Below are 410,263 nucleotides of genomic sequence, written 5' to 3'. Positions count from 1 at the left end.
TCATCTCCACCCCCCCGTCACCCCATCTCCACCCCCCCGTCACCCCATCTCCACCCCCCCGTCACCCCATCTCCACCCCCCCGTCACCCCATCTCCACCCCCCCGTCACCCCATCTCCACCCCCCCGTCACCCCATCTCCACCCCCCCGTCACCCCATCTCCACCCCCCCGTCACCCCATCTCCACCCCCCCGTCACCCCATCTCCACCCCCCCGTCACCCCATCTCCACCCCCCCGTCACCCCATCTCCACCCCCCCGTCACCCCATCTCCACCCCCCCGTCACCCCATCTCCACCCCCCCCGTCACCCCATCTCCACCCCCCCGTCACCCCATCTCCACCCCCCCGTCACCCCATCTCCACCCCCCCGTCACCCCATCTCCACCCCCCCGTCACCCCATCTCCACCCCCCCGTCACCCCATCTCCACCCCCCCGTCACCCCATCTCCACCCCCCCGTCACCCCATCTCCACCCCCCCGTCACCCCATCTCCACCCCCCCGTCACCCCATCTCCACCCCCCCGTCACCCCATCTCCACCCCCCCGTCACCCCATCTCCACCCCCCCGTCACCCCATCTCCACCCCCCGTCACCCCATCTCCACCCCCCCGTCACCCCATCTCCACCCCCCCGTCACCCCATCTCCACCCCCCGTCACCCCATCTCCCACCCCCCCCCGTCACCCCATCTCCACCCCCCCGTCACCCCATCTCCACCCCCCCGTCACCCCATCTCCACCCCCCCGTCACCCCATCTCCACCCCCCCGTCACCCCATCTCCACCCCCCCGTCACCCCATCTCCACCCCCCGTCACCCCATCTCCACCCCCCCGTCACCCCATCTCCACCCCCCCGTCACCCCATCTCCACCCCCCCGTCACCCATCTCCACCCCCCCGTCACCCCATCTCCACCCCCCCGTCACCCCATCTCCACCCCCCCCGTCACCCCATCTCCACCCCCCCGTCACCCCATCTCCACCCCCCCGTCACCCCATCTCCACCCCCCGTCACCCCATCTCCACCCCCCCGTCACCCCATCTCCACCCCCCCGTCACCCATCTCCACCCCCCCGTCACCCCATCTCCACCCCCCCGTCACCCCATCTCCACCCCCATCCCCCCGTCCCCATCTCCCACCCCCCCCTGTCCCCATCTCCCTTCCCCCCCCCGTCCCCATCTCTTCCCCCCCCCCCCGTCCCCATCTCTTCCCCCCCCCCCGTCCCCATCTCTTCTCCCCCCCCCGTCCCCATCTCTTCTCCCCCTCCCCGTCCCCATCTCTTCCCCCCCCCCCGTCCCCATCTCTTCCCCCCCCCCCGTCCCCATCTCTTCCCCCCCCCCGTCCCCATCTCTTCCCCCCCCCCGTCCACATCTCTTCCCCCCCCCCCGTCCCCATCTCTTCCCCCCCCCCCCGTCCCCATCTCTTCCCCCCCCCCCGTCCCCATCTCTTCCCCACCCCCCCGTCCCCATCTCTTCCCCCCCCCCGTCTCTTCCCCCCCCCCGTCCCTTCCCCCCCCCCCCCGTCCCCATCTCTTCTCTCCCCCCCCCCCGTCCCCATCTCTTTCCCCCCCCCTGTCCCCATCTCTTTCCCCCCCCCCGTCCCCTTCTCTTTCCCCCCCCCGTCCCCATCTCTTCCCCCCCCCCGTCCCCATCTCTTCCCCCCCCCCGTCCCCATCTCTTCCCCCCCCCCCCGTCCCCATCTCTTCCCCCCCCCCCCGTCCCCATCTCTTCCCCCCCCGCCCCCATCTCTTTTCCCCCCCCCCCCCGTCCCCATCTCTTTCCCCCCCCCCGCCCCCATCTCTCCCCCCCCCCCCCGTCCCCATCTCCACCCCCCCTCGTCCCCGTCTCCACCCCCCCTCGTCCCCGTCTCCACCCCCCCTCGTCCCCGTCTCCACCCCCCCTCGTCCCCGTCTCCACCCCCCCTCGTCCCCGTCTCCACCCCCCCTCGTCCCCGTCTCCACCCCCCCTCGTCCCCGTCTCCACCCCCCCTCGTCCCCGTCTCCACCCCCCCTCGTCCCCGTCTCCACCCCCCCTCGTCCCCGTCTCCACCCCCCCTCGTCCCCGTCTCCACCCCCCCTCGTCCCCGTCTCCACCCCCCCTCGTCCCCGTCTCCACCCCCCCTCGTCCCCGTCTCCACCCCCCCCTCGTCCCCGTCTCCACCCCCCCTCGTCCCCGTCTCCACCCCCCCTCGTCCCCGTCTCCACCCCCCCTCGTCCCCGTCTCCACCCCCCCTCGTCCCCGTCTCCCCCTCGTCCCCGTCCCCGTTTCCCCCCCCCCCGTCCCCGTCCCCGTCTCCCCCGTCCCCGTCTCTCCCCCCCCCCCGTCCCCGTCTCCCCCCCCCCCCGTCCCCGTCTCCCCCCCCCCCCCCGTTCCCGTCTCCCCCCCCCCGTCCCCGTCCCCCCCCCCCCCGTTCCCGTCTCCCCCCCCCCGTCCCCGTCTCCCCCCCCCCCGTCCCCGTCTCCCCCCCCCCCCGTCCCCATCTCCCCCCCCCCCCCCGTCCCCATCTCCCCCCCCCCGTCCCCATCTCCCCCCCCCCCGTCCCCATCTCCCCCCCCCCCCGTCCCCATCTCCCCCCCCCCCCCCCGTCCCCATCTCCCCCCCCCCCGTCCCCATCTCCCCCCCCCCCCCCGTCCCCATCTCCCCCCCCCCCCGTCCCCATCTCCCCCCCCCCCCCCCGTCCCCATCTCCCCCCCCCCCCGTCCCCATCTCCCCCCCCCCCGTCCCCATCTTCCCCCCCCCCGTCCCCATCTCCCCCCCCCCCCGTCCCCATCTCCCCCCCCCCCGTCCCCGTCCCCATCTCCCCCCCCCCGTCCCCATCTCCCCCCCCCCCCCCCCGTCCCCATCTCCGCCCCCCCCGTCCCCATCTCCGCCCCCCCCGTCCCCATCTCCCCCCCCCCCCGTCCCCATCTCCCCCCCCCCCGTCCCCATCTCCCCCCCCCCCCACGTCCCCATCTCCCCCCCCCCCACGTCCCATCTCCCCCCCCCCCACGTCCCCATCTCCCCCCCCCCCCGTCCCCATCTCCACCCCCCCCCCGTCCCCATCTCCACCCCCCCCCGTCCCCATCTCCACCCCCCCCCGTCCCCATCTCCACCCCCCCCCGTCCCCATCTCCACCCCCCCCCGTCCCCATCTCCACCCCCCCCCGTCCCCATCTCCACCCCCCCCCGTCCCCATCTCCACCCCCCCCCCGTCCCCATCTCTCCCCCCCCCCCCCCCCCCCCGGTCCCCATCTCTCCCCCCCCCCCGGTCCCCATCTCTTCCCCCCCCCCCCCCCGTCCCCATCTCACCCCCCCCCCCCGTCCCCATCTCACCCCCCGTCCCCATCTCACCCCCCGTCCCCATCTCCCCCCCCCCCGTCCCCATCTCCCCCCCCCGTCCCCATCTCCCCCCCCCCGTCCCATCTCCCCCCCCCCGCGTCCCCATCTCCCCCCCCCCGCGTCCCCATCTCCCCCCCCCCGCGTCCCCATCTCCCCCCCCCCCGCGTCCCCATCTCCCCCCCCCCCGCGTCCCCATCTCCCCCCCCCCGCGTCCCCATCTCCCCCCCCCGCGTCCCCATCTCCCCCCCCCCGCGTCCCCATCTCCCCCCCCCGCGTCCCCATCTCCCCCCCCCGCGTCCCCATCTCCCCCCCCCGCGTCCCCATCTCCCCCCCCCGCGTCCCCATCTCCCCCCCCGTCCCCATCTCCCCCCCCCCCCCCCGTCCCCATCTCCCCCCCCCCCCCCGTCCCCATCTCCCCCCCCCCCCCGTCCCCATCTCCCCCCCCCCCCCCCCATCTCCCCCCCCCCCCCCGTCCCCATCTCCCCCCCCCCCCCCGTCCCCATCTCCCTCCCCATCTCCCCCCCCCCCACGTCCCCATCTCCCCCCCCCCCCGTCCCCATCTCCCCCCCCCCCGTCCCCATCTCCCCCCCCCCCCCCGTCCCCATCTCCCCCCCCCCCCCGTCCCCATCTCCCCCCACCCCCCGTCCCCATCTCCCCCCACCCCCCGTCCCCATCTCCCCCACCCCCCGTCCCCATCTCCCCCCACCCCCCGTCCCCATCTCCCCCCACCCCCCGTCCCCATCTCCCCCCACCCCCTGTCCCCATCTCCCCCCACCCCCCGTCCCCATCTCCCCCGCCTCCCCCCGTCCCCATCTCCCCCCGCCTCCCCCCGTCCCCATCTCCCCCCGCCTCCCCCCGTCCCCATCTCCCCCCGCCTCCCCCCGTCCCCATCTCTTCCCGCCTCCCCCCGTCCCCATCTCTTCCCGCCTCCCCCCGTCCCCATCTCTTGCCCCCCCCCGTCCCCATCTCTTCCCCCCCCCCCCGTCCACATCTCTTCCCCCCCCCCTTCCACATCTCTTCCCCCCCCCCCCCTGTCCCATCTCTTCCCCGTCCCCATCTCTTCCCCCCCCCCCGTCCCCATCTCTTCCTCCCCCCCCACCGTCCCCATCTCTTCCCCCCCCCCCCGTCCCCATCTCTTCTCCCCCCCCCCCGTCCCCATCTCTTCTCCCCCCCCCCCGTCCCCATCTCTTCTCCCCCCCCCCGTCCCCATCTCTTCTCCCCCCCCCCCGTCCCATCTCTTCTCCCCCCCCCCCCCCGTCCCCATCTCTTCTCCCCCCCCCCCCGTCCCCATCTCTTCCCCCCCCCCGTCCCCATCTCTTCCCCCCCCCCCGTCCCCATCTCTTCCCCCCCCCCGTCCCCATCTCTTCCCCCCCCCCCGTCCCCATCTCTTCCCCCCCCCCGTCCCCATCTCTTCCCCCCCCCCCGTCCCCATCTCTTCCCCCCCCCGTCCCCATCTCTTCCCCCCCCCGTCCCCATCTCTTCCCCCCCCCGTCCCCATCTCTTCCCCCCCCCGTCCCCATCTCTTCCCCCCCCTGTCCCCATCTCTTCCCCCCCCTGTCCCCATCTCTTCCCCCCCCTGTCCCCATCTCTTCCCCCCCCCCCGTCCCCATCTCTTCCCCCCCCCCGTCCCCATCTCTTCCCCCCCCCCCGTCCCCATCTCTTCCCCCCCCCCCGTCCCCATCTCTTCCCCCCCCCGTCCCCATCTCTTCCCCCCCCCGTCCCCATCTCTTCCCCCCCCGTCCCCATCTCTTCCCCCCCCTGTCCCCATCTCTCCCCCCCCCCCCGTCCCCGTCCCCCCCCCCCCGTTCCCGTCTCCCCCCCCCCGTCCCCGTCTCCCCCCCCCCCGTCCCCGTCTCCCCCCCCCCCCGTCCCCATCTCCCCCCCCCCCCCCGTCCCCATCTCCCCCCCCCCCGTCCCCATCTCCCCCCCCCCCCGTCCCCATCTCCCCCCCCCCCCGTCCCCATCTCCCCCCCCCCCCGTCCCCATCTCCCCCCCCCCCCGTCCCCATCTCCCCCCCCCCCCCCGTCCCCATCTCCCCCCCCCCCCCGTCCCCATCTCCCCCCCCCCCCCCGTCCCCATCTCCCCCCCCCCCCCCGTCCCCATCTCCCCCCCCCCCGTCCCCATCTTCCCCCCCCCGTCCCCATCTCCCCCCCCCCCCGTCCCCATCTCCCCCCCCCCGTCCCCGTCCCCATCTCCCCCCCCCCCCGTCCCCATCTCCCCCCCCCCCCCCCGTCCCCATCTCCGCCCCCCCCGTCCCCATCTCCGCCCCCCCCGTCCCCATCTCCGCCCCCCCCGTCCCCATCTCCCCCCCCCCCCGTCCCCATCTCCCCCCCCCCCCGTCCCCATCTCCCCCCCCCCCCACGTCCCCATCTCCCCCCCCCCCACGTCCCCATCTCCCCCCCCCCCCGTCCCCATCTCCACCCCCCCCCGTCCCCATCTCCACCCCCCCCCGTCCCCATCTCCACCCCCCCCCGTCCCCATCTCCAACCCCCCCGTCCCCATCTCCACCCCCCCCGTCCCCATCTCCACCCCCCCCCCCGTCCCCATCTCTCCCCCCCCCCCCCCCGGTCCCCATCTCTCCCCCCCCCCCCGGTCCCCATCTCTTCCCCCCCCCCCCCCCGTCCCCATCTCACCCCCCCCCCCCCGTCCCCATCTCACCCCCCGTCCCCATCTCACCCCCCGTCCCCATCTCCCCCCCCCCCCGTCCCCATCTCCCCCCCCCCCGTCCCCATCTCCCCCCCCCCCGTCCCCATCTCCCCCCCCCCCGCGTCCCATCTCCCCCCCCCCGCGTCCCCATCTCCCCCCCCCCGCGTCCCACATCTCCCCCCCCCCCGCGTCCCCATCTCCCCCCCCCCGCGTCCCCATCTCCCCCCCCCGCGTCCCCATCTCCCCCCCCCGCGTCCCCATCTCCCCCCCCCGCGTCCCCATCTCCCCCCCCCGCGTCCCCATCTCCCCCCCCCGCGTCCCCATCTCCCCCCCCCGCGTCCCCATCTCCCCCCCCCGCGTCCCCATCTCCCCCCCCCGCGTCCCCATCTCCCCCCCCGTCCCCATCTCCCCCCCCCCCCCCGTCCCCATCTCCCCCCCCCCCCCCGTCCCCATCTCCCCCCCCCCCCGTCCCCATCTCCCCCCCCCCCCCCCCCATCTCCCCCCCCCCCCCCCGTCCCCATCTCCCCCCCCCCCCCCGTCCCCATCTCCCTCCCATCTCCCCCCCCCCCCCACGTCCCCATCTCCCCCCCCCCCCGTCCCCATCTCCCCCCCCCCCGTCCCCATCTCCCCCCCCCCCCCGTCCCCATCTCCCCCCCCCCCGTCCCCATCTCCCCCCACCCCCCGTCCCCATCTCCCCCCACCCCCCGTCCCCATCTCCCCCCACCCCCCGTCCCCATCTCCCCCCACCCCCCGTCCCCATCTCCCCCCACCCCCCGTCCCCATCTCCCCCCACCCCCCGTCCCCATCTCCCCCCACCCCCCGTCCCCATCTCCCCCCGCCTCCCCCCGTCCCCATCTCCCCCCGCCTCCCCCCGTCCCCATCTCCCCCCGCCTCCCCCCGTCCCCATCTCCCCCGCCTCCCCCCGTCCCCATCTCTTCCCGCCTCCCCCCGTCCCCATCTCTTCCCGCCTCCCCCCGTCCCCATCTCTTGCCCCCCCCCGTCCCCATCTCTTCCCCCCCCCCCCCGTCCACATCTCTTCCCCCCCCCCTTCCACATCTCTTCCCCCCCCCCCCCTGTCCCCATCTCTTCCCCGTCCCCATCTCTTCCCCCCCCCCCGTCCCCATCTCTTCCTCCCCCCCCCCCGTCCCCATCTCTTCCCCCCCCCCCGTCCCCATCTCTTCTCCCCCCCCCCCGTCCCCATCTCTTCTCCCCCCCCCCCGTCCCCATCTCTTCTCCCCCCCCCCGTCCCCATCTCTTCTCCCCCCCCCCCCGTCCCCATCTCTTCTCCCCCCCCCCCCGTCCCCATCTCTTCTCCCCCCCCCCCCGTCCCCATCTCTTCTCCCCCCCCCCCCGTCCCCATCTCTTCCCCCCCCCGTCCCCATCTCTTCCCCCCCCCCCGTCCCCATCTCTTCCCCCCCCCCGTCCCCATCTCTTCCCCCCCCCGTCCCCATCTCTTCCCCCCCCCCCGTCCCCATCTCTTCCCCCCCCCGTCCCCATCTCTTCCCCCCCCCGTCCCCATCTCTTCCCCCCCCCCGTCCCCATCTCTTCCCCCCCCTGTCCCCATCTCTTCCCCCCCCTGTCCCCATCTCTTCCCCCCCCTGTCCCCATCTCTTCCCCCCCCTGTCCCCATCTCTTCCCCCCCCCGTCCCCATCTCTTCCCCCCCCGTCCCCATCTCTTCCCCCCCCCGTCCCCATCTCTTCCCCCCCCCGTCCCCATCTCTTCCCCCCCCCGTCCCCATCTCTTCCCCCCCCCGTCCCCATCTCTTCCCCCCCCCGTCCCCATCTCTTTCCCCCCCCCCCCGTCCCCATCTCTTCCCCCCCCGTCCCCATCTCTTCCCCCCCCGTCCCCATCTCTTCCCCCCCCGTCCCCATCTCTTCCCCCCCCGTCCCCATCTCTTCCCCCCCCGTCCCCATCTCTTCCCCCCCCCGTCCCCATCTCTTCCCCCCCCCGTCCCCATCTCTTCCCCCCCCGTCCCCATCTCTTCCCCCCCCGTCCCCATCTCTTCCCCCCCCGTCCCCATCTCTTCCCCCCCCGTCCCCATCTCTTCCCCCCCCGTCCCCATCTCTTCCCCCCCCGTCCCCATCTCTTCCCCCCCCGTCCCCATCTCTTCCCCCCCCGTCCCCATCTCTTCCCCCCCCGTCCCCATCTCTTCCCCCCCCGTCCCCATCTCTTCCCCCCCCGTCCCCATCTCTTCCCCCCCCGTCCCCATCTCTTCCCCCCCCCCGTCCCCATCTCTTCCCCCCCCCGTCCCCATCTCTTCCCCCCCCCGTCCCCATCTCTTCCCCCCCCCCGTCCCCATCTCTTCCCCCCCCCCGTCCCCATCTCTTCCCCCCCCCGTCCCCATCTCTTCCCCCCCCCCGTCCCCATCTCTTCCCCCCCCCCGTCCCCATCTCTTCCCCCCCCCCGTCCCCATCTCTTCCCCCCCCCCGTCCCCATCTCTTCCCCCCCCCCCGTCCCCATCTCTTCCCCCCCCCCGTCCCCATCTCTTCCCCCCCCCCGTCCCCATCTCTTCCCCCCCCCCCGTCCCCATCTCTTCCCCCCCCCCGTCCCCATCTCTTCCCCCCCCCGTCCCCATCTCTTGCCCCCCCCGTCCCCATCTCTTCCCCCCCCCCCGTCCCCATCTCTTCCCCCCCCCCCGTCCCCATCTCTTCCCCCCCCCGTCCCCATCTCTTTCCCCCCCCCCGTCCCCATCTCTTCCCCCCCCCCGTCCCCATCTCTTCCCCCCCCCCCGTCCCCATCTCTTCCCCCCCCCCCCGTCCCCATCTCTTCCCCCCCCCCGTCCCCATCTCTTCCCCCCCCCGTCCCCATCTCTTCCCCCCCCCGTCCCCATCTCTTCTCCCCCCCCCGTCCCCATCTCTTCCCCCCCCCCGTCCCCATCTCTTCCCCCCCCCCGTCCCCATCTCTTCCCCCCCCCCGTCCCCATCTCTTCCCCCCCCCCCGTCCCCATCTCTTCCCCCCCCCCCGTCCCCATCTCTTCCCCCCCCCCGTCCCCATCTCTTCCCCCCCCCGTCCCCATCTCCACCCCCCCTCGTCCCATCTCCACCCCCCCTCGTCCCCATCTCCACCCCCCCTCGTCCCCATCTCCACCCCCCCTCGTCCCCATCTCCACCCCCCCTCGTCCCCATCTCCACCCCCCCTCGTCCCCATCTCCACCCCCCCTCGTCCCCATCTCCACCCCCCCTCGTCCCCATCTCCACCCCCCCTCGTCCCCATCTCCACCCCCCCTCGTCCCCATCTCCACCCCCCCTCGTCCCCATCTCCACCCCCCCTCGTCCCCATCTCCACCCCCCCTCGTCCCCATCTCCACCCCCCCTCGTCCCCATCTCCACCCCCCCTCGTCCCCATCTCCACCCCCCCTCGTCCCCATCTCCACCCCCCCTCGTCCCCATCTCCACCCCCCCTCGTCCCCATCTCCACCCCCCCTCGTCCCCATCTCCACCCCCCCTCGTCCCCATCTCCACCCCCCCTCGTCCCCATCTCCACCCCCCTCGTCCCCATCTCCACCCCCCCTCGTCCCCATCTCCACCCCCCCTCGTCCCCATCTCCACCCCCCCTCGTCCCCATCTCCACCCCCCCTCGTCCCCATCTCCACCCCCCCTCGTCCCCATCTCCACCCCCCCTCGTCCCCATCTCCACCCCCCCTCGTCCCCATCTCCACCCCCCCTCGTCCCCATCTCCACCCCCCCTCGTCCCCATCTCCACCCCCCCTCGTCCCCATCTCCACCCCCCCTCGTCCCCATCTCCACCCCCCCTCGTCCCCATCTCCACCCCCCCTCGTCCCCATCTCCACCCCCCCTCGTCCCCATCTCCACCCCCCTCGTCCCCATCTCCACCCCCCCTCGTCCCCATCTCCACCCCCCCTCGTCCCCATCTCCACCCCCCCTCGTCCCCATCTCCACCCCCCCTCGTCCCCATCTCCACCCCCCCTCGTCCCCATCTCCACCCCCCCTCGTCCCCATCTCCACCCCCCCTCGTCCCCATCTCCACCCCCCCTCGTCCCCATCTCCACCCCCCCTCGTCCCCATCTCCACCCCCCCTCGTCCCCATCTCCACCCCCCCTCGTCCCCATCTCCACCCCCCCTCGTCCCCATCTCCACCCCCCCTCGTCCCCATCTCCACCCCCCCTCGTCCCCATCTCCACCCCCCCCTCGTCCCCATCTCCACCCCCCCCTCGTCCCCATCTCCACCCCCCCTCGTCCCCATCTCCACCCCCCCTCGTCCCCATCTCCACCCCCCCTCGTCCCCATCTCCACCCCCCCTCGTCCCCATCTCCACCCCCCCTCGTCCCCATCTCCACCCCCCTCGTCCCCATCTCCACCCCCCCTCGTCCCCATCTCCACCCCCCCTCGTCCCCATCTCCACCCCCCCTCGTCCCCATCTCCACCCCCCCTCGTCCCCATCTCCACCCCCCCTCGTCCCCATCTCCACCCCCCCTCGTCCCCATCTCCACCCCCCCTCGTCCCCATCTCCACCCCCCCTCGTCCCCATCTCCACCCCCCCTCGTCCCCATCTCCACCCCCCCTCGTCCCCATCTCCACCCCCCCTCGTCCCCATCTCCACCCCCCCTCGTCCCCATCTCCACCCCCCCTCGTCCCCATCTCCACCCCCCCTCGTCCCCATCTCCACCCCCCCTCGTCCCATCTCCACCCCCCCTCGTCCCCATCTCCACCCCCCCTCGTCCCCATCTCCACCCCCCCTCGTCCCCATCTCCACCCCCCCTCGTCCCCATCTCCACCCCCCCTCGTCCCCATCTCCACCCCCCCTCGTCCCCATCTCCACCCCCCCTCGTCCCCATCTCCACCCCCCCTCGTCCCCATCTCCACCCCCCCTCGTCCCCATCTCCACCCCCCCTCGTCCCCATCTCCACCCCCCCTCGTCCCCATCTCCACCCCCCCTCGTCCCCATCTCCACCCCCCCTCGTCCCCATCTCCACCCCCCCTCGTCCCCATCTCCACCCCCCCTCGTCCCCATCTCCACCCCCCCTCGTCCCCATCTCCACCCCCCCTCGTCCCCATCTCCACCCCCCCTCGTCCCCATCTCCACCCCCCTCGTCCCCATCTCCACCCCCCCTCGTCCCCATCTCCACCCCCCCTCGTCCCCATCTCCACCCCCCCTCGTCCCCATCTCCACCCCCCCTCGTCCCCATCTCCACCCCCCCTCGTCCCCATCTCCACCCCCCCTCGTCCCCATCTCCACCCCCCCTCGTCCCCATCTCCACCCCCCTCGTCCCCATCTCCACCCCCCCCCCGTCCCCATCTCCACCCCCCCCCCGTCCCCATCTCCACCCCCCCCCCGTCCCCATCTCCACCCCCCCCCCGTCCCCATCTCCACCCCCCCCCCGTCCCCATCTCCCCCCCCCCCCCCGTCCCCATCTCCCCCCCCCCCCCGTCCCCATCTCCCCCCCCCCCCCCGTCCCCATCTCCCCCCCCCCCCCGTCCCCATCTCCCCCCCCCCCCGTCCCCATCTCCCCTCCCCCCCCCGTCCCCATCTCCCCCCCCCCCCCCGTCCCCATCTCCCCCCGTCCCCCCGTCCCCATCTCCCCCCGTCCCCCCGTCCCCATCTCCCCCCCCCCCCGTCCCCATCTCCCCCCCCCCCCGTCCCCATCTCCCCCCCCCCCCCGTCCCCATCTCCCCCCCCCCCCCGTCCCCATCCCCCCCCCCGTCCCCATCTCCCCCCCCCCGTCCCCATCTCCCCCCCCCCCCCCGTCCCCATCTCCCCCCCCCCCCCGTCCCCATCTCCCCCCCCCCCCCCCCCCGTCCCCATCTCCCCCCCCCCCCGCCCGTCCCCATCTCCCCCCCCCCCCCGTCCCCATCCCCCCCCCCGTCCCCATCTCCCCCCCCCGTCCCCATCTCCCCCCCCCCCCCGTCCCCATCTCCCCCCCGTCCCCATCTCCCCCCCCCCCCCCCCCCGTCCCCATCTCCCCCCCCCCCCCGCCCGTCCCCATCTCCCCCCCCCCCCCGCCCGTCCCCATCTCCCCCCCGCCCGTCCCCATCTCTCCCCCCCCCCTGCCCGTCCCCATCTCTCCCCCCCCCCTGCCCGTCCCCATCTCTCCCCCCCCCCTGCCCGTCCCCATCTCTCCCCCCCCCCTGCCCGTCCCCATCTCTCCCCCCCCCCTGCCCGTCCCCATCTCTCCCCCCCCCCCTGCCCGTCCGCCCGTCCCCATCTCTCCCCCGCCCGTCCCCATCTCCCCCCCCGCCCGTCCCCATCTCCCCCCCCCGCCCGTCCCCATCTCCCCCCCCCGCCCGTCCCCATCTCCCCCCCACCCCCCCCGTCCCCCCCGTCCCCCCCTCACCTCCCCCACCCCACCCCCCACCGCATCCCCCATCATCCCATTCCCTCACCGCATTCCCCTCACCCCCCCATCCCCTCACCCCCCATCCCCTCACCCCCCCATCCCCTCACCCCCCCATCCCCTCACCCCCCACCCCCCATCGCCTCACCCCCCATCGCCTCACCCCCCACCCCCCATCCCCTCACCCCCAGTACCTCCATCGCCTCCTCCCCCAGTACCCCCAGAGCCCTCCTCCATCGCCCCCTAAACTCCCTCCCCCAAATAAAACCCCTGCCCCTAAACTCCTCCTCAATAAAACCCCCTCACTAAATGCGCCAAATAAAACCCCCAAGGAACCACAACCCCCTCCTTAAACCACCCCTACCTCCTCTGGCATAAATCCTAACCAGCACTCCCTATCAGCACTGTGGGTGTACCTACCCCACATGGACTGCAGAGGTTCAAGAAGGCAGTTCACCACCACTTTCTGATGGGCATTAAATGCTGGCCTAGCCAGCGATACCCTCATTCTATGAAAGAATTTAAACCTTTCGACCATAAACTTCAGCCCTCCCCCCACAATGATTCACATCCCAAGCCCTCCTACCCTAACCACAGCACTTCCACTCATACCGCCCTTCCCTACATACACCCAACCCCCCAACACTAACCACCCCAACTGGGGCCAAGTGAGAACATGGAAACAGATATTTCGGAGCAGGAGTAGGCCATTCGGCCCTTTGAGCCTGCACCGCCATTCAATACGATCATGGCTGATCATCCAAACTCAGTACTCTGTTCCTGCTTTCTCCCCGTATCCCTTGATCCCTTTAGCCCTATGAACTATATCTAACTCTTTCTTGAATATATTTAGTGATTTGGCCTCAACTGCTTTCTGTGGTAGAGAATTCCACAGGTTCTCCACACTCTGGGTGAAGAAATCCCTCCTCATCTGTCCTAAATGGCTTACCCCTTATCGTTAGACTGTGACACCTGGTCCTGGACTCCCCCGCCATCAGGAACATCCTTCCTCCATCTAGTCTGTCCAGTCCTGTTAGAATTTTGTAGGTTTCTATGAGATCCTCTCTCATTCTTCTAAACTCTAGCAAATACAAGCCTAATCAACCCAATCTCTCTTCATACGTCAGTCCTGCCATCCCAGGAATCAGTCTGGTGAACCTTCGCTGCACTCCCTCCATTGCAAGAACATCCTTCCTCACATAAGGAGACCAAAACTGCACACAATACTCCAGATGTGGTCTCACCAAGGCCTTGTATAATTGCAGCGACATCCCTGCTCCTGTACTCGAATCCTCTCGCAATATACCATTTGCCTTAACTGCCTGCTGCATCATGCTTACTTTCAGCGACTGGTGCACAAGGACACCCAGGTCTCGCTGCACCTCCCCCTTTCCCAATGTATCACCGCTCAGATAATTCCTGTTTTTGCCACCAAAGTGGATAACCTCACATTTATTCACATTATACTGCATCTGCCATGTATTTGCCCACTCGCTGAACCTGTCCAAATCACACTGGAGCTTGTCTGCATCCTCCTCACAGCTCACACTCCCACCCAGCTTTGTGTCGTCTGCAAACTTAGATATATTACATTTAATCCCCTCATCTATATCATTAATATATATTGTGAATAGCTGGGGTCCTAGTACTGACTCCTGCGGTAGTTCACTAGTCACTGCCTGCCACTAGGAAAAAGACCCATTCACTCCTACTCTTTGTTCGTGTCTGCCAACCAGTTCTCTATCCATGTCAGTACCTTACCCCCCAAACCCACGTGCTTTAATTTTGCATGCTAATCTGTTATGTGGGACCTTATCGAAAGCCTTCTGATAGTTCAAATACACCACATCCACTGGTTCTTCCTTATCTATTCTACTAGTTACATCCTCAAAAAATTCCAATAAATTTGTCAAGCATGATTTCCCTTTCGTAAATCCATGTTGACTTTGTCCGATCCTGTCACTGTTTTCCAAGTGCTCTGCTATAACATCTTTTTTAATGGACTCTAGCATTTTCCCCACTACTGACGTCAGGCTGACCGGTCTATAATTCCCTGTTTTCACTCTATCTCCTTTTTTAAATAGTGGGGTTACATCAGCTACCATCCAATCCGTTGGAACTGTTCCAGAGTCTATAGAATTTTGAAAAATGACCAGCAATGCATCTACTGTTTCTAGAGCCACCTCCTGAAGTACTCTGGGATGTAGATTATCAGGCTCTGGGGATTTATCGGCCCTCAATCCCATCAATTTCCCTAACACTATTTCCGTATTAATGCTGATTTCATACAGTTCCTCCTTCTCACTAGACCCTATGTTCCCCAACATTTCTGGGAGGTAATTTGTGTCCTCCTTTGTGAAGACAGAACCAAAGTATGTATTTAATTGGTCAGCAATTTCTTTGTTCCTCATTATAAATTCCCCCGTTTCTGACTGTAGGGGAGACATGGTCTTCACTAATCTTTTTCTCTTCGCATATCTATAGAAGCTTTTACAGTCAGTTTTTATGTTCCCTGCAAGCTTACTCTCATACTCTATTTTCCCCTTAATCAATCCCTTTGCCCTCCTTTGCTGAATTCTAAACTGCTCCCAATCCTTAGGTTTGCTGCTTGTTCTGGCCATTTTATATTTCTCCTCCTTCGATCTAATACTATCCCTAATTTATTTTGTAAGCCACGGTTGAGCCACCCTTCCTGTTTTATTTTTGCGCCAGACAAAACAGAATGAACAACCCCCCTCCCCCCAATAATCCCTCACCACAACAACCTCCAACCTCTTCACCCCCGCCCTAAAGAAATCTACACTCATCCCACCTGTCTAACACTAACCACCCAAACTGGGGTCTGAGTGAGGGGCCTGAGGCAGAGACCCATCCACACTGACAAATCACTGACACCCCAACTCCCCCCCCTCCCCCCCCCCAACACTAACCACCCTTCACCAACACACTGATTTCCCTACCCCCTCCACCAAAAACCATGATTCACCCCTTCACCCCACATTCACTCCCTGCCATCCAGCCCTGACCCCAACAAATCTTCCCGCACCCCATCCCCAAATCCGTCCCCCTCCCCACCTTCACATCACCAACCTTCCCCCAAGCCCCATCACCAATCAACCCCCACTCCACTCCCTATCACCAGCCACCTCCCTATTCTTCATCCAACATCACCAACCTTCCACCCCCAATCCTCCTTCAATTACCCCCCAACCACCAGTGTTTTCTCTCCACCAGCCCTGGAATCCCCCAAACTCCATCGCCAACCTTCACCCTACCTCCCCCCACACAAGCTCCCTACTCTCCCTTCACCCTGGAGCAAAACCTTTTGCTCCTTTGCCCTTGAGGTTTGGGTGGGGGGAAGAGAAGTTAAAGGTGCTGCAGAATATTGCCTCGTTCTAACTTTCAGTAATAAGGTCAAGAAAGCCCAAAGATGTTTTTACATGTGTGACCATATTTTCAGAACGTTTTTTTGCCTGATTCTGTTTCCAGAATGGTGAATTGAGTGACAAGCTCCTGGTGTACAATTCATTGCGGAGAGACTTTGTACCGTTCCTATTAAATTTTTTAAGAGAGCAGACAAACCAACTAATTCCAAATGGTCCGTCTACTCCTGCAAAGACATCCTCTGCCAAGGGACTGAAACCTGCCCGGTGCCATCGGGACTGGAATGAAAGTAACCAGACAGAAAAAAGGAACAATAACACAGAGACGCCGAAAGGGACTAGAGCACAGTTATTCTCAGATACTCCAAACAGTTCCTTCAACTCGGGTGGTTTCTTCCAGTCTCCTTCATCCAATGGCTCTTCTTTCTTTTCAAAGTCAAACAGTGACTTGAACAGTGTAAGTTCACCTGTTAGCCCCGACTTCAGCTGTAGCACAGCACCGCGCTATGGCGAGCGACGGTCAGCTCAGAGGGCCAGTCTTGGGCAGTTCATTGTCCAAGGCCCGGAAAGCCAGTCCCAACGACGTGCCAAGAAGAAGGGCGTGTTGGTCAGTGGTCGCCAGGTAACCAAGGACTCAGCAAAGAGCCCAGCTGAAGAGGATGCTGTGACCTGGACTGGCAACAGGAGGAGGATGGAGTTTGTTCGCACAGCTCAGCCTGTTGCCCAGTTAAACATAAATAACCTCGAAGAATTTCCACCAATGGGTACAACTACTTTGGGAAGGTAATGGGCATCTGTATTAATAAATTAATTCACAGTTCAGTAAACGTTCATGATTGGAACTTTTCAGTGTCTTATCAAAATGTCAGCCTTGACTCAGTGGGTAGCAGTCTCTCCTCTGAGTCAGAGGTTGTGGGTTCAAGTCCCACTCTGGAGACTTGAACACACAATCCAGGCTGACACTCCAGTGAGGGAATGCTGCAATGGTGTCATCTTTTGGAGCAGACGTTAAACTGAGGACCGTCTGCCCCTTCAGGTAAAAGATTACATGGCACTCCTTTGAAGAAGAGCAGGGAAATTCTCCTGGTGTCCTGGCCAATATTTATGCCACAACCAACATCACTTTTTTTTATTGCTGTTGTGGGATCTTGTCATGCACAACTTAGCTGTAAAGCACTTTGGCCATCTTGCTTTTGTGAAAGGTGCTTTTAAATGCAAGCCTTTTAAATATATACTTTTCTGTTGTGTATAAGTGGCACATTGTGTAAGTTGCTATGTTATTTTATGCGGTTGACATTGTGTGAAAGTTGTATGTGATGTGTAGGCCCCTTTATTTAACTGTAAAACAACTCATAAGATTCTGACTTCAGTCTAAAAGTGTAAGGTGCACATAAAACTTAACTGAATCTCCCAGCTGTACAACTCCATTGTAGATCTTGCCTTTCCAACCTTGACTTGTGTCTAGAGAGATTTAGTTACTGTTGGTTATATGCAAGTCACAAGTGGTAGAAACAATTTGAAGTGACAAAGTAAGAGCAAATACAAGAATTCTGACAACATTAAAATTTTGAATTGAGTTCAATTTCCTATTGCATATTAACATCAAATTTTTAACTGGGCACTTGGGCCTTCTGTGTTGACAGACTGGTTGCTTTATTCTGAAGTTAGCCGATTAAAGTAGGCGTGCTTGAAATTTAGTATTAACGGAGCTGGGCCGAGCGTATATTTTGAAGCCGTTAGGCTAAGCCAGCCATTGTATTTTTTATTTGATAGAGTCCGGTAAAACTTGAACTTTCAAGTGTCTGGGTGGAGGTTGATTGACAGCTCCTAGCCTAGGCGGAGATTTGGCTGTTTTGTGCCAGCTCCTTAGTCCTTCTGAGTGCATGGTGACAGAGAAAAATACTTAGATATTCTGATTAGAGATGCATGAGTGTATTATAGACTAAAGGCCTGCTTGGGTCTGCAAAAAAACCCCCGACAGAACCGCACCCGACCCGGCCCGAGTCCTTCCCTTTTTCCCACTGACCTGATCAGACCATCAGTTAACTTGCCTTCCATTTTTCACTTTGTTGCTGATCTGCACAAGCTTAAGATAACTGTAATAAAACCACCTTTCTAGTACAAAAATTAAATTAACTGTGGAGCCACTTACCTGTGATAGAGTATGTCCGACCCGAGCCCGAATGCCGGATTCAGAAGTGCGACCCGACCTGACCCGAACCTGACACGCGTCATCGGGTCCCGGCGGGTTCAGATCAGGTAGCAGGCCTTTATTACAGATACTGGTCCAGGTTCGATACTATTAGGGAGAGTTGGAGAAGTGTAGCTTTTGTTGTTTTGTACCTGAGACTGGTTAAAAGACTGTAATGGAATGAAATCTGCTGTATTGATTCTCTGCTCCAGTTTATTTGTTATTTATGATACTGTAGTTTAAACCCAAAGTTGAGTGGCGTCATATGTTTTTATTACTTTAGCCATGGCTCAGTGGATAGTACTTTCCCCTCTGAATCAGAAGGTTGTGGGGTCAAGTCCCACACCAGAGATTTGAGCTCACAATCCAGGCTGACGCTGTTGTGCAGCACTGTCAGAGGTGCGTTCTTTTGGTTGAGACCTTAAACCTAGGCCTCATCTACCCTCTCGGGCGGATGTAACAGATCTCACTGCGCTATTTCAAAGAACAGGAGAGTTTGCCAATGTTTATTCCTCAGTCAATATCTCAAAAAACCTAGATTATCTGTTTTTTTATTTTATTGCTGTTTGTAGGAGCTTGCTGCACACAAATTAGCTGCCATATTTCCTAAATTATAACGATGACTACAGTTTAAAAAAAAATGAAGTGTGAAGGATGTCCTGAGGCCATAAAAAGTGTCATGCTGGTTCAAGTTCTTTCACTAATTGAAGATGAGAACTCAAGAGCGCTTGTTTAGATTTAGTGAGCTAAGTATATTAAAAGGGCTTGTGTTCAGTTATATCATTGGATATTTGCATTCCGTCACATTTCTGTTCTTCAGAGTGCTCTTGTTTGTACTGAGCATGTGAGAAATATCAAGAAGTCTAAGTACAGCTTACAAGTGGAGCAGTTGCCACTTCAGGAGACTCAATAAAATGGGCAGAGCACAAAATAGGGCAAATTGTTCATTGTCTCTGGGAAGAATAGACTTTAATAGGACAACCTCTTTGTACAGTGCTCATGTTCTTTTTCTAAACAAAACTTGTTAGATGGGAAAATTGCAAAAGAATTTATAAAAACCTGATGACACATTTCTGCAAGTGTCCAAAAGCAGCTAAATTGAGCCTTGGTTAGCTCAGCCTGACGTGTCTGATGTTTGAAAACAGAAGAGCCAATGCTGCAGTCACTATCCCTAGATTTTAAACTAAAACTAAACCAAGTGAATTGCTTACATAAAACTTCAGTTAATTATATAAAACAAGATTGGATAGAGGTGAGTGCAGCAGGTGTGCCTTGTCTGCAGCATGTGGGAGTTTGTGGAGAGCGGTATGATGCCAGGCACCCACATCTGCAGGAAGTGTCTGCGGCTCGAGGCAGTTGTTGAGCTGGAATCTGAGGTGCAGATGTTGTGTTACATCAGAGAAGGGGAGAGTTACCTTGACATTTTGCCCCAGGAGGCAGTCACACGCCTTAGGTTAGGGAGCGGTGTAGATTTGGTTAGCAGTCACAGAGAGGAGAATGGGAATATGACTCAGGTAAGGGGACCACAGTGGTGGAGGAACCTCAGCCTTTGCCGTTGTCCAACGGGTATGAGGGTACTTGTTAACAGTGTGGATGAGAACAAAACCTGAAGGGAGGATGGGCAGGTTGACTACGGCACCATGTTACAGGAGGCCATTCAAATGTGGGGAGCAAAAGTAATGTAAGAGTAATAGGGGAGAGTATAGTCGGGGGATAGGCAAAATGGAATAGGGGGGATAGCCCTGATAAAGATTGAGATAAAGGCAGTAGTGACAAAGTATTCTAACCCAGAAAATCAGGATGTAGAATCAGTATGTGTGGAGTAAAAAAATAACATAGGACAGGAAACACTGGTGGGGTTAGTTTATAGGTCCCTAACAATCATAGTGTTGGCCAGAGTATAAATAATTAAGTGTGCCAAGCCTGCTATACTCTCAGGACTCCATGAACTGCTTTGCCTGTGCTGGGATGAGGGAGCAGTACCACAGGACATACGCAATGCTAATATCATCACCCTCTATAAGAACAAGGGTGACCGCGGTGACTGCAACAACTACCGTGGAATCTCCCTGCTCAGCACAGCGGGGAAAGCCTTCGCTCGAGTCGTTTAAACAGACTCCAGAAGCTGGCTGAGCGTGTCTACCCTGAGGCACGGTGCGGCTTTTAAGCAGAGAGATCCACCATTGATATGCTGTTCTCCCTTCGCCAGCTACAGGAGAAATGCTGCGAACAACGGATGCCCCTCTACGTTGCCTTCATAGATTTCACCAAAGCCTTTGACCTCGTCAGCAGATGTGGTCTCTTCGACTGCTAGCAAAGATCGGATGTCCACCAAAGCTACTAAGCATCATCACTTCGTTCCATGACGATATGAAAGGTACAATTCAGCATACCGGTGCCTCATCAGACTCCTTTCCCATCTTGAGTGGTGTGAAACAGGACTGTGTTCTCGCACCTACACTGTTTGGGATCTTCTCACTGCTACTCTCATGCGTTCAAGTCTTCAGAAGAAGGAATTTTCCTCCACACAAGATCAGATGGCAGGTTGTTCAACCTTGCCCGTCTAAGAGTGAAGACCAAAGTATGGAAAGTCCTCATCAGGGAACTCCTCTTTGATGATGCTGCATTAACATCCCACACGGAAGAGTGTCTGCAGAGACTCATCGACAGGCTTGCGGCTCCTGCAATGAACTTGGCCTAACCATCAGTTTCAAGAAAACGAACATCATGGGACTGGACGTCAGAAATGCTCCATCCATCAATATCGGCGACCACGCTCTGCAAGTGGTTCAAGAGTTCACCTACCTGGGCTCAACCATCACCAACAACCTGTCTCTTGATGCAGAAATCAACAAGCGCATGGGAAAGCCGTCTGCTGCTATGTCCAGACTGGCCAAGAAGGTGTGGGAAAACGGCGCACTGACACGGAACACAAAAGTCCGTGTGTTTCAAGCCTGTGTCCTCAATACCTTGCTCTATGGCAGCGAGGCCTGGACAACGTATGTCAGCCAAGAGCAACGTCTCAATTCATTCCATCTTCGCTGTCTCCGGAGAATCCTTGGCATCAGGTGGCAGGACCATATCGCCAACGCATAAGTCCGTGAGGCAGCTAGTATCCCCAGCATGTACGCCCTACTGAGCCAGGGGCTCTTGAGATGGCTTGGCCATGTGAGCCGCATGTAAGATGGCAGGATCCCCAAGGACACATTGTACAGCGAGCTCGTCTCTGGTATCAGACTCACCGGCCGTCCATGTCTCAGCTTTAAAGACATTTGCAAACGCGACATGACGTCTTGCGACATTGACCACGAGTCGTGGGAGCCAGTTGCCAACGATTGCCAGAGCTGGCGGACAGCTATAAAGGCGGGGCTGAAGAGAGGTGAGTCGAAGAGACTCAGCTGTTGGCAGGAAAAGAGACAGCAGTGTAAGGAGAGAGCCAACTATGTAACAGCCCTGACAACCAACTTCACATGCAGCACCTGTGGAAGAGTCTGTCGGTCTAGAATTGGCCTTTATAGCCATTCCAGGCGCTGCTCCACAAACCACTGACCACCTCTTGGCACTTACCCATTGTCTCTCGAGACGAGGAGGCCAAAAGGAAGGAAATCAGCAAATTAGAGGAGTGTGTAACAAGGGTAATGTGATGATTGTGGAGGTCTTGATAGTATAGACTGAGCAAACCAAATTGGCAGAAGTAATTTAGAGGACAACCTCATGGAATGCATTCAAAACAGTTTTCTAGAACAATATGTTGAGGAACCAACTAGGCAATAGGCTATTTGAGATTGTGTAATAACAGAACAAAGAACAGTACAGCACAGGAACAGGCCATTCGGCCCTCCAAGCCTGCGCCGATCTTGATGCCTGCCTAAACTAAAACCTTCTGCACTTCCGGGGACCGTATCCCTCTATTCCCATCCTATTCATGTATTTGTCAAGATGCCTCTTAAACGTCGCTGTCATACCTGCTTCCACCACCTCCCCTGGCAGCAAGTTCCAGGCACTCACCATCCTCTGTGTAAAGAACTTGCCTTGCACATCCCCTCTAAACTTTGCCCTCTCACCTTAAACCTATGTCCCCCAGTAACTGACTCTTCCACCCTGGGAAAAAGCTTCTGACTATCCACTCTGTTCATGCCGCTCATAACTTTGTAAACCTCTATCATGTCGCCCCTCTACCTCCGTCGTTCCAGTGAAAACAATCTTGAGTTTATCCAACCTCTCCTCATAGCTAATGCCCTGAGACAGGGTTAGTTAGTAATTTTATAATACAGGATCCTGTGGGGAAGAGTGATCATAATATGCTAGAATTTCATATTTAAGTTTGAAAGCAATATGGTGAAGTCTGAAACTAGAGTCTTAAATTTAAATGAAAACAATTATGGAAGTATGAGAGGTGAGTTGACTGAGGTAGATTGGGAAATTAGATTCAAAGATATGACTATAGATAAGCGATGCCATAACATAAAAAAAACATAATTCTCAGCGAATATACATTCCCTTGAGGAATTAAAAATTCAATTGAAAAAGTGATACAACCATGGCTAGAGAATTTAAGGGTAGTATTAGTTTAAGAGGCTTACAATGTTGCCAACAAGAGTAGTAAGTTTGAAGATTTGGAAGGGTTTTAAAAATCTAGCAAGAAAAGCTAGCAAGAAATATTAAAACAGATTGTAATAGCTTTAACACGTATGCAAAAAGGAAGAGAGTAGCAAGAGCCAACTCGGAGCTCTTGGAGCCAACTCGGATCGCTTAGAGGCAGAAGCATGAGAAATTACAACAGAGAATTAGGAAATGACAGAGTTGTGTCTTGTCTTCACAGCAGAAGAGACAAAACATACTGGAAATTGTGGGGAACCAAGAGTCGAATGAGAGTGAGAACTTTAATATTAGAAAAGAAAAAAGTACTGGAAAAATTAATGGGAATAAAAGGCGGCAAATCCCTTGGACTTGAGGTGATTGCAGAGATAGAGGATGCACGGTGTTGATCTTCCTGAATTCCCTAGATTCTACAGTGGTCCCTGTGGATTGGGAGTTAGCAAATGTAACCTTGATATTCAAGAAAAGAGGGAGAGAGAAAATGGGGAACTATAGGCCAGTCAACATGACATCAGTGCCAGGGAGAATGCTAGAATCTGTTAGGAACACTTGGAAAATGGGTCTAACTAGCAGGATAGATAAGGGGCAACCAGTGAATGTAGTATATTTGGATTTTCAGATGGCATTCGATAAAGTGCCTGATAGATTGTTGCACAAGATTAGGGCTCATGGGATTGAAGATAATATATTAGCATGGATTGAGGATTTGTTAACCAGGAGAAAAGAAAGTAGGAATATATGGGTCATTGTCAGGATGGCAGGGTCTATCTAGTGGAAAGCCGCAAGGATTGGTGCTTGCGCCTCATTTATTTACAATATATCAACCAGGGTACTGTGTCCAAGTTAGGTGAGAAAGTAAACTGTGAGGACGTAAAGGGGCTGCAAAGGATATAGACTGGTTAGGTGATTGGGCAAGACAGTGGCAGATGGAGTGTAATGTGGGAAGGTGTGAAATTATCCCCTTTAGTAGGAAGAATGGAAAAGCAGAATATTTTTTAAAAGGTGAAATGTTGGTATTTAGACAGATTTGTGTTTCCTTGTACACATATCACCAGAAGTTAGTACACCATAATACAACAATCTAAATTTTTGCACATTGCACCCATTCATATTCCTATTTTCACTTGGCTGTCTAATATAAAAATTTGGAATCCAATTTTTTTCTATCAATCATTTTAACCTCCTTTTAGGTTTGAATAAATAAAACCCCTCCATACCTCCTACACTTAATTGTCCATAAGATAAGTTCTTTATAAGTTCTTGTTTTAAATGATTTCCGAATTTATTTTATCCCTAACCTGACCTAATCTTTCTGACAGCCTTTTATTAAAACCAGGGATCGTCATGCTAACATTCCCTATCTGCCTATTTATTCCTTTAAACTGTCCCATTAAATGCTCGCATGCTGTTTTTTCATTTTTCCACATTCTCTTTGTTAATTCACCTGAGTTTCTTCTCAAGTTGCGCTTAGTAAAAGCATATATCATTTTTCTTAGCACTGCATGATCAAGTTCTACATACAACAATCACGTAAACCGCAAGGCAAAGATGCAAAAGAAAAATTAAATGGTAGGAATAATTGCGAATCGCAACTCACTATCAGTCCATTCTCCTTGGGTAATCTATTGGTTTATCCAGATCCAATTTAGTCTTCTTACATATGGACTCTTGCCTTTTTGCATTTAACCCAAGTCCGCAGGTAAAACAATTGCCACAATTGATGAATGTTAATTTACTTTGCCTTCATGTCATTAATAATGGAAGTATTCAGGTACTCGGGTACCTCTTTCCTTCAGAGCAGCAAGGAACATCCAGATCATACCTCAATCTAAAAAGAAAATAATTCCATGTATATTAGAATTTAATTGAATTTATGAACTGAAAAGGGGAGAGCTTTCAGCAGTTAGTGCCCATGAAAGGGTTTAGTGACGCTGGTTTGTTTTAACATCAGTCATTTGAACAGCATAGGGTGTTCCAGAGACATTCGTGATTTGTCATGGTTTCAAAAGTCAAAAGACGTCACTTCTGCACTCTAAACACAGTTTCTCGAATTGCCATCAAAATCAGGGGTATTTTAAGATCCCAGTCTCGCTGACTACTTTCTCCAGTATAGTTTGAAATGTTCTGTTTGTTTTTTCCACCAAGTTGAACAAGTGTGGATGCTATGGAATGTGGAATTTCTGTTCTATTCCAAACATTTCTTTCATGATCTGCCCCACAAATCATGCCCTATTCTCACTATCTATCACCTGCATGCATTCCCCACCTTGAAAGAACCTGTTCCCTAAGATTTTTTTGCAGTGGTGATTGTGGTCTAGCTTCAAGCCGATGCTTAAAAAAGAACTAATACTGCCTGTCTTTACATTCAGCAATTCAATGTTACAAATAGAAGGGCTTAATTACATCTTCACTGTGAAAGACCTTTGGGGTGAGGCAGAGTCAGACAGCACAATAGTAGTTTCAGGCATGCTGTTAAGTCAATATATAAAAACAAAGTGATACCTGACAACGCAGCTGGTCACTGACGTCATCAGGCTGCGCCAAGGTGCGCAGACGGGCTCCTGCTCTCTGCACGTGCGCTGCGATCCGACTTGCCAGGACTGGTTAGTGCATGCGCCGATGACGTCATCGCGTGACGTGTGCATCTTCGGGCAACGCACCTGTTCAGCCTCTGCGCATGTGCTTTACCCGTTTAGCAATGCAACCCCAACGGGTATTCACCCATGCATCAAGCTCGGCTCCCCCGCTGCTCTCTCCGGCCGCTCTGCAGCTGCTTGAAGTCGCAGACTGTGATGTTTTAGTGGCACATGCTGCATTTCTGCATGTGCCACTGCAGCACCACCTAGTGATAGCGTTGTCAACAAATGCAGCCATATAAAAAAGTGCTTTGAAAAAGTTCAAACCAACGGTGCTCCGGTTTCCTCCCACAGCCAATGACTTGCAGGTTGATAGGTAAATTGGCCATTGTAAATTGCCCCTAGTGTAGGTAGGTGGTAGGAGAATGGTGGGGATGTAGTAGGGAATATGGGATTAGTATAAATGGGTGGTTGTTGGTTGGCACAGACTCGGTGGGCCGAAGGGCCTGTTTCAGTGCTGTATCTCTAAATAAAATAAACTAATTTAAAAAAAAACTTGGTATGCATTTTAACTGGTATAATGTCTTTTTAGTCAAAACAAATCCATACCACACATTTTTAATTTAAAATGTCTAAAGCCAAACACTTTTTTAATGAAGGTTTTCTTTAAATCTTTCACATCTTGGGGACACAGCCTTAAATTGAAATGCACACACTCTTAACTGTTCTTAAATTCTCAACAACTGTAGGTACCTTAAATTAGACTCAATCATTCAAGCCTTGTTTGCTCTCATCTCTGGGTTAAGTCAAAAGTGCCAAATGTTATGTGATAATCAACAGCAACTTGTATTTATATAGCGCCTTTAACGTAATAAAATGTCCCAAGGTTTCACAAGAGTGTTGTGAAGTAAAATTAGACACTGAGCCACGTAAAGTGATGTTAGGGCAGATGGCTGAAAGCTTAGTCAAAGAGGTATGTTTTAAGAAGAGTCTTAAAGAAGGAAAGAGAGTTGGAGAGGTTTAGGGCCTTTGCAGCTGAAGCCATGACTGACACCGGTGGAGTGATTAAAATTGGGGATGCTCATGAGACCAGAATTGGAAGAGCGTAGATATCTCAGAGGGTTGTGGGGCTGGAGGAGGGTACACAAAAAGGCCATGGAGGGACTTGAAAACAAGAATGCGAATTTTAAAATCAAGTCTTTGTTTATCCAGGAACCAATGTGGGTTAGCAAGCACAGGAGTGATGGAAGAATGGGACTTGGTACGAGTAGGAACACGGGTAGCAGAGGTTTGGATGGCCTCAAGTTTGCGGAGCCCAAGTCACATGGTGGAGATTAGTCATATAGTTTACATAACCAGTTTTCTAACATGGCCATCAATAGGCAAGCAGTATGGATAATTTAATCACACTGTAAACTCAGGCTTCAGACGCAAAAATAGAAGGACTCAATATTTCAAAAATAATGCATTTGTATACATATATAGAGAGAACAATTAACAAATGTAGAACAGCATCTGCTCTTACAAAAGACAATGATTAAAATGTTCATACTAATAACAGGGACTAGAGGGTTAAACTGCTTTTAGTTCTGAGACAGCTGCAGCAGAAATCAAGGCACACTTTTAAAGGGACACATGAAACACAAAAGATAATCAAATAGTCTTTTACATCAATCCTTCTTCTCTCTCAAATTTTTTAATCTGTTTGCTGTGGGCTTTTAATTTCCTCCTCCTCCTAAATCTGTCCTTGCTTCTTGTGTATGTAACAAAGGAATTTTTACATAACTGGTTCGCAGCCTGTTTGCAGTGAAAGGGCTAATACAAACTGTTCGACCTCCCGCTCAATTTCTTGTCATCTTCGCTGTTGATTAGAGGAATGACAGAGTGGGAGCACTGGGGAACTTGTTGAAAGTATCAGTAAATGTCACGGTTGCTGAATAATTTCTGCTGCTGATCTCAATCCTGCGACTGCCAGACCATGTTTACATCTCTTATTTCTCCTTTCATTCTGATTTGAGAGTCTCTTGCTACAGAATCTTTAATTGCTTCTGAACAAGCTACTGCTGCTTGTTGGTCAACGTTCTCATCTTTAAATTGCTGTATTTCCTTCTCATTTGGTTCCTTTTCTAACTCTTATTTTTTTTCCTTATAACTCTTTCAGTAAACATTTAATTCTGTGCATCAGGGATTTGGCCACAGCAAACACTGGGTATATCACACCATCCTGTTTTTATTTAAGGAGCTCCACTAACTCATTTAGAGTATCAGTTCTTTTTAAAAGCCTCTATTTTAAGTAAACAGCTGTTTTAGCTCCATGTTATATCATTAATGCCAACTAGTTTGTTTATTTGGTCTGTATGTGCCGATCCTTACTGTGCATCCTTCTCCAGTGTTATCATTGTCATTGAGGGGGAAAGGTAAGATTTGCGAGCTCACAGTTTAAACCAGTTCGGTCTATATTTGCTGTTCAGTCTTTGTTCTGTAGTAGAATATTGTAAAAATATATCTATATTTTTACAGACCTCACCAGGGACTTGAGAGCGTCATCCAGGCTGACTCTACAGTGCGGTACTGGCTAAGTGCTGCCCTGTTGGAGGTGTCTTCGTTTGAATGAGACGTTAAACTGAGACCCCCGTCTTCCCCCTCTGGTGGATGTAAAAATCCCATGGTGCTATTCAAAGAAGGAGGAGTTCTTCTGGAGTCCTGGCCAATATTTATCCCTCAACCAACATCACTAAAAACAGTCATTATCACATTGCTGTTTGTGGGAACTCACTGCACACAAATTTGTTGCTGCATTTCCTACATTACAACAGTTTCCATGCTTCAAAATATACTATAGTGGCTATAAAACACTTCAGAATGTCCTGAGGATATGTAATGTGTTATATAAATGCAAGTCTATTTACGGTACGACAGTATGAAGCTTTTGTGTACTATAATTATATTTATGGGTCAAAATAATCATTTTAATTTTTATTTCAGTAAAACAAAGCCATCGAGAAGAATTAACCCTACTCCAGTCAGTGCAGAGCGGCTGCAGTCCAAACCGAAGATATGTTTCACTTCCACTCCTTTGAGCCAACCATTATCCTCGACAGTAGCTGCTTCAGAGGCATTTGGGGCTCGACTGGAAGGATTTGCCACAGTTTCATCTCCAAGTAACTTACAGGAAGAGCGTGAGATGCTGAAAATTGAAAGGTAACCTTAAAAAAAAATCCAACAAAAAAAGTCTGCCACATTGGGTACTTGAAAAAAGAAAGGTTTTTTTTCCTCTAATGTCTTTTTTGATAGGGGAGCATAAAAGTAGAGAAAATAGTGCCAGGCAGTGCATCTTTAATATTTCAATACTCAGAAATCTGTACATTTATTTCTTGAATGAGCACCTTAAGAACATAAGAAATAGGAGCAGGAGTAGACCATACATCCCCTCGAGCCTGCTCCACCATTCAGTATGATCATGATTGATCTTCTGCGTCAACTCCACTTTCCTGACCGCTCCCCATTCCTCTTGCTACCCTGAGAGACTAAAAATCTATCTCTCAGCCTTAAATATACTCAACGATGGAGCATCCATAACTCTCTGGGATACAGAATTCCAAAGATTCACAACTTTTTGAGTGAAGATGTTTCTCCTTGTCTCAGTCCAAAATGATCATCCCCTTATTCTGAGACTCTGCCCCCATGTTCTAGATTCCCTAGCCAGGGGAAACAACATCTCAGTATCTACCCTGTCAAGCCCCTTCAGAATCTTGTACTTTTTAATGAGAGCACCTCTCATTCTTCTAAACTCCAGACAGTATTGGCTCAATTTACTCAGCCTCTCATCATAGGGCAACCCTCTCATCCAGGAACCAATCTAGTGAACCTTTGCTGTACCGGCTCCAATGCAAGTATATCTTTCCTTAGATATGGAGACAGTACTCCCAGGTACAGTACACCAAAGCCCTGTACAATTGTAGCAAGACTTCCTTATTTTTGTACTCCAATCCCCTTGCAATAAAGGCTAACATCCTTTTTGCCTTCCTAATTACTTGCTGTATGTGCATGCTAACTTGCTGTGTGCCTTGTATGAGTACACCCAAGTCTCTCTGAACATCAACATTTACAAGCTTCACACCTTTTAAAAAATATTCTGCTTTTCTGTTCTTACTACCAAAATGAATAACCTCACACTTCCCCACATTATATTCCATCTGCCACCTTGTTTCCCATTCACTTAACATGTCTGTATCTCTGCAGCCTGTGTCCTCACAGCTTACATTCTCACCTAGCTTTGTATTGTCAGCAAATTTAGCTATCTTACTCTTGGTCTCTTTGTTTAAGTCATTAATATATCATAAATCATTGGTTACAGCACAGAAGGATGTCATTCGGCCCATCCTGTCTGTGCTGGCTCTCTGCAAGAGCAGTTTACCTAATCCCACACCCTGCCTTTTCTCCTTGGCCCTGCAGATTTTTTTCTCTTCAAAAGAGAACTGGATAATTATCTGAAGGCCTTGATTGAATCTGCCTCCACCACACTCTCAGGCAATCTTTTCCGGAGCCTAGCTACTGGCTGCATAAACAAGTTTTTTCTCACGTTGCTGTTGCTGAGGCCCCAGCACTGATCCTGGCGGCACTCCACTAGTTACAGCCTACCAACTTGGAGATGCCCCGTTTATCCCTACTCTCTGCTTCTTGTCCATTATCCAATCCTCCATCCGTACCCTACTAGTTACATCCTCAAAAAACTTGAATGAATTTGTCAAACGTGATTTCTCTTGCGTAAAACCATGTTGACTTTGTCTGATCATACTGTGATTTACTAAGTGCATTGTTAAAACTTCCTTAATAGATTCCAGCACTTTCCCGCTGACCAATGTCAGGCTAACTGGCCTGCAGTTTCCTGTTTTCTCTCTCCCTCCTTTCTTGAATAGCAGTGCTCCATTTACTAACTTCCAATCAGCTGGTACCATTTCAGAATCTAGGGAATTTTGGAAAATCGTAACCAGTGCACCAACTATCTCTGCAACTACCTCTTTCAGAACCCTGGAATGTAGGTCATCTGGTCCTGGAGATTTTAGTTTCTTTTATTCATTTCATGGAATGTGGGTGTTGCCCATCCCTAATTGCCCTTGACAACTGAGTGACTTGCTAGGCCTTTTCAGAGGGCAGTTAAGAGTCAACCACATTGCTGTGGGTATGGAGTCACAAATAGGTCAGACCAGATAAGGATGTCCGATTTCCTTCCCTAAAGTACATTAGTGAACCAGATGGGGTTTTACAACAATCAATGATAGTTTCATGGCACCGTTACTGAGACTAACTTTCAATTCCAGATTTTTATTAATTAATTGAATTGTATTAATTAATTGCATTTAAATTCCACCAGCTGCCATGGTGGGATTTTAACCTGTTTCCCCAGGGCATTAGCCTGGGCCTCTGGATTATTAGATCAGTGACATTGCCACTACGCCACCTCCTCTCTTGTCCTTCTAGGTGGAAGAGGTTGGAGGTTTGGAAGGTGCTGTCGAAGGAGGTGTGGTGAGTTATTGCAGTGCATCTTGCAGATGGTACACACTGCTGCCACTGTGCGTTGGTGGTGGAGGGAGTCAATATTTGTGGATGGGGTGTCAATCAAGCGGGCTGCTTTATCCTGGATGGTGTCAAGTTTCTTGGGTGTTGTTGGAGCTGCACCCATCCAGGCAAGTGGAGAGTATTCCATCACACTCCTGACTTGTGCCTTGTAGATGGTGGACAGGCTTTGGGGAGTCGGGAGGTGAGTTACTCGCCACAGAATTCCCAGCCTCTGACCTGCTCAGTATTTATGTGGCTGCTCCAGTTTAGTTTCTGGTCAATGGTAACCCTCAGGATGTTGATAGTGGGGGATTCAGTGATGATAATGCCATTGAAAGTCAAGGGGAGATGGTAAGGTTTTGCTTGTTTGAGATGGTCATTGCTTGACAAGTGTGTGGCGTGAATGTTACTTGCCACTTATCAGTCCAGGCCTGAATGTTGTCCAAGGGTTGTTGCATATGGACACAGACTGCTTCATCATCTGTAGGAGTTACGAATGGTACTGACCATTGTACAATCACCAGCGTACATCCCCACTTCTGACTTTTTGATGGAGGGAAGGCCATTGATGAAGCAGCTGCAGATAGTTGGGCCTAGGATACTACACTGAGGAAATCCTGCAGCAATGTCCGTTAAGTTCCTCCAATACTTTTTCTCTGCTGATATTAATTATCTTCAATTTCCTCACTCATATTATCCCCTTGATTACTCTCTATTTCTGGTATGTAATTTGTGTCTTCAACTGTGAAGACGGGCACAAAATATTTGTTCAACGTCTCTGCCATTTCCTCATTCCCATTAATTTCTCTTGTCTCTGCCTCTTAAAGGACCAATGTTTATTTTAGTTACTCTCCTTTTTATGTACTTGTAAAAGCTCTTACAATCTATTTTTATATTCCTGGCTAGTTTGCTCTCATGTTCTATTTTTCTCCTTTTTATCAACTTTTTGGTTGTCCTTTGCTGGTTTCTAGAACTCCCAATCCTTAGGCTTACTACTATTCTTTGCAACATTCTAAGCCTCTTTTAATACTATCCTTAACTTCTCCAGTAAACCACGAATGCTGAGCCTTTCTATTTTGATGGAATGTATTTTTGTTGAACATTTTGAATCATTTCTTTAAATGTTTCCCACTGTTTATTTACCACCATACCTTTTAGTCTATTTACTCAATCAACCTTGTCTCGCTCTCCCCTCATATCTATGTAATTGGCTTTGTTTCAATTCAAGATTCTTGTTTGGGACTGGAGTATGTCACTTTCAAACTAATATGGAATTCAGTTGTATTATGATCTCATTTTCCCAGAGGATCTTTCACAGTGAGATCACTCATTAAACTGCTTGATTGCACAATACTAGATCTAAAATAGCTTTATCCCTAGTTGGTTCCACAACGTATTGTTTAGGAAACTGTGGCGAAAGCATTCTACCAACCTATCTTCCAGAGTACCTTTGCCAATTTGATTTGTCCAGTCTATATGAAGATTAAAGTTTCTCTCAATTATTACACTGCCTTGGTTACAATGCTTTGCCCAATGGTATAACTACTGTATGGGGCCAATAAAGCACTCCCACCAGTGTTTTCTGATCCTTTTTATTCCAAATCTTCACCCATACTAAAATAAAAGCAAAATACTGCAGATGTTGGAAATGCTGGAAATACTGTGCAGGTCTGGCAGCATCTGTGGAGAGAGAAGCAGAATTAACGTTTCAGATCAGAGACCCTTCATCAGAACTGGCAAATATTAGAAATGTAATAGGTTTTAAACAAGTAAAGCAGGGGTGGGGCAAGAGATAACAAAAGAGAAGATGTTGATAGGCCAAGGTCACAGAGAATAACTGACCAGAAGTTTATTAGTTACTAATTTAGTAAAGTAATAGCAAGTTGCAGTCTCCTAGTTTGGAAACGAAAGAAGAACCCGCACTGGCTACTGGAGGTAAAATAAAAAGAATAAAAAGCAGCACCTCCTTCCCCTTCTGCACTGAATTCCTGACTTTAGCACTCAGTTTACAAAGCACTCTGTTCCCCGATCACTCTGTGCTCCCTTATAAAGTGCTTTTGGATAGTTTGATATTTATATGCAATATGTTAATGATACAAACTGGAACGACTGAATCATACAGCATAGGAGGAGGCCATTTGGCCCATTGTGCCCTTGGTGGCTCTTTGAGTCACCCAATTTGTCCTATCCCCTGCTCTTTCTCCATAGTGCTGCAGCTTTCTTTCCTTTTCAGGTATGTATCCAATTCCCTTTTGAAAGCTAATATTGAATCTGCTTCCACCGCCCTTTCAGGCAGCGCATTGTAGATTACAACAACTTGCTGTTTTTAGAAAAAAAACTCCTTATCTTCACCCACCACTAGTTCCTTAAATCTGTATCAACTCAAAGTTCCAAATTTTTCCTTAGTTATTTTGGAAACAATCCTTTGAGCAGCGATTGTGTTAATGGCATAGACAGCTTGGTGTTCAATCTGTTTATTCTAGTTAGTAACAGAAACTCTAAAAGTGAAAGATAATTTAATCCTCAGAAGAGCATGTGAATTATAGGAAAAGGGAAAGTCACATAAGCTTTGTAATCCCATCAGTTTTAGATAAATCAAGCTCTTCCTACTGTTTTTCAGTCCCCCAGGATCATTATCTATTTACCTCTTAAATTCATTAATAAAATGTTTCATTAACCCTTGTTGGCAATGTATTCCACAAATCTGAGTAGAATAATTTCCACATGACTTACTAAATTCTCTTTCCGTGTACTGCCTTGTGGAGTATGAATTCTTGAATTTGGAATCGGCAACTATAAAGAGGCAGAAATAATTCAGAAGTAGCGATCAGAATTTCCGACAGCCACCTTACTGAATGCAGTATCCTTAAGTGGATCTTTCTGCATAGTCATTATGGTATTTAATATATTTGAGTACCAGTGGTAGGACGCAACTTCACTTTTTTCCCTAGTGCCTCTGAGAGCTACCTTGGGCTTTTTTTTAAAGTTAGAGGCATTATTTAAATGAAAGTTGTTGCAGGCTACTGATTTCCTCTAACAAATGAGGTTGTGGAAGTGAGCAGAAAGGCATGGCACTATGCTTAATGGGAAATATAGCCAAGTTAGGAATAGTAGCTTTGCTGAGCTTTGATTTTAAGTGGCAGAAACCACAATGAAATAGTTAAAAGTAAAGGCAGAGCGTGTGAGACTGTAAAGACACTGGTAATTGCAAGGACATCTGTTCTTTATGGCCTGATTGTGTGACTCCCTGTGGTTTGGAACAAATGGACTCCTGTGAATCAAATGATGTCCATCCCTGTGTGAGTGATAAGGAGTGCTAGGCCTCTCTTATCTTCGTGAGCTGCCACTACTTGTAGCTGCAGACTGCACGAAACACTCAGGAATGTAAACCTAATAGAGATAGCAGGATGCAGAACTCATGATCCATGTAGGAAGTGAGACCAGCATGGTTATTGATGATTCCTATGCTCTTGCTAATTAGCTTGCTTGTCCGCTTTGTTTTATCTTGCTGGTACAAAACAATAAAAAACAACAATAGTAACAAGTATGTATTGAGAATGGAGTGTATTGTAACCTCAGTAACAGATGTACTGCATGTCACCACGTGGGTGAAGTCGAATTGTACCGCACTGATTGGTTAAACAAGGAGGTGTAGCATGAATCTTAATGTATAAACAGTAGTACCTGTATCAAAAACTTCACTTACTCTAGTGGACCAGACAGACTCTGGGTGGAGTCAGTGTCGTTGTATTGGAGTAAGTCAGCCAGCTAAATGCGCAAATAAAGTAATTGATTTTACCTACACATCCGACTCGGTATATTTACTGAACCAGACTGAAGGCAAAAAGAACTCAGATTTACAAGGTGACAAAGTGCTTCTTACAGGAAGTAAGGTGATTTGTATTTTAGCCTTCCTCCTTTCCCTCCCCTCCTTAATGAGTTGGTCATCTGGCAAATGATGCACGATAAAGTAATATTGAGGTGAGAGGAAGTGAAATGCTAAAGCACTTGCCATATACAATTTTTAAGTAGCAAGGAATAAAAAGATAAACAACAAAAGTTTTACATCTTCAGAGTTTCTAATGGAATTGTAATTCCAGTGTTTTTTGTTTTTCTTATTTAATTACCCCTTTTTGTCCTACAGTTTGTACGGATTAACAATACACTGCTGAATGCTGCACGGAGAATTGAATGAAATCAGAAATTTATATTTAACAATTGTATTTTTGACCTCCCCTTGAGGCTTTTATATGAATGGTTAATTCAGCATATTTTGTATTCAAATTATTTAGATCCAAGTTGCTTCAGCAGCCATCCGTCTTGGATCCAACCACACCTACTAAGTGCCAGAATGGAAGATCCTTTAGCATTTCCTCAGACAGTATTGCTGTATGTGCTGATGTAAGCAAAGTTTCTCACAGAGACAAGTTGGATGTGTTGGCTGCACTACACTCTGCTTGTCTCTCTGGTAAGTGAATATGTTTAAGGTAATTGGCAAAAGATCAGAGGGACGATGAGATTTTTTTTTTACGTAGCGAGTTATGATCTGGAATGTACTGCCTGAATGGGCAATGGAAGCAGATTGAAAAGTAACATTCAAAAGGGAATCGGATAGATACTGAAGAGGAAAAATTTGCAGGGCAATGGGGAAAATGGAATTAATTGGATGGCATATTCAAAGAGATGTCATAGGCTGAATGGCCACCTCCTGTGCTCCACAATTCTATCATTCTTAGCGTATTGCTATGTGTGCAGCACAACTGATTTAATAGACAGAATGGTGTTGATTAATGATTTATGTTGGCCAAAGGGTCTGTTTCTGTGCTGTACAATGCTATGACTCTGACATTTAAGAAGTATTTAGATGAGCACTTGAAACGCCATAGCATACAAGGGCTACGGGCCAAGTGCTGGAAAATGGGATTAGAATAGATAGGATTGATGGCCAGCGTGGACACGGTGGGCCAAAGGGCCTGTTTCTGTGCTGTATAACTCTATAACTCTCATGAATTTGAAATGTAGTGTATCTGGTGGGTCCCTATGTGGAGGATTGTTCACTGTGGATTCTGTAGGAAGTATGTGCACTGCTCATTCACATTTCCCCCAGTGCTATAGCTGAGGTTGGGAACTCACTAGGGGAGTTTGTAGGGAACTATTATGTTATCCAGATGAAGCAAACCAAAAACAAAACCTTTTTTCCTCTTAGCTGGTGACTTGGGTGCGCTACTTCCCTTTGTCCTCTTTCAAAAAATGTGTTCCTCAGACGTTTTCTTGTGTCCGATGTTAAGATTGTAACTAATTTGCAGACTAGTTGGCCTAGCAACTGAGATTTGGACTCGAGTCCAGGCTTTAAATTAGTTGGTCGTTTTTGCAGGCAGTTCATAATACTGTGCATGGAGTGGATTCTGTCAGCTCTGGAAAAATATTAATGCAGGGACTTGGCACATGCTGGCCCAAAATGACCTTTAACCAGGTGTAAAGAGGTCCCCAATGTAGGCTGTGCTATGGAGATGGGAAGATGGCTGAGGCAACCAAATATAATCAGCTAATGTTATATTCTTCTAATTCTAGAGAATTTAGTGCCAAATATTTTTTTGGAGCTATTCTTTCTACTGCAGTTGTTGACATCCAGGGGAGGAGCATCAACAGATGATCTGGAAGATGAGGTGGAATATGCCACTGAGGTAAAAGGTAAGACTTACCCAGTGGGGAGCTGAAATGACATCTATATTCTAATTTTGTGGTTCAAACCAAATATAAGATGTGTGATATAAGCAATGCAATTGAATAGAACTAAAGAAGACATAGCAGTCAAGTTGCACACAGCAAGGTCCCACAGACAGCAATGTGTTAATGACCAGATAATCTTTGGGATGTAAGTAATACAATGGAATGCAATTGAATAGAATGGACAACAATGGAGGACTGAAAGCCTGCTGCCAGAACTATTGAGCCATATGTGCCAACAGAAATACCTCTTTAAAATCCAGTGTGGAAATCGGTAGACACACACGTGCATAGATACAAAATTCTTACATCTGAAGACACCACGGCGCAGCTGAATCAACTTGCATCACTGTTCTATCTCTGAATCCATGGTAGACCAAGCATTGAGAAGATGTTGTAGCAAGTATTTGCTGGTTCTGTAGCTGCCAATTACCGTGTCCACCCACCCCATCCCCTAATAAAGGATGTAGACTGTCGCCCATTATTAGACTGTGTCGGGCATGCCAAGGGGTCACTTGTCAACAACAAGTAATGAAGACACAGGCCATTAAACCTTTAGCCATCCGACTCTCAGTCTGCCTGTCACCATGTTGGTGTGACTAAATTAGACAGGAGGTCTTTTTGGGGACATCTTCTGATTCTCTGAAGGGAGGCATAATTTGTTCAAATAATATAGTACCAGTGTCAGAGCATAAATATAATTTTCTCAGATTAAATTCTCAGCCAGTCAAGATTCCAGGTACAAATGTAATCCATTCTACTACAGCCAGATTTTAGGGCAGTTACCAAAGATTGGAGAAAGCTGCTGACTGTTGTACATTTTTTGATGTGTCAACTCTGGGAATGCTAAGAGGATTGCTGTGGTTAACCCGAGTAGTGAATTAGTTTGGTGTCAAGATAATAACTTGTATAATTTATTCAAAAATTATTTGGGTGCTTCTGTAGAATAATGCTACTTAATACTGCTTTTTAAGACTTTTTTCACACATTGCCTTATCTTTGAAGAATCATAATATTTGATGACCAAAATGGCTGCTTTCCCCAAAACTACAACCTTGTGCATACTCTTTCCTATCCCCAATAGTACTGGAACTATTTTGTTGTTTTCCTTTTTTTGTATAAGTGGCCAATCCTCCACCTATGCTGGTCTGGAGGCACGAGCTAGGAACGAGATGAGAGCAGTCTGACTTCTTCCTTTCCTGAATGATGTGCAACGTATCTAGTAATTACAACTCATTTCTGTATAAGCTATTTACTGAAGTCTTTTGAAGACTTAATTCTGTCTGCTTATTGTAATAACATAGAATCAGGAGTAGGCTATTCAACCCCTTGAGCATGTCGGCCATTCAATTAGACCAAGGCGATCTCTACCAGATTTACAGTGTCCACTGTGGCTCAGTCGGTCGCACTCTCATCTCTGGAGTGGAAGGTTGTGGGTTCAAGTCCCACTCCAGATACTTGAGCATATAATCCAGGCTGACAGTCCAATGCAGTACTGAGGGAGTGCTGTATAGTTGGAGGAGTTATTTTTTGGATGGGACGTTAAACTGAGGCCCTGTCTTTCCCTTCAGGTGGATGTAAAATATCCCACAACGCTATTTGAAGAACAGCTGGAGAGTTCTCCCCTGTGTCCTGGCCAATAATTATCCCTTGACCAACATGGCAAACATTTCTTTCTTCTTTCTTTTGGGCCTCCTTATCTATTTGGTCATTATCACTGCTGATTGTGGGAGCTTGCTGATTGCCATTTGGGGGCCATGTTTCTCTAAGTACAACACTTCAAAGGTTTTGGCTATAAAACACTTTGGGATGTTTTAAGATTGTGAAAGGTGCTAGTTAAGAATAACCACTTGATTGTTGCATCAGAGAAAAGCTGTCGTTTGTGGCCTATATGGTATAATTCGTGGGAGGGAGGTTTTAAGAAAAACCTGGAAAATGTTAGATCATAGATAAGGCAAGTCTTTTTCATTACTTAACTGGCTTTTATGATTTTTATGTCTAAATATAAAATTAATTTATTTTCCAGAAGTGGAAAGGCAGTACTTCAGGAGTGTGCATAATTGCATCTATTTTGCTGTCAGAGTTCTGGAAACGCAGTTCACGTGAGTTTTTTCCTCCCCAGCCCATGTTAACATTGAAGATACAAGGACAGTACAAATGGATAAGATTTACCTTGGCTAAATGTGGTGTGGTAACCTTTGAGGTCAGCTTGTGCCTAATAGTGGATTCACCAGGGAGATGGGAAGGAAAATAAAAACATTAGTGTTCGTTATCGAGGACAGCTGCTTGGTGAGAGAGAATTTGCATACCCGCCCTTTCTCCATAGACTAAAGCTCTTAGTGAAATGCACATTGATGTTCTGAGAACAATGAATTATGGGGATTGAATGATGCAATGGGTAGCCTGCTGTCCTTTCAGTTTTATATGTGTCTCTGCATCGTTCTTGATGCTGCTTCAACAAAATAGTTCATAATTCTGCACCAAACTAACAGCCTTTCTCAGAGGCTCCAGGGATTTTTTGTGTGGAGAAATTCGAGGCAAGCTTACGGTATTGTGCTGTGATTGCAAAGCTTTTCCAGGGTGGGGGTTAAGGCAAGTTTTTGGCCAGTGCAGAGTGAGTTTTACTCTGCATTTGGTCTATGCTGCGCCGGATGTTAATGCTTAGATGTAAAGTTGGTAAGTATCCCAGTTCCAGGGGATTAAAGTTTCCTCAGATTTTTCTCACAGGTCATCAGACGCCCAGTGTGAAACGGAACTGCATAAACCAGGGTGGTCTAAGATTATACAGTGTCCTGATGGCTCCATTGTTTGCAGCCCAGTATTGACTGGACTGCAGAAAAGAGGGAAACTGAGATTCAGTCCTTAGGCCTTGTTGAGTTAACTGATGTCATTTGGGGAATGATGGTGCTGGAGAAGATGAAGAAAGAAAGAAACAGCAAGAGGTCCTGCCCCCAATTTGCTAACCAGTCAACCCACTGGAAAGTACATGTGTGTTGATATTCAGCGAGGACCAGGTTGGTACTTGCTGTGATGCCCTCTGCAGTTGAATTGCCTGCTGATGCACACTTGAAGAGTAGCCACTTGATTGCTGTATTGGAGAAGAGCTGGTGGCGGTGGCTACATGGCATGAGTCGTGAGAGGAAATTTTTAAGAAAAACTGGAAAATGTACCAGATGGAGTAATGTGGATCGCATTCTCAAATACATTTTATTTTACCCGTTGTAGGATAATTTCTTATTTGGATAAGGGGACTATAAGGCTTCTTGGCGAGAATGACCGACTCGGTATGTTCTCTGCTTCATTACGTGACCAGTTGATCCGTGCCAATGAGGTCAGCACTGCGCAGGTGAGATAATGTACACTTATCTTTATTGCTGTCTGACAGTAGATTGTGCTAATCTGAATTCATTTTTTTATCCTCTATGTTTTTCTGTTATGTGGATTTCTTAGTGACAGACTATCTTCCTTTACTAATTACTATGAAATTATAATTGAAATTTGCTGCTTCCAAATTTAATAGAATTACAAGCCCTAGTCTGTGCAGCCTGTCCTCATAATTTAACCTTTTTAACCCCAGTACCATTCTCATCAGTTTATGCTGCACTCCCTCTCAGGCCTGTATGTCCTTCCTGAGGTGCATGCCCAGAACTAAATGCACTTACTCCATGTAGGGTCTAACCAGAGTTCTGTACAGCAGTAGCATAACTTCCACCCTTTTATATTTTAGCCCTCTTTGAGATGAAGACCAGCATTCCATTCACTTCATTAATCACCTGCTCCCTGCTTCTAAATTCCATCTTCACATCTTTGTATCATCTTCTCTTCTAGTCTCCCTTTCCCTCACATATAATTTCTCTCTGGTTGGAAGCTGTCAAGTTATGGTCTTAAAGTATCAATGAACTTGTGAAAACTTGGTCATCTAAATGGCTTATCTGGTTGTCCAATATCAGACCAAAACCTGATTAACCTCATGGGATTTCACTATCGCCATGCTTCTATGGAGTATCTACTCAATCAACTTCACAGCCAAATGCAATGTACACTGACGTGACCTTTGGGGATTTTGTATTCCTTCTGTCCCCTCTGGAAGTTGTAATTAAGTGTTTTAAGGTGCACCTATAATTCTGAGTACAGTGGAGGATTGTGAAAATGCTGACTAGTTGGGAAAAGTGCATTGTTTCTGTTGACCATTTAATTCTCATTGCTGGGGTGCACTGCCAGTGTGTGACATTAAATTCTTGACTGAAAGTGTGTATCTTGCCACAAACATATAATGAGCCTCTGCCGCCCCCATATAAATTTTTTTGAATGTCCACATTTTAGATTCTGGATTATGATATCTTGCACACAATGTGGTTTACCTTCAGTGTTAACTGCTTATTTTCCAGGTATCACTCACTCTCCCTTCAGTCATACAGTCTGTTCCATTCGAGCCTGAAACTGACAATCGATCAAATTTTACCAGCGACAAAGCCTTTCAGAATTTCAAGAAGCAAAGGTACAGAGCCTGTTTTGTTATAAATATAAAGCAAACATGGGAACAGATGCGGACCATTCAACCCCTTGAGCCTGTTGGCATTCAGTTAGATCACAGCGGATCTGAGGAGACAGATGGGTAATACCTGTAAACTATAGTTCTGAGAAAGAAAGAAAGACACCTTTCGCAACTGCAGGACATCCCAAAGCACTATACAGCCGTTGAATTACTTTTGTTGTATTGTAAGAAATGCAGCAGGTAATTTGCACATAGCAAGGTCCCACTAACAACAATGTGATGATGACCAGATAATCTGTTTTAGTATGAACATACGAATTAGGAGCATGAGTAGGCCACTCGGCCCCTCGAGCCTGCTCCACCATTCAATAAGATCGTGGCTGATCTGATTGTAAATTCAACTCCACATTCCTGCCTGCCCCCAATAACCTTTCTCACCCTCTTGCTTATCAAGAATCTATCTACTGCTGCCTTAAAAATATTCAAAGACTCTGCTTCCACCACCTTTTGAGGAAGAGAGATCCAAAGACTCTCAACCCTCTGAGAGAAAAATTTCTACTCATCTCTGTCTTAAATAGGCGACCCCTTATTTTTAAACAGTTCTAGATTCTCCCACAAGAGGAAACATCCTTTCCACATCCACCCTGTCAAGACCTCTCAGAATCGCATATGTTTCAATCAAGTTGCCTCTTACTCTTCTAAACTCTAGCGGATACAAGCTTAGCCTGTCCAACCTTTCCTCATAAGACAACCTGCCCATTCCAGATATTAGTCTATTAATGTTGTGATGTTTGTTGTGAATTAGTGATGTTGGTTGAGGGATGAATATATGAACTCCCCTGCGCTTCTTCAAAATAGTACAATGGGCTCTTTTATGTCTGACTAAGAAATGGACAGAACTTCAGTTTTACTGCTCCTCCCAAAGACAGCATCACCACAGGGCAGCACCCCTTCAGTACTGCACTGCAGTGTGAGCCTGGATTTTTGTGCTCAGGTCTCTGGAGTGGACCTTGTGACTCAGAGGTGAAATTGCTATCAACTGTGTTTGAGTCACTGCGCAGGTGCTGCCTGATTCCATTTCACAAGTTCCCCATGGAGCAGCCACTTCTATTATCATGTCCATAGCTGGATTAGATGTGCACTTGGAATATATAACCATTATCCCTACACTCTGACACCTACCTCCTAACCAATTCCCTACCCATGTTAATGGGTTGCCTCCAATCCCATGTGCTTTAATTTTGCTAATCATATTGTGTGGAACCTTCTTAAATGTCTTCAGGAAGTCCATAAAGATAACATCCATAGATAGTACCTTCATCCTAAATGTTCTCTGTGACATCGGATGCAACAGCCTCTGGCCAGACAGCGGCAGGAGGAGCCAGTGGGGAGGGAATGGGGAAACCTTTGCATACAGCGAGTGGTTATGCACTGCCTGATTGTGTGGTGGAGGCAGGTTCCATCGAGGCGTTCAAGAGGGAATTGGATTGTTATCTGAAAAGGAAGAATGTGCAGGGCTGTGGGGAGAAGGCGGGTGAGTGGCACTGGAGAGCCAGTGCAGACATGACATGCTGAATGGCCTCCTTCTGTGCTGTAACAATTCTGAGATTCTGTAAATGTCAAAAACCCTCCAAATGGATGTATGTACAAAAGAGCCTCATTTAATAAAGCATGAAGGTCAATTCAGTGTGAATTTGGAAGTCTATAATTAAATATTAATGCATGTCTGGTATCTATTTTCAAGCACCGAGTTGAAGGTGACCCACCCCCACCCACCTGCCCGCAATGTAGCTGTTATATCAGAAAGATAGCTAATCTAATGTACTGCAAACCATCGTTTAATTAGAAAGGAAGTTCAAACAAATCCAACCATTGTTACAAGGTGATTAATCTTTTCACAGGTTGCTTTGTGGAAGTAAAAGGTTCTAAAAATGCACCTCATGAAAATGCAACTCTTTATCCTGTAGTAATAGTAGATCGAATTACATTGAATCAGCAGCAGAGAACCAGTCATTTGGCCCACATGGTCCATGCTGGCATTTATGCTCCACATGAGCCTCCTGTGCCTCTCCATTTATCCCTATCAGCATATTCTTCTGTTTGATTCTCCTTTATTACTTATCTAGCTTCCCCTTACATACATCTATACTGTTCACCTCAAGTACTTCTTGTGAAAGCAAGTTCCACATTCTAATCACTCTTTGGGTAAAGAAGTTTCTCCTGGATTCCCGATTGGATTTATTCGTGACTAGCACACATTTATGATCTCAAGTGAAAACATCATCTCTATGTCTACCTTATCAAACCCCTTCATAATTTTAAAGTCCTCTAAGTCACCCTTTGGTTTCAAGATTAAAATTAATCATTTACAATTTTATGTTCACAATGTACTACAAAATTTGAAATGTTTGTTTCTGTGCATTTATCCTACTTGTAAGTTGTAAGTCAAATTTGGACTCCTTTTTGTCAAGGTTTAATGAAAGCAAGTAACTGATGTTTTAAGACACAATAGTCTTACAATGCAAGCACTGATTAAAGAACAGTATCCATTCACTATCTTCCAGGGATGTCTTTTATGAATTGCTGCGTGAGTGGGAGGACAAGCATACAAATCCGAGTTGGGAGTTTGAGAGAGCACTGGGTCTTCGAATCAGGTATGGCAGCCTTCTCTTGCGTTACCGCTCTTGGGTTGGAAAGGAGATTGGCAAACTGAAAACTGCAAACACCCCTGAGGGGAAAGAATGGAATCAAGTAAAGTTTTTGTAATTCAGTTTTGGATATGTAGCTATGACAAAGCAAATCAGTATTAAATGTTTCATTGTTCAGTTACAGTGTGGATAAATTTTCAGGCTGACCAGAAGCCAAGATTTGCAGGAGAGGTTGCTCTCTTCACAGATGCCGCCAGACCTGCTGAGTGTTTCCAGCATTTTCTGTTATTTCAGATTTTCAGTATCCGCAGTATTTTGCTTTTGCAGGAGAGGAGTTGCACATTAGAAGGCAGAGGGTTGTAGTTGTTTCTGCTTCCTAAAGAATTTTCAGTCATTCCGTTGTGTTCCATCAATTGGGTTTATTGGAGTGGTGGTATTTATTTTGGAAATTTAGTAATTACCACGGCGATACTGCCATACCAGCTCTGATTCAGACTTTCATTAAATGCGTCATCTCCTGTGCTGCCAAACTAAGCTGTGCCTCAGATGTCTAGAGGCTGCATTGTTGTATGAGGAGAGGAACACATGAAAGACTGGATTTTCAAATGTTTTTGAAGGATTCTGCTATTGTCTCTTACAGTGGTGTTCCCCAGCGGTCGGTATTGGGACCAGTGCTATTTTTGATATTAATGACCTGGTCTTGGATATAGAGGGCATAATATTATAGTTTGCGGGTGACATAAAGCTTGGAAATGTATTAAGCAGTGAGGAAGATAGTAGAAGGCTTCAGGAGGACATAGACATGGAAAAAGACATAGAAATGGACAGAAACTTGGCAGATGAAATTTGTTGGGAAGAATGAGGAACAGCAACATAAACTAAATGATACAATTTTAAAAGGGGTGCAGAGACCTGTAGGAGTATGTACTCAAATCTTTGAAATTGGCAGGGTAAGTATAGAGGTGTAGAGTACAAAAGCAAGGAAGTTATGCTATACCTTTATAGACTATTGATTATCCACAGCTGGAGCATTGTGTCAGTTCTGGGCACCACGCTTTAGGAAGGATTTCAAGGCCTTGGAGAGGATGCAGAGGAGATTTACTAAAATAGTATCAGATGAGAGTTTTCAGTTCAGTGAAGAGACTAGAGAAGCTAGGATTGTTCTCTTTAGAGCAGAGAAAGTTAAAGGGAGATTTAAGAGGGAGAAACTATTTCCACTGGCAGGAGGATCAGTAATTAGAGAATGCTGATTTAAGGTAATTGTTTCAAAAAAAAGCAGGCGGGTAGATGAGAATTTTTTTTAATAGCGGGTTGATGTGACTTGGAATGCACTTCGTGAAACAGTGGTGGAAGCAGGTTCCATTGTAACTTTTAAAAGGGAATTGCACATATACTTAGAGGTCAATCAATAGTATTGTGTTTATAGGTGTCTGGTGTATCGGGTGGTATAGTGTGTACATAGCTTTTGACATCAAGGCAACGTTTGACCGAGTGTAGTGCCAAGGAACCCTAGTAACATTGAAGTCACTGGGAATTGGGGGGGAAATCTCTCCATTGGTTGGAGTCATACCTAGCACAAAGGAAGATGGTTGGGGTTGTTGGAGACTAATCGTCTCAGCCCCAGGATATTGTTGCAGGAGTTCCTCAGGGTCAACCATCTTCAGCTGCTTCCTTAATGACCTGCCCTCCATCATAAAGTCAGAAGTTGAGATGTTTGCTGATAATTGCACAGTGTTCAGTTCCGTTTGCGACTCCTCGGACACCAAAGCACTCCATGCCTGCATGTAGCAAGACCTGGACAACATTCAGGCTTGGACTGGCAAGTGGCAAGTAGCATTCATGCCATGCAAGTGCCAGACAATGACCACCTCCAACAAGAAAGAATCTAACCATCTCCCTTTACTGCTCAATAGCAATACCATCGCTGAATCCTTCACCATCAACGTCCTGGGGGGGTTACCATTGACCAGAAACTTAACTGGACCAACCATATAAATACTGTGGCTACACGAGCAGGTCAGAGGCTGGAAATTCTGCAGCGAGTAACTCACCACCTGACTCCCCAAAGCCTGTCTACCATCTACAAGATGGAATACTCTCCACTTGCCTCGACGAGTGCAGCTCCAATAACACTCAGGAAGCTCTAGAGACCTTCCAGGACAAAACAAGCCTGCTTGGTTGGCACCCCATCCACCACCTTAAACATTCATTCCCTGTACCACTGACGCACAGTGGCAGCAGTGTGTACCATATACTAGATGCACTGCAGCAACTTGTCAAGGCTCCTTCGACAGCACCTTCCAAACCTGCGACTTCTATCACCTTAGAAGAACAAAGGCAGTAGGCGCATGGGAACACCACCACCTGCAAGTTCCCCTGCCAGTCACAAGCCACCCTGACTTGGAAATACATCACTATTCCTTCATTGTTGCTGCGTCAAAATCTTGAAAATCCCTTCCTAACAGCACTGAGTATACCTGCACCACATGGACTGCAGCGATTCAAGAAGGTTCACCACCACCTTATCAACGGCAATTAGATATGCTGGCTCTACCAGTGATGCTAACATCCCATGAACAAATTTTTAAAGAAAGTGTATATATGCCAAGCTGATTATAGAACGTATAAGTGAGATCTAAAAAAGGAAATAAGAGGGGCAAGGAGAGAATAACTTAACAACTAACTTAAAAGGGAGCCCAAAAGACTTTTATAAATGCATAAATAGTAAAAGAGTACTCAAAGGAAGGATGTGCCTAATTCGAGACCAAAAGGAGATATCCTTTTGGAGGCCGAAGGTATGTCTGAGGTACCAAGTGAGTACTTTGCACCTGTCTTCAGTAGAGAAGAGGATACTGCCAATGTAGCAGTAAAGGAGGAGGCAGTAGCAACAATGGAAAGGCTTAAAAAAAAAGGATATACTTAAAAGGTTGGCAGTCCTCAAGGTAGAAAAGTTACCTGCTCTGAACAAGATGCATCATACGTTACTGAGGGAAGAAAGAGTGGAAGTTGCTGAGATTCTGGCAGACCTTCTCGGATATGGTTCTGATGAAGGGTCACTGACCTGAAATGTTAACTCTGCTTCTGTCTCCACAGATGCTGCCAGACCTGCTGAGTATTTCCAGCATTTCTTGTTTTATTTCAGATTTCCAGCATCTGCAGTATTTTGCTTTTATTTCTTGGATATGGGTTGGTGCCAGAGGACTGGAAGATTGTAATTTTTTTTAAATTGGGGAGATGGATAAACTAGACAATCATAGGCCAGTTAGACTAATGCTAGTGGTGAGGAAACTTTTTAGACAATCCGGGACAAAATTAATCGGCATTTGGAAAAGTATGGGTTAATAAATAAAAGTCAGCTCTGATTTATTAAAGGCAAATCGAGTTTGACTAATTTAATCACATTCTTTGAAGTAATGTCAAGGGTTGATGAGAGTATGCGGTTGAAGTAAAGTACGTGGAATTTCAAAAGGCGTTTGATAAAGTGCCACGTAATAGATGTGTTCGCAAAATTGAAGCACGAGGGATTAAAGGGGCAGTGGCAGCATGGATACAGAATCATTTAAGGAACAAAAAGCAGAGTGGTGGTGAATAGTTATTTTGCAGACTGAAGGGAGGAAGGTGTACTCTGGTGTTCTCAGGTTGGTATTAGGACCACTTTTATCTGATGTATGTTAATGCAAGTTGATGTGGTCTGAATTGCATTACCTGAAATGGTGGTGGAAGCAGATTCAATAGTAACTTTCAAAAGAGAATTGGAGAAAGTACTTGAAGGGAAAAACATTACAGGGCTATGGTGAAAGAGCAGAGGAATGGGACTAATTGGTTAGCCCTACCAAAGAGCCAGCTTAGGTAGATTAGATTAGAGATACAGCACTGAAACAGGCCCTTCGGCCCACCGAGTCTGTGCCGAACATCAACCACCCCTTTATACTAATCCTACACTAATCCTATATTCCTACCAAACATCCCCACCTGTCCCTATATTTCCCTACCACCTACCTGTACTAGTGACAATTTATAATGGACGATTTACCTATCAACCTGCAAGTCTTTTGGCTTGTGGGAGGAAACCGGAGCACCCGGAGAAAACCCACGCAGACACAGGGAGAACTTGCAAACTCCACACAGGCAGTACCAGGAATCGAACCCGGGTCCCTGGAGCTGTGTGGCTGTGGTGCTAACCACTGCGCCACTGTGCCACCCAGGTAGTGTGGGCCGAATGGCCGCCTTCTGTACTGTACCATTTTATGTGTGTGTGATGTGTTTGCGGCCATGGGGGTATCAGTGTGGGGTGACGGGTGTTTGTGCGGTGTGATTTGTAAGTACGTGAGTCCGAGTGCGACCTGCTTTATTAGGATTTTTAAATTAGTCATTTGGAGTTCATAAAGGTATAAAACCCTGGGAAAGTTTGAGGTCAAGAACTGTATACTCAATGAACCTTGTCTGCCTAAATCAGGTTTTCTTCATTTATGAGTATTTTGCCTTATTTGGAGGATTAAACTATAAATAAGCAAAACTTCGAATGAACTCACCTTAAGTTATCTGGCTAACAATAGTGTGTAGGCTGTTTGGAGGTGGATACAGTCTAAAGCAGGAGTCCCTAGGTTAGTTCTAGTTATTTATAACAATTGGTTTTTGAAGGAAATTAAGTCAGTCTCCTGCCAGTTTTATTCTGCATTTTGTTAAGCAAACAGCAGAGCAGCTGAATTGAAGTGACTGAGTGCTTACTTTCTTTCCCCATCACAGAAGTATTTGGTTAACAGCTAGCAAAAGTCTTAGCTAGTGACTGAAAAGCATACACGGCCTATTGTTTTGTCTGGAAAAGTGGACACTGAGACAAATAAGGATTTGACTTGCTTCAGTTCGTTGGCTTGTTTTCCAGCCGAATGAGAATACAGTGTGTACATAGGTACATAGGAATTGCTAGGTTTAAAAAAAAAACCAGGGTCCATCAAGCTCACCTATCATCCTAGTAGTCATGTGCTACAATGGTAATGCAGTTGTTACCTAATCATAATAGATCTCTATCGATGAGTCTCAAAGAGCCTCAGAAATAAGGCAAAGAAAACCCCATTGGTGGAGAGTTTTGGGAACCGTAGATCCAAAATGTTACACTTAACACCTGTCATGTCTCAAATTATCAAAATTTATTTTGTGAAAGAAATGATTTAATTTGCATTGGAATAAATAAGTACGGACTGTTTCCAGCACCCCACTAGGCTGCCTGTTCCCTAGATTGACCACACTCACTGAAATACCATTTCCACAGTTTAGCTTTGAAATTACCTCCCTGTTCACCTGCAGGCCGTGTCCTCTGGTTCTGCTGTTCCGGACAGGACAAAACAGCTTGTCTTGGCCGTCTTATATTGTCCCTTTAGAATGCTAAAAATGGCAATCAGATTACCTCTCAACCTTCTCTATTCCAGTGCGAACATACCCAATTGACACAGTCGTTCTGCATAATCCAATCCTTCAGTCCCCTTCTGTGTTTTTTCCAGTTAATCTTTGCCAAATTTATGATGAACCTCTATGCATCAAACCTCATGATCCCCCTGCAGAAAACAAACACTGCTCTGAAAAGCTTTAAAGCTAAACAGTAAGTGAATGGATTGTATGGCTTGAAGTGGGGAATCCAGGCAGAGAGGTGACTAAGCAAGGTGGTATCAGACTCCTCAACTCAATAATTGCTGATAACTTGCTCGCTTCTTCACACCTGGACAGGTACTTCAATGAGAAAGGCATAGAGGGGTATGGAATTAATGCAGGCCGGTGGGATTAGAATAGATAGGCAATATGGTCGGCATGGACGCAATGGGCCGAAGGGCCTGTTTCTATGCTGTACGACTCTATGACTCTATCCTGATCCATGGGTGTACAGTAACTCTGCATTTTGATTCTTTATTCCAGGAACATGATAGTCAATCTAAGCACAGCTTGTAACCATAGCCACTTTGCAAGACTGTTTCAGAAACAATTGATAAGGGTGAGTATGTGGTTTGTGTTCCCAGCACCTCTCATTGTTCCCAACTCTTTCCAGACAGTGATGCAGAAGCTTAGCTAGCTTTCCTAAATAAGTATTTTGTTTTTAATTGGAATATGATTTCGAGGAAAACAGAGCTGCCATCCCTTTTATATTATACACAAGTTATATCTGGGATTTTGTAGATGAAAGGTAAGATGACATCCAAGACAGTCTGCACAGAGTTTAATTACTGCATTCCCTCATTTGGTTTAAGTCTTGCGTGTGAACTATAGATTATTAAAACAAAACAATTCAGGTGCTGAAGTCATTTGAAAGGACTTTTAGAACTGTTTAGTTGTCGCACAACAGAATTTACAGTACAGAATCAGGCTATTCAGCCCACCTTATTTCATCTCGCTCAATCAGCAAAATCTATTCCTTTCTCCTTCATGTTTAGCTCTCTTCCCCTTTAGTGCATCTATGCTATTCACCTCAACTACTACTTGTGGTAGTGAGTCCTGCATTCAAACCACTTTCTGGGTAAAGAGGTTTTTCCTGAATTCCCTTTCAGCTTTATTAGTGACTATCTTGCATTGATGACCTTTACCGAGCTATAGAGACAGGAAAAGCCAGGTTTTGTACCCACGCTGTGCTAAATTAGGTAATGGGCCTTGTTGCACTTGAGATAAAGAGAATAAGTATTTTAAGTACAGCTATCTGCCAACCTATGGCTTCTGCAGAACGATCTAATCTTTGGTACTGTTAAATTTTACTTTAATTCAGATATTCGCATCTAGATTTATGAAAACCCTCCATATTTCTCCGATAGATGTGTAAAGGTGCAGTTGGAGCACTCACAGGCGGTGAACATCCTGACCAGGATGTGCTGGACATGTTTGGAACAGACAACCTAACCAAACTGAAACGGCTGCAAGAGCGCTTTGTTGTGCCTCAAAATATTGGGGGACCATGCCCCTCTCCAACTTTCTCCGGTTGCCAAGTGTTCTTCAGGGATTTCCTTCTGTCTGCGGGAAGGTTGGTTCTGTTTAGTTTGCTTTATTATCAGCTTCGGCTCAGGGAATAACAATTCATCATGTTTAATTCCGTCTAGGATATTACACTTACCTCAGCTTCAATACCTTTTGTGATAAAGCATCCCATTACCTAACAGCATTTACATTTTAAAAAAAAACTTTCTTCTAAACTCTCCCTCTCTGCTTGACTTCATGCAATTGTTACCAATTCTCTGGTTAGTGATTAATTCCTCCCTATTTGCCCTCTTAAATCCTTGGATTACCGCAGTCTTTTCTGCTTCAGTCAGTGAAGTCCTGATTCTTTCCAGACAGAGAAACATGTTTTGCTGCTACTTGCTTATTCTTTGTTTTTCAACTATCCACCTCCTCATACTGCCTTTTACCATTAATACTTGGGGCTTAAAATTTGAAACAACTATCAGGTGCGTATTGAAAATCCAAATATATCCTGATCTTTGTATGTTTAGTAATTTTTGAGAAGAATTTGGTTAAACTAGTTGATCATGAACTATCCCTTAGAAATTGTAGTGTTGACTATTGTAGTCTATAACCATCTTAAATTGACTCTACTTGCTGAGGTATTAAAATTCCAGATATCTTTTGCCCATATATCGACTTAGACTTAAATGTAGGGGGCATGATTAAGAAGCAGTTTGAAGATGATATGAAAATTGGCTGTGTGGTTGAGGAAGAAAGCTGTAGACAGCAGGGAGATATCAATGAACTGGTCAGATGGGCAGAAAAGTGGCAAATGGAATTCAATCCAGAGAAGTGTGAGGTAGTACATTTGAGGAGGACCAACAAGGCGAGGGAGCACACAATAAATGGTAGGATTCTGAGAAGTGTAGGGGAACAGAGGGACCTTGGAGTGCATGTCTACAGACCCCTGAAGATAGCAAACAGGTAGATAAAGTGATCAAGAGGGCATAAGGTCATAATGTTACAGAAGGAGGACATTCGGCCCATTGAGTCCATGCTGGCTCTCTGTAGAGAAATCTAGCCAGTCCCATTCCTCTGCTGTATACCTGTAGCCCTGCAAGTTTATTTTCCTCAAGTGCCCATCCAATTACCTTTTTGAAATCATTGACTCCACTTCTACCACCCTTGTAGGCAAGTTCTTTCTTAAATCCCCGTGCATCTCTTGCCCATAATCTTAAATCTGTGTCCCCTAATCCTAATACCATCAGGTAATTGGAACAGCTTTTCTTTGTCTACCTTATTGAAACCGGTCACAATCTTGTACACCTCTATCAAATCTCCCCTCAATCTCCTTTTTCCCAATGTCTCCAACCGAACCTTGTAGCTAATATCCCTCAACCCATTCTGGTAAATCTCCTCCGCACTCTCTCAAGGACCCTCACATTTTTCCTAAAGTGTGATGACCAGAAATGGATGCAGTACTCCAGTTGTGGTCTAAACAGAGCTTTATAAAGGTTCAGCATAAGTTTGCTGCTTTTGTCCTCAATACATCTATTTATAAAGTCCAAGATCCCTTATGCTTTGCTACCTAATCTCTCAATATGTCTTGCCACCTTCAACAATCTATGCACATGAACCCCCAGGTCCCTTTCTCTGTGCGCACTCTTTAGAACTTAACCATTAAGGCTATGGTGCCTCTCCCTATCCCTTCTGCCAAAATGCCTCACCTCACACTTCTCTGTATTAAATTCCCCTGATTATTGTTTCTAAAACCTTACCCACTGCTGATATTAAACTAACTGGCCTGTAGTTACTAGGGCTATCCTTACACCCTTTCTTGAATAAGGGTGTTACATTTGCCCCTCTCTAATCTTCTGGCACCTCTACTGTACCTAGGGAAGATTGGAAGATTATGGCAAGCGCTTCCGCTGTCTCCACTTCTACTTTCTTTCGCAACCTGTGGTGAAAGCCATCAGGACCAGGTGACTTATCCACTCTAAGCATAGCCAGCCTTTCTAGTATATCCTGCCTATCAATTTTCACCCCATCCATTACCTCTACCATCTCTGCTTCCATCGTCAGCATCCTCTTAGTAAACATTGATACAAAATACTCATTAAGTATTCTAGCCTTGCTCTGTGCTTTTAAGCATACATCACCCTCTCTGCCCCTAATAATTCCTACCCCGCCTCCTACTACCTACTTACTATTTACATGCTGGTAGAAGATATGCATACTTCCCTTATTGGCTGAGATTATATAGATTATAAGAGCAGGGAGGTTATGCTAGAACTGTATAAACACTAATTATGTCACAGCTAGAGTACTGTGTACAGTTTTGGTCACAGTTACAGGAAGGGTGTAATTGCGCAAGAGCAGGAGAGTTACGAGGATGTTGGCAGGAATGGAGAATTCCAACTAGGCGGAAAGATTGAATAGGCTGGGGTTGTTTTCTTTGAAACAGAGGAGACTGAGGAGGTATTTAATTGAGGTATATAAAATTATGAGGGGTCTAGATAGAATGGATAGGAAGGACCTATTTCCCTTAGAGAGGTCAATAACCAGGGGCATAGATTTAAAGTAATTGGTAGACGTGTTAACGGGGAGTTGAAGAGAATTTTTTTTTCACCCAGAGGGTGGTGGGGGTCTGGAACTCACTGCCTGAAATGCTGATGGAGGCAGAAACCCTCATCATATTTTTAAAAAACACTTGGATATGCAGTTGAATTGCCACACCCTACAAGGCTACAGATCAAGAGCTAGAAAGTGGGATTAGGCTGGATATCTCTCAGCTGAATGGCCTCCTTCAGTGATGTAAATTTTCTGTGTTTCTATATTTTATTAACATTTTAAGACAATCTATCTGCAGGTTTCACACGTTAATTCTCCAAATTACAGCCCATGCAAAAGTTATGTTAACTTAACAACTGCTCATATTTATAAAGTGGCTTTAACGTAGCAAACATCCCAAGGTGCTTCAAAGAAAAGCCTTCTCAAACCAAATTTGACACCGCACCACAGAGATACTAGGACAGATGACTACAAGCTTTGTCAAAGAGGTAGACTTTAAGGAGTGTTTTCAAGTCCCTCCATGGCCTCGCCTCTCTCTAAGTCTATAATCTCCTCCAGCCCTACAACCCTCCAAGATATCTGTGCTCACTTAATTCTGGACTCTTGAGCATCCCTGATTTTATTTGCTCCATCATTGATGACAGTGCCTTCAGCTGCCAAGGCCCTAAGCTCTGGAATTCCCTCCCTAAACCTTTTCCCCTCTCTACCTCTCTTTCCTCCTTTAAAATGCTCCTTACAACATACTTCCTTGACCAAGCTTTTGGCCATCTGCCCTAATATCACCTTATGTGGCTTGGTGTCCAATTTTGCTTTATGACACTCCTGTAAAGTGCCTTGGAACGTTTTATTATGCTTAGGGCCTGAAGGCATGACTGGCAATGGTGGAGCAATGAATATTGGTGATGCATAAGAGGCCAGAATCAGAGGAGTGCAGAAATCTTGGAGGGTTGTCGGGCCGAGCGAGGTTACAGAGACAGGGAGGGGCGAGGCCATGGAGGAGTTTGAAAATAAGGATCAGAATTTCAAAATGGAGGCGCTGTCTGACCAGGAGCTTGTGTAAGTCAGCGAACACAGGGGTGATGGGTGAACGGGACTTGCTGCGAGTTTGGATCCAGGCAGCAGAGTTTTGGATAAGTTTAAGTTTGTGTAGGATGAAAGATGGGAGTCTGGCCAGGGGAGGATTGGAATAGTTAAGTCTAGAGGTAACAAGGCATGGGTGAGGGTTTCAGCAACAGATGAGCTGAGGCAGGGACTCAAACCCTCTGGCAATTGAGACATTGCACTATAGTAATTTATAATGGTGTGCTGGTGCCACATAGTGTTGGAAGTGTCAGACGGATGGAACGTGGCTTTGCCCCCTAATTTTGGCCCTGACAACTAGGTTCTCATTTCACCTAAATTAAATCTGGAAATCTGAAATAAAAACAGAAAGTGCTGGAAATACCCAGCATCTGTGGAGAGAGAAGCAGAGTTAATGTTTCAGGTCTGTGACCTTTCATCAGAATGTCTCTCCACAGATGCTGCCTGACCTGCTGAGTATTTCCAGTACTTCCTGTTTTTATTTCTCTTTTTACCTAGGTTTTTAGTAGGAAGCACCTATAGGAAATAGGGGAACTTTTATGCATGTCCTGTGAAATAAACTGGCAAGTGAATTCTCAACTTTATTTCAGGTGTGGATTGCTGTTTGTTTTCCCAAGTAATTTAATCTTAGCAGGAAGGTTAATTTAATTTATTGCACTCTTTTGATTGATTTGGCAAGCAGCCAAGCAGGGAAAGCTGCTCCCCTCTTCATTCTGGCCCCACTGCTTGAAAGGGTGATGGCAATAGAAATAACTTAAAAGGGGAATTGGATATATACTTGAAAAGATACAGAATACAGGGCTATGGGGAAAGAAAAGGGGAGTAGGTGTAATTTGTAACACTTTCAAAGAACAGACGCAGGTATGATGGGCTGAATGGTCTCCTGTGCTGTAAAATTCTGTAATTTTGGCCAAAGTTTGTTTATTATTGACCTTATTAGTGGACAAACACACTAAATTCTTTAAGATGGGGACGGCTGATGACCGAGAATATGGTGGAGGGTGTTTTACTGGCCAAAAAAGGGCAACAAACAAATCAAGGGAAGATGTTGACAGATCCTGCTTCCTTCTCCCAGCAACTCTGGGACCCCTTGCCTATATTCCCAGATTCAAGGCCCCTTTCTGAAAATATTGCCAAATAGGATCCCCTTCCAGTGCTACTGAGATACTTGGCCTGCTGTTAATGTTGATAAATTAGTGACTTTGATAATACGGCGTAATATAGAGTAACATCCCTCCTCTTAAAACAATGTATCCTCAATAAATAAATATAATCTGCCCCTTTCTGCAACTATTAAAATATATATATAAAAATATTTTAAAAAATATTTATTTGTGCAATTTATGTCATTACTGCCACTTCATTTATCTAAAGGACTAATTTTATTCTCTTTTTTTGATGTAGCCATCAATTAAATCAGCACTTATCAGACACCCTTTGCCAGCAGATTTTGGAACTGAACAGCATTGCGATTCTGAGCCATGAGTCCTCGGAAGGTGAAGTGGACATGGATGAACAGGTAACATATTGATGCAAGTTTTTGTCCATTTTGAATTGAGTGTCAGTGATGCTGCTAGGTTCTCTTTTCACCTAAATTAAGAGCAAAATACTGCAGATCTGGAAATCTGTAATAAAATCAGAAAATGCTGGTAATACTCAGCAGGTCTGGCAGCATCTGTGGAGAGAGAAGCAGAGTTAATGCTTCCGGTCTGTGACCTTTCATCAAAACTGGCAAAGGTTAGAAATGTTTTTAAGCAAGTGAAGTGGGGGTGGGAGGGGCAGGAAAACAAAAGGGAAGATGTGTGATAGGGCAGAGGGCAGGAGAGGTTAAATGACAAAGATGTCATGGGACAAAGGCAAGGGGAGTGCTAATGGTGTCTTTTCTTTTTTTTTTCTTTCTTTTTGGGCCTCCTTATCTCGAGAGACAATGGATACGCGCCTGGAGGTGGTCAGTGGTTTGTGAAGCAGCGCCTGGAGTGGCTATAAAGGCCAATTCTGGAGTGACAGGCTCTTCCACAGGTGCTGCAGAGAAATTTGTTTGTTGGGGCTGTTGCACAGTTGGCTCTCCCCTTGCGCCTCTGTCTTTTTTCCTGCCAACTACTAAGTCTCTTCGACTCGCCACAATTTAGCCCTGTCTTTATGGCTGCCCGCCAGCTCTGGCGAATGCTGGCAACTGACTCCCACGACTTGTGATCAATGTCACACGATTTCATGTCGCGTTTGCAGACGTCTTTATAACGGAGACATGGACGGCCGGTAGGTCTGATACCAGTGGCGAGCTCGCTGTACAATGTGTCTTTGGGGATCCTGCCATCTTCCATGCGGCTCACATGGCCAAGCCATCTCAAGCGCCGCTGACTCAGTAGTGTGTATAAGCTGGGGATGTTGGCCGCTTCAAGGACTTCTGTGTTGGAGATATAGTCCTGCCACCTGATGCCAAGTATTCTCCGAAGGCAGCGAAGATGGAATGAATTGAGACGTCGCTCTTGGCTGGCATACGTTGTCCAGGCCTCGCTGCCGTAGAGCAAGGTACTGAGGACACAGGCCTGATACACTCGGACTTTTGTGTTCCGTGTCAGTGCGCCATTTTCCCACACTCTCTTGGCCAGTCTGAACATAGCAGTGGAAGCCTTACCCATGCGCTTGTTGATTTCTGCATCTAGAGACAGGTTACTGGTGATAGTTGAGCCTAGGTAGGTGAACTCTTGAACCACTTCCAGAGCGTGGTCGCCAATATTGATGGATGGAGCATTTCTGACATCCTGCCCCATGATGTTCGTTTTCTTGAGGCTGATGGTTAGGCCAAATTCATTGCAGGCAGACGCAAACCTGTCGATGAGACTCTGCAGGCATTCTTCAGTGTGAGATGTTAAAGCAGCATCGTCAGCAAAGAGGAGTTCTCTGATGAGGACTTTCCGTACTTTGGACTTCGCTCTTAGACGGGCAAGGTTGAACAACCTGCCCCCTGATCTTGTGTGGAGGAAAATTCCTTCTTCAGAGGATTTGAACGCATGTGAAAGCAGCAGGGAGAAGAAAATCCCAAAAAGTGTGGGTGCGAGAACACAGCCCTGTTTCACACCACTCAGGATAGGAAAGGGCTCTGATGAGGAGCCACCATGTTGAATTGTGCCTTTCATATTGTCATGGAATGAGGTGATGATACTTAGTAGCTTTGGTGGACATCCGATCTTTTCTAGTAGTCTGAAGAGACCACGTCTGCTGACGAGGTCAAAGGCTTTGGTGAGATCAATGAAAGCAATGTAGAGGGGCATCTGTTGTTCACGGCATTTCTCCTGTATCTGACGAAGGGAGAACAGCATGTCAATAGTCGATCTCTCTGCACGAAAGCCACACTGTGCCTCAGGGTAGACGCGCTCGGCCAGCTTCTGGAGCCTGTTCAGAGCGACTCGAGCATGGTGTGGTGAAAGACAAAGCATTAGTCTAGAGAGAATGTTAACAACAGAATAATAAACAGCTCTGTCCTAAAGCACAAACATGAAACACCAAGTTTAAGGCTGGTTTAAAAAAATAAAAGTGATCTGCAAGTGTTTTCTTCTGGCAAAGGATTGCTCTGGCATTCTTGTGTATTGAAATTCTGGATGCATAATTCATAGTGTAATTTGTACATCATCTCTGTTCTTGAATTGGGAGTAATGAGCACTTGAGTAAAACATCTATTCTAAGCTGCTGAATACTGGTCTTTGTGTCACGGTGAACAACTTAACATACAGCATTATGCTTGAATAGTGTGTAGGTGTGAATGAATGAAGCTGAAGTGGTGGGGTGAAATTTGTGATTATTGCATTAGTCTTTTGTTCTGGAACATCTCATAGTAATAAAGGCAAAATCTATCTTAGCTTGGTGTAAATTGAGCTTGGTTAAAGGTGCCTTGTTTTATTTTTGATGGATCATTATTTTAAAGGCTCATTATGGTGGCTATTCTTTCACCTGCTATGTATTCGTCAAAATAGAGGTGCTAGAAATGCCAAATAACTGGGAAACCCTTGCTGCAGAATCCCAGAATGTACTGTTTCACCCTTGCCATTAAACGGTAAACCTTCCATCACCTGGTGCGAATTCAAAATTTGCAGAAGTAGACTCCTAGAGGATGTAGACTGATGGAATGGGCAGACACATAGCAAAATGGAATTCAATGTGGAACGGTGTGAGGCAGTATGTTTTGGAGGGAAAAGTGAGGAGAGACAATACAAGCTATCTGGTACAATTTTACAGGGGGTGCCAGAAGAGTTTTGGTGTTTGTGCACAAATCTCTAAAGGTTATGGGACCGGTTAACAAAGCAGTTAATAAAGCAAATGGGATCCTGGGCTTGGGGGGTGCAAAAGCCAGGAAGTTGTGCTAAGCCTATATAAAACACTGGTTTGGCCCCAGTTGGGGCGAATTCTAGGTGCTACACTTTGGGAGGGCCTTGGAGGGGAGAAATTTGCCAGAATGGTTTCATCTGCCACCTTGTTGCCCACTCACTTAACCTGTCTATTTCTCTTTGCAGCCTATTTGTGTCCTCCTCACAGCTTACATTCCCACCTAGCTTGGTAACGAGGGTTTTAAACTAAATAGTTTAAATTTAGGAAGATGTGATAAAGAGTAGAGACAAGGCAAGAGAGAAAGGTATTAATATGGGAAAAGAGAAACAGACCATGACAGGAAGGGACAGTGATTACAAATCAAAGAATAAATCAGCAGACAAGGCTAGAGGTTACAAAAATAATAAGACAAAACTAAAGGCTCTGTATCTGAATGCACATAGCATTCAAAACTAAACATATGAACTGAGAGCACAAATAGAAATAAATAAGTACGATCTGATAGCCATTACAGAGACATGGCTGTAGGATGACATAGATTGGGACCTGAATATTAAAGCGTACATGACATTTAGGAAGGACAGGAAGCTAGGAGAAGGTGGAGGGGTGGCTCTGTTAATTAATGATAGTATTAGCACAATAGAGAGGGATGACCTAAGTTCAGGAAACCAGGATGTAGAAGCGGTTTGGGTCGAGATGAGATCTGATAAAGGTAATAAGTCACTGTGGGAGTGGTGTACGGGCCCCCTAACAGTAACCACATGGTAGGGCGATATAAAGCAAGAAATAATGGGGTGCTTCTCAGAAAGGTACGGCGAAATCATGGGGGATTTTAATCTACATACAGATTGGAAAATTCATATGGACAAAGGTAGCCTAGATGAGGAGTGCAAAGAATGTTTTCAGGATAATTTCTTAGAACAGCATGTTCTGGAGCCAACCAGAGAGCAGGCTATACTAGACCTGGTAGTGTGCAACGAGATAGGATTAATTAATGACCTCATAGTGAAGGCACCCCTAGGCAGCAGCGATCATAATATGATTGAATTTTACATTCAGTTTGAGGGGGAGTAGAGTGGGTCTGCAATTAGTAAGTTAAACCTAAATAAGGGCAATTATGAGGGCATGAAAGCACAGCTCACAAAAGTGAACTGGCAAAATAGGTTACGGGAGAGGTCAATAGAGATGCAGGGGCAGTCATTTAAGGGGATATTTCAGAATACACAGAATAGATACGTTCCAATGAGAAAGAAAAATTCCAAAGAGAGAATCCACCACTTTTAACTAAAGACAGTTAAAGATAGTATCAAACTTAAAGAAAAAGTATATAATTGTGCAAAGAATGGGTGGCAGGTCAGAAGATTGGACAGAATATAAAAAGCAGCAAAGTATGACTAAAAGATTAATAAGGACGGGGAAAGAGTATGAAAGCTGGCTAGAAATATAAAGACAGCAAGAGTTTCTATAGATATTTTAAAAAGAAAAGAGTTAACAAAGTGAGCGTTGGTCCTATAGAAAGTGAATCTGGGAAATTAATAAGGGAAAACAAGGAGATGGCAGATGAATTGAATAGGTATTTTGCATCGGTCTTCACTGTAGAGGCTACAAGTAACATCCCAGAAATAGCTGTAAATCAGGAAATGGAAGGGAGGGAGGAACTCAAGAAAATTACAATCACCAGGGAAGTGATGCTGAAAATATTGTTGGAGCTGTGGACTGACAGCTGGGTTCTGATAGACTTCATCCTAGGCTCCTAAAAGAAGTAGCTAGTGAGATAGTTGATGCAGTTCTGATGAAGGGTCACTGATCTGAAACGTTAGCTCTGTTTCTCTCTCCACAGATGCTGCCAGACCTGCTGAGTATTTCCAGCATTTCTTGTTTGTGTTTAAGATAATTGATGCGTTGGTTTTGATTATCAAAAATTCCCTAGATTCGGGGAAGGTTCCATTAGATTGGAAAATAGCCAATGTAACTCCTTTATTCAAAATTGGAGGGAGACAGAAAGCAGGAAACTATAGGCCAGTTAGCTTAACATCTGTCATAGGGAAAATGTTAGAAGCTATTATGAAAGATGTTATAGCAGGGCATTTAGAAAAATTCAAGGTAATTAGGCAGAGTCAGCATGATTTTGTGAAAGGGAACTCCTGTTTAATCAATTTATTGGAGTTCTTTGAAGAAGTAACATGTGCTGTGGATAAAGGGGAACCGGTGGATATACTGTACTTGGGTTTCCAGAAGGCATTTGATAAGGTGCCACATCAAAGGTTATTGCAGACAATAATAGCTCATGGTGTAGGGGGTAACATATTGGGATGGATAGAAGATTGGTTAGCCAACAGGAAACAGAGAGCAGACATAAATGGGTCATTTTCTGGTTGGCAAGATGTAATGAGTGGTGTGCCACAGGGATCCGTGCTGGGCCCTCAACTTTTTTCAATTTATATCAATGACTTGTATAAAGGGGCCAAACGTATGTTTGCTAAATTTGCTGATGACACAAAGATAGGTAGGAAAGTAAGTTGTGAAGAGGACATAAGGAGGCTACAAAAGGATATAGATAGGTTAAGTGAGTGGACAAAGATATGGCAAATGGAGTATAATGTGGGAAAATGTGAAATTGTCCATTTTGGCAGGAAGAGTAAAAAAGAAGCATGTTATCTAAATGGTGAAAGATTGCAGAACTGAGATGCAGAGGAATCTGGGTGTCGTAGTGCATGAATTGCAAAAGGTTAGTATGCAGGTATAGCACGTAATTAGGAAAGCTAATAGAATATTATCATTTATTGCGAGGGAAGTTGAATGTGAGTAGGGAGGTTCTGCTACAGTTAATCAGGGCATCGGTGAGACCACATCTGGAGTACTGTGTACAGTATTGGTCTCCTTATTTAAGGAAGGATGTAAATGCATTGGAGGCAGTACAGAGAAGATTTACTAGACTAATATCTGGAATGGGCGGGTTGTCTTATGAGGAAAGGTTGGACAGACTAGGCTTGCATCCGCTGGAGTTGAGAAGAGTACGAGGTGACTTGATTGAAATGTATAAGGTTATGAGGGGTCTTGACAGGTGGATGTGGAAAGGGTGCTTCCCTTTGGAAGAATCTGGAACTAGGGGCCACTGTTTAAAAATACAAAGTGATTCTTGACAACGCAGCCGGCGGGGATGTCATCTGACTGCGCCAACCTTCGCACATGCACAAATGGGCTCCTGCTCTCTGCGCGTGCGCTGTGTTCCGCATTGCCAGAACCGGTTGGCGCATGCGCAGATGACGTCATCACGTAAATTGCCAGGACTGGTACACGCATGCCCAGATGACGCCATCGCATAACGCAGGAGAGAGAGCAAGCGGAGAGAGAGCAGGGTGGGGGAGGAGAGAGTGAGGTGCGGGGGGGGAAGCAGGAAGAGAGTGGGGAGGGAGCAGCCGAAGACCTTGGTGGCGGTGGGTGTGCTCTCCTCCTGCCCGCCCACTCTCTCCGGCAACCCCACCCCCCCTGCCCGCGCTCTCTGGCCATTCCCCAGCCAGCCGATCTCTCCGGCCATTGTGCACTGCCATGTGTTTACATTGCCTTTGTGTGATTATTTGAGCAGCACCCTCTTTAGTCCTGGCAGCTGCCTGAACGTCCCTTACTGTGACGTTTTAGTTGAACATACTGTATTTGCACATGTGTCAGTGCAGCGCCACCTGGTGGATGTGTTGTCAGCAAACGCAGCCTTAAAAATAAAGGGTTGCCGATTAAAACAGAGATGAGAAATTTTTCTCTTAGATGGTCATGAGTCTTTCAAACTCTCTTCCTCAAAAGGCGGTGAAAGCAGAGTCTTTGAATATGTTTAAGGCAGAGGTAGATAGATTCTTGATAAGCAATTAATAAGCTATTAATTGGAAAATGAATATATTCTTAAGAATTAAATCTCATGAACAAACATTATGTTGAAACTGAACTTGCATTTGATAATGCAGTTCATCCTGTACCATTGTGATACATTACAGAGTATGTAACATCTTTAATTCTGCATTTCAAATAACAACATTCATATATGGGTGGCGCAGTGGTTAGCACCGCAGCCTCACAGCTCCAGGGACCCGGATTCGATTCTGGGTACTGCCTGTGCGGAGTTTGCAAGTTCGCCCTGTGTCTGCTTGGGTTTTCGCCGGGTGCTCCGGTTTCCTCCCACATTCAAAGACTTGCAGGTGATAGGTAAATTGGCCGTTGTAAATTGCCCCTAGTGTAGGGAGGTGATAGGGAATATGGGATTACTGTAGGGTTAGTATAAATGGGTGGTTGTTGGTCGGCACAGACTCGGTGGGCCGAAGGGCCTGTTTCAGTGCTGTATCTAAATAAATAAAAAATAAATAAGGGGGTGGAAAGTTATTAGGGGTAGGCGGGAATGTGGACTTGAGGTTACAATCAGATCAGCCATCGAGGGGCAGAGTGGCCTACTCCTGCTCCTGATTTGTATGTTCGTATCATCAGCAAAACTTAGATACATTATTCTCAGTCTCTTTGTCTAAGTCATTAACATAGATTATAAATAGCTGAGGCCCCAGCACTAACTCTTGCATTACTCCACTAGTTGCAGCCTACCAACTTAAAAATGTTCCATTTATCCCTGCTGTCTGCGTCCTGTCTGTTAACCAATCCTCTATCCATGCTAATATATTACCCCCAACTCCATGACCCCTTCTCTTACGTATTAACCTTTTGAGTGGCACCTTATTGAATGTCTTTTGGAAATCCACTACATTTACTGTCTCCCCTTTATCTACCCTACACGTTACATCCTCAGAAATCTCTAATAAATTTATCAAACACAATTTCCCTTTCATAAAACCATGTTTACACTGTCTGATCATGCTATGATTTTCTAAGTGCATTTTTAAGACTTCCTTAATAATAGATTTCAGCATTTTCCTGATGATGGATGTTCGGCTAACTGACCTGTAATTCCCTGTTTTCTCTCTCCCTCCTTTCTTGAATAGCGGTGTTATATTTGCTAACTTTCAATCTGCTGGGACCATTCTGGAAGCTAGGGAATTTTGAAAAATCATAACCAGAGGAATATAATATAAAAAGAGGTATAAAATGGAAGAAAAAGTATTTAACATTTTTTTTCTGAGCTAACATGTACCATTCCTGAATTGGCAGGGAAAGGCTGTTAAAACAGGTGTGAAGAGGTGATTGAGAATGCCCAAAATTGAGACTCCCAGTAACTTTGTTCGTCCTCTCTCCTTCCCAAGCACAGACACTTAGTCATTCTAATTAGAGCAGAACAGCAGCAAAGGTTTAGTGGCCCGGTAGACATTTAGTTTCCTGAGACCGAATGCTTTGCTTTGGTATCTTGCTTCCAACAATGTGCCAGTGATTTTCATTGAAGCATTTTCTTCTTTTTATTTCTGTTAATTTTAGGATGAGAAGGAGCATTTTGCCTCAGTGTTGATGACAGTAAGACTGCTGGCTAAGTTTCTTGGTTTCCTTGCCTTCCTCCCATATCGTACAGGAGAGCGACCAACAAGAGATATGCAAGAGGCAGCTGTTTCCCTGAGGAATAAGGTACGTGCATGTTTCCGGCAGTTCCTGCAGCCATACTGGTGCCAAACGTCGTGTCCTGCACTCCTTTGGACCCCACCAGAAAGGCCGAGAGGGGGGTTTTGACGACTGGGCAACTCTCAACCTCCATAAATTTGCCCAGGCATGCGCCATGGAGAGGTCACTCCATAGTTGCCTCACAGCGACTGAAACAACACGGAAGGCAGCAGTTACGGGTTATAAGTCCAGATAAATTGGCGTAGAAACTGGGCACAAATTTCTCTGCAGCACCTGTGGAAGAGCCTGTCACTCCAGAATTGGCCTTTATAGCCACTCCAGGCGCTGCTTCACAAACCACTGACCACCTCCAGGCGCGTATCCATTGTCTCTCGAGATAAGGAGGCCCAAAAGAAAGAAGAATAATGATCGAAAAGAAAAAAATTGTAAATGCGAACAATCTGAAATAAAAATGGGGAATTCTGGCAATAAATGGTAGGTCTATCCATGTATAAAGACAAAACTATATAAGTTAACGTTTTGAGTGTAAACCCTGCAACTTATGAGAGTAAGAGGGCTTTGCTACAATAAATGAGATACTCTTAAATATAACTTAAGATGTCATTTTATCTGTATACTTACTCTCTGATATACAGCAACAGTTGGGGAAACACTTTCTCACTGACAGAACTGCTGCTTTTGAATGGTTTTCTTTTTTCCATTTTGTTTTTGTTCTGTGGTAACTCTGCTGCCTGTATCATATCCCACACCGAGCCCTGCTCACACATTACTCTGACCTTGCTGAACTGCATTGGCTCCCGGTTCCGCAGTTCTCGTCTTGTGTTGAAACCCCTTCTAGCTCTGCCTCTTCCTAGCTCTGTAACCTCCTCCAGTTCTACAGCTCTCACTGCTCTCTTACTCTCCATTCCTTTGACTCTGGCTTCATGTCCATCTCCCCTCCCTTTGCCTTACCCTGGAAGCCATGCTTTCAGCATCTAGGCCCCATGCTGTGGAATCCTCTCCCTAAACGTCTCAATCTACCTGTTTGTCTTTAAGGGTCTCCTTCAAACCCAACTGTTTGACCAAGCTTTTGGTCACCCCTCCTAATGTTATCTCCTTTATCTCAGCCATCAGTTTTCACTGATTATGTCTTCGTGAAGTACCTTGGACGTTTGTCTATTCTTATATAAATGCAGTTTGCTTTTCTTAACATCTCTGCTTAGTTATCTAATCAGGAAGCACTTGAATAAATTATGAAGAGACACCTCCTCTGAGCCCTTGATCCCTCTGATGAAGCTTCTAGGAGGATTCTCAGTAACTTTCTATCTTATTAAATGTCATCACAGCCTAAATATATTTATCTATAAATTACAATATTTGCTGTACTACGTTTCTGTTTGTCTTTACATGCCTAGGGTGTGCCTGTTCTGGATGTGTACAGGTTACTGAGAAGGTCAATTGAAAATCAACGCATTATTCTTACTGTACCCTGGGTAGTTGAGTTTCTTAGTATGATGGACCATGTGGCACCATTCCTGGATTATTATCGCAGAGTGTTTACCCTTCTCTTGCAGTTATACAGGTGAGTGTCAATAGGTGATAGCTGAGCACAAGGTTTTTTTCTCTCCTCATTCCTTTTTTTTGTATGTCAAACTGATGGCATAACAGTACATTGCTGGATGCAACTAATATGTGTCAGCCGTGGCTCAGTGGTTGCACTTTCATCTAAGTCAGAAGGTTGTGGGTTCAAGTCCCACTCCAGAGACTTGAGCGTATCACCTAGACTGAGACTCAAGTGCTATACTGGCAAAGGTGCCATCTTTCAGATGAAACATTAAACTGAGGCCCGGTAGTAAGAGATCCCATAGTCAATTGCAGAGAAGAGCAGGGGAGTTATCCTTGGTGCCCTGGCCAATATTTTTCCCTGAACCAACACCACTAAAACATTATCTGGTGATTATCATATTATTGTTTGTGGATATTTCTGTGTGTATATTGGCTGTCATGTTTCTTACATTATAACAGTTGGCTATCAAGTGCTTTGGTATATTCTGAGGCTGTGAAAGGCGCTGTATAGATCCAAGTGTTTTTCTTTATTATGGAGACAAATGTCTGATAGATTGGATCCTGATATCTCCTGAGAGAATAGAAAGAATCATAAAATCATACCGCACTGAGGAGGCCATTTGGCCCATCGTGACTGCTGGCTCTTTGAAAGTGCTAACCAATTATTCCCACTCCCCCGATCTTTCCCCATAGGCCTTCTAATTTTTCCTTTTCAAGTATTTATCCAATTCCCCTTTTGAAAGTTGCTATTAAATCTGCTTCCACCACCCTTTCAGGCAGTACATTATTGATCACTGAATGAAGAAGTGGAATTATACTGGGTGGCTGGTGGGTGTGTTACATAGAGTTTTTGCATGCTTAGTGAGCTCCAAGCTTAAAGAGTAACTGCTATTTTAAGGTTAATTTTCAGTTAAACTTTAGTTGCTCTGCAAGACAGCATTGTAAATATGCTGAGCTTTGCATGCTTAATCCTAAATGATGGAAAGGGTAGTTATAAAGTCATCACAGTGTCTATTAACTTTTTAACATGTATTATGCTTTATGACTACTTGTCTGAAACTGCTTGGGGATGAAATCTCCCTCCCCTTGCTCTGACGTGAGCAGATTTTAAGTGAAAAATCACAGGTGGTGACTGAGTCCACCAGTTGGGCAGATACTTCCATCTATGGCGAGAGAAACAGTTAATGTTTCAGGTCGAATGTTCTGATGAAAGGTGACAGACCTGAAACGCTAACTCTGTTTTGCTCTCTCCACAGATGCTGCCTGACCTGCTGATTATTTCCAACATTTTCTGTTTTGGTTTATTACAGAATTGTCTTGGGCTCAGGGCCACAGTGTTTGAAGCCTAGCTTTTTAGGTGCTAGTTTCATTGTCGTGAGTAGGCTAATTTCTTAACTACCCAACTAGATTTTGAAAATTGCATTTCATTTTTCTCAGTTAGTAGGCAGGAGAATTAATAATGCTTGATTGTATTGCTTGTTCAGTAGCCTGACTATTGTGTTTAAATAAAACATTCAAGTCATGGAGACAGTTCAGATAAAGAATGAACAAATAAAAGCAAAATACTGCGGATGCTGGAAATCTGAAACAAAAACAAGAAATGCTGGATTCACTCAGCAGGTCTGGCAGCATCTGTGGAAAGAGAAGCAGAGTTAACGTTTCGGGTCAGTGACCCTTCTTCGGAACTGACAAATATTAGACAGAAAGAATGAACAAACTTGGATTTCTATAATGTCTTTCGTGACAAAGTGTTTACAGCCAATGAAGTACTTTTGAAATGTAGCTGCTGTTGCAATGTAGGGAAAACACAAAGCTGGTTTCTAGTGTCATAGGACTGAGTCATAAAGAGGGGACAAATTGGAGCTCCTCAGCTTTGAAAAGAAGTGACTGAGTGCAAATTATTAAATGCCATAATTGGAGCATTATTTCAAGGTGTGCCAGGATCCAAAAATAAAGGGGTGTCAGCTGACAGGAAAGTTTAAGGCCAGGTGTTGGAAAAAGTACCAGGGAGTTTACAACTTGGAATGAGAATTGGATGAAATGGTGTAGTTCTTTTATTCTGCATGGGGGAGTGAAGTTTGGTTGAATGGCTTCCCACTTGTGATTAGGGATAGGGACCTGGTACTAATTCTGGATGTGACGGTATGAAGCTTCTCCAGCCAGGATCACGTGGGCAGTTACTCTAAAGGTATGCTTGTAACCTTCTTGAATTAATTGGCGGTTTGCAAAACTTGCAGTAAGGCAGCATTCTTTTAGAGATTACTTTCTACATAGGCGGTGGCGTGGTGGTACTGTCACCGGACTAGTAACCCAAAGGTCCAGCCAATGCTCTGGGGACATGGGTTCGAATCCCACCGTGGCAGATGGTGAAATTTGAATTCAATTAATAAAAATCTGGAATTAAAAGCTAGTCTATTGGTGACCATGAAACCATTGGCGATTGTTGCATAAACCCATCTGGTTCACTAATGTCCTTTAGGGAAGGAAATAATCTGCCGTCCTTACCTGGTCTGGCCTCTAAGTGACTCCAGACCCACAGCAATGTGCTTGACTCTTAAATGACCTATGAAATGGCCTAGTAATTCACTCAGTTCAAGAACAGTTAGGGATGGGCAACAAATTCTGGCCTAGCCAGCGATGCCCACATCCCATGAACAAATAAAAAAAAAACTTGAATCCAGCACTAAGAATTCAGAAAAACTTGCAATTATATGGCACCTTTCACGCCTTCAGGAATTCCTCCACGCTTTACAGCCAGTGAATTGCTTTGTTACAGTTTGGTCACAGCATTGAAATAATGACCAATTAGCCTGATTTAGCCATGTTAATTGAGGGATAATTGTTGGCCTAACTCACCTATCCCAGTGGAATTATTCTTCAAATCAAGTACATGTGGAAGAGAGAATACTACATCTTTCTTGGTTCATCTAATACCAATTTTGGGGTTACTGCTTCTTCCCCTTTTAGTTTGTTAGTGTTTTAGCTGCACAATTTGTATACTTTGTGTTGCTCTGGTCAATTCACAATGAAAGTCCTGCCAACAAAACACCCTGATCCTGAATAGTGTAACATTACTAGTAATTCCAAATATGTCAACAGGAGTGTTCTATAAATGAGTGATCCTGAAAATGGCCTGCAAACAAAATATATAACTGAACTAATGTAATATTCTGATTCGTAAACTTAAAAAAAAAGTATTCTCAATCCGAGAACTTTATCCAGTGATAAACATTAAAGAACCAAATAATTATCTGGTATTTGATAAGATAGTATAATACTGTACTTACGAAGAGAGAGGAGAAGGGAGCCTGTACATTTGTTTATATATAAATTAAAATTACCTTTCTCTGTGGTTCATCAAACAGATCCTTGGTTCTAACAAGTGAGGAAAATGGAAATTTCTTGAACAAGTTGCTGATTCTTGCTGTACTGGGGTGGCTTTTCCAGGAAAGTATTTATCAAATGTTAAATGAAATTTGTTTTGAGGCTTGAAAACTATAGAATGCATATTAGAGGCTTTTCAAATGTTGGACAGGTTTGTAGTACATAAATTGGGTAGTCCACTGGTAGAAATTGCTGGGTGTGCCAGTCTTTGCTCCAAGATTTTTTTCTACTGTGTATATTGTGACTGTCCTCCCCGAACGGCATTATGGGAGCACCTTCACCACATGGACTGCAGCGGTTCAGGAAGGCGGCTCACCAGTGCATTCTCGATGGCCACTAGGGATGGGCAATAAAAGCTTCTCGAGAATGAATCATAAGTGAGGAAGGAAAGACTTGCAATTATATAGTGCCTTCACGACCCTAGGATGTCCTAATGCGTTTTACAACCAACAAAGTACTTTTGAAGTGTAGTCACTGTTGACGGAAATGTGGCAGTCAGTCTGTGAACAGCAAGGTCCCACATAGAGCAATCTGTGTTTTGTGATGTTGACTGAGAGATAACTGTTGGATAAATATAGGACAGGGCACCATGGAGAACTCCCCATCTCCTCTTTGAATAGTTCCATCGGATGTTTCACATACACCTTGGGGAGCAGATGGGGCCTCGGTTTAACGTCTTAATGAAAAGGCAGCACTTGTTGACGGTACAGCACCTCCTTCGTACTTCAGCCTAGATTATGTGCTCAAGTTTCTGGAGCGGCATTTGAGCCTTCTGACTCGGGGACAAGTGTTAATAACTGAGCCATGGCTGACACTGAAAGCAGCTGAGAAGCCAACAGTAAGAAGCTACTGAGGATTTCTGAAAACAAACAAACAATCAGTCAGGAGAACCTATAAGTATTTTTTTTAAAAAGGCAGGAAACCGATAACATTGTAGAGAGAAATTTCCAAGTCCATTTGTTAGTCAGGTTCTTTTTCCTCTAAGTGAATTTTTTAATGTCTGGAACAGTGTTCCCACTAAGCTGCATGTGTCAGTGGCAAGTTGTTCCCTGCGCATTAGAATGAACAGGCCACTTACAACAAAGAAAATTTAGAGGGAATATTAGTCCAAAATAATGTTTTCAGGCAAACAAAAGCTTTAAAAATGTTGAAACAAAAACAAGAAATGCTGGAATCACTCAGCAGGTCTAGCTGAGTGATTCCAGCATTTCTTGTTTTTGTTTCAGATTTCCAGCATCCGCAGTATTTTGCTTTTACTTTAAAAATGTTGTACAGTTTCAAGTGATTAAATTTACCCATGGAACTTTTATTGGTGGCTTTCAACACCTTCATTAAAGATTTTACTTTAAGACCTTAGCTAATCTCAGAATCCAAGGTTTTGACTGGATGTTTGCTCCACCAGAGCAGTTACTAACCACATCAGCGCATTCTGAGCATGTGAACTTTGCACAGTTTTTCTAAATGCATCAATAGGTTTTTTTTTAATGTACAAGTACAGTGGTCTTCCTCGTCCTGAGTGCCTTTGCTAGCTTCTGAAGACTTCCTTGAGCTATCAGAAATGCCTCTACACCTTTGAGAAATATATTGTAGGGGAATTAGAATGGGGGATGTTGGCCAAACAAATACTCCCAATTTGAATGCACGATAAAACTACCTAGTTTACCTCAACAAGATACCTCCAAAGAGCACCCCAATGAGGCATTTCTGCTTCCCTCATCAGGCGTCCTTACTGGGCCATTTAATCTGATGGATCTGAGCTTTCTAAGAGGAGGGTTCGGGCCCATGAACTCAGAATTCTACTGGGTGACAAAGAGAAGTGTCTTTTAAAAATGACCACATTGCAAATTCTCTGCACTTCCAGCTTGAGCGACTTGGGTCTTGGGACAAAATGGGCTTTGATAAGGGCAATGCAAATAGTAAGAATTGAAATGTGTATGTATGATATATAATCCAAATTTTCAACAACATTGTTGATATTTTCTTAGATTCCAGCAGTTCCTGAAGAAATGTTCTTCAATGAAGAGAACATTGATGGATTTCTAACAAACATATCGGACCAAGGCTTAGTAAGTAATCTGTCAAGCGAGCGGTACACCTCCAGCTTTTTATTGTCTCAGCCCTTGCTGTTCGGTTCATGGTTGAATTTTCTTTTAAAACCTCAATCTTTGTTACATAATCAGATTGATGGTGAGCTCTCCAGATTGCTTACCTGGATAAAGACAATATAATGCTAAACCAAGCAGAGCAAATGATCGTCAGTTGATCCACAGTGTGTTTGATCTTCGCCAGGGAAGCATTTGGGATAATATTGGCAACTATGCCCTAGGGCTGCTGAGGAAAGTTGCTATCACTTCGTCCACCAGACTGGGCGTGTGTGAATATTGTGTGAAAACCGGTTTAGGTGTGGCTGTTATCTCCAAAGTTGAATAGCCTGCTAATGCACACTGTCCCAAGTTCCCAAAGAACAATTAACTGGGATAAGAAGGCCACTCATGTCCAAGAAACTATAGTCCATCAAAAGTCAGGAGATGGCATGTGAAAAAGGACATTTACTGCATAATTTTATGCTGATAAGCTTCTGTCGCTCTCATTAATGCAAAACCATACGTATTAGGACAGTTGCTAGTATGTGAGAAAATAACAGTCTCTGCCTCTGTCTACTCCCAAAATCGATTACCCTTCAATTGCCTAACCTAAAATATCTCCATTTTTTTCACACATGACCTTGTGCAGTCCATCCCGTACACTCACCACCATCTGTGTTAAGTAACTTAAACTGTCAGTGCACCTTGTCACTTCTGAGTGTGACTATCTGGGTTTTGTGAACTGTTCATGAACTTTTCTCCCCTCTGGTGCAGGTTCCATTCTTCTACTTAACTCTTTTTTTTAACCCATGTTGGGCTATTACATGTTTGCAGATTTCAATACATTTTGCTGGTCTTCCAAGTTTATAAAACAGTTGACTGTTGAGCACCTTCAAATACTCCCTTCACTATATAACCTACACTATAAGAGACAAAAAGTGTCCAGTCCTCCCCAGAAGTAACAGATAACGAGGAGGAATGCAATACTGAATTATTGCTTAATTTTAAATGTTAAAGGAATATCTTAAAAGTTATTATTCCCAGTTACTTGTTAGATTGGTACACAGGTTAGACAGGTACTCTTCCTTCACCCCTTCCTACCCAAGTGCAGAATCCAAACCTTCTGCTGACTGCCTCTCCATAGCAACACAGTTAAGATTAGAAACTCTAATAAATCCAAGCTTACATCCATGACATAGAAATAGGGAACAGTAGCATAGTGTTATGTTACTAGACTAGTAATCCAGAGGCTTTGACTGATCTGGAGATGCAGCTAGGAATTTAAATTCAGTTAATATATTAAATCTGGAAGTTAGTATCCGTAATGGTAACCATGTAACTACCGGATGGTGAACACATCTGGTTCACTAATGTTCTTCAGGAAAGGAAACCTGTTGTCCTTACCTGGTCTGGCCTATATGCACAGCAGTGTGTTAGCAAGCCTAGCACGCCATTCGCTCTAGCAAGCACAATTAGGGATAGGCCGTGTCAATGACGCCCCCGTTCCATGAATGCATTTGAAAGAAAAAAATCACACTGTGCCTTCTCAGTTGGTTAGTTCATCTCATCTTGCTCAGTCAGAGCTCCTTCATTCCTATATTGAAACATTATGATGGATGTTCAGATCACTGGAACACAATGCAATGGTGCCGTTAAATGAGCCAAATGACGAGATCAAAGTTTGTGATTAAAAGACAGGAATCTGTTTACTTTTTTGAGACTGCATACTTGAGATGAGAGTGATTGCAGCATTTGAATGAGTGTTGCATCAAGGAGCCATAGTAAAATTGAAGTTATTGGAAATAGGGGAAAACTCTCTACTGGTTGGAGTCATATCTAGCACTAAGGAAGATGATTGTGGTTGTTTGAGTCCAAACGTCTCAACCCCAGGACATCGCTGTAGCAGTTCCTCAGGATGGTGTCCTAGGTCCAACCATCTGCAGCTGCTTCATTAATGACCTTCCCTCCATCATAAGGTCAGAAGTGGGGATATTCACTGATGATTGCACAGTGTTCAGTTCCATTTGCAGCTCCTCAGATTATGAAGCAGTCTGTGCCCGCATGCAGCAAGACCTGGACAACATTCAGGCTTGGGCTGTGAAGTGGCAAGTAACATTGTTCCTGGCACTTGTGTGGTACATACGAACTAGGAGCAGAAGTAGGCCATTCGGCCTATCGTCTTAAAAATATTCCGTGACCCCGCCTCCACCACCTTCTGAGGCAGACTTCCAAAGTCACACAACTCTCAGAGAAAAAATTTCTCCTCATCTCGGTCCTAAAAGGGTGACCCCTAATTTTAAAACAGTTCCCCCTAGTTCTGGACTCACCCACAAGAGGAAACATCCTTTCAACATCCACCTTGTCAAGACTGTTCAGGATCTTCTATACTTCAATCACATCTCCCCTCACTCTTCAAAACTCCAGTAAAAACAAGCCCAATCTGTCCAACCTTTCCTAATAAGACAACCCGCTCATTCCAGGTATCAATCCAATAAACCTCCTCTGAACCGCCTCCAAGGCATTTACATCCTTCCTTAAATAATGAGACCAAAACTGCACATAGTATTCGAGATGTGGTCTCACCAATGCCCTGTATAACTGAAGCATCACATCCACGAAATGACCATTTCCATAAGAGAGAATCTAACCATCTCCCCTTGGCATTCAATGACATTACAATTGCTGAAGCCCCCACCATCAACATCGTAGGGGGTCACCATTGACCTAGAAGTTAATTGAACCATCCACATAAATATTATGGCTACTAGAGCAGGTCAGAGGCTGGGAATTCTGCGGCGAGTAACTCACCACCTGACTCCCCAAAGCCTGTCCATCATCTACAAGGCACAAGTCAGGAGTGTGATAGAATACTGTCCACTTGCCTGGATGAGTGCAGCTCCAACAACACTAAAGAAGCTCGACTTCATACCGGACAAAGCAGCCTGCTTGATCGGCACCCTATCCATCATCTTAAACATTCACTCCTCCCACCACCGACGCACAGTGGCAGCAGTGTGTACGATATACAAGATGTACTGCAGCAACTCACTAAGGCTCCTTCAACAGCACCTTCCAAACCCGTGACCTCTACCAACTCGAACAGGGTTGTCCAACCTTTTCGGGCGGAGGCCTGCATTATGATTTATGAGCAAATTTCAAAAGATGAAGGCATTAAAAATTTATCTTGCTAATAAAAACAATAGATGTGCATTTTTGTGAAGAAGCTTTAAATGAGAAGACTAATTTAATGACTTACTTTCTCGTCACCATTTTGAAAACTGATTTAGTGACATACCTGGCATTGTCTTTGCTTGCGTAAGTAGTCAATCTCTGCCCGCACACTTGATGTAGCAATGCAGAGTATTCTGGATCGATATCCATCTATCAGGAAAGACCTTGATCTCTCTCTGTGTCTGTGTCCCCCACTCTCTGTTTTGTTCCCCCGCTCTCTGTTTTGTTCCCCCGCTCTCTGTTTTGTTCCCCCGCTCTCTGTTTTGTTCCCCCGCTCTCACTTTTGTTCCCCCGCTCTCTCTTTTGTTCCCCCGCTCTCTCTTTTGTTCCCCCGCTCTCTCTTTTGTTCCCCCGCTCTCTCTTTTGTTCCCCCGCTCTCTCTTTTGTTCCCCCGCTCTCTCTTTTGTTCCCCCGCTCTCTCTTTTGTTCCCCCGCTCTCTCTTTTGTTCCCCCGCTCCCTCTTTTGTTCCCCCGCTCCCTCTTTTGTTCCCCCGCTCCCTCTTTTGTTCCCCCGCTCCCTCTTTTGTTCCCCCGCTCCCTCTTTTGTTCCCCCGCTCCCTCTTTTGTTCCCCCGCTCCCTCTTTTGTTCCCCCGCTCCCTCTTTTGTTCCCCCGCTCCCTCTTTTGTTCCCCCGCTCCCTCTTTTGTTCCCCCGCTCCCTCTTTTGTTCCCCCGCTCCCTCTTTTGTTCCCCCGCTCCCTCTTTTGTCCCCCCGCTCCCTCTTTTGTCCCCCCGCTCCCTCTTTTGTCCCCCCGCTCCCTCTTTTGTCCCCCCCTCGCCCTCTGTCCACCCTGCCCTTTCACTCTGTCAACCCCTCTCACTCTGTCAACCCCTCTCACTCTGTCAACCCCTCTCACTCTGTCAACCCCTCTCACTCTGTCAACCCCTCTCACTCTGTCAACCCCTCTCACTCTGTCAACCCCTCTCACTCTGTCAACCCCTCTCACTCTGTCAACCCCTCTCACTCTGTCAACCCCTCTCACTCTGTCAACCCCTCTCACTCTGTCAACCCCTCTCACTCTGTCAACCCCTCTCACTCTGTCAACCCCTCTCACTCTGTCAACCCCTCTCACTCTGTCAACCCCTCTCACTCTGTCAACCCCTCTCACTCTGTCAACCCCTCTCACTCTGTCAACCCCTCTCACTCTGTCAACCCCTCTCACTCTGTCAACCCCTCTCACTCTGTCAACCCCTCTCACTCTGTCAACCCCTCTCACTCTGTCAACCCCTCTCACTCTGTCAACCCCTCTCACTCTGTCAACCCCTCTCACTCTGTCAACCCCTCTCACTCTGTCCCCCTCTTTCTCTCTCTCTGACCCCTCTTTCTCTCTCTCTGACCCCTCTTTCTCTCTCTCTGTCCCCTCTTTCTCTCTCTCTGTCCCCCTCTTTCTCTCTCTCTGTCCCCCTCTTTCTCTCGTCTGGTCCCCCTCTTTCTCTCGTCTGTTCCCCCTCTTTCTCTCGTCTGTTCCCCCCTCTCTCGTCTGTTCCCCCCTCTCTCGTCTGTTCCCCCCTCTCTCGTCTGTTCCCCCCTGTCTCGTCTGTTCCCCCCTCTCTCGTCTGTTCCCCCCCCTCTCGTCTGTTCCCCCCCCTCTCGTCTGTTCCCCCCCCTCTCGTCTGTTCCCCCCCCTCTCGTCTGTTCCCCCCCCTCTCGTCTGTTCCCCCCCCTCTCGTCTGTTCCCCCCCCTCTCGTCTGTTCCCCCCCTCTCGTCTGTTCCCCCCCCTCTCGTCTGTTCCCCCCCCTCTCGTCTGTTCCCCCCCCTCTCGTCTGTTCCCCCCCTCTCGTCTGTTCCCTCCCCTCTCGTCTGTTCCCCCCCCGTCTGTTCCCCCCCCCTCGTCTGTTCCCCCCCCCCTCGTCTGTTCCCCCCCCCCTCGTCTGTTCCCCCCCCCTCGTCTGTTCCCCCCCCCTCGTCTGTTCCCCCCCCCTCGTCTGTTCCCCCCCCCTCGTCTGTTCCCCCCCCTCTCGTCTGTTCCCCCCCCTCTCGTCTGTTCCCCCCCCTCTCGTCTGTTCCCCCCCCTCTCGTCTGTTCCCCCCCCTCTCGTCTGTTCCCCCCCCTCTCGTCTGTTCCCCCCCCTCTCGTCTGTTCCCCCCCCTCTCGTCTGTTCCCCCCCCTCTCGTCTGTTCCCCCCCCCTCTCGTCTGTTCCCCCCCCTCTCGTCTGTTCCCCCCCCCTCTCGTCTGTTCCCCCCCCTCTCGTCTGTTCCCCCCCCCTCGTCTGTTCCCCCCCCTCTCGTCTGTTTCCCCCCCCCTCTCTGTTCTCCCCCCCCTCTCTGTTCTCCCCCCCCTCTCTGTTCCCCTCCCCCCTCTCTGTTCCCCTCCCCCCTCTCTGTTCCCCTCCCCCCTCTCTGTTCCCCTCCCCCCTCTCTGTTCCCCTCCCCCCTCTCTGTTCCCCTCCCCCCTCTCTGTTCCCCTCCCCCCTCTCTGTTCCCCTCCCCCCTCTCTGTTCCCCTCCCCCCTCTCTGTTCCCCTCCCCCCTCTCTGTTCCCCGCCCCCCTCTCTGTTCCCCGCCCCCCCTCTCTATCCGCCCCCCCTCTCTATCCGCCCCCCCTCTCTATCCGCCCCCCCTCTCTATCCGCCCCCCCTCTCTATCCGCCCCCCCTCTCTATCCGCCCCCCCTCTCTATCCGCCCCCCCCTCTCTATCCGCCCCCCCCTCTCTATCCGCCCCCCCCTCTCTATCCGCCCCCCCCTCTCTATCCGCCCCCCCCTCTCTATCCGCCCCCCCCTCTCTATCCGCCCCCCCCTCTCTATCCGCCCCCCCCTCTCTATCCGCCCCCCCCTCTCTATCCGCCCCCCCCTCTCTATCCGCCCCCCCCTCTCTATCCGCCCCCCCCTCTCTATCCGCCCCCCCCTCTCTATCCGCCCCCCCCTCTCTATCCGCCCCCCCCTCTCTATCCGCCCCCCCCTCTCTATCCGCCCCCCCCTCTCTATCCGCCCACCCCTCTCTATCCGCCCACCCCTCTCTATCCGCCCCCCCTCCCCCTCTCTCTCACCCCCCCTCCCCCTCTCTCTCACCCCCCCTCCCTCTCTCTCTCACCCCCCCTCCCTCTCTCTCTCACCCCCCCCTCCCTCTCTCTCTCACCCCCCCCTCCCTCTCTCTCTCACCCCCCCCTCCCTCTCTCTCTCTCTCTTTCCCACGGGCCGTATGTTGGGCTATGACTTAGAAGATCAAGGGCAGCTGATGCATAGGAACTGCACCACCTGTCCCCTCCAAGCCACACTCCATCCTGACTTGGTAATACATTGCGTTCCTTCACTGCCGCTGGGTCAAAATTCTGGAACTTACTTCCGAATAGTGCTGTGGGTGTACTTACACCACATGGAGTGCAGTGGTTCACTGCCAGGTTCTGGAGGGTAATTAAGGATGGCCAATAAATGCTGGCCTAGCCAGCGACACCCGCATCCCTTACAGAAAAAAGAGTCATGAAAACTTGCAGATTTGCATAATTGAGATATTGACAATTCAATAATCTCTCATCTCCCTATCAAAAAATTAAATAGTCTTTGCACATCCCACCCATTCTGAAATACACGAGTTTTGTTGCACCAGGCTCTTTAACATAAATGTTTGTTTGCTAAATGTAGTAGATTCAAAGAAAGAACTGATGACTGTACTCTTCTTATGGGTTCCCATGTATCAATGCCATCATTACCCAAATGGGTAAATTATAGACTTACTTTCAAAACTGTGCCAAAGCTGGATAACTGGTCAGAGTGATTGACACTTCATTCTTGGGAAAGCATCCAACCCTCTGCCTTGAAGTTCGTGGTTATAAAGTCAAATTCAGTTGCTGTGTTGCATTAAAGCTGCAGAAAGGTCAAGACACTGAAATGCATCATCAGTTATAATTGAGGGTCCATCTCCAGGAAATGTATCCACTCGGTACCAAGTATGCTGTATGTTTTCTCTATTTTCAGGATTCTGTTCTATTGGTTGACCAGCAACTGCTGTATCTCTGTTGTCCCTATCTGAGTGAGTATATTCTGGGCATTGGAGGATGGGGTTGCAAGAGATAGAAAAATATATGGAGCTTTATTGGTTCAAATCTCACTGTTTACTTGTCCACCACCAGACATTTAAATGTTTACTAGATCCAGGAGACATTCCTGAGAAGTGCATAGTTGCAAATATTGTTTTACTTCCAAAGGGTTGAGAGAGTTACCTGAGAACTGTAAAATTGTTTTCCATTTAACTGATAAACTACCAGCCTGAAGGGTCTGGTAGGGAAATAGCTAGAAAAACATAGCTTGATAAAGAATCAGTCTATCAGGAAAAGAGTGTCACAGTTAACAACAAAGACAAAATACTGCGGATGCTGGAATTCTAAAAAGAAATAAAATGCTAGAAAGATTCAGGCAGTATCTGTGGAAAGAGTAACAATTAACATTTCGGGACGTTGACCTTTCATTAGAACAGTATGTCCAGCATTTTCTGATTTTATGTCACAATTAATTGACCTGATGGTGTCTTTCAAAGATATTACCAGCATGGGAAATGGAGTGAATGTTCTGGCCGTAGATTATTAAAGAGTGATATGGCAAGGCACCAGTCTGATTGTACTGGAGTATCACAGGTCAGCAAACCATTGGAAGGCCACTAGACCTCTTGAGAGCTTGCTGTGTATGGCAACCCAAGTTGATGCACATTCTCTGTACCCTAAGTTACAAGGAAAGGCTGAGGTAGTTGGTTTGTTCTCTTTAGGAAAGGGAACTTAAGTTTTTGCGAAAGATATTTTTGTTATACAGTGGCAACTCTTTTTAAAATTTATTTTTGGCTTCTATCTTTTGAATATCATCTTTTTCCTTTAGGCGCAGGAGTAGGGCATTCAGCCCCTTGAGCCTGTTCCTCCATTCACTTAGACCATGGCTGATCATCTTAACTCTACTTACCCTCCTTAGCTCCATATCCCTTCATACCTTTACCTAATAAATATAATCTATTGATCTCTGTCTTTGTCTGGTAAGATCCTTGGTTGGAAGACAGGCTCTCAGATTTCCAGTAAGGCAGCTCCACAGCTTATTGCTCGGAGATGGTGACCAGTGGCGATTTTCTTACTTTACCCTGCCCGTCCCAGAGTGCTTGGCTTCTGTTAAGTGCCTCTCCATGGCAGTACAGTTTGAGACCTAAAACTTTGCAAAAATGCAACCTTGCACACATCTTTATTCTTCTATCATTGCACTCATTAGTTTATCTCATCTTATTTAAGCACACAACCTGTCGACCAGATGGGAAAGATTAACTCCCGCAGAACATGTGTGAGTTAAATGCTAACAATGTGTGCCAGTTAATCTAGGCCAGGACAAAGTATTTCACCAGGTTTTGTGTTGCAGGTGAGTTACGCAAGCTGTTGGCTTCTTACGTAGCTGGCAGCGGGGTTAAAAACGGAGGATATATGAGAAAGATCACACCAACTGCCGCGGAACCTTTGGTACCGACCTTGGCACAATCGCAGCGGAGACTCCAGGTAGCACCGTCATCTTTGCGCCTCTCAAATCTTCGAAAGAGCATGCTATCTTGATACTATCTACATATTTGTCTGTCAGAAATAGGTTTTTTTAAAATTTAGACTTCCCCACATATAACCAAGTGAGAGCTTCCTGCATTTAATTGTCTATTACACGTTGGTGTCCATTCAAAGTAGGCTGGACTTATTACCTTATTTTCAGTGCCTCAGGTTGACTGTCAACCATGTAAAGACAAATATCTGTTCTCCCAAATACTATTTACACTCTCTCCAAAGACTTTGCTTCATCCCTGATAAACATGCACACATTGTTTGGATAAGTGTTACTGGTAGAGTGGAGGCTGTTGGCTCCTTGCTCATCCTTGGGTCTGTCAGTCTGAATGCTCCTCTCTCACAATGCAGAATGATTATTTCCAACATGGCCTTGAATCAAAACCTAAGTCAGTGCCAGCCTCCTGCTGGTGGTCACTGAGACTAGTTATAGCACTGCTCCACTGCCCTGGTTGAGATTAGCTGAGTGGGAACTAACCTGGTCTGTATGGGCTCAGTATTGCATGGAGCAGTGATTGCATTAACTCATGAGCCATTGCAGTCGGCAAATCCACTCATATACATGGCATTATCCTGGTGACTTAATTGTAAGGTGATGTACAGTGAGTGTGAAGTTTCATCTAAACTGGGAAGAATGCCAAGTGCCTACCTAACGTTAAGTTTGTGTTTCCTGGTTAGGCAGAGTTGGAGGAGGCTTTTTTTCACAATCAACCACCATCACTTCGCAAAACAGTTGAATTTGTGGCTGAAAGAGTTGGATCTAACTGTGTGAAGCACATCAAGTGAGTGAAATAAGTCTTTTACTGTTGAATTAGGAGCAGGTTATTTTAATATTGCAGAAAATGTCTTTAAAAGTATCATATTTCATGATACCTTTTGCAAAGACTAATGTATTCGCTTTCCAAAGCAGAATTAACAATGTATATTTAACAATATATTAGCACAGAAACACCAACACTTGGAAGCACTTACTCTGGAAGAAGCAGTGGGACTGATTTTTGCCCCCACTGGGCCTTAAGCATCACCTGGAGGGGAGAATCTTGTGTCCATAACAAGAACGCACATGGTGGTCCTCCCATTGAAGTTAATAGAAAGAAAATTCAGCAGTTTATAGAAGAAGCTTGTGATTTTCCCCCTCTCCTGCCAATCCACCACCAGCCATCAAAATGAAACAGTCCCTGCACCCGCTGGTAAAGATCAAAATTCCTCCCCCCAGACTTGGTAAAGACTGAACCACCTCCATGTACTCACAGTAGGCGGTTGCTGGATGATTACAGGCGTTAAGTTAGGAGTGACTGCACTTGACGTCAAGAAGGCAGCTTTTGACCAAGTGTGACACCAAGAAACCCCGAATAAAATTGAAGTCAGTGGGAATCGGGGGAAAACTCTCCACTGTTTGGAGTCATACCTAGCTGGCGTGGACTTGATGGGCTGGATGGCCTCCTGTGTTGTACTATTCTAACCAAGGTTCTGCATGTTTAACATAATTTCTGTGCTTTTCTGTTTATAAATGAACCCCAGTGCTTTGTTTTTTATGGCCTAAATTAACCTGCATCACTATTTTTAGTGATTTGTGTACCTCTACCCCATCACCTCCCCTACCTCATTTAGACATTTATTTTCCAAGCTGTACGTGGCTGCTTTATTCTTTCTACCAAAATATACGACATCACACTTACTGTATTGAAGTTCATTTGCCAATTACACACCCATTCTGCAAGTTCTTAATGTCTTCCTGTATCTTGCCGCCATCCTTATCTGTATTAATTAGTACCCAAAAATCTTGAAATTGTAGTACCGATTCTCAAGTCTAAATTGTTTATGTAAATTGTGAACAGTGGTCCCAGCATCGATCCTTGTAGAACACCACCTCTCACCAATGATCAGTAGTCTTAGTTTAGAGATACAGCACTGAAACAGGCCCTTCGGCCCACCGAGTCTGTGCCGACCATCAACCACCCATTTATACTAATCCTACACTAATCCCATATTCCTACCACATCCCCACCTGTCCCTATATTTCCCTAGCACCTACCTATACTAGGGGCAATTGCTAATGGCCAATTTACCTATCAACTTGCAAGTCTTTGGCATGTGGGAGGAAACCGGAGCACCCGGAGGAAACCCACGCAGACACAGGGAGAACTTGCAAACTCCACACAGGCAGTACCCAGAATTGAACCCGGGTCGCTGGAGCTGTGAGGCTGCGGTGCTAACCACTGCGCCACTGTGCCGCCCGCAACTGGCAACTAGCTGGCTAACTTAGCTGGCAACTAACCCAGCACTTCGAGACTGGATCTTTCTGTCTCTTTCACTCACTTACAAACTTGGGGAAACATAAAATGAGCCAAAAGTGGGATTGTTCTGATGTACTCACTGAATAACAAAAGATACTGAATGCTTCGAGTTCCGTACTCTTTATTATGGTTGTGTAGGTAGTGACATTAATAAGGTCTCTGAAAATGCACAAGATAAAAGGGAATTGGTTTCATTTAAGATTAATTTAACCTCCAATTTGGTAAATGAAATAGCTCCAACAACTAGTCAGTCTATCCAATGAGTATTGTCACATATTTCCCTTTCTACACTTATACATAAAACCTTTTGGGATGTTTGCAGCTGGACTCGTGGACAAAAAAACATCTGTGGATGAGCATTAGTTAAATCCCACAATGTTAATTGTATATGTATTGTGTTTAATTATACAAAGTGATTATTGACAACGCAGTCGGCAGCTGATGTCATCAGACTGCGTCAAACTGCGCACAGGCACAGATTGGCTCCTACTCTCTGTGCATGCGCTGCGTTCCACATTGCCAGGACTGGTTGGCGCATGCGCAGATGGCGTCATCGGGTAACGCAGGCAGAGACCAGCAGTGGGGAAGCACGGAGAGCGCAGTCTAAGACCACCTTCTCCACCCCTCCCTCCTGTCCGCTCGCTCCCCTGCTCCCGCTCGCTTAGTCCATCCTGCTGCTCGTACACCACCCCCAGTTCGCTCACCTCCCCCCCCCCCCCCCCCCCCCCCACCCAACCCCCAGCTCGCTCACCTCCCCCACCCCGGCCCACTCTCGCACTGCCACCCCCCCATCCCGGCCCACTCTCTCACTGCCTCCCCCCCACCCCCACCCCGGCCCACTCTCTCACTGCCTCCTCCCCCCCCCCACCCCGGCACACTCTCTCACTGCCTCCCCCCCCACCCCGGCCCACTCTCTCACTGCCTCCCCCCCACCCCGGCCCACTCTCTCACTGCCTCCCCCCCACCCCGGCCCAGTCTCTCACTGCCCCCCCCCCCAACCCACTCTCACTGCCTCCCCCACCCCTGCCCACTCTCTCTGCATCCCCCCCCCCCCCCAACCCCGGCCCGCACTCTCACCGTCTCCTCCCCCCCCCCCACCCCAGCCCACTTGCTCACTGCCTCCCACCCCCCTGCCCACTCTCTCACTGCCTCCCCCCCCCCCCGCCCCCCAACCCCGGCCCACTCTCTCACTGCCTCCCTCCCCCCCTGCCCACTCTGCCTCCCCCCCACCCCGGCCCACTCTCTCACTGCCTCCCCCCCACCCCGGCCCACTCTCTCACTGCCTCCCCCCCCCCCCTGCCCACTCTCTCACTGCCTCCCCCACCCCTGCCCACTCTCTCACTGCCTCTCCCCTCCCCCCCCATCCCGGCCCACACTCTCACTGCCTCTCCCCTCCCCCCCACCCCGGCCCGCTCTCACTGCCTCCCCCACCCCGGCCTACTCTCTCACTGCCTTCCCCCCCCCCCCCCCCCACCCAGGCCCACTCTCTCACTGCCTCCCCCCCACCCCGGCCCAGTCTCTCACTGCCCCCCCCCCCAACCCACTCTCACTGCCTCCCCCACCCCTGCCCACTCTCTCACTGCATCCCCCCAACCCCGGCCCGCACTCTCACCGTCTCCTCCCCCCCCACCCCCACCCCAGCCCACTTGCTCACTGCCTCCCACCCCCCTGCCCACTCTCTCACTGCCTCCCCCCCCCCCCCCCCCCAACCCCGGCCCACTCTCTCACTGCCTCCCTCCCCCCCCTGCCCACTCTCTCTGCCTCCCCCCCCACCCCGGCCCACTCTCTCACTGCCTCCCCCCCACCCCGGCCCACTCTCTCACTGCCTCCCCCACCCCTGCCCACTCTCTCACTGCCTCTCCCCTCCCCCCCCATCCCGGCCCACACTCTCACTGCCTCTCCCCTCCCCCCCACCCCGGCCCGATCTCTCACTGCCTCCCCCACCCCGGCCTACTCTCTCACTGCCTTCCCCCCCCCCCACCCAGGCCCACTCTCTCACTGCCTCCTCCCCCACCCCGGCCCACTCTCTCCCTGCCTCCCCGGCCCGCTGGCTTGATGCCTCCCCCTCCGCCCCCCACCCCGGCCCGCTCGCTCTGCCTCCCCCACCCACCCCCCCACCCCGGCCCACTCGCTCTGCCTCCCCCCCTGCCCTGGCCCACTTGCTCATTGCCTCCGGCCATTGTGTGCTGCTATGTGTTTAGGTTGCCTTCATGTGATTATTTGAGCAGCACCATCTTTCGTCCTGGCAGCTGCCTGAAGTCACCAACTGTGATGTTTTAGTGACACAGGCTGCATTTGCGGATGTGGCATTGCAGCACCACCTAGTGGTTGCATTTTCAGCAAACGCAGCCTTAATTATATGAAGGTGGAGGGTGTTAATTGGGGTTTTAATTGAACAGATATAAGGAGACACACTGAAACTGAGTGGGGGTTTGTGTTAAGAGCTATATGCTTGCAGTCTTTCACTCTGAATAATAGACTGAGTAAAGATTGGCTCCAGTTGCATCCTTCAACAACTGGTTTTCTGGAGTGTAACACACAATGCTGACAATTAGCTGTCTTGTCCCAATTATAAGTCATTCATTCAGATTTACCAATCTGTGTAAATGTACATTTTGGATTTTTCAGGAGGGAACAACATCTTGCATTTATATAGCGCCTTTCAAAACCTCAGGATGTCCCAAAGCCCTATACAGCCAATGAAGGTCTTTTGAAGTTTAGGAAACACGGCAACCAATTTGCGCACAGCAAGTTGCGACCAACAGCAATGCGATAAAGCCCAGATAATCTGTGATGTTGGTTGAGGGATAAATGCTGGCCGGGACACTGGGGAGAAACTCCCCTGCTCTTCAAAATATAGCCATGGGATCTTTTACATCCATCTGAGAGGGCAGTCAGGGCATTTTATTAAAGTCTCATCCCAAAGACTGCACCTCCAACAGTGCAGTACTCACTCGGTACAACACTGCAGGGTTGGCCTTGCTTATGGGTTCCAGTCTGTGGAGTGGGGCCGGAGACATTAATAAAACAAATAACAGGTTTAAGTTTTGTAATCCAGGTGAATTTTCTTATCCTGATGAAACGTATCACATTGAGAGCAGAACTCAATTATTGCCTATACTCCCTTTCCTAGGGCGACTCTGGTATCTGAGCTAGTCAAACGTGGGACAACAATGCTACGCAATGCAATGAAGGATGAGAAGACCAACCTGCTGGAGCTGTTTGAAAGTGTGATCAGTGATCTCTGTGAAGAAGGCAGACAGGCAGTGGTCAAAGGCAAAGAGTAAGCATCTTCGAAATTTGAGTGGTGGCAGTTGTGTGACAAGCATACATGCATGGTGACCAGCTGATGGTTTTCTGTTTTGATCAAGCAACTGCAACTCTGGGTTGAGGGAAGGCGATAATGTGAGGAAGTACAAAATATAGACAAATTACATTTATATAGCACCATTATGGCCTGGTGAGGAGAGGGTCTCAGGCTCCCCCCCTCGCCCCTTCCTCTAGTTTGACTGCAACAGGGTTTATTCCTTTTAAACAGTGGTTGTGCTTACCACCTCTGTGAGTGTTTTACCTTTTATCTTTACTATGATCGTGAAAGAAACAATCAGACAGGTTTTCTTGAGTTTAAACAAGAAAGAGGTAAGTTTATTATACTTAACACTCTAACCCCGATTTTAAAAAGTGTTTAAAAATACACTACACATTCATACGAAAATCACACAGACACAAATAGATTACAGAGGGAAAAATAAATTTGGTGGTTGGATTCTTGTTCTTCTTTGGCCTCCTTGTCTCGAGAGACAATGGGTAAGCGCTTAGAGGTGGTCAGTAGTTTGTGAAGCAGCGCCTGGAGTGGCTATAAAGGCCAATTCTAGAGTGACAGGCTCTTCCACAGGCGCTGCATATAAAATTGGCTGTTGGGGCTGTTACACAGTTGGCTCTCTCCTTGCGCTTCTGTGTTTTTTCCTGCCAACAGCTAAGTCTCTTCGACTTGCCACTCTTTAGCCCCGCCTTTATGGCTGTCCGCCAGCTCTGGCGATCACTGGCAATTGACTCCCACGACTTGTGGTCAATGTCACAGGACTTCATGTTGCGTTTGCAGACGTCTTTAAAGCGGAGACATGGACAGCTGGTGGGTCTGATACCAGTGACGAGCTCGCTGTACAATGCGTCCTTGGGGATCCTGCCATCTTCCATGCAACTCACTCAGTAGGGTATATATGCTGGGGATGTTGGCCGTCTCGAGGACTTCTGTGTTGGAGGTACGATCCTGCCACCTGATGCCAAGGATTCTCCGGAGGCAGCGAAGATCGAGTGAATTGAGACGTCGCTGTTGGCTGACATACGTTGTTCAGGCCTCACTGCCGTAGAGCAAGGTACTGAGGACACAGGCTTGATACGCTCGGACATTTGTGTTCCGTGTCAGTGCGCCATTTTCCCACACTCTCTTGGCCAGTCTGGACATAGCAGTGGACGTCTTTCCCATGCGCTTGTTGATTTCTGCATCAAGAGACAGGTTACTGGTGATAGTTGAGGCTAGGTAGGTGAACTCTTGAACCACTTCCAGAGCATGGTCGCCAATATTGATGGATGGAGCATTTCTGACGTCCTGTCCCATGATGTTCGTTTTCCTGAGGCTGATGGTTAGGCCAAATTCATTGCAGGCAGCCGCAATCCTGTCGATGAGTCTCTGCAGACACTCTTCAGTGTGGGATGTTAATGCAGCATCGTCAGCAAAGAGGAGTTCCCTGATGAGGACCTTCTGTACTTTGGTCTTCGCTCTAAGACGGGCAAGGTTGAACAACCTGCCATCTGACCTTGTGTGGAGGAAAATTCCTTCTTCTGAAGACTTGAACGCATGTGAGAGCAGCAGTGAGAAGAAGATCCAAACCGTGTAGGTGCGAGAACACAGCCCTGTTTCACGCCACTCAGGATAGGAAAGTGGTCAGATGAGGCACCGCTATGCTGAATTGTGCCTTTCATATTGTCATGGAATGAGGTGATGATACTTAGTAGCTTTGGTGGACATCCGATCTTTTCTAGTAGTCTGAAGAGACCACGTCTGCTGACGAGGTCAAAGGCTTTGGCGAGGTCTATGAAAGCAACGTAGAGGGGCATCTGTTGTTTGCGGCATTTCTCCTGTAGCTGACAAAGGGAGAACAGCATGTCAACGGTCAATCTCTCTGCACGAAAGCCACACTGTGCCTCAGGGCAGACACGCTCAGCCAGCTTCTGGAGTCTGTTTAAAACGACTCGAGCGAAGACTTTCCCCATTATGCTGAGCAGGGAGATTCCACGGTAGTTGTTGCAGTCACCGCGGTCACCCTTGTTCTTACAGAGGGTGATGATATTGGCATCGCGCATGTCCTGTGGAACTGCTCCCTCATCCCAGCATAGGCAAAGCAGTTCATGCTGAGAGTATAGCAGGCTTGGCGCTCTTGATTATTTCAGGTGTAATGCCGTCCTTTCCAGGGGCTTTTCCACTGGCTAGAGAATTAATGGCATCACTGAGTTCCCATTTTGTTGGCTGTTCGTCCAGCTCATCCATGACTGGCAAAGACTGGGCTGTATTGAGGGTGGAATCAGTGACAACATTTTCCCTGGAGTACAGTTCTAGGTAGTGCTCAACCCAGCGGTCCATTTGCTTGCGTTGGTCAGTGATTGTGTCCCCTGATTTAAACTTGAGGGGGGGGCGATCTTCTTGATGGTTGGCCCAAAAGCGCTCTCAATGCCATCATACATTCCTCTGATGTTTCCGGTGTCTGACGCCAGCTGAATATGACTGCATAGGTGTTGCCAGTAGTCATTTGCGCAGCACCTGGCTGTTCTTTGTGCAGCGCTTCTGGCTACTTTAAGTGCTACGGATGTTAACTCGCTGGGAGCTTTCTTGTAGTTCAACAGTGCAGTGTGTTTAGTGGCTGTGACAGGTTCCAGCTCTTCAAAGTGAGATTGAAACTAGTCTGCATTCTGCTTCTCACGTTTGCCATAGATGGTCATTGCTGAGTCATAGATGGCGTCTCTGATGTGGGCCCACTTGGTCTCTGCATCCCCTGTAGGAGTGTTTTGAAGGGCTTTTTCAAGTGGTTGGATTAAAGTCCAGAATAAGTGGAACTTAAATACACAGTTTGTGAAGTGGGTGATCCAGTAGCCCTCTGGCTGAAGCTGTATTCTTGAAGTCTTCGCTGGTCAAAGTGTACTTTGTGGTTGGCCTGCTTTGTTCAGGGTTTTCTTGAAGGCAGAATTGTAGTTGGCTGTCTTTCCCCTGGTCTTTGGCTTTAGCAGTCTGTAGGCTTGGGGGGTCCACAGTCACAGATGGTTTTCAAACATGATGTTTTCTGGGGAGAAAGAGATAGAGAAAGGGACGCTCGCAGTTTTCTCTGCTGCTGCAGCCTCAGTTTCTGCTTGTCTCTTTGTCCAAGGGCAGCTCCCCCCCCCAAAAGGATGGACAGATAGTCACATGACTGCTTCAGCTTTTCTGGAACCTTCTAATGAAATTCAAGATTAGGAATTGGTTCCACATGCCCTGGGATACCAATTTACACTTGGAGGAGGTTTGTTCTTTCAAAGTCAATATGTTAGGATTGCCTTGACTGATGTGCTAATGAAGTCATTTTAGGTAATTCAGTCAGTTAGAGCAAGCCATTGTCCTGGCTGGGCTTCTTGTGGACTTTTGTCTCCAGTTCAATCTCCTCGTATTTCAGATGCAAATTGCAGTGGCCATCTTGGCTGCTAGTTTTTAAAAAGTTACTGTAGGATTTTTTCCTTTAAAAGTCTAATGTAAGTTTCCAAATGATGAGATCAGTATTTCTCATTTGGCATATGGAGTTTTCTTGGCAAGCACCTTTAACTCAGTATAATGTCCCAAGGCTCAGAACCTAGGGCCTAGTCAGCTGCAAGAGTGGTCACCATTGGTACAGCAATGAAAATCAGGGATGCATAAGATGCCAGCATTGGAGGAGAGCTGAGATCTCTCAGGGTTTCTGCCCACGCCCTGGAGGCGGTTACAGAGGTAGGGAGGGATTTGGACACGAGAATGATAATTTTAAAACAAGGCACACCTATTAACAGAAAAACTACAATATCTCCTATCTTGAAATTAGTACCCTCCTTTTCATTAATTCCCACTGTCTGGGGGTCATTCATTGCCAATCTTCACACGAGAAATGCACTTTGATTTAGGTTCTGGCTGTGACTGGGAAACACTCTATAGAAAAACTCTCAAATTGGTATTTGCGACCAGCACAAGGGAGATGCATGAACAGAGAAATACCGCTACCATCTTAAGTCCTCCTATCTTAATTTTATTGTGTTTTGATCTTGAATGCTCTGCCTGAAAGGATGGTTACATATTAAATAGTAACTTTCAAAAGGGAATTGGATATCTACTTAAAAAGGAAAGGGTGATGACCACGGGCTCATCATTTCTTTCCGTGCCCTGCTTGGGGGCTCAGTGTTTTCGTCCGTGCCCTGCCCAAGGGCTCAGGGTCTCTGCCCGGGGGCTCAGGATTTCTGCCTGTGCCCTGCCCATGTGCTCAAGGTCTCTGCCGGCGGCTCAGAGGTTCTCTCTGTGCGCTGCCCAAGGGCTCAGGATCTCTGCCTGTGGGCTCAGGATGTCTGTCCGTACCCTGCCTATGGGCTCAGGGTCTCTGCCTGGGGGCTCAGGGTTTCTGTCCGTACCCTGCCTATGGGCTCAGGGTCTCTGCCTGGGGGCTCAGGGTTTCTGTCCGTACCCTGCCTATGGGCTCAGGGTCTCTGCCTGGGGGCTCAGGGTTTCTGTCCGTACCCTGCCTATGGGCTCAGGGTCTCTGCCTGGGGGCTCAGGGTTTCTGTCCGTACCCTGCCTATGGGCTCAGGGTCTCTGCCTGGGGGCTCAGGGTTTCTGTCCGTACCCTGCCTATGGGCTCAGGGTCTCTGCCTGGGGGCTCAGGGTTTCTGTCCGTACCCTGCCTACGGGCTCAGGGTCTCTGCCCGGGGGCTCAGGGTTTCTTCCCTGCCCTACCCACGGGTTCAGGGTTTCTAACAGCTTGTTGTAGAGGGATGCCTGAGCCACACCTTATCTGCTGTTAGGATTCAAGTCTGACATTTTGAAAGTATTTTCGGACTAAATTATTTCTCCCTTTTTCACCTTTGCAGATTCTGTAGCAGAAAGGGACCAGAAGCAATTCAAGTTCTCCTTCCAGGAGAGACATCTGCCTCGGTTTGTTACATTTTCAGAAAATACTCTGGAAACACAGCTCCCCACCTGCCTTACTATGCACCCCTGGGGTTGGTGGGTAGGGAATCCTTCCTGTTTGGTTCCCGGTCCGCAAACGCATCACTGCTCCTCAACTGTGTGTGCACTTCTCATTAATCTATGTCTGACTCTTTTCATCCTACACAAAACAGAGACTGTTAGTCACCACAGATAGAACATTACTGCGCAGTACAGGCCCTTCGGCCCTCGATGTTGCACCGACCTGTGAAACCATCTGACCTAAACTATTCCATTTTCATCCATATGTCTATCCAATGACCATTTAAATGCCCTTAAGGTTGGCGAGTCTACTACTGTTGCAGGCAGGGCATTCCACGCCCCTACTACTCTCTGAGTAAAGAAACTACCTCTGACATCTGTCCTATATCTATCACCCCTCAACTTAAAGCTATGTCTCCTCGTGTTTGCCATCACCATCCGAGGAAAAAGACTCTCACTATCCACCCTATCTAACCCTCTGATTATCTTATATGTCTCTATTAAGTCACCTCTCCTCCTCCATCTCTCCAACGAAAACAACCTCAAGTCCCTCAGCCTTTCCTCGTAAGACCTTCCCTCCATACCAGGCAACATCCTAGTAAATCTCCTCTGCACCCTTTCCAAAGCTTCCACATCCTTCCTATAATGCGGTGACCAGAACTGCACGCAATACTCCAGGTGCAGCCGCACCAGAGTTTTGTACAGCTGCAGCATGACCTCGTGGCTCCGAAACTCGATCCCCCTACTAATAAAAGCTAACACACCATATGCCTTCTTAACAGCCCTATTAACCTGGGTAGCAACTTTCAGGGATTTATGTACCTGGACACCAAGATCTCTCTGCTCATCTACACTACCAAGAATCTTCCCATTAGCCCAGTACTCTGCATTGCTGTTACTCCTTCCAAAGTGAATCACCTCACACTTTTCCGCATTAAACTCCATTTGCCATCTCTCAGCCCAGCTCTGCAGCCTATCTATGTCCCTCTGTAACCTACAACATCCTTCGGCACTATCCACAACTCCACCGACCTTCGTGTCATCCGCAAATTTACTAACCCACCCTTCTACACCCTCATCCAGGTCATTTATAAAAATGACAAACAGCAGTGGCCCCAAAACAGATCCTTGCGGTACACCACTAGTAACTAAACTCCAGGATGAACATTTGCCATCAGCCACCACCCTCTGTCTTCTTTCAGCTAGCCAATTTCTGATCCAAAGCACTAAATCACCTTCAATCCCATACTTCCGTATTTTCTGCAATAGCCTACCGTGGGGAACCTTATCAAACGCCTTACTGAAATCCATATACACCACATCCACGGCTTTACCTTCATCCACCTGTTTGGTTACCTTCTCGAAAAACTCAATAAGGTTTGTGAGGCACGACCTACCCTTCACAAAACCGTGCTGACTATCGCTAATGAACTTATTCTTTTCAAGATGATTATAAATCCTATCTCTTATAATCTTTTCCAACATTTTACCCACAACCGAAGTAAGGCTCACAGGTCTATAATTACCAGAGCTGTCTCTACTCCCCTTCTTGAACAAGGGGACAACATTTGCTATCCTCCAGTCTTCCGGCACTATTCCTGTCGACAATGACGACATAAAGATCAAGGACAAAGGCTCTGCAATCTCCTCCCTGGCTTCCCAGAGAATCCTAGGATAAATCCCATCTGGCCCAGGGGACTTATCTATTTTCACACTTTCCAAAATTGCTAACACCTCCTCCTTGTGAACCTCAATCCCATCTAGCCTAGTAGTCTGTATCTCAGTATTCTCCTCGACAACATTTTCTTTCTCCACTGTGAATACTGACGAAAAATATTCATTTAACACTTCCCCTATCTCCTCCAATTCCACACACAACTTCCCACTACTATCCTTGATTGGCCCTAACCTATCTCTAGTCATTCTTTTATTCCTGATATACCTATAGAAAGCCTTAGGGTTTTTCTTGATCCTATCCGCCAATGGCTTCTCGTGTCCTCTCCTCGCTCTTCTAAGCTCTCCCTTTAGATCCTTCCTGGCTAGCTTTTAACTCTCAAGCGCCCTAACTGAGCCTTCACGTCTCATCCTAACATAAGCCGCCTTCTTCCTCTTGACAAGCGCTTCAACTTCTTTAGTAAACCACGGCTCCCTCGCTCGACAACTTCCTCCCTGCCTGACAGGTACATACTTATCAAGGACACGCAGTAGCTGCTCCTTGAATAAGCTCCACATTTCGATTGTTCCCATCCCCTGCAGTTTCCTTCCCCATCCTACGCATCCTAAATCTTGCCTAATCGCATCATAATTTCCTTTCCCCCAGCTATAATTCTTGCCCTGCAGTATATACCTGTCCCTGCCCATCGCTAAGGTAAACCTAACCGAATTGTGATCACTATCACCAAAGTGCTCACCTACATCTAAATCTAACACCTGGCCGGGTTCATTATCCAGTACCAAATCCAATGTGGCATCGCCCCTGGTTGGCCTGTCTACATACTGTGTCAGAAAACCCTCCTGCACACACTGGACAAAAACTGATATTGTGTGACTGAAACCATAGAAATTCTTAATATCGGTAAGCATGATCTTGGCTTCTGATGTGAATACTAACTACAGCCAGCCGGGGGATGCAGTGAGGCTGGCTGCACCAGCAAATTCCAAAGAGTTGGGTAGATACCTGCCAAAAAGTTTGAGAGATATGAGGGATGTTCTGGACACTTGGGACCACCCTGATTGAAAGCAGTTGACATTATGTTTATGTATATTCCTGTGTTGTGTGTACCTTTCCACCATTATCCTCAACTTCCAACACTTTCACTGTGTTGCCTCCTATTGGGTGCTGGCCCAGCAGGAACTTCCTCCTGCTAAATATTGGCAAGATCCACAGCTGTTCTATTGGAGGAATTGTGCTCCTCGGTCCCTTATCCCTTTCTGCCTGACCACTTGCTTAGGCTGAACCTGATGGTATCTGATCTTCAAAGCCCACGTCCAGTCCATCACCAAGAATGCATGCTTCCACTTCTGTTATGTCACCTAGCTCACCTGGCAGCGAGTGAAGTTCTCATCTACACCATTGCCTTCATAGCACCATGGAGAATCATACAGCAAGAAGCTGGTCATTCAGCCAGTTGTGCCTGTGCTGGCCTTTTGAGAGAGCTGCCCAATTAGTCTCACTCCCCTGCTCTTTTCCCTACAGCCCTGCAGATGTTTCCTTTTCAAGTGTTCTTTTGAAAGTCTGAAAGGATGGTGGAAGCAGATTCTTTCAGGCAGTGTATTCCAGATCGCAACTCGCTGTGTAAAAAGAATTTTCATTCCTTTTTCCAATTTTCTTAAATCTGTATACTCTGGTTACCGACCCTTCTGCCAATGGAACTAGTTTTTCTGTATCTACTGTATCAAAACCCTTTGAATTTTGAACACTTCTATCAAATCTCACTTTAACCTTCTCTGCTCTAAGTAAACAGCCCCAGTTTCTTTAGTCTTCCCATGTAACTAAAGTCCTCCATCCCCTGAACCATTCTGGTAAATCTCTTCACCCTAAATCCCTGACATACTTCCAGAGGGTGCCCAGAATTTGCCACAGTACTCCAGCTGGGGTCTAACCAGTGATTTATAAATGTTTAACATAACTTCTTCCTTTTGTTCTCAGTGGAGTTTTCAAGTCCCATTCTACATGAATTCTAACTTGCCTTATGTCCTTTTGATAAGGAGTGTGTGTGAGATTGTGAAGAAGAACAGCCTACCTACAGGGTTGCACTGCCATGGGTGGTGGTGCTTTGCCATTTTTGATACCTGTTAGGAACTGTTTGTGACTGTGTTTTTACCCTCTCCCCCTCATGTCGAAATCATCATCTTTGTGCTGCTCTTCCCCCGCCCCTCTTTGTAAAGCACTCTGATCACTGGTGGTATTTGAAAGTAATCAAGCTATTTTTTATAGGTGCTGAGCACGGCTGAAGGTATTGCAAGCCGCCTTGCTACTGAGAAAGCTTGTACGTGGCTTTCTGCCAACATCACAGGTACTGAGAAGCATAACCTTAAAAGATCAGCTTTTTGCACAGGATCATAGGAACTCCTCACAGCTGTGCCGTGCAGTGCAGTACTGGAGGATTTGTGATGGCAGGTCCCCACAGTGAGGACCTGGTGTCAGCAATGCTGAGTGCAGGCTACTATTGCAATAAATGGCTTATTCTGCAATTGAACTATCAGGTTTAAGAATCCTTGCAGGGGAAGGAGGGAAATCGAGTGCTAGGTGATTGTGGATTAGGTGCTTATCATTTCTTTTGGCATTCCAGCTCTCTGTGATTAAGCTCATGGCAAAGGAAAAGAAACCAACTTATTGGAGCAGGAGCAGTGAGAATTCATCTTTGTGCTCTCTCATCCTGGCGCTACAGGCAAAGGGAAAACTAAAAGATGTAAAATAATTAAATCGTGAAAAAAACATTATTGCGTGGCCCAAATAAATGTTCTTTATACAAACGCACGGAGTATAAGGAACAAATTGAATTGTAGGCACATTCAACTTTGAGGGTAAGACATGGCACCCATTACTGAGTCATGGCTGTAAGATGGTTATAAGGTCTACAGGAAGGATAGGGAAACTGTTATAAGGGGAGGAGTAGTCTTAGTGGTTAGGGATGAAATTACTTAAATAAGAGATGATATAACGAGATGTAAGCAGGCAGTGAAGACTTTATGGGCAGAATTAATAGAAAAGGATTTAAGACTGTAGTGGGAGTTGTGTATAGGCCCCCTGGTAGCAGCTGTGAAGTGGTAGATTGTATAAATGCAGAGATTAGACAAGCATGTAGCAAAGACAGTGATTCGAACTTTCATATAGATTGGGATGAGCTCATGTTAGAAAGGTAGGGAATTTCTTGAATGTGTTCAGGATAGTTTTCTGTAACAATATGTCCTAGACACAACAAAGGGGCAGTCCATATTAGGTTTAGTAATGAGACAGATTTAGTTAAAAGCCTAACAGTGCATGCACATTTATCTAATAGCGATTGTATGATTGAGTTCAACGTATTTGAAAGGGAGAAACCCAAAACAGGTACTAAGATTCTAGATTTAGGTAAGGCTGACTTCAATAGGATGACGCAGAGCCTGTTCACAGTAAACTGGAAAAATCTGTTGGTTGGGTAAAAGGACAAAAGATCAGTGGAAGATGTTCACAGAAGAATTTAACATGAGACAGAACCCATTTATACTCCTAAGGGGCAAGAGCTCTGCCTGCCAAACAAAAAACAGCCGTGGACAATTAAAGGGGTCAAAGGTAAAACTAAAAGAAAAAGCATGCAGAACTAGCAAAGATTGTGGCAACTGGGAGAGATACAAAGAACAAAAAGTGACAAACAGATAGTAAGAGCTACAAAAAAGGAGTATGGAAAGAAACTTGCAAGTGGTATCAAAATAAACATGCACTTTTTTTTTACAATTAGGAAAAGGGGTGGTTGGGAGCATTGTGGGCCTATTAAAAGCTGATAACAGTGATATAAATGGAAATAAAGAAATTGTGGGCATGTTGAATAATTACTTTCTGTCAATATTTACAGTAGATGTCCCAAGGCAACTGATATTGAATCAGGGATGAGTCAACACCAACTTGCATTTATATAGCTCTTGAACATAGTAAGGGTGTTTCACAGGAGCATTACAAAAACAAATTCTTTCTCAGCCACATAAGGAGATGACCAAAATCTTGGTCAAAGAGGTGGGTTTTTAGGAGCACCTTAAAGCAGGAAGGGGAGGCAGAGAGGCAAAAAGGTTTAGGGAGGGAATTTCAGAGCTTGAAGCCTAGGCAGCTGAAGGCTCGGTCATCAATGGTGGAGAGTTTAAAATCGGGGATGTTCAAGAGGCCAAAATTAGAGCAGAGTGCATTTCTTGGAAGATTGTGGGGCTGAGCAGATTAGAAAGTGGGAGGGGTGAGGACATGAGGAATTGGAAAACCAGGATGAAAAATTTTAAAATCAAGCTGTTGCTTCACTGGGAGCCAGTGTAGGTCAGTGAGCACGGGTGATGGGTGAATGGGATTTGGTGTGAGTTAGGACACGGGCAGCAGAGCTTCGGGTGACATCAAATTTACAGAGGATAGAACATGGGAGGCTTACCCATAGTGTGTTAAAATAGTCACATTAGGTAACACTGGCATTGATAAGGGTTTCAGCAGCAGATGAGCTGAGGTGGGAATGAGGGCGGGCGAAATTATGAAGGTGACAATAGGCAGTCTTAGTGACATCACGGATATGTGGTCAGAAGTTCATCTCAAGGTCAAATATGATACCAAGGTTGCGAACAGTCTAGTTCAAGCTCAGAGTTGCTCAGGAGAGGGATGGAGTCGGTGGCTAGAGTAATGAAGACAGTAATGCCACTAAAAAGTGACTAGTCCCCAGGGCCAGATAGCTTCCCTCCCAGTGTTTTAAAGCAAGTAGGTGAGAACATTACGAACATATGAATTAGGAGCAGGAGTAGGCCACTGGGCCCTTTGAGCCTGCTCCACCATTCAATAAGTTCATGGCTGAACTTATTACTCCACATTCCCGCCTACCCCCCGATAACCTTCCACCCACTTGCTTATCAAGAATCTTATCTGCCTCTGCCTTAAAAATATTCAAAGACTCTGCTTCCTCTGCCTTTTGAGGAAGATAATTCCGAAGACTCACAACCCTCTGAGAGAAAAAATGTTCCTCATCTCCATCTTAAATGGACGACCCCTTATTTTTAAACAGTGACCCCTAGTTCTAGATTCTCCCACAAGGGGAAACATCCTTTCCACATCCACCCTGTCGAGACCCCTCAGGATCTTATATGTTTCAATCAAGTCACCTCTTACACTTCTAAATTCCAGCGGATACAAGCCTAGCCCGTCCAATCTTTCCTTGTAAAACAGCCTGCCCATTCCAGGTATTAGTCTAGTAAACCTTCACTGCACTGCCTCCAACACATTTACATCCTTCCTTAAATAAGGAGATCAATACTGTACACAGTACTCCAGATGTGGTCTCACCAATGCCCTGTATAGCTAAAGCATAACCTCCCTACTTTTGTATTCAATTCCCCTCGTGATAAACGATAACATTCTATTAGCTTTCCTAATTATGTGCTGTACCTGCAGACTAACCTTTTACGATTCATGCACTAGGACACTCGGATCCCTCTGCATCTCAGAGCTCTGCAATCTCTCACCATTTAGATAATGTGCTTTTTTATTCTTCCTGCCAAAGTGGACAATTTCACACTTTCCCACATTATACTCCATTTGTCAGGTTTTTGCCCACTCACTTAACCTATCTATATCCCTTTGTAGCCCCCTTATGTCCTCGTCACGAGTTTGTGTCATCAGCAAATTTAGCAACCATACCTTCAGTCCCTTCATCTAAGTCATTTATATAAATTGTCAAAAGTTGAGGCCCCAGCAGATTCCTGTGGCACACCACTCGTTGCATGTTGCCAACCAGAAAATGACCCATTTATGCCTACTCTTTGTTTTCTGTTAGCTAGCCAATCTTCCCCTACACCATGAGCTTTTATTTTCTGCAGTAACCTTTTATGTGGCACCTTATCAAATGCCTTCTGGAAATCTAAGTACAATACATCCACCAGTTCCCCTTTATCCACAGCACATGTAACTCCCTGAAAGAATTCCAATAAGTTGGTTAAACATGATTTCCCTTTCACAAAATCATGTTGACTCTGCCTGATTACCTTGAATTTTTCTAAATGCTCTGCTATAATGTCTTTAATTAATAGGTTCTAACATTTTCCCTAGGACAGATGTTAAGCTAACTGGCCTTTAGTTTCCTGCTTTCTGTCTCCCTCCCTTTTTGAATAAAGGAGTTAGATTCGCTATTTTCCAATTTAACAGAACCTTCTCCGAATCTAGAGAATTTCGGAAAATTAAAAGTAAAGCTTCAACTATCCCACTAGCCACTTCTTTTAACACCCTAGGATGAAGTCCATCAGGACCCGGGGACTTGTCAGCCCGCAGCTCCAACAATTTGTTCATTACCAGTTCCCTGGTAATTGTAATTTTCTGGAATTCCTCGCTCCCGTCCATTTCCTGACTAACAGCTAATACTGGGATATTACTTGTATCCTCAGTAGTGAAGACCGATGCAAAATATCTGTTCAATTCATCTTTCATCTCCTTATTATCCATTAGTAATTCCCCAGACTCACTTTCTATCGGACCAACACTCACTTTAACTCTTTTTAAAATATCTGTAGAAACTCTAACTATCTGTCTTTATATTTCTAGCCAGCTTTCTCTCGTACTCTAATTTTACCTCCCTTATCATTCGTTTAGTCATTCTTTACTGTTTTTTTTATATTCTGTCCGATCTTCTGACCTGCCTCTCATCTTTGTGCAATTATAAGCTTTTTCTTTAAGTTTGATACTATCTTTAACTGTTTTAGTTGACCACGGATGGTGGGTCCCACCCTTGGAATTTTTGCAGATGCCCTAACTATAATCTTACAAAATTCTTTTGATTCGGGGACCATTCCTTTAGAATGGAAAATTGTACATCACTTTGCTGTTTAAGAAAGGTGAGAGAGGGAAACAAAGTAATTAATAGACCAGTTAGCCTAATATCTGTTGTCGGGAAATTACTGGTCTATAATTGAGGGTAGAGTGACCGAACACCTTGAAAATTTTCAGCTGATCAGAGAGAGCCAACATCCTTTGCCCAGCTGAGTGGAGAATCTAGATGCCCCCTCCCCCAAGTGCTTTTGAGCCAGTCACTAGGAGAACTTGCCTGCTGCTTTTCTTTGAATGTTTCAGCACTAATGCACCATAGAGTGCTGGTGAATAATAATTGCATGCTCCATTGCTGCACTGTGTTTGGTAGAAGAGGAGCATATCGTGTAAAATGTACTTTTGAGTTTGCGCTTCTGTGGTAGTTTGTACCCTAGATCAGATTTTTCTTTTGGTTTGCTGTCAGCTTTACTTAGAAAAGAAATGAAGCTCGGCTTTGACAGACTGAAGAAATCTCAAACAATGCAATCAACAAATGTGAGTGAGGTTCCTGCAGCAAAAGGGAGCTGCTCACCTGAGTGTAAACACAGCGTCCCGCCTCCTTCCCAGATAGCCAGTGAGTTTAAGGTATGTTGCATTCCCATTGACTAAATGTGATATAAATGGAAAATTGGTTCAGTATACAATAGTTTCATAAAATAGCATTACTAAAATGCAACCCTCGTTTTTATTAATTGAGTGTCTTTTCCATGTCCATTTCTACAGAAACATAAATTCAGTTTGTAATATGGGAATTTTTTATTTGTTTAGTTTCTGTATTGTATATTCTGTTACAAGGAACTATGATTTATGTTTAGTTTCCTGAAAATAGATTTTCATGACGTAATTTAGCAATTTATTGATATAGTTTGTTGGAATGAGTATTATCTGGAAAGAATTAACGATGTTGTGAGGAGCACGATTAACCCTTGTTGTTTTGAATTGAGGTCCTGCAGTAGTTTGGACTCTTTCCGCACTGATATTAAGCTCTGTCTTGAGCAGTGGGGATGGGAATATGTAGAAAAAACTTCCTTGCTCAGGCTATTGAAAGACCAGTTGGGATAGTGGAACTGTTCTACCTCCTGTATCAGATTCTTCATGTAGTTCTGATTGGTTACCATAATGCAGAAACCCGTGTGTCTAGGCTCTGCCTCTGCCCAACATTTCACTCTGCATGATGCTGAGGACTTATGGACATTGTAGCAAACCACAGAAGTGAGTCACTTCCGGTTTATGTCCCCACTGCGTTCACATTCAGTTTCTCAATGTGGTCTTGGAAAAACTACAGGACTGTTTTAGATAGCAGAGCACAACTGTTTCCTCAGAATGGACATCATCTTGTCAAGGAGGCCTCAGAGGGTGAATGCACAATATCCCGAACCACATATTAAAGGCTGTTAGTTGGGATGGTAGTGGGGATGGAAAGATCTAGGTTTCCCTCCAATTGAATTAGAAATCATGCATGTACGTTGGGTTAGGGAAGGAAGTTTGATTGTAATGTTCTTCATGCTCAAATTGCATGCTGACATTCACTGGCTTGGCACTCAGTATGAACCAGTGGCCAAGAGACTGGAAGATTTCTGCTGTCCATGGGACTGTATCCCAGGGGGAGGCAAGAAAATTGGAGCAGATAGCAATGATGAACTACAGAAGGGATACAAGTTCAATCTAAAAGTCAGTTCCATATCTCAGTAATTAGGGGCCTAAGCATTGGTCACTGACTAAACCAGTCAGTCTGTTGCTTGGGGAAAGCAATTTATACCTTCTAATACAATAGTTTTTTTGTTCTGAAATCTCTGGTAAACATGGTTTGGAAGCCCATATCATAATTTGCTGTGTATTCTCTCCCTTTCATAGGAGCTGTTAAGTATTACGTTGGGTCCCAGGCACAGTGATGAAACAGTGGACCACAAGCAACTCGATGACTTATTAAGAAGGTTATGCCAAACACTAAGATGTAGACAGGTGCAAATTTTTATTCAAATGTCTTCATTTAGTAAGATACATTCTCAGGACTCTGATTTATGTCTTTGGTTCCTGGTAAGTGAATTACCAGTTTTAGCCACACTGTTATAGGAAATGCAGAGACTCCAGACCTGCTGTACTCTTGTGGCCAGCTGTAGAATGGTAGTAGGTGATGGTAGGGTGGAGCGAGTCACTTCATGTTTTCTTGAATCAGGGTTGCAGCTGGCATGGACAGTTCTTGGGAGGGAAAATGTGTGTGGGAAGGAATAGGTCAGTTTTATAAACAAAATTCAAGGATGATGAGAGGCTTTTTGGCTCATCAAAGCTGGTCTGCATTTATTATTTATGTGGTAAAAGTTAAAGTTCAACTTGGGAAAAATCTCACCATAAGGTGAACAAGAATGTTCAATTTTCTCAAATGAAATTGAGTAATTTAGTTTGGCAACTCAAACTGGGAATTCTACCAATCAGCATTTCGTATCTAGAGGGAAAGAATTGAAAACTTGTATCAAACCATGGCTCAACCACACTTGGGAGTACAGTGCACATTTCTGAGTTCCATTATTAGAAAAAGGATATATTGGAGAAGGTGCAAAACAGATTTACAAAGGATGGTACCAGAACTATGCGCATGTAACAATCAGGGAAGAGTGAACAGACTGGGACTCTTTACAAGAAGGCTGAGAGGTGATAGAGATCTTTATAATTATGAAAGGTTGTAATAGGGTAGATGTAGAGAAAATGTTTCCATTTGTGGGGACGTGCAAAATTATGGGCCATCAATATGATAGTTACCAGTAAATCCAATAGGGAATTCAGGAGAAACTTCCTTATCCAGAGATTGATTAGAATGTGGAACACTCTCCGACAAGAAGTTCAGGTGAACAGCATAATATACATTTAAGGGAAACCAGATAAATGCATGAGGGAGAAAGGAATAGAAGATTTGCTGATGAAGTGGGGTGGGAGGAGGCTCATACGGAGCACAAATATCAGCATAGACCAGTTGAGTCAGATGGCCTGTCTCTGTGCTGCATATTCAATGTAATCCCCTCATCACTTCATTATGAAACTGAATACTGAAGGGGTGACACTTGTGAATTGTGACTTTCTTTTGCAGTACATCTGTCCGGTAATTGAACAGGCCCTTGCCAAGTGCACAGTGGAGCTTGCTTCTCTGTTAGGTAAGTAATTGAAAAACTAATATTTGTGCATTTAAAAAATTTAGTAACATTTGTGCTGATGAGACTATATTGAAAAATATATTTGTAGTTCACATGGAGGGAAAGTATTTGATTTTACTGGTGGACTAAGTCGTATTGATTTGTAAACTAAGGGGATGAAGATTTGCATTTATATAGCACCTTTCACATCCTCAGGACATCCCAAAATGCTTCACAGCCCATGATGTATTTCTGTAGGCAAATGTGGCAGCCAGTATTGAGTTCAGTGAAGCTGCACAAACTACAATAAAAGAAATGAACAGGTCGTCTGTGTTTAATGTTTTCTGGAGGTATTAATATTGTCCAGTTCACTGGGAGAACTGCCCTACTTGTCTTTTGAATTGCACTATGGCATGGTTTATATTTACCTGAGATGGCAGACACAGGTTTAGGTCTTGATTGAAAGACTGCAACACTGAACACTAGATTATATGCTCAAGTCCTGGAGTGGGGATTGTCCCCATGATCTGACTGAGGTGAATGTTGCCAGTGAGCCGCAGCTGATAACTATTCCGGGAGGCTTCCTCTGCCGTGGAGGATTTACAGCATCATAGTTGTTTTGTAACAGTGCTGAACTAGTTCACTGTTTTTCTAAGATAGTTTCAGCTGTACCCAACCGAAGTCTCACCTGATTATTTCCCACAGTTGCAGGAGAAGTTCCACTATCCAACCCTAATATGAAGAAGAGTTTCAGAGACCAGGCTTCTCTTTGCAAGTCCGTCCAGCAATCGCTCAGCCTCCTCCTCTCTTTGTGGAAGAATGATTTCCATGTGCCTGTACCTCTTCAGCTAATATTTAGTGAGAAGAACATTTCATATACAATAGAGACAAGAAATCGAAAGGTAACACTTGTCAATTGCTTTTGAAATATGATTCTTCCCATTGTGAATGAGTTCACACATTTTCCGCATGACTTTGGTAAACTTTTGTTTTTCAGTTATCTGATTTGAACAACAGTTGTGCTAATTATACTTGAAGGCTGATTCCCTGAGTTCAGGGGACTGTGAGCAGTCCCATTATAGTGGACTGGGGAATTGACCTTGCTGCATGTGGTGACATGAGCTTATTTAAATATTTGCAATAGGTTCCCTGTGCATTTGAGAGTAAGGAATATTAAGTATAGCAGCTCTCAAAGTGTCTCCAGGATTGTTCATGGAACTATGAATAATCTGAAAATCAAATAATGTTTATTTTGATTCAGGAAAAATAGTCGAATGCTTGGTAAACAGCAATTTATCTGATCCAAGGAGAAATCTCTTTTTGAGCTAATGACCTGATTATGGAAGTTGAGAAAGCTTCAGTCAGTTGTTTTAAGATCTACTGTTAACTTAGGTTTAGATTAGATTAGAGATACAGCACTGAAACAGGCCCTTCGGCCCACTGAGTCTGTGCCGACCATCAACCACCCATATATACTAATCCCATATTCCTACCACATCCCCACCTGTCCCTATATTTCCCTACCAACCTGCAAGTCTTTTGGCTTGTGGGAGGAAACCGGAGCACCCGGAGAAAACCCATGCAGACACAAGGAGAACTTGCAAACTCCATACAGGCAGTACCCAGAATTGAACCCGGGTCGCTGGAGCTGTGGACAAGGACTATATTTTATTCCTTCGGTATTCTTAACCAAGTTAAACTAGAAAACAAATATTCATAATTACCAAAAATGTTTTATTTTATTTTTTACTGTTGTGCTGAATTCGCTCTCAAAAATGATTTTGGTCAATGTTGAATGTACTTGTTGTGTTTCACTAATTGCCACATTGCACTATTGTCATGAAGTCTAATGTAGACAAATTCTTCCAGGTCCTTGTTCCTACATATCATATTCTTTACAATATATTCCTAACAACCAGATTGATTCATTTACAAAAGGTAACGTTTTGTGGCAATTCTTACAAGTCAGCCTAAATTAATTGTCCACTAATATGTCATGGAAACTGATGGCATACCGTCCATCATTGTCATTGGTGGGTTCCCTATTTAAGATTTGAACCAAACAGGAAATAACATAAAAGCAATAATGGAGAAACAGCAGTATGGCAACTTATACAGTGAATGAAAGCCATCAAGCCCTGTATTTAAAATCCAGGAGTATGGGAAATATACTGTCAAGCTTATTTAAATTGGTGAACATAAAGTTCAAATACCTTTATATTTTAAAAAAAAAAGCAAAACTTTTCCCTCACTAAATCAAAATTCCTGCAAGAAACCATCTTGCAGGGAATCAGCCCTTCTACATTGCACACTCTGGGGAAATGGTGCAGTGCTGCTAGCCAAATTAACAGTTTGTGGATTCAGTTTTTGAGAGAAAAAATGGGTCAAAGTGAATTGCCCAGTCAGACACGAATGTTTCTACTAGGTGGACATTGTAATCCAGTTGTGTTTAAACAGAGATGCTAACTGGGAAAAGATTGTGTTGCAAATTAAACTAGAGAAAGCCCAGACTTCTCTATGATTGTATCCTCTTTGAAAATTTTATTACCAATTTCTTCTCTCATTAGTTATGTTGGAATGAACTCTCGTTTCTAATTCGTGGCCTTACTGAGCAGGGGCTGATGAAGACTGTGGAAATAGAAAATTGCTGGAGGGACCTTTCACAGCAGTGTTGGCCCCAGGTAATAGAGTTTGATTTGTTCGGTTTCTCTTCAGTAAATTAATCTGTTGGTGGTTATGCTGCACCTCCATTCATAGAAATTGAAGTTTATTTACATGTTGTTTCTAAACCATATTTCTCTTGCTTCTTCCAGGAGTTCATTCAAGTGATAGAATCTGTATTTGGATTGTGTTCAGAACTGGCAAAGACAGATAAAGTGGAAGACCAGATGCCAAATGAAGGAAGACATATTCAGTAAAATAGCATGCTTAGATTAACTTCTGCAAAGAAAACTCTAGCCTTATTCTTGGTATTTTGCTATTCATAAGTGCAATTCATTTGGGGTTGGGGGGATATTTTGTATTTTTTACTGATGCTGCTAAACTTAATCAAATGTTCAATTGTGAATATTTTATGTAGTTCACATTGGACTATTTCTAATAATTGGATCATTTTATATTGTGCTTGCAGCTCCCACATTTTGTGGGTTTTTAATGTGGCAATTTACAGTAATTAGAGATCCATTTCAGACTGACAGGGCAAGCACTCAATGAAGAATCCTTATGGAGACAGAGTCTAAATCAGGAAGTGACACTGAATTAAATATTGTAACGTAAAATCATGTACAGAAAGATAGGATAGAGAGAAGAGACATAAAGTAAAACATCATTCTAAGTTAAATTCTGAAGGAATGAAATGCCACATTTCTAAAATTAAATTTTCAGTGCCTGAGAGGTTGTTTGGACATAATTAAGACTTAACACGCCATTAAAATTCACTTGCACTTGAATGGACAAGCCTTAGCTTTTCTGGTGTTTTGAGTGACAGTGGGGTAAGTACCACAGGTTCGTGTGTTCTAATACCAAATCTGTTGCTGTGCTGATACCTCCAAGTGCCCGATTTCTATATTTAACTGTGCACATGTGGATGCTGTTGTCCAATTTAAAGCATACTAACAGTGAGCGCCTTTAGCCCCAGTTATTCCAACCACAAAATCTGGGCAGATTTTTAAAAAAATTATCTTCAAAGTGGGAAGCCAAATTGAGGTGGAAGTGGCATAGTGGCAATGTTACTGGTCTCTGGGGCCATGAATTGAAATTTAATTAAATTATGGAACTACCAGATTGTTGTTAAAACCCCATCTGGTCAGGGAAGGAAATCTGCTGTCCTTACCTGGTCTGGCCTATATGCCTGATAGGAGTGACCACTCCACAGTCCCATCTTCACAATGAGGACACCCCATTGTATTGTATGGTACTACAACTGTGCTAAATGGGATAGACTCAGATCAAGCAGCCAGAACTAGGCATCCAGCCAACATGGTGGGCCATCAGAATTGTATTTAACCACAATTTGTAATCACATGGGCGGTCACATCCCTCACTCTACCATTATCATCAAGTTGTTCCATGAGGAATAGCACCAGGCATATTGAAAAATGAGGTGCCAACCTGGTGAAACAGCAGCATGTGCTAGACAGAGCAAAGTCATCCTACAAATCAAATCTCTGCAGTCCTGCCACATCATGAATTAGTTTACTTTGAATCGTCAGTAAAGTGATGGAAGGTGGCATGGACAGTGTTATCAAGCAGCACTTGCTCAGTAATAAGCTGCTCACTGCTTCTCAGTTTGGGTTCCACCAGAGCCATTCAAATCCTGACCTCATTATAGCTTTGGTTCAAACATGGAGAATCGAACAGAATTTCAGCGATGTGGTGAAAGGGACTGTTCTTGACGTCAACGTCAGTGTGAATCGGGGAAAAATATGATTGTGGTGGTTGGAGGCCAAACACCACTGCAAGAGTTCCTCAGTTTTTAGTTTTAGTGATACAGCACTGAAACAGGCCCTTCAGCCCACCGACTATGTGCCGACCATCAACCACCCATTTATACTAGGGGCAATTTATAATGGCCAATTTACCTACTAACCTGCAAGTCTTTTGGCTTGTGGGAGGAACTGAAGCACAGGGAGAACTTGCAAACTCCACACAGGCAGTACCCAGAATTGAACCCGGGTCGCTGGAGCTGTGAGACTGCAGTGCTAACCACTATCCTATGGCTCACCCATCTGTAGCTGCTTCATCAGTGACCTTTCCTCCATCACATGCATAGAAGTGGTGATATTCGCTGATGATTGTTCAGTATCATTTGTAACTTCTTAGATACTGAAGCAGTCCATGCTTGCATGCAGCAAGATCTGGCCAACATTCAGACTGATAAGTAACATTTGTGCCAGGCAATGACCGGCTACCCTTGACATTCAATGGCATTACCATCGCTGAATTCCTCCAATGACTAGAAACGTAACTGGACTAGCCCAATAAATACTGTGGCTACAAGAACAGTGGCGCGTAACCCACTTCCTGATTTCCCCAAAGCCTGTCCACCATCTACAAGGCACACGTCAGGATGGTTGCAGCTCCAGCAACACAATCCAGGACAAAGCAGTCCACCCAATCAGCAACCCATCTATTAGGTTAAATATAAGCTCCCTCCACCACCGACACCCAGTGGCAGCAGTATGTATCAGCTGCACGATACACTGCTGCAACTTACCAAGGCTCCTTTGACAGCACCTTGCAAACCTGCAACCTAGAACAACAAAGGCAGCAGATGCATGGGAACACCACCACCTGCAAATTCCCTGCCAAGCCACACACCATCCTGACTTGGAACTATGGGTCAAAATCCTGAAACTCCTTCCCGAGCAGCACTTTGGATGTACCTACACCACATGGACTGCAGTGGCTCAAGAAAGCAGCTCACCAGCACCTTCTCCAGGGCAAATCGATGGCAGTAAATGCTGGCCTTGCCAGTGATGCTTATATTCCCAAATGAATTGAAAAAAAAAGAGACCTTTTAGCCATTTAAGTTCAGCCCTCTACGACCTACCTATTTCAAGCTTTTACCAGAATAAAGAAATCTTCCTGCATCATGTGGACCATGTGTTTAAATTATTGTAGTTGCTCTTTGTGATGTAGTATTTAACCAGATAAACAGTATTCAAGCATCATTAACTAACAGTGCATGTCGCTAATTCAGAACTCAATCCAATAGCTTCTGAACCTTTTAATAGTTGGAGGGGACCTGATCTTTCTATGTAATAAAACTTATTAATGTTGGCCATGGATTAAATAGAGGGTGGAAATAGGCAATGTGATAATAAAGACATGACACATTTTACTTTAACAAACTGTATATTTAAAATCAAAGCATTAAATATAAATACCATCATATAGAATAATGCCCACAAAATATTTAATGCTCATTCTTAAAGACATAATTCCATGGAATTTGACAATTAAGGTTTATATCAGCATTAACTATATAAAATGCTTGTTTATATATAAATAAGTTCAATTTGGACATTTGATTTTGCATACAAAAATAAAAATCTTAACTGTACATTTAATAGAAAATATTAAGCTGTAGCATGACTTGTCCACTAGAGATTGTCCTTAACTTTCAGAGGGACTGTCAGCAACTGCAAAACACATACAATACAAAAATCTGTACAAAACTGTACATATTATACACCATGTACTATGCTAGTGAAAATGCACACATTGTCATCCTAAGTTTGAACATGCATAAGTGTGCGGTCTGAGCTAGGCAGGTAACTTAAGTTCTTAAACCCGAAAGTTGGTCAGATTAGAATTACAGATGGGAGGAGGCTGCTCTGTTACAGTACCCCTGATGTACAGTACCTGTCTTTATAACCAAATAAGCTTAGCAGGAGAGCAAGCTGGCAAGGTTGGCAATGCACAACGGCTGTCGCTTGGCAACTAACCCCAACAGTCTGGCAGGGAGCGCAGGAGCACCAAGATCAACCTTAAAAATCAGAAAGCAAGGGGAATCTCAGCATTTAGTTATCAACGTATTTTTTTTAAAATTCTAATTTGCTTTTAACACATCGTCTTTACCTGAGTCAAGTAGATAAGTCTCGTTATTTCCTTTCCATTGTGTGTGTCAGGCTGCAGAATCCAGCCACTTGGCAGCATTTCCCCTCGTACAAATTCCTTCACGGGCCGAGGCATCGATTCCTCATAGATGGACTGCATTGCTAGAATGTACTGCTGGTCCTGGTGAAAGAACGATGGATTCAAACCATGTGCATACTGCTGCAAGCTGGAGTGTAATTGACAACCTCAAATTACTCTTCTTGCTGATTAACCATATCCTTTCCATCCCGACTAGAAAGTGGGAAGAGCTCCCTGATTTTTTTATCAGTAGATTGAGGCAATCTGCTCTTCTCCCTCCTCAACTTATTGGGATTTATGTAAATGCAAGGACAGGCATTGTCAGGAGGTAAGTGATATCACTCATGGAAAAATTGAGTTCTGTATTATTTCTGTATTCCACTGCATTACAATAGTGCCTACAATCCAAAAGTAATTTATTGGCTGTGAAGCACTTTGGAGGTTATGAAAGGAGTCACAAAAAGCACATTTTAAGTTCTGCATCACCTATCTGACCTCTTTCAACATTTCTCAGTGAATAGTAGGTCATTCGTGTGGTATCATGCAGAATATCAGTGCTAGGGCCATAAACAAAGCTGTCAGGTGAAGAGAGGGTGGGAAAAGGAAGAGATGAGTGATAAATGGGATTTAATGTGGGCAGAGGGAAGGTAATGAGCCCTTGGAAGAGAAATAATTTAAATGGCTTTTGGCTTAAGGACACTATACCGGACAGGGAATGGTGGTGTTGGGGATAGCTCTCTCAGCAGTAATCAGGGCACTCTTTAGAGGAATGTATTGCCAAAAAATGACTGACGATGCACTGGAACAGCCACATTGACTACTGTGTACAGTGTTCACCAGACAGTGAAGATATCCAGACTGGAAGCAATGCAGAGAACTGCAATCAAACTACTGTATTCAAGGTGTTTGAGCCATGACGAGAGGTTGAACAATCTGGGTTTGTTTATTCTGAAATAGGGTCATGGGAATAGTATTCAAAAGTAGATAGATCAAATCTCACTAATATGTTTGACCATCATTAACAATGAAACCAGAGAACACGGGTCCAGCTGCGACAAGGAAAGTTGCACACATTAGATTTAAGTGCTTTATGTAGGAGGTGGTAAACCTACAGAATGTAACTGTCCAGTCAGGCAGCTTTGTGGCGAAAAAGAAATGAGGGTGAACTGGATCATTATTTGAGAATTGGGTGATTTGAGCATCAGTACATTTAGAACTTATGAGCAGTCTTTTCTGCACGTTCTTGTGACCCTTGGGTGTATAAATTCAAATGTCAGAGTGAGGAGAGTGTTAATTGTTATTCAAGTAGTGCAACAGGGTATCCACTGCTCTAGCACGAGAAGAAATAAGCACCAAAAGGAAGGTATGCTGTTGCTCTTACCTCTTTTGCCTCCACACTGATGCAGCAGAAGTCCCTCGGCTGGTTGAGGTAGCACAAAGAGGTGTCGTTCACAAGGTAAACTTGGAGAGAAAATGCCAAATATAAATGGGCCATGAACTTGCAAAGAACATCATTCAGCATTTTCTATATTTAAAGCTATGTGATACAGATTGAGATTGAATTGCAAGAAAAAAATTACTGCTTAATATCAGTTGCAAATGAATTATATATAAATATGTAGCCTACACATTAAACCACTGACCACTTATCAACTGTACTTGGATGGCCACCTATTTAAGAACTGTACCAAGTCTCCTGTTTGATTCTTTAACTGTCTACTTCTATCCCACCATACAGCACAGGAGGCCATTTGGCCCATTGTGCCTGTGCCAGCTCTTTGAAACTGCTACTTAATTTGTTCCATAGCCCTGCAATTTATTCACTTTCAAGTATATATCCAATTCCCTTTTGAAAGTTACTATTAAATCATCTCCCCTTTCAAGCAGTGTATTCCATTTCATAACATTCGCTGTGTAAAATCTTTTATCCACATACTGCCTCTGGTTCTTTTGGCAATTAACTTGGTCTGTGTCTTCTTGTTAACAACCCTACTGCTAGTGGAAACAGTTTCTCCTTATTTACTTTATCAAAACTCTTCATGAGTTTAAACACCTCTATCAAATCTCCTCTTTACCTTCACTGCTCTAAGGAGAACAGGAGGCTGTAGTGTGCCTAATCGCTAAGTGTCTACCACCCCCACTTTACTTGCTTATAACCTTTTACATTTCTAATATTTGCCAGTTCTGAAGAAGTGTCACTGACCTGAAACGTCAACTCTGTTTCTCTCTCCACAGATGCTGCCAGACCTGCTGAGTATTTCCAGCATTTCTTGTTTTTATCCCATCTTCTCCGGTCTCTCCACATAACTGAAGTCCCTCATCCCTAGTATCATTCTAGTAAATCTTCTCTGCACCCTTTTCAAGGCCTTGCTTCCTTCCTAAAGTAGGGCCTAACCAGTGTTTTATGACTTCTTTGCTTTTGTACTCTATGTCTCTATTTATAAAGCCAAGAATCCCTTATGACTTTTTAACAGCCTTCTCAACTTGTCCTGCCACCTTCAAGAATTTGTATGTATATTATGCAAAATATCTATACACACACCTCCCCCAGGTCTCTCTATTCCTGCACCCAGTTTAAAATTGTACCATATAGTTTATATTACCTCTCCTCATTCTTCCGACCTAAATGTATCACTTCACATTTCTCTCTGCTGAATTTCATCCAAGTGTCAGCCATTTCACCAGACTATGTTCTCCTGAAGTATGTTACAACCTTCCTCATTGTTTACTACATTTCTGAGTTTTGTATCATCTGCAAACTTTGAAAATATGCTCTGTATACCCTAATCCAGGGCATTAAGATATAGCAAAAGAGCAATACCGATCCTTGGGAATTCCTGCACACTAAAGCCTGGCTACTCGACCCCAACCAAACCCGACTATGTGTCGGGTTCGGGTCGGGCATTTAAAAAAATTAAAGGACTGGGGTAGGTTCGGGTTGGGCCTGGGTCAGGTTTTAATTTCCCCGAGCCAGGCTTTACCTCAGACTGACACCCCCTCCCCACACCATGGACCTAGATGCAGATACTGGACACTCCCCATTCCCCACGCCACACCATTCAACATCCTTTCCCCTGTCTCCGGATGGAAAAGGCGCTGCAGGTACTGTCACTGTCTCACACCCACGGGATCAGTAGTGGGGAGTGGGACCATGGGCTGTGTCAGGCCTGCTCCCGGTCTCAATGTGTCTCAGAGCCGGGGTGGGGGGGGGTCAGTAATGGGGAGCGGGACCATGGACTAAATAAAGCCTTGCTACCCGACCCGAACCTGACCAAAGCCGACTACGTGTCTGATTTGGGTTGGGTCTGTATTCTGTATGCAGCATGCGGGTTTGGGTCGGGTATTTCAAAAAATTAAAGGACTCGGGCCCGGGTCGGGTTTTAATTTTATACCCGAGCCAGGCTTTACTGCACAGCCATCTCCAGTCTGACAAGCAATTGCTCACCACAACTCTAGCCAATTTCATATCCATGCTGTCACTGCCCCTTTAATCCCATGAGCTTCAATTTTGTTAACAAGTCTATTATGTGGTACTTTAACAAATGCTTTTTTGAATGTTTACATACATAACAGTGAGGGCACTACCCTCATCAATCCTCTGTTACTTCAACAAAGAACTCAATCAAGTTAGTCAAACATGTTAACAAAGCCAACTGACTTTCATCATAACTTGATGCACAATAAAAAATTCTCATCCCACTTCTGGTCTTTTTGTCAATTATCTTAATTCTGTACCCTCTGATTACCGATCCAACTGCCAGTCGAACAAGTTTCTCCCTTTCAAAACTCCTCACAATTTTGAGCACCTTCATTAAATCTCTATTAACCTTCTCTGCTCTATCGGATCGCTCATGACCCAGTCCAAAGTTGAACATGAGGGAATGTTACTCAGCATTCTGCTCCTATTTGTCTGCCAGCAAAAATCTAAAAAGGACTGCAGAATTGCTACTTATTTACTTGCCTTGTGGCAGATTCTCCAGTCGTTTTCTACAATCAAACCTAGTATCCGCTGCCAAAACATCTGAGGGATGAGGATTTTATTCACATTTGTTCACATATCCTGAAGAAAGTCTGCACAAAGTCCTCAAATCAGTGGGTTTAGATGTGCAGACTTTTAATGTCGTCAGGGACAGTGCAGAAATCTGCTACGTAAATCCTCTTGGTGGATGCTAAGATAGGGATGCCCAAGCTGATTTGTCTGCAGATACAGAGGGCTTGGGTCCTCAGTAAATATCCTTGCGTTACTTCTCCTTGAGAAAGGCTTTGTGTGAACACCTGGAGCTCCTATGGAATGTTTAAAAAAGTACCAACAGAATCTAAAAGTTATCTTGATATACCTGTGAAAACACCAGCCAACCAAGTTTAGTGGGCATTTTGTTATTACCATCAGCAGCAGGTAGGTGCCTATTTGGTGCGAGAAGACTGGACGTCAGTGGGAGCAGGGTGAAGAAGCCCCTCATCTGTCAGCAATGACTTGGTCACGGCTCCTGTTCACACTGGCAGATCCCCAGTAGGAGCTCACATCTGACATACTCAAGAGTGAGACCAACCACAAACAGGGTTAAGCCAAGACAAACTGGTGTCAAGACCACACCGGCCAGAACTTGCAGACACACATAGAAGCACTTCAGAAAACAAGTGTAATCGGTCAGTGAAGGGACACAAGTTACTCCCACCAGTTTCGAGAGAAACCCCTTATATGATGGCCCATGCATAGGAATAATGAGCTATTTTCTGGTGTGTAGCTCACAAGGCTTGGTCAAAATGATTGCTGAATTTCATTGGGTATCCCAAGGATTGGGGCAGATTAAGATCAGCCACCTAACCTGATCTCTCACATCGTCATTGCCCAGAACAACTAATCCCTGAAAGAACAGAAGCCAATCACATAGAAGTGACTGCATTAAATTTCTCCAACATCTTTTTCTTAAATCTTCATTTTTCAATTGATATTTGTCGGTCGTTTCACCGAGCCCTGGGAATAGTAGCACCTTACCGAGCTCAATGCCATTTCCCAGCTGCCGGTGTACTTCCACAGTTTTTATTGCCTTGTCATAGAGCTGCCTCTTGCTGTGATCTTTCACCATGCACCATACACAATGCAATGGTTTCTCAATCACGCCAACACCCATAAAGCCATGTTTTGTTGGGGAGGTGTACTGCTTATAGAACATTAGGATCCCCTTTTCTGTGCAGTGGTATCTAATGAAGACAAAAAGTATTGAAATTACTTCACACAAAGTTCATTTTGGGGAACAAAATAAAGCACAAAGCATTTCTTCTGCTTTTGTGTAGAGTTGAGCACAACATCTAGGTAGTACTGAGGGAGTGCTGGACTGTCGGAGGTTAAACTGATGCCCCACCTGCCCCCTCAGGTGGATGTAAAAGATCGCATGGCACTAGTGACGGCGCAGTGGCTAGCACTGCAGCCTCACAGCTCCAGCGACCTGGGTTTGGTTCTGGGTACTGCCCGTGCAGAGTTTGCAAGTTTCCTCTGGATGCTCCGGTTTCCTCCCACATGCCAAAGACTTGCGGGTTGATGGGTAAATTGGCCTTTGTAAAAAAAATTGCCCCGAGTGTAGGTAGGTGGTAGGAGAATTGAGGGAAGGTGGGGATGTGAGAGGGAAAAAATGGGATTAATGTGGGATTAGTATAAATGGGTGGTTGATGGTCGGCGTGGATTCATTGGGCCAAAGGCCCTGTTTCGGTGCTGTATCTTGAAGAGAAGCAGGGGAGTTCTCCCCAGTGTCCTGGCCAATATTTATGTTCAGCCAACATCGCTAGAACAGATTATCTGGTCATTATCACATTGCTGTTTGTAGGAGCTTGCTGTGCGCAAATTGGCTGTGGTGTTTCCTACATTGCAACAGTGAATACACTTTAAAAGTACTCTGTGACATACATAGGTTGTGGGAAGTATTATAGAATTTCTTTAAGGACTGAAAGGGTAAACTTAGTAGATTTGTTTTAGTTGTTAGAATAATTGCACCTACCTCCATCCAGCTGCTGCGTTGCCGTTAAGAAGGTTTCTGAGATTGTTGAACGATGCCACCATGATCTGGAAAGAGAGTTTATCATGATGTATTTTGTGGACAATGTAAATAATAGACTTTAAAACGTGAAGTGTTGGTTCTGGATGGCTGACAGGTCTTGAACCTGTGACCTTTACCACTTAGAACAAGAGCAGCAGGTGGCTGGGAACACCCCCACCCCCGCAAAGTCACAGTCAAGGGCAACTCGAGATGGGCAATAAATTCCAACCATAGCTGTGATGCCCACATCCAGAGAATGAATAGCAAAACAAAAAGCAGCATGCGGTATGGTATCGGTAACATTTTGATCCCTGATCTGGGCAGAATCAGTTCATCCTAGTTGGGTGGAGTACTGCTACAATTGGCTTCAGTGCACCAGGATTTAGAAGGCTGGGGTGGTCGGTGGGGCAGGGAGTAAGGTGAGGTGGTGCACAAATCACCTCGAATTTTAGAACAATATCCAGCTGCCCCCGCAGGAATTGTACTTAGAGGGACATTATGTGAAGGCTTAGCTATGATCCTCCCTGCTGAAATTCACTGCCTAAACTCACATTAAGATTGGGCCACTCGAAAGAGGGATTGAAGGGTTGTCAGCATTCTCATCATCATAAATGGAAGGGACAATGCATCAACAACAACATAAATCTGGGAAAACTTACCTCTGCTTTAACAGAAGCAACAGTGTGAGTTGCCAAATCCTGGTATTTTTTAAGACAGATGGAACTTGCTGTGTAACTGTTGTCTTTTGTTGTATTCCCTGAAATTAATTCAACAGGTGGACAGGAAGCTGCTGGAAGAAAATTAAATGTTCAATATTCTTTATTGCTCTCTACAAAAACATCTTCAGCACTCCACATATCCATTGACAATTTCAATTGCCATCTTAACCCATTATCGCAGTTAAACCACATCTCTTTCCTTTGCCAAAACTCCCAGCCTTATAAAACCACAAGATTTCCAACAGGCATTGCAGCAAAAAGAAAGATTCTTGGTGTTTTAGTGGAAAGGTCACTAAAACCATGAAGCACCATGTCCCAAGCTGTTAAAAAAGCAAAAGGAATGTTGGGATGCTTAGCAAGGGTTGTACTACATAAATCCACAGAGGTGACTTAAAAACTGTATTTGGCCGCAATGAGAGCACAGGTATGTGCAGTTTTTATGTCATCATTTCAGACAGAAAAATCAGTTATTGGAGAGGGGACAGAGAAGGATATTCAATGATGGAAGAAGGGACAGAGAAGGATATTCAATTATTGGAGTGGGGACAGAGAAGGATATTCAGTTATTGGAGAGGGGACAGAGAAGGATATTCAGTTATTGGAGAGGGGACAGAGAAGGATATTCAGTTATTGGAGAGGGGACAGAGAAGGATATTGAGTGTTTAGAGAGGGGTTTTTGAGTTAACGTGTTTTCGTAGTGTACAATCAGCATGTGTATTTTCAAAACGACACAAATTGTTTTTTTCAACGGAAAGCCATCAGTTTGAGCAGGTCTGCTAGATTTGCCTAAAAGAGCTTCGGGCCTCAGCAACTGATGACATGGCTGCCAATGGTGGAGCGATGATAATCTGCAAAGTGCAAGAATTGAAGGAGTGCAGAGATCTTGGAGGGTTTTGTGGCTGGAGGCGGTTACAGAGATATGGAATGGTGAGGCCATGGAGGAATCTGAAAACCAATATAAGAAATTTAAAATTGAGGTGTTACTGGACTGAGCCAATGAAAGTCAGTGAGCACAGAACTGATGAGTTAAATGGAAGTTGATGCAAGTTAGGATACGGGCAGCAGAGTTTTGGATGAGCTCATGTTTACGGACTATATTGATTGTTACTCACCATGGAAACTTTGGATGATTTCAGTTGCTGGATGCTCTGTTACATTTATCTGTGAAATTTGAGATGCTGTGCGTCCTCTGCTGACTATCATGGGATCAGCGCTACTTTTGTTCTAGCATTAAAAAGACAGTTAAATAATGAGGACCTGAAATAACAATATCATAGTTTATAGAGTGTTAAAAACAGCAGTGGACATCTGTACCCAAAATGTCTGCACAGAATGACAGCAATAAAGGTTCATAGATCATTTTTCGGCTTGTGGAACTCCTACGGACTAGATTAGGGGTCGGCAACCAGTGGCTCTGGAGTGGCTTGCTGCTCCGTAATGTCTAATATGTGGCTTCTAACCTTTATTGGCCGGTTCTCAGACAATTCAGTGAATTTTAAACTGAAATAAGCTGTCAATTCTCCCATCATAGTCTTCATAATAAAGTGTGTTGACTGTCTAGAAGAAATGTTTTAGTATGACTGGCAGCATGTATAGAAGTTGTTTTTGTGAAAATGAATGCGCACCTGGTGAACTAACAGATGCTGATTGGTTACAGTTTTAATTCATGGTTTTTAATCACCGACCATTTAAATATCTTAACAGAGAGCTTCAAGGACAGGGAATCATAGCCCTCCTACTTTTAGGATGAGTGCTCCCTTTCAAGCGAAAATTGCAATTATTTGGAAAAAATATAGGAGAGATTGTTATGGAACATTTTTCCACTGCTACTCCTACCAGGAGATCTGCTGTCATGGTATATCATACTTAACTATCTTGCGCTGTAGCTCATCTGCAACCACTCTGTGACGTCCATCATCTATCTACACCTAGGTCAACCCCTCTTTCTGCTGCCCTCCACTTTACCCTCTAGAAGAGATCTCTGTAGCTTTTCAGCTTTGATCAAATGGCCAAAATGCTGATGTTTTCTTTTCTGAATGTCATTTTTTAAAGAGTTCTTTTTGCTCTTGTAATTTCAAGCACCTCTTCATTTGTCTTAAACTCTGCATAAGGAATTTTAAGCATATGTCTTAGCATCCACATTTCAAAGGCCTCTATTTTCTTCTGCAGATCTTCACTTATTGTCCAGGTTTCTGAGGCATTCAGGAAAGTGGATAGAATGTCGTATCTTATGAGTTTTTTCCTCGTTAAAAGCTTGAGTTTTCTTGTTGTTAACACATCCTTCATCTTCACAAAATTACTTCTGGCTATCTCTATTCTTCTTCTGACTTCAGCACTGCATCTACTTCTGTTATTATTTGTCCTAAACAGACAAACTTATCTACTTGTTCCAGTGTGATACCATCCACTTCAATCTTCACTCTGGTTTCGTCTAATGTTTTCCTTCTATCTACCATCGTTTTTGTCTTTTTGGTGTTCATACTCAATCCATATTCTAAACTTCTCAATTTTACTTGATCTACAATATTTTGTAGGGCCTCTTCTAATTATGCAAGTAGCCCTGTCTCGTCAGCATACCGCAAGTTTGTTGCGTTCTTACTTCCAATTTTTACACCTGGAAGTACATTTAATTCTCTGAATATTTGTTGTGTACAGATTGAATAATTTTGGCGACAGTACACAGCCTTGCTGTACTACTCTCTTCACTTGAAACATATCTGATTGTCCATTTTCTAGCCTGATGCTCACTATTTGGTCCCTATATAGGCTCTGGATAAATCTCACATCTTTACTGAAATGTTACATTTGGTGATTGAATGCTTTTTCATAATCTATAAAGCATATGTAAATGTTTACTTCTAGATTTTTATTGAAGATGGTCTTAATCCAGACTGTGTTTCACCAATTTCTGCTTCAAGTGTGTTATTCTTGCTTTCTATTATGATTTTCAAGATCACTTTAATGAGATGACTCAATAAACTTATAGTTCTAAACCAATTGCACTCCATTGCTTTAGGTTTCTTAGGTATTTTAAAGAATAATGAATGTCTCAAGTTACTTGGAGTGTATCTTTTGGTATGCATTTGATCACAAATTTCTGTTATCACTTCTAATTCTGTTTCTCCAAGGGCTTTTCGGTGTTCTGTTGTTACTTCGTCTCTGCCTGGAGCTTTTCCTGTACTCATCAATTTCAAAGCATTCTTTTACCTCTGATATCATAACATTTGGTCCTTTCTTTGCCTCTAAATCTTGAGGACTCCCTCAACTTGGATTATTATACAATTCACTTATATATTCTGTCCATCTTTTTGCTACTGAATCCCTTTCAAACAATATTTTACCATCTTTGTCTTTTATGCCCCGACATAAGATCACAGTTTGCAGGAAATAGAGGCCTTTTCTGGCGACATCTTAAGTGTTATGATCAAGTCATATCAACTGATCTGGTAATTGTCATGGGTGACTTAAATACTATAATCAGTGAAGGAACATCAGGAACTGTCAATATGGTCTTGGATCAAGAAATGAGAGAGATTGATACAATTTTGTCAAGAAAATGATCTGATGGTGGCAAACACCTTTTTTAAGTAACCAAAAAGACTGCATACTTGGAGAAATCCAGGTGATGTGCATAGGAATCAAATAGATTATGCGATGATGAAACTATGTTTTAGAAACAGTATAAGGAACATTCATACGCATCCTGGTGCAGATATATATTGTCTCCTTACGGCAAAAATTATGAAACTGAAAATACCAAAAAAGAAAAAGGTGTGTGACCACTTAGACCTAGACATGCTGAAGGATGAGATCAGAGAGGCAATCACACTTAAAAAAGTATGAATGTTCTGTTTCCTCTATCCTGAAAAAAACAGAGGTCTCTGAACAATAGAAAACAAATGGAAAAACATGAAGTAGAGAATGCAACATGCTGCAAAGGAAATATTACCCAAACGGAAAAGAAAAAGAGATGACAGGTGAGATATTAGCAATGATGATAGAAAGGGGACAGAAAGGAAACACACCTGAGTATGATGTAATTGAAAAGAAAATCAAGAATGCATGTAGGAAGGCTGAAGAGAAATGGTCTAATGAGATCTGTGATGAAATACTGGAGCTGGAAAGTAATCACAAAATCAGAGTTACGCACCAAAAGAATAAATATTTGACCAATGGAAAGAAAGGGATAACAACAGATAGTGGTGCATAGAAGACAAAGACAAAGATTTTTGCATTGATTAAAACATTTTTTAAAAATGCAATACATAAATCACAAGAAACCTTTGCTAGTCGACTTCAAGAATTTGGAAAGAAATGCTAAATGTTATATTAAGACATCTTGACTCAGACACATCATTGAACTTTTCAGCATTTGTTTCATATTCTTATAGGCACCAGCAAAAGTCATGCAATTGTCTGTTTACTGCATCAGATAACCATAATGTTCATTGTGTTCTTGATAAACAGTTTTATCACCTTAATTTGTGCTTATTCCTTTATTTCATCTTTTAAAATGTTATCTCTTTCTGTCTTGCGGCTCTGGACAGTTGGTATTTTAGGCACATTTCTTAAAGACGGCTCTTCCGGTAAAAACGGTTGCTAACTCTTTGGGTAGATTTTTATTTGTCCATTCACAAGCAGCGTGCAAAATATCTAGCCCATTATTCTCTCTGCACAGAAGCTTAAAACACCGAGTTAACTAATCAATAAGGCTGGTGCCTCTCCACCATCTACAAGGCGCAAGTCAGCAATGTGATGGAATACCCGAAGCTCGACACCATCAAGGACAAAGCAACCCGCTTAACTGACAGCCCATTCACCAACATAAACATTCACTCCCTCCACCACTGGTGCACAGTGGCAGCAGTTTATATCATCAACAAGATGCACTGCAGCAACTCACCAAGCCTCCTTTGACAGCACCTTCCAAAGCCACGACCTCTACCAACTAGAAGGACAAGAGCAACAGTTGCATGGGAACACCACCACTTCCAAGTTCCCCTCCAAGTCACACACCATCCTGACTTGGAAATATATCGCCGTTCCTTCACTGTCGCTGGATCAAAATCCTGGAACTCCCTTCCTAACAGCACTGTGGGTGTACCTATCCCGCATGGACTGCAGCGGTTCAAGAAGGCAGCTCACCACCACCTTCTTAAGTGCAATTAGGGCTGGGCAATAAATGCCAAGGATGAATTAAAAAGAGATTTGACATGGGACAACATCCTGCAACAAACAAGTTTCTAAACTTACAGTTTGTGGTCTGGTTCCCTGCCCAAGTGCTCTAATTTTACAGAGTCCTGCAAGCAGTGAAGATGGTGCTTCAGTTATCACTTGCTCAATCAGGACAGTGTGCTGCTTTAGAGAAAAGCAAAATACTGCGGATGCTGGAAATCTGAAATAAAAACAAGAAATGCCGGACCTGCTGAGTGGTTCCAGCATTTCTTTTTATTGCTGCTTTAGATTATTGAAACTCTGTTGCTGCCTCATTACAATTCCTTTCTGTTCTACCAGCAATCACAGGAGTCTATTTTGTAATTTATCTCTATTACAGTTGTCTCTGGTTGCATCTCTATATGACATCTGCTAAAAGTAAAATGTTGCCTTGTGCACTAACATGATTCCTGGAGATCAGATGTAAAAACGATCAAGATGGTCGACTGCATAGCTTTTTACCTTTTTTCAGTAATTTTATAAAATATATATATTTGACATTTTCAACCTCTTAGGGAATGCTGCACTGTCGGAGGTTCTGCCTTTCAGGTGAGAAGGCAAACCGAGGCCTCATCGACCCTCTCAGGTTGACATAAAAGATCCCATGATCTTTTTCGAAGAACAGAAAGAGATTTCTCCCTGGTGTCCTGGCCAATATTTATGCCTCGACAACATCAATAAAACAGATTATCCAGTCATTTATCGCATTGCTGTTTTTGGGAGCTTGCTGTGTACAAATGGTTGCCACATTACCTATATTACGACAATGATTTTTTAAATATTCGTTCCTGGGATGTGGACGTCACTGGCTATGCCAGCATTTATTGCCCATCCCTAATCGCCCTGGAGAAGGTGGTGGTGAGCTGCCATCTTGAACCGCTGCAGTCCATGTGGGGTAGGTACACCCACAGTGCTGTTAGGAAGGGAGTTCCAGGATTTTGACACAGTGACAGTGAAGGAATGGCGATATAGTTCCAAGTCAGGATGGTGTGTGACTTGGAGGGGAACTTGCAGGTGGTGGTATTCCCATATATCTGCTGCCCTTGTCCTTCTAGGTGGTAGAGGTCGCGGGTTTGGAAGATGCTGTCTAAGGAGCCTTGGCGCATTGCTGCAGTGCATCTTGTAGATGGTACACACTGCTGCCACTGTGCATTGGGGGTGGAGGAAATGAATGTTTGTAGATGGGGTGCCAGTCAAGTGGGCTGCTTCATCCTGGATGTTTTTGAGCTTCTTCAGTGTTGTTGGAGCTGCACCCACCCAGGCAAGTGGAGAGTATTCCATCACACTCCTGACTTGTGCCTTGTAGATGGTGGACTGGCTTTGGGGAGCCAGGAGGCGAGTTACTCGCCGCAGGATTCCTAGTCTCTGACCTGCTCTTGTAGCCATGGTATTTATATGGCTACTCCAGTTCAGTTCAGTTTCTGGTCAATGGTAACTCCCAGGATGTTGATAGTGGGGGATTCAGCGATGGTAATTTCATTGAATGTCAAGGGGAGATGGTTAGATTCTCTCTTGTTTGAGATGGTCATTGTCTGGCACTTGTGTGGCAGAAATGTTACTTGCCGCTTATCAGCCTAAGCCTGGATATTGTCCAGGTCTTGCTGCATTTCTGCACTTCAAAACCACTTCATTGGCAGTAAAGCACTTTGGGATGTCCTGAGATCATGAAAATTGCTATATAAATGCGTTTAAAAATAGCAGAACTTTGATTGAAGTAATTTGATTCCTAGGTACCAAACCAAACTGGGATACTAGAACAGAGAATAACTGATGTTGTATCCATTGCACCCACATAAGAATGAAAAAAACTTGAGTTTTCATCAGCCAATCAATGCTCGTTTACCAGTGACTGAAGCCTCACCTTGATTTGGAGGTTGATGTCGGGTGAGGCTGTGTTGCTGCTGCTGTAGCCTGATGTGGGATTGGAAGACAGACTAAGATTTGACCCAGTGCACAAACTGCTTCGGCTAGCTACGTTCTTCACCCTCCCTTCCTCCTGTTGAAGGGAAAAAAATAGCAAAACATCCAAAAATTAATATTCTAATAATCAGCCCAACCAAATCCTGACAAAACGTATTACTGCTCTAAGGAAGTTGAAGATTAATGAAATAATATTCTTGAAAGGTATGAAGAAATTCCCCAGAAAATGCATGCATACAAACTATTTTCTTCATTTTTACATTAATGGCATATTTGTAATTATGTTCTTTACTCCAATTTCTGATTCCATTGCCAATTTTTTCTTTCCTTTAACAAATAGTTAATAAGTTAATTTCCTCTAGTTACAGCTTTAAAATGCACATCAAGTACTTGCACTGTCCTACTTGTTTGAATATTTTCATTAATGGGATTGTTGTAAAAATCATTACAAGTTTCAACTAAGTTCTTATTCATATACACGATGCACTTAATGTCAAATGACTCATGGCTATTCAGTATTTACACAAACGTCCCATTAGATCTGATAGCTGCTGAAAGTTACCTTCAATAATTGTGAGATCATCTGTTGTTGTAAACGGCATTTCTCCTTCTCAGCCCTTGCACGTAGCTTATCCCTTGCCTTTGCTATTTCCACTTTTGCTTCCTCTCGTGCCTTCTGATAATCTCTAAGTAGATACTCAATCTCTGAAGTGGTCTCCTCTCTCCCCTTGATAATGGTTTGAGTTCTAGAGGATTACAACAATTCATTAAGTGTGTCACCACCGGACATTGTGACTTTTATTTTCTTGGGTTTAATTTTTAAAATTCTCTCATGGGATAAGTGCGTTGCTGGCAAGGCCAGCATTTGTTGCCCATCCCTAATTGCTCGAGAAGGTTGTGGTGAGCTGCTTTCTTGAATTAATGCTTTGGTAAAGAGCTTCAAAGACTGCAGGAATAAATTGAGATCATGAATGGACCATCACTGATACACATCAATTCATGAAATTATCTTTTTCCATGACTAAACAGTGTTTATAGTTCTTGAATTTTCATGCCACAGCTCAAGTACAATCCATTGTCTAAAGATTGCCGCACATTTTACTATGGGCGGCACAGTGGCGCAGTGGTTAGCACCGCAGCTTCACAGCTCCAGCGACCCGGGTTCAATTCTGGGTACTGCCTGTGTGGAGTTTGCAAGTTCTCCCTGTGTCTGCGTGGGTTTCCTCCGGGTGCTCCGGTTTCCTCCCACAAGCCAAAAGACTTGCAGGTTGATAGGTAAATTGGCCATTATAAATTGCCCCTAGTATAAGTAGGTGGTAGGGGAATATAGGGACAGGTGAGGATGTGGTAGGAATATGGGATTAGTGTAGGATTAGTATAAATGGGTGGTTAATGGTCGGCACAGACTCGGTGGGCCGAAGGGCCTGTTTCAGTGCTGTATCTCTAAAAAAAAATATCCGTTACTGACTAAAGGTGCAAAGAAAAAGTTATAAAAATGAGTTCGAAAGAAATAATTCCAATGACTAGTCACTATGCAAATTTCTGGGATTGCTGCAAGTTTATTCTCTGTCACAGCTCCTGACCTTCTCCACTGTATCTATACTGGCTAATTCCTAGGGCTATACTTTAAAAGTACTTCATTGGCTGTGAAGCACTTATGGGGACTGGGATTTTTTATGAGGCATGCTATAAGAGATCAATCAGCAGTGGCCTTCAGACAAGGATCAGGGTGAAGAGGGACCCAAGAAATTTCTTTCAGTACTACACCAGTACGAGGGCGGTCAGAGATGAGACGAGAACCATAAAGAGGCAAATGGGCTGGAAACAGCGGATAAACAAAAGACAGTAATCATTCTGACCATTTCCTTCAGGTACGTACAAGACATGATCAAGGATAGATGGTACTGTCCCAGCATGCTAAAGAGCTCTAGGAGAGAAATTTGTGATGTACTGACAATTATTATGAGATAGTCTCTAGACACTGGGGAGATACCAGAAGATTGGCAACAACCCAGTGTACTGCCATATTAAATTCCAAGATGACAGATCAAACACAGCCAACTAGAGTCATACCTCAGTCTCACCTAAGATCTTGGAAATGATCACCAGGTTTGAAGATTATGCGGACAATAATAACTTCGTAAACAGTCAACATAGATTTAGAAAGGGAATTGAACCCTGCAACATGTACCTAGACTTCCTGAGCCAAAGTTGTACACAAAAAGCAATTAGTTAAAAGCAATGGGGATTGGAGGTAAAACTTGGCTGAAAGGTAGAAATCACTCCGGGGATATTTATTACAGAATTTACATCAGGGTTGTGGAGGGAAGTACTGACTGGGGTGCCCCAGGGCTCAGTGTTGGGAACACAACTGTTTCTAATTTACACCAAAGACTTGGACTCAAGAAATCCAATGTAAATTGGGTCTAATTTGTGGAAAAAGGAGAAGGAAGAAAGGGGCTTTTTATCGAATCATAAAATATTACAGCACAGAAGGAGGTCACTCAGCCGATCTGGCTCTTTCGAAGACCAATCCAGTTAGTCCCACTTACCTACTCTTTCCCCATATCCCTGCATTTTTTTTGTTCTTTCAAGTATTTATCCAATTCCCTTTTTGAAAGCTACTACTGAATCTGTTTCCACCACCCTATCAGACAGTGCATTTCAAATTCTAACCATTCGGTGTGTTAAATAGTTTTTCCTTCTCTTGCCTCTGGTTCTTTTGCCAATCACCTGAAATCTGTGCCCTTTGGTTATCAATCCTTCAGCTACTGGAAACAGTTTCTCCTTATTTACTCTATCTAAACCCTTCATAATTTTAAAACACCTCTATCAAATCTCCTCTTAGCCTTCTTTCATCTAAGGAGAACAACCTCAAGCTTCTTCAGTCTGTCCACGTAACTGAAATCCCTTATTCCTGGAATCATTCCCGTAATTCTTTTCTACACCCTCTCCAAGGCCTTGACATCCTTTCTAAAGTGCAGTGCCCAGAATTCGACACAACACTCCAGCTGAGGCAGAACCAGTGGTTTATAAAGCTTTAGCTTAACATCCATGCTTTTGTACTCTATGGCTGTATTTATAAAGTCCAGGATCCCACATGCTTTATTAACTGCTTTGCTAACCTGTCCTTTTGGGACTCCTGTCTTAAGTGTCCCAAATGTAAGAAATGTATTGCAATTCCATTAAACAGACAAGTGAAAGATTGAGTGAGTGTTCTGGAAACATTCAATGTAAATAGTTTTCTGCACAGTAATGTGGATGCTGCACTTGTCTGTCAATTCCTTACTGAAATTTTCCTTATATAACGGAGGACTTACCTTGTGTTTTCCACAACATCTTGGCGTAACCGCTGGAGGTAGTTCCTGCGTTTGCTTGGGAGGTCTTGTTCCTGATGGGATGTGGTCGGATGATTTTGGCATTGCAAAGTTAAATGTTTCTGTGGGCTCAGACTACGGGTCCTTCTGAACTTCTGTAGTTTCTCATCTCTCTCCTTTCTCAAGGCCTCTATGGTTTTCACGTGTCTTGTAATTTGCATACAAATATAGAAAATCATTAAGTTGATGTTTTTTGCAACACTTGATTAACTATAAACTTTAGTGATCAAGTGACTAATACATAGCTGCAGATTGCATCACAATCTTTCAGCAGAGTTAACTTGAGTGCATGATTAAAGTGTATAAATATTAGCAACATTTGCTAAAATGGATGTCCATGAATATCCCATCTGCTATTAAACTAGAGGACTAATCCATCATGATACCCAATCTCTTTGTTACTTTAGCAATGTGCAGTTATCATGACTTAACAGGATTGCCATGGTTACTAAAAACATTATTTTTTTAAATGCCCATTTGGACATTGAGAAATGAGGATCTGATCACTGAGACTTTGAGAATGGCCTGTGCTATATGGCAGTGGATTTTCCAATCAATGCCTGTTGCTTGTTTCTTGGGGTGAGAATATAATATGGAGTATAGACGATTAAGGGGTGATCTACTTGATGTGTTCAAGATGATTTAAAGGGGTTGATAGGATAGAGAGAAGAAACTATTTCTCTGGTGCAGGAGTCCAGAACATGGGGGCATTAGCTTAAAATTAGATCTAGTCTGTTCAGGGGTAATGTCAAGAAGCACCTCTTCACACAAAGGGTAGTGGAAATCTGGAAAACTCTCCCCCAAACAGCTACTGAGGCTGGGGTCAATGAAAACTTTCAAAACTGAGCTTGACGGGTTTTGAATGAAGGCTGGTGGATGGAGTTAAGATACAGGTCAGCCATGATCCAATTAAATAGCAGACTCAAGGGGCTAACTGGCCTCCTCCTGTTGTTATTTTCCTTTTGATATACAGTTAAAAACTGCAGTTTAAAGCAGCGAATACCAAGGGATAATAAGATTCATTACCGTAGCATAAAGTACTGGACTTAGAAAGGATTAGTTTACAAGATGGGAGGCAATATTAAGAATTTGTTAGCTACAGCTTCTTAAAGTACAGCGAGCTATGTTGTTTGAGCCAACATGTTTTCAGTTTTCTTACTATAAATTGGTGGCAAAAGGTCTTGGTCATATTTCTGATCATTTATACCAGGCTCAAAAGTAACAAAAGATATTCGCTCTAGTACACAAGCAACACACACCATATTTATACATACGGTTCTAAACATGAATGAAATAGCTGGATCTCTCATGTGTTGATCAGATATTGTGGAATTTACAGCATAACTGGGATTTTTAACTGTTAAGATACTCTCTGAACAGAAAAGGTCTAAATAGGGCCCTAGGTCAATTCAAGTTTTCTCTAGATTGGCCCTCCTGTTCACAACTCCAAGTAACTCAAGGTTAGAATGCAGCAGGAAATAACTGCGGTTCTCTGCCATGAATTCTTGGTGTTTGTATTTATATGAAGAGTGATGTCTGGAGAGTTGTATTCTCAACTTTCATTAAAATACACAGATGTGTGGCACATTGTGATAATCCAATGAAAACATATACAAATTTCACCCTGGCATAAACAATCACAACATTTCTTACTCAGTGAGTTGTTATAATCTGGAATGCACTGCCTGAAAGGGTGGTAAAGCAGATTCAACAGTAACTTTCAAAAGGAATATACTTAAACAAGAAAATTTGCAGGGCTATGGGCAAAGAGTGGAGGAGTGGGATAAATTAGATAGATCTTTCAGATCTTTCACAGCTGGCAAAGACATAAAGGGCCAAATGGCTTCCTTCTGTGCTGTGTGATTCTATGATCTTCTGACTGGAATTTTCAGATTTTAACAAAGATAGGTGAGCAAAACAGAAGTAGTGTCTGTGTGATTCCCCAATGTTGGCTACATTGTGAAGCACAAGTAGGGAAAAGGTTTCCTGTAGGGAGGGGAAATATACAAGGATTGCGACTTGAGCCACTTTTATGGATCTCCTGTCGCTTCCTGACAGGAGCCTGAGACAAGTCATCTGACCTTTGCGTCAAAGAAATAAAAACAGGAGGATGAAAACAAATTGTGAAGGGGAAGATCAATAGAAGCTGTAATAGAAGTAATTGATAAATGGAAAAAATATGAAATCATTAGCCTTTATGGTAAAAATTAGGCAGTAACCTACAGTGCTAGTGTCAAGAAAACTTGCTATGCCAAATGAGGAATTTTAATTCATCGGTTGGAAACCTACAGTAGTTAACCTTTAAAAAAGAACTAGCAGCCAAGATGGCCACTACAATTTACATCTGAAACACCTTTCACATTCCAAGACGTCAAAAGTGGAGACACATGTCTGATTAGCCTGTACCAAAAACAATGGTTTGCTCTATTGATTGAACTACTTGAGACTGCTTTCGTTAGCAAGACATTCAAAGCCATCCTGGGAAATTAACAATGAAAGGGTGAACCCCACCAGGGGAAAACATTAACACCATGAGGCTTGACAGATGGAAATTCCTAAATTTGAATTTCATTAGAAGGTACCAGAGAATACAGTCATGTGACCGTTTGTCCATCTCTGTGAAAGCTGAAGTTTCCTTTGGACAAGGAGACAAGCCAGTGGCTCATTCTGTGCAGAAACCAGAAGGGTTATCTCTCTCTCTCTCTCTCTCTCTCCAGAAGGCCTAGTGAAGCCTAGCTGCCGGCTGTTAGATTCAAGACAAAGACACAGAGAAGAAAGCCTGCTGGTCAACTGTCTCCAAGGGCAATTATCAACGCAGAACTTCAGGACCACGAATTCAACTGGAAGACCACTAAATTCACCAGACAACATGGACTGTGTAATATTTTTATTTGTTCTGGACTCTAATCCAACACAAATCTATTTTTAACTAGAATAAACTCACTTCTTTCTTGTTTAAACTCAAGAAAACTTGTCCGATTGGTTGTTTTACGATCGCCACAAAGGTAAAAGACTCATTGAAGTGGTAAGCACATCCACTGTTTAAAAAGGAATAGAACCCTTTTGCAGTCAAAGAGAAAGGACAAGAGGGGAGCCTTGTGACCCCCTCCTCACCTGATCATAACATGGAGATTACTCTGGATTAATTGGTTCCAGGTGACACAGGACTACAACTGAACATCACATCCTGGGCTTTTCAGCCGTTGAATGTGTGACTGGGCAGTAAACATACATACATGACAATTTCTTACATTTACCTTTCATAAAGCTGCTGCCTGATGGGAATGTTTAAGTCATCTGCTGCTCCACTCTGAAGTATTCTTAACAAAGCATCCGTTTCCCCCAGGCCATAGTTCAGCTTTGCTTCAGTGAGTTCCACTGTCAGCTGGTGCTGGTTTAAATCCAGGTATATTCCAGACATGATCTGAGATCGTTCTTGGCGCAAGCTTTCAATTTCTTTCTGCCTTTCATCGTGCACCTCTGATTTGAAGTCTACCATTCCTGTAACTCCATCTCTGTTTTGCTTTTGTTCTGCCTGTCTGTGCGAACAGGCGGCCATGCTCATAAAACTTGTTGTTGACGCAGGTCTATAGTGGACGCCAGACCAGTTGCAGAACTTGTTGTGTAAAGGTAAGTCTTCTGGGCCTCTGCAGCTCATTACCCCAGAATTGGACACTTGTAACCTGTTGCAGCCAGTTATGGAGGGATTCTCATTCAGAAGCACTTCTGTGTTGCATTCACTTAAAACTAAGGATTGGGCATCTTCAGTGGCAAATTCAATGGTCTCATCACTCATTATGGATGTCCTGGACATGGAAATACAATCATTCATGGAGTCATCTTGATGTCGAGTTTGATCCTCTAACATTCTGCCCTTTTCTTCATGAAACTCTGTCCCATCTTCAGAAAGACGGCCGTGCTGCATAGAAGACATACTGGAAGATCTATGGAAGGTCCTTCTAGATAGCCTTGTGGTACCATCATTGATTTTACTTAGAGTGGGAGGAAAGGAAGTCAATGGAAAATTCTGATAAGTTGGTTGAAAAGCAGAAGAATTTATCTGCTTTCTTCCATCAGTGTTTGAGGTACAGGGCATGTGAACATTTTGAAGAACCAATTGTGGTTCAGTTGCCTTGCACTGAGAGTAACAAAGTGGTACCTGTTTAACAACATGACCTACTCTCGTCACATTACTTTCACACTGCCAAGTGTGATGTTCATTGCAAGCATTTGCTGCTTCCGACCTCACAGAGGAGACTTGGGATTGTACTCCGTCGCGGGGATCTGCTTCACTCTTTAGTTTAGCTGACCGTGACAAATCATGCCGAGTAAATATACTTTGTTCATTTGACGTAACCAAAGACACACCATTCATTTCCATCTTCTGTTCACCTTCTGACTCTTTCTGAAGCTTTCTTTGCTGTTTTTCATTAAAACCATACCAAGAAGCAGGCCTTTGCTTTCTTTGCCAATATACAGATTGCTGCAGTCCATGCGACTTGCCATGTGATTGAAGGCACAGAAAGGACTTGCTACGGCACCTGTGGTTCCCTGACCCAGCTTCGAATGTTTGAATAGGGGATGATGCTCGGTCCACTAGAACAGCTGGCCTGATATCAGCAGAAGCAGGTTCATGTCCAGCTTGGAGACTTTGTGCAAAGCTCTTCATTTCTTGATCTTCGGAGAGGCTGGGATGATTAGTTTCCATCTTTGAAAATTCTGATGCACTTCCGTGAGAGCTGATACTTGTACCTTGTGCATGGTCACTGTGTATTGATGTCAGTGATGATGCTGCAACTGGTGAAACACCTGGACTGAATGAAGAAATTTGAGAAGAGTTTGCTACCAATTTTTGAGCATCTAGTGAGGCAGGGGTTGAGGTCCTGTCAGATGAATTTCCACCTTCCGTGGAAGGCGGAGAACAAAGTGAGTGGCTCAAGATGGCATGATGAGTATTAAGATCTGGCACACTACAGTTCTGCTGTCGTTCCTGTACTGTTAATGTCACATTAGTGTGTTCTTGAGACACACTAACATCTGAACCAATCACTTTTACAATAACATTAACCTCTGGAGATTTATGTACTTCCTTTCTTGGATTTGCCTGGCTATCTTTGTCTATATTATGAGGTAATGCTTCTGTCTGAATGGCTACGTCCACTACTGTCTGAGTACAACTATCTGCTGTTCTGGTTGCTCCTGGCATACCACTGTTCCGGTTAGATGGTGAAGTGGATTCATTAGAACGGTCTGTGCTTGAGTGGATATTACCCAATAGCTCAGTGGTGTTATGGAGAAGCTGTGAAAGATGGACAGAAAGGTTCTGAAGACTTGACCAGCGACCTTGTTGTGCGGGTGTCTGTGTTGGAGTTTGGGTGCAGCTTCTCTGGTGTCTAGGCAGCTTCTGGTGTTTCATTCCATCCAATGTTTGTGTTTCTTGGTTGCAGGTCTGTTTCAAAGACCCATCGGAAGCTGACTTTACAGAAGACTCTATTGGATAAAGGAGTACAATTTCATCAACTTGTGATTTAACATTTCCTAATTCAGAATTTGAACTTGGAAATTGTGATGATCGGAACAATGAAGAAGCCATAGATGGATCACATGACCTTTGATAGGTATCTCCATCGAGATCATATGCAGCATCAAAAGTCTCCCCTTGGAAGTCACTTACATTACTTAGTGTGCCAGATATTGCTCTTGTATTGACGTAACAACTTAAATGTGAATTAAAGGGAGAATTTTGAACATTTAATCCATTGTCAACACTGGAACATCTTACAACACTACCAGGGCTACTTAGTTTTGATTGGACATTGCACACATTGCTTGCACTTCCAAAATGACACAGCTTCCGATTGCCTCTGCTCAATTCATCGCATTGCCGCGGATGGATGTATGGATTAACATCACTGGAAGCAAAATGTATTGGATCTTTTATGAAGCTCAATTCTACTTCCGAAAACTGCTGATCTTTGAGTTTTCCTTCAGTAAAGTTTCTTGGATGAAATTCATCAAATGTCGCTGGGATACAACCATCATTGCTTTGTTGTTTGACTGATTGATTACTTTGTCCTCGATTACAAGGTAAGGTGACCCTGGAATGGACTACTGCATTGCTAGCAGGCATGTGTAACTCTGTATTCACTGAAACCCTCTCACTTTCAAGCTCAGGCTGAAGATTTAGGTTCTGTCCAAGTCTTCTGTCCATGTCCCTTTCTGCAAATGTTTCTGTTTGGTATGCAACCTGTTCTCCACGTGGTGTTGGTGGAACATAACTTGGATCTAATCCATCTAAAGGTTTAGCGACCAGTGCTGCAGCAAGACTGTGCCCACTGGAACCTTGCATCAGGAGATCAACACTGGACGAAGATACTTGCACAACTGGTGCCGAGTGCCTCTGTTTCAATAGTGGTACCCTTGCCTCCTCTTCATGACTTTCTAGTTTTGTACTAGTGGTACTCATTGACTCTGTGCATTTACAGACAGATGTCGGCAACTTGTTGATACCCCTCCCACACTGCCTGGTTCGAAGCTCTTTAAGCGAAAGGAATTCAATGTCAATTTCTTCACCTGAACTTGATGATTCCTTAGTTTTGTCTGTAATTGGCTTTGGTTTCATTCTTTTAAACCTCTGTGATTTCTTCTTCAGAGCATCTGAATCTTTCAAAAATTCTGAATTGGAAGAACTAAGTCTTTCAACATCAACCTGGGTTACTGAAGAGCATACAGAACAGCTACTGTTACCAGCATCTGAAAGTACTGACAGATCTATGGTTTGGCAAGCTCCATCCATTTCCATCCATTTACTGCTTTCATGTGACTGAGAAGCTGACCCTCCAATCTGTTTGCGCTGTAGGACTGAATCCTCACTCTGTTCAGGCACGTCAGAACTCAGATCACTGCCATCTATCTGGATAACTGGAAGATCATTACTTTCTTGAGAAGAAAATTTGTTGTATGTTTCAGCAATTTCTGGAGTAGCACAAGTAACATAGTGGTCCTTTATTTGCAATTTGGATTCATTTCTAATTTTATGTCTGGGGGCCAACTGATTTTGTGTCTGTTGTAATTGTGTTACTGGCTGTTCTTGCACATGAGTATCATGGACAGGGGTGTACAACTTTACATGGCTGTCAGTGAGATGCATTTCTGATTTACATTCTGATGTAGCAGTCTCAACTGCTTTCTGCATTCTGGTTTGAACACTGGGCTTATTAATGCACTTAAGTATGCATTGAGGCATGAAGTCAACTGCGGTGGGGCACTTGGACTTACTTTCCTCTTTTATATTAGCTAAGAATTCATGATTTTTACTGTGGGAATCCAATGATAGTGTGCTTCCATTGCAAACCAGTTTGTGCTTAAAAGTATTCAGTTCATTTTTCAGCAGTAACTGTGTTTCTTCACACCTTTCACTACCACTTACTTCTTTCCTAGTTGACCCATTATTCGTTGAGTCAGGTACATCTTTATTATTGCAGTTTTTAGCACATCCAACTATTTCAGAGGAAGTCATACCATCAGCTCTAACAGATTCTTCTCTAAATGTAACTAAAGGTCGTTCTGATGCTGTTACATGCAAGTTTAAAGAACTCTCAGTTAGCTCTGAAACACCCATCCCAACCGGGTCTCCATCAATCAGACTCACCGAAGAATCCTCCTCTTCTCCTCTGCAATGCAAGGCAATTTGCTTCTGCTGGCCACACGATTCAATGAAGCTTTGCGGTGTGAATGTACTTTCACAGTCAGCATTTGAGAAATGGACATCACGGCACTTAGTTTCTGCATGTAACAGATAAGGTGCAAGCAATCCAGTGGTGCTTGAAGATTGCTCCTGAAGGGATTGAATGTGGGTTTGGTCCTGGTCCTTTCTTGCTGCAGGGTAGTTCTTTAACAGCTCAGAACCCAACATGCTTTCCAAGGAGCTCAACCCAGCGGATCTCTGCATGGTGGTAAGCTTTGCATCACCGTCTAGTGTCTGAGTTTCAATTGTTTTTCCTTTGTGAAGATACAACCTCGGTTCACTTCGGACCTCTTTTTCTTCTGGTTTCCGTGAGACCAATTTGGATGATGTGCACCTGCTTACATCGGATTCTTCATGCTGATGGGCAAATGAACTTTCTGTTGATACTTCAGATTTCCCACGTATAATCTGACTTCCATCTAACTGGGGAATATCTTGCAGAGAACTTTTAACAACTGCACTTTGGCTGTGAAACATTTTGCATTGTTGCAGTAAGCTGCTTCTGACAGATGCATTCTGACTTGCAGCAGTGCTGCAAAGTTTCAGCGTGCCTTGGAAAGTCGGAGGGGAAGAATCAACATTTAAGCCAGAGGCTGAAAAACCTGTATTGCATGTATTCCGATCATGTAAAAAGGGTGATTGATGGCCTTTGAAAACATTGCGCTTTTGAGATGCAGTCATGGCATCTACAGTGCCCGAATTTGCAACAATTACATCTGAACAAACTATATTTTTATCAGAAGTTTTCTGCATTTGGTTAGCAAGAGCCTCATTACCAGCCTTCTTTAAATGGTAGTCAACAAACTTGGCCCAGTCTGAATGTACTAATGTTTTTGCTGCTTGCAGATCAGCCTGAAAATCACTCACATCAGAAGCAGCTGTTGGATCAAGTTGGTACCACATCACATGTCTACCTACCACCTCCTTTAAAACAATATCCTGAGCTGGCAATGTATTAGCAGATCTCCCTGGTGCTGAATACTCCTCCTTCCTGCAGATGGTACTGTTAATTTGGCAATCGCCTGCACTGGCCTTTTCTTCATTGATGTCTTGAAGATTGTCTATACAGACGAAACAGGACTGAGGACCACTCACATCTGGCCTTTCAATTGTATTCCTACTTGACTGCGAGGTAGCTGTGCCTTGGATGTTCCCTGTTGACTCGGAAATCGACACTCTCTCTCTATATGATGTATTTTGTTCATTGCTCCGCAGTAAAGGAGTGTCAGCAATAGCTCTGCTTTCAGCTAACTGTTGCTGTGTAATATTTACACGAGACAATGTATGCTTCAGTTTCCTCCTCAAATGAAAATGATCAGTTGCAGAATCAACCTTACTGGAGATCAAATTACATGCTACAGAGTCAATGTCAGAATCAGCCGTTAAGCTGTTCTTTGGAGGACCTGAGAATGTTTCCAGATCCATGGTTGCACGATTCTCTAATCTTCCTGCCTGTGCACATTCCTGACTTGTCCACAGTTGCTGACCGTTTAATGAATGTTCAGCAATATTACATGGTGAAACTGCCAAACAACCTCCCTGCCCATCAGTATTCCCTTGACATGGAACCATTTTAAACATCTGTGTCTCTTGCAGTGTCTCACAATTGGAGTTTTCTATCATGGACTGTATTTCCTCTTGTGATACCTTTTGTTCTTTATTGTTAGAGCTATTTATACAACTCACTGCTGATTTTACAAATTTGGAAATCTTTGGAGAGGACTGCTCATTTATTTCACACTCAACTTCATTTCCTAAGGCACTGGTAATCCCATCTTCCTGGGGCAGATCCTGGGAATATCTGTTTGCAAGTATTTGTCCAACTTCACTTTCATGTGCCATATGTGAAGAAACATGAAAGCTGTGTGCTCCCTGACCATTCAGTGTGCAGGTTCTATTAACTGTATGAGGATTTTTGATGAAGTCTTGATGTTCAGTTTCAGTACTGCTGAAGTTTAGCAACTGTTCTTCACACATAACATGCTGCTCCTTTCTTATTTGAGATTTTTTGGAACGTGTGTTCATTATTTTATTATTTTTAGTAATTTCAACAGACCTTGGAGATGACAATTGATGAGAATAATTTTGCTGGGATCCACTGTCAGTGCCCACATGTGTTATCGATCCTTCCACTAGCTGACTGGCAGACATTTTGGTTTCTTGACCATTATTGTAAATTAACAATGCTCTTCCATTTTGTTCAGTACTGCTTCTGGTTTCCACTGAGTTTTTACTTTTATCTAAACCTTTGGCATTTTCATAATCTTTAGCCATTGATCCTGTAATTTCAGTGAGCATTTTGGTAACACCTTTACATGCACTTGCAGTTTCAGTGAACCCCTTCCGATCTGCATTACAGTCAACTATCATGAAGGGCAACTGATTATCTACAGTTTCTGTTATATAATTTATGTCAGGGGTATTCCCATCATTTGCCCTGCCCTCAGATTCACCAATTAGGTTATTCTCTTGAATTAACGCTACAGCATCTCCTTCCTGGTTAGATTCAAGACATATCCTGCACACATCCTGAACGATATCTGTCAGCATTTCATTCCCCTCAGTTTGATGTGTTAGGAAATCAGTTCTCATTTGAGGTTCACAATCATACTTTGACCGTGTTTGATTTGAGACTGTTTCAGTGCTGTGCTCTGTTTCCAGTTGAAAGGTTTGATGGTTCTTGCTTTCCAGCACAACACTCTGAGCTACTATAGAGTTCTCTTGCTTGGCTTGGCCTGCCTCATTTCCTGTATGACTGGCATCATGGGAAGCATTGATCGCGCTCTGAAATGCCACTCTTGATGAGTCGGCTGTGCTACAAGCTTCTGTGAAAGTCCAATCACACAACTGAGATCTCTTCTTAACTGTTCCACCAACTGTGTCATCATTTTCCGTAATGCATTTTGTTGTGCAAGTTTGTTCTGAGCAGTATTTAGAAGAGCTGAAGCCCCTAGGCATCCTGTCTCCTTTCATTTCTGTTGCCTTTTGAAATGCTCTGGCTTCACCATTGCCGTTCTCATTCAACTTTACAAAGCCCTCATTATGAAAGGATATTACTTCATTGGGTTTGTTTCCACTTTTAGCTGTACATGTGGTTCTGATTTTCTGTAAAGTAGAAAGGACACAGACTTCGGAGTTATCTGCTAAGGCAACACTGACTGTTCTGGCATTGCCATCTGTTTCTGCCACATTGGATTTTTCGGTTATCGTAGACGTGGTTTGAAAATAATTGCCAGTTCCAGAATTGTTGCCAAATTTTTCTCCTGCACTACTCACAACACTGTTCTCCTTTGACTTGCTCTGTTCTAGATAGTCACATGCTACTCGGTCCCTCTGAATTAACTTTGCACAAATAATTCTCTCATCGTGTTCAGCATCTCTATCGAGCACTTCTTCTCCTGCACAGCCAGTTCTCTGAAAATCATCTTTCAAAGTTCCTGCAGAAACAATTTGCTTTTTAACAGTGACTTCACACTCTTTGGACTCCCTCAAAAATCCACTGCCTGTCATAGTTACTGAATCTTCAGTCAAATCTACTGGGAGACTGTGATCAAAATAACATTGGCCTCCTTGAACTGCATTATTCACCATCATTTTACTTTTAAGTTTTGCTGCGCTAACATTACCAACACAAATTTCTGCATAATTTTCAAAACCATCCAGTAAGGAATTAGCAGTAGATACATGGTCACTTGTGAATCTTTCTGCTTTTATACTGCTTTCTTCATTAAATTGGACTGTTAAGAAGTCAGTGACAACATAATTTTGGTTGGTATCTGTTTCTTTATGGTCATGGGTGGATCGTGAATTGGTTGTTTCTAGGTGGCATGTCACTCTCTCTATCATAGGGATTCTTTCCACGTTGGGCCCATGAGATATTTCTGATCCATCTTCAACTAGCCTGTTAATATTTTCAAGCTTTTTGATAAAAGACTGTGGTAGATCGTCCCTTGAAATAGATTCAGCAGAAAAGTTGAGTTTGGTCGGACGTATACTGTAGGCTTTATTTAAATTTGCCACAATATTGTATTCCAGATTAAATTCATCCCAAATCCTGCTTTCAACGGCATTTTCTGTAGGTTCTTCATCATGAGACCTAGGAGCACTTTGCCTAGAAATAGATAAATTTAAAACAGTGGTTTCTTCTGCATGTGCATTGTTATTGTGTTGCTGATCTTGGGCATCACCATTCAGTGGGATACTTGCGTAGTTTAAGCAGTCTTCAACATCAGGATTGTATGAAATTTTGCTTTTCTCTTTCTCGTTACTTTTGCCTTTTGATACATACCCTTCCTTTTTATTTGATGAAGTGCCACTCACAATACTTTGTTCCTGTGAAAAGGAATCTCTAATTATCACCCGGAAGTCTTCAGAACAAATAATACTATTCTCCATGCGTAAATGACCATCATCAAGAGTCTTGAGCTCACTGAGCTTGTTTTCAGAATCCACTGTGTTGTTCGTAGCCTGTAACAGAGTTTCTGTTGAAGTATACCCACTAACATTCCTCAAGAGATACATGTGGTTCTTTGCTTTCTGCAGAGCAACATTTATTACTGAACTGGGCATCAGATCCCAATTGTCTTTTTCTTTGGTTATGGCACATCTTGTATCCAGACACCCTTGCATTATAATGGGTTCTACAATTTTTTGGTCTCCTTTGTGTACTAAGGATGGCTGTTCTGTTTGACTATTTCCACCTTTCATTAAAGTTGAGTGAACAATATCAGGATCCATATCTTGAACTGTGCTAAGTTCTGAAATAGGTTTGGTCTCATTCTGTATAAAAGAGGGTGCCAGAATCATATTCTCAATAAGCAAACTATTGTCATTATTTTCTTCAGCCAAGTTGAGAAATCTGTCAGTTAAAGATATCCATTGGGTGTTCAAGTTTTTCTTTTCCACAGATGCACCACCTTCTTGCACCACCACCTTGGGTTCCAGTACCTGTAACAATGGTCTACTGGAATTACAAACAGCTGGACAGCAAGAAGAATCGAAGGAGGTTTGGGATTCTGTCTCATCATGAGACTGCCTATGGCAAGGTAACTCTTCTGCTTGTAGAATAAATTGTTTGATGCCAGAAATGGTTATCTTCTCAAAGCTGGATAAGGAATTGAGTTTAGTTGTGTCCACTCTTGAAGCTCTGCCATGTACATATCTTCTATGATAGTCATCGTCACCCAGTAGACTGCACTGTGACTGTGTGCAGGTTCGCTCTGTTTCTGTGTTCTCTTGCTGTCTTCTCTGTGTTACTTCCATTTCTGAATCAACATTCTGCATGGCAATAACAGTATCTGTACCAGACGTTGTAAGTTTCAAACAAGTGTTGGGCAGAGAAGATTCTACAAGTTCTTGAGATTCCATTAGTGAACAAGATTGCTGTGTAGGAAGTACGCTATCTGGTACAATAGATATTCCTGTTGTTGTCTTTGTTGCCAATACATGCATACCTTCTATTTCTGAACTGCCAAGTAGTTCGGTAACCCAAGCTGTGGTATGATCAGTACAACTTGGATCTTGCAAAGTTACTCCATCAGTTTGAGATGTACTGATGAAAAGTTCCTTTGTTTGGGCTGAATCATTTTCTCTAACCGATTTGCCCTCTTTGTTCTCAGCACACGGTGTGTTGTCCTCTATGACAGTAACAAATGTGGGTATCTCATGAAAATTATGGATTGCATCATGCTGGTTCGTGTGCAATGGATCAAAATTAAACACAGGTTGGATCCAAATACTTGCTGGTCCTTCAGTTAGTTCAGCCCCCACATTCCTATACATATCAGTTTGCCCTAATGAGATTGCCCGAACAGGAGTGTCACTAGATGAATTTACCTCCATATTACTTCCGTTACTAGACTCACAAGACGACCAAGCATCCGTCTTAATCAGGGAGTCCATATCATTTTTATCAGGCTCCAGATTTTCCAACTGTATATTTTTATCCATGTCTGTAGCCTTCAACTCTGTGTTATTGCATAAATAAAAATGCTGCCCTTTTAATTTCAGAACTCCAACACCCTCCTTTTTATCAATTTGTACTTCAGAAGCCTGGTAGGTTTTGCTCCCATCATCTGCAGTCCAAGGTAGATTCCAATACACTTCAGCAGGCATTTCATCTGAAGCTGTGGACTCAGCTGAATCCATTCTGAAAATGTCCCTAGTTCCTTCCACATCAGTTAAGCTGTCGAGAGAAATACTTCTCCCTCTGTTTGCAAGTTTCTGCCTTGCTACCTTACTGTGGGAAAAGCAAACACGGGCACCGTGTTCATTACCATTCAGTGTGCCAGCTAGTTTCGCATCCTTGTCCACCAGCGAATCCTGGGACATTTCACTGTCATCACTTTCGCTACAATCCTCCTGCTGTTTGCTTTGCTGTCCCTCCGACTCTTCCTCCTGTAACTGTTCTGTTAAAGCGTTTGCATATAAAGATGAGAGAGAGTCCAGAGAGTATAGGCTTTCAGCATCCGACATTTCCTCCCTTCCCAACCAGCCACCTAGTGAACCACTAGCAACTGTGGCAGTGCCAGCATTCAGTATTTCTGCACTGTGCCACTTTCTCGTTTTGTGAGGGTGAGGCACAGGTTCCCAAAGTATATTGAGATTGACCATTGAGGAAGCCTCCTTGATGGGAAGCTGTCCCTGGCTTGGTGAAGAAGCTCGAGTGGCACTCTCTTTGCAGAATCTTTTGGCTCTGCTCAATCGTCCAGATGGTGGCTTTTTACAAACCCTGGAGGGCAATGATTTATCGCCAGTATTCATGAGCGAACATTTCCACATTAAATTCTGCCTCATGTCCTCATTAGTTATATTAAGTAACTTATCTGTGTTAGTTTGGCCACTTAATGAGCTTGCCATCAAATCTGATTCAAGCATCCCTGTCTCAGAGAGCAAACAGCCCGATGAATTTTTATTTTCAGGTACATTACTGATTAGTTGTCGGACTTCTGGCTGTAGGCTGCTTGTGTCATCCATTTTGGCTTGCTCTTTGCTGCTGAAATCAGTGCCTTCAGTTGATGTTTTTAAGGCTTGGGATTCTGTGTCTTTCTTGTGCTCTACAGCCTTTTGTTTCTTATGTAATTGGTCCCATGCAGGTGAAACAGGTTCTCTCCCTTGTTTTGAAGGTTGCTTCCTTCTAATGGGCAATCCCACTTTTGGCAGCGATCCCACAGAGAGAGACATCTGTGCTGAACTGTGCTTCTTTGTTTGAGGTGAGGCAGCTGAGCTCTTTCTCTTTAGGAAATCACTGTAAAAAGTATTGGAAACGTTAAATGCAATTACATCATTAGAAAGTCACACCAAAAAATACATTTGATTTCCATATCATTTCTAATTACTTATGCGATTCAGTCTGTTTATAGCTGCATTATCAGTTTTTAATGCAGGTTCTGAGACCCAAGTGTCTCTTTCGTATCCCACGCATTTACATTAGTGTCCGTTGTGATTCCAGGGGTAGCACTGTCGCCTTTGTGTCAGAAGGTTGTGGGTTAAAGTCCCACTCCAGAGGCTCGAGTACAAAATTTAGGCTGACAGACCAGTGCAGTACAGAGCGAGTACTGCACTGGTTAAAGGTGCCATCTTTCAGACGAGACTTTCAACTGAAGCTCTGTCTGCCCTCTCAGGTGGATATAAAAGATCCCACAACACTGTTTTGAAGAGCAGGGGGCTTTTTCCTAGTGTTCTGGCCAATATATATCCCTCAACCAACACCTAAAAGAGATAATCTAGTCATTATCTCACTGTTGTTTGGGGGAGCTGCTGTGTTTCCTAAACTACAACAATGATTATACTTCAAAAGCTACTTCATTAGCTGTAAAGAACTTTGGGACGTCCCCAGAACATAAAAGGTCCGTAAAAAATGCAAGTCTATTTTACATTGCTAAAACAGTTTCTCGTAACCTGTAACCCGTAACCCAGTTATATCCATCTTTATGAATCACTGAGCTACAGAAAATGGGTTCAACAACATATGCACCAGTAACCAAATCACAGATGCCAAGCTCCCAGAATCAAACAAATATATAAAAGCAGTTCTGATGAACAGTCATTGAACTGAAACGTTAACTCTGCTTCTCTCGCCACAGATGCTGCCAGACCTGCTGAGTATTTCCAGCATTTCTTATTTTTAGTATAAAAGCAGTTCTCTCTTCTCAGCATCAACTCATCCTGCTCAGGGCCAGAGTAAACACTTTCTCAGGATTCAACTTGTCAATGACCCTGAAGGATCCTGAATACCTCAAGATCCCCTCAGTCCTTTTTTGTAAATAGTCAGCTTCTGTCATTTCCCTCAAACTTTATAGGTGTCTGAAGGCAGGTATCAGGTGTAAAGCCACACCATACAATTAACACACACAAAACAGGCTTCCTCAAAAGCTCAGTGATTTTATCCACTCCGTAGCTGAGCCACTAACCCATCATCCACCATCAGGAGCCAGCCTACCAAGCTAGCTACCACTAGAAGCTGGCCAACCAAGTGCCCTGCAAGTGTGTTAGGACCTCAAATATTCACCGTATACATTAATGACTTAGATGATGGGATAGAGAGCCGAACATCCACATTTGCTGATGACACAAAGATAGGCAGCATTGTAAGCAGTGTAGATGGAATGGAAAATTACAAAGCGATGTTGATAGATTAAGTGAATGGACAAAACTGTGACAAATGGATTTCAATGGAGGCAAATGTGAGATTATCCACTTTAGACCTATAAAAGGTTAGAACAGGGTACTTTATAAATGGTGAAAAGCTAAAAACAGTGGAGGTCCAAAGAGATCTGGGGGACCAGATGCACAGATCATTAAAATGTCATGAACAGGTACAGAAATAATAAAAAAGGTTAATGGGATACTGGCCTTTATATCTAGAGGATTAGAATACAAGGGGATAGAAGTCATGCTTCAGCTATACAAAGCCCTGCTTAGACCAGACCTGGGGTACTGCTTGGAGAGAGTGCAGCTTAGATTTACTAGAATGATGCCTGAACTCCAAGGGTTAAATTCTGAGGCAAGATTACACAAACCAGGGTTGTAATCCCTGGAATTGAGAAGGTTAGGGGTGATTTGATGTTTTCAAGATATCTTTGTGCTTATGTTCAGATAGGTAGATTGGGAGAAACTATTCCTGCTGGTTGGCAAGTCCAGGACTAGGGGGCATAATCTAAAAATAAGAACCAGACCTTTCAGGAGTGAAATTAGGAAATGCTTCTTCGTACAAAGGATGCCAGAAGTTTGGAATTCTCTCCAGCAAATTGATGCAAGATCAACTGTCATTTAAAAGATGTGATTGGTAGAGTTTAGTTCACCAAAGGTAATAAAGGATATGGGACAAAAGCAGGTATGTGGAGTTAGGTCACAGATCAGCCATGATCTCAATGAATGGCGGAACAGGCTTGAGGAGCTAAACGGGCGATTCCTGTTCCTATTTTCCTATGTTCCTATACCACCTGCCGCCAGACGTCATCCAGCCAAGAGGAACCAGACAGCCAAATCACAGCCAGCTGACCACCACTAACAACCTGAACCTACTCATCCATAACCAACAAACAGACACCAGAAAGCCACTCTTCCCCCAGACAGTGCTGCCAGAATCAGGAGCCACAGAGGCAGGAGTGCTAGCACAGTTGGATTGGAGAGAGTTTTTGTGTTAATGCAGAAGTGTCACTGAGCAAGAAAAATAGCATGAACTCTTCTGGGAGAATTCCCTGCTCTTCAAAATAGTGCCATGGACTTCTTCATCCCCATCTCCACCTGACAGGGCAGACGGGACCTCAATTTAACATCTCATTCAAAAGATGTCACCTCGGACAATCCAGCACTCCCTCAGTGCTGCACTGGAGCGTCAGCCTCAATTATGTACTCAAGTCTCTGGATTGGGGCTTGAACCCACAGCCCTGTGACACAGAAGCAAGACTGCAACCACCAAGCTACAGCTGACATTTTATTAACCTGTCTTGCCCTTGCAGATGCTGATCTACTCTGTATTTACTGTTGTCTTTGATTTTTAAAATTTGCTTTAACGAGTGAAAGGATGTGTACTTTATTCCAAAGCATAAAAGGGATGTCTAATTGTTTTCTCCAATTAAGTATTTAGTAACATAGATGGTTGCAAACAAACCCATTTCTGTATATAAAAAGCATACCTGTAAACTGGGACATACTGCGGGTACAGGCGTGATACTAGGTCATTGGAATCCGAATGCCTCCGAGTTAGCAAAGGAACAGATGGTGAATGTTTTCTTGCTGGTAATGAGTATGGAGGAAATGATTTGTTCCACATGGTCAGTTTTGGATTTGGACCAGTTTGTAATGTGCTTGTTTTGTCCATGATCGGCTGCTTGAGTTGATCCTCGCTGAGTAAACTTGCAGCCTCCAGGTGTTGTAGGTTTGTTTTTGCTTCTAAAAGCTGGTGCTTCCCGGCGATTCTCTCCAGTTGGTACCTGACTCTCTTCTTGCTGATATTGTGCTCGGCCTTCCTGAGCGAGTGTTTCTGTAACAGTTCCAGCTGCACCAGTCGCTTCCTGTCCTGCTCGATCGAAGAAATCGCCTCTGTTTGCGGTGTGATCTGTACCCCGCACTCAGTGAACAATGCAGTGTCGGTCTGTATCCCCAGCTCTCGGCGGTGCTGCTCCAGGCAGACTAAGCGTTTCTCTTCATTCGCTAGACACTGCTGGTCTGAGAAAAGAGGAACAGGCAGCTGTTAATATGGCAAAAACAAACTACTGCTGTTGCTGGAAAGGGAGAGGGAGAATGCTGGAAACACTCAGCAGGTCAGGTAGCATCGTGGTAGAGAGAAACAGAGTTAACAGCCTTATTATTAACACCAAGATGACGGGCAGGGGAAGTTTTAAAACGGAAAACACACCTCCAACCTGCCGCATACACGCCTACCATCATTTTTATGGAGGAAGGTCGCATGCCCTGCAAGTGTCCTGACCTCGAGGGGTGGGTGACTTCATTCTAATGTTTAAGTCATGCTCTCAAAATTCATCTGGGTGCCTAATATAAATTTAACAGCTACCGGCATTGGTTTTCCAGGACTCAGGAAACCGGGCAGTATTGGGAGGCGGGTTTTGCCAGCCCCGGAACGTACGTGCCTTTCAGAGCACTCCCTGTGAAACAGGAGCAGCAGGAGTGTCCCCCCCAAGGAAGCTTTGGTCTCCTCTCTGCCAATCACAGCCCCTCTCTCACCCTCCCCTCCCACACCCGCATGGCAATTACCTTCCCACCAATCCCTGATCTCTAGTTCCCTTACTCCTGATTGCTCGGGCCTGTTCAAGGGTCCCCCGCTGCGGCTTCAGCTGCTAGTTTTCCCATGTGCAGCTGGCCAACCCTATTAATCTGGCCAGCTGCTGGGCAGGAAACAGAAGAAAAAGATTGTCAAGTGATCCTGCTGTTAAATTCAGCAGGAACCCCGCATCCCCACTCTTGCTGGGTATTCCCCACACTATTGCTCTCTCTACACCTCCACTTAAGGTCAATAACCTTTCATCAATACTGGAAGAAGTTAGAGATTTAACAGTTTATATGCACGTACAGAGCCAGGGCAAGAACAAAAGGGAAGGAGCGTGAAAGAGTAGAGGGCAAGATGGTGGAAGTACAAGGCAAAAGGGTGCGGGAATGGGTCAAGTACAAAAACAAAAGATGGGTCCAGAGGAGATGTAAATAGCTACATAATGTTGAAACAAGCTATTAATATCTCTCTCTCTCTCTCTAAATGATTTTCATTTACCAGCAATTATCCTGCTACACATGTAGAAAAAAAGTTTCCCTACTTTCATCGAATGATGGTTGGTGTAGGTAAGGTCATACCCATATATTTCCAATGCTGCATTTACTGTATAGCAGTGAGCCAGCAAGAAGCATGCAAGGTCACAGAGTCATGGAGAGATACAGCACTGAAACAGGCCCTTCGGCCCACCGAGTCTGTGCGACCAACAGCCACCCATTTATATACTAATCCTACGTTAATCCCATATTCAATATCACATCTCCACCATTCCCCTACCTACACTAGGGGCAATTTACAATGACCAATTTACCTATCAACCTGCAAGTCTTTGGCTGTGGGAGGAAACCGGAGCACCCGGCGGAAACCCACGCAGTCACAGGGAGAACTTGCAAACTCCGCACAGGCAGTACTCAGAAATGAACCCGGGTCGCTGGAGCTGTGAGGCTGCGGTGCTAACCACCGTCCTAAAGGTAAACCAGGCAGAGTTGCAGCTTTCTACAGATGCTGATATTTACCTAAAGAGGTATGCTTTACTGATCTTCCAGAAACAACCTGACTCAAGTGACAACATAAATGCTGTTGCCAAAGGAAAAAGCAGTTTTTGTTCTTGTTTGCACAGAATACTTTGTTTGACTGCTGGCCTGTACACACACCTTCCCCCTCTCAATCAGAATCTCCTTTCCATACTCCAAGCGAATCGTGCTTAAAGAAAAGGCTGTGACTACCTACTTTCCTCAATTTGTTGTTTAAGCTGTTCTTGATCGTGTTCAAGCTCTTGTTCTGCCCGTGACTGGGCTGCTTGGATGCGCTGGCGTAGTTCCTCAACGTAACATTGCTGCTGCTGTATCTGTTCTTGGTAAAACGCTTCCAATCCCTTCAGCTTTTGTTTGTACTCCTCGTGCTCCTGCTGTTTGTTCTGGTATTGCTCCCGAAGTTCCACCAACTGCCTCCTGAGGATAAATAACAGCAAGTGAAATCTTTTGTATGCATAGATTCAAAGATCACTGCGCTTAATACGCTAAACAGTAGCACTGTTCACACTGCAGAAGTGGAGAAAGTTCAGAACACTTTGACAGCACTTCTCAGACCTCTAACACCCGGAAGGACAAGGGTAGCAGGCACACACCAACCTATATCACTGTATCTTCATTGTTGCTGGGTCAAAATCCTGGAACTCCCTACCTAACAGCATTGTGGGAGCACCTTCACTACACACTGCAGTGGTTCAAGGCGGTCACTCGCAAGACAACTATGGATGGGCAATAAATGTTGCCGATGGTGGTTCACCCAGACACTATCCCAGCTGCTTTAATTCAGGTATAGTCCAACTAGAAAGTAAGTAACAGCTAGCCCAGAAAGCGAGACAGATTTTGGGGTCACCAACTATGGAACAGTTAACATCGCAACAAAAGGAAATCTTCTGAACATCAGACTTTCAGCTCCTTAAAGTCACCAGATGATTTATAAAAATCTACAACTTCATAAATATTTGACTGTTTACAAAAGATCAGTAGTTACCAGGAAAGTCTTCTGCATACAAGTGTGAAAATATAACTAGCACTGCAACATATTAGCAGTGGCAGTATGTTACGGCCAAGCAAATGCTTCATCTGATAGCGGCTGCCCGAGTATGTTTTAACCTTGCCACCAAACTTGGGTTTTAAACACAAAGTCTTTTCCTTTCACCAACACATCAATCTGTTCTTTCATCATTGATTGCTCAACACACGTAGCACTTCTTGTGCGATTCTTCACAGAGCCAGCTTTTGAGTTACCTAGCAACAACACAGCTTGGGTTCTACAAAGAAAGCTTGTTTGGCTGCACAGGGACTGAGATACATAGGCACAAACTATCCAGTGATTTTGCAAGATGTTTTAAACAGACCACAAACTACGGCAGCGCACCGTATTCAAATAACATTCAATTATATTACACTTTGCAACAGATTTAAAACTCGATTCAAAGATTCAAAGCCATAAGCACACCAATTTGGCAAATTTACTCAGTTTGTCTAACTACCATCTAATAACAAATTTCATCATTTATGCTCCATGAACGACAGTGCAGATTGCAGGCTGTCTGATATCAATAGCATACTGGCTGTTGATGCACAATAACTAGCGTAAGACAAACAAAGCCAATAACAAATAAATTAGAATAAAAAAGCTGAACAAGCCATAAAAAACAAGTGTGACGTTAAAACCCAATAGGCTCAAGCCTCAAGACACTGAGGTCGAGCAGCTCCACATACAACTTGTTTACTGAATGTTAAGAGCGTATCTAATCAATGTTACATAATCCAACACTGAGCCTCTGACATTTGTTACAGCTGAGAATTTAACGAAGGGCATTTATCTTTACAAGATATGGCTATTAACCATGAAATTAAAACAGTACACACACATACAGACACACGGTCAGACACGTAAACACTCCAATTAATATTTGCAGTTGCTAGTCTTACAGTAATTGCCCAAGCAAACAAATCATCCTCAGACGATGAATGATGCTCCAAAGATGCCTGGTCGCTGGTGTTCCAATAACCCAAACTGTGCCATTCTGAACCCCCCTGAAGTCCAAGTCTTAACGGAGGCTTCAACAACATGATTTTGAACATAAGCTTGCCTGTAACTGTAAGCTGGTGTTCAACATACTGTGCCAAGAGGCGACTGCAACTATGGCAACAACTGAAAGTAATTTCAACAAGTCTCTTCCCACTTCTGGCTCCATCTAAAAAAGTTTTAGAAACAAGAACCACATGCAAAAAAAAAACATTTATCACTGTGCCAGTCATGGATATTAATTAAATATATAAACATTAGAACAAAACTAGCTACATTATTTTTATTAGGGAAGGCCTGTTTATTTTTATTTCTTCTTTATGCATCTAACCTACTCATTGATATACAGACTGGGATTTTATCCAGGCGACGGGGGTCTTGACCTCCGGCAACAGCGCTGGCGAGAACCTAGCGTCGCCCCTTCTGTGGAAGGCCCACCAAATCAAGGAGTGGCGCTCAACCCAGGCCACAGGTAGGTCACGGTGGGAGTGGTCTCACTGGGTGGGGAATGCAGGGAAGGGTGTGCAGAGGATTTGGCAGCAAGGGCAGGGGGTGGTTCTCAGCAGATCTTCCCCCCACCCCCCCCTTCCCAATATCAGGTCCTTTGTTCAGGAACTTGGTGCCTTTTAACAAGGGGACATCCCCCCACCTCCCCACTTCACCGCCACCCAAAGTCGAAGTCAGCAAGCAATCCGCACGGTTTTTCTTACCATGCTACCTGTGCGGAGACAGAGCTGCCCGCCGCCGGATTAATTGTGGCTGCGGTGGGATAAGGCATTAATTGTCCAGTTAAAGGCCTCAATTGATGCGGCAGGGCAAGAACCACCCACCCCCTTCCCCCCACCCCCCAATTACTTGCTCTCCCTGCCTCCAAACCCACCGCTGAAGAGGGCATTAAATTCCACCCATAGTGCGTAAACTTACATGGTAACTGTTAATATTTTAAACTATTCTGCCTCTTAAGTTAACGACTATTTTACCAAACCTCTCTTCTATTTGTTACATCACTGAATGACGAACAAAATCCAAAGCATTCATTGCTGTTAAATAAAAATGCAATGATATGGAAATACTCAGCAGGTCAGGCAACAACTGTACAGAAACAGACACCAGTTGATATTTCAAGTCTTAAGAGGGTTCCTCAGAGTTTTAAAACCTGAAACAACAATTGAGTGACTTCTGTTTCTCAACAAATTGTCTGCATATTGCCAGCTTTTTCTGCTTTTGTTTTTAGATTCCAATATCTGCAGTGCTTTGTCTACTTGTATTAACACAGGATCCTTTATGTTGAAAGGTAACAAAGCCCGTTACACAAATTATTTTTTCCAAGTGCAGTGAATGTAGCCACCAGCAGCATCCGAGACAGAGTGCAAGGAGAGTGATGGTGCTGTTTTTAGATAGTGTTGCTTGATAGGATGTTGGCCAGGTCTCCCTGCTGCTTTTTATTACTGGATGTTGAACATCCACCTGAACCACTGTTAACAGACAGGTGGGCCCTCAAGTTACTGTTCCATCCAAAGTCTGGATTGTGGCTCAAAGCTAAAACCCTCTGATAAAGAAGCCATACTGCTGCCAACTCAGTCAAGCAAACACACAATATGGCTAGTGGCACTCATTGCTTATATTCCATAAACTACCAATCCTTCATGTGTAGCGCTGAATAAACACTTAGACACTACATGTCAGGCACTGGAAAACAGCTGCCTAATCTACCAGTCTCCTAGGAGTGACAGAGTTTACACCACCTGGGACACAAGTGCTTTATGTTCTGATACAAGGTTGCACCCAACTTGTTGCAATTCCTCTACCAGATGCTTATTGTCCTGCTGTGCATTTCCAACATCTTCTGTTTTTATGTAAGCAAAAAGTAAGATTTGCAATCCTAATACAATGGCAGTAGTCCTAGTAATTTAGCAGATGCCCCTCATCCATAATTGCTTTAATGATAATCTCTCACTGTCTACATCACAATTGCAATCTGGAAATAGCAGTGAAATGCAATATCATATCTTCTGTTCCACTGCACCCCTTTTTTTTTGTGGCTTGCAATTACAGTATCTGGAAAGCCCCATCACCAACACAACTTCTGACATTTTCCTGTAATATCCCAGTTATTTTGGTGACAAATAATATAATTTACTAATCCTAGAACTATTTCTGTTTCAAATTAGGGAAGTCACAATGGCTCCCAGCCTCCCAGGGGATCAGAGTACAACACAGTGAGATACTGAGCAATACAGACCAATGTCCGCTCAAGCTTGACCCCAAGATTTTGTCGCGTTAGCCAATAGCTGGAGTGATGGGAGGGGCACTGAAATGGCTTCAGCAACTGTTGGCCTGGGAGAGGGAAAAGGTCACGCATCATTCATGTTCCTGACTGCTATAGAAAGTCAACTTGCTTTACAGCCAATGAAGTACTTCTGTGAAGTGTAGTCACTGTTGTAATGTAGGAAACACAGCAGCCAACTTGCACACAGCAATATCTCACAAACAGCAATGAGATAATGACCAGATCATCTGTTTTGATGAAGTTGGTTAAAGGATAAATATTGGCCAGGACACTGGCAAGAACTTCCCTGCCCTTCTTTGAAATAACGCCGTGGGATCTGTTACACCCACCTGAGAGGGTAGACTAGTCTCACTAGTCACCCATGTCAATCTCCCAAACCTCCTGGCAACCGTAGAGGACAAGGACAAAGAAAAGTGTCCAAATGGAGAAGGTTCAAAGAGAGGGGGAAGGAAAAAAAGTGTGGACGGCAAATAAAATGACCAAAGATATGCAACAATAGAGGTGCCCGCTGCAGTATATGTTAATCCTCTTCCTACAAACGCAAACACAGTTTCACAAGGCAAGGTAACCTGTTAGCTATTACTACACTGGCCAGAGTTTTCCACATTAACTATTCTGTTTGAAATATATCATGCACGAAAGTAACTCAGTCACAAAAATATAATATAGGTATTGGGGTAATGGGCATTTGTGGATGTTGTTGGGGGGGGGGGGGTGGTGGGGGTGGAGAAGAGTCTGTAAATCCACCAACAAAATAAATGTCAGGTTCTGATTGAAGACTGTAATACAAGTAGAACATAATTCCTAACTTGCTCACAACTAAAACTGAATTAGGCTAAAGGCATAATTAAATCTGAAGTCCCATAATAACAATTTTGTAAAGCAACAACTGCAGAATGTTCTGCAGTAAACAAGGATAGTTTATACTTACATCAGTAAATGCCAGCTCAAATTGCACACTACAAAAGATTTCCCACATTAGTGCAGATAATCCATTCACTCTTTGACAACGACACTGACCCCTTTTCGGGAACTGAGTCTCTGGTTGATCATTTTGAAAGTGTTCTGTTACATTAGTCAGGATATTAAACTAGTTCAGACTTGTGCTGTTCTGAGCCTGTGCCAGGTACCATTCTCATCCTCCCTGATTTATACTGACATCAGGTAAAAGAAGAAAAGCAAACATAGCAAATCTCTAGAACCAAGCTCCCAATATCAGGTTCCAGCAACACAAGGTGAAACCAAGTCTATACCCTCCAAGAAAATGAAGATGCAATGCTTTATTATGCCTCTTCAGTTTGGCTCAAAGTACTTCATGTGTAATGAACCATTCAGAAGTGCACTGGCTGTACATGGTACAAGCAAATGCGGCAGCAAGATCCCTGAAACAACAGTAAAAAAACTCAGAGCGGACAGCTCTAAAAGCCAAAAACTCAAAAAACAATGTACAACTGGAAACAGCCATAAAACAAGATCACAGCTTCAAGACAACAGAGTGCTTAAAACAAATTATTGCACTGGATTTCTAAGCACTCTGATGGTTTGATACACACGGAGAACAGTCGAAATCTCAGTCTTTACATCATGTTCTAAAAACTGTTACAAAAGTGCTTCTATATTTTTTGTTAAGTATATGTTTTTGAGGACTTATATTTAAATTGTGGAGATGGATTCATTGGAAGGCTGAAGATTTCACAGAAGCTGGACTTGGCTTTTGTTGTTGACAGTTCATTGAAAGGACACCGAGATGTTATTGAAAAACTTTGCTGGAAATCATGTGCTTTAAGCAACAAACCTGAGGAAGATGTTAACAGAGAAGTGACAGATCAAGATTTATAGGGGTCAGGAGGCTTAACTCGAGATAGTGTTTTTAGTTTCACTTTGGACAGTGTGTTGGGGTGTGAACAGTTTTTAAGACAGTTGGAGAAAAACAGCCAAGAGAGCAGCCACCATCAGCTCACCTTCTTCCATTTCTTCGAGAACGTCCTGAGAATCAAGGCAAGAAAAGTCTGAAAAACTGGCCAGAAACTCCTGTTGCTGCATTTCTCCTGGGAAGCTTGCCAAATTGATCCTCAATTTAACCTGAAACGAACTGCTCTAGAAAGATCCCAGTGACAGCTGTCTATGCTTACTTTGGACACCATACCAAAAAGGGACAACTGACATCTTTCCATAACTTCTCTTTTTTCTTCAAGAATTAGCAAGTCTTTGGCCAATGTATTCTTGTCTTTTTTTTGTAACGGATCTCTGCAGAGAGAATTTCCATATTTTTTTCAGTGTCTGTGTGTGTGGAATTTAAAAAGGGAACTTTCATATTTCAATCTGTGTGTTAATGGTTTGCTTTGTTACTGTTTAAGTCTTGTTTTATAATAAACTTATAATTTTGTTGTTTATTAAAGAAAACTGGTCAGCGTATTTTATTCTGGGATAAAGAGTAGAGTATATGATTGACCACATCGGTAACTGAGCAAACATTTAAAAAAATATATGTTGAGACCTGTGGAGAAGTGGAACTAGAAAAGACAGTGCACTCCTCCCGCCTCAGTCGTAACAAAATAGGTCTTGATTTCACAAAGCTGATCATCCACAAAAATCATATTTCACTATTAGGACCCTCAATATATTGGCTTCATGCTATCCAAGCATTTGCAGCTATCAGACAGCAACAACTTATATTTATATAGCGCCTTTAACGTAATAAAACGTCACAAGGCGCTTCACAGAGGCAATATAAAACCAAGAGTGACACTGAGCCACAAAGGAGATATTAGGTTAAATGACCAAAAACTTACTCAAAGGAGGTGGTTTTAAGGGGTGCCTTAAAGGAGGAAAGCAAGGTGGAGAGGAGTAGGGAGGGTATTATAGAGCCCGGGACCTAGGCAACTGAAAGTGCAGCCAACAATGGTAGAGCGAATAAAATTCAGGATGCACAAGAGGTCAGAATTAGAGGAGCGCAAATATCTTGGAGGGTTGTGGGGCTGGTGGAGATTAGAGAGATAGGGAGGGGTGAGGCCATGGAGGGATTTGAAAATAAGGCTGAGAATCTTAAAATCAATACATTGTTTGACTGGGAACCAATGTAGTTCAGTGAGTACAGGGGTGATAGGGGAACAGAACTTAGTGAGAGTTTTGGATGACCTCAAGTTTATGGAGAGTAGAATGTGGGAGACCAACCAGGAGTGCGTTGGAATATTCAAGTCTATCATACATTGTTACAGCACAGAGGAAGGCCATTCGGCCCACTGTGCCTGTGCCAGCTCTTCAGAACAGCCAACTAATTAGTTCCACTCCACTGCTTTTTCCCATCGTCCTGAAATTATTTCCTTTAAGTATATATCCAATTCCCTATATGCAAGTTAATATCGAATCTACTTCCACTGCCCTTTTAGCCAGTGCATTCCAGATCAGAACAACTCACTGCATAAAATAATTTCTCCTCACCATTCCCATAGCATACCATCACCTCTCCTCCACCCCCACCCTGCCCCGATTCTTTTGTCAATAATCTTAAATCTGTGTTACTACTGAATCTGCTTCCACCACTCTTTCAGGCAATGCATTCCAGATCATAACTCATTGTTTTTTAAAAATCCTCATCTCTCCTCTGCTTCTTTTTTCTAATTATCTTAAATTACCTAGGAGATACCAAGTGTAATTAAAGAAAAACCCCTGGGATGAGATGCCTTAATGGATAAACTTTTTGAGGCGATAACAAAGAGGGTCGATGAGGGTAGTGCATTTGATGTAGTCTATATGAATTTTAACAAGGCTTTTGATAAGGTCCCACTTGACAGGCTGTTCACAAAGTGAAAGCCCATTGAATCCAAGGCAAAGTGGCAAGTTGGATCCGAAACTGGCTCAGAGGCAGGAAGCAAAATCAAACCAAAAATGGTCAATGGGTGCTTTTGTAATTGGAAGGCTGTTTCCAGTGGGGGTCCCACAGGGCTCAGTACTAGGTCCCTTGGTTTTTGTGGTATATATCAATGATTTGGACTTGAATGTAAGGGGCATGATTAAGAAGTTTGCAGATGATACAAAAATTAGCTGTGTAGTTTATAATGAAGAAGAAAGCTGAAGATATCAATGGACTAGTCAGGTGGACGGAACAGTGGCAAATGGAGTTCAGTCTGGAGATGTGTGAGGTAATGCATTTAGTGAAGGCTAACAAGGCAAGGGAATACACAATAAATGGTAGGATACTGAGAAGTGTAGAAGAACAGAGGGACCTTGGAATGCATGTCCATAGATCCCTGAAGGTGGCTGGGCAGGTAGATAAGGTGGTCAAGAATGTATATGTGATACTTGCTTTTATTAGCCGAGGCACAGAATATAAGAGCTAGGACCTTACACTGCAACTGTATAAAACATTAGTTAGGCTACAGCTGGAGTACTGCATGCAGTTCTGGTCAACGCACTATAGGAAAGATGTGATTGCATTGAGAGGGCACAGAGGAGATTTATGAGGATGTTTCCTGGACTGAAGAATTTTAGTTATGAGGAAAGACTGGATAGGCTAGGGTTGTTTCCTTTGGAACAGAAGAGGCTGAGGGGAGACATAATTGAAGTATATAAAATTATGAGGGGTCTACATAGGGTGGATAGGAAGGCCCTATTCCCCTTGGTTGAGGGGTGCATAATCAGCAGACACAGATTTTGGGTGAGGTAGGAGGTTTAGAGGGGATTTGAGGGGAAATCCTTTCACCCAGAGGGTGGTGGGAATCTGGATCTCACTTTCTGAAAGGGTGATAGAGGCAGAAATTCTTGTAACATTAAAAAGTATTTGGATGCGCACTTGAAGTTGCCATAACTTACAAGGCTGCAGATCAAGAGCCGGAAAGTGGGATTAGGCTGGGTGACTCCTTATTGACCAGCGAGGACATGATAGGTCAAATGGCCTATTTCTGTGATGTAAACTTCTATAATTCTATGACTTTCTAAATGGTGAGAAGCTAGGAGCTACAGATGAGCTAAGAGAATTAGGGGACCAAGTACAGAACTCAGTAAAAACTAGTGGACAGGTAAAAAAAAAAATCAAAAGTCTAATGGAATCTTGGCCTTTATCTCAAGAGAGCTGGAATACCAAGTGAGGGAAGTTATGTTACAACTGTACAGAGTTCCAGTTAGACTCTAAATGGAAGACTGCCTTCAGTTCTGGGTACCACACTTTAGAAAAAATAAAATGGCATTGGAGAGGGCACAACAACAACTTGTATTTCTACCACCCTTAACATAGTAAAATATCCCAAGGTGCTTTACAGGAGTGTTATCAAACAAAATCTGACATCAAGCCACATAGGAGAGTAGAAAGTGAGAGGCCAGCCAGAAGTGAGTTGTAATAGTCAAGTCTAGAGGTAACCAGAATGACACCTGGGCTAAGCAAGTGGACAAGTTGCATTAATTTGGATTGCAGTCACTTGAGTATAGAAAATTAAGAGGTGATCTAATTGAGGCATTTAAGATGATTAAAGGATTTGACAGGGTAGATAAAGAGAAACTATTTCCATGGGTGGGTGAATCCAGAACAGGGGGGGGGGCGGCACAATCTTAAATGTAGAACTAGGCTGTTCAGGGGCGATGTCAGGAAGTATTGCTTCACACAAAGGGTAGTGGAAATCTGGAACTCGCTTCCCCCAAAAAGCTGCTGAGGCTGAGGGTCAACTGAAAATTTCAAAAATAAGATTGAAGTTTTTTTTAGGCAAGGATATAAAGGGTTACAGAACCAAGTTGGGCAAATGAAACTGTCCTACACCTGTTTTTATATTCCTAAAATAGTGCCACGGAATATTATACATTCACGGGTGTGCACATGAGAACTCAGTTTAACATCCCTTCCAAATAACTACATCTCCAATACTGCAGCACTCCCTCAGTACTGTACTTGAGGGTCAGCCTAGATTTTGCGCTCAAGCCCGTTGAGTGGGACGTGAACCCAAGATCTTCTGACTTAGAAGTAAAAGTACTACCTAATAAGCCAATGTTGACACATAAGTGATTCTGAACAGATCCTTTTGCAAAGGAACTCACTTAAGAAGAGAACCTGTCATCTAGGTATCTTGTGCCTGGTTGCTGGTTGGTTAGTGCATCTCACACAGAAATTATGAAGAGCAGCACATTTGCAGATATAGCTACAATCCAACTTTAAGAAATAGGTACTGCAGCCGGCACTGTGCATTGCTGGAAATGCTTAGATGGCGAAAGACATGATCTGTTTGACATTCAAGGGCCATAATCTCCAAGGTTCAGATTATTGAGCCGTTTGTACCCCGTATGATGCAATCCGAAATCACTGAAGTGATAGGTTAGCATTTACAGATAAGTACATAAATGAGTGTGTGACGTTACAGAAGAAAATATATAATTCTGCTCTATTTCAAGAGAAGTTATCCCATTTCGTTACTGTTAAAATAATGGACAGAAAAAATTCCTATGAGCGAATTAAACCTTTGTTCCAGATGAACATTATAACATAAAATCCACCCTCCAATGGGACAGACTAAAATGTAATGAAAGCAAATGACAAACAGATATGGGTTACTGTTAGTACATTCTATGAAATGCTGAAAATTATGGTAAACTGATTAACTTAAACGTTCCCCAAGCGCCAAAGCAATTGTTTAGGCCAGTTTCTCACCTGGTTTCATTTAGCTCCATTTCTTCATCCTTCTCTTTGTCCTGTTCCAAGCTGTAAAAATGCAACAGACCAGCTTTGTTACATCACCATCACTTGTCCTGGTGACAAAGTTTCCTTTGCAGATATATAATTTGAACAATTCCTAACCAGAATAGAAAGCCAAGCAGGCTGCACAAGTATTCAACTGTGGCCCAGATGATTCCAAATGATGGATCAGGAGCCCCATGAGAAAGACTCTGCCCATGGATGCCAGAACAAGCTAAGTAGGGCAATTCACACCAGGGAGGGCCATCAACTATGGAAAACACATGCGCTGGCAATACTGACCGCGCCACTGTCATGCAGTGGTTATGCGACTGGACTCATAATCCTGAGGCCGGATTAATAGACCAGAGAATGTGAGTTCAAGTTCTACCACGGGAGTTTAACCATGGAGCTGTCAGATTGCCGTGGAAACCCAACTAGTTCACTGAGGAGGAAACCTACCCAGTCTAGTGGCTCCAGTCCCACACCTTACATGGTGGACTTTTAACTGCCCTCTGAGGTAGTTTAGAAAGCCACTCAATTATATCAAACTCAGGGCAACTAGGCATGTGCAATAAATTCTGGCCTTGCCAGTGATGCCAACATCCTCAGAATCAATTAAAAAAACAGACACAACTCATGCTTACTGAAATAAAAACAAGAAATGCTGGAAATACTCAGCATCTGTGGAGAGAGAAGCAGAGTTAACGTTTCAGGTCAGTAACCCTTCTTCATTACTGATGTTAATTATCACCTTTCATCACCACTGGCAGATAGAATACAACATGAACGGAGGGCAACAGAGTGGGAATTCGCTGCAGAGGGGGAAGGAGGTGCTCCTTTTTGCCTTTAATACTTCAAGTGGTTTGTGTGAGCTTCGAGCAGTTCAGTGTTTCAGACCCGGCGACACACAGCACAGCAGGTTGGTGAGTAATACATTTTGTTGCTCTCTAAGCTGGGCGAGTGGTGTAAACTAGAAACATGTAGTTAATACTTTATTTAAATGAATAATTAAATTAAATGACCTTATTAAATGGTAGAGAAGGCTCGAGGGTCAGTACAGCCTACTCCTGCTCCAATTTCTTATGTTCTTACTACAAGCCCTTCTCTGTACTCTTAACCGCTGATGCACTGCGCGGCATTCACTGGAGAGGAAGACTGGGGAAAAGTAAGTGATGCATGAAGGCAACAGGAGTCCAATTAAATGATTCCAAATTTTTTGTGATCTTCAAAATGCTGGTGAAAAACTTGATTGTCGGGCATCAGAAAGTAAAAGCAAGAAGGCTAAATATATGCTAAAATGCAGGGGATAAATAAAGTAAATGAAACTTGGAACTTTCCACCAGGAGTTTCATAATTAAAGGGTGACTCACAGAAAATGTTAGAGAAGTATTTTATTATTTGCCCAAATGAACAAGGTTGAAAATGTGGTTTGTTTGCAAATGATGCTGACCTCCACTCAGTGCCTTTTTCGCTCCAGGACCTGACTCCAAAACTGGCATAAAATATGAAGTACAAGCCAAGACCACAAGCCAAATGCTTAGCCTCCTCCCCCACACCCCGTAACATCAATAATAAAACCAGCCACGTTGGGGAAACAGTATCATGTGGAGCGGTTTTATCACTCTTAGGTTCTGTGCCTAATCTAACACACTGCTCAAGATGCACATCAGGCAGCATCGAATTTAAATTGACAGAGCATTTGAGAAACACCATTGAACATTAACACTTGTTCTGTAAATAGGGCGGCATTAATCTGGAGCTGAAAATAGATTTGTATCCAGATGCTTCAAACCCTGTAGGAAAGACCAAATTACATACGCTATTACCAAATTTACTGAGCTCTACACAATGGGGGGAATTTTATGCTCTCCTCCGCATCAGGTTTGGAAGCAGGGAGAGCAGATAATTGGGTGGGATGGTGGTGGAGAGGACCCCACTGCTCTCCCCACCTCCCCCCCCTGCTCTCCCCACCTCGGGGCCCCCCCCCACCCCCCAAATTAAGTCCGGGGCAAGGAGGCCTGTGAACGACCTTCCCACCCTGCTGCCAATTGAGGCCCTTAAGTGGGCAATTAATGCCCAATTAAAGGGCTCATCGTGCTGCCGCCAGAATTAGCGCAGCAGCGTGCGGGCCTGTCACCGCACAGGGAGCATGACAATAAGCCCATGCGGGTTGCTTGCCGGCTCCGGGGGTGGAGGGTCCCTCATTAAAAGGCACTTACCGCCTTGGACAAGGGACCCGGCATAGGGAAGGGGACAGGCCCACTAAGAGCCACTCCCCTACCTTTGCTGCCAACTCTCCCTACAACCTTTCCCTCATGACCCCCATCCTGCAAAACCCCTCCTGCTGAGACTTACCCGTGGCCTGGGTCAAGAGCCTCAGGTGAGTACCGGCAGCAGCCACCGCCTCCAAGGTGGCGCTGCTCAGTTAAAGAGCTTCCAGCCTCTGATTGGCTGGCAGCTCTCAGCAGGTTGGACTTCCACTGCCAGGGTCCTTGATCCTGGGGAAGGCCCGTCGCTGTCCACTTAAGTACCTAATTGGCACATGATGCGGTGGGCCTTCCCTAGAGGAAGCGACGCGGGTCTCTTGCTGAAGCTTTTGCCGGTGGTCAAGACCTCCGTCGTCTGGATAAAATCCCAGGGAATATTTTTCATTCAGATCAACTCGTTCACCCTCACTGCTATTTATGAGTGGCTTTCTTTTCATTCTTAAACAGGTGAACTGACCCGAGAATGGGGTTAAAGCTTTACTCATTCATCTGTCTGGTCTGCATGTTCCCCATAAATAACTGCTTGGAAACAATGTACAATTTGAACCAGTGAGCCTGTATTATGTAGAATTCAATAATTATTGATAGTTTACACACAAGAGTAGCCTAAAGATTGAATTGATCAAAGTGTGAACCTTTGCGCATTATTTCATTGGGGTAAAAGTTGAGATGAAACAACACATCAACTTATATTTATATAGTTTCCTTAACATAATAAAACATTCCAAACAAAATTTGACACTGAGCCACTTATGGAGATAATAGGGCGGAGATCTGTTTTAAGGCGGGGGGGGGGGGGTCATAAAGGGGGAGAACGAGGCTAAGAGGTTTGGGGGGAAATCCCAGATCTTAGGGCCGTGGCATGGCCTCCAATGATGGAACAATTAAAATCAGAGATGATCAAGTGGCAGAATTAGAGGAGCACAGCAATCTCGTCGCATTGCGGGGCTGGAGGTGATTACAGAGATAGGGAGGGGCGAGAACATGGAGAGATTTGGAAACAAGGATGAGAATTTTAAAACTGAGGCATAACTGGGAGCCAATGTAACTCAGCGAGCATAGAGGTGATGGGTGAATGGGACTTGGTGCGAGTTACGACACGGGCAGATCAGGAGTGCACGGCAATAGTCTAGAGGTAACAAGGGCATGGATAAGAGGTTCAGCTGCAGATAAAATGAACAAGGAGTGGAGTCCAGTGATGCTATGGAGGTGGAAATAGGCAGTTTTGGTGATGGGGAGGATGTGTGGTTGGAAGTTCATCCCGAGGTCAAATATGACACCAAGGTTGTGAGCAGTCTGGTACATCCTCATACAGTTGCCAGGGTTGGAATGGAGTCAGTGGCTAGGGACTGAAAGTTATGATGGGGAACAAAGACAATGGCTTCGATCTTACCAATATTTAGTTCAAGGAAATTTCTACTCATCCAGTACTGGATGTTGGATGAACAGTCTGATAATTTAGAGACAGTGAAGGGGTCGAGAGAGGCAGTGGTGAGGTAGAGCTGAATTTCATCGGTAGATGTGGAAATTGACACTATGTTTTCAGATGCTGTCGCTGAGGGGCAGCATGTAGATGAGAAATAGGAGGGGGCCAAGGCTAGATCCTTGGGGACACCAGAAGTAATGGTACGGGAGTGGGAAGAGAAGCCATTGCAGGTGATACTCCAGCTACAATTAAATAGTTATGAATGGAACCAGGTAAGTGTAGTCCCAACCAGCTAGATGACAGTGGAGAGGTGTTGAAGGAGGATGGTGTGGTTAACGGCTGAAGACAGTTCAAGAAGGATCAGGAGGGATAGTTTAACACTGTCACAGTCACATTTGTGATTTTGATAAGAGCTGTTTGGTACTGTGGCAAGAAAAGCCAACAACCATGCTTTGTCGGTAAAACATCACTTCTAAGTCTGTGGTAAGTTCTGTTGTTTTCAAATCCCTCTATGATCTCATTCCTCCCCTTCTTTGTAATCTCCTCTAGCCCTAAAACCCTCCAAGATTTATGCATTCCTCCAATTCTGGCCACTTGCGCATTCCCAATTTCCCTCACTCCACGATTGTCGGCTGTGTCTTCAGTTGTCTGAACCCTAAGCTCTAGAATTCCCATCCGAAACCTATCCGCCTCTCTACCTCCTTTAAGGTTTTCCTTAAAACCTACTTATTGGACTAAGTTTTTTGTCATCTGCCCTAATATCACCGTAGGTGGCTCAGTGTTAAAATTTGTTGCATAACGCTCCTGTGAAGCACCTTGCACTGTTTTACTACGTTAAAGCCCTAAATTAATGCAATCTGTTGCAAGGTCGATAAACAGGCTTGCATTTAAATCATAACACCATGTGGTATATCCAGTATTAACATGATTCTTATGCTGGTAACGCTTGTTATCTGAACACTGGTCAGCTCTGAAATTATACTGTGTGAACTTTAGTGTCCAAACGCTTAACACATTGTTAAATTCATATAGCACTTTTAACATAATAAAACATCCCAACAGGGGCATATAAAACAAAGTACCAAGCCACAAAAGGCGATTAGGTCAGGTGACCAAAAGTTTGGTAAAAGAGGTAGGTTTTAATAAGTGTCTTAAAGGAGGTAAGCGAGGTGGCGAGGCAGAGAGGTTTAGAGAGGGAAGTCCAGAGCTTGGGGTCTAGGCAACTGAAGGCACGGCCATCAATAGTGGGGTGATTAAAATCAGGGATGCACAAAAGGCCAGAATTAGAGGAGCGCAGATATCTTGAGGGGAAGTGCTGAAGGAGATTACAGAAATAGGATGGGACGAGGCCATGGAGGGATTTAAAAACAAGGATGATAAATTGTAAAATCAAGACATTGCTTGACTAGGAGCAAATGTGGGTCAGCGAGCACAGGGGTGATAGGTGAACAGGACTTGGTGCGGGTTAAGACACAGGCAGCAGAGTTTTGGATGACCTCAAGTTTACGGACAGTAGAATGTTCAAGACCAGCCCACAGTATGTTAGAGTAGTCAAGTCTAGAGGTAACGAAGGCAAGAATGAGGGTTCCAGCAGCAGATGAGCTGAGACAGGGGCAATGTTATGAAGGTGGAAATAGGCGGTCTTACTGATGGCACAAATATGAGGTCAGAAGCTCATTTGCAGGGTCAAATGTGACATCAAGGTTGCGAACAGACTGGCTTAATCTCAGATTGTTGCCAGGGAGAGGGATGGAGTCGGTAGCTCAGGAACAGAGCTTGGAGCAGGGACTGAAAACAACAGCTTCAGTCTTCCCAATATTGGAGGAAATTTGTGCTCATCCAGTACTGGGTGTTGGATAAGCAGTCTGATTTTTTTTTTCCAAAATATACTTTATTCATAAAAATCTGTAAAAATTACATTGCCAACCAGTTTCCAAACAGCACGAAAAAATACAAACATTGCAAAAGAGATCAGTTTCTTTCAATAATGTCATGAGTTTCTTCCCAACCCTTCCGTTTCACAATTGTCATGTCAATTACAGTTTTACATTTACAGCAATTGAGAATATTAACGATACAGTTCGAGGGGTTTCCCATGGTTCCAGCCCCTCAGTCCAGCTTGGTGGGGGAACCTTACGCTGTGGTCTTTCCCCATTGAGCCTTTGCTGCGGCTGCCCCAAGCTTTAGTGCGTCCCTCAGCACGTAGTCCTGGACCTTGGAATGTGCCAGTCTGCAACATTCGGTGGTGGACAACTCTTTGCGCTGGAAGACCAGCAAGTTTCGGGCAGACCAAAGGGCGTCTTTCACCGAATTGATAGCCCTCCAGCAGCAGTTGATGTTTGTCTCGGTGTGCGTCCCTGGGAACAGCCCGTAGAGCACAGACTCCTGTGTTACAGAGCTGCTTGGGATGAACCTTGACAAAAACCACTGCATCTCTTTCCACACCTGCTTTGCAAAGGCACATTCCAGGAGGAGGTGGGCGACCGTCTCTTCCCCACCACAGCCAACGCGGGGGCACTGTGCGGAGGGGGCGAGACTTCGGGTGTGCATGAAGGATCTGACGGGGAGGGCCCTTCTCACCACCAGCCAAGCTACGTCTTGGTGCTTGTTTGAAAGTTCTGGTGATGAGGCATTCCGCCAAATGACTTTGACGGTCTGCTCGGGGAACCATCCGACAGGATCCACCGTTTCCTTTTCCCGTAGGGCCTTGAGGACATTCCGTGCAGACCACTGCCTGATGGACCGGTGGTCAAATGTGTTTTTCCGCAGAAACTGCTCCACGAAGGATAGGTGGTACGGCGCCGCCCAACTGCACGGAGCGTTCCGCGGCAATGTGACCAGGCCCATCCTTCGCAACACCGGGGACAGATAGAACCTCAGCACGTAGTGACACTTGGAGTTTGCGTACTGGGGATCGACACATAGCTTGATGCAGCCGCACACGAAGGTGGTCATCAGGATGAGGGCCACGTTGGGTACATTTTTCCCGCCCTTGTCCAGAGATTTGAACATCGTGTCCCTCCGGACCCGGTCCATTTTAGATCCCCAGACGAAGCGGAAAATGGCTCGGGTGACTGCCACGGCGCAGGAGTGGGGTATGGGCCAGACCTGCGCCACGTAGAGCAACAACGTGAGCGCCTCGCACCTGATGACCAGGTTCTTACCCACAATGGAGAGAGACCGCTGCCCCCACATGCCCAACTTTTGTCGTACCTTGGCTACTCGCTCCTCCCACGTTTTGGTGCACGCCCCGGCCCTTCCGAACCATATCCCCAGCACCTTCAGGTAATCTGACCTGACGGTGAAGGGGACAAAGGATCGGTCAGCCCAGTTCCCAAAGAACATGGCCTCGCTCTTGCCGTGGTTAACTTTGGCTCCCGAGGCCAGTTCGAACTGGTCGCAGATGCTCATCAGTCTGCGCACGGACAGCGGATCCGAGCAGAAGACGGCGACGTCATCCATGTACAGGGAGGTTTTGACCTGAGTGCCTCCGCTGCCTGGGATTGTCACCCCTCTTATGCTCGCTACCTTCCTAATAGACTCAGCAAAGGGTTCAATACAGCAAACAAACAAGACCGGGGACAGAGGACAGCCCTGTCTGACTCCAGATTTGATCGGGAAACTTTCAGATTCCCACCCGTTGATTGAGACTGCGCTACTGATGTTTGTGTAGAGCAGTTGGATCCAATTGCAGATTCCCTCCCCAAACCCCATTTTGGAAAGCACGTCCATCATGTAGGTGTGCGATATCCTGTCAAAAGCCTTCTCCTGGTCCAGGCTGATGAGGCAGGTGTCCACCCTCCTGTCCCGTACGTAGGCGATCGTATCCCTGAGTAGCGCGAGGCTATCAGAGATCTTCCTGCCGGGTACAGTACAGGTCTGATCGGGGTAAATCACCAGCTCCAGAGCAGACTTGACTCGACTGGCTATGACTTTGGACAGAATCTTGTAATCAACATTAAGCAGTGAGATGGGCCGCCAATTTCTGATTTCTACCCTCTCCCCCTTCTGCTTGTAAATGAGGGTGATGATGCCTTTTCTCATGGATTCTGACATGCTACCGGCCAGGAGCATACTCTCGTATACTTCCAGCAGGTCCGGGCCGACCCAGTCCCACAGGGCCGAGTACAACTCGACCGGTAAGCCGTCGCTCCCGGGAGTTTTACTCGCCTCGAAAGACTCGACGGCCTTTGTCAGCTCGTCCAGAGTTAGCGGCTTGTCCAGTCCCTCCCTCCTGCTGTCATCTAAGACCTCTGTGATAGATGACAGGAAGGACTGGGAGGCTCTGCTGTCTGTGGGCTTCGCGTCATACAGCCCAGCATAAAAGGATTTGCTGATCCTTAGTATGTCGGACTGCGAAGACGTTACCGAGCCATCTTCAAGCAGTCTGATAATTTAGCAACAGTGGAGTAGTCGAGAGAAGTGGTGGTGAAGTAGAGCTGGGTGTTGTCAGTGTACATTTGAAAACAGTGCCACATGCTAGTCAGAGTAGAAATAGCACGGTATATCGGATGAATACGAGGCTGAAGAGATGGTGTGAGGGGGAGGGTTTTAGATTCCTGGGACAGGTTCTGGGGGAGGTGTGACCAGTACAAACTGGACGGGTTACACCTGGGCAGGACCGGGACTGATGTCCTAAGGGGAGTATTTGCTAGAGTGGTGGGAGGGTTTAAAATAAAATGGCAGGGGGATGGGAACCTTTGCAAGGAGTCAGAGGATGGGGGGGGGGGGAATCAAAAGACAGTAAGGGGAATAAGAAAAGTGATAGGCAGAGAAATCAAGGGCCAGAATCAAACAGGGCCACAGTGCAAAATAGTGGGAAGGGGACAAGTAATGTTAAAAAGACAAGCTATAAGGTGTTGTGCCTTAACGCCCGGAGCATTCGCAATAAAGTGGATGAATTAATCGTGAAAATAGATGTAAACGGGTATGATATAGTCGGGATTACGGAGACTTGGCTGCAGGATGGCCGGGGATGGGAAATGAACATCCAGAGGTATTCAGGATTTAGGAAGGACAAACAAAAAGTAAAAGGCGGTGGAGTTGCATTGCTGGATATAGAGGAAAATAACGCAATAGTGAGGAAGGATATTAGCTTTGACGATGTGGAGTCTGTATGGGTAGAGCTGAGAAACACTAAGGGGCAAAAAACATTTATGGGGGTTGTATATCGACCCCCAAACTGTAGTGGTGATGTTGGGAATGGCATTAAACAGGAAATTAGAGATGCATGCGATAAAGGAACATCTGTAATTATGGGTGACTTTAATCAGCATATAGATTGGGAAAATCAAATTAGTCACAATACCGTAGAGGAGGAATTCACGGAGTGTATACAGGATGGATTTCTGGACCAATACGTTGAGGAACCAACTAGAGAACAGGCCATCCTAGACTGGGTATTGTGTAATGAGAGAGGAATAATTGACAATCTAGTGGTGCGAGACCCCTTGGGGATGAGCGACCATATGAGAGAATTCTTCATCAAGATGGAGAGTGATGTAGTTGATTCTGAGACCAGGGTCCTGAATCTTAGTAAAGGAAACTACGAAGGTATGAGGCGCGAGTTGGCTATGACAGATTGGGAAACCTTACTTAAAGGGATGACAGTGGATAGGCAATGGCAAACATTTAAAGAGTGCATGGATGAACTGCAACAATTGTTTCTCTCTGTCTGCCGCAAAAGTAAAACGGGAAAGGTAGCCAACCCATGGCTCACAAGGGAAATTAGAAATAGCATTAGATCCAAGGAAGAGGCATATAAATTTGCCAGGAAAAACAGACCTGAGGATTGGGAGCAGTTTAGAATTCAGCAAAGGAGGACCAAGGGACTGATTAAGAAGGGGAGCAAGCTTGCGGGGGAACATAAAAACTGACTGTAAAAGTTTCTATAGGTATGTGAAGAGAAAAAGATTGGTGAAGACAAATGTAGGTCCCTTCTCGTCAGAAATAGGGGAATTTATTATGGTGAATAAAGAAATTGCTGACCAACTAAATGCATACTTTGGTTCTGTCTTCACAAAGGAGGACACAAATATCATACCAGAAATGTTGGGGAACACAGGGCTTAGTAAGAGAGAGGAACTGAAGTAAATCAGTATTAGTAGAGAAATGGTGTTGGAGAAATTGATGGGATTGAAGGCCGATAAAGCTCCAAGGCCTGATGGTATGCATCCCAGAGTACTTAAGGAAGTGGCCCTAGAAATAGTGGATGCAGCACCAGGCATACCTCAAAATGAGGTGTCAATCTGGTGAAGCTACAACCCAGGACTACTTGCATGCCAAACTGCGTAAGCAGCATGCGATAGACAGAGCTAAGCGATCCCATAACCAACGGATCAGATCTAAGCTCTGCAGTCCTGCCACATCCAATGGTGGTTATCTTCCAAGGTTCTATAGACTCTGGAACAGTTCCTACAGATTGGAGCGTAGCTAATGTAACCCCACTATTTGGACTTTCAGAAGGCTTTCGACAAAGTCCCACGTAAGAGATTAGCATGTAAAATTAAAGCGCGTGGGATTGGAGGTAGTGTACTGCGATGGATAGAAAATTGGTTGGTGGACAGGAAACAAAGAGTAGGAAAAAACGGGTCTTTTTCCGAATGGCAGACAGTGACTGGTGGGGTAACACAGGGATCGGTGCTAGGATCCCAGCTATTCACAATATATATTAATGATAATGATGATGATTAATGATAATGATTAATGTGGCACTATCACCATGCTGAATGGGATAGATTTCGAACGGATCCAGCAATGCAAAACTGGGCATCCATGAGGCACTGTGGGCCATCAGCAGTAGAATTGTACTCAACCACAATCTGTAATCTCATGGCCCGGCATATCCCCCACTCTACCATTACCATCAAGCCAGGAGACCAACCCTGGTTCAATGAAGAGTGCAGGAGGGCATGCCAGGAGCAGCACCAGGCATAACTCAAAATGAGGTGTCAATCTGGTGAAGCTACAACCCAGGACTACTTGCATGCCAAACAGCGTAAGCAGCATGCGATAGACAGAGCTAAGCGATCCCATAACCAACGGATCAGATCTAAGCTCTGCAGTCCTGCCACATCCAGCCGTGAATGATGGTGGGCAATTAAACAACTAACTGGAGGAGGAGGCTCCACAAATATCCCCATCTTCAATGATGGAGGAGCCCAGCACATCAGTGCGAAAGATAAGGCTGAAGCATTTGCAACAATTTTCAGCCAGAAGTGCCGAGTTGATGATCCATCTCGGCCTCCTCCTGAAGTCCCCAGCATCACAGATGCCAAACTTCAGCCAATTCGATTCACTCCACATGATATCAAGAAACGAATGAAGGCACTGGATACTGCAAAAGCTATGGGGCCTGACAACATTCCGGCAATAGTACTGAAGACCTGTGCTCCAGAACTTGCTGCGCCCCTAGCCAAGCTGTTCCAGTACTGTGACAACACTGGCATCTATCCTGCAATGTGGAAAATTGCCCAGGTATGTCCTGTACACAAAAAGCAGGACAAATCCAACCCGGCCAATTACCGCCCCATTAGCCTACTCTCAATCATCAGTAAAGTGATGGAAGGTGTCAACAACAGTGCCATCAAGCGGCACTTGCTTAGCAACAACCTGCTCAGTGATGCTCAGTTTGGGTTCCGCCAGGGCCACTCAGCTCCTGACCTCATTACAGCCTTGGTTCAAACATGGACAAAAGAGCTGAACTCAAGAGGTGAGGTGAGAGTGACTGCCCTTGACATCAAGGCAGCATTTGACAGAGTATGGCATCAAGGAGCCCTTGCAAAACCGAGGTCAATGGGAATCAGGGGGAAAACCCTCCGCTGGCTGGAGTAACACCTAGCGCAAAGGAAGATGATAGTGGTTGTTGGAGGTCAATCATCTCAGCTCCAGGACATTGCTGCAGGAGTGCCTCAGGGTAGTGTCCTAGGCCCAACCATCTTAAGCTGCTTCATCAATGACCTTCCTTCAATCATAAGGTCAGAAGTCGGGATGTTCGCTGATGATTGCACAATGTTCAGCACCATTCGCGACTCCTCAGATACTGAAGCAGTCTGTGTAGAAATGCAGCAAGACTTGGACAATATCCAGGCTTGGGCTGATAAGTGGCAAGTAACATTCACGCCACACAATTGCCAGGCAATGACCATCTCCAGCAAGAGAGAATCTAACCATCTCCCTTGACATTCAACAGCATTACCATCGCTGAATCCCCCACTATCAACATCCTCGGGGCTACCATTGACCGAAAACTGAACTGGAGTAGCCATATAAATACCGTGGCTACAAGAGCAGGTCAGAGGCTAGGAATCCTGAGACGAGTAACTCAACTCCTGACTCCCCAAAGCCTGTCCACAATCTACAAGGCACAAGTAAGGAGTGTGATGGAATACTCTCCACTTGCCTGGATGGGTGCAGCTCCAACAACACTCAAGAAGCTCGACGCCATCCAGGACAAAGCAGCCCGCTTGATTGGCACCCCATCCACAAACATTCACTCCCTCCACCACCGACGTACAGTGGCAGCAGTGTGTACCATCTACAAGATGCACTGCAGCAATACACCAAGGCTCCTTAGACAGCACCTTCCAAACCCGCGACCTCTACCAACTGGAAGGACAAGGCCAGCAAATACATGGGAACACCACCATCTGCAAGTTCCCCTCCAAGTCACACACCATCCTGACTTGGAACTATATCGCCGTTCCTTCACTGTCGCTGAGTCAAAATCCTGGAACTCGCTTCCTAACAGCACTGTGGGTGTACCTACCCCACATGGACTGCAGCGGTTCAAGAAGGCAGCTCACCACCACCTTCTCAAGGGCAATTAGGATGGGCAATAAATGCTGACCTGGCCAGCGACGCCCACATCCCGTGAATGAATAATAAAAAAAAAATGATTTAGATGAGGGAACTAAATGTAATATCTCCAAATTTGCAAATGACACAAAGCTGGGTGGCAGGGTGAGTTGTGAGGAGAATGCAGAGAGGCTTCAGGGTGATTTGGACAAGTTGAGTGAGTGGGCAAATACATGGCAGATGCAGTATAATGTGGATAAATGTGAGGTTATCCACTTTGGTAGCAAAAACAGGAAGGCAGATTATCTGAACGGCTATAAACTGAGAGGGGGAAATATGCAACGAGACCTGGGTGTTCTCATATACAAGTCCCTGAAGGTAAGCATGCACGTGCAACAGGCGGTAAAAAAGGCACATGGTATGTTGGCCTTCATAACAAGAGGATTCGAGTACAGGAGCAGGCCCGAATGGTCTACTCCTGCTCCTATTTTCTATGTTTCTAACGCTGTACTTTCGGATGATGTCACCAAAGGGCAGCATGTAGATGAGAAATAGGAGGGGACCAAGGATAGATTGTTGGGGAATAACAGAGCTAACGGTTTGGGAGCAGGAAGAGAAGCCACTGCAGGTGACTCTCAGCCTACACTTAGATAGATAAGAATAGAACCAGATGAGAGCAGACCCATCCAGCTGGACGACAGTGGAGAGACATTGGAGGAGGATGGTGTGGTCAACCGTGTCAAAGGCTACAGACAAGTCGAGAAAGTGGAGGGGGGATAGTTTATCTTTGTCACAGTCACAGTGTCATTTGTGACTTTGCTAAGAGCTGTTTCGGTACTGTGGCAGGGGCAGTAATCTGATTGGAGGGATTTAAACGTGGAGTTCTGGGAAAGTTGGGCATGGATTTGAGAGGTGGCAAGACGCTCAAGGACTTTGGAGATGGGACAGTAGTTTGCAAGGGCGGTGGGGTCAAAGGTTCGTCTTTTGAGGAGAGAGGGGATGACAGTAGATTCAAAAGGACAGAGGGACAATACCTGACGAGAGAGAACTGTTCACAATATTGGCTAACATGGGGACCAGGAGGGGAAGTTGAGTGATCAGCAGTTAATTGAGAAAATGATCACGGGAACAGGAGGTGGGTCTCATGGACAGGATGAGGTCAGGGACGGCATGAGGGGAGATAGGAGAGAAACTAGAGAAAGATGTGAGTTTAGGGCTAGGGTACGGGGGAGCATTGCATGACTAGTGGAAGGAGGGGACGTGGCAGGGGCAGCTGATGGGATGGTCTTGATCTTACTAACAAAGAAGACCATGAGCTCCTCGAACTTATTGTGGGAGGAGAGGATGGAGGAGACAGGGGACAGGAGTTTAAGACAACCGTTTGTGGTAGAGAAAAGAAACTGGAGATTATCTTTGCATTCCAAGATGATCCTGGAACAGTGAGGAGTTTTAGCAGACGAGAGCAAAACCTGAAATTACTTAAAGTGGTCCAGCCAGATCTGGCGGCGGATGGCTAAACCAGTTGTCCGTCATATCCTTTCAAGTCTGCGTATCTTGGGCTTAAAGGAGCGGAGATGAGGGCCATATCAGGAGGAACGGCCAGGGTGAGAGACACTGATCTTTTTACTGGGGACTCGGGCATCAAGGTGGAGGTGAGGGTGCAGTTGAGCAAATCAGTAGCTGCAGAAATGTTGTGGCAAACGAAGGGCCAAAGGATAGAGAATGGGTATTTTGAAAATGCAGTTGTTAGTGAATTGGAGGATAGTCTTTTACAGGGATGGATACAGAAGGAGGTAGGGTTGAGTGGAAGGGAGATGTGGGTGGAGAGCAATACAAGGAAGTGATCAGAGATGGCCTTATCGGTAATTGATACAACCGGAGTAGCAAGACTCCATGAGATGGCCAAGTCGAGGGGGTGGCCATGAATATGGGCTGGGGAGTTTACATGCAGGGAGAGATTGAGAGAGGATAAGAGGGCAGTGAACTCAGAGGAGAGAACATGATGAGTTGAGATGGAGATTGAAATCACTGAGGATGAGAAGTCATCCAGGAGCAAAGCAGTGAAGATATCTTGGCGATAACATTTTTATTGTACCAGGAGGGCAGTAGTGAACGATGATTTTGAAAGAGGTGAGGAGGCGGAACAAGGTGACATGCTCAAAGGAGCAGTGCCAGAGAAGTAGAGGGTCAGGTCAAGGTGTGATCTGGTGATCTGCGCCACAGCACCACCACGACAGTCTTGATAGGGCAAGTGGAGGAAGATGTAGCAGGGAGGCTTTATTAAGTTGCAAGGTGTCATCATCCCTCAGCTAGATTTCAGTTAAGGCCATCATGTTGATGCAATTATCCATAATAAGTTCAAGGATGGCAAGATCCTTGTTCAGGTGAACAGGCATTCTGGAGGGAGATGCGTAGATGGGCTGATCCGCTGGCAGAGTCCACAGGGTCAGCAGTGAGAGGGGAGAGTTGGACAGGAAGGAGATTGGCAAGATTAACCCCCAACAGGCCCACAGGGCAGGAAGGTTGACAAGAGAGTGGGATGGGGCAATTAGGATTGCTGATCATAATGAGCAAGCGCTGAGTGCCTCGATGAGCCTGTCGGAGAATGTCAAGAGAGGCACAGAGGGAAGATGTAGGTTTATCTAATAAGGAGTCAAGGCTGGTATGGCGGCAAGAGAGCAAGAAGGTGGAGGAGTACTGAAAGGTTGGCATATTTGTGCCGTCGCTAAGACCGCCTATTTCCACCTCCGCAACATCGCCCGACTTTGCCCTGTCTCAGCTCACTTGCCTATGAAACCCTCATTCATGCCTTCATTACCTCTAGACTTGACTATTCCAATGCAGTCCTGGCTGGTCTCCCATATTATACCTTCTGTAAACTTGAGGTCATCCAAAACTCTGCTGCCCATGTCTGAACTCGCACCAAGTCTCGCTGCCCAATCAACCCTGTGCTCACTGTCCTACACTGGCTCCCAGTCAATCAACGTCTTGATTTTAAAATTCTCATCCTCGTTTCCAAATCCCTCCATGGCCTCAAACCCCACTACCTCTAATCTCCTCCAGTCCCACAACCCTCCAAGATATCTGTGCTCCTCTAATTCTGGCCTCTTGTGCATCCCTGACTTTATCACTCCACCAGTGGTGGCTGCACCTACAGTTGCCTAGGCCACAAGCTTTGGAATACCCTCCCTATACCTCTCTGCCTCACTTTCCTCCTTTCAGACACTCCAAAACCTACCTTTTCGACCAAGCTTTTGGTCATCTAACTTAATATCTCCTTTTGTATCATACTTTGTTTCATAATGCTCCTGTAACGCACCTTGGGACATTTTATTAGGTTAAAGGTGCTATATAAATATAAGTTGCTGTTGTTGTAGGGAATTGGGAGGGCAGAATACCTGAGAGTGAAGAAGTGAAAGGAGGCATGACAGTAGAAGAGAGTCTAGGAGGGGTAAAGAGAAATGAAGTTAAACAGAAAGAATAAGAGTGGAAAGAGTGTGATGGGCTCAGGTTCGGAGCAGCAGCCAAAATGCGCACATGAATGGATTCCAGGAGAGCTCAAGTTACATCAGTCTACTTACATTTGAATCAACAAGCTCAATCCTTTCTTAGAGACACCCTTCCCCTGTGCCCCATCCACCTTTGAAAATGCTACCTGCAAGAATGAGCTGGCACCTTGATTTGGTTTGAGGCCTTACTGAAATAATGAAGCATATATTCAGAATCCTGTATCATTTTTCAATCACTGCAGTGCCAGAAATGGATTTACTTTTCAGCTGCAGCTTAACCTCATTGTTAACCAAGTTAAGTAAGTTTGCCTGTGGATTTGATTAAAAAATTAGGGTGCATAAAAACATGACAGTAAGTGGGAATAGGAAAAAGATGGAGATACTAGGAAGGAGTCCAGAGTTAAAGCTGGAGGTCCCATGGTGGAATAATGATGACTTACGTCGGGTGAAATCAGCATGGAGCATCAACAAGCTTGGAGTTGTTTGGAGACAGGTGTAGTGAGTGAAATCCAGTAGCTGTTTGAGGGTAGAGTATCAGAGGATGCACTGATGCAGGTATTTTTATAGGAATGAAGATCCAGGAGGTGCACAAAATCAGTTGCAAGTTGGAAGATGACGCCAAGTTGGAGGACATCCGAAAATCAAGAAGCAGCAGAGGTTTGTTCTTCAGCCCAGGTGGGTGATATTTTGGCAAGGAACAGATTGAAGCTGAAAAACCAGTATAACCAGTGGCTAGTCACAGGCTCAGCAAGAGACTGAGGTCTCTCGATCATGGCAGCGGTGGGGGAAGGGCAGTAGACTGATCAAAGTTACTTTAAACCTTAACCTCAATCTAATGCATATACATGTATATTCATATAAAAAGAGGGGAACAATTTAATCAATACTGCTCAACACCATAATGTGGAATTATTTTAATGGTTAAACATATATTGACTCAAAATAAACATTAATTTAGAATATAGTCATTCATGTTTTGCAGCCTAGCTAAAGAATCAAATCCACAGGAAAACTTACTTAACTTGGTTAACAATGAGGTTAAGCTGCAGCTGAAAAGCAAATCTATTTCTGGCACTGCATTAATGATTGAAAAATGATACAGGATTTTGCATATGCACTTCATTATTTCAGTAAGGCCTCAAAACAAATCAAGGTGCCAGCTCATTCTTGCAGGTATCATTTTCAAAGGTGGATGGGGCACAGGGGAGAGGGCTCTCGAAGAAAGGATTGAGCTTGTTGATTCAAATGGCCTTTTTTGTGCCTAAAAGTTCTTGTTTTCCCGCTCCAACCGCTCGATTGTACACTGAGACCATTTTTAAAACAGTAATTCTCTAACACTTGACGATATACTTATGCCAGCATCTAGCTGGTGGTTCTCATGACTGAAAATCCTACCTTGCTTGCATGAGTGGAGATAAAACGTAAGGAGGGGAAAAGTTGAATTCTCCATCCAAATCCAGCCACTCGCAGGAGCCACTGCTGGCCAGAGACACAACGCTACTCTACATGAGGGAGAGAAAAAAAACACTAATGTTGCACAAATTGTAGATAATCAAAATCAAGTTATTTAAAAATTTCTTATCCATACACACAAACTCAGATCAGCAACCTAAGTCAGGAGAAAGGAACACTGTTGCCAAGCCTGCTCCAAGGTTCACAGCAAGAAGCACAGTTCAAGCAGGCAAGACAAATAAAACATTTCAAGGTGGGAGACACAGTAACTGGCTCTGCAAATTAATTAGGCTTCAGAGTGTATTAATTTCATCAGCTCTTGACATTGGTCCACTAACATGTGAGCACACTATAGTGTGAGCACATGGAAAGGTTCCGAGCTTATTAGGAAAGGGGTTACAGTATTAACTTAGACCCAAATCCATTTACCACAGACTTCACACAAGCTCAAATGGCCATTTCCAGAGTCGTATTGGTAGACACCTGTTGGGAGATCATCTACACTTCTTTTAGTCAACCAAAGATCCATGACATGGACCTGGATTTGAAAATGAAAGGATGGGGAGGAATAAAATAACTTTATTAGGGCTTAATTACCCTTGTCTGCCAATAGTATAGCATTTCGCTACAGTGAAGATACTATATACATTTTTTTATTCGTTCTCAGAATGTGGGTTTTGCTAGCAAGGTTGGCATTTATTGCCCATCTTTAGTTACCCTGAGAAGGTGGTGGTGTACCAGCAGAATGGCTTACTATGCCACCTTAGGGCAGTTAAGAGTCAACTGCATTGGCATGGGACTGGAGTCACATTTAGGCCAGACTGGGCAAGAACAGCAGGTTTCCTTCCCGAATGGTCTTGCATCAACCAGTAAACCTTCTTGAATTGCTGCTGCCCAGTGGTTTGATACAACTGAGTGATTTCTTAGAATACTTCAGAGAGCAATTAAGAGTTAACCACACGACTGACTCTTCTAAGTTGTTTACCTGCAACCTAAAAATTGAAAGTGAGTACATGAAGACGACTCTTTGAAACTCTGCCCACATGTAATTATGATGAATGCTGGACTTTGTAACAGGATTATTTTTTTTTAAACTGTGATTTTTAAACGTTTAAGACAGATTCAAAGAAGTCAGGTGACCTCACATGAACTCTATCTAAAGACCAGGCAGAAATTCTGATGACCACGACAGCAGAGAACACAGATCTAAGAACTTTTTGAGACTGTAAGAGTATAACACCTGAAGAACAACGGGTTTCACACTCCCAGACTTTAAGACCGTAAACAAGGAGTCAGTGATTCTGAGAATGCAAATGTGCACAGCAGCTGCTAACACCTGGAAACAATGGAAGGCCCAATGTGCATGGCGCTGCTGAAGCCAGATGTGCGGACTTTGCATATTGGAAAAGGAAAATAAGTTATTGATTTTTGATTCCAAATAAATTTAACAGATTTTCTGAAGGCAGACAGGCTGTAAGAAAAGAAAACAGCAGTTGCAGCCTCAGGGGAGGTTGTAAGAAAGAAAGACAACCAGTGGTGGCAGCCTCAAAGGAGAGAGAGAACACCTGCTCTCAGGGAAAACTGCAACAGCGAAAGACTGTGAAGACCTGAACCTGTTGTGAAAGTTGAAGTTTGTGGAGAAGTACAAGACCAGCAGGATCACCAGGATTTACCTTATTTACAGACATCCAGGTCAAAAGTGCTCGGAGAAGTGAGCAAAGAGGACATTGACTTTGAGAAAGGTCTGGGAAATCCATTCCATTGCAACTGGGAGGACTTTGGGACTTTTAACCACAAAGATTTCGCCATCAAGAAGGACTGCGTAATGTATAAGTGTGGTGTGAGGTTTTCAAGTATTTTAATGAGTAAAGAAAATACCTTTCTTTGTAAATTTGGGGTATCAGCTACTTACAGAATACTACTTAGTTCATGGGAATTTCTTTTAGTTTGGTTGTTACAACAGAAGTCTTAAAGCGTGTAATTCTTTGAAATGGTCTCAGGGTTCCTATCTCGTATTTTATCATTAATGGTCTCGCTGAGGTCATAACAAATTGGAGGCTCGTTCGGGATATGAATTCAGAGGCTGAAAAATGGAAACGAGCAAGATCAGAATTACCTTTGCTATACTCATAAGGAAAAGTCACCATGTCTACTTTTAATGCTTTCAAGACTTTGCAAAGAGAGAAGAATTGACTGTCAACAATTTAACACAGTTAACAGTGGATGTGTTCGTGGCAGAGCGAGTGAGAATCAGAAGCCAAAAATGCAGAAATTAGTGTAGTGTTGGCTCAGCATTTTAACCTTGAGGAAGAAAAAGGTGATTCTGGTAGCTCTCAGATTATGTCAACTAGAACAAATGAGGCAGCTAGAACTTGAAAAAGAAGAAAAGGAAAGAGAAAGGGACAGACAATTTTAACCTGAAATAAGAAAACTTGAATTTGAAAGAGGAGAAAGAAAAGAGTTACAAAAAGAGAGACCAGGAAATTTGAAATGGACAAGAAAAAGCTAAAATTATGCAGATAGGGAGTAGCTGGAAGGTTTGAGGATGATTCTGATTTAACTCCTGGTTTTGATTTGGCAAGGAATATTCACTTAGTGCCTAAATTAAGTGAAGGAGGAGCTGAAATGTATTTTGTGCCCTTTGAAAGAACTGCTACGAAGTTGAAATGGCCAAAAGAAAGTTGGACAATTCTAAAAGTGTGTAAGTGGGAACACTTTCGGAGTAAGTCATGTGATTATCAAGTGGTTAAAATTGTAGTTCTTAATGCTTATGAGTTGATACTAGAGGCTTACAGGCAAAAAAGGAATTTAAGAAACAGGGCCAGATGTTTATGGAATTTGCGAGAGAAGGAATGATGGTTAATATCAGCCCATGAAGATTGAGCAAAACTTTGAAAGCCTTAAGAAAGTAATCCAAATGGAAGAATTTAAAAATAGTATCCCTTCAGGAATAAGGTCCCACCTGGAAGACCATAAAGTTGGTAAAGTAAGGAATGCCGCAGAAATGGCGGATGCTTACAAATGGACCCACAAAATTAGTAGTTACAGGCTCCTGTTTAGAAACATTCCAAGAAGTTTGAAAGACAGGAGAGTGGATAATGAGAGATTTGGTTCTAGTGAGTGAAAGAGGAAAAGAGGGGATACAGGCAACCCTCAGAGTGGTGAAAGAGATAGTCAGGATACTAGGATTGAGTCAAAAGGCCCAACGTGTTATTTTTGTCATAAAAGAGGGCATATAAAAATCAGAATGCTGGAACTTGAAAGGCAAGCCAGTAGCTATGGTCCGTTTACTGAAAGCCTGTCCTGAAAAGGATGCCCCATTAGGTGACACTGTTTACAAGGCTGTGGCTTTGGCAATGTTGGATAGTGAGCAGAAATGAGCTCCCTTGTGTGCTAATGAGTTAAGTCGGGTCCCTGAAGGTTACAGAAGTTTGTGTTCAGGGGTACGGTGTCCCCATATTTCTCAGATGAGGCAGGCAAGCTGATTGTGCTGCTTAGGGATATTGGGGCAACTCAGTCATTAATGGTAGCAAAGGATGTAAATTTTCTCCCAAACAGTGCTTTGAATGCAGAAGTCAGGGTGTGGGGCATTAGATTAGATTAGAGATACAGCACTGAAACAGGCCCTTCGGCCCACCGAGTCTGTGCCGAACATCAACCACCCATTTATACTAATCCTACACTAATCCCATATTCCTACCAAACATCCCCACCTGTCCCTATATTTCCCTACTACCTACCTATACGAGTGACAATTTATAATGGCCAATTTACCTATCAACCTGCAAGTCTTTTGGCTTGTGGGAGGAAACCGGAGCACCCGGAGAAAACCCACGCAGACACAGGGAGAACTTGCAAACTCCACACCGGCAGTACCTGGAATCGAACCCGGGTCCCTGGAGCTGTGAGGCTGCGGTGCTAACCACTGCGCCGCCCCATGAGGGGGTTATTTATACATTATTGTATAAAAATGTGAGGTTATCTATTTTGGTAGGACGAATAGATGTGCAAAGTATTTCTTAAATGCTAAGAGATTAGAAAGTGTAGATGTACAAAGGGACCTGGGCGTCCTAGTCAATAAATCACTGAAAGCTAACAAGCAGGTACAGCAAGCAATTAAGAAGGCTAAATGGTATGTTAGCCTTTATCGCAAGAAGATTTGAGTACAGGAGTAGTGAAGTCTTGCTTCAACTGTATAGAACCTTGGTTAGACTGCACCTGGAGTACTGTGCGCAGTTTCGGTCCCCTTACCTTAGGAAGGTTATTATTGCCATAGAGGGAGTGCAGCAAAGGTTCACCAGCCTTGTTTCCAGGATGGCGGGACTGTCCTATGAAGAGAGATTGGAGAAACTGGGCCTGTATTCTCTAGAGTTTCGAAGAATGAGAGATGATCTCATTGAAACCAACAAAATACTTAAAGGGATAAGCAGGGTAGATGCAGGTAAGTTGTTTCACCTGGTTGGGGAGTCTAGAACCAGGGGACACAATTTCAAAATAAGGGGGAAGCCACTTAGGACAGACATTAAGAGAAATTCCTTTACTCAGAGGGTTGTGAATCTTTGGAATTCTATACCCCAGAGAGCTGTGGAAGCTCAGTCATTGAGTATGTTTAAAGTAGAGACTGACAGATTTCTAAGTACCCATTACATAAAGGGATATGGGAATAGTGTGAGAAAAAGGCATTGAAGTGGATGATCTGCCATGATCGTATTGAATGGGCTGAATGGCATACTCCTACTCCTATAAGGTTAGTTTACAATATGCTTTAGTCACCAGTCCGATAACATTGGGAACTATCCTAGCTTCGGAAAAGCCACCTGAGGTTGGTGAAACTGAAGTTTAGCAGGAGGAAAATCTCGATTGTGTAGTAACAAAACCCAGGCTCATAAGTTTAACATGATGAGAAGGATTCAGTTGCTGCGGAGAACAATTCAGGTGTTTCATTGGCTGAAACTTTTTTCAAGGATTTGGATGGGGATGTTGGTGAAAGAGACTACAAGGCAATGGTGAATTGTTTAGCAGATTGTTGTTGATAGTGGCACAACAGGCAGACCCTGACTTAAGATGTTTGTCTCAAATGACATATTCTGAGGCAGAAACTGAAAAGGTCCCTGAGTGCTATTATATTAAGAATGACATTCCAGTGAGAAAGTGGAGGCCTCCCCAGAGGCTTGCTGATGATGATTGGGCTGTAATTCATCAGGTTGTTGTTCCCATGGGGTACCATTGTGAAATTTTGAGAATTGCCCACGAGATCCCAGTGGCAGGTCATGTGGGTATTCGAAAGACTGAGGCGAAGATATGACAGCATTTTTATTGGCCACACTTGCATAAAGATGTGGTTGAATTTTGCAGAAGTCACCATACAAGTCAGGTAGTTGGGAAGCCACAGCCTTCGATTAAGTCAGCTCCATTAATACCAATACCTGCTTTTGACAAACCATTTAGTAGGGTTCTTATGAATTGTCTCCGATCCTGACCCACAATTAAGTCAGGTCACAAGTTTCTCCTAACCATCATGGATTTGGCCACTAGGTTTCCAGAGGCAATACCTTTGAAAATGATCACAGCAAAAGTTGTGATTGAGCGGTTAATTCAGTTTTTCACTCGGTACGTGTAAGGGCCAGCCGTGACAGAAGCAGCCGTTAAATGAACAAAATGACAGGAACGGCTACAAAATGGCAAAGGAGGTATTTGGCTGAAACAGCAGATTGTAGCCTGCCATGGTAATGTGTAACATAGTAAATTGGAGTAGAGACTAGATTAATTAGCTGTCTCAGTAGAAACTAGATTAGAAATAATGTATACCATGGGCCTGGAGAAAACAAGGCAGTTAAGCATACTCATAGACAAATCCAGACAGCAGTTAGATAAGACAAGGCCCTGGACACACAGGGTCTCATTGTTCGAAACAAGCTTAAGGTTCTACATCTGTTATTGTTCACCAAAAGAGATAAGGGGTACGACAGGACTTGATCACATAGTCACAAGATGATGAGACCCTCAGAATAAGGCGTAGAACATGCCCCGATCACGTGTCCACGTGATTATAAGACCCCTAATCAATTGGACAGTATCCAGCAATTATGGGCTGAGTAACTGTATTTAAACTGTGTAATTTCTTCTGTTTGGTGGAGAGGTACCTGGACTGCCCAAGGGCCTGCTCCCCACCGGTGTAAAACGATGAACTCTTTGACGGTTGAATCGGATCTGGCTGTCGAGTGATTTATTCAGTCATTCCACTCCAACAACTGGTGTAGTCGGCAGGATACGAGAAGCGTGGACAACCGATGGACGAAGGGATCAGACTACTTGAGTACCTTCTATTCATAGTAAACTGTAACCCCGGCTCGCTCGGTATCCCCCAACGGTCTCGTATCCGAATCTGAAGGTCCAGGCAACGCGTCAAAGGATGGTAGGAAGTTGGTATATTAGTGTTATGATATTGGGCAGAATAAGACTCTAAGTGATGCCCAATAAGGGTAGGAGACCTCTGAGAGTTGCTTGCAAGTAGTTGGCAGACATAGGACGAACTTGTACCTGATAGTCAGAGAACACAGACAGGCACCCCCCCACCCCCCGCCAATCGGAGAGCTGTCCCGAAAATACCAGTCCTATCCAGAATGGTCACGAAAGAACTAGAGCTCAATTGGGGACCAGAAGGTTCTCTTACACGATTGAGTCTTTGGCCTCCTTGTCTCGAGAGACAATGGGTAAGCGCCTGGAGGTGGTCAGTGGTGTGTGGAGCAGCGCCTGGAGTGGCTATAAAGGCCAATTCTAGAGTGACAGGCTCTTCCACAGGTGCTGCAGAAAAATTTGTTTGTCGGGGCTGTTACACAGTTGGCTCTCCCCTTGCGCCTCTGTCTTTTTTCCTGCCAACTGCTAAGTCTCTTCGACTTGTCACACTTTAGCCCCGCCTTTATGGCTGCCCGCCAGCTCTGGTTAACGCTGGCAACTGACTCCCACGACTTGTGATCAATGTCACAGGACTTCATCTCGCGTTTGCAGATGTCTTTAACGCGGAGACATGGACGGCCGGTGGGTCTGATACCAGTGGCAAGCTCGCTGTACAATGTGTCTTTGGGGATCCTGCCATCTTCCATGCGGCTCACATGGCCAAGCCATCTCAAGCGCCGCTGACTCAGTAGTGTGTATAAGCTTGGGGATGTTGGCCGCCTCGAGGACTTCTGTGTTGGAGATACGGTCCTGCCACCTGATGCCGAGTATTCTCCGGAGGCAGCGAAGATGGAATGAATTGAGACGTCGCTCTTGGCTGACATACATTGTCCAGGCCTCGCTGCCATAGAGCAAGGTACTGAGGACACAAGCTTGATACACTCGGACTTTTGTGTTCCGTGTCAGTGAGCCATTTTCCCACACTCTCTTGGCCAGTCTGGACATAGCAGTGGAAGCCTTTCCCATGTGCTTGTTGATTTCTGCATCTAGAGACAGGTTACTGGTGATAGTTGAGCCTAGGTAGGTGCACTCTTGAAACACTTCCAGAGCGTGGTCGCCAATATTGATGGATGGAGCATTTCTGACATCCTGCCCAATGATGTTCGTTTTCTTGAGGCTGATGGTTAGGCCAAATTCATTGCAGGCAGACGCAAACCTGTCGATGAGACTCTGCAGGCACTCTTCAGTGTGAGATGTTAAAGCAGCATCGTCGGCAAAGAGAAGTTCCCTGATGAGGACTTTCCGTACTTTGGACTTCACTCTTAGACGGGCAAGGTTGAACAACCTGCCCCCTGATCTTGTGTGGAGGAAAATTCCTTCTTCAGAAGACTTGAACGCATGTGAAAGCAGCAGGGAGAAGAAAATCCCAAAAAGTGTGGGTGCGAGAACGTTACACGACTAATAGCAGATGAATAGAAGAAAACAAACGGCAAAATGACTAAGAATAATTGGAACCCCTCCGATTCTCCCACCACACAAAGAGAATGGCGGGATAAAGAAAGACAACAAAGAAAAGGCCTTAGTATTAATACTCCGTGCACATGTTGAACTATCAAAACGCGTGAATTATTTGATCGAGAAACACTAGTCAGTTAGAGTAATGTCAGTCGTGTCGGTATTACCTGCCCTCGGGACAGAACCCACGGCTCCAATCCCGGAGGGGAAACTAAGGATGAGGATGATTGGGAGTCATTAGGAGAGGAAGCCATGACATATGGTGATCCGCCACCATATATGTCCGCTGCTCCTGTTAAACTCGAGTATATCCCCCCCATTCCCGGGGCACCAAGAATCCCGGCACTACCACCAGTCCCCGGGCACGGCAATAGCCCACTGACGCCGGCAATTCCTGCAGTACCAGCCTGTCAAGACTGGCCAGCCCAGCTAAGCATGACCTATACTGGGCACATCTGCAACAGGTCCACCAAGATGGAACCTGGTGTGCCGACTTGGCAGCAAACACGCAGGCACAGGACCAAGCCTACCAGTTATTTAAAGCAGACATTACTAACACCCTAGGAGTGATCCCGGTAAATTGGAACCTAGTTGTGGGTGTTACTCAGCCCCGCCCACCAAGCAATCCTTAAAACGGGACTAGTTACCCTTAACGATTATGACGATTTAGAGAGCTGGGTGTCGGGGGTAGATATTGTGCAGAAAGCAAAGGTAGCGGCAGCAGAAAGAGAAGTCACAGGAAACGTCTCGGCGGTTAATTGCCAGTCTGAGACATGCTTTAACTGCAACAAGCCAGGCCACCGCCAGGCAGAGTGTAGAGCCCCCCAGCGAGACAGGGATAAGAGACGACGTAAAAATTGTAAAAGATTGGGACATGACTTCAAGGACTGCTGGTCAAAGGGGGGCGGAAAGGAGGCACAGGGACCCAGACGAGAAAATAGAGAGAATGAAGTCGTAATGGACCCTAAACAAATGACCAACCAACACCTGCTGAACATTATCGAGTAGTTGGCCCAAAAGAAAACACAATAGATAGCATATGTTGACAGACACAGGAGCGTCAGTGTCAGTGACAGATTTAGACCTGCCGCTTACGAAATGCAGAATATTAATACAGGGAGTAGGAGGGGAGAAAACGGAAGTTTATCAGAGTCAGACACAACTTTCAGAGATAGAGGGATTGCTGCTTCCCGCACAATTTTGGGTAGGTAAGAACTCCGAAGGTACAATATTGGGAACGGATTTGCTGACTGAAATGGGAGCACGAGTGGACCCAGGGGGAGACAGATTGTGTGGACAGACAGAGACGGACGGAAACATAGAATTACAGGCAGCCGGAGTTTAGTTAGGAATTTAGCAACCATAGGGAATGCTACCGTCCTAGACCGGAACTAGCGGACAGAAGGAATGTATGGCCACATATGTCAGGCAGTCCCGGGAGCCTGGGCTAGAGACAAGCAAGACTGCGGGTTGATAGACATATCGGCGATTAATATACCTGGTCCGACCCATGCACCACACAGACAGTACCCTATCAGGCCCAAAGCCGCGAGAGCAGGAGAAATTGTGGAGGCACCCGCACTCCAGGGTATCCTGAAGCAGACAGTGTCCACTACCAATTCACAGGTGTGGCCGGTAAAGAAACCAGATGGATCATATCGATTGACCAGCGACTATACTGAACTAAGTAAGGTCACCCCCAAGGAACACCCTATAGTGGCTAGTCCTGTTACGATTTTTAACGAGTTAAAACAAGAGCCATAAAATCTTTACAGTATTGGATAGCAAAAGGGTTTTGGTCAATACCACTCGATCCTGGGTCACAGGATAAATCTGTGTTTACTGCCAAAGGAAGCAATATACATGGACAAGGTTGCCCCAGGATTTCCACAACAGCCCCAATATCTTCCACCGAGTAATGAGTGGGAAGCTGGAGGCGTGTGACGTGTCCCCGGATGGGAGTGCAATCCTCCAGTATGTGGACAACATTTTAATGGCATCCGAATCCGAAAGGGGACACCTGGGGCCACTACCAGTGGTCCTCCGGACTTTGGAAGAGGCAAGATTTAAGGCTAACCCGAGGAAGGCTCAGGTGGGACAGAGAATGGTTCGATATCTAGGGCATGACATAAGCCAGAATAGTAAGACCTTGCCCCAAGACAGGAAAGCCGCTACAATAGATATGCCCCGCCCAACCACCGTAAGGGGGGTCAGGAAGGTCATGGGATTATTTAACTATTGCCGAGTAAAGATCAAAATAGGGACCGAACCTATTTGAATGCATGGCTTATAGTGAATCCGGGCAAAGATGTAGTATGTGTACGGTGCTCCACGGATGACCATGTTAACTGCGTGACCAGACAGAAAGGGGGAGGGGTGACTGAGAGCGGTCTCTTTGGAATTGTTTGTTTCCCTCCCACTGGGCAACAGACGATAAGAAAAGTTGAAGGGAATATGGATGTGTGTGGACACATCGAGCCCAGGGGAACACCAGCCTTATCATTGTACATATGTTTTCCCCCGATCCGACAACACCTCGTCCTTTAACACTGTCCACAACCTCTAAAGAACTTAAATGTCCGGAACTAGCAAAAGGACCCAACAATCGAATAGTCCTGTTGAATGAGGAAGAGATTTTGTACGATAATGTAAAGCATGAAATTGTGCCCGTGCTGAGCAATGTCTCGGCCATCTGGATGCCGGAGCAGCGTTCAGAGCAGCCAAAGAATATGTATAATATATTAACTGATGTTGTGATACGTCAAGCTGCTGATGCCACAGAGGCCACTAGGTTAAGGGGGCATAACCCATTTCATAAATACAAGAGAGAAATATTAAATGACGTAGTAACAGGGATCAATACTGGGACTTGCTTAATCAATTCTTTAGATATACAAGGGGTAAGCGAGAATGTGGAACAACTCTGGAGGGTTATAAGGGAGCTCATAATTCAAGCTGAAAAGGCCCAGAAAGACAAAGCCAGTCTGGGGCAGCAGACAGTGGATATACAGTTAGATGGGGTAGTGGTGATGGTAGCACACGTTAAGACAATCAATCATTTAATCGACACCGCAAAACTGAGACAAGGCCAGTTATGACACGCATATGGGCTGTGGATGGTGGGCCAGATAAGACACAATCTCGAGCAGGTCCAAAGGGGCAGAGACTGAGAACTCTCAGATTGAAACCTCTGCAGTGAAACTGCCAAAAGTGCTAGAAAATTTACAACAGCCGATAAAGGACATAGCTGAGCTGCTAAAAGAGTTCAAAGCCATATGTGCAGATAGGTCAGGTCAAACTCCTCTGGCTATTCATGGAGTTGATGTAGGGACAGCTACACCCATTAAACAGAACCCTTGACTCAATCTTGATAAACTGGCTCAGGTCAGAGAGGAGATTCAATATATGCTAAAGAACAATATAACTGAACCTAGTCTAAGTAGCTAGAGTTCTGCAGTGGTGCTATCAAAACCAGATGGTTCCAAAAGATTCTGTATTGATTATTGTAAAGTCAATGCAGTAACTAAAACAAACCCTTATCCAATCCCATAATTTGAGGATTGTATTGACAAGGTGGGGAATTCAAACTTTATCAGCAAGACTGACTTACTGAAAGGTTATTGCCAAGTCCCCTTGACCGACCAAGCTAAAACAATTTCTGCCTTCGTGACCCCAGTTGGCTTATTTCGGTGTAAGGTCATGATGTTTGGTATGAAAAATGCACTGGCCACATTTCAAAGGTTGACTAACCAAGTGACTGCTCCTCTGAGCAATTGTGTTTATATACCTTGGTGGTCTGTTGGTATACAGGTGACACCTGGGAAGATCATGTTAAACGAAAAGGCTCTGTTCGGCAGGTGAGAGAAAGACAATTTAGTAGTAAACTTAGTGAAGAGCAAGCTTGCCACAGCTAAGGTCACCTATTTAGGGCATGTAGTAGGCAGGGATAGGCACCGACATGCTGCAGCATGGACATATGACAAAATTATTGACTCAGCAACAGACATGGGGGCAATTAATCTGTATAAAAAGCATATAGCCAATCTAATGCCATCAAAACACAGTGCAATTTAAAACACATTTCTCCTGATAAATAAAGCAGCTAAGCATACAAATATCAATGGAGAGCAGCACAACTGCATTAGCTAGCTAGCAAGCGAAATAGTATGCAACGCCAATGCAAATTACTTTTGTTAACAGAATAGAGCTAGCCTACACCATATCACGGGATGGTAGATGAACCTTATCGGATGACCTCTGCGAATTCACACCGTGTCAGGACTGCAAATTCATCCTATAAACCATGAAACTCAAGAACAGGATTGTTATTGCGGTTGTTGAGGTCAGGCAGTAAAAAAAAAATCAGCAATGGGAAGACGGACTATGTCTCACACTGCTGTTGTCACAAGACAATTTAACCTGTGACGGTCGATGTCTATGCAACTTCTCCACCTGCTTGTATTGTGTGTGGAAGACAGGGTATCCAACAAAAGGGCAGTGATCTCCAAATCAGGGGAATTTTATAGGATGGAGCAAATAGTACTTCAGAAGAGTCATAGAGTTATACAGCACAGAAACAAGCCCTTAGACCCACCATTTCCTCGTTGGCGATCAAGCCTATCTATTCTAATCCCGTTTTCCAGCACTTGGCCCGTAGCCTTGTATGCTGTGGCGTTTCAAGTGCTCATTTATATACTTCTTAAATGTTGTGAGGGTTCCTGCCTCTACCACCCCTTCAGGCAGTGTGTTCCAGATTCCAACCACCCTCTGGGTGAAAAAATGTTTGCTCAAATCCCCTCTAAACCTCCTGCCCTTTACCTTAAATCTATGCCCGCCTGGTTATTGACACCTCCACGAAGGGAAAATGTTTCTTCCTATCTACGCCCCTCATAATTTTGTACACCTCAATCAGGTCCCCCCTCAGCCTTGCCAGCTCGAAGGAAAACAACCTAGCCTGTCCAATCTCTTTTCATAGCTGAAATGCTCCAGCCCAGGCAACATCCTGGTGACGACCAGAACTGTACACAGTACTCCAACTGTGGCCTAAGTAGCGTTTCATATGCTCCATCATAACCTCCCTGCTCTTATATTCTATGCCTCGGCAAATAAAGGTAGGTATCCCATATGCCTTCCAAACCACCTTATCTACCTGTGCTGCTGCCTTCAGTGATCTATGGACAAGTACACCAAAGCCCCTCTAACCCTCTGTACTTCCTAGGGTCCTACCATCCATTGTATATGCCCTTGCCTTGTTAGTCCTCCCAAAATGCATGACCTCACACTTCTCAGGATTAAATTCCATTTGCCACTGCTCCGCCCATCTTACCAGCCTATCGATATCGTCCTGTAATCTAAGGCTTTCCTCCTCACTATTTACAACATCACCAATTTTCATGTCATCTGCGAACTTACTGATCATATCCCCTATATTCATGTCTAAATCATTAATGTACACTGCAAACAGCAAGGGTCCCAGCACTGATCCCTGCGGTACACCACTGGTCACAGGCTTCCAATTGCAAAACAACCCTCGACCATCACCCTCTGCCTCCTGCCACTAAGTCAATTTTGGATCCAATTTGCCACATTGCCCTAGATCCCATGGGCTCTTACCTTCTTGACCAATCTCCCATGTGCGATCTTATCAAAAGCCTTACTGAAGTCCATGTAGACTACATCAACTGCTTTGCCCTCATCTACACATCTAGTCACCTCCTCAAAAATTTAAATCAAATTTGTTAGACATGATCTCCCCCTGAAAGCCATGCTGACTATCCTTGACTAATCCCTGCCTCTCCAAGTGGAGATTATTCCTGTCTCCGAATTTTTTCCAATATTTTCCCAACCACTGATGTTAGACTCACTGGCCTGTAATTACCTGGTTTATCCCTACTACCCTTCTTGAATAATAGTACCACATTCGCTGTCCTCTGGCACCTCTCCTGTGGCCAGAGAGAATTTGAAAATTTGTGTCAGAGGCCCGGCTATCTCCTTGCCTCACAAAGCAACTTGGGATACATCTCATCTGGGCCTGGGGTTCATCCACTTTTAAGCCTGCTGAAACTGCTAATACTTCCTCCATTTCAATGCTAATTTGTTCAAGTATATCACAATCCCCCTTCCTGATCTCTACACCTACATCGTCCTTCTCCATAGTGAAAACAGATGAAAAGTAATCATTTAAAAGCTCACCTACGTCCTCCAGTTCCACACACACATTGCTATTTTGGTCCTTAATGGGCCCTACTCTTTCCCTGGTTATCCTCTTGCCCTTAATATACTTATAAAACACCTTGGGATTTTCCTTTATCTTGCCTGCCAGTGTTTTTTCATGCCCCCTCTTCGCTCTCCTAATTACTTTTTTTTTTTTAAGTACCCCCTACACTTTCTATACTCTTCTAGGGCCTCCGCTGTTTCAGCCCTTTGAATCTGCCATAAGCTTCCTTTTTTTTCCCTGATCCAATCTTCGAAATCTCTTGACATCCAGGGTTCCCTAGACTTGTTGGTCCTACCCTTCACCTTTATGGGAACCTGTTGGCCCTGAACTCTCACTATTTCCTTTCTGAATGACTCACACTGGTCTGATATAGACTATCCTACAAGTAGCTGCTCCCAGTCCATTTTGGCCAGATCCTGTTTCATCATATTGAAATCATGTACAGACAAAGCAGAATGGGACAGAGGAAGGGACAGAGCGATTAATGGTAGGTAGCCAAGACTAGCTTATTCTTCTTGACAGGCTGTTAAACTAGGACCAGGACTCTAAAATACAGAAACAACAGAATCTCTCATGGACAAAATGTCATTTGCTCACCAAAGCTAATGATAAAATTCGATTAACACAATTACAAATCAAAAGCACCCTTAAGTTCCTCTAACAAAGCTATTCTCTTAAATTCACATGTCTATATCTCATTCTATCAATGTTGATTCCTATTCAACTCTGACAATTATTAACAAAAGCTTTACTGCAAAAAGTTGAGCATTTGTCACTGCACGGATTATTCAGTTATAAAATGTTTCGTCACTAAGATTGTACTCCAGACTGACCAATTTATGTCCAAGCCAAATCTCGTACCCGTTTGCAAAGGTGCACTTTTAACGTAATGATACTGACAACTTTCAAATGACATTGGCTACTCAGGTTATCTGCCCTCAAACTAGATAGTATATGATGCATATTGCCCTTACAGAACTTTGACATACTTGTAAAACTTGTCCTTTAATCCAATTCGCAGCAAAAAAAACATCAGTTAATGACAGTTTCTAACATGGTCATTGAAACATAATAAATTTTTTTACTCTGTCTTCCCCGACAGTTTTAAAACTGCAAATGCAGCATGGATTTTTTAAGGAATTTTAGACAGTGCATCATAGATTAAGGTTTATTAAAGCTATCTGTTACATTGTCTTTACTACCTATTATGTACGAATCAGCAGCATCCAGTTTTTACCAATATCACTCAACCCCATTACACCGCTACTTTTACATTAGAGTCAGAGTTTTACAGCTTGGAAACAGGCCCTTCGGCCCAACGCACCTGCGCCTACCATCAAGCACCCATCCAATCTAATCCCATTTTCCCGTACTTTGCCCATAGCCTTGTATGCTATGGCGTTTCAAGTGCTCATCTAAATACTTCTTAAATGCTGTGAGGGTTCCTGCCTCTACTACCCCTTCAGGCAGTGTGTTCCAGATTCCAACCACCCTCTGGGTGAAAACATTTTTCCTCAACTCCCCTCCAAACCTCCTGCCCCTTACCTTAAAGCTTTGCCCCCTGGTTATTGACCCCTCTGCTAAGGGAAAAAGTTTCTTCCTATCTATCCTATCAATGCCCCTCATAATTTTGTATACCTCAATCAGGTCCCCCCTCAGCCTTCTTTGCTCTAAGGAAAACAACCCTGGCCTATCCAGTCTCTCTTCATAGCTGAAATGCTCCAGCCCAGGCAATATCCTGGTAAATCTCCTCTGCTCCCTCTCCAATGCAATCACATCCTTCCTATAGTGTGATGCCCAGAACTGTACACAGTACTTCAGCTGTGGCCTAACTAGTGTTTTATACAGCTCCATCAGAACCTCCCTGCTGTTATATTTTATGCCTCGGCTAATAAAGGCAAGTATCCCATATGCCTTCCTAACCACCTTATCTACCTGTGCTGCCTTCAGTGATCTATGGACAAGTACACCAAGGTCCCTCTGACCCTTTGTACTTCCTAGGGTCCTAACATCCATTGTATATTTCCTTGCCTTGTTAGTCCTTCCAAAATGCACCACTTCACACTTCTCAGGATTAAATTCAGTTTGCACTGCTCCACCCATCTTACCAGCCCATTTACATCATCCTGTAATCTATGGCTTTCCGCCTCACTATTTACGACATCACCAATTTTCTTGTCCTCTGCGAACTTACTGATCATACCTCCTATATTCACGCCTAAATCATTAATGTACACTGCAAACAGCAAAGGTCCCAGTGGTACACCACTGGTCACAGGCTTCCAATTGCAATTACAACCCTCGAACATCACCCTCTGCCTCCTACCACTAAACCAATTTTGGATCCAATTTGCCAAATTGCCCTGGATCCCATGGGCCCTTATCAATCTCCCATGCGGGACCTTATTAAAAGCCTTATTGATGTTCATGTAGACTATATCAACTGCTTTACCCTCATCTCCACACCTAGTCACTTCCTCGAAAAATTCAATCAAATTTGTTAGACATGATGTCCCCCTGACAAAGCTATGCTGACTATCCCTGATTAATCCCTGCATCTCCAAGTCGAGATTAATCCTGTCTCTCAGAATTTTTTCCAATAGATTCCCTACCACTGATGTTAGACTCACTGGCCTGTAATTACCTGGTTTATCCCTGCTACCCTTCTTGAATAATGGTACCACATTCACTGTCCTCCAGTCCTCTGGCACCTCTCCTGTGGCCAGAGATGAGGAACTTACAGCGCTGACTTCTGGAGATTCCTTGGAATTTCTTGCCCATTGTCCCCTCAATACAAGTTCTGGAACAATGTGATTCCAAATGATAGCAGCAGAATGTGACATTTATATAGAAGTAAATGTCCAGCAACTCTCAACATGTCGATGTCACTGAGCTTGTGTCCCAAGTGAAAGTAATGCATGCAGAGCGTAGAAACCGGACATTCCCCAAGTGACTTTTAAAATGAGTTTACATGACACAAGCCTTCAAATTGTATTTAAAAATAACCTAGCTGCTAGGGAGTGGGGGAGAGAGAGAGAGGGGGCAAACAAAGAGACAGGGGAGTGTTTAACCTTTTTGAGTGGGGGGCCACATTAAAATTTTTGTCTTACATAGGGGGCTGCTGAGGCAGTTTTGTAAAGACAAAGGCATTAAACATTTATCTTACTATTAATCAAAACAACAACTGTGCATTTTTGTGAAGAAGCTTTAAATGAGAAGACTAACTAATAGGCTTACTTTCTCTTCACTAGGTTGGACACTGATTGAATGAGATACATAGCATTCTTTTTTGCTTGCACATGTAGTCAATGTCTGCCCGCACACTTCTTGTCGCGATGCGGAAAATTCCGGATACATGTTCATCTGTCAGGAGTGATCTTGATCGCGCTCTCTCCCTACTCTCTCTGTCTGTCGCTCCCTCTTTCCTCAGCATTGTTCCCCCTCACTCTGTGACACTCCCCCTCACTCTCTCTGTTTCCCCCTTCTCTCTCTCTCTCTCTGTCCCTCTCTCTCTGATGGTTGCTCAGAGCAGGAACAGCAGTTTCCAAACTTCGGACAGCTTCAGGGCTATCCGGCGGACTTTAAAAAAAAACAGAACAGGCCAGAAAACCCCAAAGCAGTCCAAAGTTTGAAAATGCCATTCCTACTCTCAGCACTTGACAGCTGTGAAACTGACAGTGCGATTTTTTTTTTTTTACAGCTGCTCTGGTCGAAATGAATAAGCCAATGGGAAATTTCTCACACCCTGAAATTACCAGTCACAGACCTCAAAATCTTTTACCACAGACACTGGTGTCCATGTACGGACACGCTGCCAACCCCTGGCAGTGGGACAAGGCCAAGTGTTGCCTAGAGAAGCTAAAGTTCAGGCGAAAATAGACTTTACATTCCCCAAATCAAAAAGGGAGATACTACTACGATACCTGGGCATGTGTGGGTTCTCCCAGATGTTTGTTCCTAACAACAGTACTGTAGCAATCCCACTGACAAAATTTATTTTAAAAAATGGTGTGAAGATTCAGTGGACAGAATCCTGTCAAATGGCGTTTGAAAAGTTAAAGGCCATTTTAATAAATGAATCTGTTCTAGTGGCACCAAATTTTGGGAAGCCCCTTAAGGTAGCTATTGATGCCAGTGATGTGGGAGTAGGAGCAGTATTGTACCAGGATGATATACTGGTTTGAACAACCAGCCAGTTATTTTCCTAGAAAACTCGTAAGTATCAGAGGAAGTACCCTACTATTGAAAAGGAAGCTTTAGGTCTTGTACTGGCCCTTCAACATTTTGAAGTATACATCAATAATGGCTAAGGGGAAATAACTGTTTATACTGATCAGAAGGCATCAAGGTTTTTAGGAAAGTTCAAACCCAAGAATGACAGATTATTTCGGTGGAGTTTAATGTTAAAAACATTTACCGTAAAGGTTGTACTCGCTACAGGAAAGAGCAATGTAATTGCTGATGCCCTAGCCAGAATTTAAAGAAAGGGGATAATGGACAAAAGTAACTCAGACTATAAAATATTGTTGTTACCTGTGTAAAGTGTAAATGTTAATAATGGAAATGTTTACAAGATTATGTATGATTATGTTCTAAGAAAAATCATGACACCGGTAATGAATTTTCTATTTTTAGGGGGAAGGTCTATGATTGCTGGACTTTGTAACATGATGTTTTAAAAAACTGTGACTTTTAAAAGTTTAAGATGGAGTCAGAAAAGTCAGGTGACCTCACATCAACACTATGTAAAGGCAAGACAGAAATCTTAGCTACCAGGCAACAGAGAACACAGATCAGAGACTTTTTTGAAAAACAGAGACTGCAGGGGTATAACACCTAATTAACAATGGGTTTCACACTCCTAGACTTGTGGATCGTAAACAAGGAGTCAGTGATTCTGAGAATGCAAATGTGCACGGCAGCTGCTAGCACCTGGAAACAATGGAAGATCCACGTGGCACTGTTGAAGCCAGACTTGTGGACTTTGCATCCTGGAAAAAGGACAATGAGCTATTGACTTTTGATTCCAAATAAATTTAACAGATTTTCTGAAGGCAGACAGGCTGTAAGAAAGGAAACCAGTGGTTGCAGCCTCAGGAGAGGCTGTAAGAAAGGAAGGCAAACAGTGGTAGCAGCCTCAAGGGAGAGTGAGAGGGGACATCTGCTCTCAGGAATAACTGATAAAGCACAAGGCTGTGAAAACTTGAACTTGTTTTGAAAGTTGACATTTGCGGAGAAGGTCACCAGCAAGATCACCAAGATTCACGGATGTCTAGGTTCAAAGTGCTCGGAGAAATGACCAAAGGGGACATTAACTTTGGGAAAGGTCTAGGCGATCCAGCCAATTGCAACTGGGAGGAGTTTGTGATTTTTAACCACAAAGATTTCATCATCAAGAAGGACTGTGTAACGTATGTGTGGTGTGTGGTTTTCAAGTATTTTAGTAAGTAAAGAAAATACCTTTCTTTGTAATTTGGGGTACCAGCTACTTAGTATTATTTAGTTCATGGGGATTTCCTTTAGTTTAATTGTTATAGTAAGTCTTTAAATGTGAAATCCTGTCATGTAATTCTTTTAAAATGGTCTGGGGAGTTCATATCTCATTTTAACATTAACGGTCTCACTCAGGTCATAACATAATTACAGCCAATAAGTTAAAAATAAAATTCTCCATTGAGCCAACTGGTCTGATTATTTTAAGGAAAAATACCGAAACACAAAGATGGTATCTCTGAAAACCCTACAAAACAAAACAGTCCTTTCTCGCACAGAATTCCTGAGGATTTGGAGCCCTGCATCAACCTGTGACTTTAAAGTGTTTCTCTCACTGATGCGCTGTTCTTAGACTTAAATGCCTATTCATGAGGCCATTTACACATGAGACTTGCATTTAATAGTTAGAAAATTAGCATTCCAGGCAACACACTAGAAAATAATGGATTTCCAGATGAACCGTCTCAATTACAATTCAGGAAGTGAATGATCTGAAGCTGCTTGTACGTAGAACCACTCTTAAGGGAGGTAGCGAGATATCTAACACGCTAAACCTCTCCTCTACCCAGAATCAGAGGAATTAAATGAATTAAGTTACACAAATTTACTTGCCATTCTGAAGTTAGTCCTGAAGCAAAAATTCTTATTTACCCTGCAGATTCATAACCTAATCAATACACTTCAGTTTGGTTCCCTCCCTACACGAACAACTTGTTTTCTATCCACACTCCAACAGTAAACTACTGTAGTATTCCTTCTCTCCCCAACCCCAAGAACTGTGCGTTTGTTGGGCACAAGGATTTGTATTTTTACCCATCTAGTAGTAAGTGAAACTGCCAAAAGTGGACCTGAACCAGCTCCCTCAGAGGAGTACCCTTTACTATATAGCAAAGTTTTCATTTCCCACTTCCCTCTGGCCTCTCAAAGTGACAATGCTGAATTGCCAGCACACGATAGCAGACTTCTGTCCTATGGGAAGCTGGACGAAATACTTGAACGAGCCTTACTTCTGATCCATAAAAGCTGGATTCCAATGAACAGCTAAGATGCCAGTGTTCTAACTCACTATCCCAGCTGGTCCTCCTCTGCAGCACTAATTGCTGTCAGCTCCAAACCTGGACTGAGTCCTTTAAAGCCACCTGTACCGAGTACAAGTTACACAACATGGTTGTGCTCTGAATTTTCCTTTGAGTTTTCAAAAAAAACTGTATATTCTATGTAGAAAAATATTTTGCAGGATTCCCAGTGATGGACAGTGCAGATGTCAGTCACTCCAAATTTTCAAATCACACCAAAACATATGGAATTATTAGGGCTGCTACACTGCAAGCCACATAAGCATTTATTAATTAAGTACACATGGTCAGGCTATAAACTCACAGCTCTCCTTTGTCTCAACTTTGCAGCTTCGGTTGGATGGTTAAACCTGAACTTATGCACCTTTCCTAGTACTATAACAGCACCTGTAAAAGAAATTGAATCATGCTAAATAAAGTGCAGAAGTAATGGAAGAACAGACCCTGTTATTCTCGATCTATGGACAACATATGAGCACAGTTACCTGGCATAGTTACCTCACCACAAAGATAAAAAGCATGCAAAAACACCAGCATTTTTCTCGACAAGATATTATAAATTATTTTTTAAAAATTGAGGAAAAAAATCTTGCATGGCATTGTTTGTGGGCAGTCTAAGTTCTGGAACAGAGTTGTGATGCTTCGTTGATAACTTGGCCTCTCAGGGAATTTATGTTTGAAGCGAAACAAGTAGATCATTGCCGCTGCTCCTGTAGTCAATCAGATAGCAATTGTAATGGCTTGTAAATTTCTGGCTCCAGGTTAGAAGAATTCATTGTGAAATGAGCACCTTTTTTTTCTCCTCTTTTTGTAAAATGTGCTGCATTTGTAACGAGGTCTGACACTTTGAAGTGTGATGGGAATGTGCTACATGCAAGATTTTTTTTACATACATAGCACCCACATGATCTCACTCATGGTGAGTTGGTGGAAAACATAAATTACCTCATCATGGTCATACATTTACAGTGATTGAATAAGGCACGTTGTTTTTTTACTACAAAGTATTGTGAGTGCTAGTGATAGTCCCAAGCTTGAATTCCATGCATGTGGAAACTGTAAATCCAAGTTTTAATGATTATTATAGGTCCGAGGATATGGGAACTTTAAGGGATTGGTTTTAGAGTGAAGAAGTTCTAAGGAGTGAGTCATGGGTGAGTTACAGGATGAGCGGGCCTCGGGTTAAGTACCATTTGGCGGGGGTTGATGGTGCGAGTCAGAGCGTGACAGTATTAGTGTTACAGAGAGGAATGCAATGATGCTAAGTTTTTTGTAGGGGTTGGGCCTCATGAAAGTGGCAGGAAGAAGGGTTAAACATGACTGTTCAGGACAGGTGGAAGTGGGATTGACAAGAGGGAGCATCAAGAGAGGAAAGACTTGGACCTTGTAGTCAATCAGACAGCAATTATAATGGCTTGGGGCTATGATGAGGTGAGACTAGGAGAAAGTGAAAGAATATAATTAACAAGAGTAGCCCATTCTGTTCTTCGAGCCTGTTCAACTATTCAATTAGATCATGACTGAGCTGCACCTCAACTACATTTACCTGCCTTCTCTAAATATCCTTTGATGCCCTTACCCAACAAAAATCTATCGATCAGAGTCTTGAATGCTCCAATTGTCCTAGAATCCACAGCCTTGGGGGATCAGAGTTCCAAATTGATTTCCACTACACTGTGTGTGAAAAAATGCTTCCTGATTTCACTTCTGTACAGTCTCACTCTAACTTTAAGATTACACCCTCTTGCTCCGGATACGCCTACAAGAGAAAATAGCTTCTCCAAATCTACCCTATTGAATCCTTTTGGCATCAAGGGACAAAGAATGAGAATGATGGCTGGAAGGCTTCATCAATTACACTCCATTTCATAAATTTCAGGAAAGGTTTTCACAGCAAACATCTGTTATTTAAAGCACAAACTGCACTTATATTGTAATGGCTGACTTCAGTGTACTTCAAACTGCTTGGATTTTAAGTAACAGAGCCTTTACCATCTAAGTATTGGAAAAAACTTTCAGAAATCCCAAACAGAAAAAACTGTATTTCTGGCTTTGAGCAGGAAAGGACTTTTAAATTGCTCTAAGACAGTGAAAGCACTTAATGAGAATGCAGCCTTTTTTCACTTCAGCACTTAAAAAAGGGTCAGGATGAGGGTTAGGTGGCAGTGAAGTTGAGGGAAGAACACCTTGGGCAACAGAAGGGGGCTAAATAGGGGTAAAGGATAGCTTGGGACAGCAAGAGAGGTGGGAAGAGACACCTCTGCTGATGTAGGTGGTGCTGTGGACAACAGTATTACAGTACCATCCAAAGGTTGGATGACTTACGGGGAGGCAAGGAGAATGCTCAGCTAAGTACAATGATGACAAGCAGGTATTACAGATAGGAAGTGGAAATAGTACCACATAAAGGTTTCTCAGGAGCTGCAAGCTTTATGAAAAACTTAATATAATAAAAATTATTAATGTTTAGATTTAAAACTTTCAGCAAAATTATCAACACAGAAAAAAATCCACTATAAAATCGTGTAGAAATATCCTTGGATCTAAGATTAATAAAAAAAAGCAATTTGACTTTTTACATCTGGAAGCTCATAGGTACATATGTTATCTTGGCGTCAGAGCCAATCGCCCTCACTGAATATCTGGCCAAGGGCAGCCTGCGGGAAGAATAACTTGAGAGAAGAACCAGAATGCTAGGAGGCAAAGGGAAAATATTTCAGATTTGTTTCAAATTATTCATTAGGCAATGTTAATCGTAATTCTGCACAGATGCTGCTAACTGGATGGATTAGTGATAACAGTAATAAGTAATTACCTTGAGACAAACGACATGAATGGGTGACATCCACTTCATTGACAGTGCACTGTGATCCTCGAATTGGCTCAAGTGTTACTACACCATTGTCATTATGAATGACACAGTGCTCTCTCTCCACCCATGGACCCTGCAGAACTAAAATAACAATTTCGAAAATAATTTAGAAAGACAGGAACATAGGACTTAGGAGCAGGAGTAGGCCATTCAGTCATTCGAGCCTGCTCCACCATTCGATAAGATCATGGCTGATCTGGTTGTGGTCTCAACTCAACTTTCCTGTCTGCCCCCCTTAACTCCCTTGTCTATCAAAAATCTATCAAACTCAGCCTTGAATAAATTCAATGATCCAGCCCCACTATTTTCTGGGAAAGCGCATTCCGCAGACTAACAGCCCTCAGAGAAAAACATTTCTCCTGATCTTCACTTTAAAAGGAGACCTCTTATTCTTAAACTGTGTCCCCTAGTTCTAGTCTCCTCAACAAGAGGAAACATGCTCCCACTATCCACTCTATCAAGTCCCCTCAGGATCTTATATGTTTCAATAAGATCACCTCTCATTCTTCTAAATTCCAATGGGTATAAGCCCAACCTGTTCAATCTTTTTTTCGTAAAATAAGCCCTTCATCCCCGGAATTAGTTGAGTGAACCTTCTCTGAAGTGCTTCAAAGGCAATTATATCCTTTTTCAAATAAGGAGACCAAAACTGTACACAGTAGTCCAGATGTGGTCACACCAAGGTCCTGTACAGCTGCAGTAAAACTTCCCTACTTGTACATTCCATTTCCCTTGCAATAAACACCAAAATTCCATTTGCCTTCTTAATCATTTGCTGCACCTGCATACTAACCTTTTGTGATTCATGTACCAGCACACCCAGATCCCTCTGTACCAGTGAGTTCTGCAGTCTCTCTCCATTTAAATAGTGTACAGCTTTTTTATTCTTCCTGCCAAAATGGACAACTTCACATTTTCCTTTTCCCACATTATACTCCATCCGCCAAATTTTTGTCCACTCATTTAACCTACCTATATCCCTATGTAGACTCTTTACCTCTTCTTGACAACTTACATTCCTTCCTATTTTGGTGTCGTCAGCAAATTTAGTGACGATACATTCAGTCCCTTCATCCAAGTCATCCCAGTGAAATAGCCACTATTTTAGAAGGTTTAGAATCATAGGGTTCTTAAACTTCACTTTAATTTCCTTTAATCCAATTAATGGCACAAAAATTGTCATTTACAGGGGACTTTTATCCATTGGCTGAACTGAGTAATCCAGTCCATTCTACTTTCTTCCCCCTTGCCCACAATCCTTACTGGTACGGGAGGAAGTACGAGTGCGAACATTCTCAATTAGATTTCTTATTTAAAGTCTTGCCAAAACTTGCCTTCATGATCATTTTGTTTTCTGTTTTAACAGAGAACTACATGCACTGAAACAGGCCATTCGGCTCAACTGGCTCGTGTTATGCTTCATATGAGCCTCCTCCCACCCCTCTCCCTGTAACTCTATCAGCATATCTGTCGATTTCTTTCCTCTCGTGTGCTTATCTAGCTTCTCCTTAAATGCATCTCTGCTATTCGTCTCAACTACTCCCTGTGGTACCAAGCTCCACATTCTGGTTACTCCCTGAATAAAGAATTTCCCCTCAACTCCATAAAAGATTTAATAGCGGCTATCTTATATTTATGGCCCCTCATTTTTGACTGCTCCACACGTGGGACCATTTTGTCTAGGTCCACCCGATCAAACATTTTCATAATCTGAAGACCTCTATCAGGTCACCTCTCAATCTTCTATTTTCTAGTAAAAAAGTACCCCAGCCTGTTCAATTTTTTTTCTGATAGTTATAACCACTCAGTTCTTGTAAATCTTTTTTGCACCTTCGTCAGTACCTCTATATTCCTTTTTGGTCCAGGACTGGTACAGAAAAACAAATCGAAGAGCTAATGCTCAGATTGCACATCTGCATCTACAGGTGTTAAATTTAGTATTAAAGGTAGCATTTAATTTGGTTTTCTCATTTCCTTTTATAATATTGAGCACTCCAATTTTGTGTAACTTGTTTCATGGTTTGCAAAATAAGTAATGGAAATCATCTATTAATGAATTAATTAAAATAGTAGGCAACCTTCCCTTACTATGGGTCTTTCTCAATCTTGGATTGATTGTAACTCTCCACATATGGTAGGATATTGAATCATCTTGGAGATTTCCCTTTAAGAAGTTCCCTCCTTTAGAAATCAGATGATTTTTTACCTCCCTCACAGCCTATTGAATGGCAGAGCAGGCTTGAAGGGCTGAATGGCCTACTCCTGCTGCTTTTTGTCTATGTTTCTATAAATACTTCGATTTTTAGTTGCTGATGGAAACAGCATTGGATCCAAAATACAGTGAGAGTACAGAAATCTTGAAGAATCAACAATCAGCTGTAATCAGAAGTAAAATGGTAGATTGAGTGGCAGCTGTATGAGGCTGATTGAGGAAAACCACCCATACTGACGCTGATTAGCCTACTGTCAGTCTTCATTTGATCAGCCATTAGTGTAGAATTCTGGGATTCAAGGATCTACAACTTCAGGCCAGCTTGGAGATCACTTTAGGAGAAACATGGGGAGTCAGTACAATCTAAATGGTACTATGTTGAGGGGTACATGAACAGAGGGACTCCGGGGCAGGGGGAGGGGGGGGGTACATATTCACAAATCTTTGAATGTGGCAGGTGTAATACAAGGGACTGAAAGGGTTAATCCTGAGTGTGTGTCAAGAATACCGTCCACCATTATGATCTAAGAGATCATGTGGAAGAGACTCAAGAACAGATACAGCGTGGCTTTTGAAGAAGTCACACAGACTAGTGTGCAGTGTATATAGTTGTTATGGAATAAATATTAATGTTTAAATATTACAGTCTAAGAACCTCTCAGGCTAGACCCAATACAGTGGCCCAAACATATAATATGGTGAACAGCAGTGGGATTGTGATCAGCAGGTGATGGTACACCCAGAAGAAAAAGTCTGAAGCAACTACCATCATTCACCCAGAAGAGAAAATTTAAACCAACTAGCTGAGAAGAGAAAAAAAAAAACTACAGACCTTAAGAGGCTGAGAGAAGCTCCACAAAACGGAAGCAGAGCTGCCTGCAAATCAATTGATCGGATGAGTCACAGTGCCGATGGCCGAGGAATCGAGGGAGAAAAAAAAAGCCTTTGAAGATCATTAAATAATTTTCTGAAGGCACAGGCTTGAAAAAAAAAAACGAGGAAAACACAATGCTTCACTCAGGCTGAACGCGGGGGCAAAGAGCAGGAAACTCCCAATGAGCACGCAAACTGCCGAAAAGTGCGGGAAACCCCTGGGAGACTCCATTAATGCAGCAAAGCGTTAAAAAGGAAAATTAATAAACTGCACATTAAGTCAGCCAAGCCTGATGAATAAAGAATAACCTACAGCTTGTCAGCTCCACTAGGCAAGCTGAATAAACAAATAAGGTGAAGTGTTCAAGCAAAGGGAAAAACCCTAAAACAGCAGGGGACACGCGAAAGCACCAACTGGACTCCATTAAAGCAAGCAAGCCTGAAAAAAAGAGTTTCTTAAAGGGGTACACGCTTGAATAAAAAGTCTATAAAATAAAACACGGATCAAAAATTGGGAACGCGGAGAGTTTCAAAAGTCAAGAAGGGCCCAATCAAACTCAAAACTGGATATAATGGCAGAAAAAGTTTTTCAGATATAGAATTGCATCTAAATTGAATAACAAGTCTGAAGCAGAGCAAGTGAATACATTATTATATTCAATTGGGGCGATAGCAGATAACATAATTACAAAGCAAGGTCTAAACGAAACATCGACAAAGTTTTAAAAGCTTGTGATTCCTACTTCAACTTGTGGAATAATAAGATCTTAGAAACAGCAAAATTCAAAAAAAGGATCCAGAAACCTGGCAAACAGTCAATACTTTTATCAATGACCTTGACAGACTTGCAGAAGGATGCGAGTATGGAGACCTGAAAGATGAACTGATGAGATCATATTGTTGTAGGTGTTGCGGATGATTTTGCATCAGATCTTTCACAGTCTAAAGAAGACCTCACCCTGGACAAATTAATCAGGATTAATTTGTATGTAAAGAATAGTACCCACTATCCAGCTGGTGAGGCAAGCTGAGGACAGGAAGAACAACAGACCCATCCTGCGAGGTAAAGGAATACCTAGGCCGGAATTTTACATTGGCCCATCCACTGGCCAAAATGTCGGTGGTGAGCCCGCCACCACTAGGCCTGGGGAGCCACACCATCATTTTTCGCTCCCCCGACCCTTAATTGGTCTTGGGCGGGACTTCCGCCTCCTTGAGGCAGCCAGCCATCGGAAGCAAGAGGAAGGGCGGCCCCAGAACTCAGGTAGGTTTTTGCAGCCTCACCAGGGACAATCAACTGGGCTCCAGCAAGGCAAGGGGGGTTGATTTGGGTGGGCGCGGGGGGAGGCGAAGTGTTGTGCATTGGGGGTTTCGGGGGCGGCCCTCCATGGGGCACAGGGTGCCCGATCAGAACAGCTCCCCCCCACAACCCCCCAGCACGCAAGAAGGCCTCCTGGTTTTACCAGGTGGGATTTTTGGGGCCTTTGCCACGGGTAAAATACCAGTAGCGGTGGGAGGAGGCCCTCAAGTAGCAGTTAATTGGCCACTTAAGGGCCTTAATTGGCCTGGGGCAGGCTGCTTCTTACCACCACTGCCCCACGTAAAATTGCAGCGGAGGCGGGATGGCATCGGGAACCCCCCCGCCCACTTTTTCAGCACCCTCTCTCCCCACCATCAGCTTGTTGGAGGGCATAAAATCCCAGCCCTTGGTTCAGGAAACCTCCTGCAACTGTTCAGTTTTGTCACCAGAGGGCTGAAAAAGAGGCACCAGTAAAAAGGTAAACAGGGAGGAGCAAAGGACACCTTTAAACTCCTGCCTGCGATGTGGCGCTAAAGGTACCCATAGGTGCGACAATGTCCTGCCAATAGAGCAGCATGCATTTATTGCAGAAAAATGGGGCATTTTCAGTAAGGTACGCCAAAATAAAATCTCGACTACCTCAAGCTCTAAAGGAAAAGTATTTAAGAATAGAGAGGTTCACTAAGTTAAACAACCTCCTGCAGCAGACCAATCGAAATATTTTCTTGGCGAGATCAATGATCCGAATCAAGCATTTTGGTCAGCACACATATATGTCAAAGGACACATCACTAATTTCAAGCTCGATATTGGAGCAAGTGTAACAGTCTTCGAGTCATAGAGTCGTACAGCATAGAAACAGGCCCTTCGGCCCACCGCGTCCATGCCGACCATAATGCCTATCTATACTAATCCCACCTGCCTGCATTAATTCCATATCCCTCTATGCCTTGCTCATTCAAGTACCTGTCCAGATGCCTCTTAAATGTCGCTACTGTTCCTGCCTCCACCACCTCCTCTAGCAGCTCATTCCAGATACCCACTATTCTTTGGGTGAAAAATTTACCCCTTTGATCCCCTTTAAACCTCCTCCCTCTCACCTTAAATCTATGCCTTCTAGTTTTAGTCACCCCTACCATGGGAAACAGACTCTGGCTATCTACCCTTTCTATGCCTCTCATAATTTTATATACCTCTATCATGTCCCCTCTCAGCCTCCTTCGCTTCAGGGAAAACAGACCCAGCCTATCCAATCTCTCTTTACACCCAAGCCCTCCAAACTAGGCAACATCCTTGTGAATCTTTTCTGCACCCTCTCTAGCTTAATCACATCTTTCCTGTAGTGCGGTGACCAGAACTGCACACAGTACTCCAAGTGCGGCCTAACCTACATTCTGTACAACTGTAACACGACGTCCCAACTCTTGGACTCAATGCCTCGGCCGATGAAGGCAAGCATGCCATACGCCTTCTTCACCACCCTGTTTACCTGTGCTGTCACTTTCAGGGAACTATGTACTTGCACCCGAAGGTGTCTCTGCTCAACAACACTCCCATTCACTGTATATGCCCTGCCATTCACTGTATATGTCCTGCCCTGGTTTAACTTCCCAAAATGCATCACTTTGCACTTGTCTTATTAGACAAAGAGTCGTGGCTTTCCACAAACTTTCTGCAACCAATGGAAACTCAGTTACATGGCCCAGGATGGGTTGAACCTGAAGTAAAGGGGAAGTTACAGACAACAGTACAAGGGAAAGCAGATATTAGAAACATTGTATATCTTAAGAAATCAGGCGTTCTCACTCAAGTCAAAGAGCTTGTATTCACCTTCTTCACATACAGAAAGTAGAAGTAGTAAATAATAATCTGGGAGTCATTTTCAAGAGAAATCACAAAATTGTTCACAGGTCTAGGGAAACTGAAGACCAAATATAGTATTACTTTGCAAAAAGACACTAAACCACTTTGTCACTTCATGCCAAGGAAGATTCCGCACTCACCAATGAAGCAAGTTATATGCTACAAACGCAAGAAGGTACTAAAGGGAGAAATAGAAGGAACCTTATTCCATTATCACAAAGATTTAGACAAATCAGATGTTGAACGGAAATTCAGAAAGAACCAAACCTCAATGAAGACTGTCCAAGTCAAGATGCAGGAGATCAGACAAAGACTACCAATCTTCCACATCAGATGACAAGATGATCAGGAAGTATTGTGAAGCTCCTGACAGACTGAATCTATGAAGTCATAGACTTGGGGGGAGATGGGGTAGTATGTAAATATAAAAGTGAATGTATGCAAATATATATTTGGATAAAGACTTGGGGGGAGATGCAGTATAAGGGTCTGAAAGGATTAATCCTGAGTGTGTGTAAAGAATACCACCCACTATGATGATCTAAGGGATCATGTGAGAGACTTGAGAACAGATAAAGTGTGGCTTTTGAAAGAGTCTCAAAGATAGTATGGAGTGTACATAGTTATGAAATAAATATTAATGTTTATATGCTACAGTCTAAGAACCTCTCTGGCTAGACCCAATATGGTGGCAGCATACAAAACCAAACATATAACAGCAGTTAATGTTGATAAGCCATTTAAAAAAGTGCATGGGATACCTGTCTATGTATATAGGGTCACTGAATACAAGAAGATGGAAAAGCCAAATCCTGCAGATGTTGCAAATCAGGAATAAAAACAGAAAATGCTGGAAATACTCAGCAGATCTGACAGCATGTGTGGAGAGACAAACGAGAGTTAATGTTTCAGGTCTGTGACCTTGCATCTGATGAAAGGTCATCGACCTGAAACATTAACTCTAGTTTCTCTCTCCACACATGCTGCCAGATGTACAAAAGGCTGGAAGTCATGATGAACCTTTACAAATCCCTGGTTAGGCCTCAGCTGTGTACAATTCTGGGCACTGCATTTTTGGAAGCATATCAAGGCCAAGGAGAGAGCACTGAGGAGGTTTACCATGATGTTACAGGGATGAAGCAGTCCAATTATGTGTAGTGATTGCAGAAGCTGGGATTAGTCTCCTTAGAGCAGAGAAGTTTATGGGGAGACCTAATCGATATAGAAGATAAAGTAGGGAGAAATTATTTTCTCTGGCAAGTGGGTCAGTAACCAGAGGTTATAGATTTAAAATAATTGGCAGAAGAACAACAGAGGAAATGAGGAGAAATTTCTTCACACGGAGGGTTGTTAAGATCTGGAACACACTGCCTGAACTAGTGATGGATTCAGATTCCATAGGAACTTTTAAAAGGCAACTAGACATGTACTTGAAGAGAACGAACTTACAGGGTTATGGGGAAAAATTAGGGGTGTGGGACTAAATTAGACAGCTCTCTCAAACAGCCGGAACAGGCGTGATGGACTGAATGGCCTCCTTCTGCACTGTAAGATTCTATCTTGCTAAAGCATTCATCACCTTGCCCTACCAAAACAAGACAGCAATGCACGGCACAAGTATTTATATACTGCTAGTACTCTCAGTGAGAAGTGGTGACTGCATAAATGGAAAGAGTTCACACTTTCCTCATTAGAATCTAAGGAACAGGAGCAGGAGAAGGCCAATCTGCCCTTCAAGCCTGCTCCACTATTCATTACAATCATGCCTGATATTCCACCTCAACTCCACCTTCCTGCACTATCCTCATATCCTTCAATTCCCTCAGTATCCAAAAATCCAACAAGCTCTGTCTTGAATAAACTCAAAGACTGGGTATCCACTGTCCTCTGAGGTAGATAATTCCAAAGATCCACAACCCTTAGAGTGAAGAAATTTCTCTTCATCACAGTCCTAAAAGTCCAACCCCTTATTCTGAGAATTTCCCCCTAGTCCTAGACACTTCAGCCAGAGGAAATATCCTCCCAGCATCTAACCTTTCAAGCCCCTTAAGAATTTTATATCTGTCAATGAAAAAGCGTCTCATTCTTCCAAACTAAGACTAAACTAAACTAATTAAGACTAAACTACGCAAATTTTCAAATCCTCTCTGGCCACAGGAGAGATGCCAAAGGATTAGAGGACAGCGAATATGGTACCATTATTCAAGAAGGGTAGCAGGGAGAAACCAGGTAATTACAGGCCAGTGAGTCTAACATCAGTGGTAGGGAAACTGTTGGAAAAAATTCTGAGGGACAGGATTAATCTTCACTTGGAGAGGCAGGGATTAATCAAGGATAGTCAGCATGGCTTTGTCAGGGGGAGATCAGGTCCAATAAATTTGATTGAATTTTTCGAGGAGATGACGAGATGTGTAGATGAGGGTAAAGCAGTTGATGTAGTCTACATGGACTTCAGTAAGGCTCTTGATAAGGTACCGCATGGGAGATTGGTTAAGAAGGTAAGTGCCCATGGGATCCAGGACAATTTGGCAAATGGGATCCAAAATTGGCTTAGTGGCAGGAGGCAGCGGGTGATGGTCGAGGGTTTTTTTGGGTGAGTGGAAGCCTGTGACCAGTGGTGTACCGCATGGATCGGTGCTGGGACCCTTGCTGTTTGGAGTGTACATTAATAATTTAGACGTGAATACTGGAGGTATGATCAGTAAGTTTGCAGATGACACGAAAATTGATGGTGTCGCAAATAGTGACGAGGAAAGCCTTAGATTACAGGATGATATAGAAGGGCTGGTAAGATGGGCGGAGCAGTGGCAAATGGAATTTAATCCTGAGAAGTGTGAGGTCATGCATTTTGGAAGGACTAAAAGGGCAAGGGAATATACAATGGGTGGTAGGACCCGAGGAAGTACAGAGGGTCAGAGGGACCTTGGTGTACTTGTCCTTAGATCACTGAAGGCAGTAGCACAAGTAGATAAGGTGGTTCGGAAGGCACATGGGATACTTGCCTTTATTAGCCGAGGCACAGAATATAAGAGCAGAGAGATTATGATGGAGCTGTATAAAACGCTAGTTAGACCACAGCTAGAGTACTGTGTACAGTTCTGGTCGCCATACTACAGGAAGGATGCGATTGCACTGGAGAGGGTGCAGAGGAGAATCACCAAAGTGTTGCCTGGGCTGGAGCATTTCAGCTACGAAGAGAGACTGGATAGGCTAGGGTTGTTTTCCTGAGAGCAGAGAAGGCTGAGGGGGGACCTGATCGAGGTATCCAAAATATGAGGGGCATTGATAGTGTAGATAGGAAGAAACTTTTTCCCTTAGCGGTGGGGTCAATAACCCAGGGGCATAGATTTATGGTAAGGGGCAGGAGATTTAGAGGGGATTTGAAGAAAAACATTTTCACCCAGAGGGTGGTTGGAATCTGGAACACACTGCCTGAAGGGGTGGGAGAGGCAGAAAGCCTCACGACATTTCAGAAGTATTTAGATGAGCACTTGAAACACCACAGCATAAAAGGCTACGGGCCAAATGCTGGAAAATGGGATTAGAATAGAGAGGTGCTTGATGGCCGGCACGGACACAATGGGCCAAAGGGCCTGGTTCTGTGCTGTATAACTCTGACTCCAACTAAACATTCTGCTAAGGGGAGGCGGTGGCGTAGTTGTATTGTCACTGGACTAGTAACCCAGAGACCCAGGGTATTGCTCTGGGGACATGGGCTTGAAACCCACCACAACAGAAGGTGGAATTTGAATTCAATTAATAAATCTGGAATTAAAAGCTAGTCTAATGATGGCCATGAAACCATTGTCAATTGTTGTAAAAACCCATCTGGTTCACTGATGTCCTTTAGGGAAGGAAATATGCTGTCCTTACTTAATCTGGCATATATGTCATTCCAGACCCTCTGAAATGGCCGAGCAAGCCACTCAGTTGTATCTAACCGTTACAAAATCAATAAAACAGAATGAAACCAGATGGACCACCCGGCATCAACCCAGGCACTGGAAACAACAATGGCAAACCCAGCCCTGTCGACCCTGCAAAGTCCTCCTTACTAACATCAGGGGGCTTGTGCCAAAGTTGGGAGAGCTGTCCCACAGACTAGTAAAGCAACAGCCTAACATAGTCATACTCACGGAATTATACCTTACAATGTCCCAGACACTACCAACACCATCCCCGGGTACGTCCTGTCCCACTGGCAGGGCAAACTCAGCAGAGGTGGTGGCACAGTGGTATACAGTTGGGAGGGAGTTGCCCTGGGAGTCCTCAACATCAACTCCGGACCCCAGGAAGGCTCATGGCATCAGATCAAACATGGGCAAGGAAACCTCCTGTTCATTATCATCTACAGCCCTCCCTCAGCTGATAAGTCAGTTCTCCTCCATGTTGAACAACACTTGGAGGAAGCACTGAGGGTGGCAAGGGCACAGAATGTACTCTGGGTGGGGGATTTCAATGTCCATCACCAAGAGTGTTTTCAGCAGCACTACTACTGACCAAGCTGGCTGTGCCCTAAAGGACATAGCTGCTAGACTGGGTATGCGGCAGGTGATGAAGGAACCAACAAGAGGGAAAAACATATAATAAAAACAAGAAATGCTGGAACCACTCAGCAGGTCTGGCAGCATCTGTGAAAAGAGAAGCAGAGTTAACGCTTCGGGTCAGTGACCCTTCTTTGGAACCGACAAGAGGGAAAAACATACTTGACCTCATCCTCACCAATCTGCCTGCCGCAGATGCATCTGTCCATGACAGAACTGGCAGGAGTGACCACCGCACAGTCCTTGTGGAGACGAAGTCCCGCCTTCACATTGAGGATACCCTCCATCGTGTTGTGTGGCACTACCACCGTGCTAAATGGGATAGATTTCGAACAGATTTAGCAATGCAAGATGGGGCATCCATGAGTCACTGTAAGCCATCAGCAGCAGCAGAACTGTACTCAGCCAAAATCTGTAACTTCATGGCCCGGCATATCCACCACTCTACTATTACCATCAAGGCAGGAGACCAACCCTGATTCAATGAAGAGTGCAGGAGGGCCAGGAGCAGCATCATGCACACCTCAAAATGAGGTGTCAACCTGGTGAAGCTACAATAGAGGACTACTTGCGCGCCAAACTGCGTAAGCAGCATGCGAAAGCCAGGGCTAAGCGATCCCATAACCAATGGATCAGATCTAAGCTCTGCAGTCCTGCCACATCCACCCGTGAATGGTGGTGGACAATTAAACAACTAACTGGAGGAGGTGGCTCTACAAATATCCCCATCCTCAATGATGGGGGAGCCCAGCACATCAGCGCGAAAGATAAGGTTGAAGCATTTGCAACAATCTTCAGCCAGAAGTGCCAAGTTGATGATCCATCTCGGCCTCCTCCTCAAGTCCCCAGCATCACAGATGCCAGACTTCAGCCAATTCGATTCACTCCATGTGATATCAAGAAATGACTGAAGGCACTGGATACTGCAAAGGCTTTGAGCCCTGACAATATTCCGGCAATAGTACTGAACACCTGTGCTCCAGAACATGCCGTGCCCCCAGCCAAGCTGTTCCAGTACAGCTACAACACTGGCATCTACCCTGCAATGTGGAAAATTGCCCAGGTATGTCCTGTACACAAAAAGCAGGACAAGTCCAACCCGGCCAACTACCACCCCATCAGTCTACTCTCAATCATAAGTAAAGTGATGGAAGGTGTCAACAACAGTGCCATCAAGCGACACATGCTTAGCAATAACCTGCTGAGTGATGCTCAGTTTGGGTTCCGCCAGGGCCACTCAGCTCCCGACCTCATTACAGCCTTGGTTCAAACATGGACAAAAGTGCTGCATCAAGGCAGCATTTGACCGAGTATGGCATCAAGGAGCCCTGGCCCTGGCAAAACTGAAGTCAATGGGAATCAGGGGGAAATCTCTCCACTGGTTGGAGTCATCCTAGTGCAAAGGATGATGATTGCAGTTGTTGGAGGCCAATCATCGCCGCCCCAGGTGTTCCTCAGGGTAGTGTTCTAGGTCCAACCATCTTCAGCTGCTTCATCAATGACCTTCCTTCCATCATAAGATCAGAAGCGGGGATGTTTGCTGATGATTGCACAATGCTCAGCACCATTCGTGACTCCTCAGATAGTGAAGTAGCTTATGTCCATCTACAGCAAGAACTGGACAATATCCAGGCTTGGGCTGAAAAGTGGCAAGTAACATTCGTGCCACACAAGTGCCAGGCAATGACCATCTCCAACAAGAGAATCTAACCATCTCCCCTTGACATTCAACAGCATTACCATTGCTGAAGCCCCATATCAACATCCTGGGGGGTTACCATACACCAGAAACTGAAATGAAGGAGCCACATTAATACTGTGGCTACAATAGCAGGTCAGATGCTGGGAATTCTGCAGCATGTAACCCATATCCTGACTCCCCAAAGCCTGTCCACCATCTACAAGGCACAAGTCAGGAGTGTGATGGAATACTCTCCACTTGCCTGCAGGAGTACAGCTCCAACAACACGGAGGAAGGTCGACACCAGTTCGCTTGAACGGCACCCCATCCACTATCTTAAACATTCAGTCCCCTCCACCACCGATGCACAGTAGCAGCACGGTGTACCATATTACAAGATGAACTGCAGCAACTCACCACACCTCCTTAGATAGCACCTTCCAAACCCGCAACGTCTTCCACCTAGAAGAACAAGGACAGCAAATGCATGGGAACACCACCACCTGCAAGTTCCCCTCCAAGCCACACACCATCCTGACTTGGAAATATAGAGTGATACAGAGATACAGCACCGAAACAGGCCCTTCAGCCCACCGAGTCCACGTCAACCATCAACCACCCATTTACACTAATCCTACATTAATCCCACTTTCCCTCCCACATCCCCACCTTCGCTCAATTCTCCTACCACCTACCTACACTAGAGGCAATCTTTAGATGGCCAATTTACCTACCAACCCGCAAGTCTTTGGCACGTGGGAGGAAACCGAAGCACCCGGAGGAAACCCACGCGGTTACAAGGAGAACTCGCAAATTCTGCACAGGCAGTACTCAGAACCGAACCCGGGTCGCTGGAGCTGCGAGGCTGCGGTGCTAACCACTGCGCCACATCGCCATTCCTTCACGGTCAAAATCCTGGAACTCCCTCCCTAACAGCACTGTGGGTGTACCCACACTAGACGACTGCAGCAGTTCAAGAAGGTGGCTCAGCATCACCTTTTCAAGGGCAATTAGGGATAGGCAAGAAATGCTGACCTTGCCAATGATGCCCACATCCCTTGCAAGAATTTTTTTTAAAAATCACTGATTAGTTAACTGACCAGCATCTCAGCTGCTTCTTGTGGATTTCCACAGCAAGAATGACACCGGACTTTGGTGCCATTGTAAAGAGGGGTGACCAACTACATTGTTCACATTAAGCCAAGAGGGCAGGAAAAAGGGGGTACATTTGTTTTCATTATTGCAATGTATCGTTATGATCATATAATTATCATAATAATAAAGATTTTATGTTTATTTGTACCAAAATTTATCTATTTTATTTTTATTTATTTTTATTTAGAGATACAGCACTGAAACAGGCCCTTCGGCCCACCGAGTCTGTGCCGACCAACAACCACCCATTTATACTAACCCTACAGTAATCCCATATTCCCTATCACCTCCCTACACTAGGGGCAATTTACAAAGGCCAATTGACCTATCACCTGCAAGTCTTTGGATGTGGGAGGAAACCGGAGCACCCAGCGAAAATCCACACAGACACAGGGAGAACTTGTAAACTCCGCACAGGCAGTACCCAGAATCGAACCCGGGTCCCTGTAACCACTGAACCACTGTGCTGCCCTTTTAATTGTTTGTTTCCTGAGCATTTATGGCCCCCCCCTACAATTTCCATACCCAGATGTGGCCCTCTGGCTGAGAAGTTTGCCCACCCCTACCCTATACAACTGCAGTAAGACTACTTCACTCTTAGAATCCAATCCCTTTGTAATAAAGGTGAATGTACCATTTGGTTTCCTAAATGCTTGCTGTACCTGAATGTTAACTTTCTGTGGTTTGTGTATAATGACAGGTCCCTTGGAATACCAACATTTCCCAGTCTCTCACCATTTAAAATGTATTCTGCTTTTCTATTTTTCCAACCAAAGTGAATAACTTCACACTTTGCCACATTATATTCCATCTGCCACGTTCTTGTCCACTCACTTAACCTGTCTATATCCTTTGCAGCCTCTTTGCATCCGCCTCACAACTTACTTTCCCAACTTAGTTTGTATCTTCAGTAATCTTGGATATATTATACTCCGTCCCCTCAACCAAGTCATTGATCTCGATTGTAAATAGCTGAGGCCCAAACACTGAGCCTTGTAGTACTCCGCTAGTTACAGCCTGCCAAACCGAAAATGAACCATTCATTCCTACTCTGTTTTCTGTCCATTAACCAATGCTCAATCCATGAACCCTAATTTTGTGTAATACCCTCTTGTGTGGCATCTAATCCTGTCAGGAAATAACAAAAGACACACTGCACAATCCAATTTGCTAACCTCAGCTTCTGTTAGCTGGTATTATTCCCACTGGAGGCAAACAACTGCCTGGATTGCAAAACTTCATGTCCTATCCATGCAAGCTGTCAATGTCTAGTATTAATTCCTTTCTGCTGATTAAGTATGAGGTGTTTAACAAGTATTGCTACTGTAATTGCCTGGGTTAATTGAAATTCAGCAATTATCTTGGAAAGAAATGAGTGGTTAAGGCCCTGCCTCTATGCCATTCAAGGTACAGATAATCTATCACTGGGTGTACAGCATACAAACCATTCATTCTGATGGGTGGCCATTTGAGCAACTGGAACTTCAGTCCATAGGAAGCCATTATCTTGAATAATTTTGACTTCAGTTGGTTGAGTACAAAGTTAAAGGTTCATACTTTGTGGTGGAAGAAACCTACTGACTTAAAGGTTTGCAAGAGAGCAAACATTACAGAGTTTATGTAGCAGTTGATAGAGGCCAAGGGGAGCCACTAAAAACAAATGTACTGTGTGCGTGCATTTTTTATAAATACTGCTTCAATTTTCATTTTCTTCGCAAGAGCAGCTTGCAAAGTAGGACTGAAAGGTTTCCCCCCCCTCCAAAAAAGCATGTTACATGAAACAGAAAAACTTGAGCTCACAAGCAAAGTGGAACCTGCACAAAGTAAGTGATTCTGCCACAAAGCACCCTACAAGGGAAGGCAGTTTCAGCAACTGAGGTCAAGCTAGGGTATTTGGTTCCAAACACGGGGTGGGTGCGGACAAGAGGCAGGGACAGGAGGAGATCAAGAAATGCAAACTTGAAACATTGAGTAGCTAAGTGGAAATATAGAAGGATTTATTGTGCTATAAAACCAGTTGAGAAACACACAGTAATAATGTTCTCATTGGAGGTAACACCAGAAAGCAGCTGTTGTCAGAAGAATAGAAGACGTGTTTCAGTAAGGAGGGAAGAATATATGCCCTCTAAAGCTGGGAAGTAACATCTAGCTGATAGAATGACAGATAACATAAACCTGCAAACAGGTAATAAAGGAATGAATGTTACAATCCAGTTTGTTTTCACTTTGTAGTTGTCTATCATCTTAGCTATGCTCTGAATCCAAACATGTACATATAACTCTCCCTTGAAGAAAGTTGGATCCATATTGTAGAGGCTGCAGGTACACATAGAACAAGTGGAAAAACTTTATCAAACAAATCCATTTTTTGTGCACTTACCAATGTCTTGTTCTGTTTCAGCATCAATTCCCCCAATCTTTGTTGTTCCTTCCTAAAACCATGAAGACATTTAAATTAGACTGCTTATCCTTATAGGACACAAAAAACTCAGAGAATCACACCAGATAGAGAAGAACCAAAGCTTCTTGTTTAAGATCAGTTAATCAATGAGATATAGTGCCTTGGCATATGTGTATAAACACCATGTTAGAGAAAAAGCACACTACTGGAGTGTAAATCTTCATGTTTAACATCAGACCATCCCTTTAAGCCAGATGCTATTTACATGAAAAACAATATATTAAGATCCCATTACATATGTGAAAACAATTTAAAACTGCCTTTAGATCTCAAACCAGAGCTCCATAAACATCATTTTAAAAGTTAAAAATTGAATTTAAAATGATAGTCCACAGCAGTTGGCGCATTAAGGGTTCCTTCACTACTAAGCCACTTCACAAGAGGTGCGAGAAACAACATAACCTACTAAAGCATGGCTACCTGACCTGAACCCGACTAGACCCGAAGACATGTGTCGGGTTCAGGTTGGGTCTCTCTTCCGGGTCTGGCATTTGGGCTCAGGTCGGTTTGGGCTGGACGTGGACACACTGCTGCCTTGCTTGGGGAGGGAAGTAATCTTCAAAATTTGAATATTCAGCCGGGATGTCAAGGTGGGAAATGAGCATCCGGACTCCACAGCCCTACAACCCTCTGAAAACTGTGTTGACTAAAAACGGGAGGGGGGTCAAGAAATCACTAGGTTTGTACCCCTGATCACTATCCAATGAACTCGACCACAAAATGTTCGTGTGTGAAAGTTTGCGGGGGGGATGGCGTGCAGTCGCTGATGAGGTCAAGCTCAGATTCCCAACTCCATCTACACGATACTTCAGGAATAGCCTGCTGCCAGAACGGAGGATCACGTTTGGACAAGGTAGAGCACAATAACCTGTTAGATATAATTAACTTTATTACGGTGGTCGGGTCAGGCGCAGGAAAAAAATCAAAGGACTCGGGCCCGGGTTGGATGTGGTCGGGTCGGGCCCGGGCCAGGTTTCAATTTCATACCCGAGCAGGCCTTTATAACCTACCAAACCATAGGTCATAGCTCTCTGCTTGTTACAAGGATATCTTACTAAACCTATTTGAGAAAGGGTGATGAGGTAGTTTGTTAAATGGCAAGGAACCATAACTGGGTGTTATGTGTGTTTTCACTAGCTAGTCACATTCTGAAACGGTGGTGGAAGCAGATTCAGTGATAACTTTCAACAGGTAATATGGATGTCTACACAAAAAGGAAAAAAATACAGAGTTGTGGGAAAGAACAGGAGAATAGGACTAATTAGACCTATTTTGAAAGCCAGCATTGGCACAATGGGCTGACTGGCTTCCTTCTGTGCTTTATGAATAACCAAACAGTAAAATGGATCAAAAGTCAAAAATTCTTTTCAGAAGATCTGAAATCAGGTCATTGTAATATATACTCTAGAGATCACCTGTGCTGTCCCCGGATGTTGCATACCTCGCAACTACACTGCTACAGACAGGCCAACAGAGCTGGGCAGTTGGGTAATTGCTTATAATGCAGGGAGCCAGCAGACTAGGGCAAGTGTCCTTTGGGCTCCTGTCGAATGGAGACTGGTATACTAACAGCATGTGCATTTGTAAAATACACAGACCCCATTCAAATGTTAATATACCTGCTGTGTACCATTTAACTTTAATTACTTTTACAGCAAAAAATAACTTCTCAAGTCAGAACAAATGATGAAGACTTATCACATCAAACAATTTAGGTTTAACAGGCACAACACATATAGGGACACTGATCAGTAATAGTTTCCTTACTTACAGTTCAGGAGGTCCAATAGAAAGATAAACAAGTCAAACAGAACAAGAGAAAAAGAAAGAAAGGTAATTCAAAGAGGAAAACATGCGGCAGGTAACACTGTCTTCTCTTTAAAAGTAATGATTTATCAGCTATAACGTCTGACCTCTCTCCATTGCAGCCTTGCTCCCTTTCTATATCTTAACAATATTACAATGGTCACTGCTCTTCTGAATCTTCATCTTTCATTCCATCTAAACTTCAAACATACCAAACCAGAGTGTATTGAAACCAAAACTCACTGGACAATCTCCTCTTTGAACTTCTTATTTCTCTAAACTGGAGAACATTTTGCGAAAATAGGATAAGTTCTGTCTTCATTCATAGTTTTCAAAACAACTAGAGCTAAAAATAACTGTCTTCAACCAGGAGGGCCACAGACATTGGAGTAGAATTTCTGCAGGGGATTTCCCCCCAATCTCCCCATTTATTTGAAATGTTAATGTAAAAGGATTGAAATAGACTATTTTCATCTCAGTGTAATTTCCATTTCAATCACCTCCGAAGGACGCGGATGAGCTTTCCAGGCGTCAATGGTGGGAACTGAGGAAATGGCTTATTACCTGCATCCCCTTTCCCCCACTTCCCCTTCCACCCCCCCACCTTCCCCTTCCCAGCTCCACTCTCTCAGCTCACCCCCCGCACAACCCCTTCCCAGCACCCCCCTCGCACCATCTTCCCCCTGCACCCCCTTCACCTGCAGCCCACCCCCCTACCTCCTTACAGACCCCTTCCCAGCTCCCCCTTGCACCCCCTCCTCCCACCGGCATCCTCCTACACCTTGTGTAGGGGCCCTAACAACCCCACTGCCTTGTGGGCGTCTTGGGAGAGACCAAGGCTAAGGGAGCAAACCCTAACAGAAAATCCAGAGCGGAACCCCGTAGGCGGTCATGTGTCACCTTTGGCATGTTTCCGGCAGTTCCTGCAGCCATACCGGTGCCAAACGTCGTGCTCTGCACTCCTTTGGACCCCACCAGGAAGGCTGAGAGGGGGGTTTTGACGCTTGGGCAACTCTCAACCTCCATACATTCGCCCAGGCATGCGCCATGGAGAGGTCACTCCATAGTCGCCTCACAGCAACTGAAACAACATCACTGATGGGATTATGGTTTTCATTATTGCCAGGTGCCAAAAATGGATAATTAAAGGAAACATGAGTTAACATCTACTTCAGGGGTAAATCTAATTAACACTGTAATGGATAGACTATGGAGGAGTATTTTGATCAAAGGGACCATAGAGAGGACATCCAAATCATGTAGGGACAGCCGCATGGTTCCTAATTGCTTGGATGGCTCTAGCTCTTTCGGAAAGGGTTGACATACTTTGTGAGGGTCATCTCACATCTAACTTTTATCAGAAACTATTGAGAGAATTTTCCCAGGTAAGGAGAGGTATGTTTGCATGCATGCAGGGACTTAAATCTGCTGAAATTGACAGCGGGATGCCACCCCACCCTTTTCCAGCTTTGCCAGGTTGCGTTCCAAGGCCAGGAGGGAACCCCCTGGGATCTTGCGGGAAACCAATTAAGGCAATTAAAAAGACAACTGAGAGCCGTTTTAACCCTGGATTCATCCCTTCCCAGCCAGCGCACAGGTTCCATGCTGTATCTGCTCCTCGCCAGGTTGGAGAAGATGAGTGCACCATGGGAACTCATCATGATGTGAAACTGAGCTGATATCAACAGTATATTAGCTGAAATTGGCAAGCCTGTGGTCAGCCACAGCAAAACACTAGCACTGACAGCAGCAGTTCAGTCCTTGTGAGCAGCAACTATGTCCAGTTACTTTCAGGTGCCTTGGATTCCACTGAGGTCAATCTCAACAACTTGCCGTGAGACTGCCCTCTGACATGGGGCCTACATATTCTCAACATGCTTCAACCTCTGACGAGGTGGTGCAGCATCCTCCAGCACAGCAGCCACAGTGACAGGGACAGCAACTCCAGCAATAGCTGCCTTCTGGGCACAGGGCTACATCTCAGAGGAGGTGATACCCTCAGCACAGGGTCTATGGGCCAAGGGGAAGCTTCCTCGACTTCTCCAAACAACAGTGGCGCAGTGGTTAGCACCGCAGCCTCACAGCTCCAGCGACCCGGGTTCAATTCTGGGTACTGCCTGTGTGGAGTTTGCAAGTTCTCCCGGTGTCTGCGTGGGTTTCCTCCGGGTGCTCCGGTTTCCTCCCACATGCCAAAAGACTTGCAAGTTGATAGGTAAATTAGCCATTATAAATTGCCCCTAGTATAGGTAGGTGGTAGGGAAATATAGGGACAGGTGGGGATGTGGTAGGAATATGGGATTAGTGTAGGATTAGTATAAATGGGTGGTTGATGGTCGGCACAGACTCGGTGGGCCGAAGGGCCTGTTTCAGTGCTGTATCTCTAAACTCGAAACAGTGCCTCAGAAAGCTCTGGCTCTCATGGCAGATAGTCACAGCCATCTTCAACCTTATCAAAGCAGTTTTCTGCCCAACAGAAGCAGGTGGCCACCCATTGCCCATGGCATCAAGGTGACCACAACCCTCAATTTCTTTGCATCCAGCTCCTTCCAAGGATCTGCTGGTGGCATCTGTAGAATTTCACAATCTGCAGCCAATAACTGCATCAGCCAGGTCACTGATGCCTTGTATGTGAAGGCTTTCAACTATATTCACTTTGAGACAGATGAGGGTAGTCAAACCTAGAGGGCTGTCGACTTTGCTTAGCTATCAGGATTTTTATAGGTCCAGGGGATGATTGATTGCACTCATGTGGCAATGAAGGTGCCATCATATCAGCCAGGCATCTTTGTTAATCGGAGGGGCTTCCGCACCCTTAATGTGCACCTGGTATTGACCACTGAAAGAACATAATGCAAGTGTGGAGCAGGTTTCCAGGGAGCTGCCGCGACTCTTTGATCTTTCGGCAGTCTCAAGTTTTTCAGGTGTTCTCTCCACCAGACAGCCTCAGTGGCTGGTTAGGAACACAGGAACATAGAAGCAGGAGGAGGCCATTCAGCCCATCGAACCTGCCCCCCATTCTATACAACCATGGCTGATCTCCCACTTCCATGCCTTTTTTCACACTACCCTCATATCCCCTTGCCAAGGTATACCCACTCAAGAAACCCCATCATACAGTCACAGGAGAGGTACAATAGGAGTCATGTCACCACCAGGGTGACAACATAGGCCACTGGTTTGCTCAAAATGAGGTTCTGCTGCCTTGACAGATCTGGACACACCCCTCAACATGCCCCAGCAAACATTTCCAGAATTGTTGTGGTCTTCTGGGTCCAACACAACGTGCCACTGCAGAGAAGAGTGGATCTGGAGCAAAGGAAGGTGGAGAATGCGTGGTATCCTCAGAGGAGGTGCATCGTGATGTACCGTTGGTGCCTGCAGCCGCAGATGGGTCCATGACTGCTCATCCAGACATGCTTCACTTGAGAATGGTGCTTACAGCACTGCAGGTTCTCCATCCAAAACCCCTGTGCAAGCTCCCCACCAAATCTCTTCCCAACGGTCACATCACATTCACAGCCTTTCCTCATCAAGGCGGCTCATTCCATTCACCAAAATTAAACTGACCAAGGTCAATGGGGGAACGCAACAAATTAAACGACATGACAATGAGTACTTCACATAAATTCATGCTTTCAAACAAATAAACAGTAGAACACTAACAATGCAAAAAGCATCCAAGTGATTCCCTTTGTACAACTAGGACTTTTCCTCTTACGCTTTCTATTACTCCTGTGGTGATACCCCTGTGGCTTCAGCAGAGCTGGAGTCAGGCTGCTCATTCTCCTGCTCTGACGCAAGATGCCTTGGTGGACGTCCTCTGGGTTTGTTTGGAGTCCTTGAAGGCCCCGCCAAAAACGGTCGCACATGCACCTGTGCAGACGGAATCGCTGTTATTGGGGCAGGAGGCAGCAGGTGTGGCTCTGTCGAGGTTGGGGAGGGACAAGAGAGAGCAAGGGCCGAGAACCAACAAGTCCAGGGAACCCTGGACGTCAAAGGATATAGAGGATTGGATTAGGAAAAAAAAGGAGGCTTACGGCAGATCCCAAGTGCAGAAAACAGCGGAGGCACTAGAGGAGTATAGAAAGCATAGGGTGGCACTTTTAAAAAGTAATTAGAGCGAAGAGGGGGCATGAGAAAACACTGGTGGGCAAGATAAAGGGTAAGAGGATAACCAGGGAAAGAGTAGGGCCCATTAGGGACCAACGTGGCAATCTGTGTGTGGAGCCGGAGGACATAGGTGAGGTTTTAAATGATTACTTTTCATCGGTGTTCACTATGGAGAAAGACGATGTAGGTGTAGAGATCAGGGAGGGGGATTGTGATATACTTGAACATATTAGCATTGAAAGGGAGGAAGTATTAGCTGTTTTAGCAGGCTTAAAAGTGGATAAATCCTCGGGCCCAGATGAGATGTATCCCAGGCTGTTATGTGAGGCAAGGGAGGAGATTGCAGGGGCTTTGACACAAATTTTCAAATCCTCTCTGGCCACAGGAGAGGTACCAGAGGACTGGAAGACAGCGAATGTGGTACCATTATTCAAGAAGGGTAGTAGGGATAAACCAGGTAATTACAGGCCAGTGAGTCTAACATCAGTGGTTGGGAAAATATTGGAAAAAATTCGGAGACAGGAATAATCTCCACTTGGAGAGAGGCAGGGATTAATCAGGGATAGTCAGCATGGCTTTGTCAGAGGGAGACGGTATCTAACTAACTTGATTGAATTTTTTGAGGAGGTGACTAGATGTGTCGATGAGGGTAAAGCAGTAGATGTAGAATACATGGATTTCAGTAAGGCTTTTGATAAGGTCCCACATGGGAGATTGGTTAAGATAAGAGCCTATGGGATCCAGGGCAATTTGGCAAATGGGATCCAAAATTGTCTTAGGGGCAGGAGGCAGAGGGTAATGGTCGAGGGCTGTTTTTGCGATTGGAAGCCCTTAACCAGTGGTCTACCACAGGGATCAGTGCAGGGACCCTTGCTGTACATTAATGATTTAGACGTGAATATAGGAGGTATGATCAGTAAGTTCGCAGATGACATGAAAATTGGTGGTGTTGTAAATAGTGAGGAGGAAAGCCTTAGATTACAGGATGATATAGATGGGCTGGTAAGATGGGCGGAGCCCATCCTGAAAATTTAATCCTGAAAAGTGCGAGGTAATGAATTTTGGGAGGACTAACAAGGCAAGGGAATACACAATGGATGGTAGGACCCTAGGAAGTACAGACAGTCAGAGGGACCTTGGTGTACTTGTCCATAGATCACTGAAGGCAGCAGCACAGGTAGATAAGGTGGTTAGGAAGGCATATGGGATACTTACCTTTATTAGCCGCGGCATAGAATATAAGAGCAGGGAGGTTATGATGGAGCTATATAAAACGCTAGTTAGGCCACAGCTGGAGTATTGTGTACAGTTCTGGTTGCCACACTATAGGAAGGATGTGCTTGCACTGGAGAGGGTGCAGAGGAGATTCACCAGGATGTTGCCTGGGCTGCAGCATTTCAGCTATGAAGAGAGACTGAAAAGTCTAGGGTTGTTTTCCTTGGAGCAGAGAAGGCTGAGGGGGGACATGATTGAGGTGTACACGATTATGAGGGGCATTGATAGGTTAGATAAGAAGAACCTTTTCCCCTTAGCGGAGGGGCCAATAACCAGGGGCCATAGATTTAGGGTAAGGGGTAGGAGGTTTAGAGGGGATTTGAAGAAAAATGTTTTCACTCAGAGGGTGGTTGGAATCTGAACACACTGCCTGAAGAGGTGGTGGAGGCAGGAACCTTCACAACAATTAAGAAGTATTTAGATGAGCATTTGAAACACCATTGCATACAAGGCTACGGGCCAAGTGCAGGAATATGGGATTATAATAGTTGGGTGCTATATGGCCGGCACAGCCACGATGGGCCGAAGGGCCTGTTTCTGTGCTGTATAACTCTAACCAGAAACGCCTTGTGAAGAACACCCACTGCCATCAGCCCTTTCTCCATCTTCCCTTTCAGGGCTCACGTGCACTTCCCTGCTATCCAAGAATGGGAAAGCACTTGGCTGATGGGACTGTGGCATTCAGCCACCAAGACGATGCTCTGCTCGATTCTCTGTAAACTTGCAGCCAGAGTGTGTAGGCCAATGGTGTGGGCCAGCGTAGACTTGGTGGCCTGCCGTACATGACTCTCCATGTGATCAGTCATTCTTTCAATGGAGGCGGCTGTCATCAACGCAAATGCCTGAGACATCAAGGCACTCATGCTAGAGATGGACTCCTCCATTTTCTGCAAAAGGGCGTGCAATGCTTCTGGAAATGCTGTCAGAAGCACATACATTTCCTGTTGCTGCTCCACAAGTGCCCATTTAGTGCAAAATCTCCAAAGCTCAGCAACTGCATCCAGCTGAGCTGAGCTTGAAGTGTCCTGTGCCCTGCTGTCCCTGTCTCAAGCACCTGCTCATGTACCTCCTCACCATGTGCCACCCTATCTATCTTGATGCTGGACCCAGTGAGATGTGCATATCTGCACTGGTGGAGGGGCTCCTTCCTCATCTCCTCCACTGGTACCATCAACACTTCTGTAGGAATTTGAAAGACATGACTTAATGCTGAACCTAGGTGATATATGGTTCCAAGTTAGCATAGTGCAGGCATGTCAGTAATGCATTGCTGACATTGATTCCATATGACTGACAGTTAAGTGCCAAGTAACCATGCGATATCTAATGCCGTCACCAGGTGTCTGGGCCACCCCGATCTCTCCATTGTTAGTGATCTGTACAAGTGCCATCCTGCCGATCCCCAGGGCTTCCTCCTCCATCAGAGTCAGGGTGGCCATGGTGGCAGCTCTGCCCATGGATCTCTGCCTCTCTCTAACATTGTGCACTCTCTTCTGCAAAGAGAAAGCCAGAGTTAGGAGTGTGAAAAGTGAGCTGATTGCTAAGGGTGGTGGGTAAACATTTGAGGATGACTGAGGAATGGGAGCGAGAGGGCAACAGGATGAGAGTGAGGTTGAGTGTTGAGATGGAGATTTGAGGAGAAGGCTGGAGATAAAGTCATGTGTGTGACAGCAAGGTGTGACGGTCAGAGGAGTGCTGTGCAGAATAATGCTCGGGAGGTGGGAGAGTGATGGGTGCCAATTGAGAGTTGGACAACACTCAGCTTGCCAGACCACACGAGGTCATTGAAACGTTTCCCACACTGGATCCAGGTCCTCGGCACCAGACTCCTGCTGCTCACTACCTCTGCAATCTCCAGCCATGCCTGCTTGATGAGGCTGGCTGGCCTCCTCCTGCTGTCCTCAGACAACAGGGTATCTCTTCATGTCCTTTTTCATTAATCACCTCCAGGGATAAGTCAGAGAACCAGGGAGCAGCCTTTACACATCTTCCCCCCTCAATTCTGCAGCTCCTTTCTCCTTCCCACTGGTATCCTGTATGCTGCAATCATTGCTGCCATTGAGAGTCCTGCTGGGGTCCCTTTAAATAGAGATCCTTCATTGCTATTTTAGGAGCATCATTCTGCCCGTCCTCTCTGATTGGTTGAGTAACCCAGAGGTGGGATGATAATGTCGTTGTTCTGGGAAAGAGCCTTGGCAAGTTGTGCCAAATAGTAAATCAGGTTCCCAAACCGAAAATGGTCCTGATGCTCCAGCTGGGACTAAGCCCAAAAGATTCCGCCCAATAACCCTCTATTACCTCCCTCAATCTTTCCCTCCTCGCGCAATATTCCGCTTTTTAAAAACCATGTTTTCCATCGCCTAATTTTCAGTTCCCAATTTACCACCCTTTTCTTTTATTCTTCTTGATCTTGGGGCGGCACAACCCGGGTTCAATTCTGGGTACTGCCTGCATGGAGTTTGCAAGTTCTCCCTGTGTCTGCGTGGGTTTCCTCCGGGTGCTCCGGTTTCCTCCCACAGCCAAAAGACTTGCAGGTTGATAGGTAAATTGGCCATTATAAATTGCCCCTAGTATAGGTAGGTGGTAGGGGAATATAGAGACAGGTGAGGATGTGGTAGGAATATGGGATTAGTGTAGGATTAGTATAAATGGGTGGTTAATGGTCGGCACAGACTCGGTGGGCCGAAGGGCCTGTTTCAGTGCTGTATCTCTAAATCTAAAAAAAAAATCTAAAAATCTTGACCTCAGCTGTCGAGGTCTCAGTGGAAATGCACTGAAAAGCTACTCTACAGAAAGTTAAGGTACGATCCCAAATTCTACAATTATTCACAGCTAGGAAGATTGCAAGATACTTCCAAGAGGTAGGACAAAACAAATATGCACAGGAAAATCGAAAGGGTCAACCTACACTTCCTCCTGTCTGACCTAAAGTAGCACAAGCACTGAATCCATTAGTCAGGAGATCTTATACAGGGATCTTTGAGAGAGGGAAAATATTATTAGGAAAACAAAAGTAATTTTTTTTTTTTTAAAACACTAATAAAATACATTGAATCAATTCAAAACGAGCCTGAAATCTTACCCTAAGATGGTAGAGAGCAACACCTGTACTTAATATATCCTCATCCACTGCTATTAAATGAGGCAACTGGGAGGCAACGATCACCCCTGTTTTCCCTCTGTTTATGTCCACATAGTATTCCTCCATGATTGCTTTTGTGTCTTTCCATCTGTCTGTCCAATCTTTGGTAAGCTGGTCCACCTGAGAGAGATCACAGACATTCATGGCTTCACTATTTAAAGTAACAAATTAATCTAAACTACGTAGGATCAACTTTTAAACTTCACGTTCATGCTCCAAATTCTCTATCATATTATAATATAAACAGAGATAATGACACTACTATCCAATTTACAACTAAGGTTACAAAACAGCATCAATTAGGTATTTCATGTAATGAACTGTAATAAATAGGAAAATATTCAGGCATAATAATATAAAAGTAAAATACTGCGGATGCTGGAAATCTGAAACAAAAACAAGAAATGCTGGATTCACTCAGCAGGTCTGGCAGCATCTGTGGAAAGAGAAGCAGAGTTAACGTTTCGGGTCAGTGACCCTTCTTCGGAACTGACAAATATTAGAAAAGTCACAGGTTATAAACAAGTGAGGTGGGGGTTGGGCAAGAGATAACAAAGGAGAAGGTGCAGATTGGACCAGGCCACATAGCTGACCAAAAGGTCACGGAGCAAAGGCAAACAATATGTTAATGGTGTGTTGAAAGACAAAGCATTAGTACAGATTAGGTGTGAATATACTGAATATTGAACATCAGCAAGTGCAAACCTGAAGAAAAACAACCTGAAAAAAACAGTGGGTAAGCAAACTGAACAAACTAAGATGAAATGAAATAAATGCAAAGAAAGATTGTAAAAAATGTAAAAAGGAATGCAAAAAAAAAGGAAGAAAAAATAACTAAAAATGACCAAAAATGAAAGTAAAGTGGGGGGCTGTCATGCTCTGAAATTATTGAACTCAATGTTCAGTCCGGCAGGCTGTAGTGTGCCTAATCGGTAGATGAGATGCTGTTCCTCGAGCTTGCGTTGATGTTCACTGGAACACTGCAGCAATCCCAGGACAGAGATGTGAGCATGAGAGCAGGGGGGAGTGTTGAAATGGCAAGCAACCGGAAGCTCAGGGTCCTGCTTGCGGACTGAGCGGAGATGTTCCGCAAAGCGGTCACCCAGTCTGCGCTTGGTCTCCCCAATGTAGAGGAGACCACACTGTGAGCAGCGAATACAGTATACTACATTGAAAGTAGTACAAGTAAATCGCTGCTTCACCTGAAAGGAGTGTTTGGGGCCTGGGATAGTGAGGAGAGAGGAGGTAAATGGGCAGGTATTACACCTCCTGCGATTGCAAGGGAAGGTGCCCTGGGACGGGGACGAGGTGGTGGGGGTAATGGAGGAGTGGACCAGGGTGTCGCGGAGGGAACGATCCCTTCGGAATGCTGACAGGGGAAGGGAGGGGAAGATGCGACTGGTAGTGGCATCACGCTGGAGGTGGCGAAAATGGCGGAGGATGATCCTTTGGATATGGAGGCTGGTGGGATGAAAAGTGAGGACAAGGGGAACCCTGTCACGGTTCTGGGAGGGAGGGGAAGGGGTGAGGGTAGAGGTGCGGGGAATGGGTCGGACACGGTTGAGGGCCCTGTCAACCACAGTGGGGGGAAAACCTCGGTTGAGGAAAAAGGAGGTCATATCAGAAGCACCGTCATGGAAGGTAGCATCATCAGAGCAGATGCGTCGGAGACGGAGAAACTGGGAGAATGGAATGGAGTCCTTACAGGAGGTAGGGTGTGAAGAAGTGTAGTCGAGGTAGCTGTGGGAGTCAGTGGGCTTATAATGGATATTGGTAGACAACCTATCCCCAGAGATGGAGACAGAGAAGTCGAGGAAGGGAAGGGAAGTGTCAGAGATGGACCATGTAAAGGTGAGAGAAGGGTGGAAATTGGAAGCAAAGTTGATAAAGTTTTCTAGTTCGGGGCGGGAGCAGGAAACGGCACCGATACAGTCATCAATGTACCGGAAAAAGAGTTGGGGGAGGGGGCCTGAGTAGGACTGGAACAAAGAATGCTCGACATATCCCACAAAAAGACAGGCATAACTAGGACCCATGCGGGTACCCATAGCGACACCTTTTACTTGAAGGAAATGCAAGGAGTTGAAGGAGAAGTTGTTCAATGTGAGAACAAGTTCAGCCAGGTGGAGGAGGGTGTTGGTGGATGGGGACTGGTTGGGCCTCTGTTCCAGGAAGAAGCGGAGAGCCCTCAAACCATCCTGGTGGGGGATGGAGGTGTAGAGTGATTGGACGTCCATAGTGAAGAGGAGGCGGTTGGGACCAGGAAACTGGAAATTGTCAAAATGATGTAGGGCGTCAGAAGAGTCACGGATGTAGGTGGGAAGAGACTGGACCAGCGGAGAAAAGATAGAGTCTAGATAGGAAGAAATAAGTTCAGTTGGGCAGGAACAGGCTGACACAATGGGTCTGCCGGGACAGTCCCGTTTGTGGATTTTGGGAAGGAGGTAGAAGCGGGCTGTCCGGGGTTGCGGGACTATGAGGTTGGAAGCTGTAGAGGGAAGATCTCCAGAGGAGATGAGGTCAGTGACAGTCCTTTGGACGGTGGCTTGATGTTCGGTGGTGGGGTCATGGTCCAGAGGGAGGTAGGAAGAGGTGTCTGTGAGTTGGCGTTGAGCTTCTGCAAGGTAGAGGTCGGTACGCCATAATACAACAGCACCACCCTTGTCTGCAGGTTTGATGACCATGTCGGGGTTAGACCTGAGAGAACGGAGTGCCTCAAGTTCAGAGGGGGACAGGTTAGAGTGAGTGAGGGGGGCAGAGAAATTGAGACGACCAATGTCTCGCCGACAGTTTTCAATGAAGAGATCAAGAGCGGGTAAGAGGCCAGGGTGAGGGGTCCAGGTAGAGGGAGAATGCTGGAGGCGGGTGAATGGGTCTGCTGGTCGGGGGGAGGACTCCTGGTCGAAGAAGTGAGCCCGGAGGCGGAGGCGACGGAAGAAGAGCTCAACGTCATGCCGAGCGCGAAATTCATTGAGGTGGGGGCGTAAGGGGATAAAACTGAGACCTTTGCTGAGTACAGAACGCTCAGCAGAATATTCAGGCAATCTGGTTGCCCCTTCAATGCCTTAACATGTTAGTCATGGCTCAATGCTAAGACTCGCGTGGCTTGAGTCAGAAGGCCCATTTCAAAGACTTGAGTACATAATCTAGGCTGGCAATCTAGTGCAGTACTGAGGGAGTGTTGCACTATCAGAGGCACTGTCTTTCAGAAGGACATTAAACTGTGGTCTCGTCTGCCTTCTCAAGTAGGCACAGAAGATCCCATGGCACTATTTGAAAAAGCAGGAATGTTCTCCCTGGTCAATATTTACTCCTCTACTTCTTTTGGGCCTCCTTATCTCGAGAGACAATGGATACGCGCCTGGAGGTGGTCAGTGGTTTGTGAAGCAGCGCCTGGAGTGGCTATAAAGGCCAATTCTGGAGTGACAGGCTCTTCCACAGGTGCTGCAGAGAAATTTGTTTGTTGGGGCTGTTGCACAGTTGGCTCTCCCCTTGCGCCTCTGTCTTTTTTCCTGCCAACTACTAAGTCTCTTCGACTCGCCACAATTTAGCCCTGTCTTTATGGCTGCCCGCCAGCTCTGGCGAATGCTGGCAACTGACTCCCACGACTTGTGATCAATGTCACACGATTTCATGTCGCGTTTGCAGACGTCTTTATAACGGAGACATGGACGGCCGGTGGGTCTGATACCAGTGGCGAGCTCGCTGTACAATGTCTCTTTGGGGATCCTGCCATCTTCCATGCGGCTCATATGGCCAAGCCATCTCAAGCGCCGCTGACTCAGTAGTGTGTATAAGCTGGGGATGTTGGCCGCTTCAAGGACTTCTGTGTTGGAGATATAGTCCTGCCACCTGATGCCAAGTATTCTCCGAAGGCAGCGAAGATGGAATGAATTGAGACGTCGCTCTTGGCTGGCATACGTTGTCCAGGCCTCGCTGCCGTAGAGCAAGGTACTGAGGACACAGGCCTGATACACTCGGACTTTTGTGTTCCGTGTCAGTGCGCCATTTTCCCACACTCTCTTGGCCAGTCTGAACATAGCAGTGGAAGCCTTACCCATGCGCTTGTTGACTTCTGCATCTAGAGACAGGTTACTGGTGATAGTTGAGCTTAGGTAGGTGAACTCTTGAACCACTTCCAGAGCGTGGTCGCCAATATTGATGGATGGAGCATTTCTGACATCCTGCCCCATGATGTTCGTTTTCTTGAGGCTGATGGTTAGGCCAAATTCATTGCAGGCAGACGCAAACCTGTCGATGAGACTCTGCAGGCATTCTTCAGTGTGAGATGTTAAAGCAGCATCGTCAGCAAAGAGGAGTTCTCTGATGAGGACTTTCCGTACTTTGGACTTCGCTCTTAGACGGGCAAGGTCTACTAACACCTAAAATAGATGGTCATTATCTCATTTTTGTTTGTGGGAGCTTGCTGTGCATAAAATTACAACAGTGACTACACTTGAAAAGTACTTAATTGGCTGGAAGGTGCTCTATAATTGCAAATCTTTTTCTTTTATAAAACCCATCTAAAATATATAATGGTTCTTTTCTTTCATACAAAGAGTACAACTAACCTTCAGTTCATTTTGAAGTAGCATTTCTGTTAGGCTTCCATCTTTCTCATCACTTAAAGAAGGGCTGGAGTTTCGCTGCAAAACAACATCATTGATTATTTTTGCTTTGGTGCAAAAATGATAGCTGTACACCTGCAGTGTGTATTCAAACAGAACCACAGTATTGTTTGAACACTGAGGTGAGGCTAAAGAGGGCCATCACAACAGTACTTTTGTCGTGACAGAGGGTCCTAGCAAAGTCAGCAGAGTCATCGAAGAACATTCCTACCAGTTGGTTTAATAAGCACAACTCTTCTATATCAAAAGCTTTCGAATAAACCCCATTATCTGCCTTTCTGACCAACATTAAACAAGTTACTTCTTGTCTAACAGAACCTGGATGAACCTAGATTATCCCTGCTTGATTTACCATTGAAAATAATTGCACTGGACAATTTCTGCTTTTATATTTGCCCAATTCTTCTCTCCCTCACCCCAAACCAACTTTACCTCTTCAGTAACAAACACAAAATACTGCGGATGCTGGAAACCCGAAATAAAAACAACAAGTGTTGGAAATACTTAGCAGGTCTGGCAGCAGCTGTGGAGAGGGAAACACAGCTAATGTTTCAGGTCGATAACCTTTCATCAGAACTGGCAAAGGTTAGGAGTGTAATAGACTTTGAGCAAGTGAAAAGGGGGAGGGGGAGGAAGAACAAAAGGGAAGGTGTGTGATCGGGCAGAGAGCAGGAAAGATTAAATGACAAAAAGATGTCACGGAACCAAGGCAAAGGGTGTGCTAATAGTTGTATTAAAAGACAAAGCATTTGCCCAGAGAGTGCGTTAATGGCAGAATAATGCATAATAAATGCAAGTCCTTCCTTTTTTCTTTCCATGATTACTGTTTTTATATAGCTTGTCATCTGAGAGGAAAGCTGAACCCACCCTAGACTTGACAGTAATAAAAACAAGAAATGCTGGAAATACACAGCAGGTCTGGCAGCAACTGTGAAGAGAGAAGCAGAGTTAACATTTCAGGTCAGTGAGCCTTCTTCAAAACTAGTAAAAGGTTATAAGCAAGTAAAGCAGGGATGGGGCAAGAGATAGCAAAGGAGGTGGTGTAAATAGGACATGGTCACAGAATAGCTGACCAGAAGGTCGTGGAGCAAAGGCAAACAATATGTTAATGGTGTGTTGAAAGACAAAGCATTAGTACAGATAGGATGTTAACAGACTGAAAACTGAACAGCTGCAAGTATAAACATGAAAAAAAAAGTGGGTAAGCAAACTGAACAAACTAAGATGAAATAAAATAAACTAAACACAAAAAAAAATTTAAAAAAGGAAAAAGAAAACAATAACTGAAAATAAAAGTAAAATGGGGGGCCCGTCATGCTCTGAAATTATTGAACTCAATGTTCAGTCCGGTAGGCTGTAGTGTGCCTAATGGGTAAATGAGATGCTGTTCCTCGAGCTTGCGTTGATGTTCACTGGAACACTGCAGCAATCCCAGGACAGAGATGTGGGCACGAGAGCAGGGGGGAGTGTTGAAATGGCAAGCAACCTGAAGCTCGGGGTCCTGCTTGCGGACTGAGCGGAGGTGTTCCGCAAAGCGGTCACCCAATCTGCGCTTGGTCTCCTCAATGTAGAGAAGACCACATTGTGAGCAGCGAATACAGTATGCTAAATTGAAAGAAGTACAAGTAAATTGCCGCTTCACCTGAAAGGAGTGTTTGCGGATTGGGATAGTGAGAAGAGAGGAGGTAAATGGGCAGGTATTACGCCTCCTGCGATTGCAGGGGAAGGTGCCATGGGAAGGGGACGAGGTGGTGAGGGTAATGGAGGAGTGGACCAGGGTGTCACGGAGGGAATGATCCCTTCGGAATGCTGACAGGGGAAGGGAGGGGACGATACGTTTGGTAATGGCATCACGCTGGAGGTGGCGGAAATGGCGGAGGATGATCCTTTGGATATGGAGCCTGATGGAGTGGAAAGTGAAGACATGGGGAACCCTGTCGCGGTTCTGGGAGGGAGGGGAAGGGGCGACGGTAGAGGTGTGGGAAATGGGCCGGACACGGTTGAGGGCCCTGTCAACCTTCCTCGGTTGAGAAAAAAGGAAGACGTATCAGAAGCGCTGTCATGGAAGGTAGCATTCCTTTCAGGTGAAGCAGCGATTTACTTGTACTTCTTTCAATGTAGTATACCGTATTCGCTGCTCACAATGTGGTCTCCTCTACATTGGGGAGACCAAACGCAGATTGGATGACCGCTTTGCGGAACACCTCCGCTCAGTCCACAAGCAAGACCCCGAGCTTCCGGTTGCTTGCCATTTCAACACTCCCCCCTGCTCTCATGCTCACATCTCTGTCCTGGGATTGCTGCAGTGTTCCAGTGAACATCAACGCAAGCTCGAGGAACAGCATCTCATTTACCCATTAGGCACACTACAGCCTGCCGAACTGAACATTGAGTTCAATAATTTCAGAGCATGACGGGCTCCATTTCACTTTTATTTTCAGTTATTGTTTTCTTTTTCCTTTTTTAATTTTTTTTTGTGTTTAGATTATTTTATTTCATCTTAGTTTGTTCAGTTTGCTTACCCACTGTTTTTTTTTTCATGTTTATACTTGTGGCTGTTCAATTTTCAGTCTATTAACATCCTATCTGTACGAATGCTTTGTCTTTCAACACACCATTAACATATTGTTTGCCTTTGCTCCACGACCTTCTGGTCAGCTATTCTGTGACCTTGTCCTATTTACACCTTCTCCTTTGTTATCTCTTGCCCCACCCCCGCTTTACTTGCTTATAACCTTTTACATTTCTAACACTTACTAGTTCTGAAGAAGGGTCACTGACCTGAAACGTTAACTCTGCTTCTCTCGCCACAGATGCTGTCAGACCTGAGTATTTCCAGCATTTCTTGTTTTTATTTCAGATTTCCAGCATCCGCAGGATTTTGCTTTTATTCTAGACTTGACAGTTACTGTCAATAAACAATGTGTCCAGTCAGTCAAAAACCCCACTAACCTAGTCAAGAGGAGGAAAAGGAGAGTTGTATTACACACAGTTTTCCCTACCCTATAAAGGCTCTATATAAATGCAAGCAGCTGTTTTTGTTATCGCAAACAAGGCTAACGTGCAGGGCGCCAGATGACCTATATCTGATTTCATTGTCACAGAATTGTGAGGCAAGTTATTTTTACCCATATTTCCCTGAATTCCACTCCATACATAAATCTCCGGGGGAAAAAAAACACTGATGTCTAATTACTATGTTCTTGTAAGATTTTAACCAAACTATAGAAAAGACAGTACCTGAAATAAATTTTGAAAAATAATTTCTTTGATCAGAAGCAATTTTTTTCTAACATGGTAGTAAGGAATGATAAAATACAGCCAATGTTAATATTTAACTTATTTTTTACTCTGTTATTTTAGGGGAGAATGCACCACTTACCAATTCAAAACTCATCAGCATGGCTTTTAATCTGTCAATCTCCTCACGCAGTTCTCTAATCAACTTTACATTAGCATCCTGAAAAGGGTTAAGGGGACTGTCGTAATGATGTCCGGTACAATTACAAAATACATTTTATATATACCATATACAAAATAATTCCAACTTAGAGATACAGCAATTTCACATATGATTGTCACTGCAATTATTCTCATTCATTTAAACAGTCTCATGCTAGAGCACTATTTCACTGGTGCTCCAACAACACTCGGAGAACTATGCACTCCTCCAATTCTGGCCTCAAGTGCATCCCCAATATTAAACATTCCACCACTGGCAGCCGTGTCTTCAGCTACCTCGGGCCTAAGCTCTGGAATGCCCTTCCTAAACCCCACTAACTCTCACTCCTCCTTTAAGTCACTCCTCAAAACCTACCTCATTGACCAAGATTTTGGTCACCTGCCCTACAATCTACTTAAGTGGTTCGTTGTTAAATTTTCTTTGATAGCGTTACTGCGCAGTGTCTTTGGACGTTCTACTACATCAAGGTACTGTATAAATGTAAGTTGTTGCTGGTGCTGGCCACATTTCTCATTCCAATGTATCATTGGTTATTGGAGCAAGAACTGCATCGCAGGTGAGTGTGTTCCCAACCTCACCCACTGCTCACACACTCTCATGTGCCAGCAGTGGGCACTGAATAGTGATTAGGGAGTGGGAACCAGGGCTGATCTTTTATCTCTGTAGCTCAAGGGTTGCCAAAAGCCAGCGCAATGCCCTTTAATAACCTAGCATAGACATGGTGCCGTCCTGCTTTGCGTAGCTCAATCCCACACTCAACAAATTAACTAACTGATGCATTTGGGAGAGTTGTTACTTTAGTAGAGAACAAACAAGACACAGATCGAGTGCAGTGACCAGGCAAACAACTGCTAATTTCTCACCTCATTCACACGTGGTTTATTGATAATATTCTTTGCATGTGCTGCATATCTTAAGGTGCTGATTGTTTCGCTATAACTTGTGCTTGCAGGCGAAATTGCTGCAGTCAGAAAACATAGGCTGTGATGACCATATTGTGAATCAGGAAGAGACACAAAAGAAACAAAAACAAGAGCAATACAAAATGAAGAAAAAAATCTGGGGAAGTTGATTCCCACAACAGTTCACTGCAGTTTTTCACACAAGTGGGCAGTTCCCATATTTGGAAGCATTTTGCATTATTTCCACTTTTACTATGAAAAGCAGTGAATTCATTATAGCACTGGTGCAGAACACAATCAAAAAAACACAAGAAATTGGTTAAGAATTTTCAAATACTGAGAAATGTATTACCACTTAATATGTTGCACTAATCCAGCAAAATCTTTCAAAAATACACTGGCAATGCATTGGGTGTTTGTAATAACTAACTCAATAATTTGAACACTAACTGTGCATCAAGGAGCCCAAGCAAAACTGAAATCAATGGAAATCGGGGGGAAAACTCTCCACTGGTTGGAGTCATACCTAGCACAAAGAAAGGTGGTTGTGGTTTTTGAAGGCGAATCATCTCAGCCCCTGCATACTGCTGCAGGAGTTCCCCAGGATAGTGTCCAAGGCCCAACCATCTTCAGCTGTTTCATCAACGACCTTCCATAAGGTCAAAAGTGGGGATGTTCGCTTATGATTGCACAATGTTCGGCAGCATTCGCGACTCCTTAGATACTGAAACAGCCCGTGTCCATATGCAGCAAGACCTGGATAACATTCAGGCTTGGGCTGATAAGTGGAAAGTGACATTCGTGCCACTTAAGTGCCAGACAATGACCATCTCCAACAAGAGAGAAACTAACCTTCTCCCCTTGACATTCAATAGCATTACCATCGCTGAACCCCCGACCAACGAATTCCTGGGGTTCACCACTGACTAGTAACTTAACTGGACCAGCCATACTAATATTAATGATATAGATGAGGGAATTAAATGTAATATATCCAAGTTTGCAGACGACACAAAGCTGGGTGGGAGTGTGAGCTCTAAGGAGGATGCAGAGAAGCTCCAGTGTGATTTGGACAGGTTGAGTGAGTGGGCAAATACATGGCAGATGCAGTACAGTGTGGATAAATGTGAGGTTATCCACTTTGGTGGCAAAAACATGAAGGCAGATTATCTGAATGGCGATAGATTGGGAAAGGGGGAGGTGCAGCGAAACCTGGGTATCCTTGTGCACCAGTCGCTGAAAGTAAGCATGCAGGTGCAGTAGGCAGTTAAGAAGGCAAATGATATTTGGCCTTCATAGCGAGAGGATTCGAGTACAGGAGCAAGGATGCCTTGCTGCAATTATACAAGGCCTTGGTGAGACCACATCTGGAGCATTGTGTGCAGTTTTAGTCTCCTTATCTGAGGATGGATGTTCTTGCTATTAAGGGAGTGCAGCAAATGTTCATCAGATTGATTCCTGGGATGGCAGGACTGACCTAAGGAGAGAGATTGGGTCAATTAGGCTTGTATTTGCTAGAGTTTAGAAGAATGAGAGGGGATCTCATAGAAACTTACAAAATTCTAACAGGACTGGACAGACTAGATGCAGGAAGGATGGCGGGGGAGTCCAGGACCAGGGGTCACAGTCTAAGGATAAGGGGTAAGCCATTTAGGACCGAGATGAGGAGAGATTTCTTCAGGCCAAATCATTAAATATATTCAAGAAAGAGTTCGATATAGTTCTTAGGGCTAAAGGGATCAAGGGACACGGGAAGAAAGCGGGAACAGGTCACTGAGTTTGGATGACCAGCCATGATTGTATTGAATGGTGGAGCAGGCTCAAAGGGCCGAATGGCCTACTCCTGCTCCTATTTTTCTATGTTTCTATATAAATACCATGACTATAAGAGGTCAGAGGTTGGGAATTCTGTGCCAACTACCTCATCTCCTGACTCCGCAAAGCCTTTCCCCCATCTGCAAGGCACAAGTCAGGTGTGTGATGGAATACTCACTTGGCTGGATGAGTGCAGCTCTAACAGTCAAGAAGCTCAACACCATGCAGAACAAAGCAGTCCCCTTGATCGTCACCCCATCCACCACCTTCAACATTTACTCCCTCCACCACCAGCACACAGTGGCAGCAGTGTGTACCATCTACAAGATGCACTGCAACAACTTGCCAAGTCTCCTTTGACAGCATCTTCCAAACAAGCAACTTCTACCGCCTAGAAGAACAAGGGAGCAGAAGCATAGGAACATCACCACCTGCAAGTTCTCCACCAAGTCACACACCATCCTGACTTGGAACTATATCACTGTTCCTTCACTGTCGCTGGGTCAAAATCCTGGAACTCTCTTCCTAACAGCACTGTGGGTGTACCTACCCCGCAGGACTGCAGCGATTCAAGAAGGTGGCTCACCACCACCTTCTCAAGGGCAATTAGGGATGGACAATAAATGCTGGCCTTGATCCCAAGAAAGAAAAAAAAACTCTTTTCCATTTAGAAATACTGCAAATGCCAAGCTTGAGATAATACAGTTAACACATTTTTACTACTGTAAACCCGGATATAATGTTACAGAATGTGTTTGCGCTTCTTTTAATGAACCAAATGCTAAATTGTCCCAGTCACTCAATGCCAAAATGAGCACTTGCGTGTGACTAGGTCACAGGATGTCAGCAATACAGAAGTGCAAATAATCCAGGCTATTACAAGCTGATTAACTTCTTCCTGTAATTGCTTTTGTGTGAAGTTCTAGCAGGGATAACAGATTTACTTATGTGTGTTTTTTTTTTGTTAGTTTTCACTGCAGCCTTCCACATGTCCTCCTTCAATTGAGGTAAAGAATTAAAAATCAGCATGGGATTCCAATTAGCCAAACGCTGGACTATGTTGGGCACAAATTCCACAATCACCTACAACACTGCTATGTTACTGGGCAGAAAACACACAGTCCTGTGCCTAAAAACAGTTCTGACAGTTCTTCTAACCCATCATTTGAATTGTAACATACTCCACCTAGTGGCCAGGTCAAAATCTGGTATGGATTTCAGAATTCAGAAAGAGGAGGCTGGCTGGCTCTATGATGGGTGGACTAGAACTACTGGATGCTTGAGAGAAGCATTAGGACTACGTGAGAACAGGCTACTTACTCCTAATGGGAGGACCCTCTTGGATGAAGATGTTGTGCAACTTAAGGGTGAGAAAACAACCCAGGACAGGGGAAGGCTGGGAAAAAGAGTGGAATGGAAAGGTGAGGTAGTGCAATACAGTACGTAGGAGGGACAGTGACTAAAATTTGACTTCTAATCTCAGTCACTCTCATGGGGACGGTATCCTAGAGAGGGTGGGAATATTACCCTGGACTCTTGTTGCACACATCCAACATTAGAAACTCCCTCCTTGCTCTCTTCAGGCAATGGTGCATAGATTGGGCAACACTTAGAAAGGGGTACTTGTTTTATAAATACGCAAAAGATGACAAATAAATTTCATACTGGGGAATTCTTGAAATATTATGTGCTTATTCAAACGTTGTTTGGGCCACAAGCTGTGGAATTCCCTCCCTAAACCTCTCTTTTTCTTCCCTTAAGGCCCTTCTTAAAACCTACCTCTTTGACCAAGCTTTTGGTTATCAGTTCTAATATTTATGTGGCTTGGTGTCTAATTGTGCTTTATAAAGCTCCTGTGAAGCGCCTTGGGATGTTTAAATATGTTAAAGGCGCTATATAAATAGAAGTAGTTGTTGTTCCTAGCCAATTAAATAGAAGCTCATTTTGTAATCAACTGCTTTTTGAAAAGACCATGATACTCACTTGCAATCATGATGGTTTTAGAGTTGCCTCCAAGGCTGTCCTTGAGAAGCCAGGTGAGGACAGAATCACGGTAAGGAACATAACACTGGCGTCTGCTGTTCCCTGAATATGCGCTGGAATGGCTTCCAGTGTCTCCTTCACTCGCTACACTATTTATACTCTGGCAGCTGCTGGACATCTGGGAATTTTGCGCTGCATAATTAGGAACAAAATGCAGAAATTGAGAAGTATTTACTTGAAAGTGACAGCATCATGCACTTTTCATCTACTGAACAAAAACAACCTTGTCCTGTTGTTAGGATATCTTAAAAGCACTTGGTTGCCTCACACAACGGGTTAGTTTTGGAATACAGTGAACTTTAATGCAGGCAAATATAAAAAAAGATTTACATTTATATAGCGCCTTTCACAACCTCAGGATGTCATTAAGTGCTTTACAGCCAATGAAGTATTTTTGAATTGTAGTTATTGCTGTAATGCAGCAAATGTGGCAGTCAACTTTCGCATTGCAAGCTCTCACAAACAGCAATGTGATAATGAACCAGATAAATGTGGCAGCCATTCTGCCCCACAAAGAGTGATAAAATGAATAACCAGTTATTCTGGTTTCCAGTGATATTCAGTGGGGGAGGAATGTTAGCCTGAATAAGGGGAGAACCGTCTGCTTTTCTTCAAGATTACCAAAACAGAAAAAAAGGGGATACTGAGACAAATTTAATCCTTCAAACACGTTTGATGGAAGACTCTGATGTGGAGACTCCTTATTGAAAGCAACAGCCATTACATGCAGAATTAAACACGTTTTCTTGTTGACATCTGTCTGATGAGTTTAACAACTAATTTTAAAAATCAGCTTCTTTTGTCACGTCCCTGCTATTTGGCATTATTTGTCAACATTTCTAACAAGAAGTGTCACCAATAAATGGGAAACGTCCCTTCTTGGTGGCATTCGGCATGTTGCTGTGAATATTCATCACCACATGCGACAGGTTCTTCTGTCACTGGGATTTGATGAATGATGGCAACAACTTCTTGGAATACCTTTTCCATTCAATTTTTGTCTTGTGTATGGTTTGTCTGTGAGTGAATATTAACAGGAAAATATTTTTGGGAGTGTTTCTTTCCACTGATATTAAGCATCAAAGAAGGGGTTGCAACCCTTTCCCTCATTATTGTATCTCACCTGCAGCTAAACAAATTATCTATTTTGAAGTGGAGCTTTGTTTTTTTTATTTATTGGCAAATTGTGTTTTGCTGATTCTGATGACTACTTCCTTCCTGATTCACCAGTGGATGCCGACCTTTCATTCATCACGCAGCTATCCTCTGAAGTTCTCTTTCAAAATTACTTTACCTTAAGGTCAAGAGGAGACCCAATCAAGGTATTCCAAATTATAAGGGGTTTTGTTAAAGCAAATAGTGAAAAATATTTCCTCTGACACGTGGGTCGATAACCAGAGGTTGTAGATTTAAAATAACCGGATGAAGAACTGGAGGGAAATGACCTGGAACACACTGCCCGAAAGGGTAGTGGAATCAGATTCCAAAGGAACTTTTAAAAGGCAACCGAACATGTTATGAAGAGGATTAATTTTCAGGGTAATGGGGGAAAAGCTGGGGTTCAGGATGAAATTGAACAGCTCTTCTAGGCATGATGGGTAAATGGCCTCCTTCGGTGCTCTAAGATTCTATAATTACAACAATGACTACACTACAAAAGTACTTTATTGGCTGTGAAGTGCTTGGGATGTGAAAGGTGCTAGATAAATGCAAGCCTTTCTTTTTCTTTCGAGAACATGCTCTTTTTTGTGACTATATACTTACAGTAATCTTAATATAAAATCACAGGTAGTTCTAATTTTAAAAACGTTTATAATACTGGAAGGCGATAGATAGGTTTAAAGGTTTGCTGCAACAACTCACCTAGAGTGGAGATGACTATTCCCAGAGTAACCAGTGATTTGTTAATGTTTGATCCTTCTGTAATCCTGTCCTTGCAGAAATTTGGATCTGCTCTCTCACTGTAAAACATCATTTGAGTTAAAGAGAAATAAACAGGTTCCTTTGTGACTCGTCCTGAACAATTCCTTCGTACCTTTATCAAGTTGTACCTAAGCCATTAGGGGGCACAATTACATTATTATTAAAATCTTCATGATGTGCCCCTGTTCGTTTGTCAGAACTATAGATTAAGGAATGTTTGATTCCACATCCATGCAATGATGTGGATGAGAAATTGTTCTGTGTAATACTCTAGATATCTGACACTGCCTTATCAGTAACTCTTCTGCTCTTCAGACACTTGAATATAGTTAAATGTTATTTATTCAACCTTGTATCTTTTAATCAGAGAACGCTACACACAATACGTAAAATAAGTCTGTAAATTTTCTGCCTCTCTCACGACTGCCTTTCTCTTATACAAAGGAATACTGCAGATGCTGGTAACCTGAAATAAAAACAGAAAGTGCTGGAAATACTCAGCAGGTCAGGCAGCATCTGTGGAGGGAAGCAGAGTTAACGTTAACGCTGCTTCTCTCTCCACAGATGCTGCCTGACCTGAATATTTCCAGCACTTAGTTTTTATTTATGCCTTCCTCTTTTGCCTACCTATATATACTTAATGGCAGAGTTCTAAAGAGCGTGCAGGGACAGAGGGACCTAGGGGTTCATGAGCATAGAGCTTTAAAGGTGACAGGACATATTGAAAGAGTAGTTAGCAAAGCATATGAGATCTTGGGCTTCATAAATAGAGGTACTGAGTACAAAAGGGGGAAGTTATGCTGAACCTTTATAAAGCTCTGGTGAGGCCACAACTAGAGCATTGCATCCAATTCTGGGCAGAACACTTTCGGAAGGATGTGAGGGTCCTTGAAAGGGTGTAGAAGAGATTTACCAGAATGGTTCTAGGGATGAGAGTTTAGCTACAAAGTTAGGTTGGAGACGCAGGGGTTGTTCTGCTTGGAGCAATGGCGATTGACGGCAGGTTTGATAGAGGTGTACATTATGACAGGCTTAGATAAGGTAGACAAAGAAAAGCTGTTCCCATTAGCTGATGGTACACGAACTAAGGGAAACAGATTTAAGGTTTTGGGCAAGAGATGCAGGGGGGATGTGAGGGAGAACTTTTTTTAACACAGTGAGCTGTAATGACCTGGAACACTCTGCCTATGAGGGTGGTGGAGGCAGAGATGATGAATGACTTCAAAAGCAAAGTGGATAGGTACTTGAGGGAAACAAACTTACAGGGCCAAGGGGATACAGCCTTGGAATGGGACTGACTGGATTGCTCTACAGAGAGCCGACACAGACTCGATAGACCAAATGGCCGTCTTCTGCACTGTGATGGCTTTGTGGACCCCAGCTGCAGGTCAGAGACATTTCAACAGCATTACACGTTGTTTGAGATGGGGGACTGGTGTGCAGGGAATGATCAGAAAGTGATCGAGCTATATTCACAAAAATTTATTGGATTAGTTGGGAAAAGTGACCAAGATTGTGGCTGGAACTTTCTCCACGTGACAGAAGTATTTGCCTGCGGAGCACAACACCACTGGTAAATGATGCTGAAGGAGAAACACCATCAGTTATTCTGAGACACAGCTATTCACACACCTCTCGGATTTGCCTGCAAATTGTGACTGGTTAGAGTTCTAAACGTGGGCTCTAAGGTTAGGTTAACGTGTGCGAGATTTGCTTATCTTTGGGATCAAGCAGAATGTTACTTATTTGAAGGTTTTCCTGAGATCTTTAGCCTCCTTCCTGAGCTGAAGTGGCAGAGTAAACTATGAAGATAGAGACTTTCAGGTTTAAGTAGACTTTGCTGTGAACACTTCCTTAATTCTTTCATTCAAGAAAATGACCTTCTTTTGATTTATCTCCCTTAGTTTTCTTTAACCTTTAAAAAGCTCTTGCTTTCACCGTTACATCAAGCATCCCACATACAGTTCTCACATGTGAGTATTGCAGCCGAAGAAGTATTTAAACATCTGACACCAAGGCAATTCTATGACAAGCATAATAAGAGTATCTGGTTTGTTTTCGGCCTGACTACAAACAGGAGCTTCCATTTCATACAACACTGCATGTGTCACCATTTGTGTGAATATTAATCAGTGCTGGGACTCAAAGTAATGGGTTTTATTATATTAGCCATGTATTGTAAAGTACAAAATACCCAAAGACTCACCTGCCTGCCAAATCGACAAGGTTGATTTTGCTAACTATCTCTGATGGAAGGTGATTCTCCAATATTGCCTAAAATACACAGAGAGATTTACTGAAATTTACACTACTAAACACATCTGTTTGATATTTAGAGTGGAAGCTAAAAGTTTTGCTTAACAACATCATTGTATCTTTAACTTATTTTAATCTTGGTCATATTTGATTGGCAAATGGATCAATGCAAAGGAAATACATACATAGGGACAGCAATAGACTATTCAGCTCCTCAAGCCTGCTCCACCATTTAATTAAATCATGACTGATCTATATCTTAACTCTACTTACTGCCTTTGTTCCATATCCTTCGATACCATTACCTAATAAAAATCTCAATCTTGAAAGCTCCTAATCATCTTCTGGGGGAAAGAGTGTTTCAGATTGCCACTACCTGTTCTGTGAAGAAGTGTTTCCCAATTTCACTTCTGAATAGCCTAGAACTAATTTTAAGGTTATGCCCCTTTGTTCTGGACTCCCTCACCAGAAGAAATTGTTTCCTATTGAACAGTTTAAACACGTACACCTTTACTGAAGGGCGAAAGATGAGTTATATTGCAAGTTTGATGATAAATTGTAAAACACCAGACCATATACTTTATTTTTAAAAGAATATTTAAACATTTCACTCTAAACCAGAACAGAATTTCAATCCCCATCTCAAGTACAATTTTCACATGGATCAACAAGTTTGGTTGCTGCAACAAGCAGCAACACACTTTTCCTGGTGCCAAATAAGAAATTACACAGATGTCACCTCTGGAGGAATGCCCCTAGATGGGGTACAAGCATAGATTTGGGTCTTAATGATTAGTGACCACAATATAAACAAATTATAAAATATAGGTTTAGTGTAAAAATAAAAAATATATATTTATTTTGGCATGGTTGCTATATTTGCTGATGACACAAAGATAGGTAGGAAAGTAAGAGGATATAAGGAGGCTACAAAGGGATATAGATAGGTAAAGTGAGTGGGCAAAGACCTGGCAAATCAAGTATAATGTGGGAAAATGTGAAATTGTCCATCTTGGCAGGAAGAATAACAAAGAAGCAAACTATCTAATGGTGAGAGATTGCACAGCTGAGATGCTGAGGGACTTGGGTGGCCGAATGCATCAATAGCAAAAGGTTAGTATGCAGGTACAGCAAGTAATTAGGAAAGCTAATAGAATGTCATTGTTTATCGCGAGGGGAATTGAATAAAAAAGTAGGGAGGTTATGCTTCAGATATACAGGGCATTGGTGAGACCACATCTGGAGTACTGTGTACAGTATTGGTCTCCTTATTTAAGGAAGGATGTAAATGCACTGGAAGCAGTTCAAAGAAGGTTTACTAATACCTGTAGAGAGAAGCAGAGTTAATGTTTCGGGTCAGTAACCCTTCTTCAGAATCCGAAGAAGTTCCGAAGAAGGGTCACTGACCCGAAGCGTTAACTCTGCTTCTCTCTCCACAGATGCTGCCAGACCTGCTGAGTATTTCCAGCATCTCTTGTTTTTATTTCAGATTTCCAGCATCCGCAGTATTTTGTTTTTATTACTAATACCTGGAATGGGCGGGTTGTCTTATGAGGCAAGGTTGGATAGGCTAGGCTTGTATCCGCTGGCGTTTAAAAAAAGAGGCAACTTGATTGAAACATATAAGATCTTGAGCGGTCTTGACAAGGTGGATGTGGAAAGGATGTTTCCTCCTGTGGGAGGATCTAGAACTAGGGGTCACTGTTTAAAAATAAGGGGTCATCCATTTAAGACAGAGATGAGAAGAAATGTTTTCTTTCAGAGGGTCCTGAGTCTTTGGAACTCTCTTCCTGTAAAGGCGGTGGAAACAAAGTCTTTGAATATTTTTAAGGCAGAGGTAGATAGATTCTTGATAAACAAGGGGATGAAAGGTTTTCGGGGGTAGGTGGGAATGTGGAGTTGCGGTTACAATCAGATCAGCCATGATCTTGTTGAATGGCAGAGCAGGTTCGAAGAGCCGAGTGGCCTACTCCTGCTCCTAGTTCATATGTACGCTTGTATGGAAAAAGGCTTGAAAAAGGTGAAACTGTTCTTTCTGACAACAAAACAAGTACATTGAAATGACAGGAAGTCTTGCCACATGGTGTCAGAGGGAGATAGGACATGAAATCATACCTGTGATCACAACATAGAAAGTTCCCCATCTTGACATGGGTGCTTGGGGAGCCACCAAGCAGAAGTCAGGCATTACCTCACAAGTAGGGAGAGGAAAAATCAGAGTAATTCTGCAGAGGGTGCCAGTACCAATGACAACTTTGCTGGGAGGTGCCCCTACTTCTATTCTGTGGGCAATTCAGCAGAAAGTGAGCCAGCAGGACTGGGAGTAACCTCCTGCAATCTCATTTGAAAACAAACGCTGGGCCTGTGCCTATTGGAAGACCACACCTAATCCCAAGTATGCCCAGTCCAGGGTCCCCATGAAATCCAAGGCATAGTGGGGTAGAGACCTCCATAAGAACCCCCTTTTCCCTCTCAAAGCATTTGCCAGGCACAGTGAAGCGGAAAGTCTCCCCCCCCCACAGAACTGCTCTGACAGACTGGCATGATTCTGTACTTGTTTAATGCATCTGGAGTATTCAGCTCTGGGCACCACACCTCAGGAAGAATAGACTGGTCTTGGAGGAGGTGCAGTGCACATTCACCAGAAGGATACTGGGCTATAAAGGTGAAATTATGAAGATAAATTGCATAGACTAGGCTTGTATTCCCTTGAATAGAAAGATTTAGGGGTGATCTAATTGAGGTGTTTAAGATGATTAAAGGAGTTGATAGGGTAGATAGAGAGAAACTATTTTTTCTAGTGAGTAAGTCCAGAACATGGGGGCACAACCTTAAAGTTAGAGCTAGGCTGTCCAGGGGTGATGTCAGGGAACACTGCATCCACTAAGGGTAGGGGAAATGTGGAACTTTGTCCTCCCAAAAGAACAAAGAACATTACAACACAGGAACAGGCCCTTCGGCCCTCCAAGCCTGCGCCGATCCAGATCCTCTACCTAAACATGTCGCCTATTTTCTAAGGGTCTGTATCTCTTTGCTTCCTGCCCATTCATGTATCTGTCTAGATACATCTTAAAAGACGTTATCGTGTTCGCATCTACCACCTCCGCTGGCAACGCGTTCCAGGCACCCACCACCCTCTGCGTAAAGAACTTTCCACGCATATCCCCCCTAAACTTTTCCCCTCTCACTTTGAACTCGTGACCCCCAGTAATTGAATCCCCCACTCTGGGAAAAAGCTTCTTGCTATCCACCTTGTCTATACCTCTCATGATTTTGTACACCTCAATCAGGTCCCCCCCTCAACCTCCGCCTTTCTAATGAAAATAATCCTAATCTACTCAACCTCTCTTCATAGCTAGCGCCCTCCATACCAGGCAATATCCTGGTGAACCTCCTCTGCACCCTCTCCAAAGCACCCACATCCTTTTGGTAATGTGGCGACCAGAACGGCACGCAGTACTCCAAATGTGGCCGAACCAAAGTCCTATACAACTGTAACATGACCTGCCAACTCTTGTACTCAATACCCCGTCCGTATGCCTTCTTGACCACTCTATTTACCTGCGTTGCCACCTTCAGGGAACAATGGACCTGAACACCCAAATCTCTCTGTACATCAATTTTCCCCAGGACTTTTCAATTTACTGTATAGTTCACTCTTGAATTGGATCTTCCAAAATGCATCACCTCGCATTTGCCCTGATTGAACTCCATCTGCCATTTCTCTGCCCAACTCTCCAATCTATCTATATTCTGCTGTATTCTCTGACAGTCCCCTTCACTATCTGCTACTCCACCAATCTTAGTGTCGTCTGCAAACTTGCTAATCAGACCACCTATACTTTCCTCCAAATCATTTATGTATATCACAAACAGTGGCCCCAGCACGTCTCCATTTTGAGAAACTCCCTTCCACTGCTACTCTCTGTCTCCTGTTGCCCAGCCAGTTCTTTATCCATCTAGCTAGTACACCTTGGACCCCATGCGCCTTCACTTTCTCCATCAGCCTACCATGGGGAACCTTATCAAACGCCTTACTGAAGTCCATGTATATGACATCTACAGCCCTTCCCTCATCAATCAACTTTGTCACTTCCTCAAAGAATTCTATTAAGTTGGTAAGACATGACCTTCCCTGCACAAAACCATGTTGCCTATCACTGATAAGCCCATTTTCTTCCAAATGGGAATAGATCCTATCCCTCAGTATCTTCTCCAGCAGCTTCCCTACCACTGACATCAGGCTCACCGGTCTATAATTACCTGGATTATCCCTGCTACCTTTCTTAAACAAGGGGACATTAGCAATTCTCCAGTCCTCCGGGACCTCACCCGTGTTTAAGGATGCTGCAAAGATATCTGTTAAGGCCCCAGCTATTTCCTCTCTCGCTTCCCTCAGTAACCTGGGATAGATCCCATCCGGACCTGGGGACTTGTCCACCTTAATGCCTTTTAGAATACCCAACACTTCCTCCCTCCTTATGCCGACTTGACCTAGAGTAATCAAACATCTGTCCCTAACCTCAACATCCGTCATGTCCCCCTCCTCGGTGAATACCGATGCAAAGTACTCGTTTAGAATCTCACCCATTTTCTCTGACTCCACGCATAACTTTCCTCCTTTGTCCTTGAGTGGGCCAATCCTTTCTCTAGTTACCCTCTTGCTCCTTATATATGAATAAAAGGCTTTGGGATTTTCCTTAACCCTGTTTGCTAAAGATATTTCATGACCCCTTTTAGCCCTCTTAATTCCTAGTTTCAGATTGCGCCTACAATCCCGATATTCTTCCAAAGCTTCGTCTTTCTTCAGCCGCCTAGACCTTATGTATGCTTCCTTTTTCCTCTTAGCTAGTCTCACAATTTCACCTGTCATCCATGGTTCCCTAATCTTGCCATTTCTATCCCTCATTTTCACAGGAACATGTCTCTCCTGAACGCTAATCAACCTCTCTTTAAAAGCCTCCCACATATCACATGTGGATTTACCTTCAAACAGCTGCTCCCAATCTACATTCCCCAGCTCCTGCCGAATTTTGGTATAGTTGGCCTTCCCCCAATTTAGCACTCTTCCTTTAGGACCACTCTCGTCTTTGTCCATGAGTATTCTAAAACTTACAGAATTGTGATCACTATTCCCAAAGTAGTCCCCTACTGAAACTTCAACCACCTGGCCGGGCTCATTCCCCAACACCAGGTCCAGTATGGCCCCTTCCCGAGTTGGACTATTTACATACTGCTCGAGAAAACCCACCTGAATGCTCCTTACAAATTCTGCTCCATCTGGACCTCTAACACTAAGTGAATCCCAGTCAATGTTGGGAAAATTAAAATCTCCTATCACCACCACCCTGTTGCTCCTACATCTTTCCATAATCTGTTTACATATTTGTACCTCTATCTCACGCTCGCTGTTGGGAGGCCTCTAGTACAGCCCCAACATTGTTACCGCACCCTTCCTATTTCTGAGTTCTGCCCATATTGCCTCACAGCTCGAGTCCTCCATAGTGCCTTCCTTCAGCACAGCTGTGATATCCTCTTTGACCAGTAATGCAACTCCTCCACCCCTTTTACCTCCCTCTCTATCCCGCCTGAAGCATCGATATCCTGGGATATTTAGTTGCCAATCATGCCGTTCCCTTAACCAAGTCTCAGTAATAGCAATAACATCGTTCTCCCAGGTACTAATCCAAGCCCTAAGTTCATCTGCCTTACCTACTACACTTCTTGCATTAAAACAAATGCACCTCAGACCACCAGTCCCTTTGCTTTCATCATCTGCTCCCTGCCTACTCTTTCCCTTAGTCACACTGACTTCATTATCTAGTTCCTTACAGGCTTTAGTTACTACCTCCTTACTGTCCACTGACCTCCTCATTTGGTTCCCAACCCCCTGCCACATTAGTTTAAAAAGACTGTTGATGTTCAGTCAATTGAAAATTCCAAAGCTGAGATAGATGGGTTTTTGTGAGATGAGAGTATGATGCGATATGGAGTATAGATGAGTAAATGGAGTTAAGGTGCAGATCTGGCATGATCTAACTGAATAGGGGAAAGGCTTGAGGGGCTGAATGGCCAACTCCTGTTCCCCTGACCAAAGCACATGGCTGTCAAATACGATACATGGTAAAGGTGTAACTATAGTTTTCTATAACAACTTTTGGACTTGAACTGATGATTTAACAATGAATAGTTTATTACATGGAAACAAGGGTTGTTTTGAAAAGTGTTTGTAATGTGCAAGGAGCAGTCTGGTAACAAAATCACAGTCCACTGGCCGGAAGAGGCCCTATTTGTAACAAGGAGTCAACTGTTGCTGAAAGGGACATACACTGCTGAAAGAATAAATTGACGGAGCTTGACTGAAACACAAGTACAACATTTTGCAAACCTGAGTGTAATGGATGGTAAAGATGGCATGAGATCGGCTGCTGGCATCATGAATGTGGGTAGCAGCAGTGATTCTAAAACAGAAAAAACAAATGGATAAAAAGGAACTTAACAGACATGCAACATTACACATCAACCTCAGCCTCTAATGTTTTGAATCTTAGATCATTTAAAGAAAATTCCAAGGTCCATTTCATAGACTCATACAGCACAGGAGGTCATTCAGCCCATCATGCTTGTGCCCATTATTTCAAAGAACTATCAAACAGTCTCACTCCTCTGCTATTTCCTCATAGCCCTGCAGATTTTTCCTTTTTAAGTGTATATCCAAATTCCTTTTGAAAAGTTACTATTGAATCTGCTTCCACCATCCTTTCAAGCAAAGCATTCTATATCAAACCAACTTTGCATGAAAAAATATCACATTTCCCCACTGGTTCTTTCGCCAATTATCTTAAATCTGTGCCTTCTAGCTACCAACCCTCTTGCCAGTGGAAACAGTTTTTCCCTATCTACTCTATCAAACATCTTCATAATTTTGAACACTTCTATTAAATCTCCCCTCAGCCTTCTCTGCTCTGAGAACAATCCCAGCTCCTCCAATCTCGCCACATTACGGAAGTCCCTCATCTCTAGTAAATCTCTTCTGCACTCTCTCCAAGGCCTTGATAATTAAAGACACTTCATGTACATTAGAATGTGACGTGCAACATTAAGTATTTTGCTCATTTAGCATATTTGTGATGTTAAATTGCCACAGATTTCAGTAAGTTGATGTCAAGAAAACCCTATATGCCAAATGAGAAGTATTAATTTCTTTGGTTGAAAACTTACATTAGACTTTTAATGAAAAAAATCCTACAGTAACTTTTTAAAAACTAGCAGCCAAGATGACCACTGCAATTTACATCTGAAATGCCAGGAGATTGAATTGGAGACAAAAAGTCTAACAAGAAGCCCAGCCAGGACAATTGCTTATTCTAAGTGATTGAACTACCTAAAATGGCTTCATTAGCACGGCAGTCAAGGCAATCTTCACAAATTGACTTTGAAAGGGCAAATCCTTCCAAGTGTAAATTAACATCCTAGGGCATGTGGCACCCTGAATTTCATTAGAAGGTTCCAGAAAAACCTGGAGCAACCATGTGACTGTCTGTCCATCTTGGGGGAGTTGTTACGCAGACAAAGAGACAAGCTGTAACTGAATGTGCAGTAGCAGAGAAGGCTGCAGGCCTCCCTTTGTCTCTCTCTTCCCCAGGAAAAACATCAAGTTTGAAAACCGTCTGCAACTGTAGACCCTCCAAGCGTACAAACTGCTACAGCCAGCGACCAGGGGAAGACAGCCAACTACAATTTTGCCTTCAAGAAAACCCCAAGCAAAGCAGGCCAACTACAAAATGCACTTTGACCAACGAGGACTTCAAGAATACAGCTTCAACCGAGGACTATGGGATCATCAACTTCACAGACTGTGTATTTAAGCTCCATTTGTTCTGGACTTTAATCGAACCACCAAATCTATTTTCCCTCTGTAATCCGTTTGTGTGTGCCTGTTTCTTGTGTGAATGTGTGCGGGAATGTGTAGTGTATTTTTAAATCGGGGTTAGAGTGTTAAGTATAAAAAACTTACCTCTTTCTTGTTTAAACTCAAGAAAACTTGTCTGATTAGTTCTTTCACGATCACAGTAAAGAAAAAAGATAAAACACTTACTGAAGTGGTAGGCACAACCACTGTTTAAAAAAGGTATAAACCCTGTTGCGGTCAAATAAGAGGGTGGGCAAGAGGGGAGCCTGAGACCCCTCCTCACCTGGCCATAACGCTGATCATAGAATCATGGAAAATTTACAGCACGGAAGGAGGTCATTCAGCCCATCGTATCCATCCAGCCTAATCCCACTTTCCAGTTCTTGGTCTGTAGCCTTGCAGGTTACAGCATGTCAAGTGCATATCCAAGTAATTTTTAAATGTTATAAGGGTTTCTGCCTCTACCGTCCTTTCAGAAAGTGAGGTGAAGGCATGCTCAGGTCAGGAAAAAAAAACCCAACAGAACCACATCAAACTCGAGCTCGACCCGGCCCGAGTCCCTCCTTTTTTCCCGCGCCCGACCCGACCACTGGAATGTTCACTTTATCGACCTTCCAATTCTGAATCCGTTTCTTTTTAAACAACCTTTCAAGTCCAATTAATACTGTGTGTCCCTGACCCGGACTGAAAGCCAGCCCCAGAAGAGCGACCCGACCCGAACCCGACACGTCGTCGGCTGCCGTCGGGTTCAGGTCAGGTAGCAGGCCTTCGCAGTGAGGTCCAGATCACCACCACCCTCTGGGCGAAAACATTTCCCCTCAAAACCCCTCCAAACCCTCCTATCTCTTACCCTAAATATATGTCCCCTGGTTATGGACCCCTCTACCTATCCACTCTATCTAGACGCCTCATATCTTTATATACTTCAATTAGGTCTCCCATCAGCCTCCTCTGTTCAGAAGTTCTGATGAAAGGTCACTGCTTCTCTCTCCACAGATGCTGCTTGACATGCTGAGTATTTCCAGCACTTTGTTTTTATTATAGGACATATTGAAAGAATGGTTAGCAAAGCATATGAGATCTTGAGCTTCATAAATAGAGGTATTGAGTATGAAGCTATGCTGAAAGTTCATAAAACTCTGGTTAGGCCCAAACGAGAGTATTGTGTCTAATTCTGGCCAGCAAAATTTACACAGGATTAATGGGTCCTTGAGAAGGTGCAGAGGAGTTTTACCAGAGTGGTTCCAGGAATGGAGATTTTAGTTACAAGGTTTGGTTGAAAAGGCTGGGATCGCTCCCCCGGAGCAAAGGTCATTGAGGGGACATTTGATAGAGGTGTACAAAATTATAACAGGCTTAGATAAGTTAGACTTAACTGATGGTTCAAGGACTAGGGGACACAGATTAAAGGTTTTTGGGCAAGGGGTGCAGAGGGAATGTGAGGAAGAAGTTTTTAAGGCAGCGAGTGGTAATGACGTGGAACTCACTGCCCACGAGGGTGGACAATGAATGATTTCAGAAGGAAATTGGATGAGCGCTTGGGGGAAATAATCTTGCAGGGCTATGGGGATCGGGCTGGGGAGTGGGACTGACTGAATAGATTTGTGGAGACCCGGCATGGAGTCGATGGGCCGAATGGGCTCCTTCTATGCCATAACCGACTCTATAACTGTTTCCACTGGCAGGAGGGTCAGTAACCCGAGGAGACAGAATTAAGATAATTGGCAAAATAACCAAAGGGCAGATGAGATTTTTTTTTCCTCTGTGCAGCAAGTTATGATGATCTGGAATGAACTGCCTGAAGGTGGAAGGAGATCCAATAGTAACTTTTAAAATGGAATTGGATCAATCTGGAAGGGAAAACATTTGAAGGCTATGGGGAAAGAGCAGGGGAATGGGACTAACCGGATAACTCTTTCAAATAGCTAGTACAGGCATGGTTGTTCAAATGGCCTCCTTCTGTGCTGTATCATTCGATGATCTGACGCTGTGAAATTTCTCATTCAGTACAAATGTCACCAGTAACAAATTCATGCTGGTTTCTCAGTGAATTAATTAAATACGAAATAGAACACCAGGCTGAAATTTAAACAGCAGCAGTACTACAAACTGATCATTTACAGCAAACATGCAACAAACACTAAGCCAGAGGAAAATCCACAGGATGATCAATACCTGTTTGAAATCCCTTCCTCCAAAAGCTTGACAAGTTGCTTGTAGTCTGAAACCAAGTGCTGAGATAATCCTGTGGAAATACACAAGCATCCCACATATAATCAATAAGAATAGCAAAGCAGTGAAAGTGGCAAGTATTTTAAACCCTGACCCCCAGTCTGGATCACTATGCTTTTGTAATCTACATGTCATTCTATTTCACAGTTCAGAACTACACCATCATCTTACACAATGTCGACCCTTATACTGCTATTCCAAGCTGAAGAAATTCTGATTATATTTACTGTGCCACCCCACCCCAGAATTAACATGCTGTGGGAATGCAAAAATAAGGCAAGTTTCCAAATGGATTGATTAAAATTAAGTGCAGTCAAGGGCAGCATCTAACGTTCTGCATCGTGAAGTGGTGAGATGCAAGATGAAGCCAATAGTCTTAATCCCCAATTCTACTCATGCATTAAGCAATAGATGGACCTCCTCAAAGGGACGGACGAAGAGGAAACTTTAAGGAATAACATTCTAGTTGCTCTCTCACACACCTTCAAGTGGCAAATTTCAGAGCAGCATTGGCGCAGATTTTCATCCCATTCTTGGCTAGGAATAATGGATTGAGAGCCAAATAAGATGAGGACAAAATGCCTCAAAATATCCAAAATGATGCAAGATACCGTTTTTTTTTTAAAAATGCTACTTCCTCATCCCTAGTTCAGCCAGATTTCCTCCATCCTGTGTCAATCTGGTCGCCTGATTAAATGTTTAGATTGCCACATTTGACCAAGAACAATCATGAACCCCACCACCACCCTGCCACCCGCTTCCCTCCGTGATCCCAACCACCCCCTCCCTCGACAATTATGACCCCACACCACGCTCCCCTTATTTACCTTTCTGCTGGCGAGGGAGGTCCAATATTGGTTGGCCTCAATCCGGCAAGCTGCATCAGGAGGCCGACCATACTGATTGATGCCCCATATGTCTGACTGTCGGTTGGACGAAACTCAGAGCCAACCCCAAAGAGTTAAAAATTAGGATGTCATTTTTCCTACTGCTATCTATTTGAATTATGTTCCTATTTAAGCAGCGCATGACGATGATATTGACAGCCTTATTAATTAATAGATCATCTCTGGGTATTCTGGCTTTTTCTTTGTACACTATGCTTTCTGCTATGTTTGCAGGTTCCTGGAGCTAGACAGGAGATTGAAGCAGCAGCATATATCTGCAGAACTGATATCTAAGGCTGTCTACAATTAGCAACTAGACTTACTGCAGAGAGAGAAACATTCTCTAGCAAACGTTATTTCTACCTTCAGCTCTATGTGGGACGTTTTGCAGACCAAGTACTGTACCCAGTTAAACATAACCATAAAACCATCACAAATACAGCTGGCAGATTCAGATCATTAGATGGTCTCAGATTTCAAGGCCATGTCACAAGATTGATGGTGTCCAACTGAAGCAGCATTGCTACTTTCACAATTGAATTGAAATCCTACATCATACAAATGCCAATAAAAAGACCACTCTCCTAAACTTAAAATAAATGCATGATTCATAGGTGTAATAAAACAGAAAGATGGGGTTATCATGTAATTGTACACTGTAAAAATAGATCAGAAATATTTAAACCTGTTCAAAATCTATCTTCCTATGTTCCTATATCAGCTCAAAATTATTGGAAGTCATTTCTGGAAAAGGGTGGATTAATGAGCTACTTCCTGATATCAATGTGATGAGTTAAAATTCATACACAGCTGTCAGATGTGGCTTGTTCCAGAAATGAGTCTCCTCTTCACTATAATGGCTGGCTGCAGCCCAGTAGCTGTGTCTCTGTGATTGCATCAGCCTGTCAGATGAAATTCCATTGGAACATATAAGGCTTCTGAGTTGGTCTGTTATGAACATATAAGGCTTCTGAGTTGGTCTGTTATTTGAGAGTATGAGAACGTAAACTTGGAAACTTTTAACACATCTGACTTGAATAACACTGTTTAGGTAAACCCCCAGAAACTGTCCCATCTCACTGCAGCTTCTCTTAAGGGATGCCTATTTATTCTTTAAACTCGAGAGAATCCTGCTGAATACATGCACAGTGCTGAGAAATGTCACAATAGCTTAGAAAGGGGTGCTTCTAAGGTTATGGCATAAAAAGAGTGCTTTACTAAACATCGAAACTGCACTGTACCATGTGGAATCTGGACACTGGAACCCCAACTTTCCAAATCTAAGAAAATAGTGCATCTGTGTGGATGCGCCAGTGTCCAGGCTGGTGTGGGTGCGCCAGTGTCCAGGCTGGTCAGCGTGTGGGCACAGGTATGGCAGAAAATAGCTGACCTGGCTGGAATTTCCAACTTTGGCCTGCTCCCTTATTATTACACTAGGATCATAGCACAATGTGAATATGCAGAGGGAATGTGGATGGCTGGCTGACAACTGGAAAATTGGAAAGCATTTCTCTTAAAAAGCTGCAGCTGGATCTTAAAGGGAGATATGGTCATCAGGAGTGCGAGTTACTGCACATTGGTCCCAATTGTTCAGAACATGGCCTTGAGGAAGACATCAGCCCAGATGCTTTGGAGATGCTAATGAAGGAGGTGCCTTCCCAAAATGGGTTTCCTTCTCCAAGGCAGGAGGCCATCCCATTCAGAACCCAGGGCTCAAACTGTCCGAAAGCTGATACCCCAGAGACTTAATGGTACGCCCTGGTACAACATAGTCACTAGTGTGTGCCATGATACCACCTTCACAATATAGACGAGTTAAAATGAATGGATTTGGTAAGTAATTACAAGGCATTAATCTTGGTGGTCAGATAATCGTTATAAACCAAATTTTACTCATTTTATGACACCAACAGATGGCCTCCATTAGATTATACATTTGCAATCACCGGGCAGAAATTAACGAGCCTGCCGCCAGGCCAGTTCCCATTTGTCACGTCAGCGGCCGCCCCACTGCGTTCACACGGAGGGCAGCCATTTTGCATTGTGGAGACACGGGTCCCCCAATCATGTGGCCAGGGGGGGTGGGGATGTGGGTGGGTGGGGGGGGGAAGAGAGGGATGCGAGTTGCCAAATACTGCGTCAGATGACTCCAGTGCAGGCATTGGCGCCATATTTAAAAGCTTGCCAGCCCTGCAGTCACTCCTGCCTTAGAGTCATTGTCAGCTTTTTGCAACTGAAAACATTGTGGACTTGCTCCTAGACGCCCCCAACCCCTCGAGGAGGGCAGCACAGGACGGCCGAGGCAAGACAAAGGGTGGCCCCACAGTTCAGTGATGCCTCCCTGCAGATTCTCCTTCAGGCTGCAAGGGAAAGGCAGGAGGTTCTCTTCCTCCGGCCTGACCAAGCAAGCCTGGGTGGAGATCACAGAGGAGGTCAGCAGCCATGGGGTCAGCCACCGGAACTAGAAGCAGTGCCAAAACAGGGTCGCCATTCTTGCCTTAAACAGCCACATTAAATTCTGCCCACTGTGTGCAAAGTCTCTAAGCTCCCTCGTGTCTCAGCTAATGAATGCATCGAATGGTATGTAGCACTGGGTCCTAATCACTGGACAGTGCTGTATTTGTAGATCGCAGCACAAAGAAAAACCAGCCCTAATTCCTGTTAATCAGTAAACAGTGAACCTTTCTGGGTGAAGATACGGCACAGCTTGCTGTACCCATGAAGTCAATCCTTAGCAAGGAGGCAGCAGAGATATTTGGCAGGGAGAGGGGAGAGGAGTCCTCCAATACTTCAAAAAGAAAATATTCCTGTTTCAAGATGGAAATTGAGGAAAATCTGTAATATCTGCAAAAACGTTAACTCAGAGTGTAGAATTTGGATGAAACTTGTCCCTTTTGCAATGTATTTGGTTTAAAGGGACAACTGTTATTTCACATTCTAGCGAATACTTGAGAATAAATCAAAGCTAAACAGATTAAGCTAGCTAATAGTGATTTGAAGTTTAATCAGAAGTTTAATCTTTCTCCTGAAAATATGCCTCTCAAGGCGGCTTCTTTTACAACCTCAGGACCTCCCAATGCACTTTACAGCTAGGTGAAGTCTAGTCAGTGTTTTAATGTAGGAAATGTGACAGCCAATTTGCATACAGCAAGGTGCCACAAACAGCAATGAGATCATGGTCAGATTCATCTTTTGTAATAATGTTGGTTGAGGAATAAATACAGGTCAGGAGACTAGGGAGAACGCCTCTGTTCTTCTTCAAAATAGTACCATGGGATTCTGAGAGGGCAAAAAGTAACTTAGAGGTGAGAATGCTACCACTGAGCCATGGATGAGAGCAATGAAACATTAAGTAGATAACTGTGGCAGTTATCACAGGCCTAAAACTGCATACGAAGGGCTCGCTATTACTAGAACTCTGGTGTAAGGAGGTGGTAACACTATCAGCAGTGCTGGTCATGAACCAGAGCACGTGCGGTTGGATTTTAAAATGTGTAAACTCATGCTGAAACGGAATTTTGACTCATACGGACTGTTCTAATAAAATGCCCAGCTTCAGCAGGCCTGCGTCAATTTAAGCATCATGGATGAGGTCACTCTCCAACTGCCACAGGCCACTGTCACATAAAATGCAAAGTATATCCACTAAAGCTTCAGATTTGAAAATCCACCCTCTCACAAAACACATCAAAAGTAGTAACAGGGGATTCTAACAGTTGGAGAAGGTTGCTTACATGGGGCATGTGAAACATTGTGAACTTCACAACCTAACCAGCAATAATCCATATAAAGTCTGAAATGCTAGCGCTACTTCTAATAAACTGAAACACTCGTGCATACCAAAATGCACAATACATAGTTATCCTCTTACTCACAACAAACAGCTGGATTGGCTGCTTCTAAAGTCAAAACATATGGCCAAAGTAAAAATACTTCTGAAGAACTACACTGTGTCTTGCTGCAACACAAGGCTTCTCTGAATAGGACGTATCAGGATACAAGCTGTTCCCACTGTGAGGGCTATGTTCAGTATTAAGTCGCTCTAAAGTAAAACTACTTTGCAAACCAGCCAATGACCAAATGAGCTAAAACTGCGGACAGAGTTTGGCTCAATAGAGGGCACTTTAAAAAAAAATGCACAATTGTAGATAGCGGAGAATTTTGTCCTTCTATGCATTCAAAGCTAGGGAATACCCATCCACCTGCATGTGCAGTTGTAGAATTACAATTTATAACACTCCAACCCTCCTGGTGAGAAATCTTTCAACGTCAATTCCCCCTTCAGTCCCAGCTCCCAGTCCGGAGTTTAAAATTCCTCTTGGAATCAATCTGTTGGACTGTGTTTTTGATTTTTAATTTGAAGATTGGGCAGGTCGAGAGAGGGGGGGGGGAGGGAGGGGGGGGGCGAAGGAGGGGGGGGGGAGGGAGGGGGGGCGAAGGAGGGGGGGGCGAGGGGGGGGGGGCGAGGGGGGGGGCGAGGGGGGGGGGGCGAGGGGGGGGGCGAGGGGGGGGGGGCGAGGGGGGGGGCGAGGGGGGGGGGGCGAGGGGGGGGGGCGAGGGGGGGGGGCGAGGGGGGGGGGCGAGGGGGGGCGAGGGGGGGGGCGAGGGTGGGGGGGGCGAGGGTGGGGGGGGCGAGGGTGGGGGGGGGCGAGGGTGGGGGGGGGCGAGGGTGGGGGGGGGCGAGGGTGGGGGGGGCGAGGGAGGGGGGGGCGAGGGAGGGGGGGGCGAGGGAGGGGGGGGCGAGGGAGGGGGGGGCGAGGGAGGGGGGGGCGAGGGAGGGGGGGGCGAGGGAGGGGGGGGCGAGGGAGGGGGGGGCGAGGGAGGGGGGGGCGAGGGAGGGGGGGGCGAGGGAGGGGGGGGCGAGGGAGGGGGGGGCGAGGGAGGGGGGGGGCGAGGGAGGGGGGGGCGAGGGAGGGGGGGGCGAGGGAGGGGGGGGGCGAGGGAGGGGGGGGGCGAGGGAGGGGGGGGGGCGAGGGAGGGGGGGGGCGAGGGAGGGGGGGGGCGAGGGAGGGGGGGGGCGAGGGAGGGGGGGGCGAGGGAGGGGGGGGGCGAGGGAGGGGGGGGGCGAGGGAGGGGGGGGCGAGGGAGGGGGGGGCGAGGGAGGGGGGGGCGAGGGAGGGGGGGGCGAGGGAGGGGGGGGCGAGGGAGGGGGGGGCGAGGGAGGGGGGGGCGAGGGAGGGGGGGGCGAGGGAGGGGGGGGCGAGGGAGGGGGGGGCGAGGGAGGGGGGGGCGAGGGAGGGGGGGGCGAGGGAGGGGGGGGCGAGGGAGGGGGGGGCGAGGGAGGGGGGGGGCGAGGGAGGGGGGGGGCGAGGGAGGGGGGGGGCGAGGGAGGGGGGGGGCGAGGGAGGGGGGGGGCGAGGGAGGGGGGGGGCGAGGGAGGGGGGGAAAGGGAGGGGGGGAGAGGGAGGGGGGGAGAGGGAGGGGAGGCGAGGGAGGAGAGGGAGGGAGGGAGGCGAGGGGGAGAGGGAGGGAGGCGAGGGGGAGAGGGGGAGAGGGGGAGAGGGAGGGAGGCGAGGAGAGGGGGAGAGGGAGGGAGGCGAGGCGAGGGGGAGAGGGAGGGAGGCGAGGCGAGGGGGAGAGGGAGGGAGGCGAGGCGAGGGGGAGAGGGAGGGAGGCGAGGCGAGGGGGAGAGGGAGGGAGGCGAGGCGAGGGGGAGAGGGAGGGAGGCGAGGCGAGGGGGAGAGGGAGGGAGGCGAGGCGAGGGGGAGAGGGAGGGAGGCGAGGCGAGGGGGAGAGGGAGGGAGGCGAGGCGAGGGGGAGAGGGAGGGAGGCGAGGCGAGGGGGAGAGGGAGGGAGGCGAGGCGAGGGGGAGAGGGAGGGAGGCGAGGCGAGGGGGAGAGGGAGGGAGGCGAGGCGAGGGGGAGAGGGAGGGAGGCGAGGCGAGGGGGAGAGGGAGGGAGGCGAGGCGAGGGGGAGAGGGAGGGAGGCGAGGCGAGGGGGAGAGGGAGGGAGGCGAGGCGAGGGGGAGAGGGAGGGAGGCGAGGCGAGGGGGAGAGGGAGGGAGGCGAGGCGAGGGGAAGAGGGAGGGAGGCGAGGCGAGGGGGAGAGGGAGGGAGGCGAGGCGAGGGGGAGAGGCGAGGTAGGCGAGGCGAGGGGGAGAGGGAGGTAGGCGAGGCGAGGGGGAGAGGGAGGTAGGCGAGGCGAGGGGGAGAGGGATTGGGCGAGGCGAGGGGGAGAGGGAGGGAGGCGAGGCGAGGGGGAGAGGGAGGGAGGCGAGGCGAGGGGGAGAGGGAGGGAGGCGAGGGGGAGAGGGAGGGAGGCGAGGCGAGGGGGAGAGGGAGGGAGGCGAGGCGAGGGGGAGAGGGAGGGAAGCGAGGCGAGGGGGAGAGGGAGGGAAGCGAGGCGAGGGGGAGAGGGAGGGAGGCGAGGCGAGGGGGAGAGGGAGGGAGGCGAGGCGAGGGGGAGAGGGAGGGAGGGGAGGGGGAGCGGGAGGGAGGGGAGGGGGAGAGGGAGGGAGGGGAGGGGGTGAGGGAGGGAGGCAACGGGAGGGAGGGAGGGAGGGACGGGGCGCGGGGTGAAGGGGGAGCGACAGGCAGAGCAGAGGGAGCGACAGGCAGAGACGAGGGAGCGACAGGCAGAGCAGAGGGAGCGACAGGCTGAGACGAGGGAGCGACAGGCTGAGACGAGGGAGCGACAGGCTGAGACGAGGGAGCGACAGGCTGAGACGAGGGAGCGACAGACAGAGAAACATAGAAACTTTAAGGCAGAGAAAGGGGCCACTTGGCCCATCTTGTCTGTGCTGGCCGAAAAACGATCCACCTATTCGAATCCCACCTTCCAGCATTTGGTCCGTAGCCCTGCAGCTTACGGCACTTGAGGTGCATATCCAGACTCCTTCTGAATGAGTTGAGGGTCTCGGCCTCAACTACCCTTTCAGGCAGTGAGTTCCAGACCATCACCACCCTACGGGTGAAAATGCTTTTCCTCATCTCCCCTCTAATTCTTCTATCATTCACTTCAACTCTATGCCCCCTCGTCACTGACCTCTCTGTTAAGGTGAACAGACCCTTCACCTCCACTCTATCCAGGCCCCTCAACATTTTGTACATTTCAATCAGTTCTCTCCTCAGCCTTCTCAGTTCCAAGGAGAACCCCAGTCTATCCGATCTTTCCTCAGAGCTGCATTTTTTCAGTCCTGCCAACATCCACATAAATCTCATCTGTACCCTCTCTTGTGCAATTACATCTTTTCTGTAATGAGGAGACCAGAACTGCACACAGTACTCAAGTTGTGGCCTAACTAATGAGTTATCCAGTTCCAGCATAACCTCCCTGCTCTTGTATTTTCTACCTGGGCTAATAAAGGAAAGGATTCCATATGCCTTCTTAATCACCTTTTCAACCTGTCCTGCTACCTTCAAGGATCTGTGGACATTCACTCCAAGGTCCCTCACTTCCTCTACACTTCTCAGCATTTTCCCATTTATCGTGTACTCCTTTGCCTTGTTTGACCTCCCCAAATGCATCACCTCACACTTCTCCAAGTTGAATTCCATTTGCCACTTTTCTGCCCATCTGACCAGACCATCAATATCTTCCTGCAGCCTACAGCTATCCACCACACTGCCAATCTTAGTGTCGTCTGCAAACTTCTTGATCACGCCCCTTACGTTTACGTCCAAGTTGTTAATATATACCACAAAAAGGGGACCCAGTACTGAGCCCTGTGGAACGCCACTTGAAACAACCCTCCAGTTGCTAAAACACCCGTCAACAATTACCCTTTGTTGCCTGCCACTGAGCCAATTTTGTATCCACCTTGCTGCATTACCCTGGATCCCATGGAATTTTATTTTTTTAACCAGTCTGTCATGTGGAGGGACAGACAGAGAGAGAGAGAGGGACAGAGAAAGGGGGAGAGAGAGAGAGGGACAGACAAAGGGGGAGAGAGAGAGAGAGGGACAAAGGGGGAGAGAGAGAGAGAGGGACAAAGGGGGAGAGAGAGAGAGAGAGAGGGACAAAGGGGGAGAGAGAGAGAGAGAGAGGGACAAAGGGGGAGAGAGAGAGAGAGAGAGGGACAAAGGGGGAGAGAGAGAGAGAGAGAGAGGGACAAAGGGGGAGAGAGAGAGAGAGAGAGAGGGACAAAGGGGGAGAGAGAGAGAGAGAGAGGGACAAAGGGGGAGAGAGAGAGAGAGAGAGGGACAAAGGGGGAGAGAGAGAGAGAGAGAGAGGGACAAAGGGGGAGAGAGAGAGAGAGAGAGGGACAAAGGGGGAGAGAGAGAGAGAGAGAGAGGGACAAAGGGGGAGAGGGACAGACAAAGAGAGAGAGAGGGACAGACAAAGGGGGAGAGAGGGACAAAGGGGGAGAGAGGGAGAGAGAGAGGGAGAGAGGGAGAGAGGGAGAGAGAGGGGGACAGACAGAGGGAGAGAGAGAGGGACAGACAAAGGGAGAGAGAGAGGGACAGACAAAGGGAGAGAGAGAGGGACAGACAGAGGGGGAGAGAGAGGGACAGACAGAGGGGGAGAGAGAGGGACAGACAGAGGGGGAGAGAGAGGGACAGACAGAGGGGGAGAGAGAGGGACAGACAGAGGGGGAGAGAGAGGGACAGACAGAGGGGAGGAGAGTGTGCCCGCGCACGAAACGGACAGAGAGCACGAGATGGACAGAGTGCATGCGAGACAGAGTGCCAGAGAGAGAGAGCTACAGAGGCAGACAATAAAAGTGAGAGAACCAGAGCGCGGCAGAGACAGCGGGCGTGAGAGTGCAGCAGAGGTGGAGAGCGGCAGAGGCAGAGGACGCAAGAGAGCAAGAGAACAGCAGAAGCAGAGGACATGAGAGAGTGACAGAGGCAGAGAGAGCAAGAGAGACTTCAATAAGATCATGGCTGATCTGTGACCTAACAGTATCTACCTTTGCCCCATATCTCTTAACACCTTTTGTTAACAAAAATTGATCAATCTCAAATTTAAAATTAACAATGATCGAACATCAATTGCCAGTTGTGGAAGAGTGTTCTAAACTGCTACCAGCCTTTGGGACGAATTTTCCTTGACTCAGTGAGGTGGGACCAGGAGCGAAATCAGCAAATAGCCTGTCGGGTCAGCTACCCAACACATTCCCACCTCCGAGTAGTCTTGCCGGAGACAGGGTGAGCATGGCAGAGACTATCCACCGAGCACAGTTGGGTAGCCAATTAGGCCCACTATTGGGCCAACTGGACAAGAGATTCCACCGCCTGCTTCACCACCCTGTCTACCTGTGTTGCCACTTTCAGGGAACTACGTACTTGCACCCCAAGGTCTCTCTGCTCAACAACACTCCCCAGGGCCCTGCCATTCACTGTATATGTCCTGCCCTGGTTAATTTCCCAAAATGCATCACTTCGCACTTGTCTGCGTTAAATTCCATTTGCCAATCCCTTGCCCACTTTCCCAGTTTATCTATATCCTGTTGTAACCTTAGACAACCTGAGACAATACCACAGGAGGAAGCCATTCAGCACATTATGCCTGTGTTAGCTCTTTGAATGAGCTAATCCACCCCACTCTACTGCTCTTTCCCCAAAGCCCTCCAAATTGTACCCCTTCAAGTACTTATCCAACTTCCTCTGAAGACTATTATTGAATCTGCTTCCACCACTCTTACAAGCAGTGCATTCCAGATCATCATAACTTACTGTGTGAAAACCTTTTGTTTTCATGTCACCATTAGTTCTTCTATCAATCACCTTAAATCTGTGTCCTCTGGTTACCAACCTCCTGCTGGAAACAATCGGTCCTTAGTTACTCAATTAAAACCCCTGACAATTTTGAAAACCTCTATTAGGGCTCCCCCTTAACCTTCCCTGCTCTGAGAACAAGCCCAGTTGCTCTAGTCTCTCCATGTAACTGAAGTTTTTCATCCCTGGTACCATTCAATAAGTCTCTTTTGCACCCTCTCGAAGGCCTTGAGGTTCTGGCTAAAGTGTGGGGCCAAGAATTGGACACAATACTCTAGCTGCGACCCAATCAGTGTTTTATGAAGTTCAAGTGAAAACAGGCAGAATTATACACAAATTGCAATTAAAGCTGTCAAAGTCAGAAAGGGAGTCTGAGATCACCTTGCACATAGGGACCCTTATCAGGATGTTCGCGCACACGAAGTGTGTAGGGTTTGTTTCCATCACAACGCTTCAGAAGATCTCGGACGCGCTCGTTATAAATTTCCAGAAAGCTGTCAAAGGAAGAGGCTCCTATTAGTGTACTGTTAATAAACAGCAATTTGACCAAAAAACAGAATGCTGGAAAGCTGCAGTAAAATTAGAAATTGCTGGGAATGCATGCCATGTCAGTCAGCACCTCAGAGAAAGATGGGTTAATTTGTAGGGTGGGCCCCTTCTTCCAGCTGATCTGTAAAGTGCCAAAGCTTCTAGTTTTACATAGTATTAAACAGAATTTACAGCACAGAAACAGGCCATTTGGCCCAACCAGTCCATACCTCTGTTATGCTCCATATGAATCTCGTCCCACTCTATTTCATCTGACCTTATCAGCAAATCCTTCTATTCCTTTCTCCCTCATGCAGTTCTCTTGTTCCCTCTTAAATGCAACTATGCTATTCGCCTCAACCACTCCATGTGGTGGAATGTTTCATATTCTAATGATTCTCCAGGTGAAGAAGCTTCTCCTTAATTCATTATTTTTAATTTACATTGTCCTCGTCATGCTGGATGTTTTCTCTTACAGCACTAAATATTCAACAGCCAAAACCATGTTAAACAGCTGGTTTCCTATTTGTACAGATTGAAACAATCACCCACCCTCAGACCATCACCACTTAACGAGTGGCAACATTTCAACATCTAGTCTACTCAACGTATAAATATGTTATCATATCAATCAATATAATAAGCAATTTTAAACAATGGAACGGCTGAGTAACATCAATATCTTTATTACATTATTTCATTTTTTGTGTAATTATTAATACACCACAGTCCGGGTACTCACTTCCCTGAGCTGCAATGATGCCAATGACTATGGTGCTTTGCTTACAACTTCAAAGTCTCATAAGGTGTGAGTTGTAGGGATCATTCGATCGACATTTATGCCAACGATAAATTAGATTTGAAACCAATATTTTTCATACAGTCATTACAACCTATAAAGGATGGTTTGTGCTTGTTGCAATATGAGAGATTCAGGACAGAAAGCAGGAGAAATTTTTACAGTTTCCTGAGACTGTGGAATGTACTACTGGAGTTAGAGATTGAAGCAGTGACTAAGTTAACATTTAAGAATGAGTTCGATCGGTGATTGAAGGAAAGGGGAATAAAGGGGTATGGGAATAGATTATGGGTTTTAGGATTATTGTTCTCTTGAACTGGTTGAGGCAAATGGCCTACAATTTGTATACAACTCCATGCCATGATGCTTCAAATCACCAACCCAACACCAATTAACCTATTGCATGCTCATTGTAAAATCTAACTTGAACCATACCTATCTCTCTGCCTTTGCAACTCCCCCCATTGGCGTCAACAATCCAACTTGTCATCCCAACATCCTTTGTGACATTTTCATTAGCGTTATGGATGCTATGGCCATATTGCTTACACAATTTTGAGACAACGTAAATCTGACACTTGGAACAGTCAGGAAAATCGTACAGGCAAATAGATTGGGAATGCCGTGTTGCATCCTTAAATTCAAGTTCCAAACCAGGATTGTGCTCACTGTGGTACAGAAATAGGTTAAATGCAGTGCAAGCAGTGCCACGGTCATCTCCAAAATAATATCTTCTCATAGAATGTCTAGCAGTGCTAATCCATGAAGCTTGCTGCACAATATCCATATTATATAGTAAGACACATCCAGTTGTGCCCAGTTTAATTGAAGGTGCTCATGGTTTTTTTTGGCTTTAAAATCAAACAACTAATCAAGGTCTGCATTTATTGTCTCACTTTCTTTCACATCACATTGTTTCCACTTTTATTGCAAAGGTTAAAAAAATACAAATACAGTGAAACCTGCAAATTATGGACGCCTTAGGGACAGGCATCAACAGTTATTTCCGAAATGGTCCTTGAACATACGGTAACAATTCTCAGTAGAATGGAGAGTTCATTACCAAACATTCATAGCGTCAGAGAAACTGCTCTATGCCTAGGGCAGAGCTGTGCAAGCATTCATTCCTAGAGACAGGGACACTTCTCTACCACAATGCATGCTAGGTAAAGAGCTCACTATTTCACAAAAGCAGTTTCTTTCACAAAACCTATTGCTGCCATGCACTGACCAGTGTACACTGACCCCATGAGAATTTGCGGCCAGAAAGAAAGCAAGCTGTGATCCTGATTCAGTGGAAGTTTCAGATATAGCAGCTCTGCAACTGCCTGCGTCCCGTGGTGTACGAAAAGGACTTGGTACGTTAAAGGCTGTCCACAGTTCATAATTTGTGACCAACTGTGGTTTCAGATCCATTTTGTATATTTTACTGTGCAAGTTACCTGGGTCTCTCAAAAGGCATCCAATGTTGCAGGTGTCCATTTTTATAGGTTTCATTGTACTTCAAGGTTTATTGTTTCTATTGACCAGAGCAAGTTCAAAGTCATCTCTATACAAATGTGTGCATACCACAGTACTGAATGCATTTGTCCAAACACTAGACCTCGTCATCCTCCAAATGCTGGGGTGAGCAGCCAAATTAACTGGTCCAAACCTTCAGCACCACTGCTGGATAGTAAGGGCTGCAGTGGAGAGGGAAGGGGGTGGCGGAGAGGGAGGCAGGTGGAGAGTGCACGCAAGACAGAGATAGCATGTGAGAGAGAATCGGTGAGCGTCATCAATTCAAGGGTGGGATTTGAGAGAGAAATCTAAGTGTTAATTCTCACCTAACTTCTATTCTGCATGATGCTGGCTTCTCTTGGTAGTCATCAACCCTGGAAAACAGTCCCTGTGAAAAGAAACAATTATGAAACACATACCAAAAATGACAAAATGAGATAAATGGCATCTAAATTATTGGGAAAGCAATTACCTTGCATATCCTTGGTGTCAGCCCAATAGATGCCTACAGGACATAAAGGAATAATTAGTTATGTGAAACTTGTACTTCAATAACTTACTTACTCAAAACTGTCTATTGACAGTCATTTATTTTTCATTACTATATACTGAATTAAATAAATTGAGCTTCACTAGTAGCTTCTATCCTCTGATCCTTCCTATCATGAAATGTTCTTCGCATTGTTACATACAGTCTGTACAATTCAAAATGTTTTCCTCTCATAATTTCCCACCTCCAATGATTTTTGTTGTTATTTACCTCTTGTTCTTAATTAGCAACAGTCTCTTTATAATCACTCAACCCGGCATAAAGGAAGAAATTGTATTTACATCACGCCTTTCAAGACTTCAGAGTGTCCCAAAGTGCCTTACTGCCCATGAAATATTTTTGAAGTATAGTCACTGTTGTAACGCAAGAAATGCAACAGCCATTTTGTACACAGCAAGGTCTCACAGACAGCAACATGATATTGACCAGATAATCTGTCTTAGTGATGTTGGTTAAGGGATAAATATTGGCCGGGACATCAGGGACACCTCCCCTGTTCTTCTTTGAAATAGTGCCAGAGGATCTTATACATCCATCTGAGAGGACAGACACAGTCCCAGGTTTAACATCCCATCTGAAGGACAGCACCTCTGACAGTACAGCATTCCCTCAGTACTGCATTGAGGGAGTCAGCCTAGATTTTGTCCTCAGTACTGCTGTGGAGTAGTACTTGAATCCAGTCTTCTGACTCATAGGCTACCCACTGAGTTAAAGCTCACAAAATCAAAGTACAGTGGATACTGGAAATCTGAAACAAAAACAGAACATGCTGGAAATACTCAGCAGTCTGGCAGCATCTGTGCTGACAGAAACAGAGTTAACGTTTCAGGTCTGTGACCTTTCATCAGAACTGGGAAAAGTTAGAAATGTAATAGGTTTTGAGCAGGCTCTCCACAGATGCTGCCAGAGCTGCTGAGTAGCTCCAGTAATTTAGAGTCATAGATTTTCTGTTTTGGTTTAAGATTTCCAGCATCCAAGGTACTTTGTTTTTGTATTAGTGTTTAATTCACTGCCACTTCTCTTCCAGGAATGTGTACCTTGAAGAAGTTCTGTTCTTCTCTCCAATGGGATTTCCATTTGTCTCTTCTACCTTGTTCACCTCTGTTGCTTTCTATCCACTCTATCACAGACTGTCCTTTTGTTCTTCTTCCCCCTCCTCCCTTTCACTTGCTCACAACCATTTCAAAATGAGAGTCATCCTTTTATCCTCAACCCAAGATCAGGCCACTCAGAAGCTAATGCTACTTGTGCTCCAAACCCATCAACTTTGCTACCTTAAAGTGAGAAGTAAATATTGTATTGATTTAGATGTTTCCATTAACTCTGGGAATTCCTGTCTTTTACAGGAAAACAGAAGTAAATGATATAAAGTTTGTAGAATAAGGTAGGGTAACATCAAGGTAAAAAGAAAAATCACATTTTAGAAATCCGGAAAAAAAAACACAAAATATTGGAAATACACAGCAAGTCAGTCAGCCTCTGGGAAAGGACAGGTTAATATTTAAGGTTGTTCCATCATCAAAACTGATTGAGGGCAACACTCTAAATATTTCTCTCTTGCTCTTTCAAACGGTGACTGATTGACTGTACATTTATAGAGATAGACTCTATCAAGTTCAAAACCAATGCAATAAAGGGTGTGTGAACTACAATTAACCTCACATTTACGAAGGGAAGAAAGTGGGAGACCGGCCAGGATTGCATTGGAATAGTCAAGTATAGCAGTAACAAAGACATGGATTAGGTTTTCAGCAGCAGCCGAAACAGGGACATAGCCAGGTTATGTTAGAGATGGAAATGGGCGGTCTTAGTGATAGCATAGATATGACCAATCCCAGCTTCTCTAATTTCTCCACAAATCTGAAGTCCCTCATTTCTTGCTAATGCAACAAATTTTGGTTTTATGTTAATTTACCACAATTTAACCAAAAGAAAAAGACCTTTAACCAGCAGAGAAATGTATAATATACTTCTCCACTGAGGATTACCTCTCCTATTCGAAACGGAGTGTAAATTTTCGCATGAAATAATGACTGCACTATTGTCTTTGCAGTAATATAAAAGCAAAATACTGCGGATGTTGGAAATCTGAAATAAAAACAAGAAATGCTGGAACCACTTAGCAGGTCTGGCAGCATCTGTGGAAAGAGAAGCAGAGTTAACGTTTCGGGTCAGTGACCCTTCTTCAGAACGAGCAAATATTAGAAATGTCAAAGGTTATAAGCAAGTGAGGGAGGGGTGGGGCAAGAGATAACAAAGGAGGTGGTGTAGATTGGACAAGGCCACATAGCTGACCAAAAGGTCATGGAGCAAAGGCAAACAATATGTTAATGGTGTGTTGAAAGACAAAGCAATAGTACAGATAGGGTGTTAACGGACTGAAGATTGAACAGCAAGTACAAACATGAAAAAAAAGTGGGTAAGCAAACTGAACAAACTAAGATGAAATGAAATAAATAAAAATGTAAAAAAGAAAAAATAACTAAAAATAAAAGTAAAATGGGGGGCCCGTCATGCTCTGAAATTATTGAACTCAATGTTCAGTCCCGCAGGCTGTAGTGTGCCTAATCGGTAAATGAGATGCTGTTCCTCGAGCTTGCATTGATGTTCACTGGAACACTGCAGCAATCCCAGGACAGAGATGTGAGCATGAGAGCAGGGGGGAGTGTTGAAATGGCAAACAACCGGAAGCTCAGGGTCCTGCTTGCGGACTGAGCGGTGTTGATTGCTCAATCAGCATTACCCTAACATAATATTTTATGTATCAATGCCTTCAATCCCGAGGAGTTAGCTGTAAAAGGTTTCAGAAATCTGTTTAAGTGCATTCACAAAATAAATGTGCACACATGCATGCACAGATGGTTCACTGGAAACCATTTGTTATAAACTACTGGCAAAGTAATGCTGTGATAAATTGCTCTAAAAATATTCAACAAAATAAGCCATACCCACATGGTTCTTTGTACAACCCATTTCCTGTTTATAAATAACTTGTTGTTTAAATTTATGCTGCATCCTTCAATACAGCACTTACAAATTTAGCATTAATCAGCCATCAAATTAGACCTTCATAATATTAAATCTGAATTCAACTGTTCTTATGTGGTGATTTTTAACAGTTGCAATCCATTTCCAATTATCCCTGCTTCACTCTTCAAAAAAGTTACAAGGGTGGAAACACTGAGGCAAAACCACTCGGGCTGAGCTAAATTATTGAGTAAGCTTTCTTTGGATGAGATTTTCAGTGGCTGAGGCTAATTGATGAGATCTAACCACTATAAAATGGAATAAATATGTTAACGTAATTCAATTTTCCTTTGTACAACGTAAACCACACCTCTTCTGAAGTGGCGGATTCAAAATGGGGTACGGTTTCATGATGAACAGGACATTCTTCACATGCAAACAAGGACTGATAAAAGGCTATTTCACCATTTGATGACAGATAGGACTTCAGCCATGCTTCCCCCCCCCACTCAGTCACTAATCCCCAAACATTGGTATTTTTCAGCCGCATCACCAGTTAGCAAACTAGCAATCTAGAACAGGAACCCTGGCTGACTTTCCCCTCCAAAGTCCGAGGGTCCTGAGACCAACTGTAATGTTCAAAAGTACTCCATTGGCTGGAAAACACTTTGGGACAACCTGTGATCATCAAAGGCACGATATAAATGCAAGTCTTTCTTTTGTTTCAACTGAGATCAGCTGACTCAGCTGCACGCTACTTTCCCAAAGCCAGCTTATCAGTGGAGGTGAAATTTAAATAACTTTTATTTAAAACCTAGCCATGGCGGCTCAGTGGACAATACTCTCACCTGTGTCAGAAGATTGTGTGTTTAAGCCCCCAGTCCAGAGATTTGAGCACATAATCTTGGCTGACGCTTCACTGCAGGACTGAGGAAGAGCGGCACTGATGAAAGTATCATCTTTTGGATGAGACATTAAACCTCTCAGACGGACGTAAAAAATAACATGGCACCATTTCGAAAAAGAGCAGGTGAGTTCTCCCCAGTGTCCTGGCCCGTATTTATCCTCATACAACAACATTAAAGATAGGTTATACGGTCATTCATTCCATTACTGTTTGTGGGACAGTGCTGTGTAAAAACTGATGGCCACGTTTGCACATCACAACAGCGACTACACTTCAAAACTATTTTATTGGGAGTAAAGCACTTTGGCACTTCTTGAGGTTGTGAAAGGCACGATATAAATGCAAACCTTTCTTTCTTTCATCACTAAACTCAATTCACCCCATCTTATTTCCTCACTTTGCCCATTCCTAGTGATGACCTGCACTATGGGCTTTGATCGTTCACTTAATCTCAATTTTAAAAAAATTCAAATACCAAGTTCTTCATTTTGATGTTCAGATTCCCTTAAGTGTAGAGGGAAAGTGAACTGTAAACCTATCTAACCCACAAACCTCATACCAAAATATTAAAGCTACAGTCAAGAACTGATCGAATAGAGTTCAGCACTGTTTTTACTTCAATGATCAGTAACTATTTCAACATGTGCCACAAGATCAGGATTACTTGCCCCACTTTCCTTTAGTGCTTTTACCATTTGGAGTTATTATCTATAGAAAAGAAAGAATTTGTATTTATACAGCACCTTTCATCATCCTAACACATCTCAAAGCGCTTTAAGCTAATGAAGTATTTTGAAAAGTAGTCACTGTTGTCATGTAACCAATGGCTCCCTTAAAGTCATGGCAAGTAATGGATATGGTCTTGGATGAATCATTGACAGGAAATGCAGTAAGCTTAAATTGAAGTGACTCAGTGTAATCACCACTCAAAGACAGTGCTTCCTCTGGCTTACTTGTTGTTCATTATTACATCAGTCAGAAAGGAAGATTAATCCAGAAAACGAATGGTGACTGAGGAACTTCAAGTTAAGCCATTCACTGCTAAAGAATCCATTTGGCACTATTCTCACTATAGTCTGGCAGCTGTGCAGAGTGGACATTGGATATAGTGAGTTTCTTTCATGGGTGCAGTGAATAAGTTAGTATTAGAGAAATAAAGGGTGCATGAATAAAACTAACAAAATGATAAGGAACTGTACTCGGGCTTCCTGCCTTACTCGTGTGAATGGCAGTAGAAAAAATGGAAAAAGCATGAAGTGAATACTCACTGGTGTCCCCATCATAGTGTATGTTTTTCCTGAGCCAGTCTGCCCATAGGCAAACAGACAGACATTGTAACCCTCGATAGCTCCCGACAGGACTGATGTGCCAAGATCCTGGTACACCTGCAGACAGAGAGAAAAACAGGATTAGTGGTGTAGAGAATTGTGTATTCAATGTTGCAATGTCACAGAAACGGAGAGCTTCAAAACACACAGCCTGGTCTTTTTTAGGCCCAAAGTATGCCTTTGTCAGATGGTAGATGTGATGTGATGTAAATACACTTGGAATGACTAGCAATGAAGAATGATGGTCATTGAATCAACGGATTTGAATGATATAATCAGTAATCAGAAGAAAGCTCAATTGGCTTTCAGCATTAGAACTCCCTTCATTAAATGTAACTCTTTCTAGGCAAATAGAAAAATTACAAATGCTAGAAATCTGAAATTAAAGTCAACAAATAAATGCAGCAAGTGAGAGAAAAGACAAGTTAACACTTTGAGGTGGTTCTAATCCAGGGTTCCCATCCCAAACGTTAACCAATCATTTCTCTTTCAGATGCTGACAGACACGTGTATTCTCTCTTTATTAAACAGATACCAGGGCCATTATTAATTATTATGCTCAGTTGGTATCACTCTCCCCTCTGAGTCAGAAGGTTGTGGGTTTGAGTCCTACTCCAGAGACTTGAGCACAAAATCTAAGACAATATTCCAGTGCAGTACTGAGGGAGTGCTGCACTGTCGAAGGTGCTGTCTTTCAGATGAGACATTAAACGGAGGCCCCAGGATGTAAAAGATCCCATGGCATTAAGGTCCAAGCCAACATTTACCCCTCAATCAACATCACGAACAGATTATCTTGTCATCATCACATTGCTGTTTGTAGACCCTTGCTTTGCACAAATTGACTCCCCCATTTCCTACATCACAACAGTGACCAGACAGCACACTTCATAAAGTACTTGATTGGCTGTAAAGTGCTTTGGAACGTTACAAGGTCACGAAAGGCACTGTAGAAATGCAAGTTTCTTTCTTTCCATTATTGAAATTGAGCTGGATAGATTGGCTGCCATTTTCTGGAAGCAATATTCTTCAAACTTCAAGGAATAAAATAGGAAGTGAAGTAGGTGAAGAGTAATTAGGACTAAGTCTGTGCTGAGCAGCAAACTACTGAACCGATAACAGCCATTAGAGAACAGGAAAATACAGGCAGCAAATATTAATATTGTGTTTTTACAGGGCTCATATTCTACTGGAATTTGCAGTGTGTCACCAAGTTTTGGTTTCTGTGATATAAGTTCTGATTTTCTTTTTTGTGGGGGGGAGGTTATGACTTTTCTGTTCACCATGGTTGTCAGTGCTGGGAAACATAACCAGCTCAGGGACCAGTTGGCAGCATCAAGTATTTCAGGTCAGGTATAGCAGGTGAATAGACAACTCTCTCTACACTTGCTCAGCAATGTGCCTCAACTTGATGCTCAACCTGCTTCTACAAAACTTGTTACAGTTCTCCCAGGTATATACTGTTGTCCCAGGGGCTGCTGAGTGCTCAGAGTATTCAGGAACGTAGGAACAGGAGGAGGCCATCTGGCCTGTTCAATGAAATCATGGATCATCTGTGACTTAACTCCATATAACCAGTTTTGCCCCATATCCCTTAATACCTTTGAATAACAAAATCTATCAATTTCAGATTTAAAATTTACAACTGATCTAGCATCAATTGCTGTTTACGGAAGAGAATTCCAAACGTCTACCACCCTGTGTGTGTAGAGGTGTTTCCTAATTTCACTCCTAAAAGGCCTGGTTCTAATTTTTAAGACTATACCCCCGGTCCTTGACTTCCCAACCAGCTGAAATAGACACCGTTAGGTAGAGAGAACCTGCATATTACTAGTGTTATTCCCGCTCGTCCACCACCAAAAAAAGAGCTATCAGGACAACTCAACCTTGAAACACTTTGACTTACGCTTTTCCCTTTTGTAAAGAATGACTCACAACCTTTAGGCATCATTCATGGAACACTATACTGCACTTCAACTTTGGTTCATTTTTCTAAGGAACTTCAGGCTGGCTAATGATCACTGATTGAGTACCAAAAGCAAAAAGAAAAATTACTTTTAGCGAGAATGAGTTTGTTGGACTTTCCACCGTCTGTTATTTTAGCGGAGGCTTATTTAAAATAATCGGACCAACCCCAATGGGACCATTGGAATTGCTAAATGAGGGAAGACCAAAGTCCATCCTGAGAGTCATATATTACAACAATAATGTAGTTGTTGATTAATCATTGTAATTAAAAGAAGTGGCTGCAGAGATAATGGATGCACTGGTTGTCATCTTCCAAAATTGCCTAGATTCTGGAAATGTCCCAGTGGATTGAAAAATCACAAATGTAGCACCTCTATTCAAGAAAGGGGCAGGGGGGGTTGACAGAAAGCAGGAAACTATAGGCCAATTAGCCTCACAGCTGTCATTGGTAAAATGATAGAATCCATTATTAAGGAAGCAGTGGCAGGACATTTGGAAAATCATAGTGCAATCAGGCAGAGTCACTATAGTTTTATGAAAGGGAAATCGTGCTCGTCAAATTTATTACAGTTCTTTGAGGATTTAACAAGCAGAGTGGATAAAGGGGAACCAGTAGATGTAGTGTATTTAGATTTCCAAAAGGCATTCGATAAGGTGCTTCATAAAAGGTTACTACACAAGGTAAGAGCTCATGGTGTTGGGGGTAATATATTAGCATGGTTAGAGGATAGGCTAACTAACAGGAAACAGTATCGGGATAAATGGGGCATTTTTAGGATGGCAAACTATAACTGGTGGAGTGCCACAGGGATCAGTGCTGGGACCTCAACTGTTTACGATCTATATTAATGACTTGGTTAAAAGGACCGAGTGTATGGTAGCCAAATTTGAAGATAGGACAAAGATAGGTAGGAAAGCGAATTGTGAGGAAGACACGAAGTGTCTGCAAAGAGATTTAGATAGGTTAAGTGAGTAGGCAAAAATTTGGCAGATGGAGTATAATGTGGGTAAATGTGAGGTTGTCCACTTTGGCATGAAGAATAGAAAAGCAGATTATTATGTCCTATGAGGTAAGGTTGAGCAGGTTGGGCCATTACTCATTGGAGTTCACAAGAATGAGAGGTGATCTTATTGAAACATATCTGATTCTGGAACACAGGCTTGACAAAGTAGATGCCGACAGGATGTTCCCCTTCGTGGGGAAACTAGAACTAGGGGGTACAATTTCAAAATATGGGGTCTCCCATTCAAGATGGAAATGAAAGGAAATTCTTCTGAGGGTCATTAATCTTTGGAATTCTCTTCCCCAGAGAGCAGTGGAGTCTGGGTCACTGAATATATTCAAGGCTGGGGGTTAGACAGATTTTTGGTCTACCAGGAAGTCAAGCGTTATGGGAGGCAGACAGGAAAGTGGAGTAAAGGCCACAATCAGATCAGCCATGACCTTATGAAACGGTAGAGCCAGGTCGAGAGATCGAATGGCCTACTCCTGCTCCTATTTCTTGTGTTCTTACATTCTTATTGTAATGAATCTCTACGAGTCTTCAACACACCCATACACGAGGTAAGGATACCTCAGTGCTGGAGAGCTTTGGGAACCATAAGTCCAACGTCACCTGTTCCTCTCAAACATGCAACTCGCAACTCTTACCTCATCATGTTTCAAATTACTCAGGTACTGGATCCCAAAGTTATTTTCTGAAAGAAATGTATGGATTAAAACAAATAGCTGAAGTGCTTATCTGCTCTTATCAACAACAGTAATTTCTAGTTTCAAAACTTTAAAGGGATACAGCACTAAGTACCCACGCCAAAGTTCAAGAGGGCTGGAATACAAAGGGGTTACGTTACAGCTGTAGAGAACTCTGGTCAGACTTCAACGGGAGTACTGGGCTAATGGGAAGATTCTTGGTAGTGTAGATTCTTGGTGTCCAGGTGCATAAATCCCTGAAGGTTGCTACCCAGGTTAATAGGGCTGTTAAGAAGGCATATGGTGTGTTAGCTTTTATTAGTAGGGGGATCGAGTTTCGGAGCCACGAGGTCATGCTGCAGCTGTACAAAACTCTGGTGAGACCGCACCTGCAGTATTGCGTGCAGTTCTGGTCACCGCATTATAGGAAGGATGTGGAAGCTATGGAAAGGGTGCAGAGGAGATTTACTAGGATGTTTCCTGGTATGGAGGGAAGGTCTTACGAGGAAAGGCTGAGGGACTTGAGGTTGTTTTCGTTGGAGAGAAGGAGGAGAAGAGGTGACTTAATAGAGACATATAAGATAATCAGAGGGTTGGATAGGGTGGATAGTGAGAGTCTTTTTCCTCGGATGGTGATGGCAAACACGAGGGGACATAGCTTTAAGTTGAGGGGTGATAGATATAGTACAGATGTTAGAGGTAGTTTCTTTACACAGAGAGTAGTAGGGGCATGGAACGCCCTGCCTGCAACAGTAGTAGACTCGTCAACTTTAAGGGCATTTAAGTGGTCATTGGATAGACATATGGATGAAAATGGAATAGTGTAGGTCAGATGGTTTCACAGGTCGGCGCAACATTGAGGGCCGAAGGGCCTGTACTGCGCTGTAATGTTCTAATTCTAAAGTACTGCATTCAGTTCTGGGCACCGCACCATGGGAAGGATATACTGGCCTTGGACAAGGTGCAGCGTAGATTCATCAGAATGATAGTAAGGCTAAAGGGTTGAATTATAAGAACAGGTTGCAGAGACTAAGCTTGTATTCCTTTAAGTATGGAAGATTATTAAAGGATTTGATAGGGGAAGCCCAGAACAAAGACTTCAATAGGCTGTTCAGGGGTGATGTCAGGAAGCACTTCTTCTTCAACCAAAGGGTCGTGGAAATCACCAACTCCTTCAAAAACTTTTGCAGCTGAGTCTATTTAAAATTCTAAAACTGAAACTGATAGGAGAGGCACACTTACCAAGCAGAGACTCAGTATATCTGAAAGCGATTGGCTGGCTTGCAAATCTCTTGATACTGAAACTGCCAAGTATCTCTGTTGCTCAAGGAGTGCACTGTGGAAGCCCAGCAACAACTGACACAGCAGTTGGGTCCTACAGTGAAAGAGGCACTTGTATCGAGAATCACCCACAGCAGCAGACACAAGGGTCAAATAATAAGGGCACAGAAGCATTTGCATAGGGTCAAACCAGGAGGTTTTGTGCTATGAAAGCCAGGCTGTAATGCATTACAGAATCCAGCGCTAATCACGGACAATAAGTTACAGATATTGCCTACACTAGCTCAGGCACTCATGTGTCAGCATCAAGATACCAACAGCTGTAACAGCGCCAGTGTTGTTACTAACTCTGTTATATTCACTTTTCTTAAAAGTACAGTGGCATTTCAGAATTGCTGCAGCTCAGAACTCATAAGGCACTTATTGGTTTTATACAGAGGCAGTACAGTATTCAAGTGACGCAATACAAGTTTTTAAAAAAATCTTGTGATCAGTAGCAGCACAATTAGGATGCAGAATGCATGAAAAATTCCATTGCTTTCTTTACTGTATGTGTATAAAAAGGAGGAAGCTGGGTGGGGTTGGGGTACGCTGACAATGGTATCATTTGAAGAAGACTTCAAGTGCTAACTTTGAGACGATTAGGGTGGGGTTATCACAATTCTATTTGCCCCTCATATTCTATCTGTTTTCCCCTATAATGCAAAAAGAAACAAACTTATGTCCTTGATCGGGATAAAAATCTATGCCTGCTTGCCAGATGAGGGCCAGCGAATTTGGCTCCATTTACACTGCAGCTGTTTCAATAAGACATTGTAGTTTAAATCTAAAGCATATGTCAGCTTGGCTCCGGGTTTGCAAATATTAAGCTTTACTTAGAGAGTCACTTTATGCTTCCAGGATATGATCTAAAATTTAAACTGTCTTTGGAACTCTCTTCCTCAAAAGGTGGCGGAAGCAGAGTCTTTGAACATTTTTAAAGCAGAGGTAGATAGATTCTTCATAAGCAATGGGGTGGAAGGATATTGGGGTAGGCGGGAATGTGGAATTGAGGTTACAATCAGATCAGCCATGATTTTGTTGAATGGAAGAGCAGGCTCAAGAGGCAAAGTGGCCTACTCCTGCTCCTAATTCGTATGCTTGTATATAAACTTCTTCAAATGTGTGTGCTACTTTATTAACACAATCATACTGTTATTGTGTCATGATCCACACAGCAAGGATACAAATTCAGCCCTCTCAAGTCTCAAATATAGCATTTTTGAAGTGTTATACAGATGATGCCATTGTAGTTTGTTTTCTCAAAACACCCATCGCAGTCTTGAACCACCCAGGCTACATAAAATACAGAGGCAAACAAAGATGTTTGGGTTTTCTCTCAATGGAAAAGTGACGCTGCGACTAAATAAAGCACTTAAATTAATTTTCAAAATCTTCAAGAACTTTTCCCCCTCCTTTACTGAACATTCACTAGTTGGCCTGGCATTTTTTATTGTGTGAATCATTCTGCTATGGGCAACTCTAATAACACACTTCCTCACCCATGTAACATGTACAATACTCAATATGGAATATTAGCATTATGAATTTAGCTAAAACTATTTCTTCAATTGGTACAGCAATCTTAATCAACTCAGTCACTTAGATCTCGTCAGGGATGATTTAGGGTCTCCTCAGTCAGGCTACTGAGAGAAGGGATGCGAAACCGCTCAGCTGAACTTTTTGGCTGGTAAATCAGGAAAAGGAATTGAAGCACTTGCACAGATGTTTGTAGCCAGGTTAATCTCATTTATCCCACGGGGGAAAACTGTGCAGCTATCAGGGGCTAACTCAAGAATACACAGGAAGTCAGAGAAAATCTAAGCCATCAGCAACCCTTTAAAAAAGGGTAAAACGTCTACATTTGTGACTTTGGTTTGCAACCACTCCAGTGGAACAGTGGTGCGGCTGGTACTATAGCACAATATATAAAATATATAAACACACACACACGCATGCACACACGCACTACACAATGCCCCTTTAGAGATCCAAGAGGATTATTTTTATAGTTAAGTGTATTTCTGTAATATGTCAAAAAGAAACAGGCACATTTGACACAGTACACATCACGGGCTAGCTTTGGGCCCTTCTGTGCACAAAGAACATGTTAAATCTAGTTGGCTGAAGGCCCAACAATTTGTATTTGTCCACATGACAATCATTTCCTGATCAGGAAAGCACAGTCTATACAACCTGCGTCTGTCAGAATGGGAACGAATGATTAATCTCCCTCAACAAACCCCAATAAGAGGACTTGATTTGCATTTGAGAGTGTTCTGTTGACCAGAAACAGCTATTTTGAAACCTTCATCGATACTGAATGGCTCATTACTTAACATTATCACAATATGATTTTGTCCTTTCATCACATCAACTACATTAGATATAGTGATGCATGTAAACGAGTCACACAGAAATGGTATAAAATGCAAGACATGAAAATTATTTTACTGTCTGTAACATTTGACATTTCCCGCAACGATATGTTGGAAAGCATCATATTCTGTATGTAACATACAAAGTTTAGTGGAGTCAGTCAGTCAGTCCATCTGCAAGGCTAAGAGCTTGTTGGATTGCACGTTTCTGAAGGAGGTCACAACGCAGTTTAAGGTTTGCAGGCAGAGAGGGAATAAATAACCACCAGAGACACAAACAGAACCAGGCAGGTAGTGCAGGGGCCCCTTGAGTGTATCCTGTTCTCCAACTATATCTGAATACTGGTGACGGCAATGGTTCCTCTGGGGAATACAGCTGGAGCCAAGTCCACAGCACCATGTGAGACTCTGCTGTACAAGTGGGGAGGGGGGTCAGGAAAGCAATAGTGATAGGGGACTCCATAGTTAGGGGAGCAGCCAAGCAATTGTGCAGCTGCGACTCCAAGATGCTATGCTGCCTCCCTGATGCTAGAATCAAGGGTGTCACTGAACGGCTGCAGAACATTCTGAGGGGGGGAGGGTGAACAGCTAGAGGTTATGGTCCAAATTGGTACCAATGACATAGGTAGAAAGAGGGGTGAGGTCCTGCAGGCAGATTTCAGGGAGCTAGGGAAGAAATTAAAAAGTAGCACCTCAAAGGTAGGAATCTCCAGATTATTCCCAGTGCCACATGACATTGAGTACAGAAACAGGAAGGTAGTGCAGCTGAATGCATGGCTGGAGAGATGGTGCAGGAGGTGGGCTTTAAATTCCAGATGCATTGGGTCTGGTTTTGGGAAAAATGGGACCTGTATAAGCCAGATTGGTTTCACCTCAATGGGGGCAGGATGTGTCTCCTGACGGGGAGGTTTGCTAGTGCTGTTGAGGAGGGTTTAAACGAGTTTGGCAGCTGAATGGGAACCTGATTTAAAAAGGAGAGAAGCAAAACTGGAAATAGAAGGCAGAAAATTAGTAACTGAGTATGGAAGGTCGAGAAAAGAAAGGCTAGAAAACAGAGAACTAATCAGTGATTAGTTGTATATACTTAAATGCAAGGAGTCTAATGAATAAGTCAGATGAGCTGAGGGCACAGATAAATACTTGGAAATATATCATAAGCTATTACTAAATGTGGCTTAAAGGACAGGAATGGCAGTCAACATTTCTGATTATAGAATTTTCAGATGGGATAGAGAGGTGGATAAAAAAAGGAATTGGATCACAACATTGGTTGAAGAAACAATCACAGCTGTGAGAAGGGTTGGAATGCTAGGAGAAGCATTGAATGAGGCCACATGGATTGAAATAAGGAGCATCAAAGGAGCACTCACACTGCTGGGAGTGTACTATAGACCCCCAAACAGTCAGAGGGAGCTGGAAAGAAAGTATTTAGGCAAATTGCTGTGAAGTGAAAAAACTAAAGGGCATTCATAGTAGGGGATTTCAACTATCCTAATATATATTGGGATAAATTCAGTGTAAAAGGTACAGAGGACATTCAGCAGAATGTTTTTAGCCAGTACTTGGCATGCCCAACACAGGCATTCTGGACTTCGTTATAGGGAATGAGGTGGAAAGAGTATCAGTGGAAGGGCATTTTAGTGGTAGTGATCATAATTCAGTTAGATTTAGCGTAGTTATAGAAAGTACCAAGATAGACCAAGAGTAAAAGTATTAAATTTGAGAAAGGCCAATTTTACTAAGCTGAGATGTGATTTGGCAGACGTGGACTGGAAACTACTTGAAGGTAAATCAGTGTCAGAGCAGCAGAAGGCATTTAAGGACGAGATACATGGTTCAGAACAAATACCTTCCCACAAAAAAGAGTGGGATTCCCAAATCTGGAGCCACCCCCACCACCACCGATGTATATTCTGTATTTTCTGCTTACACACGCAGTTTATGTTTTTGTAAGGTCTTTTCTCTGATGCACATGGTTTGAGGCATTACTTCCCGCAATTCCTTTACCTTGACATTAGTTTATAGAATGTCCTACTTCTATATTTTATCCTAATAAGCTAAGAAACCAGACAGCAGTGGGAGCAGGATCATTGAATATTATTAAGGCTGTGTTAGATAGATTCTTGACTGGCAAGGGTGTCAAAAGTTAGAGTGGGTTGAGCCACAAGCAGATAAGCCATGATCTTATCAAATGGTAGAGCAGGCTCGAGGGGCTGAATGACCTACTCCTAGTTCATGTGTTAGTATGTTAGTAGAGACCAATCTATGTGAATGAATGTGGAGGCGGAAGACGTTTAACAAAACAGAGGAACGAAGCAAACATTGTACTTAAAAATGTGCAGTGTGACAAATTGGATGAGATAAGTATAGTGAGGGAGAAAATATTAAGGTCTTTAGCATCCTTGAAACTGGATAATTCATGAGGCCCGGATAAAATGTATCCCAGGCTACTAAGGAAAGCAAAGGAAGTATCAGTACAGGCTCTGAACATCATTTTCCAATCCTCTCTGGCTATAGGCTTGGTGCCAGAGGACTGGAGGACAGCCAAATTTCGGCCATTGTTTAAAAAGGGAGGAAGGTATAGACTGAGTAATTACAGACGAGTCAGCTTAACCTCAGTGGTGACAAAATTATTGGGAATAATTCTGAGACACAGAACAAATTGTCATTTAGAAAGGCATGAATTAATCAAGGACAGTCAGCATGGATTGGTTAAGGAAAGGTCGTGTCTGATTAACTTGATTGAATTTTTTGAGAAAGTAACAAGGAACGTTGATGAGTGTAGAGTGCTTGAAATTTCGCAGGGCCTTTGATAAGGGCCCACATGACAGACTGGTCAGAAAATTAAAAGCTCATGGAATCCAAGGGAAAGTGGTAAGTTGGACCCAAAACCAGCTCAGAGGCAGGAAGCAATGGGTAATGGTCGACAGGTGTTTTTGTGACTGGAAGGCTGTTGCCAGTGGGGTTCCATAGGGCTCAGTACTGGGTCCCTTGCTGTTCGTGGTATATATCAATGATTTGGACTTGAATGTATGATTAAGAAGTTTGCAGATGCTTGGTAAATTGGCTGTGTGGTTGATAGTGAAGAAAGCTGTAGACTGCAGGAAGATATCAATGTATTGGTCCGGTGGGCAGAAAAGTGAGAAATGAAGTTCCATCCGGAGAAGTGTGAGGTAATGCATTTAGAGGAGGACAAATAAGGCAAGGGAATACACAATAAATGGTAGGATACTGAGAAGTGTAGAGGAACAGAGGAACCTTGGAGTGCATGTCCACAGATCCCTGAAGGTAGCAGGACAGGTAAATAAGGTGGTCACGAAAGCATATGGGATAACTTTCCTTTATTGGCCGAGGACTAGAGTATGAGAGCAGGGAGGCGATGCTGGAACTGCATAAAACACTGGTTAAGCCACAGCTAGAGTACTGTGTACAGTTCAGGAAGGATGTAATTGCACTAAACCGTACAAAAGAGTTGAAGGAGAATATTGCCAGGAAGGGAGAATTTGAGCAATGAGGTAAGATTGGATAGGCTGGAATTATTTCTTTTGGAACAGAGGAGTATGAGGGAAGATTTAATTGAGGTGCATAAAATTATGAGGGTCCTGGAAACAGTGGATAGAAAGGACCTATTTCCATTAGCACAGAGGTCAATAACCAGGGGGCATAGATTGAAAGTGATTGGTAGAAGGAATAGAGGAGAGTTAAGGAGTAAATTTTTCACCCAGAGGGTGGTGGCAATCTGGAACTCACTGCCTGAAAGGGTGATTGAGACAAAAACCCTCATCGTATTTTAAAAAACACTTGGATATGCATTGAGATGCCATAAACTATAGGACTACAGATCAAGAGCTGGAAAGCGCAATTAGACTTGAAAGCTCTTTTACGGCCGAAGCGGACACAATGGGCCGAATGGCCTCTTTCTGTGCTGTAAATATTTCTATTGAAAAAATATTTTGTTTGAGAACGGAGTTTTAAAATCCGGAACACTCTTCCTGTGGCTCTCTCAATGACTCAGCTGTAAAGGCACCATAGGAAGGAGTTGTACAGACCAGGTTCCATTCCATGCTGTGCTGATCTCAGCACCACAATTAGTCTGGATTAGGCAGAGGAAAAGGAGCTGATTTTGTGGCTCCCCATTGCCTGCATTACAGGTACATCAGACAAAGACAAAATTGGGTTCAGTTGATAAGCATTCTGCATTTGATCCGCCCACTAGTCAGCTCAAATAAAGTGGCAACTGGGAGAGATACCAAAGAGTGAGCAGTACCTGGACAAATATTTATATCCCAGCACGTGTCTCTGTCCTGAGAGAGAAGGGATGAATTCTTATTAAAATATTCCCATCAAGTGAGATTCATTTTGTCAAGTATGCCACACTCTGCCAAAATTTTAAATAACCGTTCTGTGTGTGTTATCGCTATAATCAAGAGTCTGTGTTCATCACAAGATGACAGCATTTAGATGGCATGTGATGCAGAGAGTCTGAAACTGAAATTTTATATGGAGAATGCAACAATGGTGGAATAGAAGACAGCATTTTTCCCACCCTCAAATTGAATTCATAATTAAAAGATGTATTTTATGGAAGTCAAGAGTTTTCAGTTTCAAACAAAAGCCTATTTTAAACACTACGTTTAATTCTGAAGTCTTTCTTTTGAACAGGTTTAGTCCTTTAAAGCTTTAATATCGAGTTCCATAAAGCACATCTACTTTTGAGGCCATAAAATAAAATATGATTCAGTAAGATATAAACTGAACTTTACAAACAAAGAGGCCTCGAGTTCCAAGCACCGCCCAGTGCAACAATCCAGCCAAGATCTAGTAAAATCCAGATGTCCAGATTCCCAATGGTCCTGAAGTCCTGCTCTTCTTGGCTTGGCCGACAGAAAATGAAATGGCTATCCTAATATTCAAACTAAATTAACTAATAATGGCATAAAGGTGGTATAGGTAAAATAAATTTCAGTACGTCGCAGCAGAGTCTCACTGCAACACCCCTGCTCTTCCTCACAGACCTGCAGTGTGCCTGCATCAGTTTAACAGATGGAGCTGGCACAGCACTCCAGCATGCAATGTAGCATCCTTACCCCAGAACAGCATCCATCCCAAAGGGAACTGCTAGCTGGAAGGTTGAGATGCTTTCAAGTATATGGAAGTTTGAATGTGAACAATTACATTCTCACCAAGACTCAAACACTACCCTTACCAGAAATGGGAAATAAACCCAACAAAAAGAAAGGGCCCACTCTTTGCCTACTTATTTTTGGTTACAGTTTAAAGGAGCAAGCTGAAAATGCCTACTGCTGCTCTGAGTCTGACCCCAGAGTTGAGCTGGAATTTAATGAGGAAGCGGTGCCCCTGCCACCAGCCCAAGAAGCCAGGACCTATTTTGCGTGATTCAGGCAATTAATTGCCTGAGGTTGCGGCTTCCTCCCCTCTGATGCACGATGTCGCTCCTCCAAGAGCTGCCAACCAATCAATGGCCAGCAGTCCCCACAGCAGCAGCCACAGAGGAGGCCTGGAGTGCAGGTAAGCGGGGTCAGGGCTCACTGGGGCCCATTAGCCAGGTCTCAGAGAGGGGAATGGAGGTCAATCGCGAGGGTAGGGGGCATTCTCAGAGCAGGGGCAGCCTGTGCCAATGGGGGGGGGGGCCCTATGTGGGACACAGGGCATCCGATCAGAAGGTACCCTCCTTCACCGAAGTCACAGGGAGGTCGCCAGGTTTTACTGGGTGGCCTCTACATGTGGCGAAGTGCCCATCTGTAGCTAGTGAAATACCAGCAGTGGCGGGAAGAGGCCCTTAATCGGCCTAAGTGCAGGTGGGCTGCCCACCACCTCCCCCGCCACTGGTAAAATACCAGCAAAAGCAAGTAGGCAATGGGCACGGCACCCACCTGCCACCCACCCTATTTTACACACCCCCTGCCTCACAGCTCACTCCCGGGGAAGTGGAGGTAAGGGGCATAAAATTCCAATCTGCAGCTGAACACTGCTGCCCAATTCAGCCTGATCAATGCAATACAGTGCAATGGCTAACCAACTAGAATAGGTTTGCTGTCATGCATCTCACTCTAGCTAACCCAGAGACAGAAGCAGCTAGATAACTGATTAAATCCATATTTTACCACAAAAATCAGTTTTTTTTCAAGTGTAAATGAAGTTAATAAAATAATTGCTCCATTATATTTTAACCAACTATAGGCAAAAAGCAGACCCAGCCTTTTCATAATCTATTTCATCAAGTTTATTTCTAATGTCTGGTAAGGGTCGTGTTTCCCAGTCTTCGTGAGAACATTTTCCACATTAAGACTTTCATATTCTTGAAATGAAGCCAAACTTCCAGCAGTTCCCTATGAGCTGGACCAGGAATTGTGTCAATGCAGCTGTGGCAGGTTTCCAAAGTCTGGGCTGAAACAAAAGTTAACATTTTCAGTACAGTGATATTATATGATTTGGGATAAGTGCACAATTACTCATGGAAACATTTGCTGCCTTAACAGCATGGAAAGTTTGTTTTAATACACAAGCACAACAGAAACCTAGTCACTTGATACAGAAAGCCCTGAATTGCAAACCCTTGTGTTTATTATTTTGTGATAGCAATTTGTAGGAACTTGAATTCCATACTCCTTCCACACATGCTATCCATCAATTCCCCTGTACTCTATAGGGTACCTTTGTTAATTTGCACTTCAAATGGATGCAGTTCCTCGCTGGGTACCTCAATATGTAAAGTTAACTCTTCCATATAATCCCATTTGATTCAATTACTATATGACCAACAAAAACATTAGCAGTAGAACAGCATATTCAACCAAAGGTTAACAGTGTAATATATTAGTGTGCATATAAGATTGGTTAACAGACAGGAAGCAGAGAGTAGGTACAAATAGGGCATTTTCAAGTTGGCAGGTTGTAACTTGTGGGGTGCTGCATGCATCATCAGGGCTGGGGCCTCAGCTATTTACAATCGATACTAATGACATAGATGAGGTGGCTAAGTGTAATATATCCAATATTGCTGATGATACAAAGCTAAGTGGGACAGTAAGTTGTGAGGAGAATACAAAGAGGCTGAAAAGGGCTACAGGCAGGTTGTATGAGTGGCCAATAAGGTGGAAGATAAATTATCATGTGGGGAAATGTGAGGTTATTCCCTTTGGTAGGAAGAACAGAATATCAATGTTTTTAAATGGTGAGAAACATTTAAATGTTGGTGTTCAAAGAGATTTAGGTGTCTTTGTACAAGAAATGCAAAAGATTAGCACGCAAGCACAGTAAACAATTAGGAAGGCAATTGTCATGCTGGCCTTTATGGCAAGGGGACTGGCATACAAGAGTAAGGAGGTCTTGCTACAATTGCAGGCAGGGGTTGGCAACGTGTCCGTACATGGACACCAGAGTCCGTGGTAAAACATTTTGAGGTCTGTGGCTTCCAACCAGCCCGCCAATCCTCTGACAGCGGCTGCCAGCGGCTCGAATTTGATCGGTGGCTCTCCTACTAAAGCACGATCTGCGTCTCACGGGCGGTGGACACCTATATGTGACTGACAGTGAGCTGCCTGGGCAGGATGGGGACTGACTGGCAGCTGGCGGCACACGTGTACAGGGATCGCCCGCCCCTGCTGTTCTCATGCAGTTCAGGGTCTAAGTTGCTGTGGGACAGAGGGAAAGAGAGGCAGAGGAGAGAGCAGGAATTGGGCTAACATACAGCCAGAGGCATGGCACGGCACAGATGGAGCACGCTAAGAGTCAGGCAGCCTTTTAAACAAGCACAGCCCAGGGAGCAGGGGGCGGGGGATATGGAGGAAAATAGACACGGGGGTGGGGAGAGGGGGTTGCACAGAGGGGAAGAGAGACATATCATAACTATTCCTGACAGATGGATATCTATCCGAAATCTCCGCATCACTACATCAAGTGTGTGGGCAGACATTAACTACAAGCAAAAACAATGCCAGGTATCTCAATAAATAGGGAGAAATAGCAAGGCCTTTGACAAGGTCCCGCACGGTAGGCTGGTGCGGAAGTTTAGTTTTAGTTTAGAGATACAGCACTGAAACAGGCCCTTCGGCCCACCGAGTCTGTGCCGACCATCAACCACCCATTTATACTAATCCTACACTAATCCCATATTCCTACCACATCCCCACCTGTCCCTATATTTCTCTACCACCTACCTATACTAGGGGCAATTTATAATGGCCAATTTACCTATCAACCTGCAAGTCTTTTGGCTGTGGGAGGAAACCGGAGCACCCGGAGAAAACCCACGCAGACACAGGGAGAACTTGCAAACTCCACACAGGCACTACCCAGAATTGAACCCAGGTCGCTGGAGCTGTGAGGCTGCGGTGCTAACCACTGCGCCGCCCCCAGATTCGAACACACGGGATCCAGGGTGAGCTAGCCAACTGGATACAAAATTGGCTTGGTAATAGGAGGCAGATGGTGGTAGTGGAGGGTTGTTTTTCAGATTGGAGGCCGGTGACCAGTGGTATGCCCCAGGGATCAGTGCTGGGCCCTCTGTTGTTTGTCATATATATTAATGACTTGAATATGAATGTAGGGGACATGATTAATAAGTTTGCTTTTGACACCAAAATTGGTGGTATAGTGGACAGTGAAGAAGGTTGTCTAAGATTACAACAGGATATAGATCAACTGGGAAAGTGGGCAAGGGATTGGCAAATAGAATTTAACGCAGACAAGTGTGAAGTGATGCATTTTGAGAAGTTAAACCAGGGCAGGACATATGCAGTGAATGGCAGGGCCCTGGGGAGTGTTGTTGAGCAGAGACACCTTCGGGTGCAAGTACACAGTTCCCTGAAAGTGGCAACACAGGTAGACAGGTTGGTGAAGAAGGCGTATGGCATGCTTGCCTTCATGGGCCAAGGCATTGAGTACAAGAGTTGAGACGTCATGTTACAGTTGTACATAACATTGGTTAGGCCGCATTTGGAGTACTATGTGCAGTTCTGGTCGCCGCACTACAGGAAAGATGTGATTAAGCTCGAGAGGGCGCAGAAAAGAGTCACAAGGATGTTGCCTGGTTTGGAGGGCTTGAGTTATAAAGAGAGATTGGATAGGCTGGGTCTGTTTTCCCTGGAGTGAACGAGGCTGAGAGGGGACCTGATAGAGGTATATAAAATTATGAGAGGCATAGATAGGGTAGATAGCCAGAGTCTGTTTCCTATGGTAGGGGTGATTAAAACTAGAGGGCACAGATTTAAGGTGAGAGGGAGGAGGTTTAAAGGGGATCAAAGGGGTAAATTTTTCACACAAAGAATAGTGGGTATCTGGAATAACCTGCGAGAGGTGGTGGTGGAGGCAGGAACAGTAGCGACATTTAAGAGGCATCTGAATGAGCAAGGCATAGAGGGATATGGAATTAATGCAGGCAGGTGGGATTAGTATAGATAGGCATTATGGTCGGCATGGACGCGGTGGGCCGAAGGGCCTGTTTCTATGCTGTATGACTCTATGACTCTAAATGTGTTTTAAATTGGACAGCGTTTGGATGGCATTAGATTAGCTATACACTTTACATAGACATTAACTGCCTCTATGTCCATGGCTGCATCAATAATTTTGTCAAATGTTTGTGGTGCAACATGTTGGTGCGTCTCCCTGATTGCAAGACACACTTGCCTTGGAGGCGCAGCAGCGAAGGTTCATTTGACCGACTCCTGGATGAGAAGGTTGTCCTGTGAGGAGAGATTGAGTAGAATGGCGTTTACAAGAATGAGAGATGGTCTCATTGAAATGCATAGGATTCTGAGGGGGCTTGAAAGGGTAGATGCTGAGAGGCTGTTTCCCCTGGCAGAAGAGTCATGAACTAGCAGGCAAAGTCTCAGGATAAGAGGTAGGGTTTTTTTACATTTGTTCCTGGGATGTTGGCCTTGCTGGCTAGGACAGCATTTATTGCCTATCCCTAATTGCCCTTGAGAAGTTGGTGGCTGCCTTGTTTAACCGCTGCAGTCCATGTGAGGTAGGTACACCAACAGTGCCGTTAGGAAGGGAGTTCCAGGATTTTGACCCAGCAACAGTGAAGGAACGGTGATATAGTTCCAAGTCAGGATGGTGTGTGGCTTGGAGGGGAACTTGCAGGTGGTGGTGTTCAGATGCATCTGCTGCGCTTGTCCTTCTAGGAGGTAGAGGTCGCGGGTTTGGAAGGTGCTGTCTAAGGAGATGTGGCGCGTTGCTGCAGTGCATCATTTAACACTAAGATGAGGAGGAATTTCTTCTCTCAGAGGGTTGTGAATGTTTGGAATTCTTTACCCAGATGGCTGTGGATGGTCAGTTGTTGAGTATATTCAAGGCTCAGAAAGACAGATTTTTGGACTCTAGGGGAATCAACAGATCTGGGGATCTGGTGAGTAACTGAGTTGAGGTCAAAGATTACCCATGATCTTATTGAATGGCCCAGCAGGCCTGCAGGGCCAAATGGTCTACTCCTGCTTCTGTTCCTTATGTTCTTCGCACTAAATGGTCAATGTTAATATAATGCAATTATTTTTGCTCCTGTACAATTCTTTGCCCGAATTAAATTTAAGATTTGCATTTATCTAGTGCTTTTCACGACCTCACTACATCCCAAAGCACTTTACAGCCAATGAAGTACTTTTGAAGTGTAGTCACTATAGTAATGTAGGAAATGTGGCAGCCAATTTACACCCAGCAAGCTCCCACAAACAGCAATGTGATAATGACCAGTTAATGTGTTTTTGTAAGGTTGGTTGAGGGATAAATATTGGCCGGGACACCAAGCAAAACTCCCCTGTTGTTCTTTGAAATAGTGCAATAGGATCCTCTATGTCCACCTGAGGGGGCAGATGGGAACTTGGTTTAACGTTTCATCCAAAAGATTGCACTCCCAACAGTGCTGCATGGCCTCAGCACTGCACTGAAATGTCAGCCTAGATTATGTGCTCATATCACCAGAGTGGATCTTGAACCCACCATCTCCTGACTCAGAGGCAAAAGTGCCACCCACTGAGCCATAACAAATACAATGGTCTACGAATAGTCTCCTACCAATTGCAAGAGACAGGGAGACACAGTGGACAGGATCTTCCTGTACACCAACTGCATAAAGGATTCACTGTTCACCCTGAGGCATGCCATCTATATTATCCCAATCATAAGACCAAGTTTTAGTTAATGTGAATTATGGTCCTGCCTCTGAAGGCTGACGTTCTACACTGAGCACAAATATAAGGATTTGGAGGAACCCCACAAACAGTTTTAAAAAACATTTGAATGTGTAATGGGAGTGTCTAGATGCATTCTCAAGCAGGGAACAAGAGGCATCCCTGCACTCCAACATGAGCACAGTAACTATGCCACCTGCAGGTGCCGCACAAAACTGAATGACCCATACCAATGTTACCTAGCCATGATCAAACCCACTAACGTCGAAGTTGTAACTTATAAAGGTGTAGCCACTCATCAGTCTATACGTTCGAGCAGCTCATCTGTCCCACATTTAGACTATTCATGGTACAAAATAGTTCTTTGCACCTTCAACTGTGTGCCAACGTGAATGAAAGCAAATAGCAAGCAACATGAATCAGTCTTCAGCTGACAACTGCCAAGCAAGTCTATATACAATGTCCACAGTATCTGGGCAGCATAGATAGGGAATGTATTGTACTGAAAGATGGAAATATATGCTTTTGTTAAGCTTTGGACAGGCGACATTTTACGACCTCTGGTGATCCCAGGGTTGGAGATTAATGACCTGTTCTCAATGCTGGGTCAAGTACTTCGGTGCATGTCAATAGCTATTCTCAGCAGCACCACACCTGTTGTGAAAAAAGTAATGACCCCACTCCAAAAACACACAATCCACTCGAAGGTGATATTTGAAACAAACAAGCCCTTTGTAGATTTACAGCTGTGTCAAAAACGCATGGTGCTGACAACTGTGACATTGATGTCATCAATTAGCTTTATTCCATATAAATAACACGACTGATGTTCCCAGTCAGTAACAACACAATACCATCCTACCACAATCTTTCAGGTGATTTAAGGCGGGAGGGGTGAAAAGATACTCAGGGGTGCACTCTGGCACACCCCAGCCTTATTGCTTCGCCCCACCAAGATGGAAGCAATATCAGGTTGGAGGACCAGAATGGCAGATAGTAACAGATTTCCTGGGATCAAAGTCATCAAATCTAGAGCTGCGGAATGCTTGAGCAAGTCAACAGCTGAAGTACTGAAGGAATTAATGGACCAAAGGCTAGGCACTTGGGATTTTGAAAATTTTACTTACGAATGGTTTAGGATTGAGATTTTAGAAATGGAAGCTGAAGGAAGTGCTATTGGAAGGAGGGTAGCGGGACATGGGTGGTGAGAGGTAAATGGATGGGGTCAGAGAAAGCCTGATCATTGATTCAGACCATGGATGTAGAGAGGTCACAGTTTTGAAAGGCTGGCTGTGAAAATGTCTACATGGAGGGAGAGGTTTGGGGAGGACAGGAGGATAGTGAATGAATTGGAGAGAGGGCAAGGGGATTTTAGACAGGAATTGAAATTAAAAGGGATGAGGAGCTGCTTTATGCAGAGGCGGAGGGAAGAAAGGGGGGAGGCTATCTTTTGGAGAAGGCCAGAGTGAAACCTGCAAGTTCAGTTCTTGTCTAGGTTGGTAAACAGATAGCAGAGGAAAGGTTGAAAAAACAGTTACTGAAAAACTTTTAGAGCATCACTCCACACCTATTTTTTCTCGTGGGTGAGTTTCAACTTCAAGACATGTTAAGTGCTCTCATGGGAGACACGTAGAGACACTGGGTGCACCCACTGATCCCCCATTAACTAGTGTAAAAATATATTGACCTTGCATTACTAATTAACAGTTCCCTTGGACAAAATCTGCATCAACCAGGGATACCTCCTTCTTTGGCCTCCTTGTCTCGAGAGACAATGGGTAAGCGCCGAGAGGTGGTCAGTGGTTTGTGAAGCAGCGCCTGGAGTGGCTATAAAGGCCAATTCTAGAGTGAGACTCTTCCACAGGCGCTGCAGATAAAATTGGTTGTCAGGGCTGTACACAGTTGGCTCTCCCCTTGCACTTCTGTCTTTTTTCCTGCCAACCGCTAAGTCTCTTCAACTCGCCACTCTTTAGCCCCGCCTTTATGGCTGTCTGCCAGCTCTGGCAATCACTGGCAACCGACTCCCACGACTTGTGGAAATGTCACAGGTTTATGTCACGTTTGCAGACGTCTTTAAAGCGGAGACATGGACAACCTGTGGGTCTGATAACAGTGACGAGCTCGTTGTACAATGTGTCCTTGGGGATCCTGCCATCTTCCATGCAGCTCACATGGCCAAGCCATCTCAAGCGCCGCTGGCTCACTACAGTGTATATGCTGGGAATGTTGGCCACCTCGAGGGCTTCTGCATTGGAGATACGGTCCTGCCACCTGAAGCCAAGGATTCTCCAGAGGCAACAAAGATGGAAGGAGTTTAAACGTCGCTCTTGGCTGACATACATTGTCCAGGCCTCGCTGCCGTAGAGCAAGGTACTGAGGACACAGGCTTGAAACACTTGGACTTTTGTGTTCTGTGTCAGTGCGCCATTTTCCCACACCCTCTTGGCCAGTCTGGACATAGCAGCGGACGCCTTTCCCATGCGCTTGTTGATTTCTGCATCTCGAGACAAGTTACTGGTGATAGTTGAGCCTAGGTAGGTGAACTCTTGAACCACTTCCAGAGCGTGGTCTGGAAGTGAGGGAAGTGAGCAAGGGAAACCTAATAAAGGTTAAAACAAAAGGGTGGGGAGAAAACAGTGGTTGAAGGAAAGGAGGTTTAAGGGACTTGAGTACCAGCCAGGCATATGGGATTATGATTGCTGCCCATGTGAAGGATAAACACCAACAGACAGTTCAGTGCTGGAATATTTAAGTCATTCTACGATTCCTACAGCGTCCCTTTCTTACAACTGAAGAACTGCTTCACAGAACAAGGAGGAAACTTCTGCAAACAACTCGATTCAGTAACAAATGCAAAAGAGTGACGAAAGGAAATAATTTTATTTTCTGGAAATTAATATAAATTGTCCTGCAGTGTTTTGAGAAGCACCTTCAATTTGGTAAATATACTTTCCTCACGCCAGCTAACACAGCTATTCAACTTGGCCTTGAAATTAAACAGAACCTGAGATCTGGCTGCTCTTAGTTCAGGAGTGACAGCATTTTCCCCCTCTTAGACAGCTGAAATTAGTTCCTACTGCACCAATCACAGCTCAGTGGTTGCACTCTCACCTCTGAGTCAGCAGGACGTGGGTTCACTCCAGAGAGCTGAGCATGAAATCAAGGCTGACACTCCAGTACACTACTGAGGGAGTGTCTCACTGTCAGAGGTGTCGGCCTACCCCATTATTTTGAAGATGATCAGGACAGTTCTCCACGGTATCCTGGCCAATACTGATCTCACAATCAACACCATTAAGACAGATTATCTGGCCATTATCACGATGTCATTTGTGGGACCGACGCTATGCACAATTTGCCTGCCGAATTTCCTATGTGACAACAGTGACTACATTTCATAAGTATTTAATTAGCTGTAAAGCACTTTGAGACATCCCGAGGTTGTGAAAGATGCAATATAAATGTAAGTCTTTCTCCCTGAAGTAAATCGGCAGCTACAAAAAATAATTCATAATATTAATGGAACGTTAGGGTGCTTGGATACAAATGGGTGGAAGTTACATAGACTCAAAGGTATGGCAGAACCTTGGATAACGCGGGATATTGTGAGCCTAGTCAAAAAGAAAAAGGAACCATTCGTAAGGGCTGAAAGGCTGGGAACAGACGAAGCCCTTGAGGAATATAAAGACAGTAGGAAGGAACTTAAGCAAGGAGTCAGGAGGGCTAAAAGGGGTCATGAAAAGTCATTGGCAAACAGGATTAAGGAAAATCCCAAGGCTTTTTATACATATATAAAGAGCAAGAGGGTAACCAGGGAAAGGGTTGGCCCACTCAAGGACAGAGGAGGGAATGTGTGTGTGGAGCCAGAGGAAATAGGCGAGGTACTAAATGAGTACTTTGCATCAGTATTCACCAAAGAGAAGGACTTAGTGAATGATGAGTCTAAGGAAGGGAGTGTGGATAGTCTCGGTCATGTCATTATCAAAAAGGTGTTGGGCGTCTTGCAAAGCATTAAGGTAGATAAGTCCCCAGGGCCTGATGGGATCTACCCCAGAATACTGAGGAAGGCAAGGGAAGAAATTGCTGGCGCCTTGACAGAAATCTTTGTATCCTCATTGACTACAGGTGAGGTCTCAGAGGACTGGAGAATAGCCAATGTTGTTCCTTTGTTTAAGAAGGGTAGCAATGATAATCCAGGAAATTATAGGCCGGTGAGCCTTACGTCAGTAGTAGGGAAACTATTAGAGAGGATTCTTCAGGACAGGATTTACTCCCATTTGGAAACAAACGAGATTAACAGCGAGAGGCAGCATGGTTTTGTGAAGGGGAGGTAGTGTCTCACTAATCTGATTGCGTTTTTTGAGGAAGTGACAAAGATGATTGATGAAGGAAGGGCAGCGGATGTTATCTATATGGACTTCAGTAAAGCCTTTGACAAGGTCCCGCATGGCAGACTGGTACAAAAGGTGAAGTCACACAGGATCACAGGTGAGCAGGCAAGATGGATACAGAACTGGCTCGGTCATAGAAGACAGAGGGTAGCAGTGGATGGGTGTTTTTCTGAATGGACGGCTGTGACTAGTGGTGTTCCGCAGGGATCAGTGCTGGGACCTTTGCTGTTTGTAATATATATTAATGATTTGGAGGAAAATGTAGCTGGTCTGTTTGGTAAGTTTGCGGACGACACAAAGGTTGGTGGAGTTGCGGATAGTGATGAGGATTGTCAGAGGATACAGCAGGATATAGATCGGTTGGAGACTTGGCGGAGAAATGGCAGATGAAGTTTAATCCGGACAAATGTGAGGTAATGCATTTTGGAAGGTCTAATGCAGGTGGGAAGTATACAGTAAATGGCAGAATCCATAGGAGTATTGACAGGCAGAGAGATCTGGGCGTACAGGTCCACAGGTCACTGAAAGTGGCAACGCAGGTGGATAAGGGAGTCAAGAAGGCATACGGCATGCTTGCCTTCATCGGTCGGGGCAAAGAGTATAAAAATTGGCAAGTCATGCTGCAGCTGCACAGAACTTTAGTTAGGCCACACTTAGGATATTGCGTGCAATTCTGGTCGCCACACTACCAGTAGGACGTGGAGGCTTTGGAGAGGGTACAGAAGAGGTTTACTAGGATGTTGCCTGGTCTGGAAGGCATTAGCTATGAGGAGAGGTTGGATAAACTCGGATTGTTTTCACTGGAACAACAGAGGTGGAGGTGCGACATGATAGAGGTTTACAAAGTTATGAGCGGCATGGACAGAGTGGATAGTCAGAAGCTTTTTCCCAGGGTGGAAGAGTCAGTTACTAGGGGACATAGGTTTAAGGTGAGGGGGGCAAAGTTTAGAGGGAATGTGCGAGGCATGTTCTTTACACAGAGGGTGGTGAGTGCCTGGAACTTGCTGCTGGGGTTGGTGGTGGAAGCAGGTACCATAGAGACGTTTAAGAGGCATCTTGACAAATACATGAATAGGATGGGAATAGAGGGATACGGTCCCCGGAAGTGCAGAAGGCTTTACTTTAGGCAGGCATCAAGATCGGCGCAGGCTTGGAGGGCCAAATGGCCTGTTCCTGTGCTGTACTGTTCTTTGTTCTAATTAAACAATGGGCAGCATTTAAAGAAACAATTCAAAATGTTCAACAAAAATACATTCCATTGAAAAATAAAAACTCAGCAAGGAAGATCTAAGGAGGTTCAAGATAGTATTAGATTAAAAGAAGAGGCTTATAATGTTGCAAAGAATAGTAGCAAGTTTGAGGATTAAAAGTATTTTAGAAACCAGCAAAGGGCCACCAAAAAGTTGATAAAAAGGGAAAAATAGAATGAGAGCAAACTAGCCAGGAATATAAAAACAGATTGTGAGAGCTTTAACAAGTATATAAAAAGGAAGAGAGTAGCTAAAGTAAACGTTGGTCCCTTAGAAGCAGGGACAGGACATATTACTATGGGGAATTAGGAAATAGCTGAGACATTGAACAAATATTTTGTGTCTGTTTTCACAACAGAAGACACAACTTGCACACCAGAAATAGAGGGTAACCTAGGGGCTAAAAGAGTGAGGAAATTAAGGTAATTAATATCAGTAGAGAAAAAGTATTGGAGAAACTTAAGGGACTAAAATCCGACAAATCCCCAGGACCTGATGGCATACATCCTAGGGTTCTAAAAGAGAGAGTAGCAGAGATAGTGGATGCGCTGGCCCTATCGCAGTCAAGACTGGGGTGAAGCAAGACTGTGTCATCGTACCAACCCTCTTCTCCATTTTCCTCTCTGCAATGCGGCACCTCACCTCCAGCAAACTACCCACAGGCGTGGAGATAATCTACAGAACTAATGGGAAATTGATCAAACTACACTGCCTTCAATCCAAAACCAAAAGCACGACCACCTCAGTCGTCGAGCTTCTGTATGCAGACACGCTTGCATATGTACTCACTGAAACTGAGCTCCAGATAATTGTTGACTCCTTCTCCAAAGCATATGAGAAAATGGGTCTTTCACGAAACAATCAGAAAACAAAGGTCCTCTTCCAACCAGCTCCCACAGCACAACACCTCCCCGTCAATGGTGAGATCCTGGAAAATGTGGACCATTTTCCAAATCTTGGGAGCTTCCTCTCAGCGAAGACTGACATGGACGATGAGGTTCATTATTGCCTCCACTGTTCCAGCTCAGCCTGAGGTCGACTGAGGAAGAGGGTATTTGAGGATCTCAAACCCAAAACTAAGATCATGGTTTACCGGGCAGCAGTAATCCCTAAATGCTTTGGAGACTTGAACAACCTACAGCAGACACCTCAAATCAGTGAAGTACAATCAGAGTGCCTCCAAAGATCCTACAAATCCAGTGGCAAGGAAGGCGATCCAACAGCAGCGTCCTCTCCCAAGCCAACCTACCCTGCATCGGGGTACTAATCACACAAAACCAGGTCTGCCGGGCAGACACTAGACTCCCAAAGCAGCTCTTCTACTCAGAACACAGTCGTAGCAGGTGACTCCCAGAAGGACAGCAGAAATGCTTTAGAGATGTCCTCAAAGCATCTGTGAAAATATCAAACATCCCGGTTGACTCGTGGGAGACCCTGGCTCATGACAGTCCGAGATAGAGAAAGCTCACCTCGAGGCATTGGAGGGGGTTCACAAACCTCCAAAATACTCATCCACCTGACCCTTCAAGCATCACCCGCCCCTCATGTGGCAGAGTCTGCAGATCATGCATCGGACTTAACAGCCATCTCAGAACCCATCAAACTGGGGTGGAAGCAAGTCATTCTCAATCCTGAGGGACTGCCTAAGACGGAGGATGCATTGACGATGATTTCCCAAAATTCCCTAGATTCTGGAACATGCCCAGCAGATTGGAATTTAGTGAATTTAACACTGCTATTCAAGAAAGGAGGGAGACAGAAAACAGGGAACAGGGAACTACAGGCCAATTAGCCTGACTGTCATCAGGAAAGTGCTGGAATCTATTAAGGAAGTCTTAACACTGCACTTAAAAGCACATAGTATGATCAGGAAAAGCCAACATGGCTGTACAGAAGGAAAATCGTGTTACAAATTTATTCCAGTTTTTTGAGGATGTTAATAGTAGGGTTGATAAAGGGATCTAGTATACCTGGATTTCCAAAAGGCATACGATAAGGTGCCATACAAAAGGGTTAAGAAAAGGGATTCATGGATCTGGAGGCAATATATTAGCATGGATAGAGGATTGGTTAACAGACAGGAAGCAAAGAGTAGCATAAATGGGGCATTTTCAAGTTGGCAGACTGAGCCTAGTGGACTGCCACAGGGATCAAGGCTGGGGCCTCAGCTATTTAGAGTCTACATCAATGACTTACACAAGGAGACAGAGAGTAGTGTATCTAAGTTTGCTGATGATAAAAGCTAGGTGGAAATGCAAGCTGTGAGGAGGACACAGAGAGGCTGCATAGAGATATAGACAGGTTAAGTGAGTGGGTAACAAGGAGGCAGATGAAGGATAATGTGGGCAAGTGTGAAATTATTCATTTTGGTCTTAAGAATAGAAGAGCAGAATATTTTTTAAAAGGCGTACAACTTGTAAATATTGATGTTCAGGGAGACTTGGGTATGCTCGTAAAAAGAACGTAAAGCTAGCATGCAGGTACAGCAAGCAAATAGGAAGTAAAATTGGCCTTTATTGCAAAAGGATTGGAGCACAAAAACAAAGACGTCTTGCCACAATTGTACAGAGCTTTGGTGAGAAAATACTTGAAATACCGTGAACAGCTTTGGTGTCCATATTCAAGGAAGGATATACCTGAATTGGCGGCAGTACAGCGAAAATTTACTAGATCCGTTCCTGGGATGAGAGACTGAGTAAATTGGGTCTATATTCTCTGGAGTTTAGGAGAATGAGAGGTAATTTCATTGAAATTTACAAGATTCTGAAGGGGCTTGATAGGGTACTCAGAGAGGTTGGCTGGGAAATCTAGAATATGGGGGTAGAGTCTCAGGATAAGGGGCCGATCATTTAGGACTGAGTTGAGAAGAAATTACCACACGCAAAGGGTTGTGAATCCTCGGAATTCTCTATCCCACAGGGTTGTGGATGCTCCATCGTTGAATATATTTAAGGCCGAAATAGTCAGATTTTCAGTCTCTCAGGGAATCAAGGGATATGGGGAGCAGACGGGAAAGTGGAGTTGAAGCCCAATATCAGCCATGATCATAGTGACTGGCAGAGCGGGTTCCACGGTCTGCCCCTGCGCTTATTTCTTAAATTTTTATGCTACAGTTGTATAATGCGCTAGAGTACCCCATCTGGATTACTGCATTCAGTTCTGGGCGCCACCGCCTCAGGAAGGATATTCCACTTGTGAAGGGGAAGCAAAGCAGATTCACCAGGATGATGAGAGATTTATGACTCTATTTCCTCTGGTGGACGGAGTCCAGAACAAGGGGGCATAACCTTAAAATTAGAGGCAGGTCATTCACTGATGTCAGGAAACACTTCTTTACACAAAGGGTAGTGGAAATTTGGAATACTCCCTCAAAATGCTGTGGCAGCTGGAGTCAACTGAAAATTTCAAAACTGACATTGACATGTTTTTGTTAAACAAGAGTATTAAGTGTTACAGAACCAAGGTGGGTAGATGGAGTTAAGATGCAGATCAGTCATGATCTAAGTGAATGGCCAAGCAGGTTTGAGAAGCTGAATGTTCAGTTCCAATGTTTCACTTACTTCGTCAAAGCTCTCTCTCGCTACACTGGCTCCCAGCTAAGCAACCCTAGCTTATCCAAAGGTTTTATACCTTCAAAGCTCGTTGAATTACTCCAAAACCAGAAAGGATGGCCTCTGACATTCATCAGGCCTGGCAACTAGACAGAGCTGTAGATCCACTAAATTTCATGCTGTTCAACTGTATGGAATCTTGTTAGAGCTTAGCAGGATCTGGGATCAGCGGGGGATTGAGTGCAAGACCCTTCATTCGTGCGAGGAAGGGTTTTTAAACTCAAAACCCTGCGACATTTGTGTACGTTGCTATAACCTGGCAGCTTAAGAGGGACTGAGGTTTGTTTTTGAGTGAACATTGAAACTAGTGCCACTGCCACCAACCAATCTAGATGACTGACACACTAATTAAGTAATACATATGCCATCAAGTACATATAATCCTGAAATAAACCTTCAACAACTATGCCTTAATTATCTCATCAACACAGTTCTGCAACGGCTATTATAGTGTTCACCTCTTGTGTTTAACACAGTAAACAGAAGTCAATTCAACTGTTGCCACAACAGGAACAAAAGCAGGGAGGAACTTAAAACTATTAAAACTGGTAAAAAATGCTTGTTAAAGCCTTTTAAACAGAGAGGAGTGGCTTATCACTAAGTGTAATTTTAACACTCACACTCCACTGGTTGACATGCAGACACTAATCTCTGGCAAAGTTCCACATTCTTGCAACTTAATTTAACGTGCAAAGTGGTTCTGTGTTCAGACTTACAGATGACTCCAAAGTGTCTTGCGGAACTGAGGAGACATCAAGCTGACTAAAACATTTGGCTCTGTCCCATAATGTTACACAGCTCTGTCCCCTCTTCCAGCACAACATGGAAACATTTTTAAACCAAGCAGTGCGACTAATAAACCAGTTTTATCATAGCAAGGGGGTGATTTTTTTTTCAAAAATATACTTTATTCATAAAAATTTGTAAAACAACATTACAAAGCAATTCAAATTGGACATTACATAAAGTGCAATAAAGATCAGTTTCTTTGAATATAAAACATGAGGTGCCTTGCTACTCTTGCCATTCCAGGTAATATTTACCATGTACATTTACATTCCATACCAAAAACATTCCCTGGTGCATACAGCCAGAGGGGTTTTACACAGGTTCCAGCCCCTCGGTATACTATGGCGGGAGGACCTGACACAGTGGCCTTTGCCCATTGAGCCTTTGCAGCAACTGCGCCCAAGCTTTACTGCGTCCCTCAGCGCATGGAATATGCCAGTCTACAACACTTGATCATGGACAACTCTTTGCACTGGAAGACCAGCAAGTTTCGGGCACAACAAAGTGCGTCTTTCACCGAATTGATGGTCCTCTAGCAGCAGCTGTTTATCTTGTCCCTGTCCCTGGGAAAAGCCTATAGTGCACATGTAGAGTGTGAAAGCAGCTCAGAATTTTTTTGCCCCAAAAATATACTTTATTCATAAAAATCTGTCAAAAATGCATTGCAAAACAGTTCAAAACAGCACCAAGTAGACATTCCAAAAAGTGTAAAGGAAATCAGTGTTCTTCGATAGAGGAGTGAGTTGCCTCACAACCCTTCCATTCCATTTTACATGTCAAGTACATTTTACAGCAAACCCTTATTTGGTGTATACAGCCCGAGGGGTTTCCCATGGTTCCAGCCCCTCGGTTCACTATGGTGAGATGACCTTACACAGTGGTCTTTCCTCACTGAGCCTTTGCGGCGGCTGCCCCAAGTAATAGTGTGCCCCTCAGCACGTAGTCCTGGACCGTGGAATGTGCCAGTCTGCAACACTCTGTCGTGGACAACTCTTTGCATTGGAAGACCAGCAAGTTTTGGGCAGACCAAAGAGCGTCTTTCACCAAGTTGATGGTCCTCCAGCAGCAGTTGATGTTTATCGCGGTGCGCGTCCCTGGGAACAGCCCGCAGAGCACAAACGCCTGTGTAACAGAGCTGTTGGGATGAAGCTCGACAAAAACCACTGCATCTCTTTTCCACACCTGCTTTGCAAAGACACATTCCAGAAGGAGGTAGGCAACTGTCTCTTTCCCACCACAGCCACCTCGAGGGCAGCGTGTGGAGGGGACGAGACTCCGGGCGTGCAGGAAGGATCTGACTTTGGCAGTCTGCTCGGGGAACCGTCCAACAGGATCCACCATCTCCTTTTCCCGTAGGGCCTTGAGGACATTCCGTGCAGACCACTGCCTGGTGGTCAAAGGTGTTTTCCCGCAGAAACTTTCCCACGAAGGATAGGTGGTACGGCACGCTCCAACTGGATGGAGCGTTCCATAGCAATGTGACCAGACCCATCCTTCATAACACCGGGGAGAGATAGAACCTCAGCACATAGTGACACTTGATGTTTGCGTACTGGGGCTCTACGCACAGCTTGATGCAGCCGCACACGAAGGTGGTCATCAGGATGAGGGCGACATTGGGTACATTTTTCCCGCCCTTATCCAGAGGTTTGAACATCGTGTCCCTCCAGACCCAGTCCATTTTGGATCTCCCAATAAAGCGGAAAATGGCTCGGGTGACCACCACGGCGTAAGCAGTGGGGTATGGGCCAGACCTGAGCCACATACAGCAACAACGTGAGCGTCTCGCACCTGATGACCAGGTTCTTACACACAATGGAGAGAGATCGCTGCTCCCACATGCTCAGTTTGCGTACCCTGGCGACTTGCCCCTTCCAGGTTTTGGCGCACGCCCCAGCCCTTCCGAACCATATCACCAGCACCTTCAGGTTGTCTGACATGACGGTGAAGGGGACAAAGGATCGGACCGCCCAGTTCCCAAGAACATGGCCTCACTCTTGCCGTGGTTAACTTTGGCACCCAAGGCCAGGTCGAACTGGTCGCAGATGCTCATCAGTCTGCGAACGGCAGCGGATCCGAGCAGAAGACGGCGACATCGTCCATGTACAGGGAGGCTTTTACCCGAGTGCCTCCACTGCCTGGAATCATCACCCCTCTTATGCCTGCATCCTTCCTAATGGACTCAGCAAACGGTTCGATACAACAAACAAACAAGACAGGGGAGAGAGGACAGCCCTGTCTGACTCCAGATTGGATCGGGAAACGTTCTTATTCCACCCATTGATTGAGACTGCGCTACTGATGTTTGTGTAGAGCAGTTTGATCCAAGTGCAGATTCCCTCCCCAAACTCCATTTTGGAGAGGACGTCTATCATGTAGGTGTGCAATATCCTGTCAAAAGCCTTCTCCTGGTCCAAGCTGATGACGCAGGTGTCCACAGCAACCCCCCCCGCAAGTCCTGTATCTAGGCGATAGTATCCCTGAGCAGCGCAAGACTATCAGAGATCTTCCTGCTGGGTACAGTGCAGGTCTGGTCAGGGTGGATCACCAACTCCAGAACAGACTTGACCCGACTGGTGACGACTTTGGACAGAATCTTGTAGTCTACATGAGGCAGTAAGATGGGTCGCCAATTTCTGATTTCCATCCTCTCCCCCTTCCGATTGTAGATGAGGGTGATGATCCCTTTCCTCATGGATCCTGACACGCTGCCAGCCAGAAACATACTCTCATACACTTCCTGCAAGTTTGGGCCGACACAGTCCCACAGAGCCGAATACAACTCAACCGGTAAGCCGTCGCTTCCGTGAGTTTTACTCGTCTCGAACGACCTGATGGCCTTTGTCAACTCATCCAGAGTTAGTGGTTTGTCCAGTCTCTCCCTCATGGTAAGACCTCAGTGATTGATGACAGGAAGGACTGGGAAGCTGTGCTGTCCGTAGGCTTCATGTCGTACAGCCCAGCATAAAAGGATTTGCTGATCCTTAATATGTCGGACTGCGAAGACGTTACCTAGCCATCCTCTTCCTTCAGGCTGCTGATCACAGAGCTCTCTGTGCATCTTTTGGAATAAGTAGCGCGAGCACATCTCATCCTGCTCAACAGAGCAGACTCTGGACTTGAAGATGATCTTGGAGGCCTCCGTGGCAAAGGGCAAGGCCTGCTAGCTCTTCACCTCTTGGAGATCGACTGCAACCGCAGCAGACTTTGCATACTTTTCTGGAGTCGGGACATTTCCCTCAGTCTTCTCTCTCGCCCTCTGAATGCCTTTGAAGATGAAGAACCTCTTGATGTTCTTCTTGATTGCCTCCAACCAGTGCACCGGAGACTCAAAGAGGGTTTCACTGTCCTCCGACCTTTGTAATCCCTTTTGAGTTCCTCAACGTTCTCTGGAGTTAGTAGCGTAGCATTGAGCTTCCATGTCCCCCTGCCAACCCGCTAGTCATCCTGTAAGTGACAGTCAGCCAGTAAGAGACAGTGGTCAGAGAAGAGCACCGGTTTGACGTCGGTGGATCTGACCTTGAAAGCACGGGACACAAACAGGAAGTCAATCCTGGAACGGGCAGACTCGTCCGGTCTTGACCAGGTGTATTTACGCTGCGCTCCATCTGCAGGTTTGCTGAAGAAGTCGTGCAGCTTGGCATCTTTTACTGTTTCCATCAGGAATCTGGACGTAGCGTCCGGTTTGCTGTCATCCCTGACGGATCGTCCTGCTGCGTTAATGTTGCAGTTGAAGTCACCGCCTAGGATGTTGCCAGCAGCAGTGGGAACGGCTGGAGGACTGTCAGTCGCTCACTGCATTAAGCCAGGGCAAACACATGGATCAACCGGAACGGAGCACTGCTGTTCCTTACAACTGCTACGAGGATGTGGCCGCCTACCAACTCCTTAACTTCGGAAATGGTGAAGTTACCTCCCCACAGCACAATACCCAGGCTGGAGGAACGGGAATCATTACCCCCTGACCAGATCGATGGCCCATGGGACCACCATCGCGACCAGTGCCTGTAGGTGCTGAGGCGTGGCATTCCACACTCCTGCAGAAACAGCAGGGCAGCTCTGACCATGGCAAGGTAGTCCAAGGTTGAAACACATTGCGTGGTGGATTTAATGCTACGCACATTAATCGAAGCAATCTTTAGGTCCATTTTAAAGTTGGTTGTTGCTTCCCACACCAGTTGTCCTTGCTGGTCCCAGTCCTTGGGTGTGTCCCTGGATGCCTATAGTGTACGCAAGCTGTTTCACATTCGCTGGGCTCAAAAACCCCTCCTGGTTTCTCATGGGGGACTTGTTCCGCTGGGGTGACATCGGTGGCGGGGGGAGGGGCAGTTTTGTAGGCAGCAAGATTTGGGCTATCCTCTGCTGTTGGTGTCTTTCCCCTCTGTTCCTCCTCAAAGACATCACTGCTCCCGGCTTCCCGGAGCTGGAGTGCGCCAAACACTTCTTTGCTCTCGGTGTCCCAGAGCTGGGGAGCGCTGGGCATGTCGCTGGGTTTGGCGCACGCTGGGCCCATCACAGCTTCCAGTGCCCCTGAGCTGGGAGGCTTCATCTTCCAGCTCCTTTGAGTTCTGCCACTTCTTTTGCAGGTGCTGTCGTTCCAGCCCTTCCTCATCTAATGAGGAGGAGTTGCCGTAGTCTGTCTCAGATGGTATCCCTCCTCTTGCCACTGGTTTGGGTGGTGACCTGTTCCTTTATTGGAGGTTTTTTCTTTGTGCTTTTCCTTTGTACCACTTGCCACTGACCAGTTTGTCCATCTGCTGCCTCCTCCATTGGTTCTGTCTGTAGAGGAGGGGTTTCCGAGCACGGGGTAGGTGTTGGGTCGCTGGTTGCAGCTGCCTCCCCTTTATTCTCCTTCTCAGGTTGACTTTCCTCGCTGTGGAGAAGGTTGTTTGTCTCCTTCCCAGCACCAGACGCATTCACCATTCCTTCTCCCAGCCTTTCCTTGGACCTTGCCGCCTGTGCGTAACTGAGGCAGCGTTTGGGGCAGGTTTTGTAGAGGTGGCCTGCCTAACTGCACAAGTTGCAGCACTTACTCTGTTTACAGTCCTTGGTCTGATGGATTTCCTTCTTGCGGACGACTGTACTGCAGTTAGCTGCCACGTGACCAGATTTGCCACTGGTGTGACAAACTCTGGGCAGGCCTGCATAGACCAAGAAGCCTCGACTTCCCCTGATAGCAAAGCTGGAGGGAGGATGGATGATGGCTCCATTGACATCGACCTTCAAGGTCACCTTGACCTGCTGCTTGCTGGTCCAAATGGGTCCTTGACATCAGTGTTGCTGCCGGCCACCTCGTCTTACCTGGCGAGGACAGTGAGTACATCCACAACAGGAACATGGGGTTATAGAAATGAATTGTCACCACCCAGTCGCGTTGCGACGGCAGTGTGAACAGTGGCTCCTGGTTTCTCTTCTTCTTGAACACCTTCAGGAACCTGATGCATCCCGCTACGTTCTTGAATATCACTGCTGGGGAAGTCCTGCAGGCAGAAGATGTCTGCAGCTTGGAATCCACAGCAATCAGTAAGGATTTTCTTAATGAAGAAGGTACGGTCCAGAGGTGCATCTCCTTCCTTATCCTTCACCACCACCCGAATGGTGTTACACACTCCCTGGCCTGAAGCTGTAGAATTGGTTACAGCCATTTTACTCAAAAATGTACCTGGAGCAGGTACATTTCTTCCCCTGCCAGGTAAGTAGCTCAGGATGAACTTGAATTCGTAAAAGCTTCAAACATTATATAAAGTGCACTCTTTAAGTCATCAGCTGTGGCTCACTTTCACCTCACATTCAAAAGGCTGGGCATTTAAATTTCGCTCCAGAGGCTTGAGCACATAATCCAGGCTCTGCTTTTGTTCAGTACTGTACTATGGGAGTGCTGCAAAAGTGATTATGCTTCAAAAATACTTCATTGGCATCATCCGGAGGTTGTGAATGACTTGTATAAATGCAAATTCTTCCTAATTTCTTTCACAGTACTTTAAGGTTAAATATTTACATTCTATCTAACCATGCTGCAAGATTATTGTGGAAAAGTGAAAATGCACTATCCTCAAACATAGTCAAATTTGCAGGTTATTTTCAGGGTTTGCTTGGTTTAATTTTTATTTAAAACTTTGGCCTCCCATAGGTTATACAGGCAAAAACAGCAATGAAACTACTAGTACAGTGCAGCTCAGAACACACTAGCTGAAGAAATTCTAGTAACTAAAACTCCCCAATGCCTTAAATCAAAGATTAAACCAGTCCAAGTCTTTTTCCCAAGGGGTTCTTATGGTAGTGTGTCACGATCTCCACTATACTAGTAGTTAATGGCTGTTTTTACCTGCTTCCCCTCATTACAACAGTCAGACAGATCCAGAAACTGTGGTACATATAAAGTCTGACTGGGAATCCACTGTCTGTTGATCTTTTTGTTGCTTGAAGAAATCGCATTTATATAGTGCCTTTCACGACCTCAAGGCACTTTACAGGCAAAGAAATACTTTTAAAGTGTAGTGACCATTTGAAGAAAAAAGACACGTCAATGCTAGTTAAAGTTTGATATCAATAATAGGAAAGGTACTTGAGGGAATCATTAAGGATGCAATGTTGAACTACTCAGATAGAGGGAAATATATTGGGGACATCTGACATGAATTCATAAAAATGTCATATCTTACAAATTTGATTGCATTTTTTTGAAGAATTAACCAAGATGGTGGATGAGGGAAGCCCAGTGGACATTGCCTACTTAGACTTATCAAAAAAGCTTTTTAATGTTTCTCTACAAGAATACGTCTCTAGTATTATTGGTAATGTATTAAGCTGGATGGAGAACCATCTGGCAGGACATAGGCAGAAAGTAATCATAGATAGGTTTGGATCTGGTTGGTGACCAGTCACCAGAGCTGTCTCACAAGGACCCATGTTGGAATACTGCTCCAGTTAGGGTCTCCTCCCATGGTGAGTGATAATGAGGTTTTGGAAAAGGAGGTTGCGGGGGGAATGCGGGGGGCACTGGTCTAATTCCCACTTTAAAGCATTTTACCAAAATAAGCTAAAAGAACCCGGACTAAAGGTGATTGAGGTTTATAAGCTAACTAAGGGAGCAAGGTTGTGTCCCAGTTGACAGATTGTTCCAATTAAATAAGTTAGGGAGGTCCAGGGGTTACAATTTTAGTTTGTGTAAAGTCACATTGAGGTTAGATGTCAGGAGGTGGTTCTTTTCCCTGTGAATAGTGAACATCTGGAACAAGCGACAGGCTCTTGTGGTGGATGCCGATTTGCTGAATTCCTTCAAGCGAGAGCTGGACCTGTTTCTGACTGGGGTGGAGATCACCTCTTACACAAGGTAATGTTAATCAGAGTCAGAGTGATCTCCTGAACTAGATTTGAACACCTAAGGGAGTCGCAGTGGAATTTTCCTGCTGCTATACACTCAGTTACTGCTCGCCTCTTTTTTGTGCAACAAAACACCCAGTTTTACACAGCCTGGGGATACGGTCACATGGTTCTCTCAGTCCCCATTGTTTTTAATGAGGTCCAAAGTCTAAAACCCAAAACCTCTCTCAGGTGGTATTGTCAGTATTTAACCCCTGGAGGGACATCTCCACTTACGAATGCCTCGAGATGGCTTTGAATGTCCCACTAACGAGGGTGATCTGGATAATCTACTCAGTTAGCTGAAGTATTGTCCTGTCTGAGCTTCTTGTTGGACTTGAGTCTCCAATTCCATCTCTGGTATTTCAGATACAAATTGCGGTGGCCATCTTGGTTGTCAGTTTGTTTTTAAAGTTAAATGTTTAACATAAGTTTCCAACCAATGAATTAATACTTCTTATTTGGCATATTGTGTTTTCTTGACACCTCCACACCACGCAGAATGAAATGTGACAATAGGAACATTTCATTAGTTGTGGAAAAGAAGAAAAAACACACATTTATTCTGTACACTCACTCCGTTCCACTCGATGGCTCTAAAAAGGATCCAACCGGGAAAATAATTTGTCAGTGAGGTATGGAAATGAAGGCTATACGAAGTTTTAATAATCTTGCTGGCATACATAATCTAGGTGTAAATGTTGTCATGTGCAAAACTCACTCACAGGCACAACATGGCCACAAGTAACTAAGCTATTTAACAGTATTTGTAAATTTTGCTATTTTCTACCTGCCAGCAATGTTACGCTACTTCAGAACAAAACAAATTGTACTCAACACAGCACGATTGTCATGTTGGAAATAACAATTCAAGCAGCTGAATTTATAAAAGCTCTTCAACATAAAGATGTGGATTTTCATCCCGACCATACTCCCGATGTCAGTTGGCCAATAAAAGGAAACATCAAAGTCCAGGAAGGGAAATAAGAAGAGGCATGCAAGTCATTCCAGGCCACCTCCACAAATCTTCCAACAGCTGGTTAAACAACATCATTAGCAAACAACTGGTAAAAGGTCAATGAAACATCGAGAGCTGAAAGAATCATAGATCTTACAGCACAGAATGAGGCCATTTGGCTCTTTGAAAGAGTTAGCCAATTAGGCCCACTCCCCCATTCTTTCCCCACAGATCTTCAAAATTTTCAAGTGTATGTCCAATTCACTTTTGAAAGTTATTACAGAATCTGCTTCCACTGCCTTTTCAGGCACTGCAATCCAGATAAGATCACAACAACTCTACTTAAAAACTATTCTCATCACCCCTCTGGTTCTTATACCTGGTAGGGGGTGCTGTAAGTGGTGAGATTGGAAGAATCCAACTACAGTTGCTGCTAGCCAACAAGTAATTCCTGCTGCCAAGTGCCCTTGTAATCAGCTGAGGAAAGTGTCAGGTTCAGAAATGATACACCCATCAGTCAAATGTCCAACCATGTTGGTGTTTACCCTCCACAAAATCAGTGATCTCAATCCCATGTCTCACTTATTCCCATTTCCTTCAACTATCAATCTAACCTATTTTAAAATGGTGACCAAGTCTCTGTTTCAATTACTAACTTCAGTCGTGCATTCCAAAGACTCTCAGCCTTTTGTAATAAAAGTTACACCTGCTCAGTCCTAAACCACTTCCACTCAATCTGTGAGGAAAACAATCTGAAGCCCAAGATGCTGTTTATTGCTCAGTGAGACATAAGCTGTGATCTGGAGTGCATTGCCTGAAAGGGTGGTGGGAGCAGATTCAATCATTACTTTCAAAAGGTAATTGGACAAATACTTGAATGCAAAAATTAGCAGGATTATGGGAAAGGGCAAGGGCTGGGACTATCATCTTTCAAATGATAGGGTCAGGTGAAGCAAGGTGAGAGGAGGCTTGTGAGGACACCAGCTCGTATAAACACCAGCATAGAGCTATTGGGCTGAATGGCCTGTTTCTATACTGCAGTCGTCTTCTTCTGTGCTCCATGTAACCCGATGGAGATCTTGAAGATTATGAAAAGGTTTGATAGGGTAGGCATAGAAGATGTTTCCACTTGTAGAGAACCAAAACTAGAGGGTATAAATTTAAGAAAGTCACAAATAAATCTAAATAAGGAATTCAGAATAAACTTCTTTATCCAGAACGTGGTTAGGATGTCAAACTTGCTACCACCTGGAATGGTTGAGGTGAATAGCACAAATACATTTAAGGGGAAACTTAATAAGTAGAAGCAGGAAAGGAATACAAGATTATGCTGTTGGGTTAGATGAATAAGGGTGGGAGGAGACTTGCTTTATATCAGCTCGTTTAAACACCAGCACACTGTGCTATAAATTCTATGTAATAATTCTATAACTGAAGCCAATGGTGACATCATGTGACATGAATGATAACAGCATATTTATGACATAATTACCATGCAACAGGAAGGGGTTTTAAAGCAATTAGAATACAAGGTCTGCCTTGCATGAACATAGTGCAACAGGAAAGAACATCCCATTCTCCCAGGGTCTCGCTTCATGTATACATACATCACTATATAACATGCAATTTACATATGCTGCAACTGTGATCAACAGATATATAAAATTGTGTCCTATTTTCCAGAGATGTCCTGAAGAAATGTTAAACAAGCTTGAATGACAATGCTATCAGGTCTAAGTTTATATATATCTCACCCTGTGGTATTCAAAGTGTCTTGCACCTGACAAGTATAGAACTTTTTAGAATCATATAGCACATGAGGTGGCCAGTTGGCCCATAGTGCTTGTGCTGGCTCTTTCAAAGATCTATCCAATTAGCACTTCCTGCTCTTTTCCCATAGCCCTGCAAATTTTGAATAGGTCGAATGCCTTTAAACTGATTATGCTCATTTTTTTCAATTATAGCAGTAGTTAGACCAGCAAAAACCACCCAAGTGCATAAACAGTTTTAACTAGGTAATTAAATTCTGCCTCTCATAATCAAAGCACTCAGATCGCTTTTGGATTTGTGTTACAGGGAAGCTGTCTGCAGCTAGGTGAAGTAACACAGAGCACTGAAGTCCCAGGAAGAAGTCCCACCAAGAAAAAACACCCCACTAAAAAAAGGTCTGCATCACCTGAAGCAAGACCAAGCTGACATCACATAGAGCACAAGGCACACCAGGACCCAGTGTCATAAAACATCCAACATTCCAATCAACTGAAAAGTGAAGCCCACAACAAAAACAAAAGCTAGTTTCTTTTATTTTGTCCATTCACAAACAGCTCATGAAAAAGCTGCAAATTAGTCAGCCAACAATTAAGCAAGTAGCAACTGAAGAACACCCTTAATGCCAGGAAACTGCCAAGTCACAGAGGCTGGCACATGTAATTAGGTCAGCACATTTGTAAAAGAATTGCTCCCTTCGAATATTGCTGTTTAGAATTGTCTTACGAGTGTACAAATCAGTTGCACATGGTAACCGCATCCGAATCTTGCATGAAGGTCAAGCACGAACATTTATCGGCACAAATACCAAACACTAACTAGCATCAAAAGGTATCAACCAGCTATTCCATGTGTGTAGCTTAATCTCGGAGATTCAGGTGGCTGTTGGAAATTACTTCAACTGCACTCGCATGGTACATAATGAGAACTGAAACCTATTACATTTTAGGTTGATGATCATTCCCAGCTTTTAATTATTCTGAAACTAATTTAATTTCTTTTAAAGTTTGAATGTGAGCAGATGGAATCTAAGTTATTGGTGTAAAACATAAAAATAGTAATTGGAGGCTATTTAAACTAGATTTTCAAGATGTGAGCATCATTGGCAAGGCTACATTTATTGCCTATCCTTGGTTAGAATCATACAGCCAGTCGGCCTATCGTACCTGCATTTCCTTGTGTGTGTGGTGGCAGTGGACCTTCTTGAACTACTGCAGTCCTTATGGTGATAGGTAAGGACTTCTAGGATACTGACTGAGGAATACAGAACAAAAAGCAATGCATGTCCCTCTGGATAGTATGCGACTTGGGAGAACCTGGAGGTGATGGTGCCTCCATGACATTGGTGTTGTTCTTATTGGAAGTAGATGTCACGGGGGAGGAAGGTGGTATCAAAGTAATGCTTGCGAACTGCTGCAGTACATCCTGTAGATTGTGTATACCGCAGCCACAGCGTAGTGGTGGGTACTGAATCAAATAGCAGGGGCGCTGAGCAAGTGTCCAGATACAGCAAGACCTGGACAACATCCAGGCTTGGGCTGATGAGAGGCAAGTAACATTCGCACCACACAAGTGCCATGTAATGACCATCTCAAACAAGAGAGAATCTAACCATCTCCCCTTGATGTTCAATGGCATCACTGAATCCCCACGAACAACATACTGGGGGTCACCATTGACTAGAAACTGAACTGGACCAGCCACATAAATGCTGTGGCTACAGGAGCAGGTCAAAGGCTAAGAATTCTGCAGCAAGTAACTCACCTCCTGTCTCCCCAGTGCCTGTACACCAACTACAAGGCACAAGTCAGGAGTGTGATGGAATACTCTCCACTTCCTTGGATGAGTGAGCTCCAGCAACACTCAAGAAGTTTGACACCATCCAGGACAAAGCAGCCCACTTAATTGGCATCCCATCTACCACCTTCTAATAGTCTCAGTAATGGTGCCCTGAAACTATCATCGATAGTCAAAAAACCCATCTGGTTCACTAATGTTCTTTAGAGAAGGAGATCTGCTGTCCTTACTTGGTCTGGCCTACATGTGACTCCAGACCAACAGCAATGTGGTTGACTCTTAACTGCTCTCTGAAATGGCCTAGCAAGCCACTCAGTTGTCAAAGGCAATTAGGGATGGGCAAAATAATGCTGGCCTTGCCAGTGATGACCACATCCCGTGAAAGAAAAAAACTCCCTTCACCACCAACGCAAGTTCTATACTTGTCAGGTGCAAGATACCTTGAATGCCACAAGGTTAGATATATATAAACCTACACCTGATAACATTGTCATTCAAGTTGGTTTAAAATTTCTTCAGGACATCTCTGGAAAATAGGACACAATATTTTATATATCTGTTGATCACAGTTGCAGCATATGTAAATTGCATGTTATATAGTGATGTCTGTATACATGAAACATTCTGGGAGAATGGGATGTTCTTTCCTGTTGCACTATGTTCATACAAGGCAGACCTCGCTGCAGATTGTATGATCTACAGGATGCACTGCAGCAGCTCACCAAGGATGCTTCGACAGCACCTTCCAAACCCACGACGTCTACCACCTAGAACGGCAAGGGCAACAGATGCATGGGAATGCCACCACCTGCCAGTTCCCCTCTAAGTCACACACCATCCTGACTTGGAACTATATCGCCATTCCTTCACTGTCGCTGGGTCAAAATCCTGGAAATCCCTCCCTACCAGCACTGTGAGTGTACCTACACCACATGGACTGCAGTGGTTCAAGAAGGCAGCTCACCACCACCTTCTCAAGGGTAACTAGGGATGGGCAATAAATGCTGGCCTAGCCAGCGATGCCCACATCCCACGAACAAAAGAAAACTGTCCAGATGGTGTTGAGCTTTGAGTGTTCATGCAGTTGTACCCATCCAGGTGAGTGGTCAATATTGCTTCACAGTATTCTCTTGAATCGAGCCGCATAGTTGGTAGATAGGTGTTGAGGGGTCAGGAGTGAGCCAAACTTCACCCTTTGTCCTGCTGTTGTCGCCGCAGAGTTGACGTGTCATCTCCAGTTCAGCTTCTACTCAGTAGTAACCTCTAAGGATATTTACGGGTGGGGGACTTGGCCAAGATGAGCTAGAGGAGCAAGACGAGGTGGCTGGAGATTGCACTGTCCATCAAAATAATTAAGAACATCCATTTCATTCTTTGTTCCTCTGGAAATATCCATGTGCTGGAAACTTCTAATACATGCTCACTGACAGGTGGCTTTAGAGGTGGGGGGGTGGGGGGGGGGTTGCTATTAAAGTAGCAGAAAGTCACATCGGGTTGGCTTCCCAATGTAGTCCTGCCTCTTAGCGAGTTTCCCAGGGCAGGCTGTCACTGGAATACACAACCCGCTCAACGGAGCTGGGCAAGCTATCAACTAATAAAGGCCTCAATCAAAGGCCATTTTCTGGCATTTATGGAACTTCCCCAGTGGGCCCCCCACTGTTTCAGAGCCCAACAATACTTCGGAGGCGGCCTCTTGACAGGAGATTAGAGGGCCATCAGAGGCTAAATGAAATGCCGATATCAAGGAGCCGCAAGGTTCAAAGAGGTCTAATCGCGGCTGCAGGCATTCTTATGGAAGGATTCCCCCCTCTACCCTGAGGCCCCTCACAGTTCTGGGCCTTGCTTTTTATAAGCTGACTTTGAAGGCTTTTGTAGGTGCCTCCATTTTGAGGTACCCCCTAGGTCTCTCTCTCTCTGCTTCAGTCATGCTCATCTATCCCAGTGGGGCTGCTGGCTGAACATTCCTGCAGGCCCTCCCACGTCTCTGTCTCGCCTGCCATCCTTAAATGGACAGCAAATGCGGAGACAGTCTGCTAATTGGCTGCCTCCCAGAAGATCTCCCCTGCCGGCACACTGCTGAACTGAGAGGGGTGGGGAGCCAGAAATGGTCCTGATGCCCAAAAAATTTGACGGCAGAAGATTCCGTCATTCGTCTCCGATTTCAAAATATCACACAATTTTAACGCAGAACATTGGGGTTGTGTAATCCTGTCACACTTCTTCCACGAGGATAGCTAGTGTGGAAGATGAAACTATCACATCAACAGATGCCCTTCGAAGATGATAATTAAGAAGCATCATGAGCCAAATCTGAATCCAACTCAGAATAGCTTGACATGGCTACTGGGTACCAAAGCAGAAAGATGTTTTATTCCCTAGCACTGGAATCCCACATCCATGATCATTACTTTTTAAAGACAGTAATGAGTAAATGCAATTTGAAATGTTCCTTGTCAGGGTGTGAAACCAATAAAACCCTGATACCGAAATCATAGAACCACAGAATCGTTACAGAATAGGAGGAGGCCATTCGACTCTTTGTGTCTATGCTGGCTCTCTCCAGGAACAACTCAACTGGTCTCACTGCCTTGCTTTTCCCCCATAGTCCTGTAAATTATTTCTCCAGATAATTACCCAATTCTCTTTTGAGGCTTTGATTGAACGTGCCTCCACCACACTCTCAGTCACAGCAGTCCAGATCTTTACAACTTGCTACGTAAAGAGTTTTTCCTCATGTCGCCGTTGCTCCTTTTGCCAATCACATTAAGTTAGTGTCCTCTGGTTCACGAGCCTTCTGCCAATAGGAACAGTTTCTCCCTATCTACTCCGTCCAGACCCCTCATGATTTTGAAAACCTGTAACCTCTCAATCTCTTTTCCAAGGAGAAAAAGCCTAGCTTCTCTAATCTATCCACATAACTGAAGTTCCTCATCCCTGGAACAATTCTCATGAATCTTTTCTGCCCCCTCTCCAATGCCTTCACATCCTCCCTAAAGTGTGGTGCCCAGAAATGGACACAATACTCCAGTTGAAGCCAAACAAGTGTTTTATACAGGTTTATCATAATTTCCTTCCCTCTGTACTCTATACCCCTATTTATAAAGCCCAGTGTGCTTTCTTAATCGTTTTCTCAACCTGCCCTGCCACCTTTATTGATTTGTGTAGCTATACCCCCAGGTTCCTCTGCTCTTGCATCCCGAGCTGAGGCTCCAAATCTCTATATTTTCCATCACAAAGACCACTACTTCCACTTCAAAAATCTCCTGCCTCCGCCCTGACCCGAGTCCTCTGATGCTGAAAAACTCATCCATGTCTTTGTCACCACCAGAGTTTGAGTAATTCCAGTGCTCTCCTAGCCAATCTCCAAACCTCAATCCTCTGTAAATCAACTCATCCAAAACTCTACTGCCCATATCCTAATCCATACCAAGTCCCATTCACCCATCACCCGCATCCTCGCTGACTACATTAGCTGCTGACCACCTTCTCTTCCCCACAAAAGCTCAAATTAAAAATTCTCATCCTTCCGTTTAAATCCCTCAAGAACTTGGTTCCTCTCCATCTCAGTAACCCCGTCTAGTCCTACAAGCCCACCCATCCATATTTCCATTCCTCTGTCTCCCTGTACAGCCCATCTTCACCCCACTATTGGTGGTTGTGCCAATAGTTGCAAAGGCCCATAGTCTGGAATTTGCTTCTTGAACCCCTCTGCCTCTCTGCCCTCCCTTCCTGTAAGAACCTCTTTAGTTTAGTTTAGAGATACAGCACTGAAACAGGCCCTTCGGCCCACCGAGTCTGTGCCAACCATCAACCACCCATTTATACTAAACCTACACTAATTCCATATTCCTACCACATCCCCACCTATCCCTATATTTCCCTCCCACCTACCTATACTAGGGGCAATTGCTAATGGCCAATTTACCTATCAACCTGCAAGTCTTTGGCATGTGGGAGGAAACCGGAGCACCCGGCGAAAACCCACGCAGACACAGGGAGAACTTGCAAACTCCACACAGGCAGTACCCAGAATTGAACCCGGGTCGCTGGAGCTGTGAGGCTGCAGTGCTAACCACTGCGCCGCCCACGTTTAAAACCCACATCTCACCAATCTTCTGGTCATTATAAATAGGAGTAGGCCAAGCAGCCTCTCAAGCCTGCTCCACTTTTTAACAAGATAATGGCTGAACTTTTACATCAACTCCACTTTCCCGCCCTATCCCTTTCCTGTTCGGGATGGTCATTGCCTGGCATTTCTGTGGTGCGAATGTTACTTGCCACTGATCAGCCGAAGCCTGTATTTTGTTCAGGTCTTTCTGCATGCAGGCACGGATTACTTCACTGTGTGAGGTGTTGCAAATGGTACTGAACACTGTGCAATCATCAGCAAACATTCCCACTTCTGACCTTATGCTGAAGGGATGGTCATTGATGAAGCAGCTAGGCACGACTCTAGCCAGTGGAGAGTTTTCCCCCCAATTCCTATTGACTTCAATTTTACGAGAACTCCTTGATGCCACACTTGGTCAAATGTTGCCTTGATAGTCATTCTTACCTCATTTCTGGAATTCAGCTCGTGTCCATGGTTCGAACAAGGCTGTAATGAGGTCTGGAGTCGAGTGGCCCTGGCAGAACCCAAACTGAACATCTGTGAGCAGGTCATAGAGAGATAGAGATACAGCACTGAAACAGGCCCTTCGGCCCACTGAGTCTGTGCCGACCAACAACCACCCATTTATGCTAATCCTGGAGACCCATATTCCCGACCACATCCCCCTACCACCTACCTACACTAGGGGCAATTTACAATGACCAATTTACCCATCAACCTGCACGTCTTTGGCTGTGGGAGGAAACTGGAGCACCCTGCAGAAACCCACGCGGTCACAGGGAGAACTTGCAAACTCTGCACAGGCAGTACCCAGAACTGAACCCGGGTCACTGGAGCTGTGAGGCTGCGGTGCTAACCACTGCGCCGCAGGTTACTTCTGAGTAAGCATCGCTTAATATTACTGTCAACGACACCTTCCATCACTTTGCTGATGATTAGTAAACTAATGGGGCCGTAATGGTCTTGTTTGGATTTATCCAGCTTTGTGTAGACAGGAACTACCTGGGAATTTTCCACATTGCCAGGTAGATGCCAGTGTTGTAACTGTACTGGAACAGCTTGGCTGGGGCAAAGCTAGTTCTGCAGCAAAAGTCTTCAGTACTACAGCTAGGATGTTGTCAGGGCCCAGTGCTTTCAACCCTTTCTTGATATCACATGGGGCGAATTGAATTGCCTGAAGACTGGTATCTGTGAAGCTGAGGACCTCAGAAGGAGGCCGAGATGGATCATCCACTCGGCATTGCTGGCTGAAGATGGTTGCAAATGCTTCAACCTTGTCTTCAGCACTGACTTGCTGGGCTCCCTTAACATTGAGGATGGAGATGTTTGTGGAGCCTCCTCCTCCCGTTAGTTGTTTAACTGTTGACCACCATTCTTGACTGGATGTGGCAGGATGCAGAAATTTGATCTGATCCGTTAGTTGTGGGATCGCTCAGGTCTGTCTATAGCATGCTGCTCCGCTGTTTAACATGCGCGTAGTCCTGTGTTCAACTTGACAAAGTTGTCACCTCATTTTTCGGTATGCCTGGGGCTGCTCCTGGCATGCTCACCTGCACTCCATATTTGATGGGAATGATAGAGTGAGGGATATGCCAGGCAATAGGGTTACAGATTGTTGTTGAATACAATTCTGCTGCTGCTGATGGCCCACAATGCCTCATGGATGCCCAATTTTGAGCTGGTAGATGCGTTCTAGCACGGTGATACAACACAATGGAGTGTCCTCAGCGTGAAGACGGGACTTTGTTTCCACAAAGATTGTGCGGTTGTCACTCCTACCAGTACTGACATGGACAGATGCATCTAAGACAGGTAAATTGGCGAGAACGAGGTCAAATAGGTTTCTCCTTCTTGTTGGTTCTCTCACTACCTGCCGCAGGCCCAGTCTGGCCGATATGTCCTTCAGGACTCAGCCAGCTGAGTCAGTAGTGATGCTACCAAGTCACTAGTGTGATGGACATTGATGTTCCCCCAGCCAGAGTGCATTCTGTGCCCTTGCTTACCCTCAGTGCTTCTTCCAAGTGGTGTTCAACATGGAGGAGCACTGATTTATCAACTGAGGGAGGGCGGTAGGTGGTATTCAGCAGGAGGTTTCTGTGCCCTGTTTGACCTGATGCCACGAAAATTCATGGGGTCCAGAGTCAATATTAAGGACTCCGAGGGTCACACCCTCCCGAATGCTGGTGGGACAGGACATACCCAGGGATGGTGATGGAAGAGTCTGGGACATTAGATGTAAGGTATGATTTGGTGAGTATGACTAGGTCAGGCTGTCGCTTGACTAGTCTGTGGGAAAGCTCTCCCAATTTTAGTACAAGACCCCAGCTGTTACTAAGGAGGACTTTGCAGGGTTTTATGGGAAGGGTGTGCCTTTGTCATTTCCGGTGCCTAGGTCGATGCCGGGTGGTCAGACCAGTTTTATACTTATTTAACTATTCTGTAGCACTTTTGATACAACCGAGTTCCTTGCTAGGCATTTCAGAGACAACCACATTACTGTGGGTCTGGAGTCACAGGTAGGCCAGACCAGGTCAGGACAGCTGATTTCCTTCCCTAAAGGACATTAGTAAACCAGATGGCTTTTTACAACGATCTAGTATTTTCACGATCATCATTACTCAGACTAGCTTTTTCCTTTTTTCCAGATTTGTTAATTAATTGGATTTAAGTTCCCCCAACTGTTGTGGTGAGATATGAACGGACATTCCCCAGAGCATTAATCCTGGATCATTTGTCCAGTAACATTACCACTATGCTACCATCCCCTGAGCCACAGCTGACAAGTAGGAGTTTCTGAAATTATTAATTGAGGGAATTTCCAAATTTAGAAGATTGGAACATTCTCAAAATTGACAGAGTTCCAATCAAAATTCTGCAACAGGACTCCTTTAACATGCTAAATGTCATTTTAAATCCTGTGTTCCTGTTTATAATCTCTGGATTACTCCTAGTGCCATGCGCTAGCGAGTGCATAAATAGGAAGATAAAGAGGATCAATGTATGGCTTGAGGTATGGTGCAGGAGGGAAGGCTTCAGATTCTTGGGGCACTGGGACCAGTTCTGGGGCTGGAGGCATCCATCCAAAGGGATGGGTTGCACCTCAACAGGACTGGGACTTATGTCCTTGCAGGGAGGTTCACTAGTGTGGTTGGGGGGAGTTTAAACTAAATTGGCCGGGGAGTGGGCACCAGCATTTAGAAGTACAGAAGAGGAATCAGATGCATAAAGGAATGAGTGTGTTGGATAGTACTACAGAAGGAAGTAGTACCATATTAGATAGGTGCAGACGAAGAAGAACTACAAGGTACACAGACAGATTTACAATGCATGTATGTAAACGCACCTAGTGTGGTGAATAAGGCTGGTGAACTATAAGCATAGTCATGGGAATATGATGTAGTGGCAATAACAGAAACATGGCTTGACAATGATGAGGATTTAGTGCTTAATATTCAGGAATACCAAGTGTTCAGAAAAGGTAGGGAAGGTAAAATGGGAGGTGGGGTGGCAATACTGATTAGGGAAGACATTGCAGTGTTGAAAAGAGAGGTTGTCATTGAGAACCCGTTGTCATTAGGGCTAAGGAAGAATCCATTTGGTTAGAGTTGAGAAGCTCAAAGGGGATGATAACGTTACTGACAGTATTCTATCGGCCTCCAAATAGTGGGACAGAGAGGAGCAAATCTGCAGGGAAATCACGGAGACGTACAAGAACTGCAGAGTCGTGATATTGCAGGACTTCAGTTACCCAAATATTGACTGTGATAATCTTAGAGTCAAGGGTAAGGAGGGGGAGGAATTTCTGAAATGTGTTCAGGAGAACTTCCTTGATCAGTAGGTTCTCGGTCCAACTAGGAAGGAGGCATTGCTGAATCTGGTGCTGGGGAATGAGGTAGGCCAAGTGGACCAAGTGTCTGTGGGGGAACACTTGGGTAAGATTGATTTTAGTTTCAGAAGGTTTAAATTAGCAATGGAGAAGAGTAAGGAACAATGGGGTTGCACAGTGGCACAGTGGTTAGCACTGCAGCCTCACAGATCCAGCGACCCGGGTTCAATTCTGGGTACGGTCTGTGTGGAGTTTGCAAGTTCTCCCTGTGTATGCGTGGGTTTCCTCCGGGTGCTCCGGTTTCCTCCCACCGCCAAAGACTTGCAGGTGATAGGTAAATTGGCCCTAGTGTAGGTAGGTGGTAAGGCATATGGGATTACTGTGGGGTTAGTATAGATGGGTGGTTGTTGGTCGGCACAGACTCGGTGGGCCGAAGGGCCTGTTTCAGTGCTGTATCTCTAAATAAAATAAATAAAAAATAATCTAAATTAGAACTTCTAAATTGGAAGAGGACGAATTTCATTGAGACGAGAGTGGATCTAGCCATGGTAAAATGGAAACAAAGTTTGACAAGAACAATTGTAATGGAACAATGGGTGATATTTAAGGAAGAGATGTTTCAGATACAGGCTAGGTACATTTCAATAAGGGCGAAAGGCAAGGAAACAAAAGCCAGGGCTCCATAGATGACGAGGGAGATGGAAAATATGAAGAAACAAAAAAAAGAGGGTGTTTGATGCATGTCAAGTGAATTCTTCAAGCGAGAACCAGGCCAAATACAATAGGTTGAGAGGGGAAATGAAGAGGAAAATAAGAGTGGCAAGGAGAATATGAGAATAAAATGGCAGTCAACATAAAAGGGAACCCAAAAGTCTTGTACCGACATGTAAAGTAAGTGGGTAGTGAGAGGTGGGGTAGCGCTTACGCAGGTCCAAGAGGGTGATAGATGCTTAGAGGCGCAGGGCAAGGCTCGAATACTTAATGAATACTTTGTATCGATGTTTAGAAGGTAAGAGGGTGCTGACAAATAGCGGAAATGGCAGAGGTAATGGAAGTGGTGAGAATTGATAGAAAGAACGCACTGGAAAGGCTGGCTATGCATGGAGCGGACGTTACCTGTTCTGGATGGCTTGCATTCCTGGTTGCCAAAGTAAGTGGGGATGGAGATAGCAGAGGGGTTTGCCATAATCTTCCAATGTTCCTGAGATACAGGAGAGGTGCCAGAGGATTGGAGAAACGGTGTAAGGACACTCCTAGTAACTACAGGCCAGTCAGTTTGACATCAATGGTGGGTAAGCTTTTAGAAACAATACTCAGGGAAAATTTCAACAGGCACTTGGAGAGGTTGGAGTTAATTAAGGATAGCCAGCATGGATTTGTAAAAGGCGGATCGTGCTTGACTAATTTAATTGAATTTTTTGATGAAGGGAAGTTTAATGAAGGGAAAGCAATGGATGTTGGCTTATATGGATTTTAAGAAAGTGTTTGACAACGTACCACATATAATAGTTCCAGGGATGGGGGATTTTAGTTACAAGATTAGGTTGGAAAAGCAGGGGTTGTTCTCCTTCAAGCAAAGGAGATTGAGGCGAGGTTTATGAGAAATGTCTAAGTTAGGTAAGGAAAAACTGTTCCCATTAATTAATCGTACATAGACAAGGGAACACAGATTGAAAGCTTTGAAAGAGATGCGGTGGGGAATATAACCAAGAACTTTTTTACGTAGCGGGTGGTAATGACCTGGAAGTCATTGCCCACAAGTGTGTTGGAACCGGAGACAATCAATGATTTCGAAAGGAAATTGGATGGCCACTTGAAGGAAGTAAACTTGCAGGGCTACGGGGACTGAGCAGGAGAGTGGTACCAACTGGATTGCTCCATGGAGAGCCAGCATGGACTGCTTCTGTGCCATAAACGACTGACTCTAAAAGGCTGGTTAACAAAATTGAGGCTCATGGAATAGGAGGGTCAGTTTCAGCTTGGATCAAAAAATTGGCTTAAGGACAGAACAGCAAATCATGGGAAATGGTTGCTTTTCATACCAGAGGTTGGTAGACAGTGGTGTTCCCCAAGGTTCAGTGCTAGGACCACTGTTTTTTTGATACATATTACTGCCTTGAATATTGGAATACAGAGTAAAACGTCAAAATTTGTCAATGATAACAAACTTAGAAGTGTGGCAGACTGTGAGGATGATACCAATCGACTACAACAGGACGAAGATAGGCTAGCAGAATAGGCAGACAAGTGACAGATGGAATTTAGTACAGGCAAGTGTGAGGTGATGCATTTTGGCAGAAGGGATGGAGAGAGGCAATAAAGACCAAATGGCACAGTTTTAAAGTGCGTGCATGGACAGAGGGACCTGGGGATTCACGTGCATTGATCTGTGAAGGTTGCAGGACATATTGGATGAGTAGTTAGCAAAGCATACAGGATCTTGGGCTTCATAAATTGAGGTATTGAGTGGACAAGCAGGACAATTACGCTGAACATTTATAAAGCTCTGGTTAGGCCAAACCGAGAGTATTGCCTCCAGTTCTGGCCACCACACTTTAGGAAGGATGTGAAGGTCTTGAGAGGGTGCAGAGGAGATTTACCAGAATGGTTCCAGGGCAAGGGATTTTAGTTACAAGGTTGGAGAAGCTGGGGTTGTTCTCTTTGCAGCAAAGGAAATTGAGGGAGATTTGATAGTGGTGTACAAGATTATGACAGGTTTAGATAAGGTGGACAAAGAAAAGCCATTCCCATTAGTTGTTGACACATGGACTAGGGGACGCAGATTTCAAGTTATGGGCAAGAGATGCGGGGGATGGGAGCAAGAACCTTTTTACGCAGTGAGCGGTAATGACGTGGAACTCACTACCTAAGAGGGTGGTGGAAGCAGAGGCGATCAATGACTTCAAAAGGAAATTGGATGGGCACTTGAGGGAAATAAACTTGCAGGGCTACGGGGAGACAGTGAGAGAATGGGAACTGACAGGATTGTTCTACAGAGAGCTAGCATGGACTTGATGGGCCAATTGGCCTCCTTCTGTGCCGTCAGGACTCTACGACTATGACTTGCACTTCCTTTTTCAATGATAACAAATTACATCAGTATTTGTTGCTGAGCATGCAAATGAGCCTCAAAAAGAAATGTGTCTCCTTCACAGCACAACTGGAAAATAAAGGGTACAGAGAGTAGTTGTATCAACTCTGCCATTACTATAGAGACCCTGTATAAATACGGGATTATTTACCCATTCTTCATCACAACCAAGGCATCTGTGGCTAATTTGGATTGATCCTTTGCCTCTTAAATACTGCCTACAAGACAGATTCCTGTGGCTCATTTATACTTCAGTTGAAATAAGAGCCATTGGCAGCATCTCTATCATTAGACAAAACCAAAAATGTCGCATTTTGAAGAAAACAAAACTAGCCACTCATTTTACTTTAAGCTTGAAACTGTATGGCAGAGTATTCTGGATTAACCTACATATCAAATTCTAACATCAATATTTTTGTTGGCTTAGCCAAGGTCACTAAATAATTCCAATCGGCAACATTCTTCTGTCCACCTTTTACATTAGGCTACTGTCAGAATCATGAAGAAACTAAAAATCGGGTGTTTGTTGTTTTAATTTAGTAATGGTAAAAGTGGACAACTAGACCCAATCTGCAATAATGCGTTTTTCCTCTGGTGCAGTAGGAAGAGAAGAATCACCACACATCTCAAGCACCATGCCTCTGCAACTTAGGAAGAAAGGACTTGCATTTATATAGTGTCTTTTACAAGCTCCCAAAGCACCTTACAGGCAGTGAAGTACTTCCGAAGTGTAATAACTGTTGCAACGTAGGAAAACACTACCTAACTTGCAGGGTCTCAGAAAAACAAATGTAATAATGACTAGATAATCTGTTTTATTGTCGTGATGTTGGTTGAGGGATAAATATTCAGAGTAGGAACATAGGAAATAGAAGCAGGAGTAGGCCATTCAGCCCCTCGAGCCTGCTCTGCCATTCAAGTACCTATTGACACCACTGTTTCAGCCAATGAGTTGGAGATGGGGCAGGACTTGCGGCAGTGCTTACAGCAAAGTTTATTTTACAGTAAACAAAATATATTTTAAAAGAATCTTTTAAGAACTGCAGCAAAAAGAACTCAGGACTGAAACCGCAGCCATATCTCATGATAAGAGCACGATTATTTCTTCAGCAAAATGCACTAAGTGCAGGATAGTTACATAATACAAATTGTGTGTAAAGTCAATCCTAGTCACTTACAGCAGTGTGGTCTCCAGACGTTAGAATTAACCAACCATCTCCGCACTGGCCAGGACTTGTGGTGTCACTAAATGCGGCCATAAGTATTAGTCAGGACACTGGGGAGAACTCCCCTGTTCTTCTATGAACGCTGCCATGGAATCTTTTACATCCACCTGATAGGGCAGACAGGACCTCCGTTTAACATTTCATAGGAAAGACGGCACCTCTGATAGTGCAGCACTCCCTGGGCCTTGTGCTCAAGTTGCTGAAATTGGACGAGAACCCACAACCTCCTGACTCAGAGGTGAGCATGCCACCACTGAGCCTTGACTGCTATCAATTTAAGAATGCCTTCCAACACTGAAGGGTGCCCTGCACGTCATTACTCTACAAATGAATCCATGCATTCTAATACCTGACATCATTAAACATTCACAATTCCATAATGTTGCTTAAGTTTAGGGAGGGATGTTTTACAATATATCTTCTGTACACATACTGTTGACTCTCGTATTTGTTATAGTATACGGTCTAAAGTATTCTTCATCTTTCGGTATCCTGCTACAAGAAAAACAATGTCATATTGCAGCAATCATGTGATTCAGGCCTAAGATGACTATATTTATTGCCCTTTCATTTATGTCTCATTGCCTCTGGCATGTATTTAATAATGTACAATTTACAAATGTCCCAGTCCAGCGCAGAAATTCCAATTGTGGGTTCTGCAGCAAACCCACATGATCAAGTTACTGCCAGTTGTGCTGTCGCCTTAACCCTTAAAGCACAAACTAACCACAGCAATCATATGGAGTCCATGTTTAGTTAGTGGGACAAAAGTTTAGAAAGAAAATGCCAAATTTAGAACTTGCTGAGTGTGAACCATGTGATGCAGATCATTGGCATGTTCCCAACATGGGCAAGAATTGGTATGCCTCTGGCTCACTATGATGTGTTGAAACATTCAAGTCTGGAGTCTACTGGATCAAACATAAACAGAAAGAATAAAATAAAAGCAAAATACTGCAGATGCTGTTATTATAAATGGAGAGAAATCATTTTGAGATTCCATTGTTGAAACCGAGAGTGCTTGCTTTGGCCAAACAAATTTTAGAAAAAGTCGCTAAAAAAGGTATGACAAGAAGATAAATTATCCTGGAAACTGCCCATCATCAAAATCCACCGACATTCAGAAAGATTAAGCAAAAACATGTCTTCGCTGCATCTGTTAGGTTGCAATCTTTGGCTCAGAATGGAATGCATTATTGCAACTCTTTTTCAAAAATTTGCCCTCAAGTTGATAAACAATTTACAATTATATGCCAGTGTGTAGAGGGATAGCATTAGATTAACTGACTAACTTCTCCAGAGAGCATCCTTGCTCACATGTCTGGAACATTGCTTTAATATACAAATCCCTGACAAACAAGAGGTTTACATCTGGAAAGTAGATGTTTAGTATGCCTGTTAGAACTTCACCTTTCAACTCTCTTCTAATTGTTCATCCTGCACAGCGTGACAAATTTCGATCTGGTAAGAGACTCTCCAAAGCAATCAAAGAAAGCAACAATACTGAGCATCAGCATATGAATGTGTTTTGTAATCAGTGTATATGATTGTGTATTGCTGTTGCCAGTTTGTGTAAACCTTCATATTATAGAAAAGCAAACATTGAACTCTAATAATTGTATGAAGACATTTTAAGATATTTCAATCTGGGATTAATTCCAAAGAAGTCAACGTAATTCTAAACTCAAGGTTACGTTTGGTGGATATATCCACGAGCGCACTAATTGTACTTTTTTTTTTGCTTGACTGTTTGTTTGCCTTCCTTGTCCTTCTGCAGGCGTTAACCATTTATTGCAGGTCAGTTTCACTGGTGCGGTCAGCCCCTCACTCAAATGGCCATTCTTCATACTTGAGCTCTTACAAAGAGTGTCAGTAGACTGTGCATGTGTGGTGGGAGGCTGGGGGGGGTGGGTGGGAAAAGAGGTGGGGGCACACAGAATTGTCAAACTTGACCTTGTCCACACATGCAGGGGCCATTTGATAGCAATGATAATCAGGAGTGGCAGTCAATTTTCCATCCCTACCTCAAAGGGCCAATTGTAGCCCTGGGACTTTCCTGGTTCATCTACTCACTTTCTAAATTCACTGAGCAATGGGGAGAGAGAAAAAAAAAAGACTTGCATTTATATGATGCCTTTTACAATTCAGGACAAAGCACTTTACAGACAATTAAGTATAGCTGAAACATTGTCGCTATCATAATGTAGGATATACAGCAGCCAATTTGAGCACAGCAAGCACCCGCAAACAGCATCAAAATAAATGACCAATCTGATTCTCTGATGTTAGTTGAGAGATAAATATTGGCCAGTACACCACATGATGAAATCATGCCTTGGGAATATTTATGTAACTGAGAGGGCAGAAAGGGCCCCAGTTTAATATCTCATCCGAAATACGGCACCTCCAACAGTGCAACACTCCCTTAGCACAGAACTGGGAATAACAGCCTAGAATTTGTGCTCAATTGTCTGGAGTGGGACTTGAACCTATAATTCAGAAGTGAAAGCGCTATCACAGAGCCATGGCTGACACAATCCACATGGAAGGTGTATCTAGTTTGTACATAAATTATTAAAGATATCTTGTACATTGTCATTTGATTAAAGAAATGTCTGCAACTCCCAGCTGACTTTTCTTTTGTGGGTGCACATCTTTCTTCAGTAAGATCATGGCTGATCTTCTCCCTCAACTCCACCTTCCCGCTTTATCCCCATATCCCTCGATTCCTTTCACGGCAAAAAAGTCTATTGATTTGTCTTGAATATGTTCAACAACTGAAGATCCACAGTCTCTAGGATAGAGAATTCCAAAGATGCACAGCACTTTGAATGAAGAGATTTCTCTTCATCTCAGTACTAAATGGCCGACCCCTTATCCTCAGACTATGGACCCATAGTTCTAGCCTCTCCAGCCAGGGGAAACAGCCTCTCAGCATCTACCCTGGCAAACCCCCTCAGAATCTTATATGTTCCAACTAGATCGCCTCTCATTCTACTCAACTCCAGAGAACTTGGTCCATTCTACTTAAGCTCTCCTCATAGGAAGCCCTCTCATCCCAGGAATTAACCTAGTGTGTTAATAGTTTATCAAATAGACATTAATTGAATTCAAGCGGAGGGTATTAACTGGGAACTCACCTGTGTTCATATAAATATATATATATATATATATATATATATAGGAGTGGGTTAAAAGAGAGCTGTTGGAAGTGTATAGCATGTAATATGCATCTCTGCAAATAAAAACAATGAAGTGAATAAAGATTTGACTTCAGTGTTCATCGCCTGGCTATTTGAGTTTTGATAGTGAACCTTCACTCCACCCCTGTAAGGCAAGTATATCCTTCCTTAGGTAAAGAGACCAAAAATGCACACACTACTCCAGATGTGGTCTCACCAAAGCACAATACAACTGCAGAAGATTTCCTGACTGTTATACTCCAACCCCCTTGCAATGCTAAAAAGGGTAACATTTCCATTTGACTTCCTAAATGCTTGTTGCACCTGCATGGTAACTTTCGGTGCTCCTTATTCACTGAACTGCACGTATACCCAGTTTAGCAACGTTTTGATTTTAAAATTCGCATCCTTGTGTTCAAATCTCTCCCATTCTCTGGAACCTCCTCCAGCTCTACAACTTGGAGATATCTACACTCCTCCAATTCTGGTCTCTTGTGCATCCCGATTTTAATTGCTCCACCATTGGTGGCTGTGCCTTCAGCTGCCCAAGACCGGAAGCAATGAAATTCCCTCCCTAACCTGCTCTAGCTCTCTCAAACACACCAGCTTTTGGTCACCTGCCCCAATATCTCCTTTATGTGGGTCAGTATCAAATTGTGCTTGATAACACTCCTGTAAACATAGGAACAGCAGCAGGCCATGTAGCCACACCAGCCTGTTTCATCATTCAATGTGATCATGGCTGATCTGGAAGCACTTTGTGACATTTAGGCACAATATAAATACAAGCTGTTATGTTCAAGGACGCCAAAAACTTCCTGCATATCAGCATTTACTAGTCTCCCATCTTTTAAAAAATATTCTGCTTTTCTTATTTTCCTATCAAAGTGGATAATTTCACATTTCACCCACATTACACTCTACCTGCCACCTTCTCGCCCAATCTCTTAATCTGTCTCTATCCCTTTGCAGCCTCTTTGCACCCCTGTGACAACTTGTTTTCCCACCTCACTCTTTATTGTCAGCAAACTTGGATACATTACATTCACTTCCCTCATCTAAATTATTGAAAAAGATTGTAAATAGTTGAGGCCCAAGCACTGATCTTTGCGGCACCTCTACAGTTACAAACCGCCACCCCAAAATGGTTGGTTGGCATCCTTCCATCTATGAAAGAAGATGGACACGCAGCAAACAGTCCATTTAGGTGGGCCACATGTGAAGCTGCCAAGTGATGCTATGAGTTGTTGGTTTCAGGGGATTTCTCGGCTTTTAGTCCTCTTAATTTCTCCAGTACTTTTTCTTTATTATTATTACTGTAAATTCCTCACTTTCATTTGATCCTTGGTTCCCCACTATTTCTTGCCACCCAAGATTATTGCATTACTCTTGTTACATGCTCCGATAACGTCTTTGAAAATAAATACTAAATATTTAACGTCACTGCCATTTCCTCATCCCCCATTATAGTTTCTCCCATCTCTGCCTCTAAGGAACACACATGTACTTTCACTAATCTCTTCCTGGTTACATACTTGTAAAAGCTCTTAGGATCTGTTGCATATTTCTTACTAGTTTACTCTCATATTCTATTTTTTTCCCTCTGTCACTTTCTTGGTAACCCTTTGCTGATTTGTAAAACCCTCCCAATCCTCAAGCCTACTACTCTTTTTGGCAACTTTTTAAAAAATTTGTTTCATGGGATGTGGCATCGTTGGCAAGGCCAGCAATTGTTGCCCATCCCTAATAGCCTTTAAGAAAGTGGTGGTGAGCCGCCTTCTTGAACTGCTACAGTCCATCTGGTGCAGGGACACCCACAGTACTGTTAGGGAGGGAGTTCCAGGATTTTGACCCAGCGACAGTGAAAGACAGTGTAAGTCTCTTCTTTTTATTTGATACTATCCATAACTTCTTTAGTTAGCCACAGTTGGACCATCCTTTCAGTGGAATTTTTACTCAAGGGAATGCATGTTTGAGAACTTGAATTATTTCTTTACATGTTCACCATTGCTGTTATATCTTTCAATCTAATTTCCCAATCTACTTCAACCAATTTGTCCCTTATACCTTTGTAATTGGCAATGTTTAAATTTAAGATCCTAAATTTCCAACTTAACCACATCATTCTCAAATTCAATACGAAATTCTATCCTATTAAGATCACTCCTCCCCAGAGGATCCTTTCCTATAATATTACTAATTAACCCCGTCTCTTTACACGATACCAGATCGAAAATAGTGTGTTCCTTAGTTGGTTCTTAAAAAAAACTGTCCCAAATGTTCTACATGTTCCAACCTACTTTTGCCAATTTGCTTTTCTCAGTCTATGAAGACTCAAGTCCCACAGGATTATCACATTACCCTTGTTACTGATTTATACTTTGGTCAACATTGTAACAAGAGTTAGGGAACCTACCAAACTACTTCCACCAGTGTTTTCTGTCCTTTGCTATTTCTTAGCACCACCCATACTGATTCCATATCCTAATTTTCTGGGTTAAAATTCTTTCTCGCTACTGCCTTTATCACATCCTTAATTGTCAAGGCTATCTCCCATTTTCCACCTGGCCTATCTTTCATAAATACCAAGTACTGTGGAAATATTTAGTTCTCAACTTTGGTCACCCTGCAACACCATCTCAGTAACAACTACTAAATCAAACCCAGTCATCTCTGTTTGTGCCATTAATTCATCTATTTTGTTCTGAATTGTTTGTGCATTCAGACACAGCATCTGTAATTTTAACTTTTAACTATTTTTTCCTGATGTGACCTTAGCCACTAATGCCTCATTTGTTAAACTGTGGGCTGAATTTTACGCCACCCCAGCGGGTCGGATGGTGGCGTGGGGGAGGATGGGAGCGGTGTAAAATTGAGTGGGAGGCTCCGGGAGGCCTACCCGCCCTGCTTCCACCTCCGGTTATGAATGGGGTTGAATTGCCTATTCATGTTCCTATGTTAGTACAGCCCAAATTGTTCCAGATTTTGATTCTCCCTTCCTCAGTGTGAGTAAACAATCCATATCTGATGGTCTCCTTCCTTGCTCCTCATTATCCCCAACAAGAAACGCCTCATCAAGGAATCACAGGAACAAGGCACATGTCATCAGTGATGCTGCAGCTCTGGTCCATTACTATTCTGGCATCCAAGCCATTTGTTTATATAATGAGAATTTTGCACGCTTACAATCGAGGAGGTTGATGCTGAGATTTTAAACTCAACTCTTGAATACAAAGTTGCCTTCCCAACACCAAGCACTTTGGTGACATCGTCTAGACTAAACAAATGCCTCTCCAGGAAGTTAATGCCCTACCACAGAATTCCACAGCGCAAAGTCTCCAACATTTCTGGCAGAAAATATACTTAAACAAAAATATCATGGCATTTGTCAATGATAAAAAGCATCAATTTATTAATTTTGCGATATTGAATGAAGAAACTAACTACAATGTTTATTCCTTTTGGCTAATATAGTAAAAAAGTGCAATGGGCGTCCAAAATAAACACTCCTATGGCAGTGATTAATGTAACTATGACATATCTCTGTGTACTTACCCCGTATCAGCATTTGTAAATCAATTTACTTGTATCATTAGGTCATTCTCCCATTAAGGAGCAATGAGCTTTTAGATATATTTGGATTTCAAAGTATGATGTATGACAAAAACAAAAATTTATTTTTTCCGAAACCAAGTTACTTTCTCCCCATTCCCTGGTCCTCTCAAGCTACACAATGCAGTCATGCAAGCTATCTGTATCAGGATTCCAACATTCTCCTCACCACAAGAAATCAGTTAAGCTCTATTTTGACACCACTCCACAACACACATATCTGCTGTGATTGGGCATTCAGTAGTGTCAGGTGGCAGGGATGGTACAAAATCATCTTCCACAACTCCATCAATGGATCATAGGAACAGGAATATAGGCTCCTTGAGCCTGCTTGCCATTCAATTAGATCTTAGTGGATGTAATAACAGTTAAGACCTCTTAAGCAGGATGTATAAGTTTTTAAGTATCAATGTTCAAGTAGGATAACTATGGAAGCGACAGATAGCTCGGTACTAGCATCTTAGGGAAATCAGAAGCTAATCAGACCTGTGATAAACGGAAGTGAAGTCTTACAAGAAATAGGAGCAGGAATAGACCATATGGCCCATCGAGCTTGCTCCGCCATTCAATATGATCATGGCTAATCTTGGGCTTCAATTCCACTTCCCTGCCTGCTCCCCATATCCCTTGATTCCCTGAGACACCAAAAATCTATCTATCCTAGCCTTAAGAAGATCCCATGAAGAAGCATCCACAACCCTCTGGGGTAGAGATTTCCAAAAATTCAGAACCCTTAGAGTGTAGTAATTTCTCCTCATCTCAATCCTGACCGATTGACACCTTATCCTGAGACTGTGTCCCCGTGTTCTAGATTCCTTGACCAATGGAAACAATCTCTCAGCTTCTACCCTATCAAGCCCTTTCAGAATCTTGTATGTCTCAATTAGATCGCCTCTCATTCTCCTAAACTCCAGAGAATATAAGCCCATTTATACAGCACCTTTCACAGCCTCAGGACATCTCAATAAACTTTACCGCCAATGAAGTAATTCTGAAGTGTAGTCACTGCTGTAATACAGGAAACACAGCAGCCAATTTCTGCTGAAGGATAAATGTTGGCCAGGACATACGTAATTACCAACAGTACCAAAATCAATGAACAATAATCCAAAATCAAACACACGCCCCAACTGATGGTCAACACCACTTGGCAGCCAGATCACTTGAAACGTACAAATATGGCAGCTGGCAAACTATACTGACAAAATGGTAAGTTAAACATGCAAAATTGTCAGAAATAACTCTGCATATGAGTTGTCCTGTTTTTGTACAAACCTTCTTAAAATCAATGGGTCAAACTCAAGCTAAACTGCAGATAGCTAACTGATTTTTAAAAATTCATTCACAATATGTGGGTTCCGCTGGCAAGGCCAGTATTTAATTCCCACCCCTAATTGCCCTTGAGAAGGTGGTTATGACACATCTTGAATACAACTTGAGTGGCTTGCAAGGCCACGTCAGAAGGCAGTTAAGAATCAAACACATGTTGTGGGTCTGGAGTCAAATATAGGCCAGACCAGATAAGGATGACAGATTTCCTTCCCTACAGGACATTGGTAACCAGGTAGGTTTTTATGACTTTCAAGTAGTTTCAGGGGCACCATTAATGATACCAGCTTTTTATTCAAGATTTTTACTTAATGAAGTAAATTTAAATTCCCCAGGTGGGATTTGGACTTCTATTACCAGATTATTAGACCAGGCCTCTGGATTACTAGTTCTACAAAAATGACCACTATGCTACGATACCCTCTGATGAGAATCAGAATAATGTGAATGGCTGTCAGGTTTGAGTCACAAAACTACCTGTATTATATGGGTTTTATAGAACTGTGTGTTTTGAAATTCATTCATGGGATGAGTGTGTCACTGGAGAGTATTCCACCAAACTCCTGACTTGTGCCTTGTAAATGGTGGAAAGGCTTTGGGGAGTCAGGTGGTGAGTTACTCGCCACAGACTTCCCAGTCTCTGCAGCGCTTGTAGCCACAGTATTTATGTGGCAGGTCCAGTTAAGTTTCTGGCCAATGTAACCCCCAGGATGCTGAAGGTGAGAGATTCGCTTATGGTAATGCCATGTCAAGGGGAGGTGGTTTGACTCTTTTTTGTTGGAGATGCTCACTGCCTGCCACTTGTGTGGGTGAATGTTATCAGCCCAAGCCTGAACGTTATCCAGGTCTTGCAGCATGTGGGCACAGACTGCTTCAGTATCTGAGGAGTTGCAAAATGAACACTGCAAACATCCCCACTCTGACCTTATGATGGAAGAAAGGTCATTCAGGAAGCAGTTGATGATGGCTGGGCCTAGAACACTACCCTGAGCAACTCATGCAGCAATGTCCTGGGACTGAGATGATTCTCCTCCAACAATCACAACTACCTTGTATTTTGCTAGGTATGACTAGCCAGTGAAGAGTTTTCCCCCATTCCCATTGTCTTCAATTTTACTAGGATCCCCTTGATGCCACACTTGGTCAAATGCTGAATTGATTTCAAGGGCAGACACTTTCACCTCACTGCTGGAATTCAACTCTTTTGTCCATGTTTAGACCAAGGCTGTAACGAAGTCTGGGGCCGGGTGGTTCTGGCAGAACCCAAATTGAGCATTGATGAGCAGCTTATTGCTGAGTATACACTGCTTGATAGAACTATCGGCAACACCTTCCATCACTTTGCTGATGATTGAGAGTAGACTAATGGGGCGGTAATTAGCCAGATTGGATTGGTCCTGAGAACATACCTGAGCAATTTTCTACTTAGTGGGGTAGATGTCAGTGTTGTACCTGAACTGGGACAGTTTGGCTAGAGCTGCAGCTACTTCTGGTGCACAAGTCTTCAGCACTGAAGCCAGGATGTTGCCGAGACACAAAGCCTTTGCTGTATCCAGTGTGCTCAACCATTTCTTGACAGAATGTGGAGTGAATTGAATTGGCTGAAGGATGGTTTGTGTGGTTGTTGGGGCCTCAGGAAAAGGGAGATGGATCATTCACGAGGAACACAGGAACAGTAGTCCATTGAGCCCCTGGAGTCTGTTCTCCCATTCAATGAGATCATGGGTGATATGCAACCTTATTCCATATGCCTGTCTATGCCCATATCCCTTAATATCTTTGGATAACAAAAATCTATAAATATCAGCTTTAAAATTTACAATTGATCCAGCAGCGGAGGACAGTTCCAAACTTCTACCACCCTTTGTGTGTAAAAGTGCTTCCTAATTTCCATCCTGAAAGGTCTGGCTCTAGACTACACCCCCAGTCCTAGATTCCTCAACCAACAGAAATGGTTTCTCCCTATCCACCTTACCTGTTCCCCCTAATATCTGCAAACCTTCTGGCTGAAGATGGTTACATACACTTCAGCCTTGATTTTTACACTCACGTGCTGGGCCCTGCCATTACCGAGGATGGTGGATATTCATAGAACCTGCTCCTCTGCCTAGTTAGTTGTTGATTGTCCACCTCTATTTGTGATGGTAGGTCTGCAGAGTTTTGATGTGATCCATTGGTTGTGAGTTCGATTAGCTCTGTCTATAGCATGGTTGTCCAGTGTACGGCCGCGGGCCAGAATCCAGTGGTCACAACACTCACACAGACTGGAGTGCTGGATACTGCACGCTTGTCCTTCCTGCCTCAAGAACTGCTGAAGGTGAGCAATTTAACCTGAGTGTGTGGGGACAGCTGTTGCATAGACAGTTGCTTGTCTAGCGGGAATAAGCACATGTCTCAGTGGGGATTTAACATGTTATTTTTGTTCCCATGTGGTTGTTCAATCTCTAGTGAAGGGCTATAACTTGCCAGTGTTACTGGGCTTGTACTGAGAACTGACGCTGTAGGAATAAGGAGCCCACTGATACATATAATATTCTAAAAGGGCTGGATAGGGCAGACAGAGATTATTTCCGCTGGTTGGGGAATCTAAAACACAGGGGCACAGTCTCAGGATAAGGGGCCGATCATTTAGAACTGAGATGAGAAATTACTTTACTCAAAGGGCTGTGAATCTTTGGAATTCTCTACCCCAGAAGATTGTGGATGCTCCATCGTTGAATACATTTAAGGCTGGGATAGACAGATTTTTGGTCTCTCAGGGAATCAAGGTGACATGACGAGCTGGCAGGAGTTGAATCCCAAGACCAGCCATGATCATTTTGAATAGCAGAGCAGGCTCTATGGGCCATATGGTCTACTCCTGCTCCTAATTCTTGTGTTCTTGTATGTTCACTGGCAACGCCCCTGATCGAGGACTGGTTGGACAGGAGCCTCAATAGAAACCCAAACAGTGATGATGCTCTTCAGTTTTTTCCTCTGATGGGATTTGTCACAGCGCCTGCCTTGAGCCTCCCCATTGATTCTAACTGACCTGTAATTGCCATTAAGAACCCACTAACTTGCTAACACTGCCCTTGTGAAATATTTGCAGCACTGATGGATGTTCCACCGCACTGCTGTACAGATGTCATTGTATAACATTGGGGTATAGTACTGGTGGGGCAGGTCTGTCGCTGTATAACATTGGGGTACTGTACTGATTAGTACAGATCTGTTCCTGCATAACAGGAGGGTGCAGTACTGGGAGACAGAGAGGGAGGAGGTGGGGGGGTGGTTGGTGCAGACTAAAGGTCTGCAAAGGACACCCAACCCGAGCCCGAATGCCGCACCCTGAAGTGTGACATGATACGAAACAGATGAAAGGTCACATACCTGAAAAGTTAACTCGGTTTCTCTCTCCACAGACGCTGCCAGACCTGCTGAGTATTTCCAGCACTTTCTGCTTTTATTTCCCATTTCCAGCATTCGCAGTATATTGCTTTTATTCCCTTACACGAAAAGGTTGGACATCCCCTGGTCTATAGCATGCTACTTCTGCTGTTTAACATGCATGTAGTCCTGGTGTTGTAACTTCAGCGGGTTGGCACCTCATTTTTTTAGGTATGCCTGGTGCTGCTCCTGACATGCTCTCCTACACTCTTTATTGAACCAGGTTTGGTCCCCAAGCTTCATGGTAACTGTAGAGTGAGAGATATCCCAAGCCATGAAGTTACAGATCGTTGTGGAATACAATTCTGCTGCTGTCGATGGCCCACAGTGCTAAATGAATGCAGAGTTTTGAGCTGCTAGATCTGTTCTGAATCTACCCATTTAGCATGGTGGTAGTGCCACACAACATGATGGATGGTATCCTCAGTGTGATGGCTGGATTTCACTTCCTCAAGGATTGTACAGTGTTCACTTCCAGCAATACAGGATAGATGCATCTACTTCAGGTAGATTGGTGAGGACAAGATCAAGAAAGCTTTTCCCTGGTGTTGGTTCTCTCACCACTTGCTAGAAGTCCAGTCTGCTAGCTATGTCCTTCAGGACTCAGCCAGCTTGGTCAATTGTGGTACTACGAGCCACTCTCAGTGATGGACAATGAAGTCTCCCAGCCAGAGTACATTCTGTGCCTTTGCTGCCCTCAGTGCTTCTTCCAAGTGGTGCTTGACATGGAGAAGTATTGATTCAGCAGCTGAGGGAGGGCAGTAGGTGATCATCAGCAAGCGATTTTGTTGCCCATTTTGACCTGATGCCATGAGATTTCATGAAGTCCAGAGTCAATGCTGAAGACTACCATATCAGCCCTTCAAGCATATTCTGTAAATGTGTCCAGAATCGCAGAGTTGAAGTTAAGCAGACTATAAGTGTGAATATCCGGGAGCGGAGAGGAGCTCTTCCAGCGTGTCAAAGTTTTGGGAAAAAAAGCCAACAGTGACGTCACAGGAGAGCTACAAGGTGATTGGTTGATGAGTCACTACTGTTGGGGAATAGCTCCAAATAGCTGGGTAAATATCTCAGTTAAGAAAAGTTTAAAGTTTATTTCAAAAATAGTAAGTAGTGTTTTTTTTTTTAGGGAGTTCTGTAGTAACGAGGACCAGGGAAGAAGGGCTCTAGAGTAACTGATATTATTGGACATTAAGATCTTCCAAAAGGTTTAATTTAATTTAAAGGGTTAAGTCATGGCAGGAGAACTCACAGCCGTGGTGTGCTCCTCGTGCTCCATGTCGGAAGCCAACAACATTTCCAGTGCCCGGGACCAGCATGTGTGCAGGAAGTGTGTCCAGCCACAGCGCCTGGAAGCCCGGGTTTCGGAGCTGGAGCGGCAGCTGGGGACACTGTGGAGCATCCACGAGGCAGAGAGTATCGTGGATAGCACGTATAGAGAGGTGGTCACACTGCAGGCTCTGACCCCACAGGCAAGAGGGGAATGGGTGACCACCAGGCAGAGCAAGAGGACTAGGCAGGCAGTTCAGGAATCTCCTGTGACTATTCCCCTGCAAAACAGGTATACTGCTTTGGATACTGTTGGGGGGCAGGAAACAGCCTCTCAGGGGAAAGCAGCAACAGCCCAATTCATTGCACCATGGTTGGTTCTGCTGCACAGGGGAGGAGTAAAAAGTGTGGGAATGCAATAGTTTATAGGGGATGCAATTGTAAAGGGAATAGATAGGCGTTTCTGTGGCTGCAAAAGAGACTCCAGGCTAATGTTGCCTTCTGGTGCTAGGGTCAAGGACGTCTCAGAGCAGTTACAGGACATTCTGAAGGGGGAGGGTGAACAGCCAGTGGTCGTGGTACACATTGGTACAGACGACATAGGTAAAAAAAAGGATGAGGTCCTAAAAGCAGAATATAGGGAAGCTAGGAAGTAAGTTGAAAAGTAGGACCTCAAAGGTAGTGATCTCAGGATTACTACCAGTGCCACGTGCTAGTCAGAGCAGAAATAGCAGGATATAGCGGATGAATACGTGGTTGAAGAGATGGTGTGAGGGGGAGGGTTTTAGAGATTAGCATGTAAAATTAAAGCGCATGGGATCGGGGGTACTGTACTGCGTTGGATAGAAATTTGGTTGGTGGACAGGAAACAAAGAGTAGGGATAAATGGGTTTTTTCCGAATGGCAGGCAGTGACTAGTGGGATACCGCAGGGATCGGTGCTAGGACCCCAGCTATTCACAATATATATTAATGATTTAGATGAGGGAACTAAATGTAATATCTCCAAGTTTGCAGATGGCACAAAACTGGGTGGGAGGGTGAGTTGTGAGGAAGATGCAGAGAGGCTTCAGGGTGATTTGGACAAGTTCAGTGAGTGGGTTAATGCATGGCAGATGCAGTTAATGTGGATAAATGTGAGGTTATCCACTTTGGTGGCAAAAACAGGAAGGCAGATTATCTGAACAACTATAAACTGAGAGAGGGGAATAAGCAGAGAGACCTGGGTGTTCTCGTACACCGGTCGCTGAAGGTAAGCATGCAGGTGCAGCAGGCGGTAAAAAAGGCAAATGGTATGTTGGCCTTCATAGCGAGAGGATTAGAGTACAGAAGCAGGGATGTCTTGCTGCAATTATACAGGGCCATGGTGAGGCTTGGACTACACCTCTGTGCAGTGCTTTGGGACCTTTCCCTTTATTAAAAAGGTGCCATACAAATAGATTCACTAGAATGTTACCAGGGATGAGGAGTCTCAGTTATGAAGTGACTTGAGAAGTTGGGGCTTTTCTTATATTTCTCATTAAAAAAAGTACATTCAGAGCACTACTTCAAGGTAATCCACGACAGGTGCATTTAGGACTGATACCAGGAAGAATTCCTTTACACACAGAGTAATCAGAACCTGGAACAGACTTTCAGCAACAGCAATGCAGGCAAAAACCTTCTTTCAACAGTCTGTTGGATGCCGCAAGACACAGGCTTTTCTATCAGGAAAGGATGAGCTAAACGGCTTCCTCACCTATCTTTGTGTTATGATCTTGTCTGTGTAGACAGGTAACTCAATCTCTACTTCAGGCTGCATAGTTAAGATTATAGATATGTTCAGACTCTGTAGCCTTTTACTTGTTTACACACATTATTAACTCTGCCTTTCATTTTCCAGCTCATCAGTTACCTCTATAGAAACTACATACATACATACGAATTAGAAGGAGTAGGCCACTCGGCCCTTCAAGCCTGCTCCGCCATTCAATAAGTTCATGGCTGAACTGATTACTCCACATTTCCACCACCCCCGATGACCTTCCAACCCCCTTATCAAGAATCTATTTACCTCAAAAATATTCAAAGACACTGCTTTCACTGCCTTTTGTGGAAGAGAATTCCAAAGACTCATAGCCCTCAGAGAAAAGATTTCTCCTCATCTCTGACTTAAATGGGCGACCCCTTATTTGTAAACAGTAACCCCTAGTTCTAGATTCTCCCACAAGGGGAAACATCCTTTCCACATCCGCCGTTAAGACCCCTCAGGATCTTATATGTTTCAATCAAGTCGCCTCTTACTCTTCTAAATTCCAGCGGATACAAGCCTAGCCCGTTCAACCTTTCCTCATAAGACAGCCCACCCATTCCAGATATTAGTCTAGTAAAACTTCTCTGTACTGCCTCCAATGCATTTACATCCTTCCTTAAATAAGGAGACCAGTACTGCACACAGAACTCCAGATGTGGTCTCACCAATGCCCTGTATAGCTGAAGCATAACCTCCCTACTTTTGTATTCAATTCCCCTCGCGATAAATGATAACATTCTATTAGCTTTCCTAATTACATGCTGTACCTGCATACTAACCTTTCACAATTCATGCACTAGGACCCCAGACGCTTCTGCATCCTCTCACCATTTAGATAATATGCTTCTTTTTTATTCTTCCTGCCAAAGAGGACAATTTCACACTTTCCCACATTATACTCCATTTTCCAGGTCTTTGCCCACTCACTTAACCTTTGTAGGTCTCTTATGCCCTCTTCACAAGTTACTTTCCTACCTATCTTTGTGTCATCAACAAATTTAGCAACCATACCTTCAGTCCCTTCATCTAAGTCATTTATATCAATTGTCAAAAGTTGAGACCCCAGCACACCGTTCGTTACATTTTGCCAACCAGAAAATGACCCATTTATGCCTACTATCTGTTTCCTGTTTGCTAGCCAATCTTCTGTTCATGCCAATATGTTAGCCCCTACACCATGAGCTTTTATTTTCTGCAATAACCTTTGATGTGGCACTTTATCAAATGCCTTCTGGAAATCTAAGTACAATACATCCACCGGTTTTATCCACAGCACATGTAACTCCAAGAACTCCAATAAATCGGTTAAACATGATTTCCTTTTCACAAAACCATGTTGACCCTGCCAATTACCATGAATTTTTCTCAATGCCCTGCTATAATGTCTTTAATAATAGCTTCTAACATATTCCCTATGACAGATGTTAAGCTAACTGGCCTTTAGTTTCCTGCTTTCTGTCTCCCTCCCTTTTTGAATAAAGGAGTTTCATTAGCTATTCTCCAATCTAACAGAACCTTACCCAAATCAAGGGAATTTTGGAAAATTAAAACTAATGCATCAACCATCTCACTAGCCACTTCTTTTAACACCCTAGGATGAAGTCCATCAGGACTGGGGGACTTGTCAGCCCACAGCTCCAAAAATTTGTTCAGGACCACTTCCCTGGTGATTGTAATTTTCTTGAGTTCCTCCCTCCGTTCCATTTCCTAACTTAAAGCTAATACTGGGATGTTGCTTATATCCTCAATAGTGAAGACCGATGCAAAATATCTGTTCAGTTCATCTGTCATCTCCTTATTATCCATTATTAATTCCCCAGACTCACTTTCCATAGGTCTAAAGCTCACTTTAACTCTTCTTTTTAAAATATTTATAGAAACTCTTACTATCTATCTTTATATTTCTAGCTAGCTTTCTCTTGTATTCTAATTTTACCTTCCTTATCAATCTTTTAGTCATTCTCTGCTCTTTTTTACATTCTGTCCAATCTTCTGACCTGCTTCCCATCTTTGCACAATTATCGGCTTTTTCTTTAAGTCTGATACTATCTTGGTCTGTTTTAGTTGACCACGGATGGCGTGTCCCACCCTTGGAATTTTTCTTTCTCATTGAAATGTATCTATTGTGTATATTTTGTAAGATCCCCTTAAATGTCTGCCACTGCATCTCTATTGACCTATCCCTTAACCTGATTTGCCAGTTCACTTTAGCTATAGAAGTTTGACTTTATTCTTTCCTTGTTCCTCTCTTGCAAACAATCTAAGTGCATTACAGTATGAGATCCAAATTTGTTGCACCAATTGTTCATGTTAGCTTTCATTTTAATCTTGGAATCAAGCTCCAAAAAGAAAACAAAAAATTGTAAAGCTTAAGTGTCTTTTAAAAAGTTTACGATTCCTGATTATGAGCGTCCTTTTTTACCATCCCATAACTATTAGCAAGGATTCCTATCATAGCTCTTTTTTATAAAAATTCTCAAAATATCACTTTAGAAAAATGGGAGGGGTCCAGTAGAAAAACTAGGGAAGTGTAAAATTTGTATCAGGACGTTCATGAATGTAGTTGAAGAGATTTTGTTGCTGCAAAAGTAACCTCAGAGCATTACTAAACAAAGTTTAAAACATGTGCATCATTCTCCACGTGCTATCGGACTAAAACAAAGTTTAATTGTACAGTAACCCCTCATTAAACCACGCTACGCTGGTACAGAACTACAGGCTCTGGGACAGTAACTGTACAATTTCAGGTCTATGACACCCCAGCCTGCAGCCAGGGAGCACAATGGTGACATTCTTCAGATTAACAGGGAGGCAAGAGTGAAGTCTGCCAATGCTCTCATTCTGCCATCTTTACACAGACTCTCATCAACATTCTAATTTAAGCTGATAAGAAACTCAGATCTATGATCATAACATTATTATTTTTAAAAAAAACTAATTTAGCTTTTTCATGGGAAATGGTCCCCTCCCCTCCCCTCCACCCCCCCCCCTCCCCCATCAACAATTAAAGTCTATACTGCACCTTGGGATTTAAAACTTGGAAGTGTTCCACACTTCCGCTATTTCAGATACACAACATCCTGAAGAACAATGAAGACTTATAAAACTGAGGGGCAGGAAAGAGAACAACAAATAACAATCATGTCTTAAATTGCATCTGGACTCACCAAATGCAAGGATGTCTAAATTTACGGTGGATAGCATGAAGGGTTTGTGTTGATGGACAATTTATGACTGAGCATTAAGACTTTCTTCAGTCCGTTCAATCAGTTCTCTTACTTATATTTCAGGTATAGTCAGTGCTTACACATGACCAGAGGAAAGCACAAATCCAACCACTAATCAGCATATAGTTAAACTTAAAACTTAGCTAATGCAGATTGCTGAACAAAACCAATAATAAATGATCTTTGCTTCCTTCTTTTACTTCAGACAGTGCATTAGATAGAAATCATCCTGAAAAATGTTGCACTTAAGCACAAACAAGCTTGTATGGCCATACAGTTCATCAGCACAAATGGTTCCATCTTCTATCAGTGATCCCAGAAAGAAGTGGCTGAAAAGTAGACAAGAGCAGTCTGACGGGTTTTCCAACCTCTTAAGAATTACGTGGCCTTGAAAATTTGGTATGTTGGAGATGATTACTTTGAGTCCACATTTGACCACTCCTTGCATGTTGGCTGTGTTGGGCATATTAACTCAGCTGTTTGAGTTTGAAAGCCAGGAAAACAGTGAAAAGGGCATGGCACCTTTTATGCAAGGAGTGGTCGAATGTGGGCCCACAGCAAGTATCGCCAATATACCAAAGTTTCAAGGCCAGGTAATTCCTATTATTGAAGAAAATACATCAGACTGCTCTTGCCCTTTTTTCAACCACTTATTTCTGGGATCACTGATCAATAGTGGAACCATTGCACATCCATCATCTTGGATTTATACAGCATGCGCTGCTATGAGAAAGTGGAAAATATATTTTGGGGGAACAATTGTTTCTTACTAAGCAGAATCTTTAAGGTTTCAAGTGCGAGATGTGAGTAGCAGAGGGAAAATTTAGCTCGAAGAAAAATGGCTTAAGCAGATCATGCGACATTAGACTGATGACAACACAACAAAAGACAATTGATGGAAATGCATAGCATATTGGTCAGCGTCTGAAAGGGAAAAATTAGCTCATATTCTGGGTGGTGCCCTTCACCAGTGCAGGTGCAATGAAAACTCCCTTCTGCAACTTTAACTATTCTTTTAAGTCAGGATCTGAAACTCAGAATATTTGTCAATTTCTGGCTTTATTTTACAGGATCAACATTCTCAATTCACAAGGTGACTGATGCCTATTTCCAATCCCAATATCCAATGAGCTAGATCAATGCAAAATTACATCTAGGAAATTTAGGACAGAGACTAGGAGAATTTTTTTTAACATGGAGGATTGAGAGGCTCCGGAATGCATTAAAGGAGTTTGTGATTGAAGGAGAGACTATGATAACATTTAAGAACAAGTTAGAAAGGTTAGAATTCAGTTTCCAACGTTATTCATGTCATCCTGAGTTCACTGGTGAACAAAAAGCAGAAGTCTACAGATCTCAAATCTGAAGCGAAAAACAGAAATCACTGGAGATACTCAATGAGTCAGGCAGCAACTGTCGAGTAAAGATGAGATAGTTGACATTTCAATTAGAAAATATCAGGGCTGACTTCTGAGCAAAAGGTTTTACATTTGAAATGTCAAATGTCTCATGTTTTCAACAGAGGCTGCCTGAGCTGCTGAGCATCTGCAGTGATTTCTGCTTTTGTTTCTGAGTTCACCAGTGCAGGTCAATAATCTAATACATATTTAGCTGAGATTAAATAAGTGCTGAAGCTCAAATTCAACAAGCAAAACCCAACCTTTAGATTCAGAGTACTGCGCTATTGATCTTTTCACGAAAAAAAATCAATGCGACAAGGAGTTACAATTACTCCTGGCAAATCAAAGCTTATTTGTGCAAAATTTTGTGGAGTTATCTAATAATCTGAGTAGTGTTACGACCGCAGTCAAGACTGTTAACTTTGAAACAAGAGATATGAATTCCCCAGACCAAAGTAATATAGAAACATAGAAAATAGAGCAGGAGTAGGCCAGTCGGCCCTTTGAGCCTGCTCTGCCATTCATTATGATCATGGCTGATCATCCAACTCAGTAGCCTGTTCCTGCTTTCGCCCCATACCCTATAGAAACATAGAAAAGTATAGAAACAGAAAATTAAATTAAAGGATTACACAGGATTTCGCATTTTAAGACTTCTATGACAAGTACTAAACATTAACATTAACTAAACAGTACTTAGTAGGCAGCTAATACACTAAATTACAGAGAAAGATATTTCCCATTAACTTATTAACACACTTGAAAACCCCAAACCACATTTATACATCACACAATGTTCTCATCAATAAGGTATCTTTGCAGTGAAAAATCCCAAACTCCTCTGAGTTGCAATGTGTTGGATCTCCCAGTCCTCAACAAAGCCAATGTCCTCTTTGCTCACTTCTTCCGAGCACACTCGACTGGTCTTCTGTTAATAAAGCAATCTCTGATGACCCAGTTGGTCTTCGCTCCTCTGCAAAACATCAGCCTTCAAACCTGGTTCAAATCTTAGCAGCCCTTCGTTGTTTCAGTGTTCTGAGAGCAGTTCTTTTCTCTCTCTTTCTTCTGAGACTGTGCAGCTCCTGCTGGTTTCTGTGTGTCTTCCTTTCTCCCTTACAGCCGACAGACTTAGGAAAGCCTGTTGAATTGATCCAAAATCAAAAGGCAACAGTCATTTGCCTTCTTACAATATTTGAGTCCATAAAACTGGCCATATCAAAACTAGCTGGGCCTTCCTTTATTTCCAGGTGTTAGCAATTGCAACTCGAATTTGCATTTTGAGCCCTTTGCTCCCTGTTTACAATCTGAAAGTCTGGGAGAGTGAAGCCCATTGTCCTTTCAGATGTTACAAATTTGTACTCTGCTGTCAAAAGGGTCTTTGAACTGGGTTCCTTGTGGGCATGGTAACCAAGACCCCCTGGCTTGTTTCTGGGCAGATGTGGTGTGAGGTCACATGTCTCCACCAACTCCATTTTACACTGCATTAGAAATCACAGTATTTTTTAAAACATACACATACTCCAAAGTCCAATGTTATAACAAAAACATAAATAACTCAATAAAATGGGCATTCAGTATAAAAATTAGGTTCAAAAAGTCTGGAATTTCTCCCTTAAACATTTTTACCTCTACAATTTTAATATCCCCTTCAACACTACTTTGACTAAGCTTTTCGTCACCTGTCCTTATTTGAGCCAATGTCAATTACTGTCTGGTTGTGTTCTTGTGAAGCAGCTTGGGGCATTTCCCCATGTTGAAGTCATTGTAAGTGAGGAAAAACAATGCTAAGGGTATGGAAGGAAAGGAGTTTCTGATAAATCTACAGGAGAACTTGCTCAACATATCTCCACCGTAATCAGGCAGGAAGCAGTGTTGGATCTGGTTCTGGGAAACGAAGTAGGGAAAGTGAAGTATGTTACAGCCAGAGATCATCTAACTAACAGTGACCACAACATAATTCAGTTTAAAGTAATTATGGAAAGAGACCAGAAAATATCTAATGTAAAAATTCTCAAGTGGGGAAGTATTAATTTCAGTTATTTAAGAAGGGTTCCAGCACAAGTAAATTGGAAAAGGTGATTGTAGAGTAACGTAGTAAGAGAGCAATGGCACACATTCAGAGGAGTGTGTGTTCAGGTACAAACTATTCATGTTCCTTTGAAGGGAAAGTAGAGCATCCACAGCTAATGCACCCTGGATGACAAAGGAAATAAAATTAAAACAGAAAAATTAGGTTTACGACAAATATCAGGAGCAAGATTCAGTTAATAACAGGAAGATCATGGAAAGTACAGGAAGGAATTGAGAAAAGTTAACATGGGAAGCAATGAGAGGTTATGAGAGAAGAACAATAAATTGAACCACAAAATATGTTATAAACATACAAAGTGTGAGCAGTAAGCTATGGAAAAAGTTGGGCCCATTAAGGACCCAAAGGAAAATCTTCACGTAGAGGCAGAGGACATGGCTAAAGTAATAAATTACTTTGCATCTGTCTTCACAAAGGAAGCAGATAATGTGAAGGTTACACCAAAGGAGAAGAGGGAAGTTATGAACATACGAATTAACAGTAGGAGTAGGCCACTTGGCCCCTCAAGCCTGCTCTGCCATTCAATAAGATCATGATTAATCTGATTGTGACCTCAATTCCACATTTCCACCTACCCGCGATAACCTTTCACCCCCTTGCTTATCTAGAATCTATTTATCTCTGCCTTAAAAATATTCAAAGATTCTGCTTCCACCGCCTTTTGTGGAAGAGAGTTCCAAAAACCCCAGACCCTCAGAGCAAAAAGAAATTCTCCTCATCTCTGTGTTAAATGGGCAATCCCTTATTTTTAAATAGTGACTCCTAGTTCCAGATTCTCCCACAAGGGGAAACATCCTTTCCATATCCACCCTGTCAAGACCCCTCAGAATCTTGTACGTTTCAATCAAGTCGCCTCTTTTCTAAACTCCAGTGGATACAAGCCTAGTCTGTCCAATGTTTCCTGTAAGACAATCCACCCATTCCAGATATTAGTCTAGTAAACCTTCTCTGTACTGCCTCCAATGCATTTACATCCTTCCTTAAATAAGGAGATCAGTACTGTACACAGAACTCCAGATGTGGCCTCACCAATGCCCTGTACAACTGAAGCATGACCTCCCTACTTTTGTATTCAATTCCCCTCGCAATAAACAATAACATTCTATTAGCTTTACTAATTACTTGCTGTACCTGCATACTAACCTTTGGTGATTCATGCACTGGGACACCCAGATCCCTCTGCATTTTAGAGCTCTGCAATCTCTCACCATTTAGATAATATGCTTCTTCTTTATTCTTCACGCCAAAGTGGACAATTTCACACTTTCCTACATGGGTAGTAACAGAAAGAGAAGACATTCTAAAAGGTTAGCATTACTAAAAGTTGTTAAGTCACCTGGTCCAGATGAAATGTATCCTAGGCTGCTGAAAGAAGCAACGGTGGAAACAGCAGTGGCATTGATCACAATCTTTCAATCCTCATTGGATACAGGAGTAGTACCAGAGGACTGGAGGGCTGCTAATATTATACTACTATTCAAGAAAGGGAAAGAGGGACAAACCAGGAAACTAAAGGCCAGTCAGCCTAACATCAGTGGTGGGGAAGTTAATGGAAACAATTATCGAAGACAAAATAAACTTTCATTTAGAAAGGCATGGGTTAATTGAGAATCAGTATGGATTTGTTAAAGGCAAATTATGTCTGACTAACTTGATTGAACTCCTTGATGATGTAACAGAGAAGATTGATCGAAGTAGTGCAGTTGTTGTTGTCTCAATGGACTTTTGGAAGACAGAGTGCCACACAGGAGGCTTATTAAGAAGATGGAAGCACATGGAATGACGGGGAAGTGGTGGGATGGATACAAAATTGGTTCAGTAACAGGAAGCAGAGGGTGGTAAAGGATGGATATTTTTCAGAATGGTGTTCAAGGGTCAGTTTTGGGTCCATTACTCATTGCCATTTTTATAAACAACATGGACTTAGGTGTAGGGAGCAGCATTATAAAGTTTTGGAAATTATATGAAACTTCACAAAGTAATAGATAATGATGAGGATAGTTGTGGGTTTCAGGATGACATAGGCAGGATGATGAAATGGACAGAAGCATGGCACATGGGAGTTTAATGCAAGTAGTATTAAGTGTCGCATTTTTGAAGGACTAACATGGAAAGACAGCATTCAATAATAAATGGGATGATTTTGAAATGAGTAAGTGGGTCGAGACTGTGGTGTCCATCTGCATAAGCCCTTCAAGATAGCAGGGCAAGTTGATAAGGTGGTCCAAAAAAGCAAATGGGTTACTTAGGTTGATAAATAGAGGAATAGAATATAAAAGCAGAGATCGTGCTCGAACTTTATAAAGCACTGGTTAGGTCTCAGCTGGGATATTGTGGAAAATTCTGGGCACCACAGTTCAGGATTGAGGTAAAGACATTATAAAGGGTACAAAGGAGGTTTTACCAGGATATGAGCAGGGATGAGGGACTTCAGTTATGAGGAGAGATCGGAAAAACTAGGATTGCTCTCCTTGGAGCAGAAAAGGTGACCCAATTAAGATTTTCAAAATGATGCGGGGCTTCAATAGAGTAGATAGAGATAAACAATTTCATCTGGTGAGTCAATAACCAGAGGTCAGGGATTTAAAATCATTGGCAAGAGATCTGGAGGGGAGAATTGTCAGGGTCAGTAACACCATACCTGAAAAGGTGGTGGAAACTGATTCCATAATTAATTTTTGAAGGGAATTGGCCAGGGATTTGAGAATGAAGCAGGGAAGTGGGGCAAAGCATGACTGCTCTTCCAAAGAGCCAGCACAGGCACAACAGGCCGGTGACTTCCTTCTGTGCTGCAAGTTTCTATGATTCTATGATATAGAAATGTAAGTTACTACTGTTGAGGGGATTCGAGGAAAAAAATTTTCACCCAGAGGGTGGTTGGAATCTGGAACGCACTGCTTGAAGAGGTGGTAGAGGCAGAAACCCTCACAACATTTAAGAAGTATTTAGATGAACACTTGAAACGCCATAGCATACAAGGCTATGGGCCAAGTGCTTGAAAATGGGATTAGAATAGTTAGGTGCTTGATGGCCGGCACAGACACGATGGGCCGAAGGGCCTGTTTCTGTGCTCTATGACTAATTATTAGACGTGAATTAAGCAAAGTTGAATTAAGATGGGTAAACTGTAACTCCTAGCATACTTTTGTTTCTGTTTCTTCGTTAAAATGTACTGGGCAATCTCTCTTGACAATGCACACAGAGGTTTAACGGTAAATGTTATATTTGGGTGAAGGAAGGAGGAAGAAGCAAGGGAGGAGGGGGTAAGAGGGTTAAAATGAGGAGGAAGGGGGTTCAAGTCGTGAACAGGAGGGACAGCACAGTTAGAGCAGCAGACAGAAAGACGAGGAGGGCAAGGAGGGAACAAGATAAGAGGAAGACTGCTAATCCTGATTATCAGTGTGCATGCATGATTCACATCAACATAAGAACTAACAGTGTGCTTTCTTTAGTGAACAGAAAGGAAAATGGTAGAAACCAATGTAAAATTTATGAAAGCCAAGAGAATTGCTCACAATTAAAAATAAGCTGCTCACTGTTCTAGCTTTACACAGAAGTGAGACCCTGTTGTCAGGAGAAACCTGAAAATTTCTGCTAGCAGGAATCCGAAGCAAGCAGCTGTTCCAGGAGCAGCAACACTCATCAGGAGTAAAACCCAGGGTGAGAGTAGCAGAGAGCTGTCTCAATCCACATTACACCTCAATGCAATCACCAACCAGACTTTACAAAACCAAATAAAAACAAGAAATGCTGGAAATACTCAGCAGGTCTGACAGCATCGATGGAGAGAGAAGCAGAGTTAACGTTTCAGGTTGGTGACCCTTCATCAGAACTGTTCTGGTGAAGTGTCACTGACCTGAAACGTTAACTCTGCTTCTCTCTCCATAGATGCTGTCAGACCTGCTGAGTATTTCCAGCATTTCTTGTTTTTATTTCAGATTTCCAACATCTGCAGTATTTTGATTTTATTTACAAAACCAAAACTAGATATAGAATTGGCTTAAAAGGAGCATTCCAAATTTAAAAACCTTTGGAGATGATTATACAATCAAATAACTAGCTAAAATCTTTTTGTTGTCCTATGTTCTTATTTTTTTTTAAATCGCTCATTTAACAAATTACAAATGCATTTTCCTCACTAAGCACTCTAAATAGACTCAACGCATCTTTTATTATAAGATGTGCAGCACATGATTCCGTCAAAACTGTTATTGTGCAAAATGCGTCAAAGGCCAATATTGTGTCTTTTGTTTAATACAGAAGGAACACAACCAGACGAGAAACAAATTTGGTAAAGCTTAAGTATGGGTTTTAATAAAGATGACACAACAATGACCATTCACTTCCAACACCTACCAATCCAAACACACATGGGTACACACACTGGAGCATCTCTCTCACTCCTATACGTACCAACAGTCTTCCATACAAAAGAAAAACATACTCTGAGGGTTGAGATTGAACATCTATCTGGTCAATTTCACCTTCAAAGTCAATATAAAACGCTTATTTTTTCCCACTACAGGCAGAAAGAGCAGCCAATTTTAAAATATGTAAATATGCTGAGAATATTAAAGAAAGTTTAGAATCTTCTCCCATCTCAGAGGCAAAATCCCAAGCTTTTATGCAGCTGCTTACTGCAGTCAAGCAATGAAAATGGTACAACTGAATTGCATAGTCTGAGATTTTTGACTGCAAAAAGGCCATGTAAATTAAAAGTCCCTATGGCTGATTCAGAAACAGTGGGATATTAAATCTTTATGTTCTACTCCCCTCCCCCTCCAGATTAATATTCTCAAGCCCCCACATGCTCATTCACTGATCTGTGCACACAGCCATATTCAATTAATACACAAAACGTACATTCTTCTGCACTCTATGGGACATTTAAAACTGAACCAAAATGTTAAGGAATTAATGCAGCCTTGCAAATATTTTTGACAGTTAAAACTGGCTCTCACATTCCACACCCACATCTACTGGACACCCCTTCCATGCAGTGGAAAAAACATTTCTTAAAAACAAGCCTCTTTTCCTTAGCACTTTATGCAACTGCAGTTAAGTTACAATCAAACAAAACAGAATGGACCCAATTTTCCTTCCGGGCTCGGGAAACGGGCGTCGGCAATGTTTCCAGGTCTCAATCCTGCCCCCCGGAGGAAGCAGTCACAACCCCGATTTTCACGGGGGCGGACTGGATGGCCAATTCTCAGCCATGGGGGTGGGAACTGAGGTATAACAGAAATGGAGCAGTCCTGATTTAAACTGACCACGGCAGCCACTTCGCTGAATCAACTGCTGTGGTACTGTTAGTGATGGAGCAGGAGAGACAGAGGGCTGGAACCCAGGGCAGGGCTGCCCCTCGCTTTGCTGATGCAGACCTGGAGGTCCTCCTCGAGGCAATGAGGGAAAGGAGGGAGGCAAGAGAAGGCCACCCTCCCTGACCAAGCAGGGCTGGATTGAGGACACCGAGATTGTGAGAAGGTGCAGTCTGGAGGAATGGGCCCAGTGCAGTAACAGGTTCAATAACTTTATTCACTCTGGCAAGGTGAGCACAACGCCAGACCCACAGGACAAGCCTCTGGAAAGTCAAGCTCCAGCAGATACTCCAGCTGAGGAGCCTGAGGGCACATATTGCTCCTGAACATGGGAGGAATGTGCGCCCAGGGCACTTACTGAACCCTCAACAAGACTCAATGCCGTTGAGGATTTGCCAGCACTTATGCATGCAGCTTCTTATGAATATGAGCAGTGGTCTTAGAAGTCAGCAGTGCCTTATCTCTCTCTCTTTTGTCCTTGCAGCAGAAATGGGCTCACAATGCCCGTGAAAAGGTCCAGACTGGAGGAAGGGGTCCCCATCCTTCACAGTCACCACCATGGAAGGGGTCGCTGACAATGAGCAAGTCGGGAAGGCGAGATGGGCATCCCTGGTGGAGAGGGTGAATGGAAACTGGAAGGCATAGATTAAGAGTGTGCAATGCACTCTACCCCATCCAACAGCATGCTGAAGACTCAGCTGCACTGGGAAGCCTCAGCAATGCAGAGCTTTTGCTCTCAAAGTTTAGTTCTCATGATCTCTTTTGTCTCCCGCATGTTCTGACGCTGAGGCGCAAAGACCAATTCCTGTACCATCACTGGGCCAAGTGCTGCCACAGCAGACTTCAGAGCAAGCACCATCACAATCTACAAGCACAACTTCCACCAGCTCAGATACAGTCACCTTGGTGAGTCCTCAAGCATGCATAGAAAGGATGGCACTGGGTGGTGAGCGCATCACAAGTGTGCAGGAGGAGGTGACAGAAGCAGAGTGTTACAGTCAAGTGAGGAGGGGTTGAAGGGCTTCTCTCTTTTCCCTCTCCTTGTTTGACCACAACAGGTTCAATTCTTTCTTAAAGTGGATGTATTGGCCGATTAAGTATCAAACACCTACTGACTTGTGTATGATCATAACACAAACCAACTGGAAAGGTTTTCTTGAATTTAACAAAGAAAGAGGCGAACTTTATTGTACGTAAACTGATCTAATGAAAATAATAAACTACGCGATAACTTTCACTCACATGCACAAATAGGTTAGAGTGAGGAAAAGTAATTCATTTGAGTTAGATTCCAGAGAACAAAAAGGGGGTATACAGTCTGTGGGGCTTGGTGATTCAGCTGACTTCTAGCTGAATTCGGGAACCTGAGGCTTTTAATTTGAAGAGATAGATGACTGGTTCAGTGGGTCTCTTGGAGTTAACGATGTGGATGATTTCCTCCAAAGCGGTTTCTGATTGTAGCCGGAGTATGCAAAGGGCATCAATCAACAAGCAGGATTCGAAGCTTTCAAGCTGGAATGGAGAGAGTGCGAGAGCAAGAGCCACACCCCACTTGGATCTGTACGTAACAAAGTCCGGAGGCTTCTCCTTTTGGCTGCAGAGAAGCACGAGCTTAAAACCACAGATGGGGAGGGGGGGCTTGTCACATGACAGAAACTCTTATTCAAACATAGCAGTTCGCAGTAATACTTCTTCTTGCTTAAAAGAACAAGTCGTTCCGTTAAACCTCCTGGGTCTTGGTTCTTGCTGGGATATGAGCAGACATTTGGTCTCCCTCCTCATAGTCCTTGCAATGTAGGATACAGTGTTGTAAATTAGGTGGCCATCCTAAGCTGCCAGCAAAGTCACCTTTGAGCTGTTCTTGTTTAAATGTCTTTTAAAAAAAATATACATTCAGATCTGCAGTCAGTGGATTAAAGAAAATCATTCAACAAAGCACACTGACGTGACAAGAGGCAGCTGTGGACAATCCCCCTCAGAGGATGGAGGACAGATACTGCCCCAGCTGGGCACAGATACAGAGGCTCAGGAGTCACAGAAGGAAGCTCTACTTAGATCAGCAACCGATGAGCTCTACATGTCAAGAGTTCCCTGAGGCAGTGCAGGGTCATGGGCTGAGAATGGAGGAGGCCATTCAGCTCATGTACACCATCAGGGCTTCGAGCACATGAGCTCCTTGATAAGAGAAAGTGGCCAACTGCAAGGAGAACCATATGCGGCAGCACACGGAGTGCATGCAGGAACTGCACACTGACATGCACAGAATGCATGTAGCCTTGACCAGTCAGCAGCACTGATGGAAGAGAGATGTTATTCAGAGGCAATGCCAGTTGTGCCCCAACTGGTGGTCCTCTCCAGCCATCTGGAACACCAGCCAAGGACTGAGAAAGAGTGCCATCCCTTATGGGGCACCACCAAGAGCCTCCTTGGCTCCTCTAACTGAGGAACCATCTGTACAGCAGGGTCCAGTGGCGGAGGCTGGCCCTGCGTTGACGCCAGTGCAGCAGCAGCCTCTGGAGGTGTCTCCCCATAATGAGGATGACCACCACTTGCATCTCAGCTGCGAGCAGTGAGAAGTGAGCAGCCTGTCTCTACCTCTTGTGAGGCCATAAATGTCGCACCATGTAGAAGTGGCCGACAGTGCAGGCCATCATGTGGGGCACAGCACTGAATGGATCTCTGGGGTTTGTTGCACCTATAACTGAGCACTTGTCCTTTTTTCAGCATAATATAAATATTGACATACGAAACCAGAGATGTAAGCTTCCATTTTTTTTAATGGCAGAACAAGAAAAGAGGGATGAAGTGGTGAAGGAGAGCAAGGGTGCATGAACGGTGAAAGTGAAACCTCTGGACAGATGTGCATTCTTTACTGGCTGCATCTTCAATCGAATTGTTCTCAACGACAGCTCAAAATGAGTTACAGACCATGGTGTCCTCCTGTGTTAGAAGGACTCAGCTAAAAGGTGTCTTGATCAGATGATCCCTGACATTGATGTCACCCTGATGAGACCTTGGAGTCCCTCACCAGGCCAGGGCAGCACAATATTCTGCATCTTCCTCCTCCTCCTGCTTCAAGTCCTGCTTCTCCTTCTTCCATGGTGCTGTGACGCACCAGGGCATTACCCTCTTAAAGGTCCACACCTCTCGAGGGCCGTATTATGGACGGCGCAGCAGACCACCGCCATGTGCAAGATCCTAGCAGGGGTGTACTGTAGGGTGCCACCCAACCGGTCCAGGCACAAGAACCACATCTTCACAAGAGCTTCTCCCAAGTGTGCACTCACTTTATGGCAGCTGCCATGACTCCTTCATCCTGTGGCAGTCCAGGATGCTTCAGATCTCTACTCCAACCCAAAAGCGCATGAATGGATCCGAGGGGACAAGGGATATTCCTTGAAGACGTGGCTACTCACCAGTTTACGGGATCCCCAAACAGAGGCATGGCACCCATACAACCAATGCCACCTGTTCAGTAGGACAACCACTGAGCAGGCCATTGGACATCTGAAGACGTGTTTCTGGTGCCTAGACAGGTCAAGTGGTGCTCTCCAAAACCCTCCTGCAGGTTTTTGGGTCATTGTGGCCGTCTTCTGCACTCTCCATAACATGGCCCTCCAGAGAGGTGTGGAGCTTGAGGACAGTGAGGCCCTGGAAGGAGACAGCTCATCTGGGGAGCAGCAAGTGCAGCAGCTGAGAATGGTGGAAGAAGAGGAGGCAGAGAGAGAACTCTGAACAGAGAGATGCCCCTGCTGCTCGACAAGGTGGCCTCTTGTTTCCACCCTCCAGGAAGAGGACCTCCCTCCTCTCCCACATGGCCTTCAGCATTAGATCCAGGTTAGGATCGATGAAGCGAAGGGCTGCCCTACCTCGGGTGCCAGGCCTCCGGCTCTCCTGTGACATTTTGCTTCCCTCTGGTGCTGTGAAAGGCTTTGGCACAATCAGCAGCTTTACCACAGATGAATTAAGTTTGAAATGTAATTGCCAGACAAACCCAGTGGCGACTGTGTGCACAGCAAGGTGCTATAAACAGCAGTGAGATAAATGATCAGCTAATCTTTTTTTATTCTTTTAATGGGATGTGGGTGCTCCTGGCAAAGCCAGCATTTGTTGCCCATCCCTAATTGCCCTTGACGACTGAGTGACTTGCTAAGCCATTTTAGGAGGACAGTTAAGGACGGCAGATTTCCTTCCCTGAAGGACATTAGTGAACCAGATGTGTTTTTACAATAATTGATGATAGTTTCATGGCACCGTTACTGAGACTAACTTTCAATTCCAGATTTATTAGTTACCATTTATCAATTCATTGAATTTAAATTCCACCAGCTGCCCTGGTGGGATTTGAACCAGTGTCCTAGAGCATTCACCTGGGCCTCTGGATTACTAGTTCAGTGACATGACCACTAGGCCACCGTCTCCCCAATCTGTTTTTAGTGGTATTGACTGAAGGACAAATATTGGCCAAGGCACTTCGAAAACTCCCCTAGACCTCCACAAACAGTGCAATGGGATTCTTTACATCTACTTAAGTGGGCCTTGGTTTAGCATCTCATTGGAAAGGTAGCACATCTGACAATGCTGAACTCCCTCACTGAAGGGCAGAATCTTACTGCTTCTGAAGATTTTGAGGGGTCGGGACCAAAAGTGGGTTCAGACTTGGCTGGTGATGCCTACCTGCCAGACTGCACAAACTTCACCTCAGAGACTGCATCAAATTAAGGACAGCGGCAGAGCAGGCACTCAGCTGGCCAATTGGAGGGCTTGCAGTGATGACCGGCCGGAAGCCTCACCAGGAGAGGTGGGTGCTGCTATGGCAGGCGGAAGAACAAGACTGCACCTCAAGATGGAGGCGTCCTTGGAAGATGTGAAATTATCAAAATTATTTGTGGCCACAACTGCCAGGCCATCATTGTGGAGTGGGCTTGCTCCACTGCAGCCACAGCTGTGGTCCTGAGGCAGAAGTGGCTCCAGGGGGGATAAATCAAGGAGGCCTTGCTGGCACCGCCCCCACCCTTCCCCTCCCCCAAAGCCTGTTGCCAGGAGGCCACCTCCAGGGTCCTGCCAGGCTTCGCCCATAGCGTGCGGCCTGTCCACCTCCAGGAAGATCTCGGCGGCGGCCCCAATCTGGCCCCAAGTGGCCAGTTAATTGCCTCTAAATTGCTACCTGCTGCTGCCAGGCACATAGCTACTTCCGTTGCTCACCCACCTCTAACAAGATCGCCTGGAGATGGGAATGCACCAGCCCCCCAACCTGACAGTGAACTTTCAGATTTCCCTCCTGGTCCCACCTCAATGGGTCTCAAGATTCCACCCAAAGTGTCAGCCTAGTTTATCTGCTCAAGTGCTGGAGTGGGTCTTGAACCCACAATACTTCTGGCTCAAAGGTCAGGGTGCTACTACTGAGCCAAGCAGATAATTATTTATTCACTGAACTATATATATTTTTAAAAAAAGAGGCATAATTCTATGATTCTATGAAAACGAAACATCTTTTCCAATGACATGGTACTGCATCCATCTTGGTAGTGTTTGGGAAATCTTTAATTTGACAATAAATAAAATGCATCATACATAGAATCATCCAGCACAGAAGGAGGTCGACCAGTTGGTCCATCTTGCCTGTGCAGATTGTTTATAAAAGCTAGCCAATTAAGTCTCGTGCCCCCGCTCTTTCCCAAAGCCTTGCAAACTTTTCCTTCGCTACTATGTATTAAATTCCCTTTTGAAAGTTACTATTCTATCAGTTTCCACCACCCTTTCAGGCAGTGCATTCCAGAACACAACTCACTGTAAAACAAATACTCATGTCACCTTTGGCTCTTTTGCCAATTATGTTAAATCTGTGCCCTCTAGTTACTGACCCTTCTGCCACTGGAAACAATTTCTCCTTATCTAATCGATCAAAATCACTCATAATTTTGAACATTTCTATTACATCTCCCCCTAACCTTATCTGCTCTAAAGAGAATAATCCCAGTTTCTCAAATCTCGCCACATTAACTAAAACCCTTAAACCCTGGTACTGGTCAAGCACACCTCTGCTGAACAACAATGGTGAACACATTATACTGGGATGAAGAAACCTACACAAAGGTAATCAATGAGATCGCGTTTTGAGCACCGGAATGTAATATTTGGATAAAGTATATGTTTTTCTGAAATTGACCGCCACCTTTTTAAATCTGAAATAAACAGAAACAAATCTCTCACTAAAACAAAAAATTACATTTAGATGCTTTTAACCCAGAGATAATGGGAAAAAAATCATTCTTCAAAAGAGGCTAAACTAATTATTTTGTGTCTTTAAAAAAAACTGCAAGAACGTCACAGAATTACCCAAATGTTAGGAGATATTGGCTACCATTTGTATTGTATTTGTTGTGTTTCCTGGTATATTCCTGGTTCATTGTAAAATTGTCGTTTAATCTTTAAGATTTCAACTTTTTTTTTTGAAGTAACTGGAACAAACAGATCCATCATCCTGTGTAGTAGAGGCGACGCCCTGAGCCAAGAATGTCAGTTAAGCAGCATCTAACAAATAAACCAATGATTAACCAGCTCTCCAGCAAGACATTTTAATTTTAAAAAATTAATTCATATCAGATGGTTCTGGTATGCATGCATCTCAATAGAACTGCCAAAAAAACGAACTCACTTCAAGATTACAAACTACAGAGCACAAATATAAAATAGTCAGCCATCACAATTTTGATGGTTTGTAATGTTGTATTGAAGTAAAATCCAGATTTTCCCCTACAACAAACTTTAATCTATTGCTTACTTCAGTCCAAACATTGCATTCTACTTAAAAAATCAAAATAAAACCAACTGTCTGCCTCCCTGATGATTTAGTGAGTAATTATATCAACTGATGTGCTTCATACAGAGCAGGAAGTGCTGGAAAACCCATACTGAGCTTCTTGTTTGGATCAACAAATAAATTGCTGAAGGCCTAGTGTAAAAGAAATAATCAGTTCATGTCCCTGCTCCCAATCACTGTCCTGTGATTCCTCCTGGAAACTGCTCAGATTCCAAATCATATGAAATCAGGATTGCCTGTAACGTCCTGCACGGTGAACAAACCTACCAACACTGTCAAGGCTTAAATATGAAAATGGTCAAGTACTAGAGGACTGCCAATCAGCAACGGTAAAATAAAATAAATTAATATACTTGCCTGGAAAACAAGTTTGAAATTTAACTAATTTTTTTAAAAGAAACAAATTTAACTTTAAATTTTGAACCCTGGAAATAAAGAGTTTGCATTTATATTGCACCACCTCAGGACATCCCATAGCCCTTAACAGCGATTGAAGTACTTTTGAATTTTAGTTGTAATGTAATGTTGAAATGTAGGAACGTGGCAGCCAATTTGCACACAGCAAGGTATCAGAACCAGTCATCAGATAATGAATGACCAGTGATATTGACTGAAGGATAAACATTGGCCAGGACACTGGGGAGAACTGCCCTGCTCTTCAAATAGTACCATGGGATCTTGTACACCCACGAGGGAGTCAAAGGGCTTCAGTTTAACATCTCATCTGAAAGACAGCACCTCTGACAGTGCAGCGCTCCCTCAGTACTGCAGTGGAGTGTCAGCCTGGATTATCTGCTCAAACATAGAGTATGAATTAGTGGCTAATTTCTTACTTTTACTTTAGTTCTGGATTTGGTTCTGCTGCTTTATAATTTTGTTTTAAACAGAGCAACCCATCTAGTGTAACAGCTCATCTAGTTAAACCTTCAGTCCAAAATGTACTTCAAAATTTGCCAAGTTGCATTTGTGGGGCGGCACAGTGGCGCAGTGGTTAGCACTGCAGCCTCTCAGCTCCAGCTACCCGGGTTCAATTCTGGGTACTGTATGTGCGGACTTTGCAAGTTCTCCCTGTGTCTACGTGGGTTTCCGCCGGGTGCTCTGGTTTCCTCCCACAGCCAAAGACTTGCAGGTTGATAGGTAAATTGGCCATTGTAAGTTTCCCCTAGTGTAGGTAGGTGGTAGGAGAATTGAGGGAAGGTGGGGATGTGAGAGGGAAAATGGGAATAATGTAGTATAAATGGGTGGTTGATGGTCGGCACAGACTCGGTGGGCCGAAGGGCCTGTTTTAGTGCTGTATCTCTCTATGACTCTAATACTCATAAGCTTATTGTGGCTGTATGGTTGCCGTGCTAACAAATTCTTATCTTATCAAGATGTATCAAAACAGGCCACTCCTCTTTGTTATACTGATAATATCACAATATTCGCTTAAGCAAATCTGCTTGAATGTTTACACTTTCTATCATAAGGTATTTTAAGTTTATGTTAAAATATTACTTTTTTCCAATTCCCAGAAATAGAATTGGAAAAATTAAATTTACTGATTACTGCAGTTATCAGTGTCCATTAGTGATGCTTCAGTTGTAGATCTGCAAATCACTGTAGAGCACAGTTATCCAATACAACAGCCACATCTGACTAATTGAGAATTCAGATGAGGTTCATCAATTTTTGGATTAGTAAGTAAAAACAAGTATTAGAAACCTTACTTCAAAAGTACTCCATAGGCTGTAAAGCACTTTGAGATGCCCTGAGATTGTGAAAGGCCCTACAGAAATGCAAATCTATCTTTCTTTGTGATTTCAATACTCATATTCACACAGAGCATACATATGAGCTTTAACCTTTTTGTATGTTTGTTGGCAAAATGCAAAAACAAAAAAGCCACCTGGTGCAAGTGTTTTTGATCGTTGAGTGTTTTACTTCCTTGGTTACTGAATGTTGGAAAATACACACATAAGTACCACCCGGATTGCATTTCAGATGGTTTCCACTAAAATTAGTTCATGTGCCTAAATTAGTACTGTTGTATCAACACCTGTAGCTAGCCAAACATTTCTATTGGACAAAACTGCTGTAGAATAGAGTCCTTTCAGGCCACACCAGCTTTTTGGCTTTAATACATAGAAATGATGTTTCATTTGTTGTACTGCAGTCACACAAGATGTTGCATCTGACTTAATCAGATGATACATGATCATTTACTGCATGCCAGCACTTCAATATACACTGAACATAAAAACAAATCCAAGAATTAAATCACAATAGTTCTGTACAGAACAGCACACCAAGCAAGAGCTGTAACGCAACTCGGGGCTGAGATAACACTAAGAGACTCAAGCTTTACTTTCACAGTTCGCAACTATCGTAACCCATCAATGCTTTCGTGAAACATACGAACATACAAACTAGGAGCAGAAGTTGGCCACACGGCCCTTCGAGCCTGCTCCGCCATTCAAGATGATCATGTTTCATGTTCGTGTTTCGAATTGCACACTCCCATCTGAATACATTCCATTAAACATTCCATCCTGCCCATTAATCTGTGACCAATTCTGAATTAACACATTTTGTATTATGGAACAAGTTGCTTGCAAAATTTAACGGTGTTCAAAGCACATTTTGATTTCATTCAAAACACTTTCCTGACGTTTAAACTCTGCATGTAACCATGTGAAACGATTGATAAAATTATGCAATTCACAGAGAACTGTGATTCCATTACATTTGCACAGATTCAAGCAATCAATCACTGCCACACCACCACGTTACCAATGCATTTGCATGTAATAATGTTTATGGCAGACATTTACAAATGGTGGATCATCCAGCTTCCTCCTATTCTGCCCAACATCTCAAGTTATCAACAGGATCCAATACATACAATCACTTGATATATTTATTATTCCAAGAGCAAGGAGTTCTCCTGGTGTCCCAGCCAAAATTTCTCTCTCAACCAACACCACTAAAAACAGATTATCTGGTCATCATTAGTATCCAGGACCAGCATGTTCCTGTGAGGAAGAAGGATAAGTTTGGCAAGTTTTGGGAACCTTGGATAACGTGGGATATTGTGAGCCTAGTCAAAAAGAAAAAGGAAGCCCATTCGTAAGGGCTGGAAGGCTGGGAACGGACGAAGCCCTTGAGGAATATAAAGACAGTAGGAAGGAACTTAAGCAAGGAGTCAGGAGGGCTAAAAGGGGTCATGAAACGTCATTGGCAAACAGAATTAAGGAAAATCCCAAGGCTTTTTATACATATATAAAGAGCAAGAGGGTAACCAGGGAAAGGGTTGGCCCACTCAAGGACAGAGAAAGGAATCTATGTGCGGAGCCAGAGAAAATGGGCGAGGTACTAAATGAGTACTTTGCATCAGTATTCACCAAGGAGAAGGACTTGGTGGATGATGAGTCCAGGGAAGGGAGTGTAGATAGTCTCGGTCATGTCGTTATCAAAAAGGAGGTGTTGGGCATCTTGCAAAGCATTAAGGTAGATAAGTCCCCAGGGCCTGATGGATTCAACCCCAGAATATTGAGGTAGGCAAGGGAAGAAATTGCTGGCGCCTTGACAGAAATCTTTGCATCCTCATTGGCTACAGGTGAGGTCTCAGAGGACTGGAGAATAGCCAATGTTGTTCCTTTGTTTGAGAAGGGTAGCAAGGATAATCCAGGAAATTACAGGCCGATGAGCCTTACGTCAGTGGTAGGGAAATTATTAGAGAGGATTCTTCGGGACAGGATTTACTCCCATTTGGAAACAAACAAACTTATTAGCGAGAGGCAGCATGGTTTTGTGAAGGGGAGGTCGTGTCTCACTAATCTGATTGCGTTTTTTGAGGAAGTGACAAAGATGATTGATGAAGGAAGGGCAGCGGATATTATCTATATGGACTTCAGTAAAGCCTTTGACAAGGTCCCGCATGGCAGACTGGTACAAAAGGTGAAGTCACACGGGATCAGAGGTGAGCTGGCAAGATGGTTACAGAACTGGCTCGATCATAGAAGACAGAGGGTAGCAGTGGAAGGGTGCTTTTCTGAATGGAGGGCTGTGACTAGTGGTGTTCCTCAGGGATCAGTGCTGGGACCTTTGCTGTTTTTAGTATATATAAATGATTTGGAGGAAAATGTAGCTGGTCTGATTAGTACGTTTGCCGACGACACAAAGGTTGGTGGAGTTGCGGATAGTGATGAGGATTGTCAGAGGATACAGCAGGATATAGATCGGTTGGAGACTTGGGTGGAGAAATGGCAGATGGAGTTTAATCCGGACAAATGTGAGGTAATGCATTTTGGAAGGTCTAATGCAGGTGGGAAGTATACAGTACATGGCAGAACCCTTACGAGTATTGACAGGCAGAGAGATCTGGGCGTACAGGTCCACAGGTCACTGAAAGTGGCAACGCAGGTGGATAAGGTAGTTAAGAAGGCATACGGCACGCTTGCCTTCATCGGTCGGGGCATTGAGTATAAAAATTGGCAAGTCATGCTGCAGCTGTACAGAACTTTAGTTAAGCCACACTTGGAATATTGCGTGCAATTCTGGTCGCCACACTACCAGAAGGACGTGGAGGCTTTGGAGAGGGTACAGAAGAGGTTTACCAGGATGTTGCCTGGTCTGGAGGGCATTAGCTATGAGGAGAGGTTGGAAAAACTCGGATTGTTTTCACTGGAACGACGGAGGTGGAGGGGCGACATGATAGAGGTTTACAAAGTTATGAGCGGCATGGACAGAGTGGATAGTCAGAAGCTTTTTCCCAGGGTGGAAGAGTCAGTTACTAGGGGACATAGGTTTAAGGTGCGAGGGGCAAAGTTTAGAGGGGATGTGCGAGGCACGTTCTTTACACAGAAGACAGAAGGTGGTGAGTGCCTGGAACTTGCTGCCGTGGGAGGTGGTGGAAGCAGGTACAATAGCGACGTTTAAGAGGCATCTTGACAAATACATGAATAGGATGGGAATAGAGGGATACGGTCCCCGGAAGTGCAGAAGTTTTTAGTTTAGGCAGGCATCAGGATCAGCGCAGGCTTGGAGGACCGAATGGCCTGTTCCTGTGCTGTACTGTTCTTTGTTCTATCATCACATTGCTGTTTATGGGAGTTTGCTGTGTGCGAATTGGCTGCCAGGTTTCCTGCATTATAACAATGACTAGACTTCTTAAAGTACTTCATTGGCTGTAAAGCACTTTGAGACATCCTGAGGTTGTGAAAGAGGCCGTATAAATGTGTATTTCTTTCTTAATTGTATATAAATTTACTTTACAGGGTCAAGGGTCTTCCATGATTTTTTCACCCCTCGCACCTCCAGATCTTAGCTTCCTCCACTGGATAGCATGTCCTTTTAGCATGGAACAGCAATGGACCTGAGATTTTCACAAGTTTCACCAGTCAAAGAGTGCAAGCAAAATGCAACTGGATAGAATAGAATCCTTTATTTAGAAAATGGACATGCTGTGATTCACCACTGTTCCCCACCCCACCCACCTCCATACCCTTTTCCTCCATTCCTGTCTTAAAGCCAGTGACTTACGATAGGGCACGTATCCACAGATGGTAAAAGTCTTCATTCCTGGGTCAACTTTCTAATCTTTATGATTCTATACCACATTACCATAAAGTCCAATCAATCTTAACCTATATTGGAACCAGGCTACTGTAGAGTTAATCAGGTGGAACTACCCTAACAAACATTTCCTTACCCAAACTCAGACAGCAGCTATGGTCAACTGTTAGACTCCCTACTGCATCCAGCTGAGGTCAACTTACTCAGCACAGCAGAGAGATTGTGCCTTGGAACTTGATTTTTCTGGGGGCTCATCACCATTAATAATTGGCTTCAGCTTTTTAAAGAGTGGGTGACACATCAGGCTAAACTTTGTGTTCCTGTCGTGGCTTCTGATGGCAGACCCAGAAGTGGGTGCTGTCTATGCTTGTCACATGTGCAGCAGGCCCACAGCAAACAAGGGGTGGGCGGCCAATTATAATAATGGAGATGAGGGGCCCAGCCAATTACACGACGAGGGCAGGACTCGAGGCACTGACTGCGGCAGCAAATGACTCTGGAGCAGGTGCTGCTGCCATATTTAAAGCCATGCCCGCCCTGCTTTCATTGCTGCTTTTGAGTCGTTTTCTGTTTACTGCTGGAACCGGTGTTGGGAGTGACTCCTGGACCCCCCACATCCCAAAGAAGGAAGCTGCAGTATGGCAGAGGCAGGACACCAGGTGGCCCCACGTTTCAGCGATGCCTCCCTGGAGATTCTCCTCCAGGCTGCAAGGGAAAGGTGGGAGGTCCTCTTCGCCAGCAATGGCAAGAAGAGGTCCTCCCACCAGACCCAGTAAGCCTGGATGTAGATCACAGAGGAGAAAAGCAGCCCACCCCATCCCCGAACATGGGTGCAGTGCAGGAAGAGAGTCTACGACTTTCTTTCTGCCAAAGTGAGTGCTCCATACCACTCTCCTCTGGGGATTACATGTGGCTACGCAAGAGGCAGCGCAACATGGGGACGAAGGCACCACAAAAGGCGCTGGCAAAGGGGGTTAGGCATCAACACATCCTGCCAGATGCATGGCTGCATCTTGGCCACTTGCCACTATCTTGCAATGCTCACCCCCCATTACCTCCCCTGAGAGCTGACGCAGGGATGAGCCAAAAAGGAAACCCCAGCAGGGGATGAGGGGCTGCCACTAGCACACCTGTCCTGTAACTCTTCCTGCGAAGTACTACAAACTCCCTCTTTCCACTTGTAGGACAAGCAGGCCCATAAACAACAGGGAGACCTCAAGAACTGGCGGATGAATTGCAGACATACGGCCTCTCTCAGCAGCTGAAAATGAAGCACTAGAGTTAACCAGTAACCCAGGGTGGCTGCTTAACAGCGGATGGCGAGACTGCAGTCTCCGCTTAAGGGAGTGAGGATTTTCTTCATTCGACATCCAACACACTTTTGGGGGTCCACATCATGCATGGATATCACAACGCGATCTGCACAGCCTAACACATGTTTGTGTTCTCTCATGCAGGCCGACATCCGCAGGAGGCTCCATCAGAAGGGGGACAGCCACCAACCTATGAGGAGGATCAGCAGTTGAAGGATGCACCATGACATGACTCTCCTGCACCTTCCACCAGCGCAGATACATTCACCTCGGTGGGTTTCCGCTCGGCTTTAGAATCAGGGTCACAAGCTGGTGACAGCACATGTACCGGAGCAGCTGGCTGAGGCTGAGATAGCCAAGGCCACTGACAGTCGGAGGACTGTGGGTGGACAGGCCCATGTTGAGTCTCAGGCTGACTAAGTCTCTGGTTTCGACAGCACAGGGCATGCTGGATTTGCAGAGAGAGAGAGAGAGGTAAGACAACATCTGGCAGAGATGCAAGAAGTCATAAGCGGACGATGAAGGAGTCCATCCATGCCATGAGTGCTGCTGTGTCTCAGGCATGAGAGAGCTTGGCTTCCTCCATCAACGGCACAGTGGCGCAGTGGTTAGCACCGCAGCCTCACAGCTCCAGCGACCTGGATTCAATTCCGGGTACTGCCTGTGCGGAGTTTGCAAGTTCTCCCTGTGAACCGCGTGGGTTTTCGCCGGGTGCTCTGGTCTCCTCCCGCAGCCAAAGACTTGCAGGTTGATAGGTAAATTGGCCATTATAAATTGCCCCTAGTATAGGTAGGTGGTAGGGGAACATAGGGAAGGTGGCGATGTGGTAGGAGTATGGGATTAGTGTAGGATTAGTATAAATGGGTGGCTGATGGTCGGCACAGACTCGGTGGGCCAAGGGCCTGTTTCAGTGCTGTATCTCTAAATAAATAAAACAGGCTGGCAACCCTCATGGAGAGCCAGATCTCTCAGATGCGCACAGACTAGGACTCCATCACCTTGGCCATGAGCTCAACGCAGCAGTGGCAAGGCGGGAGAAAGATGAAGTGCCTGGAGTCTCCTCCTGCTCCTTGTCCTTCTCTGGTCAGCAGGGAGGTTGAAGCCAGCAGTGAAAGGGAGGACGACAGGCTGATCTCCACATCTGGAGGCTCCTCTCAGGGCGGTTGGAGTGGCTCCTCAGCCCCTCTGCCAGTGAGTTCATCTCCAGTGGTCGCGATGCCTGATGAGAGTCCTGGACCTGTGCAGGAAACCCTCAGGCAGCTGGGGCCCTCCAGGTCTCAGGCAGCCAGAAGATGCCCGACAAAGTCATCACAAGTCAAGGAGCAGCCTGATCAGCAGCCTGCCTCCAGCTCAGCTGCTGGCGCAGGGATCACACCTCGTAGAAGCACTCAAACATATAAAGAAAACCACTTGGACACACTTGAGGTTTCACAGGTATTTTACATTTGCTATTTGTTTTGTGTTATAAAGTTTTTTTGTTATTGAACATTCATTGTGGAAAATGTTTATTCTTTCATGTCTTACCTGAGAGATTCAGACTTCACCCTTGCTCCCTCAGTGGGCTGCCAGTGTAAGCACAGCCCTCCTTTGGTAAGCGTCTCACATGGGTCAGCGTGCACGGTTAAGCTGGGCGCTAGGCACAGAACCCAAACAGAATGAAGGCAACAGACTGAATGCTTTTAGATATGTCTTTACTGCTTTCACTCTGAAAGACCATCATTGTGGCTTGAAGCAGGAAAGTATGAGACTGTCTCTCGCCTCCTTGGTTCGTCACTATATGCCTGGCATCCAGTGCAAGGGATTCAACATCCAGTGCTGCCTGCTCATTAGCCTCCTCCACATCATTTGAGGAGTGGCGATCAATAACGTTCTTTTCATGCCAGGCCTCCCCCCTCAGCAGACAACCACAATACACGAGCCCCTCGCTGCAGCATACCGCAGAGCTCCACCAGATGGATTCAGGCACCAGAATCTCATCTTCAACAGCCCAATGGTCTGTTTGATGGTCACTCGGGTGGAGCCATGGCAAGTGTTGCACCTCTCCTCTGCTGCAGTACAAGGGTTCCTCACAGGCACCAGTAGCCATGTCTTCAAAAAAGCAGTCCCTGTCCCCGGGAACGCATCCCTGAAGGCGACCGGGGGGCCTGAAAAGCTGTGGCACCTGGGACTGTCAAGTATGCTGGCGTCATGGCTGCTTCCAGGAAGCAGGCACACACCTGCATGAAATGCTTTCGGTGGTCACAGACTAGTTGAAAGTTGATGAAATGAAAGCTCTTCTTGTTGAAGGCAGCGTCTGGCTGCTCTATTAGAGCCTCGATGGCCATGTGTGTGCTATGAGGAGTTGGCACAAAAGAGGAGTTGAGGTCTGGGGCAGATCAGCCATGATCTTACTGAATGGTGGGGCAGGCTTGAGGGGCCGAATGGCCTACCCCTGCTCCTATTTCTTATGTTGTGTTCTTATCCATCATGCCTCGTACCTGGGGGAATCCAGCAATGGCCGCGACTCAGATGGCCCTCTTGGCCTGTCAGGGGCTGTCCGGTCGCGTGCATAGTCACTGGCCCTCTTGAGCAGGGCATTAGTCACCTCCTTGAAGCAGTAGTTGGCAGTTGCCTAGGAGACCCCACACGTCCCTAGTAGATCCTTCGAATGATCCAGATGTGTAAAAGTTAAATACCACAGTGATCTTAAAGGCCACGGGCACAAGTTGACCACCAAGTCCCATAGGTCGCAAATCGACTTGCAGCAGAGCACACAAGTCGGTGACTGCCCTCCTGGAGAGCCAGAGTCTTCGTTAACTATGCTACTTGGACATTTGCAGGTAGCTAATTCAAGTCTGGTATACTCTCTAGCACAAGTGGGCACTTCTTGACAGGGTCACCTGTTGTTTTTGTCGTGAAGCTTATGGGCAAGCGCAACTGCCTCCAGGACCTCCCTCCATCGCCGACGCTGCATCACGTCACAGGGGCCCACAAAGACAGGGTGTATGAGACCGATGCCAAATGATCAATAAGCCTCCAGAGTGCTGTCCTTGCACAGATGATCGCCTTGGCAGCTTTGCCTTTGCTAGTCTTCTCGGCCTCCTCGTTAATGGTCCTCTGTGCTCAGCCAATAGTATGGCCACCCGCGCAGATCACCCAGCAATATGGCCACCAGATAATGCCACCTGGCGACCACCCCCCCCCACCCTAGTAATGGCACGTGGCAGCACACCCACCCGATAATGCCACTGGGTTGTGTGGCCACACAGTAATGTCACCCGGCAATAAAACTACCCAGTATTGCCACCCAGCGGTATGCCCATCCGTGCAGATAGCCTCCGCTATCCCTATCCAGTGACGGTCGTGGCGGCCTTGCCGTTGTGGCACTGAGGCCACACCTTGGGGCCGGCACCTTTCAATGGCCGTGAATCTGAAGGCACTTGAGGGTTGCCCACATCCACTTAATTCCAAGCCCCCTAATGAATCATTTTCAACTGCATGCTAACTACCTGTTCAGCAATTTAAATTACACTCCTGTTGCGTCGGGGCAGCAACGCCGCTTTGGAGGTTTCCCACCGCTGACTAAATCCAGAACCGACATCACGACATCGGATTTCCGGGCGGGCGCGTCCAACACTATTTGCCAGCGCCCCACGCCTCGATTCTCGCTCCAGACGGCCTCACTAAATTCAGCCCATCAATTCTAACAATTAAGTACTTTTGCAATCAAGTCATTAAAAATTCACACTTGGCCATAATTTTATCCATCTTATCCACAACACTATTATAAACAAAAGCAGATAATCAGCAAGCAATCTTTTTGAATTAAGAGGTGTTACAGGATGATTTGCCCCGATGTAGAATTGAAAAGGTCTGAGTCTCTATATGTGAATGCTACCATTCTATCACTTCCTGTATCACGGCAATGCCCGAACATAAACTTCTGCTGTGTCTATGTTGACCAGGAGGAAATTCTCAAGAGAATGCACCACCACAATAGCAACCCATCTTGTCTATTGTTACTATAGGTTTATGAGGATTCAATGTTTAAATTTATTGGCTATGATACTCAGCTGGAAAACCATTTTTCACTGCATTGGTGACATTTTTTTGTTCATGTTGTCCCCTGGACTGTTGCTTTGGAGATCTGTGTGGTACCGTATTTCACATTAGAGATCTTGGTTTAAGCCAAGCCAGGAGAGAATGCATAAATATTTCCTTTCTGAGAGCTGTTAAAGCTGTTAGATAAAGAAAAGTTTATGTGAGGTCACTGACAACACTTGGCATAATTCCAGCAATATCTGACAGGGGAGAAAGGCCACAATGGTCAACAGCACAAATCCAAAATAAGCTTTACAGAGGTCCTCTGATGGGTGGAGTAAACTGAATGGTGTGGCCCTAAACCATGTTAAGCAAAACAGTCTCAGACTTGTGTAATCAAAGCACTTTAAGTTAGGCAACAGCCACAAAGTGTTCAAAATACAAACTGTTGGTCATTTATATCAAGGGGATTGGAACAGAAAGGGGAGGAAGTAATGTTTCAGTTGTAGAGTGCCTTGGTCAGGCGTTATCTGGGGTACTGCATTCTGTTTTTGTCACAGTATCTCAGCAAGGATATAGTGACCTTGAACAACGTGCTGCACAGATTCAGCAGAATGGTACCAGGGCTGAAAGGGTAAAATGACGAGGCCAGGTTGTATGAACCTGGCTTGTATTCCCTCAAGTTTATATCTAATCAAGGTCTTTAAAATGCGAAACGGATTTGATAAGGGCGATCCCGTGGGCGGGATTTGAATTCCAGGGCCAGGACCCCAACATCACATTCATTTCTAGGTCCCGACCCCACACCACGTCAGTAATGCGCAGACATCGCTATTTTAATGGTAAATTAACTTAAGTAACCAGAGTTGCATTCATCGGCTAATCAGCGGCAGTGAGCGCAGGAAGGAGGCGGGACACAGGAAGCAGCAGGTCAGATTTCAAGGGCATGCAGCAACCATTGCTGTGGTTGCCATTCTCAATAATGGAAGGAGGAGTTGAGCAGAGGGCAGTGGATAGGGAAGGTCCCTGTGCCAGGGCAGCCTCCTCTTTTTCTGCGGCCTCATTTGAGGTGCTGCTGGTGGGGGGTGGCATCACGGAGAAATATCCTTTCTCCCGCCAGCAGCACGTGATAGCCTACAAGGCTCACCATGAAGGCATAGGTGGTGGCAGCTCACGAGGTCAGCAGCAGAGGAATGGCGAGGAGGAAATGGGTCCGCTGCAGGAAACATTTCAAAGATTTGCTTAGTTCTGGCAAGGAGAGTCCAAAAATAGACCCAGATGGCATGCCTCCTGGTCAGTAATCACCAGAATGCAAAAGAAAGAGGAAATTCTGAGGGCGCATCGAGTTCTCCTGACCACAGGAGAGATGTGTGCTCAACAGAACTGATGACCCATACGCAAAATTCATAATCCTAGTGCTATTGCACTAGGCTTCAGTGAAGTCTGCAACATCTCATGCCAGAAGTCGGCAAAGTTTATTTTTACCTTTACAGCCTTTTTTAAAAAAACATTGCCTATATAGGGCAGCACAGTGGCGCAGTGGTTAGCACCGCAGCCTCACAGCTCCAGGGACCCGGGTTCGATTCCGGGTACTGCCTGTGTGGAGTTTGCAAGTTCTCCCTGTGTCTGCGTGGGTTTTCTCCGGGTGCTCCGGTTTCCTCCCACAAGCCAAAAGACTTGCAGGTTGATAGGTAAATTGGCCATTATAAATTGTCACTAGTATAGGTAGGTGGTAGGGAAATATAGGGACAGGTGGGGATGTTTGGTAGGAATATGGGATTAGTGTAGGATTAGTATAAATGGGTGGTTGATGGTCGGCACAGACTCGGTGGGCCGAAGGGCCTGTTTCAGTGCTGTATCTCTAATCTAATCTAAAAAAAAAATAAAAACTCTTGGGAGCCACAAGATGAAAAATCGACATTTCGAAAGCAAATACTTTGGCAAATCACTAAGTGTCTCTCGTAGAATGCATAATATAATAAATAAAATACATTTGCTGAATTGATATATCATAGGAAAAAAATAGAAATTAAAAATAGACCTAACTCTGAATTAGTGTTTTTTGACATGTTTTTCACTACAATGGCGTCAGTAAAGTCATCTTTAAAACAAACTTTAACTTAAGATGCGTGCAACTAAGGCAATTCTTTCGACTATTGATTCTAGTGATTTAAAAAAGCATTTAAAAGCACATTCAGAATAACTTATCATCTCAGCTACATTATAAATAACGGTTGCAACCATAAAACATGTTCCTTGAATCAAGGACATTATCTTGAACCATGGTGCTTTTATACCACTCAAACAGGTTTATTTAGAGAATGATGTTTTTTATTAAAATAAATATTTGAAACCGTAAAGTGTAGCATAATGATTAGCCTTTTATCCCCACAATACAAACACAGCTCTTACTTTTCTTGACTTAATTATTTTTAGGCTTTTTTCATGCCGCATGGAGCTCCGGAGCTGCCGGTTGCAGACCCTTGTCTTACATGAATGAGAAGCTGCAAATGGTAAGGGAGAGAAGCATTGACCTGACAGCATCTTTATTCACCTTGCAGTCAAACAGGAGAACACTGCCAGGGAGAACAAGGAGGCATGTTTGGATGGTGAGATTCCCCAGCTTGCATCACTGACACATTGAGAAGCTGGCCCTTGATCTGGCCAGAGTGGCAAGTCACCAGGACGCTGGAAACGGAGAAACGGAAGTCCAACATAAACAGAGTGAAAAACTCTCTACATCTGCCGGTTCAGGGGATGCATGGCAATGCTCCCCATGCAACGAGCTGTCAATGCATAAGCTGTCATTCGAAGCAACAAAAGCATCTGTTGGTTATGCGGATTTCTCGTGACCAAGTTCTCATGTCTCCCACAGGGCCAGCTGCAGAAAGGGAGGAGTTGACACACCACCAACATATTCTTGAAGAGTCAAAGGAGGAAGACACATCGGAGCCTGCAACATCATATCTTTCTTGTGCACCCTCCACCAGCGCAGACACTCGCACCTCAGTGGGTCCTCACACAATATTAGAAACAGTGGCACAGACTGAAGCGCACATCACTTCAGACCAAGAAGATATGAGGAAAGTAGAGTCGGCACAAAGAAGCATGGAGTGGATGCCAGTTCCACCCCAGCTGGTGGTTCCCTCCAGCAATCTTGGGATGTGAGCATCGCTGGCGAGGTCAGCATTTATTGCCCATCTCTAATTGCCCTTGAACTGAGTGGCTTGCTAGGCCATTTCAGAGGGCAGTTAGGAATCAACCACATTGCTGTGGGTCTGGAGTCACATGTAGGCCAGACCAGGTAAGGACAGCAGATTTCCCTCCCTGAAGGACATTAGTGAACCAGATGGGTTTTTACAACAATGCGGTATTTTTATGATCACCATTACTGAGACCAGCTTTTTAACTCTGATTTATTAATTAATTGAATTTAAATTCCCCCAGCTGCCATGGTGGGATTTGAACTCATGTCTCCAGATCATTAATCCAGGCCTCTAGATCACTAGTTCAGTAACACAATGCTGCCATTCCCCCATTGGGAAAAAGTTTATCAGGTGGAGACTCTGGACCCTTGCAATGTTTGTGCAATTGGAAGGTTGTTGACTTTTGTTCTTAACAAATCCTTGCTCTCAGCTGAAGGAGACTCTCCTCTCCAAAATGTCCGACAGGTCAAGTCTCCCTCAAGTGAAAAGTGTCTGGATCAGAGTGGCCCTAGTGTCCCTGCCATCCTGATGAGCGCTCCACTTCCTGACTTTAACATGACGACATCCCTGCAAAGCAAGGGGACAGTTTTCCAGTTTTCTTTCAGCCTCTTCCTCCTCCGAGGAGCTGTGCCATTTTAGCACTTCTGCTTAAAGGTCGACACTTCTCTGGAGCGCCATGTTATGGAGAGTGCAGCACACCACCACAATGCACAGAACCCTTGAGGGAGTGTACTGGAGGGTGCCACCTGACCGGTCAAGGCACCTGAACCTCACCTTCAGGAGGCCGATGGCCTGCTCAATTATGATCCTTGTGCTCAGGTGGCCTCGGTGGCAGTGTGGCTCAGCCTCTGTGGCAGGGTAACGCACCAAGCTCATCAGCCATCTCAAGATATAAATCTTAGCCGCTAACAGCCGTCCACGGATTTCCGACGGCTCATGAACAGCTGCGGCACCTGCATTTGCGGGAGGATCATGGTACCTTCCATGATAGCGTGTACACACCTGCATAAAGCGCTTGCTGTGGTCGCATACTAGCTGAACGCTTAGGAATCCCTTCCTATTGAGGAATCTCCTTGGCTGGTCAGTCAGTGCCTTGATGACCACATGGGTGCAATCAATGATCCCCTGCACCTGAGGAATTCCAGCGAGGGCAGCAATTCTCACTGCCCTTTGAGCTTGAGTACCTCATCCACTTTGAATTCGATGTAATCCCCTGCCCTCACAAATAGAGCATCTGTTACTTCTGTGATGCAGTGATGTGCTGCTGCCAGTGAGATGCACCAATGTCTGCTGCCACTCATAGAGTCATAGAATTATACAGCACATAAACAGACCCTTCGGTCATTCATGTCTGTGCCGGCCATCCAGCACCTAACTATTCTAATCCCATTTTCCACCACTTGGCCCATAGCCTTGTTTGCTATGACGTTTCAAGTGCTCATCTAAATATTTCTTAAAATGTTGTGAGGGTTCCTGCCTCTACCAGCCCTTCAGGCAGTGTGTTCCAGATTCCAACCACCCTCCGGGTGAAAACATTTTTCCTCAAATCCCCTCTAAGCCTCCTGTCCCTTCCCTTAAATCTATGCCCCCTGGCTATTGACACCTCCACTAAGGGAAAAAGTTTCTTCCCATCTACCCTATCTGTGCCCCTCATAATTTTGTATACCTCAATCAGGTCCCTCCTCAGCCTTCTCTGCTCTAAGAAAAACAACCCTAGCCCATCCAGTCTCTCTTCATAGCTGAAATGCTCCAGCCCAGGCAACATCCTGCTGAATCTCCTCTGTACCCTCTCTAGTGCAATCACATGCTTCCTATAGTGTGGCGACCAGAACTATACACAGTACTCCAGCTGTGGCCAAACTAACATTTTATACAGCTCCATCATAACCTCCCTGCTCTTACATTCTATGCTAATAAAGGCAAGTATCCCATATGCCTTCCTAACTACCTTATCTACCTGTGCTGCTGCCTTCAGTGATCTACAGACAAGTACACCAAGGTCCTCCGACTCTCTGTACTTCCTAGGGTCCCACCATACATTGTATATTCCCTTGCCTTGTTAGTCCTCCCGAATTGCATCATTTCACACATCTCAGGATTAAATTCCATTTGCCACTGCTCTGCCCATCTTACCGGCACATCTGTATCGCCCTGTAATCTAAGGCTTTCCTCCTCACTATGACACCACCAATTTTCATGTCATCTGTGAACTTACTGATCATACTTCCTATATTCACGTCTAAATCATTAATGTACACGGCAAACAGCAAGGGTCCCAGCACCGATCCCTGTGGTACACTACTGGTCACAGGCTTCCAATCCCAAAAACAACCCTCGACCATTACCCTCTGCCTCCTGCCACTTAAGCCAATTTTGGATCCAATTTGCCACATTGCCCTGGATCCCATGGGCTCCTACCTTCTTAACCAATCTCCCATGTGGGACCTTATCAAAAGCCTTACTGAAGTCCATGGAGACTACATCAACTGCTTTACCCTCATCTACACATCTAGTCACCTCCTCAAAAAATTCAATCAAATTTGTTAGACATGATCTCCTCCTGACAAAGCCATGCTGACTATCCTTGACTAATCCAAGTGGAGATTAATCCTGTCCCTCAATGTTTTCCAAGCTTCACTACCACTAAAACCTCACCTACATCTTCCAGCTCCACACAGATTGCCACTTTGGTCCATAATAGGCCCTACCTTTTGAATGACTCCCACTGGTCTGATGTAGACTTTCCTACAAGTAGCTGCTCCCAGTTCACTTTGGCCAGATCCTGTTCTATCATATTGAAATCAGCCTTCCCCCAATTCAGTACCTTTATTTCCAGTCCAGCTTTGTCCTTTTCCATAACTAGCATAAATCTTAGAGTTATGATCACTATCCACAAAATGCTCCCCCACTGACACTTCTACCACTTGTCCAGCCTCATTCCCTAGGATTAGGTCCAGTAACGCCTCTTCTCTTGCAGGGCTTTCTACATGCTGACTCAAAAAGCTCTCCTGGATGCACTTTAAGAATTCTGCTTTTGCACTAAGACTATACCAGTTAATATTGGGGAAGTTGAAATCCCCTACCATTATTACCCTATTATTTTACACCTCTCTGAGATTTGCCTACATTTCTGCTCCTCTATCTCTCCCTGACTATTTGGCGGCCTGTAGTACACTCCCAGCCAAGTGACTGCCCCCTTTTTGTTTTTAAGTTCTACCCATAAGGTCCCATTTGAGGAACCTTCGAAGAGATCATCCCTCCTTACTGCAGTAATTGACTCCTTGATCAATAGCGCAATGCCACCTCCTCTTTTACACCCCCCACACCACCACCCCCCTCCCCAACCGCCATCACACCTGATGATTATATATCCTGGAATAGTGAGCTGCCAGTCCTGCCCTTCCCTCAACCATGTCTGTGATAGCAATAACAACATATTCCCATGTGTTAATCAACACCTTCAATTCATCTTCCTTACTTGTAAGACTCCTTGCGTTAAAATAGATGCAATCCAGCCTTGCATTATCCGCTTGTGCCTTAACAGGTCTATATTTGCTCTGCCTTCCAGACAGACTTAACTTCTCTTCTATATTTGGCTGTGCATCACCCTCTCCTGTACCTCCACTCTGCATCCTATCCCCCTGCCAAATTAGTTTAAACCCCCCTGCCCCCTACCTCCCCCACCACCCCCCCAAACCTCCCAGCAAGAATGTTGGTCCTGTTCCGGTGCAGGTGCAACCCGTCCAACTTGTACAGGTCCCACCTTCGCCAGAGAACAGACTCCGTGATCCAGGAAACTAAAGCCCTCCCTCCTGCACCATGTCTTCAGCCACGCATTCATCTGCTCTGTCCTCCTATTCTTATACTCACTAGCACATGACACCAGGAATAATCCAGAGATTACAACCTTTGAGGCCCTGCTTTTTAATCTGCTAACTAGCTCCCTAAATTCTTGTTGCAGGATCTCATCCCTCTTTCTACCTATGTCGTTGGTACTAATGTGAACCACGACCTCCGACTGTTCACCCTCCCCCTTCAGAATGTCCTGCAGCCTTGGAAGGAACCAGCTGCAAAAAAGTGCAAGGCCACTGTGACTACTACAGCCACACAAAGGTCAGGGCAACGCTTCCTGTGAAACCTCGGATGACTCTCAACGAGGGCGCACAGGTAAGCAACCAGCTTCCTGGACAAGCGCAGCCTTCTGCGGCACTGCCGCTCCAACATATCCAGGTAGCTTCTCCTTTGACAGTAGATTCTATGCTGAGGGTATCACCTTTGTTGCTTTCCTGCCCCTCGCTCCCTGTTGCCCAGAGGTCTGCCTCTGCTCCTGCAGATGCTGCTCCTCATGGCTAGTCAATCCAATGTCAGAATAGCTGAATTCCATTTCCTATTATGTCCTTCCTTCCATTCAACTGGAATGCGGAGTCCTTCTGAAACCCCTCTCATGAACCCATGAGGCCTGTATGCAGAAGGACCCAGCCACCCTGCAAAGCACCCCCAAAAAGTCATCAAAAGTGAAGGGAAATTACAGATAATTCTCTTAATGCTATACCACTGGATGACTGTGAATGAGGGCCTTCTCTGAGCCTTCCCTCTTCAATGGTGCCTCTTGCTGCTGTCCCACCGTTCTGACTCACTTCCCGCTGTGTCACTGCCGCCTCCTCCTCCCTGACAAACCCGTTAAGAGCCTTAATTGGCCATTTATCCATTTCAAACGGGTTGCCTCTTCCCACTCTCCTCGGAGCCTTTCAAACTTTGAGCACGCCGGTTTTGTGTCAAGAAACCAGAATGCTGCCCCAGGGGTGGGTTTAAGTGACCACCTGCCTCTGTTCCTATCCTCTTATTTCAATTAAAATCCCACCCACAGTCACTATTTCCTCTGATGGGGGAATCCAGAACAAGGGACAATAAAATTAAAATGAGAGCTAGGTCACCCATGAGTGAAATCAGAAAGCACTTTTTCCACACAAAGGGTCTCGGAATCTGGAACTCACTCTCTCAAAAGTCTGTGAATGCTGTGACAATAGAAGGTTTCAAAATTGAAAGAGATAGCTTTTTGTTGGGTAATGGTCTCAAGGGATATGAAGCAAGAGATATATATCTTATTGAATGGCAGAAGAGGCTTGAAGGGCTGAATGGCCTCCTTCTGTTCTTAGTTGATTCCAGCTCAAGCTATACTAGAGAAGCTAAATCTGGCCTGGGCACTTAGGGTAAAGAGGGATTAAAATGTCAGAGTTATCCCTCCAATTACTCCTCCCAGAATGTCCACATGTAGACAAGCAGGCATAGAAGTGGAGCCCTCCACAGGCAGAACAGCCTACCTATATTCACTGTTTGGGCTCTAATGTGACAAATGCCAACTTGGACCAGATATCACAAGGGTACCAAAACCTATGGGACCATGACACACAAGAGAGAGGGGGAAATTTTTAAACAAACAAAACATAGTAATCATTGCTAGCTTTATGCAACAAGCAATCTATTACTTTTTACAACCCTATTATTTTACACAATACCCAAATCCTGCTTAGGTGCTGATTGCTTTGGGGCAAATGTTCCAGAGGGGTGTGAAAAAAGGAGGAAGATTGTTCCCTATGTGCACAAGGAAGGAAGGAATTATATCTTAATTTTTTTTTTAATTACTGTGATTCGTAATGTTGTATTGTAATTGCAGCATTTTACAAATATAAACACCTCATAATTAAGCTAAACAGTAATGATACTAATGACTGCAGCTAATACACTGTGGGTTTGGAGTAAAATCAAGGAAACGCAGCCTACCTAATTTTAGCCATTATGCAGACAGGAATTGGGGGGGGGGGGGGAAAGGATTTGCACAATTAAGACTAGGTTAAAAAAAATCTACATTAAAAGTTCATGTTTTTGGTGTCCCTTGAGATTCTGCACAACCTTCAGAGCAGATATATTTAGCTTAATTACAGATGTGTAGACTCAAAGCAACGAGAAGTTCCCAGCAGATTGACAAATCCCACTGAATACCCTGAAGGCCAGTTACAGGAGGCACTTAATTTGAAGTCAAACTACACACGATAGAACTACCTCATGTGGGGCAGCTGGTTGGGGGTTGTGGGGGGAGAATTCTGGCACAAATCCACAAAAAGTTATCATCTAGCATAATTTTAGTAGCTATCAGCAATTATTCCTCTTGTGACAAGAATACTTCAGCAGGATCAACTCTGTCTCTGTATATTATGTACAAGAGATCAATGCTACTAAGTGGACACAGGAGATAGATTTTTTTAGATAAATGGTACAATAAGAACACAGTAATACAGTAATTGATCACTTTGCTGGATATAAATTTAATCAACAAGAAGCACTTGCACAGGATAAGCGCAGACATAAATTTTAACAAGAACTTAAAGCAATATCCAAAGACTTACATTTGTAGAGCATCTTTCACCAATCCAGGATAGCCCAAAGAACTTAACAGACAATGAAGTACTGTTTATTTTTTTTTTTAAGTATAGCCATTGTACTGTAGGAAATACAGCAGCCAACTTGCACACAAAGTCCCACAAATAGCAGTTAAAAACATGACCAGATAATCTGCTTTAAGTGTTGGTTGAAGGACAGATGTTGGACAAGATACTAACATACGAATTTGGAGTGGCAGTAGGCCACTTGGCCCCTCGAGTCAGCTCCGCAGCTGAACAAGATCATGGCTGATCTGATTGTAACCTCAACTCCACATTCCTGCCTACCCCCAATAACCTTTCACCCCCTTGCTCATCAAGAATCTATCTGCCTCTGCCTTAAAAATATTCAAAGACACTGCTTTTTGAGGAAGAGAGTTCCAAAGACTCACGACCATCAGAGAGAAAATTTCCCCTCATCTCTGTCTTAAATGGGCGACACCTTATTTTTAAACAGTGACCCCTAATTCTAGATTCTCCCACAAGAGAAACACCCTTTCCACATGCACCCTGTCAAGATACTGGGAGAACTCTTCAAAAGGTGACCTGGGATCTTTTATATCCACCTGATGAGCAGACTGTGCCGCTGTTAACATCTCATCCAAAATCTGGTGCAATCCCGCAGTACTGCCAATATTGTGTGCAGTCCCTGGAGCGGGACTTTAACCCATGATCTCAGAGGTAACAGTGACAGCACTGAGCTATCAGCCAAGATGGCGGGGGTGGGGGTGAGGGGGTGGAGGAATGAACACACTTGGAGATTCTTTTAAAGTACATTTAGAAATACAATAAAGGCTTCATGAACTTTGCAAGAGAATTCCTGAATTATAATCAAACTGTTCCATTTTATAGAGAAATAAAACAGATTTCATCCTTCTGAGCAACGTTTTGTCTTTTTCATAGCTCCAAGTGGTCTTCCATTTAGAACTTCACATCAAACCTGTCAGGACTGTTTCTCCTACCCCTTCTTACTACCCATGTTTGTTCTTAGTTTAAACAGGCAGACTAGATTGTCGCTCTGGACGTGACTTTTTTCTATCATCGAGTGTATTTAAAATAAAACAAAGTTTCTTTTTAATTTATCCATGGGATGTGGGGGCACTGGCATGGGAAGCATTTAGCATTTATGCTCCTGGCATGCTCTTCTACACACCTCAATGAACCAGGGTTGGTCCCCTGGCTTGATGGTAATGGTAAAGTGAGGGATATGGTAGAGTGAAGTTACAGATCATAGTGGAATACAATTCTGCTGCTGATGACCCACAGCGCCTGATGGATGCCCAGTTTTGCGCTGCTAGTTCTCTTCTGAATCTATCCCACTTAGCATGGTGCCACTGCCAAACAACATGATTTTACAGACTTTATTCATTACAAGGTAGATCATGACTTTGGTTAGTTAAGTAAAATTACCAGATGAAGGTCAATTATATTTACTTAAGAATATTCAATGTAATACACTAAAACAAGGTATCATAAAGGGTCCTTCCATGGCGAACTCAGTTTTTTTTTAAACTTTAAAACACATCTGCCCACAATCATGAAAGCTGTATACTAACAATTTTGTACAGAAAATACAGAAGAGAAATAGTAATGACGCCACTTAATTGGTGATATAAAGCAGTTATGTCACTTCCACTGGCAATTGACATGCTTCTCAGGCCCCCCAGACACAAGGTTCCAGGTAAGGATTCACAATGTGCAAACTACACCATAACACTCAGAGCCAACACAAAATGGATGAAATCCAGTGAAACTTGTCATCAGAGCATGTCCAACACTGTAGGCTCACGCCAGTTATGTGTAGGGGCCACACACAAACTGAGCATTACAGCTTCATCTGGAGCTGAGAGCAACAACTCTTGCAGAAACTCGGATGGGTCAGCCAGTGTAACACAGGAGAACAGGAGCAGGCCATTCAGACCCTCAAGCCTGTTTCACCATTCCATTAGATCAGGGCTGATCTGCATCATAACTCCATCTACCCGGATTGGTTCCACATCACTTAATAACCTTGCCGAACAAGAATCTATCAATCTCAGTTTTGAAATTATCCCGACGCCCTCTGCCCCAGCCTCAACTGGTTTTTGGAGAGGAAGGGGGTTACAGAAGTGCTTCTGATAACACCCCTGAACAGCCCAGCTTTAATTTTAAGATTTTAAGAAGATTTGCTGCAAAGTGGCTGCAGTAATATTGCAGCCAAGATAAATCCAGTTGGCGTGAGACTATCTGATCAAAGTGGTGTCATCACCTACCAGAATTCAATGTGCCATCAGTTCCGACGGCTTACTCACTAGCTATATCTAGCTTCTCAAAGCAATTTATTATGGAACTACGGTCCTTCAAAACATATTCCGAACTTTAATTTATTCAATCCTATTATTTTAGTGTTATATCTAAATTTTTAATTGCCCAGAGGAAAAACAAATAAATTGGAGCAAAAATTGGCTATGAAAGGATAGAGTTAATGACAGTCTCTAAGAATAGCTGTAAGTGGGCAGGGGTGTTGCAGAGGGTTCGGTTCTGTTCTGGGAACCCCCCACCCCGCACCCCCCCAACCACTCACCACTCATTGCAGACATTAATGATCTGGATATAGGGCTAGAGGGAGCAGAGTCCAAATCTGCAGGTAAAACTAAAATAAGAGGTACAGTAAATAACTCCAAGAACCAAAGGAAGCTGAATGATGATACTGACTAAATGGTGAAATGGACAAATCGTGACAGATGGAATTCAAGTGTTACATTTTGAAAATACAATAATTATACTTACTATACTTGAAATGGGGAAATGTTGAGTGATGTGCAAGAGGAAATGGGGACGTCAGGTACACAACATATGAAAAGCAGCTCCTCATGTGAATAAAGCTATGAGAATAGCAAATGCGATACTGGGTTTTACGTCTACACGCATGAAAAATGAAATGTGTTTGTCAATCTACATAAAACTGCAATAAAGCCAGGATTGGAAAGTGTGTGCAGTTTTGGGGTCCACACAATTGGAAGGATGTTGAGGATTTAGAGAGAGCACACCACGACCAAACTTGGTATGAGGAAATATAAAAATCAGTACATTTGGGGCTATTTACTTTCGAATAGAGGAGACTGCAGGGTGATGACAGAGGTATTTAAAATTAGCAAGAGATAGCATAGGATAGCTGGAAACAGATGCAAGATTAAATGCAGAAGATTCAGGTCCGAAAGCAGGCGATACTTTTATTTGCAGGGAGATTTGAGAGACTGTGGAATTCACAACTGGAGTTAGTGATTGAAGCTGAGACCATGTCATCATTGTGGAATAGGTTAGATCCGAATATATTTCTAGTTTTCTCTATCAAAACCTCTCACAAAACAGCACAGAAGCCAAAATGAAGCACGCTGTATACTGTGGGCAGTTAAATAACAAACTATTTAGGAAGTGTTTACAGTCCTTGCACAGAACATGAACCTATTTTACTGCACTTATTAGACTACCTAGATTCTGGTTTCAAATTGGCTGTAATGTAGAAACATTATAATTACTTGTAATGGAACCCTTCACCTTCCTTTGTTTCAAAATGAATGTACCTGGTAAGCCAAACCCTGTCATATTTACATATTAATCCCTCTACAACACACTCAAAATCACAAACTAAAGAAACTTTGGACCTCCCGAGACAACAAGATGATTCTCAAATTTAGCTCTTTTGGTTCTGTAGCTACATATATACATTTCCTCTATAAACCTTGGGATACTTTTCAGTACTAAATGCTTGTGGTGCTGTTAAAACATCTGATGCATTAATATTTAAATTGATGTCAAAGCTCTTCGTTATGTCTGACACTCAACAGAAATATCACTACCATTAATCTGCAGTGGACCTCCAAGGGTTTCGAACATGCCTCACAAATGGCAAGTGGTAGCAGCCAACAAGCTCAGACATGTCATCTCTTTGCAGAAAACCACAGGAAGATTAATACAACTTGTTACACAATACCTTCTGTAAAAAGATAAATCAAACATGTTTTAAGTTCTCAGAAGAATGACAAGTAAATTCATGAAGATGTGTCACGTACTTATCACATGAAGGCCATCGATATTGTTCATATTTCCACACTTGTAATACACTTAACCCAATGCAACACGTTAACACTAAATACAATGGGCTAAATTTTACAGACTGACGTCGGGTTCATAGCAGGGGGCCGGAAAATGCCTCCAGGAGAGGGTCATCACGCATCCTGACGCTGTGAGGGCCCGGCCCGATATTGTTGGCAGCAGCGAGGCCTTGTGGCGGCACACACCCCACCCCCACCCCGCTCAGCAACGGGACCCCCATTAACATATTTAAATTAATGAATTTATCATACCTCGCCGCCGCCCTCCATCCCATTGCAATCTTCCTGCTGCTGGCCAGCACTCCCACGCCTTCGGATCCCCATCCGGGGAAATGAGGTGGAACACTTGTGGGGAGGGGGCAGGAGGTAAGTTTATTAGTGCGGTGGGGAGGGGGAACAGGGTCAAAGTAACATTATGGGAGTGTAGGGGATGGTGGGAAGTGTTTGAGGTGAAGGTTTATGCACTTTGTGGGGTGGGGGGGGAGGTCAGGTGGACAAGATAAGTGCTTTTTGAGGGGTGGGGGGGGGGAAAGAGGTCAAGTAATTAATTTCATGGTTATTGGGGGGGGGGGTGGAAGAGGCGCAAAATAAATATATTTATGTTTTTTATTTACTGCATCTTTAAATATTTAAATTTCATGGTAGGGCTCAAAGGCCTTTAAAAATGGGTCTGCACCCGCTCACAGGCAGCTGACACCATTGCCAGGGACAGACAGCCTGCCCCATCCAGGTGATTTGGCGGGGTGGGGGGGGCCCACCCTGGCTATTTAAATGAGCCGTCGTGCTCAGGATTGTGGCGACTCCACGACATGCGGCCCACCATTGTTTTCACCCGCCGCCTTGTAAAATTCATCCCAATGGATGTGATTTTTTTCCAACACATATCCTAGGTGAAGGGACAAATCGCACAATGCATGACACCATCAAGGTGCAGAAGAGAAGATCTGGAGTAAATCTACCAGTTGAGAGAATGCCAATCTTGGGTTTTTAAATCACATAGATTTCAGGAAGAGGGGAAGCACAAGTGAAGTTACCGTTTACAGTCTACAGTTGGACAAGTATGGGGGAAAATCTAAGTTCAGTATGCACATGCAACCATCAACTTTTTAAACTGATAGTATCTCAATTAATGTGTCTTATTAGCATTCTGCAAGAAAAATTGCCTTTTCTTTTACAGGATTGTAAGCTGGAACATGAACTATGAGTTTGTCAATACTCAACACCTTTTCCATGGTTGGTTGTGCACAAATTGAGGCAGAAAAGATTTAAGATGAGCTGATGATTTCTGACAATCGCAGTTACACATTATGCTCTTTGCATTTTGTCTTCTCCACGAAACTGGTTATCTATAACAAATAAACTATCAAAACGCAGCTTTTAAAGACTTTTCCTTTTCCTCAAATGGAACATTCAGATGCAGACCAAGCGATGTCCAGGTTTATTTTCTTTTAAGACGAGCTGCTGCTAACTTTTATGAGGAGAATGTTGCTTGGTATTAATGAATTATCTGGCTTTGAGTACCATATTTGTGGAATTGCCAGGGATTAGAAATAAAATAAGGAATGGCCTTGAGTTTTGCTTAACTGAAAAGTAATTACACAAATTTCCACATTTAAGATCTCAATAGCATTTGACTGGGTTTGTGTACAAACCACTGACCTGCTGGTACTTGCATGAGAATCACATCATATTGTACAGAAGGAGGCCATTCAACCCATCGTGCCTGTGCCGCCTCTTGCAAAAAGCTCCCCAATTAGTTCCACTCCCCTGCTCTTTCCCTAAAGCCCTGGAATTTTTTTCCTTTTCAACTATTTATCAAATTCCTTTGTAAATATTACCAATGAATCTACGTCCACTGCCCTTTCAGGGAGTGCATTCCAGATCATCGTAACTCGCTGTATATAAAAAAAAGTCTTATTTGCCCCATGGGGTTTTTACAAATTAACTTTAACCTATGTTTTCTGGTTGCCAACCCTCCTGCCTGTGGAAACAGTTGCTCCTGATTTACACTATATTTGTTCATATTTAATTCAGAATTCTACCTGAAGGCGAAAAACTTAATGCCAAGTACAATATACTGCACGCACAAGATAAATTAATCTTCGTCCAAATCACTAGAAAAAAAAACCTACTCTTCGGGTCCAACATAATATAAACGAGTAACATCCTTTACCCATCTCATGCAGTAATGCATCTGCAACACTAACATAAGGATAGAAAAAAAATCAGAAAGGAAATTTGAAACCTTATACATGTTATAAGGAGTCATATATTACTAGCTAAATTTAAGACAGCAATCTAATACCTGGGTTCAGGTGGCAAACATAAACCATTCAAGCTTTGCTCTTATGGTTTACAATACTATTTGCCTTACCCCACAAAGATGATTGGATTACAATCTCAAATCACTGACAGCTATTAATTATCCACATATTAAACACACATCAAGCAGTTAATAGGAGTGAAACTGATCTGCAGCAGTAGCGAAGAACAAGCTCTCAGAGAATCAGCAGTCTCTTTTACACCCCACTCAATTTTATTTTCAATTAACTTGCCAATTCGCTACAAGGCCTTTTTCGTGTTACTGCTGTTGATCAACTTCACCCCCAATTAGCTCAACACATCATCAACATTGCATTTAAAAAACTACTAACAGGTGAGAATTATGCATAATAAATGCATAAGCCTACAAAATGTTAACTTCATTGTCCTTTTAGATGCAATATTTAAATGCCTGAAAGAATCCCCTTCAGGGACAGCTTTAGGAGTGAGTGGACATTCCAAGTAAGAAGACCATAAAAAAAAATGAACAGCACTTAAGTGTCAGCTTGGCTCCATTGGTAGGGCTTATTTCTGAATCAGAAGGTTAAACATTCAAAAATTCCAGTACATAGCATTCTTACTTGCTCTAAGAGTCTGCTATCCCTTCTATACCGTATGGGGTCAAAGTATGAATTCATACAGCAAGGTTCCATACTAGGTGTGAATCTCAATGGAGGAATGCAAATGTAGTAGTGCTGCAGTCCACACTCAGCACAGTTGTACATCACTTTATCAAAAAAATTGTTTTCCCCTGCATCTACTTTTGGTGGACTTTGCCAAGAGTCTGCATATCAGCCAGCTTTCATTTTAAAACAGTGGACAACAACCATAGCGCACTTTTTGAAAATAAAAGAGGCTGCAATGGATAATAAGAAATTGGATGACAGTTCACAATACTCACAAGCTCCTGAGGTGCAAAGTTGGCAGAGTTAGAATCCGCTGACCAGTAACAGTAATCAAAGGTGAACTCTATATTCCGCTCCCTTGTATCCCCAGGGCTATCAAGCCGGGAGTCCAGCTGGTACAGGATTCAGAAAACAAAGTCAGATTTAAAAGCCAATTTCACCTACTAACTGCACATTTTAAATTCTATGCACTTAGCATTTTGTGAGGTCTGTGCCAATTATACTAACTTTTATTCGATTAGCTGATTGTCAGTTATATTTATGATGGCCAAGAAAAGCAGTAAATCACTGAACTGAAAATGAAACCTGCCGTCAATGATCAGGGTTTCGTCAAAATGAGGTACACTCCAAAAACACCAAACATCAGGATAGAAAAAGGACTTTCATCTCATTGGAATGCTCATGCAACGTCATTGATCCGAGGGCATTCATTGTATATGGATCACACTGATGAATTACCTCCAACAACCTTAAAACAACATTCATAATTCATTGTTTAATTTTATTTATGATTTTTAAAAATTCAGAGTGCAACAAATTTTGTATTAAATATCAACAGGCCAGAAGTTTGGTCTGTAAAAATAAATGTCCAAGAATGTGCAATATAAATTCTTTCAAATACAGTAACAGAATAAATCAAGTGGGATGCTCCACATATTCGTGCCACATATATTAAAATCAAACATTTGAGAAATTAATATGCCATTTTCTATTATTTAGAATTAGAATTAGAACATTACAGCGCAGTACAGGCCCTTCGGCCCTCGATGTTGCGCCGACCTGTGAAACCATCTGACCTACACTATTCCATTTTCATCCATATGTCTATCCAATGACCACTTAAATGCCCTTAAAGTTGGCGAGTCTACTACTGTTGCAGGCAGGGCGTTCCACGCCCCTACTACTCTCTGAGTAAAGAAACTACCTCTCACATCTGTCCTATATCTATCACCCCTCAACTTAAAGCTATGTCCCCTCGTGTTTGCCATCACCATCCGAGGAAAAAGACTCTCACTATCCACCCTATCTAACCCTCTGATTATCTTATATGTCTCTATTAAGTCACCTCTCCTCCTCCTTCTCTCCAACGAAAACAACCTCAAGTCCCTCAGCCTTTCCTCGTAAGACCTTCCCTCCATACCAGGCAACATCCTAGTAAATCTCCTCTGCACCCTTTCCATAGCTTCCACATATTGCCATCCCTTTATCACAAGCACCCAATATTTCTTCTTGATATAATAAATTAAACCTTATAGTTTAGTTTAGTTTAGAGATACAGCACTGAAACAGGTCCTTCGGCCCACCGAGTCTGTGCCGATCATCAACCACCCATTTATCCTCATCCTACACTAATCCCATATTTCTACCACATCCCCACCTGTCCCTATATTTCCCTACCAGCTACCTATACCAGGGACAATTTATAACGGCCAATTTACCTACCAACCTGCAAGTCTTTTGGCTGTGGGAGGAAACCGGAGCACCCGGAGAAAACCCACGCAGACACAGAGAGAACTTGCAAACTCAACACAGGCAGTACCCAGAATTGAACCCGGGTCGCTGGAGCCGTGAGGCTGCGGTGCTAACCACTGCGCCACCCCGTGGGAAGTCATCCCAGGCTGCTGTTCAGCAGTTCTTGGCCACTGGTTATACAGTGGCATTGGTGGAGGTCAGGAACAAACAAACAAACATTCAGCTCCATCTTTCCAACCATGGGAATGGCACAACACAGGGCCACATCAAAATGAATTTCAATAAGTGGGCAAAGAAATACTTTTAAAAAAAAATTTATTTTGAATTTCTGACTTTCCGAGTGCAAAATTTGTTTTAATTTGAAACATTTCAATATCAACATAGCTACAATGGTACTGAGCGTCATTATAGATGCCAATGTACAGTATCAGATTACAATACAAAATCCATGGCTGGTGACTCATGTTTTTGTCAAGCCCACAAACCCATGTAAACCCGTGTCAATTAGCAATGACAGCAGATAAAGGATGGTGACATGTACTGACTGAGATACAACAGACAATTTTCCTAAAATAAAAGCAAAATACTGCGGATGCTGGAAATCTGAAATAAAAACAAGAAATGCTGGAACCACTCAGCAGGTCTGGCAGCATCTGTGAAAAGAGAAGCAGAGTTAACATTTCGGTCCAAAGAAGGGTCACTGATCCGAAACGTTAACTCTGCTTCTCTTTTCACAGATGCTGCCAGACAACTTTCCTTTTTGGTTAATGAAACATGAGTGATGATTACCCACATTTAAACAAGTAGCTACTTCAAAATGCAGCACTCTGGCTCAGACTAAACACATTGTTTTATCACCTGCTTTGTCAACATTAACAGCTTCTTTTAGAAAATGCTATCTCCGATTAAATTTAATCCTGGAATGACTGCTTAATAAGGTCTTAATAACCCATAAAACGGTACTAAATTACTGAAAGCTGGAATGCTATGATATCAATTCAGCACAGCCGCACTCTCAACAAGCAGCAGCACTAGAAGATTTCACATGGCATCGAATATATGGCAATGTTGTAGCCCATCTTTGATCCACGCTCTCTTCAAGCACAGCTTCCCACAAGGAGTGCAGGAACACTGAGTTTAGAGTCACAGTTATGCAGCACAGAAACAGGCCCTTCTGACCATCGTGTCCGTGCCAGCCATCAAGCACCTATCTATTCTAATCCCATTTTCCACCACTTGGCCCATAGCCTTGAATGCTATAGCGTTTTAAGTGCTCATCTAAATGCTTCTTAAATGTTGTGAGGGTTCCTGCCTCTACCGGCCCTTCAGGCAGTGTGTTCCAGATTCCAACAACCCTCTGGGTGAAAACATTTCTCCTCAAATCCCTCTAAACCTCCTGCCCCTTCCTTTAAATCTATGCCCCCTGGTTACTGACACCTCCGCTAAGGGAAAAAGTTTCTTCCCATCTACCCTATCAATGCCCCTCATAATTTTGTATACCTCAATCAGGTCCCCCGTCAGCCTTCTCTGCTCTAAGAAAAACAACCCTAGATGGTCCAGTCTTTCTTCATAGCTCCAGCCCAGGCAACATCCTGGTGAATCTCATCTGCACCCTCTCCAGTGCAATCACATCCTTCCTAGAGTGGTGACCAGAATGGTATACAGTACTCAAGCTGTGGCCGAACTAGTATTTTATACAGTTCCATCATAACCTCCCTGCTGTTATATTCTATGCCTCGGCTAATAAAGGCAAGTATCCCATATGCCTTCCTAACCACCTTATCTACCTACCCGTGCTGCTGCCTTCAGTGCTCGATGGACAAGCGCACCAAGATTCCTCTGACCTTCTGTATTTTCTAGGGTCCTACCATCCATTGTATATTCCCTTACCTTGTTAGTCCTCCCAAAATGCATCACTTCACACTTCTCAGGATTAAATTCCATTTGCCACTGCTCCGCCCATCTTACCAGCCTATCTATATCATCCTGTAATCTAAGGCTTTCCTCCTCACTATTTACTACACCACCAATTTTCGTGTCATCTGTGAACTTACTGATCATACCTCCTATATTCACGTCTAAATCATTAATGTACACTACAAACAGCAAGGGTCCCAGCACCGATCCCTGCAGTACACCACTGGTCACAGGCTTCCAATCCCAAAAACAACCCTCAACCATCACCCTCTGCCTCCTGCCACTAAGCCAATTTTGGATCCAATGTGCCAAATTGCCCTGGATCCCATGGGCTCTTACCTTCTTAACCAATCTCCCATGCAGGACTTATCAAAAGCCTTACTGAAGTCCATGTAGACTACATCAACTGCTTTACCCTCATCTACACATCTAGTCACCTTCTTGAAAAATTCAATCAAGTTTGTTAGACATGATCTCCCCCTGACAACGCCATGCTGACTATTCTTGATTAATCCCTGCCTCTCCAAGTGAAGATTAATCCTGTCCCTCAGATTTTTTTCCAGTAGTTTCCCTACCACTGATGTTAGACTCACCGGCCTGTAATTACCTGGTTTATCAACGCTACCCTTCTTGAATAATGGTACCACATTTGTTGTCCTCCAGTCCTCTGGCACCTCCCCTGTGGCCAGAGAGGATTTGAAAATTTGTGTCAGAGCCCCTGCTATCTCCTCCCTTGCCTCACATAACAGCCTGGGATACATCTCATCTGGGCCTGGGGATTTATCCACTTTTAAGCCCACTAAAACAGCTAATACTTACTCCCTTTCAATGTTAATTTGTTCGAGTATATCACAGTCTCCCTCCTTGATATCTACACCTACATCGTCCTTCTCCATTGTGAATACAGATGAAAAGTAATCATTTAAAATCTCACCTATGTCCTCCGGTTCCACAAACAGATTCTTTCTTTGGTCCTTAATGGGCTCTACTCTTTCCCTGGTTATCCCCTTGCCCTTAATATCCTTGTAAAACACCTTGGGATTTTCTCTTATCTTGCCCGCCAGTGTTTTTTCATGCCCCCTCTTCACTCTCCTAATTACCTTTTTTAAATACCCCACCACACTTTCTATACTCCTCTTGGGCCTCCACTGTTTTCAGCCCTATGAATCTGCCATAAGCCTCCTTTCTTTCCTTATTCAATCCTCTATATCCCTTGCCATCCAGAGTTCCCTGGACTTGTTTATCTGCATATTTTACTGAAAGCCACAACTTACTCGAGAAATAAATACATATTACTCCCAATTAGCTTTACTATACGGAATGGATTACATTATGCTACATTCATACTAGTTCGATGGACTAACTTTATTACAAGTAGCCAACTATATGCTATACATGCAGCTGCAGTTTATGAAACAAAAGAATAATGAAAGACGGAAGCAATATGGGAGATGGAGCTCTGACAAGCTGCACCATGGAATGTCAGCTCATGGTCATGTCCAAGGTTCCTTAACCAATAAGTTATTGGGCTGATCAAGTGATCGATGCATTATTTTCAGTCAACTAGAAATCATCTCTGCATAAACCTGCAGGGATTAATTCCCAATCTTCATGCCTTGAGTTTGTTTGGAGAAAAGTACAGCACTTAATCCATTCCAAGAAATCAACTATATCAATAAATTTAATACCCTTCAGTGATTCTATAATATTGCAGTTAATCTAACCTTGCAGTTCAAATGACAGCCAAACTTCAGTCTTATGGTGAACCTTTGACTGGATTATGTACTTCCAATCACTCCATTATTCCATATCCTAATCAAATTAATCCACGTGCAGTTGAAAAAGTTCAAAAGGTGAACTTTTTTCATTGTTTTTCTCTATTGAGACATTTATTTCCTTTCTCATTTTTTGATTTGCTGTTCTGTAGCTAGAATTGCATGTCTATATTTATTTAATAAGCACAGATCCACTGAGGAATCTTGCATCCCCCTGATTTACAACCACCAGCCAAGCCCTCCCGAGAGGATTATTTCTGCCAAGCACTATATTACTGAAATCAGTATGCATCATTCTCTACAATATAGCAGAACACAGTTTGCTGAGGTACAATATGTTATATTTTTCTTTTAATCTTTATTCTTCAGAACGTACCCTCCTAAAGAAAGTGATAGGCAAACTGGGAGAGCAAAAATCTGAAGTCTTTTGTCAAAATGATTTTGGTGAGGTGCAGTCGAGTGTAGTCACAGCAACGCAGTAAATCAGAACCTTAGCACCTCCCAGTTTTCCGAGGTGAATGAGTATTATAGCTGGAGGAACTCTCGAGCGTGCAGTGAAAATGACGAAGGGGACATCGTCATTTGGTAAGAGGCGGAACAAGACCCACACGCTTTGCCGGCGGTGTGGGGCCAAAGCATTTCACCTGCAGAAATCGACCTGTGGTAAATGTGCCTACCCTGCCAAGAGAAAGAGGAAGTACAACTGGAGTACTAAAGCCAAAAGGAGAAACACAACTGGTACAGGCCGCATGAGGCACTTGAAGGTGGTGTATCGCAGATTCAGGAATGGATTCCGTGAAGGGACCACCCCGAAGCCCAGACGCGCCGCAATGGCTTCCTCCAGCACTGCATAAACTGTCGGTGTATCTACACGACAAATAAAGCTATGTTTTGCAAAGTTAAAAAAAAAAATAGCTGGAGGAACTGAAGTGTGTGCAACACGTCAATCTTAAAAGTCCGTCAGCTCCGAGCTGCAGAGTTTGCTGTTGCATCCCTTTTCTTTAAACTAGCACACCGTGCTCTACATGGGTCCCAATGGGGAACTTCTGCTCTGTTATGCAACAGTTGTGCTTTTCTGGATTCTGATTCAGGTCAGGAAACCTTAATACAGTGGGAAATATTTGATTTAATACTAATGCGAGAGCCATAATTACCCCATCTGCCTTATGTGGACATAAAGGATGCCATAGCACTTTTCGAAGAACAGCAGGGGCGTTCTCCCCAGTGTCCTGGTCAATAGTTAACCTCAACCAACATAACTAAATAACAGATTATCTCATTGCTGCTGTGGGAGCTTGCTTTACACAAATTGGTTGCCAAGTTTCCTACTTTTTTTTAAATTCGTTCATGGGATGTGGGCATCACTGGCTAGGACAGCATTTATGGCTCATCCCGAATTGCCCTAGAGAAGGCTTCTTGAACCGCTGCAGTCCATGTGGGGTAGGTGCACCCACAGTGCTGTTAGGAAGGGAGTAACGCGAAGATTTTAACCCATTATAATGTTACTACACTTCAAAAATACTTCATTGGCTGTAAAGTGCTTTAGGATACCCCGAGGTCATGAAATGCCCTATATATGCAACACAACTCCCAATATATGTATTGCAAGTGTAGGCTGTCGGGAGAAGCTGAAAAGCTACAATGAAAATAGTCAAGTCATATGCAAGTCAAAAAACTAACCTATCAAACTGTTTGTTCCTTTTATCTAGTGTAAATTTTACAACTTAGATTCACCTCTCCTTCGTCATCATTTCCATCCCAACTTAATTTTTCTCTTAATGCAGGTCAGGAAATGGCAGCAGTCTAGTCATGGCTTACAATAGAAAGTTCATTCAATATCTCCAGCAATTCACTGCACTTCATAGAATCAAAGAATGATACATTATGTAAGGAGGCCAGTTGGCTCATCGTCCCTGTGCTGGCTATTTGAAACGGCTGTGCAATTAGTCCCACTAACCTACTCTTTCCCCTTCGCTCTGCAAATTCTCCCGTTTTAAGCATATGAGCAATTCCCTTTTGAAAGTTGTTACTGAATCTGCTTCCACTATCCCTGCAGTTCATAATTTGCCATGTAAAAAAAAAAATCCGCTCATCTCCCTTCTGGTTCTTTTGCTAATTATCTTCAACCTGTGTCCTCTGGTTACCGATCCTCCTGCCACTGGAAACAGATTCTCCCTATCTACTCTATCAAAACTCCTCATTGTGCTTTGAGGTCAGAATTTGGAGAAGCCTTTGAGATCAATGCTTATATTAAGAGATGTTGTAAAATCTAACTCAAGATCAGACACTTCTGAAATCTCATCAGCAGTGAGAGGACTGAAAACTGTTGTGTTCACATGTGTGGAGTCCTGCCATAACCCAATTAGCAGCAGGCAGCATCATATGGTGAGGGCAAGTGACATGATGAGACATCTCGCAACCAATCCTGTGAACTTCCACTCTTACCACAAGGTGCAGTCCCGAGTACTGTGCTTTTCTCAAAAGTCAAGGAGGCGCGAGTGACCATTACTGGGCAAAGCCAACAAATGACTTACCCGTTTCATGGCATACTGCTGCGAAACATTGCGATTTTTTTTTAAATGTGCCAAATACTGCACCAACAGGACACAAGTTTATTCAAGAATATATAGTAAAAGCTAAAAATTTTCATGAAGGAGCATGGTGTGGGCATATGGCTATGCAAGTAAATAATGCTAAATCAGAATCTTTGGCTTTGTACCTAGACATAGTTGATGTATTGGGCGCAATTCTGGGCACCCTATTACTGGAAGGGTATGAAAGCAATGGAAAAGGTGCAGCGGAGATTCACCAGGATGTTATGAGGGTAAAAGGTTACAGTTATAAACAGAGATGTGGGAGGTGGGAGGTCCTTTTGCTAAAGCCAACAACGTTAAAGGGGTACTCAATAGTGTCTTCAAGGTTACAAAGAGTTATGAAAAAGTAAGATGTAAAAAGTCGATGAGATAGCAAAAAGAGGGGGAAAAATTAAAGGAGGTTCGGAAAAAAAATCCTATGTAAAGAGCATGGTTAGGATGTGGAATCCTCTTCCGATCAGCAATGCTGTATGGAACATACAAACAGAGAAGGTTATTTGGCCCCTTGAGCCTGTTCTGCCACTGAATTAGATCATGGTTGATCTGTATTTTAAATCCATCTACCAACCATAACTCACTATACCATTGTCTAACAAAAATCTATCAACCTCAGTTTTCAAATTTCAATTGGCCCCCAGCGACAACTGGTTTTTGAGGAGAGAGTTCCTGATTTCCGGTGCCCTTTGTGGAATGAAGTGAAGACATCATCCCCGAATGGCCTAGTGCTAATTTTAAGGTTATACCTCCTTGTTCTGGACTCTCCCAAAAGAGCAAATAGCTTCTCTCTAACTATCCTGTCAAATTCTTGAATCATTTTGACACCTCAATTAGATCATCCCTTAATCTTTTACATTCAAAGGAATACAAGCCACCTTTCCTCATATTTAACACTTTTAGACCCGGTATCATTCTGGTGAATCTGCGCTGCACCCCCTCCAAGGCCACAATATCCTTCCTGAGGTGTGCTGCCCAGAACAGAACACAGTTATTCCAGGCGAGGTCTAACCAGAGATCTGTATAGCTGTAACATAACTTCCACATCTTTGCATTCTAGGCCCCGAGATAAACACCGACGTTTCACTCACCTTTTTAGTTTTTTTTGTACCTGTCCATTACATTTTAGTGATTTCTATACTTGAACCACTCACTCTCTCTGCTGATCCATGGTTCCTAGCTTCTCACCATTTAGAAAATACTCTGATCTATCTTTCTTGGGTCCCAATTGGATGACCTCTGACTTTCCTGCATTGAACTCCATCTGCCAGAGTTTTACCCACTCACTTAATCTATCAATGGCACTTTGTAACTTTCTGCTTTCAGCTACACTATTTACTGTGCCACCTAACTTAGATATATGACTATTCCTTCAACCAAGTAATTTATAAATACAGTGAAAAAATGTAGCCCCAATACAGATCCCGGGGAGGACACTAGTCACATCCTGTCAATTTGAGCACATATCCATTATCCATATTGTCTGTCTCCAACCTCCAAACCAATTCCCTCTCCAAGCCAATATGTTGCCTCCAATTCCATGCAGTCTCATTTTGTTAACAGTCTCTTATGTGGAGTGATGCAGAGTCTACAAGTTACTTTAAAAGGGAATTTGATACTTGCTGGAATAGAGAGGTTTTTTTTTAATGTGTAAGGCAAGGGAGCAGGAGAGTGGGATTAAAGCAGGTGGAGAAAAAGATGGGCACAAAACTGTTGGGCTAAATGACCTGTTTCTGTTCATTAATGTCCTACGATTCTTAAGGTGTGGATTAAGAAATTGAGAATTGTTCCCCAAGTCTTTCTTAACCTTTCTCTAATTCTAATGCATAAATCTCTAAGTGGACTTTGAAAAACACTATGGCAAAGCTGATATCTTATGATATAAAAGATGTGATTTCCACACCACAGCTTAAAGTGCATATTTAAAGCTAAGAGCTTTCAGCATTCAATGGGTTAAAGCTCCTACATAATCAAGAATTCTTTCCCGACAAGCTGAGACTTCCTGTTTATACTAACTACTCTCAGCCACTAACAATACTTATGAAAGAAGGCATCAGAGATCATGATATCAGAATTAGAAATGGAGAATAGTTCTCCAGATATTTTTAACAAAGGACATCCTCAAGGACAGAAACTATAAATTCCACCCTAAACTGCCTAAAAAAAATGATCTGTTTACTATCTTTGACAATACTAAATTAGGAAGCAGTTCTAAATGAAAAATTTGCAGGGGAATGAGTCTAATTGGATAACTCTTTCAAAGAGCTAGCACAGGGCTGAATGGCCTCCTGTTTCATAAGATTCTACGATCAGTATCTCAAAAAGAGAGGTCTGCACTTAATTTTTTATGCTTGCATGCAAGCAACTCCTGATCACAAAGGACCTTTTGTAAAAGCAACTGCATTCAAGAAAATAATGTTGAAAATTTTAATATTTAAAGACAAGATCCTCAGTTGATCTGGATTAGGATATAATGCCACTTTGAGGTATCATTCCAAACAGAGGGCCACTTACCTTTATATTTCTGATGCTTGCTATCTTGTCATCCACATGCGCAATTATACTCGATCCTTCCGCATGTTCTCTGGAGGAGAGACACATAAGCAAACATACTTCACAAATGGTATTCCTGGCATCAAAACTGCCTTTATTACATAGAAGGATAAAGCTGACATTGCATTTCAAAATTCAGTCTAACATACTAGATTTCTGTTTTGTCAATTGTAATTTAGCAATTTCTCTGTCAAAATGACATTTTAAATCAATTGCACTGTATAATTTCACAATCACTTATTGAGAAACTCTCCCAAAACATGAAGTTCACAAAAAAAATTAAGTTACGTGAATGTAATCCACCTATCCTCCAACCATCTGATTAAGGTACTGTTCTGGTACAATAACTGGATTATTAAAACCATTTGGAAAGGAGGCAGTAATTCTTGTTTCACATCCATTACTGCTATCATTTTTCTGTGCACATGCAAGAATGAACCATGTTTTAAAAATGCTCATACATGCACAATGCACAACAATTGTTTTCATCTACAATCTACTACTGGCAATAACACAAATAATCTCTAATTCTCTTCAAAGATGTAGTGGAAAATTGGCATCTGGAGAGTTAAATCAGTTTACACCTCAATACCTAACCAAAAGGTCCCGTTATCAAGTCCCAGGATTACCTTAGTTTGGAGGGTTACTTGTGTTTACCACAGTGAATGAAAGGTAGAGATGGATCAAATGGAGAGAAGAAACAGAACCCAAAGTTGTTAGCTAATCAGAGTGCAACACTATCAAGGTATTTCACATCTGCATTGTAAACCCTTGCATCTCCTGACAAAATTAGATGAGAGAAACAGGAGTGGGGGAAAAGGTTCATTTTATTAGATTTTAAAATATCTGTACTTTTCAAATGGGGGTGCTTTAAAAAACAAACAAACTTGCATTTATATCGTGCCTTTCACATCCTCAGGACATCCCAAAATATTTCCCATTAAAATGGATTACTTTTGAAATGCAGCATCTGTTGGACTATAAACAAATGTGGCAGCCAATTTCTGCATAGCAAGATCACTCTAACAGTTATGACCAGATTATCGGTCTTACGGATGTTGGTTGGGGGATAATTATTGGTCAGACCACTGAGAGAACACCCCTGTTCTTCTTCAAATAGTACCATGTTAATTGTCGACCAATTGGATGTTTAATTGTATTCAGCTGGTAGCATTAACTGGGGATTCACTTGTGCTCCCGACTGAAACTGTGTTGGTTGGGATTATTTGGAGATACAAGTTTGCAATGTATACCTCTGTAAATAAAACCTTATATAAGTATTGAAAGACTAGGTTCTAGTTCCATCTATTCCGTGCTGCCTGGCTATCTTAGTTATAATAATCTTTTTGTCCTCGAGAGGACAATCAAGGCTTTTGTTTAATTTCTCATCTGAAAGACGACTATTCTCATGTCCTGAAAGGTGAAAGATGACACCTAAGGTATGGTGGAACATTTAACATAATTCAAGTGATTTATGTTATCCTGATAATTAAGTAGTAGCTAATGACCGTTTTTGGATTATATTAGTTGAACTGATCAGGCTCCCCAGGGCCTGATGGGATCTACCCCAGAATACTGAGGGAGGCAAGGGAAGAAATTGCTGGCGCCTTGACAGAAATCTTTGTATCCTCATTGGCTACAGGTGAGGTCCCAGAGGACTGGAGAATAGCCAATGTTGTTCCTTTGTTTAAGAAGGGTAGCAAGGATAATCCAGGAAATTACAGGCCGGTGAGCCTTATGTCAGTGGTAGGGAAATTATTGGAGAGGATTCTTCGGGACAGGATTTACTACCATTTGGAAACGAATGAACTTATTAGCGAGAGGCAGCATTGTTTTGTGAAGGGGAGGTCGTGTTTTTGAGTTTTTTGAGGAAGTGACAAAGATGATTGATGAAGGAAGGGCAGTGGATGTTGTCTATATGGACTTCAGTAAAGCCTTTGACAAGGTCCCTCATGGCACACGGGATCAGAGGTGAGCTGGCAAGATGGATACAGAACTGGCTCGGTCATAGAAGACAGAGGGTAGTAGTGCTTTTCTGAATGGAGGGCTGTGACTAGTGGTGTTCCTCAGGGATTAGTGCTGGGACCTTTGCTGTTTGTAGTATACATAAATGATTTGGAGGAAAATGTAGCTGGTCTGATTAGTAAGTTTGCCGACGACACAAAGGTTGGTGGAGTTGCGGATAGTGATGAGGATTGTCAGAGGATACAGCAAAATATAGATCGATTGGAGACTTGGGCGGAGAAATGGTAGATGGAGTTTAATCCAGACAAATGTGAGGTAATGCATTTTGGAAGGTCTAATACAGGTGGGAAGTATACAGTAAATGGCAGAACCCTTAGGAGTATTGACAGGCAGAGAGATCTGGGCGTACAGGTCCACAGGTCACTGAACGTGGCAACACAGGTGGATAAGGTAGTCAAGAAGGCATACGGCATGCTTGCCTTCATTGGTCAGGGCATAGAATATAAAAATTGGCAAGTCATGCTGCAGCTGTACAGAACTTTAGTTAGGCCACACTTAGAATATTGCGTGCAATTCCGGTCGCCACACTACCAGAAGGACGTGGAGGCTTTAGAGAGGTTTACCAGGATGTTGCCTGGTCTGGAGGGCATTAGCGATGAGGAGAGGTTGGAAAAACTCGGATTGTTTTCACTGGAACGATGGAGGTGGAGGGGCGACATGATAAGAGGTTTACAAAGTTATGAGCGGCATGGACAGAGTGGATAGTCAGAAGCTTTTTCCCAGGGTGGAAGAGTCAGTTACTTGGGGACATAGGTTTAAGGTGCGAGGGCCAAAGTTTAGAGGGGATGTGCGAGGCAAGTTCTTTACACAAAGGGTGGTGAGTGCCTGGAACTTACTGCCGGGGGAGGTGGTGGAAGCAGGTACGATAGCGACGTTTAAGAGGCATCTTGACAAATACATGAATAGGATGGGAATAGAGGGATATGGTCCCCGGACGTGCAGAAGGTTTTAGTTCAGACAGGCATCAAGATCGGCACAGGCTTGGAGGGCCGAATGGCCTGTTCCTGTGCTGTACTGTTCTCCATTACAGAGTCTACCTTCTGTCTCTGCCAAGCCCATCTACTGCTGTAACCCTCACCCATGCCTTTATCACCTCCAAGTTTAACTATTTAAATGCTTTCTTAGCCTGGCCTCCTATCCTCCATCTTCTGTAAACCTGAGCTCATCTAAATCTCTGCTGCCTGCATCCTATCCTGCAGTAGGTTCTGCTTGCCTATCACCCCTGACCTTGCCGACCTGCATTGGTTTCTGGTACCCTAGAGCCACTGATTTTAAATTCTCATCCTCATGGCCTCACTTCTCCCTATCTGCCACCTCCTCCAGCCCAGCAATGCTCCCAAAATTTTCCATTCTTCAGATCTGGACCTTTAAATCACCCCCTGCCCTTCCCCACTTTCCCGTTAGCTCCACTATTGGCAGCTGGGCCTCAAGCTCTGAAATTTCCTCTCTAAAACTCTCCCCTTTCCTTTTTAAGGCCCTCCTTAAAACCTACCTTTTGGAACATTGTTTTAGTCACCCCTCCTAATCTCTAATCCTCTGTCTCAGAGTCATAACTGCACAGAAGGAGACTATTCAGCCCATTGAGTCCATGCTGGCTCTCTGTAGAGCAATCCAATCAATCCCCTTTCCCTGTATCCCTGTGTTTATTTCCCTCAATTTATATATACACACACACAAATTTTTAAAAATTCTTCCTCACATCTATGGTCCAAACCCTTGAATCTGTGCTCTCTAGGCTTTGTACCATCAGCTAATGGGAACAGTTTTTCCCTATATGCTTTATCTAAACCTGTCATAATCATGTACACCTCTATCAAATCTCTTCTTAATTTCCACTGCTCCAAAGAGAAATGACCCCAGCTTCTCCACTGCTACCTGATTATGCCTCAGACACTTTGGGGGGTTTTTCTATGCTAAAGGTGCTATATTAATGCATATCGTGATTGCAGTTAAATAGAAGTGGCCATGAACTTATCACAATATAATGATCATCTTCCTTTTGCAGATCAATTATACTTGTAATTTAAACTAAATTTAATTTAATTTTTTATTTTAAATCCATACCCAATACCAAACTATTACTGTCGTTAAAGATTAATTATAAAACTTCAAATGTGGGATATTGTCCTGTTTAATAACATTAGTTAAAATAAAATTAATAAGTAAGTTTAATTTCAAAAAAACACAAAGAAAGCAACTAAGAATTAACTGAACTATGATGGTTTAGTCTGCAAAATAAGTACTCCAGAACAGGTGCATCATCAGCAATCGAGGGGACAAAGACACCCGAGGAAAGAACACTCAGGAAAAACTGACACCTTGAACATAACTATATATTTTAATAGGGAGAAACTATCCCTCTCCAGTGGCAGGAGAAGTGGTAACCAGACGGCACCAATATAAGACAATTGGCAAAGAATTAGGGCAGAAATGAGAATTTATTTAAATACAAGAGCTGTCATCTGGAATACAATACCTGAAATTATGGTGGAGGCTGTTGTAATTTTCAAAAGGGAATTGGGTAAATGCTTGAACAAATAAAAATTGCAGGGAAATGGAACTGTTGGGTAGCTCTTTCAAAGAGCCAGCACAGACATGATGGGCCAAATGGCCTCTTTGTGCTTAAGATTCATTTTTTGATGAAAGGAGGCTGCAGGCAACAGAGGATCAAAGCCAACAGGAACAAATCCCAAAAAAGCCCAAGAGAGCCCAAACTCGAGCCACAGCAGAGAGAAGCAAAAACTGAGAAACGAGATGCAGAATCCTCTTAGGCTGTCAACATCCTTTTGACCCAGGCAGAAAGCTGATGCATTCCTGTATTATGCCAAAGGATTGTGATTCAGCAGCTTAGTGTAGTCTACAGTGACAAACTTCCATGAAAGGAAAATGGGGAAAAGAGGAGTTTCCACAGTGTAATAGGATAATCGAAGGTTAACCAACCTGACACTTGAAAAATCAAAAATAGTTTTAGAAATGAACTAAACAGTTTGAGAAGCCAGTTTGTTCACTACTTACTTTGAGTCTTAAACTCAGTATTTTATATCCCAGCAGCAAATGGAAACACAGGATGATGGACAAGTAAAGTATTTTAAGCACAATTTGACTAAATACCCTGCAGTGACACATTTATCAGACAAATTTAAAGAATATTGCAGCTTTAAAAGGGTGGGTCAAGCAAGCATCCTGCAATATTTAGGTTGCAATATGCATTTATTAATCATAACTTGTAAGTTTTAAAAATTGTTTCCTTTGATTCACTTTAATTTTCCATTTAATTCCACACACAATCCAGCAGCAGTATCTTGATGTGAGATTAACAGAGGAGAATTCCAGTGCACCACACCATGGTGTGTGCTCTTGATCTCTGACACAACATCTGTACAAGACAGCAAGCAGCTATGCCATGAGAAGGATGGCAACAGAAAATCAGGTCAGTTTTCTCTCCCAGTACTATCGGCTCAAAAGTGTTCAACACAGCCCCATGCACAGATCAACTTCACCGAATTATTTTGTGCCAAAAAAGCTTGGAGCCAAAGTGTGTGCTTGCAATCAGTATGAAAGCCACCATACATAGACAGTAATGATAGCAAACAGTAGTGGTGGTAATTGGGTGTTAGCTGTGGCTCAGCGGTAGCACTCTTTCCTGAGTCAGTAGGTTATGATTTGAAGACCCACGCCAGAGACTTGAGCACGTAATCCTGGCAGCCACTCCAGTGCGGTGCTGAGGGCATGCTGCACTCAAGTGCCATCTTTGGATGTGACATTAAACCAAGATTCTCTCTGCCCTCTGAAGAAAAAAAAATGACCAAGAGGCAGCACAGACTAAATGATACAATTTTAAATGGGGTGCAGGGAAAGACCAGGGGTTCACATACTAAATCTTTGAAGGTGGCAAAACTAGTTGATAAAGCTGTTAAAAAGGCATTCAGGATCCTCATTTATATATATATATATATATATAAATAGAGGCAAAGTACAAAAGCAAGGAAGTTCTACTCGACCTCTAGAATTCTATGAGCAAAGATTGGATAGGCTGGGGTTGTTCTCCTTGGAACAGAGAAAGCTGACAGGAGATCTGATTGAAATGTACAAAATTTTAAGGGGCCTGGATAGAGTGGACGTGAAGGGTCTATTCACATTAGCAGAGAAGTCAGTGGCGAGGGGGCATAGATTTAAAGTGAATAGTAGAAACATTAGAGGGGAGATGAGGGGAAAATGTTTTCACCCAGAGGGTGGTGATAGTCTGAAACTCACTGCCTAAAAGGGTAGTTGAGGCAGAGACCCTCAACTCATTCAAAAGGAGTCTGGATATGCAATTCAAGTGCTGTAATCTGCAGGGCTACAGACCAAATGCTAGAAGGTGTGATTAGAATAGGCAGATCATTTTTTGGCCGGCACAGACACGATGGGCCAAGTGGCCCCTTTCTGTGCCTTAAACTTTCTATGATTCACTGGCTAGGTCTCGGATAGAATACTGTGTCCAATTCGGAGCACCACACTATCGGAAGGATGTCTCAGGAAGTGTGGAAGAGATTGACTAGAATATCAGTGATGAGAGGTTTGTTATTTGAGACTAGAGAAGCTAGAATTGTTCTCCTTACAGGAGAGAAGGTTTAAGAGAGATTAGGTGAGAAGCTGTTTCCACTGGCAAGAGGGGATTAGTAAACAGGATGCAGATTGAAGATAATTGGCACAAAAAAAAATCGGAGGAAAGGCTATGGGTTCAAGTCCCACTCCAGGACTAGAGCACAAAATTGAGGCTGGCACTCCAGTGCCATACGGAGTGTGTGTTGCAGTGTAGGTAGTGCCATCTTTCAGATGAGACATTAAACCAAGGCCCTGCTTACCCCCTCAGGTGAATGTAAATGATCCAAAAACACTATTTAGATAAGCAGAGGAATTATCTCTGGTGTCCTGGCCAATATTTATCCCTCAATCAACAGCGCAATAACAGATAATCTGATCATTATCGCATTGCTGTTTGAGACCTGGCTGTGTGCTAATTGGCTGCCACTTTTTCTACACTACAATAGTGACTACATTTCAAAAGTACTTCATTGGCTAGAAAGCAGTTTGAGATGCCTGGTGGTTGTGAAAGACTTTTTTTTAAAACTCAGCCAATTATGATCTGGAATGCACCACCAGAAAGGGTGGTGGTAGCAGATTCAATCGTAAACTTTCAAAAGGGAATTGAATATATACTTATAAAGGAAAAATTTGCAGGGCTATGGGGAAAGAGCAAAAGTAGGAATAATTAGTCTATCAGAGCCAGCACAGGCATAATGAGTTGAATGGCCTCCTTCTGCACTGTTTGCAATGGTTCTCTCAGATAAATGTAAAAGATCCCATTGCTCTTTTCAAAGCCGAGCAGTTCTCTGCAGTACTGGACAATACTTATCCCTCAGTTATCTTATCATTGTCAAATTGCTGTTTGAGATCTTGCTGTCAGCAAAATGCCTGCTGCATGTCAAAAGTGACCACACTTCTAAAGTAATTCATTGGCTGTAAAGCCCTTTGGGATGTCACGAGGTTGTGAAAATGCTGTATAAATGCAACATCTTTCTTTCATATTGGCTCTGCAATGTAAACCGGCAGATCTTTAGATTAGATTAGAGATACAGCACTGAAACAGGCCCTTCGGCCCACTGAGTCTGTGCCGAACATCAACCACCCATTTATACTAATCCTACACTAATCCCATATTCCTACCAAACATCCCCACCTGTCCCTATATTTCCCTACCACCTACCTATACTAGTGACAATTTATAATGGCCAATTTACCTATCAACCTGCAAGTCTTTTGGCTTGTGGGAGGAAACCGGAGCACCCGGAGAAAACCCACGCAGACACAGGGAGAACTTGCAAACTCCACACAGGCAGTACCCGGAATCGAACCCGGGTCCCTGGAGCTGTGAGGCTGCGGTGCTAACCACTGCGCCACTGTGCCGCCTCTTAAAAGGCACTTGTATGTTAAGTGAGTGCTGTTTAACAGTCCCCACCCTGTCTGTTAACTGTATTGTAAAGGTGAAGACTTTAACCTCTTTCAACCCACAGGCAGTCTAGGCAATTTTCACTGATCTTGCACCCTGCTGTTGGAACACCTAGTTTATCTGGTGCTCTGTTCAATGCACTGGAATGATTCAATACATCAATAAGCTCACAATGACACCGAGATTAATAATTTCTAACACTATGACTAACTATAATTCAACAATATTCCATTGGTTGTGAAGTACTTTGGGATGTTCTGAGGTTGAGAAAGGCACTAGACAAATCAAAGTCTTTTGTTTGTCTATTGGGAACCATAATAGAAGGCTTTGACATGAACTGGCGTGTTAATTTCCAGGCAACCATTATTTTTGCTCTTGCGAACGGAGGGGAGTAGAGAAATTCAACAAAAATGCTTTATTGTCCTTTGTCACCACTCTCCTATAACCATGAAGCTAATTCATTAAACACCCAGTCTAGCATTTATATTGAAAGTTAAAATAAGGCACAAAGGTCAGTTTCCTATTACTCTTGTGACCCAGACTAGAGTGAAAAGCACCCAGAGTTCAAGAAGCATTTCTGTAGTACCTGTACAGCTCCAAGTCCTGGGTGCTGTGGAAACCACCTTGTTTACACAACACGGCAGGTACTTCAGGAGCTGAACCATCGTAGTAACAACTTTACTTGTACAACTGTTTTCAAGCTGCAACTGTAAATATGATGTGCAAGGTACGTGCTGACCAGCAAGCCCAAAACTACTTCACTAGCCAAAAAATATAATCACATGGCTAGCGTTTCTCATTGTAAATCTAATTTGGTTACACTCAACAGGATAGAGCTACCTCCAAAGGCACTCAGAAGTCAGTGGGCACTGCAAATTGCTTCTGAGCAATTCCATCTTTTCAATAAAAGCAAAAATACTGTGGAAGCTGGAAATCTTCTCTCTCCACAGACGCTGCCAGACCTGCTGTGTATTTTTCCAGCACTTGGTTTCTAATTCCATCTTTTTTAACTTTACTGCACTGTAAGAGATCTCCTGAACAACTTTCATTTCTATAGTGCCTCTAACATCCCAAGGTGCTACACATGATTGTAATCAGTCAAATACTGATTCCAAACCACATAAAGAGATAATAACATGATAGTGACCAAAAGATTGGTCTGTGAGCGAGAGCCAGGAGAGGATTGGAACAGTCAAGTCTGGAGCTTTTAAAAAAAGCATGAATATGGCTTTCTTAATGAGTTTCTACCACTGTTTGAGGAAAGGAGAACTTAGAGCTCCAGTAAGTAGTGCAAAAAGAAATTTTACTTGCATTTTAATTCCAGTTCATAAATGTTGGTTTACAGTAGTTCTAAATATAAATTTGATACATAAGTTAGTGCAGAGAACTATTTACAACTAGGTATAAGCATTTACTATTTATCTTCTACATTAAGGGCATCATAAACTACCCTAATACATAAAATGTAATTTTCAGTAATTTGCAACAGGACTAGACTGCCATTGCTAGATTTTCCAGCTGGTTTTTCATGAAAATTTTCTGCAGCTCTCATTACTTCCCAAACAAACCAAACTCTGTTTAGATCTGTTTGACAGAATAACATACACTGGATTATTGTAATACATTTTTCCAGACATTCAGTACTTCAATCACATTGGAAGGTGATGTGCTGATTCTTTTGCTGTCATATCCATGATAGCAATATAATCATTTGCCTTTACCATATTTTTAAGCAATATTTATACAAGAAATCCATATGGCCAGTTACAAATAAATCCACAGTAACATGAAAAGAGCAATGTCAGAAAAACATGGGTGGGGCCTGAAGTCTTTGCTAATGAGTGAAAGCAAAAAATTAGAAAGCAGACAATTTGCATTTATACAGTGCCTTTAACAAAGTAAAACAACACAAGGTGCTTCACATGTACGTTATCAGAGAACAGGTGATACCGAAGCAAAGAAAGCAGTATTAGGACAGGTGACCAAAAGCTTGGTCAAATAGGTAGGTTTTAAGGAGTGTCTTAAAGAGAGCAGTAGAACAAGCATTTTTTTTTAAATCAATTTAGTTTTCGCGAAACTTAGCAGGAATTATGGCCCCTTTATAACTAAGATGAGATATGTTTAAGCCGCCTCCTTTACAGACAGTTTCAGGTAAAGACAGCACTTAGCCACCTATCTGCAATATCTCTGAACTGCAATCTCCACTAACTTCCAGTTCAATCTCTGAACCAAAAGGTGCAGATTTCAATACCAGAAGTTTATTCTGTGCAAAGTTCTACAGGAAGTCTGAGCGCAAAACATTTGTTAAACGTTGCTGAAAGATATTTAGATGGAGCTCACATTAAGTTATCCAATATTATAACCATTAATTGTTCAAGCTTTGCTCCAATGTGAAGATATGTGTTTTTCAAAATCAATTTTATATAAAACTAAAATCACAATTCTGAAAGTATACAACTTTGCTTGTTGCTGAGCAAAATGTGAGGAAAAAGTGCACAAAATACATCAACAGCTGAAATATTTCCTGCAGCGATGGTGACATGCTATGTACAGTGCATGAAACATTGCAACGTTTAGCTGATAGAGCACTAAGTTCTGGCAAGGGCCGGGTAAAGCCATAACTTAACTTTCCCTCTGTAAATTGTGAGGACAGATGCTGACCAAATATGCTGTAACCTAATTTGGAAGCACACGTCTTTTTAAAAGACAGCCATTGCAGATGGTCTCTGATTTTCAGTCCTTCCCCCTTTCCATTCCCACCCACAAAGCCACAAACTGAAGTTACATATTCAGATTATTTAAGAGTACAACAGAAAGTCAGTTAGTTCATTAGCATCTGCCACCAGTCAGAGACTAACCCAAGTCTGAATAAGACCTGGGTGAAGCAATCCAACTGCCTGCTGTGCAGCACTTTGGCAGATCTCAGTCCAGTCTGAGAAACGCACAGTTCCAACATGATGATCAATGAGCATTTTAAGAGTTATTTTCGACACCCCCCGGGTTCAGGCTGTCCAATGCCTGGATCCAAGTTTCATTACTTTGACAAATACCGGTTGCTCGCGGTCTTAATTCCTGTACCTTCCAACTGTTCACTCCAGCTCCTTCCCCTCACTCCACCCCTCCTCCTCCATCCCTATCCTACCCCTACCTCTCCCTTCCCCCATCCCTCCCTCCATCCATCCCGACCACCACCTCCCCTCACCTTTTGCTCAACGGTCGGACCCTCACGGCCACTTTCACATTCGCCATTAGTGATGGAGGGGCGGGGGGGCGGCCTCGGGGTTTAATTGCCTCCGCAGCCCTCAGGACTTGGTGTCATTTTCCGCGGATATCACCGGGCCTCGCTCCCCCTCGCCCCGAGTTTGCGATCTGTCCGGGAAGAGCTGGCTCCTCAAGCCGCAGCCACATCCACTCCCATCCCGCCGTTAGTGACCGGGAAACCTCTCCCCTCCCCGGTCCGCATTCCGCAGGGGGCGGGGCACAACCGCTGTCAATCACCGCGAGTGGGCGGGGCAGAGAGAGTGTGTGGGAGTCAGGGAGAGTGTGGGAGTCAGGGAGAGTGTGGGAGTCAGGGAGAGTGAGCCTGTGGGGGGGAGAGAGAGTGAGGGAGAGTGAGCCTGTAGGGGAGAGAGAGAGCGAGGGAGTCAGGGAGAGTGTGGGAGTCAGGGAGAGTGAGCCTGTGGGGGGGAGAGAGAGTGAGGGAGAGTGAGCCTGTAGGGGAGAGAGAGAGAGCGAGGGAGTCAGGGAGAGTGTGGGAGTCAGGGAGAGTGAGCCTGTGGGGGAGAGAGAGAGCGAGGGAGTCAGGGAGAGTGTGGGAGTCAGGGAGAGTGTGGGAGTCAGGGAGAGTGAGCCTGTGGGGGAGAGAGAGTGAGGGAGAGTCAGGGAGAGTGTGGGAGTCAGGGAGAGTGTGGGAGTGAGGGAGTGAGGCTGTGGGGGAGGGAGAGTGAGGGAGTCAGGGAGAGTGAGGGAGTCAGGGAGAGTGAGCCTGTGGGGGAGAGAGTGAGAGAGCGAGGGAGTCAGGGAGAGTGTGGGAGTGAGGGAGAGTGAGCCTGTGGGGGAGAGAGAGTGAGGGAGTCAGGGAGAGTGAGGGAGTCAGGGAGAGTGAGCCTGTGGGGGAGAGAGTGAGAGAGCGAGGGAGTCAGGGAGAGTGTGGGAGTCAGGGAGAGTGAGGGAGTCAGGGAGAGTGAGGGAGTGAGGGAGAGTGAGCCTGTGGGGGAGAGAGAGTGAGGGAGTCAGGGAGAGTGAGCCTGTGGGGGAGAGAGAGAGTGAGAGAGCGAGGGAGTCAGGGAGAGTGTGGGAGTGAGGGAGAGTGAGCCTGTGGGGGAGAGAGAGTGAGGGAGTCAGGGAGAGTGAGGGAGTCAGGGAGAGTGAGCCTGTGGGGGAGAGAGTGAGAGAGCGAGGGAGTCAGGGAGAGTGTGGGAGTCAGGGAGTGAGGGAGAGTGAGCCTGTGGGGGAGAGAGAGTGAGAGAGTCAGGGAGAGTGAGCCTGTGGGGGAGAGAGAGAGTGAGAGAGCGAGGGAGTCAGGGAGAGTGTGGGAGTCAGGGAGAGTGAGCCTGTGGGGGAGAGAGAGTGAGGGAATCAGGGAGAGTGAGCCTGTGGGGGAGAGTGAGGGAGTCAGGGAGAGTGTGGGAGTCAGGGAGAGTGTGGGAGTCAGGGAGAGTGTGGGAGTCAGGGAGAGTGAGCCTGTCGGGGAGAGAGAAAGAGAGGGAGTGAGAGAGTGAGGGAGAGTGTGGGAGTCAGGGAGAGTGAAGGAGTCAGGGAGAGTGAGCCTGTGGGTGAGAGAGAAAGAGAGAGAGAGAGAGAGTGAGTGTGGGAGTCAGGGAGAGTGTGGGAGTCAGGGAGAGTGAGCCTGTGGGGGAGAGAGAAAGAGAGAGAGTGAGAGAGTGAGGGAGAGTGTGGGAGTCAGGGAGAGTGAAGGAGTCAGGGAGAGTGAGCCTGTGGGTGAGAGAGAAAGAGAGAGAGAGAGTAAGTGTGGGAGTCAGGGAGAGTGAGCCTGTGGGGGAGAGAGAAAGAGAGAGTGAGGGAGAGTGTGGGAGTCAGGGAGAGTGAGGGAGTCAGGGAGAGCGAGCCTGTGAGAGAGAGAGTGTGTGGGAGTCAGAGAGAGTGTGGGAGTCAGGGAGACTGAGCCTGTGGGAGAGAGAGAGAGAGAGACAGTGTGGGAGTCAGAGAGAGTGAGTCTGTGGGAGAGACAGAGAGTGAGGGATCCAGGGATAGTGAGCCTGTGGGAGAGAGAGAGAGTGAGTGTGGGAGTCAGGGAGAGTGTGGGAGTCAGAGAGAGTGAGCCTGTGGGTGAGAGAGAGAGAGAGAGAGAGAGTGTGGGAGTCAGAGAGAGTGAGCTTGTGGGGGAGAGAGAGAGAGAGAGAGTGAGTCAGTGAGTCAGAGAGTATGAGCCTGAGGGAGAGAGAGTGTGAATGTGGGAGTCAGAGAGAGTGACCTTGTGGGAGAGAGAGAGAGTGTGTCGGAGTCGGAGAGAGAGAGTGTGGGAATCAGAGAGAGTGAACCTGTGGGAGAGAGAGAGAGTGTGGGAGTCAGGGAGAGTGAGTGAGTCAGAAAGAGTGAGCCTGTGGGGGAGAGAGAGAGAGAGAGAGTGAATGAATGTGGGAGTCAGAGAGAGTGAGCCTGTGGGAGAGAGAGTGAGTGAGTGTGGGAGTCAGAGAGAGTGAGCTTGTGGGAGAGAGAGAGAGTGTGAGAGTCAGAGAGAGTGAGCTTGTGGGAGAGGGAGAGAGTGTGTGGGAGTCAGAGAGAGTGAGATTGTGGGAGAGAGAGAGAGAGTGTGGGAGTCAGAGAGAGAGAGAGAGAGAGTGTGTGGGAGTCAGAGAGAGTGAGCTTGTTGGAGAGAGAGAGAGTGAGTGAGTGTGGGAGTCAGAGAGTGAGCCTGTGGGAGAGAGAGAGAGAGTGAGTGAGTGTGGGAGTCAGAGAGTGAGCCTGTGGGAGAGAGAGAGAGAGTGAGTGAGTGTGGGAGTCAGAGAGTGAGCCTGTGGGAGTCAGAGAGAGTGAGCTTGTGGGAGAGAGAGAGTGAGTGAGTGTGGGAGTCAGAGAGAATGAGCCTGTGGGGGAGAGAGAGAGAGTGAGTGAATGTGGGAGTCAGAGAGAATGAGCTTGTGGGAGAGAGTGAGTGAGTGAGTGTGAGAGTCAGAGAGAGTGAGCCTGTGGGAGAGAGAGAGTGAGTGAGTGTGGGAGTCAGAGAGAATGAGCCTGTGGGAGAGAGAGAGAGAGAGAGAGTGAGTGAATGTGGGAGTCAGAGAGAGTGAGTGAGTGTGGGAGTCAGAGAGAGTGAGCCTGTGGGAGTCAGTCAGAGTGTGAGTGAACATGAGCCTGAGAGAGTGAGTCTGTGGGAGTCAGAGAGATATAGAGTGAGTGAGTGTAAGCGAGCCTGTGGATGAGAGAGTGAGCAAGCCTGTGGGAGTCATAGAAAGTTTACAGCACAGAAAGAGGCCACTTGGCCCATCATTTCTGCGCCAGCCAAAAACCGAGCCACCCTGTCTAATTTCAATCTTCCAGCATTTGTTCCATAGCCCTGCAGATTACGGCAGTTGAGGTGCTTTCAGATACCTTTTTAAATGAGTTGAAGGTCTCTGCCTCAACTACCCTTTCAGGCAGAGAGTTCCAGATCCCACCACGTTCTGGGTGAAATTTTGTTTTCTCATCGCCCCTGTAATTTTTCTACCAATCACTTTAAATCTATGTCCCCCTCGTCACTGACCTCTCTAAGGTGAATGGATCCTTCACCTCCACTCTATTCAGTCCCCTCATAATTTTGCACATTTCAATCAGATCTCCCCTCACCCTTCACTGTTCTAAGGAAAACAACCCCAGCCTATCCAGTCTTTCCTCATAGCTGCATTTTCCAGTCCCAGCAACATCCACATAAATCTCCTCTGTACCCTCTCTAGTGCAATTACATCCTTCCTGTACTGAGTTGACCAGAAATGCACACAGTACTCAAGTTGTAACCAATGATTGATACAGTTCCAGCATAAACCTCCCTGCTCTTATATTCTATACCTTGGCTAATAAAGGAAAGGATTTCATATGCCTTGTTAACCACCTTATCGAACTGTCATCTTAATGGATCTGTAAACATTCATTGTAAGGTCCCTCATTTGCTCTACGCCTCTCAGTATTCTCCCATTAATTGTGAATTCCTTTGGCTTGTTAGACCTTGTCAAATGAGTCACCTCACACCTCTCAAAGTTGAATCCCATTTGCAGCTTTTCTGCCCATCTGACCAGTCCATTCATATCTTCCTGCAGCCTACAGCTATCCTCCTCGCTATTTATCACACAGCCAATCTTTGTGTCATCTGGAAACTTCGTGATCATGCCCCCAACATTTACATCCAAATCATTAATATATACCACAAAAAGCAGGGGATCCAGTCCTGAGCCCTGTGGAACGCCACTGGAAACAGCCCTTCAGTCACTAAAACAGCCATCGACAATTACCCTTTGTTTCCTGCCACTGAGCCAATTTTGTATCCACCTTGCTACATTTCCATGGATCCCATGGGATTTTAT

At 44.8% G+C, this 410,263-nt stretch overlaps 4 protein-coding genes across 8 annotated transcripts; 2 read left to right on the top strand and 2 right to left on the bottom strand.

Annotated features, from left to right (window-relative positions):
* The first annotated feature begins 15,682 nt into the window (after nt 1-15,682).
* Nucleotides 15,683-107,684, top strand: cdan1 (codanin 1). Its single transcript, XM_068038218.1, has 28 exons — nt 15,683-15,694; nt 15,742-16,418; nt 27,987-28,202; nt 34,853-35,028; nt 36,132-36,251; nt 38,314-38,389; nt 39,513-39,633; nt 40,676-40,785; nt 43,347-43,436; nt 49,338-49,413; nt 50,222-50,427; nt 55,401-55,515; nt 63,723-63,866; nt 65,255-65,421; nt 68,771-68,852; nt 70,775-70,855; nt 78,017-78,071; nt 79,430-79,563; nt 80,293-80,396; nt 85,045-85,194; nt 90,045-90,108; nt 94,082-94,160; nt 99,087-99,247; nt 100,517-100,624; nt 101,745-101,808; nt 102,493-102,689; nt 104,355-104,468; nt 104,601-107,684. The coding sequence occupies exons 1-28, from the start codon at nt 15,683-15,685 to the stop codon at nt 104,703-104,705; spliced, it is 3,804 nt and encodes a 1,267-aa protein (XP_067894319.1). The 3' UTR covers nt 104,706-107,684.
* Nucleotides 107,680-406,206, bottom strand: stard9 (StAR-related lipid transfer (START) domain containing 9). Of its 5 annotated transcripts, none has more exons than XM_068039742.1 (34): nt 405,949-406,206; nt 394,691-394,760; nt 384,420-384,536; nt 270,354-270,470; nt 265,134-265,166; nt 264,988-265,049; nt 262,216-262,328; nt 251,232-251,301; nt 247,533-247,605; nt 241,095-241,162; nt 238,829-238,926; nt 236,906-237,097; nt 233,069-233,166; nt 232,125-232,202; nt 228,686-228,760; nt 224,055-224,234; nt 213,701-213,752; nt 197,636-197,773; nt 195,125-195,207; nt 174,067-174,173; nt 156,647-156,697; nt 145,893-146,113; nt 143,575-144,106; nt 128,946-140,681; nt 125,632-125,835; nt 122,874-123,057; nt 122,253-122,387; nt 116,290-116,401; nt 115,118-115,248; nt 114,420-114,484; nt 113,423-113,628; nt 109,808-109,887; nt 108,370-108,528; nt 107,680-108,277 (listed from the first exon to the last, which is right to left on the bottom strand). In XM_068039742.1, exons 1-34 carry the CDS (start codon nt 405,993-405,995, stop codon nt 108,176-108,178), a joined length of 15,789 nt encoding a protein of 5,262 aa, XP_067895843.1. In that variant the 5' UTR covers nt 405,996-406,206; the 3' UTR covers nt 107,680-108,175. The 5 variants fall into 5 exon arrangements, with proteins under 5 accessions (XP_067895843.1, XP_067895844.1, XP_067895845.1 ...); XM_068039743.1 differs by having other exon boundaries at nt 115,118-115,245; XM_068039744.1 differs by lacking the exons at nt 384,420-384,536; nt 394,691-394,760.
* Nucleotides 256,457-257,709, bottom strand: LOC137374035 (uncharacterized; the record flags this gene model as incomplete). Its single annotated transcript, XM_068039819.1, is given in 3 exon segments — nt 256,457-257,065; nt 257,067-257,460; nt 257,462-257,709. Coding segments are annotated over 3 exon segments (1,251 nt in total), but the record flags the coding sequence as incomplete, so codon positions are not given.
* Nucleotides 390,134-390,500, top strand: LOC137373522 (large ribosomal subunit protein eL37). Its single transcript, XM_068038396.1, has one exon. The coding sequence runs from the start codon at nt 390,149-390,151 to the stop codon at nt 390,440-390,442; it is 294 nt and encodes a 97-aa protein (XP_067894497.1). The 5' UTR covers nt 390,134-390,148; the 3' UTR covers nt 390,443-390,500.
* Nucleotides 406,207-410,263: the final 4,057 nt, after the last annotated feature.

The sequence above is a fragment of the Heterodontus francisci genome, chromosome 9 (genome assembly GCF_036365525.1).
Source record: "Heterodontus francisci isolate sHetFra1 chromosome 9, sHetFra1.hap1, whole genome shotgun sequence".
Classification (NCBI taxonomy): Eukaryota; Metazoa; Chordata; class Chondrichthyes; order Heterodontiformes; family Heterodontidae; genus Heterodontus; species Heterodontus francisci.
Note: the sequence above shows the minus strand (reverse complement) of the source record. Positions and strands in the feature narration are given on the sequence as shown.

Excerpts from the sequence above, each read along its gene's own strand:
- cdan1 (XM_068038218.1), top strand. Across the intron at positions 49,414-50,221 it reads TTCAGAAACAATTGATAAGG|ATGTGTAAAGGTGCAGTTGG; the intron begins GTGAGTATGTGG and ends TTTCTCCGATAG. Across the intron at positions 100,625-101,744 it reads AAACACTAAGATGTAGACAG|TACATCTGTCCGGTAATTGA; the intron begins GTGCAAATTTTT and ends TTTCTTTTGCAG.
- LOC137373522 (XM_068038396.1), top strand. The coding sequence starts at position 390,149 with ATGACGAAGGGGACATCGTCATTTGGTAAGAGGCGGAACAAGACCCAC.
- stard9 (XM_068039742.1), bottom strand. The coding sequence starts at position 405,995 with ATGGCGAATGTGAAAGTGGCCGTGAGGGTCCGACCGTTGAGCAAAAG. Across the intron at positions 265,050-265,133 it reads TGACACCAAGGATATGCAAG|GGACTGTTTTCCAGGGTTGA; the intron begins GTAATTGCTTTC and ends TTCTTTTCACAG. Across the intron at positions 108,278-108,369 it reads GACTTATCTACTTGACTCAG|GTTGATCTTGGTGCTCCTGC; the intron begins GTAAAGACGATG and ends CTGATTTTTAAG.